Source organism: Calonectris borealis, chromosome 14 (assembly GCF_964195595.1).
Source record: "Calonectris borealis chromosome 14, bCalBor7.hap1.2, whole genome shotgun sequence".
NCBI lineage: Eukaryota > Metazoa > Chordata > Aves > Procellariiformes > Procellariidae > Calonectris > Calonectris borealis.
The window spans coordinates 1,670,898-2,156,073 of NC_134325.1; the positions used below are offsets into that span (position 1 = coordinate 1,670,898).

The 485,176-nt window shown below is 43.9% G+C and overlaps 2 protein-coding genes and 2 long non-coding RNA genes across 6 annotated transcripts; 2 read left to right on the forward strand and 2 right to left on the reverse strand.

The window, feature by feature from the left end:
• Positions 1 to 7,709: 7,709 nt before the first annotated feature.
• Positions 7,710 to 12,671, reverse strand: POLR2L (RNA polymerase II, I and III subunit L). Its single transcript, XM_075162966.1, has 3 exons — positions 12,284 to 12,671; positions 11,672 to 11,779; positions 7,710 to 8,057 (listed from the first exon to the last, which is right to left on the reverse strand). The coding sequence occupies exons 2-3, from the start codon at positions 11,764 to 11,766 to the stop codon at positions 7,949 to 7,951; spliced, it is 204 nt and encodes a 67-aa protein (XP_075019067.1). The 5' UTR covers positions 11,767 to 11,779; positions 12,284 to 12,671; the 3' UTR covers positions 7,710 to 7,948.
• On the forward strand, positions 11,803 to 465,675 carry TSPAN4 (tetraspanin 4). Of its 2 annotated transcripts, XM_075162965.1 has the most exons (10): positions 11,803 to 11,899; positions 81,508 to 81,600; positions 166,465 to 166,546; positions 257,745 to 257,824; positions 387,500 to 387,691; positions 407,600 to 407,674; positions 449,191 to 449,292; positions 457,737 to 457,868; positions 459,545 to 459,628; positions 462,132 to 465,675. In XM_075162965.1, exons 4-10 carry the CDS (start codon positions 257,762 to 257,764, stop codon positions 462,198 to 462,200), a joined length of 717 nt encoding a protein of 238 aa, XP_075019066.1. In that variant the 5' UTR covers positions 11,803 to 11,899; positions 81,508 to 81,600; positions 166,465 to 166,546; positions 257,745 to 257,761; the 3' UTR covers positions 462,201 to 465,675. The 2 variants fall into 2 exon arrangements, with proteins under 2 accessions (XP_075019066.1, XP_075019065.1); XM_075162964.1 differs by lacking the exons at positions 11,803 to 11,899; positions 81,508 to 81,600; positions 166,465 to 166,546 and having other exon boundaries at positions 257,224 to 257,824.
• Positions 225,002 to 235,866, forward strand: LOC142088054 (uncharacterized). Of its 2 annotated transcripts, none has more exons than XR_012675703.1 (3): positions 225,002 to 225,450; positions 231,796 to 231,874; positions 234,594 to 235,866. It is a non-coding gene; the product is annotated as an uncharacterized LOC142088054 (long non-coding RNA). The 2 variants fall into 2 exon arrangements; XR_012675704.1 differs by lacking the exon at positions 225,002 to 225,450 and adding an exon at positions 230,469 to 230,767.
• On the reverse strand, positions 461,376 to 462,141 carry LOC142088055 (uncharacterized). The gene is made up of 2 exons (XR_012675705.1): positions 461,876 to 462,141; positions 461,376 to 461,687 (listed from the first exon to the last, which is right to left on the reverse strand). It is a non-coding gene; the product is annotated as an uncharacterized LOC142088055 (long non-coding RNA).
• Positions 465,676 to 485,176: the final 19,501 nt, after the last annotated feature.

The window sequence follows — 485,176 nt, forward strand, 5'->3', positions numbered from 1 at the left end:
ACACAATGTTCATCTGGTTTGGCGGCAGCTCGGATAGCTGATGTGAAAGCACCTGAGGCCAATGGCATTTGTTTCTCTTTATTTATTAGAAGTAATTCTTCATCAATGGAATTTAATCATTACTTTTTTGCCTTTTTAAAACTGCTTAATGGAGGAAAGCAGCCATTTGTCTAGGCTGCATTTAATGCTGAGTGGATCCAAAGCGGGTTTTCTTCAAGCTGTTTTGACAATAATAATAACACAAAAAAAAATCAAGTTGGTGAAGTGTGGAGCTGCAGGCTGTCTCTGTAATGATCTGAAGCACTCAAGCCCTTATTAACTTAATGCTTTCATTTACTAGCTCGTTCCTGGAGGAAGACCTCCTAGTCAAAGTGCTATTGCTCCTTTAAAAAACTAAAGTTAGTAATTGCTTCAGCTGCACATCTCATTATGAGGCAAGGCCTACAGCTTGCCTCATAAGCAAGCACTCATCTTCTTGGCTTTGTTTTTAAATTTTCGGGGGGAATTTCAGCAAAACCTCTTGTTATACCTCCAGCCCAAGCGTTCGCTATTCCATTGCTGCGTATAAATTTATAAACTCAATTATAAAAGTTCTGCATTTCCACTTTCTTTGGAAACAGGAGGCTTGAGGGCTTGGCTGTATCGCAAACTGCTACTGTGTTGAGGAGGAGCTGGGCAGAGCCCGCCAGCTGGTGAGCATCGGTAGGAGCCCATCCTGCCTCGTCAGCGCAGCCCTTAACCGCCGCTAGCTGACACTGCCCTGGTTCCCATTTACCCCGTTGTTCCACGGACGTCTTCTCCCTTCCCTCTCCTAGCACTGGGAAGGAGCACGCTCTCACGCACACTACCGTAGGGAAGACCTAGTTAAGAAGAAAAGCGGGGGGAAGCACTTTAAGGCAGCTTTGAGTAAATAGCCGGAGGGAATTGGGCTTTAGCTGTGTTCTGTACCTCATGGCTTGCCGGGGACAGTGATGCTGCCCACCTCTGAATTGCTGCATAAGCTCAGGGCAGCAGCTTTCCATCAGCAGTTCCTGGACCGGACTCTGCCCACAGTCAAAAAGCACTTTTTATATCTATTGAAAGATATTCCATTAGGATTTGAGGGCAGTATCTGATAGCGGCCCTTGATAAGAGGGAGGCAAGAAGACCCCAGAGGTGGGGTGAGATTAGGCTTCTCCTTGTTGCCCACCTCTGATGGTTTCTGAAGAGTGGGAGAGTGCCACCTCAGAGGTACAAGCAGGGAATCTGAGGCACCGCACCGGTGGCTTGCCCACGGCTTGCGTAACGAGCCCATTTGTTCTTGTCAAGGCCTGTCCCCAAATGCACTCCTTAAGGTGAGGCATTTTTCTGTCTTTGAAAGACAGGAGCAACGACGCTACATGGAGAGGGGCAAAGGGAGTCTCCGTTGCTGATGTGACCAGTCTGGAGAAAGCAAAGAGAGGGTGGAATGGGATGGACCCAAAGTACACCAGTGTTGGAGGAAAGATTCCCATTGAGCTTCATGCACTTGGGCCGGGTCTCTGGAGAGATGTTGGTAAGGACAGGGACATTTATGTGAATCTCTGAAGTAATTCAAAGTTTGTAGATACCCCTGTAGTGAACCACTAGAAAATGTGGAAAGCAGCAGCTCAAGAAAAGTCAGCACCCAAAGGTGGGTGCTGAGCACAGCTGTCCTACTGCTGGCACTGATTTATTGCATTTTTTTTTTTTAAAAGCAGTTAATTTCTTGGAGGGCTCCAAGTAGACCTGCTTTTAAAAGAAGGAGGTCTGATTCCCAAAGAGCGGATATTCAGTATTCATTCTTACTAGCTCCAAACCCAGCCCGTGGGGTGGGGCGTGGGTTAATTCAAAATCATCGGTGCCTACGGAAAGGCTTGACCACAGCCTTTGCCGCTTGCTTTGAAGTTTGCTGTTAGCTGCCGGTTTCTTGCGCTCCCCGAAGCATATGGGCTTTTAGCTTTTTGTCTGCTCTTCCACGCCTTTCTTTGATCACTATTTGTTAAGCTCCCGAAAGCGAGAAATAATGAACCCATTTTATTAAATACTTGCTTCGTATTTGGGAGGGATAAATGAAGGACTTTCCTGCGTGAATTTTCTAGCTTGGCTGTTAAAAGACACAATGTTTGATATAGAATCATAGAATCCTTAAGGTTGGAAAAGACCTCTAAGATCATCAAGTCCAACCGTCAACCCAACACCCCCATGCCCACTACACCATGTCCCTAAGCGCCTCATCTACACGTCTTTTAAATCCCTCCAGGGATGGTGACTCCACCACTTCCCTGGGCAGCCTGTTCCAAGGCTTGACCACTCTTTCAGTAAAGAAATTTCTCCTAATGTCCAATCTAAACCTCCCTTGGTGCAACTTGAGGCCATCTCCTCTCGTCCTATCGCTGTTACTTGGGAGAAGAGACCGACCCCCACCTCGCTACAACCTCCTTTCAGGGAGTTGTAGAGCGCGACGAGGTCTCCCCTCAGCCTCCTCTTCTATGGGAGCAGATGCATCAGGAATGGAATTGCGTGGAAACTTGTGTGGTGCTTGGGAGCTCCATGTCTTCACCCCAGCTACGCGTGACCTACAAGCACAAGACAAGGTGTAGATCACCAAAACGGGTGACTGACAAAATCTGGAAGACGTGCATTTGTGGAGAAAGAGAAATAAGATTGGGGGTGCGAAACCTAACACTCCCTGCATGTCTTGGCTCTACATCCCCTATGTATTTCTGTAAGGGGGCGTCAAGGAGAAAGAGATGAGGGTTTAAATGAGACCTGCTCCCATGTAAATATTGTGCTGCCGCCAGGCGCTAGCCCAAAGCGAAGCCGGTTGCCTTGCAGCTCCCCCCGGGGGGCTGGAGTCGCTGAAGCCAAAGATTACTTCTTACCTTTTATTCTTTTTAATGGCCTTATGTGCTGGACGTGTGCACGGCAGAGGTCTGCAGCAAGAACTGAAAGCTCTTTGAGTATCTAAGGCTTGGGCACCTCAAACAGCTCTTCTTAGCAGAACTTAACAAAACGAATTAATCCTGGACACTCGAGTGGTGTAAGGCACCACACGCTACCGGGCCGTTTTAAGTCACATTGAAGTTAATGAAAAGACTCCCACAGACTTCAGTGGGCGACACATCAAACCCTGCAGCACGGCAAAGCCGAAGTCTCAGCCACGTTCTTCCCGTCCTTGGTTTTCAAACATCTCTATTGTGCTCTCCCCATTGAACAATTAAGAATGCTTTCTCACTGGCTGGAGGAATTGAATAAAGATTGGATCTGAAAACAAAGCCACGATGTAAATCATGGCGCAAATGCGCTGAAGGGAAAATCAAAGTTGTGTTCATCACCTGGGCAGTCAGAGCCAAGTGGAAAGAATATTATTTTGTAGATGTCTCAACGGAGAAGTTCCAGGAGTAAGAAAATCTCGCTGGCTAATTAAGCTCAAATGGATGTACATGGGTCTGCTCAGAGAAAGGACTAAGTAGAAGTGCTATTTTCTGACTAGGATCAGTACTGAAGTTAGAAACTATTTGAAATTAAACTGCTTTTAGAGGCAAATGGGCTATTTGGTTTTGGTGGGTTTTTTTCTAGCTGGGGGGTGTCCTGGTTTCGGCTGGGATAGAGTTAAATTTCTTCCTAGTGCTGTGTTTTGGATTTAGTAGGAGAAGAATGTTGATAACATCCTGATGTTTTAGCTGTTGCTAAGTGGTGCTTACCGCAGTCAAGGACTTTTCAGCTTCCCATGCTCTGCCAGGTGCACAAGAAGGGAGGGGACACAGCCAGGACAGCTGACCCAACTGACCAACGGGGTATTCCATACCATATGACGTCATGCTCAGCATATAAATAGGAGGCGTGGTCCAAGAAGTAGTGATCGCTGTTCGGGCATTGGTCGGCGGGTGGTGAGCAATTGCATTGTGCATCACTCATTTTGTATATTCTATCATTGTTGTTGTTATTATTTTCCCTTCCTTTTCTGTTCTATTAAACTGTCTTTATCTCAATCTACGATTTTTTTTTTTTTTTTCTGATTCTCTCCCCCATCCCGCTGCGGGGGGGGAAGCGGGGAGAGTGACCGAGCGGCTGTGTGGTGTTTGGCTGCCTGCCGGGTTAAACCACAACGGGGGGGAAATTGTTTTTCACTGTAGAGCTATTTGCTATTTGCAGGGAAAGAGGTAGCTCGTGTTCTAGATCCTCATAGTTTATTACCAGTGAAATACAGATTCGTAGCCACAGGGCTAGTTAGGCATCTCTATGGAAACGTACAGCTACGGGGTTTGTGCTCTGGTTGTAATCAGGGTTTTCAGAGTGTTCATTTTTCTTCACGTAGACAAGAAGCATATACAAGAAGTCAGACTTTAGATCCAGTTCCAGGCTGCATTTGGGGAAAGGTCATGGGAAGAACAAAAACGCAGCACACATCTCTCAGTAAATCACCCTGGGGTGAGACCCTCACAAGAAGTTGTTTTTCAGAGCAAAACTCCTTTTGAAATATAAAGCTTGAGGCTCGTTACAGATAGGCACGAAAGCACTTCACTTCCTTCCTGCAGATGGACACAGAATCGTGATCAAGAGGGTTTTTTTTGTTTAAAACTGTCATTTCAAGAAACGTAAAGCTTTCAAGCACACACATACCTTGGTGCTGATGCTCTGGACAGGAGCAGGACGCTGGATTCCACAAGCAGATTCCTCTCTACTTTCAACTATGTGCTTCTCAACTCCCACCATGTGCTTCTCAGGCACTACTTCATTATTTTTATATGACAGTGATGTGCGAAAGCCCTGCCTGAGGCCGCCCTGGCCCCGGAGGCTGCAGCCTGGGTGACGGCGGTTCTTCTCTTACACTTCTGATTGTGCTTGCTGGCTTTTCTAATACCAGGTTAGCAAGATCCCTGCAACAGTCTTCAAAACAGACTTGAAAAATTTCCAAAATGCTTTATATATAACGTGAATAAACGACTGCAGAGGAGTGGTGGGATTTTCGTTTTTTCAGCGATCTTCCAACTGACAGATTTCTGCATGTAATTAAGGGCTGCATATTCAGTACAACTTCTCTTTTTTGGCCACTTCTGCCTATCTGTTGATTCTCCTAAGGGCTCCTTTTTATTAAGATTCAGGGAAAACCAAGGCTTTTTTTTTTTTTTTCCTGCGTATACGCATGTGTCTTTTACATTGGCTTTAAAAAGTACGGTTGTTGTGAGCATATTTAATGGCTCTTCTCAAAGAGATCTGGCAGGTTAGAAAGCAGATCCAACACGCTTATGGTATTAACAGCTGCAGAAGCAAGCACAGGAGAAATGACAGCGAAAAAGGAATTACTTTCCTAGTTACCGAAGAGGAGGGGTGAAAGCTGGTATTTATAGAAATCCATTGAAAAATTCACTGACTCTTTACGGAACAGGATTTAAGCTCTGCTTCTGCTCCTAACCCTCTCAAGGACAAAACTCTTGAGACAACCTTTCATATGAACACGATAAGCCGTTTGCTTCGCCACATTACAGAAACGGCTTTTTTGGTCAATGCTGTGTTCGCAAACTCCGAGGAAAAGCTGCGATGCAGACAGGTTGTCATGTGCTGCATGAACTAATATTAATGCCTGCTGTGACTTAGTCTTGCTACTCGGGTTTTTTTGCTGCTCCTTGTGTAACATCTGTCTGACAGAGCGATAGCAGACTGTCACTGGCTTCCACTGCACCCTGTTTTCCGTCTGAGAAACAGTAATGAGAGCAACCAAGGCGGTTTTTCTTTTTCCTTTGAATTTTTGAATGAGGCCTGCTGTGTTTCTGCAAATTGCATCTTCATTATAAGTATTTAAGAGCCATAGCTTTTCACATCAGACAAGTTGGCATCATCTTTGAAATGAAACATATTATTCTAAAGCAGAAAACTAGATTAGAAAATTGCTTTTGCAGATAGAAACAAAGTCCTGTCGGCTCGTCTAATCCAGTTCTTTGGCACTGATGCAGGACAGCTTTCCGCACGGCATAATGCACGGCTGCCTCTGCCAGACGTACCAGCCTGGGCTGCTGCGCTTTCTCAGTACGGCTCACGGAACGAGTGCTGGGCCCGGCGTTTTGATCTTTCTGCGAACAAGCTGGCACGTATCTCCATGTAACGCTCCGCTGTAACACGGCAAAGTGTCCTACAGGAGTTCAGTTTGGAAAGGTCGTCCTATATTTCATAGTGTCCCTTTTAAAAAATAGCCTGAAAGAGAAGTGAAGGGTTTGGTTTTTTTTTAAAATGCATTTAGCTGACTAAATCAGCAGGCATGCAGAACACAAGCTATTCAACCAACTATGAAACAAATGCTAGAATTAATTGCTTAATTCTCTTGCGTTAGGATAAAGCATGTGGTTTAAAAATGTCTTCAGTGAAGAACTGCTGAATATGGGAAACATCTACTATTGCCTTGTACTAAATTGAAAAGCAAGTTCAAGTGTAAAGATTGGTGGGGTGATAGCCAAAGGCAAGCTGTCCTGCAATTTATTTTGTGAGACAATCTAGTTTTAAGGTTTGCGCATACAAGTTTGACCCAGTAAGCGCATTAAATAACTACCATCTCTGGAAACGCAGGTTTTGTTCAAACCAACTTCTTTGTAGTTCTTCAACTACGGAAGAGAATCCACAGAGATACTTTTTATCCGGCAGCCAAAACGCGAGTGCCAAAAGTTTAACTGTACCAAGGAATAACAGACTGCAAGCTAAGGGATTATCGTCTGTTCCAGCCCCTTTTCTACACGGCTGCTGTAACGATGATTTGCCCTGTATTTGCACACGGACTAACGCTGCATTTGAACAGAACCCTCAGCATGCACAAATGTAGGACCTGGCCGCCTCCACTTTCAGGTAAGGTGGGTGTTTCTGCCTGTGCACACACCACCCGGAATGATGCATTTTCTGGATGTCAGAGAACAGCGTGAAACGTGGCCCAGCTTTCACGCCGATAGTGTGGCAGGAAGGTGACACCTTTTGGCGGGGTCACTGCCCGTCTCCCAGGGTAGGTAACCTTCACAAGCCCTGCGTGTACAGCTGACCTCTCCGTGTTTGGTTCCACCAGGAGAGCACAGAGCCCTCTCCGTCTGGCCAGGCAGTACCACACCACGCGTGCAGCACAACGTGACGCCAATGACGCGACTAACAAGTGGAAAGCTTGCATGCGTACCAGCTACAGAGCGGTGCAGGTGCTTGGCAAGATCAAGACTTTGATCCTGTTCACACCAGCATGCGTGAATCCTCACATCCAGTGCTTTCCATGGGAACACTCATACGTGTTTTACCTAAATGAAGGGCACTGCGCCATCTGATTCACTGTTTTTTATAATACAGCAGCCCCAGTGTTTTATAGGAACGGGCTTTAATTGCAGTGGAAAGCGCACCCTACGAGCTCCAGAAGCTTTCAGGAGTAGCGCCCCATTCTTACCAAACTAACTTACCCACTTCCCTGTCGCTGGAACCCTGAGCTTCAGTCCCGTGTTTCTAACCCCCTTGCCTGCCTAGCACAGAACACTGAACTCATTACTTAACAGTACTCCTAACCTCAAAGTAACCAGAACAAGCAAATGGCGAGATCCTTAACTCTATCCAGAAACTGTAGGAAGGCTACAGGGAAAGACCTCCTTTATTTCAACATTTTTATGAAATAATAATTTTTCTACACAAACAAATATTTATTTTTGCTGGCAGAAGCATCTAAAAGTTCACAAAACAACTCCAAATACAGATTTAAAAATAAGCATCCAAACTTTTAATTTAATCTCCAAATCTTGGTTAAGTGGACTCCATCTTTCCTTTATTCCCTTGAAAGAGGTTAGTGGCTCGGGGCAGTATTTTCTCCAGAAGGTAAACATCTCCCAATGGTTGCACTACAGGTGGCTTTCATCCTTTACTGCTTGAAGTCCAGTTTCAAGTTTAGAATTAGAGACACGTTCCACATGGCTTGCAGCGTGGTACTTTTTTCATCTCATTTCTCCAGGGGTGCATAATTCAAAAGCTTCTCAATCAGATCCACATGGGCTAGGAGCATTCTGCGGCAGCAGTATCTCTTCAAACCAAGGGCATCCAGGGCGTCTCTATTAATGAACATTAAAAAAAAAAAAAAAGGATGAAGTGATCTAAGTGTTCCTAAGCAATATACTGATTACTCTGATTACTGAGCTTAGTCATAGAAGAAAACTTGTTTGCAGTTCAAATTAAGACATAGACATTTCGCGTGTGCTGTTAATGCTCTTTTCCATTTACTGCTTTTGACAGGGCGTTTGCCTGTTCTCTGGCCTGCAAGAGCACACGATCTCCTGTTGCAGATGGCGTCCAGCTGACACAACTACCGAACTTGCAGAGGTAGGTCTGCAGAACGCCCACGGGAACAGAACTGTAACAGACTAACTCTTACAAATTTCCTCTTCTGAATTACCCCACTCATGAGGGCATATTTGGTCATGAAACAGCAAGGTTAAGTGAGGTGCAAGTATTTTGGTTTTGGAAATAAAATTTTAGTCTTCACAGCTGGAAAGAGACTTGAAATATGGTACATTTCTAACCTCAATTATTTAGTTACAGCAACTCAGTCTTCCTTGTACAAACACCAGTCTGTAGAAAAGAGAGGAGCTGATCTGGTTAAAAATCTGATTAATCGAGAGGTGTGAATGTAGTAACAGGAACAGAGTTCTGAAACATGGGAAGTCATTTCCACTCTTAAAATGCTGGACAGTCCGTAATTACTTGTGCTGGCTACAGCTCCTGCTAGCTGTATGGTGGAAGGCAGCACGAAGGCACTAGACAGTCTCCTGACACAGGAATAAGGAATGGCATCTCTAAGCATTGTTATCTGTGCTATTGTTAGCATCTCTAAGCACCGTTATAACACAGTGTTTCTGTAAACTGAGGATACTTGCCCACTTCACAAGATAAATTTGTGATCTCAGCCACATTAAAAGGGTGAGATATATAGAAACTAAAATAACTCAAAATGCAAACTACCCCACATATGGACGGGATGCTAATTCTGAGGAAGGCTAAAATCCTTTCCAGTTCCCATATAAGAAGGCATTCAGTTATACAGCTTGTTCCCCACAAATAGAGAAATAAGGATGTGCAGACTGCTCAACAAGAAATTTGTGTTTTACAGTCTTTCCACTTAATTCCTTCTGAGTGACTGCTCGAGATTCATAGGGTTGGGCAGAGAACGCATGAGTCATCCTAGCCTAAACTACTGCATGTGTCTTCAATGGCTACCGCTACCAGACCTCTTAAAGATCAGCGACACTATCCAAGCTCTTTAGCACCAACCTATTAACCATAAAGCCAGTCTGATACTCCTTCAGAATTTGACATTCATGAAATACGACTGATCTCAGGTCTTTAGATCTACATGATGAAGTGCAACAATCCAGCATTTGCTTAAAACAAACGTCATTTCCTGAGACCTGTAATTCTCCTGTAGGAAGAAGCTGATAGTTACTTTTCTAAAGTACAAATGACTGAAAGGAAGCCTCTGCATAAGCTGGACCACGGTAAGAGGTTGTTTGGCTTCAAGCGGTACAGTCTAACTGCATGGAGTCAAACTCCAGCAGCTTCTCTGATGACGTCAATTAGTCCTTGTACCTATCAACAGTTCTTCAAGGGCTTAAATAGCAGGGCCATTCATTTTAGGACTAGCATTTGCAAAAGTAATTTAAGAGAAGTATATGAACACTGTACTTTTTTAAAAAGAATGTTTATAAATAATATCACATGATATCTAAACTTTCCAAAACACTTGAGAACAAAAGCATCCGATGTCTGTTGATATGTAAGTTTTAAGAGCTATCTGGAAAGTTCTGAACTCTCAAATGCAGTTATCAGAGATGCAAAATACTAACATTAATCACAACTTTGTAAGTCATACTATACATTTCAGCTAAAACAACTTCAGTTGTATTTCCCTTTTCCTCTAGCTTCCAAGAACTTGTGGAAAAAGAGCAATTTTAAGGGACAAACAGAAAGGTGTGGGTCTCTAACCACAAATTGCTTAGACAAGTTCATTTCTTCCATTTTGTCCACCCATTTCTTAAGCCACCATTAATAGTGATTCTGACATTGCACTATAAGATTTTAACTGTTCGATATCTGTAAACTCTGCTTCTGATCTTACAATACCATAACTGCATTAGTTCGAACAGGCATCCCAGAATCACACCAGTGACCATAGCAATCGTTTTCAAGTGAGCATTTATCAATAACAACGTACGTTTTCCTGTTCCATACCAAAGCAGAGGAATAATGAAGACAGGAAAAATATTAAAAGATAATACTTGGAAAATAAGTCAGAAGTGCTACCAGAATAGCTCTGATATATTTCAGTATGAGTGAGAAATGATTAGCAGCCTGTACTATTTTAATGCTTCTAACTCCATAAATGAAAGGAAAAAAAATTATTTTTGTAGGAACTTTCCAAATATCTTTAGTTTAGCAGCTGCAATATTCTACTCAGCTATGTTTGACAGGTTCTGGGCGGTAAATGCACTCTAAAAAGGCCACTCTCAGAAGTAATGAGATTTAGGAAAAGTACTGAATGATTTTCACTGGACAGTTTTTAATGAAACTGATAAATGTCGGGGGGACATGACATCTTTCCCCTGCAAACTCCACATCAAGCAGTGAGAAGCACAGAGAATAATCACAACTTCCTACAAGTTTAGATGAGGCTCAAAAAACAAAGCTTTCCTTCTGTTTGTTCTGTGCTCCAGGGTTTAACATTTGACAAAATAGTACCCTAAACCATAAGAATGTTTTCAGATTTACTTTAGAGAAAAGGCAGTGAAACATGTGTTGTTAATATACATTTTTCTGATAGTTCATAGACATAAGTCCATTTAAAAGCCTATTAGTAACCCTAACCATTTGAATGCAGAGCAAATACTCTTTTTTGTCTACTTAACAGTTTCAACATCACTTCGGGGAGTGTCTCTGTCTTCTAACATTTTTCTTTCACTCCTTTGAATTGCAAACATCTGTGGTTTTTTTTCTTCATACTTAAACTTGATGACAATGTAAATATTTCTCAAGAGTTACCTTCTCAAACTCTTCTGAAGTAGTTCCACCACAGCTAGACCTTCCTTGAACTATTAAAAGACAATTCTGGCTAGGCAAAGCATGCATAGACGGCTTAAAATAGAATTGTTAGGACTATCAGTCAGGTATCTAGAACAGTTAAAGTTCCCCTTCCCCCCAGCAAACCAGTGCTTTCAAACAGGGTTAGCAATTCTGGTAGCAAATATGAAATGCTTTTAAGAAAACCTAAAAGGGTTTTAACATTGTTAACATTGTTAACAACGTTAGCTACTTCTTACACTTGTCACTTCTTCTTTCTCTCCCCTTTAAAAAAAACACATTGGTGTCAAAGTTGACTGTACTGCTTGTTTCTTTCCTTCCTGTTCCACACAGAATTAAATATTTGAGGCTATTTTGGGTATATGACCTGGTAGCTTCCACACTACTACCCAGAAAGATTCAGTGGGGAAACGAGTACTTTCTTAACTATCATAATTTCTAACCTCTGGTTAAATAGTTTGCCTCGGAATGTATCTGTAGTTCTTAGGCTCTTTACAGCTACTCTGTAATGCCATGATCCTGCACTTGCATATCTTATGCACTGTGCAATCTCATCTAAAATCTGCGTCAAAGAACATACAGAAATAATACCCACCCTTCTGTATATTCTGCTTGCAGAAGGCCGAGATAGGCTTCCCACTTGTTTCCAACTATTTTGCCGCACGTGAAACATCTGACTGGGATGATCATTCTTGCACTGTAGCTGTAACATTAAAAAACACAGCATCACACCACTGCGGAACGACTAAATACCATATTCAAATACGAGAAAGGAAATCCAGAACTGGTACAGGCCTCAAACGGCAGCTCAGCAGACGTGACGGTAAGCAAGGGAAGAGGCCCCGTTACGGAGGTGCTGAATTACAGCGGCACAAGGCCGCTTCACGGCCGCCGCCTCCCAGGCCAGGCAGCTCCGAGCAGGGCAGTGGGCAGCAGCGCTCTGCCGGGAGCTAGAGACCCCGGGAAAACCGGCCAGCGCCCGAGCCCGGCAGCGGGCTACCCCTGCCCCGCGGCCGGCAGAAACAGGCCTAAAGTGGCCTAAGAGGCGGCCGTAGGGGCGGGGGAGGCTGAGGCCTCGCTCGCCGGGCCAGCCCTCCCCGGAGGAGAGCGGTCCCAGTTCGCCCGCGAACCCCACGCTAAGGCGGCGAGGAAGCTCCCAGCCCCGTGAGGCGCTGAGGGGACCGCGGCCCCGTGAGGCGACTCCTACCTGACGGCTCCTCCGCGCCCCCCTAACGGCTGCCAGGGCGCTACCAGTGCGGCGAGGCGGGGGAAGGCGCGCCGCTGCCGGGCGGGCCGACGCGGCGGGCGGGCGGGAGGCGATGCCGCGCACCCCTCTTTCTGCGCCGAGCGGCGGGATGGAGGCGGCCGAGCGTACGGCGTCCCGGACGGCTCAAGAGAGTGCGCGCGCGGGGCGGGCTCGTTTTCGCGTTTCGCGTGTGGCGCGCTGAGTGGCAGCTGGGGCGCCGGGAGCGCAGAGCGGCGACACCGGCGGTGCGAGCGACCGAGCGCGGCGCCCGCCCGCCCCTGCTGCTCCTCCTCCTCCTCCTCCTCGCTCCCAGGGCGGTGGGCACTTGTTGCATTGCGAGAGGGCTTCTGCAGCGACGAGACTTCTCATCCCATCCTGGCTGAGGTACCGGAGCCGTCCGGGGCGGGAAGCGCAACTGGTGGCTGCAGCCCGGCACCCGCCAGCCCTGTCCGGCGCGGGAAGGGGAGTGGCGGGCGTGATGGGGACCCCGGCGGGCAGGGCTGTGGGACGGAGCCGGGGCACCCCGCGGCAGCCCGCCCCGCCGGTCCGCTCCCTCAGGGGCAGGGGCGCCGGTGTGGCGGTGGCTCCGCGGCTGGAGAGCCTGTCCCCGCTGCGGGCAGAGCCCCCCGCCGCCGCGGCTGAGGAGCGGCCGGCCGGGGGAGGGCGTGAGGGGATCCGTGGGGAGGGGGGGGGCGGCGGGCACCCCCCAACGGCCGGCTGGCGGCGTCGCTGGTCGCCGTGCGGCGTCCCTGGGAGCGCGGCGCCGCGGCCCCTGCGGGCTGCTCCTCCGCTTTTCTTCCCGCTCCCTCAGGCGGGAGGGGGCAGGACGGTGCCGCCCGCCGATGTAACCCGCTCCGCTCTCCCGCCGCCCGTCCCCAGGGACGGTTGTTTTTTTTCGTCGCTCTGCACAGCCCGGACAGTGTTTATTTCCCTGAAGGCAAACCCGCCCTCCAGTCCCAGCCGAGTCGTGGCTGCAGGTTTGCCCGGAGTTTTTACACCCGGGGGTCAGATTGGGCTTGGCGCTGTCCCGTTTAACTTTTCACGTTGCTCCGTCTTCAGTTTGTGCGTGGCTAAAATAAAAATGAAGCGGTTCAACGGAGGTGTACGCTGCCCTTGAGGTGTTGCCTGCTGCTCAGGGGCAGTGCCGTGGCGGCAGCCTGCGTGAATAGGAGCGTTTTCCCCGGCCTCTGAGGGACAAGGGACGTTCCCCTTGCTCGGGAGGCAGTGCCTGGTTGCAGGCGAAGCAACCGGTTTTATTGGGTACCCCAAGCCGGGGAGGTTTGGTAGCAGAGGATAATGCATCTTGAAACTGTTTACTTGTGTTTCATTAATCTAAGGATTGGGGAAGCATTAGGCACAGCCTACGCGTGCTTAGCATCACATGCTGTGATGGCTACAAACTTCAGGGACAGACACTGCTCTTCTGGAGACTGGGATGAAGCGTTAGTCTGAACGCTGCCAGTCCTTATTGTTCTCTTTTTACAGCATTAGCATTACGCTAATTGTCCTTGGGCAGAGCAGAAATTCTCCAAAAGTGTTTTATTTTCCTGCTAAAGTATCTGTGAGTTGATACAGTGCACAGCACAGAGCCATTACTGTCAGGCATATAAATAATTGTGTCTTAATGCACAGCTTATGTTAATACGTCTTTCGTGACTATTTTTTGAACGACTGGATTATTGACCCTCTGCACAGAAATGCCAGACCTAACTTGAACCGTAAAAGAGCAAATAGTTTTATTTTAACAAATAAGGGTTTGAGGTTGTTTTACAATTCTGATTGCTAGTGAAAAGACAGTAATTTTTGCAGTCCCAGGAACAATTACACACAGTTGCGAATGGAGCGAATTGACTTGGCATGGAGGGTAGATGAACCTCCTGCGATCTCTAGATTATTACCATTATTGTTATTGTAGGCCAGCGGGAGCCAAACTGTATCTTTTCTTTTTCTCCTCTGATTTCTTTTTTTTTTTTTGGGGGGTGTGTGTGGTGTGGTTGAGAATTTGGAGATTGTGCTTTGCATTTTCAGCACCAGGGCTCCAAAGTAATTTTCTTACTGAACTGCGCAATGAAAGGCATTTGTGTTTGGAGATGGAAATTTGCAATTGGGAGTGAGAAAGAGGGGCTGTCACAGGGGCTTCGTGGCAGAGCCACATCATTAGATGTAGTTCAGCGTCTTATCGCTGCCTCGTAGAAATGTGTTTGCTTATTTCTTAAAAACAAAACTGAATTGTAACTTTCAGACCTAGTTCTCATATCTGACTTTGCTTAGCATCTTTTTTCAAAGAAAAATTTACTCGGCTAATTCTCACAGTATTACTTTGTCATGTCTTTTCTGGATAACCTGCTTTGGCTGGGTGATGGGCTTAATGAACTAATAGGTCTTTTATGGCTGTAGCTTCTTTGATCCTAGAAAACGTAAGGATTTTTATGATCTATAACCTGGAGAGACTGCTACGTACTGAGAACGTTCTCTATCAACTTCATGTATCCTCATCTTAATGTCACTGTTTGCCAAACCGCAGAAGCCTGTTTAAAAGAGTTGGGGGGGGATGTGCACACAGGAATCAGTCAGTGTTTTATGGGCTCACGCTGGTTAGGGTGACTCTGCAGAGTGAGCCGTTTGTGGCATGCCACCTTTCAACTCTTTTTCAGGTGAGCTGGGTACTGCTGACTCTCAGCTGTTGCAGTTTAGTATTTAGTCAAATTTGGTCTCCTCAACCATCCTTCTGAAGAGGGATGAGGACTGGAAGAATTGGAGGATTAGGTCTCTTTAAGCATCCTTTGAAGAGGAATTGCAAGAATTGGAGTCCTATGGCCTAGAACTAATCCTAGAACTGCATGGGTCTTTCTCACAGTAAATTCTCGTCCCACTTCTGGTCTTTTGCCACCTTCAACAGCAGTCCCCAAACTGCTGATTCTTTGGGCCTTCAGACAGCCTCGTGGTCAGGAAACCCATCAGAGCCCTCCTCAGCATTGAGCAGAAGAGACTTCCCTGGAACTAATCGGGTTGAAGTAAGTTTGAGAACTGTGGACTGCCTTTCTGATGCGCTTCTGGAGCAGCTTCTGTTATGTGAGGCTTTGTTGTGGGGCATTGCAGATAATATATGCCACTTCTTGGTTAATGCACTACAGGAGTTCTTCCTGTGATTTGAACAGCTTTTGAAAGCTGACAGTGTTCTGTCCCACCATCACTGTTGGGTTGAGGCTCGTTCTTGGTAATTTTTTGTGGATTTAGACCTATGAGATGCAGCTAGGCATGACGGCTCCATGGCATTGTTAGTGATGAGTACAGAAATCCTAGACTGGTGACTAAGGAGTAGATCCTGCTTCCTATTCTCCCATCCACAAAATGTAAGGGAAAGTATTGCTGCTTGTTTAAAAAACAAACCCAAAAAAAGTCAGTTAAGTGACCTGACTGATGAACTACTCTTAAAATACTTTTATAGCTTGAGTGGCCATATGACCTCCTGCAGCTCATGTTGGCAGATTGTGTCTTTTGTGACCTTGTCTCTGTAATTAAGGCTGTAGGAAGAAGTCGTGGGATCTCTGCACTTGTACTGGTAGCGTGAGAAACCAGTGGCTGAGAATTTTTTTTTTTTAATTTTATTTTTTTATTTTTATTTTGTGGGTTGCAGTAGGTCAAGTTTAGGTGTGCACCCTCAGGAGTCTGGAAACTTTTCACCTTTCACTGCTTTTCACCTTCTGTGGTTGTTCCCCTTCTTCTGACTTTGCTTGTTTCTGCGTACATGTAGATAATCACTAGGACTGAAGACTTGGGTCTTTTAGGATCTGATTTGCCAGTTAGGTAGCAGTTGTGTTCAAGGGTGGTAAATTGTTATTTAAATTCAGGTCTTTTTAGAAGAACTTTCAGTGAAGGATTGTTTTGGTACTATTGATCATGACTTCTATAAACCAGGGGATAGCCCTGTTGGCTCTGTTTGGAGTTAAAAGCTCTGTTTCCTGTTGCTTCCTTGGCCATTTAGAGAAAGAATGTTACCAGTTTTCACTCCATCTCTGACTAACACCTCAGAATCATCATGATTGCAAAAGTTCATGGTACCATATTCAGTGTTGTACTCCTCAGAACTCAACAAAGCCAGAGAGAGAAGAACCCTAAGAGAACAAGACTTGCGTGAATCTTGAAATGAGTGATTAAATAGGAAATTAATCAGGAACTGAAATGTGACATGGAAAACTTAACGAAACGAATAAATATGTAGCAGTAGAGAGCCAGAGCGAGAAGGGAAGATAAAAAAACAACCATGCAAGACGAAGCTTGGCTGCTGTTTTCTCAGGCACATTCTCCACTCCAAGTCTATTAAATCCTACAGATTTACTGTTGGGCTTTCTCTAGTCCTGGCTAACTACTCAGAAGTGTGTCATTCATCCCGTCCCACAAAAGGGGAAGAAAACTGGCTCCTTCTGGAGCTAGCTAGTGTGACTTTGGAAGGACTTCCCTCCTTTCCCTCTACAGCTTGCAGGCTCAAGGAGCAAAGACTAAGCTGGAATCTTCATTTGTTTTCCCCTTGATTTTTTTGAGTGGGTGGCTTTCTGCCCCATTATGTCTCCGTCCTCCCCCCCCCCGCAATTGCTTATAGCTTTGCATGTGATGGTAGGGAGCTGGAGAAAGCTAAGAAGGAGAGGCAGGGGTGATGGAAGAAGGAAAGACTTGTCTACTCTGTAGAGCTTTGCACTATTAAGTTGCCCTGCATGCTGTTTTATAGCTGCTCAGGACCCTGGGTTTAGTGAAACAAATACAGAAGCTGCTAAGCAAGTAGAAATGAAGAGAAACCTCTCTAAGCTGGGGATGTGACTGCAGCTTCACTGTAGTACCAGACAAGCCTGATGTTGCTGATTTCATTAAAAGCAACATTTGGGGCCTCAAAGCAGGGTTTAAACTTGCTATATATTTTTTTAAATATGCTGACCTTATCTGGTAAGCCTGTAATATTTGTTGCAATGAAGAGCAGCTGCTGCATAAATACATATATAGTATCAGTTGCCAATTCTGAAAGCTGTGCTGAGACTGTGACTTGTTTGAAGTGGGGTTGCTATTAAAAGGCAGGTGGCAGGATGTTTATTTTACACCTTGTTAATTGCTTGTTTTTCCTGCTGTAATTGGCTTCCTAATGGGGGCAGAATGCACTTGGTTTTGCACACAAAGCTTCATTAGTGACAACCGATGGAAAGGATTTGGAGGGTGGGATTTATGTGAAATATATCTATATTGAGTAACAGATGTCTCTGCTAAATAGAGTGTGTGAGGAAGTCCCATAGATGCATGCAAAAATGCAAATGTTTTTCCATAAAACAATTTAAGGTGTCCTTGTGTTAGATGTAAAGATCACTGCCTATTACTTGAGAAGGGAGCAGAGACTTTATCTTGCTATTTTTGTGGGGCAGAGACTTTGTTCTGCTTCACGGGACAGGAGTTAGGCTGCTGGGATGGTGCTCTGTACTTGGGACTCTGACAGCATACATGTATTCATAAAGATATCTTCAATGATTTCTGTGGCATATCTAGCGATTGCTCCTGCTAACGAACTGGGAGGAGATGGTGAGCAGTGGAGGTGTTTAGCAGCTTTCTAAGATTTATGGAGCCTTCCCTGCTGCTTGGGTATGTTAGTGCTATTTCAGGTGTCCCCCCATTCGCACTGGGCCCTTCGAGGCAGGGCACTGCTATGGGGAAGCATAGCTGGACCATCTGTATCTTCAGGGTGATCCCAGTTGTGTTTAGAAGTGAGAGCTGAGGTGTTCTTCTGGCTAGGGATGGGTGCTCCTCAAAGGCAGTTCTTGTTTTAATAATGACTTTTTTAATGTGGTGTAAGGTTCCTTAGTGTAGCAGACTTGTCTAAGAATTGTCTGTGATGGTCATCATGATGATCATCCGATACCATTGTGTGTGATGGCATGAACAGAATTTTGCACTGTTCGGTTTAGTATGCTATTGCACCTGTAGAGATTGCTGTAGGTGGCAGGTGAGTGTAGTTTTGTGTGTGTATGTGTACATAGATATGTGTATATATGTACATGTATACAAAATTAATAATGAGAAGGTAAGATAGCCCTTCATGGAAATGGCTTATCATCCTTAACTCCCCCTACCCCCCCCTCCCTTTTTTTTTTTTTTTAAAGCACTGAAATGGCATTGGAAAAAACTCCCTCACTTCTCTGCTTCCTCAGATGTCAGTATTTAACTAGTTTAGGACTGGTTTTATCTGTCATGTTTGTTCTCAGTAAGGTCACTTCAAGGCAAGAGTATAATGTTTGCCAGTCTTGGACTGACACGTTTTATAAGAAAAAGCCTTTATTACATGAATATATCACAGCCTAATTGACTGTTTCATGGCGTGTGGGGGAGAGTAATATCCTGAGGCAGCATTTTAATCAGAAAGATCATAGGAGCTGCCCATCAGCTCTGCTCTTCCATGCAAGTGTCCTCAGATGACAAAATAATTCCCTTTCTTGGGATAATGCTTTTCATTTCTGCAGAATCTTTCCTTCCAGAGTAAAGGATGGACTGTGAAGTTGAGGTGAGGCCAGGACTTGTCCATTATTAATGCTTGAAGGAAGGAGCCCCAAGCCCAAGGATGTGCTTTTGTCTCTGATGTACTTCCTGTCTTTGGCCGGGAACTTCTTCTCTGAGTGTATAAGCAGGTCCTCTGCCACCAAGATTTATCTCTATTTAAAGAGACTGCAGCAAGCCAGTCCTTTTGCAGTAGTTTGCCCTGGCATCTGAGAGTCTCTGAACTCCAATGAAAAGGAATTGGGGGGATTTTCTAACTTATTTCTGAAGTCTTTGAGGCTCTCATAAGTGTTGATGGATGTATTTGGAACAAAGAATTGAAGAGCAGGCTCTGCTGAAGGCTATCCTTTGGGCCTTTTGGGGATGCTTATCTCTGTATTTAAACTTGATGCTTGGGCTTTTCCTTCCATCTGTCTTCTGGCTGGTCTTGTGTCTTGCAAGCCTTCATGGGAGTGGGAATAAAAGATGGTTGTTGTAAGTAGGAGCAAAGATTCATCTTGCTGAGTACCTTGTCTCTGACAGTGGCCAGTAGTGGCTACTTAAGGAAGCAGGTAAGCTTAAAGCAAGCATGCAGTAGTAATACAGTGGGATGCTTGCATTTTATGTTCCATGAAAGTCTGTAACTGTAGTCTTGTTCCAGAACTGACCAAGGAAGGGAAGAAAATGCAGTTTTTCTGACTAAAGCCACTTATTCAGCTTGGGCATGTAAGCCTGTCGTGTCCGGATTAAGATGCTGTATGGAAGCTGGATGTCCTAAATCAGCTCCAAAGCTGCCCCTGCTATGTGCTGCATTCTGGTGAAAGACAACTATTTCTGGAAAAGTCCCTGTTGGTGTGCAAAGCCTGAGACCTCCCAGTGTACGGGGCTTCCAGCATGGACGTGGGGAGGAGGACAGAGTTGATGCCTAGGATATCATGTTATCACTCAGATGAGCGGGCTGCTGTGCACCTATCATTGTGCCATCCACAGGGAACATTCCATTGCTTTGTTTATTGAGCTGCTGTTTTTAAAATTAAAAACAGCTGAATGTTTCATAAAATATTAAGAGGCAGCGCTTTAGTGTCTCTCATCAGATTAAGTATGTCACTTTGTGTGTCCTTAGGGTGATGAAGCCAATCAGCTTGGTCGTTCTCTCACCTTAAGGATGCATTAAGGTGACATGCTTCATCTCACAAGGGATGCTGAAGCTATCACACTGCAGAACTGGTAACCGTAGGGGTCCTGCACTTTAACTGTGAATTCTCAAATGAAATTTTGCAGAAGCAATATAGTTTGCTTTGTACGAGTGAATACCTTTTTGTTAGAGAAGTGCTTCTTGAAAAAAATATTGAGGTAATACAATGGTAGACACATGCACAGTGACTGCTCTGCAGGAAAGAAAGAAACTACGGCATGTTTTGTATGAAAGACCAAGAACTGTTATGTTTCCGTGGGTAAAGGGGGAGAAGCCTCTACATTCCTCAAACATTCTTTATGAATATGGATTTTGAAGCTGTTTTGCTTGCAGGTGAATTTCTTTTTCATTCAGGAGCCAGTTCCAGCATTTTAATCACAACATAGTGGCACTGGAGTAGCAGAGGGTTGGGAAACTGTGGGGTGTAGTAGCCCTGGCACTAGAAAGCTGAGGGAGGGTCTCCAGCTTGCTGCAGAGAAACCCTGAGGCCTGCACGCTGGTGAAACACGGTATTTTGGAGCTGTGGAGACCTAGCTTTCACTGAGTTTTCCATCATCTCTTGCCTCTACCCAGCAGTTCTAGCACTCTTCAGTGTGTAGTACTTGGGAATGCTGCAACACACCAGATTAAATAGTTATGAAGTTTATTTAATAAACTCGAGATACAAGACCAACTTGACTTCTGAATGTCCTGGTTGTTTTTGGTTGTGTTGGCTCTTTAAACACAGTAAGTAATGGCACACGTGGCGTGTTACTCTTGCACTCCCACTGCGCACAGCTAAATCACACACACGTGCACATCAGGGAGCAGTTATTCAGGAGTCTGCTCTGAAGGGCAGCAGTTCCTTTGTCTGATCTGATATGCTGCTGCTGCTTTGCTTGGTGGTGGTGTGAGGGAATAATAAAGTAAAGCCTTCAATCATATGACCTGATCAGAGAGGGTTGTCTGTAGTGATTGATAAGTCCTCTCGGAACAATAGGCTGCTTGAGCTGTGCCCAGAGACTGATGGGTTTGGTTGGGGTTTTGCATTCATTTTTGGCCTAGGTAAAAAGAACAGCGAGATCAAGGTTGCAGTTTTGTTTGCAGCTTGCCTTCAAATCCCTGCCTCATCTAAAATGTATATACTTCTGTATATACTTAACTGTATATACTTCTGCTCTCCCCAAAGCTATTTGGAGAGCACTTTTCCCGTCTCCTTTAAGATATGCAGAGTATTTTGAGGACCCCCAAATTATTTCGATTCCTTAAATTGGCTCTCTCCCAAGTAGGCATAAAACAAAGACATCTTTCCACCTTGCACCCTTGCACCCCCCTGGCCTGATGAGCGGCATGCTGAGTGGATGGACACGGGTTCTCTTCCCTGGGACGTCCCACCAGCCAGGGCTTCTTCCCCGCAGGCCTATGACCTTGTCAAGCTGCTTCACTTCTTTTTTTGATTTATGACATTTGCCATTCTCAGTAGAGAAGCTAAAAAGCTTAATATTAAGAAAGTGTTTGTATTCTGTGAAAGATAGCTTTTTCTGTTTGGATTGAGAAACCTCTGAAGATGAGTGTGTGTGTGTGTATTCTGCTTAGCTCTGTAATAACTGCATTGTGCAGTGCTTTATCTGTAATGTGGGTGAATGTTAGCCATGCGCAGTGTTACACAGAGGATGCTGCCTGTCTGCACCTGGGCCAGAGGTGTATTTGGGTGTATTTGCATTTCTGCAAAGGAGATGTATTTTTCTGCTTCCCTATTGAGCTACATCCCCAGTGTGTGGGGTCAGTTCAAAGCAGAGATGCTCTATCTTCTTAAAATGCATGCTGAACAAATACACTTCCCCTTCTATCCTGCAGAATAAAACGGTATGTGGGTGAAAGAAAGACTTTCCCCCCAGCACGTGTCCAGCCACTTTATGGATCGAGGGAGGGTTTGTGGAGCACAGAAGAGCTATTGCTGCGTAGAAAAGTGCCAGTTCGATGCCCTCTTTCAAGCATTCCTAGCTTCAGCCACCGTGGTAGTGGGCTAGGGCTGTGCTGCAGTGGCTCTGCCTGTACTGCTACTGCTGCTTAGGCATTCTGCCTTTGTCAGAGTGAATCAGGACATCTGGAGGAAAGGGACCGTGGGATGACTAGGACTTTTCTGTCACACACACAAGAAAATTTCTTACTTGGAGAATGGATAATACAATGCCTTTATACCAGAAAGCAAGAACTGCCCAGAAGATCCTGCTCCCCTGCTAGAGGTGAGGACACAGAGAGCTACGCTCAGAAGTAGAAGAGGAGATTTCTTCATCTAGATGCAGTGGTAGGCTTGGGAAGCATTTGTTTTCTGAAAGTTGTCTGTGATCTCTTACTCTTCTATTGAGGTTTTATGTTTCTTTGCTCTCTCTGTCAGTAAATGACCATTTCATTTTGGCAGTGCCTTACTGTTTAAATTATGGTTAGAGCCAGTTTATTGTGGACCTGTTTAGCATCAGTTTTATTGCTTGCCTGCATTCCTGCTCTGCTGCGGGATTGTCATTGCAGTGCCTTTTGGGTATCCTCTTTGCTGTCAACTGGCCCGACTCCTGGGGCTTGAAAAGCTGTTTGGGGATTCCTCTGGGAGCCTAAGGGAGTTATTGGAAAGAAGTCAAATTCTCATAAGTTCCTGAGAAAGCTGTCATAAGCCTTGCGGCTGCTGGGTTATTGCCAAGTCCTTTATTCATGGGACCCATGATGAGCCATTGCTAGACAATAATGGTTTCAGGTTCCTTTGTACTGTGTTATGAAAGGAGAACCAGTTCCGGGCCATTGTTTTGGCCAATGTAAGAACACACAAGATTCTCTGTATCAAAGCATTTACAATTTAATAAGCCTTGTTTTCTGGGTGGTTTTTTTTTTTTCCCCTAGGGTTCTTTCTCCATGCACCCAGTTTGCCTGTTGCAGGTTCAGTCCTAGCAATGATTCATCCGAAGTCAGACTGCTTTTGCGCCCTGTGGCTTTTGGCAACTGGAAGCCCCATTTACCACGTGCAGTACCAATTCTGATGGCAAGTGCTGCTGTGGACAAGCCAACTGTCCTTTACTGCTGCCTAAGTTATTTGCTACAGTGAGGAAAATGGTTTTGATGACCTCCTCATGGAATTGCCTTAGTGTATGTATAACTATATACGTGCATACACGCACACAGTGTATGTGTTAACCCTGCCTTTGCCTGTTGGTGACTAGTTCTGTTGGGCAGGCTTTTGTCTAAGTTGCAGAGTTGGCTCTGACCCTGCGTATTCACCCCACATCTTCAAGGCATTTGGCAGTTTGTTCCCTTATCTGCCTCTGCAGTGAAAGGGGTGAAAGTCAGAACTACCTTATTTGCCTAATGGAGTTTCCTCGTTTTGCTGCTAGCTCATGGCTTTGTCCTGCTTCATGGTGGACAATGTTTGGTACAACTGAATTTTGAATAGCTAGTGACGAAGTTTTCATTTCCCACGGGAAGGTGGTACTCCGCCCGAACAGCTTTCATTCTGTGGATGTCTGTCTTGGTGCAATCTTCTTCTGTTTTTAGTTTAGTCCAATTGCCCTACACTCTAACCACTTAGTAAAATATGGGTGGATTACGAAGTTATCCAGAATAGTATTGAAATGTTGAGAATGAGCATTCAAAGTCATTTCAAATACTTAAATTTAAAATGAAATGTGGTGGTGCATTGAAATTGTTTGATACATCTCTCTGGGACTGAGCTGGGATGGAATCCAAGGCAAACCATGTGAGATCCCTGGAGGGAAAAGTGCAATGCAAATTGGAGGTAGAAAAGTCAGTCTGAGCTTTGGTTTGGCTTTGTCTTTGCAGTCTCTGAATGTGTGCTAGCTATGGATGAACAGTAGTAGGACAAATATTTAGGTGCTGCTGTACAGCCTATGGAAGCTTTTATTTAGTGGTATGCATTACAGATTCCATATCAGATCTGAAAAATTGTGTTTCCGTCAGAACCCACACCAGTTAATTTCAGCAAAGTGTTCTGCCAGCCTTGAAACGTGTCTGCATTTGCTCGCAGAGAGCTTGCTCGGATGCAGGGCTTGGTTCTGTCTATTCCTCTCTTTTCTTAGCTTGCCTTCTGCGGATATAATAATAGTAATAATCAAAAGCCCCAGAAAAATCCTCTCCAAAATGCTGCTATAGCAGCTGATATATTGATGATTTTAGCAGTCATTCAAGTTGTTTGTGTGTGGTGGTGGTGTTTGTTTGTTTGTTTTAATTTGAAACTTCCCATTTTGATTTGAAACATTTGAAGATTTACATAAGATAGCCCTACAGCAGAGCTAAGCATTTGGTCAGCTGCATGGACACGGGCAAACAAGTCGGGGGATGTGTTTGAGCCACAGAAAAGCTGTGGCGTAAGGGACTGACTGAAAGCTGGAAGTATTGGGGAAAAAGCAGCTTTTCTGAAATCTGCTATGCCAAGCTGCCTTAGTGTTTAGTGTTTATTAAGTCTGCAGGATCAGAGTGGACAGAACAAATTTGAGGGACCGGGGCGGGAAGAGGTCACAGAGGATGCCGAAAGCCAGGCTGGTGTTTAGCACCTGTGAGTGTGAGTGCATGTGTGTGTGTTGCAGATGATGAGAGCAGAGTGTGACTGTAGTAGTTTCTAGATTTACTGTGGAACAGTTTGCATCATCACAGATGCTGCTCCACAACAGAAAGTTGCTGCTCGCTAGTCTGGCCTTGACTTGTAATAGCTGCCTGTGAGCCTTAATGTCAGCAAGGGTCACTGGAGCGCGATGGGTCTGGTACTGTTTACCCCACACTCAGCCTGCAGCTTGTGCCAAGTGGCGTGGACTGGACTGGGTGTAACAAGGAGGAGATGATGTCAACAGGGTGGGAGAATCCTCTCGTGACTTCATAGGGCAGGCTGCTGTGGAAATACAAGAGAATGGGGAGTTGAAAGTCATGAATGAAGTCAAAACAGGGTTTTACTTTGATGTAGCCGCACATGGATGATGGGGATTGAAGGTTGAAGATTCTGACTGTAGATGCTTCGGTTTATCTTCAGAAGTCAAAGGTCTCTCTTGGAAGGTTTCCTTCTAAGACAGGGTGTGCCTAATGTGCATGCTGTGTTATGACTGTATGATGTACACATGTAAAACTGCCTTTCACAGTGTCCTGCTGCTGCAGAGTGGATCAGACTGGCTCTCCTTCTCTGCTTATGCCAATGAAAATAAATTGCCCCATCATAACTTGTGAGGAAAGCAGTCTTCTGTAATCCTGTATAAGGCCACTGGCCAACAGTGTCGAAAACAAAGCCAGCCCTTCCCGTGGTGTTGGATGCGGCTTCTAGGCAGGTCGGAGAGCCAGCTGGGCAGGGAGGCAGCGAAGCTGTCGCTTCTGCAACTTTCTTACTCGTGGCTGCTGAACGGGGCTTTTCTTGGAACTGTGGACAATATGTGTTTTTCTTGCCCCTTTCCTCTCCCCCCATCCCCCACTTACTTAAGACAGCCCTGTTGCTTCTATCAGGAAAGGTGCTGTTTTCTTTTGCAGCTCACAGAACAGGAGAAGAGGCATTGCACATATGGTATTTTGTTCCAGGCACTTTTTACACCCCTCCCGTTTCATTTCAGATCTGTTTTCTCTCTTTAAAAGCTTCACAGAGCAAAAGATGAGGCTGTAATGATGCAGGAAGAGGGAGGGAGAAGGAACCTTTGCTCTTATTTTTTTGCTGCTTATATGTGTCACTGACGAAGTAGAACATGGTGTGAGTGTCAGTGTCTCTGTACGCACAGTGGTGCAGAGCAAGTGCCTCAAATTTGAGTCACATGGGGGATAGCTGAAAGGGGATTGCATGGACAGGGCTGGAGAAGAGAGGCAAATAGTGAAGCTCTGAGCAGCTGAGAGAAGGGGGCTGCAGCTGACCTAGCTCTGGCCCCTACCTGTTTCTTTTCTTAACTTATTTTTTGCCAATTCTGATAGCAGAGCACAAGAGCAGATAGCGTGATTTAAGGAGGCTGGCAGGATCCTGAATGCTGCCCTCTGCTTGCGAGGAGACTTCAAGCCTTCCAAGCTTGTTTGTGCTCTCTCATTTCACACTAGTCATGTGCTGTTCTCAGTGGTCAGCCTTGCCTGCTCTCTGTCTTCTCAGGTTTATTCAGCTGCTCTGTCTGTGAGTTTTCCTGCCATACTGGGGGTGTTTCCCTCACTTCCTCTCTGCGTTCAGTATGTGTATGAGGGTCGGGGGTGTTGGAACATGAAATCTCCTTGTGCTGTTTTCTTTGTCATCAGTATGCCATGATCAGCTTGTATTCTGAGAACACTTACTGGTTATCAGTAATGTTCACCTGTAGGTCAAACCTCTGCTAAAAGAGGGCTTATTTTATGGGATGTGAGAAGTGAGGCAGAAAGTGAGGTGCCCAGCAAGTCAGTGACAGGAGCTATGGCTCGAGTCCAGGTTGTGCTGCCGTATTGCATCCACTTGGCTAGCCTGTGTCCTGTTTGATGCCTTCCTTGTTTCCCCTGAGCATCTGAGTTGATACTTGGTTGAACACAAGTGAGTCACCGTAGTGTTTCTGGGTTACTGGTGCTTCTGCATTTCTGAGCTTTCTGTCAGGGAACGAAACTATTCTTAAGTCTCTTATGGTAGAATGATCACAGTAAGGTCACCCATTCATGCACCTATTACTTTTCCCTGATGTTTGTCCCTTGCTACAGTATAGTTGTATTTCCAAAAAGCACTGTTTCCTTAGAAAAATGAGAATTCAATTCTAGAAAAAACAGAATTGTCTTTGCTGGAACTTGGCTGAAGGTTGCATTTGTCTTTGTGCATGCGGTATGGGTTGTAAACAAAGTTTGCCCTGCTGTTTTCCAGAAGGAGTCACAAAGAAGCTTAAAATATGCATTTCTGTGTCTCTCTGGAGATTACTGTGCTTTCACCATTTACTTTCATCTGAAATGAGCATTGCTACTCAGATTTAGTAGTGCAGGCCAAGCAAGGGAGCATAATATTAATCCTGTTTCGTTGGCCCTGTGTAATCCAGCGGTTCCTAATACACTTTGGCTTGGATTCATGCCACTTAATTGACGGGTCTAAAATAAGAGGTGGAGAGATGCTTGTGTCTAGATGATGACTTCCATCCTAGTGGGAAGAGGTGTCCATCTGTCTCCATTGACCTTAGAGGAGGCTGACTACGATGATCCGCCTACCTTGGGTATTTCACGAGTGCCTAAAGCTGGGTCGGACGGAGTCAAGCCTAGTGTTGGAGAGCCCACGCAATGCACGGGAGACCCATTGTGCATGCCACCTTTTGCAGCTTTGCTGCTACTTGGGTTGAAGGAAACTCTGCCTATACTTTTGTGGAGCTGCTAAAAGCTTGTTTCAAGTTGGATCTATTTTCCTTTTCTCTTTTTCTATATAGAGTCTGGTCCTATGCTGCTAGTAATGTGAAGGGGATGCCTTACTTCTGTTTTGCACATGTATCTTGACTAGTTGTTGTAGGTCATTAAGTCTCTTTAAGCCCAGAAGTGTAGCAGCTCAACAAGGAGCATTTAGCTGCCATTTGACCTTCAGTGTGGCACAGCACTTGCCCCTATCTCAGACCGCAGGTAATGGTTACTCAGACTCAGCCAGAGACCTCAAAGAAGGCAGCGCCTTGCCTGCAGGGACTTCCTCAGGCATGGCAGAGCACAGGAAGGGCCAGAGGATGTCGGTAACACCTACAGGCACAAGATAAAGCTTGGCGTGAAACCTTGCAGATTCCTCCTTTCTCTGAACTTTCTTGCTGTTTGTCACTCATTCACTTGCTGTCCTCCCTATCCATTCCCACCCCCAGTCTGAGAGCTGGAGGTGGGCAGAGAAGCATCATGTCAAACTGAGATTGTACTAAATAAACGAACCGGGAGGACGTTCTCCCTGACCTTCCCGTTTATTGTATGTGCTTGTGATGTGCAGTTCAAGCACTGGGTGCCTCTGGGCTATGCAGGGCTCCGGGCAACGTCTAGTCCCTAGACTGCTGGTACTCTGGTTATGCTTGTTCTAGGCCACAGTTTGTCGCTGCAGTTTTGTTCTTGTTTTGAAGGGCATTGTGTTCCCTTCTTGGTTGGCCACTCAGAACGTGGCTTCCCCGCTCTTGAAAATGGAGTGGGGTGGCACTGTATGGTAAGGCTGTATGGTGGGTTGCACGTAGTACCTGTCTTGTCCCGTTCAAAGGGCAGTGAATTCCCCAGTCTGATTTTGCTTTATTGCTGTTTCTGAACACCTTCTGAACACTGAGCTGTGCAGAAGGTCTAAGCGAGGAGAACGTTAGCATAGCAGCTTTGCTACCTTTCCCTAACTGATTGGCTTTTTTCTTTTTCCCTTAGCTGTGACAAGCTTGCTCTTGCATGCACGCTCAAGTAGGTAATTAATCTGTCTCTCAACAGGGCTCTGCTAGCCACAGTACTTTCTTCAATTCCATGGAGAGAGTTACTTTTTCATTATGATGCTGGAAGGGTGAAAGGCAGCCTATTCTCTACTATAAAAATGCCGTGATAGAAGGTAAAGCTTTCATTAAACATGCCTGGCTGAATTTATACACTTAAGTATCTGAACTGTGGCTAATATCTTTTGAGAGAGAAAGGAAGACCATAGCTGTAATAGCTAGCATTTTGTGTTTGGATGGTTAATCAGTAGTATTTTCAGTAGTTAATCGGTAGTATAGAAAAATGATTGAATTATTTCCTTCATAGATTTAGACCAGAAAAAAAAAAAAACAAAATATGAATGGCTGTTGCTGTTGGGTAGTTCTCCCCTTCTTTCCATCTTACAACCATTTAGGAGTGTTGACATCTCAGCGGTTCATAGGTGATAGTATCCATGTTGCGTCTTTCTTTGCTGTTATTAACTTACCTGATGGAAGATCTGCAGTGTAATAGCTGGTGAAACAGCTGACTTGTACCAGGAGCTCTTTGCTGCTGACTTGGCTTTGAGTGGGTACCTGGTTATGCTGAAGGGTGTTTTGTCATTAAATAGGTAAACTCGGCAGCAGCTGGGCACATTGGTTGGTCCCATCGCTTGCTTCTGTGCTATTTGTCACAGACTTCAGCGCACCTTTATGGTGCATAAATGGTGAGGTAGGATTTTGCTGGACTGCAGCTGGGATTTGAGCCTACCTGAGGAGGTATTGGTAAGTTTTGGGGGTGGTCAGGATATTACTCACTCCGTGCTTTGCTGAGGGACGTCTGGTGGAACAAGCCCCAGACCTGGGATTAACTGATTTTATAGATTTCTGGCAGTGATTGTAGTATGATGAGCAAAGGTGGGTATGTCATGTTCAAGACTGAATAACAGTAGTCAGTTTTTTTTTTTCCGAATTGGTTGGATGGCAACACTCAACTACTGCAATGGATAGAAAAAACACACTGCAAATCAGCTGCTGGGTAATAACTTGCTATACCGTGCAGGGTAGCAAGCTTTACAATTGTATGGGAGCTGAAAGTTGTCTCACTCTACAGACATAAAATAATTCTGGTCAGCTGCTTGGTGGCTTGCGTACAGGGCTTCGGCTTGTAGCGATGTAAGCTGGAGCTCTGTTCATAAATTAAGCACTTAGCTGTGATGGGTGGACAAATGTCATGTTCATAGCTGGCCCTGCCAAAGATTCATTACAAACGTGGTTACGAGTTGATATGTAGAGACAGCCATAGTGTGCGGCTTGGATAAACACCCCAGTTCTGGATGGGTGGGAGGGGTGGTTCTGTGCTTGCCCAGACCACTTGGAGGTAGGATAGAGGTTCACAGTCTGTGGCAGCAGACCAGGAGCTGGGAATCATGACAATGCTGTCATTTCCATACTATAGAGTCAGAAGAGGATGTCTGACCAAGAAAGATGGGGAACCCGGGACTTTTGGAACAGTTAGGGTTGAAAACCATGAATCTGGCAATTGTATTGCAGTTTCAAAAAGATGTTTTTAACTCTGCTCCTTGTCTTGCCTGGGAAACTTTCAACACTTAACCACATACAGGCACTAATACGAGTTACAAGACCTGACGTTGGTTTCTGTTTATTCCTCCTCCATTTTCAGTCTATAGAGGTTATTTCACTTCCGTGGAGGCAGAAGCTTACATTTTACTAGAACCAACCCATGCGGCTGGCTGCAGCTGTAATTGGGAAGAAAGGCGTACGCTGCTGAATTTTCTTGTCACCACTGTGTCTCAAATAAAGGACTGATTTGGCTGTTGGAAGGTGCAATATAAACTTCCTTGTTTAGGTAGTTGAAAATACCACATCATGATAAAGAATGTTTATCACAACAAAAAAACATTCCTTGTATCACCTGCCAAACCTCATGGTAATGGAGTAGGAGCGGAACTGAACAGGTCCGCATGGGTGTAACGTGATAAATAGCCACTGCTGAGGGGGTTAAAGAAAGGGGAACTTGGAGGGAATTTTCAAGGTACACAAAATAAAGATCCTGTGTCGTTTATTCTCCTGTAATCTGGGTCCGTATTCAGCAAAGTACTGACATATGCCTATTCAGCTAAGTATTCAGAGGTGCATTTCCAAAGGGTTTAAAGTCTATGAAGTCACAGAGACCAGCACTTCGAAAGGCTTTCAAAATGTGTGTGTTATAGATGCCCTGAACCTACAGCGTCTGTGGAGAATCTCCTCCTAGGTCCTTGCTCGTCTCTTTCCTTGAACACCTTGGCTCTGAGACCTGTCTGGCTTCAGTCTGGCTTACCCGCGGCAGAGCAGCTCATGTCAAAGTATTTCTCTGAACCGAGGCCTTTAAGATATAACAGATCAAAAAAAGGATGATGGGAAATGGTGACCAGAACAGGGTTGTTAGTAGGCCCAAATGGCTGCGTAAGCACGCAGATAAATAAGGATGCCCGCCGTGCCAGCAGCCCAAGCCCGCTGCTGCCTGGTGGCAGGACGGCCCCCGTGTTCTGCAGCTCAGGGGCTTGCAGCGGGCTGGTGGAGGCAGACCCACGAGGCTGCTTTACTTTGCGCAGATGTTCTGCGTGAAATACGCTGTAGAGGTTTGAAGGTGTTACAGTGATTAACTCGATGGGAGCTTGACTGGCAAAGTGATGCTGTTGCACTGCTTGGGCTTGGCAGAAGCAGAGGTGTCGGGGCGCTGCTGCAGCGCGTTTCAGAGCTGTGGGAGTCCGCGACAGAGCGGAGCAGGTGCGAACACTCCAGATCATGACTAAGTGATGTCTCGGCTGATGAAGAGTGCTGTTTAATTCCTTTCCCTTCAATGTTTTCTTCCAAATCTAATTTGCCTCAATTATGTATTTTTCTCTCTTATTTACAGTTACTGATGGCTTGCAGTTCTGTGTCAGCCTGTTCCTGTTGCAGGCATGAAGAGGAGGGAATTAGTCTTTGCTCTGCTGATTATTAAGGCGCTGCACAAGGAAGGAGAGCTCCTGTTCTTGGAGCGGGTCCTCTGAATGGAGGACGATGGGCAGGGAGTGTCTCTAGCATACCTGGAGCTGGGAACGGAGCCCGGGTCTCCTGAGCACTTCGTCCACCCTCCCAGCTGCTGATGGGTGCACAGGCTTGTGTGGTACTCTTTGCTGGCCTGCTGATTTTTGATCTTTGGTGTGTTATATATTTTAGCTGCTGCTCTCTGGAAATAGCTGTTCTGTTGTGGCTATTCAGCTGGAGAATTTTTGAACTTGGGTGTGCAAATAAATGGAGTGAAAACAAGTAAAACCCCAGGTTCCTAGTACAAGGTGGGATTCTCTTCCTGATGTTTGTGGATGCCTGTGGATTGACATGGAGTCTGGAGGAGGAAGGTTTACAAATGTCTTGCTTAGGTTTCCAAAATTGCCTCAGGCTGCAGACTTGACTGTTTTTAAAAAAATGTATTTCAGTATTGAATTCCCATACAGAGGGGCCATTAATGCAGCTGACATCTATTTTCCTTATGCCATTTAATAGGGAAAACCAGAAAAGAGTAGAGTGAGGAAGACCTCATAAAGGATTTTACTTGCCCTTTTGGCTTACAACAGCTTGTTTTGAAAAGTACCAACAACTCATTTCTTAAACTATGTAGGTTTACTGACCACTTCTCAAGGCACTGGGTCAAGGCATTGCAAAAGCTAGCCCAAGTCATTAAGAATAGATGCTCCTTCATTACTCTTGCAATTGGGATTTCCCACTGCCTCTCAAAGGTATGCGTGTATCCATAGATAGGAGCTAAACTTGACTTCTGGATAAACAGAACTATACTATTAGATGAGGCTTTTCAGTCATTCTTATTTTTCTCCTCTAAAAATACATACATAAAACCAACCACTTGCTTTTTTGAGGCACTTAGATTTTCAAAGATGGATGTTCTTACTCAAGTGTGTAACTTAAGCAGCACTCCGTATGCTGGATCTAACTGTTGTACAAAGTCTGTCCAGTAGACAGTGAGGACCCTTGAAGACCTCACCTGTGAGCATGGAAATAGGTACCTGATTTTCAGTTAATTGTTTAACACCCAATGCTATACATGTCAGCACAAACACCACCCCCATATATATATATATATAAAAAAATATTTTTCCTACTAACCTTAAGCTTTGGATAGTTAGGAAGGTGTATGTTAATGTTCATTTTTTTCTCTAGTCAAAATGCACACAGAAAACACTAGCATTTGCCTTAAAGCCCTTTTTGGCAGAATTTCCTGTAAAGAACCCAAGCAATATATCTGGTTGGAGGACAGGGCATTGTATATTAGCATATACATCTTAGTGTTTGCCGAAGTGTTGCCTAATGCTGCAAGTAAAACACTGGACTGGTGGCCAAAGATTTATCTTTATTGAGCCTGACTTCCACTTAATGCACCTGCTTATTTCTAACCTGATTGTGTCCCTTTAATGTGTTTAAAAAACCAGTACTTCTATGTCGTAACAATGAAAATAATTCAGGTGCCACTGAGGTAGAACAATTAAAATATACTACTTGGTATAATTTCTTTCAGTCACTTTTAAACAAGAATTTTGGAAGAGATACCAAGCCTTTTGTGTTTTGGGCGTTTTGAACAGATACCTAACTTCTGGGAATTAGGACAAGATTTCCTTGGGTTCAGGTTGGCCCACATTGCTTTCTGCAGAGCATCTTGCACCTTCCAAGTGTGTAGTACTGGCCCTTTGCAACAAATGCAGTGTAAATCGGACCACAGGCTTCTGTGTGTGCACTGATGTTGGACAGTTAATTTGTATTAGGAGTGCATTTTTTGAAGCTAATTCTCCTGATTGTCCCACCTTAGTGCACTTAAATTTGAATAATGGAGTAGCTTCAGAGTGTGTATTTGATTCCTTTTTGGATAAAACTAAACTGGAAGCTGTGTTCCGGGAGTACATATGACGCTCATAGTCTAGTCCAAAGTACCCCATCCCAAAATGCTAATGATGTGCGTGATGGGGGCCCTTGGGAACAGCTTATTTGCTTTACAGGTTTGTTCCTATCGGACTGCATTTGGACAGCTTGCAGCTACTTCTGGTTGGTGGGAATAACTTGGGTAAGGCTAGTGGTGCTCATCTGGGCTGCGCGTGTGAGGGGCTAGGTGAGGGGAAAGAAAGCGCTGTGGACAAGCAGTGCGTAAAGCAAAAGTGGAAGACATTCTGCTTACATACATACTTAAAAACAAGGAAGGTTGGGGATATGAAGGCTGGGTACAGCCTTGGCCGCAGTGACCATGAGATGGAGCTCAGGATCCTGAGTGGAGGAAACAGGACAAAAAGCAGGATCACCATCCTGGACTGAAATGACGTGCCAGTAAACCCCAGCTAAGCAGGGTTTTGGTTATATATATTGAGCACTTGGAGAACATTAGACTAGAAACTAAATTGGCAAAACCTTTAATCTACTGGAATATATTCCTCCTTTTTAATATGTTCGTATTTGTGTGTAGATCATTATTTTCTTGGGAACACTTTTACTACTTTCTGCCAGAAAAACCTGTTAGGGTTTGGGACAAAAGATGTGCTTTATTGGGGTCAGATGCATGTGAAAGAGGGTACAGACTCTGGCTGTTGCTAGGTTACACTTATGTGCTCACATAGAAAAATAAACCCTTATATGTTTGGAGTGTCATATGATAGGTCAAAATATTTCTCTTGCTGCATGTCAGTCACTGCTATTGTGTAATGAGTAGATCCTATGGTTAATTTTTCATGTGATTGGCATTAGTTGAACTCACCTTCGAGTCAATCTAATATATGCAAATCTTTCTTGATTCGCACACTGGAAGTGAATAATGCATTTTTCTTCAGGGAATTTGCATTTCTTACGAACTACAATAGGAATAGCAGCAATTCTGAATAAAGCAGATCTATTATTAAAAAAAATGTAAATTGGATGTCTTGTTCAAAACTTTTGAAATGTGCTATATAGAACATGTGTCATTCTCTGTCCTAGCTTCAATATGAATCAGCATAAAAATCCTGTTTTTAAGCGTATGCCTGTATTACTGCTATTTGTGTCTCTATTCAGGAACTCAGGCTAAGGCAAGGGCCAGCTTGCATCCTTTACCTCTGGCGAGAAGATGCAACAGTGCATAGAAGGCAAAAAGGCTTACACAGTCTTGTGTCTGAATATTCTTTCATCACATGCTATTGTCCTTGAAAGTCTGTTCTGTGTAATCACTGGAAGACTTGCTAGAGGTTAATCTTTAACATTTGGGATATTGAGGAGTAACTGAGCAGTCCTGCTACCCCAATTGAAATGAGCTGCTGTTCTCTCAGTGCAAGTCTCTTGGTTGCACTGTGTGGGCATAACTTGAATGTCTTCCAAACATAAATCTTCATTTTCCATGTGTCTGTCCTGGGTGATGTCCTGGGAGAAGCCTGTTATTTCTCTGTGCGGTCTTGTAGCTTTTTTATTTTTAGTTTCAGCCCTGTGATGATGGTATTGTGCCAGTTATTGCATGTTTAGGCTAAAAGCCGCATTAGGAAATACCTATAGGTTATGCCACTGATAAAACAGTAGCTTTTACCTCCTCTGAGACTTCTGGGCTTTTGTTCTGTTTATGGGCTTGATGTCTGTCTGGAATCACTTGTGGTGCTGGGAGAGCAGTAATGCAGCAGGCACAAAACTACTAAGTAACATGGTTTTGTCTTGCAAGGGGGTGTTTTAACTTTACTATAAGCTGCACATCTTTTACTTTCCTGCTGCTTCTAAATGAGGTGGTGTTTTCTTGCTCTCAGTAATATTGCTTGGCTTATGAAATTCAGCTGCTGCAAGGCTGAAGCTGTAAGTGAATCTCTTCGGAAACCGTCATGCCTCTCGTTCTTGCTTAATGCATCTAGTAAAATAGGAAATAAAACCCTGTCTAGGAAGCTGTGTATGCTGGGGCTCTTGAGCATCAAACTTGGATGGACTTGTTGGACTCAGCTGAGCCTTGAGGTGACATCTAGAAGATACTTCTTAAAGCCTTTCAGCTGAGAAATACAGTACTGCTGTGTTTGCCAGTGAAGGCTCTTAGGGAGGCAATGAAGGACTTAGATGCCTTAAGTGCTCTGTGGCAAAATAGCAATGCCTCGTGCCTGAAGAACATGTAACCTAGAAGATCAGGTCTTTGCTGCCCCAGCGTTTTTAAGGAGGACAATGAGCAGGGAATCGCCTAGAAGTTTAACATCATGAAGGAAAAAATTCCAGTCATTTCCCAGTCTCTTTTGAGGGTGATTGTTTCGGGTTTTTGCTTTTAAAAAGCTAGTAAGAACACTTTAAGGCTGTGATCTCTAAACTGTAGACATTCTTAGTAGGTAAGAATTTTAAGCTTTAATTCAGTGTTCTCTAATTGCCTCCTTTTGATATGGATAGAGGGAGAGTAAACTGACAGCTGTAGGAACTTGGATAGAAGTGACATTTCAAGTAAATTTTGCCTATGAGGATGGCTAACAGCTTTATCCTCATGCATTGCTTGAGAGATAATGGGACTGTCACAATGTTAATATCTACTGCCGTTTGTTTTCATTGTTTAATGTGCATGGTCACTGGAGCTCATAATTAGAAAATAAGTTCCTTTTAGGAATATGCCTTATAAAGCAGAACTCAAAATCAGTATTCATTACGAATGCCACTGTGTAGATGACTCTGACAAATATGGGCACCTAGCCATTGTTTGCTTTTTTCCTTTGCAATCGTTGTAGTATTCCTCTTGTGGCCCTTAAATGTCGGCCTGATTTTGACTTCTGTAGATAATTGTCTAATACAATTCTTTAGGAGGGGAAGCTAACCACCAAGTTAATTTTGCTCTCTGAAGTGATCAGCTGCTTAGGCAGATCTATCTTTAAAGGCTTGGGTTCTCGCTGTGATGACTAAACCACTGGGGAATATTGCACACACAGAAGTGAAAACGTTCACTCGCTTACTCATTCTGATTAACCTCCTGTGTAAAGATGGATTTCAGAATGCAGCTTTTTGGTGGCTTTCATCCATCCACTTTTGTTTAGCATATTACAGTACTGATTTGTGCTTTGATTAACGTTTGTGTAGGCTAGACCACTTGGTAGTCTGATCTGCGTGCGTATGTCTGTATGTCAGCTCACTGGTTTTGTGTGTGTGGATTTTGACTGCTGGAAATTCTCTTGGTACACGCATTCAAATCTACTGTCTTTCTTGCAATTACTATGTTGGCTCTTTTGATGAGAGCCAAAGGTGTCCTGTGGGGAAAGTTGGCAGAGGAGGACTTTGGATGCCTGCAGCAGGGCTGTTTGTAGCCTGATTCCCCTCATTTCCATTCGATGGCACAGTACCAGGCTTGTTCTAAGACTTTGCTGGTCAATTAATTTGTTCTTTTCTGTTCTTGAATTGGAAGCTAATTGAGCACCTGTGAAGGATGCCAGATTAAACTCTGTTTTTTCTTGGAGTGCCAGTGAAAATGCCTTTCCCTCCCGTATTTCCTTAGGAAACTACCCTTGAAAAAATGAGCTTATATGATCATGCTGTGTGCGAGTTGTCAGGTACGCGCAGACCGTCACCCCATGCTGATAATGTTTGACTCTGTCGGCCAATTTTAATCAAATTTGTCAGAAGGCAGAGGTCCCACCTTCCCACCCAAGTACCCTTCTTGTGTCCTTTAGCTTTGTGGAAGAGCTGACTTTAGTGCAGTGGTGCTAGCATAGGAAACCCAGTAGGTCCTTGTCTGCTGTGGACAGGAGAGACCCAAAGTTTGGCCTCTCCTTCGGACAGATCAGAGTCATGTTCTGTGAATGTCTGGTGTGACTTTTTTCCCCCCTCCTCTTCTTCCCCTTTTCAAAATATAGTCCTGGCTGTAAGGAAGAGATCTGAGGCTGCAGTTACTTGAAGCTCTCAAGCAACATTTTTGTCAGCATTTTAACTTTGTTTTCTTTCTGCTATGGTAAAGATGAGTAATTTTAGACCGTGGTCTGGCATAAAAGGAGGGAAAACATTTTCTTGTTCAAAACTCACACCAAGATCAGACTGTGTGCCTTAATCGATGAAGTTTGTAAATTATTTTGGTGAGTGACAATGACTCTCTTGCACCGCCTTGAATGAAGTTCTCCCTTTTTCCTTGAGATAAAGAATGTTCTCTGATTTTCGTGGATGTCAACCACCACTTTCCTTCCTTCCAGACTACTGGCGGTGTGGCCACGGAACAACAGACAACATGTGTAAGTCCAACACTGAGGCCGGATCAGTGAGGCCAATCAAACAGCTCAGGAATTGCAGGATCCACATGTTTCCTAATGCAGACAGGTCTGCTCCCTTGCAAGCTTCATGGGACACACAGGAGTACAGACTCTAAGACGGGATTCTTTTATTCTTTGCTTTGGCAAAGTGCGGGGTTTTGGTTTGGTTTTGGTGTTTTGGGATGAGAAGAGCCTAATAAACTGCAGGGCGTGTTATTGTAGAATTGGGATACAGCCCCCCTGGAAAAGGAAATGCAGCCTTTCTAGGGGTGGTGGGGTGTTGTAGTGTGGGCCCCCCCCCCCTTGGATCACAGAGGGGAATGGTTAGGAAGGAAGGGAAAGAAGATGGCTAGGATTTCAGAATCTGATGGGTTTACAAATAAAAATCTTGTATTCCATTAAATATGCAATAGTTTTTCTTCTTTGCAGTATGTGACATCCCATTTCTTGCCCTCCCCCCACCCCCTTACTTGCATACTTTAATCTTTTTGCTAGGCTGTTGGGTTTTTTTTTCCCCATTTAATGTAAAACAGCTTCCTTACCTAGATATTTTATTGCTATTACTTTATGAAATACTTGAACAATGTCTAAAGTTCCTGTTTGCCTAGGTTTAAATGAACAAGCTGGAATAAAGAGGGTAAGTGCTGTCTCCCTGCTTTCTGAAGAGCACTGATATATTTTGGTACCTTGTCACTCCATCACCAATAAATGAATTCTGCAGCAGTCATCCAAAGAAACCCATTGAAATTTTTTTGCACTGATATGTTCCTTCAATTTCTGGGCTCCTCTTCCTTTCCCTTGTGAGAAAACAAGATCCTTTGTACAGTTTTGTAATGGGAAAATGTAGGGGAACCTGAGAACTATGAGAAGAGGCAGATGTTTGTTAGCTTTGGGGATATCTGTGTTGCTGCTGACTTGTGGACTTGCAGTTTGGCTTTAGAAGATGCTCCATGGGGGAGGTGTATCCTCCCCTCCCCCCCCGTCAGGTTGTCCCATGCTAATGGCTGTTTCTTTACCAAGGCCCTTTTTTGTGGAGTTTTATTTTGGGGAAGATGCTAATTTTAACAAAACAGGAAGACACAAACAGCCACGCGAGGGAGTGGTTTGGGAGCAGGAGTGAGGCGCAGTGAAGGAAGGAAGGGTCTCTGCGTTGGGTGGCAGTGCTGGCTTGCGTTGGTACCTGCAACCTCCCACGGCCATGTCTGAGTGGGATGTGTCTCTTGTGAGGAGCTGGTAGAAGGGGTCCAGGTTCCAGTAGTAGTAGCAGCTGTCTGGTGCTAGCCGTGGTCCCTTTCCTATAGGATTGACTACAGGGAGCTCCACGTGAGGGTGCATTTTGCTTTTCTTGAGCTTTGAGGTTGTTTATTTCCTTGACACCCACAGGCAAAGGTAATGCTTGCTTTTTTCTTTTTAAAGAAGGAGAGCGAGAAGCAGAAGCTACTGTGGAGGTGTTGCAGCATGACTTTGGGAAAGAAGGTGCCGGGGGAGTATGTAGTATCTCCCCCCACCCCCCTTCTCTCTTCCCTGTTTCAGAGGTGATGTTTCCTGGCCTGCCTGCTGGGTAACTGGTATGGGATGGAGCAAGAGTAGAATTGAGCCGGTTCTGTGGAAGTACTGACAGTGTCAAACACAGCAAGCAAAGCAGTGATGCAGGAACAACCCTTCTGTTTTATCACGCATTTCTCTTGAATTCTTGAATGTTGCAATGCTAATGCCATTTGTTCCTAATTTGTCAGGCAATACAAGACATGACAAATGAAGCAGTAGGAATTTCCTTGAGCAGTGTTTATTTTACTGACTAACATGCCCTTACAAACTCATTAACTTGCTCACAGATCTTGCTCTCTACCTGCATCGGATGAGTCTGTGGTCATACAAAGTTGCATGCTATTCTGATTTAAATGAGCAAATCCCAGTGAAGCGAGTAGGACTGCTGCGGTGTAACTGAGGAGAGCCTGGTCCTGCCTTATCTGATGGTGGGTCTGCTTTGGGCCACCGTGACTGTACTGAGGACAGAGAGCAGCAGCAGGCTGGCTGTTTTTTGTACCAGTGTTGTCCTGCTGGTTTTCTGGTTATTCCCTGAGGCAGACAGGATGTTGCGTGTGCGCTCTGACCGCTCGTTCTTCAGCAGCAACTGGCCCAGCGTCAATTGTTTATAGCTGTGGTAAAAGTTTAGAGGAAGAAGAATCTGGTAGTTGATGTATGAAAAGTTGCCCCTAGGAAGGTAGAACTGAACCTCCCAAGCTGAGCGTCCGTGCTCTATGCCTGACTTATCACTAATACTGCGGGCATAATAATGAAACTGTAAGGGTATTTCAGTGGAGTAGTTAGGATATGAAGCAGGAGCTGATGAACTCTAATAAATAAAGCATTTTGATCCATTAGAGCCTTTGCCTTCACTGGAAACATTCATATTCTTAAATTCTTTGTTGGATTAGGGTAATGTCCTCTAAATAACCTGGCTGATAGAACAAAGGAAGGGAACTTGAGGAAAGTATAAGCAATCAGCAGAAATCGGGATTTTTTTTTTTTTTTTAATTTGCTTCTGAGGTTAAAATAACAGGAACCAGATGTAAAATAGCAGATACGTTCAGGACTTGAATTCACTTTGTGAATTACCATGTCATGGCTCAGAGAGAGAGGGAGGCAGAAAGAGCCCTGTGCTCTGCCAAATGGGCAGGAATTTTAAATTCTCTTCTGTTTCTCACTTCTCAGAAACTGAATCAAAAATACCTGTTGCTTGCATAAGTATCTCTGGCTCATCTACTTGAAGATACTTTCCCAAAGGAAGGCTAGCGTACATAGTAATCTTCATTAGGTAGTGTGCATTGTTGTTTATCTACAAGTAACTGAAGAAAAGTAATAGAAAAGCCCCCTTATTTTCAACAGAAGCCTTAAATAAAAGCTGTATAAACTTCTAGGCTACTATCGTTTTAATGATATTATAATTCGTTTGCTATTTCCTGCCTCTTTTCTAGAAGTTGGAAGCTCAGCCAAAAAGTGTTTGGAAGATGAACAAAAGGGTTTGATTTGCTGAGAGACATAACCTCTTTTTGGGCAAAGAATGAACCTTCACTTTCTCGTCTTTCTCCTGAAAAACAGTTCCTTCTCACTGCTATCGGTCTCGCTCCAACTATTTTCCTGCCTCTTTCTGTCTTGCTAGGGTCCGAGTTTGCAAATTATGACACTGTAATGAATTACAGTGGGCTGGAAAGGAGGGACACTAATGGTTGTGTCTGTCAGTGGGATGTTGTGAAAGTGCCTCTTCTAAGGCTGTCTATCTGAATTTCTAAGGGGTGTTCCATGAAAAGGATGATAAATATTACATAAAGAGATCTTTTTGCATTAAAAATCTGTGATGCCTGTCACAGTGTGTACCCCACAACAAGCTAGAGGTCAGAAAGGTACTGGCAACATAAGTATTGTGTTTTGTTGTGTTTTTAATCGGCTCCCTTTCTTGGGGATCTCTGAGTTCTGATTAGACCAAGTCCTGCATGAAGTGCAGTTGCTAGCAGGTGGAAATGAGAAAGACACGGACTTTTTTGTGCGAGTGGCAGTGAACAGCACAGTGATGTGGCGGAACAGTAAGCGCTGCCTCATTGCTTGCAGTATTATCATTACTGCTCCATCTTCTCTGATGAAGTAGGAGAGATGTGTTTCATTCCCTTGCTCCTGAATTGGAGTGTGTTGTGTCATCCTGCAGCAGCTTAGACTGGCCAATTAAGAAAAAATCATTAGTGAGGGAGCCGAAACTGTGAGATGAGGCGTGCCCTTGGAAAGGGGAATTTGATAAGATACGAGTGCGCAAAGGATGCCTTTGCTTTCAGGAGTGTTGGAGTCATCCGTGTGGCAAAGGAAGGAGGGGAGGGGACTTTCCCTGGGCTGCATCTCTGGGCTGACTACACCGCAGTGTTTCTCTAGAGCAGCTAGCTCTCCAGTTGACTGAAAAATATGCAGAGCTTTGTTTCTTGGCATCCTTCGGCTTCCACCAACCCAACTAGAAAAATTACAAAGCAGGGTCTTGCTGAGGAACAAAAAGCTCCTCGTGAAATGATGTAAGTACATGTGTTACAGTTAGGCTGCATTGGGGTGTGAGGGAAGAGGGCAGCAAGGGTCAGTTCCTAAAGAGAAGTGCGTGCTCTAGTCTTGGAGATGACGTGAGAGCTGAATCCCATTCCTAAAGGAAAGAAATGGTGTCTTTCTGAATCCTGTTAGCTGAAAGGAGGATACTGTTGTGGAGAGACTCCCTGCATTGAATAAAGTTTGTGTTCTGTCTCTTCAACTGCAAAGCTACAGACACATCCCTTCAATCTTGTGTGAGATGGCTCTCTGGGGACCTTAATGTTGCGGTTACCATGGGAGCCAATTCAAAGTGGATTGTCATGCCATCAGAACTAGAAGATATGTGCAAATTCTGTTGTAGCATTTTGCAGAGGTTTGGGATTTTGAATATTTCTTGCAAGAAAAGTATTTCTATTATTTACATGGGGATATAAACTGTTTTGTGTGCAAGCATTTCTGAAATCAAACTGGTTCTGTGGTAGAGAGGACAGCAGGGCAAAACAAGTCAGCCAGCCAGAAGTGGGTACAGGTAGAAGAATTTTAACTTGGGATACAAGTTTCCCCTGGGAATTGTTGTTCTGTTTGGTTATAGTGTTTTTAAGTTACCTTGATCCCATTCATGTAGTGCACTCATCAAAATCCAGGAAGAACCTTTTTTCCTTATATATTTGTATCTGTATCCTTTCCACTGCCCTGTTTGTGTTGGCTCACACTTTCACCTGCCGCAATACTCGAAAAGTCCTCAGCTGAGACTTGGAGGTGCTTGTTCTAGAGGAGACCACTGTGATAAGAGCAATGTGCTGTGCACCTCGGACTTGTTTTTTCATCCATGAAAATTGGATGGTTATTCATGCTGGACCCCTACAGACCCCTACAGTCTGCTTGTCACCAGAACTTGTTCAGTGAGTTTGGACTTAAGAGCTTGGGGGCTGAGCTCTAGACCTCCAGGATCTCTAGGTTCCTGTGCTGCCAGGGCTTCTAGCACTCACAGTATCTCAGTCCACCAGCACAGCGGAGATGGCAGATGTGCTGCTTTGGAAACTTTTGTGTGTGAAGTTAAATCAAATCTCTAAATTTTAATTGCTAATTTCTTTTAGAAAGAACAGTTTGTCTCTGACCTACATATGGGACTCAAATGTGACTTTCTGGCTCTTAGAAGACTTTTTATTGTTGGAAATCTGAAATAGCATTAAGGGTACAGGGATGCTGTTGTCTCTTTTCTTGTAACTTTTTTTTTTTTTTCCTTTTCTGCTGGTAGTGTGGACTCTAATTCTTCATGGAGAAGAAAGCTACATCAACAGGTGGAGAGTTAGGTACTGTTATATTGGTTGCTGTTTGTAGGTCTGCTGGGGAATTACAGGAAAGCTCTTTCTGAGCAGAACTGATTAGTTTTTTCTTATGTCCTCTCTGTAGGAATCTTTTTTAATTGTTCTTGGTTTTTTGTCTTTCTCTCAATACAGAAAAAATTCTAGTCTATGAACAAGCATTTTTAGTATTAAGGCCTGTAGATTTTGATGGCTTGTCAAAAAACAATAACAAAATCCTCAAACACCTCTGGAAACCATTCTTGTCCTATGCGGCAGTTCTGCATTGAAAAATGTAATTCTTTGTTCCAGTGTTACTGGAATTTTTTAATCAGTTTTGCTCATTTCTAAGGAGGAAGTGTTTTCTGTCCATCAAGTGCACGAGCTATTAAGAAAACTTAACTGTGTAATTCCCTAGAGATGCGGCATTTCATAACAACATTACTAGTCAGGCAATTTTGTTCAGATTTTATCAAATATTCTAGGCAGGCCTGTTTGAGGAACCGGGTGTAAGGATAAAGATGTGCACAGCTGAGGAAGCCAAATTAGAGTGAGAAGTAGAGTATTGCCAAGGAACAGGAAAAGAGTTGTTCTAGTTCAAGGAGAGTATAAGCATTTGGTGCAGGTGACATGAAAATGAGAGAGTCTGCAAAACAGAGAGGAAGCAAAGGCTGGTATCCCATATCGGATAATAAACTGATAGTTCCTCCTATTCAGGGATTCCAAAATACTTTACGAGCATCAGTGAATGCAGTCGGTTGTACAGTCGTAGTGTACTTCAGCACTAGTATGTGTCATAAAAACTTCCATGGGTGTTTATGGTAGGACAGTGGTTGATGATTTGGCTTTTGGTTCGGTAGGACATTGTTCCAAAAGGATAAAGCCATTCTTTGCAGAAGAGACTGTTTTAATGGAAGGAAGAGAAGGATATTGGCCTGAGTCTGTGAAACGAACTGCTATTGTGCATGATGTGCCTGAGCACCTTTCATTCAGGGCACGTGCTTTCAGCTTCAAAAAGAAGCTGTTTGTACCTGTTTAAAACCTATATTCTTTCAAAACAATTCATACTGTGATGCATATGATTCTTCCTCAGGGAAGAGAGAAAAAACTGAACATGAGATATTAGCTGCAGCACTTGGTGCGCTGCTGGGAGGCACTAGGATACGACAGCGATATAGGCAGTGTCAGAAGCGATGCAGCACAGAAGAGAAAGTGTCTGTGACAGCAGATTATGTGTTTGATGTTCACTACAGTGTTTCTCTAGAGCACAGCTATATGTAAGCACCTAAGCCAAAAGCATTTTTGCTCCACAGCCCCCAACTACTCTAATACAGCTAAATACAGCTAGAGCACTTTGTGGCTCCAGTAAAATGCAAGAAAGTAGGGAGGTACCTCTTTTTAAGATTGAGGCAAGCCATCTCAGCCAGGAAAACTCATCTCAGCATAGCTGGCAAGCTCCTGCCATCCTTGTGCTGTTTGCTGATCAAAGAAAGCATGAATCCATGAACTAATACAATACAATTTCTTGATTGATTTTTATGGACAGGATTTTTCCAAAACTTTCTTTGGGATTTAGGAGCCTACTTGTTACTAACTTTCTTTGGGGCATGAGCACTGATTCTCTGAGACTACCTGGAGAGTGTCTGGATGCTATTACAGCGTCCTTCTGAAGGTGCTGGCAATGCTGTATAAGCAATTAATGAGGCCTTAACAGGCAAGGGAGAGAAATGGTTTGCTTATGTATCAACTGTGTATCTATGGAGGGGGAAAGGCTGTCTCCACAATGCCTACAGAGTAGACAATAGCAAGGGTTTGGGACTTGCCGTGGAAAGTGCTGCCAACTGAAGAAAGAACGTTGATATTGCAAGGGGTACTGGTGTCGGAGAGTACGTGCTTTATATACCAGGTTCTTGGTCAGTATTTTTATGTAAAATTCACATGCTTACTCTGAAATCAACTGTAGTTATCTAGTTTTTTGGACAGCAGGAAAGATGTTAGAAGACTATGGCTTTTCCATCTCTTTATTTTTTGCCATAACAAAGCTACTCTGTTCAATCTGGGCTTTTGATTTTTGATTTCATTTCTAAAAGGGTTTCCTACAGAGAACTTTATATTCCTAGTCATGAAAGACTGAGCTTTAGAAGCAGTGTTTTAATTTAAGAAACTTGATCTTTAAAAATGCTCTGTCTGCATGGGCACTGTATGTTAGCACTTCGGGCACGTTCCTGTGCTGATTTCTTGTCAAAGATAGGCTTCTCCCGATACCCTGTTCAAAGAGACTTTTACTTCTTTTTGAGGCCTGAAGCCAGTACTGTCATAAAATATGATAATGTCTTCAAACTGACAATTACCTGGAGATGTTTTTTCTTGGATAAATTCCTCTAGCGTTATTTTCCTGTCCTGTGTGCAGAAACAAGGCAGCAGTATAATTCTTATCTGCTTTCTGTTTTGTTTGACCCTGTTTTATGGAAACCCTTCTTCAAGGGTCGGAATCATGCATTTGAATTGGGACACCATATGATCTTCTGTGCTGTGCTGGAAGGGCAACATAAAAATGACAGAAGCAACGAGATGAAGTGCAATGTGAACAGGCTCCAGTAGCTTAGTTTTGAAAAGCTTTGTTCAAGGTATCACATAAATATGACAGAAGATAGTTTTATGGTTTAAAAAATGAAGAGAGAATTATGTAGGTAATCTTTGCAACCTAGTAAAAATATCATACTACACAGAAATTGAAGTGTTACAGCTTCCTGTGATCTAAATTGGCATCTAATCTTAGTCAGTCGGTGAAACAACACTTGAGGATGTTGTTCGTAGTGATTGCTTTTTTTTATCACTTAAGAACAAAGTGGTGTTTTGAAAACTGTCATTATGTGAATCAGGCAAATAAGGCAATTCAGGTAATAAGTAAAATCTCTGAAGATCAAGGAGACTGCATGCTTTACATCATATTTATAATTGGCCCAGACCTTTATTTTAATGTTCTGAATCTAAGTCTGAAAACTGCATTGTGGGGGAGGACGGAAGGAGTAGTCTGGTTATTAAGAGCAAAATCTCTTTCTGTTTAGAACCTAAAACTGTATTTTGCTTATTATCCAGTTTTTTTTTTTTTTCAAATCAACAAGTTGCTTTTCCTGCAAAGGAGATGCTTGGCTGCTACGGGGACTGCTCCAGCTGTGGAGCAATTTTTTTCTGGTCAAGAGTAAAACCTTCAATTTATGTTAATTCTGTGTATCTAAAGCTGTCTAAGAATTCAACATCTAATCAGTCATTTAGGGCTTCCTTCTGCAGATGACTGGGGGAAAGAAAGAGAAAGGGAACTTGGAGAGGGAGATTCATCCCACCTCAAACGGGGCTTTCCTGAAGTTGGGCTGTATTGGAGTTGCTGTTCCTTTCCTTCGGCTGTACAGGGAGCCAAGATGTCCGAGACTGCATATGGCAGTTAAACGGCTCGAGTTGTATACAGGTGTTTGTATGTGCAATTTGAATCCCAAGCATAGTCCTTAGAGCAACAACTGACTTTGTGACAGAGGGCGTGCCTTGAGATCATGCAGCGTTTGCAGCCAGAGACATTTTACTTTGGAGGCTGATGCTCAGTTTGTGGGGTTCTCGTGCTGGTAGCTTACATGTATTTAGTTGAGTGTGATGGTAATTGTATAAAGGAGACCTAGCTTCAGAACCTGCTTCTCCTGTTGGGCAGAGTCTATTTGCAAAGACTTCACAACATGCTTGGAAGAAGCTCAGACTGTTTGCTTGGACAGTTAACTGCTTACTGTAGTAATGATGAAGAAGGGTAGATTTTGTCAGCATGGTACAACAAAATTTTCATAAAAAACAGAGGGAACATATCTTAAGTTAAAAAAGGGCTTTTTGAAATAGGAGCTTATGTTATGTAAAATCAAAAGTTTTGGAGCTGGGAGTCAACTCTTTGGGTCTTGGAGTGTGTTTTCCTCCCCTGAATTCACTGAGTAATTCTACAATTGTCCCAGTTTTACCGACCTTTCAGGGTCCAGCTGGCATTCCTCCTGGTAGCTTGTCATTCATCAGCTATGGGAGTGAGTGGTTATCTAGCTGTTCTTCCACTTTTTGTCAACGTGGGTATATTGTCGCTTCAAGTCTCGTGTCCTGGAGCTGGTTAGAGAGTGCATGAGGGGCCCTGCTGTAAAGACCAGCAAGTTCAGAAGGTTGTTTTTTTAGCCTCTCATGTGTGGGCTTTTTCTTCTTCCATAATGGTGTGGTTTTCCTTTCTTCTCATGCATCTCTTTTTTCCTCAAATGAATTTAAAAATGCTAAAACTGGTAGATAAATAAAAGCAAAACTCAACCTCATGCAGTTCAGTGCTGAGCTGCAGACTCGCTGTTTGACTTTGATTAAGCCAGCTTGTCTGTCAGACCACTTACCCGTCTGTGAAATGAAGATAGCTATCTCCAAGGGGCTTCTGAAGGGGTGAGTACCGTCAGGATTTTGACTTCATATACTGAGTGCCCACAGGAGGATGGAGAAGGGGAAGCTATTGCATGTTCCTGCATAACCAGACCATCTAGTGAAAAGTCACATGCAGCCAGCCTTGCTTTCTTTTCTCCTCTCCCACTTCAGTGTTTTAACTTGAAAGTTCTGAAAACACTTCACTGACAAATTATAACTTTGAATAGAGATGAGACTTCATTTGTTTTGCTTTTTCTGTTAAATTTCAAAGAGCATCACAGCATCGTAGGCTGCTAAGCTGACAAAAGAAAGATCAGTAGGAGAGCGAGTTTCTCCAGGCAAATTTCCTGACCCAAGACAAAGGCAGCAAAGAACTGTCAGGATACATTTTTCTCACAGGAACAGAAGAAGAAAACTGGACACCTATCAATTGGTCTTCACAAATGAGTTGTTCTGGAGAAGCATGGCTCATTCCAGCTGGAGCCCGGGGTCCTGTGCTGGTCCTGAAGTAATAGTGGAGAAAGGATTGCTTTCAGGGACTGTCATCTCATCCTTGCCGTGCTAGGTGCCGGCAGTGCACAACGCCTTGATGGCAGACAGAGAAACCGGAGCTTTGCGCTGAAATGACCAACAAACGTGATCTCTTTTCTAAGAGAAGAGTGTCTTTCTCTTCTCCTGGGTTTTTGATGGATGAATTGAATTTCTACAGAGCCTTTCCACCCTGGCCTGTGACTGTCCAGGCCAATCACTTGCTCATTCAGAGCTAATTCTGCTTCAGCGATGGATAAGGAGTTCTGCTAAACCTGCACTTGATTACCAGCTCTGTTTACCACATGGGAGCAGTTATTAATGTGCTCTCATTTTTAAGCCTATTATAACTCCTTCTCTTTGATTAATCTCATTGTGGAGCTCTTCACTCTTTTAGCCTGCGTAAGATGTAAGTCTGATTGTGGAAGTGCTTCTGTTGTTTCCCTCCCAGCTGAGGGAGAGGGCAAAAGGGCTATTGATTTTTATATAAAAATGAGTTTAATGAGACTTGGAGGTTGGGTTTTTTCCAAGGCTTACTGGAGTCGGTGGTGATCAGTCATTAGATTTCAGTGGATTTCAGGCTCTGGTACCTGACTTACTGCCGTGGTGTTCAGCTGTCCGCGTGGTAGGGGTTTTGCAGGTCTTCATCAGCTGTTCAAACGCAGCAAACTATCATGGTGAGGGAGGGCAAGGGGAAGCACGCTGACCAGATATTTATCAGCTGCTTCTTTTATCCTTGTGATCCTGTCATCTCATCTTTCCGCACATTTCAACCTCGAACGTCTGGCCATGGTGCATGTGATAGCAGTTCATAACGAAGCACACAGCTCCAGATAATACAGCAGAACTTTAGCAACAAGCATTCAGAGAGAAAAGATTAATATCTTTAACTCTGAGATGAGTTGTAATTTGGTAATATTTTGTAATATTTTTTAAAATGAATATTGTAATGCGAAGACCAGGGAATCGGGTAGAGATAGGCATGAACTAGCGATGTAATTCAGAGGTTCAACTGTCAGCAGCTGGGCCAGATCTGGCCTGCAGGCCAGTCCTGTTCTGTTTTTCTTGCATACACATGCACATGTTGATGCTTTGCCTATGAGCTGCTGCCTTTTCCTTTAAGAAGGAAAGATTTCTGTGACATGGAACAGAGGATGGCTCACAGCACTGCCCCAAGCCACCTTGTGGCAGGCATCCCCAAAAGATCTCACCATCTTCTCAGCCATAATTCTCTCTGCAAATGATTGCTGCAGTTCAAGCTTAATTTCTCCCCCGCTCCCTCTGCTTCTTCTCTACTGACTTTTGGTTGACTGGTACTCCAGGTCAACCAAATGCCATCAATTTCCCCTGATAGAAAAGTGTGTGAACAGTGCATCGCTCTTACCTTTTCAACCCCCGGGAGCTTGTTCTGTACAGAAGCAGGCTTTTTCTACGCCTTGTTCCTGCAGATGTCATTTTTCAGGCTTCTTCGCTGTACAATGTTAGGTAATGTATTTTCAGCTGGAACAAGTTGGTGTGGCTGTCCATTAAAGTTAAGAATAAATGTATTATATCACCACAAGATGCCATTCATAGAAATGGGGAGAGGAGAAAGTTATCCATGCATTTGCCTTTGAAGGAATGCAGCTATTTCTAAGGTCTTTGTAAAGACAGATTTAATCTGTACGTCTAAAATGTAATAAACCTAAAGAATACAGCAAAATGGAGTATCTCTTCTTGGAGCTTACTCTTTTCTGTGTAGCACCTAGAAGGAAGACAGGGTTTTTTTGTGTGAGAGAAGGATCATGAAGTATTGTTTATCTGCTGTGTTTACTGTTAGCAATGGAACTGTAAAAATGAAAGGAACAGAGTTCGTGTACCCTGTGAATATTAAATGAAAGTAGGATCTATATAATAGCTATTGTAAAATTAATCTATTACCTTTGCTTAAAAAGCTGCTGGTTGCCCTCTCAGATATATCATTCAGTTTAGTGATAATGAGCATCTATTTAAACTAATAGCTTTAAAACTCATGACAGAACTAGTACTTTGTCCTTGACTCTGTCTTATCTGTTGCTCTAACACCCAGTAAGTCCCCCTGGGCTCTTCTCCCTGCTGTCATCAGGTGGCACGTGCGATGCCATCAATGGACAACGCAGCCGCAGGTTTCTCTGAGACCATCTGCCTTTCTGCAGAGGCTGTCGTTACTCTGCACCTCGGGCTGGTTCAGCCTGAAGTCTTATGTAGCTGCCCAGCAGTGAAGGGGTCCAGAAGTGCTGTGTGGGTGGTAGAAAGAAAAACGTCGCTGTAAGGAGAGGCTTTTTGAAATGGCAGAGATGCATCTCTGCTTTTCTGGGACTTGCACTTTTAGTAGCTGTGTAATTAATACTGACCTCCCAATTTTTATCTCTTTATGGATTTGTTTATTAAATCCATTCGTGCTTAGGTGGCAAGATGCCTCGTGACCCTTCATGCTTTTGATATCTTTTTACCTGATCAATAGAAGTAGAGATAAACTGACACCTGGAGACATGTGGGAGGTGACAGCACAGAAGAGCTGAAACCCTTTCTAATGGACTTGTGCTCTTTCTGCAATCAGAATTGGCGCACGTGACAGTGCTGCTACTGTGCTTTCTTTTGGCCTAGTTTTCTAAGTGCCTTTGCCCATACGAATTTCTGAAAACTGATTCTTCCTGGGCCTCACAAGCTGTGCTGCGAGCTGCCGCAGAGTGTTTTGCTCGTTTGTTCCAGGTGACTTCCCCAGGGTCAAGGTGAGTCGATGGCTGAGCTATGAGTAGAACTGAGAATATTAGATTCTGCTTTTTGACTATAGACACGCGGGAACTGCTTTGATAGGCTGCTTTTTCAGGTAGTAGATCACTTGATATTTTGGATACATTGAGAAAACTTCCATGTGTGGCTTGCGGTACTACCAAGTGGGGTTTTTTTTCTCTTTAGTATGAGAAAGATAGGTGGGAGGAGTACATATGATTGCACTGGGTGAGATTTTTTGGGGGTTATTTTCCTCCCCTTCCCCCAAGTATTATTCACCATATAAATAGCCCTTCTTTTTAAGAACAATACTATGCTTTCAAAGACTTATAGTCTAGACATAAATTAAATGATACAATGCTAGAAAATTTACTTCCTTCCTGTCCAACCGTTCACCACGTACATGTTTCCTTGCCAGTGAAGCCTCGGCATTGAACACTGTGGTGTGTATCAAGGCTATTATTATAATCTGCTATTTGAAATGAATGGTATTGAGAAGATGAACTAAATAACTGTGTAGTGTATTTTCTAGATTATCTTAATTTGAGAACAAGGTGCGTGCTTTGTTAGTTTTCTCTCTTACTGTGTGCTCTGATATTAACTAGATGAGAATATGAATGAAACCATACTAAAGTTGTTGTAGTTAGATTTTTAAAAAATAATTTCATAAGTAACATTGCTAAATATCAGATGCCGTTTCATAGTTAGGTTTGCAGTAGAAGTTAAAAGCTTGGAAACCATACTATAGCAGGCACAATGTCAGGCTATGAGCTTAACAAGATACTGTCAAAATTAAAAGCGGTGTATTGAGAGTCTGCCCCCAATGACTCATATCTTTTGAAGCATTTGAACTCATTAGTGCTTACAGGCTGTCTTTCTGTTATTTGAAAACCTTTTTAGAACTATTCTGTTGTTTACTTCTATATTTTTCTCTCTTCAGACAATTAAACCATGTTTGGCCACATAATGTTCTCCATGATCCCTCCGACCCCTGTGTGTCCCCCTTTTCTCCCCCCTGTTATTATTTCATAGCTTTGCTGCACTACACAAAGATATTTGCTCTTCCAGTAATGGTGTAACTCTTATAACTGCATTAAAAAAAAAAATCGCACTCAAAAAAACCTCTATAAAACACCACAAGAATTTATTTCATTTGTGTATAGAAAGAAGAGTGATTAAATGTGTGTTTAAAGGGGGAACTAAATGTCTTTTACTGATTTGGAGCTTAATTGGAGTACTGTGCTAGCTATTGAGTTTTACTGAAGTCTTGAGTATGTGATAACGGAGAAAAGGTTGCTTTTTATATTAAGGGCAGATGTATTTGAAGAAAATGAAGACATCGGATGAAATGTCTCCAGCTCTGCTGAAGTTTGTGTTTCTGGGATTTCCCCTATAATTGTACATTTAAAGTAATGTACAATTAAAGTAATAAAAAAAAACCCCAAAATTGCATTATTGTTTGGCATCTCTTCCATGTCAGGATAGTATCTGAGCGCCCACTAGCATGTTAAGTGACATGATTTAACATGCAGCTTGGTGCGGTTTGTTCCCTTTTTCCTCTGTGTGTGTTTTAGTTAACAACAAACAAGCAAAAACTGATCTTACGCCAAATGCCAGTGGTTGGCAATCCCTCTGAAATCAAACTGTCTTCTCGCAACTCATTGGGAAGCAGTTGCTACCAGTGAAGCAGGGCTCTCAGGGGAGTGATATTAGGACTCGCAATAAGGAGCAGAAATACGGGGGTGTATCTTAGGTCATGTAGATAAATAGTAAACATCAGACATCATATTGTTTTTTCTCTTTTGTGTCTAAGACTAATGTGGCTTTATTCCAGCTGACACATTTAAGAGATCTTTTTTTTTGACTTAAGAAGAAAATGAGGGTCAGCTGCTTAAGTGGTGTAAACACTCAGAGCTCCAGAGAAGACAGAGATGCTCTTGGTTTAGCCAAGCAGATAACTACAAATTTTGTTTTAAGTGTTTATATTGCCCTATTGGTTCAAGCGAGTGTGCTTCAATTTTTTTTTTTTTTTTTTTTGTATGTGAGGATCTGGCACTGCAAATTCAATTTAAATTCTAACGGGAGCATGACTAGAGCTGCATAAATGACATCTGCCTCCGCAGCAGAGTGGTCATTCATGGCAAAGATTGCCACATGGATTCTTACCTTGCAAGTGAACATCCTGATGGCTGGCCATGTGCTCGTGTTCTTCTTTCTCTCCTGTCTCCTCTGGCCACCAAGTGTGGAGTTGTTTACGCCAAAGAGCACAATTTCTCTGGGAGCAATTGTGAGGCTTGCTCCAAACTGCCCAGTTGTTAATGTACTCTCCTAAATTGTGGGAGACTCTGGCTCACATCCCTGCTCTGTGTTGACATGGGAAGGATTTGACCTAGATGTTACGACTGTCCGGGCTGTGGGAAAAGCATCAGCTTGAGTTCAGTCTTTGAGACGCTTGAGAATCGAACCTTGAGGCACAACGGGGACAGAGAGGGAGGCTCTGTTGCCCAGGGCTTGTTTTTTCTAAGCCAACAAAACCTGGCAAATTTAACCTAAATGCATCAATAGTTTTGGGTTAGTTAGGTGGTTTTTCACCACTTTATTTGGGTGGAAACATTGTTTACCTAAAACTTGAGAGGTTATGCTGTCTCTGTACTTCTCTGGAGAGAGCTTCCAAGAAGAGAAGCACAAGGGGAATTAGTAGGAATAACAAGGATTCTCATCCTTAACTTCTGACAAGGATCCTCCGAGATAATTTTCTTTCTTCAGGAGAGAAAAGTCTGAAGTTAACTTTTCCAGGCAAGTAAAGAGACTGACAAATGTGCACAGGGATGTGAAAGGTAATACAAATGTAAACTTATGAATGTATGTATTATATTTTATTACTGATACGTATGTATTAGTAAATACTGGGGGAGGATTTCTATTTCTTCACAAATACTCTTTTTTTGTTATATAAAAATAAACCTGTACAAATTTATATGAAATGCAGCCCCATCTAATGAACTAATTGAGCCTCTAGTTAAAGGAGACTATATTTTCACCTTTTGTAAACTGTGGGAAATATTTATACTTTCAGGAGTCAATGCCTGATAATGAAATTTCGTAGTTTGGTCAGCCATACTGACCCATAGCTGACTTGGAGCTGGGCAGAGCACAGAGACTCCCTCTCTCTGAGCTGTTCCCTTCTCTACCCGATCTGACCAACTAGCATGATGAATCATCTTCCACTCCTTGCAAATCACAAGGTATTCGTGAAGATTTACATGTCTACATGTGGTATGTTGGGAGATAGGCAGATTATTTCTAATCCCCCCCCGCCACTTCCTCATTTGCAAGGAATCTGTCATATGCCAAAAAACTCTCTGATGGATCACACCAGATTGAAAAGAACATTGCAGCATTTGAGGAAGGGCAGGTCCTAGGGAACAAATTTTGGAAGTGACTGTTGTCTCCTGTTGAGAACAGGAGCAGGTGTTGGTGTCTTCGCTACATACAGTTCAATGAATTGCAGTGAATCCCTTCACTACGCTGAGGGATCTAATTAAATGCGTAGAGCTAGTGGGAGGACGGAAGTGTTTGCAGCAGCATGGGAAATAAGAGACTTCCCCTGCTGTCATTTTGGTGTATACTGGCAGATTCCCAATGAAATCAGTAACCCCCCAATAATTCATATAATAGGATCTGGCCTACACTGGATCTATGCACAGAGGGTGGTATGCCTCCTAGAGATTCTGTAGAATCCTTGCAGAAACAGAGGTTTTAATTGCTTTAATAGGTCTGGACAGTAGATACCTGATTCTACTAGCAAGTCTGCTGCTAATGAAATCTGTGGTAGGGAATCATTATTTATAAGTAGCCTATTTTTAACAGTCCTGCTGTAACAATAGTTTAAATGCTCTGAGCCCTATGTACAGAGCATAGACCCTGATGGGCTTTTTGTGCGCGTTTTATTAGATGGGGACAGCTGGGTATCTGAGAACACAATTTGTTACCAGGTTTCTCTGGGTGGTAGAAGGCTGCGGCAGTTCCCCCTGACTCCTCTGAAGTTTGTTATGAAACCAGATGCTGTTGTATGCTATTCATAAGGAAATCTGGGGAGGGGAACGTTGTTCTTCTGGCTCGCTAGCCATCTTGGCCATTGCTTCTTTGCAGGTTGACCGGCATTGTGGTTGGAGAGGATGCCCTGAAGCAGGTGGCTGCTTATTGCTCACTCTTCTGTTTGTAGGTTATCTGTCAGGTTTGCCCAGAGCAAGGAACTTTAAAACATTATTTCCTGAAGAATGATGAGTTCTCTGCTGTGCTAGTTGTCCTTTGCACAGGGCTGTTACCTTCCTTTCATTCTGTTTCTGTGAATAACGTGTTTAAATTGCGAGGTTGAAAAGCCACGTTTGTAGATTCTCTTCTTGTCCTGGTGTCAGTGCAGGGCACCGTCGTCTTGTGTCATTTTGCAGATCTGGTGATAGCAAATGCATTAGACTTAGTGCTGTGTAACAAAGCTTGACTAAAAATTATAGCTGTCCAGTGTTAACTTGTAGCACGTGATTTATAGGGTTTATAGGGGGAAGTGCCAATGTCTTCTAACCTTTCCAGCTGGGAACTGTAACCATTGTCATTAGTACCATGAGAGCTGATCCTCCTGCTCCGCCTGCCTGGTGGAAGCAGATGCCACGGCAGGGCTTCTTTCCCAGCCATTCTTTCTTCTCTTCTTCATGTGAGTTCAGAGGAATAAGAGCACCCTGTCCAGAGTGCGGGACAACCCTGGGGCCTAAGCAGGCGTGTGCAGGATGGAGTATCCCAGTGCAGTTGGGATGCACGTGTTGTGCATCCTCTTGAATTCAAGACAGCGATAAGCTCTCGCATGCTTCACCCTGTTTGTAGTTTGTTGCATGCTCGCAGCAAGCACCCGGAAATGTAATGGTTGAAATTACTTTGGCTTTTGACAGGATTTTGACTGTTTTATTACTACAGGATTTCTTCTGCTGGGTTTTGTCCTAACACGTGTCAGCACGAAGGTCCTGACTGAAATGCTGTCATTGCCATCAGAGGGCCTGTGTAGGCTAAATTGTGAACGGTTACACACAAGTTTTGGAATGGTAACAGCAGAAGATCAGAAGCAGTAAACTACTCCCAACTTTTTTTAAAAAAAAACATATTAAAAAAAAACCCCAAACAAACCAACAAATTTCTCTAAAAGAATTGAGAAGTAAAACATGTACAATGCAGCTGTTTTTCTCCATCTTGCTCCAAGACTTATCTGATCATCGTGTCCTCAAAGTTCTTTTAAAAATGATGACTGTTATTAAGAATGTTATTAATGTCCTTGCTTTGGAGAGTTTGGATAAATGTAGAATTTAACTTACTTAACCTTCAGCAGTCTTTCTTCTGCATGGAAAGGTGACCTTTATAAAATGCCAATTACATACCCAAGAGCCTGCTGCTTGCATTCTTCTGTATCTATATATATTAAAAAAAAAAAGTGTATATATGTACGTGAAGAAAGGCACATTAAAACATGTTTAAACATGTTTTGAGTATTTAAGGACCCTTTAATTTGAACAGTGGTGTTATATACAGACATACATGGAAAAACTGTAGCCCGTGGTAGGCTCAGGTTGTTCTAAATGTTATGTGGTTAACCAGATTCCCATCAGAAAATGGGTCTGGAGCTGGAGAGGTTTGAGGGCCACCGTGTAGAAATCAGGTCGTATGTATCTGAGTTATCGCAGTGCTTAGAGGCATCGAGAGAGGTCACGATGGCTACGGACTAGGCCCTCTGCAGGTATATAGTAAGAGAGATTCTCTGACCCAGAAAGCATGTAAACACACTAGGCTGAAAAATGTTGGGAAGACTGCGGCTCAGAGTGGGAAAATGACTGCCCAGGTCACATTGCATGGCTGCAGTTCTTCTGAACCCCTGCTCCGCGTGCTGTCCCCTGGACCGACCTGTCTTGTCTTGTTCTTAGATTCATCACTCATTCACAGGCACAATTTTTCCTGTGCGTTTTCCTTTTTTTTTTCCTTCTCTCTTGCCAGGCAGTCTAGAAGAGACACGTCTAAAAAGCTTTCCTCAATTAACACAAGTGTGAATAAACACAATTTTTGGAGAATATGAGGTCTAATATGCTTGTTAAGTTCCCCAGATTGAATTTGCCTTTAATATGCTCTTGGGGTTGGATTTCAAATGTATTTAAGTTTCTAAAGATGTGAACAGATGCTTAGTAAAATTTTCAAAGGCTTTTAACTTGCTTAGGTGCTTTTGAAAATCCCTTTAGGTGTCTGTGTGCCTTTAATCTCCTCAATAAATTTGCAAATCCTTAGAGGCTGTTGTTCAGCATTCAGGACTTGAACTAGGTCTGGAGCCTCTTCCTTCTGTCCATATTTCTGTAGGTATATTTGCTGCAGCTGGGAGCCTTGCATGCTGACTGTAACTGTGTAAATGCAATGGGTCCCAGTTTATAATCTGACCCTCGATAATGCAGGTCTATGATGTTCTCGGAATAATTGTTTTAGACACAGAGGGCTTGTGCATTTTGTAATCGGCATCCTTCCTGTTGCAAAGAGGGGATTCTGCTCTAATTCTTTGAGAAAGTCCCTTCTTCAAATAAAGTTTCTATAAAAGAGAGGTTACTCGAATGTTAAAATATACTTACACTGATTTTTAGCATCATACAGCTTGCATACAATTACAACCTCACTTTCTCCTGCCAATGGAAACATGATTGCAAACAAACGCGTATTTTAGGGGGAGGGATTCACTTTAGTGTTTGTATCTCTCTGTTTCTTGCCTGCTAACTGAGTAACTTACAGTGGAGGTGGATGGCAGAGCTAGTGCAAAAAAAGTTCATTATTTTATCCTTGAAATCCAGCACACACACTGGTATTACTCAGAAATGTTCCTCCGTGGTTCAGAGCTGAAATCAGTCCTGTTGCGGTGATAGCTCAGTGGTAGAGGGAAGGAGCTCTTAAGTTTCAGGCAGAACAAAACGTTGATGGATTTCTTTCCCACAATGTGTTCGGTTTGAATAACTTGTGTTTGGGCTGCTCATTTTAGGACCCGACTCCATTTTAGAACCTGATTTTAAAGCCCATTAGCTCCAGTAAGCTTTGGAAGAGATTGCCAGAATAAATATGCAAGAAATACTGCATGCCAAACAGTGAGTGTAATGAGGTTTGGTGTGATAGCTGGGAACTGGTCCGTTGCTTTAAGGAAGCTGATCTCGTGTTAGAAGCTGTCTCCAGTGTTTCTGATTGCTGGATTATTTTTTTCGTCCTTTGGTAAATGAGTGTGAGGATGATGTCACTTGGGATCATGGAGGAAATTTTACCAAACTTACCGATTTAGTAAATAGGGTAAAGGATTTCTACTTGTAGTCTGCAGTGTGAATTTTTATTTTTAAGTGGAAATGCTAAGGACTTCAGTGTCAAATGGAAGCAGTGTGTGCTGAGAAAGCTCCTTGAGAAAGCTGATCTGCCAATTAAGTTTTGTTTTGAGAACCAGTCAGGTTGTTACTTTTTCCAAGTGATTATTTTTTTCTTTTTGCATTTTACAGTGCTCTGTTTATGTAATTAAAAAAATGACTATTAACCCAATGCAATAAAACTTCGCAAATGATGAAATGATTGCTGGGAAATAATTGCCTCTGAAATTTGTACCAACTACTACTACTTATTTTGTTCCTGACACTTGCTTCATCATGTCTTATGGGTGCTCCTTATAGAAAATGAAATTACCCTCAGCCAGCTAGCAGTAAAAAATAATGCATTCCTTGTCTAGAGTATGCACTAGATGATTAAAGGAGGGACCTTTGGTGGCTGAATTTAGTGATGCTGTAGCCTATTTTACTTCTGAAGTTCTCGGTCTCTCTCGTTCTCTGAGATAAAGCAGTGCACTCATTTCTCCACTTCCATTATTGCGTAACAGTTCTTATCTCTCGTAGCCGACACTGGGACTTTTTGGGAGTCGGTGACAGTTTATTTTGACAGCTTTGAAAAAAAAAAGATGAAAGTGCCTGAACCAGCTGGAACTTTCCAGTGCCCCTGCCTCCGCTGAGCTTTGCATTAGGCCCTGGAAGGGGCCGGTGGTGGGACTGCTGTACTAGTTCCTAAATCGCTGTGCAAGGCGGGATTAAATCCTGGCACTGAGAGGACTGTGCCACTTAGACCTGTGCTGCCTCAGCTAGGTCTTGGGAGCTGTGTTACCCTTAACTGCGAAGCCAAGCGACTGCTCAACAGTGCGGCGAGGAACCCGGCTGGAAAAACGCCTGTCTGATTGCAAGGGGCAGTAAATGTGGGTCAGTGGAGGGAGGGAAAGAGGCTGTGGGAATGTTGAAACGGCTCAGTCGGATCTGTGGATTTTGAGTGGGTATTTGTATCGTAAGGGTGATGTGGTATTTCAATGAAATCTCAGCTGATTTCTGCATAGTGTCAGGTTGCTTGTGGATATTGCTGTCCGTGAGACATAGATAAGCAGGTTGCTCTGGTGCGTGTGCAAAGGTGTTACCTTCTCTGGGAGCTCACTCCTGCGTAGAGGAGAACTGTTCACATCCTTCTGCCCAATGGTTTCCTGTAGCCTTTCTGGTGAAAAAGGGTGATTTTCTTTTTTTTAATTTTATTTTATTTCCCACCCCCTGACACACCTTGGTGGGATCCACTTCCTTCTACCTTGCGCTATTCTGCAGAGATGCCATGACTCCACATCCTGGTGCCAGGAGTACGACTCTGGGATGCTGCAGGCTGTCTCCAGTACCTCATCTCCACTACATCAGCACCGCGCTGACGAGGCTGGTCGTGCTGATTGAGAGCTGCTGTTCTAGTTCATCTGCCTGCCAGTGCAGCGTCCCCCCAGCCAGGGTCTTTTTCTTGGCCACCTGCAGCAATAACTCGAGATCTGCCTGCCATCTGGATGACACTTCCCACAATATAACCTAGCACTGATTTTTATGTTGGTTTATTGTGTAATGCTGTAAATACATATGGCTGTGTATATCTTCAGCATAACTGCAGCTGTAGCAGTTAGAATGGTGGTTTGTGGGGCTGAGGAGACTTTGAGCTCTGCTGCTAACTTGCTCTGTGAACAAGTGTAGGATGCTTGCTCTCTTTGAATGTAAAATTTTTTTTAAGGCCTGATTTGAAAACTCTTAAATCGGAGTCGGGTTTTGTTGTTTGGTGTGTTTTTTTTTTTTTAAGTCTCTAAATACATTTTGAAAATCGAGCCCTCTGATAGTGTTCCTCTTACGCTACCTATCTTCATGTTAATGATAAGTCTTTAGATGCGGCTGCATAATATGTTCATAGTATGGTCAGAAATTCTGCATGTGGCCTGCAACACCAGAGAGAGATTTTTATATCTTAATCCAGCTGCAGATCAGGGCTCCAGCTGTAAAGATGGGAGTGTTTCATCCCAGCTGGGGCGACAGATTTACTGTTGGCAATGCTATCAGTCACATTCGTGGCAGAGGCTCTCCAAAGCTGGCAGAGAGCGTGGGTCACTGCATGTTTTACCACAAGACACACATAAAAGCCAAAATGCTTGTATTGCCGTTTATTAAGCTGTCTGTGTAGCTCTCTTGTTTTTCTGTTGTGCTAGGTTACATCCCAGAACGCTTGGGGAGCATGTGGTGCTCATTAAGTGTTTCTCAATAGGTCAACAACAATCCCGAACCGATGGAGGTCTGTGGTAACTAAGAGAGATTGCCAAATCTGTGTCTGACAAAGCCAAACTGCTTGCGGGGTGGGAGCCAGTTCACCTATCGTAGTCCTCTGTATTGCCGGTCTTGGAGACTTGGAGATGACACTTGCTCCCCATTGTTTTGAGATGTTGCATTTGTTTCCTCATCTCGGTGTCCAGCTTGGGAACGCTGTCAGATGTTAGCAGCAGCAGGGAGATGACAGGGAAGCAGAGGTCCATTTGTGCCTCGTTACGCAACCACGGGATGAGCGTGTGATTTTAAAAAGATAACTGTGTCCGATCCTTCAAGGACCCTTGGTTGTCCTTTGTTCTAATGTGAAACATGTGGCTGTAGTGTGGAGCTGAGGATAACGATTCAAGCCAGAGACACGGATCCCTGGCGGTGACTGTGATCTGTGTTGGCAAATAGAAAACTTCAATAACCCCTTTAAATCCTGTGTTACATGGTTTTTTCAGTTAGCTTTGTCACCGGTTGCTATAGCAGAATTTATTACTGGTGATCTGAATACATTTGAATAGAGACTGAAATGACACCCATACAGAACTTTAATTTCAGTTTCACTTTAACTTATTTTCCCTGTGCGTGGCCCCTCCTCCCCACCCCCCCCTTCATATTTTGAGTGCAGGTTAAGAAAAGGGGGCTGGGAGGAAGATTCATTTGTCATAATGTGTCCTGCATATAATATTAACTACATTTTTAAATGGAGCCATTACTAGGTGGTTGTTTCTGGTCACTGGGAGCTTGACTTACAAAAAATATTTTGACACTAAAAGATGCAGCTAGGCACTAATTTAAAGAAAAGGCAGGTCCTGTGACACTTAGGCTTCTAGAACAAGTAGATTTCTGACTTTTCCACCTTGTTTGTAGCTGTAGAGCGGGAAAGAGAAAAAAACTGTCCTGATTTTTTCACCTCTCTATTTTTCAAGTGAAGTATTGACATTTGGGGAAAATGCAAATAGGAGCATTCACCTCTTTAGTACTTACTGAAAGCAGTTCTTGACACTGTGCTATATTTATAAAGCTTGAGTTAACCTCAAATGTCAAAGCTGTATTATGTGTGCAACTTTAAAAAGAACCTTCTAGCACTGAAATTTGGGGTGGGCATTGTTCTCTGGAATACTTGAAAGGTTATTTGAATGTCCTAAGTACAATATGGAAGAATTAGGCTGTAACATAATTCCTTTTAAAAAATCCTTTTAAATTTAAAACTAGGTTTGCATTCTAAAAATAAGAATTAAGTAAAGATACTTTATGTTGCTTTAAGGAAATAAACTATCTGCTTTTTACTGGTCTTACGGTGAAGACCTTGTTTGTTTGTGTTTCGGTACAAGCTGGGAGGAGAAGGAATAACAAACGCCTCTGTCATGGCTTCACTCCAACAAGATATATTGAAATCAACACTAAAAGCCAGTGCATCAGTGCCTGTCACTGGCACGCTGTTCTGCTGTTGTACGGCCATGTGGGGAAGATGAATTGGCTGAGTGAGGAAACTGGTTTCTAGGATATTTTTCTGCAGTCAGCAAGTTAAGTGAGATGACAGCACTCAATTAGTTTGGCTGTATTTAAAGTTTTGAGGTATGTAGAGCTTGAAATACGTAACACTCAAATAAGCTAGGGAGAAGCTGATTTGTATTTTTCAGGCTCTATTAACGTGTGTAGGGGAAAATCAAAGCCACACTGAGTAAAAGGTCCTCAGCAGAGACAAATATTTCCTTGTAACATACTTCATGCACAATGGCTGTAGCAGGATGTAATTTGCAAAAGTATCTTGTACTGCTCCAGTTCTGCAGGTCTCTTAAAAAATTGTTTGCTTGGATCACAAAGTCTTGCCCTTAACGTGCCAGTGGTTGTTTGGGATGCTCTGTAATTCTGAGCTTTCTGAGGTGTTGGACCTGGTTACAGAAAAATCTCCATCGGAAGGATCTTGTTTGCTCCTTTGCATAACTGATGTCTGCTTAGTAAAAATTATTTCTCCTTTTTTTCTGCATATGTTAACTGGAGATTCTGAACGTGCCTTTTGGCATTAGCAATGCATAGCAATAAAAAGGAGGATTGAGAGAGGCTTTGGAAAAAGAACAGGCCCTTCCTCTTGTACCAGCACACAAAGCAGCGGAATTTATTTTTAAGACTTACTGTCCAGATTGTGTTTGAAAGAAAATTTTGTTCACCAGCTGCATAAAAGTGTATCAAATGAATTTAATTTGCTGCTTTCAATTATCAGAGTCTTTGATCTGGTGTGTCAAAATCTAACCTTTTCACCCCTCTTCGCAGAAATATTCCTGTGTTATGGAAGTGGTGGTAGGCAGAGCTGCAGAAAGACGGATCTTCTGCCTCAGTCGGACACAGCTAGGGCGGAGGTGCAGCAAGAACTAGACCTACCTGCAAGGTGCTGCGTGCCCTCAGCTGCTCTTGTAGTAAGCAGTTTCTCTTGGCATGGAAGGGATTTGATATGTTAAGTTTAACAGCATGCGACCTTCCCTTAAGAGGAAGTCGGTTATCATTTTCAACCTAAAAGATGAGGTGTGGGAATCGACTGGAGTAGCCAACCTGGAGGAGCAGGCTCCTGCCAGAAGGACTGTTTGGGCACTGCATAGGCTATGACTGTGCTGTGCTTGCTCTGGAGTTATTAATGTTTTGGATTTAATTTATAAATCACCCCTTCTGGGAGCACTTGTGAGCCCCAGCAACGTGCTCCATTAGCCATGTACAGCTCATAAACTGTGGGTTAGACTTGCCATTCATTCATTTTTTAACGGCTTTTAAGTTCTTGTCATTTGAATTGCAAGAGTACTTAGCAGATCTGAACTGCCACATGTAGAAAGGCCAGTCCCTTCCCCAAGACAATGTACAGTTTAAGCAGAGAAAAGATGTGGAGAAGGAGGCATTACTTATCCACAGTATATGAATAAAATGCGATGAAGGGAACTAAGGAATTCCTGGTGTGGTTTTCAAGGGGTTGGTGGGGTACTTGGCTTTGCAGTACCAGAGGGAGTTAAACAGCAAAGGGATCACGGAGTATAATTTCCATGTACGGGTACAGATTTTGGTCTTCCTTCTGGCAGTTCGTAGGTAGGAACCTGGAAGGCACACAGTGGTCTCCGTGCACCACATAGGTAATGAAATTATTAATGGAAGTGAAGACCACAAGAGTTGAACCCAGGTTGCGTATCTTATTCAGAGCCTTCTAAGGGCTTCCTCATTTTCTGGATTAATTGAAGACACACATTTTTCTCCCATTTCATTTTAGTGGTTTTTTTTTTTTTTGTCTTATCTTGCATGGTATTTTAAGGCTTAGGTGAAAAAAAATTTTCATGCTATTCCCTTTTTATCTGCCAGAAAGTCCCATTTTCTTACAGTTCAATTGTAAGATTTACTGTAGGAAAAGTCAGTAATATTTCAAGATTATAATTATCAATTTGTATGTTTAATATTGAGTTGCAAATGGAAATTTTGTAGCTGAATTAATGACCAATGGCACTCTTAATGCTAAATGAGTCCATCGAGATCATGTTGTTATCATAAATGTCAGGAATCAAACATGATTAGGCCATTAATTTACAGTTGCTACTGTGTCTGATAGTTATTGATGTTTATTAAAAGGGACTTTTAATAGGTAGGGCTGGCAGGTGAAAAGCTTGACCCACTTCTCAAATTTCTGTTAATCTGTTCAAAAATGTTTGACAAATTCCTGAAGACAGAGTTTGAGTGCACACGTGAATTTTTTTGAAATCTCAAGTGGTGGCAATGACAAAACCAAAACACAGTCTAGCACCAACTTTGAATCTGAAGTAATACTTTAACTTAAGGTTCAGATAGTAATTTTGTTGTCTTCACTGAATACTTTTAGAATCTCATATTTGCAAGCTTGGGTTGTAACCTTTATATATTAGGGATTGTGATTATTTTTCTTTATTATATAAGGTGTAGGTGTGTTAACCCAGGCATAAGAGCCTTATCTGAAGTTTCATATATGCTCTGTCTAGGACTTACTGTGTGACACTTGAAAACGTGCTTGGATTGTAGCTCCAGGGACTGCTTTTTGTAATGAACTTAAAATGCTTTTGCAATGTACATCTGGAGTACTGCAGAAAGGGATGGTCCTGACTTTCTGTTGCTTGTGGCTGCGTTTTTCTGTTTTCCTTATGCCAGGGTTTTTTTTTTTGCAGAGTTACCAACTTCACAGCTGATTCTGAATGCTAGTGTCAGCATGAGAGAGGAGACAGGTAAAGAGCAGGTAGGCGGAGAGGAATGTGAGCCAGATTGCCTTTCGGCAGCGTCCTACACATCGATTAAAGTGACCATGGAACTGCCTCAGATGCAGGCTCTCCTGGCTGTGTCTGTATGCACTTAGCTGTGCCCAAGTACAACTGAGCTTGTTGGAGTATGTGGTTCAGACTGGTTGTTTTGATGATCGAGTTTGTACCAGCAAACTAGTGTTGCAAACCAGTATTGGAGGCAGTGTAAGTAGTCAGAGGGGGTGGTCTACTCTGAGGATGAACCTTGAGCCAATGTGAATATATCAATATTTCCATATTTTCTGGTCTTCATAATGATGAGAACCCATGTCTCACAGGTACAAAGACTAAGATGTACAAAAACCATAGCTTGTGGCTGAGGCATGTATAAACTAACCCATGCATGTTAAAGGTGGCCTTGTGTGAAGGAGTCATGTTCGTTCTTGGTACTGATCTTCTATGTAGTACCTATAATAAAGAAGAGATAATAATGATGAGAGTATGTACAAGTATACACATGAACATGCACACTATCAGTTCACATCTCCACACTGTTGTGCCTGCTTTCTTCACTGCTGTATGAAATAACTGAAGTATTGTAGACTGAGGACTGGTCTGTGTTAGAAGCTGGTCTCATTGGAGCACACTGCAGCCCACATACAGAACAGAGATGTCCTGTTATCCAACCAATGTCTTTAATTGCTGGACTTCCAGAACTTTGCTTCTCCTGAGGTGAAAGCTTTGTTCAGTCGAGAACCTCTGGCCCTCCTAAGGAGGGCTAGCTCCGCTTGGAAGAAGGTGCTGATGACTAGTGTAACAGGCCTGGAAAGTGCGCTGTGATGCACCTAAAGGGGGAGCAAAGCTGATGCTGCATGGATATTGTCACAGAATCAGCCTGGCTGCCTTGTGAGGTGGTTCGAAGTCTCCTTAGCTTTGATAGGCATTAGAGGGTAGATGCTATCCTTGGCGTGTGCTCCTGTAATCTATGTGTATTCAACAGAAAAATGTCACTTGGTGACTATGCTGTATAATGTGTGCCTGATGCTGTCTGCAGGGCTTGCAGATATATTTATAATGCAAGGGGAATCAGAGGAGCCACCCACACAACTGAAGTGTTTTCAGGAGATAAAGGCTATCAAACTGCTTCAAAAGACCAGTTGGGTCTCTAGAGGGTGAAAAGCCAATTTTGACCTTATGGAAACTTTACTCGCTGATCTTATAAAGAAAGTGTTAGCAGAAGAGAGAGATAAATCTATAATGGAATTACTTTCTGCCTTACAAAATGTGCCCAGTAGCAAGGTCCACAAAAGTTGCATGCTCCTTAAAAAGAAAACGGGAACCAGAGGATAAAGCATGCTTTCTTCTCTTTCCCAGTGGCCACTCCTTTTGTGGAATCAAGTTCTTCACATCCAGACAGTTTAGCATTCCCTTTGCTGGCAGTGGGACTGTCCCACAATATGTGATGGTGATTACATCTGTGATTGAGGCGGAGGGCGAATACTTTACTGAATAGATTATAACATTTACTATCCCTGTTCGAGTAGTATAAATGTACTACTCTAACTTTCTCTTGTAGGAGTACAAACTATACCAGTATCGGGCATTCTTATTCTGGGAGAATAACCCCGGTGGCTATGAACTGGAAAGCTTTTTCACTAAAATGTTATTTTTCAGTAGTTGGACTGGTTCCACCAGTGCAAAATGACTACCTTGATTAAACATTGTTTATTTCTTATCTGAAGGGAAGTACTGCAGTTTATTTGCTCTTGTTAAGCTAGTATCTTTATTTAAACATATTGATGCTTTTCTGAAAAGGGTTATTTCTCGCACCCATTGCAACCCTTTTGTTTCATTCCTGTGACTCTCCTTATCGAAGAGAAGAGACTCCCTTGTGTGCCTTTACTGGCACGGTGGTTAGATGGGTGCAACTAATAGGGTGAGGGAAGTGTTTGTTCAGAAAATATCCTTGTTACTCAATAAGTTGGCCAAAACAATGCTTGCTTTTGTATTAATACCCTGACAGATGCTGCTGACCAATGTAAATATAGTTCCATTTAGCAAGTGAGAGATGAGAGGAACTGGATGAATTTGGTTTTGATGTTCTCTCTCTGTCTCTGCTCTGGCTTTTAAACTGGAGTTGTTGACATGAGGGTAGAACTGAGGCATGTGAAGTGTCTCCAGCTGGTGACTCAGGGGGGGTGTGTGTGGACGGTTACTCTGAGAAAGCCTCTAAAAAAGGGAAAGACTCTGAAGAGGCACATTATGTTTCTTATATCATGCAGTAGATGCGAACTGGGAGGTTATGGAAGTTGCCTTCAAGTTTGATAATTTGCTAACTTCATTCCCATTTCAAAAGTGCCTGTTCTCTGTAGAAGTTCATATGTAATCATGGCCAGGTAGAGTTGCCGCGAGGCTCCTGGGCATGGAGATGAAGAATGTACTACACGGCTAGTTCAGAATACAAAGTGGGGTGGCTTTTGTGTACCGCAGCAAAAGCATGACCAGTAAAGCAGATTCCTTAAACTTGACTTCCTTGCAAGTGCAGGAGCGAAGGGATCAGAGCTAATTAGAATTAGTTCCTCTTCCTTGTAGCATGCTGCCTCGTAACCGTAGCTTTATAGGACGGGATTGATGCGTTTAGAGTATCTGTTGCTGCCACAGTAGGGATCGGGGATTAGGGTGTGGAGGCACGAACCATTGCACTCGTCTCATGAAGTTGTTTCTGTGCTGTGAGAGCACAGGATGGGAAGAGCTGTCCTGAGCTGGCGAGACCAGCCTCCTGCTGCGTTCCAGCAGCATTATAACATTATAAAGTGGCAGCGGGCTTCGGCCTCCTGTTCTTTTCTTGTTTGCTTGATTCTTCTACTCAAAAAGGTATCGGCCCTGGGCACTTCAGATGGCTTCCGTGAGGGGATAAATGCAGGGCTTTCTCAGCTTGTTCTGCTGTATTCTTTTCCCACTTGCCTGTCCCCCCTCCCCCAGTTGGTTGTTTTTTTCTGCTCCCCAAAACCTGTAGACTGTTGGTTTATTTTATCTTGCAGACACAATTGAAGGAGTTTCCAAGAGGAGCGGGTCTGCAGGAGTTATTTTCACTAGTCCTCTCTCTTGTGTGTGCCTAAGGTTCCATGTATTGATATACATTCAAATCCATTCATTCACAAGGCAAAGAGTCAGGAAAATGAGTCTGGGACCCCACTGGGGTGTTTTTGTGAGGGAATTTCTTACAGTACTTCAGAGAACTGTTACCACCAGTATGAACAGGACATACCTCATTTGTTGCAGATAAAGCTGTAACTGTTCATGCGGGTGACATTTACCTGTGCATTCAAGTCATGAAGTCCAGGAAAACATGATTATTTCTCCTCAGGTCGGGGAGAGTGGAAGAAAAATGTCTGTCTACAGCCAAAGTCCTTCCTGATCTCTCATGATAAGAAATGACTGGGCACACTGCTCTTGAAAGGAAAGATGTTATTGGAGCCATACTAATGAATGGAGATGTAAGAGTCCTGTTCTTACTTCTGCCATAAACTTCCTTCTGTGATTATGAGCAAGATTGTTAGTCTCCTGAAAACCTATAAATGAGGTAAATTGTTTTTCTTTTCTCCCAGCCTCATCTGTTTAAATTGAGATGTCCGTGAGGCAGGGACAGAACACGTTGCACAAATGTGCAGGTGAAAGGGCCCAAGCTGTGCTGTCCTGTCTGCTCCATGTGCCAACTGTTTTCTGGTAAGTACAGCAGCAAGGGCGTGGGAGAGGCTGGAGGATGCGGAGAGGTGCAGTGACACCTTGAGTACTGTGAAGAGATATTAGTGTAGAGGGGCGTAAGAGAGTATCTGTAAATATTTAGCATTTGAGACATTTCAGAGGTGCAGGAAATTTTTTGTTTCCTCATGAATTCAGGCTATGCCTTTATTCATGTACCTTTTAAAAGTGAGAGAAATGCACCATTATAAAGGCAGAAAGGAGAACCGGCTGGTTCATAGAGGAAGAAGGGAGGACGTCAGGCTTTTCTTCGGGGTTGATGAGAGTGTTTTTGAGTTTACGTTTACTGAAAGCAGTACATGTGAAGTGGTGTAGCACAACCTTTACCCTATGTGCGTCGCTGCTCTGTAAATGCTGGCAAGTATCACTGTTACAGACTGCTGGACTCCGTACAGGGCGCTGATCTATAGATGTTTTTTCCCTAGTAGAGGACATCTCCAATGCTAGCTGTATTTAAAGGTGTAGAGAAGAGTTTTGAAAAGCTACACGCAGCAACTGTCATAATTTACTGTAATATCCTGCTGTTTAGGATAACTAATGAATGCGTCAGTTCCTTGGATATGTTGAGCCAGATCGTTAGTATAAACTGGCCTTGCTTCATCGAGCTGGGGGAGTTTCATGCATTTTGCCCCTCCTGAGAACCTGTGTCCTAGCGAGCGTGGCAGGGCTGCGAGGGGCTGAGGGGAAGCCTGAGGTCCCTGGTAGCTTTGTTAATGTGCTGGATTGGCACAGGTGTATCTCCAAGGTAGTCTGTGCTTTCTTTGCTGGGAAGGAGGATGGCTTCCAAGTTGTTTGAGTCTCATCCTCCTCTCTTCCCACACTCCTCCTCCTCACCTCCCCCAGTGGTTGGATTTCCTTCCAGGTGGAGGGGTGCAGGGAGGACACAGCTGTATGTATGTTTGTGTGGTGAAGAAATATCACCAGTCGCTTGTATCAGGAACTATCGTGTAATTGTAGGTATCTTAGTCATTTGCAGGGAGTAGAAGTAAGTGGGAGCAGGTAATAGTTGATAGGAGTTACCTACACTGAGAGATTAAGGTATAGAAAGGAGATAGCGTGGAACTGCTGGCTGGATTTGCATTGACTAGAGATGAAGTTGTGTACCTGGCTTAGTGTTGGGAATATTATGGCATTGGCATATCACGGAAAGCATGGACCAGGTACAAGAAACAACTTGTATTTCTGAGTTTGGGTGTTGTTTCTTAAGCCTCTCTCCTGCTGTGTAGAACATGAGCAACTTTTATCAGCTTATACTTCACGGCCTGCCCATAATGAGGAATTACTTCGCTTGACTTCCTGTGGCTGACTTGCAGCTCTTGTTCCCATCCAGCTGTGAGGTATCAACCCTCTGCCTTATCTCCCATGGACTGCCTAATGTGAAAGCAGACCAGAAGCCAGAGGACGTTATCTTCATAGCAGGAGTTTACCTATATCTTAAGTGATACAAAGTGATACAGCCACAGCATATTTCTTAAGTATAGTCTCACTGTAGGTAGCAACAGCAGCATTTCTCATAGTTGAAAATTAAATATGTGCTTTGGTTGGCCATCTGCTCAGGGCAGGGACCAGCTAACTCACCGGCTTCAGACAGCCCCAGTGCATCAGTGGTGCTTACAGTGCTGTATGAGCAGGCATCTCCATGAGGGGCCTGCTTGCTTGGGTCCTGGGTTGAGGACCTCCAGAGAGAAGGTCTTCATTAGAGTAGTGCATGCTAGTTGTAATGCATGGGCGTCAGCCAAGCATTGTGTTTGCAAGAGTACAGCACTAGCTGTACAAAGTGAAGAACAACGTGCATATGAAGTATAAACTAGAGCGTGGTTTTAGACTGTGTCTGCCTGAAGATGAGACAGAAGAGCAAAGGCAGATGGCAGAAACTGCTGGGGAGAGGTAAAGACAGACATTACAGTTGTTGTTGGCTTGTGGGTCTGGTGTGGTTCTAACAAGAAATATGTTAGAATACCAGTGGCCAGTGAACAGCTGTTATCCCTGCAAATTTAATCTCCACCTGTAGCATTTAATCTACTTGACCAACTCTTGTGTGATTGTAGCAAACCGCAAGAGAGAAGGACAATCAAAGTGAAATGCTTTAAATTTGGATTTTTCTGGGGATGGATGCTTTTTGTCTGCTATAAATTTCTGGAGCTCCAAGATGAGCTCTCTATCTTGTCATAGGCTTGCATGGAGCTTTGCATTTATTTTTTTCATATTTTTATATATATATCGTATATGTATCTCTTTTCCTATTTTCCCCCATTTCTGTTAAGTATAAGCAGGTAATTATTGTGTGCTGTACTGCCCAGTCTGCCCCAAACAAAACCAGAAATTTCCTGAGCTAGAAATAGTAAACAGGTATTGTGAGAGATGATTTCTGCTATCAAAGGGCAGATTTTGGTCTCAAGACAGACCAAATTAGTTGGAGTGTTCTCTCTATTGTGTGTGAGAACTGAGGGGCAGAGAAGTGAAGACTGGAGTCCCATTGATAACTGCTTTGCCTGTATAACAGGGATCTGGAGAAGAAGTAAAGAACTGCATCTGCTGTCAAGTAGCTTTAACTAATATGGTGCTATGTGGCATTACTATAACTGACTCAGCACAAAACTTTTGAAAAACTCTAAATAATTTAAAGATGTTGATTCCAAAGCCATTTAGGGTCTCTTGACTGAGTGTAAAATATGCCAAAATATTTGCAGTGGTTTAAGCCAATCTTCATTTCAACAGTGGGACTTAAAGCAAATACAGCAAGCGATGCTGATTCTTCATGAGACGCATTTGATTTTCCCGAGGCCTAGTGGTGCTACTGATCCCATTAAAGGAGTTTCTTAAATCCTTTTCCAGAGAGAACGTCTTTGAGGTACCAGCAATGTATATGGTTGTTTAGTATCTTTGGTATAGGTACCCAGTATCTAGGTACTGGTTTAGATGCCTTCTTTGCACAACTTAGATGCACAACTTTGCAAATAAGTGTGGGTTGGAAACTGTTATTGATCCTGCCTGAAAGGTGATAATTTGACTCCTGTATAGACCACAAATAAATTTTCAATGTATTCTGTGTGGTTATCCTATAACGAGCCTCTCGTCTTGTCACTGGGACTATGTGCTTGGGAGCCAAGGCAGCCGAATTTTTGCAGGACTTGAGAAGGGTAGGGCAGCAGGTTGTGAAATCCTGGGGATGCTCCGTGACAAGAGGGGGTAAGCGTGTGTCTAAAGGGGTTTGGCTAGAAGCAAACGGAATGTGAGTGCTCACCCCAGGCAGGAGGGGACGTGGGCCTACAAGTCTGTGGGGAAATCCAGTGGTTAAGACTGTCAGAAAGTTGCTTAGAGCAACACTTGTCAAAGTGAAGAACTCTTCGGGCAATGTGAATGCTGCTGTCCCGGCCCAGATAGATCCGAGTCGCGCTTTACTTCACCCACTGCCTAGGTCACATCCAGTGCTCACACCGCGGCCAAACACCAGTGCTCTTAAATTACTGCACAGCGGCTTTTCATTTACCACAAAGTGCCTGCCACAGCTGCAGTGGTTCTGGCCCAGCGAAAGAGCGCGGTGCTTTGTAAGAGCTGGCGGGTGTGCTCGCAGCCGATGCTGCATCGCTCTGCCAGCACGGGGGCCCGGGGCTAGGTCCAGTTACGCCGTGGCCAGATGGAAGATCAGAGCAGAGGGAATTGCTACAACCCGAGATGGAAAACTTACTTGGTTTGTGTGTTTTGGATGGCTGGTTTAGGAGAGGGAAAGATCTAGACTTGCCTCAAAGTTGGGAATGTGTTGTTTTAACTCTGTGAAGTTACCACAAAGGGCAAAGATAGGATAGGTGTGTCCTATCCCTGGAAATACCATGGTAAAAATTGTATGATGTAGTTTACTGCCTCGGAGATTTGCTGGGAGCAAAATGTGTGTCTTGGTGTATCCACAGCAACAAAACTAAGATAACAGTCATTTTAAGTCACTAGCTTAAATGGAAAAGCTGAAAAGCTTTAAAAGAAGAAAAAAGAAAAAGAAAAAAAAAAGAGGAGCGAGTACTTTGCAGAAATTACAGCATTAGAAAACTTACAGTGCTGTGTCCTCAAGTGCTTCACTTGATAGATTGGGGTAGAGAATTAAACGTAAGCTGTTGTTGTTACCACCAGAATTTCCTTTGCCTGCACTGGCCGATTTTCCTGTCTACCTTGCTCCTCCACAGGTGCTTCTGAGTGTTTGCTCAGGGCATGCTTGTGGGATGGCATTTACCTGCCTGTGGCTCCCCGTGGAGCTGGGTGCTCACTGGGAGCGTGGGTGCTTGGTTCATCTCCCAGCTCTACAGCAGACTCCGTGGGAAGGTCGCTTCTGTCTTCCTGCGTGACGTCAGGTGTTGTGGATGATCTCAGGGCAGCCTGAAGTGCCGCTGTGACTCAACGTCATGCCGCGATATTAGGTGGGTCTCTGAAAGAGTGTGCTGTGACCCTGGACCTAGCTGGGAAACCAGCAGTTAGCTCGGGCAGTGCTGCATTACCCTTGCTCAGAGGGGGCTTGGAGAGTATCCTGCTGTTGCTGGTGTTGCCTTCCTCGTAGCGTCTCAGGTCCATACCCATCGCAGCATGGTCCTTCTTGTGCTTATGAAGGTGACAGAAGGACAAATGTATGCAATATTGTGATACAAAAGAGATGTATCAGCTCTTTGGGAATTGGAGTAACTCCTCTAGAAAATACCTACAACCTCTACTTAAAGGCTTACAGTGAGAGATAGTTGGCTATGTCCACTGAGAATATATTTCAGGAGCTAAGTACCTGTCATATTTTAAAAACACCATATGTTTCCAAAAGCCCTGGCACAGTTTTAAGAATCAGTGGGCAAGTATTGGAATCAATGCATTTAAACAGTGCTATATCTATATTTGTGTGTGCGTATAATCGTATATATGAAATTTAATGTAGTCTCTAAAAGAAACCTCTTCAATGGTGACTTTGAAATAATGACAAATTAGGTTAAGATTTAAACTTTCCCTAACCATTTAACAGCACTTAAATTAAAAAGTATTTAACAGTGCAGGTTTGGCTAGGGCTTTAAAGGAGGATGAAAGTGCTCAAACCACAGGAAATCAATGGCTTAATTGTCTGGAAAAAGAGTTCACTGCAATGCCAGGATAACCTGTGAGAGCAATAGCCTATTCTGCAGGTGTAGGGAGAATATTTGTCATTTAAGTTTTTCAGCAGTATCAGTTTCATGACAGGTAACTCGTGAAGTTGTGAGGCTGATTGGGAGCTGAGAATGGTATATAGCTTGTGCCGGGGAGGGATTGAAGAAAGACTAAATGAAGGATGGTGAGATATTCTCTTTATTCTGGTAGAACCAGTCACATTTCCTTACTTTCTTTCACTATAGACAACACTATTTTAAAAACAATTTTAAATGTAAATTTTGTTTTGATAAACCTCCTTTTTTCTCTTGGTGAGCCATCGAGTTTGGGGCAGTTTAGGTAGTGTGTAAATGCTGTTTCTGCAGATTTTAATTGGGTTTCAATTTTCCTCCAAGGACAGCTTGGCATAATGTAAAAGTTAAACAAACAAACAAGCAAAAAACCCCAACAAAACAAAAGAAGAAACAAACAAACAAAAGCTCCCCCCACCCCAACTTTAGTAAAAAGGAAATCCATCATTCATTCATCTAAAAATGGCAAAAATTGAAACTTGAATAAATGTATCCTTTATTGCATAACTGCTTAGTTAAATGAATAGTGATGTATCTTCCTTAACAAATTTGCATGCTGAACTTTAGTGTATGGGGTATTTTAATTTAAACATATAGATGTTTTCGTAGTTACTAAGCCGGGAGAATCAGCCCTTTTTCAGGCATAACAGCTAAAAATGGAAACCGAGTTTAAAGCTGCTGACCTTAACTGAGGTTTTATATTTCGGACTTCTAATCACTTTGATTTAATTACAAATATTGAAACTATTAAATTATTAGTGCGCGTCATAATAGTGTCTGAACTATGAATGAGCGGTGAGCATCAGGCAGCCTCTCCCTTCTGGCAGGGAGCCGCTCCTGTGCCCTCTGGTGAGGCGTAGCACGTCCCACGAAGAACCTCTGCTTGTCCCGGTGGCTCTGTGCCACACGCGATTGTGTGAGTTGGTGCTGTTATTTCTGGTTTCATGTCCAGTGCTGGGTGTTCACAGAGCTCTTTAGTCCTGCTTGTGCAAGTCTGGGGAAGAGTGGTGATGTCTGGAAACCTAAATAAACTGTCTAGCACAAGACTCTGGATTTCACATGATTATTAAAACTCCTCAACAATTTCTGGTCTCAAAGTAACCTATTTTCTTTAATGATATAGCACTCCTTGGGATCTAGTTATACGAAACTAGTTATACAGACAAGAGTTAGGTGACAATGATGGAAAGACTGGCTGATGCAGAGAGGCTTTCAGTCTGCTGCGTTTTAGGCTCCCTTGTAGGTTTACCTGCGTTGAGGAGTAACTGCCTTCTCAGGCTACACTGGGACAGTCTCCTCCGACCCGCAGGACGGGTTGTTCGTGCTGCTGATTCCATCTAGAGTGCCCAGGGTGTGTAAGAACTTAAAGCCTCATCTTTCTGCTGTGTATTTGGGAATAAAAGTGATAAAAGTGAAAGCTCCTCTGCAGGAGAAGAGGGAACTTCCTCGCGGGTCAGACTGAGAATTGGGAACAGCCGAAGGAGGATCACAGATCTTGCAGCTTTCAGTGCTAAGTGCTCAGCACAGATGCCTTTGCAAGCAGAAACACAGGATGCAAATATTTAACAAAACCTTGTCAAGTGAATACTCCAGGCTATGTAATTCTCTCTGGGATGCTGCTGAAAGATTAAACAACACGTGCCATATGGTTATGTTGCTTAATACAGTACTGCAAAGTGTCCAGTATTACAGTAATACATAGGATAGAATAGAAGGAGGTCAGATATTTTGCAGTCTGCCAGCCATGTAGCTGCGCTCAGGGTCAGTTGCTTCTGAATAAACAGGAACACTTGTCCAGTTACTTGTTTTTGTAACTGTAGTTTGGTATAGCAAAGGTGAAAGAATATTCCCTGGAGCCTTCATCTTGGACAGAGGAGAGATTTCTTTAGTTCCAAGTTGTACACGGGTCTAAAGCACACAGGATCACAGTTCATCGGTTACGTTTGCAGCTCTGTAGCATTTCTTGGTGTAGGGGATGTAGCTATGAGCCGGAGCTTTATTGGGTTTAGTGTTTACTGAGGAGCTTTTCGTGGTGTTGGACAAAGTTGATAGAAGGTGGTCCTTTTCAGAAGGTAATAGGTTTGCAGTAGAGCTCACATGAGGGATGCAGAGTGCAAGTGGATGTTTAGAGTGCTTGAGTGGTGTTCTGCTGTTTGCACTAACTCTGATGGAAGTTACATGTGCTGATATGCCAGTGTGCTACAGTCCCATACTCTGGACTTTGTAAAGAATAACTCCAAAGAGCAAAATCAATCCAGTGGTTTTCAGAGGCAAGAGTGAAGTACGTGTTGCAGGAATATGGTTGTCAGGGCTAATGCTGATGTAAGGAGGATAAGAATAGCATAGAGTTCAGGAAATCCTAAAATAGGAGTGGGAAGGGAGTATCTATTTATATATTCCCCTATATATATATGTACACACACACACATATATGTAAAACAGAGGGGAATCTAAGAGGGTAATTCAAGTATTGAAGCTTGTGCAGGTATCAGCTGGAGATGGCTTGTCTGGCAGATTTGCTGGGTTTTGAGCACAGGGTGATGGGTGTGGGCACGGCAGGAGAGTTGTAGTTTTTTCTGAGGGCAAGGAGCCATCTTGCATCGAGCAATAGGAATTGAAGGAAGAAATTTCAAATAAACAGAATGATTCCAAGTTGTGGAGTTTTGTTTGAGGGGAGAGCATGTGGGCAAGAAATATAATGTTACCTTAATTTAAAAAAAAAAAAACAAAAAACAACAACAAAAAAAAAACAAAAAAAAAGCAGGGGTGGGTGGGAGACTGGTGGGTGGTGGTGCAGAGATAAAACTTGCTGACATTTCTTTTTGGTATTTTTCTCTTAAAAACAAGAGCAAGCAGTGTTCATACCTACTTCAAAATATAATTTCCACAGCCTCTTGTGCTTAGTAGGACTTCACAGAATAGCTTTTTTTTTTGTTGTTGTTACAGCTGCTGTCGGCTAATGCAAGAGTATAGGCGGTCAGTAGATTTCCTGATATAGTTGCAGTAGTTGAAAGCAGAGCAGAGACTGAAAAATGCCCCTTGCCACTGGTGGAGGTGTCTGTGCCTAATCTATGTGGGAACAAGGAGCTTCCGTGTGTTCTCTTCAAGACAGGGAAGTTGAGTAGTTCTACACACTGATGTCCTATGTGCCTTTGTGACAGAAATCGAGGCAATTCCCTGCAACCTGCTCTCCCTGGTAATATCTAGCCCTGGGTATCTATGTGAGCACTGGCAAAAAGAGATCACTTTGTAATGCCTTATGGGAAGACCCATGCAGCAAAGCCTTTCCTCCTTTTTGGGGTCGCCATCGAATGCCACTGATGATGTCTCTGTTGATAATGATTCTGTTTCTCGGGTTTACTGCCCAAATGGGTGCAGCTTGGTGTTTATCACGTTGTGGGTCTTGCCTCAAAATAGGAAGGTTGAAGCTATTTTCTAGTTTAGGGGAAAAGAAAAAAAAAAATTGTTGGCTGGGCTCAAAAGAGTGAAAACTCGGGCAATATTAGCACATCATGGTACTAAGTGTCTCCTAATGCCAGGGTCACTCTTTGCCTTTAAACAGTCCAGTCAGTCTCACCTCTCTGCCCGGCAAGATCGTGGAGCAGATCCTCCTGGGAACTATGCTAAGGCACATGGAAAACAGCGAGGTGATTGGTGACAGCCGACATGGTTTCACTAAGGGCAAATCGTGCCTGACAAACCTGGTGGCCTTCTACGATGGGGTTAAAGCATTGGTAGATAAAGGAAGAGCAACTGACGTCATCTACCAGGACTTTTGCAAAGTATTTGATACTGTTCCACACAACATCCTGGTCTCTAAAATGAGGAGACGCAGATTTGACGGGTGGACCATTTGGTGGATAAGAAATTGGCTGGATGGTCACGTCCAGAGGGTAGTGGTCAACAGCTCAATGTCTGGATGGACATCAGTGAACGTGGTGCCCTCAGGGATCCTTATTGGGACCAGTATTATTTAACGTCTTTGTTGGGGACATGGACAGTGGGATCGAGCGCACCCTCAGCAAGTTTGCGGATGACGCCAAGCTGGTGAGTGGTGTGGTTTATACTCCAGAGGGACGGGATGCCATCCAGAGGGACCTTGACAGACTTGAGAGGTGGGCCCGTGCGAACCTCATGAAGTTCAACAAGGCCAAGTGCAGGGTCCTGCACCTGGGTTGGGACAATCCCAAACATAGATACAGGCTAGGCGATGAGTGGATTGAGAGCAGCCCTGCGGAGGAGGACTTGGGGGTACTGGTGGATGAAAAACCTAATATGAGCCAGTAATGCATGCTCGCAGTCTGCAAAGCCAACCATACCCTGGGCTGCATCAAAAGAAGTGTGGCCAGCAGGTTGAGGGAGGCGATTCTCCCCCTCTACTCTGTTCTCATGAGACCCCACCTGGAGCACTGTGTTCAGCTCTGGGGCCCCCAGCATAAGAAAGACATGGACCTGCTTGAGCGGGTCCAGAGGAGGGCCATGAAGATGTTCAGAGCACTGGAGCACCTCCCCTGTGAGGACAGGCTGAGAGAGTTGGGGTTGTTCAGCCTAGAGAAGAGAAGGCTCTGAGGAGACCTTATTGCAGCCTTCCAGTGCTTAAAGGGGGCATACAGGAAAGATGGGGAGGAACCCTTCATCAGGGAGTGTAGCGATAGGATGGGGGGTAATGGTTTTAAACTGAAAGAGGGTAGATATAGATTAGATATTAGGAAGAAATTCTTTACTGTAAAGGTGATGAGGCACTGGAACAGGTTGCCCAGAGAAGTTGTGGGTGCCCTCTCCCTGGAAGTGTTCAAGGTCAGGTTGGATGGGGCTTGGAGCAACCTGGTCTAGTGGAAGGTGTCCCTGCCCATGGCAGGGGGGTTCGAACTAGGTGATCTTTAAGGTCCCTTCCAACCCAAACTACTCTATGATTCTGTGAAGCAGCAGCAAGCTCTGGACGGTACTAGGGCACTGAGAGATGTCCTGCGTCTAGAAACCCCATTTCTTGACCAATGTGCAAAGAAATATAAGCCCAAAGGAACAGCCATCCTGGGTCACAGCAGAAGGTCACCCTGATCTGTCTCTGACAGCAATGCCCAGGGAAGAATGCAAGAGCGGGGAGAGCGAGGACAGGTGTTTCAAAGCAAGAAAATCAGAGAGCAGGACTCTTGTCTAGCTCCGGGTGTCCAAGTTCCTGGCAAGCTGAGCTGTCTGTGACAGGTTTTTAATCCGTTTGAATTTAGGCATTAGGACTCAATTCACCCTCTCTTGCTAAGCTGTAGTTTCCCCCCTTGAAGTTAGCCTAAAAAAAATCTCCTAAACGGTTGGGAGTTGTCAGAGAATTCTCTTTAGATGGAATCCAGGTTGTCTGGTGCATGCCAGAGAGCCAGGCAGCGTTTGACACAAGCCAGGACAGAAAGATTAAACACGAGCCTCTGGTCTCTGGAGCAGGACGTCTGGTGTAGCTGGGTTTGAGGGGAGCCTTGCAGCACTAATTGGAGTTACACTGCAGCTGGCATTCCTGTCATTAAAGTTAATGCTTAGCTGCCCTGTTGCGCTCAGCAACACATGATAAATAGACATAAACGTCTTGTAAAAGGTGGTCCCTGGTCAAAAGAGGAGACCAAAAAAACCAACCCAACCTAAGAATGAAAGTGGGATACAAGCAGACAGAATGTTTTGCCTGGGGTTATACAGCAGGTCATTTGTGGAGAGGGAAGTGGAGCCCTGGTCTCTGCTGGTGGTGCCAGCACCTTCTTTGCTGAAACTGTAGCTGCCGGGCCCCACGTGTTGGACAGGTCAAGGGAAATCTCTGCAATGACTATGATACTCAAAGAAGAGGATTTTGGGTGTCTTCAGACTTGTCAAGTAGATTTAGATGCAGCCTACTGAGATCCCATCCTCTCGTTAGTGTAATGCTGCCACTTCCCATGGCAGCGACCACCTCTGTTTCAGGAGGCAGGACTGCAGCCTGAACAGCCGCACGTGACCTAGCTTTCGTTAACGTCGTTTAACAGGCATGATGGAGATGTGGCGGTACTGGGTTATACGCGACTGCACAGGCTCACTGGAGGCAGCGTTGTGTGCGTGCTTCTGCATCTTCTCTGCCTTCTCTCTTAAGCTGGTTGTCGACTGTGTTGAAAGCATGTGTGACTGCAGTGTAGACACAGCTTCAGGTACATACTTCCTCCTGCATTCCTATAGGAAAGATAAGGCATGAAATGTGTTCCTGTGCATCTGAGCTTGTGTTTACTGCACCGCGCTCTCTAGGGATGCAAATGAATGGTAAGACTGGGTCAAGTAGTCTGTCTAGCTCGTTTTCTTTTTCACAGTAGCCAAGAGCACCTGCAGAACCAGCCAACACCCATCCACGAAAGTCGTGGGGAGAGAAGGATTCATTTGCATTGTTATTACTAAGGCTTCTAGCTTGTTCTTGCTTCATGATTGAATTTGTTTTTCTAGGAAGAATCTTTGCTGTTATGAGTCACTCTGGCTTAAAAGAAGGATTCTGCTTTCAGCTGCCTTTTGCCTTAAAAGGTGATGTTGCTTCTGGTATTTGTCAAGTTTAGGAAAAAAAAAATACAAAAATCATCGGGCAGCTCTCTCTTCTCAGGAAACACTTGATATCTACTTCCTTAGTTCTTTATTTTAGAAAAACCAAAATAAAGCAATGTTTAGGGAATGCATTGCTGACTCTCCTTTGGGGCCTGCTTGATTTATGTGGCAGTGAAATGTCAGCAACACTCCTGCACATAACACGGATGTAGCCTGCTTTCTCTTGTGCTGGATTTCTAGACCATCTGGTAATTAGTGGCATTAAGCACCTGAAACAGCAGGATTAAACCAAAACAAAACGGAAAAAAAAGCAACGAAAAACTAGGAGTTACACTATGGCAAACCAGGCACAGTTGGTCTACAGACCAAACGTCTTTCAAATGGGTAGATAAACTGCAGTCTTGGTTGTCTGTAGTCAGTAAGGATGTCATAGTTCTTTTGTAGGGGTTGGCTTTTTAACCCTAAGTAATTCACAGTGGGGCTAATTGCATTGTGCTTAACTAACATCTATCTGCAGTTCCAAACTTAATGCTAAGGAGATGTATACGCCAGCAAAAATCTTGCGGCACAGAACAGTGGTGTAATTCATTACCTACTATAACGATAAAGCTGCAATGGAAAAGGAAGGAGTTGGTTTTTTTGAAAAGGTTTGTCTACAGTACAGACCTTACTGCTGCTTCTGTAGGTAGAACTAAACTGTTGGTTGATTATGCATTTGACTGTTGCTATGCATTTGAGTGTAACTACAACCTTACTTTTCCCTGTGCAGCATCACTTTGTGCAATTTTACCATTCCCAGCAGAAGGTGCTTTTCATTTGTGGGTATTTGTTGCATAAACTGCTCCCACCAGCTGAGCTTGCTTCATTGGCATTTGTCAGTCTCAGAAACTTGAATGATTAGAAATATTTATCAATTTTACTCTCCCTTGCCATGGCCTTCTCCCTGCATAGGAAACAAGCTTGTGCTCTCTTCTGAATGCTTTCTGTGCATTGTTCCCTGGGAGCAACAAAACTTGCTTCTTGGGATGCTGGTGGACCATAAATTACAGGGTGCTGTTCTGTAGGCACTGTTTACCTGGACTTTCCTCTGCATGCCCAGCGTGCGTTATGTCTCTTGCCATTGCGTGTTCACTCTCACTTTATTAGTTTGTGTGTGGATTCAATGAGGAAAAAGTCACCTCTTTAAAATGTTTTTTTAATTCTGTATCGGAAATGTGCAACAAGAGATCTCCTCCAATAAGTCAATCTTTATTTGGTGACCTGAGTTTCATTTTAGCAGCAAAGTTCATTGAGGTTGAAGAGCGTGTGGGGAAGTACAGAAGGGAGGGGCAGGGGACAGTGAAGCAGCGAGCTGTAATCCTGGATTGAAAAATCTGTTCCTGGAGTGACTCCTGATCACCACCTGCCTGTTTTACTCATGAATCTCTTTTGTGTCTTGCAGTGGCTCCCTGAAGGGCCGGTTGTTATTGCTGTGGGAGATCAAAAGCTACTTCCAACTGCATCTTGTGTGTCATCTGCAAAACCACCAGTCACAGTGAGTTTCTCCTACACACACTCTCTTTTCCCCAGTGAGGATTTGTTAGCCGTAATCTGTGATAATAATCTTTTTCTCTATTTATACTTTGTCAGTTCACTTACTACTGCAAAAGGATTTGATTTACCAATCCCAAGCCGAAGGGATACATACCTTCGCCTCTGCCCCCAAAAGCTCGTTGGAAGCTCAGCATTGCAAACTCTTCTGGCCACCTGCAGATCTTGTGCTGGGGTTTGTGGTGGGGGGACGACGGAAGACCATGCACTTTGCGTGTGTGTTCTGGCTATTCATCCAATGGCCAAGATGAGAATTGGACAAAATATTTTGTTCCTGAGAACAGCTTCAGAAAGAAAAACTTATTTAAATAAAAAGAGGAGAGAAAATTATTGCTTGGCCAAAGAAGATTAAACTTCCCTACTCGTTTGGAGTGCCAGAAGCAAACACATCATATGTGTGTGGCATCTCGTCATAGGCAGTGGCAGGTGAAAGCAGAGGGTGTCTCAGTGCTGGAATGTTCCTGAGTGTGTTCCTAGCTAAACTCGCAAAATGAGAGGCTGGAATTTTCCCCGCAGTGCTAGCTAATTCAGTGCTATTTGGATACCAGATGAAAACTCTTGACAATCCTCATTCCCTCAAACTCTTTTAATTTCTACCTAAAAGAAATACAGTAAAGAAAATGCTTCCCTACTCCTACCAGCTGTGAATGTCCATGTAATTTGCCTGTGATTCTTTTGTCAATAATTCTCTTCTGCCAATAACTCAGTAAAACGCATTCAGGTGATTTTGATATTTCACACCCTTTAAAATGATGGCATAATAATTGCTTGCAAAGCCGTCTCTGGTTTTCAGACAATTATTTACCTGTCTTGTGCTGGTTGGGAGAGCTGAATATGTCAGTCATGTATCTCCTGTGTGGAATCCATCTGCAAGACTAGAAGGGCAGCAGCAAATCTATGCATGTGCAAGTGTTTGCTTTGGGGAAGACTTGAGGACTCAATGAACAAAAAAAATAGTAAGTACTTAAGGGAGCGTAGCACACTTGTACAATTAAATGACATTGAATGTTGACATGGTGTAGATTTTGGGTTATGGGGCTGGGCATGAGGGAAGTAATTGTGCTCAGGTAACTGATTCTCCTAAGAACTAATGGCAATAGCAGGAGGAAGCAATGCTTTAAAAGGAAAAGGCCCCAAAATCTCTGTTGCAAGGTTATAGGAAAGAGAATTGGACACAATGTGTATTTCTAGCCTTTGTCAATATTGTGGATGCATAAATTATATATGACTTGTATAATAAGAAAGGTTGCTTTTAGTGAGCTGTTGTGTTTTGCCTGGAAGGATAGAGCCAGCTTGCAGCATATGAAGAGAATAATACCTGTCAGAAATTGAATATTGAGTGAAAGTAATCGTTTTAATCAAAAGTAGTTAAAAGTGAGGCTGTCTCGAAGGAAAATAACAACTGCTCAGCTGGAAGACTGCTTCCAGTGCTGCAGACATGCCCTGAGATGCATATTTTATGTATTAGGAATATTGATCAAGGCCATGGTTGTACCTTGCAGCACCACTGTTCTTCCTGATCACTGTGATCAAGATTTCTTAACTCCTTTGAACTCCAGTCCTTTCTCTCTGACCAAGTACAAAGCACTTGGTGCTGGTGTGATGGGGAACTCAGCATTGTATGAGGTGGTTAGCTTGGCCCTTCTTCCCTTCTGATTTAGTATTGTGCAGAAGTGACTGTTTTAATCACAACAAAGCTAAAAAGCCATGGAGAGCTCAGTCTTTGTACTCTCCTCTGAGGTCCTCCAGTAAACCTGCAAGCTAGCTTTGCCTCTGCTGAAGGTAGCATGATCTTGTCACAGAGGTTGCCTATGATTTCTCCCCACACACCCTCTTCCCCTGTTAATCACTTAGATCCTTGATCCTGCCTGCAGACATTTTCCCTGATGGATGAATCTTACTGTGGACTATGAATTTTGGCTGGGTAAAATGCAGGAAGGAGAAAGGGTTTAAGTCAGATGCGTCCTGTGTCAGCTGACAGACAACACTGCTCAAAGCAGAAGCTTCTTAGTGCACGGGCAGATATTTGGCTGAATCTACTGGCTGTGCAAAGACATGCTAGTTTATATCAATTAGCATTCCTGACAAATCATCTGTAGTGATTGTGGGTGTTTCCTTAAGAGAGTCATTGTAAAGGGGTGTCACTGGGAACAGTGACTGTACGCACAGTCTGAGATACACTGGCCTGAGTGCTGTAAAGGAGCCCTAGACTTTGTGTTTCTGCAAAGAAACAGCCTAGGCTGCTTTTTGAAGTTTTTGGCTTTCAGATCAAAAGCAGGATTGCTTCCACACACTTAACGCCTGCTTTCTATTTCTCTTGAGTCAATGTCCGTTCCCTTCTGATTCTTTACAGTGCCCTGAGAAAGTTGAATCCCTGTTGAACCCATGGAAGCCACCTCCACTTGCATCTGTTAAAACTAGCTGGCAGCAAAGGGTGAGGTTGCAGATGAGTAATGTCAAGGGCCTTTTCTGTGCTATGACATCTGGCTACTGCACCCTCGAGAAGGCAGGAGTCTGCAGTTGTACTTGCTTGAGCAAGGCTCCCTGGGGAGCAGGTCAGCCCTGGTGTGATGCTGGATGCATAGCAGATGCTGCACCGGCAGCCCTGCTGATGTAATTGCTTCTAACCTCGACCCACACCACCTTTGATTTTCTGCTCTGGCTTGCTTGTTTTGTTTAGCCACCAGACTTTCTGAGTAAGCTGCACAAGTGCGTGCTGGCTGGTATGCTTGTTGAAAGGAGAATGATCTGGTAGCTAGTTTAGAGCTCTGTAAGTCCAGTTCCGGCTCCCTGGTCTGCTTGCAGATTCCCTCTGAGAATTCAGTAGCATGACTTAGTCTCTGTGCCAGTTTCCTTTTTGTTAAAGGACATTTCCCACCTTGGATGGGAACTGGGGGTAAACATAGAGCCAGGAATGCTCCAGTATAGTGGCTGAAGAAGTAACATAAGTATTAACCAGGATGTCTTTCTCTAATATTTCTGCATGGCCCAAATGGTATCCCTGAAGTCTTTTTAGCAGTCAAAATGAGATGATGAGCACTGCGTATGGATGGGAAATGCAGGGGGAAGGTTGCGTACCATGCCAGTGATACTGAGGTGTGAACATGAGGTCCCAGCATCCACTGTCCTACCCTGGTCACTGAGTGTGTCTCACCTCTCCGAGTGAGCGTGCTTGTTTGGACCTGGGGCACCAGTTGCAAACAGCTTGGGTTCACGTTCCTCACCTGGGGTTCCAGTAGCAGGTGCTGCTTTGTTCCTCATGTTGCTTTGCCCTATGTAGTCACATCTGCTTAACTCAGCTGGCCTGCCTGTTGTCTGTTGGCTGTCAGCGTTTACTTCAGGGTCGCAGGAAAGTCTTTTACCTGGCTTTCCAAATGTCACCGGGCGAAGTTCTTTTCAGAGCCTGGCTATTTCATGGCTGCACAGCCTACCTCAAAACAGTTGCCGTCCCAGGTGTGTCAATGAATAGGATCTTGATAGGACTGACAGCTATAAAACATTCCCTCTGAACTCCGAGATGAAAGTGAGGCATTCCCTTTCTCCTTCCGGAGGGCTCATCTGCTGTAAGAGGAGGGAGGTGGTTTTATTTTTTAAAATGTAACTCATATCAGGTATCATAGCAGTGTCTATAGCACTCCACAGCAGCATGCTGTGACACCTCATGCTATGGGAAACTGGGAATACGGGAATGAAAGGCAACTCTGCCAAGAGGCTTCTGTCTGCATCGATAGGATGGTACACGTGACTCTTAAGGCATTACCTGAGTCTCACTGGTGATACAGTGGAAAAGGAATAGGGTAAAATCAAGTTAGGGTTCAAATACTCAGATTGCAAGGATGATGCCTGGGGTTTGAGCTGCTTGCTTGCTAATGGCGTAGCATAGGGAACAGAATAGATTAAAGAAGTTTGTTTGGCTCTGCACTGCAGACATATAAGCCAGCCTTGCTTTGGCTCCCAGCCCAGGGTGAAAAGGATGGCTGGCCACCCTGCTCTTCCAGCGTTGACAGCTATTGCTGTCAGGGACAGATGTGACTTGGGCCTGAGATAGGGGTAACGCTGTGAGTGCGTTTTAGTGGGAAGGTAGATTTTAGGAGATAATGCAATTTGTCTGTTCCACAGCGAAGGGAAACAACAGAAATGTTTTTGTGTCCTCTTGGTGCATTTTTCTTAATTTTTTTCATACTGGTTCCTAGCATGCAAGGACATTGCTCAAATATTCTAGTACTTGACAATCTTGGATTTTATCTTTGGTTCATCCAGTCTCATAACCCGTTCCTCCTCATGCCAAAGCCAGTTACCTTACCTGCAAGGAAGCAGGCAGTTCTGGGATACCAGTGGCTGTGCAGAAATAAGTCTGTATATTTGATCCTTATGAAAATGTTTTGAAGAACTGAACAAGAAAGCAGTGTAGGAATTTGGTGGGCAGATTAATTGCATTCCTGTTTCAGACTGTTTATTCATAGCTTTAACTTTTTTAAGGCAGAAAGGAGGCTATTTTTAGCTTGCCTTTTTTCCCCTCCATATTAACCCAAACAAATTTCCCTCTCGGAGGAGAGGGTGGAGTTGGGAGGAAGGAAGGGTGGAATTGAAACTGCTTCATTAAATCAATTTCGAGATCATCAACACACGATTTTGTTTTCACATTACAGTTCTGAGCACACAAGAGTCTCTTTACACTTTCCAAAGAGGGGAAGCTTTGTGTACAGAGGGGAAGAGTGAGGGCCTCTGAGACAATGAAGCGGTTATGAAAAGCTTATGACTTTTGCTTCCTGAATGTTTTTTTTTCTGGTTACTTCTGTTAGGGTTAGTCTATTACTTCCAAGGAACAGTGTGGCTTGGTGATAGTTTGCTCTTTCAGCTTCCAACTCCCAGCAAATGCCACATATTGCAAGATGAAGGGAAGGATTCCGCTATAAGCGGGAAGGTCATTTAGATGTTGCTAAGCCACTAATGATAGATGTTCTCCCTGAGATCCCCGTGTATATCTGGTAAGAGATGGAACCTGACCTAAAGAGATGAGACTGAGCGTAGGAGGTGAACTGTCAGAAGGGTAACCAAGCTCTCCTGAGTCCTAGTATGTATGTTTTGATGGTTTTATGGTAAGCTGCTTCTGAAGTAGAGACAGCAAGAGCAACTCCAACAGCTTCCTTACTAGGTTGATGTGACTTTGGCTTTAACTTTCATATGCTGCAGAAAGGGTTGCTAAATCCAGGGCCTAGTTTGTAGAAAGAAGGGTACGTACTCTGACATTGATTGACAACCGGCCACTGCAGAGCACTGCTGCTTCTTTTGTTTCTCTGAATCTCTTGGGCTTTAATGTTGGTTCTTCAGTACCTGTTAATTTCCCCTCCCTCTGTTGATAAGAGCTGAAGGACCTTTACAATAGAACATGTGTGAAGTCCACCTCTGGTGGTGAAGGAGTGGAGAGCTGCTCATGCCGTCCTGTCTGACTGCTCAGGCTACTCAAGATTGGACCCTAAATTCTCTCTTCTTTCCATGTGTTGCTCCTGCTGTGAGTTCTCCTGAGCTGTTGGAGAACTGATGAAAAACAGAGGTTACGTTTGTGTCTAAAGAAAATAAAACCTTTTCTGTTTTAGAAATAAACAGTAAAAAAATCCTCCTCTTCCAGTAATAACTGGTTACCAAGTTATTCAGCTCTGTGTGTGAGCTCAGAGCTGAGAAGGACAACCTGACTTTCCAAGCCTCAGTCCCAGGGAAGACTCCCCGCTGCCGAGGGGTCGACATGGGGCAAGGACCCCTTTCTGTGGACTCTCAGGTTCTCTCTTTATCTGCTTGCTTCTCCTCTTCCACTTCTCCCACTGGGAGGCTGCTCCAGATCACAACTGCTCCATACTCCGTTTTTTGCTGACCTCCAGCCTAGAAGCATTCAAGGTTGGTTTATCTCATTTCTGCACCAAGGTAATCCTATGGTTTAAACGGCTCTTCTTGTTTCTTGCTGCTCCGCTCAAGTGTATTTGCGGGCGGTGATCCTGTCCCTTGGAAGGCTGTGTTTTGTCAGTTAAAGAAGCCAAGCTTTCCTGAGATAGGCCTCTTATTCCTACCAGCGCTTCCATGCACCTGTTCTCAATTGACTTAATCACCTTTGAATTTTGGTGTGACCAGAACTGCTCACAGTAAGAGTGTTTGGGAAAGGGCTGCTTTCGTTAACGCTAATTTTGGCATCTAACAATTAACTGTGTCTTAAGGAGGATCCTCTGGTCTTGCTTTGAAGACATCAAGTAGTGGTGACTCTTTCTGCTGTAGGGGAGTTCTGTCAATGGTTGGTTACTTCAATTAAATAGGTACCTTAATTTGAATAGGCTACCTTTAGCCACTGCATCTTGAAATGCCTTTCTTTGTTAGTTTACAGAGGCTTTTATTATCAGAAATCTGATTTTTCTTAGAAATGCTCCTATACTTGTAGACTATGTAAAGCAATTAGTAAATTACAAGAGTTTGAATTTCAGAAACCGAGCACTCCTATTCCAAGAAAAGGTCCCTTTTAGGGTATCTTTGAGTATCCAAAAATGGCTGACTGTCAGCTTCCATCACCAGATGACCCTGGGCACTGCACCAGCAAGAGTATATGCAAAGAATGAAAATAAAGTCCATTATTTATGACCCTCTCTCTGAGCTTCCCTGGCTTGTGTGAGGAAAGTGGAACTACTTGGAAATACTTTGCCTCCCCCTGGATTTCTGGCTTCTTTGAATGTTGTCTTGATCTTTGTGAATAATCTTTGGCTTATACGTTTGATCTCATGCCAGCAAACTAAATCTTCCTATAACGCACATTCCTTCAGGCTTTATACATCATGAAGATTTGAGGGATTTCTCCCGCTGTTGGTGTAGTGCCGTTTTCCCTCTGCTGGCACTGAAGAACAGCGGGATGTGGTTGTGAGCAAGGCACAGCCTGCTGTGCACAAAGTCAGGGTTTGTGACCCGGCTGTGCGGCAGGCGCTCCGCCTGACTGTGAGTGAACTGCACAGTCGCTCCCTGTATCTGCCTTTAAACTGGGGGGCAAGGACGCTTTGCCTGGCCCAGCCGAGCTCTTGTGCTTTCCTAAGCCCTTCTGCTGACACTCTCTTGTCTGCTTAGCCATTGGCCTTACCGTGACGGAAGCACAGGGCTGCTAGCGAAGATCAGCTCCTGGTCCCCCAAACCCACTTGAAATGGTGATCTGTCTGACCTTAACACGCTCGCTGTTGGGAGCGCTCACGTTGGGATGCTGGTCAGGCTGACTGTGGTTTTCTTTTTTGTTCCGTGTGTTCTCCCAGACTCTGGTTTTTGTTCCACAGTCTCTTCTAATATGCTCTAATTCAGTGGCTTCTAACCTGTTGGAACAATGGACTGTTGCCAAACACAAAGTTTCTGGCAGACTGAGCTCCTCGTTTATCATAGATCACTGTTCCCGCATTCAGGATGCACTTAATTTTGCATACTGGAGAGGCTACAAACATTTATCGTGGCCCTGGGAGCTGCTGCTGGGGAACCATTGTGTTACTTTTAGCATAAAGTCTGTTTTTCTTCTGCTTAACAGTGCCTTACACTGAAGTCTTGATTAAAGGTGTAGTGGTACAAATACATTTGTCCTAAGATAGATTGAGTAAATGCCCCATACCTCTTTAAAAAAAACAAATACCAATAGACATAAGCTGCCTTCTGGATTTTCACTATGCCCCATACCTCTTTAAAAAAACCCCACAAATACCAATGGACATAAGCTGCCTTTTGGATTTTAACTGAAATCCTACCATGAGAAAATAGATTGCTCTTTTCTTCCTCTTCTCTTGGAGTTTGAGTCCAGAGCTAAATGATTTTGGTAAAATACTTTCAGGCATTGAACTTCCATGATCATAATTTTATATATAATAATTAATAAATCCTTTCACAATGACAAGCTTTTGCCTTTAGAAAATGCCTGTGAGCCCCTCTTGCTAGATTGCACTGCCAGTATAGACGTATAATTTGTCAGATATATATGTTAAGAAAACACGTATCTTTAAGTGCCTTCATCTTCTCTAAGATGGCAGCCATCCTTATGCTCTGGGCATCCTTTACGTCATTTAAAGTATATCATAAACTCAGCAATTAAAATAACTTGCCATACATCCCAATGTCCTTGAATAACGTTTCACATGTGCAATCATAGTGCCTTCTACCTTCTCTTTTCAAGTTCTTGGGGGGAGAAAGTGCTTTTCTGCTTTTAAAAGTATTCTTTTCCTGCTCTGTCACATGTAGTGTTAATTCATTCTGCAGTTCTCTTCTAGTCACTTGCTATAGTCCTTTAAAAGTGCAATGATATAATTTATATAAATTTTTCCGTTTGGAAGGATGAAGATCTCTGTACAGTCTATTTTTTTTTTTTTTATCCTCCATGGAAGCGAGGAAAAATTCAGGTGAGTATTCTGGAAAGTAATTAGCATTTGAAAGAGAGTTTAAGATTGGACGGTTTCTCGTGTGTGCTGCAGGAGATGTTTCTGGAGTCCCCTCGCCTTTCATTGGTAGGAGTAATCTCTCAGTTTTAATAAATGACTGCTTTGAGTCCTGAAGCAGCTTCCCCGTAGCTATTTGTCCTTGCCAAAGGAGAAGATCAGTGTCTTTGAATGGAGAGGTTAGCCCCACCCTCCGTATTTAATCTTGAATGTGGGCAAGCAAACAGCCTCTGCTTTGGAACTTGGTCTGAATAAGGCTGATGTTATTTGTTTGTACCACAGCAGTGTTCACGAGCCCCAGCTGGCAACTCGTGCCGGGTAAGCACTGTACAACCGCAGGACGAGCAAATGGTCCCTAATCAGAGAGGTTTCAGCCCATGTGGAATAAATGACCACTGCATCAGTAAATGCTCTTGCCTGAAGAGAGACTTCATCCTCCCTGTGCCCAACCCCTCCAGATGGAGGGAACACACGGTTTGTACTACGGGCTGGTGAGAGCAGTGTTTCTTGCAGTACAGTTGGTCTATCTACAGGAGTTGTCTAACGTTTCCCAGATGTGAACACGCACACAGGATGCTTCTCTTCCTGAGTAGCACGTGGAGAAAGACGGTGACCAGCAGCGGGCTGCTGGCGTCCTGGTGAAGGTGGCCCAGTCCTGCCTGTGCTTTTCCCAGAGAACCCCTTGCAAACGAACAGGGAGAAGAGCTGTGGGCTGCGTGGATTGTTCTTGCAACCTGCTCCCAGCCACCTGCGTTATGGGAGAAAACAGCACCTGGCAGGAGAGAGGTAAGTGGACAGCTTAGGGTTCCCCTTCAGCCAGGGGCTGGTCAGTTAGGGCTATATGAGCTCTTCTGCCAGGCCCTGGATTTGGACACTTGCAGTCTGCATCATTAAGTTCTATTTTAGGACTCATTTGCCTTGTTCACCAATAAAAAAAAATGTTGTTTTAACAGAAATCTGAGGCTTATCATCTTTCCCTCTGCTCCTGGAAGCTGCATTTAAACCAAGGATTAGGAGCTGAGGGACAGCTATGTCGACATGAATCTAAGGGAGGATTATTTTGTAAAAGCAAAACTGTCAGTCTTGTGAATTTTCCTCCGATGGCTCTTTCCATGCTCTTGGGCATCACTGAAGTCCTGTTTGTATCAGTCTGCAGGCTCAGGAATACAGTGTTGCTCCCACTTGCATTTTGCTTGCATTTAAAAGGCTATCTCTGCAACTATAAGGGCTATATCTTGATTCGTTTTAATTGGTAACATAGATTGTATAGAAGCTTGGGACTTGTATTTGCATTCTCCAGAGTAAGATTTCCAGTCGCCATAGTGAGAAGAAAGTGGATTCATTTTTGCAAACCCCGTGTCTGTACTGGAGTCTCAAGTGAGGTGCTGCAGTCATTTTGATGCTTGGTGAAATGAGTCCACCATTAGCTTCAGAGGCCTACAAACTAGCTGTCTGCATCTGAGTTATATGGACTATCCTTCCAGTCAGTAAAGAGAAATAGGTATTTTAGGACACAGTTCATCTGCCCCTGTTTTAGACAACTGCTTTAGAAACGGATGAATCCTGCCCTGCAGGTGCCTGTTTCTCTCCGTCGACTGTAGCGGCAGTCTGGGTAGCTAGCGCAGCTGTTGATGTCAACATTTGCTCAAATGAATCCCATATGAAATATTTCCAGTTTTAAATTTAACTGATTAGGCATTTTCAGTAAAGCGTAGTCCCCAACCAGCAAACACGTCCTGGTACCCAGGGAGCGGGTTGTGTGCTGTAACTTTTTCTACTTTTATTCTCCAGCTCTTTATCTAGAGAAAGAAAATTATTCCATCATGACAGGAATACTGGCCTTCAGAAAGCTCCTTTTATCTACACAAATACTTTCTGCGGTATTTTTCCACTAGCGTTGGCCTTTTGCTTATCCATCTTAGAGCGGGATTAACTTCAGAAAGGCAGAAGTGCCTTGTATGGAACTCTGAGGCACATTTATTTCTTTGACCAGTAAATCAGTATTATAGTTTCCTGGGGACTGGAAAAGAGGGTATTATTATGGAGTTATACTTCTAAGTCCACTTTCCTGAATGCTGAATTTCCAAGGAAAAGATATAAATCTCCTTTGTGAAGAAGAAGCAGCTATATGAAACAGACTTCAGGGGCCTTATTCTCTTTGTGTTTATGCTTGCTTGCCTCTGTTTTCTACCTTCTTCCCTTTCCTCAGGTGCTACGCTATATTACTTAATCTCCTTTGAGGTAAATATAGTTTCTTTGTCACTGTATGGAACACATTGGTATTCAGAAGAGCTTTTTCCTCTGTCAGAGCCAATATTTTATTTCTTTGTAACACTAGCCTTCTTGGAACTCTCCAGCTAATATTTTTCTTTTCTTCTGTCTTGTATTGACTGTGGTACATTGGGTATTGCTTCCCTCCCCAGAAATTTTTTGGTTTTTATTCATGACTAATACCTCCATTGTATGAAGCAATGAAACCCCTTTACGAAGGAAAGCTGGTTGCGGGGGCTTGACGGAAGGGACGATAGGAAGCACACGCTCCCGAGTCACGATTGTTTTATGGATGAGGTCTAGCATGCAGCAGAGAGGCACAAATTCTGTGGCTCTCCAGGATCCTTCTGGTGGTGTTCGGATGTTCTCTTCTGCAGTCCGTCTGGGGAGGGTTGTGCTGAGGCGAGCTGGAAAGGGTTTAGCTGAGCAGAGAGGGTGATGAAGTGTGGTCCTGTTCTCCCCCCTGGTGCTAGAGAAGTGGAAATCCCAGCTGCTTTGTCACCTCTGTGTCTCTTTTTTTTTTTTCCCCCACCGTTCTTTGTCTGCTTGCACTGCAAACTATTCAAGAATAAACTTTATTCCTGCAATGCCAGTACAAAAGAGAGTGCGTGGAGATTTGCATCCCGATATCCCGTGGCCCCCGCCCCCGCTCCCTTTTTTTCCTTCCCTCTGTGTTCTACAGTCATTTTAGGAGACACTGTTGGAGTTCCAGTAACTGAATCTAGTTTTCTTGTTACTTTTCTCCCCTTCCCTCCCCTCATCACCTTAGTCTTGACACAACCTTACCGTATGCATGTTTTAGAAGGATAGGAATTCATGTGGCATGCAAGGGAGAAAGGATGACTTACCTGCGTTGCAAGTATTTATCAGCGTGTTCAAATGTGGAAGCTCTTGTTTCATTTCTGCCTGGATCTTCTCATCCACAGCGGATTTTTGGACCACAGAACTGACATTTATGGGGCGTAATAGGCTGTGCAGGAGCATCTGGGTGGTTTGCTGGGGTGGAGAGGGCATCTTACCTGCTGCTTTGGTTCTGGTCTGCACCCCCTGAAGTTCTAGGGAGATAATGTGCTGAGTTGCCTCGGTATTATGGTAGTGAGGGATTAAGAAAAGTGGACAGCTGATTGTGGCTGTTAGAAGAAACATTCATTTTTGTTTGTCTATGAATATTGTTTCAGAGCCCCCTTGCTTCTGTCATAGATTAAATGTGATTGTAGCTCCTCTGGGTTTCATCTCATGTGCACAGGGCCTGGGTGAAGTGTTGACCAGTGATTCAGGGTTGAGGTCTGGTGTTGCAAGTGTCTCTTCTGGCTTCTCGTTAGCAGAGTTATCTTCTTCACAGCTGGTCCCTTAAAGGACTTGTCACATCCAGGCCACTGGTTCAAGAGCTTCACTCCGTGCTGTTAGTTATTTCCAGTGAAGTACAAAACACACCTTCAAATAACATTTATTTTTCAGCAATCCACATTTTGGTAACTGTCAGCCTTCTCTTTAATTTATAAATAATCCAGTCTCAGTTTTGCAGTTCCCCGTTGGTGCCCTCCTGGCCTTACAAGAATGCTGTCCAACCAGAACTGGAAACGGCCACTCTTTGTGACCAGTGAGCTGTTCAGAAAGGTTTGATTCTCTGCTTTGAAAGTGCTGGAAATCTAGTACATAGATGGCAAATCTGGCCACCTAAACAAAAACACGCAACACACCAAAATTTTTTAAGATGAAGTAAAGCTCTGATGGGAAGAGAGCAGTAGGAAAGAGTTGCTGGTAGGGAAATCTGACAAGTTAATTTATTTTTGATGTTTTAATTGGATAGGTTGGGAGGCAGGGAAAGAAAAGATGGTGCTGGAGACAAGAGTCATGGTGTCCTGGGAAAGGGGGAGGGAAAGTAATTGTAAACATGACTAGCAAAATAATCTAGTTCATGTGCAAAGTCCATTTAAATGTAAATTACCCAAAGTGATTTTTTTTTTTAGTGGAATTTTTAGCAGCGCAGAAGTAGAAAGTCAGAAGTATTTTTCCCCTTATTTAAATATGTGATGCAGACAGCTGTAGAGAGCAATAAACATCCCCCATCTCTCTACCTCCTCACACCTACTTCTTTCCTTTAGGCTCCTTGGAGCTGTTCCCTGCAGCAATGCTTCCAGGTAGTGACAGTTAGGATGTTCACTTCAGTCACCAGAGCCCTGTCAGGGCCAATTAGCATCCTAATGACTGGCATGTACCATCTTGATAACATTCAGTCTGTGCTCTGTACCAGGGGACCTAGCCTCTTAAGAACCCATCTTGTCTCATCTGGCCCATACCAGTCATATAAACCTGTTTTTAAAAAAAAAAGATGAAAATTTCCATTTCATCTTGTCTTCCGAGTCCCAGGGGCTTCAGCACAGAACAAATATACTTGTCCTTCCCTTTAGCTGGAAATGATGAATCTTGGCTTGGGGGAGGGGACTTAAATCAAACCGCTGCTCTATAGGTGCTGAGGACTTTAGGGTGAAGCTTCAACTAAGGTTAAGCAATGCAGTACTTGTTCTTCAGAGCTGTGCTTAATAAGAGCAATCAAAGACCCAGCCACATAGTCCTTAAATATTCAGCACTTGGCCAGTATGAGGACTAGAGTGGTACTTTTCTGAAATTGCTGCTACCTGGTGTTTGGCTGTCTGCTGCAAAATCCGCTTCATAACAGACTAGCTTTTGTCATTCAATCAAACCAGGGTGAACGCTGTGCAGAGACCTTTTCTGTAGCACAGACCAGGGCATGCAGGTGAGGAGATTTAGGGGAGGTTTCACAGCTGCTCAGCAAGGTCGGAGCATGGTGGAGTGTCCAGGGTGTCGGGCACCCTTTGTCAGGGTGGAGATTCTCAAGGCTTTGTACTATGTGCCAGGCTGGAGGGGGAACAGATCCTCTGGTAGCGGCAGAGTTAAATGCTGCGGTAGGAAATCACCCCATTTCTGTGCCACGTTTTATTGTTTAGTGACAACATGCTTTCCAGAGAAGCTCATGCATCTCTCCTGATCTCCAGTCCTAAAAGTCAGTGTTCCTTCTTGTTCTTCATTGCTGTCTAATCCTGCCGTGTCCTAGCTCTTCAATGGCTTTAATGAAGTGCTGTGATGCCAGGGCCAGCTGGTTGGCACGTTGTGTTACAGCTGGCAGAGCCACACTGGGTCTGAAGTTTAATGGGTCAACGGTTTAATGGTCCTTAGGAGCAGCCAAATCACCTGCGATGCTAAATCAGGCCAGAGAGTGGCTGAAGGGCAGTGTATCACGGTGGTTGCACTGAAGCTACAGTAGGGAGGATTTCAGTTCCCAGGGCTGCGGAGGTGGCACCTTTCACTGGTAGCATAACAACCTGAACATTGTATTATTTGAAATGGCATTGCTACGATTCTGAGGACAAAAAAAGTTTTCTTCTCCTTTAGAGAAGGCAAATCCCAAGTGTGAACTCTGGAGAGAGCAAGAATTATTATTTTTAAGGTCATAACTACTCTTGAAACACACACAGAAAAATACCCCTGCCATCCCCCAGCCCAGGCTGTGAGGCTGAAGGACAGCACATTAACATGTCCCCATGATGCATATGTTATTTTTAACATTGCTGTGAGAATTTTATCTTCTCCTGAATTTTTTTAACGGCATTTACATTTGCTGTCAGGATGTTGTCATTGCTATCAGGACTATTTAAATTCTAATCGTAATGTTTTGATGTGATCTTCTGCAATGTCACAAGAACTCGATGGCTAAGAAGGCTGCAGGTACGCAGACAAGAGCACTGACATTTGTTCAAGTATTTGCATGTACCTTGTCTCTTCTGGACATGTCACCAGAAGACCTAAGCCCATGTCCCAGAGCCCTTTTTCAGAAGTGCCACTTCGAATGTCATGGTATCTGTTACAGTCTAGTCTGTATGCACCGAGCCTGCTCTCATTGTGCAGGAGGTGAAGTAAACCAGCAAGGCTTGCTTAGGCACGCACACACCGTGCCCAAGACTAGAAGCCCTCCTAAGATAGCGCGATGATTTGAACTCTGCCTCCTGTGTTCCCTTGTGTGCATGACTTCGTAGATACCTCTGAGGCTGGAGCCCTCTGTCCCATTCTTGTGGTCCCGGAACATCCCCAAATCTGATGATCACAAGATCACAATATGCTGCTTCTCCTGGTCTTCATGCATTAAAACCTACTCAAGGTCACACTTAGTTTTTCTTTACAAACATGAAGGCCAAAAACTTAATCTAAAATATAACCTCTAAAAAGAGTTATTGTTGTATAATGATCTCTCTTGAAAAGCTTAGGTGCTTAGTCAAGTGTCAAGTATAGATAAAATGGGGAGAGTTGGCACAGCTGATGTAACAGATGGATGATAACAGGGCAGTTTTTCCCCACATTAGTCTGCCTATATGCCTAATCCTGACCTAGAACTCTTCTACCTCCCCCTGCAGAGTAAGGAAGGTAGCTAGGTTGCTGTGGCCTGTTCAGCAAGTGGATAGTGCCCTGCAGCTTTCCAAAATGTGTATGAGAAGAGAGCGTGTAAGCTCCCAGCTGAGGGTTCAGGGCCTCTGATACAGATTTTGGCAACTGTGCTCATGTATCACCTGAAAGCCAGGGACTAGTTAGTTGTCCATGCTGCAGAGAGGGGCAGAGCCATAGCATGAGCTGGTCCTTCTGTACTGGTGGAGCTTCCCAGCCTTCAGAGCCATCCGGTTTCTTAAGATTGAAGCCAGAGGCTGGGAGCTAGGGATTTGGGGCTGAGGGTCAAGGGTGATCCCCAACTGCCCAGGAAAACATAAATCTTGTTGGTGTGACTGTGGACATATCTATTGTGGCCAAATATGCAAAAATCATTTAGATTTCTAACTCCCACTGATCTCAAGAGGATTAGGTGTCTACACGGCTTTGTATGTCAAAACTCTACCTGCTTCAGTTCTCCTTTTGCAAAATCAATAAAATACTACCTCCTCTTTTCACCTCCCAGCCTGGCTGTAAAGATGCAAGGGATTTATCCTGAGGATTTGTTTTTAAAACAGTGGGGACATGCTCTCAGTTCGGGCTTTCATCACAGGGTAATTATTGCCTTATGTCAGAATACAGAGCTGTCACTCAAAGGTTTCTGCTCAAGCACATAGTCAAAAGTCAGAGCCTGCAGCTCAAAGTAATGTGTGGTCAAATCAATAATTTGAACACCCTGTGGTTTTCTGTAGTGTAGGACAATTCCCAGAGATTAATGTAAATGCAAAAGCCTTTCTAGTGGAAGCAAACCGCAGGACTGTGTGATTGCGTTAGACATTTCAAATGGCTGTGTAAAGACTTGCAACTACATATTTTTGAAACACATTTATTCTTGGTGCAGCTCAGATCCTAGCTCAGTGATGAATTACTTTAAACTTGAAAATGAACTCCTTGTCCTGGTGTCAGGATGGATTATAATCTTAAAGGTGACTTCTAAGAGAAAACAAATATTTGGCTTGTGACTTTTTTCATCATATAATGGGTAAAGAGAGCATGAAGAGCAGATACTTCTTTGAAAGAGTCAGTGATGGCTGAAGGGCTACTAAAATGATGACTCTTCCCCAGCATTTCCAAATATCAGATCCATGCAGTTCTTTGAGACTTGTAAAATTTGCTTCTGAGTCAGGTTCCTTTTCTTTCATGTCCACTTCAATTAAACATTCTGGAAAAAAACCTTTATTTGTTTCAAGGGTTCCAGTGTCCTTTCCAGGTAGGGTGTAGGAACTTGCAATGTCTATTCCCAGGACACTTGTGGAGGAGACTTGCAGCTGGCTTTGCCAGTTGCTAAAGCTGGCTGCTAAAGAGGTAGGAAACAGAGAGCTTAGGCTTAAATTTAAATTTCTCCAGGTACTTGGAAGAAGGCTGCCGTTGCCTCGCTGCTCACAAAACTCATCTTTTTCAATTGCTGACACTGATTTTAATCCCAGTTGTGGTCCATATTTTTTGTTCTGTACAACTTACTTTTTACCCAGTGACTGATAAAGTCTTCTCCCAGCATCATTACTGTAAGTTAAACTTAGAAACCACATCATCTGATATGATGGCTGATTTTTCTCCTGAAGCAAAATATCCACCCTAGCATTTACACTTTTTGAGGTAGAGTAGGATGTTTTGTGTATTTCCCCCTTCACCCCATACTTACTGCTTTTTTTCACTCATTCTATATGTATATTTGAAATGTTTCAGGGGTTTTCGTGAATCTGTGTGAAGTTAACTGGTGCACCTTGTGCTTATTAGGATAAATGTTTTGTCATCCATAATCTTGAATATCAACAGTGAATTAATAACTTACGCTCATGTCTTTTATTGAATTTGTGGTCCACATCATTCCTGGTGTGGCATCGTTGCATGGTATTTAGACAAAGCCTTTTGAGGAGTGAAATGCAGTCTCTGTCTGACTCTGACCTGGGGCATGTTGTGAGCAGAGCTGTGGTAACAAAATTCTTGGTCTGCCCAGCTGTGAGAGTCCATAGCTACCTAGCTTACATCTCCTGTGGTTGCAGCAGGTTGAGAGGACACGTGGAAAAATTACTGTCAGGTGCTATGGCTCAGCTAGCACACTGTAACCTGCTTGATTTACTGATGGATCTGACACCCTGACATACATCCCTTGGCCAGTCACACCTGTATTGTGTTGCAAGCTCTGGGACTGCTGTGGAAACGAGCAGTTCTGCAGTGGTTTTGCATGAAGTACGAGGTATGGAGTAAGCAACGAGTTCCAGTGGGTAGAATTGCTTTTCTATTAAAATCTGTTCACGCTCTCTTTTGAGTATTTTCAGTTGCTGCAAATTTGTTGTGAAACAGTACGATGTACTTGTGGCCAGCAAGGAGAGGACTTCTGAGCTTGGTATTGGGATCAGTGTATAAGCTGGAGGTCTCTTTGCCAGGGCTCTGGAATAGGATTGGTAGCAGGACTGCCATGCAACCTGTGGTCTGCTGACCTCCGGATGAAGAGCTGCCAAGACATGGTAGTCATGTCTCTAATGAACAGCAGGAAAGACTGTACTTTTTTTTTCCTGCTGTTCTTATGCTTCTCGAGCTGTGTCTCATCCTGACCAAGGACTCTCGAGTTTAGAGTCAGATGGACTAGTTCCTAAGCCACGCTCTGTGCAGCCCTGGGTGGCTTGGGAATCGAATGGGGAGCATGGGGCAATAGCGGCCAGAACATGAGCTTTGAGGACCATACTTTTGTTGCAAATTTGATGAAAGTAGGTTGGTTTCTTTTCTGTGTCTGGGAGGGACAACAAAGGACTTAAACGCTGTCACTGGCTGCCTGGAAGGCAGCTGTGCCCTTCTGGTCCATTGTGGCTGGCTGGCTGCAAGCTCAGACATAACTTAACTTAAAATGCAATCCTCCTAGGTTTTCCAAAGTTAAGGCTCCAGGGCACAGTTCTACAACAGTGATGTGCAAAATTTCTAGCTGTGCAGTGCATTCTAGTCTGTGTGGCTCCTGAGACAGTTCATTGTCTGTCAGAGCTGCATGTTTTTTCCCTGTTCCAAGAATGTGGTTACAAATATTGTATTTCTGGCTTATTGCTTTGAACATTTTTTTCTGCCACCTCACAGGGCTTCCTTTCCCACCACCCAAGTGCAAAGCACTCGTCTTCATTGTCAGCTCTTCCTACCCTGCCCCTGCCCTGCATATTTTGTCCAGTGTAGCACTGGACATCACCCCCGTCTGCTCTGTCAGTCCGAGCGCTCGTTTGTCATGCGTTTCCACAAAGCCTCCTTCATGTTTTCTTCCATGTCACATCTGGCATCCAAGAGGAGTCCTGGTTAAAGGTCAACAAAGCTGACAACTTTTCTCATTCTCAGTCTTTCCTCAGCTTTCTCCTCCGCCAGCAACAAGCCAGGAGATGATGAGACAGCTGCTGCTCGGGGACTACCTGCAGAGCCAGCTCCAGGCACGGCCCTGGCAGCCGTTGCTCAAGGGAGAAGCTGCTGAGGGTGACAGAGTAGCCGTCCGTGTTCCCCTTTCTTTGCCCGTGGCAGTACCCTTTGCTGCCCGGCGAGGAGGGGGTGTGGAGGGTGCTGCCTGCCGGGGCTGGCGCGGTCCCTGCGGAGCCACCCTGCTCCTCTTCCTCCCGCGGCAGCAGGGCTGCTCTGCTCAGCTCTCCTCAGCGTTCAGTGCTAAGAAGCTGTGAGCTGGCAAGCGATGCCATCGCGACAATCTCCTTCACACGCCTCCCTCGCAGCTGTCTGAATCTGCTCCTCTCCTGGGGACTTAGATGACAAGCCCTTTGGGGCAGGGACGATGTCCCCGTAACCGTGTGCCCACTCTGTTTGGTAAGGCGCTTAGCAAAATATGCAGGAACTCTAAGGTGCTGCTGTGGTTTAAATGTTCAGCAGTTCCTTCAGTACTTCCACTGTGGTCGCTATATGCTTGATTCAGCTCTGTCCTCCTCTCTTGCCCCCCAAAGGCATAGTGAAATTTAAATTTTGTATAAGAAAGAGGGCACGTTTCCTCATCAATGAGAGAAATGGTGCCAGCTGTGGTTTCAGTACTAACAGCAACCAGAGCCTCCCTAAAAGAGAATTTTTCTCCCTTCCTCTCCCTTGGCAGACAATTTTATGGACTTATTTTTATCTCGTTATGTTTTATATGCCTCAGTTATTTGTATACTTTATAAAGCCTCTAAAATAGAATTATTGAATAAACACCCTAATGTTGGACCCATGTTTTTCTCATGGCTGGCTTCACACGGATTTTTTTTTTTTTTTTTTTTTTAATCTTTGTTTACAGCACACGGTGTATTATACCCCCTCCCAACGCTTGCACTCCCCCAGAAGAGCCAGAATCTGCTTCTAATGCTTTTTGTTTAGCTGACTGTAGTTCTGTTCTAACCTGGGAATTATTTCCTCTTAGTGTGGCAAAATGATATATCCAGCTCTGTTATTGATATATGTGCATCACAACTAAGGGTCTGATTGAGAATCTGCATGTGATTGTGAATCTTTCCATTGATTTTCAATAGGTTTTGGCGGTACCTCTAATCGCCTATCATTCTGGGTGAATCTGTGCTGCTCTGTTTACTTTGCTTGATGAGATAAGGATCGTTCTGTTCCTTGGTGAGATGTATTTCCAGGAATCTTCCTTTTTTTCACCTGTACAATGATCACTTTATATTTTAGCAACCTGATGCCAGTAAGCGCTGCAGCATTTGCTGTGCCTTGGAGACGAAGCTGCTGTAGTGCAGAACGTTGGCGCCCGTTGGGCTTGCACGTTCCTCTTGGCCAGGGTATGAACGGGTGACTGTGGCTGCCCCCAATCTACGTCAAAATTCCCACAGTATTACTTTCATGAAGGGATGATGTGTCACTCTGTCCTTTGCTTATCTTCCCCGTCTTTTATGGTCCTTCCTTGTCAACTCCTAGTTAATATTGTGGGGTTTCTCTGTGCTCCTCTTTACCTTATGTCCCATTGATATCTTTGCAGCTTCTTTTCGTGTGTGTTTGGCCTTTCTGTCCCCATTTTTTTCCAGTGGTTTCTACTCCCAACTATGTGAATGTCACTTTCTCTATTGCTCCTTGGTGTTTTATGGCTTGTTTTTATCTCCTGTAGCACTGGGCGGGCAGCCGGCCCTCCTCTGTGGAGCTGAGTGGGTGCTTTGGGTGTGCATCCAGCTAGACAAAGATCAGCTCAGTCTTCCCTGACAGCCAGGAGGAAGATTACAGGAGCAGGATTGTATCGGGGTGGTTCACTGATGTAGTCACAATTCAGGCACTTGTTTAGGTGAGTGTTCACAGGAACGGATTACAGCCTGGTGAGCCTGCGGAACCAGGCAGCTAGACCAAAAGCAACGGTGCAGAACCGAGGTCCAGTGACATGTGCTTTGTGGCCTTGTTGCAAGGTCCTTGCTCCTGTTTTGAACCCCAGGCACGCACTCACGTAACCCTCTACTTCTAGTTAACGGTCTAGGTTGCGAAATTGTGAGTATTGAAAGCAACTAGCTACGTGCTGACCTGGGCTGCGTGACTGCTTGCTGGAGCTCTGCAAATTTTCTGTCCCGATCCCTGAACAAATGCCTCTACCTGAACAAACAAACCATCTTCACATACCCTAGTGTGCTGCTCACGGTGGAAGGGCAGTGGCTGTGGTCATTATTTCTTCCAAATCTGCCTTTGTGATTCCCCCGTGCTGGCAAATCTGCCCGTCAATGTCTGAGTGAGTGCCCCCCATCACAAAGCCGGCCTTAGGGATACCTGATCCTCGGTATCTCCACTGAGACTTTGTGGTGACATCGTTACCTTCTGGAAGGGCTGAACACGTGCCTGCGCGCCCGTTTTCTGTGGTTTTGTCTAGGGGAACAACGCTGCATTGTTTGCTGCTTGGAATCATGTCCGGAAAATATTTCTGGGCATCTCAGGGAGCAGCTAAGAAGTCTTTATTACTTCTTGAGAAAGTTGAGCTTCTGCAGAATCTGAATCTTACCTGTAGCCCACATTAATTTATTGCATTTGTGTATTGAGCAGGCTGCATTCAGTATGTCAGTTGAATGGAGAGGTGATTTAAAACCATGAAGTGTTCTGGAGAGAGATTAAACTGTTTTCTTTTTCAGTATTTCGTATCTCTCTGCCTGCCATGAAAATTGAAACTGCAAATATTCATAAATTGACACACTTGCTAGTCTCATTGTAATGATACAGCCAATGCACAAGCAGTCAAATGATGAGTCATACCTTCAAAAGCAGGAGATATTTTTTTAAATCATGAGGTTATTTCATGGTGTTGGGTTTTGTTTTTAATTTGTCTTCTGCTTTATGAACAGTTAGGGTTAGTATTGGCAGGCTTTCTTCTGCAATCAGGAGGAGCAGAAACTTAGTTTTGTACTTTTTTTTATAGGCAGGGCACTTATGCTCAAGAGGAGACTTATAGTAATAGTAAAAGTTGACAGATCTACAACTTTCTCTGTATCCTTTCAGTTGTGATTTAAAGCACCTTAAAGAAACAGCTCCCTGTGACAAGCAATTAATAACGTTAATTGAGGATTCTTGAAACAGATGTATAGTTGGCACTTCTTCTCCCATCTTTCACTTTTTTTTTTCCCGTTTACCAATTCAGAAGTTGTTATAATAACATCAGCCACCGCTTTCTCAGTGTCCATGCACCAGGACCATAGTGCTTTGGACAGGAAACCTGAGCAGGGTAAATTCCAAAAAAATTCCTCAAAGGCCCTGTTGCAATTTCTTGTCCTTGTTTGATTCTAGCCATTTGTGTGGGAGAATTATTTCCCTAGTATTTTGATAGCTATGTTAGAGCTGTAGTACTGTACTAGGGCCTGATACTAATAAAACATGATGGTGTTATAAAAATAATCAGGGTAGCCAGATTTAAAAGCAGTTTGAAGTGTTGCAGAGGTTCTCTCAACACTGAGTGACCAGGTGATAAAATGACAGTTAAAATGCATCATCAGTGAATGCGAAGTATTGCATGTAAAAAGAAAATAACCTTCTTCCCTTCCCTACCAAAAACCCCACAAAGTACTCGGGGGTAGTGGTGATGACTCATACCTCAACGCACGCTGCTTTGGGGGAGTTGCTCCTCATAAATCTGTGGAAGCATTAGCTCTGTGTTCAGAGATGATTAAAGAGGCAAATAAAATGAAAGATTTTTTTCCTACTGTGCATGAATTCATCAATTTCTAGGCTCGTCAGCCTGGAAGAGAGGTAAATGAGAGATCATGGGAGAAGGCTAATGAAATCATGAAGAAGGGAGAGAAGATAAATTAGGGAATGATTGTTCACCTTCTCATAAACCAGGCATTAGAAACCATCCGATGAAATAAGTAGTAGTTTTTAAGTAAATGAAAATATGTTTTCCTGCAACACAGAACGGAGCTGTGGAACTCATGGCTACATCATGTTATTAAGGCTAAAAGCATACACAGACCAGAGAAATTCACGGAGGAGAGACTCCTGGGTTATTAAACAGAATAGTTCAATCCCAGCCTCCAGCTGAGGAGCCATAAGCTTCTAAATAGTCAGCTGGAACACTTTAAGGCAAGGGATGCACCGGGAGGAAGATCATGCTACCTTCTCCTAACTGCTGACTCCTTCCATCGTCACTCCCACCTATTCATTATTTGGGAGTGGATGGTGGGCTGGTTACTTGTGTATTCCCGTGGGGCTGGCTTCTTCTGTTTCTAGTTACTTGGTTTGTGTAAGTCTGTGTGTCTGAGCAGCTTTACCAGGTTGGGAAGAAACAGCTTCGTCACGTCAGTACATTCGCATTTCCCATGTCTTCGTGTATGGGTACACATTTTTTCTGGAAAGCTTTTCTACGTAATTGGATTGCATCTGTTTTATTTCAATGAAATAGGATCTTGATGCAGATTACATCGTGCAGAGAAATCCAGGGAGGTGCACTTATGAAAATCTCCACTAGTTGTCACTCGATCCCTATTTTAAATCTGACTTCAAAACCAATTCGAGCTCTTTTTAGCTTCTGTAAAAATGATGTCCTGGGCCCCAAATAACAAATATCTGTGACAAATTTTGCCATGGAGTCTTTCTGAAACATGGCGAATAGGAATCAGTTTAAATCCAAGAGATGTCAGCCTCTGCAAGTGGTGTTCTGTGGGTTTTGGCTTTCTGAATAATTATTCTTAACAGCATGTTGTCCAAGGTCCAAATCAGTCGGGGGCCTGGTGTGTCAGCCGCTGTACGCGTACTGCGCGGTAGCTCCTCTCTCTGGAGGGGTGGTGATCTCAATGGACGTGTTCCTCCAGCAGGAGAAGTTACAGGAGAATGAAAAGGCTACGGCAGCGCCCCAGTCAGCCTGGGTTTAGTTTTTCATCAATCTTTTCTTGGGTGGAAGTTAGCAGGACTGAAAAGGAGTGTGGCGAAAGGGTGCTGGCAATGATGAGGAGGAAGGGGCTCTCTAGAGGTGTTATGCAGCTTATTCCCAGGACGCTTTCCTTTCTCTGGTTTCTTTCAGTTAAAAATCCAGGTGCTTGTTCACTGTGGATGTAAACTGTTTTACAGGTGCATGTTTTTCCTGCTTTTATTTCTTTGGTACTTGTATTCAAAGCCAGTATGAGTTTGAGAAAAATAATAAATTTTATAAATTTGATAAGCATCTTGCTTCTTTTTCCATCTTTAGCTCTGCCTGTCACAGGTTCCTTTCAGAGCACATGCGTTTTATTGTTTGTGTTAGAGGTAGTGTTGTGTTGAGCAAATCATGTTCTCTACCAGTTGTGAAGTTAGGAAGGGAGAGATGCTGATTGTCTTGAAGAGTTTGCAATGTGAGTAAATCACAGGAAAATGCAAACATGCCACAATTCAGGCTTTTAATTTCTCAGTATTTTAGCAAAATTCTTTTGTCCTTCTTTGTTTTGATGGCTGGCAAGCCTGTCTTGTGATTTTTTTTTTTTTTTTTTCCTTTCTTCTCCTGCCAAACTTGTGTTTGGCCTGCCCCACCCCACAAAGAGGTGCAAGCGTAAACCTGGCTAATAGTACCTGGGGATGATGCAGACCATCACTGTCAGAGAGCTGTATCATTAGTGCAGGCAGTATTGGCTCCCTTTGCTCTATGGAAGGAGAAGATGGACAAGGAGTTGCCTGCTTGGCAGGCTCGTAGCGAAAAAGCATTCCTGTCTCTACATGCCCCAGTGACCGTACATTATTTGAGGTAGTAGTCAACGATGGAGTCAGTGAGCAAGAGCAATTAGGATGTCCTCTACCCTCCTCGCGCGTGCTCGCTTTGTAAGTAGCGTTACGCGCTCCACCACGTGCTATTGTGGGAGCAAGGAGGGAATACGGAGCAACGCAGCCTGCACTGCGCATACACTTGTTCCTACAGATCAGTCGCTGTTTCCAGTCTCTCAGTGCTTAAGTAGTAGGCGAAGCTGTGTTTAACAGAAAAACAAAAACAAAACCCCAAACACACAAAACAACAACAAAAACCCCCAACCCAAATAAAAAAAAACACCACCACAAAAACCCCCAAACCAACCCAAAACAAAGCTAAAAAAACCACAACCAAAACAACAAAAAAACCCAACCAAAATCCACCCACAAAACAAAACCAAACCCCTCCCATTTTTCAGGATTTAAAGAAAAGGATTTTATTTTCATCAAAATTCCCTTTTTAATGTAATGTTTTAACTGAAAGGATTTGTTTTTCAAGGTCTTGTTCATTGTAACAGTAAAAGCGTTGTGCTGAGTTATTGCTATAAACTTTAATAGAAATCATTGTTCAATCCCTTCTCTCTTCTCCTCCTGAAAGGGACAAAAGAAAACCAGCTCAAACAGAGTTGCTCTCAAGGTGTTTCTTCAAGGTTAGAGAATGTTTCCTGCTCCAGCTACCCGTTTCCTTTGAAATAATTATGTTTTGGAAATGCCGTGAGCCCAGGCCATCAAAATGAGTGTCAAGGGAACAAGAGATTGTTTGAAACCAATGGGCAGGGCGTTTATGCGTTTGTATCGCGGGACTTACTGCGTTTCATTTAGGTACTGAGGTAAGTAAGATGGGCATTGTTATTTGCGTGAGAAACGTGTGCCTTTTTATCTCTATTATATCAGTCCGTAATTTGATTGCTTTGTTGAAACCTTTATTACACATCTTTGTCTAATATTTTCTTCATTCTTTCATTTTCTAAAAACCATTTGAAAACCAGGGAGATTGAGCAATCCCCTCCCCCATATTTTGCATTTTAAATGTAGGGGAAAACGATCAGAAACTTCTTATTGCTCTTAATTGCCTTTTAATTATTTTACGCTTTAATTAAGTCTCACCATTCCTCATCAAGGGTATTGTTCAGGAAGTGTTTTAGTGATCCTGCACAAGCAGCATCTGTGAAAGCTTTTGGTAGCTCTTGCCTTGGCGAGGGGGATTGTCACTATCCTAAGCAAATAGCACGTGGTGAGGTTTGCTGCTCCGCTGTCACCTGGGCCAGCTTCGGGGGAGCTGTGGGGCGCAAGGCAGAGCCCCGAATTTACACAATGCCTAGGAAACAAGTTCCTGAGGATGGAGCAGCCTAGCCTGGAGATAATCATTGCACTCATAAAGTGACCATTTTCATGGTTTATGCTGCACAGCTCAGAATCTTTATTAGCCAATTTGATGGCTTCCTTGATCCAAGCTATTTTGTAATGAAATCAGAGGTGCCAGACAGTGACTTCTTAGGTGCTTACATCATGTCTTCCGTGGCGGCAAAAAGTCTGAGGCAGGGATCAATGCATTATAACGCATGAGACAACTTACACCAGCCTGCCTGCGTGCCTGTGAGAGGAGGGTGCTGCTGCCAAGACCAGAACTTCAGGAGCTGAGTTAGTGCTCCGTGTGACACGGGTGTAATTGGACCTGGAGGAGGTCCTTCAGCTCAGTCACTGACTTCATTTTAACAGTTGCACAAAATTCGATTCTACTACAGCCAGACCTTGAGCTCAAGTGAAAAATTCCTGTGTCACTGTAACATGAAGAATAAAGTACGTGCTCAACTAGACAACTTCAGCTGGGAGTAAGCCTGAAGTGAAGCTCCTTAACTAAATTCAAAGCTTGAGGATCACTTTGAAGAGAAGTTTGAGGAGCAATTAAGTTTTGCAAACAAGGTCCATGCAGAGAGAGCATCTAGATAACTTGGTAGCAAGGTGAGAGAAGCCTGGGAAGCTGCAGTAGCATTGAGGGAGGTTTTACCAGCTTGTCCAGTACACTGGAGGTTTGTTTAGTTTCATAGGGCACCACTGCAGGATTAGTCAAATGAAAGTGCATCTTCATATACTGTAGTTAAACTCTCAGTAGAATGAGCCTGTATCTCCTTGACTGACGCACCTAAAGCATTCTGCGTTTGCAGAGGTTTAGCGTTAGCCGCAAGACCCACGTGAGTAAGCTCAAGGCATTGCTATGAGCATGAGGTAATTTGGTTGCGTACCTCGTGGCGATCGGTGTCATACGGGGTAACCCTCTTCTCTCTTGCGCAGAGAAGCAGAGATGATCTGCTGTCTTTGTATGCGTGTCTGCAAAAAATCAAGTAGTGTAGCACACTTCAGGGTTGAAGTTGTGTACAACACTGTCTCAACCCTAGTTGACATTTTGGGTATTCAGCTGTAAATAAATGAGTCTGCCTATCAGTTCATCAGGGAATCTAGCAAATGAGGAACCGCAGTAATTAATCTTGCTGGTGTGAAATCCTACTGAAAATACTTAGCATCTGCCATCCAGCAATTTTTAAATACTTAAGCTTTCAACTTTCTTATGAGGAGGTAAACATCAATATCTCCCATTTTACAGAGACTGGTATACAGAAGAGTCAAATGACTTTCCCCAGGCATATGCAATGACCCAAAGAAAAGTTCTTTGATCAGGATTTTAACATTAATGTTGGAGGTCTTCCCATACGCGCAATCACAGTTATTACAACCGGTAGAGCAAAGTCTTACCTGCTGTAGCTGGAATATGAGTTTTAGGAACTTGTCAATCAAGGAGAGATCAAGTGGCTTTCTCTGGAAGAACTGAAGAGTCTTATGCTGTTGTGAAAGAGAAGGAGCTATGGCTGTAAATTCGCTTCTTCCTCGCACAGATTTTTTTCATCGGTAAAAGAGGAGAACTGATTATTGATTCTTAAGGAAGGAAATTTTTCCTCAGTCAAGAGTATAAGGGCACTTTTAAAATACAGGTTAGAGCCTTACTTAGCTTGTAAACCATATCAACATGCTGTATGAAACGGCTTATTGCAGAAGCAGGATACTTGAAAGCAGTCAGATCAGTAATAAAGTGTAGCTTGACCAAGATATGGTTGAAAAGAATTGAATAATTGCTGCACACTGTAAAATATTTCAAGTGGAACATAAAAGACTCCTTCACCTTCATGGAAATGTAATTGCATTTCACATAAACCCCTGGAAACTTGTAGCCAGAACCTGCCTTTAAGCTCAGATGGGATGCCAGGGGGAGACATTAGAAAAGGATTTGGGGGTTGTATAGCCCAGTCTACATATTGATATAGACTCTGAAAGACTGTAGGCAAAGCTTGATGAGATTGAAGAGAGAAGAAAAAATGATGAAAGAACTGAAAGAAATTTAAATTTAGTTTTAACAGAGGTTCCTGCTACTTCAGTGTATGCTGGTATGCTTTTTTGCTTAAGACACCCTGCTTACAAAGCTGTACCTGGAAAACCGAATCATGCTTAGAGAAGTAACCTGGAGTTCTGCTGTGCTGAGTGTACCTCTAATTCTGACTGAAGCACGTAGTCAAAGCAGCTGACAAATACGTGTATGGTTTACCTTTTTCTGAGCTCTAGGTTTGCAAAACTCCATTGCAACACCATTACAAGATTCATAGAGTTGCCATATTTTAAACATTAAGTTGGCTTTTTCACAAGAAAGTTCATCATGAGGTCACTGAAGTGTAGTTGATTTCTAAGATGGTATGTTGTGTGTTCCTAATCCTGCAGATGAAATCACCGATCACATACTGCAAGTATCAACTGAACCCGAAACAAAATAAATACAAACCAATAAAATCAGCTTATCTTCCAGCTGAAGTGTCGTTGGGGAGGGGGGCTGTGATAACTATTTCAGATGATACGATGCAAGTTTGAAGGGTGGGGGGAGGAAGTGACAAGACCCTTCTGTGAATTTTTAGGAAGGCTGCAAGCACAATGGTTTTAGTCCATGACAAGGAATTTGTCCAAGAGACCTGCATGAAGACCCATATAATACATTTGTTATTATTTATAGGCTTCTATTTAAAGATTTCTAGGTGGCTGAGTTCCAAGACTTCTGTTGTCCTTAAAGAGTTCTGTCTGGCAGTCAGAAAGTGTGTGGTGATGATTCACCGGGTGTAGTGAGCACGAATACATTTCTGACAGATGCAATTAAGCTGTGTGTCTTAGCAACATTTTTCTTAGCCACAGGTCAACGTACTCTCCATTTATTCAGGGCTTTCTCTTACGTGACAAATGGTGCAAGAAAGCTGTTTTGGAAATAGGACTCGCTTCAGTGTCAGAGGTGAGAAAACACTTTTTGTTGTGTGTAATGGAAAGGCCAACACCAGGGTCCTCACAGAGGGAGCTTTAGAAAGCACCGCAGCTTTACACTACGTGGGAGGACTTTTTGCCTATGAAAGCAAGGGCTAGAGAGCACTCCTCTTTCTACTACAGACTCTGGGTATTGCGGCTGCCTAGCACCTTGCTAGCGTTCATGCAAATGCAGGAGTCTGACTGTTCCACATCGCCTGTGGGCACAGGGCCAATGCCATATAGCTCCTAACCTCTGCTCTGGGACGGTACCTACTGGCCTGTGACTTGCTTTCACACCTGGAGCTCCCAGCCCTGCCTCCTCTCCCCTTGTCCTCCTGTTGCCATACCTGCTTTCTGCTCGCTTGGTGAGCCGCCACTCTCACGCCAGAGTATCTTGGGATTGAAGTCCCCAGTAGAGCCCTGAAAAGCCCAGTCCAATTTGAAATGTGGAGCTCTTTTTTTATAGCCCTTGGGATACCAGACTGTTCCTCAGCATTTCTCAAGTCCGGTTGCCTTTCCTGCTTTATACCTTGAACTGGAAAAACTGGTGGATTAGCCCAATTCAGGGGCTGAGGACTGCTTGAAACACTGGACTGGAAATGTATAAGAAGATATACGCTAGGTTCTCTTGTGAACCATGGTAGCAGTTTCCAGACCTATAGGGAACCTTTTCTTGTGGGGGGGAAAAAAAAGAAGTTCATCCTTCTTCCCTTAGTCCTTGGTCTCTGGTAATAGAGAAGGAAATAAAACAGGTATTCTTACAGCAAGTGATCCCTTTATCAGGCGTTTGTTTCCTGACAAGGAAGAGGAAGGAGAAGACTCTCCCTGCTTAGTCTGTATGCATGCTGCCCACTGAGGGTTGTATGAAGCAGACGGCTTCATATCTCGCGATGGCTTTCAAGAGTCCTCTGTGCTCTTTTGTAACAGTCCCGCAGAGCAGTGTCAGTGTGCAGAAGATGGCAAGGAACAGAGGAATGCGTGTCCTCGCTGAGCCTCTGTCTCAACAGACGTGTTCAGGGCTTAGCAACTGATGGATTCTCTCTAGGAATTATATTTGCAGCCATCTAAAGGCACAAAACATGATTTGGTGTTGACAATTGGAGTTATTTAAAATAACTGTGTTTAAAACTCCAAGCCTGTGGGAACTGTGTTGATTAAGAGAGAAAAATGCCGGATGTTTCAGGTACAGTAGATATTGAGAAGGGATTAATTAGTAATTTGTATAAATATGTATTTGCTATCATTAAAGCTCATATACTGAGAAAAAGTGATTAGCTCCATGTACTAAGTGTTAGTGACGAAAAGTTGTTGAAAAAGTGATTAATGAGTTTCCACTGCACTGTTTACGAATCCCATAAACACAGTGATAAGCACAGTGAATTCCAGCTTTCAAGGTCTCACGTTAGATGGTTCCCACAATGTCTTTCCTGTACTCTTTAGGTATTTATCTAAGAATATATATATGTGTTTATATATGCATACATAAAAAATAAAACAGAGCAGCTTCGTAGATGTGGATTTGTAGAACAAAACAGTGCTAGAGGACTCAACACCCACGTTTGTATATGTTTGAGGGATGTTTACTTTGGCCTGGCTCTAGCTGTAGCTCCGCTGACTGCCCACACGACGTGCTCTCCTGAGGCTGCGTGTCGGTCTGTGCGCCGTAACCCCTGTCTGAGTGGGAGCAGGGACCGCCTGGGGGTGGTGTTTTCAGGCAGGCAGCTTGTGATAACGCTGCCGCCTTTCTCCATGGACATTTTACATGTGTATCTGGACAAAGCGGCAGCTGCCGAGATGCTCGTTACTAGCTGCAGTCCTCATTACTCAAGAGCTGATGCAGAGTCATCTCTGAGACGGACCAATTGCAACGTAACGCAAAACTAAATTTAGTTGATGAACTTTACTGGTTTGTCGGGTTTGTGGGTTGTTTTTTTTTTTTAAATTTAAATTTTTCTTCTTGAATGTGAAGCATTCTCATTTCACAGTTGCCAGCTTTGTTTATTTTGTTAAATGTGGCATTTCCCCGTGGAGCTTTCACGGGCTGCTCAACTCAAGGAAACGGCACACTCCGTCTTCTGGGCCTTGGATGCCACTCTTTAGTATGAAGTGTCTTTGTAGTGTTGTCTGTGAGTTCAGTTATACCATTAGTTAAAAAAATTCACCTTTAAATTTTTGATTTCTGGAATTTCTCCTTAATTGCCTTTAGAAACTGGCCCGTCTTTCTTTCCCTTGATCTTAATTTAAAATCAGTTGATGCAAAGGGATGTGGAAATAGCCATGTGGAGGGTGGAAGGCCGGTTTCCTCTGGTATTTGGAAATTTGTTAAGGGTTCTGCTTCCTACTGACTTGGAGAAAAACCTAAAAATGTGGAAAGACTTCACGAAGGAATACTCCGTAGCCTCACATGTGTGTATAGGGAGATACTTGACTTAGAGTCTGTATTTTTTTAATTCAGATTTCAAAACAGAAATATTTCATTTAGATTCTGACATCTGAAGTGCAAATGTAATATGCAGAAAAAATTACGGAATTTAAAATAAGGGAAAGTCATTTGGAAATGAAAAGTAAGCAAAAACCTCTTTCTTCTGGAAACATTGTGGGGTGGAATGACTTGTATCCTGTATTTTTATTTTTTTAATATTGTCAACATTGTTTTGACTTTATTAAACACTAAGATTTCAGCAGAAAAGCTTGTTCTGATGAGTTGTGGATCTTTCAAAATGCTGTGTTTTTCTGTTGTTGCAGCCACTGCATTATTGTGATGCACAGAGGCAGAATTTAGATTAGATTTTCACAGTCCTAACTGGAATCCGTACAATGAAGATCACCCCAATAAGGTTAGTGTATTTCAACACATAGAGAAGCTAATCCTGACCCTGTTGATGTCATTGGCAAAACCACAGTGAACTTTGCCCAGATGAGGATTTCATTTGAATGATTCAAGGTTTTGCTTTCTCTGCTAAGCTGAAGCCCTTTGTTTTTGAGGCACTTGATGAAGTGATTTTATCTGGGTGTCGTGGTTTAACCCCAGCCAGCAGCTAAACACCACGCAGCTGCTTGCTCACCCGCCGCCTCCGGTGGGATGGGGGAGAGAATCGGGAGGGCACAAGTAGGAAAACTCGCGGGTTGAGACAAGAACAGTTTAATAATGGAAATAAAACAAAGTAGAACAGTAATAATAGCAATGATAACAACAACAATAATAGAATATACAAAGCAGGCAATGCACAATGCAACTGCTCACCACCCGCCGACCGACGTCCAGCTGCGAAAGCCCCCTTTTTCCCGGACCACGCCTCCTCATTATGTACTGAGCATGACGTCACATGGTAGGGAATACCCCATTGGCCAGCTGGGTCAGCCGCCCCAGCTAAGCTTCCCCTGCCCCAGCTTCCCCTGCACCTGGCAGAGCATGGGAAGCCAAAAAGTCCCCGGTGCAAGCACCACCCAGCAACAGCCAAAGCATCGATGGGCCATCAATGGGCCATCAACGCTCCTCTCACACCAAACCCAAAACACAGCACCCCGCAGTAGCTGGAACCAGGACACTGGGGTTGTTTAGGCTTTGCTTTACAGACCAGTTTCTTACTTCTGTTACACATCTTTTTTTCCTCTTTCCCATTGTTGGGCTTTGTTCCTGCACTATGGAGTTCAAATGCAATGTGTGTGAGTTGGGAGGAGGCAGGAATGATGTCTGTTTTAGAAATAAATGAAAATGAACCTTCTACTCAAGTCCACCAATTTCATTCTCTTCCTCAGCATTGTGGCAGAGTTAAGAGACCGAAGCCTCTTCAGAGAGGCTCTCCTCTACAATGGCAGTTTTCAGCCCCGCTAGACTACACTTAAAAATAAAAAAAATCTCTGGGTATTATTTTTCTGCATAGTCAAACACTCTGGAGCTTTCCAGGAGGAGTGTCTTTCACATGAGGTTAACCATTTCTATGCCTTTAGTGCCTAAATGCTAAAAAATAATTAATAAATCTATTGTTTCTTATAGTTTGTGTTGTTTCTGGACTTAAGTCATTTTAGCCTTGTGGTACCGGCTGAGGCTCTCTGGGAGAAAAGAGGCTCTCTTCTAAAGTTCATTTTTCACGTGGATTTTGCCACTAAAGGGGTACTCTGTTTTATGTTTGAGTTCTTTATTCCTTTTCCGGGGTGTTCATAGTGTTCAAGGAAAGGACAGAAATAATATGCAATTTCATTAAGGCCAAACCACAAATTCTGCATCCAAAACTGTGGCACGGAACTCAGCTGGCGCTGGCTGGAGGTAGCGCAGGATTTGGAGGTCACGTCAAGGTACCGGTGCGGCTGTGTCTTTACTGGGGTGGGTAAATGTGCCCCGCAAAAAGGTGGTGGTTCCCTGAGGCGGTCCGGCTGTGTACATCGCAGGTCCGGGGCAGGGGTCTTTGCTAGCTGAGCGCGCCTACGTGGCACAGGCGTCCCTCGGGTAACCTGTGGAAGTTTCTCTGGCTAGTCTAACACGCTGGAGAGGATTCGTGACCCTCGTAGTTTTTTGCAGCTGTTTCTCTTTTAAGTGTATGTGTTCTGTGCTGGCAACAGTTACGCTGAATCATATATACATATACCAGGCAGTTGTTGTTGCTTGTTACACAGTCACGTAGAATTATAAATTTTTGAGTAAATACTCATGATTCCTAATTTCTAACTCTGCTCTGTGAAGAGTCTGATTATAATAAATGACTTCATTGTGTTTCTTGCGACTTGTTTAGAAAACTTCTGTTAGAAGCGTATCGCTAAATAGCGGTCAGCAAGTTAAATGCAGTTGCTGGCTCTTATTATCAGAAGCACAATTATCTAGGAACAGTTACAAGATGCCTGATTATAACAATGTCTTGCGTATTATCCATGCTTGCTCTCTGCAAATGCCAGTTTCTTCTTGAAAAGTGCCGTAGCATTTCGTAGCACCCATACACGGTCTTAATGCAGGTCAGGCTGTCTTAATGCAGTGCTTATAATTAACCCTAAGATGTTTGGGCAAACACCTGGACTGTACAAATACACTGTAAACTGTAATTATGCACCTGCGTAGTTGTGAGAACTGGGTGATTCTACTGTCACTTTGACTTGGAGGCGTTGTCGCGCTTGCCACGTCACGGCTTGGTGGCCTCATTCCCGGTCAGGATCTCATTGCACTGTGCTCCCTACGAACACACTGTAAGTGAAGTTGAAGAATTTAGCATCTAGGTGGGCAGGACAGAAAGGAAATATCATCATATTCCTTTCAGAAATAGGACTCTAAAGATGGTAGGCTCGGGTCAGGTCTATGGTAAAGCGGCAACTGGAGCCAGCTCCAAGTCTCAGGCAAAGGGCTGCGGGTCAAGGCTGCCCATCCTTTGCACAGAGCTCCAGGCTCTTCCGAGACAGGCATTTCCCCAATGTGTTGTTTCAGTGGTTATTTGCTTTTTCATCTTGTTACATAGCTTCAAAAAGTACTCAGCCAGATGGGCTGTTTGATTTGCTGGTTGTTTCAGTCTTTTATGTTTAGTTAAGTCAATATATGTCAATTTTTCATCTGTAAAGCAGAGCTAAAACTTTCCTATTTAATACTGTGCTGTGAGGATACATTAAGAGGTTCATTTCTTTTTTGCTGTGTCAGGAAGAGAGTTAATATGGTTTAAAGATGAAAATAAATATTTCAGATCCGATCTTTCTTTCCTCTCTCTCTCCCAGTATAACACGTATACTTTGTGTCTGAAGTTTTTGCTCACACCTACCCATTTATGATTTAAGTAACACACATTTTAAATGCATTATCCCTTTTGGATTGCACAGGGTAACACCTGCCTCTTCCGACTTTCTCTGACCTTGTTTCGTAAGTGTAAGAAGCGATGTTGCTCTTTGGAGGCAGCTCGTTCATACTACTTCTTAATTATCAGGAGAGTGTATTGAGCATGTTGTTGGGTGACTTGAGATCAGGAGTCAGGCTGTGGTTCCCAAAGGGCGAAAATGTCGTCTTGCGGTTAAGATCAAAGGCCGCAGATCTTGCATTCAGTCCCTCTCCTTGCGCACCCTTCAGTATCCCAAAGTCATTAAGTGAGGGAGCTTAAATTTCCCTGTCTAGCCTAGGTGTTGTAAGAATAAATTAATTGGTGTAGATGAGTCACTCGAATGCTCTGGGACTACGGGTTATTTAAAAACTAAATTTATCACTGAGGCCAGACTTTTCTAAAGGGCTCAGCTTGGCTTTTAAGCTCATGCCAGTAGTTGTCTCACCACTGTCATTTAGGATTTGTGTCACAGTTGTGCCTAGAAGCCCACATGGACATCAATACTGTATTACACAAAGGCTTATTATGCAGGCGTCCTTGCCCTAAAGAATGTGCAGTCAAGTCAGAGGCAATAAATGGATATGAACACAAGAGAATAGGGGGAACATGGCAATGGCGTATACTATATATATATATATAGCTGCCCGACCACTCATGGGTTGCTGTTAGTGGTTGCCTTTTGGCCTTTCTACCTGATGGGATCTCTGATGCCAGGAAGAGGCCATGAAGATTTTTAACAGCTATTTCATGTGTACAGGCACTGCCAGAGGAGAAGAGAGGACAAAACTGGTTCCTAAAAAGCTTTGCAGAGGAATGATACAGACTGATTTTGGTATAGTGGAGCTGGGAGGCCAGTGATAGAGGGTAAGTGTGGCGAGAAGCCAGGAAGGACCCTCGGCGTTAAAACAAGTGGCTGAGAGCAGGTGGAGAGAACCATGGGAGTTATTGTGATTGTGGCTTTACGTTGTGGAGGAATCTCTGTGGCAGCACTTTAAACAAATGGAAGTGGCACAAGATTGCATTTATCAAGAAAGGAGAGAAAGAGGTTTCAGTAGCAAATTTCTTAGCAAGATCGTTGCCAGATTAGTGTGCAGAGACCAGTCTGTCTGTGCACTGCAAGGTGTATTTCCGCCCTAAATTGAATTATTTTAGCTGTCGGCAAATGCTTGATAATATAGTGATCTGTGCTTGGGAGATTCGCTCTTTATATTAGCGTTGTATTGCGTTCAGTGTTGAGGCTAGACAGAGCCACTCATCTTTACCTCATGGTCCCACGTGGACTCACTTAACTTAGTCATGAGTGGGCAATTAAATAAGAAGAGAGACCTTGTCAGCTCCAGGCATTAATATAAATCTTGGTGCTTGTGAAACATTTACGTGGCTCCCCCAGGTCTGTCTGGACTTATAATCATCTCTCTCATTCACCGATCTTCTGGGATACTGACTGGTCACTTTGGCTTTGTAGTTCTCTGAGTCAGAATTTGGCCAGGAGATAACCAGCAGTAAGTTTTCCTGACAGGCGCTCAGTAAGCACCGGCATTTGCCCACCTTGGTGTGCATAGGCATTGCCTCGGCTAACACTGAACACTACTGGGGAGACAGGGGCTCGTGCTTAGCAGGCAGCAGGTTTTACTCTCAAATATCTCTCGTTCAGATGCATTTTACCTTTAAATGGCTTAGAGTTATCCTTTCCCAACAGCTGATAGCAGACCTTCATGAACAGATTTGGTGATTTTTTTATTTAGAAAGCGCACGTGTCTGCATCATAGGGCCCTGAAGGAATGAGCGAGTGGTCAGTACGTTTGTTTCTCACAGGGATTTCAGTAAGAGGCGCTTCCTAATTTCTTTGCCTGAATCACCTGGAGGTGCGTTAAGAATGTAAGTAGTAGTGTCGTAGTCCTAAAGCAGGCATGATCCACTAGTCAAGATGGCTCGTGTTACGCATAAGCCTTTGCTGATGATCTCCTGGAAGGTCCATGAGCTGAATGTGGCTTGGTGTTTGATTTACCCTGGAGAAACATCTTACAGAAGGAAAGACAAGGTGCAGACATGCTGGAACAGAACAGCAAAGAGATGCTGTTTGTGCTCTGTTTTTCTGGACAACCAGCAGTTTTCTGTATTCAGGTTGGTGAGCTACTGCCTCTGAAACACCACTGAAGTGTTTATACAAAACCACACAGAAGCAGGGAAGGGTATATGGCTGGAGTCTGGTATGTGTTGTTTTGTTTTTTTTTTTTTTCTCCTGGAACCTTAGAAAATGCTTTTTTGATCTCAAAGTTAGGCAGAACTCTTCCATTCATTTCTGTTTCGGCACACTCATATTACTACAAATAAAGAAATAAATGCCGGGGCATAATTTTATAAGCAGTCTGCACTGAGAGGTGGGGGCTTGAGCCTTCATTCTTCCAAGTTAGATGCACATTTTACTGGCTTTTATCAGGAAGATTGCCCGACTGCTGCAGAGCCTTAAAGCAAATGTCATTTCTGGGACTTCTTCCCTTCCTCCCTTCCCTCCATAGAAGGCACCAAGGTGGTGTCCACCAGCACAGCTGATAATGTTGCTAGGTACTTGCATTTCCAGTAAAACACAAGTCGTGAAATCCAAAATAAGCTTAAGAGATAACCTTAGCAGAATCAAATATTGTCAGAGGCTGATGTCTCTGTAGCTATATAAAGGGCGTTCAGACCGTCAGTGTTTATTTTGACAGCAAGAGACATGGATGCTGTGACAAAGCTTTGTTAAGGTGACTCTTTCTATTATACAAAATGATTGGAGTGCGTTTCCTCGCTTCAGCTGATGAATGTTGGTGCAGAGGCAGAAGCTGCCCACTCTGTGTCTTCATCGATCTTCTGTTTTCAGATGTGTTTTGAGAACCCACTCGTGGCAGGCTGCAGCCAGTTACAGCCCGGCTGATCATGGCAGTAGGGGACTGGGTGGATGACGGCAGCTGGGTCTGGGCGGCCCATGTGTTTTTTCAAATGTAGCTTTCAGCACTACGTGGCCGGGCATTTTCTTCGAGTGGCTGGCACAGCCATTCTGTATTGCTTTGGGCTCAATTTTGCTCTCATGCAAACCGTTCACGGTGAAGATGATGAGTAGTGTATGTATGACTGCGAAGGCAGAATTCAGTTCAGTCTTGTGCTAAAGCTGAGTGGCAGCAGTTGGTGAGAGAGTCAAATGGCCTCGGTTGCTTTCTATTTTATTACCTAAACCACTGTGAGCTTGCTATGCTCCTTGCCATCTTTCCCTCACCACCTTCCCCTTCTGTTCATTCCAGGTGGGTGCTACTACAAGCGCCACACAATCTGTTAGAGCTCTGGGGTAGCTCAGAGAGAGAGAAACTGCAATGTTAATGCAATTCACAGCATCAAAAGCTGGAAACATTCCCAACTGATGAAAGATTTATGTGTGTGCGTGTTTGTGTGTATATGTATATAGCCTGACTGGTTGATATTTGTTTTTTTTAATTCAATTTGGACGAGGAACACAAAACATCTTCTGTTTCTGCTACTGCAGAGACAATATTTACAGCTGAAACTTCTATGGTGACAGTCCCTCAGTAGCATACGTTTCAGAGTATTGCGTGCTGCTGACTACGACCTTTCAAGTCTTTGTGGTAACAACCACAGTACCGTTTTCCCTTCCTTTACTTAGGTCCGTTATGCTTGAGGTCAGCTACAACCTTGTCAGCAGGTCAGAAATACCCTGCCTTTCTTGCACTGTTAAATGGAAGGGAGGCTCCCGGCATGGTGCGAATAGTCTGCCATTAGTAAATGGATGCAAATTAATGAAGCCTTTGCTCTTTTCTTGCTCACATTTTATTTTGTCGTTTCCTAAAGGAAGGAAATTGTCTATATTGTCTATATGCTGAATTGTCAGGCTCAGAGCTCCTTTTCAAGCACTGTTTTGTTACTGAGCAATTCTGAGTCCCAGACAAGGAGTTCTGCAGGCGTGCGTGCGATGCAGTTCAGAGGGAGGTCCTGCAGACCCACAGCTCCTCGCCCCGTTTCTGGGCATGAGGTTGGAGCCTCTCTGGAGAGGGAAGTTTCAATACTCACACTGCAGATATGAGCCTGTATGAGAGACTGATCTTCAAGACTCTACTGCTGTATTTGTTTTCTCATGCAATTGCTTGGCCCCACCTCCACAGGACTTACCCTTTTTTTCCTCAGCTGAGCTTCCATATGGTCCAGACTCCTGGGTCTGGTTTCCTCTCGTGAGCAGTCCCATTAATGGCCGTAGAGGGTCTTGGCATTAAGCAAGCACCTGCACGTGTGGAGGGCAGCGACCTGCTGTGTGCTGAAGCCCTAGCGTTAACGTGCTGCACCCCGTAAGGGATGATCTCAAGTGAAGGTGCTATTGTGCTGGTGCTGGGTAAATGGGATTTTTGTGCCTGACCTGTGAGTGAGTTGTCCCCTAATTCAACAGAGATGCAGATAAGTGATGTATAGCTGAAATGTGCAGGGAATATTTAATATAATTAATTAATGTGTAACGTAATTTGAAGAGTTAAAGATAATTTGCTGCCTTCATATTCCTTCTGAAGATTTACAGCAGAAGAGGCTTGGTTACCTGCTGTCCTCCGAGTTTTGGGCTTTGAATATTCATCCAGCCAATCTTCCTGGTTGATGGACAATCCCGGGTGGCTGCATCTACACTAACACCAACTCCTGCAGCAGGTTTCCGAAAGGTTTCCTGCTTTAATCTGCAGCCGAGAGCCTCTTGTCCTCAGGTGGAGGTGGGGGCCCCCATAAGTGACTTCACATCGGCAAAAGTAAAAGACACAGATTCTGTCTTTCTTCATCTTTATGTAACCGAGTGCCCTTTTTGAGGTGCTTTGCCAGCAGGTTGCACGCGGGTTTGTTGGCAGCAGAGAAGCAATAAGACTCAGGAAGCATCCACCCTGGTCAGGAGGTGGGGGTTCACTGGAGTGCAGGATTTATGCATGTGCCTGTTTTCCCAAGAGCGACCTCTTTTGTCTCTTTTTCTAGATTATTCTGGTTCCAAGCCTGTCTTTTCCCAGTGTCAGGCCCCTTCGCTGTGCCTCTGCTTCAGTCCCTGTGCCCTTGATCACTTAGCAACTTTTGTGTACCTTCAGCCTACAGTTTCTCTCCTCTCCCCATCAAATACAGTATTTTCTTACCAGTTTCCCTGCCTTTGCCCAGCCAGCTGCAATTCCCTGCTCCCCCCTTTATTCTTAAATCTTAGTTTGCTTTTCTCCCAATCCTCGCTGCCCTGTACAAGCTTTTAAAAATGCTTGTGTCTTCATTCCCCTGCCTGTCTCTCTCCATGGCTGGTGCTTGACTCCTTTCCCTGGTCCACGTGCCGCTTGCTCTGCCTTAGCGACAGCCGGGAGAGCTCAGAACTCCCGTAGGCTTCTCCCACCTTTGCAGCGTCGAGCCCCAGGCATGGCTCAACCTGGGTCTGCTGGTGCAGAGCATCCTGCCCAGTTCCCCAGCCTGGTGCGAGCTTACTGCAGCTGGACTCTTCGTAGGATAGAGATATCCTGAAGCCTAATCAACGTTTGCAGAGCCTGTGCAGACCGCGGCATGCGATTGCAGGTGCGAAGCTGCAGCAGAGCAGCTGGATTATTCCAGAGTGTGTAAATTAGTCATATCTGGGTGGTTTCTGGCTGCACAATCTTCCTTTTTAAAAGGAAAAAAAAGCTGAAATGCTACATGTATGTAAGATGTGCTGCCGCCTTCTGAGGTAATGCAGCACTCTGGTGCGTGAGTTAGCACATTGTCTCATTAACACTGAAGTTCTTTCTCTGCCATTTGAAGACAGAGGGCTTGAGATACAGTAAATTGCTACTTAAAACCATCTTTTCCTCCTTTGTTAAATAAGATGATGAGATGATAGCAATTCTTTGAACAAGAAGGAAAATAATGTAAGGTTGAGTAGTGAAATCAGCTGGTGTTAGCCCAGTAGACAGAGCTTTGAGGACTATCCTAAAAGAAGGAAAAAAGTCAGAAACCAACAAGAAGGCTATTCCCAAGAAGAAAAAATAGGGAATTGTCCTTATCATGGCAACAGAGAGGAGGGTCCTGTGACCCCTCCTTAGCCTATGCGAAGAAAGATGAAAGTTTAGAGATTCCAGGCTGAGATTTGCTAATGGCTAATATATACCTTGGGGATGACAGCTCAGATATCCAAGTTGCTGTTGGTGTCCGTGGGCATGTATAAGTTAAGGATCTTGCTAGGACACTTTGTTCTGGAGTGAGATGTAAATGATCGAGGAGAATTTGTAATTGAAGGGCAGCGGCAACCAACCTGCATCCCGTCTGAGTGGCTGTGGCTGCAGTCAGGGGTGCTATTGCCGTGGGAAGTCTCCTAGAAGAGCATCATCGAGCCTTGACAGGGCTTCAGGGGGCCGGCCCAGTGGGTTTCTTGTTATTATAATCAAAAGTACTTTCCCCATTGTTTCCTCAGCTGAGTGAATCAACAGTGACCCTTGGTGGTTAGAAAGACTCAGTGCCTGCTGGTCTCTCACGCATAGCCTTCCCTTATGCAAACCGTGTATCTGTCTCCTGAGATCCTGAATAACGTGGGCATTGGCCAAAGCGTTGGGCATCTTATTTCGCAGCTGCTCAGACTGATGTTTTAAGACAAAAATCTCCTCTAGCCAGTCCAGTTTGCATGGAATCGTAGTTTTTAAATGGAGGATTTTGGCAGGACACTTAAATCTTACTCTTGGACGTTCGGGTCATCACTTTGACATATAAATTCCACCACTGCTAATCTGACCATAGATCCATAGCATTTTCCTGTTCGAAGAAAAGCACAGGTACTGATCCCCCATCCCTCAACCCATACAAAGAGTTTTGGAAAGAGATTAAGGCCCATTTGAATTCATAGAGACCAGCTCGGTGAAATTTAGCATCAGGCCACAACCTGTCATTGTCTGTGATTTTTCTTTATAGACATCTGTCTGCTGCGACAGACTTCCTCGCATCACCGTGTCTTGGTGTAGCTATAAGGCGAAGACTCAGTGAGCTGTTGTTTTGATGGGTATAACCGATGACGATGATGATGCTGTGTTTTTACAGTTCAGCAATCATTTCTATTAGTTCTTGAACCTGGGCTGTGCTTCAAAACAGAATTTAAGTAGAGTCACCACCTGTTCATTTTTCAGCCAGACAATCTGCTTTTTTAATCTTTTAATAAAAAAACCCTTCTTCAGCAGAAGTCAGTTTATTTCCCTGGCTAGCATCTGATTCCTGGCTCATTTTCTAGCCAAGTGGCATCTCCTCCTTCTCCTCCTCCTCCTCTTTGCATCTTTGCTTCTGGCTGCTCAATGTAACACTTTTAGCACATGATATGGCGTCACTGGAAGCTGTGTTTAAACTGTTTGAATCCAACCGTAGTAGAGTGAGAGTGGAGATACGGGCTCATAAGAAAATTGGATGCGTAGGGAGAAGGCATTTCGATGAAATTTTCAACTTGTTCCCGCTCTTCAAAAATAAATTGTTGTTAATTAATATATATAATACATCTGTATGTTGCTAGAGACTATACTAAATGTATACATAAAAGGCACAGACATGGTGAATGTGTATAATGGTGGTTTCTGGGGTCACGATTTCTGGTGCCCAATTTCAGACACTTAAAAGGAGGTACAAAGGGGACTTCAAGTTCCTTGGTGGTGTTCCAGGACAAGCAGTTGCTGTCGCTGCTGTTGTTTGAGGATACAGTTTTAGTATATGATCTCTCATATATACCTGGGTTTACATTGTTGGGGAGCTGGACAGAAAAACTCGAGACCTTTTCAACCCTCACCTTCAGTAGTGCTTTGGGTGTGCACACACATATGTCAACTGTATGTTGATATAAAAACTGTGGAGAGGTTTGAATAAAAATCCATGTTTTCCCCTGACTTTCTTGAATGCTACTGCTAGCTGATTTTGGATGTAATAAAACTTAAGCAATCATGGAGCTGGCCTGCATGTCTCCACTCTCACTAAACTGCATTTAGAGAGGGCTTTGAGGCAGGTGAACGCTTAGAAAAAACCCAAACCCTGTCTTTCAGACTGGTGGCCGTGTGAGTAATTTGGGAAAGCTCCCAAAGAGGCTTGAAGAACAAGGGCCTTACCGCTTTATAATTTGGTGCTAGTTTTCATTATTTCTTTTGCTACAGTTTTTTGCGTTTCAATCTAAACTCTCTCTGCCGAAGCTGGCTGCAGCACTTGGATCATGGGAAAAAATGAGGAGTTTGGGGACTTTGCTGTCTGAGATATGTATTGCAAACTGCTGTTTGTGTTGTACCATAAAATACATGCGTGTTTGCTATGGCTCCAGTGCAGGTCTACAGAGACCCATGAGGGTGTCCTGTATTCTGTTTTGAACTGTGATTTCCAACTGGGTCATTTGGAATTGATAATTTTGTTGGGTTTATTTTTTACATGAATTATGCTGTTGTGTGGTAGGGAGCCACTTAACTTTCAAATCTATTACATCTTAGAAATAGCACGTAGACCACAATTAAAATTAAATAGAGAATGGGTATGGGAGGAGTGCTTTCACTGGAAATTAAACAAGATAAAATTTTAAAACCCTACAGTGATGTAAAAATAATTGTCCAGGTGCACTCTTTAGGCTTTTAGTGGTGTGAAGTGCTTTTATAGGACAGTGCATATGTTAATTATAGAATGAATCCTTCATATTTATGTAATGCCTGTTGCTAAAGCAGGGGGTGGCTCTTTCCTTGGGGACGTGTGGTCCATCCCCACCACAATTTATAACCCTAGGTGAAATCTCCCTGGGCCTTATCTCCCTGCTGTGCTCAGGACAGCTGACACGTGCCAGCACCGCTCCTGGCACCCCAGCAGGATGGAGGAGGAGCCACACGCTGCGCCTGTGCGGTAGGAGTGGATCTCAGTGGAGATCCCTACCAGCTAAAAAGCGTTAGAGCTCCCTAATCTCCAGCAGTACCCTGCACTGTGTGGACATTAGTGAAAAAGCTTAACATTTTTTGGGGGGAATAATCTCAAGAACTTGTGAACCATAAACCTAGTCAATTCAGGAGCTCAGGTCAAATGTGAGCTGGTGATGTGACATCTGTCAAATGGGATGTTTCACTTTCAGCCATTTGTGCGCTTGAAATCACCCTGTGAATCTTTACTTTCAAAGAAATAGGTAAACGATGAGACACACTGTAGCCTTGCCAGTCCTCTTACTGGGAGGAGAACTCATCATTTGGCCTCACACGGACAAATTGATGTGCAGGCTTTCATAAAATTGATAGGGTGCCCTTGTAAGCCTGTTGTCCTTGAAGGAGTTCCTGCAGTTTCTCACCATCTTCAAAGTGAACGTGCCTGGAAGAAATGTCGATTAAACTGAAGGCCCTCCAGGGCAATGCTTTTATTTATTACGAAGCACTGATGTATGAAATAACAGTGCTATAATCATCTGTAAATGAACCACGAACTAGGAGAACATCTACGAGCGTTTTATAATAAGATGTGTTCTCTAAAGTTGCAGTTGGCCGGAATAAATCAATAGCCCATGGAGTGCACTTTCATTTTAGTCCTAAATGTGCAAAAGGCAGTTTTAAGTGTCTCTGCTTTTGAGAGCAGAGACTTTAAAACTTCCTGACTCTAGCCATTTTCAATGCCTTAAGTTGTGCACTAAGTAAGTTGTAATAAATTTCCTGAAAATGTAGTAGGCCTTTCATCTTTATCTGCTGTGACTTATTCAAAGGAGGAAAATAATTACGGCTCCTTTTTTCGAGGAGCATTGTTCAGTGTACGGATGTTTAATGACTCTTCGGTTAAATACCATTCCCGGCTCATCACTTTTGAGCCATTTGTTGTTCGTCCAAGGTGCTTAAGAAGGAAAAAAGAGAAGAACAAGAGAAAGTAGAGATAGCTCTAAAGTGTATGTTGATGTTTCAGCACAAAGATTGGACAATAGAGGAATTACTAGTTTTGTTGCTTTAGACATCTGCAAAGAATCATATCATCAAGACTACAGAAGCAAAGAATCTCCCAAACACTCTTATGGATGGTGTTCACTTACCAGTTCGCTGTCTCTGCAGGTTGAGTATCTTCTTGCAAGCCTTCACACTTTTCTGCTTATTGTGATCTTCAACTGCTCCTTTAACCCCTCGTGTTCATTCACACCACAAATTGCTTCCTGTAGCCACCCTGGTCTCTGTTGATTCATCTGTCCCCTTCGCCATTTTACTTTAATATGGTCCTTTCATTTTGTGTCTCTTCATTGCAAACCCCCTTTGCCTAGGTCTAGTGAATCCTTTCCTTTCGATTGAAAGTGCATAATAGGCTCAGAATACCCCACCCCCCACCAAATCCATTCCTTCTCCCATGCCTGTGATTCCTTCTTGGGCCAGCAGCCTTGCCCCCTGCTAACACCTCTCTGTTCACAGGGAAGCTCCTTTCCCGCAGTCCTCTTTTCAGCAAAGAACTTGGTCCCCTGAGAGTAGCAAAGCAAGAGAGAATGCTGTATATCGCACATCTGCATGGTGCTTTCCTAGGACTAGTGTGCTGTGGTCCTTCAGGAGCCTGCAAACCCTTGGTGGCCACAGCTGCCTAAAGCTTTTCTACTACAGAATATCTGAGAGGGTAGGGAAATGCCCTACGTTGGGTGTCTGGGATGTTCAGTAGTGTTGGATGCATTAGATTTCAGTCAGTTAAGGGAGGCTGTTCCCCTGCATGTTATTTGAACCGGGTCAGATGGACTTGCCTGCCATGGTCTCTTTTTGGCGTCAGGCAAAGGAAGCTCCTGTTTTTCCTCACAGCTGTGCCAAAGGCCGACTCAACTTACCCTGTGCTGACAGGGCATGTGGTGCATGAAAGGCCGTCCTGGAGTCGTGTTGGGTAACTGCACTGGTCTAACGTCTCCTAAGCTTGGACCGGGCTTTGTGCTGGACTGATGTATGTGCTTAACCCTGAGAGGGTGCAGAAGTGGACTTTGCACTTAAGAGGAGAAAACTGAGAGGCTGCGGCAGGTTTTAGTTGTATCCCTGGTATTGCTGCGTACCAGGATATTAAATGTTTTCAATTCTAATGAACACTGTTCGATTAAAATGTTGCTTTGCTGTTTTTGGTGAAACTGCAAGGAGATCTTTTCATCTGCCTACTTAGGATCCGCCTTTAACCAGTGGTGGTTCTCCCTTGATTGCTGAGGTCTTCTAGTCCTTTTAAGTTTAAAGGTGTATGATGTTTATGGTGGAGGTGGTGGCAAGTTGCTTCTCATCTAAACAAGTGAATTCCCTGTATGGCATAGATTTGTTACTGCTCGATCCTCGCTGGGAGAATGTAAGTCAGAGCAAGGTTGCTGATGACAAATAAATCAATTGATGACAGAGGAATTTATGTTCCATCACAGAAAACAGAATGGGAGCTGTGATTTATATATTTATTTGCTTTAATAAATATGAAAAAATAAAGTGTGACATTATTCATAGGAGCCCGGGCGCTGAGTGATAATGGTGCAATCTGTACATATCTGCCCAGTAGACGAACCTTTCCTGGGAAGGAACTCGTGGACGATGGGCAGCATTTTAAACATACAGGTGTTTTTTAAAAGCCTGTGTGTATGTGGGGGGTGGTGTTTGTATGACAATATACCTTGACAATAAGTATAAGCACATATGTGTAGGAGACAGGTCACCTGTTTCTCTCCCTGACTTTCGAGGTGATCCTACTGTTTTTTTCTTGCTTGGCCATTGGTGTAAGCCAGTGTGGCACTCCCAGTTCATGCTAGTTCTGTCATTCCTGTGACACGGAATCTCATCACTGGTACAGCATACCTGGACATTTAAACATTGACCAGAAAGCAGAGGAGGTGGAAAATTTTTTTCGCAAGTTGCCATAAGAAAATTAAGTTGCTCCGATGTCTAGAACATCCGATGGGAAACATGCCAGCTCATGGACACAGAGTACATCTGGGCTGGAGGGACTTGTTTGATAAAGGGTTGTGGGAAGGCTGGCATCCTTCTGGGGCTGGTGTGTGCAATCTGTGATGTGTTGTCGTTGTGGAAAACGCTGGGGCAAAGCACTCCTCTTTGGGGAGAACGGCAGCATCACGTTCCACGTCCTTGGTTTCTGTTCTGGTACACGGGCAGCATACCTGACTGTTGCAGAGCAAGGGTTTTGGGGTGGAAAGGAGTAGGAAAGGGGGCTACCTTCTCTTAGAAGCCTGTCAACCCCAAATGTATAGTGTGCTGCCTAACTTCACATTTTTGCACTGTTGCTGAATTACAAGTGGAGAAATATCTGGGATATTGTACCATACCAAGGATGGAAGATACGAATTCACATCTCCAGCTGCATGCTACGCTTGATTTAAGTTCTCATACCCAGGTTTCTTGGTAAAAATATGTAGTATGTTTAACCTGACTTTTCCTAAATCTGAGAGAATTTGGTATTTTTTGGCTCATCTATGTTTATGTCCACATAACCTGAGATGGAAGAGAAGGTTGGGAAAGTTGTAAGGTGTGGAAAGTGAAGATCACAGAAAAATCGTATGCTAGGAGTCACTTTACAAGTATTACACAAAATCTAGGGCTTATTTCCTCTGCGCTTAGCTGGGATAAAGCAGTTTAGCTTCACTGCTACCAGCTGCAGTAGCAGTTGGTAATGATCTGGTCTTTTATTTGAGAGGGGGGGGAGAGGAAATAGAACAACAACCTTCACTGAAAGGAAAGGGGGATGCTTTTGCTCAAAGGGAATGATCTCAAAGGATAGGGAACATTTCAGTTGATGTCTTCACATATTTTTGGGTTGCCTTCAATAGCTGTTTTCAGGTAATGATCGCAGCAAACTCCCTCTGAGCTGATTCTGCAGTTTCTTGAGAGCTGCCCATCACAGATATTTCTTCTCGGAGTGTTTTTTGCGGAGACATTAAACAGGGTAAGACATGTTGAGACTTTGCAATCCTCCGGATGCTAATGCCCTGCTAGTGTGATTCAGCAGCAGGACTGATGTATTACCTCGCCCTGTCTCTCACTCGAGATGTGTAACCACCGAACTGCCTTTATTAAATAGCAAACCCAGGGCGGGGACTGCTGCTTGGAGAGCAAATCAGGCCACGGGACCAATACCTTTCAGCTGTGACAGGCTCCCAGCGCTGCCTACTGCAGCAGCCAGAGCTTTATCACACGTGAGACCGACGCATCTGGACCCTCCCCATGTATTTTTCCTGTGATGCCTTCTGGTATTCTTTGTCTTTATACCCAGCACCGTTTAGGAGCCTGCTGGCTCCCGTGCTGCCCCTCTGGCACAAAATGGGACGCGTAACAGGGATGGTCTCTAGCGCTGATGCATGGTTTTATCACCAGCGGTGCCACTGAAGTTAGGGAGAGCGAGTGCTGTTTTTCATTCTTGATTTGCAACCGTTTTGAAGGCTTAGGGCTTTATGACAGATTTAACATGTAGCTCTTTATAATAAAAATAGTGAGGATATATCCACCACCTGTTCCTTCTGTGTCCAAATTCAGGCTGACTATATATCCTCTTTCATGGAGCACTTATTTCCTGGGGAATAATTTCTGTTATTGCCACTATTAATAAGATAACTGCTAATTAGGGATCAGTCCCGTCTCTTTCCAACCAGTGCCCTGTGTGTACTGCATGTGGAAAATACGGATGTGACCTTGGAGTTTTGAAAGGCCGACTCCGAGGTGCCCCAAAAAAGCTGATAATCTCAGCTTTGGGGCCTAGCAAATGGCTGAAATACTTACAAGGCCTCTTAGGCACTAAAAATCAAGACAAATCTTATTTATACATTTTGTTTTGTGAAATCTAATCTTACACACACTAGAGCACGCATTACACTTGACTTGTTTGAGATGTCCCTGGACAACTCCGGTAAGGAGAGCAATGGGTGAACTTGTGGATAGGCAGGTCGCGGCTCGTGTTTTACGTACTGCGCTTTATGCTTCCTTGCTTGCTGTACCAAAGCTTTAAAACAGTGGAGTGGGCTTGCCTGGCTCCTACCTTCTGTACTAATTGAAAAGAGGCCGCTTCTGAATTGCATTACCTTTTGCAATAACGTTTGTAAAGTACTTAAATGACACATTTACAATCACTCTCTTCTTTAAATTTAAATTTTCCCCATTCAGGTGGTCACAGCTCAAAAGTCCTGCTCAAGGCAAAAGCACGCCGTAAAAACCTAATGCAAGATAGGTGGGCCCTGCTGACTGCTGAGCGATGAGGACTGGATCTATTTGAATAGTTCACACAGACTGCATTTTTCATTGCCTTTAGGCACCTCTTATAGATCTTCCATTCTCTTTTTTGACGTTGTTCCTTCTCATGGTTATTGTAGTCCAAAAAAAGTTAACCAACACTTATCTAAGATGCAGAAACTACTGTAGATAAGGATTTGTTGAGTTTCCCTACTAGCTTTGACCAGGGTTATTGTACACCTACATACGTGGTTTAGCAGCTGGTTTTGCAGCTGACACCAGTTAGACTAACCGAGCTCCTCAGTGTAGGAGGTACTAGCAATATAAAGATAGATGTTGCACGTGTTCTTCTCTTTATAGTGAGAATAATCTTGGAGGTGATTAATGCCAGTAGGCTGACTGCCCGAGTTCATGTAGCTCCTCAAATCCGCTGGGATGGGAAGGTGAAGAAAGTTAGTGTTGGGAGGAGCCAGCTAATCAGTGCTTTCCAAGCAGTGGAGAACTCTATGTACACCTAATCTCTTTCTCCCCTTTAAAATCTCATTTCATGCCAATATTATGGGGGAAAGATTTTTGGAATTTAACATGAGTGGCTCCTTTAGGGTTCTGTAAAAACTCTGACGTTTCTAGTTGCTAATCGCTAGTGAAAAACGTGACCAGTAATTTTAAATCCTAATAATCGTGCTTTCCCCAGACTCCCGTGTTCACAAAATAATCTGTTACAAAAACCGACGCAGTACCCTTGACAGATACTTTTCATGCACTTTTGTTTTATGTATACGTGGCCTTTCACACTCTTAGTGCACACGCGGGTGCTTTTGATGAAGCAGGCAGCTGTCTTTGTACTATTGGAAATAACTGAACAGATGCACGCCTCTGCCACACATCAGCTCAGTGCAAGGCAGCCCTCCTGTGCGGCATAAATCAGGAGACTTCAGGAGCAAACATACAGTGCTAGACTTCTCATCTCCTCATTTATCTTTGCCACATTGTACCCCCCTGGGGGGGATAATATTTTGATGGGTGAATAAAGTACCATTAACTTTAACATTATCATCAATCATCGTGACAAAGGAGGACAAGTAGTCTTTGTACCTGGTCTTGCCACTTGTTAGTCATCAAACCCTTTGCAAAATGAGGGTAAAACACTACTTTATTAAGACTGTGGTTCCATGATACAGGTTTTTTGACAGCAATACCTGTTTTAGCTACTGCCGCCGCTACCTTGCACCCCTAAGGCAAAGCAGCATCTCCATCCACTGTCCTGTGCAACTGCACCTGCTGCCACCCTACTCAGGGTGCCAGCCTGGCTCACCTTTTTAGAGAAAAAACAACAGAAAACGCACTCTGGGGAGGGAGGTAGTGGGAGGGTAGTTTAGTTTTTCTAAAGCTGCCTCGGTGCCCTGGTCCTGTTCCCTACCTGGCTTAGTGAGGAATGGCTGGGCTGAGGGCAGGCATACCTGTGGGGTGGGAGAGGAGGTGGAACGGTTTTAAGCCAGCATTTTCAAAAAGCAGTGAGTTGTACCAGGAAACTAAAGCTAATTTGGTAGCCGGTGTAAGTGTTGGTAGTGCTTCAGCGCCAAGGACGTGGAGTAGTCGGGATCCTTTGCTGACAGCTTTCATAATAGTCCTTTTGTTTTTTCCTTGTTGAGACGACTTCTTGAGCGGAAAAGAAATCCTCGCGAGAAGCGTGTGGGCCAGCAGCAGGGCCCGGTGAGGGTGTGGGCCAGCGCTGTCAGGGGAGCCTGACCTTCAGGGGCTCGCTCCAGGTCTGCTGCCCAGCTGAGAATTGAGGCAGCACCAACTAATTTTTATCAAGTGTCTGTCTCAACAGTAGCCTTTCACGATGACGTAGTACGAAGAATTCTTCAAATATCTTTCCTCCTCTTTTTGCTTTCAGAAGGTCGCTGCAGATGTGTCAGATTACGGCTGTGCTTTTCAAAGGCATTACTGTACCTAACGGAGGGACAGATTATTCACTGCCTATTGGCCTTGGGTTTTCATTTTTTTTTTTTTTTTCTCGTTTGAACTGTCATCCTGCCTCTTCCTCAAGCATAGCTTTTCTCTCCGTGAAAGTGGGGCAAATGATGAGTGGATTCTACTGCATTGGTGTTCACTAAGTTGCTGCTTAGATAAGGCAGTTTTCTTGCTTGCTCCTTGGGTGAGTGTGGTACAATGACAATCCTTAATACGGCAGAAAAACAAAATGTCATGCTTCCCCAGATTTCTTCCTGTGTATCATTACTTTGTGCTCACCTATGTTCTCAATGTGCAGAAACAATTAGGAGCCCATGCAGTAGACAAATTTTCCAAAATAATGCCCCTTTATAATACGTTAGGAGTTCAGGTCAGGATTTGGCAACTAATTTCCAGGAGGCCCCAGTGAAGAAGCACTTTTATTTTAGCCATATAATTTGCTTGCGTTTCTCACAAAGCTCATTTTCATGCTAAAAAGGCAACCAAGGAAAGAAATCGTTCTGTGGTAGGTTTGGAAATTTTATAGAGGGATCTGGCCAAAGCAGAAGACAGTAATTAATGGTACAAAGAAGGTAAATAGGATGAATGCAGGCACCTGATAGCGTGACACAAGGGGACGGTCGGTGAAAATAAGAAACTGGAAAACAATGTAAAGAAATTCATAGCCCTGCAAAGCAGCTGGCCTCTGAAGCTCTCACCACCACCAGGCAAGGAGGCCAAATAGCTGGGGCTCAGAAAGTCACTAAACCATGCTGGGTAACAGGCATGTCAGGCGGTAGTGGGGGATGCTACAGCTCACCAAGACTGTAGGAGGGGATACAGGCTCCTAAGTTTCAGACTTTGGGCTAAGGTCTTGCTTCTGTGGATTCAGAGGACCCTCCCCGGGAGCAGGTTGTGCCCTATTTGAAGAGCTCTGGGATCTGCGTGTGGTAGCTGCTGGTGGAGGCAGAGTGCTTCCCAGGACAGAGGACTTCCCAGGATCGCTTGTCAGCAAGCAGCGGGGTAGGGATGAAAAAGCCTGGCACCCACCAGTTCCTTCACCACCGTCTCAGACACAATCAAGGAAGATAAGTCCTCCCTTAATTGGGGATAAGTCAAGCAAGAAAGTCAAGGAGGAAGAGGCTTGGTAGCAAAACCAGTAAGGTGACCTGATCTAGCTGGATCTGCTTTGAGCAAGGGGTTGAGCTAAGTAACTTCCAACCTAAATAATTTCAGACATCTGAGCCTGTGAGTTACCATGATAGCTTGGAAATGCTGTAGCTGCAACTGCTTGCTTGTGACTAGGTTTGGACTTTGGTTTTTGTTTTGTTCCTTTGTTGTTCTTTTGAGGGATACCCAACTTGGGTCTCTCAGATTAGCCAGGTAAGTCAGCCACCACATCTCCCTGCCTGTCTTTGCTGTTGAGGGAAAAGGGCTCCTCTCTTCAGTGTGAGGTGTTGAATCTCCTGCAGCTCCTTTCTCTGTGCTGATTGTAGAGGGTGTCTGAGGAAGGGAGAGAGCTAGCCGGGAGGCCTCGACCTTCCCTTCCCCTCCATGACTTTCTTTGCTTTTGACGCACGTTTTTTCTGAATGCTTTCTCTGGAATGGGAACATTTATCAGTTGAGCCGTGGCAGACTTGCCATACTCTTTCTTTCTCCACGCTCTTTCTTCCTCTCCCTTTTTTCCTTCTCTGTCCCTTCTAACCATGCTAATCAACTAAGTTAATATCAATTCTTAAATAACGAGTGTTAAAATCTGTGGAATTGTCTTGTGCTGCTTTGTGTGTCTGGAGAGCGCGTTACAACAGCTGACCAGGTTTTGAAGTCTTGAGCACTGGGAGTTGAATAGAGCAACCTGGTTCAAGGGAGTGGCGTTAATCTGCTAGGGATGAGCACAGGTTGTAACCTGACGGCTTTGAGCAGCGTTTTCCATGGTGGCCGATTAAGTCTTTAAGAATTTACCCCAAAGAGAGGAATGGATCCATGCCACTTCTAAAAAAACAGAGAGAGGGATTTGCATGCCCAAATGTGGATGTTTTAGGCACCTGAATTTCTACATTGAAGCTCATTGTCTCTGAAACAGCCTGCAGAAGACCCTATAGCCAGTTTCCATCTGGCCGTAGAATCCAGCATTTGAAGCCAATCATGCAGCACAAGATCCATCATGTGCTCTCAGCATATGGCACGACAGAGCATTTTGCTGTTGCAAATCAGTATAATCAGCCCTGCAGTACCCTTCCTGTATCGTCCAGTTTAACACACAGCAGAGAGGAGTCAGCTTCTCAGTGAAGATTTGGAAGAAAAACATTGGCCTTGCTGGAGGTGCGTGGGCAGTGATCGCAAATGTGCCTGAGCCTGGGCTCTTCTCTGGTCATTTCTGGATGCGCACCGGGGGAAAGCTTGGCAAGTGTTTGCCTGCATTGAGATTCTGAACCAGACTCACAGCCGTTGCAAACGGATGATCCCAGCCTCTGGCTGAGCTGGCAGTGATGAATTGAAGCCTTTGAGATACAAGACTGAGCAGCTACAAGTGACCTTAACTAACACAGAAATTAAGCCTTATCTGCACCAAAGAGGGGGTTCAGCTCATCATCGTCTGCTGTTACAAACAGCAGAAAAGGAGAAGGGCACAGAAACTAGACCAGGTAAAGTTTACCAAAAGAAGGCAGCTAGGAAGAAGCCTGGCCAAATTTTTTTTTTTTTTTTTTTTTTTTAAATCCAACAACCAGAATGCTAACATTTAACATGTCATGTGACTCAGGTGGCTTTTTTTAGCTATTCTTCCTTCAAGTACTCTTTCCCAAGGATAGTCTTTGCTCTGTGCCTGTTTGGGTTTTGTGCTTTTTCTGTTTTCTTACCATCCCCTTTCAACGTTTCAACTTCTGCCTTTACCTTCTCTTCGCCCTGATGAGTTTAGGGCCTGGTTCTGCATGCAGATGGAGCGGTGGGTCGTTACCCAGCTTAGTGGGTTGGTCAGTCAGCACAGGGCACTGCAGGCTGTCCTTCATTCACAGGCAAGAAAAGAAAAGCTTCCTTTTCCATCACCAGCTGAGGCCTTACCTCCCAGAAACTAGAGGGATTCTCACAAGTTTCCAGGTACAGAAATTGTCTCTTGCTGCACTGTGCCTATATTGTGCCTAGCAGAACAGGATGCTGAACTTGATTGGAGGTGCTGAGTATAATCAAGGTAGAAAATACTAAGTGTCACTTTTCAGGCCAGAAATATGTTTGGGGCATGCATGTGGACTTCAACGTGTTGATGGAAGCTGTTCTTGAGTTTGCAGAGAGCGAAGATGGAGACCGGCAGCCAAGCCTCGTTTGTGTCTTGTTTTCTCTGCATGTATGTGGAGAAGCAGCCTTGTAGGAATCACTGTAATACCAAAGCTGGAATGCAGGTAATTACGCATGGTGGTAACTTCAAATTTCTGGGTAGTCTCGTTGCCTTACAGAATCTTCCCACAGGCATAAAATTTGGCTCAGACATAAGGACTTGCAGGAATGTTCCTCTATTTAATGTGTACAGTGGAAACTGTAGTTTAAGTTGTTCGTGGGGCTACCCTCCCTGTAGCTGCTGGAGACTGGTGCTTATTTCCCTGATAGTAGTGGCACAAGCAGTGCTTTCCTGTGTTTCCTTCGATGATGGGCTTGCTGGCAAAGGCTGGCTGGGATAGTAGGTCACTGAAACAAGGGCTCTTTCTTTGCTGTCATCGGAAAAGGCTGTACCTAGATGCTTGCTTCCAACAGGAAGAGAGGGAAAGCAGAGAATAGAAATAAAATGTGAACAAGACTGTGTTCGAAGTGGAAAATGTTAAAGGACAGGAGTGTCAGGAAAGCACCATTTCCCTCGATGATTGATTGCTCTTCAGCACGCGGTCATGCAAGAGCATGTCTCCTATAACTGTGGCACTGTGTGCTTTCCAGCACCCTTGATCTGAAGACCTCAAAGAGCACTGTGAACTCAGATGAGTTAAATCTGCGGCAGTTCTGTGACAGAGATGCAATCACCTTTGTTCTACAGATGAAATTGAGGAAGAAAAGTTCAGGTGCTTACCCAGAATCAGTAAGTCATTGACAAAGGTAGGAACTGAACGGGAGCTCTGACTGCCAGTCAAGTATGCAGACAGAAATTAGCCACAATGAAGCTATTAAGCTGGGCTCTGCCCTTGCTTATGTAGTTGAACAAATAAAACTGTTTTTTTTCTGAAGCATTGAGCACCCACTGGCTCCCGTAGAAACCTGCTGGAGCGGTGGTGGTTCAGCTTTCTGCAAATCAGACGCTTGAAAAGCAAGAGATGTTGTACAATTGGTTGTGTTGGACCTATTGATCCTTCTTAAAAGAAATGTTGCATTATGCACAATATTACACAGAAGAAACAGCCTCAAGAAGGGTAGAGTATTGGCAAGCTTTCTGAGGCCATTTGGAGTGCATAGAGCAGCATAGGATCAAATTGAGCAGAAGAGATAGGAGATAAGGAAATGACTGGGGAGAAGGCGAGAAAGGCGAATGAGAAATACTGGAGAACAGTGGCAGAAGAAGAGGACAAGTTTGGTTTCAATGCAGAAGATAATAGGAAAGTGTGTGCATGATAGCCTGGAAAGAAAAACCAAACCACCCCTACCTTTAATGAATTACATAGTAGATGAAAGGAGAGTTTTGGTGAGGCAGCACAGCCCTGAGGATAGGAGGGCTGCTCAGGAGCACAGGACCCTGCATTCTCTTGCCTCTTTCCCAGTGATGTACCAACGTTGTGCCCTGCCTGTACGCTGTGTGATGGTGCTGTGATCTCGGCTGAGTCCTCCAAGTACTGCTCTAATAAAGTAACAGTCATTTCTCTAAATCTGCAATCAGCAGATCGAAAAAAGGAGGGGGAAGAGTAAGAGGTGGGTGAGAACTGTGTAGCTTTGGTTGCGTTCCTGTAGCTTTGGTTGTGTTCTTTATTCTTATAACCAAAATTTTACGCTGAAAGTGTCCCAGAAATGAATCCTTGTCAGCTGACATGAATCAAAAACATCTTGTTCCCCATTCTTTCCCTTTCCCCCCTGCATCACTAATGTGTAGCAGATGTAAAAAGAAGGAAGAATCATAGCATTTCATGTTATACAGGGGAAATCAGGTACTAGCTGGTTTCAGACTGTGTTTTGCCGTGACCTGGCAAGGGTTGTATAACTATCCTCTGGGAAGATTGTTGGAAAACCCTGGCTGTTTGGTTTCTCGTATTTGTTGAAAGAAAAGTAAGTAAATGTATCTGTGCGAGAGAGCGAGACTGGGTGAGTGCATGCGTAGGGCGGAGGGGGAACTGAAACCTGTCGTTTGTTCCTGCTGGTGTATCAGGGTTAGACCCCTGGGCTGTGATGGGAACCCTGAAGAAACCTCCTCTGAGGACTTCCTATTGGAGAACGCACAGCATCGTCCTGTCAGTGGAAATTTATCACTTGGATGGAAGTCCCGTGTTTCTGCTGCGCTATAAATAGATCATCTTTCTTTCTTACAGTAGAGCTTTACTACCAGGGAGTCCCTTTGTAGGAGTTACTTAAAAGAGAAAACACCCTCAGGAGAACAATTGCAGTGCTGGTGATGCAAGAACCCCAGTCTAACATTTTTATGCTGTCTCAGGTTTTCCCATATGGCCTGAATAAGTCAAATAGCTTCTTTATGCCTCAGGTTGCCAGGAATGAGATGAGGGAAGTGGTACTACTCGACTTGGTGGCAGAGGACGATAAAGGTATTGAAACTGGTGAGGTGTCCAAAGATAAAAACTTTTATCTGAGCCAGTATGTCTGCCCATTCCCAAAATGCTTATGTTGTATTCCTCATTTAAGTTAGGGATGGAGGCTTTTGTAAACCAGTCTCCTGCAACCTGTGGAAAACCCCAGCAAGGGACCGAAAGCTGCTGAGTGGCTTCCCAGCATTCAGTCCTAGCGTTGCAAAAAATCCAAGGGGATTTCCTGCATCAGGATTTATTTTCGTGGCTCTTCGCATATGGTGGACATGCAGTTTACTATTCTGGTTAGTCCTGGCTTTTTGGCCACATCTCAGAAAACAACTGCCAGCATCAGTTGACTTTCAAGGGAGCAGGAGGGTCTCCTGGTCATTGGGGTTAAAGATCAGAGGCTCCAAATGGCAGCGCACAGGTCCGTGTTTATCCGTGGATCAATGCTGGGTGAATCCCTGAGCGTCCCCAATACATTGGGATGTAATTGGAGGTGACTTTAGTAAGTCCACAGCGACATGCATGAGCAGCACTGCCTGAGTAACCCAGGATATGCGGAGCAGGCACTTCTGCAGATCAGGACTGTCTGATGTCATTAATTTGTGCTGGGGCTACCCTAGCTCTTGTTTGCTTTAAGCATGGGTCTGACAAGTACAAGTTACTAATAACTGAGTAGAACCAACAAGAATTCTAACCTAACATTTCAAGGCACTGAAGAGAAATCCTTTGCCCTCATTAAATTAATTCAGGAGAGAAATTATCTTCCAGTTGACTACTTCTTTGCACAGCTCTGGTAAGTAGTTTATCTTCATAAAATATGGTCGGATGTGATCTTTCTAAGTTCTGCTTCTTCCTAAAAAAGGACACAACCCTGAGTAGGGGCATCCCTGAGGAATGAACCTGGGAGCTCTGGATCAAAAGGAACAAATCTGCATTGCTTGTGCTAAATGAATGTGTGCATTAGCTAGAGGCTTGCAAGTGTCTGTGTTCAGACTACCCTCTAAAGAAGAACAAGGAGCCACAATGCGGCCGTTCGTTTGTATCTCGGGCTTGGTTCATAGTCTTTCAAACCTTCATCATCCTGGGTGCCACTGCTTTGTGGTGGAGCAGATGCTGACCTGAGCCCCTTCAGCTGGAAGTCAGGAAGTCTTTCTGTCTAAGCCAAAGCATAGCTGGTGTGGTGACAGCTCATTCCTTAGCCATGACGTGTGCTCTGACCACATGCAGAGAGTGCGGAGCAGGAGCGTTGGACTTATGAGTGACGGTAGGATCTTTTGGGCCCTGAAATGGCAGAAGACGCACTGGAAAATTGCAGTGCTTTCCAATGGAATTAGAGATGCTCACTGCCTGTTAAGGTCGGTTATGGACAAGTATAATGTTCACTGGGTGAAAAACTGGCTGGACGGCCGGGCCCAGAGAGTTGTGGTGAAGGGAGTTAAATCCAGTTGGCGGCCGGTCACGAGCGATGTTCCCCAGGGCTCAGTACTGGGGCCGGTCCTGTTCAATGTCTTTATCAACGATCTGGACGAGGGGATCGAGTGCTCCCTCAGTCAGTCTGCAGATGACACCAAGCTGGGCGGGAGTGTTGATCTGCTGGAGGGTGGGAAGGCTCTGCAGAGGGACCTGGACAGGCTGGATCGATGGGCCGAGGCCAATGTATGAGGTTCAACAAGGCCAAGTGCCGGGTCCTGCACTTGGGCCACAACAACCCCAGCAACGCTGCAGGCTTGGGGAAGAGCGGCTGGAAAGTGCCCGGAGGAAAAGGACCTGGGGGTGCTGGTCGACAGCGGCTGAACATGAGCCGGCAGTGTGCCCAGGTGGCCAAGAAGGCCAACGGCATCCTGGCCTGTATCAGAACTGGTGTGGCCAGCAGGAGCAGGGAGGTGATCGTGCCCCTGTACTGGGCACTGGTGAGGCCGCACCTCGAATCCTGTGTTCAGTTTTGGGCCCCTCACCACAGGAAGGACATGGAGGTGCTGGAGCATGTCCAGAGGAGGGCAACGAAGCTGGTGAAGGGCCTGGAGCACAAGTCTGATGGGGAGCGGCTGAGGGAACTGGGGGTGTTCAGCCTGGAGAAGAGGAGGCTGAGGGGAGACCTCATCGCGCTCTACAACTACCTGAAAGGAGGTTGTAGCGAGGTGGGGGTTGGTCTCTTCTCCCAAGTAACAGCAATAGGACGAGAGGAAATGGCCTCAAGTTGTGCCAGGGGAGGTTTAGATTGGACATCAGGAAAGATTTCTTCACCACAAGGGTTGTCAAGCCTTGGACCAGGCTGCCCAGGGAAGTGGTTGAGTCACCATTGCTGGAGGTATTTAAAAGACGTGTAGATGTGGCGCTTAGGGACGTGGTTTAGTGGTGGACTTGGCCGTGCTAGGTTAACAGCTGGACTCGATGATCTTAGAGGTCTTTTCCAACCTGCATGATTCTATGGAAGTATCTTGCCCTCAGAATGCTTGGTGGCTAGTGAGCACTGAGGAAGAGGGTGCATGGCTCTTGCAAATGATAGTTGAGCCTGCCAAGTCACTTGGTTTTACAGGTGAATTACGGGACATACCTGGACCTCATAATGACATAGAGTACATCACTGTCCCTCACCGAGGCTTGGATGTTTGCTCTCTCAGCTTCTGCAGTGTTATCAGGGGCTTGGGCAGCCTTTGTGAGAAGGAGATCAGGCAGCTGATGGAGATACTGCAGGAAAGCAGAGCATCTCAGAGCTGCAACATCAAGGCATGCATAGGAAATCTGGATTTCCTGTGGCTTGGATCTCTTGGCTCTGCTGCAGATCTGTCGTGCCACCTCAGGCAGATCTCTTTATCCCCCTGGATGTTGTTTGTCCCTGTCTTACTGCCAGGAGGGGACTACACCGTGCCCTCTGTTTGCACAGTGCCAGGTTGTACAAGCAGCTGGGGTCTCCCGGCACATCCATCAGACTAATAACGATAGGAAGGAGGGCATCCGTCAGAAATTTCTCCTTACCTTTTAGTTATTAATACATTTTTCTTTATCTCTCTTTTTTTTTTTTTCCCCCTTCCATTTTCTTTCTTGCTTGAAGGGGAAAAATAAGTCAGCTATCTTTTATTCCTTCTAAAAGAAATGAGTCTTGACAGGTCTGGAAATGTGTTACCTGCAGTGGCTCCGTGCGCACAGGGGCCGTGCTGGCTCATTTATACACCCACATACCGCAGCTCCGACACTTCATTAGCTTGGCATATCTTTTGTTTGCGGTGATAGGCACATGAAAGTGCCACAGGAACAGGGCTGGAGGAGAGAAGAGGGGAGGGAAGCGGACGCATTGCTGCCTGAAAATCGCTGTCTCAATGTTTTATTCCTTGCATATGCAGGAAAACCTTCGTTTTATTCTTATTATTTACTAGCAGTGCTTTTTGTGTACAGGAGCGACTTGGACTGAGATGAATGTGCTGAGGCCTGATGGCTGCTCGTGCCGCTTGGACGAGGTCGATCAGTGATCTTGGCTGGCAGAGGACGGGAGAAGGGCACGTAGGGGATTTTCCTGTTGGGCAGGAGTGAGAGTGCGCCCTGGAGAAAGGCGCGTGAAGCAAATACTTGGCCAGCCCTCTCCTCCTCCCCAGCCTCTCTGGTCACTCTTGCTTCTGGGTATCTCCTCCAGCAGGAGCTGATGTGTGTTGGGCCCTGCACGGGGACTGATTTATTTTTGTTTATTTTAAATCCTGTGTGGCAGTCAACACTTCATACTTGCCACATTCTGATTATAGAGAGTGGCAAAACTGATTTGCTTCAAGTTTAACAAAACTGAAGTATGGGGACTGGTGGCTGCGGGGTGACAGGCAGGAGGAGAAGCCGGGGCAGTGCTGCTGTCTGACTGACATGCCCACAGCAGGGGTTGTCCTTGGCCAAGTGCATCCAGGGTGTCTGGGTGAGAGCTGAAATGCAGTCGAGGCTGGTTAGGTCAGCATAAGGCTAATTTTAAATCCCAGATACGCTGCCAGTCTTGTGGTGCATAGCTCCAGCCGTCCTGCTCCCTTTCATCTTGCCATAGCTTCATCTTTCCCTTTCAGAGTTGTCCCCCTATTGCTCAGTGCCATTCCTGGGCGACTGGTTTTTGTCCCTAAGCCCATTTGTGTGCTTGCAGCTAGTGTCCTGGAAATGTTTGCCCTTGTCGGATCTGTCCCTCTCATTCAGCCAGCTACAGAGCCTGGCAGATCTAGGCCTCCTGCCAATGCTTTTGCGGTGCTGTTGTCTCTCAAGCAAAAAGCCACTCTTTTCTGTAGGTGGCACAGGCTGACAGATGTTTTGACTTCTGCGTTTGTCCCTGCCTGGCTGTCTTGGAGACAGAAAAGGCACATTGAATCCAGTGCAGATGGGAGGGATGTCTGCTGGGATCTACCAAAGGTCACAGGGAAACCATGGAAGGAAGATATTGGTGCCATCTTTATTCCGTCCCTACTTCCATCCCCAGCTTGAGATGCTACAGGGAGGAGCCACTCTTGGTATGTCAGATCTTCACAATATAATCTAGCTTTGTTCTGTCCTGGCTCTGCTTTCTCTCGAAGGCTGTGTCAGCACTCATGTTCTCCATGCCTACGTTTAAACAGAAGTCTTTGGGTTCCAGGGTTAGGAAGCTGCTCTGAGGAGCTGTGACTGTTCACGCTTGTCATTGCTCGGGGAATGACCGTCCACTTGGCTGACATGAGAGCTTGGACTCCAGTGCTTAGTGGGAGCCTCTGGTTTGAGCTAAAAAGGCTGTGTTTTGCAGATAACTTTTGCTGGGGGAAAAAAACAAACCCCAAAGATCCACAAACTAAAAGAGCTGTAATGACCTTGTGTCCCCTGTGAATATGAGGGGACCTAGAACACATCCTAAAGAGCAGGGATTTGGTCTTACTCCAGGACCATTGCCACAGCTTATGCTGGTTAGACAATTAGAAGGCAGTTTGCAACCCAATCCCTTTGGTTTGCGAATACAGGTGAGATGTTGGGATTCTTCTCCTGGTGTCATGGATAGGATCTGTTGTGGAGAGCCACTTTTATGCTGTTGTCTTTGACCAAAAAATTACTGACCAGCTTTATGGTGATGTTTGGTTGGTTTCAAAGATGCTGGTTAATTGAACATCACAGAGTTATAAGCTCAACCTGCCAAATGCAAACAGGGTAATAGTTTTTATTTATTTCACAGGATTAAACTCCGATCTTCGGTCATGTTTACTGACTGAATATCTCAGGGCTCAGGGTTTTTAACATTTGACAGTAAATTCTTAGCATTATGCTGAGAAAAAGAGGGATGGGTAGGATTCTTAAAATACTTCTCTGTTGCGTCCTCGTCATCCTTCTGCACTGACGGCATTCGCTTGTTCACCAAATTGTTGTCATCCTTGCACAAAAAGTATGTTTTCAGCAGATGTTTAGGCAGTGCTAAATTGTAGCAGGTTCATTGCGCGTTGGTACTGTTTCTTCTTTAAAGTGCTAGACAAATGGTGCTTAAGCCTTTGAATCAAGGAACGGCTTTCAGAAGTGCTTAAATGATTTAAGAGTGCGGTTCCCTCTGGCTTCTAGTCAGAGTTTGTGCTCTTTAATCTTTTTAGGTGCCTAAAAGACGTGCTTGCTTTCCCTCCCCCAAGGGTTTGCTGAAGCTGTCTCTCCTCAGTGCTACCGTGGCCCCTTCAGCTACAGCCTCCAAGTCTGTCCAGCCTCCAGTACCTCACCGCAGGAGCCTGCTGCAGGAGAAGAGATCGGTGCCTCCATCTTACGGACGGGGAGTTGAGACACGAGGGAGGGGGAGTGGCTGGCCCCTAGCCAGGCAGGGGTTTTGAAGCACAGATGCCCAAGTCCTGCGCTACATCCCCGAGCAGGAGATTGCTCGGCTTCTTTACAGGGAGGTGCTGAGCGTTCTCTGCCATGCTTTGCTGCGTCGGGGCCTTGGGCTCCGCCTGGCATGGTCTGTTTGTCCACACATCCAACTACTTGCCAAAACTGCTGAGGTTTTGCTATAAGCTAAAATGTTGGCATCAAAACCTCTCAGGGTTGCACTCTGATGAATTATTCTGCGTGCTGAGAAAAGGAAGATAAGGAGCAGGCAGAGGAAAAGGCATTGAAATACGGTATTCTGCATATATAATTTGTCGTTTCACTCATGGTGTCTGACAGTCGGAGAGCATACAAAGTACAAACTCGCCGGTGCTGGGCTCTTTCTTTAGATAGCCCTTCCATTAACGGTGGCTCTGTCATAAGATCATGTTGGGTGAGCTTTGGACCACCTCCCGCCTATGCAGCTCGGGACCTTTGAGCATGGATGGGGATGCTCAAAGATGGAGTGAGTTTGAAAAGATTCTTGCTTTGAATTTCTTAAGATGCTGCTTCTTTGGGATGCAGTGATGGCTTGTAATTGTTGGGAACAGCTGTAGCCTTGCTGTCAGGAGAGAAGTGGGGTTTCTGGGGAGAATGTCCTTTTGGGGGCGGGGGGGAAACCTCGGCACTGGCCCAGGTTTTACGCCTGATGTTTGCTTTCTATAGCAACTGCCTCTCTGCAGCTACTACAGCTCGTGCTGTGGACGGTCTTCCCGGGGGAGAAGGACTGGGTGGAGCATAGGAACATTTTTTCAAATGATAACTTAATTAAAAATATTTAGAAAAAAATAGTTCTGAGAGTTAATTATTTCTTGGCAGTTTTTAACAATGAATGACAGCATTTTGGCTTTTGTATGCTTTTTACCTTTTTTTTTTGAGGTTTTGGTTGCTGCTGATGTTTCTTTCTGTTTGTGTTGATGTGTCCTTGGTTAGCCACGGTGTTTTGTGTTGGCTTGACAATGGTGGTGTCCCAGGGACCGTGCGTTTGTTATCTGGTCTGGGCCAATTGAACAGCTGTAGTCCTCTGGCAGGATGCGTTCCTGAAATGAAAAATATGGTTCTAATTTATTTTTGTTTATTTTAAAATCCTGTGTGGCAGTCAACACTTCATACTTACCACATTCTGATTATAGGGAGTGGCAAAACTGATTTGCTTCAAGTTTAAAAAACCTGAAGTATGGCTGTTTTGTTTTGTTTTGTTTTGTTTTTGTTTTTGTTTTGTTGGGGGTTTTTTTGGTTTTTTTTGTTTTTTTTTTTTAAAGGAAAATATTCTTACTGTTTTGAAACCTTTTAGAATGCTTTTTGATTGTCTGTTTTATGTTGCTTTATTTGAGATTGTCAAATTTACTCCCCAGAGATGTTCAGGGGAGCACTCGCACGCCAAGGCTGAGCCCACCAGCTAAGTTGCTGGTGCCTCTGTTAAAACCTATTTAAGAAAGGGCAAAAAACACCACACAGGCAGAGGAGGAGGGAAAAAAGAGAGTGAGAAACAACAGAGGGAGCACTGAGGTTAGGGAAGGAGGAGGAGGAGGAGGTGCTCCATGGTGGAGCAGGTATTACTTGCAGCCTGTGGAAGACCCACACAGGAGCAGATGGATATTCCCAAAGGAACTGCTGGGTGGAGAGCCCACGCTGGAGCAGAGGAAAGGTGTGAGAAGGAAGGAGCAGCAGAGAGGAACTGTTACATACTGACCATATATCTTCATCAGTGACATGGACAGTGGGATCGAGTGCACCCTCAGCAAGTTTGCAGATGACACCAAGCTGAGTGGTGCGGTCGACACGCCTGAGGGACGGGATGCCATCCAGAGGGACCTGGACAAGCTGGAGAAGTGGGCCCGTGTGAACCTCATGAGGTTCAACCAGGCCAATGGCAAGGTCCTGCCCCTGGGTCGGGGCAACCCCCAGTATCAATACAGGCTGGGGGATGAAGGGATGGAGAGCAGCCCTGCCGAGAAGGACTTGGGGGTACTGGTGGACGAAAAGCTGGACATGAGCCGGCAATGTGCGCTCGCAGCCCCGAAGGCCAACCGTACCCTGGGCTGCATCACCAGCAGCGTGGCCAGCAGGTCGAGGGAGGGGATTCTGCCCCTCTGCTCTGCTCTGGTGAGACCCCCCTGCAGTGCTGCGTCCAGCTCTGGGGTCCTCAGCACAGGACAGACATGGACCTGTTGGAGCGGGTCCAGAGGAGGCCACGAAAATGATCAGGGGGATGGAACGCCTCTGCTGTGAAGAAAGGCTGAGAGAGTTGGGGTTGTTCAGCCTGGAGAAGAGAAGACTCCAGGGAGACCTTATTGTGGCCTTCCAGTACTTGAAGGGGGCTTATAAGAAAGATGGGGACAGACTTTTTAGCAGGGCCTGTTGCGACAGGACAAGGGGGAATGGTTTTAAACTAAAAGAGAGGAGATTCAGACTAGATATAAGGAAGACATTTTTTATGATGAGGGTGGTGAAACACTGGCAGAGGTTGCCCAGAGAGGTGGTAGATGCCCCATCCCTGGGAACATTCCAGGTCAGGTTGGACGGGGCTCTGAGCAACCTGATCTGGTTGAAGATGTCCCTGCCCATGGCAGCGGGGTTGGACTGGATGATCTTTAAAGGTCCCTTCCAACCCAAACCATTCTGTGATTCTATGACCATAGTCCCCCATCTCCACGTGCTGCTCAGGGTGGGGGCTGGAGTCTGGAGAAAAGGAGTGAAGTTGAGCCTGGGAGAGGAAAGGTGGTGTTTTAATGTTTGTCTTTTTGTTTCTCACTACCTGAATCTATTTTACTTGGCAATAAGTTAAGTAATTTTCTTCAAGTCATGTCTGTTTTGCCTGCAATGGTAATTGATAAGCAATCTTCCTCTCTTTATCTCGACCCACAAGCTTTCTCATTCCTATTCTTACTATTTTCTCCACGTCCTGCTGAGAGGAGGGAGTGGGTGAGCTCCTGGGTAGGCGTTTGGCTGTTAGCCAAGGCTAACCCACCACAGCGGGCAAGAGGTTTTACATCAAACTAAGGAGGTCTCACGCTTGTGCACTGTTCTGCACTGCAGCTGTAAGCCGCAGCTGTAGCTAAGCTGGCTCATTTAAACCAGCAACTGCAGCAATGTGAGGCTCAGTGCTTCACGACTTCACCTAGTTGGTTGTCCAGCGTCCTTAATGAAAGCAGCCTGCCCCTTCACCCTCCTCCTTCTCCTCATGGCTAGCGCAAAATACTTCTGACAATGTCTGTATCTACTGAGCTTTCCTTATGGACTTCTCCCATGTACGTGCAAACATCGTATTGCTTGCAAAGGTCTTATGCTGGATGCAAATGGGAGACTCGTAGTCTTTTGCACTTGGAAATAGGAGGGAGGAGCTTGCTGGCTTAGTTGCAATCAGAAGGGATGCATCTCTCAGCCAGATATGTTGGTAGGATGCCCTCTTTGATACGAAGGAGGGTAGAAGCTGTCCTTGGCTACTCAGAGGGGGAGTTGGGCTCCAGACAACTTTGCTGATCTCAAGAGATCACATCAAACTAAATTGTGAGATTCTTTTAAAAAAAAAAAAATCTTAAAAGACCAAGCAAATTTATCTTGAATTTAATTTCTCTTTTGACTTTTATGCTGTGTTTGCAGGAGGGCAAGGTCAACAGTGTGATTGTGAGTGCACATAAAAATGCATTCACCTTCATAGACTTCCCTGTGTGCTGAGACAGTGACTCCTCCATTATTGTTTCTTCACCGCTAAAGTAAGCGCCACCCACCTTCCTTATGATCTGGAGTTTTTCCTCTCCTGCCTTTGCACTTTTTCTCCTGTATAGCCCTTTGGTATGTGGAATAAAAATGATGCTGGAGGAAAACTGAGAACAGAAGTTGCAGAAGAAGAAATGACAGAGCTTGCAGGTAGTGGGCACAGGTGTGTCTTAAGATGGAGGAAAAGATCTTTGTCAGTCCCTCATGGAGAAAAAAAAAATCTCCAAATCAGATAATTGGGGAGTGTTTTGCTTCAGGGTCCTACACAGAACTCTGCTTGAATTAGGAGGCCTAAAAATAATAGAGCTGGAGGAGCTACTCACTTCACATCAAGGACTCTTGCAATGTCTTGCAAGTGCTAAATGCTGTGATCTATGATTTATTTGTGAGAGCTGGCAATGCGTGATCGTATCAGTCATGGTCTCTGTACTTCCTACCACTCCTTCCAGCTGTGACCCTGCTGTCAGGAGAAAGTAACCATGTACATGATTCACATCCAAACACTGCTTTTTTTTTTTTTTCCTGGTGAATTATATTGATTTTGTAAATATGCACTCAATTAGCACAGTCTGCTAATTCTAAAAATATGTTTATTTAGCTGTCTGTGTCCTTGTTGCTAATGCATACAGTATGACATTGTGCTAGGAGTTGGGTGACCTTTGATTTTGTTTGTAGACTATAAATCAGGGCCATTGTAGGCTGGTTCCTTATTTTCTGTATGTAAGACAGCTCTGTTGTCCTGGTAATAATGTATTGATTTATTTGGCAGGATTTGGTTCTCTTAGTAGGAGTAGACTATCTCTGTCATCTAATAAATACAAGCAGGCTTAATAGATTTCCAGGAGGAAGTGTTGTGATCACCTAGGCTTCCTGGTTAACTTGGGCTGAAGAGCTTCATTCAGCAGTTCCTGCGTCTAGCCCTTAATTTTTGACTTCTGCTGGAGTGCGTTGCCAGAAACCGTACTGCTTTTGTTGAGGATTTGAAGTGACGGAAAAAATACCGTGCGGTTTATTAATTTGTGGCAGTGGTTAATTACTCTTTGTAATAAATTATTCAGCTTTTCTTCGGTTTGCATTTTGCCCAGCTTTAGCTTGAATGGTTCTCAATGTGCCCTTTCTGCTATTTTAACAGTTCCTTTCCATTACTGGAAATCATATTCCTATAGGTGATTATACCTGGTAGATTAGGCAGTTTAAAGTATCCAGTATTAAGGTTCATATACAGGAGAACGTGTTCCATAGGCTTCCAGTAGGACTAATGGTCATAGATTTTTTTTTTTTTTGTAATTACTATGGTTTTTTTTAAAAGATATTTTAAAATACCTTTCACATTGGAGAACAGGCCTTTTGAATTTCCTTCTAGCAGATTTCTATGCCACTCACTCGTGGGATGGTTGACCATGACTACAAGACCTAGGGAGACCTGAATGGCTCAAAACCTCCTTGGCAGCCAAACATTGCAGATCTGGTTTTTTTGTGAGACAGAAATGAAAATGAAATGAAGTTACATCTATGAAAGTGGAGAGTTGGTATGAGAAGGGAAGAAAGTAAATCTCTTTGGGCTCCATGTCCTAATTTTCTATGCTGTGCTACCTTTGGTCTTTAAGGACGTAAAGGTCAGGCACCTTGTTATATAATGTAGCCTTAACATGTGTATATATAGAAATAAAATATTTTGCCTTTTAACACTTTATAAGCATTGCCAAGCAAATGGTGTTAGTTTCCTTGATGTTCTCCGTCAGTGGCCAATGCTGTGTGATCTCAGAGAGAGTTAATAGTCCGTTGCAGAAGGAGTATCAAGGCCTTTTGGTTTAACGCCTTTACTTCCCTCTTACAACAGAAAACAAACAACTGGAGATGTGCGTGTCTTCTGTCAAACTACTCCGAAAGAGGCTGGTCAAGGGTAGGTGTTTGGTGCTGCAGGCAGTGTTCCCTCACGCAAGGTGTCCAGCTCTTCCCAGACTGGTTGTTGTGACCCCCCCTAAACAGCAATTCCCTGACTCAAACTCTTGAATGGCTGCTAAATTTGGATGCCACAGGCTTGGATGCCCATGTCTGGCGGCATCGTATGTCTGGTTGTTCCTTAGTTCTTAGGGGTTTGGTGGATGCTGAACTCTGACTGTGGCACTTGAAGTGAGCAGACAGTTGCAAGCATCCCAAGCGTGTGAAAATTCGCTTGCCAAGTATTGCAGGTGCTTTTGTACACCCTAAACACCTTGTATTTGTGTTCTTTCTGTGAATAGTGAGGATAAAAAAAAAAAAAGTCCTAAGATTTGGAGCTGATTAAAAGAGAGAAGGAACATAGCTGTTTAGATAACCAAGTGTACTCAGCACGCTTGTTTACTGGGGTTAATTTTGCCCGTAGCCATGCTTGTGCTATCAGCAAAGTGACAGCCCTGTCACAGGAAAGGGTTTCTACTGAATTCTCACCTGGGCGCGGGAGCCCAGAGTTACAGCTGCACGAGAGCAAGGAGGGCAGGAGTCCGTTTTCAAAAACAGCATTTACAATGGTTAGGGGTTCCCGCGCTCTTCTGGAGCGGCTGCTGTGCTTTGTAATGCTGCAGAAGTGGCGCGTTATAAAGAACATTGTGGTCATTTGCATGTTTGCGGTTCTTTGTTTTGTTTGGAATTTTAAAATTCTTTAATGCTTTCAGAATACAAACAGCTATGCAAGTTGTTGAGTTGCGCTGAAATTGAACGTCGTAAAACATTTTAAAACAGTTTTGGGAAGGAAATCTGAAGTCACTGGGTGGATGTAGGTATTTTGTTGCAGCCCTGAGTGCTGAACCCCATCATGGCAGGGCACAGTTCATCAAAGTGGAATTCATCTCATCTGTCTCTAGCTGTCTAAACTTAAAGCATCTAGGCCAGAAAGTGTTTCAGTCCAGCTGTTTCGGGTGCCTATTTTAGGGTGGGTAAGTCATGCTCAGATGACGCCCGTCTCCGCTGGCTGCAGGGTACGTAGAGAACCAGTTTGGGTGCTGTGCCTGGGCTCAGCCCTGGGGCCGCCCCGCAGTCTGGGAGAGCTTGCAGCCTCATGGTGTCTCTTAAGACAGCGTTTGGGTGCTCTTGGTTGATACAACTTCTGCTCAGAACAGCACTCGGGCACCTCCTTCTCTTCCCCCTGAGCGGGCATGTTTTCCCGGAATGAGGCCTCCAGCTCTCACCAGTTGTCCCCTTCTGGCTCCAGCTGTGTCAGCTGGGGTGTCACTACCCATCGCTGCTTCTCAGGGCCGGTGACGATCCCGCAGGGCTCGGACAGCAGGGCAGTCTGCGGGAAGTTGAATCTATCGGTTTATTGTAAACAATTTGCAGCTTTTGGTCTGATCTGTCCCGATGGATTTTACCCTACGCAGACCCAGCAGTGCTTGCACGAACGCTTCCACCAGCAGAGAGGAGGCAGCAGCGACTGGACAGTAACTTCAGTGGCACTACGGCGTGTAAGGGGAATGTCTTTTTGCAGCCTGAACGGAGGAGACGGGGAGTCTCAGCCTGGTTTCCATCCGCTGGACTGTGCTGTTCTCTAGCTTGTGTCTCATCCTAAGCCTCCGGTGATGTTAAAACACTGCTGTGTCTCAGCTGTGGATGCATGGTAGAGTGTGGACCTCTCTTGTTCTGCCAAGCTGAGTGAGATGAACCATCAGGGAATGCGGTGTGCTTTGGGGGCAGGTGCAGGAGGTACCAGGGGGGATTCAGAGAGGACAGCACTGAGGAGGACTACCTGTCTCGGATGTAGTGAGCACGTAGAGATAACAAAAAGGTGGTTGTAGCAGGGGGATTTGTGAGAACAAACTACAGGTTTACTGTGGGTGTTAGCAGGTGATGTCTATGCTTGCGCATTCCTGCAGAGTCGTTTTTTTTTCTCAGGCTTTACAGTCACAGATGTGGGGAGGCTATAAATGCTCTAATTTTTTCCTTCTTAATTTGGGATTTGGACTCTTCCCTGCTCCATTAAATCACACATTTAACTTTATTTTGAAGAGTTTTAGTCATAGAAACAGTGTTGGGGACAGAAATGGTACATTTAGTTCTGCTGAATGGATATGGTATTAGATTGACAGTGCCTGTCAGTGTGTAATTGCAGATTAATGGGATGCAGTGTGTCATTATGGCAGCTCAATAGCACAAGTTTCAGAGCTGCGCACAGTCCAGGCTTTCATTTCTTGTTAGAGGGGGCTACTCTGACCTGCCTTGCACAATTTTCTCCCTGATCTCTTGTGGCAGAGAATAAGGGTGTTTACAGTTCAGGTACTTAATGACCCCAGGAATATGATGCAAGACCAACAGTGTAATTTAAAGGGTATGAGGAGATGGGGAAGAACTGATACAATATGGGAATGACAGAATCCAGCAATATGCTATAAGGAATGAGATATGTATGAAAAGCTTTATGTTGTGAAATGAGCAGCCTTCTGCACAACATCTACCAGCGGATGTGAAAGTATTATTTGTGTCCAAAATGAATAGAGTTGCTGAGCTTTACTAACCAGACCATGAAGTCAAGGGAGGGACCATATTCACGGGCTGGAAAATGAGGGCATTCCACGAATGGGTTATTGAAGTAACTTTCCCAGTTATCGCCGAGTTGAGCCTCTATCAGCCGGTACTTTAATACTTAACGTCTTGCAGCAGATGCCTTATGCTGAGCTGGTTGATTCAAAGGTGTTCTCACTGAGGACCACCTTGAGACGTTTACCTACCTCAAAAGTACGTTACACCATAAGCAGCCCTCCTTATGTCTGCCAACAAACATAATGCTGTTTGGGAACTGAATGGATTGATGTTTGGCCCTAGGGCAGGAGCTGAGTAAGGAACCAAAAAGGTGTTAGAAAGGGCTTCATCGCCTTAAGATGTAATAGACCTCTTTCAATTTGCCTTTCCTTGTGAGACAGCCTGCCAGCCTGCCTTGCTGTGCAGGTTCCACCTCCTCAAGAGCCACTTGATCTTGGACTCCACAACTGACGGTCCTGCTTGTGCAGGCGGTGCGGGGTGGACTGCCGTAAGATAGAATGGACTTTTCTTTGCGATGGGGTAGGGAAAAGGTTCCTGTGTGGGCGTGGGCAGGGGAGGTATTTATCCCTCCCTGTCTGACTGGAGTCACATGGAGGAAACGCTAACCATCCCAGAATGAAAGAAGTGGCTTGGAAACCTCTGTGGCAAGCACAAAGCTGCTTCCTCCTTGACAGATTTCAAGGCAGCAGTTCTAGTGCTGGTTAAAGGACACTGAGGAGAAGAGAGAGCCCACAGCTGGGGAGTTTCAGATGTACATGACAAATCCTCTGGGAATTTTTCCTCATGCTATAAAAAGTGTAGCTTCCACCACGTTTGCTCGTGATGCACCATTTTTTCATGCTTCTGACGCTAGCATAAGTATTTTACATGTCCAATTTGTTCTCTGCCATTGTAAAAGTGGAAACTGGCAGGGCTTAGCAAGTCTTTACTCAGAGAATACCACGTCTGTTGTTGAAGCTGCTGACCCAGAGGGGCCAGGGATGCTTCTAGGCAGAAGCAGCATGTCTGTTAATAATCTGATGTAACATGACCTTGCCTGTGCTTCTATGTGAGAGCGTTAGGGACTTGTGAAGAGCTCCATTGCTCCTGTGCAAAGAACAAATATACGAGTACCATGCTCAAACCTCCATGTCAGAGTAGCAGCCCAGGGAGAGCATCAGTGGAGCTGCTATTGCTTCCTATTCCCTACAAGTAGGTGAGGATGCAGCAGCAAAGTGTGGGGAGTGGGGTAACCAGGCTCTTCCTCCTCTCCCTGTTGGCCTGCATGTCCCAGTCACGTCTGGGGAAAGGATCGTGAGCAACCCCTCGGGGCTAGATGTAATGCCACCCATCTGGGAGCAGGGGTGCGGACCGCTTTTCCTCCAGGGCCCAGATGTGTGCCTCTGGACCTCGCTGTGCCAGGAAGGGGGTGACTGTCCACAGCCTCCGGCCAAAGGTTGCTGCCTCCCTGGTCTGTGGACAGAGCAGTGGGTGTGAGTACTCCCGTATCTGCTCCAGGCACAATCGGGTTGCCTAGCTCAGGTCAACAATTTGTACTGTTTTGTACTAGCACAGATAATTTATTTTTCCTAAATGTAAGTAAGCAATTTTGACAAAAACAGCTTTTCAGGCAGCCCTGTGGGTGATAGCATCCAGGAGGGAGTTGCAGTGAGTAGCTGGAAGGTGTGAAACTCTTCTAAAGGTACGTGGGAATCTAGGAGAGAAGTCTGTGATGGCCTGAGATTCATAACTCACTGCCCTTTGCTCAGGGCTTGTTTGACAGCAATGGGTGAACTAAATATTTGTGTATTTATGGTTTGCAGAAAAAAAGTAAATTCTTAGACATCATAAATATATGTGGACAATACCACAGAACCACCAGCCTACTTCAAAAGAGTGGTAAGATCCTAATAATGCCTTTGTTTAAAAGGACTGAGACACTAATTCACCCTAGAAGTGGGGAAGTATTTATCATTAGTACCATGCTGCCAGATTTAGTAGTATGAAAATAACGCAAACAGTCATCTGTAATGCAAATGTTGACGTCTGATTAATAGAGAAAATAACATGAGCGATTAATCCACGAGGGAATAGATCGTTATAAATGTAAATTAGATCATCAAAGGGTAAGCCACACAGAAATAAAACTACCTCAAAACATGATTAATTATTGAAATTCCAGTAAAAAAGGCATCTTTAACAATAGAGTCCTTGGAAGACATGTCATGTGATTTATCAAAATTCTGGACAGGGTTATTTTACAATCCCAAAATTGATTAGCTTCATTATGAATATAATGGGGACATTTATTCCACCCAAGATAGCATGCTGTTTTAGGGACAGAGCACAGCCTTAGCACTAAACTGACCTGGTTCTGATTTATGCGCACCCGGTTTTTGTTAAGAGTATATAGTTTGCGTGGTAAGGCAGGAGATGCCTGCTTGCATTTTTTCAGGGAGGAATGTAGCTTTTACATTAATACATATTTGTACCTGCCTATGATCTTAATCACCTCAAGATACGGTGTTGGAGGAAGGATTGTCTTTCTGGTCAGGGCATAGAGTTTTGCCAAAAATCAGTTTCTCTTCTTGCCTCTCAGAAAAATTGTCAGGTGACCTTGGGCAGATCACGTTATCTCTCTGTGCTTTGTTCTCTACCTTGGTTTTGAATGTTTCAGCTTAACGTTGTATAAGATGAAATTATTTAAAAGGTCTTCATTTCAAGTAACGCTGGGAATCTACCCTTGTAAAATCCTGGTTACTTCTTAAAAGCTCAGTTAAAGATGTTATTCTTTTCTAACAAAATAGGGCTTACTGCTCTTCAAGTGTTGTTAAATACTCCAGTGACCTCATACTTTGAAGATACGCAGTATTTTAGCACTGTTTGTAACGTTAAAGGCCACGATCATAATCTGCATCTTTCCTGAGGTTTGATTTTACATCTTGCTATTATTAGAGACCTACTTAGGAGCTTGGCAGTTTTCCCCCTTTCTATTCAAACTAGACTTAATGTGCTTCACTGCAGTAGTTTAAGTGCATTGTATATGGCATCATGGCGGTGTGCTGAGCACTCTGCAGAACCGGCCTTATGCACCTCCTTGGTCCTCATGCAAGGCCAGCTGGGGTCTGAGATCTGTTGCTGGAATGAGTATTTGAAAGGGTGTCAGAGGGCGGAAAAATATGAGAAGCATCTCTGAAGCTGGTACGGGCAAGAAGGCCTACGGGCAGTCAGGGAATTACTTGTTGCAAGGGTCCAGAAAAAGCTGACAACAAACGTGTGTATACAGGACAGGTTGACAAGAACATTGAAACTAAGACAGAATCCAAACATCTGTCTCTTGCTGTTCAGTTTCTTCTTTATTTGAGGGAACAAGATTTTCTGCGTATTATTTTATGAATAAATATTATCCAGGAAAAGCCATATCTGTCCTTACTTTCTATTCTTAATAGACACAAGTCACGTAACCCCGGTTTAGGTTAGCCTCTGGGTTAGAGTGTCTCAGAACAAGTTTTGCGTCCTGCTCTACTTAGATTTATATGCTGTGTTGTCTGCCCACATCTTTGTATTACCTTACATATGTGACACCTAGCAGAGAGTCCCAAGTCCTGGTGGTCACCTCTCTTGAGCTTCAGTTTTCTTTTGGTTTGGCACCTTACTTTGCAATTCAGTTTTGCTACGGTTTTTTCCCTGCTCTGAAGGACAGCAAGGTTGAAATATCTGTAAAAGATGGGGCTCCACGGAGCCTCTCGGCTGTTAACAAACACTGAGCGTTGACTGGTTCCATACAGGAATCGGCATCTCAACCATGGCTTGAAGTTTTCTCCAGAAAAGTTTGCCTTCACTACAAGCCACAGTCAGTAGTTTCTATTGCTCCTGAATATTGTTTTCAGCCCTGGCAGACTTACCTTCTGCAAATAGCACTACAGTGCTGATGCTTGTGGTGCAAATTTCTGTAGCTGAGAAGGCCGCCTGATGGTAAATGTTTCTGTTTCTTCATTCAGTCAAATGGCTTTGGAGGCATTTCTTACAGGAATTTACTTGGAATATTGTATTAGGTACCTTTGTGCTTTTGAGGCTCCAACAGCTAGGTTTAAATGCTGCAGAACATATACAGAAAACCCAGGAAATGAGAAACAAATACTTTTGCATCTTTATACTGTCATTGTCTCTTACAAACCAACCCTTCTGGCCTGAAAAAACTTGGCTTTGACTAACCTTTCATTTGGTGCTCCTGAGCCTTTGGTGGTACCAGCAAGTCACTTCGATTACTGTAAGCATCCAAGTTTAAATTGCAGCCTTTTTAGCCTGTAATGAGAGCATCCCGCTTGGTCGTCTTCAGCCTGAGGAAGGATGAGTGCAGTGCCTTATCCCAAGGACCTGGGAACATAAACAGAAATGCTAGAATAAGTATTTTCCTGAGTTCCCTTAGGGCTGTAGAGAGAACCCTGGAGGGAGAAAGGCAGCTGAGAAGAAATGAATGTTGGTAAATGGTATTAAAAACAGGGAGAGATATATGAATGCATACATAGGGTTGTTAAGTGAGGGAGCAGACTGTGAACCCAATTTATGCCAGTGGCATGAGGAATGAGACGAGGAAGGTGGCACTCAGTAGGTTCCCTTGGCTCCTCATAAATTTCAAAGTGGCTGCCTTTCCTTTTTTAGTATCCTGTAAAATGCAACCCTGGGACCGTTAGAAGATGTGCTGGTGAAGGTGATAGGAAATGAGAGAAGAAATTTCCTCATTCTGGCCTTCATTTCCCAGATTTTCAATGATTTGTTAGTCAATTAACTGGAGGTCAGATATATCTGTTACGCTCCAGTAGAGTATGTTATTCAACTTACGTTGTCTGCATCTTTAGAACCACACTTCTTGTGACAATATTTTGGGTTCACAGTGATGAAGAAAAGGATTTTAATTTTTCAGCATCCTCTGTGCAGAATGACACTTATGCTTTGTGTATTTCTGTATTTTTAGTAGGAATATAAAGAAGTTGCTGGAAGCTACTTAATGCCTAGAAATCATTTTAATTAAGGGGGACAGGAGAAAAGGAAGGAGAGGCAACCTTTTGGTTTTCCTACTGTGGATTAGTTGGCTTAAGTCTGGAGGGCCAGTGACTGGTACTTCTGATGTTCCTCATCAGGATCCTCGTCCTCTCCCCCGTTATCTAATGCGTCCTCAGTCTGGGGACTCCACCAGCGTTGTCATCTTGTTAGGCGATGGACCCTTGGGGGCTGAGACTTTTTTAGCTTTGTGCTCAGCACATGTGCAATGCAAAACGACCACGTGCTTCCAAAGAGCAAACGCTAAGTGCTGATGAGAAGTTACCAGTGAGGCGTCAGGAGTTGCTTTGCAAAGCAAGTAGTATGAATCGTTTTCTAAACCTTGGCTGTCCCTTCCCACTTTGTCCTCTGCTGACACGCAGCCCTCTAAAAACTGAGCCCGGGGTTCATTTGTCATTGATTTCTCAAGTCACCCAGAGACCTGTTGGTTGTACACACGTTGTACGCTGCGGCCCATCCTTGTAGGGGGGTGATGGGAGCACCAGCATCACGTGTGGATTTGTTCTACTTGTAAATGGGCGAAAGTTGCGTCTTGTGATCTGGCGATAAATTCTCTGGAGGTCAGCGGAGGAGTCTGATAAACATCTCGGCCTTTCCACGGGGATCTGCCCATGGCCAACAGCTCAGCTGAAGTGTATATTTTTGACCAGTTCTACACGATCCCTGGAGTGGCCATTCTGTTTCCTGGCAATCTGAATTCCAGCCAGACAAGGCTTCAGCTTTTCGTTGTCCCCTCTGTCCCTCATATGAGGTAGCTGTTTTTCAAGAGGGTGTTTTTAAACCGTGTCTGCCGACACAAACCTCCCAGGCACGGTTATCTACACAGGGTAGGAGAAATCTCTTTTTAAAGGCATTAAAGAAAGTAATTCCCTAGCAAAATTCATTAACTTCAGTGAACTGTCCTCAGCGTCCGTATGGATAAGACCTCGTTACCCTCAGGATTGCTCAGTAAGTGATTCCCAGGCCAACATTAACTAACATTCCCCCTCCAGTGACCTGCTGGATCGGGTACGTGTGGATTACCAATGCTTCTGGCTCTTCCGTGCCCGCGGGAGACCTCCCGTTCCCCAGGCGCTCTCTGTGTCTGGTTGCCCCGAGGCAGTGAGCTCTGCCAGCCTTCCTGCAGCCATCAGTGCCGTACAGGCCTTGCCGCACCTCCGTACTCCTCCCTGCCCCCCGAAATTAGGGGTGTTCGTAGCCCCTCTTCATGGGAAGCAGCGCGACAGCTTAGGTGTCCCTGGCTCTCATGTCTGTGCTCCGGAGGCTCTCCAGACCTCCAGGTCTGGGGCTCGGGCTTCCTCCCAGGCTGGCAGCGCACCATGGTGACAGATGACAGCACCTCAAGCTGAGCTGTCCCTCTTTGTTAGGGCAATGGTCCAGCTCCTCCGCAGTGGACTCTGGTGATTGACCCACGCCATCCGATTGTCCTTGGCTGGTCAGGAGAAGCTCGGGGCGGTGTGTGCCTGCAGGTAAGAGAAGGCACTGTCGGGAGAGCCGAGCTGCTTCTGCGGGAAGGGTCGCTTGCCGTTGGCAGATGATTTTGTGAGAAAGGCAGAAAGCTAGGAGTGGAGGACCAGGGTCACAAGCTTGGACGAGTGACTTAGGTCCACACTGATGCTATGGAGTTTTAGGTGAGTATCTGAAGTGTCTTAAGTTCAACGCTTAGGTTAAGAGAGACGCTTAGGCTAACCCTCTTCCTCCTGCCTTTTGCGTCTGCCGTCTAGTTGTGTTCTTGTTGGAGAAGGCGCTGTCTCTGAGTGTGCGCGCATGTGTGCGCGTAGTCAGCTCTCACTGAAGTGGGAATCTCCTCCCGCCCAGTATTATGCCCCTATTAGTAGTAGTCACAGTATTAATGCTGGTGGGCGAGCTGGGAAATATTTTATTAATTTCTGAAACAGTTAAACTCATTTAATGTAAGGCCAGATGTGTCAAAGCTGTATGCATCGACCCTCTCAGTTTCACTCCACTGGTGTCACAGCTTTCTGAAAACAAAAGCCTTGTACTGTCTAGGGAGTTTTCTGCTGAACTTTTAATAGCTTTATGATGAGGTGCTCTGCAATTCAGCAGGTAATTGGCCTGTGTGTAACCCAAAATGTTTCTGCAGGAATATGTAGGTGAACAGCAGTTCGTACTAATTAAATAATTGCTTCCATTAAGCTGAACATAATTAATGCAACTTAGATAATAGAGAAAGGTAAGTTGGTAATTTAACCGTTGTGGGTTTGGGGCAGAATTGTGATTTACTTTGTGGCAAAGACGGCGGCAGTGGGAAATATTGCTACAGAAAACCCGAATGAAAAGGCGTCACCTTGCAGTGTGCATGGCTGCGTATCAGACTTGCGCTGAAAGCTTTTTATACTTCTGCAACGTTGGATGGCAGATTAGAGTTAGAGCTGGGAGGGAGTATGCTTTTTTTTGGTCTCAAGCAGCTTTTAAGGCCTAGAAAACTTGAATGCACGTAGAAGGCTGTGTCATTGCCCGAAGTGCCCCAGCAGTCTGCAGCCTCTCCCCTACTCCCTCTGGGAGCTTTAACTGCCCGGGGTCAAGGCCAGCTCGGGGTCAGGGCCAGGCTCCGCGGTGCTTGGCTGCTTCGCAAGGCGAGGGGGGCTGGGAGCCGAGGGGACGGCAGGGCAGGCGGGGCAGAGCCCTCACCACCCGTTTGGCCAGTCCTACTGCACCTGGACCAGAGGAGCAGGCAAGCCCAGTGACGGAAACCGGGGCTGGCCAAGAGTGCGGTGACCCGGAGCGTGGAGAGGAGGCAGGTCCAAGATGGAGCTAGGGTGTTGCAGTCAGGATCAGCAAGGTAGGGGGCCAGGCACGACTTGTGTGAACTCAGGCAAGGCCCAAGGGCTCGAGCTTACGTGCAGCTCCATAGCAAAGGAGCGAGGGCGCTGCTGGGGGTATCTCACTGGACTGTCTCACGCGTAGCTGTTGCGCAGCAGTCGCAGCTTCTGGTGATGTTGTTCTGGGGCTGGGCTTGAGCATGGGCAGCCAGACCCTCAGGAGAGAGGGGAGAGGTTGCGGAGCCTCTTCTGCACCCAGGTTGAATAAAAAAACCCCCAACTTCTATGATTTTCACGTACCAAAAAAGAGATCTGTAGCCTTTTCACCTCATGTTGCCAGTGGCAGGGTTGGGCAGGGCACTCTCTGGGACTGGAATAACCCCATTCAAGACTCTGCTTGTCCTCCTCACAGATCTCAGCTTGAACCTGTCTTCTACTCCCAAAATGAGTATCTTGCTATTCCTGAGTGTATCTCGCTTACCAGGGCTTTGGTTCTTCTTGGCAGGGATTGTTTTTTTCCTATTCCTTTTTTTACACCTGAAATTCCAGCCTGGAGCTGGAAAAACTTTATGAAAGCCAGGCAAATGACAAAACCCTCTTTATTTCAATTTACCTCAATGTTTGCGAGTGTTGTGTATCATCATAGGAAAGAACGTGTTCATCTCTGGTGCGGTACTGTGATGCCAGTGAAAAATGCGCATTCAATCATAGGTTGAAATTTTCTGTGTTCCAAATGCTTGTGTCTAGTCCCAGAGCAAAGAAAGCCCAAATGACGCAGGCATAGCTGGAGTGGCTGGGGCAGGATGAAATCTTCATCACCAATCTTGCTGAGCAGAGGCCAGCCAGAAGGGCGTCCTCCAGGCACAAGCCGAAAGCATCCCAACTCCTTCATTTCACAGTGCCTTGTATCTGAGAGATTCCCGTAAAACTCCCGCTGCTAGCAGCGGTGCTGGGTATTGTGGGACTGATGCTCCGTGGATTCCTGGTAATTTTGTCCTTGCCATTGCTGCTGTTGGGGATGAATCACAGCAGTCCGGTTGTCAGTGGAAGCTGGAGAGGAGGGCAGGTGTGGTCCTACACTAATTTCCTCCGTGTTCTCACCCGTGTGTCTGTCCCTGCTCTCGGAGGTCTGAAGTCGTGTGCTGGAGTGCAGGATTTACCTGCCTTGTTGTGTTATTTTAAACGTCTTCTAAATATCAGCTAAGATCAAAAAACCTCAAGTGTTCTTTAGATAAATGGCTTGCTCTTTACAAGCAAAAGCAAAAGATTGAATTGTCTTGACATTTTATAATCTCTCTGTTTTCGCATGTTGAAGCTTAAATGTATTGCAAAAGGCTCCTGCCATTTTTCTGAGGTCTGCTGGTCTCTGTGGACAGGAGCAATATCCTCACTTCTTTGCTGTATCTGTATCTGATCCTGCGACCTTCGGGAGGCTGATGTAAGGTTTTGTTGTCCTCAGGACCGTGCTGGCTTCTGGCCAGTTTAGGCATACCCGTTACTAAATTTTATCTGATGAGGAAATATGGAAAGATCAAATATGGCTTTATTCTCTGGAATACCTCAGCTACATGAGTTGCTTGAGGGTGGAGCTGGGTGACTTCTTGTCAATCAATACTGTCCTATTCTCCACGGTACTGCATCTCTCTTCGAACCGCTGGAATTTCTTATTTGTGTAATGAGTTGTCCAGCCTCAGCTCTAATCTTATTTACTTGTGAACAATCTGTATACAGCGTTGACACAAATCATTTCTATGCCGAGATAATATGCAGTGAAAGGGAAAACGTATTTAGATGGCTGTGTTGGATTTGGGAGCCTGTGAAGCTCATCATTCCTGCCTTTTCTTATCAAATAGTAGACTGCAGCATTCTGGTACCGTGCAGCCCATCAGGGGTAAATGTATTTCTGTCAAGGGAAAGAAAGAAAATTCAGTCCCTTTCTCTTTCTGCTCTGGTGCTCCAGAAGATGCAGAGAAGAGAAATGTGATCCCTGAGGATCTCCGTAGATAGCGAGAAGAGAATATATAGAGAAGGCGAAAATCAGCTACAGGGTGCCATACCTCGAGGAATTCCAGATTCAATTGACTTTTGATACCTCAGGCTTTAAGCTGTCTTTTGGTAGTAGGCATTGTAGATGATGCTGTCTGCAGGCAGCAGACAGCAACATGCGGGCTCTTCCAAGAACGGGGAGGGGGGGCGGCGTGGTGCGTTGTCACGTCTTCCACAGAAATGTCAGAATTAATTATTCTTTATTGATGGTAGAAGCATTTTGTCAATCGTTCCACCCCTGAAACGAAAACAATTCAATTAATAACGCTGAAAGGAAATGTTTTACAAAGGACTGGAAAACGTACCCATTTTGAATCCTAGTGAAAAATAGAGCCTTCAGTCTGCCAGTATTTTTTCTAAAATTGTTTTCTGACAAGCCTTGTCTTGGTAAGGAGTCCCACGTCAGGGGAGACGGGGAGGTCGTGACTATCTGTTGTGTTAGATGTGTCTGTGTGTGAGACTGGTGGTGGTGGTACCTAATCCTTGTTGCTCAAAAACACACTCCCGGGTGGGAGCTACCTGCAAAACGCTGCAAGTTAGAGCTTCTCTCCAGCTGCCAGGGCACGGACTGTGGCTCACGTTGCTGGCGTTCAGATATTTCACAACCCAGATCTGGAGTGTTCCCCTCCCCTTTCATTTGCCTGGCTGTGCCCCTCAGCTGGCTCAGACCTGCTCTTAATCCGGAATTTCGGCCGAGGCTGAACCTTGGGTACCAGGGCAGGGAGGCCTTGAGCTAGAGATGTCTTCCCTCCCAGGAGACAGAGCGCCCTGTGGGTGCCTTTAGGGCATGGTGGAATTCATTTGTTTGGTCTGATCTGTTTAACCTTGGCCACTCTGCCATTGCCCTTCAGATTTCTGGTTTGCATTTCTGATACTTTTTTCTTCCCCCCTGGAAACTGAGCTTGCTTCATCAGTTGGAGTGGCTGCTGAAGAGCAATGAATTCTGCCTTTGTACCAGGCTTTTAAAGAAATTATTTATGATTCTAAGATGATTGGATGTGTTTCAGTGTCAGCACTGGGTATGCATTTTTAAGAATGCTATTGAGACTCTCACACAAAAAATCAGCTAGGCATGTTCTTAGGATGTTATTTTATAGTAATAAAGAAAGTATTGAGTGCAGTAGTATTAAATAAAACCTTTCAATTCATTTATTAAAACATTTTCAGCGCTTTCTTCCTTCCAGGACAGGCAGAATTTAAACAAACACCAAGCAAAGGAAGGGGACAGAAACATTTTTTGACCTTACATCTTACGTCTCTTTTGCTTTAACGGAGACTAGTTAGGCTGAATACATAATCATAAGCTCAGAGGCTTAACTTTTGTTGAAGGGGACTTCTGTAGCAGGAGTCTGAAAAGTCACAGTGTGATTGATGTCAAGTAAGCCTGAAGTTGCATGGACTTTGAGCTTTTTATCTGCAATAATGTGAGTTAACCTCAGCGAACAATCAACAGCTGTAGTAATGGGCTAACAGAGCATCCAGATTTAAAAAAATGTAGATGATGACAACAAAGAGATCTTGGTTTTTTAACCCTTCGAAAGTTAAATGGAAAAGCTTAAAGAAGAACTTGGTGGTTAATATTTTGATGGGGCCAGTACGGTTTTAAAAATTTTCCACAAAATGAATGTTGCTGAAGATTCCTAATTAGTCTGGTTTTCTGGCAGACATGAAAAAATAAGTTCATAAAACAAAAAGATTAAAAACTGTGAAAAGGGAAGAAGCCATTTTAGTAATGTTGCCTATAGATGTGTTTCATTAGGTGGGCAGTAGAGCTGCTCCTCTGCTTCAGGCAAAAGTCCAGAATTTATTTCTGGGCTATGTGCCTGGTCAGTTGTACCTTTATATGTACATCTCTGTGCTAAAAAGCAAAAGGATTTACAGCAGAGGAGTTAAAGTTGTGGTGGTCTCTAAGAATATAAGTCAAGCTAGATCAAGCAATGCATAAGACACACAAGCACTTCCTTGGATTGGAAACAAGGCAGAAACTTCGGGTAGGTACATTGTAGAAACAATTCCTCCAAGTTTAATTTTACTCAAAATTTGGTTGGTTTTGCTGCTTTTGCCATTTGAAACTGGAACAAGCATGGAATTCTGTTTGTTCTAATAAGCTGGAAATGAAAATGAAGACACATTTGTCCCAGGGAGGTCCTTTTCAATATGTAGAGTTCTCCCAAGATGTCCTCCTGTTCATGCCTCACTTCTATAAAACCCTCTGTTGAGAGCTGCTGGGATAAGAGTTTGGATGCGTTTTTCCAGTTGTGAATAATCTGTTCCTGTACTGTGGATGCACTTTGGATTGAAGACGTTATGGGGGAAAGCAGATTTTGTATCTTGCGTGGCACTTTAAGCTCCGCGCCGGATGCAGTAATGCCGTTTTAAGCAGCAGAAGGGTTCAAAAGTGGGAGCGCTGAACATCCGTGTTTGTTCTTGTAGAGTCTGGTTGAATAAAACACGTCCTCCAGTGCCATCCTCTTCACTTGAAACTGGTGTTTGAAGTTCACCCTTTTGGATGACTTTGAACTGAAGGCAAGGAAAGCCTACTGGGCAAACAAGTGTCAAAGGCCTTGTAGGCCTTTTGAAAGAGTGAAATCACTCTCTGATCTCACTGGTTTCAGTCAGGTTATTAGGTCTTTAAGCATCTTGTCTTTGAGGATTAGTCTGAACTTGTAATTGTCCATTTCTGATGGTTTCCGTCACTCCAAGTGCACTAATCCTGCCTTGAACAATAACCACGGCAGTCATTGCATTGGCATAAAAACTCTTGTTATTCTGCTTATAACGTGCTCCACTTAAAAGCTTTCCCTTCAAAGCCTTTCAGCCAGTCCATAATTGGGGTGATGGAGGGTGAGGAGCACGGGCAAAGCTGAGCAGAGCCATAGCACTTGATAAATCCCTTGTTCTCAAGTTCTCTGGGCTCCTGGAGGAAGGGGAGTGTCGTCAAGCCACCTTTTCACTAAAACCTGCTGGTAGCAAGCTGGCGGAGTGTTGATTCCTAGGCGGTTTGCATTAGAAGGTGATCTAACGTCTGCACCTGCCAAGTGCCCTGTGGGCTTTGAGAAGACTTCTTGTGTAGTTTAGAAGCAGTATGCATTTAGAAGCAGTATGTTCTTGTGACAGAAGTGAAGGGCCACGAAGATGATTAAGGGGACTGGAGCATCTCTCATATGAGAAAGGGCTGAGAGAGCTGGGACTATTCAGCTTTGAGAAGAGAAGGCTCGGGGGGGATCTTATCAATGTATATAAATACCTGAAGGGAGGTTGCAAAGAAGGTTGGAGCCAGGCTCCTTTTAGTGGTGCCCAGTGACAGGACAAGAGGCAACGGGCACAAACTGAAACATAGGAGGTTCTGTCTGAACATCAGGAAACGCTTTTTTGCTGTGAGGGTGACGGAGCCCTGGCACAGGTTGCCCAGAGAAGTTGTGGGGTCTCCATCCTTGGAGATCTTTAAAAGCTGGCTGAACACGATCCTGGGCAACTGGCTGTAGGTGGCCGTGCTTGAACCAGGGTGGTTGGACCAGATGACCTCCAGAGGTCCCTTCCAACCTCAACTGGTCTGTGATTCTGTGAAACTAAGTTTTAATACAGAGCATCACGTGGGCAATGTCCTGACCTGGGATGGAGGCTTAATTTTCCTGCTGTCTTGTCTCCTCCAGAGCTATGTGCAGTCATCTCATTCTTTTGTACAGTATGGTCCCACTAATGACACCTTTTGCTGTTCTATCGATTTTTTTTTTTTTTTTAAATTATTTTTTTTATTTTCAGTTTATTAAAAACCCTCCAATTTCTCTGTCCATGAGATTTTGGGGAGATCTCAGCTTTCACTTAAAATATAAATAAAAAATTATATTTTTTATTAATAGTCTTTGTGGTTACAGAGAAAAAGATCAAAAGAATAACTTTCTAAAAAGCCAAAATATTAGGTAATAAAGAGATTCTAATGCTCAGTGTTCTATAAAAACATTTTGATTTTAGGAAGCTGATTTTTGATTTTTCTTTAGATTAACTCGGCAGTATTAGTTTCGTGTATTTTCTGTTCTTCAACAAACTTTTTTCCCCCCAAAATAATGGATTTATATATTACGTATTCTGGATGTGTAGAATTCATGTATGCATCTTTTTTGAGTCTCAAGTCCATGAAGTGCTCATATCTGATCCAGTGTTTAATGTGATTCAGATTATGCAAAGAAGCTGATAATGATACCCTGCTCTAATTAAGTGCTTGAACATGGGCCTAAGTGGAAACATGCTGTGTGGGCTGTTCAGAAGTGCCCATGGGAGAAAGGAGCTTAAGTCCCGTTGAGAGTGAAGAGCTTGGTCCCACCAGCTGGAGAGCGTGATGTCTGCCCCACGCTCTGCTCCCGCGGCTGTCGCGGGGGTTGTTCTGATGGCTTCGTGAGCCAAGCCACGGGTTTCATGCACCATGCCTTTACAGTCACACTAATGAAAACTCTTACACCTTGCCAGGTTTTTCTCTATTAGGTTTCAATCCAGTGATTTTAGTCCGGTTAATGAGGGTCTCTCTTTTGTCCTTCCCGAAAGACGCGGTTAGAGCGAGTTGTTTTCCTTGCATTTTGCAAAAGACACGTGGCTTCTGACACGCAGGCTCCTCTTTTGCAGGTCCCCGCTTTGCTGGTTGCGGAGAGGCCACCTTGTCAACTGGGATCACGTCAGGTGCTCTGAGCTCCCGTTCCTGCATCAGGTACGTGAGTGGCTGTGATCAGTTTATTGATCTAAAGTAAAGTTCTGAGTGGATAATTGCATTTGAACTTAAGGCCTCGGTGAATGGCTTTTTAAAGAGTAGAAAAGACAATCTGCAGAAGCTATTATAGTTAATATAATGGATCAGGCTGGTAACAGAGATGTTGCTTACTGCTGGTGTGGACTGTATTTCCTTGCTTCCCTCGGGGTGGGATGGCTTGAAAAGACATTGTGCTGAGCCCTTCGGGTGAGGGGACCGAAGTGGGCATTGAATTATTATCCCCTTTTTTCCCCTAGTATTACTGGCAAACTAATCTAACTTCAAGTGATGTGGGTACTGTTTGCCTGAACACTTTCCAAGCCAGATCAATTTTTTTCCACTTATGATGAAGACTGATATGTATGAGACTTCACTATTTAAGAAAAAATAATAATAAAAAAAAAAATCCTGTCTACCAGAGTCATGCGTGAAATCTGTCCATCTTCATTCTTTCCCCCTTGAACCTGCGTCTTTTGTGCACAGTCTATGTATTTTGAATAGGGAAAAAAACCAACCCAGTCTTCCAATCATGTTATAAAAACAGTGGAGGTGTTGAAGAACACGCTGTGGTAAGGGAAGGACAGATAAACAGATTAAAAAAGAGGTGCTGCAGCATCTGGCACCGTTGCTGTAAGTATATAGTCGATCACCCAGCAACAAATGACTAAGACACCAAGATATATTTAGGATAATCTCACAGAGCGCAGCCCCTGAAGTGGGGAGGAAGGAAGAAGATGTTACATTGGAGCTTATGTTCAGTCCCCTCTAAAGCCCTATAGGGAAAAATATTTCTGAATCTTCTGGAAGAATAAAGCTAAAAGTAAAACACTGTAATAACTTCCAAGTGGGTGGATCTATTTGAAGCGGTGAAGCTTTTAAAAGGAGGGTTAGTCTTCCCCCTTTCTTTGATTTATCTTAAATACTTCCTATTTTGATCTCCTTTAAACAGTTACAGTGGACATAGTGACCAGCCCCAACGTCCAGTTGAAAGTCAGATTTTGCCAGAAATCTGGAAAGAAAAGTAATTTCTCGTTTGCAGTTGAAATAAAAATCCGCGTGATAGCAAATGGCAAGCGCTCACTGTCGACAAGCCACTGGAGACACTCAGAAAAGCAATCACCACTGCGTGGTGTGCCTTTTAACTGGGGGTTGCAGGTGACTATTTAAATCCGTGTAGGTCTGTGGACTTCTGCAGCACATGCAAACTGAGGATTTGTCCAAGGTCTGTGGTGTGAAGCGGAATTGAAGTCGGGCAGCTGATGTTAATTGGTGTTACCTCTTGACTCAGGTGTTCTCATACTCTCAAAAGCTGGTATCTATCAGGAATTTTTATGTTGCTTGATTTTCAGTGACCCTTCTCCTCCAGCTCCTAGCTCTCGGGTTCTTTGTGGGAAAAGGTATTTTCTTTGCTTTTTTATATGTATCTGTGACTTCCATGTTAGTTACAACTGGAATTAAGATCTGTGCTATATAGTTAACATTACCTTGGGTCAATTGAATTGAATCAATCAAAGCTCAGTGATTTCTGCTAGAAAATAACTCTTTTTGTCACTTTTTCACCCTTTGTGTTGTCTATGAAGACTAAAATATCTGTGGTTGTTACAGGCCCCTCAGAAGGGCTACTCTGTCCGTGTAGGTTTTACAGTTAAACGGAGCAGGTTAATTTGGTAGAGTGGCCATAATTTACCACCTAATAGAGTCTGTAATCGGACTAGGGGTTTGCTTTGTTTTCTGAATCACTGCGTCAAAACTTGAGCAACTTTGCTTTCAGTTCTCAAACTGAATTACAGGTTTAGGCCAAGGCGAACACAGGCTTTCAGCAGCTGGACCGACCCAATTTTCTGCATTGCCACTTTACGATTTTGTTGGTTTTGTGTGATTATATATTTAACTCAAGCAGAGCTTCCAATAGGCAAGGATCGGAGAAGAGAAGGAGGCTTCTTTGTTTGCTTTGTTACTGTAAATATTCACACAGCGTCACTGTATAATTTAGAGGATACAGCTCTTAGGGCCGTGTCTACTCCCTCATCCTTACAGCATTGTGCACAGCAGTGCCGTATAAAGTCTGCAGGAAAAAGACCAAACAAAATCTGTTTCTCTGCAGAAAAGTTTTGTATCGAGTCTTTAAGATTGTCTTTAGATACTAAGGACAGACCCTTTTTTTTCTGTGGCGTAAGGGCTCCTAGTGAAACACAGTGAATGAATGCTGGGCGCATCTGTTGGGCTGGTAGTGAATGTATTTGATTATGGATGTAGTAAGTGTTTGTACTTTCAATTGTACAAAAGAAGCGTGAGTTTCCCAAGTAGTATTTCACCACTGAAATCAGGCAGTATGAATTGTCATCTCAAGGGCAGCGTCACTGGGAGGTGAGATTTAGCCAAAACGCTCACTTCTGCCGTACAGGCAAGGAGAGGGAGCGGGGGAAAAACGGCACACCGTCGTCTTCCTTCACTGGCAGAAAGGGAGGGAAATGTCTGCCTGCGTCGTGCAGGACTTACAGACAGACAGGGAGTCCAGACCAGAAGCTGTCAGGTTGTAGACTCAGGGATTTAAAATGATCTTTGTGCCATGAAAAGACTTTTTGCCCGGGTGCCGATGGTAAGAGTGGAGTCATTGTGGAGGGAGCAATGCTTTGCTTTCCCCACCAGTTACTGGTTTTCTTTAGCTCTTGCTGCTTCTTGCCTCACTACTGGCAGGGAGACTGGTTTGCCGTGCGAAACACCTTGGGGCTGATAGGATGGAGAAAACCCACAGGCTCCTTTGACAGCTGTGATCAATAAGAAGTGAAAAATCTCACTTTGAGAAGCCCTTTTCCAACTATAAACGGCAACAAAAGTCATGAAGGTGAAATCCCGATTTTAGACCAAATTGTGAAAGCAGAAGACCAGGAATCTGAGCCCAGGGAAAAGATTTGCAAACCTCTCTCTCCGCTTCTCTGCGTGCACCTCAGTCAAGGAAAGAACCGCACCGTGCCAGGCAGTCCTCAAAAATTCCTTCCTCAGACAGCTCATAAGCTGGAGCTTTGCTTAGCGCATCCCTGTGCTCTCAGGGCAGAAACAGGGCTTGCTGCAAGAGCTTTCATTATCGTATTGCAGTCGTCTCCAAAGGTCCCACTCGCCTTCTGACAGATGCTGCATTTCTCCAACTCTTGTGAGAGTCACGGGGAGGTGAGCAAACTTCATTAATAACATCTAGGCCGAAGGAGGGATCAGAATTAGCTTTTTAACCTGACAGGTCTAGTTTCAAGTAAATCATTTCTATGGAAGAAAAAAAGTTGTTTCTTTCCAAATAGATTTAATTGCCAGCAAGCTACATTGAAAAGAATAACAACTTTTAATTATGATTAGGGATAGACAGGAATTCCCAGAGCACCTGGTTAATCAAAAATAGAGGCTGCTGTATTATGGTGACAATGGCAAGTCATTCGGAAAGCATAATAGGAGAAGTTAAGTCTAACTGATATGTTTGTGTTTTGTGATGTTGAATAACTATTAGTATGGGCTGTTACCGTCATCTTTGTTTTGCAGGAAGCAGTGCAAGCGAATAAATACGGCTATATCCCGTATTGCTGTTTTACTCACAACTTAGCTGCTTATTTGGTTGATATGGAGTTTTTATTCCCTTTATGTTATGGATGCAGCTAGGGAATTTGGTGATAATGAAAATACAGAGCTCTTGCAATGAGCTTTGCGCTGATCTCAGTGTTTCGTGAAGTAGGATTAACCTCACATTGCAGATACGTAACAGAGAAACAAGTTTGCCCCCACAGTCACTGGGCTGGCAGGAGAACTGGGATGAGGATCCCTGCCCTGGAGTCCCAGCACGGGGCTCCCTCTGTCCGACCGTGCAGCCTCTGCTTTGGTTTGTTAATAGAACTGTAGTGGTATCATTCCTCCTAAGGATGTGGGGAAGGTTTTAGGTTCCCCAGATATTAATCAAGTGTCTTTTTCTCAGCACTAAATTAATTTTAAAGAAGAGATACAAAAATAGCACATCCTTTTGTATTAGCTATCATACGTCCTCTGGAAGCATCTTTGCCAAATGCATAAAAGAATGCAATTAATGGCTACCCAAAAGATTTATTCTATTATCTTGACTATCTTATTTGTAAAGTAGTTTGACATTTTATTTATCTGACCTATCTGTTGTTGTAGGGAGATTTTGTTTTATTACCCTTGAGAAGGCTGAAATGTTGAACAGGAAATACGGGAGCTCCTTTCATTCCTTTCTTACTACGAAATGTGAACTCAGACTGGAGCGTCAGCTCTGCCGTAAAGCAGAAATCTGGGCTTGTGGTGGGGACAAAATGGTACAAGGAGTCCGTTTACCTGGAGGAGTAAGAGCCGTGTTTGTATGGTCGTCTTTTAAACTGAACTTGTTTCTTCTTCAGCCAGTCCAGACATGCTTGACATCGGCTGAAGTCTCTTAAATTTAATTGCTTTGGGGTGTTTTTGTAATGGTATTCGGGTGTCCAATCCTCTCTGCAGTGCTTCATGATTTCCTGATTCCACCTTCGTGCACGCACACACGCTTTCCGTTTGGGAACACAAGTTAAATATTTGATTTGATTACGATCTCTGGGAAGCGCTATAAGTAGGAAGGTTTTTTTGAGTGGCTAGGAGAAAGCTCAGAGAGTCAGATCAGAAGCGAAGAAACCCAATTGAGTGGATTTGCAGTTTTCTGTGTCTGAGCGCACTATTTTACTTTGCATTGCCATTTTGAGTCAAAAAGCATCTGATTAATAGAAGCCTGGATGAAGAGATGTGCTGTTATAGTGTTTTTGGAGTCCTGTAGATCTTGAGTTTGGCACCCAAAAAACCCGTCCCTTTATGAAGGAGCTTTCGTCATATTAGAGAAAACCGTAAGGTAAATGAAACAAGCAAGTAGAGCAGGCATATATTATTAAGCATGTTTTGTGTGAGTAAATGAATATGCACAGTTCTAAAAGGAGTCTAAAACTGAGCTCTGCAAAAATAAATTGCTTTATCTTAATAATATACAACATTCAAGAAAGCCTTTGCTTTTTGAGAAAAAAATATAGGAAACTTTAGATCTTCTGGAAGCAAAGATAATTGTGCTTTTGCTTATTTTAATTACATTATCTTAAGTAGGTCACTCACATGCTTAAAACTGTGGAAAATTTAGGAAAGCCTAGGAGCCTGGCATAAGCGCAGAACCAAGGGACCTTGGTTCCAGTCTCCTTTTACAGATCAGTCCCTGTATTGCTCCAGCATTTTAGCATGGACTGCCTACAGTTAGAGAGAGCATTTACGTGTATTTGTTTTTTAATCCAGACCGGTGTTAGCACTTCTTTTCTGGATCAACTGATTTCATTACAAACATGTTCGTTGCAGTCAAGCTGTCTTGTAGCAGCAGTGATAAAAAGGTAAAATCAGGCTTCTGAAAACAGAAACAACTTCATATGATCAGGGATCGTACTGAATATTTGCTTTCTGATTTAAGGTGTGTTTTATGGCTCTAGAAGAATGAGGCAAAAATTACCAGCTCAGTTAGTTCCTAATTCCTTAAATGGGTGACCCCGTCTTCCAGGTGCTTAGGGTGCTGCTTGGGTTCTGAAAAGGTCTGACCTTTGGTGTCATCTTGGAGCAGCAGAGCTCCAAGCACATTTATAAACTGCTCTTCTCTTCCATGCCTAAGTGGTAGAACAGGGCTCCTCTGAAAATTTGAGTAAAGGGCTCTTTTGAAAGTATTTGGCTGCAAAGATACAACGTGGAGAGTACTAAAAGGAGGACTTCTGTCTCAGCTGGCTTTGCCCTGCTTCACTAGTGTAGATACAAGCTGGTCTTTAAACTCCTTGGAGACCCCCAAGAAATATGGTTATGAAAGTGATGCTGATGGGTATAATACATCTGGAAAATACTAGCATTTCTGAGGCGGTGGGTTTTCAGGCATGGCCTGTGTTACCAAAGGCAGTTAAGTGGGATTGCAGTACACAGAACATCTGTTTTAGGAAAAAATCTCTAGCCTCTGCCTTTTGCGCATCTTCTGCTGCTTCCATACTTGGTGGTCTTTTGGGAAGCTGGGTGAATTGCACAACCTGATCAGTGTTATCATTATTGTATTTTTTTTTTCTGATAACTCTACAGTTAATGGACAGGTCATGAAAACTTTTTCCTTTAAGCAAAGGGGCCAAGAGAGGCTGCTTTGGACCATCAGATGTTTGCTAGCTGGAGCTCTGCCAGCGTAACCTGAGGAGGTTGCGATGGTGGGGAGTCTTTCCCGGAGTTCAGGAAAAGATGAGGCAAGAAAGAGAGATCTATGCTGTGAGCAGAGAAGTTGCATAAAGCACGCTCTGTGGTGGAAACAAGTCATGCGAGGTGGTTAGCAGTGTAACTAATTCTTCCTCTCTTCGCTGTGAAGCCCAGCCTGCCCCTCTTTAAAAGCAAATGGCAGTTACTGGCAGCTTGAATTTCTCAATGGTGTTCGAAGTAACAGGGTTTTATAAGCACGAGATGCGATGTTTTCCTTCTGTTATAACAGCAGGTAAGCTTTCCCCCCCCCTCAGTTTGGCCAGGACTTCACCAGGCACAGAGAGGAGGGAGCAAGGTGGTAAAGAGGCAGAACCTCTGTTTTTTCCTCTTGGCTGCTGGGTGTAGACTCCCAGTGAGGGACAGGAGCCACACGGAAGTCCTGATCCCCAGTCCTTTCAATTCAAAGACCCTCATCTATTCCAAGAGATTTGAAACAAGCTCCAAGCCTGTCTCCTTCAATCCAGCTCGTAGTATTGCTGGCTGGCCAACTCGGAAGAAAAGAGATATTAAAATAATATTATCCTGGAGCATGCCCCTTCAGCGATACATACCCTGTCTTCTGCTTGCCTGGTGTTTAGCAGCACTGAGTCACAGCTGCGTTCACGAGCTCCTTGCCCGGTGTAACGAGAGTTCTTCCTCTCTTTCAACCCACAAACTGTTATGGCTGGTTACCAGAGGGGGGAAATGCTGAATTCTCTTTATAGCCCTGCCTACTCCTATCCCTGTTTCTCCTCAGTGCAGTGGATATTTTTTCTTCTCTGGTTTCTTCTGTAAGATCACAGGTGGTAGTGGAAGTGACCTTCATTTCAAAGACTTGAAATGAAGTTGAAACAAAATGAGCAAAGCTGTAGGGAAAGTGAATTTGATTGGAAAGTTTTCTCTGTGTGATCAGCCACATCCTAAGATCTGTCTACTCCTGGACTTTTCCTAGGATAAACTGTTTTAGGTTAATTATATAGATACAATCCCCTATGAGGACATTTGTTCTGGAGTAAGAGTGTCTATGTAGAAACTGAACTCTTAAAACCACTTGAAAGGATTTATTCTGCAGTAGCTACTTTGATTAATTTCTAAGCGTACCGGGACCTACAGCGATTACAGTTGGCATTGCTTCGGTACCTCACTGCTTGCTTAAAGTAGCTCGGAGAGTCATGAGTCAGGTTCAGAATTGTGCCCTTTCATTTTATTTAAACTAGCAGAAGCAAACAATCTTCTCGACTCTTCATCTAAAAACACCGCACTGCGTATCTGTATGCTGACTCCGCAAAACGCCCACCCTTTGCCTCCATCTCTTTCATAACAGTAGAGTTTAAACGTGGAAACATCTCTTAAGTCAGACAAGGATATTTGGCTCAGAAAATGAGGAGGTCAGTGTGTCACATGAAGCAAGACGTGAGGGGATGAGACGTGTCTAATGGAAACGACTGGAAAAAGGCAAGGGAAGAGTACTGAGGGAGAGAAAAACAGAAGTAAAGGGAGTGAAAACAGGAGAAAATGCGGGGAGAGGCTGCAAAATCCTGATGCAATTGAAACGAGTAGTTGTTGATACAGAGGAATTGCTTGGTGACTTTGGATAGACCGGGCTCCCCGCTCTCCAGAGCTGGAGCTCTGCTGGCTTCCCTGCCGAGCTGTCTCGCTTCGCCTCAGCAGAGAACTTGGCCTTCATCACTCAGAGGTTGCCGTCTGTCACAGTGAAGTATTTGTGCCTGTCTAAAGGCACTAACTGCCGCGCGTGTGAGCTCTGCTCTTGCTCCAGGATTGATGCTGTAGCTCAGCTGGGGGCCAAATGGTAGAGTCTCAGCCCCAAAAAAGCCCCAAAGCAGCTCCCACATCTCTCTGCGAGGTCCCCAAAGGAAGGGGGCAGCCCTCAGCTACGCTGCAGCCAAGGCTGTGGGCAGAGTAGCAATATTTAAAACTGAAAAAAATAAATGCTGTTCACCTCCGTGGTATCATTCATCTAAAGACCTTCAGTTTTATCATTGTCTGGATGAAACTTCACAGAAATTTGGTGAGATAGCTCAACTATTTCCAATAGGAATGGGAAAAGATACCAAAGGCAAATATCTACTGAATAAACGAGAGCTAGGGATAACCTTCAGCTTGCCTGAGCACATGGCCCCTGCCCTTGCCCCTGGACAGTGTGCACAGCTGCTTCTCCATCAAAAAAGTCTTTCCTCTGCGTGGAGCTCGTGAACAGCCTTGTGTTCTCTGGTTTTGGACCCCTGCTTCCTTATGTTCTTGATGTTCTGCTTGCCTTCGGTTCGTTGCCTGCAGTTCTGGTGAACCAGCATCTTTTAGTTGGCCAAGAGCTGACCTGGCTTGGCTGTGTGCAAATGCCTGGGTCGGTTCTCGGAGGATCTGCTTTGATCCAGGTGGAAAATGGAGCACTTAGTCTCTCACTGAAGGTCTTGGCTTCAGGTCAGCCGCACGAGCTTGATATTGCTCCCTTTTCTGGGGTCAACAGATGTTAGTTAATCCTTATTTGGTCCTGATTGCTTCAAAAGGTCTCCCTAGTCCCGGAGCGTTTGGCTGGATAGGAGGTGGTTAAAACTAACGGCCTGCAAACAGATGTGATTCACCCTCACCTTTCATTTATGCTAAGGGGGAAATATGATACGTGTGTTAGTCTGCAGCACTGACCAAAATAACTCCAACGCTTTGCACCCAGCGGGCAGCTGATGAACGTGCTGGCCTGTTTAGATGTCGCTGTCTCCCTGCAGTTACTGTTTAGACCCGAATGACAGAAACACAAATAAATTTGTGAAATCGAGAAGCAGTTACACTTCATGAACAACACAGGGTCAGATTCGAAACTGGTGGAAATTACCATAGCTTCATTAAAGTTTCATTTATTTGTATTTGCATTATTTTAGCTGCCTGATTTCACAGCTCTAATTTAGAGCGTGTCAATGCAAGTAACTGAATCAGCTCAAGGATGGTGGCAGTGGGCTCTGCTGTGAGGAGAGCAGAGCTGCACTGGGGGGGAGAGTTAGCCCTCTTAAATCAGATGTGCTGTCAGTAAAAATAATTATGTGGAACTACAACCTTAATAGAGTGATGTGATTTTATACCAGCTCTTGATATGACTAGTAAATTGTAGCTAAACTTTAATTTACCCACCACCCCCTGCTCTTCATGCTGAGTATCATAATCATGAAAGCTCCTCTCATCTGAAAATGGTCTTAAGACTTATCAGTATGAGGGCACTAAAGGTAGGCCAAGAGCAAGTCATATACTCGTATCATGAATTCACAAGCTAGTTATGTCCTGCCGGTGGAATTATAAAAGGAAGTTAGCATTCTGGAAGTCCTTTCCATAGTGCAAGTGCATATTGCATTTCTATTAATTTAATAACTTAAGCCTAACTTTTAAGCCTAACCTTTAATAATTTAAGCCTAACTTTTCTGAAAGTGCGGAGATGCTGTTTGTAATGGTTTTGGAAGATGCAAGGTCTGTTTATGGGCTCGGTCTCAACATGTCTTTCTGTTGTTATACAGCTGTTTCAAATTTAGTTTGACGTTAAATCTATGCAATTCCTTCATATCAACTGAATAATGCTTCTAGTGTCTCTGAGCTATAGGGGTTTTTTTGGTTAATTTTGCCAAACTTTATCTATTGCTTTATAGTTTAATAGAAATTGCCTGAAGGACTGAAGGGAGCTTCAGGTAACAGTATTTTTAAAAATTTTGATAGGGTGCAAGTGAAAGATACTTCATCTGAGACGAAGGGTTGTCCTGGTTTTTGCTGTTTAGTCAGCCCTTAGTTAGGATTTCTGGACATGTATGTGGCAAAGATTTAGATCTTCTTCGCCATTTTGAATTTCTTTAAGTTTCTTTTGACTTCAGTAGGTACTAAATCCAATAAGGGCAGGCATGTCGCTATAAAATTGAAGCAGAGACAGGAAATAGGCATTTGTCATATGGATGAATTTCAACAAGCTTGATTTCATATTGCTTTTTGAAAAGCAGCCTGGTATGATAAATGACAGCAAATGAAATTCTGCTTAATAGTTACTGACCTCTTTTTTTTTTTTTTGGTAGTATTCCTGCAGAAGATGCACTATTCAAGCCTAAATACAGAAAATAGACTGCAAGCACGTTACGAAGCTTTCCATGTGTATAAAGAGTGTTCTCCAAAGCACTTTGAGTAACAAGGTCTTGCTAAGTACGAGCAATTTTGCCATTGTATAGTTCTGTTACCAATGTGGAGGGACAGAAAAATGGAGACTCTCATGACAGATGTTAGCCATGTCCCTCGATGTATGTCTGCAAAGTCCTTGGACTTAAATTGAAATGTCCTCACAGACATTAACATATGTTGGTTGGTCACTGATTCTCTGCTCCCTCTCTTGCCAAACACATAGATAATGATGTTTATCCCTGACCACAATGGGTAATCTCTGTAATTTTAGAAGTATTTATTGCCAAGGTCAAAATGAAGTGGCCTGCCAGCAAAGCTGAAGGAGGGGAATAGCTCTTCTTTGAAAGAGAGAAGATGGCCAGATTATTTAGCAGCGAGTGTCTAATGTTGGCTATCTTCATACCACGCCTTCGTTCCGTAACAAAGAAAAGCTCATGGAAGGGGAAGACTTTCACTGCTAGGAAGTCTTTCCAGCCATGGGAGAGCTCTTTTGTGCTGTCTGGGTTACAGAGAATACAGCGTGTACAGGAGGGTGCAGATTGTCTCATCTCACCTACTGCATGTGGACAGTGGAATCAGCAAAGGTCATCCACGGAGAGCAGCCCTGGGAGCTGCTACTGCCAGCTGAACCACCTCCTTTAAAATCTTTTTGGGGCACATTGTTAGATGCCCGTTAGCAGAAATACATTTATTAGTATAAGGACACAGAAAAACCTTTGAGTGTGCTCATCAGTCAGTCATTCTGAACAGGGAGAAGTCCAAGTATTCTCTCTGTCTCCTTGTTCTGTCGGAAGTCTGTGATAGAGCTAATTGTGACAAAACCAACTTTTTATCCAATTCGATATCACATCTGGAAAAAAGTCAAGACACTTTACAGCCTTATTGGTAGTCAAACAAGCATTATGCAAAAATTTGTATAAGATGGCATACTCTCTTAATAATATATTTGTATTCGTGCATGTGTGTATATAAGTATCTTTATTCCTATAGAAAAGCAGACTGTGAAAACATGATGTTTATTTCTTAGAAACCTGGAGTACAGTGGTCCCTCGTACCCCTTATGGTTTCTGGGTGTCTTATTTCTTTTTTTCCCCGTACTCTTGTGTGTCTCTAAGGAAGAGGAGCGAAGGCCAACTTTGGCAACAACTACTTACCTTTTGAGAACCTCTGTTCTTTGCTGCATGTCAGATGGTGTTACGGGATAGTTTCTAAACCAGATTAACTGAGTTCAAAGAAAGTTCCTAAGCTTTGCAGAAGCTGTCAGTTTGCATTTTTTTTTTCCTTTTTGACACAATCTAGTGTCAAAAAGAATTCAAACTCCAATATGGCAGCATGGTGGGAAGGTGTTGTGCCTTCTTTCCAATTTAGAAGAATTGCTTTCCAAGTGGGAAGATCTCCAGCATCTCCCGGTGCTGTGAAGAACGCAGCAAGTACAAAGATGCTTTGCAATAAATGTCTCCAGGAGGCCTGGTGAAGCCTGAATTTGAACATGGCTGAGCAAGTTGAGAAATGCCTCTTAAGGTGGAACTACGAAGAGCAAGTAATCTGCTGTTACATCTAATTTACTGACAAGGAAACTATGTTTGCTAATGCTTAATGACTTGTTGCATTATGTTTCCTTGCAAATGCTGGTCTCCTGTCCAGTATTAGCTTCCTCTTGGGAAAGCCCTGAATATGAAGGGAAATACAGTTCCAGATAGCACATTCTGGCTGATTAGCTCTTTCCCTTGGACACAGCTGCAGGGTTGCTCTCTCTGTGTATAGTATTAATTCCTACCTCTTGCTTGGAGTGTGGTTTAGATCCCTCCCAGGGTGCATCTCCTGTTCGCCCCTGTCCACCGACAGTTGTTGGTGTGATGAGGCATTTGGGCATAGTTAGGCTCACTGAAGGAGTAAATAAAGCTTCCTACAGGTTTTGTCAGTCTCTCACGTACCCTCCACAAGCTAACTGCTCACTTGACTTACTGTTGCTCAGTCTCTAGACAATTTTGAAATCCCTGTGGCTTCAGATCTGGGTTTCAGTGAAGCTGTATATGCGATTTTTTAACCTTCAACTGTTGTTTAAACTTGTACTTCCCTAACAGAGCACAAAAACAGGCACTTAACTTTATGAACATGCTTGTAGGCTTGAGTGCCTATCGAATCAGATTGAGTGCTGTGTCAGTTTTAGGAAGAATTGAAGGCAGATTTTTACTTACTTTTTTTCCCCAAAAAATCAGTATCTTGGAAGTATAAGTCTTCTTACTAGACTTAAGGAAAAGTCTTACTTTTCTAAGAGTTTACATTTCTGAGAGAATAATTTTGGGGTGGGGGGTGGTTGCTTTTACTTTTGCTTTTTAACTTACATCTTCGACTGAAGGCTTTAGACTATAATGACAGAACCCATCAGGCATAGTGCAGTACCGGCAGGTCCCAGCTCTTGCATTTGCCTCCTGTCCTGTTGTGCTCGGTATTCTGGACGGTACAGAAGCTGCCATGTAAATCCTTGGCTTGGCAACAGAAATGCCATCCAGTTGTCTCACTGACTGATCTTTATTACACTTCATCTGGTTTTCTGATTTCATTTCAGATTTGCTAACACCTGGTCTGCAAGTGGTAATAACAGCCCTAGGTGTTTGTAGGCATATAGCCATATACGTGTGTTTAAACGCATGCATGTATACATGCTAAATGCTTACACCATTCTATTGCATTATGAGTTACCATCATCTGGGGGAGTGGACTGCTGGTGTTTTCTTTCACTGCACTGATTCTCAAGGTGCCCTAAATGAATGAATGAAAATGCATCGACTCAGAAGGCGCACGTTCTAGAGATTGTTCAGAAGTGAACTGGTTGACTTGACAAGTTCAATTTTGAAAGCAATCTTTTTCAGGGCACTGAAAGATAACAAGTGAGAAATTCTGCCCAGGAAACAAGAGAGACTCAATTTACCAACTGTCAGACACGTGGCATTAACTTCCAACAAAATGAACACCAGATTCTCTGAGGCTTGAGGCTTCGGTGGAGCCCAAAAGTCGGATACACGTATTTGAATGATGCAGAGGGGTGGCCTTTGTGGGGCAAGGTTGTTTTTATCTCCTAAAGTAAAATAATGGCATCCATAAAGGTGACTTTGCTACACGGAGGACTTACAACCCAGATGTTGAAACAAGTATCTTATAAGATGCGGAGAGTAATGAATTTTAACTGATCACATTCCTCTCCCTGTGAAAACCTCCTTCTACGTTTCATAACATGTTTCAGCTCAAATGCAGATCCTATTCGAGGGTGTTTCTGATTTAGTTTGAGGAAAAAAAAAAGTGGTGTTGGGAAAGTTATAATGTGTTGAGATATAATATTCTCTCTTATAGGCTTCACAAGTTTGGAAAGGTTCACTAACTTGTTGAGCCAGAACAGGCAGAAACAGCGGTCAAAGTTTACAAACGTGGTATCAGTTTTGGGTTTTTTGGTTTGGTTTTTTTTTTGTTGTTGTTTGGGTTTTTTTGGGAGGGTTTTGGGGTTTTGTTTGTTTGGGTTTTTTGTTTTTGTTTTGTTTTGGTTTTTTTTTAAAGCCTCAGCAGTCTGGCTGCGGTGTTGGATCTGCATCAAAAGCTTTTTGGGTAAGCTGACACATTTATACCTCCTAGCTTGGAAGTTGGGTCTGTACCGGTTCCATCAGTCCGGGGATTTTGAAGGAACTGCCAGGCAGGTACTTTGCAGAGATGCAGGAGGTGATGGCTGCAGGGGATAGCATGCTGCAGGTGAGAACAGCTGCAGAGCGGCCCTTGTCCCTTCCTGCCGCTGCGTCCGGCGGACGTGGTGTTCCCGCTTTAACCCAACGGCGCCGCTCCCAGCGCGCGCCAGGCCTTGGCGTGAGCTGTGTGTTAAGGCAAAACCTGAGCGGGAGCTGAGTAAACAGTCACAATCTGCCTCAAAAAAATCACGCAAGCGTGCTAATTCTGCCAGTCGCATTCCTTGGTGTATTGACTTCTGCGCCGAAATGAGAGGTTTACCTACAAAAAGGCACATTGGCCACTACGTAGCTGCACTGGGGACAGCGATTGTGCACCGGCGTGTGCTTCCTGGGGGTCTTGTCCATGTGTAAGTAAGGAGTAATTACTTGCAATGCACGTGGTTCCATTTCGAATTCCGATAATGCTTTAAAAATGACATTATACAAGATTAGATTTTAATTAAAAAAGTCAAAACAAAATAGACAAATACAAAGGGAGAGAAGTGGGGTAAAAAAGCGGCGTTCAGTGAAATTTTAGATTATGTTTTGATTTTGAGACACGTCTCTGTTTTCCGCAGGAAAAACCTCCTACTCACTGTGGGGGAAGGTGTTTTTCAAACCCTGTCTTGCAAGTTGGAAATTTAAATGCAGCATCATTGTGGGTGCAGGTGACACTGAAAAAGTGAACCAGGACTTAAAATGTGGATAGAAAAGACCCTTCACGCAGCAGATCTAGGTAAAAAGTAAGACTCCAATCCTGTATGCTGCCATGTTGATCTTCCTTCTGATGGAGATGACACCCTGGCGAATTCAATGTCAGGATCAGATTATAATCTATGGGGTTTTATTTGCTTTAGCGTTAGCATGTTGTGCATCCTCTTGAGCATGGCAGTTTGTTCCAGTTTTGATGTGGATATAGGAGGTACAAAGTGGGTTTGTTGTTAATAGGCTCCCAGTACAGGACGAAAGAAAGAGGGAAAGAGCTATTAATTTGTGATACATGGGAGTGTGCTTGAAAGAGGGTTACGTGAGGTCGTTTAAAAAGCGGTTGTGCATTCTTCTGCTGTTTTCCTGCGAGGGTTGGTAAATGTTTACACGGGATGGGATAGCCACCGCAAATCACTGCAACAATTTAAGAAAAAAAAAAAAAGATTAAAATATTTGGTGTTTCTACCCATTTCTCTGAGAATGGGTTTGGGTAGAAGGTTTGTGATAAAAGGCTGCATTGGCTCCTGGTGTTATGGATTTTCACCAGTAGCTCTTACTGTGCCATGTTGAAGAACCGTTCCTGTTGCGTAGGGACTAAAACCTGGGGATGCAGCTGCAGGGAATGACCTGTGTTGGGAGGCAGAGTGGAGGTGAGGGGGGTGGCTGAGTAAATAGATGCTGCTTCTGCAAACCGTGTATTCTCTCCCAGCATAGACACTAAAGAGAGTTTGGGTATTTGGAACGCTAATAAGATAAGAAGCAATTTTTTTCTTCTGTTAAACCTATGTGATCTCTAGAGTGAAGCACATGTCACTGTGTTCTTTAGTCTATATAAGAATCTGTCAACTTTTTAGCCTTTGATCCTGTAGGTTACAAAGACAGCTGTAGCTCCCAGTTGTGCTAGACACTATTGTATCAGGGACTGTATAGACGTACGGTTATGGAAGAGCTTTGCTTCAGAGATCTCATTTTGTAAGCAGATTAAGGCATTCACAAAGTGAGTAAATGCAATTGAAATCTAATGCTATGATTTCCCGGATGCCTGCGTGATTTTGAACAAGGATCTTATGTTCCTGGATCAACAGGATGGAATTAATCTGAGCCATCTGTGTAGCCTCTGCCAAAGTAAGCAAGCACTTTGTTCTGGAGGGGTGGGCAGGGCGGGCGAGGTGGAGGTGCCGCGCTATACGTAAGGGAGGGGTTTGATTGTACAGCCCTTACAGTTAGTGATGTTGTGGTTGAAAGCCTGTGGTGAAGAAAACAAAGGAGATGTTGTGGTGGGTGCCTACTATCAATCGTCCAGCCAGGATGTAAGCACTGATGAGTTATTCTATAGGCAATTACGAGAAATTTCTGGATCGGTAGCCCTTGTCCGATTTCAACTTCCCAGACATCAACTGGGAAATGCTGTGACGAGCAGGTCTTGGAAATTCTTGAAGTTTGTAGGAGATAACTTCTTGTCACAGGTACTCAGCCAACTAGGAAAGATGCCCTCCTAGACTTGCTATTTGTGAATAAAGAAGGACTCGCGGGGGATGTGACGGTAGGTGGCTGTCTTGGCCGCAGTGATCATGAAATGGTTGAGTTTAAAATTTTCAGTGTAATAAGAAAAACGGACAGCAGAGTTGCTACCCTGGACTTCAGGAGAGCAAACTTTAAGCTATTCAAGGAGCTACTTAGCAGAGTACCCTGGGAATCTGCTTTTGAGGGCTTAGGAGTCCACGAGTGCTGGTCAGTCTTTGAGAACCACCTTTTAGAAGCACAGGAGCAGGCAATTCCACTATGTCTAAAGCCAAGCAAGAGGGGCAGAAGACCAGCTTGGTTGAACAGGGAACTCCTTGTGGAGCTCAAGAGGAAGAAGAAATTGTAAGATCTCTGGAAGTGAGGTCGGGCTTCGCAGGAAGACTACAGAGCTGTGGTTTGTGTATGCAGGGAGAAAACATGAAAGGCCAAAGCTCAATTGGAGTTGAAACTGGCCAGTGTTGTTTCAGATAACAAGAAGGGCTTTTTAAAGTATGTTATTAGCAAGAGGAGGTCTAAAGAAAACATTGGACTGATACTTGTTGAAGATGGTCATCTGAGTAATAGGGATGAAGAAAAAGTGGAGGCATTCAATGCGTTTTTTGCCTCAGTCTTTAATAATACTGATAGACCTTGGGCTGCCCAGTCCCCCGAGTCGGAGGACCACGAGTGTGGGGAACAGTGACTTTCCATTTGTGGACGCTGAAGTTGTAAGGGACCAGCTGTATCAGCTGAATGTTCACAAGTCCATGGGGCCTGATGGGATTCATCCCAGAGTACTGAGGGAGCTAGCGGATGTTATGGAAGAACCCCTCTCGATCATCTACCAAAGGTCTTGGGAGTTTGGGGAGGTCCCTGCTGACTGGAAGCTAGCCAGCGTTATTCCAATCTACAAAAAGGGCATGAGGGAAGACCCAGGGAACTACAGACCTGTTAGTCTAACCTCAGTTCCTGGAAAAATTATAGAGAAGATTATACTGCATACTGTTGAAAGGGATTTAAAGAATAATGCAATCATCAGGCACGGTCAATATGGGTTCACAAAGGGAAAGTCCTGTTTAACTAATTTATCTCCTTCTACGATAAGGTCACCTGCCTAGTGGATGAAGGGAAGGCGGTGGATGTAGTTTTTCTGGATTTTAGTAAGGCTTTTGATACTCTCTCTCACAGCATCCTTCTGGACAAGTTGTCCACTGTGGAATGAGCAGGTTCACGGTGCACTGGGTGAAGAAGTGGCTGAAGGGCAGAGCTCAAAGGGTTGTAGTGAATGGGGCTACATCTGGCTGGTGACCAGTCACCAGCGGTGTTCCTCAGGGTTCAATTCTAGGACCAGTCCTGTTCAATATATTTATCAATGATCTAGATGCAGGAGTTGAATGCACCATTAGCAAGTTTGCTGATAATACCAAACTGGGAGGTGCTGTTGACTCTCTTGAGGGACAAGAGGCCTTGCAGAGGGGTCTAGATAGATTGGAGCATTGGGCTGTGGTTAATGGGATGAGATTTAACAAGTCGAAATGCCGGATTTTGCACCTAGGGTGGAGTAATGCCAGGCATGAGTATAAACTGGGAGAGGAATGGCTGGAGAGCAGCCCTGCGGAAAGGGATCTGGGGGTGCTGGTGGGCAGCAGGCTCAATAGGAGCCAGCAGGGTGCCCTGGCAGCCAAGAGGGCAAAGCGCATCCTGGGGGGCATCAAACACAGCACGACCAGCCAGTCAAGAGAGGTGATTATCCCACTGTATTCAGCGTTGGTGCGGCCTCACCTTGCGTACAGTGTGCAGTTCTGGGCCCCACAATTTGAGAAGGATGTGAAGGTCCTCGAATGCGCCCAGAGGAGGGCAACAGCGCTGGTGACAGGGCTGGAAGGAAAGTCCAGTGAGAAGTGGCTAAGGATTTGGGCTTGTCTAGTTTGGAGAACAGGAGGCTGAGGGGCAACCTCATTGGTCTCTGCAGCTTCCTGAGGAGGGGACATGGAGAGGGAGGTGCTGAGCTCTTCTCCCTGGGATCCAGGGACAGGAGACGTGGGAATGGTTCAAAGCTGTGCCAGGGGAGGTTTAGACCGGACATTAGGAAGCATTTCTTTACCGAGAGGGTGGTCAAACACTGGAACAGGCTTCCTAGAGAGGTGGTCGATGCCCCAAGCCTGTCAGTGTTTAAGAGGCATTTGGACAGTGCCCTTAACAACATGCTTTAACTTTTGGTCAGCCCTGAATTGGTCAGGCAGTTGGACATTGTAGGTCCCTTCCAACTGAAATAGAGTATTTATTCTATACTCCTCGGATGTTATCTCTCTCCTCTTACAGACGGTATCAAGAACAGATCAGATGAATTGTCTGAAAGGTGCGTATTTCTCAGTGCTGACAAGAGGAAGGGGAATAGCGGGGAAAAGCTTAGAGTGGACATCAGAAGTTAGATGACAGGAGACTCGCCCCATCTGTTTTTTGAAACACTATTAAGATGGTCAAAAATGGGGAAAGAAAACAAAAGCAATGAGGCAACGTGCACAGTCACCAAATGAGCAATGGTTTGAGAGAATACAGCCTAGTGCTTTAATCCTTGAGACATGCTGTTTGTCTGGAGAGTCGCCCAAATGCCCTACAGCGGCTGGGCAATCCTCCTCAAGCCGTAAGCACACGTGAAGGCTATGCCAGAGGAAACAGTAAATGAATTGCCCAGACTTGTGTCCTGACCGAGTGTAACGCAGAGACATGAGAGGTCAAGATTTCTTGGAGGAAGATATCTTTTGAACCATTTTAATCCTATACGTTCAGCAAATGTTTCTGAGAAAACCCTGTGCTCTCCCCTTTCCTTCTCCGTCAATATTTATTTTAATATCCATTTTCTAGAGAGTTATAATTCATTGTTTGCTCTGCTGTATGTCTTGGCATTGGCTAAAAGTCCAGTGATTTTAGTGTAATGACAAAGGCAGAGGAAGATCTGTGGAAAGATCTGCCAGAATTGGACCGAAATGTGAAAACACCTCCATGCCTTGTAAACCCAAGCTTATCGAGATGTGGAGGAGCCTAACAGAGACGGTGTCAGCTGGGAGCTGGAGTGTCATTACACCTCAGTCACTCCTTGCTTGCTTTGGGGAAAAGAAACAACTCCTCAGCTGGTCATCAGTTTTAAGATTTATTTTAAAGAAAAAACCAGAAGAGATCCAAAATTAAGGGGGGAAATAAGATTTTTTCAGGATTAATCAGGTGTTTGTTGGTTTGGGTGTTTGTTTGTTTGGGGTCTTTGGTTTTGTTTGGTTTTTTTTTAAATTCTAGAAGTAAAGAGAAATCCCAGCCCAGAAAAAGAGGCGAATAAAGGCACAAAGTCGTTATTGAGAAGGGAGATGCACGTGGCTCAGGATCAGCTTTTTGATTATGGACCAAATAATCTTCTCTTTTTTATTAAATGAATGAGGTTAGTGTGTGACAACTGTGGCATTGTTTGGTGAAATATAGCCCTTAGACTTCTTTTTGAAGGGAGGAAAAAAAAATCCTGCTTGATTTATGGAGAAAAAAGCCTTAAGCTGTAGGTGACATTAGCAATGAAAATGTCAGGCTCTGTAGTGTGTAATACATGACTGTGCTGTGATTTCACTGTATTTAATGTTATGGGACAATAACCAGGACTTCTGCACTTCTGATTACTCATTTTGAATGCAGCTTTTCTAAAGAGAGTGACAGTTTCATATTCCTAGGGAACAAAGTGCAGCTATCTTAACTGCTGCAAACTTTGGCCTTCCTCCATAGAAGTCAGCAGGATTTACTCATCTCTTATGCGAGAATGATAAAACCTTAAGAATATCTGTAAAGACGGAATTTTCAGAGAAAACATTTTATTTGTATCAGCTCAGTTACCAAGCTGTCTTCTGGAACGCTCTTCTCTGTTCCTGATTACAAGGGATGTCTTTCATCTTCTTCCAAAATCTGTTTACATCCTGCACAAATATTTTGTCCTTCCACTTCTACTCTTTAAAAAAAATTAAAATAATAAGAAATATATATTTCAAGATTGAAAGCTTTCAATACAGGGGCAACAGCAAAAATACTTTACACTGAGGAAGGATGACTATGGCACTCAGAAGTGCCTTGCATGATTGACTTTTTTGCATTGCATGTTTTCACTTTTCAGCCCCTTCTTACATTATGGCTGAGAGAAATGCTGCTGAATATCTTTGTTCCTGTTCACCCGAACAAACCAAAATTTGTTTTCCCTGGGAAGAAGTCTCCCTGTTCTTCAGCAAGGGTGGAGGTGGCTGGTGCCGATCAAGTCATTACAGGACCTCGCATTAGGTTAACAGAAGATCATGGAAGTGGCTTAACACTTCAGCAGTTTTATTACTGGAATTGCAGAGCTGAACGTTCAGCAGCGGGATGAGATCCTCTCATCCTGCCTCTGCATCCACTCGGAGGTGGCAGAGCATCGGCAGGAACAGGGGAAGCTGCAAATGGATGTGCCTGAATTTCATCATAGCCAAGAGATGGTGCTTACGTAGGAACAGGCAAGCGACAAAAATAACACCAGTAAGTAATAGCGGAGTGACTTTTTGGAGTCGCTTCTGGCTCTGACCTGCTGACTTCATGGAGGTTAAACCTGTGTAATGGATGGCCAGTTACATCCAGCTGACTCTGCTCTACTAACTGGCCTGGCTGCTTTAATTTTTAGCTTTCCCCAGTGTCCTACATGGCTGTATAACTACAGTAGGAAGTCTGGTCCGGTTGGTTTAATACTTTTGTATAAGGTAGTGCACAGAGTTACCATTAAATCTGTTTTTATTCCTGTTTTTTATTTTGGTATTAAAACACTGAAACACTGGTTCAATTCTGCGTGTTCGTTAAACCCTGTTATGATACAGTAGCTGAGTTCTAATGAGCAACTTGGCCGATACATTTACAGGCACCTTTTATGGGAGGAAAAATGTGAGTTGGAAATAAAATTTCGGTCTCAGGCTGCCATGGGCCAGTCATTATAAAGACAGTTTAAAAATAATGAAAACATTCTCACTGGATAAAAGTTTTGAATGAGCTATGTGAATTATAAGTGTTAATGCTGGGTTTCCAAAGTCACTTAGGATCAGTTTTATGGAGATACTGCAGTATGTAGAGTTGCAGGTAGACATTTTGTGGAATTAGCAAACTTAAATGTTATTGAAGGCCTCGAAGATAGGATTTTTCAAATAAAAAACCCTAGCTATTTTGGTGCTTGGCCTGCATCTTTTGATGAGACCCAATTTTCTAAGGGAAAGGAAGTAGCACTTTCAAAAGGTGAACTCTGTAAACTGTTTGAAACTGTACATGAAGAATAGAGAGACATTACTGCTCTACTTTATTCTGAAAATTGTACATTTAAGGCACTTCCGAAAAAGGAAAAGGGAAGATTGTATCTGGTTAGAATAGTAGCAGCAAGTTTAAGACCAATGGGAAAACTCCCTCTGATATAATGAGGAGCAGTGATATGATCTGTGAAACTGGGATGTGGATGAGATTTCCTTATTCCTTTGCTTAAAACAAATGTTTGGATTTTTTCTTATTTCATCGGTTGAGCTGAAAAAATGGAGACTTTTCTCTTTTTGCATTTCAACTCAAATTATGTAGCACAGCCTCTGAATAGAAAGTAGAATAATATAAATGAAAGAGAGCTAAAAATAAAATTAAAGTAATTTCCAGCTAGCTCTATATAAGCACTAAAAACAGAAATAAAGGAGATTTCATAGTTTCACTGTAGCATCCAGCAATGAAAATCAATCAATTTGAACCAGGTTCATAATATTAAAACAAACTATCAACTCGTAGTAGGAAGTAAAACAAGAGGTGCAACATTCACAGTAAGGAAAGCAGATGGAAAGAGTGAGCAAATTAATGGGAATATTTTAAATACATTTTTGTGTGTGTCTCCATGATCTTTTATTACAAGAGAAAATCCAGTCAATTAAGTTTATATTGTTCATTGAAGTCCAATTACCTATACTACACAGTGGGAGCATGTGGTGGATTGACCCCAGCCAGCAATTAAGCACCTGCCAGCCAATGCTCGCTGCCTGCTGCCCCCCCAGCGGGATGGGGGAGAGAACTGGAAGAGCAAAAATGAGAAAAAATCAGTTTAATAAGTGAAGCAAAGCTCTGTGCACACGCAAAGCGAAATAAGGAATTTATTCACTGCTTCCCATCGGCGGGCAGGCCTCAGCAAGCACAATGATTGCTTGGGAAGAGGAACGCTGTAACAGCAAATGACCCTCCTTCATCCTCCTTTCCCTGAGATTTGTAGCTGGGCGCGACATTATGGGGTATGGGGTATCCCTTTGGTCACTTGGGGTCAGTTGTCCTGGCTGGGTCCCCTCCCGACTTCTTGCCCAACACTCAATGAGAACGTTGCCATTCAAGCCTACTTCTGCCTGGTTTTCCTCCAGAGTGTCTCGTTGCTGCTGGAGTTCGTGTGCCTAGTGGCAGCCATTCCTGCTGGTCAGAAGAAGGTGCTGCTAGGGACTGCAGCTGCTGGAGGTTTCTGCTGTACCTTGTCATTCTCAAGACATCCAAGGGTTTCACTTGGCCATTTTGCCAGACTTCAGTTTCACCATTTTCTTGGATCAACTGAATTCCGCAACAAATCCATTTAGACATGTATCTCTCTGGTCACAACTGGAGGTGCTTTGTCTTTTTTACTGCTGGAGAGGTTGATTTTTGTTGCTAATTTATTTTTACCAGCTGAAGTTTTGGAGTTTTGTTGGAAATTAGTTCCCAGTGTATACATCTCAAGTGCATCTACACCAATGCAGCATGGGCGGAGGAGCTGGAAGCCATGGTGCAGCGGGGTAGCTATGACTTAGTTGCCATCACAGAAACATGGTGGGATGACTCCCATGCCTGGAGTGCTGCCATGGATGGCTATAAGCTCTTCAGAAGGGACAGGCAAGGAAGGAGAGGTAGTGGGGTGGCTCTGTATGTTCGGGAGTGTTTCGATTGTCTAGAGCTCAATGGTAGTGATGATGAGGTCGCGTGCTTGTGGGTAAGGATGAGGGGGAATGCCAACAAGGCAGATACCCTGCTGGGAGTCTGTTACAGACCACCTAACCAGGATGAAGAGGCAGATGAAGCATTCTGCAAGAGGTTGGCAGAAGTCTCCCAGTCGCTAGCCCTTGTTCTCGTGGGGGACTTCAACTTTCCGGACGTCTGCTGGAAATACCACACGGCAGAGAGGAAACAGTTGAGGAGGTTCCTGGAGTGTGTGGAGGATAACTTCCTGGCACAGCTGGTAAGTGAGCCCACTAGGGGAGGTGCCTCGCTTGACCCGCTGTTCACAAACAGAGAAGGACTGGTGGGAGATGTGGTGGTCGGAGGCTGTCTTGGGCTTAGCGACCATGAAATGATAGAGTTCTCGATTCTTGGTGAAGTAAGGAGGGGGGCCAGCAAAACCGCTACCATGGACTTCCGGAGGGCGGACTTTGGCCTGCTCAGGACACTGGTTGAGAGGGTCCCTTGGGAGACAGTCCTGAAGGGCAAAGGGGTCCAGGAAGGCTGGACGTTCTTCAAGAAGGAAGTCTTAAAGGTGCAGGAGCAGGCTGTCCCCATGTGCCGTGAGAAGAACAGGTGGGGAAGACGACCGACTGGGCTGAACGGGGAGCTCTGGCTGGGACTCAGGGAAAAAAGGAGAGTTTAGCACCTTTGGAAGAAGGGGCAGGCAACTCAAGAAGAGTACAGGGATCTCGTTAGGTCGTGCAGAGTGGAAATTAGAAAGGCGAAAGCCCAGCTAGAATGCAATCTGGCCACTGTCATAAAAGATGACAAAAAATGTTTTTACAAACATATTAATGACATAAAGAGAGCCAAGGAGAATCTCCATCCTTTATTGGATGTGGGGGGGAACGCTGCCACCAAGGACGAGGAAAAGGCTGAGGTACTCAACGCCTTCTTTGCCTCAGTCTTCAATAGTCAGAGCAGGTATCCTCAGGGTACTCAGCCCCCTGAGCTGGAAGACAGGGACAGCGAGCAGGATAAACCCCCCATAATCCAAGAGGAAGCAGTTAACGACCTGCTATGCCACCTGGATGCTCACAAGTCTATGGGGCCAGATGGGATCCATCCGAGGGTACTGAGGGAGCTGGGGGAGGAGCTTGCCAAGCCACTCTCCATCATTTACCAGCAGTCCTGGTAAACTGGGGAGGTCTCAGACGACTGGAGACTTGCTAATGTGATGCCCATCTACAAGAAGGGCCAGAAGGAGGATCTGGGGAACTACAGGCCGGTCAGCCTGACCTTGGTGCCGGGGAAGATCATGGAGCGGTTTGTCTTGAGGGCGCTCACAAACCATGTCTGGGACAACCAGGGGATCAGACCCAGCCAGCACGGGTTCATGGAAGGCAGGTCCTGCTTGACCAACCTGATCTCCTTCTATGACCAGGTGACCCACTAGTGGATGAGGGAAAGGCTGTGGATGTGGTCTACCTGGACTTCAGTAAAGCCTTTGACACTGTCTCCCACGGCATTCTCCTAGAGAAGCTGGCGGCTCACGGCCTAGGCAGGTCCACTCTTCGCTGGGTAAAAAACTGGCTGGACGGCCGAGCCCAGAGAGTTGTGGTCAACGGAGTTAAATCCAGTTGGCGGCCGGTCACGAGCGGTGTTCCCCAGGGCTCAGTGCTGGGGCCGGTCCTGTTCAATATCTTTATCAATGATCTGGACGAGGGGATCGAGTGCTCCCTCAGTCAGTCTGCAGGTGACACCAAGCTGGGCGGGAGTGTTGATCTGCTGGAGGCTGGGAAGGCTCTGCAGAGGGACCTGGACAGGCTGGATCGATGGGCCGAGGCCAATGTATGAGGTTCAACAAGGCCAAGTGCCGGGTCCTGCACTTGGGTCACAACAACCCCAGGCAACGCTGCAGGCTTGGGGAAGAGTGGCTGGAAAGTGCCCGGAGGAAAAGGACCTGGGGGTGCTGGTTGACAGCGGCTGAACATGAGCCGGCAGTGTGCCCAGGTGGCCAAGAAGGCCAACGGCATCCTGGCCTGTATCAGAACTGGTGTGGCCAGCAGGAGCAGGGAGGTGATCGTGCCCCTGTACTCGGCACTGGTGGGGCTGCACCTCGAATCCTGTGTTCAGTTTTGGGCCCCTCACTCCAAGAAGGACATGGAGGTGCTGGAGCGTGTCCAGAGGAGGGCAACGAAGCTGGTGAAGGGTCTGGAGCACAAGTCTGATGGGGAGCGGCTGAGGGAACTGGGGTTGTTCAGCCTGGAGAAGAGGAGGCTGAGGGGAGACCTCATCGCGCTCTACAACTACCTGAAAGGAGGTTGTAGTGAGGTGGGGGTTGGTCTCTTCTCCCAAGTAACAAGCGATAGGACGAGGGGAAATGGCCTCAAGTTGTGCCAGGGGAGGTTTAGATTGGACATGAGGAGAAATTTCTTTACTGAAAGAGTGGTCAGGCCTTGGACCAGGCTGCCCAGGGAAGTGGTGGAGTCCCCATCCCTGGAAGTATTTAAAAGACGTGTAGATGAGGCCCTTAGGGACATGGTGTAGTGGGCATGGGGGTGTTGGGTTGACGGTTGGACACGATGATCTTAGAGGTCTTTTCCAACCTTAATGATTCTATGATTCTATACATTGTTAGTATGGGATGGCATATTCATCCCTTCAGCTATGAACAGAGGCTGTCTGGCTGGACTTGAAGTTAGTTTAACCTGTTTTGATTGCAACAAAGGACTCTAAATCCTCAGCATCATTGTTGCCTTCGTTTAGACATGCTTAATTCCACATGCATGTGAATCTCATGTTTTGGAGTAGCTTAATTTTAGGAGTTATAAAGGTGCCCTGTCTTTCAGATGGTGGTTGTCACTTCAAACAGAAGTGGACACTCAGTGCCGCTGGGTACTTTTGTTTCCAATGCATAGGCTGTGGCTGTGTTCAAAGCGCAGGAGTTAGGGCTTTTGATCAGTATTGGAAATATGCAGGAGATGCTCTGAGAGTTACACATCGACACTGCATTTAAATGAGGCATTTGCTAATTTTTCCACTACTGCTGAAAAAGCCCAACCCTTAATGGTAGCTTTGGTTCTAAGTGCTTGGATTTTTTTTTTGCCCTGTAATTACACACTTCTGTTATATATTTCTATTTCAACTTGAGTGGACATCTATGCCTACCTTAAGCTTATTTCTTCCTGAAAATTCTTGGTTTAGAATGATAAAAGCATATAATAAACAGAGCTTATTCGTAACTGGTTCTGAGAATATCTCTCAGAATACCAGAAATATGGAGCTCTTGAGAGCTCAGAACTGTCTTTATACCATGTCCTTATTAATGTCTTACCCCGCCCACTCTTTTAATGGAGAAGATCTGTTTTTAAAGTTTTAAAGATGTGTTTAAAGTTGCTGTTTCAGGATACATTTTCATATTTTCCTTTGCCTGAAGCAGCTGATGTTCCCCTGAATCCTGAACAGGGTATTTGTCGGTGGTGCTGAAGAAGCCTTATAGCTCTGCCTCTGTAAACACAATTCCAGTCGCTTCTGAATGTGCCCTAGCAGTGTGTCAGAGTTAGGTAAATAAACTAAGTACATTAATTGCTCCTACATCCCTTGAGTGCTTCCACTTTGTGGGTTTTACAGTAATGTTAATGTATTGTAATCCATTATTATCTGCAAAATTAAAATTTTCTTTCTTTGCCTGTATCTGCCACTGTTAATTCAGAAGCTCTAATAAATGCATTAAAAGAGGGAAGTAATAAGCAAAAGAAAGTCCCTCTGGGAATGTATAATTTCACTTTTACTCATGACTCTTCATGCTGGGTTGGAAGAAAATAAACAGTGTAAACATGCAAAGTTAGCACGCCGCTAAAGTGAGACTACAAAGCAAAGTCGTAAAACCCTTCTGTAGCTGTAACACTTGCATTTATTATAGAAATGGGAAGAATGAGACTAAGTGAGTGTAGCTGATGCACTGAATGCAGGTCTCAGACTGGGGGCTCATGTGGAAGCTGTGAGCAGTGTCATGTATCGGAATGGGAAAGTACCCAGCGGGGCACACTGGGTCAGTCATTTTTACCAGGAAAAATGATAAACCATCAGAAAGCTGAGATTCATCAAGGAGAGAAGGCAAATCCCAGAGGGACCTGTGTGGACGCAGCATATCAGTAGGAAAAAAGGTGGCCGAATGGGCAGATGAAGCTTTATCAGACCCCAGCAGTTTTGATTTGAACACAATTGCCTTACCACCATTTGGGAGCTGGCCGATACTAAAGAGGCATTTCTGCTACTAATTTTAAGTGCCAGAGGGCATTAGGAGATGTCAGACACAGATATTTAGTTTAGTTATTGACTTCAAAGGAGGAGGTGAGCATGAGACAGCCCATGACATGTTGAACAACTGGGATAATTCAGAGGGAGATTCACAGAGATCCAGAGAGTGAAGAAATCAGGATGGGAGCTAGATGGTGAAAAAGAAGGAAAGAAAATTGAGGGGGAGTGGGTGTTCTGGGAAGCCTTTATATTCGAAAGGTTTTTTTTCAGGCAGAAACAGGAGAAGCTGAACTGCCTGGAGCAGAAGAAACATTTGAAAGCAGCGTGGCCACCCCAGAGGAGCCAGGAAGATAGCTACGTATAGGGAACGTACAGGGAAGCGCGTGGCAGAAGAAGCAAGTGTGCTTAATTCCATTTGTACTGTACCCTGCTGGGGCTTCGGTGGGGCTTCCGTGGAGTTTCAGAGGAGGTGCTGTTTCAACACCTTACTGCGAATGACGCATCTGGGGATTGGGACCTACTCAACAGCCTGTCTCGCAGCACCCTGGCCTCGCAGGGGTTCTTCTGTCTTCTCGGCCGAGGAAGCAGCTGCAGGAACGCTTGCAGGCAGAAGTGCCAGGGCACAAGCTGTGTAGGGCAGGTGAACAGCAGCCCAGGGGAGAGCAAGTGGGCCTTTCCCCTGGGTAGGATGTGACAAATGTCCTCTTGTTTCAACGAAATAATCTTCTGCCATTAGTCTAATCACTGTAATTAGTCATGCTGTGCTCGCTGGTGATGTCCCCTGGGACGTGTTTCAAAAATTTCCTCCTGTTATGTGCCTGGAGGGTGCTGGATTTGGGAGTAAAGAACAGCAGCGCTGTTATCCGCCATAACTGGAGAGATCTGAGCAAAGGAGGCAGTTGCAGAGCAGGACTTTCAGCAGCCACAATAAAAAGATATGCATGGGGGAGTGTGGGTGAAAGTTAGGAGAGGAATAAGCTCGTTGTGCCGGATGGGATGTATATATTTATACAGGGGCAAGTTAGCCGCTGTTGGGTTATTTGTCTCAGGGGGTTTCTGCCGTTAGCATACATTCTAGAGGAAGAGTGTCCGTCCACAGCTGCTAGGTACTTACAAATCCAAGAACAGGTACGTAAAGTTCAGTGATACGGGTTTTATGCAGACATAAAGCAATTGCAGTGAAATAAAGGAGGTTCTTTAATTTCATGAGGCTTAAAAATGGGCATGGCCCACAAGGCCGTACAAATCCCTCTAGATTTTCTAATGTGCAGCAGCATTGGGCTTTGCAGAATAAATGGCGCTAATCATTTCTAGGAGCTGGTCTGATCCATTGCTTGAGAAGCTGAGAGCTAGGACTTGTTCCCTTGAGTCAGGTGTAACTCCTTTCTTCTGTCTTAAAATGTTAATAAACAGAGCCGTTGAACTTCATGGGTGTTTGCATTGCTGCAATGAAAGATTGTCCTCTATAAAGTATACAGTGTTATTCCTAGACTCCTGTAGGGTAGAGTGCCCTCCTTTTGTGTGTATTGGACTTAGGGGCTGAATAGCAATTGTTGAAGCCTTGAATATTTGCAATGAATTGTGGAAGAAGAATGGAAGAATAGATAAACTTTCCATTAATGTAGGTAAAGAAACAGATATGCATTTAGTGAACATAAATGTGTATTTGCCAGCCTTTCAAGAACATAAAAAATGCTATTAAAGTAGAACAAAGCCACATTAACTAACATTAAGTAGAGCTTCTCTGTAGGAATAAGATAAATATCAGGCAATAAGTAACTGCAAAGCCCCTCAGAAAAGCAATGCTATAGAAATACACACACACTTTGCCACTCGTGTCAGACATTCATTAAAAAGCATCAAATGCTGTGAATGTGCTACCAGCAACACGTTTCCTGAGTTCTCATTAGGAGATGCTGATCTACATTTAGTTATATTATTCCAGAAACCTCAGATTTCTGCTCCTTTGACAAGTGTACCAGCGATGCTTTTGGTTTCAGAGCAGTACTTCTTCATCCTGTAGTTTCTCTGCCCCTCCCGCTGCCTCGTACATATGATGCAAAATGTTTCTTGCAGGTTCAACAGCAAAGCTGGTTTATGCACAGACTGAAGATTTTAGTAGGCAGAGAAAGTGCTTCTAAAGAGGAGCTCTGATTTTTAAAAGTAGCTGCAAAAACGACAGCAAGATGGTCTATATTTATTGTCTCCCAATGATGTCTTAGTTTAGCCAGGAAAAAATAAATATATTCTCATCCTTTTAGTATGTTATAAAAGTTTTATACTAACGTAATTCTAATGAAACCAGTAACAATGCAGTGCTGTAAAATAAGTATAACATAATGGAAACAAGCACAGTGGTCCTACTTACCAACTCAGAGCTAAACTTCTAGTGTGAGCATTAAGTTTGGTATTTTTGGTCCATCAGTGACAATATTTTGGATTTAAAACTTTTACCATTAGAGTACTATAAAACCACTGTGACTTCTTTTCATATCCTTGGCATCGTAGAGATCTAATGCTGCTGTGTAACTGATGAATTAGACAATTCTACATCATCGTTACATATATACCATCACTGGTGCTGTATCTGTAAGAGTAATTCTGGCAATAAGCATTAAGTGATCTCATCACTCTTCCAGATAGTCTCAGGAGAAGCCAAAGGATGATGTCATGTCTAAGCAGTCCTTTAATCCTAGATGTATCTTTTAATGTCCTGATTTGCCTGTGTTTCTGCAATAGTGTGAAGGATCACAGTCTACGCTGAAGCTATATGAGGTTTTTTCCTTGGGCTGTCAATTTTTCAACTTCAGCAGTAGAAATACATACTTTTTGAGAAAAACTATGTATTTTTTAGATCGATCTCTATATCGGCATACATATATAGATAATACACATGTATGTTTGGTTTAGCTTTTATAATTTGGCTGCTTTTTTCATACCCATGTCCCAGTCCTAGAAAAAGCTTAGATGAGATTATGTCAGAAAGGTTTCTTGGATTGAATGAGTTTTGTTGTGATTTGTTTGCTTGTTTATTAGAACTTTTCTGTACTGATAGCAGCCTTAACTTAGTTGCATTTCTATTGCCGGAAATGCTTTTGCTGAAAGAATTGTTTGACTTTTTTTAAAATTCTATACACTAATCATACCAGCAGTTAAAATGGAAAACTTAGCAATGATACATAACTTATTATTGATGTGAAAGAGAGAAGGGAATGAGCAGAGGCTTGCACAGAAAGTAATAACATTGCCAAAGGGGTGGTCTAGGAAAGTGGCCTTTAAAGGAGCATTTTGGATAAATAGTTGTGGAACAAGATTGCATTTGTCAGGAGAGTTTTATCTCTGCAGATGAGAGGATGCTATGGATGGCCTATTAGCGACACTATGTGGAAACCATCTGCCAGGCTGAGGGATAGCTTAGATACAAGATACAAGAATAAAGAGCGAGCTCCAGGATGAAGATGATATTCAAGTTATGGGCTGGTGCAAGAGGAAGATGCTGTTATTGTTCACAAGTCATAAGGAAAGAAGATAATGGGCAGGAGAGTCTTGGGAAGAAAATTAAGAGATCTGCTTTAGCCATTATGAGTTCGTGGTAATTGCTAAATACACACATAAAAATATCAGAAAACAAGCTGAGCTTCCCATTTGAACAGAAGGTGTGTCATTTTGTAAGTCATCAGGATAGCTGAGTTTGTGTTTGCAAATGAGGTGAAATGTGGAAGGGAAAGAGAAGGAACAAAAAGGACAGAGGCCAGTGGAACTGCAGAAGAAAGCTGAAATCTGTGGAGCATGAGGAGAGTTCAGCAGAGGACACACTGGGGGAGCACTGGGAGAACTAGGAGGAGTCAGGGAATGGTATCTCTCAAGCTGTGAAAAGAAACAGCACAACAGCAGGAGCATGGCCAAAGCTACTGAAGGGCCTAACTAAGAAGTTGTAAAATTATTGTTAGAAGTCATTCCCATTGACTGTAAGAGCATAAACAAGATGCTTCTAGGCTGGATTTGTTTGAAAGGAATGCTAGATAATTATTGTAGTGATCTCAGAGTGGCTTATGTGTTTTGGCATGGATTTTTCAAGATGGCAGGGACTAAAGCATATTTGAGGTTTATATGTATTACGAAGGGAAGAGCTAGATGGGGAGAAGGTGGTTGCAGGGGAGGTCCAAGAACAAGAAGAGATCACCCTCATAAACAGACTTGGTTAGAGGAGGAGACCCTTTTCATGCAATCATCAATGAATGATCCCTTGAACAAGAAAATTCATGTCTTGAACTGTGAATGGGACAGTCACACTGGACCAGTCATGTAACCCTACGGTGTACAACGTACATTTAATTAGAACTTGGCCCTATAAGTTTGACTACTTTTCGTGATCTGTTTGAGTGAATGTATGTCTAACTCTGGGTGCATTTAAAAGATGTTTATTCTGGCATTTGGAAGGCATGTGGGACATGTACGTGAGATCCTCAGGGCTAAAGCAGGGTGAGAGCAATGTCTTCCTGATGTCATGCATCAAATATTGCATGGGACAGGCTGAGCTGCTGCAAATGCCACATGAAGCTCTTAACCATCCGGGAATTATTCCATGCCTTTCTGGTATCTTAGGCATGTGTTCGTGCCTTAGCCGAGAATGCTTGTCCTGTGCCCCAGGAGAGACACGCTCCTGGTTCTTTTCAGCCAGTTTTCCACTCCCTTGTGCAGTATCACTGGTACCAGTTAGATTACTTATTTTGCTAATGTTGTCCTTTTTAAAGTATGTTTTGCGGAGATTTAACCAAAATTAATATAATCAGCTTGCTGTGTTCAGATGGGCCAACTGAGGCATTGCATTGATACTGATACAGATGGGGAATTGCTGAATGATGGTATAATGTGAATGGTTTCAGCTAATTAGCACCTGTGTTTCTGTTCCGTTTTATTTTCTCCAAGTGAATGCAGTAATGGACTGTCCCTGAAGTTGTTGGAAGACAAGTAGATAGCAAGTGTTTTCCGTCCATAAACACCGCTGTGAAAATGCAGTGACTCTCTTCTCCTCTTGCTGAGCATGCTCAGCGCCTGCTAGCGTTACTGGGACTTACACACGTGCTCCGAGTGCAACGTACCCCATAGCCTCTGGGTAATAGAAACCCTTATCTTGCATTTCCATATTGCTGCATGGAACAAAAGCCATTGTAAAAACAAATCCACCCCATCCCTCCATGGGTATTTTGTCTTGCTTCTCTCTTCATGGGAGCTAATTTGCAGTGAGACAACCCAAGGCTGACAAAAGGGAGCTTTGTTACTTTCTGCTGGCTTAAAGAGAGACAAGGGCAGAATTCTTGACACACTGCTGTCACTCTCCAGACTTTTTCTAAGCTTTATCTTCTCTGGCTGCAGAGTTTGTGAGGTGAAAATCACCTCTCCTGAAAATGCTGTACGGTTTCTGTAGGATGAAATCACTGTCTGCAGGTTCGACTGTGGCTCCTGATTTACAAAAGCGTTGCTGTATCCAGGTGGCTTCAGACAACTCTGAATTCTGAAAGCTGTGATAAATACCGGGATGGGCAGAGAAGCCAACCTGCGCACTTACCTGCCCTACACCGCTGTTTGCTGCCCTACCAGTTGTGTCAATGTGACTGTAAATGGGGCTGCGCCAGGGAAGTAGAACATCGAAATGATGGAGAGTCAGAAACGTGGCAGAAAGGGGAAGGGGTCTTTTGATCTTTAAGTGACCCAGTTTTTCACATGGCCCCACAGACATTTATATGTGCATAATTGAGGTGCTAAGTTGCAGCATAGGGATGTTAATGAAGGAGCAGGGACTTAGGCCAACCTCATAGTGCCCTTAGACAAATAGCAGAACAACTGACGGATGAATTTCCTATAGTGCTATTTAATTCCTTTAGGGGGTTTCTGCCAGCATCCGAAGCCTTGTGAACCACCGACTTCAGGAGTCAGTTTATTGCAAGTACTGAAACATGCATTTAAAACCCTAATCCCTGCACCTCTCTTGTGCTGTGGCTTGAAGCCCAAGCTATTTTTGTAACACTCTAAAGTATAAGTATCAGTAAATGTCATCCTTAAAAACAAAAACAACCCCCAAACAAAACCAGAACCAACGAACCAAACAAAAAACCACCCCACAGAATCCCCTGCGACAAAAATTCTGTACTTTGTGGGTGAGGCTGCAGAAGTTGCCAAGGTCCGTATAAATTCTTGGAGGGAATTGCTTTGGAGAAAGTCTCTTTTCCTTTATACAGGGAAATCAATCCCTCAGTAATTATGCATTTGGTGTGGTTATGACTCCTCTTCTTTATTCTGTATGCTGACAATCACTTGGGACTGAAACGTACCACTTGTGCACCCTTTTAGTATCAAGATGTGCATCACACTGCTGGTTTTCACCCCCTGGTTTTCAGGGGAGAGACGGAGGGCAAAGGAAATGTTTTCCTTGTAGGTGTCCCTATGGGAAAGAGCCATTATGAATGCCTTTGGTCTTCCCTGGTACTTTCCACAGGCATCTTGGTTACACAGTACTTCTCAAAACATTTCTAGGTCAAATCAATCTTTTTTGTAACAGCTTTGACCTCATTTTTATTTATATATATGACCAGCTCTTCTCAAGATAAGTGATACAAAAGAGGTAAGAAAAGAAGAGAAAGAGCAAAGGGAGGGAGCGACTACTTTTCTGTCTCTTCCACCACTGAGAAATAAGGAGAGAAAAAAGGGAGAGGAGGAGGACGTGGCTGTAATTGCTTTCCCCCTCCCATTACTCCATCGTGCAGCAAATACCCTGAAGGACTGTTTGTACTTCCCCCACTAACTAAGCCGCTACTGGAGATGATGGTAGCTGTCAGGAATAGTCAGTCATGACCGCAGCTAGCAATATTTCTCTCCTTCCCGTTGCAGGGAGTGGAATGGTCCATAGCTGTGTAGGGTCCTGCAGGTGCTGTCTGGGGGGGCGGGCAAGTGATAGCTACCCTTGCCAGCCATTATATTCTTGCAGCTGTATGGGCATAGGATTATCTCGATGCTTTTCAAATGTTCCTCTTGTCATACTCTCATCAGACACGTACGTCATGGTTCCAGTTTAAGAAATGTGGTTGTAGTGTATGGTCTCTAATCCGTATCACAGAACGATGCTCCTCCTCCATCTTGTGTCCTTGGAGAATGTACCTTGGAAGAAAGGTCCACAGCTTTCCTCCTGCAGAAGTTTCATACAAGTTTGGTAAGGGTATTAATATGAACACTGATAATTCTTAAGATCAGAGCTACCCATTCATGACGGTCATCTTAGCAGGTGAGGAGAATGAGCATCACTAGAAGTCCACAAAAGCGCAGGCAGCTTCAAAAAATGCCGGTTACTCTTTGTGGATGGTGAAATTAGCCTTCAGAGAGCGATGTGCTGCCCAAGATAATTTCTGGTATCCAAGCTATCCTACCCTGTTGCCAAAGTGTAAGAAAAGGAAATAGAATTATCCTGACTTTACAGATTGGATTGGAAGCAGAGTAAGTGTCAGTTAAATGATTTACCCGAAGTTAGAGAAGAGGCTTGTGTGAGAACCAGGGTTTGAATCGTGGTCATCTGAATCTCAGACTGGTGCTTTAGCCTGCAAAGTAGACTGTTGTTCTGGAGAAGAAAAGCCTGCAGTCAGTCACAGTTGCAGCTTTGGGGAAGTGACTGGCCAGAAAAATGAGTGTTAGCCAAATGTTTTTAATTTTTGTGTTCGTGTGAGAGAAGCTGTGCGTGCTCTAATTTGGTAAAAATTCAACTTCATCTCTTAATTAGAAGTTGTTGTTATCTAAAAACTTTGCAGCACTCCCACATTTCTCCTGACAGCTTGGGCTGTGTGGCACAGACAAGCTAGGATGTCTTTAAATGTCAAAATATGCTTTTCATTCTTGTGTGTGTATATATATATATCAACGCATTATCAAGTAAAATAAAACCCTGCAGTGTGACAGATTACGTTTCTTTAATTGTCATCACTCTTTAAATGAATTTATGGCTGTCAAGAGAAATTTGCACTTCTAGAAACATTGGAAACCTTGAATCATCTAGGCTGAAAAGGCGGCCAGGCCTTGTTCTGCATACCTCTTGCTGGAACATTGCTGGAGGTGGCTGAGCTGATTTGAATACATTTGGGTTTGAACGCTTTCTCTTGCTTTGCTAATTATATACCAGGCTATATTTCATGCAGAACTGTGACCATTTTCCTTAGCTTTCTCAGCGACTTTTATTGTTTGTGGGAATAAAGAAGTGGGAAGCTTGTCTCCTGAGAAAGCTGGTTCTTCACGTTTTCCTGCTGGGTGGCCCCTGCTGCTGTGATGTTTGTGGAGGAAGAAGCCTGTGCACCCTGGCGAGATAGAGAAGATTTGTGTTCCCTCTTCAGAGTGGATGTGAGATAGCAGGAGGCTGGAGCTGGGAATCTGTTAGCTAAACTGTGCTTAATCCAGGACAACCTGGACCAGCTTAGCAGAAGCTGAAGGTGCGCTGGCTTCTCCTGGAGGCCACCCCCAGGTCCTTTTCCTCCGGGCACTTTCCAGCCACTCTTCCCCAAGCCTGCAGCGTTGCCTGGGGTTGTTGTGGCCGAAGTGCAGGACCCGGCACTTGGCCTTGTTGAACCTCATACATTGGCCTCGGCCCATCGATCCAGCCTGTCCAGGTCCCTCTGCAGAGCCTTCCCACCCTCCAGCAGATCAACACTCCCGTCCAGCTTGGTGTCACCTGCAAACTTACTGAGGGAGCACTCGATCCCCTCGTCCAGATCATTGATAAAGACATTGAACAGGACCGGCCCCAGCACTGAGCCCTGGGGAACACCGCTCGTGACCGGCCGCCAACTGGATTTAACTCCGTTCACCACAACTCTCTGGGCTCGGCCGTCCAGCCAGTTTTTTACCCAGCGAAGAGTGGACCTGTCTAGGCCGTGAGCCGCCAGCTTCTCTAGGAGAATGCTGTGGGAGACAGTGTCAAAGGCTTTACTGAAGTCCAGGTAGACCACGTCCACAGCCTTTCCCTCATCCACTAGTGGGTCAGATGACATAGTTTGCTTCAAAATGGCACTTTTTTACCACTAAAAATAACTTCTTGTAGTAAAAACAAGAGTCCAAGCCCCAGACATGCTCAGGAACGCTTCTGTGAAAGGAAACGGCATTCAAGCCTTGCTGTTTCCCCTCGCAGGTTTTCAGGCCCTTTCTCTGTTTTGCGTGGTACGTGTAGATGTATGTAAGGCCTATGGTTAGGAAAGCTTCCTGCGCTTTAAGAAAACAAAGTTCCTGGAAACTCAAATTGAAGACACCAGACAGGCCAGCCGCAGTGGACCAGGCACCACCGCGCCCAGCATCTGAAAATTGATGCTTCCCGTATAGTAAGAGCTGCAGGTCACGTGAAATCTTGTTTTACCAAAGCATGCCTGTGTTAACTAGGTATCTGTAAATATTTCAGATTAATTTATGGGGAAAGCTTGGATTTTCATGACTTGTAGTTAAAAAAAAAAAAAAAAGAAAGTAGTATGGATCAGCTGTTGGTAGTTCTGAAAATGTAGTGGGATAACCATGGTCATATGGCTGCTAATGTCTCTGACTATAGAATGAAGAGCGTATTTCCAGGCTTAATACTGTGTTGTGAAGGATCTTTGCAAGTTAGGAATGGTAAAACTGGTTGTATTATTAGGCTTTGTAGTATTGCAATATGTGTGTGTTAGGCAGGCTAAAGAGATGTATGCACATCAGCTATCTATTATATTATATAGATATTATTACAATATAAATTATTACAAAGTTGCTACGAGGAGCCACTGAAGAATGTGAGAAGGGGAACAAGGCAATAAATAGCGGCAAATTGAAACGAAGATGACTCATCTGATGCCTTAAACATGAATGTCACCAATAATTTCTAGCTAGGCAGAAATCAACTCCTGTTCCAGTTAGCTTTCCTCCTTCCCTTTAAAATATTTAAGTTTTGTTTACTATGCAGGAGCATCCTTTTGTGTGCTGCATAGATCTAAAGTCATATGTTATCATTTAAGGGCTCTCAGCAGGGATACTGGAGGTGCCAGCCTTGACACTAAATGTTTTACTGTGATTAACCAAGCTCAGACTCTGGAAACCTTAAAACCACGTGGCCTGCTTGTCAGCTGGACCTCTGGGCTGAGAGACGCTGTTCAAATGGCAGTGGCAGGTAGGAAATTACGGACAGACAGCAACATGGGCTGCAGCATCACCTCGAGTTCCATTTAATGCCTGCTCTTTTTTGCAGCAGATGTATCACATTAGTCAGGGATTGCTGTATTTTCTGCCTTTTGGTTTCCCCAGATTCATTTACCTGGTTAGCTACTCTGTTGCCTTGAGAGAAAGGCTGTGAATTAAATGCCACAGATGGAATTGCCTTTTCCTCGGGCTGCCCTTCTGGATGCCGATGGGTGCCCTCTGTACACTCGCAGCAGCAGCAGCCAGCCAGACTGGTAGGTCACAACACTTTTCTTCTGCCTAAAATGAAAAAGGAGAGACTAGTTCTGATTAAAATGCAGCCAGAGCCTCTAATACTGTAGTATTAATAGCGATGCTGGCCTTGACAAAAATAGCTGTTAAATGGGGAGTAAAAAGCTTTCCATGTTTGCCAAAGTTGTAATGAAAATGGTGGAGCTGTCATAAATATGATGTTCTTAGCTAAAATGATTATGGCTTAACAATTTTCCAATGCATCGCATTGGGTTATTTCCAGCACATTCAGATCTTAGTGTTGTAAAGGTTTAATAGAAAATCTTGACAGTGAGTCTTTATCTGTGCCAGAGGAAAAGGTAGGCAGCGTTTATGAAACCCACTCTCATTCTTTACTCTCCACCTTGGTGTTGCTCCCATGCTCATTTGTTGTCATCTTTCCATGAGTCTATAACTTCCTCAAGAAAGCCCTGATCCAGTGCGTGGCTGTGGATGGCGAAGTTCGGTCGCTGATGTGATGCAAACTACATGAGCCTAACAATCCTCGTAGCCTTTAAATACATAGGCTGGCTCCTCAGCAGGGATAAATCCATGGCGTTCCACAGAAGTGCCTGGAGCTGTGCCAATCTACAGTGCTTGAGGACTGAGCACAATGATGCATCTTTGATGCAAATTACTATTAGGAAAAACGAATGTTTACAAGGAATCAAGCATGCATGGGTTAATGCTGAACTGTGAAGCAGGGCCAGAAGTTACATTTGACAGATCTTTGTTAGCTGCCAAGGATCTCAGGGAAAATTTAAATACCAAACTCTGTGATAACGATAGAACAATAGTAGTCGAGAAAATGCACAGAAGTATTTTATTCCAAATGGCAAAATGACTAATGCTGTTCATTTATGATCCACACAGTGGGAAAGTGCGTTCGCCTCCGTGTAGCTCTGATTTCAGTTTGTAGCAGAAACTTGGCTCAGTAGGAGAAACCTTAACATTGGATGGCTCCAGCTTTCATTAATTGTCGATTCTGTTTCTTATTTCTCCAGAACAGGGGCTGAACGTTCCTTGGCATGTTTTCACTGATCCCTAATGGGCTTTGTAAGTGGAGGGAGAAGCATGCATGTTTGGAAGTTCTTCTGCTGGCCTGCAGGAATATTACTTTCTTCTCATTTTTGTGTATTCTGAAGTAAAAGGAGAAAAACAATTAATTTCTCCTGAGGCCAAGAACTGCACAGAACCTAAGGTGGCATTATGATCTTCGGAACTGTAGAGAGCATGTTGCTGAGTATGCAGGACACCCCAAAGATAGTGGGCTGCTAATACTCGATAGAGGTTGCTTGTTCATGCTAAAGAGAGCAAGTTGGTTTGGAGGAGCATTCCCATTTGCAGTTAGTCAGTGTACCGGGAAATGCCCTGCTTTTTATCTTTGGGTGTCTCCGTTGAGGAAGAAATGCCGCACAGCCTTGGCTGGTCTCATCAGACAGCAGCGGAGAGCCCCGTTTCTCACCTCTTGTTTTGCAGGGTTGTGTATGAGATGGGGCTATTCAGTTGCTTAAGTATATGGTGAAGTGCCTTTCTGAATCCATAGCCTTCTGTGTAGATTACTTTTATGAAGAAATAATAATAATAGTCATAATAAAGTATTTTCTCCAGTCCTGTGGAAATTATGTATTTTTCGCAGAGAAAGTGTGTGACTGCACAAGCTAAAGAAATGGGATGTGTATTTTATTGCCTGTTAGTCAGTGGCTTTGCCAAAGCTTTTAAGTAAGCTAGGTACGGAATGCCTTTGGAATCCCGATGTTAGTAATAGTGTTTACTATTAACACCTTAGGAGTTGTGTTTTGGTAGCTTTGGTGGTCTAAAGACGTATGTGAGGGAAGATTTACAGGGAGGGGATTTTAGTAAATCAGCTGATACACCTAGAGAGAATAGACAATCTCTGGGAACCAGTAAACTTCAGGAAAAAAAAATCAGTGGAGGGTAATTGTGATATGAGCACTTTCAGAAATTGTCTCCCAAGCACACCTCGATGCAGGCGGTAAACACTTGGAAGACAAGAGCATGTACATACGTACTTGTCAGAATAAATAGCGCTCATAGCTGCTGTTTCGCTGGTAGCTACAGCGTATGTCTGGGTAAGGCTGTCACGCCCTGTAACCGCGTGGTGTGCACGCAGTGACGTTAACCTTTAGGTTCTCCTTCCAGTATCTGCCTCTCCCACTGGCTGCCCTTTTCCAGGGACCTGGTGTCTTCAGGTAGCAGCTTGCCCGTCTGATCACCTGAACTGTCTGCTCTCGGATCTGTCTTGAATCCCACCTCCAGGTGATCAGACTTTTGCAGGGTCCTGCCGAATGTTGGGTGTGTCTCAGATTTCTTTCTTGGGTAGTAAGCGTTACATCGTGTGCTGCTGAGAAAGTGGTGGGATCCAACCTATCCCCTTGGAGAGATACCCTTTCCAGATTTGATCCATCAGATAAAAGATGTCCCGCTGTGATTAATGAAGGCTCAGCTGTCTCCTTTGATCACAGCTTCAGTTATTGATCCCTATGTCTACGTCGTACATAAACCATTTAGCTTTCCCAGATAGGAGCGTCTTGCACCAGCTACCATTCTGCTACCCTTTGGTCAGAACCGAGGGCGTTAGCTGTCCTGGTTTAGAAGCACAGCTGATAAGCCACAAAAACCTGGCAGCTTTGAGCTAGCCCAGTAACGGCTGTCCTCAGTCTTCCAGCCTACTCCAAAAGATCTTGGGCTAGCTGCATGCTACTGTACTTACTGTGCACGCTGGGTATGGTTAGGACTCCCAGATGTGTGGCAGCCCTGGGTAAATATGAAATATTCTGCTGGATTTACCTGGGGAACAGTTGAATATGGAAATGCTGATTCTTACAAATACAAAAAAAAAATCATTTCTTTCTTACTCTTCCTCTGTGAAAAGCCTGAAAGTGCTGAAAAATGTTTTAGCATAGCCACTGCTACTTATAAAAGGAGGCTTTATGGTAAGGAAGCACCTGTTACAAGTCATGCAAGCTAAACAGCATTTTTTACATGCACTGTTCAAAATTGAATTACCTGAGGAAGAAGAGTAATTTTTTGTTTGTTTTCTGTTGAATGCTGCGTGTCTGATTCCATTTAGAAAAGTTAAAATGCTGAACATTTATGTTACTGTCTTGATCATACTGTTATGATTAAATTTGGTCCTCCATTTCCTCCCTATTTGCGTTCTACAGAACTGGACTAGGAGCAGTTACATGAATGTAGTAACACAGGAGATTTTTTTTTTTTCAGTAGGTGCTATGACATTCCTTATTTGTATATATATTTTTACAGACGTTGCTGACATTTTAGCTCTTGATGTAGGAGAGTGAAATAAAGAGAGGGGATAAGGGAAAAAATGAAGAGGGGAAAAACCAAGCTGTGATACAAGAAAGAATTTAGGGAGAGCATCTACATGAATTTCTGAAAGAAACTTTGATTTCCTGCATTTTGTATTATCTGACGAGTAACATATAACAATAAAAGAAGCCAAAATTAAAGGTAAACACATGGGAGGTCGGCTTCAGTACTGAATTTAAAATGTTGGCATTTTCTGTTGCTCATTTGACATTTTATTGTTGCAGGGAATTTGGTGTTTCTGTTGTGAGTAGAATTAAGCTTTCCTGCTCACATATGCAACAGCACCGCATGCACGCCCTCAGATTTCATTGACAGACAATTCTTTTGTACACAAAAATGAGAGCCCTTAATATTACAGGCACATTCAGTTTCAATAGTTGCACCCCTTTCTGGCAAGACATTCAGATAATTTATATATTAAATAGCTGTGTGGCAAAGTCTTGAGTTAATGAAGGAAGGCAGTTCTGAGTCAGAGCGACATTAGCATAGTATCCTTTTCCAACAGTAGCTCAGAGCAAATGCTTTAGGAAATGGTAAAAGAAGTAAGACATATAGTGATAAATGCTTGAGTGTCCTGACTGTACTTAGAAGCCATCGAGCAATGTGGCTGCATCAGTGCAAACCCTAAGCAGAGGCTGGGAGATGCTACTTCCAGTTTTCCTCTTTGAAACAGGAGTAACTGCAAATGTCACGACTTGAGCTTTTCCTCGTTTGCAGTCTGGATTTGCGTCAGTTCTTGGCCTCTGCCTCCCGAGTGGGGTTGATTCTGTAAACATCTCACCCCTGTTAAGTGGGTAAGACTTCTTACGGCGCTGGGCATGACGTTGCAATGACATGAACACAAATTAAGCCTGCAGTTAGCAACTGTCCTGCACTGCGATTGCAAACCTGGCTCTTGGTAGCTGTACAGTGGCTGTCTCTTCATGCATGTGCATTTTGGATGGATAGTGATGATAACTATTTGTGACTACTAGCACTTGAGGCTGCTGAAGAAAAGGGAAGAAATGCATGTTTGTGGGTGTCGTTTCGTGTTTGGTTTCTGTCTGCATGCAAGTGCAAAAGGTTTACCAGGCAGTTAGCTTGGGATCTAAGCTAGAAATACACCTCCTTTTTAGGAATCTCTTCCTTTCCCCTCCTTCCTGTGCAATCTCCCCAGAGCGGTGCTGGGAAGTGGCAGCAATTACATCAGCTGTCAGGTCATTCCCCTCACTTTGTGTGTAAGCAGGATCCACAGCCTGGTTATACTCCTTGAAGAGCGACAGAAAGACCTGGAGATGCCTCTGAGTTTCTGCATTACAACTGCTATTTATAATAATTTGATATTCTTCCTGAAAATTGAAACTGTAAAATTGATGAATTGGTTTCAGATTCTTTTTTCTGATGGCCTTCGGTTGCATGGGCTGTTTAACACCAACGATCGATAGTTTCATTATAGCTCTTCTCCTATAAGCATATCGGACCTTCATGAAAAAGTGATTTGTGATTTCTTCATTATGCCTGAAAATGTCTTAAAAGATGCCTTGCATGGTGCTAATTCTCAAAAGTGAGATGAGTAGCGTGGATTTTCTGGGAGAACAAAAGCTTTAAAACTTGTTGGAATTTGACACCCTAAATTGCTACTTTTTTCATTTGTTTCCTTTCCTTCCTCCTTTCTTATATATTAAAGCCTCTTTGGTAATTGTCACGGTGACTGCTACATTACTTTTGGTGATTCCTTCTTTTGATACCTAAAAACTGTTTATGCGCTTTGTGTAGGTTTTTTGTTTCTTATTCTTTTTGACCATTGATCCCAAGCCACTTCCATATGGCATAAAATCGAGGACAGAGGGCAAAAGATTGGCTTTTAAAAGCAAGTGTGTAAATAAATATTTTAAACTCTTCATTTAGAAACGAATCAGCAAATGTTGAGGCCCTTACAGATGGCCTCATATTGCTACTCCCAGTTTTAGACACTCCTGACCATCCCTCAACATCACTATATGAACCAGTGAGTTCAGCTGGGAGAATGGTGAATAATTTGCTATCTGGTGTTGGCAGACTTCAAGGGAGTTAAAAATTTATGGAGGTTATCTTGGCTCTTCACCTTCTGGTTTTCAACAAGTTTGAAGCTTACTGAGTAAGGTATTAAAAGCAGAAGGTATTATCAGCCTCAGGTTTGTATTAGTGTAGGGTTTTTTTTTCCCCTTTGAATTCTATTTGGTAGTATGCAAGGAGAACCTTAAATATTCTGTGAGAAAGGAATGGGGTTTATACCAGTCTTTTACACTTCCTCTTATTTATAGAATCATAGAATCATAGAATCATAAAGGTTGGAAAAGACCTCTAAGATCATCGAGTCCAACCGTCAGCCCAACACCCCCATGCCCACTACACCATGTCCCTAAGCGCCTCATCTACACGTCTTTTAAATACCTCCAGGGATGGGGACTCCACCACTTCCCTGGGCAGCCTGGTCCAAGGCCTGACCACTCTGTCAGTAAAGAAATTTCTCCTAATGTCCAATCTAAACCTCCCTTGGCACAACTTGAGGCCATTCCCTCTCGTCCCATCGCTGTTACTTGGCAGAAGAGACCAACCCCCACCTCGCTACAACCTCCTTTCAGGTAGTTGTAGAGCACAATGAGGTCTCCCCTCAGCCTCCTCTTCTCCAGGCTGAACACCCCCAGTTCCCTCAGCCGCTCCCCATCAGACTTGTGCTCCAGGCCCTTCACCAGCTTCGTTGCCCTCCTCTGGACACGCTCCAGCACCTCCATGTCCTTCTTGTGGTGAGGGGCCCAGAACTGAACACAGGATTCGAGGTGCGGCCTCACCAGTGCCCAGTACAGGGGCACGATCACCTCCCTGCTCCTGCTGGCCACACCAGTTCTGATACAGGCCAGGATGCCGTTGGCCTCCTTGGCCACCTGGGCACACTGCCGGCTCATGTTCAGCCGCTGTCGGCCAGCACCCCCAGGTCCTTTTCCTCCGGGCACTTTCCAGCCACTCTGCCCCAAGCCTGCAGCGTTGCCTGGGGTTGTTGTGGCCCAAGTGCAGGACCCGGCACTTGGCCTTGTTGAACCTCATACATTGGCCTCGGCTCATCGATCCAGCCTGTCCAGGTCCCTCTGCAGAGCCTTCCCAGCCTCCAGCAGATCAACACTCCCGCCCAGCTTGGTGTCATCTGCAGACTTACTGAGGGAGCCAATAATTTGAGGCACTGTCTGTTCTTGAACTGGTAATAATTTAGTGGGTAGGAAACATGTTCTTCCTAATTCTTAGGTGAAAAGTGATAGAAACTGTGAAGCTACTTGCACAGGGTTTTTGTTAGCTAGACTTACCCTCCTGGCTTTTTGTAGCTGATGGGGTTTCTGGTGTCTCACTGCAAATGAAAGAGACTTCTGGAGAGCCAGCTTGTGGCAGAAATAGCAGAAGGCTGTTCACTGAGAATAATCTCTCAGAGACATGAATTCACAGCAACAGCATTTCTTCTGCTTTGTTTCCCACAGCACTAGGCTAAAGTGGCTCAGCCTTCCGGACATGACAAGCTTGTATTGCTCCTTTATTTGTTTAACACCTTTTCTGAGCTTTAGATCGTTGATGTCAGATCTGGCCTGCTTGAGGTATGTTTCATGTTCTTCTACACACTCTAGTCATAGCTTTCTCATTCCCCAAAGGGTCTCCATGGCCCTTTCCTCACGCTCCCCCTACGCTTCCTTAATAGACTGTCTGTGAGAATGAAACGTAAAGGAGAGATTCCCAATACGAGCCTTGCTTAAAAGGGCCAGATCCTTCAGAGCTGCAGAATCAGCCTGCGTGACGCTAGAGGCACTCAGTTGTGAGTGATCTGAGAAATACTCCTGTAATTATTCTGTTACTTTTTCATAAATGGGGTATCTCCAGAATGCCAATTGCCACAGCTTTGGGTATATCTGGTCGAGAATTTGTCTTTAAGTTACATGTAGCGTTAAGGTTACCCTAGGTATACGTGTGTACTATAGGTTCCATTGCAGCTGCTCTTTGAAGGGACTTATAGGGGTTGCTGTCCCTAAAACTCACTGTGAAGCTTGGTAGGTTATGGCATCTCTGCTTAACGGGGATCGTAACTGTCTTCCTGTGAACTTGGCAGTCTCACCCTTTGCACGCTATTTCTTTCATCATCCTGAAAATGGCAGGGACCATTTTTTAATAGAAGATGTGATACTGTTGAGCTGTTAATTCTTACCTAAGCCTCCACATGCTTCCGCAGGTTAAGAACTAATAATTGACTGTTGTCGGTAGTTCTGTCAGTTTTGTATCATGCCTCTTGTGTTTTACCCACATATTTCTGAGAAATGCTTACAGTTATTTTTCATTGTCTAAGGCAATATATGAGCAAGTTAAGTCAGTGAGCCTGCTGGTTCTTAGGTATTTGGACCCCTTATGTATGTCCAGCTATGCACTTGCTTGTGGACTGTTCTCTGCCAAAGTGCTCGTATATTGTGTCGATTATCGTTGATTATGCAAAAATCCGATTAGTTCTTTTTTGTTGTTATCTATTCCTCCACAGTAAGACTAGATTGCATTTTAATTTCTGAAGTACGCTTGTAGATTCCTGTAGGTTCAAAACAGCACAGTTGTAAAAGTTTCTGGTGGTCAGTATTCTCTGTATAATCTTGAAAAGTTAGTTCAGGTGTCTAGCTCTGATTTGTTGCTAATTATTTATTACAGACAATTCCATATTTGGGGACGTTGGTTGATTAGAAGCTCAACATGAGCCGGCAATGTGCGCTCGCAGCCCCGAAGGCCAACCGTACCCTGGGCTGCATCACCAGCAGCGTGGCCAGCAGGTCGAGGGGGGGGATTCTGCCCCTCTGCTCTGCTCTGGTGAGACCCCCCTGCAGTGCTGCGTCCAGCTCTGGGGTCCTCAGCACAGGACAGACATGGACCTGTTGGAGCGGGTCCAGAGGAGGCCACGAAAATGATCAGGGGGATGGAACGCCTCTGCTGTGAAGAAAGGCTGAGGGAGTTGGGGTTGTTCAGCCTGGAGAAGAGAAGGGTTCGGGGAGACCTTACTGTGGCCTTCCAGTACCTGAAGGGGGGCTACAAGAAAGCTGGAGAGGGACTTTTTAAAAGGGCACGTAGTGATAGGACAAGGGGTGATGGCTTTAAACTGAAAGAGGGTAGAGTTAGATTAGATACGAGGAAGAAATTCTTCGCGATGAGGGTGGTGAGGCACTGGCACAGGTTGCCCAGAGAAGTTGTAGATGCCCCATCCCTGGCAGTGTTCAAGGTCAGGCTGGACGGGGCTTTGAGCAACCTGGTCTAGTGGAAGGTGTCCCTGCCCACGGCAGGGGGGTTGGAACCAGATCTTTAAGGTCCCTTCCAACCCAAACCATTCTAGGATTCTGTATTTCTGGATGTTCTATATAAAAAGCCATTGTTGTCTGTTTTGTGGGTTTTTTTGGGGGGTTGCCTTGGCCTTGTGGTTTTCCTTAAAACACGTAGTGATTTTGTTCAGCATGTAGTGATTTTTATTTGTGTCTGCAGTCTGTCAGTTAGCTGAAGATGTTATTACATATTTGTTAAATGCAGGCTGGGGTTGGCGGTGTACAAGACCAACCTTATAGACAGTCATTGCTCTGAGCTAATCTTATCTCCTGGAGCAAAGCATTTCTGAGGAATTTCTAATTTTGACAACCGGGATCAAATGTCTGACTTCTGAGGGCTGACAATAATGCCAGGGGCTGAGCCGCTTTGTCCTGTTGATAGCAACTGCGCAGTTTAAAAACCACACTAAATGCCAGGGAACCATGCATCTTAGCTGGGTAGGTTCGGGGGGGGGTGTGTGTTTAGGGTAAGGCATTAGCTTTAGAAGTCTTTGTGGGGCAGAAATGCTGCGGCTGCTCAGGGGTAAAAATAGTTCTGGGTTTTCAATGGCTGCATTCCATGGCTGGAGCCTGAAATCATGAATCAGGGCTCAGCTCTCGGTCTGTGCGAGACCAACTGCGAGAGCTCTGCAGGCAGACACAGGAGGGGAGCAGCTAGCTGAGATGAGTCCGAGCCCAGCACCGCTGATACTCTGGGAGGGACCTGTGTTGCTTGTACGCTCTCAGCAAGGTATCGTACATTAATATTTTGATTTCCAGTAGGAGTGTAGTTACTCGAGTGTGAATAATTAAAAATCTAGTGAACCGTGCGAAATTTCCCACTAAGCCAAAGATGACTTTTAAAAAATGTCTGTTCTGTGCGAATTCAGCTTCACAGAGACTTGTAGCTTCACACCTTGCAAGCCTCCGGAGACCTGGGACGGTATATTGTGATTGGAAGGGCGTGCTGCTCGTTCCCCCCGAACATTGTTTTGTGCGAGTCTTTGTCCTTGATTTTTGCAGGGCAGGTTTTTTTCCCAGAAATTTTCTAGCCTGGAAATTCCTGGGAATTTAGATACCTAAATAGTTAGTAGTCTTTCTAAGCCTTCCTGCAATAGTGCTTTTTAACAATGGTACCTAAAACATGGGTGCTTAACTCAAAGATCTCTCTAAAGCTTCAAACTCCGTCACTGTTGCGGCATGAGATCTATGCAGGTTTAAATCCCTTTTTGACAGAGTTCAGATGATTATTCTCAGTGGTTTAAAACGTGGCACAATTTCATGAAAGACTGAGTTTTGTACTTAGTCAGGACTTTTTGTTGAAAGTGTTGCTAGGACGCTACCAAAGTTTTTGTGACCAACATTACCTTTGAAAGCAGCAAACAAAAACCTTTTTGTGTGGGGTGGTGGTGGGTTTTTTTTTTTTGTCCCTGAGACATTTCAAATATGTATCCTCCAGGCCACTTCTAGTAGGACCTTGAGAAATTGATGTTCCTGGAGTTTTTGGCATGCCCTGTGAGTTGAATAACTGCGTGATCCTCCTTCCAGAGTGAGCTGCTAGATTTCGTGTTGCTAGAAGTACCCACGCCAGCTGCGTGTGCGGATTGTCTGTTCCACCGGTGCCCAGGGCACAACGCTGCAAATCCACCCACGGTAACCTCGCAGCCAGGCACGGCGTTCGAGTGCGTTCACCATTTCTAGGCCCTGGGATGCAGCCGCAGGCGCTTGTCTGGTGCTCTCGGCGTACCCACTCGTGCCAGCCTGCTCTGGGCTCCCCCTGCCCCGGGCACCTGCCTTTTGCTGTGCCGGCTCTTTCCACCTCGCAGGGGCACCTCCGGCTCTGCTGTCCCCAGGTACCGCTGGGTGGGCTTGTGTTGAAGAGCTTGATAGCTTAGCATGGCGCTGTGTGATCTTGCCTTAGCAAACCAACTGCCAAAGCTATTTCTGCTTCATTTTTTTTTTTCTCTTCTAGTGCGCTGGCACAGCTTACTTCCCTGAACGTTGCTGGTATTCAGAGTAGAGGATACTGTTTTCTCATGCAGCTCCCACATTGTGAAGCTGATCCGTAACAGATAACTGAAGTGAATTTGGGAAATCTCACATGGAAAAACAACTTTGTAAAGTGAGAAGCATATTGCTCTAAGATGAGGAGCAAAACTGTAGAAGTCAAAGTAGTTCCGTGCCGTAAGCTAAGTTAGTGAGGTGTTAAGTACAGTTATAGGATGATTAGCAAACATCAGGAATTTTAAAATCTGTATTGTTTTATTTTACTTGAGACGTCTTAGTGTGTAAGGCACTGAGCTTGGGTGCAGGACCTGGATTCTATTTCAGCCTTGCTGATGGAACTGAGTCACCTAATTTTCTTGCTTTTCAGTTCCCAACCTGCATAATGAGGATGATTTTACAATGCAGAGGTGTTATGGGAATAAAATCTATTTATCACGAATGTAAGTGCTAATGCCATCTTTACCCCTTCAGAGCTGCCGAATGAACTGCCAATGCACCACTCCTGGGAGGCCCTTTCCACTTCTGAAACAGGAGTTTTGTGTTCTTCTCGCTAATGCCATTTTACAGAGGGTGAATATGGACTGCAGGTAGTTTAAAGGATATTCCAAGAGTTGTATAAAGTCCGAGGACAAGAATAGATGCTGTAATCCTGCCTACCCGTGTCCTATGTGCTGGCCTCACTGTATGTTCCCCTTTTGGGAGGTTCAGTAAGAGTTAGAAGTATGTTGCAGGACATTAGGTTAGTCATCAGCACTGCACAAAAATAGTTGAACGGGTATTTTAAAGAAGTGACATGGCAAAACTGTTGGTGTAATTGTACCAATAGCAGAGCTGCCTAAAATAACAAGAACATGAGAAAGTCCTTTCTAACTGCAGCACCTCATCTAATACCATTTTCGCCTACTGTGGATAAAGCAACGAGAGGTATCTCAAATATTCAGTCAGTGGTCCCAGATATTATGCGGCCTTTGTGTTAGGAATTACAACACTTCAAACTATCTGCCAGAGTTGTCAGCTAAGGTGAATAACTGAAGATTTGGATGTTTGCCCAAGCTGCCCAGATTTAATTATCCTGTGAAACCTCATTAGAGATGAGCTGCACCTGTGATACTAAGAGGGAACTATTTTGAAGGTAGTTCAGACCCTGATTCATAGCTCAATTTAAAAAATACTCTTTTAGAATCTGAAAGTTTTTGCATCCCCATGTACTTTGTTACAAGTAGTGTTCAGTCCTAATCTGATTTTCTGAGGGGGCGGGAAATAGAGAAGATGCATTTGGTAGCCAAAATGATGTTGACAATTTGGAGATACAGCCTGAAAAAAATGGATAAATGCAATATATTTCACTTGAGAAGTAATCAACTGCCTAAGTACAAATAGGCCTATACGAGAAGATCTGGGGGGTGTTGTGGTTCACAAGGTGAATTTAAGTCAGGAATGCTGTGTTGCTTCAAAAAGGCAAAGCCATCTTGCAATGCAAAACCAGAACATATCGCCCATGAGACCTGTGAAATGACCCATCTCTTTGGCACTTAGTACAGTCTCAGCTGGGGTATAGCTCAGGCTTTGGGGGCTGCAGCTGAAAGATGTGGATCAACTGGACAATTTGATATGAGTGCAGTGAGAATGATCAAGGTAAAAATAAAATCTAAAGGGAAGATTGCATGAATTAGAGTGCTTTGGTAGAGAAGAGATGGCCAAAGATATTTAATAACATTTTGTAAATGTGTAAACGTCTGCTGGAAAGAGGAAGGGAAAAGCTCTTCTTTGTAGGCGTAGGGTGAGAAGTAATGGGCTTCAATCACAGAATAGAAGATTCAGGTTTGTTAATAGATGAAGTAAATGTCTGTCTGGGGTGACATAGATATGACCCGTTCTGCTGTCATCCATGTGGTCTTTTCAAGTCTCTCCCAATGCTATGATTCTATAATTCTGCATGATTATATGCTTTGAGTTGGAAACTAATGTCCTTAATCCTCTGCAGCAGACAACGTGCTCAGTGTCTCCCGGAGAACCTGTTCCTGCAAGCAGGGCTGATGCTATTACAGATCATAGTAGCTGGGCCGAGGGAAGGGGCTGGGCGGGTATGTAATCTTTTGGCAGTCATAAACAACACGGAGACGTGAGTCAGGAATGATTGGTTATTCTCAGTTTCTCATGGTACAAAAGCTGTAGTGCAACCACTTGAATTCTCAGGTGGTAAACGCAAAACAGGGAAGGACTTTAATTAACCCGAGGAACTTACTGCTGTTAGATGCATTGGGTGCCGAAAGCAATTAGACAATATTAGCCAGCAGATCTGTCAAAAACATTTAAACATAAATATACCAGTTCCAGCTTGGGAATTTCCCGAGACACATGTTGCTGGAGGCTGGGATTATATACCACGGAGGCTATCGCTATGTTTGTACCCTGTTCTTATACTCTTGGCTCTTGCAAGTGGTGTCTGTCAGAGTTTGAAGGGAGAGCTGGGTCCAAAATTTATTGAAGGAGGGTTTTCTCTTTCTCCAGTCTGCAGTGCACAGCCTGTGGAGGCATCCACATGCCTGATAATCAGCGCATTTAAAATAGCCTTCTGCCTGTCAGGATCTGAGAAGAGCCCTGACCAGCATGACTTCTGTTCCCATCTGAGAAATATTCTGTCAGCACTCCCACTTCAATCCGAGAAGTGCAGTGGAACAGCTGGGTTGGAGTGGGAAGAGGCAGGAAAAATTCAGTCCCAGGCATCGGGCATTCTCATGTCTTTGCTGGGAATTTCAGGGCATGTGCTTCCTAGATTATCTCCAGCTAGAACTGTGCTGTGCAGTATCAAGTCTTTGCCATTAAGGATAACTTAGGAAGCCCCATCATGAGAGACATTTCTGAGTATGAAGCTTGGCATGGCTTATAGGAGGAATCGCAAATAGCCAAGAGGTACGTGAGCAAGGTCAGACAAAAACTGCATAAATGCTATGTGTCAATTTTTTCTCTCGCAGAATTGCCCTGTCTTTAGCAGGATGGTATTATGAATGATCCTAAAATAATTTTTGTAGCTGACATGCTGCCATTCTGTTAGGATTTGTGTTGTGAGGTCACGACTACGTGGGATTGATATGCCAGGAGGTGGCATGCAAGCAGCAGATCTTGGTGCTTTTCTGCCTATAAACTTTCCTCTGCCAACACTAAAACCCTGTTTTGACAAGAGTAAGCTATGAGTTTTACCTGTGGGGCAAACAATTCAAAGTGTTGATAGAAGAGGATTGAGTACAATGGCAGAGGCTGTCTGGTAAAAGAACATAAGGCCAGGAAAGGCCATAACGAGAGCTAAGTGCCTCTGGTCATGTCCAGCTTGTTACAGAATAGGGTCTGATGGGTCAATGTGCTGGAGCACGTTGTTAGAGGGAATATTCCTGGCAGACAGTGTGCAGATTGATAATGAAATGGAAATCAGGCAGAATAATGTCCACAAGAGAAGTCTTCAGAGCAACAAAGTGCAAGCCATTTTGTACCCAATACGGTGTACACCGATAGAGACGAGTGTCTTCTAGTTCTAGAGCACAATGCCCTGATCAGTGAGCAAAAAGACTGGCGTTTACATTTGGAAGGGTATTGTGGTACCTAGCTCTTTTATTAGGAAGCTAAAAATACCTTTACAAGTCTGGAACAAAGCTATAGGCAAGAGTCCTTTGAGGGTTGGCTGCGTTGTAGGGCAGTTGTACTTGGCCTAGAGTAATGGTTGGAAAGCATTATTTCAAGTCGAAAAATTGTATACTTGTGAAATCCTCCTCAAAACTTTGTTAATGTTTTTCTAGGTATTGTCTCAAGATTCTCTGCTTGGTTTTTCTAATGTCAAACCTCTTAAGACAAAGCAAAAGAATCCCATAATCTATAGACCCTGAAAAAGATTCCTCAAATTAAAATTGAAAACAGAGAACATCACTTCAACATTTCTTCAGCAGATTTCACTGCAGATGATTCCCAAATCATTTTATAAGTCTTCCGAATTAAAAAGCAGCAACACTTTCAAAAGGGGCTGTACTTCGTAGACAAAAAATTACCACACCAGGCCAAAGCATTGACTCAACTAATCTGGACATTGGCCAATACTGCATAGCTTAGAAGTCCCTCATTTAGTGGTTGGTTTCTCTCATCTTTTAGAAATAAGTTTTAAATCCTATTTAACATAAGTGCGAATGTTGAGCCGTATAGAAGTCCAATTGTAGTGCACATCCTGCAGAGGTCTTGGACAGGAAGGCCCTTGGTTGTGATCGGGTGACGCAACTACAGCCAGAACTGATGTTGCACAAGAGGAATTTTTATCCTTTGCAGAACTTAGAGCAACCTGCGAGCTAATTTAAATTAATGCTTTCTGAATTAGTACCTGTAATGGGATCTCATCATAGACTACTTGACTCAACACAACTGAACAGCTCACCCTCCTGTGGCCGACCTGGGACCTGGCTCTCCTTGCCTATCCCTGCCCTCAGCAACCCCTGTCTCCATTTTGGACCATCTATACCAGAATGATGCTGTCTGGGACAGAATGTGCCTGGTGCTGGAAAATCCCCGATTTGTTTTGATAGTAGCTTTGCAGTTGCTTTGTGTATTCTGAACAGCCAAAGCAGTCAGATGAGGAATTGAATAACTGACCTTTTTTGTTGCTGTCGTGTGCCCGCCTTAAAAAAAAAATCACCCTGTAGGTTAATAAAATAAAAAAAAAAACAAAACAACAAAAAAAGCATTTTTATGCAGCACTTTTAACTCCCTTGACAGTCCTTCTGGAAGTGACAAATATGCCCTCAGGGTTTGCAATATATATTGGGTGTTGCATATACCTTATAATGAATATTCTAGTGGCTATTCTATTGTAGTTATTTCTGAAGTCCCAACCGGAATGGGAGATTTTTCTGCAGGATGTCGTACTCGGTGCACACTAATTCCTTCTGAACTTTTGATCTGCTTTGCTGAAATGGAATTTCCCTGAAGAAGAATTTGCCTTCCTGATAGTGAACTAATAATATGAATGTGTATGTGTTTCCATTTGAAAGGGTTGGTAGCCACAGAGCACAACTCAGTTGTAATAATACTCAAGTTATTATTGTGAAATACATGTCAGATTGTTTGTTTTCTTTGTTCCTGGAGCTGTATTTAATGATGTTTTAAATACAGCAAATTTCCACTCAAAATGAAGAACGGCTTCTCTCAGTGAAACATAAGGAAATTCTTCCTTATATTCTCTGTTTCATTACTAGGATTTCCGCAAAGTTTGTTTGGAGTTGTTTGTCCCCCAAAGCTATTTTATTGATGCCTACGCCAAAGCAAAAATCATTGGTCAGATGAGAGGAAAAATAGGTATTTGTACAGTGACATATCTGCAGCGATATCATCTGCTTTATGGAGAAATGCCTTTTAGTTCATCCTGTACATCTGTATCCTTAGCAGCAGGTGCCACTGCCAGACAATTCATCAAAGTTAATGTGATTGCCGAGAAATGCTAAAGCCTTTCTTTTTTATTGCTGTGGGAGGTGGTGTAAAGAACTGTGTACTCCGTGGGAGGGGGAAGAGGCTATGCTGACAAACAAGCTGGAAAGGTGGACTTCTCAACTCTGCTTTGTTGAGGATTAAGTGTAAAAACCACGGCTTGTGATGGGGAAGGGATGTGGGACACCTTGTCTCAGCAGGAGATGGGAGCACCCGTTCAGCGCAAAGGGGGCCGTCTGGTACTGGGGTGGAATACACTTGCAGGAAGGGCAGGGATGAGAAGTGAATAGGGAGTTTTTCCAGTTGAATCGCTGCCGACTTAGTCATGCCGTCAGCAGAGGCTGGACATGTGCATTCTTCCCTTGGCAGGAGGCTTTAAAAGCAGCGCACGCTGCTTCACAGATTGTACCGGGCAACTGCACCAGCCTACCCCACCAAGTTTTTGGCTTTACTACCCATAGCTGCTGATGCCTACTAACCGGGGAGCAGCAAGATTTGCTGAGATTTTATGTCTGTCTGAACTTTTGCCCCACGTTGACAAGACTGGTCTGGAGACTGGTGGAAACCATGAGTTTGCACGTGTGTAGCTGGATAGGAAGTAGCCAGGTTTGGGAGGAGGGAGCCTGGAGCTGTAGTAACCAAACCCCAGGAGCACGTGTGCTAGCGCTAAAATGACAGACGGCTAAGAAGGGATGTTCTGTGGCACAAGAGGGTGGAAACGTTAGCAGAGAGCTTATCTACAGGAAAAGAAAATGGTGCAAAGCAGACGACGATAGAATTAACAGCAACAAATTGCTAGCAATAGACATTATCATCAGCAGGCATGGAAATGAGGATGGAGCGTGCAAGTATGAATGCAGACAGTCCCTTTGGCTAGAAGTCTGCAACGCTGAAGACCCCGATAGACCCTAGTGCTAAGACAGACGCAAGTTTGGGAGCTGGGAGGCTGTGTCCTTCCCTCTCCACACGTAAGGAGCATCTGTGTTATGGAAGGGACAGCCGAGGTGCCTCTTCCTTACATTTTACGCGCAGAAAACAGCAGCAGTGAAACATCTGAGAAGTTGAGCATGAGCTAAACATACTTGGTGGCAGAATAGCGATGCTGGGTGGTTCGGAGAATGCCAAGCAGGGAACAGTTTAAGCCGGATAGTAGGACATAAGTGACCATGAAATGGTGAGGTCTCACAAGTGTTTCATGGGACAAAAAGCTCAGGCAGGTATACAGTAACACAATTAAGAGCTCAGGACCTGCACCATGATCATATTAGTAAACCACGTGATGATTAGATTGGCCTTCACAGAAAATACGTAAACAGTATCACCTTGCGATTCTGCCACTCTGTGCAAGGCCATAGATGAGTTAGGAATCAACTTAGTCTCAGGGCACCAGATTTAAATCCTATAACCCAGTTTAATTGCTGTTCATAGCCAAACTTCTTCTAAATTCTACAGTGATGCCAGTGCAATATTCTTTTCCTTGTCCTTTATATAACCTTTCCTGGTCCTACTTGAAATTGGGAAGTCTGGGTAATATCTATGGAAATTGTTTGGTTTATTGATTTTTTTCATGCCCTAAAGTGAAAAGGCTATCAGCACAATAACTTGGATTTATGAAACAAAGATTTGAATTCTAATTTGTTCAATATTTTAGAAAAGTTGTATTTTCATTTTCGTGGCCAAGTTCTGACTGCGTTTGACGCACAGGTTCCTCCCTAGAATAACCTTTGACTTCCTCATTTCTTTGTGCTTTTGAGTAGTTTGAGGTGGTTTGATGCTTACCTAAGTGATAATAGTCTTTGTTGTTTTTTCAGGAGAAAGTTTTGTTTCCTGAAGTGGCCTGAAGTAGGTGGGATTTTGGACCCAGGAGTCCAATCTCAAAATGTTGTTTTCCAAAAAGGACGTAAGTGAGAGAGTGCCTTCTTTTGGCAGAGGAGCAAGAAGTGACTAATCACCAGTTGCTGAAAGTGGAACATTATTTATGAAGGCTGCTTAGAGCTTCAAACACGTTGGTCTTGTGTTGAGTAGCATTTGTTTGTGCTTGTATATACCCTTCTTCCCCCAAGTTCTATAATGACTAGATTGAACTCGAAAAGGATCAGCGTCTTAATGTCTTTTCACGGAGTATCAAATGTTAGGGGTATCTCATTCAGGCAAGTAACAGCATTCTTCATGGTAAGTTCATCCACAAGGTAGGACAGGTTTTATCCATCCACAAGGTAGGACAGGTTTTATCCATCCACTGGTAGAATCTGACCTTTACAGAAGTTAATCTTTTCAAGTGTTTTATGTGTTACAAATTCTTCTTGAGATTCTCATTGGGTTTCAGTTTTTTTCCTACATTAGGTTGCATGTGGATACTGAGAGAGTTCGGGGAGCTTGCTTTTCCTTCTAAATGGAGTCTTACGGCCAAATAAAGTAGCGTAAACAATTTGAAATGCAGGAAGGAAAGTAGGGTTCGAAGATGGAAATTCAGTTCCCTGGTATAATTTAAATAAACAACTCAGCCCACAGAAAGTCCTGTAATCTAGTTCACATGAGCAGATGTTTGGCAGGATTCAGCGTGGTGGGTCTGCAGTCTCTGCTTATCACAGAACCAGGACTGCATGCATCACGGCCACGTGCGTCTCTTTTCCCTTCATCCCGGGGAAACTAATCTTGTCACGAAAAGGAGGTGGGAGGAGGAAATGTATCATTCCAACACAAGCTGCGTACAATGTTTGTTAGCGGAGGCTGGGCTGGGACATGCTTTGTGTCTTTCACACAACCTATTGCAGATACAAATTTCAATGTCTGGTCTTACTTTTATTGTAGATTTTTTTTTTTTTTTTTTTTAACGTGTATGAATTATAAAGCTATTTTCTTCAACAGACTTGTCACTAAGATGTTTGGCACTGCAGCACCTCTCCTTTGTGTGGCATATACAAGTGGCTCATTAACTGTCCAACTGTAATTTCTATTTTACATAGAATGTAAATGAAGAACAGGAGAGACATGTTGGCACCAGAATCTTCCTATAAAACCAAAAATTTACTTTAAGATGCCTAAAAGTACCATTAGATTTGGAAGCATTTCTCTTTTCCCCTAAGTGGCGAAAAATCTTCTTTGATTAAAGTTTCAACCATGCTAGTAATTTGGTGAGTGTTAGTATAAATAGTTTGGCAATTGTTATGCAATAGTCTACCCTGTTAACCTCCTTGGACTAAATGTTCAGTCCTTACTACCTGAGCTGTAAAAACCAGGAATTCACATGAAGTGTTGCAGTGGCTTTTGGTGGAGAAGTTTCCCACTTAGGATAACCTACAGAGAGTTTGTGGCCAGAGCAGCTCTCAGAATGGTGAGGGGCTGCGAATACAGGGTGGACAAGCAGAAGAGTTTTAATTTACGAAGGAAACTTGCATGGGCTCATCTTCTGCTGCAGTTAGGGGCTGAGGATCACGCAAGTTGTGGGTGTGTAGGGAAATCAGCGTAACAAAATTCAGTGGGAGATCTCACGGAAGTGGAAAGTAGTATTTATTCAAAAAATCTTTAAATAAGTTGATTTTACCTGCTGACGCTCATTTTGTCATAGATTTCATTCATCTGCATGCTTGTACCCACATGCCCACAAGGAGGAGGTGTACGTCCAAGTGGTCTGGCAAGGATCACTCGTGTGTGATGCAGAGGACACAGGGTGCCAGATGTCAAGTCTCTGGGGTTCTTCCTGATGTAACAGGCATGGTTTTGGACAGGTCTTTTCTGCCCTTTAGGATTCAGCAGCGGTTGCAGGGTGGTGCTTTGCTTGCTTACTCCATCTTCTATAAATCTTAGGCCAGGTTGCCACCCATTGCCTGTTTTCCTCGTGGACTAAGAAGGATAGGAGTGGTGGATGTGACACTGCCACAACCTTGGTGTGGTCTTCATTAGCAATACAGGCCCTCCTTTTAACCCTCTGTCCTTCCGTTTCTTCTGGTGCTTCTGGTGCTACCATTTCTGTTCAGACTGCATTTATGCCTGTTTTTGTATTTCTGTAACAAATCTCTCCAGGTGGAATTTTTAAGGGCACCCGTTGCTGTCCAAACTCTTTCTGCACTGAAGTTAGCAGTAAAAGTCTTGTGGAGTCAAAGAGAGAGAGTGAGTTGTGTCAGTGCTCAGTACTTTGGAAAATTAACTCTTAGAAATCCACTTGTATACCGTCTCTCCCCAAACCGGGGAGGCATCCCCAACTTCAAGTTTGGACTAGGTAGAATAATGTTATGACCCTGCTGTGGTTCTGGAAAGGTAGTGTTGCATGAGCACAGAGAAGCAGTTAGGCTTTTGTCTGAAACTGAAAATATGTTTTTGTGTGAGAGTGTTTCCACGTGGCACCCGTTTTCAGGTTTTTGTCACTTGAGAACAACTTTCTTTCTTCGTGCTTAGCAGAAAGATTTAGACCCCCAGAAAAGTGAACTTTGCTCTGGTGTTACTGTGCTGTCAGGGCTCATCACCAGATTGCTTATTCATCCAAGTTGTTCTGCATGGTTGCTACCGTTAGCTTTTGTACCCCTTGGCTAACCGCAGGAGATGACCTCACTTATCTGAAGATCCAGCGAATAACTGGAAGAGAAAGTACTTTGATGCAGGACAGCAATGCCGAGAAGAGCTGCTCGCATAGCTCGAGAAGAAGACTGTGGTTGCAAGAATCAGTTCAGTGAGACTCACTCACGCATACGGAAAAGAGGTACCGACCTTGGGCTTCTGGGAAATCTTCTGTACCACCCCCCTCTTCCTCCCCAGTTTAGTGTCTCTTGTGGTGCATTAGAGTTATTAACACTAAGTTTATCTGCACAGTATCGTTAGTAGTCTTCTGTGGAGAGTCCCTGGTGATCGTGTTGCATTAGTACTTCAGCTTTTGCACGGCATATGTGGGTTTCATGCGTTGGTGGCTTTTGTCACAAGAGTGCTTGGTTATTGAAGCTGTCGAATGAGCCTTCCTGCAGTGATTTAAATGCTTGATTAAAACTTGATTTGATTCCTCTATCTGACCTGAATATTCAGCAAAGAGTCCAAAACACCCCGGTGGACTGAGACGAGGGGAAATGGGAAGGGAGAAGCAGGGAATGAGGGTAGGGGCAGAAAGCAGCTGCTCAAACATTCTGCAACCACTTAGACCTACAATTTAAATTCAGTATCATTTCCAGGCTAAAAACAATCTTTTGCAAAATTCCTGACTTACGCTATGTGTTGTGGGTGGCTATGAAGAATACTGCCTTTTAAAGAGTTGGCAGTGGGGTTTGGCAGAGAGGAGGATGTAGAAGGCAAGTTGTTTTTGCATGCAAACCCGGTGTTGATGAGGTTTCTGTAACACAACTAGCGTGGAGAGGATTAAATAAGTATTTGAAATACCAACTTTGAGGTGGGGTGCTGCCCTGGACTACCTGATTTGGGGGGAACACGTCCATGATTCCTTTTTCTCCACAAGCTGAAGAAGAAGCCAGAGGCTGTGGAAAAGAGTGGAAAAGGAACTAAAAATGTTATGAGTGTTAGAAGGAAACTTCCTGCTCTTTAGCACAATATCCTTGAATATATAACCCAGTCTGGGAAGAAATTTAATTGATACTCAGGTGTCAACTGTCTGGGAAGCAGCAAATTTCCGAAGTACTGAGGAACAGTTTGGGCCTTAGCCTGTGGCGGGATGGGTGTGAGGACTCTGGCAAGCTCTAGTGAGTTGTTTTAACATCAGCAAGGAAAATCCCAAAGCCCACAGAGCAGGTATCAATGAGCTCCTGCGTGAAATTTCACCCATGGTTGATTATGTGCTTGCAGCTGTCTGGCTTTTTCACCCTACTGCACCCTCTCCAGATGTTTTCCTGGGGCTCAGGGTGCAGCACCAAAGAAAAACACCACTAGAAGGTCACACAGCAGTATTTAATAAACCACTTCTGGGGGTGGTGGACAGCAATGAGATCTTATGACACGGTTAGTAATGAGCCTGGAGCATAATGACCAAGCCACTGTGCTGTCAGCTCTTCGGGGGTCCTGGGAGCAATCCTGGTAATTGGTTGTGCTTCGTCAGGTCCTTACAGAGTCTGACCTAAGTTGGTCTGCCCTCTTTGCGCGAACTGGAACATCTCAGTCAGCAGTACCAAGGAGCTCCGGTTTCCTTGGGAACTTAGCGCTAGGTCTTATTTACAACGTGGGATGGATGCTTGGAGCAGCAGGGTAGGGAGAGCGTGTTATCCGACCGCCCGGCGCCTTGTATCTCGGAGTTGCCAGCACTTGGGAGTGCATCACTGAGCGCTGATGGCAGGGACAAGCCAAAAGGCCATTTTCTTAACTCCTGCTGTTCCCCTCCTGCATCCCCCTCCGTGTCCGTCGTGTGGCGAGGCTGGCAGATGGGCCGCCCCGAGGTGACACGCGCTCACCTGCAGGGAAGAGAAGCTCCTGTGGCAAGTCCCCGGTGAAAGTGCTGCTGCTGGCAGGCAGGCAGCTCTGTCGCTTGGCAGCGGGCCTCAGAGAGAAGATTACCTTGTCCTTGTTCCTAGTCCTGTTTGCCAGGTTCCCTTCTGATGGCCAGGCTGGTAATGCATGGGGGAGATAGCCCCGGTTCAGTGAGCAGCAATTCAGTCTGTCATCAAACAGAAATACTTGGGCAGAATTAATAAGGCCGTGTGCTAAGCTAATTTGGTACGGGGCTGGTGGGCGTGGTTCTTTGGTACAAGTACTTTTTTGTTTGTCTTTCTGCAGAGAGGACTGAAATCTTCCATCGCAGTCTCCCTCTGTCCCTTACAGGCCTGTCCACAACGAGGAGGTCCCCTCCTCGCTCTTTACCTCCAAACTAAGCTGCTGCCTCTGTCTCTCTCCCACAGCTCCCCAGCAGCAGCGGGTTTGTTCCCGCTTCCCCAGCACTCCCTCACCAGCTCTGCAGACCGGGAGACGCGTTTGTGCTCTCATTCTCCGTGGCTTGCTGCGTTCCCCGACACTTCAGGTTGTTCTGCCAGTCCAGTCCCGTCCCTCCCAAGCCCTGACCTCCCCCAAAAGAAATACATACGTCATTCCTTCAGAGTGATGTTCCTTTGTGAAATTTGGCTGCTTTCTCTGTTGAAAAACAGGATATATCTTTCCTATTTTGATTTTTGTCTTCTCAGTTTTCCCACCTTCCTAGCTGTTGCTAGGGGCTTTGACCGTGCCTGAGTGTGACTCCTAATCCCAGGGGGCATAGTTGGTTGAGATCCAGGTCACGAATAACACTTGTGTTCACAGGATCGTGTCTAAATAACCTTCAGTGCAGATTCCTGCCATATTGCTTAGTATGCAAGAAAGATTTACCGTGCCCTGCACAGGTATTGAGACTTCATTATATCTGGGAACCAAGATGTCCCTGGACTTCACTCAGGACTGTAGCGACAAAGGATCTCTTAACCCACTTTACCAGGCAGGGGTTCCCATGCATACTTGCAAGCATTGCATACCACCAATTTTTTTTAATTTTCCTATGACAGAGCAGACCTCATGTCTTTATTAATTCTTGAATTACTTTCTTGTCTATCTTCTTGTCTACAGCAGATACAACCGGTGATGCACACACGTGTGGGTATATCCACCTAAAGCATTTGTACTCTCTGGCCAGAGTATCTAGCTGTGAAATCACTGGATGCATTATTTGGTGCAAGGGCCATAAGAAGAACTTACCATGCTACTAATGTGTTTGGGATTTACTAAGCAGTAAGTGCAGCACACCTTTTTGTCTATTGGCCACCTTAAGTGAGCTTCGGAAACCAATGTTTTCTCCAGCGTTTCAATTTAAGATACGAGTTAGCTGGTTTGATGTTATGAAGTCGTCACTCTTCCCTCACCCTCTGCTTTAGGTACAAAGCAGCAAATGAAGGGATAAAACTGGACGCGGAGGAACGTGAAGCGATTATGCATGGGGCATGATAGTCAGCAGCAGGGTTCAACAAGGAGAGAGGTTTAGAGCATCACAGCTGCTGGATGCATCTTTCTGACGCCCAAACCTGGGTGGAAGTCTCTCTGTGCACTCTAAAGACTTGCTGTTGCTGAACTTCAGGAAGGCATGATGTTCACAAACTATTTATTTATATGCACATACCAGGCATATAGAGGAGATGAAATTGCTAATTGAGTGTGGCTGTGTCAAAGCAGATCTCGCTTTGTACTTCTTTATGCTTTGGCAGCCTAATAGTGGGGTTTGTTTTGTTGCTGTTGTGTTTTTCTGTAGCCATTTGTTGCTGAGTTGTGATTTCCACGTATCTGTCACAGCAGAATGCTCAGATGCACAAGGGCCAGGATTTTCACTCAAAAATCTCACCTAGGAGACAATAACCCAAGCACAGAGCAAGGGTCCTAGGCAGTCACAATTCTCCTTGTTATAATCTGCTCTGGCCAATAATTTTCTATTTTGGCGCAAAAACAAATACAGAAGACCAGCCAGATTCCTTTTATAAGGCATTGGCTCTATTTGGCATGTTTTAATATGCAGCGATAATGGTGACTGCTCAGAGCTGTGCTGGCTGGCCTCTGCAGTGTGCCGTTCTGTTCCACTGCAGCGGACACTGAGGTAGTTTTGCTGCTGTCCATTTGGTTAGGGTCTGCCTAGAACATCCCAGACCATTGGGGTTCTTAGCGTAAAGAAATCAGGCATTTTCACCTTTGTGAAAAATAGTTTGCTTTCTCCTTTACTAACTTGCCGCTGTCTGCTTTCCCATGCAGCTACTGCTTACTTGCTGTCACTGTTCAGCTCAGCCAGGGTGACGTTGTCCTATTGTTTTGACAATGACCTTAATCTATTTGTGCAGTTCAAAGTAAAGGCTGTGTGGCCAGAGATGGAAATGCATGGGCTTAGGCAGCTTATAATGAAATACAGAGTCTTTTACTTCAGCTGCTTTGAAGCCACTGCAAATCAGTTGTTGGATTTGATGTGTCTTCGGGGATGTGAAATGAATTTAGTGGCTTCTAGCTGGTTGTAGTGAATCAGGTGTTCACCTCATGAAATGCTCCGATATAATCAAGCTTCGTGGGTTGCAGGCTTAGCAGGTATGCCAGTGGCTATATCAAACTGGATGTAGCTTACTCTACCAACAGGGATTTTGATAAACCAAGTTGGAGGCAATTTAACAAGACAGATCATTGAGTAGGAGCTTCCTACCATGGTTGCCTGTACTGTATGGGTTGTAGACACAGAGGATAGTAGGACTTTGAGTAAATGGCACTGCAGAGCTGAGTTAGGTGGTAGGATCAATAATTTCCTGTTAGCCGGTGTCTCTTAGGGCCGCTGGAGTGGGGGAACTGCCTCGGTACAATGTTAGCATTGTGAAAAAATCAAAGTCTGGGCTATCAATCTGGTGCCTTTCAATAGCAATAGATTCAAAGTAGCTGCACAGAAGAGCCGATAGCAAGTTACTTAAGAGAAAGCAAACTATTTCTGATGAATTTGAAAACGTCCTTGCTAAGGAATGGGAACACGTCATCTGGCTGAAGCGCCTTCCCAGAAAAACTTGTCCCCCCTGGGAGCACTGGCAGGGGGGAAGTGGCTCAAACCCTCCCTTCATGCCACGTACCATCAGAAATGTCTGCTGCGAGGACGAGACTGGAGCAAGGCACATTGCCTATGTTACGTTGGTTTTTAGATCAGTAGTGGCTCTACAACATAGCCAGTTGCGTTATACTTTGGAACGTGCTTTTGTGGAGATCCTAGGACTCTGTTTGGCTTCTTAAATGGAAGTAGCTGTGCACCAAGTATTAACACCAGAAAACTCTTGCCACAGTCAGTGGATGCACACCCTTGTATTTCACCCTTGCGTGGCAAATTTGCTTCCTTACTTAATGCCAGAAGTCAGAAACAGCACCACGTTCCTTTCCTTTTGCCTTTCCTTTTGCGCAGCATCTGTTTCCAGAAGTCATGCATTCCCCCTGATTTACATTGTGTAATCAGTGAGGATGCGGTGGATGCATATACTGTGAACAAGACGATCTTTATTGCAATCACTTTTCTGACTGCAAGCCTCAGCTTTCAAGGCAATTAAAAGATAAGCTCACAGGTATGTAAAACTGCCTCCTGCTTGATACAGTGGTAGTGTTTACTTAGGCTGTTTTCTGTTATTCTCTGCTGCCATCAAAGCATTTCCTGCTAGTCACCACAAACTTAGCTGTGTAAATTCCCCTCCTCCTTCCATTGATGGGAGTCTAAGCCAAATCAAGAGGGATATTCAAGTTCTCTCTATGGATTAATGAGAGTTGAGCGTCCTGTGGTGGAAACAGTTCCTGTGTTACAGGAAAAATACTAAAAATGAGGAGTTGTTTATCTGCTATGGAGCTTTTCAATATCAATGCAGCAGTAGAGGGAAGAGCGTCGTCATATGGGAGATACCATCAGTATGTTTTGGATGAAATATAAATGCAACTTTAGCAAGCCGAAAAGGTAAGCTGTTGTTGAACTGTCCAGTCTGTGTTCTTCGTGGATCTAGACTTATGACGAAGCGATGAACAATAAAATGTGTGTTTACCTAATGAATAAGAAATGCTGCTGAGACACGGGGGACCGACTCCAATCCTATCTTTCTCACTGCTCTGCTGTGTAATCTTTCCTTATTTGTGCTTCAGTGCCTTTATTTGTCAGATGGCAATAACAATAATAATCTCCGTTTTAAAGCTTGTTGGGCTATGCCAGTGAAGAGCATACATAGGATCTGGACACAAACGTTTTTTAATTTTCTTCACCACAGGCCAGGAGTGAGAGAAGGGAAGATGTAGTTGCTACCTGAAAGATGAGCATCAGGGTCTTTAAATGCCTTCTGAAGTATTTTAGAGCTGCCCTGTCCGTCGCGCTTTTTCGAGAGCTTGAAGTTAGATAAGGTATCAATTTGTATTGTGCTACTGTGATATTTCCCCAGAAGATTTCAGTGCTTTGTAAGCAACTGTCATTATGATTTTAGGCCCCCAGTCAGTCGCACCTGATGGCCTTTTGTGTTTTGAATCACTTTATTCTCATGAAGTGGAAGAGGGGAGTTTGTGATGAAACGTTCTCTCTCTTCCATTTCTTATGGTCACTGTGTCTGGTCTTTTACAGATGCTTCAGGAGTGGAAATGACGGAAAAATCCTGTGATATTTGTATGCTCTTCTCCCCTACAACTCTCTCTGATCTATGGTGGTATTACTTCTTTGCTCTTTATAGGTCATACTTTTGCAGAGCTATCAGTGCACAATACTTCTAACTTTGTCAGTTTGTACTTTATATACATCTCAGGTCAACTAAAGTACATCCATTTGTAATGTGATTGATAGTCCTTTGGGCCTGGCCTCTCATCCTACATTCTGGGTGTTCAGCTTTTCCACCATATATCTTCTTTTTTAACATAACTGTGTAAATAGCCTGTGCCTGTGTGGCCATACTTAAACTCTCTATGTCCCTTCTGTGACAAGCCACTTATAATTTGTAACCACGTTTTCGTGAATTTTTTGTAAAAAGTCTCCGTATACTCTTCCCCTACTGCTTAGGTCTGCCAAAGTATCTCTTGTTGTCTGTCAGGTGACTTACTCGCAGTAAAAATATATTCCTCATTTAATGTTTGGAATGCAATCTGAGACAGAGTAGGTCCATCTTCCGTCTCTCAGGCAGCCTGTTGTCTTTTCACGCTCTTCTTCCAAAACACCGCGATTCTTGTGGTGTTTCACCTCCTGCCTTCCTCTCGATATACAGCCTCTTTGAGTTCTATCACTGCGTTACACAGCCCTAACTTTCCTGTAAATCATGGAATCGGAGAATAATTCATGTTGGAAGTGACATCTGGAGCTCATCTGGTCTGATCCCTTGTGCCAAGCAGGGCCAGCTTTGAAGTTATATTGAGTTGGTCACTTGGGGCCTTTTTAAATCTTAAGTTTTGTCTTCATCTCCGAAGATGGAGATTCCCCGCGTCTCGGACCCCCTGTTCCGATGTTGGACAACCTCGCAGTGATTCCTCCTTTCCCCCTCCCCCCGACATCTCGTGAGAATTTCCCTTATTACAAATTGTGGCCATTGCCTCTCCTCCTGCTACCGTGCAGCTCTGGAGAGACCCTGGCTTCATCTTCTGTATACCTTCCCTTTATGTAGTCGAAGCAGCCACACCATCCCTTAACCCTCTGTTGAGACTGCTTGAGCCCCGTTCTCAGCCTTTCCTTTGTCACATGCTTCAGCTTCTTAATCATCCTGGGGCCCCTCCGTTAGTCTTGCTCTAGCGTGTCCATGTCTGCCTTGAACTGGGGAGCCCTGAACTGGCCCCACTACTGCAGACACAGTCTTGCAAGTGCTGAGCGGGGCAAGCTAATCGCTTCCATTGACCTTCTGGCTTCCTTTCTTTTCCTACAGCCCTGTACACAGCTGATCTTCACCCTTGAGGGCAACTGCTGATTTGTTTTTAATTTGTTGGCCACCAGAACCCCAGGTCCTTCTCCACAAAGCCGTTTTCCAGCCAGTTGGCTGGAAAATAATTTACTGTGGTAAATTATACAGAATATAATAGGATGGTATTATATGTTTATGGTCTTAACTGTGTTTCAGGGTTTTGAACTTTGTTTTCAAGGGATTAGTATTATTCTCCCATATTCCTTTTTTCAGTATTTTCTTTACATCTTCATTTTTAACCTAAGGCTTAGTAAATACTTGTAATATCCAGAGCAGTTGTTATCCTCTTACAAATTATCTTAGAGTCTTTATTTTCCAGGCACTACTAATCATTCTGCAAAGCTTAGTGTCAGGAAATACCTAACTAATGCTTCTCAATATTTGGAGCCCAACGTGAGACAACTTACCAGGGCCTGTTTTTCAGAATATGTAAAAATGTCCTCAAGATACAGCATTGAATCTTAGTGTCAGGTTTTATTGGAGTTGTTTTTCCTCCTTCTGTTATCACTGCAGAACAAATGGAACTAGAAGAGTGAGCTATATTTTGTGGTTCATTTGTGGTATAACTTGTGGCTTATTTCCTAAATTTTAATCTGCTATTTCTGAGCAAGTCCCTTGAAATCTGTTAGCAAGAAGAAAAGAACCCAGCTGGAGTTCTGGGATTCCCACAGTGAATTTAAAGGATTTGGGGAGTAAGATTTTCTTTCTTGCAAATTGAGGCTATTTGATTTGAAATTCCGTGAAGAGCACCAGCAAGAGAATACCATGGTGCTGCTTTAGAACCAGCTTTTGGATGAAAAGGCTTTAAGCAAACGTTTTCTGAGGGGTTTGGTCTGAACTCTTCTTTTGAAATGACTTTTCAGTGCTCCAGTTCTCGGTTCAGGCTCTCCCTGTGCTGCTTGTGGAGATGTACAGCTTGGAAAGCTTCAGGTATCACCGTGCTGGGAGGAAGACTTGACAACGCAGCAACTTTGCCTCTAAGTAGAAAACACTATTTTGCAGGCTTTCTTAGAGAATGTTATTATTCTGCTTTACCGCTGGCGTATTTACTGACCAGGAATGTATTTTGTAAGTGTCGAAACGAAGGCATGCTGCTGTTCTTATGTTGAAGTGCCAGCTCTTCCTCTCCTGCCATCCCTTGCATCCTGATATTTTCCATGTCAAAAACCAAATGTCTTTCTAGTGTCGCGCTAATGATTATGGGTCCCATTTGACCAGAATGTGAAATTTCCCCTCTGGAAGCAAGGTACCCTGCAGGTTTCTAGATCAGACAGAATTATTTCCCTATCCCATCCAAAAAGCACTTAAATGCAAATATGGCAAAGGATGACAAAATTAAAATCTGTCATCCATACAGATGCCAAACTAGTGCAAAATCAAAAAGGTAACCCAGTAGTCAATGTATTCCACATGAGCAACAATAATCACTAGGCTGAAACAGCTTTTCATGGATGACCTGAGCTTTTTTTTTTTTGTTAAACAGCATTCCCTGCACTACGGATCAACTGCAAGAACAGAAGTCACAGTCTGCAAAGATATAGTTGGTTCCTAGTCCTAAAGCAGCGTCAGGCTGAGGTGATCTGTCATCAGGAGAGTCACTCGTGTCATGATACATTACACGAGCAGGGCTTTTATGGCTGTATCCATGTTGCTAAACATGGGACACAGCTTTACTGTTAGAACCCTCTTTTCTGGGTTAACTTAAGCTGACTTCTGCGTGCGCTAAAAGCCCAACCAAGTTTAGCAGAGCTGCAGTGATGACAAATTATGGAAATGAAATTTGCTAGCCTAGAGACAGTTATAAAAAAAAAATGGCATGTTAACAGCCCTGTTCCACTAAGGGCTGTGTCCATCATGGATAGCCCCGAACTACTTTACTCCATCACCCACCTACGTAGGTAGAGTTATTAAAAGCCTTGTTTAGTCGTGCAATCACTGAATATGTATTTTAGTTAATCAGATATGATTTAACAGCTTTGGTTGTCTGATTGATAAGGCTTTTTTACAGGTTCATCAAAGATTTCTTAAACACAATAAATGCTGTCCTATTAAACGTTACTTCAGAGGTACAACACCAAGAGAGGCGCCTCTTTTCCTGACTAAATAGAAGATGGCAGAAATGTCATTATTGAAGTTCACTGCTGGGTGGGAGAGAGCTGGAGCTCTGTCTCTATTTGCCTGCAAAGAGCAGAGAAAGTAAGGTGAAGCTAATAGGCAAAGACTGATTAAAATTTATTCCTGCCTGAAAGCAAAAGCGTGTCCCTAGCGAGACATCGTCCTGAAGTCCCGTGGTGTTTCAGTGAAGGGAGCACGGAGGAGCACACTGCCAACAAGAGGAGCCTGAACCACAGGGTGTAGTTGCTTATTCTTTGTCCTAAACGAGACCGGTGCCATGTCCGTCCTCTTCAATTCATGAGTGCAATGACCATTTCTTCATGAAGCAGGTTTCGATGTTTTTAGCTAGTGGTATTTTATTACATGGTCCCTTTTTGTGCACAATGTGAGAGGCAGGAGTGTTCCTTCTCTTCTCCCAGCAGCACTTGTTAACAAATGTGCTTGAAATGCTTTCATCCCTTAGAGTGCTTCATGGAAAATAGGTTGCTTTGTCGGGTCTGTGCCTTCAACAGCTATCCCTGTGAGTGAGCTCTGCCAGGCAAACACATAACCTTCTCTTTCAAGAAGTCAGCGATCGCTCCAGGATATGTATTGCCAATCTGTATTAGTAATTGTTGGTCTCTTCTGATACAATGGCTTAGTTGTTAACATGGAATTAAAACACAACTTTAAAATATCATCAGACACAATGTCCTCACGTAACTGAAAGGTAATAGTAAAGGAATAGTAATTCACAGTCAGAATATCAAGGAACTGGAACCTGGCTTTCTTCTCTACCAGTTCCTAATGACTTTTTCAAGTTCCTAGTGGATGGTTAAGGGGGATGTTGGAAATCAGGTGGTCATTCCATCTCCAGTTGGAAATCCACTAGATCCAGGTTATTTTGGGCAAAATGGGAAAATAATTCAGAAAATGCCTAGCACTTTGTACGTGCTGTTACAGCTGTAGCCCTGTACTGCATCCAGCGCTGGGGGTCTGGTGTGTGTGGGGGGGGACAGCCTTGGTTGCTGTGGCTGTGTGACTGTGACCGTGTGGTAGCTATGGCACTCACGGTGATGGCTGTCACTGTGACGGCTGTGCCGTGTATCGTCAGCCAGCGCATCGCTGGGGGTGAAAACTCGGCCAAGCAGTCCGCTCCTGGATCCCGCGGCAGGAGGATGGCTGCGTTCCTACCGCCCTACTACTCGGTGGGAAGGTAAGAAAAACTTCCCAGCAGCTTCCTGAAAAGCAACTGGTCAAAATAATGAGGGTGATGATCCCTAGAAGTTAGTGGATTTGAAAAATTTTTCAGACGTACTTTCCAACTAAGAGACAATCTGCCCATGATGTTTACTTGGGTTTCTGTGGTGCTTGGTTAAAAGTAAGCAAACTTGGGCATTAAAGCAAAGCTGGAAGAGGGTAAATGTATTAGGGTAAAGGTAAACCCAGGATATCTTTAAATTATAAACCTTCAGAATTAGTTTTCTGAAAGGCGAGTGAGCAAGAGGGTGAAATTCTTAGTAATACTGACAGGTGCCAGCAGAGGGCATTTGGAAACTTGGCTCTTCTGCTCTTTTATCTTCCTACAGATCAGAGCCCCTGTGCGATTTCTGTGGGAGGCTGATGGCCTGCAGTGCTGGTGGCTTCTCTGTTGGTACAAGCCTATGGCGAAGACAAAACTTAAGGGGTTTGTTTTTTTTTTTTTAGTTGATGTACAGAATATCTGAGTATTTCTGAGTAATTTCCAAGTTAGCGGAAGTATTGAGCCAGAAAGCTCTGGCTTCTATCAGGAGGCAGTATTTGGGTGTGAGGTGGATAAAAGGCCAGGAGGAGGGAAGTGAAGAAACAGCGTATTCTCTTTGTTTTTTCCAGGTGTTGTTATGTGTAAATTATCAATCTAAAGTGGAACCTGATTGCTTGATAGGAATTACCATATTTAGATATTAATTACGCCTCCTCTACCCTACCCGGCACAAAACTCTCAGCAGTGACCATTTTAGCCCAATAACTTTGTCTTGAGTACCAAGAAAATTGCAGATGTAGGCATAGTAAAAAAAGACCAAATCGCGACTTTTTGTATTCATGACCAAAAATCCAGTTGCATTTCTGTTGATCTGGGCTTTTTGCATGGGGGTATGTAACATGGTGCAGTACAGAACAGGTCTCTCACCAGCAGTACATTTAGAGAGAGCTGTTACTAAAGCCCAGATCAGTGAGTAAATGTGCAAAGGCATTAAAGCATAAGAGCATTTAATAATAATGCTTTTCTGTTCTGGGGCTTTCGATCAAGTGATTTCTGTCCGTCAGCTTTGATTCAGGCTCTGGCAGCATCTTTTTTGAAGAGATTTTCACTGGACTTTTTAAAAGACAGTCTCAAGGCATCTAGTAAATGAGGACAGGATTGAACCTTGAGTTTGGCCCCTTCTGTTTCAGTTCTACAGATTGAGGTCTGAAGAGATGGAAACAGATCTATTTTAGGTCTTAAACCCATATACGCATAGGAAAATTTCACTGCATTTTGCATAAAGCCTTCAGTAAAGCATGTAGCAGAAGTGGCAGTGGGACTCAGGTCTCTGAACTCTAGGTGCTCTGCTTCATTCCACAGTCAGAAATTGGCCTTCGTTAGTTTTCTTTGAAAGCCAGAGTATACTGCTAAAACGTGGGGTGTGCTTGTGAAACCAGCTGAAGTGCATTTCTCACCTTTGCAATGTGATATATGGCTCCAGCACTGTGAGGCTATGAAGGCTTTCAGCTTTTTTAGCTCTTTGAGAAAAATGTTAATGGAAATTAGGGAAAGATATTTTTTAAGCTGTGTAAAGATGCGTTAAGTGGACCTGTTTGTGGTTCCTTTGTTTGCTGTCATGCATGCTAAAATATTACAGATGTGGATTTTAATAGAAGGTGGCTTTATTGCATATGCCTAAGCAACTACATTTGGAAATTAGTTCCTCTAAATCTCATTTGTGGTAAGATATGATTTATGCTGCCAAATATGATTTATTAAGTATGTCTTGATAAAGTGAATGGAACAAGATCTTTCTGGGAGCCAAAAAGATATTGATTTAGAATATAAGTGTCAGTAGCAAAGACAGAGTAAAAAAAGAGGAGCTGAAGGGTACATTTATTGATATATATATTTCATATATACTTTACTTGCTATAACATCTGCTAACAAAATCCACCTGACATGTCCTTATATTTTGTTGTATCCCTGTGGCAGAGCTTTCCTTTGGCCTTTTGAAAACGCTAGCTTGTTAGTGAATGTTAGTTTGTACCGCGGTACCTACCTACATTGCATTGTGCTTCCACATGCACACGTTAGAAAAGAATTCAGTGACTTCATCTGAAATAACTTGCAGAACCCCTAAACTTGATTATTAACATTTGAGTGATTGGTTTCAAAGATGTTTGCTTGCACCTTTTCAGCATAGATACCTATCAGCTATAAAAAGTGAACTCTTCCTTTGTGGAGACTTGGCATTGGCTGAAACGCAACTTGTTCCCTTCTTGCAAACGTGCTTGAATAAGTTGAGAGAGGGGCTGTTGGGAGAGGGAAGGGAGAGCAGGGCTTGGGGTGGACTCTCTGCTGTGAAAGGAGCAGAGAAGAGGGGAGCAATTTGCTCAGACCTTGGACAAGTGGGTCCAATGCTGTAGCTTTGCATCAGCGTGATGGGAATGCAGTGGTTGCCGCTATGGTAAAGCGGTATGTTTAGGAAACGCAAAGCTGTTCAGTACTGCGTGCCCAAATCCAGCGAAATTCTTGGCTCCGACTGTGTGGCTAGCAGCTCTTTTTGGTATGTAAGGTGTGATTTCTTTGAAGCTAAAATACTCCTCTGGGATGACAGTGTGTCTCACTCCTTTTCACTATCACCACCTGTCCATACTTTATTTCCCCATTTCTGTGTTGTCTTCCCCCGCTTATACTGAGTGCTATCTGTCAGTGACCTACTTTAGGACATGCCCAGATTACTAGAAATGTGACAGACCTCCATTTCCATTTGCAGACCTGTCTCGGAGGAATCAAGTCAATACATAGGTTGTAATATTTGTTCTGGCTGAAGTGAGTTTTCATTCAGCCAGTGTAACGATTGAGCATGGAGTAAGTAACATTGGAATGACTAGCCACATGTAATTGCTCTTCTAATAGAAGCAAAAAACACTTTAGTAAAGACTAGCAGTTGTTATAACGATAATTAACAGTAAAGTTGACCTCTTGCTCAGAAAAGCTCTTTCCTGGTATCCACTGATGCCATTAAAAAAAATCTTAGCATACGTTATGTATTGGTGAGTTCGTGTTCATGTTCCTTGTGCTCATAGTCAGATTTCAGGTTTGTGTCGGGTACCTCCTCCTCCTCATTATGCTGTTATTACTACTATCATAGAGCACGTGCCTCGCCAGTAGCGTTGCACTGATAGCTAGACACCTCAACAAGCTGGTGAGAGATGGTATAAAAAAAAGGGCTGGAGAGCAAAATTGAAGCACGGGGATTGAACGACCTGCCCAGCACTGGAGGTCTGTGTTAGAGGTGGAATGGAAACGTCGTTTCTGGCTTCAGTCTGAAAGCCTACTTAATTTTTAGGGAGAAAATCTTAGTCCTTCTTGTTGTTTCATCTGCAAAGTAGATTGACTCCCATCTTTCCCTTCCTTCTTCTAGCAAAAGGCCAGGTCCAATCCTCTCGTTCAGGACATCAGGAGGCACTTCAAGTTTTTCAAACTCTACAGGCTCAGTGTAGAAGGGCAGCTGTCAGTAAAGTAGCTGCAGATGTCTGATATTTAGCTATTTCACATCTACAGGGAGATGGCTTTAAATTATTCTCTAAATGAAGAAGTTTCTCAAAAGTTTGCCTCTGCGCTCTTCAGACTCATAGGTAGACCTCCCGCTGACTTCAGTGGGCGCTGGATTGGCCCACACAGGGAGAAGGAAAAGAACATTTGAATTTTGGAATAAACACTAGCTGAGCTGATAAATCTCAATAGCTTTCTCATTGCTATGGCTGCGTGGGTCCCTACCCCAGGGAGCCGTTCTGCCTCCTCGTCTCTTCTCATCTGCTTTAGGGCAACTTCCATGCAGTATTGCGCTGTGCCTCTGTCCTGGGCAGTCTTCATTCAAACCCTGCATCTTCCAAAAACACTTTGAAAAACATAAAACAGGGCTATGATGAACAACCTGATACAGAATGAACCATGGCATTCGGCAGCGATGGGAGGCTATAACAAAACATGTATTCAGCAGCAGTGTCCTGCTACCCCTTTGCCTGGAAGGAAAAATAAATCTAAAAGCCAGATTCTCAAATGAAGCTGGCTTGGGTATGTGGATTGGCAGGCAGCAAATAACAGTGTGAAGTGACTTCTGGCCCTTACTGGCTGCTCGTCTTGAGAGAGAAAGGAGCCAGCCGGGCTCCCAGATGGAGGAGCAAGAGGGGGTCTAACACCGCGACATGTGAGGTTCCTCCGTAGATGCTGAGGCCCGGCTGGCAGCTGATTCTCCGGCGAGGCTGGTGACAGCTTGAGGGAAGAGCATCTTACCTGTGCCATAGCAGCATAAACTACGTGAGTCGAGCCTAGGCACGCATAGCTCAACTGAATCAGAAAAACAGAGCCCCTACTCAGAGAAAAGGGGAAATGGAAGCAAATCCCGGGGCGCAGTTCAGAAATGCTGCTGCAGATATTTTTCACAGCAGCAACAGGAATGAAGAAGGCAGCATATACATGGGGGAGAAATACTTCAGCGGTGGTGCTTGCCTGAGCGAAAGCCTCTGCAATTTTAAGACAGTTGGCTGGGTTCTCAATTGGTGTAAACCCATCCAGTGCTTTTGATTTCCTTGTAGTTAAGTTGTTTTGCAGCAGCTGAGAATCTTGCTTATACATCTGAATCATGACTGAGGAGCGTGAGCCTCTGAGGCATTAATATCAAAACCCGATGGTTAATTAGCATATGGTGTTAAAAGCAGATCTAGTTTAAGTGAACAGCACTTCAATGCACCTATGTAGATAGAGATTTGATCCTTGATTCTAAAGAAGAAAGATGAGCTGGTAGGTCACGGCTCAACCCTGACGAAGTCCAACCCAAGAATAAAAAGTTTTAAAATAAACATAAAAACCATGAAATTACCCATTTCTCAGGGGTATCAGTGAAGTTCTTAAGATTCTGATTTTCTGTGAAAGTGTATACACTGATGCATGCTATTGCTATATATTCATCATAAGCGTACATACCAGAACCAACCTGAAACCTTCTAAAGGCCTGGGGCGTAAATCCCGTCAGGGAAAAGAAACTGCCAACTAATGTAGGCAATCATATCGGAGAAGACTAGCAAATTGCGAAGCAAATACTTGAAACATGTTTGCAATGGCTTTGTGAAGAGACAGAAGATTTTCACATGTATAGAAGGGAAACAGGCACCCAGCTTCCACTGAAACCCATCCTCACTATTTAATAATTTCCCTGATCCTTTTTCATAAAAAGCGATATACTGATAAAATGCAGTCATCTCACGGATGATCTGTAAATGGTAACGTAAGACTTCTAGTCACCGCTACATATACAGTAATTGGCTGCATTGAAAGTCTGCCTTGTAAATACAAGATCGTAGTTTATTTGTTGTGTAATGAATTGTTTCTTCTCCTGCGATGCCAAAAGCTGTTGTGATGAACGCTACAAAGTGCTGATTTACTTGCTGTCAAGTCACTCTGGTTATTTACTATCCTGAAATCCTTGCCTCTTCATCCCTTCCCTTTGCACACAAAGGGAGAAAACTGAGAAAGCGGGAGCCTTGTTTTCTTGCCCAAAAGAGGCGAGGGCTGTGCAAGTGAAGCTCTGCCTTCCGCGAGCAGCCGTCAGAGAAGTCTGCACAAACGGTGTGCGGCAGCAAAAGCCCTTGGCCAGAACTCCCCTTCAGCGGTGAGGCGGAGGAGCAGCAACCTTCGGGGCTGCTTGGAGTGGATACGTGGGGGATTTTGCATTTCTGGGTCCAGCTGGTGTCAAGGGTGCTGGGCCCGCTGTCGTACCGTACAGGGTATTGGCTGTATTTGCGGGGCTGCCTGTGACCTCCGCCCGGCGTGGTGTGACAGAAAGCGCCTCTTCCAGCCCCAGTGAGAGCAGGTGGTGGTCCTGGCTTCTCCTGCTGCTTCCTGGGGACCAACTGTAGTCTGGAAAAGACCCAAGTCCTCCTGATGATGGACGTGAGGTACAGGTGCGGTCAAATAGGTCCTTTTCCCCCAGGATCTTTCCTTTCCTTTGCCGTCGCAGTTGTGAAGCCTGTAGGGCTGTCTCCTTGGTGCTACGCTTTCGTGACAGCTCAGACTGTTGTGACAGTAGCACTGCCTGTTCCAGCGTTTCCCCCTTGAAAGATCCTTATTTAAAATCCTAGCCATCAAGCAGTCTAGTTAGCTAATTGTCAGAGCCTGTCATGCCATGTAATTAATTTTTGGACAGCGTTCAGATGCCTCTTCAAGAGCGTGTAAGGGTATGTGTGGAACTGCATCTCTTCTGCCCTGTTACCGCAAGAATTGACTCGCACTTCTTGCTGGTTCAGACAGAGCTGCAGACATCATTGCAGTCCGTTTGGTGGAGGATTTAAGATTAGGAGCTTCTGTAACCTGGTCCCACAGAAAAATCCTAGCTAACCTTGCTGCTAGTGCAGGGATTTGTTCACAACTGGCTGGGGATGACCAAGGGGATTCTTTTAGTCTCATCAACCTGCTGGTCGGAGCTTGCTTATTGTAGCCTAATAACTCTGTCCTGGAAGCACTGAGATGAGACAAGCAGCCCTCAAGTTAAGGTCTCTGGTTTAGATAGGAAGGGTAAGGCTTCAGCATCATGGATTTGAGAGCCCCATGCTGCTCACTACTTCTGATGCACAAACATCGTTGTTCGGGTAAGCAAACTCCTTCTCGTGCCTAAAGTGTTCATGCAGTGCAAAGACCAGCTGTCCCTGCCTCTGGCTGAGCGGGGTGGGAACGAGCCCCAGAGCTTCATTGATCTTGCGAAAAATAAAAAGTGCCTGTGTGTATACACACACGTATATATATTTTTTCTGGGAAAAATGCCAACATGCTGCTTCTAATTTTGAGACATTGCCATCCTGGGTGCAGTCTATTGAATTTTGGGGTTGTTTTGTTTTTAAAGCCCTGTTATAGAAATTAATGTCAACATGGAAAGTGTTTTTTTGTTTAGAGCGTAATAACAAAAAATCATCTTTGAGGTCCCCTAAATGCTCAAACATTATTGCAGCAGAATGTTTTGCTTTTAATCTCTGTGTGCAGCACGTCTGCTGTCCTGATTCATCCCAAGATTTCCAATAGCATTCTAGTGGAGGCAGAATAAAGCATGGCTCTCACTGGAGCCTCGCTTCTGTCAGAGCTCAGCTTGGTCAAAAAATAAACTTCAATCATGGCAAAGTTGTTGAAGCCAATTCCTTTGAGCTGCTCTCAACTGGGAGGAAATAGTCCTATAACACAAAAAAAAAAATCTTCATCTGCTTTCATGGTACCTCAAGAAGTGTAGACAAGCAGGGTTCCGGGACTGAAATGTTTCTGTTAGAGCAATGCAGACTCTGTCAACAGAGTCCTTCTGTGGATGAATAAAACAAAACACGCCAGAATTAAGCTAGTAAAGCCTTGCAGTGGCTTCTGAATCCACCCACTTCTGTTTGTCGTGCACGTCTCCTGCTAAATACTGGCTCCTGTGCCCATAGCTGTGTGCCTTTCTCTGCAGCCCCTTTCAGGACACGGGAGGCCCAGGTGAGACGGCTGCTGAGTTACCTACTCATCGCTTCTGGCGACAAGAGCTGCTTGTCTTGAAATTTCATTGCCTTCATCTAAAGGACCTCCTTTCTCTTGATTGCTCTCCAGCAACCTCTGATTGACCACATTTCAGACATGCCCGGTGACTCTTGGAGTTCCTTTTTTGCCTTTGATTTGTTTTAAGAGAGCACCTAGAAGTGCAGTTCATCTTCCTAGGTGGTAAGTAAAAAGGGAGGTGGAAGCAGGCTGTGCCCTGAAAAGTGCAAAATGTGGATATGAAAGGCAGAGGAAAAAAATCCTTTTCTCTGTGCTAAGAACTAGGGCCACAGAGAGATTTACAGCTGTGCCATATAATTACAGGTGGAGTCTGGCAGAGGGCCAGCTGAATTTCTGCAGTAGCTCTCACTGATACGAGGCTCCTGGTCTACCAGCAACGGCCTGTTCTTGTTCCCAGTAGGCAACGTCCTTCCCCTGTCCCTCACTGCTTAGTGGCTTTCAGTGGCTCCAGCCCCACGTAGATCACTTCCCAGCCAGCTTTCCCTGCCACTTGTGCTTCTCCACCACTTCTCAGGGGTTTGGGACATTATGGCCTCATGTACTGTTTTAGCTGTCTGTTTAGTAACAACCTTAACATTTTGCAAACTTGGATGCAAAATAGCACCTGGGCTCTGTGCATTGATCTAATAGGTGGGGCCAGATGGTTGAATCACAGAATCATACAGGTTGGAAAAGACCTCTAAGATCATCGAGTCCAACCATCAACCCAACACCCCCATGCCCACTACACCATGTCCCTAAGCGCCTCATCTACACGGCTTTTAAATACCTCCAGGGATGGGGACTCCACCACTTCCCTGGGCAGCCTGTTCCAAGGCCTGACCACTCTGTCAGTAAAGAAATTTCTCCTCATGTCCAATCTAAACCTCCCTTGGTGCAACTTGAGGCCATTTCCTCTCGTCCTATGATCTTGACATAATCTCTTTGAAAAGGGGGGTAAATCCCACCTGGTGTTTGGCAGGAGCAAGGGAGAACCTGCAAGTTGGTATTTCCCTGCTGGGGAAAGCAGCCGTAAGGGAACATTGCCAGGTTGAGCTCAAACCAGTTATCTTATTTTTGAGAACCACTGGGACTCCAGGAAGAAAAGGGGATGCTTTTGAAGTCGAGTCTGTCTGTTTATGAGTTTCAGTAAGCAGCAGAGACCAGACTGTCCTGAGGGCCAGGAAAAGGGGAACCTCTTGTGTAATTCCTCTGATCTGCAGGGTTTGTTATGTGGATTTTGTGATTTGTAGTTCAGGATTAAAAAGACCAAAGACCTTTTAAGTATGGATTTCACTCTGCTGATTGTGTCACCGTCCACAGCTGTGGAGCCAGCCAGCGTGCAGCAGACCCTTCATCAACTAATTAACTCGAGTTGTCAAGCTGCAATCAGTGAGCTGCTCTCATACTAAAATAATAATGATAAATTCCTCTCATCTGAAGCTGTCAGCTTCCAGCTGCACGAGGCACGAGTTTGCAGGATCTGTAACTTACTCCATGAAGGAAAATCAGATTTGCACCTCTGTCTTGCCAAAGCCAACTTCGGCTTGGTTCCCCTTCTAGCAGAGTTTGCCGTTGGAGGAGCAGCTAAGGCCAGGCCAGGATTGTGCCAGGACTCATAGCGGGGCTAACAGTTGCCATCAGACTGCCAGACGCAGCGTATGCAGCCGCGTGAGTCCCGCTCCTTTCACCAGGAGCGTAGGAGCGGAGAACGTGCGCCCTCGCTGTGCCAAGCCAAAACTGCTAGAGCTCGTGTTTTTCTAGTTTCTTGCTTATTGATAAGCCGATGTTTGTTGCTTTCTTTTGGGTTGCATTTTTTAAAATTTGTCTGAAATGGGTATGTTTCTGTTGAAATTCTTCCCGTGGTTATTTTGCGAGGCAAGGTGCTGCCCATTTCACTATCGGACAGGGTCTAGGACCTGGCTGAAGGAACAAGCGTCCAGAATGCCTTCGGGACCACCGGTCTGACCCACGGAGCTGGCAGGCTGGCAGGGAGCCCTCGCAGGCGCTGGTGGGGGTGTCAGCCCTTCTCCCTTCCCAGTTCTTGGAGCTTTAATGCCCTGTTACATCTGTCCTGTCATACTTACCATACCTATCTGTCTTAAGCAGATCAATAAAGAAATCCATTCCACAGTGGTGAAGGGAGTCCTGGATTCAGCCCCTCTACCTCTCTGTCTTGCATAAAAAAACGGAATGCCATCTCATCTGAGTATGACCAATTTATAGCAGTCCTGCTCACAACGATACCCAGGCATCAGTGGGGGCGGAATCTTGCTCTAAGATTTGCCTGAACTACGAGCAGTCAGACTTTTGAGGAGTTGAGATTGGAAGAGCACCTTGCAATGATTTCCGTGTGTTTTGGATCAGGCTCCAAACACAGTATGCTGTTTGAGCCAGGCAGTGAGTAGAAGTATCTTCTGGGTATTCTCACTTTTTGCTTTTGCAGATACATTCAGCATCTTGATTCTTGGCTTGTGCAAAGCAGCAGAGGTATGGTTTTGGCTTTGTAGTGTTTGATCCCTATAGGAATTGGTAGAGTTGTGTTACAGTTTGCTTAGCTTTTCTATTTCCAAGCAAAATGGAAGCAAACAAAAGTAATTATTTGTTTGCTTTATCCAGACAGACTTTGACCAAGGAATTTGTATAATCTCTAAGAAATAATAACTAGCTTTTACTGTAATGAATCTCTTTGCACAGTGTAAACATAACAAATAGAAATTAAAAGTACAGTTTACCCTACAGCATAGGTTGGGTGACACTTGTAAAAGGCTATAAAGCATCTTATTTAAAGTTTTATAGGTTCATAATTATGCATTATTTGAGAGAAATATCATTAGCAATACCAGAGCTATGCAGAAACTTAATATGGTCTTCAGATACCTGGAAATATGTGTAAAATAAAAAATGTTTCTAAGGAGGTCCTCTTTCCCCATCAAATAAGAAATCCTGTCTAAAGGCAGAAGCGCAGAATACAGAAATCAGGAGGGCTGGTTCTTCTTTCTACATTCCCTGCCATTTCTGAAAACCATCATGGAATAGATACCCTTTTTTTTTTGTGGAAACACTCCTAATCACTTTTCAGTTGGCTTCTGGGTGATTTGATGCGGAAATCATTTTTTAGTATATGAAACTGCCTTCATAAAAATCCCCGTAAATATAACACAGTAAACAAACTGCTTGGAGGTCAGACCGCAGAAGAGGTTGACCTTGCATTTTTAGTGGTTTAATGTATGCTAGGACTTAGATTTAGCAGGATTAAATTTTGCAAAGGTCCTGTGCCAAGTGTTTCTCGCAGAGTAGGAATGTCTGAAAGCCTAGTGCAAACCAACAGGAAACACTGAGCACAAACACTCAGGTGAAATTTAGGCACAAATTTGGTTTTGATTAAATCCAGAATCTTAGCCAGTGTGCGAAACGGGTGATGACTTTAAACAGATACTTTGGAAGTACCTTTTCAACGAGAGCATCTAAATTCAGGCACTGATTAGCTTTCATTCTTTATCATTAAAGCTCCAAGTTATGTCCTTATTTCTGTCCAAACAAAGCCCCACGATTAAAGTTAAATAGCATTAAGCGCCTTAATAAAAAGGGATGAGTTTCTCTCTCTTTTTTTTTTTTTAGACAACTTGAATTTGCTGAATTAGGGCCTCTGTATTATCTTTGGTAACTGAGTTTGGGTATGTTTTGCAAAAAGGGTATCACACCTGTGCTGCCTTAAAATACAGGTGCCTCTTCTTTCTGTGTAGATGTACACTTCCTTAGGGGAATGAGCTTATTTACAGATTTTGACAATGAAATATAAAAAGAGCCAGACTGTGGTGATGTGAACAAGTAAATACAGAGACATGATTTCCAGTGCAGGTGATACTTTTTCTTCCAAAAGAGCATTTTTATTTCAAGCATTATCACTATTACACTCACTAATACGTCTTTTAGGAGTGTAAAACTTGGGCTGTTGTTTTAAATTGTTTACCTGTATGTGTTATCTTTTCAAAAAAATATATTTGAAAGTATGTCTGCTGGTAGCACTCCTGAAGTTATTTTTGACTGTTCACTGTTACGAATGCTCAGAATGGCAAAGCAGAAAGCCAAAGCTTGTGCATCCAGAAATTTTTTTCTTTTTGATAGCAGAAGCTCCTCTCTTTTTGCTTGAATGGTTATAGAGATGTCAGGGATAAGAGATCCACTGCTATTTACTTTTACTATGTGGGATAATATAAGCCCTGTGATTCCTTACAACATCAAGAAAAGGAATAATAGCTGGTAACGTAACTTATAAAAATATATATGGCCAGCTGCATTTTCTTTGTACAGGTCCATTCCATTTAATATCAATATTTAATCATCACCTAGTGTTTTTGTTTATTATTCCCTTTCAAATACTCTTTTAATTTGCTGCAAGCTTTTTAATACTTCGGTTTTAATTTTAAGCTCTCTCCAGCACAGCTTGCATTGTAAGAAATGCATTGAGTTGGTGTGACGGAACTTCCATGTCGTAAAAAATAACGTCCGTTTGCTTATTCCAAGAAGCTGTTATCTTTCAATGTGAAAAGGACATCTATTGCTCCCTTAGGGGTTTTATTTTCAGTCCTTTTTTGGAAAAAGAAGTATATTTATCTTTAAGCTAGGATTTTGGAAGGAGCCTAAGGGAGCTAGGAGCAAATTGAGGTCTTTTGGCTGTGAAGAGAAAGTCACAGACCCAGCGATGCAGCAGCAGAGAGGACTTCTCCGGCCTGCCCGGGGGTCTTGGTGTGCTTGCTCGCATCTGTTGACTGGGTTGCTGGTAGGAGAGCTCCTCACCCCCATTCCAAACCACCTGAACCAACTTTGCTTCTTTTGGCTGAAGGCACCTCCCAGCCAGCTCTGCAGGTAGATCTGCGAAGCAGAGGCCCAACGATGTGTGCGCAGGGAGTAATTCCCTCCGCTACAGCAGCTGTATTCAGCGTCCAGCTCGATCTGCAGCCTTTTAAACACTGCATTTCTCATGCTTATGTACAATCCCACTCACGAAAGCATTTAAGTGTGTGCTTACTATTTAAGTACATGAATATCTCACTGCAGTGAAAACCGGGGTTGAGTACTTCGCTGAAACGGGCTCTCCGTGACCTGATTCTCAAAAGTGCTGAGCACTCGGGTCCCTGTGAGGTCAGTGAACGCTGCTGGGCCTTCATTGCTTTGGAAATGGAGCTGAAATATGGTGATATGAACTTTGCTTCATGCTCATATGCTTGCAAAACCCTAGCCCTGTTTTTAAGGATGCGAGACAAGAAGAGAATCCATTTTGAATCTTCAAGGAAAAAATCCATGAAGGTGTTAAAAGGCAGACACTAGTTAGGGAACATTAATGAATCTTTGCATTTTTTTTAAGTCATTGTTTTGTTTTGTTTGCTTCTGCTTTAAAATACCTGCTTTCACAAACCATCAGAACTGTGTAGTTTAAAGATTTTTGTGTCTGATTGATTGCTTTGTACTTGACAGAAAGATGCTGAGTACCGTGTGTGTGTTTGAAGTGGTATTTCTTTGAACGTCAGCTGATCTCTCAGGTTAGAGAAAGTAACCTGATTTTAAGAAAACTAGCACATAAATTGCATTTGTGCTGCTAAGACCTGCTGACACCGCAAAGATAGGTCTCGACAAAGATTTTCTTTGGGCCACAACTCATCTTGTACGGGGTGTCAGATGGATTCTTTATTTCTGTTCTTTCATTCTTTATTACTGAGGGCATTGGCAGAGGAACAGGGTTTCTGCTTCTCCAGGAGTTCAGTGACTGGCACTGCTTGTCTTTCATCTGCAGCAATAATCCTCTCTGTCCAGGACTTAAATACACAGAATTTGCTGGGGAAACAGGGAATCTCCTTATTTAAATTTTTTATTATTGGACAAAAGAAATCATTAGCAAAGAATAAGGTGACAAAAGCCCAGAAAGCACAAATGGCAAGGGAGCTCTGCGGTGCGCAGGGTTTTGGGGCCCAATCCCAAGTCATTTTTAAAGAGATTTTTTTTGTTTAGTCTGACTTGGCACCAGCTCTTCTGCATGCATGTACGCTCTCATCACTGTTTGAACGTGCTCAAAGATGGGTGAAGGAAATGCCTTCCGTGCGAGTAGTGCACGTACCAGTACCAGTGTGTCTGAATGCACAGGCAGAGGTGATGAAAACCGTTATGCAGATGAGAGCACGTAAAAGCAGTGAGGTTTCTGCAGAAGTAACTTGTGCACAGGCTTAAATAAAGAGCATTGCAAATCATACCCAAAATATTTTCTCTGTGTCTATGATTATGTTATTTCCATAGCAACTAATTATGCCATAAACCAAAGATCATGACTTCAGGTGGCATGTGAGCAGAAGGAGATGAGCTATTAAGTATTGAAGATCCTTTTTTTTCCATGCAAATTTCCTTATTTATAAAGAAAAAAAGAAAGAAAATGAAAAAAAAAAAGAAAACAAAAAACCCTGAAGTCTGCTATATAAATGAAATTGCTTCTGACTGGAATATTTTTTCAAAGTTTTGTTGGAGGCATCAGTAAATCTTTAAAGGTGTTGCAGGTACAACTATGAATATCAAAAGATCTTTGTATTAGCTGAGGAAATCTCTAGAACATCTGACTTTCTCCTCCTGCCCCTGCAATCCAGGGCTCAACCACTTTCCAGCAAATATAGCCTTTTACAGATACTGAAATTGCTAATGGACGAGCAAGGGCCCTGGAAATAAAAGGGAAGGTGTGGGATCTTCTTACGTATGCAATAAGTTTGAGGTTTCAGTAAACATGCTCTCTTCTGCTTGACTTGTTAAAAAAAAGAATCATATTTCTTTCTACAATAAAAGGTTCTTGAGAGTTCCTCAGCTTACAGCCCGATGGTAATACTACTTGACCTGGAGGACCTGCTGCCCAGAGTAGGACTGATGGTTGTTTGATTTACCTCTTTCTTAGGGGGCTGCTTTGACATGTCTTGCTTTTGGTTCAGGAACTGGCTTTACGGCTCCACGTCTGATCCACCCGTGCCTCTCAAAGCCTTTGGCAACGCATGACAGCACAGGCTCTTTGCACCACACAAATTTTTAGGAGAGAGCAGGATTTTGGGAGGAGACCCTTTGGTTGCTGCTGTTTTGTTCTATGTGGGCTGTCAGAAAGGGGGTTGACGTGCAGAGACACTGTCACCAGATTTCTCCATTGTTTAGCCTGTGGATGGAGATGCAGAGAAGTAATCATACAGCGCTGGCTCAACACCTAGGTCCCCCCATCATGTTATAGAATCACAGAATGGTTTGGGTTGGAAGGGACCTTTAAAGGTCAGCTAGTCCAACCGCCCTGCAATGAGCCAATCTTCAACTAGATCAGGTTGCTCAGAGCCCCGTCCAACCTGACCTGGAATGTTCCCAGGGATGGGGCATTGACCACCTCTCTGGGCAACCTGTGCCAGTGTTTTGCCACCCTCATCATAAAAAATTTCTTCCTTATATCTAATCTGAATCTCCCCTCTTTTAGATTAAAACCATTCCCCCTTGTCCTGTCGCAACAGGCCCTGCTAAAAAGTCTGTCCCCATCTTTCTTATAAGCCCCCTTCAAGTACTGGAAGGCCACAATAAGGTCTCCCTGGAGCCTTCTCTTCCCCAGGCTGAACATCCCCAACTCTCTCACCCTGTCTTCATAGGAGAACTGTCCCATCCCTCTGATCATTTTTGTGGCCTCCTCTGGACCCGCTCCAACAGGTCCACGTCTGTCCTGTGCTGAGGACCCCAGAGCTGGACGCAGCACTGCAGGGGGGTCTCACCAGAGCAGAGCAGAGGGGCAGAATCCCCTCCCTCGACCTGCTGGCCACGCTGCTGGTGATGCAGCCCAGGATACGGTTGGCCTTCTGGGCGGCGAGCGCACATTGCCGGCTCATGTCCAGCTTTTCATCCAGCGGTACCCCCAAGTCCTTCTCGGCAGGGCTGCTCTCCATCCCTTCATCCCCCAGCCTGTATTGATACCGGGGGTTGCCCTGACCCAGGGGCAGGACCTTGCCCTTGGCCTGGTTGAACCTCATGAGGTTCACACGGGCCCACTTCTCCAGCTTGTCCAGGTCCCTCTGGATGGCATCCCGTCCCTCAGGCGTGTCGACCGCACCACTCAGCTTGGTGTCATCTTGCAAACTTGCTGAGGGTGCACTCGATCCCACTGTCCATGTCATTGATGAAGATATTAAACAGTAGTGGCCAGGGCTGAGCAGAGACTGCAGACCTACGGCAGCGCGAGGCTGTCAGGTTAAAAATCATATTCTCACTCCTTTTTGCCTTGTGCTTTTAGTCATTTATATTCATGCAAAATGAATATACAAAAGCAAACAAATCAAAGACTCTGTCACAAGGGTTTTTTTCTCCTAGCCAAAACAGCCAGCCTGGCCCTGAACTTCGGTTCACCCTCCAGTCAGAAGAGGTAATGTTTCTCTTAGTCTTCGGAAGAGGTACATATTTTACAAAGCCTGCATCGCTGAATCAAACGTAACCAAACAGTAGCTGCAAGGAGTGCGCTGGGGGGGAGAGGAGGGATTGCTCGCTAGGCACGTTGCTGAAGAAGGGGACAGGCAGTGCCAGCCGATTTTGATTAATGCTTTTTTGTGGTGATCTCTGTATGTACATGAAATTAAAAGGTTAACCATTTGGAGTGTATTTATCAATTGATCACCCTTAGCTGATTGCAATGCTGTGGTGTGGAGCAAAGTTAATAACCCACAAAAAGCTCCCACTCTTGTAATATTTGATCTTAGACATTTTGTTCGCTGAAACTACTGGGAAAGACTGTCACCTCTCGTGCGCGTGCCTTTGCACACCCCCTGTTGCAGGACAGGAGCAGTTGTCACATACGTACCCTGCATTTGTGTAGTGTATTTCAGTAACAGCTTCTAGCAGGATTTTTTGAAATTTATTTCGTGGATCAGTTAACAGTTTTTATGAGATGCTCACAAACAGGCTACTGAGGTTATTTCGTTAGGAGGATGGAGCAGGTATGCGGCGTTCTGAAGACAGTGACAAGAGGCATTAGCAGAGGGAAAGCCAGTGCAACTGTTAAAGGACTAATGAGACTAAATTAATGAGGAGGTGAGTTAGTGGCTGCATTTTGTGTGACCTGAAGGGGCTGGTGTTTTGCGATCATGAGAGTTAAATCATGGAGCAGGAAGAGAAAGCAGTACTCAGAATGGATAAAAGGAAGGCCTGATCCAAAGCAGTATCGGAACACCCGTTGGCTGCAATTGATGGTTCCTTTGGGGCCAGAGGCGTCACCCACAGCGAGGCGTGAGGAGGGGAAGGCCTGGCCGTGGAACTGGGAAAGAAGCAGCTGGCTCTGGAAAAACAGGGTGCACCGAAAGAGAAGCCAAAGGCGAGCAGGGGCCCGGAAAGCAGCGCTCACCCAAACTATGGGGACAGGCAGGTTCTTTAGGGATCCTCGGTAGAACGTTTTGACACGTCAGCCATCGCTTGAGCTCAGAGTACACAGACAAAGCTCGCTCAGGCCTCGGCAATGGCGGTGTCCCGGCCCCGGGGATCAGGGCCCAGCGGCCCCGCGGGGCCGCGCGCTCTCGCACGTACCTCTTCCGCCGCGTGGTTCGCCCTGACTGGCCCGGGCGCCCGCGAGCCCTTTAAAGGAGGAGGGGGCCCTGAGCAGCCCGCCCGCAGGTAATGGCTGCCGGCCCCATCAGGTGGCGGAGCGGGGGCTGGAGCGGGAGCGCCGGTCACGGCAATGGGAACGACGAGGGAAGTGGGAGCAGGTTTGGCCAAGGGCGGTAGGAGCGTGGTGCGGGGCCCTTGGTGAGGTGGCAGGTGGGAAGCGCGGGCTGAAGAAGCAGGTGTGTGTCGGCAGGTGGGAACTGAAGCCGTGGACGAGGCTGTTGGGAGAAGGGGCGCGAGGGATAACTCAGTTAACAGATCTGCCGGCGATGCCCAAACCTCTTACAGTTTCTACCTATCGCCTGGAGCTCATCTGACGCGAGCGCTGCCGCTCCTCTTTCGGGGCCAGGGTTTCGGCTGGAGGCGTTGAAGGGTTACCGACCCTCCACTGAAAGCGGCAGGGACAGAGCTGTTCAGCGTAAGTGGTGGCGTGCCGCCAGAATCAATACAAACTGAGCCTCTGCGGGCGAGACTGCAGAGTGCTTGCTTCCTTGTGTAGAGGAATCGATAGGAATTGGCCACGGGATGGGACTATACAGATGCAGTTGGGAAGAGAAAAAGTAGATGGAAAGCTGAGTGAACAGAGGTCGCTAGGTCCAGGCTGTGATTTCAGGCTTAGTCATTAATAAAAAGTTTTGTGAAAGCTATAATTCACCTGCCCCTTCAGTCACCCTTGTGGACATAATGGCCCAGCGACACAATACTTCCGAGGTTTATTCTTCTTGGTTCATGTAAGTATTACTTTATTGTAACGGCTTAAATGTTGATACAAGTACCAGCATGTCCCTGCCCCTTTCATCCACTTTCCGCCAGGGATGGGCAAAAGTAGAGTACATCAGCCCTTCTCTTTTTATTGCTGTTCCCCAGTTCCCATGCAGGGTCTTACTCCTTCATATAAGCGTGTCAGCCTGCCAGTGCGATGTTGCTATCTCAAGGATTTCCCATTTAGGCTAGCAACTCTGACTCGGTTTCCTACTGTGGAAGATTAAAAGAATGATTCTGGAGCTGTATAATGCCTGTATCCCAAATGACTCTGTTTCTAATTAGTTGTTGATATTGGCGTGAGAAAGAACAGTGACGACTTGAGAGCTAAATTTTACACTGAAGTGTCTTTGAAAAGTTGTCATTTCAATGAGGTGTGCTAAGGGAGGGCGGTGAAAAGAGGCTGGGGTAAAAGCACCCTTTATTGTATGGGTCGTGTGGGACCTCTGCCTTCCTCATGCGTTTTTCTGCATCTGTCTGAAATATACCCACTGTGTGTTGATGTTTATTATTTTTTATTTAAAAGCAGCATTTAGAAACTCCCTTCCACCCCAGATCTTGGCTTTATAAATGATTCCACCCATATTAAGGACTGAATTCTCTCGGGAATTGCCTTAAGGAAAGGGGAAATCAAGTGATTTCTACCCCTTTTCTTATCCAGATAGCAGTAAGTGAGCTGCTTTTGAGCCTTCAGATGTCTAGTTTACAGTAAATATGCCAAATTGGCCTCTGTTACGTGCTTGCAGTACCATGGGCACCCTTGTTAAATAACGATTATCTGACTTGACACTGTTTCAACATAATCTGGGTACAGAGCTGTTTTTCTTTTTACCATTTAATATGGAGCTTTGCGCATAGGCATTTCTGTATACTGACAGGGGACATAGAAAATGTTTGAATCACCTTTGGATTTCCGTTGCCAAACTGGTCTAGTTGCCATATAGACAAGGAGGAAGATTGGAGGCAGAACTGTTTGGTGCCATAGGAAAAATAAATGGTGTGTTGGAAACTGAGACTGCGAACAGATCTGCTTGCATGGGACCATCTTTATGTCCTAGAAAGGAGGACTCCTTTCTGGAGACAGAGTTCATACTCTGCAGGAAAGGAAGGGAGGAAGGGTAGAAGAGCGAGCTCCATCGTGGCTATGACGTATCTCTGTTCTTAGAGGTAGGGAAATTAAAAAGTGGAAAAGTTAAGTCATCCAAAGTTGTTGAAACAGATGGCGCAGGAGTGATTACCCTTGTGTTTTGTGCTCAAGTTCTTTCTCTCTAAAGCTTGCACCAGGTATGCCCACACTGGGCATAAAGACTATAAATACACTATTTATAGTTTGCGGAGGAAATGAAGGGAAATAATTAGACTGTAGCTTTGCCGTTTGTAAATTAACAGAATTAGAGGGTGGTTTGCAAGGGTGAACTGCTCAGGCTATGTGCAAAACCAGCTCATTTCACTTTTACTAATTTGTTCTTTAATTAATTGGTGCCTACGTCTCTTGATTTGTGCTGAGACTGGCAGGATGCTTCATGCAAGAAACCTGTATTCTCTGCTGGGGCAAGGCTTTTAAAAAATATTAGCCAGCCGTCTTCTCACTTAGCTCCAGGAGCTTACAGTCAAAATCATCAGGCAGACGGAGGATGAGGGAGGGAAGGCAGAGACAGGCCGTCCCGTTTTACAGATAAGGCAGCGGCACAGACGGAGACGAAGTGAGTTACTCGCACAGGGAATTTAGGGCAAAGATGGTAAATGAGTCTGGCTTTCCTGAGTGTTAACACTGTAATCACCGCAGGTTCAGGCAGATTTTTCCTTTCTGAAAAAGTTGCTCGTGGCAGATTTTCAACCCTTTGCTGCCTGTGGGAGCAGCCAGGTTTTAGGAAGTGCTCCCCAGCGTACGGAGCATGGTGCCGGTCGGTGAGTTACCTGACGGGGGGAGGTAGGCTGCTGGAGGAGCAAATGAGCTGGCCATACATTTTGCCGAGCGATGATTCCGTGGGACCGAATGAATGGGGGAAATCCCGGTGATGGATCTGCAGCGGAACCAGCCAGCCTTCCGGCAGGGAAGCACGGCCTGTTCGACCCCGCTCCCCCCGAGCACCCCGGACGCTTAGGCGTGAGGATTTTTTGCAGGCGTTACTTATTCCCGTTTCGTTCGGCAGCGCTGCCTGTGGGTGCGGGCAGCCCTGCTGCAGCCAGCTGCACCCCAGGCTCCGTGTCCCTGCGGCCGCTCCGCCCCAAGAGTTCCGGAGCGGGCGGGCAGAGCCGGGCGGCCCGAGACCCGCCCCGGGCGGGGCCTCCCGCCGCACCCCGACCGCGGGTGGAGGCTCCTTGGCGCACAGGTGGGGGTGCCGGAGGGGCTGCGACAGGCGGGGGCGGGAGGGGTGCGCAGCGGGGCGGCCGCTTCGCCTCCTGGGCGGGCGGCGCGGGGCCGGGCCGGGCGGGCGGGAGCGCCATTGGCGCGGAGCCGCGGAGGAGTGGCGGCCGCGCCGTGCACGGGGCTGGGAGGCTGGCTCGCCACAGGCTCCCTCCGCGCGAAGGGGGCACGGGGATCCTTGAAGTGAGCCGAGCGTCTCGGGGCAGAGCGATGTGGCGAAGAGGAAGGGGCCGCGGGAGCTGCTTGCCTTTCGGATAATTCCTGCCCTCGCCCACGGGTCTTGTGCCGCGGCACTCTCTTGTCTGTGCGCGGCATGTGGAGCTGGGGTTTTATATGGCATTTGCGACCCAAGCGAGGTCACACTTCCTTTTTTTAAAATTCGGTGCTTTGGGTACAGTATATCTCTCTCTCTTTTTTTCTTCTCTGGTAGCGGGGTGGGCCGGGAGGGACGATCGTGACACCGGAGGAAATGTTTACTTGTGCAGAAGTCTTTCTCATGTGGAAGCACGCTGCTCCCTAACTCCTGGCTAAGCAGACTTCAGTTCACCAACTTTGCTGCCATACAGCACGTGTAACTCCTTGACAGGATGGCAGACAAAAGAACAGCTGGTGCAAAGCAATAGGGGATTCATAGCAAGGAGGAGAAAGAAAACCACAAACCTTTCAGCCGCACCATTGACATCCGACGACTGTCAGAGCAGCAGTTGCGGCAGGACGAGCTGAAGCCACCATGCGCAGGTCTAGCACCGATGAGTCGACCTATCACAGGAGCCCTTCCCTGGACAGCAAGGATTACAGTTTCCCAAATGGCGCCTTTCGTCGCTACAGCAGCATGTATGGTGGCCAGTTTGGGGCTGCCAGCAACTCTTTTTTTGGATTCCACACCAACCCAGGCCCTAAGGCCACCAAGGCTAAGTACACGTCCCCCAAGGGAAACAAGTACGTTGTCTTTTACCTGGATCTCTCGTTTATTTTTCTCCTAGAACTGAAGAGGTGCAGCATGGCTCACAACTGCCTGCAGTGTATCAAGTACCTAATGTTTGTCTTCAACCTTCTCTTCTGGGTGAGTACGTGTTTGAAACTGCGAGACGGTTGCATTTGTGTCTGCTTACTAAGATGGAAGTGAACTTGTTGCTGCTTTTGAACTTAGAAGTTTAAACTTGGAAGTTGAACAAAGTGCTGCCCAGGCTACCCTTTCAGTGGCCTCATTAATTTGTGTGGACAACCTACGGAGGTTTTCCTTCACCCTCTCATTTCCTGGTCTTCAGCTGTGTTTCAAAACCATGATACAAGGCAAAAGAGTGTGTTTATAGAAACCAGTTGCATGAATGCCTTCATCACTTTGTTCCAGTGAGAGCCGTACGCTGCTTTTGTTGCCCTGATCTTTCATTCTTGCGTGTGCTTGCCTCAAAAGTCATGCATAGTCTTAGAGAAATCACTGAGGCCATTCATGATTTTAAGGTCGAGCACATGCTTACGCCCATTGCTGTATCGCGGATGGCACACTCGGTACATCACAACATTAACGCCTGTATCAGGAGCCCTGTCCCAGTCAGTGATGGGTCCTAGCATTGCCATTCCCTCCTGAAGACATGGCTCTGACGGGTGGAGGGAGACCAGAGCCCTCCTGGCTTCTTCTGGGGCTGCTACTCTGTGGTAAGAGCTTATCAAACCACTACGAGGCATGTGTATGTCCCGTGATGGGACATGTGGATGTGCATCTCCACATCATCTTTTTAATAAATGAGGTGGTGAGGTGGCTGTCAATAGCAGAGTGGCTGGGCATTTCACTGCCATGAAATGGAGCATAGGCTGTGGTCGGAGACTAAAGAAGCTCACTGGGGGGTTCAGCTTACAAACGCTGTTTGTCCTGTAAAAAAGGGAGTAGCGTGATTGCTAGGGGAGAGGAGGAAGGGATTTCTAGTTCAAAGTCTCGCGTCCAGATTTGTATGTGGGAGGGTCTGTTGCGAGGACCTCAGGAGGTGCCTTTAAATGCCTCGTTCTTCCGGAGTGGTTTATTAACATGCTGAGGCAAATAAGGGGTATTGTGAAGTGACACCATTTCTGTCCTGGCACTTCAGGAGGGGGTGTGTGTTTGCAGTTGGATGTTACCATGTCCACATTACCGATTGTCTGTGCTCTCATGAATTGTCGGAGGTACACGGAGGGCTGCGAGTGAGATGGAGAGAGCTGTTCCCTAGTGTGTGCTGCTGTACAGCTGTTTAAAACCAGGCATGCTGCAGTGCTGGTGCATCAGAAAACACAAAGTGCAGGCAACTTCTGCTGACCTGAGTCATACCAAGGAGTCAGGATGTGATAAACTAGTGCAAGTCCACTGAATTGGCGTGGTACTAACCAGAGCTATGAAACACAAGGAGGGTGCTCTCTTTACACCCTAGATAAGCTGGTAGAAAGAGTGTTGGTAAGACTGCAGTCTGTCTTTCAACTCTGACTCTGGTTGCTTCTGCATTCCTAAATATTGTCTAATATTTATTGCAGCTTACTCCAGACTTTCTGAAAAAGACGAACACTATCTTTCTTTCTCTTTTAAGCCTTGTACCTCTACTGACTGTCCCTGGTTGAGATTATAGCACTGACAGCTAGTTGAAGTGTGTGCTAGAGAAATGCAATAGGATGCTGGCGTTAATAGCTCTTTTCAGGACTATGCATGGCACTGCCACAAAGGATACTCACTGCATTCTGATTCCTTTTACAATATTCATCTTCCATTGAAGCATATGCATCTGAGAAGAAGAGGTACTGCTGCAAGTAATGTGTATGTATTTACGAAAGCAAGGTAGCACATAATAATATATCTTTGGCATGCTTTTCAGTAGGAAAGCCTTAATCCTTTGAGAGAGAAGGAAAGGTTTTTGTCTTTCTCCTAAAACCATCAAAGCTATTCTCAAATGCTTGGAGGGAGAGAAAAGACAGGGGTCCCAAAAAGAGAGAATAACCAAAGGCCAACTGGGCTCTTTGTGAACTAAAGCATAGGAGCAGGGGAATGGGTGGTGTCAAATACTGCAGCACGATTTCTGTTTTGTTTCCCTTTCACATGCTACCTGCACAGCAGGAGTGATTGATGATGATCATGTCCAAACGAGGTTTGCACAGCATGTAGTTATAATAGATGCAGCTCTTCACCTTTTTACAGTGGAGAAAGTAACTAAAAAGAGATGGTTTTAAAAAGTACTGGCTTAAGCTGACCAATCTTTAGTAAAAACAGAAAAAAATTTCCATTTCTAGGATCAAAAATCTTGGAATGATTACAGGTTGATGGTGCTGCTGTTTTGTTTTTCAAGTTGTTAGTTATCTGTCATGTTTTACTTTGTGAAATTAAAGGAGAAGCATCTCTGCAAGAAGACAGGATTTCTCTTTGCGTACATGCTCACAGAAGTTTTGCTGTCTCCACCTTTCCCCTCCACCCTTCTCTAGGTAGTTAGTGAGTGACAGACAATGGTAAGTAGGAAGAGGAATTGTTTTTTTCCTGCTTTGACCTCCAAAGTTATTTCCATGTATAGAGAGCAGTCATTGCATTAAATGAATTAAATGCCTATTATAGGTTGCTCCTGCTTTTTATTCTGTTTTGAGCAAATGCTTTGATTTCCTTCAGAAATCATGTTTTCCTTTTCTTCTTCCTGTTCCTATTCATTAACTCCAGTCCATTTTGTGCATCCCTACAGCCTATTTCCCAGTACTTTCAGCTATCTTTCCCACAGCGTGGCAGAAAAATAGTCCTCAGCCCTGTGCAACTCTGGTGGGATTGGTGCTGCATTTCTGAGGAAAAGACCCTTTTCTTACAAGTCTGGTGAATTTATAGGAAACAAAATGTCAGAGACTTTGATTTTAGATGTTCCTGGCAAGCTTTATTGGATTAGGTGCTGTGCTCATCCTGTAAAATTTTTAAAAGCTGTCATATAACTCTGTGAAAACAGAGCAAATTTCTCCTCCCCTTTCTGGTGGTTGAAGGGAACACAAAGCTCCTTCACAAGTGTCAGAGGCTGAGCTACCTTGTCAGTGTTGGTGCTGAATCAGTCCGTTGGTACAGCAGGCCAGCAGCTATTAATGTAGAGAAAAAATCTGAAAAAATCTAGAATAGCTCTTTTCTCCATGAAGAGTCCTGCAGAAATCGCTCTTGGTGCATTTGCAACTACTCTGGGGTATTAAGGTACTGAAACACGGACAAAACATTATTAGACAGCAGCGCTGCTGCTCTGACGGGAATTGCCATTCCGAGGCCATTTCCTGGAATATTGCCAGATGCAGAGGAGCCATCGTTGTATCCCTGCACTGGTTTGTAAGCTCCCGAAATAACTTCTGTCACCTGATACATAATACTTGCCTGACTTCATTCATTTTTATGGACTTCGATTTTCTTTTGTTGAATTGCTGAACCCTCGAGACTAAAGATCACCTCAGATGATCCCAAAGCAGAATATTTTATTTCATAATGAAATATTTGTATTTCACTGTGAAATACCCAGGGAGGAACATTTGTTTTCCACATTCTGTCCTCCAAACATCCAGAATTTCTTTATGACAGTCAGTAAAATGAACTATTTTCTTTCTGTGCTTGTAATCCAAGGCTCTGCTTGCCTTCTCTTTTTTTTTGTTAAAAAAGGGTAGGATATATCCTAAGGGCTGAGAGAGTGCTATAGAAAGAAAAATGTCATCTCCTTAATCCCCCTTGGCTTATGCCAGCATTCCCACTTTCTTTGACTTCTAACTTACAAACCTCCAAGACTCAAAAAAGGAAATGCACAGAACTACTCGTGTTCCCAGTGGCTCTTGCTTTCCTTCAGGGATCCTGTGCTAGAGAAAACTAGCTAGATTGGTAGCAATTTGCCCGTCAAAGAACTGAATACCTGTATCTGACTCTTCAGGTAATGCTTTAACCAATAGAGCAATTCAGTAAAGCACAGATTTTGCAAAATACTGTTGTTAGAAGACAAGTTATAGAGAGGAGACAGCAACAAAAAGAAAGGAGACAAAGAAATTTATTATTTATCAAGCTTACCATTAATTGTTTCTATGCATGTGTCTCCTTTCCATTGTTAAAACATACTAAAGTTGTATGCACTATAAAGAAGTCCAAGTCTTCAAAATGAAGGCTCTAATTCCGGTGGGTAGGCTCCCAAAGACCCAGGGGAATATTCTCTTGTAGCTTGAAAACCTGGGAGTTGCCATCTGCTGGACACACTATGGCTGGGATGAGAGCTGGAGCTCTGCTTCCCACCTTCCTGCCTAAAGAGATGAGGCAAGGCACTTTGCTTTGTTTTGCCGTTTGGTCCATATAAAATTCCCAACGGATACAGCCCTGAGAATGATGTGTCTTGGCTTCAGTGACACAAAGTGCAAATCTGAAATGTATGGAAACACAGAGCCAGGGAAGTAGCCAGTAGCACCAGTGGATGCACTAGGATCTGTGTGGAAAACCCAAGAACCTCTTTAATCTGATTCCAGGAACCAGCTGTGGGTCTCTTGCTCTGGCTGTGCTGCTGGTGGTGGTTTGTGGACCGCAGTTGGGGAAGCTCTGCATTAATGCGTTCTGCTGGCCTGGTGCGCTAGTGATACTGCCAGCAGTCAATCTTTATTACTGGGATGTAAAGAAGGAGGGGGAGTAATGAAAATGAGAAATCCCTCATTACTAGCATAATTTTCCTTCCTGGCACTTCAACTTCAGTGGCACAGGTATGTCTTCTAAGAACTATGCAAATGTTTGTAATACCTGGAAGACTGAGTGTGCAGGGCAGCTGGAAAAAGGAATGGCTTGATCTGAAAACGCACCATGGGGCATTGGATGGTCTTTGAGTGATCCTGGCCAAATCTGGCCAGAGGGTGGAGGCAGAGAGGTGTCTCTTCATTTCTTTGTACCTCGTTGGGAAACCATCTGACATGATTAACTTGAGAGGAGAGCTGTTAGCGGAGCTTGTTCCCAAAGCTGGGGAATTTTGTGAGAGAAGCAGCGGATTTTGTTGAGTTGGATTCCTTGTCCTTCATCTGCATCCTCCATCAGTCAGATGAATGAGATTGATGGCTAAAACAGCCAGAAACTCTACAGATTGTTAGTGGCTGAGGACAGCAATCATTTTATAGTTACACTTGGCTGCAGTCTTAAGTTGGTGGAAAAAATATTACCAATAGAGCGGTAAGCCATTTTAAAAGCACCATCTCATCGTCATTATTTGTGCACGTTCTCCTCTGACGGGCAAGGGCTGCCACTCATCCCATGGAGCTGAGCTGCTCAGCTGGAGCTGCTGCATGCTGTTCTGCAGGGAAGACGTTCACATGTCTACCAGTTGGGTGGTGCTCTGAGAAGACAGTTTGATTAGAAATATGTCAGGCTGTGTATTTTCATATGTATAACAGGTGGATAATCTATGACAAAAATTTGATTAAACAGCAATACAGACTTTGCTTCTGTGTAATTAAAACATGGGAAGTTTACCCCAGAATGTAATTTTCTCTAACTGCCTCCGAGTCTCTGATACTCCTTTGTAACGTACCTCCTCCAGAAAGTGCTCAGTCTGATTGACATCTTATCTCTGCCTCTGACTTTGTGAGGGCTCTCTGAGGATGCATTTTTAAGGAGCATTGCTTTTAAAGAAAGGAGAGTCATTTGATATGGGAATTACAGACTTCAAAAAATGGCATTTCCGTGAGAAGCAGAGCTATTGAGGGCTGATATCAAGTGTGAGAGGGAGATGATTGTATTACCTGATGTCTGATTTATATGGGCACCAATTAGAGCTTTTCCCATAGCGGTGCTATTCATACAGTCTCTTTCCTGTGTGGATTCTGATATCTAATAGGGGTTGGGGATCATGCTGGAGTCTTATCTCCTAGTGAAGGCGTTGCTAAGGGCTACATTTGCTACCTAAATGCATACTTTCTGAAAACCTTTAGGAAGTTAATGACTTTGAAAGGGTGCATATCTGTCAAATCAGGCGAACGTGACAAATGGACTCATGAGTTATTTGTGGGGTATTCAGCCAACATGGTTCAATTTCATAATCTTCTTTTCCTTAGGAAACCAGGCTCAGAAGGCTCTTAATAGAGGAGAAAAAAATTGCCTTAAAGTTGACTATATAATAGATACCATCTTCAAATTGCTCGCCATGGGCCAGTTTCTGCTTCCGCTACTCACGACAAAGAGTGGCTTCGTTGCTTTAGGCGGGTTTGCTAACATATTGATAGCATTTTTGGCCATGAGTATTGGCAAAGAACTAAGGATCTTGCCTTCTAAGTTTTTCTGTCAGGTATATCCACTGTACCTAATTCAGACTTACGGGCAGTACAGAAACAGAGGACACCCATCAGTGGATAAATCCACAGGATATGGCATGTTGCAGTTGTGGAGAAGCTGGCCTTTTTAAAGCAGTGAGTGAAATGGCTGCAAACGTTATTCCCTCTTCTGGACAACGACAGATACTAAATCTATGGCAGCCAATACTTTGAACTATACAGAGGAAGACAAAAGGCAGGTGAGATCATTTCCGTTATTATTCCTCCTCCTCCATATCTCGGCTTGAAGATTTTTTGAAGACTAACCAGTGCTTCTTTCTTACACGTGATTTCTCATCATGGGGACTGTGGTCAAAGTCAGAGTAACTGCCACAACATACCTGTCACCTCACAGTTCACTCTGCCCACGTATTAGATCCTTTTCACCCCCTTTGGGCCTTTATTTTAGAATATTGTTGCCAGGGGATTGTTTGCAACTCTGTACCCAGAGTATCTAGAGGAATAAAATCCCAGTCTCAGTTTGTCTCCAGACCCTACTGTTTCAAAGGTGATGGCTATTAATACTGCGATGTGATTTATTTATTTAGAACATAACTTTTGGCTAAGGTAGCAAATCCGTACAAGTTACTATATGAATAATATACAGTAGCTATATAAAATATATAAAGACACTTCTCTCTGGTATTTACAGTGTAAAGTGAGCACTGCTAGGTCAAAAATGAAATGTGGAGTTGGATGGAATGACTTCTGCATACTCATGCAGATTGGAGACAGTAAATTGTATTTCTTAGTACTGTCCTGTAATTGTTTCTCCAGAAAATGTTAAACCATCACAAGATGCAACAGAAGTAAATGAAATTGAAATTGCAGTCTGTAATTAGACTGTCATACTGTAACGCATCTTAAATCTGTCTTCAACAGAAAAACTAACACCCTCCAAAAAACCCTTCCAACCTGCTTCAAGTACGAATGCATGCAGAGCCTTATAATTTAATCTGATTTAACTGAGGCTTGTTCTAAAGATGCCATACATTTGAAATAGTAGTTTGGATGAGACAGAAGGTTGATGTACAAGGACAAAGGACCAGAATGACTTGGTCTTGTAAGTTTTTATACACAGACTTTCAAGCCTTTGGGGTGTTTGTTTTTTTGGGTTTTTTGTTTGTTTTTTTTTTCTGCTTGCTTTTCCAGATTGCTCATATAGCCCTTTTTATTCTTTCCTTGGCCACAATTCCTTTGTTTATTCTCAAGTACTTTCAGAATAGTGCAGCAGCAGCTATTGCTCTATGTCATCTTATTGGTGGAGTCCCTCTGAGCTGTACGCTTTAGGGGTGGCTGTAAATCCAGATCAGCTTGATCCATACTGGCTTATTATATTATTACTTTGTCTACTCTTGTTTCTGCTCTGCACGTTATGCCATACTTGATTATCTCCCCTTCTCACAAGCATCTTCATGTTTTCACCCCAATCCATCCTTTGCAGGAAAATCCTGGTTACTAAAGCTTCCCTTTCCCCTCCAGCTGTATTTTGTAAACTCCTTTTTGAGAAATCATCTGCTGTGATGCCTGTAAACACTGCATCTGATGACCGCGAAATAGTTGTGATTTACTAGTGCTGATTTTGTTTATTACACATGTTCATTGCGCATACCGATTAATCTGTGCTGGCCCTTATTTATTTAATGCTTTTCCTCCTCCAGTGCCCCATGCTTACAGATTTCTTTACGTGAGGTGTTCAGGGAGGAACTTTTTTTTTCTGTATATTATTCCTGTCTCAATGGATGGGGACTTTGATAATGTAGAGGCCTCTGGATTTAACTTAGAGTGGGAGTGAGCTTTCTTGGCTTCCGCTTGTAGTCATTAGTAGATGCTTTGTTGGTAAAACTACCAAGTGTCTGCTCCCACGCCATTCAAATAGACAGCCGTCTTCCCCCTGCGCCTAACAGGATTTAGTTTGAGACTTGGAGAACAAGGAAAACTGTGCTGTGAGGAAGGGAAACCCAACCAACCACCTGCCCTTCATGCAGATGTCAGTTTGCGCTTTATTTTTCCATGTGAAGTTCGCTTTCTTTTTACCTACGTGGCTTTTCTTTGTCACAGTGACCAATTTTAATGGATCAAACGGCCAGCACGGGGTGCAATACTTCGAGTTAAACAACTTAAGTCTCTTATTTAAAACAGGCTTAGCATTTAGGAGCAAAAATCTCATTGATTTAAAAAGTGACTATGTGGCAGCCTACGGTGGGATTACAAAGCCTTTGCGTAAACTGCAGTTACACCAGCAAAATTGTGCTCGTGCCAAGAAAGCTTGTTTTGTTCAGAGGACTGGTATCGGCTGTAATGGCAAAAAGGGCTTTTGCTAGTATTAGTTGTTCCCGCAATAGGGGCTTTGCTGGTAGAACATGCTGACAATTTTTTTTTTAGCCCACAAGGCTTAAGAGCAGCGATGCTCTCTCTGTGCTGCCGTCGGACAGCACTGGACCCGAAGAGGCAGAACGGAGCCGGGTGAAGGGAAGGCGAATGTTGGCTGTAGGAAATGAGATTTTCTTGTGCTCAGTGGCTGTAAGCTTAAACTATGCAACAGCATGAGGAGGCACTACTGTCTGAGCTGTGAGCAAGGTGCTTCCCCCAGGAGCAGAAAGGAGAGGTGAGAGCTTAATCTCTAAGGAGAGGTAGCAGCCAGCAGCTGTTGTGGCAAAATCAGATAATGGCTCCAGCTTGTTTTGTATCTCCTCCTTCTTTCCTTAATTGCCAGTTGCTTTGCTCTTGCTGTCTACACAATATTTAGAAGGGAGAGCACAGAGAAGGAGCTAGATTCTCAGTAAGTATGTACATTCACTTCTCTACGAGCTCCAAGACAGGTACCTCTTTGTGCTGCTATGCTTGGAAAGCTCATCTGATGGCTTCCTCCATAGGAGACAACCTCATGGGCTTCAAACCTTCTAAGGGGTTTTTCCCCTCCCATGTTGTGGTCTCCCAGGAGTGGTACCTGCAATTTCTGGTCTTGTCACAGTTCCTGTGACAACCTGGGAGTCACCCGAAGCAGCAGCAAGGGTACAAGTCTCCTTGAGAAACACCATACATGAGCATGTTTGGTTCTATTGGGCATCTGGATTTTTCTCTAGGTCATCTTACTATAGAGCATTTCTGTGACATTGCTGACGTTCTTTATTCTCTCAGTATTCACCACTGGCTATTATGACAGTATATACTGGGTGAGATGGACTTATGGCTCTTTTATAAAACATAAAACAGAGCTCCAGTTTGTCCTGAACTACTTAAGCATTCAGAAAAAATCTTGGTTGTCTTTCAGTAACAATTTTTTAACGTCCCCTCCCCCCCGGTGGAAACTACAGTTTTAGATGTGGTTATTCATGGCCATTTTATTACATTACTTTTTTCTAAAGTCCCTCTACAAATTGACCTTAAGTTATATCCTACCCACCATTGCTCTTGTCAAGTTTGTAAATGTTTGTAAATGGACTGCCTTCGTATTGGCCAGTTGAAAATTTGTACTCTTGTAAGTGACATTTATCCAGGGTTGTAGCACAAATTGTTTACTTATATCTGAATAAATCTTTTCACTAATCCATTTGTGGCAGCATGGGAAGGAGCTGAGGTGACACGTTTGATACCATTTTCTTCACCAAAACAACTGGAACTCTGGATGTGAATTGAGTTCTCTGCCACTTGCAATCTGTTACGAGCTCCTATCCTTGAAGGCCAGAGTTTTTAACACATCCACCATCTGCTTTCTACTTACCTCTGCAGAATACTTGGTTGTTTTAGAATGACTTTGCAAACTAAAATGAAGAACCCAGAAGTGGTCTAATGCATCCTATATACACATGCTGCCGCTACCAAAGGAATCACAGAAGCATCTGTGGGCATGAAAAAGCAGACATTGTTTCGTTGTTTATTCGTGGGTCACTCCACGCCCTCCAACCACCAGACTTTTTCACTTTTGTAGCGTAGTAGTACTTTTCTGATGTTCGCAAGCCCCAAACTGTGTAGCAATAACAGTCTGGTGCAAAAAAGGAGGCAACCTTGAGAGCTTTTTGGCTGGTCTTTCAGCGCCAAGAAAACCAGGAACAATTTGAGTGTGCATGAGTCCATTCATTGTAGCCTGGTGTATTATAACCAGTAAGAGCTCATTTTCAGGTTTTTGTTGTTCCATCTCTTTCGTCAGCGGTGGGATCCAGTTCGTACCGTGGAGAACATTGCCCTGCTTGGGTGCCCCTGCCCTCCTCTCCCAGCGGCAGATGCGATAAAGGATCTCTATTCGCGTCTTGCTCGGTGTCGCAGCATGGAGCACCCAGGCATACTGCTCCTCTTTCTCGTCGGGCTGTTGCCTTCCTGGTGCTCCTTACGACGGAAAGCTGAAACTAGAGTATATACGATCGCAGTGTTTCTGGTAGCCAAAGTGGGAAGTGTCTTTAACGCTCCAGGCTAAACTCTTGTGTCCCTTTTCCATGTCAGCATCACTGAGTCCTGCAAAGGCGTGGTAACATGGCGGCAAAGCAACAGGCCTTTCAGGGGGATCATATGGCTCCAGTGCCACAGGGAGGTCTCGGGTTCAAGTTAGAGGCAAAGAAACAGCGTAGTGAGTTAGGATCTATTTATCTGAAATAACCATCATTGAAATCCTTTGCGTAATTTGTGACAACTTCCATTTGTATTCCTTGGGTAAAGTCACTCAGGACCTGAAACATTTTTACCGTACTCTCATCAGTCTGTCTTCTTGTATATGCTCTTGTGTGTTAGTTACAACATGTATCCCTTCTCACTCTGCAATTTCCATTTGTAAATAGGTTTTAGGTAGATAATTCTTGGAGAAAAATCGACTAACAATCACTGAGAAAAATGTCCTGTTCCTAAGGAGAGCATGTGTCTCCACTTATGGTACTTGCTAAATTGTAATCCTGAAAAAACGCAGACTGGACAGTCCCTTTTATTTCACTGCTGATACTAAAGCGTGTTTCATTACTCTAGTAAAACCTTAGATGAAATTCTGGCATTTTCTAAGTACTGAATTTCTCTCTGTCTTCATTTCTCAGCCAATACTTCAAAAATTGGTCCTTTTCAAAATTGTTCCTTCTTCAAGCACAGGTTTTGTTTTCCTTTGCTTTCTTAGCTGCTGGTACCTTTTTCTTAAGATTCCACTTGCTCTACCCAAAAGTTGCAGTGAGTTTTATTTTGAGGCTGGAGCTTGGAAGTACTTGTCACTGCACTTGAAATTTCTTTCTTCAAAATAATATCCAACCCATTCAATTCCCAGCTTAGTATTTTTAGCACAAGTGGCTTACAGTTACATGTCACCTTCTCTGCAATAGCAGTGTGGATTTCCCTGTGCATGTGTTAGGAGCGCTCCCTTTTGCAACCTAATCCATTTGAGTAACTTGATAATTCTGATGTGAAATTATGAAAACAGCAGAAGGCCTTTCATTTTAAATCTCACCCCTCCTAGCTGGAGGAGTATCTCTCTCTCTCTCTCTCTCTCTCTCTCTCGTACTTTGTTGTCCCCTGTGCTGGGCACTATTTTCCATGGACTCCAAACAGAACTGGCCAAGAAAGAAATCCGAAGTTCTCTGGCACGTTATTCTTCAAACTGGTTGTACTTTTTCATGTCACTCTGTTTCTTTCTAAAAGAACATGGTTTTCCTTTTTGTTTCATGAGGTTTTTACAACTTCTGTAAACATCGCCATTTTTCACAGTGCCTATGGCATTTGCCTTTGACCCAGGGTTCATTTGGATTATGAAATTGTCTGCGACACCGAAAGCACACCCTTGCATTGTTTTCTCCCTGGCGTGCTTTTGTTCAGGAAACGTGCGTGTCAGGGTGGGCATATTGCAGTGATGATATTACAACTCCCTGCCATGTATGTAGGATGAAAAGTTACTAAGGAGAAGAAAGAAAATGAAAATTGAAAGCAATAAGGGGTGTCGTACTGTATACCATTTGGTGCAGCATATGCGCTTGCCCTCATCACATGGCCGAGCAGCTGCACAAACGCTCCGTCCTGCCGGTGAGATCTGAGCCAGACCTTGACGCTTTAGATCACGTTTGATCCCATCGATACCTGGTTTTGGATTGCTTCCCTCTCCTTACTGCTTGCGAGGTAATCCTCTGTGCATCATCTCGGTTTGTCCTAACTGGCAATGCTCTGTTAGTTTTTTTTATTCCAGGCACATGTTGAGGTTTGGGGTTTTTTTTTCCCCTCTTTTATCATGTCTGTAAAAGTGAAAATGCTCTGTGGCCACACGGTGCCTGTGGGCTGGAGACTCTTGCAGGATTCACAGGGTCTTGGCACATGCTTTGCTGTCTGCTGGTATAATAGGAGCTGTTAGGTTGCACAGCAAGTTATAGGCTTCAGTCCCCATTATGCTCAGTAAAACAGCCATCTTTTTCTCATCACGGATATCATTAGCTATTATGTACTGTTTCAGTCGCTCAATAGAGGTGTCAAATCTTCCACTGAATTACCAAACAGGTCAATTTTCCCCAAACATCAGTCCAATTTAACCCTTTTTCTGACTAAATGGCAGGTTGCTCACAGATCCAGTGCTGCACAGAGTAGTTTTAGTTTGATTTTGGTTTTGTCTCTGCAGCTACACCCTGCTGTGTTCTGTTCCCAAATTAGGCTTTCACCTTTGTTGCCAAATGCTTTGTCCGTTCTTTCTAAACAATACTTGTAAAGTGGAGAGGCTACAGAGGCACAGTTGATTTCCCAATAGCTGTGGCGTGTTAATTAGATGCAAACCTTTAAGCCTCAGCTACCCATGGACTCTGCTGCAAAGTTTTCGTGGCTTCTGCTGCAGAAGACAGGGCAGATGGTGCCAGAGGACTCAGATGGTGCTTAAAAGCCTGTCACTGCGCTGCACTGGATTGTCCAGCCTGTAGCTCCTGAGCCACAGGTGCAGGTACCTTATAGTTTCCACTGCAGGGGTTGTCACGGGGCAGCAGGGATGCCAGCATTGCTGAAGTGGCTCTGGGACCCCTGTATACCCTCAGCTCGGCCCCAGCCTCCAAGGAAGCACTGGGACCAGGTGGAAACCCGTGCCATTGCTGTGGAAGGTGGTATTTGTGTTGTGGCTTTCAGGCTGGTGCCACATCCTTATGCCAGTCGATACTGGTACCTCCGCACAGGCGATGGCAAGAAGGAAAGGAAACAGAGCCTCCCCGTGGTATTGCAAGTGCAGGACCAAGTACAGCCTCGCTCATCCTGGCGCTAGTGTTACCATTGGCATTTGCACCGAGAGGCTTTAGTGGGAATGTAGTGGTGTGTATGGTATATGCAGGTATCGTGCAATGAGGTTATTTTCCAGTATCCAAGGAAGTAGGATTCATAAGGTAAAGCTGGGCTTTATAAAAGGCACAGTAAGAAGCTTTTGCAAGGTTATCAAAGCCTTAGATGCATGTTCTGAGATCTTCTTGTGGTTTAACCCAGCAGGCAGCTAAACACCATGCAGCCGCTCGTTCGCTCCCCCCCTCTCCGCAGTGGGATGGCAGGGAGAATCAGGAGGAAAAAAAAAGTAAAATTCGTGGGTTGAGATAAAGACAGTTTAATAGAACAGAAAAAGAAAGAATAATAATAATAATAATGATAGAATATACAAAGTGAGTGATGCACAATGCAATTGCTCACCACCCGCTGACCGATAACCAAGTAGTGATCACTACTTCCTGGAACACGTCTACCATTCATATACTGAGCATGACGTCACATGGTATGGAATACCCTGTTGGCCAGCTGGGCCAGCTGTCCCGGCTGTGCTCCCTCCCAGCTGGTAGCGCATGTAACCTGAATGTCCTTGACTAGCAGGGCACTTAGCAACAACTGAAAACATCAGTGTGTTATCAACGTTCTTCTCATACTAAATCCAAAACACAGCATTAGGAAGGAATTTAACTCTATCCCAGCCAAAACCAGGGCAGATCTCCAGAGCCTTCCAAAAGGTTTACAAAAACTTTGTTGTGACAATTCAGTGCTGCTGCTGACTTTGTCCTGAGCTGGAAAAGCAGATGCTTAAAAAGAATGAAGAGCTGTAGGGAACAATAGGTGGATGTTCACCCCAGACATACTTTTGTTTTGTGTGGAATGTAGAATCATTTGTTTTATTTGAACGGTTTCATCGCAGCGTGTGTGTGTGTGTGCATGTGTATAAGAGAGTGAGATTTTTGTGAGTGGGTGTTCAATTTTGGCTAACAAGATCCTGTTTCTCTTAGAATTTGAAATAACAAGTGACTGCTGTGGGACTTAAAGATCTGTCAGGTTTGGAAGTTATGATTACAGCAGAACAGTAGGTGTATATATTGGACAGGCGTATTTTGTTCTAGGGGGAAAAATATACATCCAGTTATATGAATATTTAGGGATATTTAGAGAAAATCATATCAATTTCCTTGAAATAAATAGTACAAGATAAGAGATTGGAGTTGCAAGAGACACTGTGTATGTAAGAGGGATACAATACAAAATAATTACTTTACCAAGATCCATAGATCATGGAATAGAAAGTCTCAGTAGACTTTTTTGGCAGGTTACCTGTTAGGGAAGGAATTCACAAACCAGACTATTTACTTACTGTGGAACTATATTTGAAACTCTTTTTGATAAAATAGATTATCTCTAACATTACTGGGGAAGTCTCAAAAGATTTTAAATAAACAATTTTCCTCTACTACCTAATTAAAAACAATACTCGAGACATGGAAATAAATACTTTCATTCTCAGAAAACCACTTGAGCAATATCATCAAAGAAAATCCTTGGTTTTATGTAGTTGCTTTAAGATCAAAACGGTGGGCTCAGTCTAGGCCTCCGCACAGCCAACATCGCCGCATTTGCCTGTGCTGCGGGACCCGATGCTCATCTCCCTCGCTGGAGAGGCATTTTGCTTGTGTCAGGCAGCTTAACTGATGTCATTAGGTGTGAAATTGTGTTGTCTGATACAGACATGGCTTTTAAAATTAAGTTGAGGGGGGATTAAATAAAAATGAAATATAGTAATACTTTAGACAGGCTTTACTTGTAGGATTTTCTTAATTTCCTTTTCTACTTAAAATTGAAGACATGATTTTAAAACATTTCTTACATATAAAATGTAGAAATATTCGGCAGAGCAGAAATTTCAGTCTTTTGGAAAACATCTCCTTATGAACTCAATTATCTAATAGCAGCCATTCCAGGCTGTTAGGTGGTTAATAGGTGTGCCAGAAGAGAAAAAACATTGTCAAATGTTGTAGCTGGAAGTGAAGGGATTCCGAAAGAGTTGTGCGTTGGGTCTATGGCATTTAGAGTGTATAGTTATATACATATGGTAGGAGGATGTCTGAACAGCCTGTGTGTTTCTTAACGTCTTCAGGAAGTTTCCACTATTTGGTCATTAATTACTATATAATTTGTATGATTGAGAATGACTGAGTCATCCGTACTGGGGAGATTTTATGATAAGTGACAATTTTGAGCCTGGTGTGTTCAAAAGGACTCAAATATCCATGTCCTGTTGAATTTCCATTACAGCTGAACATCTTTTAGGTCCTTTGAAGTTTTATTCCAAGTCTCTCTCATCAGACTCTTACGTCGGTTCCAGCTTCTTCCAGTCTGTGCCCCCCACCCCTGCCTGCAGAAGGCGGAGGAGCTTTGCCCTTGAGCACGGCATCTGTGACATGGGTCCTCACCTCTCACGCTCCATACTCGTGTGATTCCCTTAGCAAATGTCACGACTGAGCAGAAACATTAACCGTGTCATGTGTGGTGTCATATAATCCAGGATTTATGTGAAAGGCAGAATGCTGAAGTAATTTCAGTAGTCTTAGATGCTCTGCTTCCAGGTGTCTGAACAAGTCCCTTTTTCCAACTGAGCAAAGCCCTGAGAATGGCAAAGCAAGCCTCAGTTTTCTTGTAACACTGTGGTAACCTTTTAGCAGATTGCATTTAGTTTTCAGCTCCTACCTCTGTGCCTACTGCTGCACCTTGTCTTGGGATTGTTTTTTGGAAAACTGGAAAACAGGCTCTGCTTACAAAACAGCTGCAGAGGGTTTGGGCTGCTTGTGTTTTGAATAATTTGAGTAACTTCTATAATCTGAGAAGAATAGATCTGCAGTTTTACAAAATGACCTACAATGGAGAAATACTACTTTTGCACTGCCTCTGTGGGTGTTGCTGGGCTGGCAGGCATCCACATACCCCTCCACAAGTCCCTGCTTTGGGACTTTCCCTTTCTAGCCTCAGTTTTTGCTCGTCTGCCTCTGTTGGCAATTTACTCTGTCTCTGAAGTTACCCATGCAGGTACACACTGGTGGGTTCCTTCTTTAGATGAATGTGGCAGTTGTGTAGATAGTGTTGACAGGGATTTCCTGGTTTTCTTTTTTCTTGCTTCATTTGTATAGACTGTACTTTCCTGAGTCTTCAGAAGAAGCACCTGGGGCCATTGAACCAGAGGACCTGTGTATCCCCAGGAGGGTTTTATCACCAAGGAAATGTTATTAATGAGCTGTCTCTTAAGTCTTCCACTCTGCCTTGGTTGTTTGTCTCTGTAGTTGGTAGGTGCACTCTTCTAGGAAGCCCTAAACTTGCTGTCTGTTTCTTTTGAAAATGTTATTAATTAAGCAGGAAGTTGTATTACTGGCCTGAGCTTTATATCTGCCCTTGACACTCCAGAGAGTTTGTGTAGTGATCTAGATATTGTTTATACATGGTAGTCCTTCTTAATTACCTTTGATGGCAAGTTTTTAACAGTTCCTTCTAATCTACTGCCTGTAAGCTAGACAGAAGGATCATACAACCGGGAGAGTTTAATTCTGGTATCAGGCAGAGCTGAATAAGCTATTAAAAATGTTTACTCATGAGTTATTTGACCAAATTCATAACACATGAAAGCAGCTTTACAGAAACAATGTAAAAATGTAGCATAAATTTGGAAACCTCTGCCCTTGCTGCCCCCACTTCAGACTGAGTGTTTCAGAGGAGCACATGCCTGTTAAATAGCATTCCAGAGTGACAGAGGCAGCAGCACTGTCGTATTTGGTGCGAATCTCTAACAAATGCTTAATTTTCATCTTTTGGCAGCATTTGATGTTAATAGACTGCAAAGTGCTTTTTTTTTCTGCAAGTCAAAGTGGTTGGTGATGTGCCTGGGGCTGCTCCCATCCCCCCTCCTATGTGATCTGTAGAATTTTTAGAAGCTATGGGTCACTTGGTTGTGAAAGGCATCTGTCATGTCTTCAAAGGGTTAAACACGCCAGTTGCTGTGGAGCATTTTTCCTGCTTCTGTTATCAGTCACGTGTGGGTGGAAGTGCCATGGAGAGGACTGTGATACCAAACCATGCTCTTTTAGTTGCACATATGGTGCAACTGTTGATTACTGAGAAATTATGTCACTAGCTAGGGCTGTTGGAGCCAGACTCTTTTGCCGTCACTCATTGCCCGATGAAATTGTGGGTAGCAGGAAGATCTCATGCATGAACAGACATATGTGTTGAGGCAGTGAGGGAGGACAAGAGCACTGAGGACCTGTGTGGGAATTTGCGTCTATCATTCACCATCAGAAAGTGTAACTTTCGTTTGTATGGCTTACAAGGCACCATTCTTATTTATCATTTCCAAACCTTTCACCAACAGTACTTATCACAGCTCTTGCCTGCACAGTGATTTCCTCTCAGCAGATCTTTGAGCAGAACAAGTGCTGCTGCTGCAGTCTGCTCGGATGCCTGCTCGCTGCTCTGAATGGCCTTGATTTTGTGTCCTTTACCCAGCATTTTCCCTATTGACTTCAGCTTCTCCTTATCTTCTTTAGGGGAAAGATCCTAAGGAAGGTTTGCTACTGACTCTGCCTTTGCAGAAGTGGTCGTCCATCTGAATGTCTCCCTTCTCTTTGTCTGCAGGAGTCGATTTAAACATTTCCTTTGGATGGTTTTATTGCAACTGATTTTTATTATTGTTGTTATGATTGTTCTGAATCCACATCAGCTATATCCTCAGCCTTTTTCCTTTTATTTATTTGGCATTCCTTTTTCATCACACAAGCATTACTGCACTTGATCAGACAAGCATTGTCTAATGTGAAGCCTGTGCCAGACACCTCAGGAGAAGGTGTAGAAAACCTAAAATGGGCAATTATTCCAGATCATTTCAGATGTCCTATCTGGGGATGTTAAGACTATGTATATAAAGCCCAGAATGGTGTTTCAGTTCTGTTGAAACAAGTGTGAGAAGCTCCACAGACTCCAGTAAGATCAGGATTTTGTTGACAATTTCTGCCGGCTCTGGAGGTTAAGATAGCAATTTTTCTCTGGAAGACACGTACTCTTATAGCTTGGAGACTTTGTAGCTCTATAGTTTTGAAGATACAGTCCCCTCTGTTCAGTCAATAATACTATCTTGGTAGGTTACAGGGATCTTTCAGCAGAGTAACCTCCCCAGTGGCTATGACCTCGTCTGTCCTTCCTGAATGGCATCCCATTGATTTTTGTCACTGCCGTGCTCAGGAAGCGCTGCTTCTGTCAAAGCCCTCTTTTACTGGCAGGTATTCCAACTCATCTCTTTTAGCACTGGAGCTTCTCATGTTGGCATACAGGCCCTTATTGCTTCTATTTCTGGGCTTGTGCCTCTTTTGCTGCCCCCCCCCCCCCTTTTTTTTTTTTTGAAATTCAAGACCCGTAATACCCTGGAAGTATCTAAAATGTGCCTCTTCCCTTTTGGTCTGTTTTTCCTGTAGTTCACTTGTGGATATTCTGTCCTTGTCTTCAGTTACCTCTTGATTATTGGCTCAGAATTTTAGAAATTGTCTTTTCTTTAACATTGCACAGTAGGGAATGTTTTGGCAAACAGGACACTCCATCCATAAACCCATTCAAGTATCTTACCAACTTGGCCCTTAAAAGTGAGCGCTGGGCTGTACTAGGAGGAGTTTTATCAACCCCTTAATGAACGCCTGGTTTGCTGGCATACGCAGGAACTAGCGACTGAGTTATCTGGCAGAAGCATCCTTCGGTTGGTATCATCAGTTGCTACATTCCTCACCTTCAAACTAATCAGACCTGACTTGACATAAACCCCGCGTGTCGGGCGTCTAAATCCAGGATGCACGTGAGAGTCAGGTCAGGGAAGATTGTCCACAGCGGGTCTGATTAGCACATGCTTTTTAGTTTGGGCAGCGCTCCTGGTTTTGTGATGGGGGTCGTGATTGATATAGTGTAGTTCCTTACGTGTAAGAGAACTAGTCCATGCAGGCATTTGTCCGTCCAGGCTTTTATTGTCAGACTTTCCCTGCTATCATCAGGTACGGTTTCACTACATGTGCTCAGTTATAGTGAAAGATGCTGGGTATTAAAAAGTGTTTAAGCAATGGTTAGGTTTGACTCTGCAGAATCCAAACTCAGTTCCTCACGTTTGCCTCCTCCTTTCCCACATCTCCACATTCATTAAATATCACTGATCCGTGTCTCTTCAGGAAATAGCAATTAGGCACATTCATCTGGTAAGGCAGCGAGCTCCTCATCAAGCAAAACGCTGCACGTCTGTGGAATTGCAGGTCGTGCAAGGACTGCCAGTCTCGCGGCAGCAGCCCGTGTTGCCGTGATGCTCCCGTGGTGCTGTTTGCTGCCTGGTCGCATGGGGGGACGCAAGGGCTGCTTTCCTACGGCAGCTGCCAGTCCTCACCACATCCAGTCTGCAGTGAAACTGCCTGTCAGAGCGCACAGGAGTGTTGCAAAGGGTCTCTGAAATTTTGCAGACAACCCCAGGTGGCAGAGCTACCTGTAGCCACAACAGGCTGAACAAAAGGGAAGCCCCAAGCTCCTTCCTTCTTGCTGCTCTTCCGCAAAAGTGATTCCAGCTTCTAAGAAACCTTGGTGTTGTCTTCAGCTGTTCCTTATATCTGTGTTCCCGTTACAGTGAGACTCTGTGTCACTCAACCAACTGAAATACTTAAGTATTAATCAATACTTAACTGAAAGTCTTATAATCGTATATAGTTGGAGAAAAAATGAACAAGCCTTTTTTTCATATAAGTCCCTAATGAAGAAATTGCATAGCCGAAAACTAATCTGTGGGTTTTTGATGCTTTTTGGTTTTTGTTTTTTGGCCAACTTTATCAATCACTCTAATAAAGGCCGATATTTTTTCTTACGTTCTTGCCGCAGTTATGTCCTTAGACTATGATGGCGGTGTTACCCATTTTATGATAGTAATACCTCTACTTCTGCGTAGATAGATAGATTGGTGCGGAAGTTTCCCTGCAACATATTTTTCCTAAACTGAAGGCCCCTCTGCCCGGGGACTCATCCAGGTTTGCCAGAAACACGTTTGGCAGCATCCTGGGGAAGGACTCTCCTTTCATTTTCCCTAGCTTACTGCCTGAAAGATGACGTAAGAAAAACCTTGCAGATGCTTTCTGCATTAAATAAAGAGCTTTCCCCATGAATTTAAATCTCCTATAGCTTACTTTTTATGATTCAGTAGTGAGTTATATTTGGTTTATGTTTTGTAATTAGAGGGCAGAACAGATGGCAAACCCTCTGTTTAAAGTGAAGTGCACTGAGTAACCCACAGTGCCTGGTGCTTCGTATCTTGCTAACCAGAATTCAGAGAAAAGTTGCGCTCACTTTTCTCAACCTTGCTCCCAGAGCTTTACGTGGAAACAGTGGTAGTAGAAATATTCACCGAATCCCACTTAATAGCAGCACCATTTCTGCTGCTACTCAGGCCAGCGAACTAAATCTAGTTCAGAGTAGCTGGGGAGGATGTCAGGAAACGTCAAGTATCATGAGCAGAGGCATCCTTATGAGACAGACACTATGAAGTGTCCAGTTCGGCAGCTGGGGGACAAATACATTAGAAGTGAAGGCTTTGGCCAAAATGTAAGACCAGTTTAGAACATTTCAAGGATTCTGAAGTGACAGTCTTTTAGTAGAAGAATGATCTTGATCCTTGAAGAATTTCAGTACGCGATACAGCTTGACCACTGCAGTATCCTTGTATTTTTCAACGACGTACAGAATTTTTCATTCCTTTTGTGTTGCTATGTTGTTTTGTTCCATGGAATAGGTGCAGGCAGGACTCCACTCCCTGCTTCAGCAAATTTTTAGGAAGCTTCTATTAATGAAATACTTGCTTTTACTATAATATTTGCTTTTACTTCTCCTACAGAGAAAGTGTAACAGAGCTGGTAGGGTATCGGACGCTGCAATACTTTGCCTTTGCTTTTTGGAAGATGTGCCAGATGGACACTCGTTCCAGAGATGTAGACACGTTCCCTTTCAGAGTAAGCAGGAGCAAAGAAGTGGGAGAAGGCAATGGAAAACGTGTGAGATAGAGTTCCTTGGTGTTGACTTTCTGAGATTCCTTTCCCTTATCACCCATTTAGAAGAGAGTTTATCTGACGTCGGCTCTAGGTCTAGACAGATGTAGGCACTAGCTGGCGGGTAGGAATTATTACCAGAGATGCTACTGCATTCAGAGTTTACCTATGGGATAAAATAAAGACTCTCTTTTCTCTGTCTCTTTGAATTCTTCTTTTTTTTTCTTTTTTTTTTTTCTTTTTTTCTTCTGTCCTAGCATTAATCCTGCTGTTTCACCATCATCCAGCTATTCCCCTGCCTATGCTCTGTATCTTTTTAGCAGCAGTTGTGGTCTGTGAAGTCTATATAGTATCATGATGAGAATTCAGAACGACCCAGTGCTATTCTGTACTCTTCCCCCCCCCCCATCCTGCTGCTTCTCCTTCATTAATTTCTCGTTCCTTTTCTTCTTTCCTTCTGCCAGTTTTTCTTTTGCATCCAATTTTCCATTTTGTATCTAAGCTCGTCCTGCTTTGAGCAGGCAGTTGGACCTGGTGGCAATCTGTATCACTCTGTTCACTGAAAAGCATCCTTTGAATTGCAGAGTCCACCACCAGCGTTGCTAATCATAATTCGTTTATCTGGAAATACCCACATTTTCATGTCACTGTATGGGAGTCCTATTAAAAGACAAAACCCCCCAAACTTGGAATTGGTCTTGTACCCAGGTGGCATCTTGGATTAACAATAATAATGTTAGTTTGATGCTATGCATCAGCCTTTATATCATAGCTTTTTTTTTTTATGTCTCTGGTTAAAATTTAGGCCTTTGATGCGTGATCAAATTACCATGTCATCCGAGTGCTGATGATAGTCTATGTATACACTTAAAATCCATGATACATTTGAGGTAACTCTGCTTAGCTTCACTCATAATGAAAAATTCATCTTTCTTCAAGTTACTGTTGCTGAAGGCACACAGGCGGTGTCGCAGCAGATGAGCTGACAAGAAGTAACCATTTAAACCAAGGTAATTTTATTGTGGATCGAGACCTTAGTTCAAAGGTACTGGCTTAAGTATTCCGAATCGAGCAGGGTCAGGCTTTCAGTGACCGAATTTCTGTGGATAGATATTATTTTTCTTATCTGTATTGAATAGTGCTGTGTTCAGTTGGTGGCCTTATTGATTTTTGTGATTTTGTTTCTAGCGTGATTTACTAATTTATGTGAAAAGGCATCAGAATCTGGTCTGACAAACAGAAGACAGCAGTAGAGGCTTCCCATCCCTGCCCGCCCCCCTGCTGCTCTTCAGTTCAAGACTGATGGCACTTTCCTCTGAAAGTAAAATATTTGCTGTGTTTAAGATTGCAGTTCTTCCAGAGACTCCTCACCCAAACTGCTTGGTCTTGTTACCTTAAAACCCTAAGCTACTTACTTAATACACATTCTTAGTGAAAAATCTGCTTCTGAACACGCTTAGCCTTGGACAGAAAGCTTCAAGAAACTCATAACGCTAAGTAGACATGGCTTGGAAGCTAGGTGACGTACTCCATGATCCCAACCCTATGGAGCTTCACAAAAACGTCCCAGTTGTATAATTGTGTTCACAAATTGCACTGCATCTACCAGGCAAATACACTTGTCCCCAGCAGCCTTGTGCTTACTATCCTCTTTTTTTCTTTTTTCTTTTTTTCCTTTTTTTTTCTTTTTTTTCTTCTTTTTTCTTTTTTTTTCCACTCCTTTTTTTTTCTTTTTTTTTGGGGGGGTGTGGGGGCAGCAACGTAGCAACATTTCAGTCGGACATTCATGCAGCTCTAAGAACTGTGTTTTGTCAACTGCTCTCGGAGCTCCACTCTTCTTACATAGCAGATTCTCAGGTTCAGAGAAGCTGGGGGAACAGAGGAGTGTTTCAATGATTAATATCACTGCTGGGCACCAGGATGTCAGATTGCTGCTGCAAAAGAGATTAAAGGAGAGAAAAAAAAAAAGGAGATTGAGGCCAGTTTTCTGCTGGATGCCCAAAGGAGAGAAAGCCAGGTTTTTAAAGGTGTTGAGGAACCAAAATATAACGTAGGTATCTTTCTGCCTGCGTGTATCTTTAGGTGCATAATTATTTTCAGATAAGCAACCCCTTTTTACTCTTGAAACATGCTTATTATCCTATGGTGATTACAGAGTTAAGTAATACTTCAAAGAAATCTGTTCCTTTTTTATGGTGAGGAATCAGCAAGAAAAAAATCCCTGATATTGTAGAAGTAGGCAAAAAATCCTCAGATCTGGACAAAGAGCGTGAGGAGCCAAATCCCTACCAATATGCACAGCTGTAGTGGTCTTGAAAGCAGCGATGCTCTGCTCTGAATTAGTTGCGAAGGCTCTTGTGCACAATGCGAGGGAAATGATGAGGCCCATTTAAAATGGTATCTTGCAGGAGTACACCGCCTGGGTTTTCAGTGTTTGTCTGTGGGAGTGCAGGAAACCAAGAGATGGAAATGGACTTGCACGCTCAAACCTTCTTCCTATAACAGCACATTTTTTGCAGTATGAAGCGGTTAAAGAAGTTGGAAGTGACTTTTATTGATGTCTTCTATTTTTAGCAAGTAATCAGAACCACTTTATTCTCCTTGATAGGGCAGCGTATGAGAAGCAGAGGAGAGGCAGCCTAGGGGGATGTGAAGCGTCTTACGAAGGATGTTTCCCCTGATATCCCAAACGTAATTTATTTAACTGTTTGTGGTGGTGTTTCTATTTCCCTTCCTTCACTTCATTTTGTTAAAGCCATGCTATTAAACATTGCTATTGATCTGGACGCTGTTAGGATCAGAAGCATTGTAGGCTACAAGAATGTGGTTACGACTGTAGCCCAAATGAGTGTTCTGTGACACCGTTCTCTACAGACGGCTGTTCCTGGGAAGTTGATCTAGCTTCCAGGACAGGAAATCTTCTGTAAAGGTAACAAACTCTCAAATGACTCTTCAAGGTGTTTATGTAGGAGTATGATGCCTTCTAATTACTTAATTAACCAGTGAACACCTGTAGACACCCTGGTGTTTTCTGTCAGTTAGAAACTATTCATGGATGGGAGAAAGGAAACTGCTTGTACTGCAGTTTTGCATGGACCTGGAAGGTATGGGGCTGCTCAGTTCTCCAGAGGAAAGGCACTGTTCTCTGCTTCATTACATTCATTAAACTTCATTACAGACCTTAAGTGTCTGCAGCAATGCTAGGGAATCAATACTGCTCTGCCTTTCCTCTGCAAGAGTCGTTTTCTGAGCTCTAGTGCACTCTACGGTACCACTGACCTAATCCAAAAAGGGTAAGAGATACTTAATCCAACTGCTGCTTTATCTTTGTTGCTCCCCACTAATCAGGAAGGCCAAGTTCACTCTCAGGTTAAAGATCAAGCTTAGAGACGATTTCTCTGGGAATCCAGCCATTGCAAAGAATTGATTTCACCTGCCCTTCCAGAGCCCTGGGCTTCGCCTGGGCGCCGGCATCCTTCAACCCTGGCAGAATTCCTCCTCCTCCTCTTCTCCAGCCTCACCTCTCATCGCAAATCTTAGTTTCCGTGATAAATAACGCTGCCCACATGCTTGAGTTTTCCCCTGTCCGTCTATTAAGCAATCACTTAGTGCTGATGACAGGAAACTGCCTACAGAAATCGATAGCTGACGTGTGGCAGCCCTCTTCAGGTGGAGGCAGCCGTGAATACAGATGAGGAGAGCAAGTCCCTTGGTATGAAGAGGATTTACAGGCTATAGTCACGTGGCTAGAAAAGAAAGGGCTTAGGAGAGGGTGCTATTTGGGGTGAAAAGATGGGATTGTGGATTTCAGTGTCAGTAGGTGTAAGGGCTAAACAAATAAGGCAGTGTAGGTTTGAATAGGTAACCACATAGCACGTGAGACTCAATGTTTTACTTAAGAAATCATTACAGAGGAGTTGGCATCAGTCTTCTGGGGTATGAGTGCCTGCGAGGGTATGGGTTTGGGTAGGGATTCTGGGGCAATCGCTGGAATGAATTCAAGAGGCGCTTTCTTTCTTGGCGCAGCTGGCATGGTGTCTGTGGAGGTGAGCTTGGAGAGTACAAGACTTCTTGTTCCTGGCGTTACACACAAGTTCAGGTTCTAGGTGGTTGTAAGGATCCGTTCTGACCTTTAAAAATAAACCTCTGCATGCTCACTGAAATAACTGTTTAAGATACAGGTCAGCTGGTGTAGAAGGGGAGGGGAGCTAGAAAGCAGTGTTCCCCTCTGATAGAATTATTTCTATTGATACTTCGATGCCATCGGATTATTTCCAGGTGGTTGAATGCTTGTTATTGTTGTGGAGGAAAAAAACTTTCAATCTCCACACAAAGATGCATTCAAATCTGCTACTTTTTTAGCTCACGTACTGATTCCCTTATTCCTCCAAACTGACCCTATCGTGTTTGACATTGTTGGATTTTCTTTTCCCGATACTTTTTCTCTCTCCTCCTCTCTAAGCCATTTCTTCTGTACTTACCCTGCTGTAAAACTTTATTGTTCCCTTAGGTTGTGATTGACTTTCTTGCAACGAGGTGATTTACAACACTTTGCAATGAGCATGTTATATAAAAGTTAATTGTATTCTGTTCTACAATCTGGGTTGGGTGGTTTTTTTTGGTTTACTTCCAACTTTCCATTCTTCCTTCACCTTCTAACCTATTCCATTGTACAAGAACAAATACTAGTATGAGTGCACATTATCCACTCCAGATAAGATCTTGGGGACTTTCTTGTGGACTCTAGCAAACTATTTCTTTGTTCTGTGCAGTGTGGATTGATTTTGTTCTTGTCTCCTAGATGTTTTTTCTTGACTTAAGGATCAATCTAATATTCTCTAACTTTTCTGGTACTCTGCTCAGTTTTTCTCCAGTTCTCTGATTAGATCTGACTGGGCCATTGTTCTACAGTGACATGCTGTAATTTCATTCTCTTTTTTTTTTTTTTTAAATTTATTTATTTATTTATTTCCCCCCCTCCCGAGATACGGCGTGATTTCCTGAGGTCTTCACAAATGGTTGCCATGCTGTGAGCCAATGATTCAGCTGGAAATAAGAATGCTCTGGGGCTTCTGTAATGCATATTAATGCACATTTTAACCAATACAAGGTCTCATGACATATCAAGAATTTCACTAAAATTTCATCGGCTCTATCTTAGATTTTGATGTGTTCTTGTTGGTTAGAGAGATTGGCATGTAAATATTTTCAAGTCCCTTGAAAGCCCTTTTCCTCTGTGATACGCACACAAAGAATGTACTTTGTGTTACCTTACAATAACTAGAAGCAGTTGGGACTGCTCTGTCAGATTACACCTGCGCTTTAAAGACTGTACTGCATAGTTTAAATGCACGGGGTCTTATCCCTTACCTGGCTGTGCAGTTTCAGGGAATGGGGAAGATGACAATGACTGTATTTTACTTTATGTCCCGCACCGTTCATTGCATAGCTTCTCTGAGCAGCTCTTCCATAGCATAAAGCAGCTAGAGCAGAAATATGTTTCCTCTTCCTTTGGCCATGCCTGGCTTTCAGGTGGCAAACAGCAGCTATGGTGCAGATCACTGTAAATTATCCTCCTATCTTTTTCCTTTTTTAATTATGTACAAAGCTTTGTCAAGAATGTTTTTGGTGTTGTTTGCATTGTGCTTAAAGCAGTGGGGTTTCATTCTTGGTTGGTCCTCAAGCACTACTGTAATGATCTTGATTATTAGGAATAGCAAGATCTAAAAGCTAAGCCTCATCAAAAGCCATTAAAGCAATTGGAAAGAAGCTGACTTAATTAGCTTTACAGCAGGCCTTTTTCTCCAAGTCTGCCTATTTACTAAATAAGAAGTGGTAGTGAAAAGCACTTACAGATTATTTTGTTCTTTTCTCTCTTCTTTTTTGTTTTGGCCACCATTTGTAAATGTTTACGTGTCCCAACTGTCTGTTTTCTCATTGCCACCTCCTTTCAGTAGTATTTACAAACCACACACAAACTTGCAGGAGGTGTTTTGCTTTTCTTCCCCCCCGCTGAAACCCTGCAAGTAAAGGCAATGTAAACCACTATATTCTCCTTCCTTTACATGGCCCTTCCCAAGTGCACAGTGAATACTTCAAAGACAATTATTTTACTTCATTTCACTGATTTTTCTTATATTCTAGAACTGCTGGAACAAGTACATTAAGGTTTTGAAAGTGCAAGTCAAAAAAACTAGTTGTGTGCTTGCACACTTCCATAGAACCCAGAACCGTCAGGGCTGGTGAGAGAGCATCTTCTCTGCCAGCAGGAAGGAAGGATTCTGCTTCTTGCACTGAAGTCTCAAGGGAGTTATTTTGGGACCTAGTGTTGCACCCCTGATTTCAAGGAACTTTTTTCAAATGCTTCAGTGGATGCACAATTACGCATAGTCTTCAGATTCAGTTTTCCTGCACTTCGGAAATCACTTACACCTTTTAGTGCCTCCCATTATGACAGTACAGTTCTCCTAAACAGTGAAAAAGGGCATGAGTGGGCATTTGGGGATCTTTTCCAACTCTTGAAGACCTTATGATCTCATTTTAAATGAGGTAGATTACATTTTAATACCAGGCATTTTTGGAGTAGGATTATTACAGGAGTAGGCTCATTTGGTGGAGGTATACATTTTGATGATTCCAGTGGGATGACATTTTTGTCTGCTGTGACAATTTTGCTTACAAAATTATATTCCTAATGTCTTTGTCATCAGAATTCAGCTAAGGAGTTGTCAGAAATTTGTAAGGCAGAAAGAAGATCCAGTTGCTCTGAGCGTGCTATATTTAGCTGTGCATTAATGCATGTAATGAATGAAGACTTGTTTGCATGTGAAGTAAGCAGAGGTGCTTCGAAGATGTGCATGGAGCAATCGTATGGAATTGCTTGTCAAGAGTTAAGTCCTGTTATTTTCATTGAGGCTCATACAATAAATTACTTGTCAGCGTAAAGCAGATTTTTTGATCCTCCCAAAGCATGCTATGTGTCTTTCTAGATGTGAGAGTAGAAAAACAGAGCTCCAGGTGAACATCCTCCACACAAAACCAGAGATTTCTATTGTTGATAGCAAATTGACTATCCTCATCAATATTTTGCCTTTATCAGAGGAAAAACATGTTTCCAGTATTTCATGTGCTGACCTGGTAGTGGATGTATATGCAGTCTCTGTGTGTTGTTTGAATTGTCGTCACGGACTGGATCCTTAGAAAAAAGGATTTGAGAAAGAGCATTTGGTTGACATCAGTAAGAGGGAGTGTATTTTACAGTCCTAAGTGCTGCCTCTTGCAGTGTCTTTGGCTGCACGAAGTCGCTATCACGCTATAATATCATGTAAGAAGGGTTTTCTACTCACAGCTCTCACCATTTCCAACACTCAGAATTATTCAGGCTGGGTAAAACATTGTTGTAGATGATTTGGGAAACAGCTGAAGGAAACCAGAACTCTCTAGAAATGTGTTGATTAGGACGCCCGAGATCTGATTCACCTTAGTGACTGCAGAGAGAGCATCCCTAACAGAAATGGGGGAAAAAAAGCCCTTTAAGTTTTTGGACTGGCAGGTTCAAAAGCACTGGCTTGTAGGAGGTGATGGTGCTATGCAACCCTGCAAGGCACTGAGCAAGAAGGTTGTGCCAGGGCAGTGTCGACCACTGTCTTGTACTGCAGCCGAAGGAGGTAGGATGGCAAAGACCGTTTTCACATGAAGAGAGCAAGCCTCATCTAACTGACAAGAAATTATGTTGCTTTCAGAGACTTATTGGTGGAATCTAATTAAACTACAGCAGAAAAGGAACTAAAAAATTCCCCTTAAGTGGATTTGTTTGCTGGCAATTTGATAAGAAATCAGGGGACTAGGAACAGATGATGAGGGTGGGTTGTTGTGTTTTTTTTTTTGTTTAGTTTTAAGAGATTAGGAACTACAAAATGCATAATACAGACTTCTGGCATCATTAGCAATTCCTCCAGCTTTATTTTCCCTGTCACTCGGTAATGAGTAATGAACTAAGCTGGTATTAAAGCAAGCTTAACAAGCTATTGCTTTTTAAATTGCAAGTCTCCCAATATGTCCTTCTCCTTATTATTAATTTTAAATAACTCATTTTTGTTGCTGCCTTTCTGTTCCTTGTGAATTTTGCATAACATTTGTATTCACATACCTTCAGTCCTCCCAGCAAAGATGCAGTGATTAGGCGCTGTCTGTTAGCAGCTTCCAGGACATAAGAACAAAGGACGTTCCTAGGCAATGAAAGGTCAGAAAAAATACGATCAAAGTCGGAAATCTACTTTAGAGGCAAGATAGTCTGTGAAATTCACTACTGCATTGAAGTTGCCGAAATTCCTGAAAGGCGCTCAAAATTTCATGTCTACTAATAGCATTTGTAATTGAGCTGCTGAAAATAGTGGTGAGAGTAAGCCTGAAGTTTATCTTCCTTGAAAGCTATCTCTGGCCACTTGGCTGTAAGGAGGCTGGGGTTGAATCACTGGTCCTGTTCAACTGGCATTTCCCTCCAGCTCAAGAAGGGTTTTATTGACGAATAATGCAGATTATTGAGGTGAAAAGACATTCTGGTGTGCAAAGAACTTAACAGTTTGATCGAAGAAGGTGTGGTAAGTGTAGGACAGAATGATGAATGCAATCTCATGTGCTCCTATTTTCCATTTCCCATAAAATAAGAACAGATCATGTCCAGCAAAGGTGGAAGATCACTTTTTCAATGATAAAGGAAAATACCTGGAAATTAACCTACTTGCGCTTGTTATCTTAATGAAGATAGAAAAACCATTTCTAAATGTGAAATCTGGGATCCTGTGTTCCTCTTCTTTTTCCAAAGACTTTGGCATTGAGGATACTTAGGTTTCTTGAGTCTCTTCAATTCCTGAGTTTCCTGCACATAATAAAAATCTAAACCTTAATGTCTTAAGAATTAAAACACTTACAGGGTTTGGAAGATGGTTTCTGTATAGGATATATTATTTCATTGTGCACTGTAGAATTTACTTTGTCTTCTGTGAAGCATCTGCCCCTGTTGGAAATAAGTTATAAGAACAGGTGAATTGCTGGTCTAATTTGAAATTTCCCCATCTAAAACACAGTAAAGCTAGCAGTGTGAAAAAAGGTGTCCTTCTATAAATAGAAATGAATTCAAGGCCAAGACTTTGAAAAACACAAGTGATTTTTGGAGGCTTCTGTTCTGTTGTACTTAACCTGTGAGCCTCCTTCGAAGGGCATTGATGTCTCAAAAATAAGACACTTGTATCTTGTATGTTGTGTAAAATTCTGGTGCCTCTCATCTCAAAAAACCTAGAACAACTCTAAAACATGTGGAGAAGGGAGACGGGAGGATCAGAGATGGGGAATGGCTTCTAGAGTAGATCTCTTCGGTCTAGGAAACAGGTGGCTGAGGATGGACTTGACAGATTTTGTAAGCATAAAATTAGGGGTTGCGTGGAAAAGGGTGAATAAAGAACGGTTTCTTGAAGAATATGTGGCTGAGCCTGTGGATGTTGTTGCCGCAGGACATAACTGTGGGCAGCATGAGTTCAAAAATGAGAAAATCGGGAATGAAAGCTGTTAAAGGCTATGAAATATGAAGACACTTCAGACTCGGGAAGTGCCCAAGAGCTGGCGCCTGAGGTGGGGCTCTGGGGAGGTGTTGCTGTATCCTGCCTCTGCCCTTGCACTTTTTCCTTCCTCTGCCGTAGGACGTGGTTCCACTGTTCTGGATGGAAGCTTGTTCTGACTTGATGCAACCATTTCTGAGTAAAATATTGGGCTCTCACTCCTGAGAAAGAGGCTGTGTAAAAACATCTCTGTTTAGGCACAAAAAATTAGATGGTTTCAACTCCCTCTTTGCACTTCAGGCCATAAAATGCCACGTTTCAGAGCATTAATTGTAAAGAATATCACCTTGCTCTGTGCCTGACCCCAGGAATATGGGATAGCTTGTAGATTAAGGTATTATTTGCTGTAGGTGCAAGGATTGGAATTTAGCCATTATTTGAGCAAAAGAGAATACTTTATGCCAAGTGACAGCGTTAGGTGAATGATGCCATCTTATTTCTTGATATGCGTGTAAGTATAAATCCATCTAAATATGGTTCTACATGATAGAGCTTAACAATTTCAGAGAGGAGTCATTACAGACAATCAAGTAAATAGAATGTATTTAGAAAGAAAAAAGCCCATGAGCTTGAATAGTTATTTACCCGATGGCTTAGTGCATGTAGGCAGAGGAGTGGTTATCCTGTCAGGCTTCCTCTGTACCTGTCAGAATGTTTTCGGTTCCACAGTATACATATTTATACAATCAGATTGAAGACTTAAATGCGAAGGAGCTATCGCCGGCTGTGATATGTATGTGCTCTCTGATGACAGGAATATCTTTTGAAATAGAAAAGCAATTCCTTTAAAATACGCAAGGCACAAACTTGTTTTGTCTTCACACCTTTAGGCAAACACACCAAAGGAGGGGTGGGAAGAGGAGAGGGAGGGTTACTCCAGTTCTTCGTGGGAGAGTTCCCGGCTCTGTTCAGCCTGGTTCGCTCTGGGGCTGATGGAGCTTTCCCCACGTAGCACCCAGCAGCCAAGCGCTTAGGAGAGTCAGTCTGCCAGCGGCGCCTGCTCAGGGATGGACCCTTGGGCGGACGTCTTGCTCAAGGTCTCTGGTTCTTTCACATTTCAAGCAGGGCAAGGTAGCAGAAAGTGTTTCACGTGTTCCTGGGCATTTTGGCTTGAGATTCGGTTGTTGGCCTTTCACTCTGCAGGTGGGTTATGCCCGTGCAGCGCAGTACCTGCTTGTGTTAGAAGCAGATTCCACGCATGGAACAGATTAGTTTAGAGTTGGTTTTTTTTGTGCATTGCAGCGTCGCTGAGGTGTCTTAGCTGAAATTGGGCAATGTTGTGAAAGGTATAGCACAAACACTTGGGAAGAGAATTTCTGCCCCAAAACATGTAAAAAGGCAAGAAAAATTAGAAGGGGGGTTTCCCTCGCAGGGAACTGAGCCCTGTGAGTTTAATAACTTGCCTAAGTATCAAACAGGGAGCATGTTCCAAAGGCAGCTTTAATGCAAGATTTGAGTGCGATGAAAAGGCAATTGCTTGTTTTGTGTTTGCTGTTGGGTGTGGGCAAGGTGACCTCGCTACAGCTGAACCGCTTACATTAGAGATCTAAGCACCAGCATCGATCCCAAAGGCTCTAAGGAGTGCTTGGCCTGGCACCTCTCCTTGCATCATTTTTCTGCGCTTTCCTTAGGTGATTTGACAGGTTGATATGACTCTCAGTCTCTGCTCAGAAGAACCTGCAGCAGGAGGAGTTGTGAATCTGCACTGAGGGTTGTCAGCAGGGCTGTATTTACAGCCCTACACAAACACTTCTCCGTGTTCTGCCTGGCTACAGCCACTCCGTTTGGCCTCAGACTTTGCAGAGCACTTAAATTCGTTCCCATAGAGAAAAATACGCAAATGAGAAAGAAGAAAAAGTATCTATTTATCCATAAATAAAATCAATGAGGATCATGAGTAATAACAATTTAGCTTTGAAGTTGCTGCCATGCTGGCAGAGGCAACCTCTTAGTCTCCAGCCTGGAGGAGAGTGGATTCGAAGGCGTGGGGCCGCGCTGCGGGTGGCGGGGACAGCAATCTGTTGTGTCGCTGCCTGGGCAGCGCGGCTGAAAAAGCAGCTTAGGGACACACACACCGAGTCCAGATTGGCTTCTGCCAGTTCTCCCTCCTGCCACTGCTTGCTGGTATTGCAGGGTTGTGTTGATATTTGTGTTCATTGATTTTCTCTCCAGATATTTAGATATTGGTACAGTCTCCCTTCGGTGCTGCTATCTCTGATGAATTACGTGCTGTATTTCAAAGATTTTTAAAGCCAGAGAATATATATTTTAAGGTGTGGTTTTGATCAGGGAAGTGACTAAGTAAAAATAACTCCATCCTTCCTCCAGAATGGTTCCCTAGTGTATTTTCAAGACGTTTGATTGTTTTGACAAATACAAGTCTTTGTGCTGCTTCTCCCTGCAGACCTTGTAAAACTGTGGAAGAGTGGCGTGCAGTCTTTTCTGCCTGGAGCATCTGCTACTTTAACTCATAGGCCCAGTCCTGAATATGCAGTTCAGAGTCTTTATTACCTGTGCTGCGTTTAGAGACACGGGAAATGTAGCATGATTTTTCCAGTCTCAAAATGAGATTTCTGAACTGTCAGGGGAGAAAAAGCCCATCACTGGGTTGTAAACTGAGCAATAACGGAATGGATGCAGGTTCTCCGCTGTCACTTCTTTATAAACTGAAAGCTGATTGCTCCGGTGGTGGGCCTGTTGGTGCTCACAGGGTTCAGCATGGGCCCACATCAGGAGATAAGGGTAAGAGGTGCGTCTTATCAGAGCAGAGCAGTGCATAAAATATGCGTCTGTGGTGAACAATCTGCTGCTTCCTCCATGTGTTATCTTCTCGCTCCTGTCACAGAGGCTGGTATTTCTGTGCCTTACGAGCTCTTGTGCTTCTGGAGAATGAGCATCCGTGTCCAGTGGTTATACTGGCAGTAAACAGAGCGGGAGACTCTGTACCGTGCTCTTTTTTCACTCCGACCACATACTGCTCAGGCACGCTGAAGCTTAGCTGCTGCGTTGCTGATTTGAGATGGAGCTGAAATGTAAAATCTCAATTTCAGCCTGCATTTCAAGCCCCAGGAATTTGAGACTCCCTCGAAGAAGGGTTTTGTTTCAGATCCTTACGCAGATGTGAGGCAGCTGTAATGTCCAAATGGCTTCTGGGTCTGAGTCTTGGCGTCTGTGAGCAGGGAGGCAGTTGTCTCCTGTTGGCAGCAAACTTGGATCCAAAACTTCCTGAAACTAATAACAAGTGCTCATTTAATGTGTCTCTGGTAACAGAAGTTTGGTTTTTTTTCCTCTACTGATTCAGCAAGCTGCTTCTGAAAATTTTGCAGGGGCTGGGGGAGAGGCAGGGCTGTGAATCCTAGTGTGGATCGAGCCAATTCAGCACTGAAAGTGCAAACTAGGGCAAAACGCTGAGAAGTGGATATGGAGAGGAGCTGTTTGTTTTAATTTTATCTACTGTGTTACTCCTAAACTCTGAACTCTGAAGCTAGTTGGCAGCTTGTTCATCAGCATTTGGAGATAATACAGGGAGGATCCATGCCTCTTGCACCATCAGAACTCCCTCTTGAGAAGCGTTTGCTAGAGCTGGTCAGAAATGGGTTTTTGTTCTCATGAACAATCTCAATATAGATCAAACGGGTTTTCGTTTACGTTTTCTTTCCTATGGTTTTCTTTTGGAAAAGGTGTGGGGAAAGGGATTTTTTGTTAAAAAAGGAAGCTTTTGGGTTTTGTTTAGACTGTGACTTAGTGCTTTGCTGTAATAAGATACAAACTAGTAATGAAACCTCCTATACAGTTCTGCTACCTTCCTCATATAGCTGGACACTGCTGTCCTGATACTCTTGCATCTATATGGTTGTGAACATAAATCCACTTCAGACAATTATAGAAACAGAAGTTCCATCAAGCCGAGATGCACGCTCATTATTTAACAGATAGTTAGTCCTTTAAGGACTCTGACTGCGTTCTGGTGCAGGGATTTGGAAATCTTTTTCTGGGAGGAGGTTTCCAGGTCTCAGCATTTGGATGACACTTAGTCTCCTATAGTCGATAGTGCTACCTTAGGGAAATGACCTTACTGATTTAAGCTGTATTCAGGGAACAAACTTATGAAAGGAGAAAGACCAAAATAGAACCCAGTATTTTCTAAAGAAGCATCTGATTTGGGGTGTTTATTTTTCCATGATCATTAACAGCCTATACATCCACTGCTCACAGGTTCTTTGGTGGTTAGGAAGTGTTGGATCTTTGGAGAAATCAAACAGAAGACAGTGTTTCACTCATATCACTCAACAAATATTTAAAAGCAAGGGGAGAGAAAGAGTTAAAGGAAAGGGAAAAGATGTTACAGATTTGATTCCGTCACTGCTATTAGCTGGCATATTTTTACCGGTAGTTACAGAGTCCTTTTCAGTTTAGTACCATTTGTTTTAAGGTGAAAGTTAATTTAATGACAAAACAAAAATAACCTGAGACATGTCTGATGCCAACAAATTTGCGAGTGTTTTGACAGTTTCTGAAAACCCCAGTCAGAGACCACGACCTCCTCAGACCAGGCTTTCTACACCTTTTACAGAAAATCAGTCCTTAGCTGAAAAGAGTTTGCAGTCAAAGTGTCAGAGGAGAGACAACTGACAAAAATGACAAACAGATGGGAGGGTGTGCGAAGGAACAGCAAGCCAATTAAGATTAGCATAATAAGCAACGCAAGGAGGTTATTGTAATGCTCAGTAATTACACCTAAGTAAGAACCTGATGGGTGGTGAATTCCTTATTTTCTGCTTGAAAGTGATTGAGCTGTTTCCTGCCGTTCTCTGCTGTCTGTGGGCAGGAGCGTGTGTATTTCCAAAGCCCCTTCCTGCTTTTCAGGTGTGGGAACTTCAGGTTTCCCTGGGCTGCCGGATACCCAGTTTGATGGAAGCTGTATCCAGAACTGTGGGTGCTCTCAGCTTGTGGAAAGCAGTTCCCAGGATGATTTCAGACATTCTTTTGAGGCTTATGTTTCAATCTCGGCATATTTTGCCTACTTACAAGTCAGTGTTAGTGAACATATGAAGAATCTGTTACCGTTGGGAGAGGAGTGAAGTATCTAGAGTGATCCAGAGATAAATGCTACCTACTCTGAATGCAGCCCTCCTTTCGTGGTCACAGTTGGTGGTGTGATCTGCCCGGAGTGATGTTCTGCTCAGAAGGCAGCAGGTCCAAGAAGGGAAGCCTGTCCAGTAAATGAGGCCGGGCATGTGAGCGACTGCAGTCAAAACGTGCTCCGTACTCCACAGACAGCAGGGCAGATGGCACTGAAGTTTATAAATCAGGTAATAGGCTCCGGTGGAGAGAAGCATGTTAAACATGTCAATCAACCACAACTTGGAAAGCCCCCACTGCTCTGCTGTGGACCCAGCAAAGCCTGACCCTAGAAATCCCAAGTTCTGCATTCAGGTTGTAAGTTGACCTTAGTTCCTTGGAAGTAAGGTTGACCTGCACTGGGTTAGAGTCTCTGAAGATCTGCTCCCCAGTTTCCTTGGCCGTGCAAAATGTGCAGCTTGTAGCTGTGTGCTGGAAGAGCCCTTCTTGAATGTTATCCTCTCTATTTTTGGTTGTATTTTTGTACAGCTGGCTAATGAGTCCCAGCTCGTGCAGTTATTATAACAGAGACCTGCACAGTTGGAACCTCTGTCAGCTGCTAAGCTACTGCTTTTCACAAAAAGGAACATTTTCTAAAGTTCAGCAAAGTCTTGGAGACAACAGGGGTTTTCTAAGGAAGCTCCGTTGTCTCCAAGGCATGAGTAGTTTTCTTTTCTCCAGCAGCAGACTGTGTCTTGGCTTCAGGTAGCTGACTGCCTCCCTACCGACTCCCTGCAAGCCAGAGAGGAGCGAGTGTTACAGGAGAGATGCAGCACAGAAACTTCATAGGACAGAGTAATTTGAGAATATATTTCTAGTGCAAAAATCACGTCTGAGGCATACTAGAGGTTCTTTCTCACCTTCTGCCTCGTGAGTGTCTATTTTATCCAGTTCTTTTTTAGCACACGGCTTGTTTTGTTCATGTAATAGGTAAATTCGGGATATGTCACCTCTGACACGACTGTTGGGGTGCAATGAAGGCCGGCTGTGCTCCTTAAGAGATGAGGGTCCAGCACCTGAGTACAGCAACACGGCGGGCAGGGCAGGGGTCTGGCTGGCCAGGGAGCATCTCACTTTAGCCCAGCAAGGCAAGCAGGGCCAGCCTGGGGATGGTGGTCAGGGTCAGCTGAGAGTCCAGATCACGAGACATGGTGATGGGGCTGGTCCGAAGTCAAGCTGAGAGCACAAGTCAGGGTCAGGACCACATCCAGTGACACCAGGCAGGTCCGTAGTGGTGAGTGAGGCAGGTCTGAGGTCAAGCTGGGAAGTCAGTACGCAGAGCAGGGTCCAGATCAGCAAGGTCCATTGCCAGGCACAGGCAGGGCTGGAGCTGGAGGCAGGCACATCTCCACAACAGCTGGGGCAGGGACTGAAGGCTCAGGGCTGAGCTTAGAGCGAGCCGCCTGGGCAGAGGGGGTGAGGGGGGCCCTAGGGGAGTCAGGGTGACTCAGACCTTGGCCTTGAACTTGCATTGCAGCATTTTGGGTTAGAAAAACTGAGTTTCATGCTCGCTTTGCATCACTGTTGGGGAAGAAGAAAGGTTCAAAGCAAATTGTGGGGCCTTTGCAGTTGGTACAGACTCCACAGTGGTGTAGATGAGAAGCAAATGCTACCCTCAGACTGGGGAGGGGATCATTCCCTTACATAGCCTACGGGCTGGCCACATCAGGGAGTTGGAAAAACTCCGCTGGCTGAGATGGACCTCGCATTGTCAACTGGCCACCGACATAAGTAAGCTGCTGCTTCTTTATAGGAAAAAAACCCAACAAACCACCTTCCAATCTCTTCTCTTGCAATAGTTGGGGTAGTGGGACTGACAGAGCTCTTGTCCAGCCGGCTGGGGTTTGAGCCTAGCTTTGGAGCGCCTTCACGTGCTGCTGCAGCAGGAGTTTGAGTTGTTCCTCCATTTCCATTCATCCTTCCCTCGGATGCGGGAGTAGTTCAGGCTCCGCGCTAGCAGCTGAAGCAGCATTTCTGTGGTTCACTCCAGGGGAAGCTGGCAGGCTGAATGGAAGTGTGCGTGCGTGCAGCCTGGTTGGGGATCTCCGGTAGTTTCATGCTGCTTTAAATGCTGATGACTGTTTTGGCTGGCTCTGAAAGCTGATGGCTTTAGCTTGAATTTCTTTTAGAGACATTCAATATCCTCATCCTGTTCAATCTCCAAGAAAGGGAAAACATGCACTCCAGATAAGTGGTGTGTGGCAGAGATAAATCAGCTATAAATTGCTTGATTTCCTTTCAGAGAGTAGCGGCTTTTGCCTAATTTTTCAAAGAATCTTGGAGGGGCACGAGGAGGCAGGGAGCATACCACACTGTTTCTTTAGCCCAGAGACATATTGACATATTGCCCTTTTTCAGGACTGAAATGCCGACTTGCATTTTGTTGTGCATTGCTCAGGAGCTGTCTGCACAGGTTTTACAAGCCTCAGATGAAGGAAAGCAAGCGACAGTCAGACGGGTGACCTTGAAAGAGTCAGTCAGCAGCAGCTTTCTTCGTGCTACCTGCAAGCCCTGGCTGGACTACATTCACTACTCTTCACTCTTAAAGAAGTCACTCTTTCAGGGGTACCCAACAAATCTCATTTGCCTTCAGCCTTTTTTTGGATGTGATTCAAGGGACAGTGGGCAAATAGAAGAACTTAGGGAAAAAGTGGTAGCCCGTTACCTGTGAGCCTCTGGTCTTCAGTGCCTTTGCCAAATCTGTCCTCAGGGTTGCCAAGGCAAATAAAGTGGGGGTTTTTGTTGGTGGTTTTGGGGTTTTTTTGGTTTTTTTTTTTTTTGGATGTAGAGACTTGTCAGCTAGAAATGTGACCTGAACCAATAGTTCATTTCACACAGTAGGTACTGCACAGCAGTTGGTATGCTAGCTATCTGAGCCTGGTGGCAAAAGCCGAAAACAGAGAGTAACCCTCCATCTGCCAAGAATTCAAGAAGGGGGGAGGGAACCCAAAGACAAGCATCTGCTGACATCTAATGCAGAGTTGGAGAAGATGATGTTTGGCAGTGCAGTCATGTTACAGGTACAGTCACAGGTCAGTTTGCATTAGCCATAAGAATCTCTATTCCAAGTCTAATTTAGCTATTCATTGGGAATAAAGAGTAAAAACCCCTTCCCTTTCCATAGGTACAATTTAAAATAAAATGTCTATTAAAGAGGGATGATCTTGAATAAGAACTGTGCTTGCACCATCCCTATTCCTTCAGGGCCTTGAGATCATTCTGGTTTCACTGAATAATTCTGTGGTCCACTGCTTTTGTCATCGGTTAGTACTTTTAAATGGTTAACCATTGGATGCCTGTTGGGCTTAAATTGCCCGATTCAGGATGGCAGGCAAGCTCTGTGTCTTTGCAGACCATCATGGGAAAAGTATGTCTCTGTGAACCAAAGTGGAATCAGCCCTTTTTTGTTTTGTTGATTATCTCAGAAGAAAATCCCAGGGGGAGTACCTTTTACTTTACCTAGTCAGTAAGGCAGTAAAAGTTCTTGGGATATGACTGGGTATCCTAAAATGCAAAGGGTTAGGCAGTAATGTTCTTTCAGTTTCTAAAAGATAAGGCTGTGTTAAAATTATTTGCACAGAACATAGTTTGAGTGGTTTCAGAAGGAGGTGCTACTCGGTTTTGCAAAGTGCAAGACACCCTGTACTTGTGGAAGGCTACGGTGATACAGAATCTAATAGGCAGGTCTCTGCTTTTTTGGAATGGAAAGCTAGAGCTTATCAGCAGAAATACAATATCTTTTGGAGAGGTTCTTTAATGCCTCAGAGGCATCCTAAACCACATTTTAGATACCACGTGCTGTGTGTGGCTTTTCCTGCTTTATAGCACATGTCATTTGAATTGGATGATGAATCTTTGGCTAGATGTATGGGAATGTTTTTCTGCACACAGCAGCAATATTGCTACCCCTTGGGAAAATAACTTTCCCTTCAAACATTTGCTTCTGAGAAGGATGCTTGAGGCACTTAATACCTCATGTTTGGGAATGGGAGTTATACTGCTGGAGCTCTGTTATTTTCTTTGGAGTGTGGAACCATTTTGTGAAAGGAGAAGAAAAAGGAAAAGCTATAGCTGTGACCAGTTCTGGTTGCAAAGCCTGAGAGGTGAAAACTATGTCCTTCTGTTGATGGTATGCCAGAGGGAAGAGCTTCAGCCTAGAGGCATCTTGAGAAGCCTGAAGGTGGTCCAAGGGAGACCCCTTAACAAGAACTGCAAAATTCTGCTCTTGCAGCAGAGGAACCCCGTGTGTCTGTACAGGCTGGGAACCAAGCAGCTGAGTAGCAATCCTGCTGTGAGGGCCTTGCAAATTATGAGGAATGTCATGCTGAGTATTGACCAACTCTATATGTGAATAAGGTGAACTACATGCTGGGCTACATATAGAGGACTGTGGCTAGCATATTGAAGGAAATTATTATCCCTCTGTATTTGCGACTGGTGAGGCTTTTCCTGGTATGCTGGGTCTAGGTTTGGGTCTTCCACTTCACTAAGGATGTCAAGAAACTGAAGCAGGTCCTGCAAAGACCTGCTGGGGTGGCTAGGGGTTGAGAGCACATGAATTATGGGCAGAGTTTGAGAGAAATGGGTTTGTGTAGTCTGGTGAGAGGAAGCAAAGGGGCCATCTAATAACAACCTACAACTACTTGAAGGGAGTAACAAAAATGACAGAGCCAAACCCTTCCCAGTAATTGCAAGTGGTGTGTCAAGGGTGCTGTGGCCAGAGGTTGCAGCTTGGAAGCTTCAAACTACTTAGGAAGAGCTTTTCATTTGTTTGGTATTGCAGGTCTGTAATAAGGTAATTGGAGATCATATGTCTCCATCTTTGGACATTTTCAAGACTAAGATAGACCAAACCATGGCTGAGCTGATCTACTGTTAGCAGTAGTCCTTCTTGGAGAACGACATTGAGCTAGAGACCTCTGGAGTGCCCACCAATACTTCTGCAGTCTGTAAACTTTGACTCCTGGCCAGCCACCTAATCTAGAGAACTATGGTGAAGTACTTGCTGGATGAAAAGCTGGACATGACCCAGCAATGTGCGCTCGCCGCCCAGAAGGCCAACCCTATCCTGGGCTGCATCACCAGCAGCGTGGCCAGCAGGTCGAGGGAGGGGATTCTGCCCCTCTGCTCTGCTCTGGTGAGACCCCCCTGTAGTGCTGCGTCCAGCTCTGGGGTCCTCAGCACAGGACAGACATGGACCTGTTGGAGCGGGTCCAGAGGAGGCCACGAAAATGATCAGGGGGATGGAACACCTCTGCTGTGAAGAAAGGCTGAGGGAGTTGGGGTTGTTCAGCCTGGAGAAGAGAAGGCTCCAGGGAGACCTTATTGTGGCCTTCCAGTACTTGAAGGGGGCTTATAAGAAAGATGGGGACAGACTTTTTAGCAGGGCCTGTAGCAACAGGACAAGGGGGAATGGTTTTAATCTAAAAGAGGGGAGATTCAGACTAGATATAAGGAAGAAATCTTTTACGATGAGGGTGGTGAAACACTGGCACAGGTTGCCCTGAGAGGTGGTCAATGCCCCATCCCTGGGAACATTCAAGGTCAGGTTGGACGGGGCTCTGAGCAACCTGATCTGGTTGAAGATGTCCCTGCCCACGGCAGGGGGTTGGACTGGATGATCTTTAAAGGTCCCTTCCAACCCAAACCATTCTGTGATTCTGTGAAGTGGGGAGCAGCATCACGAGTGATGCTCAACTTGGTCTCGAAGCACTGAACTGTTCGAGGTGGGTCATTGACTCAGTTGGTAACAGGGTGAAGGTGTGTGTTTCTCTCTTGGCATTTCCCCCCAGTTTATTTGACACAAGCCACGGTTGTTGCTGCCTCTGGATGAGACATTTTTAAAAACCACTCAGCTAAAAATAGGCTGTAGTGAGCCAGACTCCATTGGTTCATCTGACAGTGTGCCCTGCTTCCACCTCTTGCCATCAGATGTCTTTTTTCTTTTAATTAAATTTGTTTTTTTTATCTTTTTGGATTTTTTTTCTCTCCCCCACTCCCCCCATGGATTTCATTTCTGTACCACAGGGCTGAGTTTCTTCTGGGCTTTTGGAAGTATGGAGTTATTAGCTGATACATAGCAATTTCCACTGGCCATGATAAACTGTGATTTCTGTGATTCCGTCTCTAAAGCTTCCTGGATTTTTAGTGCTTCTTGAAACTTCCAGGAGACTGTATGGTTCAAGGATAGAGTTAGCAGAACGCCTTGCCTTGCTTTAGCATGGTCGTGCTCAAGTATTTAATGATGCTTGTGACCAGCAATTGCAGCTGAAGCAAAATGTGTGGTTGTCAGTTGGTTAGACTGCTAATGTACTATAAGAAGAAGTGTATCTTTAACAAAAATAAATAGGACTATATTCTCAGCTTGGTTAAACTGCCATAGCTCGGTTGATTGCAGTGAGGTCATGATGGTAAAAATCTTATCTTTCTTTTAGGTCTTTTTAACTCTGTATTGCATGTTGGATGGCATTGGGGGGAAAAAAACCCCGAATAAATGTATCTGCATTATAGTGGAACAGTTGGTAGAGTACTTCAGACGAGACAACTTGCTACGTTGTTATTAGTTGGATTAAAAATTGTTGTGAGAAATGTAGGAAAGTGCTAATAAGCAGAAGCTTGGTACGACTTACATCTGTTGTCTTCCATGAAGTTTTCCTATTTTCTTGATAAATAATTTGTGCTATTTAATATCTGGAAGAGTATTATTTGGAAGGTCCATTAACTGTCTGGAAGAAGTGATAAGGAAGAGAGAAGTTGTGAGTCCCCTGAATACTAAGGAAGATAAAGAAATGTTTTAAAGACGCTTGGAAAGCTGAATATGGGTAGGAATGAGAATGAAATTCATCATGGTAGAATTCAAGCGAGTATGCCTGATAAAATAATTTGCACCGATGTTTGAAGGAAACAAGTAATTTCAGAAGTGGTAAACAGGTTATATCAGGCTGTACAGGTCCACAGCATGGTATGGCAACAGAAAGCACAAGCAGGAGTGTGGGCTGGTTTTGTTGAATAAATTATGTCCCGTAACAAAGAGGTGACAACTTCTCCTTTACCTGCCTTTCAAATAAGATCTGTCAAACCTGGTTCTGAATCCTCTGATGCCATTGGGGGTTCAGATAGTGTATGTAAAATTACGGGAGAGGAGTGGGAGGGTAAGAAAAAGCATGGTGGTAAGTGTGAGCAGCCTGGTTTAAGAATCTATTCCGAAGAATATAGTGGCAGAAAACAAGTGTGATAACGTGGAAGTAAAATGAGAGAAGAGGGAAAGGAATGCTTTAACAGTAAATGAATGAGTTTTAGGAAGGACAAGTTACTGGGGGAAAAATCTCCTTTTCATCTGTGGAAGTCTTGATGGTGCCACCACGGTGGATGACTGGGAGGTAAAGTGTACTTAACAGTTCTGCAGTGGCTGAGAAGTCACTTAGGGTGAATTAAATAGCTGGTGCAAAGTAAGTTCAACAGTAAAGTTCAAAATGAAAGCAGTAGTCAAGCCTCGGAGAAGAATAAACAAATCCAAGATGTGTACCTTGCTAACTACATGTAAGAATTAGTTCTGAATTGAGTCTTTGTTTCTGACTTTGACTTGAGGTCACTGGGTCTTGGTTTTCTATGAAGAGGCAAAAATAATTGCAGATCATTTTCCACTCTGGAACACTGTGACCTACCTTCTATAGATCTGGTAACTTCAAATAACTCCCAGCTCATTACCTGCATTTTAGTGCTGTCCCAGTCTGAGAAGACTTCTTGGTCTCCACAAACTCCAAAGAGGTACTTGTTAAAAACATCACGTTAGCATTTGCATTTATCGTGAGTTCTGATGAATTTTCATGCACTGAAATATGTCTAGGAGGTGTCACTCTACTAAGTAAAGTATAAATACTTTTTAATAAAACCAGAAGATGTGTTACAGCTTTGCTTCAGATACTCTTCCTCCACTTTCTTTAGTTAGTGTTGTTCAGAACAAATGTGAAAGGAGCTAAGAGAATTTACCACCTATTCTTTATGGTGGAATAAATTCTTTATTTCATATTTTCAGTTTATAATATTCAGCATAAGTTTTTCTGCACACATAGAAGGTTCAGAATCTCCTACATTTTTTGCTTTGTCAGAGAAAAAGTGTGTGTAAGAAATTTGAAGTTTAGAGTCGTAATTCAGGCACTACATATAAATCCTTTCATTTCACATGTTGGGCTTTGTTCTGTCTTATGCCTATGAGATCTTCAGATTTTTGTATTATTATTTTTGATTTGCCCACCCAGTTCTTGCAAATGGTTTTGTTACGTTCAGTACCAGCAGATTTCGTAGTCTTTCCTATTCAGGGCACCGGACCTGGGTCCAACTGAATTCCATCTGAGACATTGAATGACTCCAGCAGGATCCAACTTAAAGCACGGAGGCAAGCTCAGGGCCTCCATCAACACAAATGACAGCTGCGTTCCCCTGCTGAAGTAGTTGCATTGCCACTCCGAAGCTGATTGCTTGAGGAAGAAGTGCTCTCAGCTGCCCTGGGCTGTAGAAGAGCAATGTAAGGTAATCAATTGCCGAATCAGAATGATTTGGGTTCAGAAAGATCTCTGGTGATTATATGGGCCAGCTGAAAGCAGGTCTCACTAGATCAGGTTTTTCATGTGCATGTCCAGTTGTGTTTTGATTATCTTCAAGGATGGAGGCTCCTCAGTCTCTCTGTGGACCTCTTCCAGTGGTTGACCACTCTCAAACGTGTTCATTTCTGTTTCTATTCGGGTAAATACACGACTACAAAAAGAATGGTGCAATGGAAAAGCTCGGTCTGAGACATCTGAAAATCTAATGAGAACAGAATGAATTTTCTTGCTCTCATCATTCCCTGTTATAAACAAGTAGCAGCACGCTGGCTATGAGGCAGTGGGAAGTGTCACAATATTCACAATATCTTCACTAACTTGTTCCTGCAAAATGGTCTTTTTCTTCCATCACCATTTAATTGGATGGAAGAGTTGAGAAAAGTGCTTGGATGATTTTTACAGTCAATATATTCTTTTCCTATCCATTCTACAGAATCACATATGTGGTTAAAAGAGGGGGAGAAAGCTCTTGCAGCTTATACCAATGAGACAGAATCAGCAGAAGCAGAATATTCTCTTCTTCAAACTATGAGAACCTTCCCCATGATTATGGGCAAATCACTTAACTTTTGATGTGTTAGCTTTTTCATGGATGTCGCGCTGCTTGGAGTTCCTTTGAAGTAATTGTTGATGGCTTCATATCTACCGAAGTAAAAAATGAACAGTGGATCATCTAATCTGATCTCCTGTATATTCCACCTTGAAGAATTTCACCAAGGCAGTCAGGCTTTGAGCTTGTGTTTCTGTAAATTAGCTGTGAAGTGTCTTAGGCAACCTGATGGGAGGCCTCCTAGGAGTCTTGCGTTTTCAGTTCCTCAGGGGCCCACAGGAACAGGAGATGCCTTGTCTAATGTTCTCAGTCACTCTCTTTTTTTATTGTTCTCGTTCAGCCATTTCAACAACTCGCTTTCCCCTTCCTTCGGAGAATGTTGAGCAAATCCTGAAGTCTCTGGCTTTCCCTTACATTTCCACTTTAGGAGGTCATAAAATGACCTTTCTTTTCACACAACTTAAAATAGATCTGCTTGCAAACGTGTTTAATTATATTACCTGTTAAGCCTCATTAACAATATCTTTAGCTTGTGGAATTATCATTTTTTTGGTCTCATGTACAGCGACTTTATTAGCATGCAGTTTTTTGTCTGAACTGACAATAAGCCTGTGTTATCATGGCAAAGGATCCAGTGTTGATTTTATGCGTGATCCTATGCAGCACAGTCCATGTTCCCAGTAAGAGGGAGACTAGAAACCCTCAACCAGAACTGAGAGGTGGAAAAACTGATGATGAACCTTATCAATACTGAAAAATAACCTTTAGGGGCCGGGTTTTTCACTGGCTGATGGGAGGGGGAAAATGAACCATGTGAATAGAAAAAATGAGGACTCTTTAATTAAAGCCAATAACAAAAGCAAACAAGCAAAAATCTTTGAGCTATTATCTCTGATTTCTATATATGCTTTCTCATATGCTTTCTCTTTATTTTGTTTCTAGGATTTCCCTACTGCCCTTACCCTTCTGCAAGATTTCTTTTTTTCTGAGATTTGCATTTAGAATTAAATTTTGTTTCCTTCTCCCATGTGCATGCAGGAAAGAAAACATTTTTATTGCTATAGCTGGTGATATCTGCTCATCAGTAGGATGTGAAAGGCCTTGCATATTTGGTTTGCTATTTTTTGTTTCCCTTGGTGCCTTTTCTCTGCGAATGTCAGACTTTCAGATGCAGACCGGGCTGGTGGAAGAGAGGCTGCTTGAGGGAGTTGTGACGTGGAGTAGGATTGAATTCTGCATGCTAAAAACTGAAACCCCTGGTGATTGCCAGTTCTGGAGTCCCTTCCCTTCTCTGCTGCCAAGGGTAGTGCTGGAGGAGAGAGCGGAGCTGATAAAACCAAATGTGTTCTCCAACTCGTATAGGGTTTTGACATTGTATTTCTGTTCTGGAAAATAGCTGTGTAAAAGTGCATTGCTGTACTTTTTGGACTGTATTGCTTGTGGCATCAGAATTTGAGGTGCTTGAATACCAAGACATTCTTTTTTTTTACCCTTTTTATCCTCACAAGACCAATGTAGCAAAATGACAGCGTTGTCCTCATGGAATTTTCTTGTGGTACTTACAATATTTGCTATTTTTCCTAAAATCCCAACTTTTATATTCATGTTAATACTGCAGAATATTACTTTTCATTTTTCTGTGAGCACGTTTGTAACTTCATTTTTCCAGAGGAAAAGATGTCACTCAAATCTTACACTTCCCAGAGTCACTCAAATGTTCTGGAAGATTCAGACTTCCAACATTTAATAAAAGAAATGCATCCTGCATTTTAATCCAGCTTCACAGTTTTAGGAGTTTGATTCCTGATTTCTGTATGCATAAGATTAGCAGTATTAAACTGAGCTGGATTTTATTCCTTTTGTATCTACCACACGCTGTTTTAAGAAATATAGTGAACTGACTCAACCTCAGTCAACTATAAACCAGAAGAAACGGTGGGAGGTAGTGGGGTTGCCCAAAGATCATTTTGGGCGTAATGGGAAGTTGTCAGGGCTCTGTTGTTATTACTTTGGGTCAGCTACATGACTGATAATGTGAAGCATGATTGGAAGGTGCTGTTTCTTCTTAAACCTTCAAGGAGAAAATGTCCCGTCTTCTGGACTAAATTGCAAACTGTTCTCTCAATTAAGAGAAGTTGAGACAAATGAGGGGACACGGTGTCGGTTTTGCAACATCATATTTCATGACACAGTAGCAGGCTAACAAATCCCCATAGTCAGAGTTTGGGGATCAGTTCTTTCTTCAGCTATAATCTTTCTCAGACATGGTTGGAGTCAGGAGACGGTAAATTCAAGGAAGCCCTTACTTGACACTTAAGCATACATACGTGTTTTAAGTAGAGGACTGCATTGTACCTGGGTCTGAAGTCGAGTGATCCGGTGCTTTGCTGGGTGTGTACTTTACACCTGGTTTTATCTTTCTCTAGCCACCTTGGATAAAATAATACAATAATTCTTGGCCTGCTTCTTTTCTTCTACCATGTGATCCCTAGCTTAGACTAAACAGTTTCAGAGATATGTTTGATCTCCACTACAATGGTTAGGATCCCTGAAAGTCATTATGACAAATTAATCTCTTGGATTACCCACATGCCTTGTTGCTTTTGTCCTGCCTTGACTAACAAGTTTTGACAAGTAAATTATCAGGTCAATAGCCCTTGTCAGATGAGGCCGATCGAGAAAACGGGAAGCAGTTTCAAAGCACAAATGGTTTATTGTCACAAGAAATATAGCAGATCTTCAGGGATGTTGAACCCAATTATCCATATCCTCCTTGGATAATGCCAAGCTGTTTCAAGCTAATTACCCAGAGTTTAGACCAATCTGGATGTGAATTTCATCTAGTTCTAATGAACTCTTATTCTTTGGCTTTGCTCATCTCAACTGCAGTGAATTTCACTTTTGAGTTAATGTTGTTTTTGTTTTAATTACATTGCAGCAGACTAATTGGATGGCTCGGGACTAGATGCTTAATAACTTGATATTGCATATTATTTGTGCTGTCATTTAATATAAGAGGATGAAAGAAAGTTATTACTAAGTTGTCGTGGTTTAACCCCAGCCAACTCAGCCCCACGCAGCCGCTCGCTCACTCCCTCCCCGGTGGGATTGGGGAGAGAATTGGAAGGGTAAAAGTGAGAAAACTCGTGGGTTGAGATGAAGACAGTTCAATAGGTAAAGCAAAAGCCGCGCACACAAGCAAAGCAAAACCAGGAATTCATTCACCACTTCCCACCGGCAGGCAGGTGTTCAGCCATCGCCAGGACAGCAGGGCTTCATCACGCCTAACGGTGACTTGGGAAGGCAAACGCCATCACTCCGAACGTCCCCCTTCCTTCTTCTTCCCCAGCTCTATATGCTGAGCATGACGTCATATGGTATGGAATACCCCTTGGGTCAGTTGGGGTCAGCTGTCCTGGCTGTGCCCTCTCCCAGCTTCCTGTGCCCCTGGCAGAGCATGGGAAGCTGAAAAGTCCTTCACTAGAGTAAGCACCACTTAGCAACAACTAAAGCATCAGTGTGTTATCAACATTCTTCTCATACTAAATCCAAAACACAGCACTATACCAGCTACTGGGAAGAAAATGAACTCTATCCCAGCCGAAACCACGACATAAGTACAGAGGTTTTGGAGCTTATTCTTCCAGGAGAAGCAGCTTAGATTTTTCCACTTCTTGGTTCAGTCTCCTTGACTTAGTGACGGATAGAGCTCTTAGTAAGGTCTATAAAAAGATTCCCATTGATTTGAACGAAGCTTTTATAGATGCTGATTTAGGTCTCAATTTAGAAAAGTACTTTAGTAGGTGATTAAATAAGTTTCCCTGTCAACAGAACTTAAGCACATGTTCAAAAAAAGTACTGAAGCATGAATCAAGACTTAAAAAGGGTAATTTATTCAGAAATGCTTACCTTCCAACTCACCAAAAGAAAATACTACATCATTTTAAGGGAGGGCTAACCTTCTAGTATTCACCTTTCTCTTTTAATTTTGACCTTATGGTCATGACTGATTTATCTTTCCCATTTTTGCTTTGACTAATTAGGGAGAAACCTCAAAAGCTCATTTCCAGTTTGTCTGCTACCTCATTCACCAACAGCTTGTATTTTTCAAGTCTGCTTCTGTTCTCTCTTACTTTTTTTACTTCAGTTGAGTGGCATCTGATCTATCTAAACTGAATGGGAGTATTACTACTTAATTCAGAGGGGTTGAGATTTGTACCCGCTAACTTCAGAGAGATGGCTTGTGTTACACAGTTTGCTGTGAGATCAGGATCAGGTCTTTGGGGCACTGTGCCTCCATTTGGGCGTTCAGTCCTGCATTCAACAAAGCATTGGCAGTGAAGCGGACCTTTAAGAAGCACCAGGGAAGTCAGTGGGACTGTTGACCTCCATTAAATTTAACACGCAAAGATGTTTTTGCAGATGATACTGTCTTTACAGATCAGGAGTATATTCAGCGCCTGATTTTTGCATCTCCCAGATCAGTCTGTATCTTCCCATGACATTCCAGTGTGTACTGCCTCTGGTAAGGCACGTAATTACGTACCTAACTGTTCCACTTGCCACTTGGCATCTCTGTGGAAAGTTCAGGTGGTCCCAGGGAAGGAAGCAAGTGAGAAAACTAACAGTCGCACATCACTGTGCTCTCGTCTTTGTTTCTTTAAACTTTAGGTGGAACTTTTGTGGTTTCAATGGAAGTTCTTAATACATTAAAACCTGTTTATTATAGTTATTATATTAAAACTTATGTAGGTTTTAGAATATCTGTCTGCATTACTAGCAGTCATTGATACATTGTTGGAAAAAACCAATTTTTTAAAAAATTGCCCTGCTGCTTTGCTTTCTGCACTTTTCCTAGTCTAAGAGAATAAAACCTACTGGGTCAGTTGCGATTTTTGTGTCACATTAGATCGGCACAGTGCAATTTATTTGGAGTTCTGGAAATAGAAACACTATGTATTTTGAAAAAACTCTAGTCTCGTCTGGAAGAAAAAATGTTAATGTTTCTAGTCATATGAACTTTAATAACATTTCTCTTAAGTTCCAATCTGCAGCTTAAAACTTACAATGCGTGTTGAGACCTGAAGATACAGCAAGTGGGACTTCAGGTCCTTTTATGCTTCTCTGCTTGTTAGAATTTACATTTCGACAAGGCTGGTCAAAATCTTACTTTGCAGTTTCTTTAACTTACGGTGATGAGCAAAGGCTCAACTTGTTTGGGGAGTCAAACATTCTGGTCTCTATCTAGAAAATTATGAGACTTTAAACAGAGATCTGAATGCTTTTGTTCCCATCTTATTTTGTTAAGTCTTAAAAGTCTCGTATTTTCTAGCTATTCTTTGAAACCATGACCACGAGTAATTTTTGTTGTTAGCTGAGATTCTCGTGTTATTTAGGGTTCCGGGAGCTAGAACTGTAAGGAAAACATTAAACAGATTGCAGATGTTAATAATGCTGATAAGCTGCAAGTACTTGTTTTGTAAGTTATTAGAAACAGGGTTAATTTGTATTTTTACACAGATAGTGCTATGCCAGCCCTATATAGTCTGTGGATCCCTTTACGTTGGAATGACTTTATTATAACTGGCTCTGTTCCTATTGCACTGTTTTCTGCTAGCGATGTCATCTGTACCTAAGAGAGAATCTGAATCTGTATTTCTAGACCTACCTGAAATTGTTGTTGTTTGGATGCGGTAACATAACGGGGAATGTGAATAAGACATCCATTCAGACCCCTGCCTTTCCGTGTTCAGGTGCTGTTAGAATAAGAAAGATTTGCATGTGCTGTCTCAGAGCTGTGACTGAATAGCAGGTTATTTAACTTTCCTCTTAAAAAAAAAAAAAAGAAAAAGAAAAGAAAATTAAAAAAATCTCACAGGCATAAGAAAACTAGTGTAAATGAGATAAAAAGCTGCACTGCAGAGTTATTTCAAATAGGAGGAAATACGAAAGACTGAAATGTAATAATACATCACCAGAATGTTCTCTCTTAGAGATTCTCGGCAGGTAGTACGCTGAATAGCGTGCAAATAAATCTGTTTTAAGTAGTAATCAATAGATTATTGTGTTTGTGCAGAACAAATATACTATTTGGATCACACATGGTGATTCTGCGCTGTGTACCTGTTACTCTTTAGAAAACCTTCTGCAAATGCCTACGTCAATGGGAAACCGCAAGAGGTCTGCATGCAAATGCATATTGCAGTCACACCCGACATACAGCTAGACATACAGACATTTTGTAAACGATGTTTTTTATCAGTGTCTCCTCAACTGTAGCTAATATTGGAAAATCCTTGCTTTTTGAAATGATCCCAGTTACTTAACATTTATCCCAACCCCTTTACGAAAGCAGCGTTGAAAATATGATTTGAAAGGGGTTAAGAGCTGTGAACTGCTGTAGAAACACTCTTGTGCCGAACCGGTTGCCAGAGAGCGGCCGCGTACCCGGTGGGTTTTCCGGGAGGCTGAGAGGCCGTGCCCATGCTGTTTGACCCGAGTGAGCCAGCGCCGAGAACGTGCAGCCGGCAGAAAGGCGGGGAAATGTGAACACGTTTCCCTGCATTTCGATTTTGTAGGTGAGGTCTTTTGTGGAGGTGGGGAGAGAGTGTAATCCAAGAGGTAATTTGGTTACCTCTGTACATATATAAGCTGTATGACAGCTCAGTAAGGACGAAGGGGGAGTTAGGTAGAAGATAACTAATTAGAGTGATGGATGAAATTCTATATCCAACAAAGCACAGGAAATCCATTACAGTCAAATATTGAACCCTAGTTTTAATTTTCTGAGTCCCCAGGCCAGTCCTCTAACCACAAGATATTGTTAATGTCACTACACCTAGTTTTATACCAGATAGACAATATTAGAAATTATTCTTGTGTAGCATGTTATAACGTGAGTAACAGTGAAGCCTCTAACAGTGAAGACTTTTTTTAATATGCCTTTCAAAGCATAATGGGAGTAAGAATAATTTTCCTACGAAGTGTAAATTCGCTGCTGTTACTTTACATTTCTTTCAACTCTTATTACTACTGAATTAGAGGGAGGAAATCAAACCTTTTCTCTACTTCTTTTCTTTTTACAGTATGAAGCAGCAGTAGCTATAAAATATGTGCACTAGTATGAAAAGACACCTCAATGTTTTAAACAGCCGGCAAGGAATCATAAACTGGACTGGAAGTTTTGTATTTCTGAGAAAGCAGTTATTGTAAATTAAGTCAGGTTTATTTATGAGACTTATTAATGTGAAATATAGAATCGGTGTTCTATGGTTTTCACAGACGGCTACTCTCTTAAGAGACAGAGTAATTATGGTCATAAATATTACGTGTAATCCTGATGGGTAGGAGGAGGGGAGGAAAGGTTGGAAAGAAAGGGCTGTGAACGGATTTTGAGGGGTGTGCTGTTGCCAGCAGGGGTTAGCAGTCTGGCTGGAAACCTGATTAAAAGGACGAATGCAAAAAAATCTGCTGGCAATTGCTTATTACAGATTTCTTCTTACTAAGTATTTAGGGGAGAAAAAGATGTTGGAAACTGCTTCAAATGAAGGCAAGGTAAAAATTACGATGTTCTTCACAAGTAAGTACCCTCGGCAAGCCTAATGCCCAGAGAAGGCTTGGAGAGCCCCTCTTGGAGGTTGCCCGGCTGGAGGCTGAGGTGCAGGGTGGGTTCCTTGCAGGGTGGCACAGCAAGCGGTGGTCGAGGCCTGGTGCCCTGCAAATGGAATACGATTTTCAGAAAAGCAGTCAAGTTTGTTCTGACACGGCTGAAGGCAATAAGGAGAATTACAGAGCCCGCTAATCCAATAATTTCAATTCTGGTCCCGCTGCTGCACTTGTTGCCTGCTCTGAACAGAAGGCTCAAAATCATAACACCACCTTCCAGTGTGTGTGCAAAACACGGAGGGAAGCATTGAAAATAACTCCCTGACACATGCTGTGTATACATTTTGAGGGCAAAGCTGCTCCAGTGCTCTGCTGCCCCTGTGCACGAGGCATTTGGGTGGGCGCAGAGGGCACCAGGAGGCCCTGCTGGCCCTGCCCAGCCACCCAGCCCCATTTTGGCTGGGGCTGCCCCACAGGGAGGCCAGTGTCCAGCCCGGGACCCAGCTGAAGGACTGGTTTTTGTATCTGGAAACTGGTTTTCCTGTATGGGTGCTGTTGGCAGAAGTCCCCCAGTCCTGGCTTCAGCGTAGCCCGATGGGGTGCCCTGTCTTCAGCCCATCTCCTGCAGGTCCTGCGTGGACTCCCTGAGCTGACCCCAAGCTTCTCTCATCACCTCACATCATTGGGGATGGCCAATGGCACCCGCTGGTGTCCCCAGCCCGCTCTGCCCACCCCGCCGGGATGCGGTGGGGTGGCACTGAGGGCACTGTCTGGCTCCAGACGGGTTGTCCAGACGACTGGAGGCTCGCCAATGTGACGCCCATCTACAAGAAGGGCCGGAAGGAGGATCCGGGGAACTACAGGCCGGTCAGCCTGACCTCGGTGCCGGGGAAGATCATGGAGCGGTTCGTTTTGAGGGTGCTCACAAGCCATGTCCGGGACAACCAGGGGATCAGACCCAGCCAGCACGGGTTCATGGAAGGCAGGTCCTGCTTGACCAACCTGATCTCCTATGACCAGGTGACCCACTAGTGGATGAGGGAAAGGCTGTGGATGTGGTCTGCCTGGACTTCAGTAAAGCCTTTGACACTGTCTCCCACGGCATTCTCCTAGAGAAGCTGGCGGCTCACGGCCTAGACAGGTCCACTCTTCGCTGGGTAAAAAACTGGCTGGACGGCCGAGCCCAGAGGGTTGTGGTGAAGGGAGTTAAATCCAGTTGGCGGCCGGTCACGAGCGGTGTTCCCCAGGGCTCAGTGCTGGGGCCGGTCCTGTTCAATGTCTTTATCAATGATCTGGACGAGGGGATCGAGTGCTCCCTCAGTCAGTCTGCAGATGACACCAAGTTGGGCAGGAGTGTTGATCTGCTGGAGGGTGGGAAGGCTCTGCAGAGGGACCTGGACAGGCTGGATCGATGGGCCGAGGCCAATGTATGAGGTTCAACAAGGCCAAGTGCCGGGTCCTGCACTTGGGCCACAACAACCCCAGGCAACGCTGCAGGCTTGGGGAAGAGTGGCTGGAAAGCTGCCCGGAGGAAAAGGACCTGGGGGTGCTGGTTGACAGCCGGCTGAACATGAGCCGGCAGTGTGCCCAGGTGGCCAAGAAGGCCAACGGCATCCTGGCCTGTATCAGAACTAGTGTGGCCAGCAGGAGCAGGGAGGTGATCGTGCCCCTGTACTGGGCACTGGTGAGGCCGCACCTCGAATCCTGTGTTCAGTGTTGGGCCCCTCACTACAAGAAGGACATGGAGGTGCTGGAGCATGTCCAGAGGAGGGCAACGAAGCTGGTGAAGGGCCTGGAGCACAAGTCTGATGGGGAGCGGCTGAGGGAACTGGGGGTGTTCAGCCTGGAGAAGAGGAGGCTGAGGGGAGACCTCATCACGCTCTACAACTCCCTGAAAGGAGGTTGTAGCGAGGTGGGTGTTGGTCTCTTCTGCCAAGTAACAGCGATAGGACGAGAGGAAATGGCCTCAGATTGCACCCAGGGAGGTTTAGATTGGACATGAGGAGAAATTTCTTTACTGAAAGAGTGGTCAGGCCTTGGAACAGGCTGCCCAGGGCAGTGGTGGAGTCCCCATCCCTGGAAGTATTTAAAAGACGTGTAGATGAGGCGCTTAGGGACATGGTGTAGTGGGCATGGGGGTGTTGGGTTGACGGTTGGACACGATGATCTTAGAGGTCTTTTCCAACCTATACGATTCTATGATTCTACTGTCCGGCACCAGCTCGTGTTGCACAGCACTCTGCTGCACTGGGCGCACCACAAACCACCTTTGTTGTGCTCAATAAATGTCGTACTTGAGAAACAGGTGAGAATAAAGTTTGGCAGGGGTTCCTGTCCGTGGGTGCATATCTGTATTTGTACCCCCGAGGCTTTGACCCTTCAATGATCTTCAAATACGGGAGATAGCTGTTGTGTTCAGGTGTTGCCTCAGATGCCTGTCAGTAATTAGCGCCGCTGTTACAGCATCAAAAGAGCTCATCGCTGGAAGCCTCCCTTTGTGGCTGTCGTGGTGTTTAACTGTACTTCCTGCTATGCAATAAAGCACAGCTGTTTTCAGGAGATGCGTTTTTCCACCCATTTGCCAGAAAAGTCTGGTGACCGTGTATCGGGGGGAGTGGGGGCTACAAATACATCAGAGTAGAGCTATATAAGAGAAGGGGTATTGTAAAATAGAAATATTTCTGTGAGAAAGTAGCCAAACAGGAGCTGCTGTAAGTCAGGCTTGTAAAAAGAAAAAAAGGGAATTTTTAGCAGCCCTTAAAGGTAATGCCACCTCCTTCAGAAGGAGGTTGGTTTTTTTCCTTGTTCTGCTGGTGAGATAGCTTAGGTATAGCTGGACTATGATGGTGTGTGATGGTCCCCATGGGCTCCATCCTTGCATTAGTGCTGCTTTTGGATGGGCGTTTAGTTGGCAGTAAATAAATGCTCTGTACAGTATGAGTTATTTCTTGCAAGTTTCCTATAAACTGCCAAATAACCTTCAGGGGATAACAGAGACTTTCTGCTGCTTTAGGCTCGGGATTTAGTTTGAACCGGTAACCCGAAGGTGAGTGGCTCCTGTTTTTATCAGCCTGATTCATGCCTTTCCCCCAGGCTTTTCAAAAAGGTAGGGAAAGAGTGAGAGCCGCTGTTGGCTCTCGCTAATTGACTGCCTCCAGTTTCAGTTCGTTGCTTCTCCGCTCCTCTCGTGGCTCATGCGATACCAGTTTGTGTTGGATGTTTTTTCGCAAAAGGTCAATGTGGTCAGTGCAGCACAGCCAGGTTATAATACATGAGTAAATGGAGGTAGGGGAGCAATACTCTTTCTTGTGGTGCTTTCTGAGCACGGCCTGTCAGCAGAAACGTACAACAAGGAAGCTGCCACACAGCTGTTAAAATCCCAAGAGGGAAACTTCCTTCAGCCAGAAGAAAAATTTTCCCTAAGCCGCTGAGTGTGTGACAGGTATTAATGGCACTGTCCCCCGATGATGCAAACCTCTTTAAAAGTGCAAACGGTAGCACAATAAATACTTCAGGGCATGATCTGATTAACAGGTAGGCTCAAGCTGAACTTTCCCACGTAGGTTAGTATTACACAGGCCTGTTTGACGTCAGGTAGTGCAGTAGCGCTGACTCAGCACGCTGAGGCTAGCGTGGGCAGGGATAAGGATGCAGGAATAAGGATGGCTGGAGCCTCGTGCACCTAATAGATAGAGGAAGAAAGCTGGGTTGGTGGTTGTGGTGATGATGGGCGATCTATTGGGCTTTTTGCCCTGTCAGTTATTACAGATGTTTAGCGAGGGTAATCTTGGAGAGAGAGGATGGGTAACAGATGCAAGGCCCGTTTCGTTAGCATGATCTTGCCTTGTGTTCTGCCAAATACACAAAAGAATGGCAAATCCCGTTCAACTTGCCAAATTTACCTATACATTATACAGGTAGCATAACCATGCAGAACTGAATGGGCCTAGAGTGCCCCTGTGATGGTATTTGTGGAATGGGCTGTGATGCCAACAGTTATCTTTCATCCTTTTCATATGCCTTTTCTGTACCTACCAAGGGGGGGTTAAAATGCCACATCACCTCCAAAGCCACCCTGGGTAGCAATTGCAAGTAAGCCACAACTTTCTGAGGGTAGAAAGCTGTATAGGACATGGGTCTAAACATTGCACAACTGAAAGTTTTCGAGTTTTTCTCTATGGTATGAAAATTACAACTTTGTATTTTAGTCAATGTGGCATCAAGCTTATCACCTTTGAACGCTTGTGAGAACTAACATCAAGAAAGAGATGTTTAGGAGCATTATCATGAAAGATAGAGACTAGCAGAAACTCTCTGGTCTCCATGCGTAAGAGTAATCATGGGCTGCCTCTGGACATGGTGGAGCCTGGTTAGCTCTTAGGAACTTCTATTTAATGCTGAAAGATCTCGTGCTATTAGCAGTGTGGGGAGTGGCAAAGATGTGTTGCTGGCCTGGGGAGCTGGCACCTCTCTCTGCTTGCCCATGAGAAATACGTAGTGTTATTTCCCTCCCTGAAATCAGCACTTGAATGTTTCTTTGGGAACACCCCAGCTTGTCATACGTGTGGTAGCTGCCTACAGCCGCTGCTGGCTCCTCGCTGCATGAACCTGACTGCGTGCCACCCTTGCACGTTTGTACGTACCAAGTCATTTGGTACCTGAGAGAAATTCATGTACATGCACGGGACAAGGAGGGAAGGATCTACCTAATGCACACAAAAAGCATGTCTCAAGGAGCGGTGGTGCGTGGGCAGTTCGGAAGAGGAGGATTTGAGTATCACAGTTTCACTGAGATTTGTCTTCTGCAGGCCAGGGGAACTATCTGAGCATAATTTTTCTGTGTAAGTGTTAGTGTTTGTTTACATGGACCAATGTTGATAGGACTCATTAATGTGGCTTGATCTTCTGTAGATGACTTGTGTCTGAGCTCGGTGCCTTGATGCGTCCATATACATTTGATTAGCATCTAAATAGCAGCTCTCCAAACTTCACTGGAGTCATTCACATTCCAGAAAATTGAGACTTTTTTAAAAGGAAAAAAAACACAGGAAAAGGGCAAATTACTCTCCTTACAGATGACTTCAGGGTTGCTTTTGAAATTAAAGAAGGGAATTAACTGTGATTAGAGCTGGGCAAAATTTGAAGTTTCCATCACAGTGGGAATGCCTGCATTTGAATATCTGGGTTTGTTCCAGGTTGGTACTAAACTGTGAAAAAGGACATTTTAACATAGTGGGAATTCCGAAACACTCCATTTGACTTTTCTTTAATTGAAATGAAATACTTTAACACTTTTCAGGTTGAAAATGCTTAATTTCTGTTATTGATTGGCTTTGCAGTATTTCATTTTCAGCCTGTTTAGAATTTAAGCTACATACAAGATGGGGATTGCAGTTAAGACGCATGATGTGTTTTCCATTCTCCCTTTTGGGTTGGCCTGCTTTTCTGGACTACATCTCCAGGGATTATTTGGAATTATGCAGTTTCTATAATATATCACACAGATCCCTCAGAGGAAGATCTGCATTGCATTGTAGGAAATGTAATCTTCTGGGCCATTCAGTTTATGTTAGAAAATGTGGGCCCTACTTCAATTTACATAAATCAACATGCTGTTAGGGAAATGCAGTTTAGTAATTTCTTAATCCAAGTTCAAGGAAACATTTTGGGTTAGTTCACACTAAAAAAAACCTACAAACATCTTTGGGGCAAGGAACTCTGTGATGAGATATTTCAGGTAAGTTTTTCTTTGATGGTGGTAGTAATAGTATTTAGTATTTTTCAGCAGCTGTTTTTATGAAGTTGCATATTTGGTTAGCAAGCTCTAGTATTCCTAAAATTTGTATTTCTACAAGTTTTATTCAGTGTCTGAGGTCTTCCCTCTGCTGATGGCTGTACCATATACCAGTCAGACCCTATGACATTTTGCTGTAGAGCTTCTGTAAGTGCTATCAAGCTTCCCATTGCCTTCAGAGATTTACAGGTCATTAAGATTCAATAATGGTTTGTTTTACAATTGTCAAATCAAGAAAAAAGAAATCTAAAAACCCTACTGAACAGGGTGCTAGAATAGTGAGGGTAGTCCTAACCCTCCATCCCTGCACTGGACGGGGTTTTAAAGTATTATGTGCCCAGAGTCAGATTGGTTACGGAAAAGGCTGGCGAAAACAGCTACCACCCGATTAGGTATCTGGTATTATCTACTTCGTGTTAGCCTTGTTAAGCAGCTTAGCTTAGGTATTAGCATAGTCAATCCTATGAATGTGTCATGGGAAGTATTTGGGGATTTCTTTAAAATTTTTGTACTTCTTTTATAGATGCTGCCTTTGAGTTCTCTCTTTAAACAAGGCACTGGCCAACACACATGCAGGGGATGGTGGATAAAAAAATCCTAACAGCTTTTCAGAGTGCCATAAGTAATTGGGCTGAGATTTCCCTTAACTAGCTGCAGTCCAGTATTTTCTGTTTAAAGTTGTCTTTGAGTGTTGTGCTGACACGGGTTTTCAGATGAGATTAAAAGAGGGCTTTAATTTGAAATGAAATGTGGTTGTCACTGCCTGTGTTGGCAGAGGATTTCCTTCTTGTTCAGCTTTTTCTGTCTTCTGAAAGCATAAATCTGAGGAATTTCTTTCCGTCACTATTATGTCACAAGTATGCTCGGACTTGTACCTAGTTACGTGTTCTGAAGGTTGTCCAAGGTCACTACTCTCACAAGGCAAACAAAAACTTACTTCCCCTTCTCTTTCCCTCTCTGTGTTTTGGGAAGGATGAGGGATGCTTTGCAAGCTTCCTTATGTTAGGAATAGAACAGGAAGCAATACCCTGTTAATGCAGACTTTGCCAATTGAATTAGTTCATTACCGCCTGTGGCGTATCAGCACACCGCCTCTAACGGCGATGGAGCCGGATCAAGGTGACCCGCAGCTCATTTCAGTAATTTATCTAATCAGCTGTGCAGTAATTTACATAAGGTTGAAAAGGCAGAGGAGTTACTTCATGACCTTTGTATCTGTCAGTTCATACTCCAAAGTGTGATTTTTTTACTACCCATTTTATGTGAGGTTGCATAATGATAACACTGGGTCCTTCTTAAAATTCATTACCCGCACCTGACTTTAATGAATTCTAGCAATTATGTATTCCATGAACTCCCTCTCTGTTGCCTTAAGAAGTCTGCCTTTGTATTGATTTTTAATTCACTGCCCTTTAGCTTTATTGATGAACCTAAATATTTCAAAATACAGAAGTGCAGATTGTACCACCCAAGCATACATAAACCTTATGGCGGTGCCCGAGAGCGCTCTTGTGTCAAATTTATTCAGACACAATAAACAAGCGTAACTCTCAGTGACTACAAAGGCTGGGCCTGACAATTGCATTAAAGTCATCTTAATGCATGGAAATGCATAATCCTGAAAAAAAGACCTGTTTAACTAATTCTTTACCCTAGAATTAGCAGAATAAACATTTTCCAGACTTCGTTAAGATTCCACATGCCACCAGTTGTACAAGTGTCATTAATCAGTAAGCTAGTGTATCTACCTGGACAAATTTTCGAGGCTCAGTTTATTAAATTAAGGGCAGTTCACGAAGGGAGTAGAAGGTTGGTGTAATAATAAAACATACATTAGAAATACAGAGATGAAAGCAATATTTTATACTTCATGAAGTATTTTATACTACTCCATAGCTTACACTTGTCAAAATCTATAGTCTAGGCGCATCTCAAGCTGCATCTGGCAGGATGCGGGAACACACCCGTCAGAAGTCCAGCACCCCTGCTGCTGGTAGTGCCCCTGCAGCCCTGTCACCCAGGGGTGCGGTGGCCGCTGCTCCTGCTCAGGGTGCTCAAGTTCAAGGGCTCTGGATGTGCCGGTTCCTGTGCTACGGCGTGCTGGGTTTTATGAGAAAGGGCTGTTAGAAACTGATCTTTAGGGTACTAGGGTGCTAGTTACCTCACTGCAACTTAAAGCCTCTTACTCCTAATGAGGAATAACGTTTCGGCTGTACTTAGCATCTCTCGTTGATCGGGTTGTGTACTTTCTACTTAGCATCTAGTCCCATTGTGAGGTGGTTAGGTGTCGTGGTAAGTAGGTGAGCAGAAAATGTCGTCTGGACTCTGCAAGCGAACATGTGCCTAAGAACCAGTGTCCCTTACGACTGTGTGTTAGCTCATGGGATATGCCATGTATACACGCTTGAGAAAATGTGTTCCTCACAGTGTAAAGTATTAACCCTGTTTATCTACTCTATCCCACCAAGTACAAAAACCTGGTAATGAGACAAAATAGTCTGATTTTGATACAACCCATAGTCCCTTAAAAGTAGTTATGGGTACCACCTAAGTACCCTGTACCTTCTGAGTGAAGAAGGACTGGGCTCCTGGCAATAGTGTGTTGTCCGGTAGGGAGGCGTACGCACTCACTGGAGAGGCAAAGCAAAACTGCATAGATTCAGGGATCTTGTGTTCCCTCAGAAGCACAAGGTCTTGTTTTACAAGGTATTGTTCAAAGTTCTCAGAAGTGCAGAGGGGCTCAGTCTGGTGCAGATCTGTCAGGTCAGGTCCTCTATTGCCTGGCAGACAGGACACAACTAAGGTTTCGCCCCCTTAATCAGTTCAGCATAATAAAAATGATAGACTAGTCTAACCGAAATAGAAGTTACCCAGTGAAGAATAATCACTGCCCAAGCTTTTATAAAACAGCCATTTGGCTTCCTTGGGATGTTCTGAGAGTGTTATTGTGCCTCTTTAACCTCTCCTTGCCCCCTGTCGGAAGGGGAGTGGCTGTGGACCTGTGTATACATCTTGGTTCTGCATTGCTGAAGAGGGACGAGTCATCTGAGGCTTGGGAAGTGCTGTGTTAACCACAGCTCCTAACCTTTTCATTAGCTTCGTTCCCTCCGATTAGAATATATTAAGTGAAAATGGGAAACAATGTTGGTAAGTAAGAGAATGCCTTTGTTACAAAGTGCATTTCTGCCTTCTGACTGCACTTCCCACAACCTTGCCACACAATTGTCTCATTAATATGAAAGTTTTTGCTTTATAGTTTTTGAGAGGGTGCAGATAGCTGCCATAACCACAAAGAGCCGAGCATGAGCAGTCGTGCCACGTTTCTATTTCTGAGTCGCTCAGAGGCACCAGGCAGTCTCTGACATTGATGTAGTGTGATACATCTTTAACACCTTCATTTTGACTTCAGACACGCTCCCACTGTCCCATTACGGCTGGCTCCAGCAGTTTTTGTTATGATCAGCATTAGCACATCATTTCCTCCAGCCCTCTCAACCTCCCTTCAAAGCTCCATAAAATCCATCTCGTCTCTTGTACCTGACAAATATTTCTGGACACCTTGAAGCATTGTCTGGCGAGGAGGGGAGCGGGGCTCAGGTGCGGCTGCCTCTGTAAGCCAGCTAAGGGCAGCATTAACTCAAGACAAAACCTGTGAATGTGGTATCCATCTCTCCCTCCCTCCTCTTCTCCGCTTGTCTCCTTCATTCTGTCCTTCCCTTTCTCTTATTGCTTATGATTTTTTCCTTGCTTATAGAGCCTAAGATGCAAACGGAGCTGGGCCTCTGTGCATTCACAGAAGCTGAACAGCTCCTCTCTAATCTGCTTGGATTTGATTTGTCTCTGGCAGTGATGGGGCCCGATGTCCTTAGCAGTAGGGAAGCTGTTAGTCGGATGTGCCTATCACTGCTGTCGTGAAGAGGAACTGCTCAGGGTATTTCAAGGTCTGAACATATGTTCCTATTAGATTTTATGCACTGTCTCTTGCAAATGTTTGTGAATTAAAGGATTCCTGCCTGTGTATGTAGGTAGTGGTTAGGATAGTAATGAAAGCAATATTTACAGGTCTGTGGAAGGCAGGAGAACTTCTCTTTAACGGAACTTGCACTTACTGGCTCTCTGACTGTATTTGTCTCTTAAGAGGTTCCTCTGTTATGCAGTCAGCAGGTGGCTGAGGCTTCGCTGCAGAACTTTCTAGCGCTCTTTCTGCGCATCTATCTCAGCTTATTCCCTCCCTGCTGTTCCAAAAACCTCTGTATTATTACTGTAATTACTTATTTTTATGGTGTTCGTGGCTGGAGATCTGCAGATAGTGTCACATCAGGCAACAAATGTTAGGCAGACGTGAGTTTGTAAAGTAAGTGTGTGTTTCTACCCAAAGAGGCTTGCAAACTGATACATTTTAAGACTCATTTTATAATATCTTAGCCTGTGAAGTTGCTTCGTACTTAGGATGTGCTTCCTTCTGCTCGCTGCAAGACGCATCAGGAGCAATAAGGATCATATATTTATGGTGGCCTTAGTTTGTCTCTCCATCACTTTATAAGTGTTTGATAGCAACTAAAATTCCCATCAGTTGCTTCATCCTCTTGTGCCAGATGCTACAGACAGAGTTTATTTTTGCTGAGACAGAAAGTACGGATGGTCCGGAGATGGGACAGGCTTGAAAGCAAAGAGGTGGGAATGGTCATGGAGCATATGCCTTGTTATTTTAATGGTGTCCTTCTACGTATGGGAGAGGAGGCAGCAGATGAGCAAAAGAATAGGGAGAAGGAAGCTGGGAGGCTGACATAAAGATTAAATTAGACAAGAAAATGATGTCTAGGCTTTTCCTTGTAACATTAGCCTATTGACTTCGCTAATGTTCAGGGTAGCGATAGTCAGCTCACACACTGCTCAGCACCTGCTCGTGGCTAATTCTGCAGAAACCTCGCTGTTTTGGAGAAAGTGCACTATTCCATTACTCTCAGGGGGCAAGAAAGGTGGCAGACCGAGCCTCCGGTGAGGGAGAAAGTTGCTCTGACAGACGTCTCTCTTCACTGAAGTCTGACGTGAGGGGAAAGGAGGTCCTTCTTGCTCCAGCTTCTTTTCATTTGAAAGTACAGTAAGCTCTCTAAATCCGTTTGGCTCTTCAGATGCCAACTGGGTTGTTACCCATTTTGTTGAACTGTTTTAGCAAGCAGATTTACATTTTACCTTTCCAGCTGCAGATGAAGAAGTGGAATTCTCTATACAAAGTGGCGGGTCTGTGTTAAATCTTTGATTGAATATGTTGCTATGTATCCTCTGGATTTAGTATGGGAGAAGGTTGAAGGGGTTCTGTGATACCAAATTATACCTGAAAAAGTGTAAATGCTGTAGGATAAGACTGACTGGCTTCCTTCAATACTCTGGATCACTCAAGGCTGGTCGACAGCCGGCTGAACATGAGCCGGCAGTGTGCCCAGGTGGCCAAGGCAGCCAGCGGCATCCTGGCCTGTATCAGAACTGGTGTGGCCAGCGAGCAGGGAGGTGATCGTGCCCCTGTACTGGGCACTGGTGAGGCCGCACCTCGAATCCTGTGTTCAGTTTTGGGCCCCTTACTCCAAGAAGGACATGGAGGTGCTGGAGCGTGTCCAGAGGAGGGCAACGAAGCTGGTGAAGGGCCTGGAGCACAAGTCTGATGGGGAGCGGCTGAGGGAACTGGGGGTGTTCAGCCTGGAGAGGAGGAGGCTGAGGGGAGACCTCATTGTGCTCTACAACTACCTGAAAGGAGGTTGTAGTGAGGTGGGGGTTGGTCTCTTCTGCCAAGTAACAGCGATAGGACGAGAGGAGATGGCCTCAAGTTGCGCCAGGGGAGGTTTAGATTGGACATTAGGAGAAATTTCTTTACTGAAAGAGTGGTCAGGCCTTGGACCAGGCTGCCCAGGGAAGTGGTGGAGTCCCCATCCCTGGAGGGATTTAAAAGACGTGTAGATGAGGCGCTTAGGGACATGGTGTAGTGGGCATGGGGGTGTTGGGTTGATGGTTGGACTTGATGATCTTAGAGGTCTTTTCCAACCTTAATGATTCTGTGATTCTGTGAAAGCGAGGAGCCTCTAGCAGCCAATGTAGAACAGTAAATCAAAGTATGTTTGGAGGTTTGAAATTTGCTATTGTCGGCTGTGATGTATGTCTGGAAAAGAGTAAAGCATGTCCATGGTCAAGAAACATGGTTTAGTGTAAGCATAAGTGAGAAAATTTCCACCCTTCGGTTATCTTAGTAACTTAGGTATCTTGTATGTGAAAAAAATGTGGCTTTCTCCTATGCTGTTGTTTTAACCAGCCTTGTCAACTAATGTCAAGAAAATGGAAAGTGTGCGGCTCCTACAGAACATGGGTAGCATTTGGCACTTAGTTCCCTTCATCCACTTTGGAAATCTCAGGCGAATGCAAAGGCATTTTGCCAAGTATTCTACACTGTGCTTTGAAGGGTGTTTCAACAATTGATGTCTCTTCGTGGATTTTGGTTGGTGATTTTATTGCTAGGGATTCAGATAATTGTGCATTGTGTGAGCTACATTTGCTGTAAACTGAACTTCAGAATTAGGATAGCTTATAGGGTAGCAGATTAGGTGCCTGCCCTTCTATGCATGACCTTTTAAAAAGCAACCAAGCATCCAACCCATCCTCCTAGTGCCGCACATGAATTAATGAAAAATATATTTTTTCACTTTTTTAATGTTGAAAACCCATTTGTCTTCTGCATCCCTAACCAGACCTACAGAAAAAGAGATATAACTTAAGCAATTTACTTTGCAGAATGAGGCATTAGCAATTTACTTGATTAACGACATGTACTAGCTTTTGCTCTGAATTTGAAATACCACCGAAATCATTTGACCTCTTTTTACAATTAGCTCTGTAGTGACAAAGGAAGCCAAGCCAGAAAAATGCGTGCAGTGTTCCTGAGAGCGCCAAGGGCTCCAAGGAGGCTCCTGTTTCTCCCCAAAATAGCTGACGGGTCCCGTTGAGCCGGGCATATTTCTGCTCAGTGGTTGCCTTCCATATTATGTTTTCTTTTAAGATCATAATTGTCCTAGCCATTTAAAAAACAAGGTTTAGATGTTGTTTGGATTTGTCTTCATTAATTAGGTCTGTGACAAAGTAGTGCCCGAAAGAGTGCTGTTTTATCTGTTACTAAGCTCACGTTTGAGTATGCTGTTTTGTGCCAGAAACTAATTAATTGAATAGGAACAGAATAAAAGTATTATTTAAATTAATTATCAGGAAACTAAAAATAAAGACAAATCAAAAATACCCCAGGATGTTCCAGCAGAGTGAGGTTTTGCTCTGTAGAGGTTTTCAAGTACTCCTGATTAACAGGCGGACCAGCAGTTTGGTAGGTGGGCTGAGGTGCCGTGCAGGACTGACGGTGTCATGCTGTGTGCTTCTGCTGATTTCTTCAGTTACGGAGTGTGCAGGTCCTGAACCGAAGGAGGCTGCTCCAAAAGAAAATAGCTTGACTTTATGGAAACAGAAATCATGAAGACAAAAATGCTCTCTCTGTTTTTCAGAGGGAACTTTGTTAGAGCAATTGTATGGCTGAGCCAGAGAGGAAGATCTATAAGGCCCAGAGCTTTTGGCCAGGGAAATAAGAGTTTCTGGATCTTTCTGTTTTTTCTTCCTCAAATTCTGGCTTACTTGCCTATATCTGCTTCTGGGCTACCTCTCATTGTTTCTAACATGCATGTTTCCCCCTATGTATTTGTTTATTTCAGCATATGGGCTCTTAACTTAAGTAATTCAATTAATTCATTATTCTGTACTTAATTGGAGACGGTCAGGAATTCAGATACTAGAACACGAGTTTGAGAACTTTATTTAAAGTGCTTTAGTTGTCTTTGAAGTGCTAGAGTACCTTCCAGTTTGGAAGTCACATGAGCCCTGTGCTCTGCCTAATTTTTCCATATCAATAAAAGCAAAATTGTTAAGGAAAGACCGGTAAAAGTAGTAGTCGATAAGGGAGGAGTTTTAATACCAGGTAACTATGTATCCCCCGAAACTTCAACTATAGCTGAGGTTTGTAGGAGTGATGTTTTGTGTCATTCATTTTAATGACAAAATGTCCTTTCAGTAAAGTAAGGAGAACTAAGTGCCTCCACTTGGAAAATCAATAGCAAATCTCAAATCCCATCAGCAGGCGCGCAAGAGGCTGCTGTTGCTCAAATCCCTTTTATTTTCACCTTTAATGAGGTAGAAAGTCATTCAATTGATATATTGTGCCCTGGTCTTTTCCCAGTAATTGACCTAGACTGCTGGGCCGTGCCTTAATAAATCTGTTGTTTGAAGGGAGGGAGAGAAGAGGAGAGGACCAGTGAGTTTGGTCTACACTTGTCTTCTAACTGTAGGTTCCCTCATTACTAATTTCAAAGATCCTTCTTGCCTGAACAAGTTTGCTACCATAACATAAAACTGACTAAAGTACAATCTGATTTGACATCTGGAATATAGTTTTGCTTTTACCAAAATTGCTGTATATGCAGGGCAGCAGTTAAGGTCGTCTTGATGATACAGTGAAGACCCTTGTCCTTTCTGATGACAGCTATTTATGGCAAAGGACTGTTGTCTGTCTTCTCTTTAAACTCACTTTATATATAGAGTCACAAGGCTTTTTCCATGCTTATAGATATCCACATTTCAGGGTAGAGGACTGTTTACAGGAAAGGTGGATTTTGTCCATACCTTTTCACCAACTACCTAACTGGATTGGCAGTGGACACACTGCTTTCATAGAATCATAGAATCATACAGGTTGGAAAAGACCTCTAAGATCATCGTGTCCAACCGTCAACCCAACACCACCATGTCCACTAAAGCATATCCCTAAGCGCCTCATCTACACGTCTTTTAAATACTTCCAGGGATGGGGACTCAACCACTTCCCTGGGCAGCCTGGTCCAAGGCCTGACCACTCTTTCAGTAAAGAAATTTCTCCTAATATCCAATCTAAACTCCCTTGGTGCAACTTGAGGCCATTTCCTCTCGTCCCATCGCTGTTACTTGGGAGAAGAGACCAACCCCCACCTCACTACAACCTCCTTTCAGGTAGTTGTAGAGCGCGACGAGGTCTCCCCTCAGCCTCCTCTTCTCCAGGCTGAACACCCCCAGTTCCCTCAGCCGCTCCCCATCAGACTTGTGCTCCAGGCCCTTCACCAGCTTCGTTGCCCTCCTCTGGACACGCTCCAGCACCTCCATGTCCTTCTTGTAGTGAGGGGCCCAAAACTGAACACAGTATTCGAGGTGCGGGCTCACCAGTGCCCAGTACAGGGGCACGATCACCTCCCTGCTCCTGCTGGCCACACCAGTTCTGATACAGGCCAGGATGCCGCTGGCCGCCTTGGCCACCTGGGCACACTGCTGGCTCATGTTCAGCTGCTGTCGACCAGCACCCCCAGGTCCTTTTCCTCCGGGCAGCTTTCCAGCCACTCTTCCCCAAGCCTGCAGCGTTGCCTGGGGTTGTTGTGGCCCAAGTGCAGGACCCGGCACTTGGCCTTGTTGAACCTCATACATTGGCCTCGGCCCATCGATCCAGCCTGTCCAGGTCCCTCTGCAGAGCCTTCCTACCCTCGAGCTTTCCTGACTTCCTCCCTAGAGCTCAGGTGTCTCTTTGTGGTTCCAGTTGTGATCTCAAGCTCTCTGGATCACAATTGATTCAGTTTCCAAATTTGTCCTGGTTAATGATGTTCATTGGGGGACACCAAAAAAAGGAGAATCTCTCCTGTCCTTCAACAGTAAGTAATGTTTCTTCTCAGAAACTTGGCCGTTAGTCAGCTGTAGGTGTCTTTCCATAGTAGATGAACTGCTGTAAAACCAGAGGTTTTGGTGTGAGCTTTTGGATGATGATTCCATTTGAAAACCAAGTCAGCTGTATTTACATACCAATGCAGAGACTACAAGAGCATAACTTAAATGCACTAGGTGAGTGTTTTCAAAAACGTATTTGTAACTGAACCACTTCAATAATTTATATTCCCTTGAATATTAGGTACTGTAGTTTGAAGATCTTTGTTAAAGCATGCTTGTTTGAACACATAAGATATGAACAACATTTAATCCAGCCTCTCTGTTTCAAAATAAGCAGTGTCTACGTTATAAAATACTCGTCAGTAGCTGCACAGGTACATTCAAGCGCTGAATTGTCAGTGTACTTGCACGTGTTCATACACACATGCGGAATCATAAAAGTACTTAGAACTGCTAAGAGCTGCCGCAGGACTGGAAGCGTGTTAGAGGGGACTTGCACTTCAAGTCTCTCTAAAAGTTAGTGAATTGATTATATAATTTTTTTTAAACTAATGCATAAACAGCAATTTCAGAATGTGACATTGTTATTGTTTCACACCTCCTGCTCTTAAAGCTTTCAGCAGCTGCATCTTTCACATTAGCTCTTGGTGTAAAAACCATAAATGCTTGAATACGTGTGGCTGGCACGCTTGAGGAATTGGGTGCTGGACACCGGCAGATGAGCTGGAGATAAATCAGAGGTAGCCAGTTTTCCCATTTTGTAAACACTTAAGGAAAAACACTAAGATCTTCTGGGTCCCATAGTTTTGGTTTGACTGCTGGGTTATGCCTCAATCCTTTAGTTGGTTCATTTCCTGCCGTTTGAATTGGAATGACACAATTTTTTTGTGAATATTCCCTGACTCAGAATAAAGGCCAACAGAATGCTTTCATTATCATCATAAAACTGTGCATAAATACCAACAATCTCCATGTGTATTTCTGTGCCAAAAAAATTTCCCCAAAGAATCTAAATAAAACTGTGAAGCGTTTTAAAATTAGAAAACACCAGCATTGGAGTAACCTATGTAGCATTAGTTTGGCATTTCTGTGTTAAATGACTTACGGTAAAGATTTAGTACTTGCATCCTATAATAATGACAATCCTGTCATGTATTAGTGAGGAAGATGCTTCATGTTCATCCATCAGTTTTCTACCAATTTTGTTAATGAAGTAACTGAAATAATAGTGGGTTGGGCCTTCTGATGGAAATAGGAATAAGACATACATTTTCAAATATGTTACACAGCTATTTACTAACAGGAAAGGTATTTCTGAAATGTTGAGTTTCAAATTTTAGATCCCATTCCAGACTTTGGAGGTCCAGGGCTTTTTTTAGCATGTAAAAATGTTTCCTTATCTCATCTTCATAAACTTGGATGCTTCTCTGCTTTCCACGCTGGCCACCTTCTTGTGCCATTGTTTACACCTTTACACCTTATGGTTTTTTCCTCCACCCTGCCAGAGCCTGGGGAGAAACAAGAAACTATTTATGTGCTTTTGATGCTGAGGTAGAGTGAGGAATCTGCATTTGTAGAAGAACCTTGGCTGGCCTCCTGCAGCCCTGGCTGCAGCCTGCTCAGGGCGAATGGAGTCTTCAGCAAAGCGGGCTGCAACAAACTTGAGTATCTTTGCTAAGGAGGACTTGGCTCCAGTTTTTCTAACGGCTTATGAGTTCTTGGAAGCTATTTCCTTGCCAAGTTGCACTTCCACACTGCAAATCTAGAGCTTCTTAAAGAAAATATTTTTTTCTTTTGTTTTTAAACATGAGCAAAACAATGTGTTTTCCTCTAACCTCCTCCTGGGAAATATCTGAACTGTTGAGACTGAAATTTTCCAAAACAGCATAGCCAGAGGCATGCCCCTAGTATGTTAAAGTCTCTGGGATTTGAATGTTTTCTGCTTTGGTGCCAGAAACAGTCCTGTCCTGTGCATGCCTTTTAAAACCTTTCAGCATCAGTTCCTCTGATCTTGCTGCTGCTGACATTCTCTGCCAGAAGTCAACTTGATAGGGCAGACATAGTTTAATAAAGCAAATTTTGTGTAGTTAAAGTTGTTACTCATGCTACTGTATACCTTTCTAAATATGTAAGGCTAAATATCACATTGGCCTTTTACAGAAAACTATCATTTTGGCCTTTATCGGTTCTCTATTCCCTGAGACATTTATTGTTCGCCTGACAGACCAGAGGTCTTGTAGAGGGCGGAAGCAGTCAGTCTGGAATTAAAAAGTAACTTCCTGACCAGAGTATGCAATTCGCAGTGAAATCAACAGATGTTATTAGCTAAAGAAGCTCTAAGTTAGAGAAAGGACAGTCATAAATGTTTGGAAATAATTTCATGTTTCCTTCATCCTTACCTGCATTTGTTCTACTTCCTTTTTTCGGCATTGCATTGTGTTTATTTTGTAGGCATTCTCTTCCATGTCTTTTCTGCTTGAATTCTTCCGCTTCACCGTTTACTTGGAGTCTGAAAATTCTTCCGACTTACAGAGTGACAATGCTTATTTTTAGCTTAGGATTTTTAGGGTTGGGTTTTTTTGTCGTATCAGTACTGATTCTCATATGTGAGCTACAAAATTTACTTTTTCTTATAAAATACTCCAAGGCTTTCCTTTGAAAGGAGCTCCTGGACCGTAAGTGAGGAGTTGTGCTTGTGGGACCATTCGGAAGAAGTTCCCAAATCTACACAACTTTTGTGGCGGGGGAGAGGAATGGGTGGGCCAACGTGTGTCACACCAGTTGGAGTCAGTGGTAGTAGTTCACCATCTTCCCCAAACCGCCAAGTTCCTTCCTGACACACCGGGGGAATGCCTTATTTCTAGCCCTGTAGGACCTACCACCTGACGTGCAACCAAATTAAAGCAGAAGAATATTGTTTCTGTCCTGAGCATAGTTACCTCAACATATGTTGCCCCTTCTCTCCTTCATCTGCCAGGATCCCTTCTTTCCTGTTTCTCTCACCCTGCCTCTTTGGCAGAAGTACATCATCATTTCTGAATCACCATAACCTTGTCTGGCTGATGAGGACAGAACTGCTTGATATTTTCTCCTCCTTGGGATGCTCCAGCCTAACATTTACTGAAAGCATAGCTCACAGGGAAGAAAACCAGGATGCTCCTATGGTGAGGAAATCTTGCTCTAATGGGGCTGCATCAGCACTTCTAGTGCATTAATATTTTTATTGGTCTGGGCAGTGAAGTACCGGGAAGTTAGTGCATTAGTGTGGATCAGCATTTCTGAGCTATGGTTGTGTTTTATAGAGGTCATCAAGAAGACAGTGCATTTGAAAGCTTTGTTGATCTGGATCAGCAATTCAGTGCATTAGTGATTCATGCAAATGCTTAGGCCCTGGGACCAGGGAGAACAGGGACGTGTTGCTGTGCCACTAATCCAAATATTATTATTAGCCTTTGGCTTGAAGCTGAAGTTCAGAATTTGATGGATATTCATTATCAGATGAAAACTTTCTTTTTGTTTAATTTATTTTGTAGTGAAAATAGGGGAATGTACATGGCAGTGAGTGATTATTTTTGCTTTTGAAATGTAATTTATTAAACGGGGAATCTTTTTGGAGGAAGGTAAAATTCAATTCTAATAGCAGCTATAAAAATCCACTCAGCTTTTAATGACTGTATATGGCATGCTATCAAGTGGAAGCAGAACCAAAAATTAAAGAAGAAATGTTTCCGTTACATTGGAACAGCGGTATAGACCTGATGTAATCTGTGGGCTTCCACGTCTTGTCCCTGTGCCCACTTTTTGGCTCTTCTGGTGGTCCATCTGAAAGCGCTTGCGGCAGTTCAGTCCTTTTCTTCCAGTTGCTTGCTTTCTCATGCCTTGACTCCTCCTGACCTGGTTGGTTTTCCATATGTCCTGGTCATCATTCCCTTCGGGTTGTAACTACACTGGAGCTAGAAGAGGGGTAAGCGTCAGGAATGGAGACCAGGGGAAGTTGGGCTTTGGTCTTGAAAGGGGAAGAAAAGTGATAAAGCAGCACAGGTAAAGTGAGTGGAAGAAGATACCTGAAGTGAGACAGGTGATTGTTAAGGTCTGAAACTGAGGGACGGGTGAACTGGGTCTTGAGTCTCATTTGTCTGGGGTTAGAGAGAATTTGCAGGAGCAAAATCTCAGTAAACAACAGAGTATAGGGCAGGAGACAGAGGTGAACCCTATCCAAAAAGGTTTGGTTTTAATTCACACATACACTATGATTGTTTACATCCAGTAATAAATATATTATAAAGTTATAATGTTTTTTTTCTTTCAGCTGTTACAAAGAAATGTGGTCATGTAGAAATGGGTACTTGAGACCAAGAGAAACTCAAGTCATTTCTGTTTTGGGATGTAAGAGGTGCAGTGCACTGTTAGGGATTCAGGGATGCATAGTACTGAATTCTGTCCCCAGATATGGACATGAAGGTCCCGTTAATGGCGGTATTTTTGTATATATCCAAAAATTGTTTACAGGTTTTTAAGAAGTGCAGCATTTTGTTCTGCTTTTGCTAATGGCTTTGACATGTTCAGTCCCAGTGAGCATCGTATTGGCAGAATGTGATGTGCAAAAGAATAAAGTCCACTGAGGGTGACTGTTAAAGATCCTTCACCCTTTGCCTACCCAAGTGAGAGAGGGTGCACTTGCAATTTCAGTACAGATTTACAACACAGGAGGAAAAAAAAGAGGAAATTATTTCCATTTCATTTTATTGCTCCTTTTTCAGTCAGCTGAAAGTAACATTGCTGTAGTCTGTGATTTCTTCAGAACTGCAGTGCAGTTTCACCTACCCCCCATTTCAGCTTGTGTTAAAGTCCCAACAGTGTCCAGGACTTCAGTACGAGTTTTAATTTAAACCTGCTCACAGTCTTTGCTCTGGTTCCCTTTATCAACTCTCTTCCTTAACAGCTGCCTATTACGTTATTTCCGTCCTTCCTTTCAACACCCAGGAGAGAAACAGAGTATGTTGACTTTCATATTCTGGTATGTCCATATTCTGGTACTATAAAGAGGTGCACAAGCTTTATGTTCTTTTAACACTTTTAAGTTCTTGTGACACAGGGGAAATGAAAACGTGTAGGCTCTGTAGAGAAGACAGCTGGGCAATCAGGTAGGCTGCATCTTGAAGGGGTTGCATTAGTACTGCTGGTTTCGCTCAGAGTCTGATCCTACTAGATACAGATGAACTTTGTGGGTCATGACCTAAAGATATACCTAAGGATTGACAAGTTACTGGTGGAGGTTTTGGAAAGTGCTCTCTCAGATGCCCATTCTGGGGCACAGAAATTTAGCTGTATTGCTGCTCTGTGGAGAACAGCGCTGATCTGCCGGTCTCGGCTCCAAAGCAGCTGTCACGTGCGTGCGCTTTTTCTTTTCCTATCACCAGTCACAGTAAGCAGCAGCAATGGCAGCAGCAGCAGCAACACCGTCACTCAGTCTTCTTCTTTCTCTTGAGCCCCTTTAACTGTGCTTTTGGGATATCATTTTCAGATACGTACCGGATATTCAGAGAAAGATTTTACTGCTGTCGGCATGCAGGTCAAAAAGGTGGAATGAACCAGTGCGCTTGCCTTCATGTGTCTGTATCAGGTGTTGCCTGCCTCTGTTGTCAAGCCCTGAAGAAAACAAGGAGTGTTGTTCTCTGGTTCTTCTTTGCAGCCACACGGAAGTGTCTGGTTGTGGTGCTTATCATTTTAATGTGCCAGCAACTTGCTTCTGCAGGCTGAGGGGCTCTCTGTAACCCTCCCTGTAGTGGGTCGCTTCTGTTCGGGCATCTCTGACTGTGCGCAGAGAGACTGTGCAAGCAGGTTATGTGCAATTTAAGAGTACACAGTGATAATTTTTGTCATGGATATAGTCGTCAACTAGGACAAAAGTGCTACCAGGCTAGCAGAACATTAATGTGTTCTCCGTTGCAGATGCTGAGACGTAGCGGGTGGTGGGTTCATTGCCAGTTAGTCAGGTGGGAAAGGGCTGGCCTCTACTGCTCCTTCAGTCAAGCTGATCCTTGACCATTCTTTTTGAATTGCTGTCTCTGATTCTGCATTTTTTTTCTTAGGGCTTTATAGCTTCTTGTGTCAGTGTTTTTCCCTTGAGCCGCTGACTGGTACTATCTCAATAGTTTCATTCTGTCTGCATTTCTGTCTTGCTTGGCTTTAGCTTGCGAATTGTCTCACAACTCAATAACCATTTTTTTTTACAATAAAGTTGAGCCAGATTCTCATGGCTGTCCTGCAGCACACCAGGTACTGGGTCTCAGACAACTGAACCCCAGGGGATGTGGTTGGAATTTGGGGAAGCTGATAATCATCTATGATCATGCTCCTCTCCTCTGGAAAGGGGAGAGACAAGTGGACTAGAACAAGTTTTCCCTCTAATGTTTTGGTAGAATGGAGATAAAACTCTCTTCTGAAAGCAGAGGTGTGGGTGAACTGACCTATTGGTGTTGTGTCTGCCTGTGCAAAACACAGCTTCTGCTTTGTAACTTGACTAATAAAACCTTCTGACCATCTACTTGCTACTGGTATCTGATAGCATTGGAATTTTTAAAATGCCCTTTTTTCTATTAGTTTTTTCACGGGATGTGTTTGGCAGTATTTGGGGGCTAGAGTTTTCTTTTGCCCATTGAAATGATGTCCTGGTATAAGTGTCTCCTTGTTCTCATTCTAAGTGAAGAACATCATCAAACCTCTTTTGGTGTGTGTGGAAGAACAGGACTGAGTCTCCACTACGTGCAAACAGGTGGAGGTGTAAATGGCATGAATATCAATAATGGGAATGAAGGAGTGAAGTCTAGCAGAGGTCATGGGCAGACATGAAAAGGGGTGCTTTAAAGTGTGCATAGAGCAGCGGAACTGGAGAGAGCCTTCGAGCATCTCAGATAGCAAGAATCCATTGAAAGTGCTAAAAGACTTGAAAAAGGAAAAATACTTAGGGTCCTGTGCTTGCAGGAGAGAGGCTGTCCTGGGCGAAAAGTCTTAGTGAAGGCCTCCAAATACAGAAATCAGAATCAAACGTTACTTGTATCTCCCAGGTTTTGCCTTTCATATCTCCTGTTGTATTTAAGAATGAAAAAATACAATGTCTTTTGTGGCTGGAGGTGACCCTGAATACTTAAGCTCTTCGGCATTCCAGTTTACCTTTGCTATCACTCACACCTTGTGTTTTTTCTCCCAGATTCATTTTTTTATTGAAGCAGGATTTGTATCTTTTGAGCCACGATTCCCTGAAAAGCTGTTTGTCTTTTCTTTTTGGTCCCTGTACTGTGCCAGTGATGAGCACAGCCTGCTCTTCCGCGCTGTGGAAATGTCAGCTTTGCAAAGGCAGCTCTCTGGGGTCTCCGCAGGTGAGAGCGTTCCTGATGTGCCCCGCTTCTTAGGTGAAACGCTGCCAGTCAGTCAGTCACAAGGGAAATGATGGCACAGAATAATCTCCTGATAAGAACTCGTATCAGGAAAGCTTGGCAGCTCCAGAAAGCGTGTATGAGATCCTGAATGAAAATAAAAATTGAACCCTTAATTTGTACAGCCTGGTTTTGGCCGCACTTAACCTGTCTGTGATAGCTTTGAGCTTATCGTTCGGCTTGGTGTGATCTGTAATGCTGTAGCCAAGAGTCCGAAGCTCATACAGGCACAGGCACAAATATATGCGTGTGCACACACAGGCGCTAATTAATGTGAGATGATTTTATATGGGGTAGACTGGAGTTAATCATGGTGGATACACATGACTACAAGACTAAACTTCAGCACTTGCATGCATAAAGCCAGGCAGTGTGAACAACCCCCAGGTAGACCAGAAGGGTCAGTGTTTCAGTCTGCAGGCCACAAGTATGACTTAGGAGAAAGAAGGGACTGTCAGCCTACAGAAACAGATACACCTTCCGGACTTGTGTGATTGGTACATCAGATCTGAGTAACTGCTCCTTGCTCTTCCTACACGCTTTGTTAATACAGAGAACGAATAAAATACCCAAAAGGAGGTGGATAAATTGAATTGTGAAACAGTGATTCTACTCAGCCCAATCTGTTGTCTGTTTTTTGTGCTGTCTGTATAGTAAATTGTTACTTATGTGCTCAAGAGCACTAAAGGAAAAAGAGACAATAAATATTATGGTAAATAATTTTGTACTCAGATGCTCAATCAGGGTTCCCTATATTAATCCCAAAGACCAGACAGTCTGAGGAGTTGCTTTTCTCAGGACAATAAACTATGCTCCTGGCAGGGAGCAGCAGAGATGAGAAACGTATTAACTGAAATATGTCCACATGATTCTAGCGGGCAAGCTACGCACCATGCAAGGGAGATAGGCAAAAAAAACAATCCCCCGAGGCCCTCAGAAAATTCCTTTTCAACTTCACGTCAAGTAATCTGCATGCTCTTGAGCATCCAAGTACCACTCACCAGCCAGCCCTCAAGAAAAAGGACTCCTTCGTATAGCGCAGCAGCAGCTCTCCGTCCAGTGCCCGCAGCTCTAGCCGCAGCTGCTCTGATGCCTTGGGGAGGCAAGAAATGCTCAGACAAGGGAAAGCCACAGCGTGCCTGGCCCAGCACGCGTCGGTGCAAAAATCCTTCCTGATCCCAGCCACAGAGCAGCCAGGGCTGTACCGTGAGTGTACTCTGCCCATGCAGCAATACAGAACTACGAGACGAGGACAGTGGAAGTAAACTTGGTCCACTTTTGGGAGAGGACTTACAGAGGTCAAGGCCAGGAGGGTTCTGCTGGAACCTTTAGGCTAATTTCCTTCCTTCTTTCCCAACTGTCTAGACCATAAAACTTCTCCTAGAAGCAGCGTTAAGATATATATTTTAAAGTCACCAGATCTGGGCAAGCCTATCAGCTCTCCAGTTTTAATACTTAATTATGCTTTCCCTAAGAAATTTTGCCTTATTTCAAGGTTGAATCTGTCTCACTTTCGCTTCCAGTCAGTGGATCTTGCTATGCTATTATCAGCAGGATTAGATGGCAGCTATTATCATGCCATCTGATCTCTTTCCTATGAAAAGTGTTTCACGGTGTTCACATCACCTCTAGGTTTACTCTTCAATATCCTAAATACATCAAAAGTTTCTTAGTCCTTACATCGTCAGGATGAATTTGTCAGTTCCTGGGACACTTCTGTGATCCTCCTTTGCGCTTGCTTTAAGATGCCCACCGCCACCTTGGTACGTATAGACCAGAACTGCACACACCAGTCTAATAATGATCTTTCCAATACTGCACACGCAGAGCCAGGAATTGCTTCCCTAGGTCTTACCCTCTTTAGGGCTGAAGTTGCCCTTTTTGTAAGTTTGCTGTTCTCACAGGTTGTTGTCTAATAATTATCTATTAAAACCACCAAGTTCTTTGCTTAGTTACTATTTCTGCAGACAGTCTCTCATGATATAGGTATAGTTGTAGTTGCGATATGCACAATCTTCCTGGAGGGCATTCACTTTGGTCATGTTGAATAGTGACCATTTATTTGGGTTAGGGCCAGCTCAAGGCTCTCAGCAGTCTGGGCAAAATTACTGCCCCAAGAAGAAGGCCTCTGCTGAGCTTGAGAGTAAGGGAAGCGTGGAGAAATAGAGCCAGAAAACCTCACTGGGAGAGCTGGCTGCTTTCCGCTATGCCTAGAGCAGGGCTCCCTAGCAGCTGGCTTAGGTGAGGCTTTAGCTGGTTGTTCTGTGCTTCTTCCAGGCCAAATGCAGGGAATGAAGTAGAGTAAGGATGGAAATACAAAGCAACGCACATAGTAAGTCCATAAACATAAACTGCACTTGCAGGATGCTTGGGAAGGCTATCTTCCAGAGTGTATGTATAACTTATTAAAAAATGGGTGAAATAATGGGGAAAAGTCATATCCATTTGCAAATTAAATATTTAAATGTTTAGCAGATAGGAAAACTAATCACTGCTCAAACTGACTTACCCAAAACTGTAAGCATCATTTATGCAATGATAACACATGGTTAGAATCAGCGATGAAGCAGAGACGTAGTTTGCCAGATTCAATACAAACGTTGAGCAAAAAATTTCCATGCTAAGAATTTTTTGATCTCTTCATTATGGGATAGTGGGAGAGAATGGTCACAGGTCTGGAGTAAAGCACTGGCTGGCTGAGCTAGTTCATACTCATCTCTGAATTTTTAAATAGGGAGCAGGAGGCGCTATATGGTTACTGCTAAACCCACACATCCTCATGTGTTTACCATGACATCCAGTGTCTGCGGGTTTCTAAAGAATTGTAGGAAACTATAGGATAATGCTTTTGTAAATCTAGTGAGGATGTTTCTTAAATTATTGCCTAGGAAAATATGCTTATTTTGCTTTTTTCAAAAATGGCAATCATTTAAGAAGTTAATAGGTGAAGCCCTCCTGTGTAGTAGACACAGGAATTCCGGTTCGTTGTCTTTGCAGTCTTAACTCACCGTCTTTGTGCTCATGCATTATGATACAGTCGTTGATTAGCCGCTCACGTGCCGTTTTGTTCCACGGAGTGCCTTCCTCATACAGGACACACGGCAAAGTTGCAAGGTTGTGCAGGGAATGAGTCTGATCTCCGCAGAGCCCTTACCTCGTTTGGAAACCGTGCAGTGAATGTGGCCAGGGATCGCTGACAGGCAATGGGTAAGGCTGCGCAATGCCAAAATACTCTGAGCCGCCGTTTGCACATTCCTAATTATGCAGGTACTTGGTAGGATGTATGTTGGGCCAGATTTGCATAAATGCTGAGTGTTCCCAGCTGCAAGCACTGCCGCTTGGATCTGTGCTCTGCGTGTATGGGGTGCCATAAAAATGATAAGTACTTTGGAAAATCACACTCTGGGGATCTCAGTTTGTTCCTTAAATGTAGAGTTTTAGCTGCTTTGGCTTTACTCACTGCTAGCTTTAGTTTCATGTCTGCCAAAAAAAGATCGTAATAATGCCAAATGTTGTAGGAATATTGAGGCAAAATGAGAAATTTTCTGATGCTAGTTAGCGTAACGAAGAAAGGCCTGGAAGTGTGATGCAATTGGTATAGGGTTTATGGGTGTACAGAAATAAGATGCGGTGCTGCGTACTGAATGTGGAGGTCGAGAAGAAATACCAAGTAACTATCGAGTCACTAAATGAGCCATAATTCCTACGGAAACATGGGTTTTGGGAGTGCGTCCCAACGCACGTGCACTGGAGAGAGACCTGAAGTGTGACAGGCAACCTGTTGCTGTCTGGCTTTGCAATCCTAGCTTTCGTGTGCTGGAGGGCTTCCTGGTTTGTTTTAATTTAATAAAAATATGTCACTGCTCTTCACTGGCTATTTGTTTGACAGGAAATGAAGACATCTGAGCCATTAAAGCCTCGGGCAGGCCAGGCGTGGCTACGTGAGGTCGTATTTCTCTGTGAGCCTAACGAGTCATTCAGGGAGATTACTGTACACAGTGTCATTCAACATCACTGCTGACGCCTGATGGAATTAATAATGCTATTTATATCAACAAGATTAGCAGCAGATAGGTTCAATGTTATTAATAGTATAATTAACAACTATGAATTTGTATCGATGTTGTGTGGTACCTTCTACATTTGCACGTCATAAAAGCTATCACTGTTAGGAAGTAGATGGCAGGTGCTGAGTCAATGAAACACCTGCTTACAGATAATTGTAATTTAAGCAGCCACATTTAGTTTGGTGAATGTAATCTTTTCTCTGTCTGAGAAGGGCTTACCCTAATGTCATGGATTGCAAAAGTAGCACCAGAAAAGACACCTTAGCAACATGTGGTCTAGCTCCAGGGATCTTGCAGGTCTGCTCAATGCATCTTTCCCACTAGTATCTGATTTTACCTGTTCTTGAATATTTACAGTACTGGTTCCCAGCCAACTTCCCTGGAGAAGCTATTCACTTACCAGTTATTCTTTTCCTTAACTTATACTGCCAACTTACCTACCAACTTCTGAGACTGAGTAATTCCCATCCTTCATTTATACTTTTATGTTACTGCCTTGAAGATATTTATAGGCTGTGATCACGTTCCCCTGGAGTCATCTCTTTTCTAAACTATTAGTTCCTCCAGCTTTTCTGTATGTGTGACCTGTTTGTCTAATTTTCTGGGTCACTGATGGAGAAGGGGAGCTGCCAGTACCTAAATGGAGTATGGGTCAAAGGAGAAGAGACGGTATCGGAATTCTTGTAAGTGTGAGATATGAACTTCCTGAACTTCCTATCTCAAACCTTTTTGTCAGTCCCTGCTGAAACGGATGTAAATTTAATTTGGTAACTGCTGGTTCACACTCTTGGTTCTCAGTATAGCAAGGTTAAACATTAGATGAACCTCAGTCATTTCAGTTCATCTTTATTGAAATAGGTGTCCACAGCCATACTGAATTAGTGAAATGGTGTACTGAAGCAAAAAAAATAAAAGTAGCGCATCACCTGTTCAGGAATCTAATTCAAGGGTTAACTTTGAACATACGCCTGTTGTGCTAAGGCTGTTTTTACATTAACAGAAACAATATAGTATAGCTGGTAGGTACCTGAACAAGCTTCTTAGTAGTTAGCTTGGGTGCTTGCTGCAATGGATCTCAGCATGATTGATTTATTCTGAAGAGAAGGTATACTATACATACACATATGTACACGCACACTGTACATAACTAGCTTGATGTTAACACAGAGTGTTTTGCTGAAAATAAATGCTATTTATCCTATGTAAATAAAATGTACAGAGGGAGAGGGCAAGATCTATTTGCCTTGTAAAAATCAAATCTTAAGGGCACATATTTTAATGTTTCAGGATATACTAATTTAATCTGGCATCCCTTCATTGTGTCTTCACTGTATGCATTCACTATGTTCCAAATAAGATCAAAGCAAAGCAAATCTCTTATCATCCTTCAGTTAAATAAATATTTAATTTCAAAAGAATAGGACAAACAGTGCATTAAGCATATCGTTCAGTCTGAATCTGACGACCTGACCTAGTTCGTTGTTTGCACAAAGTTCTACTTATGGAGCATCCTAAATTACAAATATTCTTTACCTTGGAAAACTCTTCAGCAGCAGTATCGTGTCAAGTACAATAAAATAATATGATAGCTCATATAAGGTGATACTGTCTTCAGGGGACTCGTAGAACAACGTCTGCCATAACATTGATGTATTTTATGCACTGCCTGTTCTTCCTTTAGTTCTAATCTGCTCTTGCAATAGCCTGCTGGAAGATCAAGTGGTCGCGTACCAGCCAAATAAGTCACAACCTCTATTTACAAACGGCTTCAAAATGGCTGCTTCAGCTCATGCAACCTTATCTTAGAAGATTCTCCAAGTGATCTTTTCTTCATATTTATAGCAGAATATAAGGTAACTTTTCCAGCCGTGGCTGTATAAAACATTTCATGCATGGTAAAAAAGCTGTCTCACTTGTGCAATAATTGGTATTGGGCATTACAGAGTGTCATAATCCTGGTACTTGTGGTGTCCCTCAGGCAGAAACAGCCATTGCTGTCAAAACCATTCTGAATCTACAATATGTACATAGAAAACTAAATGGCTGGTAACTGCCCCAATAAATTTTATGGTGATTGTCTTTATGGTGGCAATTTAACATAAAGGCAAAAGCTCAAAATACTGGAATCAACAGGATTGTGTTTTGTCAGTTACTTATTCCAGGACTTGGTAGATCCTCAATATTGTTTCTAGACAAGCTTTTGCTTCCGTCGGGTGTCCTGCAGAAGTTGGACCTAGCCTGGATTTTGGCTTGCATATGGACTTTACAATTGGCATTTCTTAAATCACCGGTGGAAGAGAGGAGAGTCCTGCGAGGGCAGTGTCAGTGTAGGGACGCTGTTGTGATTCATTGAGGGAAGCTTTGGGGATTATCAGTAGGGAATAAAGAGAAGTGCTTGGTGAAACAGCGGTGTAACTAGAGAAACCTTCAATTCATTAATCAACAACTAGCAATCTCCACTTCCAGACAGGTAAGATACTAAAATATGGAGCCAAGAAAATCAATCTGCATCACCAGAACACTTTCATAAATAAAATGCTGCAAAGAACAACGGCTTTAGACTCTCCTGACAAATCTTGTAATAGAGTTTACTTTTGACTGAAGCATTGATCTTCATTTCTTTAGGGATGAATTGTCACAGCCTAAGAGTGTATGTAAGCATGAACGCCATTATGGTCATCAGTGTGTATAAGTATAATGAGAGATACAAAACGTATGTCAAAAACAAATCCTGTGACACCCTCCAGATTTTACCTGTTGTGTATTAACTTCTTTTACCCATTAATGCTCTTTGTGTCCTGATTACAAGTGCAGCCTCATAGTAATTCTTACATAGGTTAGGATCAGCGAGTGAGAAAACTCTGCAGAAAAACTCACACCACCACACAAAATGATAACAAGGTTCCCCTACCCTCGGAGCAAGAGTAACATCATAAAGCGTAGTCTGCTTCTATGGATGTTATTCATAGAAAAATATCACAACCCTTCACACTGTGTTATTTTCTGTGTATGAAGACATATCTATTTTAATTCAGCTTCTCTCCTCCTCTTTCCATCAAAGGAAAACTAGATTGTTTGAGAGCCTCTTCTTTTTACCTACTTATTAAAATACATTAGCAAACTTTGACACTGTTATAAACAAACACATTTAAGCCTGTCCTCCCCTGATAAGGATTAACACATGCCAGGCATTCTTTCTCTGTTCATAACTGCCTGAGAAAATAGTCTTTGTGGCAGACCTGTAAAATAGCGATGCAGGCTGCGGTGTGCTGTATCTCCCGCTGCATCCTGGAGCCTAGCCTGTCAACCCATTCCTGCTTCTGCAGAACTATAGCAGGGGAGAATCATCTTTAAAGTTTTCATGAACACAGTGGATGTATCAGCAGCCCAAGCCAACGGAAGAATTATTGAACAAATAAATCCAAGCAGAGCACAATTATCTGGAAGGCAGCGCAGGTACAGGGACCTGAAGGTGTAATGGAGACTCTGCAGAAACATTAACAGGTGGCTTCCCTCTGAATGAGGTGAAGTTGTTGAGTGGCCTTCACGTGCAGCACATTGTAATCATTATTCAATCATGGACCTTGTGAGTGCTGCAAACAAACGGTGTTGTGGACGCAGTACAGCAAGGGGTGACAAGGCTGCTGGGGAGTACCTGGGCGTCTGGCAGTATCTGAGCATCTCAGGAAACGCTTCTTGTTCATTAAAATGTGATTAAGGGACTTAAGCATTTCGCATAAACTAAGCCTTGATGGCAGTCACCCAGCGCGACGTTTCATTTCCATATTGTGGTGCAAGTTTCAGCATCCCTCAGCACCAGCAGAGAGGCAAAGCGCTGGAGGAGTCCAGAGACACTGTGGGCGTTCTCTGTTGAGGTGGGAAACAGGGAGGTGAGTTGAGTCGTCTTTGTAGGGTCAGTGGTGTAGCAGATTGGCCACCGCAGGGAGCCAGAGCTCCTCCATCACTGTTGTTATGCACATTCTGGAAAACAATCCTGCTCAGAAAGAAGATGGAAAGGGGAAGGTGAGGAAATAGCTGGGAAATTTTGCCAAGTGCAGTTCATTCTGTGCTGCTTGATACTAACAGGGTAATCTGGAACTCTCACTCAGATGTTAATTGTGAGCCACAAAACTGTGCGCTGCATCTGTATGCTGGTGGAGACATTAATGAATCCACACATCTTAAGTATCAACCAGAATTTTTTGGAATCTTAAGGAATAAGGTCACTAGGGGCTTTCTCTAAGGTGCCTTTGTGGTGCTTTTCAATATTTTGAAGTCTCTAATATGCTCTTCAAGCCAAATACTCCAGAGATGCATGAGTGAAAGTATAAAACCAGTAAAAAAAGGGGAAAAAAGTTGGTTGTAATTAGTTGTAGTGAGAAGGTAACAGGCTTGCATTACTTTCTGAACATCATTGCTTTTATATTGAGCAGAGAAGGGCCTCTTAGGATGAGGAGGCTCCAGAGATGATTTAACTGTGCAGGACAGACTGAAGCAAAGTTCCTTTGCTGTTTTACACTTTCAAGAAGTGTGTGATAAGTTGATGGTTTGGGAAGAGAGTGCAATTATCAGCACCGAACTCTTACAACCTAGTTCATCCCTTCAGACCATCAATTTCATTTGGTGTAGCAAGGGCTCCTTGTATTCAGTGTCTTCAGGAGGAAGTTGCAATGGGGCTAGGACCGGTCAAAACAGCCTAAAAGCCTCATGCACGGACCGAGGGACAAGGAGCGTGGAGGCCACCCAAGGGAAGCATCGCTGGCAGCGTTCAGCAACATGGCTCCTATGAATGCAAGGCTTCCTTGCTCACTGCGACAGCAGCTCACAGCAGAAGGCACAAAAGTCTCTTTGTTCACTGAGCAGATGGAAATGTTTGGCCACTTTGTGGATTTCTTCTTGCCGTCTGGACTGGAATTGCCCTTGTTTTCATACCATCCAGCATTAATGTTTCCCAGAGATGCCCCTTAAACAGAGCAAAAATACTCTACAGCATATTAACAACATGAGCATATCACAGTAAATGGCTTTATACATAATACAACATGGTCATTAGCCAGCTGTGCACACGAAGCACCGAGTGGAGGCAGCAGGGTAAACCAGGTTCCTCAGCTCTGAAGGCGTTAGTCTCCGCACAGAGGGCTAACGGGGCTCTCCTGGCCTGCCTGTTGCAATGGAGAGCGCGTCTCCATCAGCAGTAGTCATCCTTCTCTAGGGTGTTTTACACCGTTTCAAAATGCCTGTAAGCTATGGCCTAGCTCGGTGAGAACAAACTAATTACACAGCGGGCAACAACTCCTGTGTGGTAATCATAGATCTGTTGGGCATGATAATTTTTAAACCTTCCTAACTTACTGCCAGTCAGATTTGGACAGGTTTATATCTTGGTATTTACAGCAGTTAGAAGCATCTCATACTGGCCTAATGTCTGTATCTACCTATTCATCATATTACTGCATTTCTATATAATTAGAGAAAGAGAAAATATTTGATGATATAGCATAGAAGGTTTTTATTAGCAAAAGTTTATGGCCACGAGTTTTATTGGCTGAAGTTTTACATCCACACCAAGTTATGTATGTCATCCTTAACAAGTGCCAATAAAACTTTTATGTTGTGCCACACACACATACCTCAGGACCACCATTTCTGGTTTAGTATCTGCATTGCCTCTTCGGCAGTGGAAACACAAGAAATGGGTCTGATGGTCCTGAAATCTTCCCCTGTGGGCTCTCCGGCAGAGCTGACATACCCCCACTGGTGAAAACCAGAGGCAGGCACTGGAGTGGGTTCCCCGTTCCCGTTGCCACCTATGCACCTTGAAGGGCTCAGAAGTAAGTAGTAAGGGCTGGTATATTCCACATCAGGGTGAGGTTGAACGCTGAAGATGTGGCTGGCTGGTTCCTGAAAAGTGAAGTTGTATTTTCAGTTACCTGGTAGGAGGATGGAATTAGGCAGGTAGAAAAGACACAAATTATGATATTTGATAGATTTTTCAGCAACGTTTTGGCTTGGTCAGTTATTGCTTACAGAGTTGAATTGCAGAGAGTCAAGGAGAGATTTTTTTGAAAGCTCAATGTAAATTTGGTGAGCAGGTAAATAGCAGAAGCAGATAAATGTCATTAAAGGGACAAAAATATTTCCTGATAAATACCTGTAAGCAGTAAGGGTGGACCAGTTTTCTATAAGGCCTGACCTTAGCTACTGTAAAGAGAATGAAGCAAAAGCTTTTGTGAATTTAAAGAAGGCAAGTGATTTGCCCCTCTCATTGTACAGTGTCAGAGCTCTGCAGTGCAAATTAGAGAGGGGACAACATCGGATTCAGGTTTCTGGAGCATCTGAATCCTAGAGTTTGCTCTAGTCTGAAACAAAGACAGAGTTTCCTAACCCTCTGATACGGAGGTGCACTTGCTTTCACACCTCAACTGCAGTGGAATTAAGTTGAATGGGGGATTTAAGTTCATCTCAAGCGAAGATCTCTATCTTGGGGAAAAAACCCTTGGAACTGCAGTTCCACGCTACAGTCTCTGAGATACCCATGCTGTATGAGATCACTGTAAGAGGGAGAAGAAAACAAAACGGGAGCTGGCTCAGAGAGAGATTCAGCAAACAGCAGCAAGCTGCCAAATTATCATTTTAGTGCTGCAGTTGTTTGCCTCTGCAAAATTTCAAGGACACCCATCAGAAAAGCTTGCTGGGGAAAAGTGCTTTTAAAAAGGGGCATTCTGTGGTGGCAGTTTCAGTTTGGAAGAGCTGTGTTTTGATACGATGCAGTATTTCTTTAATAGGAGTGTTGTGGTTGCAGGCAGCCAAACACCACACAGCCGCTCGGTCACTTGCCCCCACAGTGGGATGGGGGAGAGAATTAAAAAAAAAAAAAAAAGGTAAAAGTTGTGGATTGAGATAAAGACGGTTTAATAGAACAGAAAAGGAAGGGAAAATAATAATAATAATAATAATAATAATAATGGTGATGATGATGATGATGATGATGATGATGACAAAAATATACAAAATAAGTGATGCACAATGTAATTGCTCACCAGCCGCCGACCGATGCCCAGCCAGTCCCCGAGCAGTGGTCACCACCCCCCAGCCAACTCCCCCCAGTTTATATACTGAGCATGATGGCATATGGTATGGAATGCCTCGTTGGGTCAGCTGTCCTGGCTGTGCCCCCTCCCACCTTCTCGCTGGCAGGGCATGGGAAGCTGAAAAGTCCTTGACTAGGGTAAGCACCACTTAGCAACAACTAAAACATCAGTGTGTTATCAACATTCTTCTCATCCTAAATCCAAAACACAGCACTATACCAGCTACTAGGAAGAAAATTAACTCTATCCCAGCCGAAACCAGGACAAGGAGAAAAAATGCAGATTTTATAATAAGCAGTTCCTATATTTAGTCTGCTACTATTACATCACCTTCTATAAAGTGCTCCCATTTAGGGTTATCTCATAACAGTATGTGCCTAGTAGCTCTATAGGAGCCTGAGATGAAATTTACTCTGTATTCACTGTATTTTTGTATCAGTTCTGTCTTCCCTTGCAAAGATGCAGACAACAGTGAGCGGCTTTACAATAGGGAAAGCTGTTGTGCTTTGTCATTGTAATGACAACAGAGGAAAAACAATCAAGGAGGGTAAAAAGAAATGCCTCTTTTGTTTCAAGGACAGTGAATACCTTCCCCTTTATCAGTGGTAACAGGCATTGCTTAGAGAGGAGGTTTCCAAGTTGAATGGTATGTTTCCAAAGGACATGAATACGACTAAGTTGTAAGCAAGTGCTCCCTAAAAACGCTTTTCAGCCCCCAGGGTTTGTATTATTGTTCTTGCTGTTTTGTCCTCTAATACCTCCCCATTTCCCAAGACTGATTGACTATTATGTTCCTATGTACCAACACCCCCTCAAAGCCTGAAATCATCTGACCCAGCAAACATTTGTGGCAGAACCATTTCATTTCAAGGAATATGTACCCAGTGTCATAATTCAGCCCGAGTTCACTTGTGCTTTGGCTGAGGCAAGGACTTTTCTCAAAACACCAAGTCTTGAAATGAACTTGGCTTCCCTCAGTCCTGCTCTTTTCAGGTATTTGTTCTGATGCTGCCACTTCTGCATTAGTGAGTGAATGCTGAAATAGAGCAGAACTAATGTGCTGCTTTACTGTGGCAACTTTACATATAAATAACTCACAACTGGGGAGGTAGTTACCTGACATTATACATTCAGTTGTATGATAACTATATGCTCTTGGAGACCTTTCCACAGCAGTCCTGATGGGAAAGAGTGGGGGGACGGTATTCTCTTGTTTTGTTTTGTTTTTCCTGTAGCTATGGAATTTACACTATAGCACAGAGTAGTTTTTCAGATACCAAGACTACACGTTCTTGGTTTTGATTGCGTTTGTGGGAAGGGAGTTGCAGATTCTGGGGGCAAGGACTACAAAAGATTTGGTTTGTGTTGCAAAGAGTGCAGTCTTTGCTATTGAACTCAGCGCAATGTCCTTGTTAGCAAACTAAGAGAATATAAACCCCTGCTCTCTTAAATAAGGTACTGCATTGGGTTAGCTCTGCTTAGTACCGTTGGATGAAAACTCGTGATCAATTGTCTTGTAAACCTCATCGTTGCATAGTACAGGCATTGGCTTGCTACTGCTAAACTGGTTAATCATAGATGAGTAAGGGACTGGGTAAGCCAGCTTCCAGATGATACTGCCATCCTATTTTATACAGCTACGGATTTCTCCTCCCGATGCTGGGGAAGGAACAAAGACTCCTTGAAGAGCACCAGGAGAATCAGCTGCTTTATCTATAAATTCAGGGACTTTTGCTATTCAGACCGTGTCTGTGCCCCATGACAGTACACTCATTTTTCTGTATCACAAGGCTTGGTTTTGCCTGGGCGGCTACTTCGGCATGCAGTAGCTGTCCCCATTCTGCTGTGTTACTGGTCAGCATAACCAAACTCCTCCTCATACCTAATTCTGCCTTTCAGGGCTCAGGGGCTGCGGCTGAAATACCCTTTCATAATCTTTGATGTCCTCTTATTACATCCCGCTGTACTAACAGTATAGCCTGGGCTTTTTGCATACTGAGCTTGCTGAGATACCAAAAGCAGAGGTTATGGAGTACCGTGTGGCAGTGGCAGCAGCAGTGGCTGCAAACAGCTTCTGACTCCGTATCAGGCCACGTACAGAACCAGACGGCTAGTTGTTCAGGCAATACCCAGTCTTCTCGGGAGAAAAAGATGGTCATCCTCATTGCTGTTTGTGTACCATAGTTTGGGAACCTTTCACATAGCCACAAGCACAATCAACTCATCACAGATCCTAGAGACTTGGATTGGCATGGCTGGGATTTGCAAAAGGAGTATTACAATTTGTCTCTGAAAATCTTTCCATAGTCAGTGATTATGGTCTGTTACATTTTACAGAACTTTTCCTTGCTGCTGTAATACTGTATTATTGAAAATACCCAGAACAGCTGTATTTTATGTTTCTCCAGCCCACATTTCAGCTCCAGTTTGGTATAGTAATTCATTCATAGTCGTTCATTAGCATTATTGCCAGATCTGTGCAGGCCCAGAGTAATCAGCGATGAGGGTGTAAAACAAAGCAGTCAGGCAAATTTCAGATTCTGTTTGGGGGGAGTAAAAAAAGTGAAGCGTGTGGTTTTTTCCTTCCTCCATTACAGTATTTTACATAAACTTTAATTACTCCCTGTGCTTTTCTGCCACCTCAAGTTCAATAACATAGTAGAGATGAGTACCAGGCCCCGTATGTCACACTGAAAGGGATGGGGTTATTAGCAAAATAAATTAATTAAAGTTTCTGGTCATTGGAACAACTGCTATTATAACCAGACTGAAAACTCTGAAGTAACATCTTTCTAAATAATTGAAAACCATCTTGAAGTGCTCAAAAACGTCCTGTGCCTCAGGTGAAGTTCTCTGTACTTGATGGAAGGTTGAATCGAGTTGGACAGTGCTGGTGTCTTACTTCTTTAAGAGTAAACTTGAATCTCGTTTATCCAGACCATTTATAGTTTGCTCAGGAGTGTGCTTGGCTGACCCTTGGCACTCCCTTGTTTTGAAGCAGCGCTTATTAAATCAATTCTGTTTCTATTAGAAGCAGAATATTTAGACAAAACGGCCCTTGTCATTAATGTTCCTGTTCATATGGAGCTTACATATTAATTTTGATTGAATGAGTAAATGCTCATTTTTTAAAATTACTATCATTAGTCTTTCTCTGTATTCTTCTCCTGGTATGGGGTTAGTGAGGAGAGGAAGGGCATTATTTTCTATGCTTGTGCGAGAAAAGTATTTTTGTAAATGCAGAGAAAACTGCACTGTTACTGTTTTTAACTTGACCTGTTGAAATGAGAGGCATTATTCACATACTTTCTAAGAGTCACAAAACGTGGATCCTTTTCCTCAACAATGAATTAAACATTGGTAATATCTGTCTCAAGAGCAGATTTTCATCTGCAGATAAGACCGCAAAGAGCAGTTAATTCCAAATGCACCTTTAAATCTCATTATGCAAGACTGAGGAGGGTAGAAAAAGAGGCTGAGAGCAAAAAGAGGTAGCCAGCTCGCTCTGGAACCTTCTTACTGGTAGCGGTCTCTCTCGATTTAAAATGTTTCTTGTTTTAAATGCTTGTTTTTCTGATAAGTTAGTGGTTTTATTAGCTAATCTTTATAAATAACTTCGATATTAGCTGATACTAACAATAGAAATTGCGAAGAATTAATTCTTGCATAGTTGAAGCGGGTGAAGTATATGAAACAGGCTGCTAGATTTTTTGATTTTGTATTTTGTGGACAGTCAGACAGTTCAATAAAATGTTTCCATGTATTACCTTGCACGGGCTGTTTCCTCCCCCCGCGTATCATTGAGTAAGAGAGTCTGCGAGTATCATGGGACAGACTTCAGCGTGCTTCAGATCGGGCCACGGAGAGTGACCAGACCTGATGGAAAAGAAACGAGCAACAAAATGGTCAAGACATGTCAAAATAAAATGAAAATTAAAAAGCCCAAACATCTACAACTGTGAACTCTTTGGGCTGAAATGGTTTTTGGATAGCTGCTATTTAGTAGCAGGTCCTATGCAAAGCAGAAGATCCAAATTACAGTTTCTAGTTGATGCCCTGTTGCAGTCTTTTTCTGTTTCCTTTCGGTGTGTTCCTACTGTGATGTAGGGAAAATGGTTTTTGAAAAAAAACTAAAGATGTGGCTGCCTTTTTTCATATTTCAAGGTATATCCCTTGTCTAGTTCAAGTTGATGTAATTTACCCAGTGCAGTACCGTGATACCTGTTACTGTCAGGCTGAGAATATGCAATTCTGTCCGTGAGGGAGATACTTCTCCCTCTACAGCAAGGCACTAGAGATACGATGCAGGACAATGTTGACATCTCCAGCTCTCAGCAGAAGGTGAAGACTTGACAAAATAAGTCTTGTTGGGAGTCAGGGAATGTCTTTGCAGGGTATTCTTTAGATGTGATGAGCAAAAGGGGGAGATGCTGTTGGAATGATGTTGTTTGACAAGACGCCTCAGGGAAGGGGATAACAGAGCTCTGTGTTCCACGTGGCTCCGGGAGAGGGGAGAAGGCGTTCCACAGTGTGTGCGCTGTTGTGTTAATAGCAAGAACATTATTCCTTTGAATAATGTTTAATGTTGCAAGCAGCAGCATATGCTCTCATTGCAGCACGCAGGCAAACATTTGCATGCAAGAGTACTATTTTTGAAGAGGAATTGCCTAGAAAGCCCAAGGTTGTCCTTGTAGGTTTACTGGGACACACGGTTGATGAACACTGCATGAATATTTAAAATTACTTATATGGAATCCTTTACAAGCTTCACTGAATCTGCAGATGGGGAGAAAAGTGGTTTGGGATTATATATGCTAACCTACTCAGAGTATTACATACCTGTCTAACACCGAGAAAATATCATACCTAAAGTCAACAGATTTTCTCACCTGGTCAGGCAGTAGGGTTTCCTTGTATCACTGAGCCTAGCACTGTGCTTAACACTCCTGCTTTTCCTCCCCTGGCAATTCAGAGTTAAGATACTGCTGTGATTTAAGCATTCTCACCTGTTTCTCTTACTGCTTCTGTTCAGACCCTTGCCCCTGCTTAAACGCTTTCTTGCATCAAAAGTGCCGTGTAGCTTGCAAAACCAATCACATTGCAGCAGAGTGACCATTTTCACAGAAGAAAAGGCTTCTCAGCTTTTTTATTGCCCCATGTAAGGCTTCTTGCGTGCTGAGACACACAACAAAGGCAATTTACTCCTCTCCTCCTTGGCCTCATGAGAAGAGGAAGGTTTCAACGCGAGGTTGCATTTTGGTTCCCATGAAGTTGCACCTGGCTTGTCAGGTCATGTTGTTTGCGGTGGCCTCCACGTGCTGGACATAGCTAGTCAGCAGAGCCCGTCAGCAACACCGGTGCGGGATATCTGGTAGCAGGGCACCGCCCTGGCCTCTCATTTTCTAGGCACGAGATAATGGAGCCACAGAAAACGTGGGACTTTCCAAGCCTGGAAGAAACGTGTTCATCCCAAAGAGACCCGCAGTACGGCTGGGGTCTGTCATTGCTTCGGTCTTTCAGTACTGTGGCTGCGTTTCCTTGTATCCATACATCCTCTGCAGATATTAGAAGTTTCCGTGCTGGTTGCCAGCAGCAAAATCTATTACTGCCATAAATTGCAAAGCTATTACAGCAGTGGAGAAGGTCATGGTGATGAGGCCTGTCGTGGTTTAACCCCAGCTGGCAGCTCAGCCCCACGCAGCCGCTCGCTCGCTCCCCCCGTGGGATGGGGGACAGAATCGGAAGGGTAAAAGTGAGAAGACTCGTGGGTTGAGATGAAGACAGTTCAATAGGTAAAGCAAAAGCCGCACACAAGCAAAGCAAAACCAGGAATTCATTCACCAGTTCCCACCGGCAGGCAGGAGTTCAGCCATCTCCAGGACAGCAGGGCTCCATCACGCGTAATGGGGACTTGGGAAGACAAACGCCATCGCTCCGAATGTCCCCCCCTTCCTTCTTCTTCCCCCAGCTCTATATGCTGAGCATGATGTCATATGGTATGGAATACCCCTTGGGTCAGTTGGGGTCAGCTGTCCCAGCTGTGTCCCCTCCCAGGTTCTTGTGCCCCCCAGCCTCCTCACTGGTGGGGTGGGGTGAGGAGCAGAAAAGGCCTTGACTGTGTGTAAGCACTGCTCAGCAGGAACGAAACATCCCTGGGTTATGAACACTGTTTTCAGCACAGATCCAAAACCCAGCCCCATACGAGCTACTGTGGAGAAAATTAACTCTGTCCCAGCCAAAACCAGCACAAGGCCCAAGCAGCGCTCATGGGAACGAAGTTGTCACAGGCTATACCACATCACTGCAAATGAAGGCATCGGATGACAATGTATTCAGATCCCGCGGGTCACATTTATTTGGATTTTCACTGTATTTCTATTTCTATTTGCAAAAGAAGACCCTCGGATGCTGTCTGCTGCACAGCAGACTTTTGAGAGCTGTTTAAAAGAAGCAGCCAAGACTTTCCATTAATTTCCCAGGATAACAGCCTGGTGATGCTGCTTTGTGACAGGCTGTGTGTTTGTCCTGTGCAGTCTCAACTATTTTGCTCGTGTTTCTGTAACTGGGATGGTTGAGTCAGGGGAGCTCCTCGGGCACAGGAGGGAAATCCCACCTTCCCTGGACACCAGCTGAGGAGCAAGGGAGGGATTTTCAGAGGCTCTGAGTATGGGAGGCGGGGGAGTCACTGCGTGGAGCTGAGAGCTGCCGCCCAGGGGACAGAGGAAACTTCTTGAGGACCATGTTCCTCAAGGGCTTCTTGAGAAGTGGGCACAGTTTGCTGCAGGAAGTGACTGGTGGCAGGAATAAAGCTTGGGGGCAAGGACCTGCTTGCAAGGTGACCATGGGTGAAGGGAGTATCGGTTATAACCCATTTTCATCTCTCTCTGCAAGGCTTTTTTTGAGTTTTTTTCTTTAATTAAATTTTTAACTATTCTATTTTATACTTTCGCAAAGCCTGGCTATTTTAGTTTAAAAGCCCATTGGTCTTTTTTGCAGAACTGTCTATAAAGAGAAGGCTTTGGATCTTTTCGCACGTTAAATATAAGTTAATCCTCATCTCCATCCCTGCCTTCTGCCACATGGAAGTACTAAAGGGCAAGGTGGAAAGGGATAAAGGTCCTTACGCTGCAAAAAGCGAAACAGCTTTGACCTTATGCTCAGTAGTTCCCCTGAGCACGTGGACTGCAACTCGAAACACAAAAGTCGGCAAAGCTATTACGAGTGCGCAGGGTTAAGGATCAAGCAGATCCTGTGCGAAGAGAGAAATTCAAAATGGTGTTCGTGCCTGTGCTGCTGGAAGTGGTGCTGCTCGGCCATCGCCCGCAGCGGGCGTTGCAGGAGGGCTGATTTAAATGCCTTCCCATTTGCTTCGTGGCAACTCAGCACCCTACTAAAGCACTGGGAACGCACAAGATTGCGGATGGATGTATATGTAATGGCAAATACATTATATACTAAATCCATTCAATTCGTTTCTGCAGTTGTTTGGAAATGTTAAGAGAGAGTTTAACAAAAGGCAAGATCAGTATTACCAAAGCATTGCGTTTACCTTTTCTGTTACCCTTGTCACCTTAAAAAGCTGCAGGCCCCGTGTTTCTGTGTTCTGTTAGATCTCGGAAGGGTGTAAATGTTTGCAAGAGATCCCTAGAGACAGGGCAAAGCACTAAGGTTGTAAAGTTGTACTGTTCTAATTTGAGGAGGCAGAAAGCCAAGATAGATTGACAGTTTAAGTACCAACAAAATAATAAACTAAATGCAGATTCTGTGTCCAAGCCTATTCTGCTTTCAGTTCCCACTGGGACTCTCTGTTCCAGTGCCCTTGTTCCATTCGACTTTCTTGCAGAGGAATTGGAGAGTATCCAACTTTTAAAATTACCTCAGCTTTAATTTATTCTGCTTTTGATGTTCATAGCACCATATATCTAATGGTCCCCAAATCTTTTCCTTAGTCTCTGAGGCTATAATTTACCTGCCCAATGTCTCAAAGGCAGATACCACTTACTTTAAAAGTTACGTATAATTTTGATATCCATATGTTTATATAATATATGAAGTTTGTGGGGTGAGTGAGGAAGGGGGATGATTTATGCTTCATGAACATTTCCAGTCATTTAAAAGACAAATGAATTTCAGTTTTACAGAGGCATCTTAGCAGAAACCTGCACAGGTCCAGCATATTTAATGTATCTGACACTTGGCCAAAAAATGAACAAGCTATTCCCCCTTAGGACTCAGTACCAACCTCACAGAACTAGGTATGATCCAGCTAAATGTCTTCCTTTTCCATGATGGGGTTTTTTAATGAAAAACACTGAGACTGGAGGATATGGGAAAAAGGCACGTGAATTAAGCAGCACTGAATTTTGTATGTCAGGGTTTAGAAACAGAAAACTCGATGCCAGTTTTCGCTGAGGCACCTTTATGTAAACCGGGAAGTCCAAAGGGAAATCAGTGAAACAAAGCTGTAGCACCTGTTAAGGCCCCTTTTCAGAATAGGTTAAATTTAGATAAAACTCAGGTCCAAAGCCTTGTTTCCCACGTGACTGCAGGGCTGTAGGAATGGGAGCTATATATGTTAGTAGAAGAGAATTACGGTGAGAATTAAATCCTGAAGACTGGCCACGTAAGGGCACAGGATGGCTCAGGAAAGCAAATCTGGGCAAGATGTCCCATGATTGCATGGCAGCTGGTGAAAGCGAGCTCCAGTCCAAGGTGCGCGCTGATTCCGGAGCCCTGCCGGCTCTCCCCCGCTGACGGCCGCATCGCCTCCCAGGGCTCCCCGAGGCTGGCCGGGGCAGAGCGCGGATATTGATTTCCTCCTGCATCTAAGCCTGGTATGATTTCTGCACGCTCTCGCTGCTCTCTTGGCGTTACAGAGATCAGACGTGGTGGAAAAGGAGATTAGTCGATTCAGCGCAAAGCAAGTAAATACATCTTCTGTCACACATCTACTAGTTTCAAATGTATCATCTCCTTTTATTTTCGCCTGCGCGTATATGCTCAGGCAGAGCCAAATGCTCATGTGGTTCATCTTGGTGTAACTTTCTTAAAGCCTGGTGGAGGCAAAAAGAACTATAGAGATCTGGAACCTTATCTGACCTTATGAATTATGATTTGAATAGAGGCAATGAGTATAACTTAGCATCCATTGGCAACAGAAACATAACCCCTCCTAAGAATCAGACGAGTTATCTCCATTTCAGTCTATGCTTGAAGCAGCTGCTTAGGCTTGCGAAACAGGTAATTTTTCTTACTGTTCAAAATTCACTGTTTTTTTAGGGGAAAGAGGGGACACAAAGACACTGCCTGCATCATGCCTGCGCTGCCCAATGATTCATCCTAAACAACGTGAAATGTTGTCTTGTATCTTTCTAACAAGCTGTTTGTTCCTTTTCCTTGCTCCTTTTTCTTTTTCCTCCGTAGGTGATGAAATAGATTGGCTCCAGCTCTCCCCTCCTGGCATGCCATATGTGCTGCGTGATGCCCTTCTTTGCTAGATTGTTCCAGCCTTTGGGGAGGTGGGAATTTATTCCTGGAATCACTCCAGCGTCCAGATCACTTTCATTGTCTTTATTAGTATGGACTGCTGCCCATCATCATTGAGGAGAGCAGTTGGTAGGCAGCATATGAGATAATTGCCTAAAATGAACTCTGCCTCCACGGGGCACAGAATCACTCAGTGGCATTGCAGCTTTCTTATTCCGGCTTAAGTCACCTTCCTCCCTCTAGGCAGGAGCTGGTTCTTACATGTGTTATAGGGACCATATGCTCAGCCTAGACCAGTCCCAGGCTTAGACAGTCTGCCTGTAAAGCAGTATACCTTCTCTCCTGCAGACCGGTCTAGATGGCATCCCCATCCTTCAGGTGCGGGATGGCTGGCAGCAAAAGAAATCAGCTTTTCCGCGTGCTCACTAACTGAGCAAAGCTCCGTGGGTCCAAGGGGTCTAACTCTTCCTATCTGCTCATTCCCCAGCCTGGCACAGCTCTGTGTGGTGGGGCCAGCCTCCCCAATATTGCTGCACCTCATGCAAGGGTGTATGACTTTCTTGTCAGCTTAAAAGAGAGTGCCGCACTGTTTCATGTGGGTCGCGACGGTGTAAGTATGGTCCAAGTCTCTGAAGGCTCCCCCTCCTATATTTGTAATAAGATGAACCAAATCCCAATGTTGTTTTCTCTGCTGGGCTTATTGAACGGGCAGCGTGGTGATTCAGAAATGGTTAAGGATGGGCCTCGCTACCTGCCCCAGCTGGAACCAGTTAGCTGATGAGAACAAGGGGCTGCAAACTACCAAGGAGGCGGCGAATGCCGGGAGAAAGCTGGAGGTGCAGGTTTTGGAACTGCAGACTGAGAGGAACTGTGCAAGGGAAAATGTAAGAAGGGGAGGAGTGGCTATAAAACCAGTTGGGACGATTCATGAGGGATGGGTAGGAGCATTGATGCTTAATGGATGTTGCTGGGCTGGAGGTCGGAGGAGGGGCTGGGTTTCCCGTTCCCTGCAGGAGGGTCAGAAGCAGCCCTGGAGGCAAATAAGCAGCAGAAGAGGGAAAAGTCCAGTGCTGGTTTATATGGTATGGGATTTCTTTGTTTGGAAAAGGAAGAGACCCTGCTGTAGCCAGGTGGAAAGGTCATGTCTGCCTAGTATAATGCTTAGATTTCTCCAAGACTGAGGCACAGGGAGTATAAGGTTGTGGTGGTAAAATCCTTGCTCTGGGTAACTTTGCTCCCCTAAAACACTGGCTTTTGAGCCTGATGGAAACGCTGTAGCAGTGTAACAGGCCTCCTGTGCCTGTGTTGCCTCACTGGAAGTTAGCCTTGCTGAATTGTGCCGTGTGACTGCATACAGGGTGCTGAGGGGGATGTATTGTATTAGTGGGCACAATGGGCACTTTGTGTCATCTGTCTTTTGGTGACTTACACCGCATCACCGGTTTTGACATCTCGTGTCAAGTGGAGTTTTCACTTGCGGTTCCTTCTTGGTACCAATATGGTTTAAGCAAAGACGAGAAGCAAAAACTCTCCTCTCAGAAGCAGCCCGAGAACAGAAGAGCACAGGTAGCCCTCCTCCGCCCTGGGGCAGCTGTGTCCCGTCACAGCAGCCGGAGGTGCTCTCTGAGCCCCGCCGGGGAAGAGACCTTGGCTCGCTGGTAGGCTCCTGTCTGCCCTCTCCCACTCGGATTTGTTGGGTTGACGTGGAGGGGAGAAGGCAGCAAGCTCTCGCGTTCAACCCACTTCTGGCCATAAAACTAAACTGCAACTGTGGCCTGAATTAGAAGTATCAACCCTCACAAACCAGTGAACTCTTTTACAGCCTGCCGTAAGCATTTTTTTTACCCTTCTAAAGGGAAATAGCCACACGTCTCTTTGCCACTTCAGCGAGCAGGAAGCTTTATTAGAAAATGTTTCCTTGTGTTTGTGTCCTACTTGGTTTGTTTGGTTCTTATTAGTTAGTAATTGTTTCATTACTGTAGAAATAGATGTCATGGTACTTTTTCATGTTGGTGGTGGTTTTTTTTTTTTTTCCATCCTGTTGTTGTGTGAACATTTCTTACAGTTATTTGCTGCAGGGAAAATGTGAAAAGGACTCTATAACAGTAGATGGAAACTGAGAAATTGCCTTAGCTGTGGAAGAGCCTTGCTTCTTGCCCTCGTCTGGCATCAACAAAACCATCAATATTAAACTCAGGTGTGAGCCAAAATGACCCAGCTTTACAATTACAAAGGAAGGGGTGGGGGGAGGTTGAAGCAGGGCAGATTAAGAGGCTGGAGAAGAGTAGTTTGGAGTTTCGTGCAGCTGAAGGCGCACCAGCTTCTGCTCATTACTGGTTGAATCGGGGAGGAATGGAAGCAGCAGGAGTCGTCTCTGACTGTGGGCCCTGCCTCTGCGACAGGGTGGCATGAGAAGGCAGCGTCAATGGGTGTATGAGTCTAAGGCTGTTTACAGAGTGTGTGTGTGTCTGTGCTACTGGATTTTAGCGGCTGAAAGAGACTGGTATTAGCAGCTAGTCTGTGTACCAGAGGCCACAGATCCCAGCCAGGAATGGCTTTCTGCCAGCAGCCCCAACTGCAGCGCTGGTGAGACACGTGGGGTATTATTTATGGTGAATAATAGAATACTGAATAGTTTAATACATTATGTGCTCATCCTAGAGGGATGGAAATTTAAAGGTGTGGGGTGGGGGTTGGAGAGGACTTAGCAAAGCTGTCCCTTCCTCATCACCCCGCAACCTCAAATTTTCTGCAGCAACTGGGAGGAGAGAGACAGAATATTTAGGGCTTTTGTGGAGGAAATGTGTTTGGAGGAGAGATGTAGGGGAGGTGTTGGATGAAGAAGGGGAGGAAGCTCCAGGCTTTTGCATTTGAAGGGAAGGGGAAGGCTGTGTGCATGTGAGGGTAGACATGAAGATTGTGTCCTGTTTGGCTGGGATGGAACAGGCGAGTAGAAGGAAGCAGTTAGAAATTGTCAGTTGGCTGCATAGGTGGTTAGCAAGTGTCCAAAAGCAATCTGAGACTCTACCAAAGGCTAAAAATAGTTAAAAGTTCATGGGAGGGGTCTGTAACTCTGCATGACAATATTGTTCCATTGGAGCCTTTGGAAGAACACAGAGCGTGCTGCCGGGAGTGCATTGCTCTCTCCTTTGCCCTATCTTGACAGAAAAGGGTTTCAGGCTTAGGGCTTTTATGAATGTTTTTTAACAGAATTAAGTGCCAGGCAGTACAGCCACAGCTGTATTTCCTATGGCAGAGCTCGGTCTTATATCCCTGTGACCTTCTGTGGCTCCGTCCCATTCTGGACCTTGCGGTCACGAGGACACTGCTGATGCTTTTGTTTTTATGGTAAATTAAAGAAGCCAATAGAGACTTTAAAATTCAGGTGTCCTCTTAATATTTCAAGCGGGGGCTGGATGGACACTTTTTTCCCACAGATAACTTTAATGCAGAGAAAAGAGCTGCAGAGGAGAGCTTTGCACATTAAGGAACCTGATGAATTATGCATGAAGCACACCAGTCTGGTATCGGCAGTGCCTGCTTTATGAGAGGAAGGGAGTGATAGTAACAATTTACGCCATACCCTAGCTGTCGTTTTTCATACTGAAGCAGTAATGCGGGCTGCTGGGCTGAGAACGAACAACGTGGCTCCTCCTTTGAGCCCCTGAGGGCTGAGAAAGGTTATTTGGTGGCGGGGGGCAAAAGACCTCTTTTGAGCAAAGCACGGAGAAAGGGAAGAGAAGGCGGGGAGGACACGTCAGCTCCGCAAGCTGCTTGGCAGAGCTGTGCTGAAGAGCGGTGGAGTCGCTGCCGGGTTGACAGACCCAGCGCGTGCACATTAAACTCTGACATGTAATGGGACAGTCGGGGTGACGCTGAGAGCATCGTATCAGGCGATCTGTGCTGCCTGGGCTCGCTGTCCTGCGAAGCAAAGGTGGAAAGAGAAGGAGGAAGCAGTGGTTAAAAAAAATGTCGTTAAGGGTAAAGGTTGACTGCAGAAAAATAAAGGCATAAAACTCTGCAGTGCTTTAATGTGGGGTCTGTTGCTGTGCTTGACAGCAGACTTGCAGAGTTCCTGCGCGTCAGAAGCTGTGGAGGTAATGCTCCGTAGGTAACTGGTTCAAGCGATCTGCCAGGGAATGAAGTGCCCTAGCAGTTCTCCGGGCCTTTGCGATTCAACGGCAAAAAGAAATTTCTACACTTGCTGGCGAGTTGCCACCGCATATTTATCAGGCAGCTACTTCTTTGGTCGTGGCAGTAGTAGGAACTTGGGTTTCCTTGTAACTGTGGTGCTCTCTCAACCAGAGCTGCGTCTTCTGTTGCTCTCTTGAGGCTTCTTTTTTGGCCATTCATGATTTTGAACCCTGTATTAGGAAGAGGCAGTCCTAGAGGTGTTGAAAGTGGGCTGTATTGCTATGAGGCACCTGGATAGCAATAATGATGATTTTTCTTTTTTATAGTGTTGGTTATTCTCCCCTTTCAGAAGAGCTTTGCAAATGGCAAGGAAGCCGTATGCTACTCCTGCATGGTGGGAGAATATATTCATGCTCGGTTTGCAGATGGGGAGACTGACTCGCAGAGAGGTACAGTCCAGCGTTTTCAAAAGTGTCTCGTATTAGGAGGCAGACGTTTCCCAAGATTTTCAGAGATGCTGATCATGTGGAGCCTCTCTGGGCATCAACTAAAGTGCTTGGCATTTATGAAACTGGAAAGCATTTGATACCGGACCAAACCTGAGGCTACTTTGAAAAACATTGGCCTGGGAGACTTCCTTGGGCTAAAGGGCTTGACAGGAATCCTGGACATTGCTGCGATTCCTACTTCTCTGCTCTGCTGCTCTACCATAGATTGTTCTTTATACTTGCTATTCTTTAGACGGTGACTGTGTGCCGTGGCCCCCTCTTCCCAGTCTCTGTTGGAATCCTTTAGGTGATGAAGTTGTGTATTGGAGTCCCACGTTTCGGGGTTGTTGTTCTGACTGACCTCAACCGTGAGCAGCACAGGAGATTTTGTTTTACTTCAGCCTCTCATGGGACACTCGGATGCAGAAGACAGGAGAAACCCCAGCACTCTCAGAGAGAGTTCTTTGCCCTTGTCTGGGTTCCTGCGGAATTTCAATTCACGGCTATCCTCGATGTTAAAAATGTTGATTTAACCATTTAATAAAATGGTTAAAGAACACTAATCAAATTAGAGCTCTCTTGCCAATGAATTGGCAAAGCTTTCATTCTGACTACACACATGACATTGCAGTATCTCATTACTGTATTTCCAAGGAGAGTTCATTGAATTGTTCTATTTTGTGTTTACTGGTGTGGGTATGCACGAAAAATGAAACCATCTTTCCTAACTGTAAGCAGTAAAATATGTATTGTGCTTTAATTGTTTTCATTTTTGGTAGAGCTACTTTATAATGCAATTATGTTTGTGCCCAGGGGCACATGGGATTGAATTACCAGGTATCTGCCTTCCAACACTCACTTTCTTGCAGACACCCCATACTTAAATTATACGAATCCTTTGGGAACGAGGCAATTATATAAGTGTTAGTTAGCAAAAATCATCTGAAGCTGCATACAAACATACTTCTCTCCAGAGCCATTTTGTAGGTAACTTTTCTTTTTATTAATCTAAGTGCTTTGAATATGGGCTTTAGATTTCTGCTCCGGTGACTTCTTATGAAGATGTTCTTCTGCGTGCTAGGACAAGAGACATCTGGGGAAAATGTGAATCACCTACTCTGGCCAAGCATGGAAGAAGGAAAAGGAAAAAAATAAGTCTTTTGGGAAAAATAAGTCTATTAGCTGAAGTGCAAGCTCGGGTAATCCATATTCAGACAAGGCTTTTGTTGATATTCCACAAATAATCTTCTTTGTTTGCCTATGCTTTTTTGTGTTTTCTTTTAATTTTTTCAACACTTCATGGAAGATGAGGTGTGTCTGACATTTTTGCAAAGATGCCTAGGCAGGAGCTACTCGTTGCAATGAAGGCCAGTATCATATGCAAGTTGTGTCAGTTTGGCTAAGCTTTTTTTTTTTTAAAGTATTCATAATTAAGCAGAAGCAAATTTTGCATGGCCATTCTTATCCTGGCTTGTCCCAATTTCTCAGATGATCTAAAGTTCTATAAACTGTTTAAACTGAAGTAAGTGCGTGTACAAAGGTGTTTACAGTAAGTTGAACAGAATGACTTTAGTATGAATTTACTCTGTATAAATTTACAGTAGTAACTTGTAAATGGGGGCAATACAAAAAAAGGTTTGGCAAAAGTTCTGGCGTCTCTATAACCTCAGGTAAGTTGATTGGTGCAGATGTTTTACCATGCAAAGACTGGATTTGAAATCTGATCCAATCTGGTGGTATGTTCCACCTCCTTTACTGTTGTGAATGGTTGCAGAATGTGCAAGGGTATGCATACCCAAATTTCTACAAGGGAGAAAGAGGTACATATATCTTCATATATATCTGCGTCTGTAGAAATTCCTTCTCCTCTAACCGAACGCTGCTTCTGAGCTGGACCTTCAGATTCATTTTGTGTGACTGTCTAGCAGGTTACTCCTTCGTTGTTTCTTGTCAGCTTTCAAAGAAATTAGTTCCTCTGTTTTAAATGTAAAACACCCTTACTCCATGTGATTACTAAAAAGTATCTGTTACTAAAAAGTATCTATTTCTTCATAAGGCAGGCTGATGATTCAGTCTCAAGATTTGTTTTCCCCTTCTGGTGCTGGCCCAAGCTGAGTCTCTATGGCTGGATCTTTGCTTATACACAGAGGTGTGCTTGTGATTGCTGAAATGACACGTGGGTATTTACCTAAGGATAATAATACGCGCTGTGTGTAACCTCTTTTCTGGCTTTTATTTGAATACTAAGAGGAGAGAAATGATCTGCCTGAAGAGGTTTCCTTCGTGCTCCCCCCCTCACCCGCCTCTCTCTTTCAGAGCCGGGGGGGGGGAGCAAACAACTGCCGTGTTCTCTAGCTAAAACCCATTCAAACAAAAGAAGTCCTAAATCCATATTAATCACCGCCACCTTTAATTTTTCAATCACTGCTTGATTAAATTGCTGCCTAGATTCGTCTTTTCAGTGATGGGGCCTGGTGAGCGCTCTGCAGTGAACTCAAACAGAGAAGTAATAAAGTGCTTTCTGTCATAGGCGCTCCCCAAAGCGCCAGACACAACACAAGTTATTAAAAAAATATCAAAGAGTGAGCTGCTATAAACTTTGTGGAGAGGAAAAAAATGATTGTCCAGGGAAGGGGAAGAAGATTTTAATTTCGCATCTGCAATTACAAAGGCAAATACATCTGTATAGAGGGTATTTCAAAGTCGAAAAGAATGAGTAAACTGGAATGGTTGGGCCTGTGTCACGAGCTGGGTTTGTAATGGTTTTACCACTGTCAGAAGGCAAGTGCCCGTTTTTTTTTTTCTTTCAACGTAATTGTCAGCATGGAGCATGTCTGTCAGTTAATAAACTCACACTGATCCACAACCACCTGCCTTTGCATTCCTGGTGGAAGATTTAGATGTTCCAGCTCCAGACATGACCTGACTTCCAGTGAAGGTGGGGTTCTGCTTAGGCCCGCTTACGTTGATGCACGACCCCCTCCTGATGCCCCACAACCATTATGGAAATGGTTTATGTTGCTGTGGGACTCAACGGCAGACCTGTGGCTCTTGAGCCACCTTCCAGTAGTGAGCAGTCACGGTGCCGTTCCCATGCTGGGCCGTTGTTCGGGGTCTAGCGTTGGCACCGAGGTTGCTGTGTAGCCTGACGTGAGCCAACAGATCCTTCCTGGCCGCTGTCCTCACGCTGGAACCGAGTTGTAAAGTTGGCTTCGGTGTTACGTTATGATACAACCGGACTTCCGTGTGTTACGGGATGACTGCCGTTCAAAGCACGTTAAGTCAGCGTAAGAGTCTCCGGGTGGCTTGGCACTCTAGGGTATGACCGAACGCTTGGAAAGAGTCAGAGTAGGGTGTTTTAAGAGGCGCCTGTCCTTCATCTGAGTATGATAGCTGCCAGCACAAACGCTGATTATCCAGTAAGTACAGATAAAATGGACAAACCAAAGCAGACAGCTGGGGCTGAGAGTGCACACGTTTGGCTTCCCTGCCTCAGCTGAAGAGAAGTAACTTCCAGGTGAAATGGGTTATTTTCTTTAAAATACAGTCTGTGAATCTTTTGCAATTATATGAGCATCCCCTTGGCTTTACGTCTTGTCTTTGACAAATCCGTAACCCTTGATGTTGATAAAAGCACATATCGGACAACCTTGTTCTTGTTAGGATGTTTCACAGGACACATTGCTGCATTCTGACACAAAGAACACCTTTTCTTTTATTTTTTTCTTTTTTTTTCTTTTTTTTTTTTCCTCCAGTGGACACAATCTGAGTCAATAAAGAATAAACATAAGCTAAATCATTATAAGTCAATTTTGAACCAATTCAGGAATGTCCACGCTGGGGGTTGTGTGGACAACAATTTAGTGAAATCAATTGAAAAATCAATGTTAGGCGTCATCTCTGTCAGTTTAACTAGCTTCCTTCCCATTCAGCTCCCAGCCAGCTAATAGCTGGCAAAAAACTGCAACATAATGTTATCTTAGGCTTGCCAATCTTCATTGGCAAAAGGATTTTAAAGGTTGAACTTAGTCCCTTAAGTTTGTATTGTGCAGATCTTTACCTAGCTAAGGGAGTGACGGAAACAGCCCGTTTCATGCTGAACAGCTTTTTGAGAGCAGAACAGCCTTGTAGATGAGATACCAGAGTAGGAATGAAGAGAGATGAGTGCTCATTTCTATGACTTCTACTTTATCTTTCTCTCTTTTCCCTCCCCCAAACAGCTGCAGTAATATAAATCTTGCATGTGGTGTATGGGGCTTATTTTCGTTCATTTGTTCTTGGGAAGGTTTTTAAGAGTCGGTGATTACAAGGGTAATAAGATACACTGGTGATTGTAGTCACTGGACGTTTGGAGTAGTGCTGGCACGTTAGTAATATTCTGCCATCGTGCCTGCTTGTATCGGCGTGCTCCGGTGGAAACCTGGGGCTGCTGTTGCAGTGATGAGGCTGGTCTCCTGGAGAAATCTGTCGTCGCACACAGCTTCATCTAATTATTTAGCCAATACCTTTGGAACTTCAGAGCTAAGTATGGATTCCTTCTGGTTCGTAAGGATGTGATTTCTGTGGAGGATACATTTCTTCCCTTAGTTTTCTTGTACTGTTAAAGGTATCCTGCTATTCCAGTGGTTTTGGTGCAGTGCTGACCGTGATTGCAGAAGCGGCATTGCCTCCGTGAGAGCTGCAAACTTGAAATAGGGTCACAACGTTAAAATTCCTGCTTTCTGTTGCTTACCTGTTGAAAGATTGAGGAGTGAGGTATATTTCTATACTGTGGTACCCTTACACAATCATTGGTTGCCCTACATCAGGCTTCGTGGCCCTCAGCTAAAGTTACTGCCAGCGTCTGTAGTGTAGGGACAGGGAGCTAGGGTGGGTAATTGCTATATCTTATTGCCTAGCAATGTATGTACCCTGTGCCTCTCCTGAATAAACACATCTCGTACCGCTCTGCAGGAGAATGCAATCATCCCATAATGAGCAATAACAATTCAAGAACATTTCATAAACATTCTGTTTTTTTAAAAAAACAACAACCCACAAGACAACAGTGGTATTTCATTTTCACAAAACGACTTGGAGAGCTCTTTGTGGCTGTAGTAGAAATATTATTGGAGCCGTGGGTCTGAGACTTTCCTTCCCTGCTATCTTTCCATTTAGCATCAAAATACATTTGGGCTTCCTTCTCCGCTATAATACTATTGTTCGCAAATCTGCGTTTCTTGTTTACGCTCGGAAACCCTTACTGAGACAGCTTGTGCTGTAGCTGCTTGCTTGAGAAAAGGATCCAGGGTTGAACCCTTCCAAAAGGCAGTAGGCTGGATGTTGAAAACGTCAGCCAGGATATCTGTGTGCTTACCTCTGCTTTTCAGCAAGCACAATCACAGTTTTTAATTTCTGCAAGTCCCTGAGGGAATCCGACTAGAAAAAGCTGATAAGGGAAATTGCTTCTAATTCTGCAGCATTCTCTATCCCTTCACTCGTCTGGTTGTTATTGTATTGTGCCAGCAGTCCTGATGACACACGTTCATTGCTTCCTTGTCCCATCGTGCGCTGCAATTACGTTAGACATTTCACTAGAATAACGCAACCATTTCCTGGAGACGTAATGTCGTGGGATACTGAGGTCTTTAGGCAGGCACGGGGTTAACCTTTGCATCCACTGTAATTATGTCAGCTAGTGGAAATCATTACAAGAGCGGAGACACGAGCTTCAGAACAGACAAGCACCTGCCGCCAGCATTTTTGAACCTCTTGGGCTCATCCCAAGCAATCAAATTATCATATAGGCAGGTGTCCACTTTGTCAGTGAGCCGTAGTATAGCAGGGAGAGGGTGTTATAACACATGATTTCTTTACCGTGCGAGCGGAGTAACTTCTAATTTAGGCAGGTGAATGATTAATAGAAAAGGAGCTTTAATAGAAGTAAGGTCATTTGTTTTCAGTTATAAAAGCTGGAGTTATAGCATGGGTCAAGAAGGGCGCAGCACACAGAAAGGTGTGGATGTGTTGGTCCTTCAGGGTTAGGTTGATTTAACTCTTTGCTCTCCTGTTGGACAGTTTTCTGCCAGATAAATTCAGACAGATGAAACTGTTAGAAGTAGAGAAACTTGCAGAGCAAGAAAAGAGGGATCTGAAGATTCTCATCACGAGCGCACTCGCCCATCAAATGCCGCAACAGCACGTTATATAGCACGACCAGACTGTTGGTAGAACATCTCTGCTGGGAGCTGTCGAGTTATGTGGCTATCTGCAAATGGCCTTTTGGGCAGAGCAAGGGGGTCTGTAGAGAAGTGCTTTATCACGACGTAGCATTGGCCGAATTCAGGCTGAGCCTGAATTCCCAGAAATGACCCTTTCAGGGATAGCATTCCCTTACATCATATGTGATCGCTACGAAGAGCAGCAGTTTCACCTTTTGCATTTGCTTGACAACCTTTCAGCTTTCCAATTTGGTTGATAACAAATGCTGAAGTTTTTTAGGAGCACATACGCTGTCAGCTTCGATTGGCTTCCTTTGTAATTTTGACAGACAATGTTCCCTAAATGTATGACACCCAGGATTACTCGGTGAAGACTCTGTCACATACCGGGACAAAGGGATTTTAAGAAGAATAACGACAAGTAAACATCCATCTTCGGTGGACTGTTGTTAAAATCCTTTGAGAAGACAATTCATATGAAGGGTGTAATCAGAGTTTTAAGAATTGCTGATGTCCAGAATGAGGAAGGGTGAATATGATTTTTAGTAAGTAAAAAGCAGTTAAATATGATGCGAGAGTGTGGAATTTTTTGCCTCTTTTTTTTTTTCCACCTCTTTTCCTAACAGAGGAGGAGGAGCTGAGCAGTGCTGTAAGGGAGATGCAGGTAGGATGAAAGAATCGGGCAGGATGCAGAACAGCCAAGAGGTGACGACTATTTGCAGAGGGTAGGAAACAGCCAAGGAGATGACAGGGAAAGCTCGTAGAAAACTGCTCACTTAGATGGACAAGGGGAAAAGTAGGGGCCTGGAATAGAAACCTTTAGTGAGGGGGAGCTGATAAGCAACAGTGCCAGAGCAAAATTTGATGAAGTCCATGGAGCTGCAGGATTTATACTTGTGGAAGATCTCGCCTGTTATGTATATCTTTCTTCTTTTGCCTGTTTGCACACACATAAAGTTCAGGTTTGTGTTTTTGGTGTCATACAGGTTTTCTCTTACTTGTTGTCCCCCTTCAGTTGGATTTTTTTTTTTTCTATATTGTATGTTGTTAAGTGTTGAAGGATATCACAGTTATTTCAGGCTTGCTGGTTTCCATAATATACCATCAGAGGGTTTTTTGGTAGCGTGGCATTTACTGAATGGCAGAGAGCTTTTCCAAGGCTGCGAAAAGACCTCTGACTCACTCGGCTGTTACCTTTCTTCATGTAAAGCCACGTTCTTTGGAGCTCACAGCTCAGTGAGGCTGGCGTCTGTCTTCAGAAACACTAGGTTGCAAAACTTGGGTGCGCAGAGAAAAGCTGCACCTCAGCTCTCATTTTGGTGAATTCTGTTGCTGTTTTATTTTCATGTAATATTCTGTGAGCTGCCAGTTTTGTAGGGGTTTTTTAAAATTTTTTTAAATGCCATTGTTGTGGCAACAAAATGGAGAGCCCTTCTGCCCTTCCTTACTGAATTGTACTTTTTCCAGAAGGGAAATAAACTAAGTATTAGAAGCAGAATCAACAATAGTGAAAATACAAGATAGGAATAAAACCACATGATTGTTTCCTTCTTTCTCTCTCTCCCTCAACAGAAAGAGAAGGTGAAGCAAGGGTGAACAGCCCCTGCCCTGCTGCGGGGAGGCATGGCAGCCCATCCGCTTTTTTAGTGACCAGTAAATAGTCATAAAGCGCTTGAACAGGGCGTATTTATGTGCAAGTAGGTTCTGTATTCAAAAATGACACGAATTTGTATGGTGGTGGGGGCACTCATTGTAAAAAAACTTCAGAGGAGCCTGGCTGTTCAGTTATCTGGAGACATTTCTGTATCTGAAAAACTGCCCTCCCAGCTGAAAATGTCTGCAATGGCAGGGGGAAGAAAGAAAGGCCTTCAAGCGGTTTTCTTCAGAATGGTTAAGGAACTGAAAGTGTCACCCTTTTATTTTTAAAACGGTTGCTTTGCAAATACTACGTTGTGGTGTTAGGACCACAAAGCATTGCTAAGGTTAAATGACGGGGAACCTGAACCAGAACTCCTTGAAATCAGAGGACGTTTGGGAATGGCTCATGGCCGTGAGGAGGGCAGGGAGGATGGCATTGGGTGAGGAGGACACAGGCACATGCACAAAGAGCATGCTCTTAGCATCCCTCTTTAAAGACCATGTGCTTGATCTCAGAAATAGAATTTTACAGTCAGAATGTCTGTGTGTCACCGTTGCCACGCCAGTCAAAACTGAGGCCTCTGCTACGAGGTTTTGCAGCAGGATGCAGAAGAGACCTGAAAGCGGCAATGTTGCCTTCTCCTCCCTTCCTCTCTCTGTAATTCAGCAATTCAGTCAGAGGCACAACTGGTGAAAAGCACCAGAAAGGTTTGCTCCTACGTGCTCTCCCGGGCCGGCTCAGATGCGCTATTTGTATGAGTGTCGGTTTTTCACGCCTGCTTTGAAACGGCAAGGGGGGGGTCATGTGAGAAAAGAGAGAGAACCGCCGTACTGTTTCCTTTTCTGCAAACGCGCGGGCTAATCCAAGCAGGAGTCTTTCAAAAGGCAAAACTTCGTCAAGAGCCAGCCTCGCTGTCGCTTTTACGCTCGGCATTATAAACTGGGCCTCTGTTCTGGATTGATACTCTTCATGAACAAAGTCGGAAAGTGGAATTTCAAAGCAAAAAAAGGGATTCAATTATTTTAGCTTCATTACACTTCATGCTGCTGCTGCTCCTCCCCCTGGAGAGCCCTGGAGAGCCTCTCTTGCCGTTTCAGACTCTTCTCATTTACAGAGTGCAATTGTATGAGTTGACCAAATTTTCCAAACCACTGATCTCGCTGTAAATGCTCTGCTGCCTTGTTTCTGGCTTACGTGCAGAAAGTTAGCGAGTTGTATGGAATTGCCAATAGTTCTTTTAATTGAAGACAGTTAAGGGGCCTGTATTTTGCTTTTCTGCGTTACTAGCTGCTACGTTCCCTATGCCATGGAAGGGGGAGATACACCATATGGGAAAAGGTTCTGCATTTTTGCGTAGCTGCTTAGAAGTCTGTGGGTCTGTGGTGTTTTGTAGGAGCTGGATTTGGCTGCGTCGCGTGACTCATGCTTTTAGGCAGTTCAAGTACTTTAAATTACATCAGAGATTTGGCCAGTGAATACCCCATTAGGAGTATGCTTTATTTATCACATGCATGTCAATAAGCATTTATGAGAGCGTGCAGCTCGTTTTTTCTTTTCGTCGTAGCAATTCTTTTTCCTTTCCCTTAACTCCTGTTGTATCACATGTGGCTTTATCTGATGTGTTCTGCAGTGCAGACAGACTTAAACTAGTTTATTTCTTTCTCTCTCATCTGCTCTGCCCGACCGCAGGTTTACCGCATCGTAACATGGACAGCAGAGACCATCGGTAGCAGATTAGGGTTGGATAAACTTTCCTGGGCACGTTCAAATCCTGTCATATACCCGTTATAAAGCAGCTGCAGACCCAGGGAAGAGGCATTTCATTGATCAAAGTCTACCTAGCGAGCTCTAAACCTTGCGGTCTGTATATGTATTAATGCCACCACACTGGCAGCTTTTTGCTAAATCTAAGCAGAGAACAGAGTGTGTGGGTGCAAAAAGTCTTTCACAAACTCCTCATCTGCAGTCGGTCCAGAGAAGAGACCATGGGGGCGGTCCACGTGCAACACCTGTGTGGAATTTAGCTGTGAATACCACGCTTGTAAAATAAGCTCTGACTTCAGCAAGATAGATGGCATGTCTTCGTGCGGAGCATTACGCGTAAGTGGTTCTTCCCTCTCGCTGTGCTCATCCGGCATCACACAGAAATCACCGCCTCAGAGCTGAACCTGTTGAAGTGTCTCAGATGGGCCAGATGAGGCTGGAATTGCTGCAGACTCCCTCTGTCTGCTGCCTGGCTGATATTTTTCTCCCAGTCTATGCCAGAAGGACTTTGGCTGCCCTTGCATCAATCTGTTTGCTGTGGGACAGGTGGTGGTAAGCCATTCTGGCCCCCAAGCGTGAGCTTTGCTATAGCCAGTGCCATCAGGAACAGACTGTAGCGAGCATTTGTGGAGGTACAATTTAATGGTTGGGGCTGGATATTGCATAGGATGCGGTAGAACAGTCTTGTAACGTCCCCAAAGCGGCTCAGGGACAATAACCTTAAGGCCTGGGGACAGGCAACAAGTGGTCTTTGGTCGGCACTCCGGCTGCAGGGCTGGGACAGCCTCCCGCTTCCCTGTGGCCGTCACTTCACAAAAGGTGGTGCCTGGGGTTTGCAAAGGGGTTTGGCACCTGTTTAACCCCACATCCAAATGCTTCTGCCTCAGCTTCAGTGCAGAGCTGTTGTCTAGGTCGGTACTTCGAGAGGCACCTGGAGAAACGTTTGACTTTTCCTGCTGGAGCCTTGGAGGGTCCGTTTTGCAAAGGAGAGCGGTAGGGGGGTGATGTAAAGAGAGGAGAACCATTTCTCATTGGCAATGCTGGGCATTTCTCCTTTTCATACAAATATTGCCACTATTTAATTCTGCAGTTCGAGTTGGCAACAGCAATAAAGTCAGCAAGCAGATGCTTTGCAGAGAGAAATTATTTCTCTGCTGTTGGTTTTCTTGCCCTATAGCAAAGTTTTATTGTGAGTGGATTGTGTCTGTAATAAGCCTGGCTTTCTGAGAGCCGCTCTTGGGTAGGAGATAGGAGAGTTTCACTGTGAGCCTCTTGTACCCTTTGTCAGAGTTAATTTCCCATTTCTATCTGGCTTTAAGGTAATGGTATGCTTGTTTTGTCAATTTAATAGCGAGGGAAGCCGAAAGTTTTTCTTGTCGACAGTCCTTTTAGGGGAAAGCCCTGAAGAGTGTTCAGTATGATAAGTACCAAGTGCTGTTGTGCCACCAGCGTCACTGGAGTTTGGGGATGTTCTACTACTTGTAGCCATTGCAGGTCACTGGGTGCTTTGGCCTGGATTGTATTGGTTTAAAGAGAAAGGACCTGACTTTGAATGTATTTAGAGTAAAACAAAGCAGAAGGATTCCTGCCCGAGCCAGGTGTTTTCCACTTCAGTCTGAAAAATGTTGTATTGCCTGGAAGCCTCTGCTGGACTTCTGTACTGAGCGAGACAGAATCGGTCCTCTACCAGACGAGAACTTTCGGTGGGAGCAATGGCTGGGGAAGTCACTGCTGAAGAAGAGGGTCTCACCGCAGGGCAAGCCATTTCCACTCTCTCTCTAAAGTCTCTTCTACCCAGCCTCTTCTAACGTGTGAGTTTGTCCAAGCATGTCGAACGTGCATAATTGTCCCTACAAAGCTGTCAGGGTAAGCTTGGCTGTGCCTTCCTTGGGCTGGGGAGAGCAGGGTGGTATTTTGCATAGAAAGCCTGAAGAGAGCTGACTTTCATGCAGCATTGAGCTCGCTGAAAACAGTGTCATACTTTGATCACAGCTCCTTGGAGGTCCTGACAGGAGTATTTATTTAAGTATTTCAGAAACTAGCTCTAGCTGCTAGCACCAGTCATAGCTATTAAAGATTACAACTGAGGATAATTACTCTTTGTAAGAACTAGTCTTTATCAGCGAGGACTAATACACAGCCTTGGTAGAGCCATGCATGCCTTGGTGGGGCTTTAGCACTTCCTCATAATCATTCACACTAATGCTGCCCAACCGAGCAAATCCCATGGCCATTTCATCCAGATAAAATGGAGAAGATGGATGAGCTTTTCACTGCCCCTGGAAGGCTGACAACAAATCTCGGATTCATCAGACCAAAGAGGAAGCAATTACCCAGACAGCAGCTTGCCAATAGCAACTTTCTCCCTTAAAATACAGGGGCACGACGACGACGTATTTTCATCAGCTCTCCCTGTGTGCTGCAGTGAAGGGAAGGCAGAGGCGAGGTCTGAGAAAGCTGCCTCTTCCTCTGACTTTTCTCTTTCTAAACCTCTGCTTTCTTTGTTACTGTATGTCCTTCTGCCTTCAACGCACTTTATTCCCCGCCACCTTGTACCAGAACAAGAGAAAGACAGGCATTCTCTTAAATTTCATGCCGCTTTGGGCAAATTCATCTGCACTTACACTTTGTTTCCTGCTCCATCATAGGTTGAAATCCAGCCTGGAACAGCTCAGACACAGGATATAGATGATGCAAGTGGCATCTGAGGGAAGTGTTTTGGGATAGGAAGAGAGGTACGTGATGAAAAATGAGATCGTGCATCCCACATGTGGTCACTCAGAGTTAACGTACCCGAAGCCGAAGAGAGAGCAGCAGCGTGTCAGCAAATGTGTAGAGAGTACAGTTGTGATGTGGATGAGATAGGTAAGACGGCTGTTAGCAGGTCTGTCTGTCTTGGAGGCTGTGCGAGTAAAGTGGAAGGATGAATTCCAGACCACAGCATGTTGTTGGACGCGTAGTATCCAACAGCTGGGATGGCAGGAGCCCACAGAGTGTAAGCGGGAGATGCCTTCTAGTCTCGTGTTCCTTTAACTACTCTGGAAGGTTTGGAGCTTTCTGGTTTGGGGGGAGGGAGATGATACCTTTCTGTTGGTTTTCTCTACCAAGCGCGTGCAAATGGTTTCTGTGGGTTTCATTCCCCCTCCATAAGCAAATCAGAGACCGCAGTCATTGAGCAGAAAGGAGTTTTGGTTCCGTGAACACAGAAAGCCTTCAAATTGGGGGTGAATGCAGAGCTCCTGTAGAATAGCCAAAATTGCTGAGATAGCATATCTCAGGATGAAGGTCAAGGGTGGAGAGGGAACATTCATCCAGATTGCCGAGTCTGGAGGGAGCTAGTTAAGGAAGCTACTAGTAAGGCTCTTTACTCAAAAGGATTTCCCTTCATGTTTCTCTGCTTTATCTTTCCACTTCCATTTGAGGACTCTCATTCATCCTGCTGTGCTTTCCGCCCTTGCAGTGTTTCAGCCGTGTACTTTTAATACCTGTCTTTCTCTCTTGTGAGAGAGCATCTTCTTAATGACGAGTCACACTCTTAGAGAGCCATGGGAAAGAGGGGAGGTGGGCTGAAAATTGGATGCCTTTTTTTGTTGTTTTTGTCCTGGCAAAATCCATTGCGTTAGAATAGTTCTTGAGATGTGCCACGTGCCAGGTAAGATCTCGTGATGAGACTAACCACCGAGCATTGCTGCTACTTAATAGTCAAAGCTCTCTCGTCCTTGGGAGAGCGAGAGACTGTGCTGGGATGCCAGAAAAAATACCGAAGAGAATGCCTCCTGGGGATTAACTTCATCGTCTGAAGGTGAGCTGGTAAAGGCAGGCTCCAGTGACGAGAGCTCTCTGTCCCTTTGATTGTGTTTTGGCTGTTAAATGGTTAATGGAATGGGAATGGAGACTGCTGAAATCATCTCCAGACCTTCTCTTGTTACTGAGCTGCTCGTTTACAATTTGAAATCAGTCATTTAGCTTTAAGTGGGTACGGGTCATTAATTATGAGCAGGTTCTCTACAGTACAGCTGCAGACTGTAAGTGGCGTCGTGATGAGTTATTAAAGAAGACTTTTCCCTTGATTCACAAATAGATTTTTAGCCTGAACTTAACTGAGAGATTTCATACTGAGAGACCCATTGCCGCCTTCCGCCCTCCTATCCGGAGAAGCTAATTTTGTAGTTAAGCCAAGAATATGGTTCACTATCCAAAATATCCTCTTATTCTTGTTTGGATAAAGTTATGCTTCTCAATGTTTGACTTCCTTTTCTATCCCACTCCCACGTCTCTCTCTGATTTTATTCTCTAGTCAGACCTGTCCCGCCCAGCACAGACACATCGCAACGGTCCCTGCCCTGAAGCTCATTTATTCTCTTGCCTATTAAATTTGCATTAAATTCCACTGTTTTGTTTTGGGGGACATCCTAGAATTAGTACGCAGCCTGGTGTCACGAGGCCGTTCTCTAGATTTCCTCTCTTTGCTGAAGGCTGTAACGTTTATATTTGAAAGCTTTTTATTTTTCCACCTGTGGCATTTGAATTGCAATACACCCTGTGGACATTTCAGCTTTGTCAGCTTGACTGTTATTAAGCTTTAATCATTTATCATCATTGGCAATGATTTTATGTCTGGTTTTTTTAGCAGGTATTGCAGAACATTTATTGGTAAACTGCTGTGAGCATGCAAAGACTTAAGATATATAATTTATAAAGCCATATTTATATAGCAGTGCTTTATGATGGAAGGTTGTGCTGAGAAAGCGTTTGAGACGACAGTTTATTTTTAGATGAGCCAGAAGTCTTTGTTGCCCTCTCATTTCAGACCCCAGCACAGAATGATTGAGGGTCTCCAGAAACCCAAAAGCTTTTTCCCCTCTAATGGCGGGAGAGAGTATGTAAATAAAACTGGCAAACATAAAAATGCAATAAACTACAACTGTTTCATGAATTTATAACGTGAGGGGGCAAAGTAATAAAAAAGCTATAAATTTGTGTCAGTCATACTCCTTTATTAAGAGCTACTAAGCAATACACGTAATGGGCAGTGCAAGAATGTCAGTGTAGCTGAACGCTTTCCATGAGCATTGACTGGAAGGGACTGGCTAAACAGATAATTTGATTCTTCATGCTCTCTCATGGGGTTTTAATATCTATGCAATAGCATGTTTTTATCATAAGGAAGAAAAAAGCAGTATGTAATTTTAATTAATAAGGGTAGATGAGTTAATTTCCAAATTCCCTCAGGGAGGATTGTGAAGTTTCATGACCTGACGTTTGGAGAGAGAATCATCTTTTCTGTCTTTTCGGTAACAGGGCGAGGGAGGGATTTTATGTTTAAGTCTATGCTGCTTGCTCTGGCTACCCTACAATCCCTGCATAGAGTAGGTTGCCCAAAGGGTGCTTTGTCCTGGATGCGCGTCCTAGGATAGGCTGGAGTCACCTTTGGAGATGCCCGTTTCTTTCAGTGACGAAGGAGGGTCTGGGCAGATGGATTTGAGCTGGGATCCAGGTTGCCCTATCTCTAGGCGTCTGGGCGGCTGTTGCGGTCAGGGAAATTCTGGCATTAATGGTCAATGCCGTTAATGGTGTCCAGGGAGCTATTCAGCTGAGCAAAGGCAGGCTTAGACTATGATGAGCTACACTGATTTCTAGACACCACTAGCAGCATTGACATCTAAAGTCAAGTGACCTGAATCCCACCCTAGATGTCTAAAAGCTGGTCATAGAGACCTGAAGTTAGAAGAAATATTCGTGATCTTTCTGGGTTGTATCCTGTAGCATTTGAAAACGAAGATGGAGCTTAGTCCAGAAATCTTCTGCGGTTCAGAAGTTTCCGCGGTACTTATGTGACCAGAGGGGTACTTGTAGGTAGCCCTTAGTGTAAGCTCATTGCTCGGGCAGCTCCAGTGGGAATATTTATACTCATTTTTACTTCACAGTCTTTGCGCTTATTTCTGCAGAACCCTGAAACAGAAAAAGCAAAATAAAATGTGAAAGCAAGGGATGCTGTGGGCTCTCCGATCTGTACGTTGCAATCAAGCTGCTGATCGCGGATCTGTTTAACTAAATGTGTTTGTTCCACAGCATCTGAAATGCCTCCACAGCAGATACTTGGTTGGTGATAAGAAAGGACTGTAGTGTTTCCTTTGGGGCTAACTAGCGCAGAAAAAAAGATTATTTGAGGTGGCATTCATTACTGATGGCATACTGCCCATGCTTGGAAGTGGCCTGGGATACAGGCAACTGTATATAAATAGAACTCGTAAGAGTGCAGAAAAGCCTCAGATGTGCTATTGTATAGCAAAGCCTAATATAAATAAGCAATCATTAAAAATTGCTAACGTAAACCAAGGGAATAATCTTTGCTTTCTCTTGTACTCCCACCCAATTAGAATAGTTTTCTTGACAAGGCATTTGAACTATTGAAGTGAGAGATGCTATTCCGGTCGTAGCGCTGGTTTTGTTATGAGGGATTGCTTACATGGTATTGTTAGGCAATTGCAATGGTAGTAAATACTTTGTTTGCCTGTACAAATATTATTAACAATCCATTAAAAAGAATCCATAAAAGATTCAGAATGCGTTTTGCTCAGCTTTATGATGGTGTTCGGTGAAAGAAGATGAGCTTTGTGATGTGAGGCTGCTTGTTTTTAGGGTGTGATTATTGCTCACAAGTCTGTTATTGATCAGGGGATCGATACTGAACGTGGTAGAAACCCTTCCTGCGACCATGTGAGCTGCTTATTGATGGAACTGTTTAAAACGGACTTCTCATTAAAAGCCAGTTGTGGTGTACAGGTTTGGTCATTCTCCGTGGAATGCTAAACCTCAGGAAAGGAAGGTCTCAATGCGTCTTAACACATTTCACATTTCGTCGTTAGTGTTGCTATTGCTGGAATGCTTAGCTGTCCTCCACGGAGCTATGTTTGCATTTGCATCTTGGATGCCCCAGTTGGTTTGGGGGTTTGTCGGTTTGTTTTAATACAGGGAAGAATATTAAGACGGTGAGTGTCCATTTTGCATGTGAGTCTTACGGCAGTCCAGGGGTCAAGTTGCACCCGAGAGAGTAATAGGGTTTCCCTGTGAAATGTGGCAGAGAGGCTGGCAGTGGGGGGGGAAGTAAAGATAAAAGGAGAGGGTGGGAAATTGTGTTGGAGCGATCTGAACCTGTCTTTCATTGCACAATTTTCTTTTATTCATGAGGCCTCAGCACCCCCACCTTGCACTCCAGTTGTTTTCTGGTTCGTTTTATTCCCAACGCTACCCTCACACCTTGTATTACTGCCATTGATTGATGCTGTTGTTATGATATGGACTGGAATGTGTCTTTAGCTTTACTGCAAGCATGAAGATGAAGAAGCCTCTTAATAAATAGCAATTAGAAGGTTTTCACGCTTGTGACTCGTTCAGATAGGAGCGTTGTCCTGGAGTCATGTCCCACAGCTTTCTAGGGGCTGAGGTACCGTGTAAAAGTCCTACTGCTTCCCAAACCCCGCCTGTCCCCCTGGGGATGGGCTCGATTCCTGAGCACGGCTTGAGCCCCGCAAGGAGGGAGTTGGGTGTCCCAGGGCTCAGCCCGAGTCTCCTGTGCTTTTTGGGGAGGGAGGAGAGCGGGAAGGGACTTTCTGCGGTACGGAGGGTTTGTCTGTCCTTGAAAGGACTCGAGGTGTTGCCAGCACCTGGTCAGAGAGAGCAGGTCGCGGGCTCAGTATCTGCGATGGGACCGAGGGCAGGGAGTGCTGTATTGCTGGTGCTCCCACGGACCCTCCCCTCCAGCCCTCTGCTGTCACCTGGTAGCTTTAAGAGCAGTGTTTGGTGGCCCTGCATGTCCTCGTTGACACTGGCTGCTGAGGGAACTTCAGAAGGGTGGATGGGAGGGGAGAACGTGGCATGTGTTGCTACTGGAGGAATTGGAGAAGACGTGTTCTATCAGATCTTTAGGAGCAGTGTTTGATGGTGGCCCTGAATGTCCTTGTTGACACTGGCTGCTGAGGGAACTTCAGAAGGGTGGATGGGAGGGGAGATCGTAGCATGTGTTGCTACTGGAGGAATTGGAGAAGACCTGTTCTATCAGGTCTTTAGGAGCAGTGTTTGATGGTGGCCCTGCATGTCCTTGTTGACACTGGCTGCTGAGGGAACTTCAGAAGGGTGGATGGGAGGGCAGAATGTGGCGTAGCTGCGTTGCTACGGGAGGAATTGGAGAAGACCTGTTCTATCGTGTAGACCATTCACAATAGAAAACCATTGGTTTGCAAAGAAAACCAATTTCTCTTCGAAAAGGTCTCCATCAGGAAGATTAACCACAGCCACAGTGGAACGCACCAGCACATTTGGGGCCTGGGGGAAGGATGCTCTTAAATCAGCCTCAAGATGTAAAGAGCCAAACACGTTAGTAAAAGCCACTGCCCCCATTCCAGGACTGAAACCAGAGACTTCTTGTGATCCCAGTCAACTTCCAGAACTAAGTTCAGCTTCTGCCGGGGCGCATTGCGGGAGATTCTTTGTTCGGACTATTTAATCAAATATTGGTTTATATAGTCAAGACTCTCATTTTTTGAAAGCTTTTGTGAGGGAGGATATCGGCTTTAGCTGTTGTCATTTTTTTTTCACAGTATCAGCAATTTTCTTTTTTAGATACGCAACTAATTTTGCATTTCAACTATAGTATCTATATTCACTATGGACGTTTCTATAGCAACCAGCCTTGTGCTATCTACGTACCTCTATGGATGGATTAAATATGCAACATAAAAATGTTTTTCATTTTGTTTTTCTGCAGGCTGTGCCTGTTAGCATGTTTTTAAAACTTTTTGAGTAATATGAAATGGAAAGACATCTCTGTCGTCTTCGTACTCCTTAAGAAACCTGCTTATTTATCTTTGCTTTTTATATGACCCCTATCATATTATTTCACTACCTCTTACTCTAAACCCACCCAATGCCTCTAAGGGAGAGAAAAGACACCAAATAATCTGGATTTTATCCAATGCAAGAAGTCTGTGGTAAACCAGGGAACTAAGCTGTGGCCTCTGGAGTCATTATTTGATGCTCATTATCCTCGGTTTCTCTCAGCATCTCACCAAATGGTTTAGGTAAAATTCTCTGTCAACAATCTCCTTTACCGAAATCACAGTTTTTGTGTTCTGTAAAAGGCCAAACTTTACCATTTTATTTGCTTCTACTGTTTTCAGTATGTAGTGTATGTATGTGACAGCGGGTGACTAAAATTGCATCCAGAGCTCCAGATCTGGTCTTTTGCCAGTTTATGCTACAAAGTAATTTAAAAAGTTGTGTATTATTTTACAGATGGGGCAGAACAGGGACTCCAGAGCACACCCAGTTTTCTTCCATTTCTGCTTCTTTTTTAAAAGATTTAACTTCATTTGATGGATTCTGATTCCAGACCTCATGCGTGTATTCCTCTTCACCACTGTATCGATTTCATTACAGTCATCCCAGGTGGATTTAGAAATTACATTCGAGGAGCAGATGAAAAAGCTTTTAACACTTTCAGTTTGGCAGCGGTTAAAACTAGAACCTGAAAAGGGATGTATTCTTTTCGTTGTCATGTATTTGTCCCTTTCCTTCTTCTAACGCATGCATTTGCTCTGCGTTTCGGTGAGTTACCATTAACTCAGTACTTTGCTTATAATCCTTAATTTGAATTAAAGTTTAGGCAAGTTTCCAAATCAGATGCTTGTGACAGTGATAATCACCATTTTTTTAATATTCTGTGATCATGTTTAATCTTTTATCAGCAATGCTGCCTTAATAGGTCATCCTCACCTGTTCTATTTCTGCAAGTTTTTGCATCCGCAGTGATATGACTTTGCAGTATGGGGCAATTAAGTGCACTACAGAAGTGACTAATTAAAGTCAGTGGCAGTTAAGCACATGCTTTAAAAGCTTTGCTGGATAAGGATGCGATTGAGCACGCGTTTAAGTGTTTCAGTGAATTTTGAGCCTCTGAAAGGAAAACATCACTTTTAGATTGAGTGTATTAACTCATAAATGATGTAGTTCTGTTCTTTTGTGACTGTAGTTGATAGATAACTATGATTTAGAGGAGCAAGTGCGTAGGAGAATGCTACTCATAAAACAGCAGGGATTAACTGAATGACTTTTTATTCTCTTTTCCATTAGCGGGAAAGGTGAAGCATGATATTCTGTCTTTTGACATATTCAATTGTCCCCAAATTTACTTTAGTTGTATGAGATTTAGTGGTGGAGCTGAACTGGGGAAGAATAATGAATTTCTTAAGGCTTAAACTCTTGAGGCTCAAACCTCACCAGGGTAACGGAAAAAGCAGCATTTTATATGTTTCCATTATTGACACTGTGAAAATGAATGCCCTTCTTGTGATGGTTCTTTGCCCACGTAGAGCTCCAAAGTCCTGTTTGTAGACTTCCTAGGCTTGATAAAAACGCTCTTGGTATTTGTCGGGCTCACGCGCTGGGTGGAATATCCTAAACCAAAGCCTATTTATAGGAGAGAAGTGTCTAAAAGGAGGAAAGCAACCCCATGAGCTATTGAAGTGTGTTTCTTTGAACCTGTGACAAGACTACAGTGCGGCAGAGGGCAGCGGGGGAATGAACCCCGGGACGTCGTGCTGGCAGGCGGAACACGGGTTAGGGTTGTGCGTGTGTGACGGTCGCTCGCCTGTCACGCGGGGTGTCAAGGTCAGGCCCGCGGAAGGTGGCACGTCACGTCTACTTTGAAATGACGTTGAGCGCTACACACTGCCTTGCACCGCGGACAAGGCAGTGGCTTGTAAAGGAGAGTCAGCGTGTTAATCAATCCGTAAGGAGAAGCCTAGCGTGACAGTCGGGCCGGATCCTTGGCTGTTGTTGGTGAGGGTGTGACTGATCCGCCACGCTGGTTGACACCAGCGGGGGATGTAGGCCTGCAGCTCTCGGAAGCGTTTGGCTGCTGCTCGTGTACATAACGGCCCATATCGCAAGATGAGGTTTTTGTATTTGAAACTAATTTTTAAGCAAAATGAAAAGAATATGGGATGGCAAGGCCAAACAACTAGTTTCGTAGAGCTTTTAATTTTTAACTGCTTATCTGCAGAGCTGAAGAGATTGGCATTTGAAGTGCTTTGTGCTTTACTCAGTTGCGCTCTTTTAAAGCATTTTCCAGGAAGTCGTAGAGATATTAGTGAAAGAGTTCAAAAGTAGAATTCAATGACACCAGAACAAAATAAAATTTTGGCTTGAGAGAATATTCCGCGGTGAGTAGATGTTGTTCTAAAAGAAAGCGTTGAGCCTGGGAGCGGAGCAGCATCTGTTTGTGAGGTGTAGTTTATGTGGGGTGATGCCTGTCTACTGGGTGGAGCGGGCACTCATTGGGAGTTGGGACCAGACGTGTCTGTCTGAGAAGGAGCGCAACTGAGAACCCATCTGAATGAGATGAGGAAAGGATTTCCTGAGTTGTTCCCTTTTACAGAGGGGCTTTGCAGACTGCGGGCTTGGGGTTTGTGTTTTTTTTTCTCTTTTCTTTTTTTTTTCCTTCTGTACAAACCTCATGATGTGCTCCACTGTTGAAGTCGCAGGTCTCAACAGACTCCGGAGGTCTGTCCCAAGACTCAATAGATGGGAGACTTTTCTGCCCTTATTCATGCTTCTCTGAAAAGACTTCTTCGGGGGGACTGTGCTGACTCAGCCAGCCTGACAGTCAAGGTGCTAAAGGTGGGGGGGAGTATGGGGTGGAAAGGACACGCTTGCATTCAGCCAAGCTGTAAAAGGTGCTCAGTCCCTAGAGTGGGAAATCAGGGAGACTTTTTACAATGACCTAGAGGATCCGTAAGGCCAGTTCTCATTGATTTTTTTTTGCTGCAAATTATGAGACAGCTCAAGTGCTCTGTGGTGATGACAGCTGAGAATTTGCTGGTGGCTGCCCAAATTCCATAAGCAATACTGAAACCCTGGGCCACGGCTGCAGGAGCAGAAGGCAGCACTGCCGAGGAGAAGGAAGCACATGTGTGCGAAGAGCTGAAGTGGAGGTATCCTTATTCTACTTCAGAAATGCAGTTAGATAATTTAATCCTTTTTTTTTTTTTTTAAAAATGTACCATAGCAGAAGCACTGTGGTGTTTCTAGTTTAGCTATTCGCTGCACCAACACTGTTATGTGTTACATGTCTGTTCCATGTGGGCATAAGTTCTAGGATTTCCCTGCAACTATTCTATATTAAACTGCAAAAAATGTAGTGGACTGGGTGTGTAGAGGTTAGCAGGTCTTACCCAGATTTGCTAAGGCTGAGAGAAGAGTCTGGATAGGATCCATATGCCCATTGGAAAAGAAACACAGCTTTTATAGGTCCAGTGGATCCATGGGAGAGAAAGAGATTTTGAATTTGTTTATGAATTTGATGAATGAACAGATTTCTAAATTTTGGTTTGAAATAAGCTATGCTTTCATTGATACAAAACCAAGAGTAGTATACGTAGGTAAGGGGAAACAGGGACTTAACTCTTTGATTGTTGTCTGTATCTATAACCCTGTCTCTGAAAATAGGCAGATGCCAAGCAAAACAAGCAAGCTAAAAAAAAAAAATCAAGTTCAAACTGTAAGTGAGCATTAAAACTAGGGAGGGGAGGAGGGTAAAGTGAGGAGAACGTACAAATGCTCATAACGCTGAGAAAGTTTCATCTAGCCAAGTGCCCTATTTTTGGTCATGGTCACTCAGAGATGCTTAAGAGAGAATATAAGAAAAAAGGAGAGAGAACACAGGACGATTTTACCAGCTGCTCCAATTAACGGTTTAAGGTCTTCCCCTGCAAGGGCTGCATGTAAAATACCATTTTTAATAAATGCTAGGATACCTTGCCCTCCTTTGATTTGTGTAATCCCTTTTTGAACCTGCTTATATTTTGACATCCACAAAACTCTGTGGCAATGAATTCCAGAATTTAATTAAATGTTTTGTGAAGAAGTATTTGCTTTTATTGGTTTTCAACCTGCAGACCAAATAACCTCTAGCTTTTTTTATCTCAAGAAAAATGAATAATGATCCTCTATTCACTTTTCCCATCCCACGCTGGCATTTATGGACTGCTACTGTTCCAGTCTCTTCACTCCCAGGAATGTGGCCCCTACTAGCTGATCTTTTTTCAAGTATTTTTTCCTAATTCTTTTAAAATTGTTGCTAAAAGGACACAGCTCAGGTCATGGCCGTTTTGGATGAGGTTTGCGCCTGTCCTTCAGTTCTGCACCGCAGAGCTCTGGAGCCTCAATTCGCTAAGGGTAGAAATGCTTCAGTTCCCCATTTACTACTCCATTTCACTTTCTAAAATCAGAGGCACAAAGCGATTCAATTTTATACCATCCTTTATTTGTTAAATTTCCATATACCATCCCATACTTGTCCAATTCCAGACCTCTGACTAGCGAAAGAAATGCAGCTTGTGCTACACGGAGGTGATGCTACTGGTATGTGTCCCATGAGCTCTGCTAAAGCGTCCATCCGTGCGGTGGGACGCCACCCGCAGAGTCAGTCGTCCTGCGTACGGGCAGTCGGCAGCGGGGGCGTGGTGCAGATCATAAAATCATAGAGTCATAGAATCATTAAGGTTGGAAAAGACCTCTAAGATCATCGAGTCCAACCATCAACCCAACACCCCTATGCCCACTACACCATGTCCCTAAGCGCCTCATCTACACGTCTTTTAAATCCCTCCAGGGATGGGGACTCCACCACTTCCCTGGGCAGCCTGGTCCAAGGCCTGACCACTCTTTCAGTAAAGAAATTTCTCCTGATGTCCAATCTAAACCTCCCTTGGCACAACTTGAGGCCATGATGGAGGTCTCCGAGGTCTTCAGTAGCCTAATGGCCACGAACTGCTGGCTTGAAGGTGTTTGCCAGAAGTGGCCACTTCTCCTCCGGGACAGGCAGCAGCTGCAGGGCAGGCTGTTAGCACGTGCTTGTAGAGAGCCCCGCGGGCTCTGCATTAGCACCCGCGCTTCTGCTTTTTCCATTCTTGATTCATTTGATCCTGACAACGTATATAGGTATTCCATTTCCACCTCTCTATGTGTCTAGCTGAAAGAAACAGTAATTTAAGTATGCCTTACATTACAAGAACATTTGCTGGATAATGTTCACATCGCTACTATTAATACTTTGGTGTTGATTTTTCCATTGTATACTCTTACTCTGTAGTTAGAGGGGGAAGCATATTCACACAAGAGTAACTGGATAGCAAGTGGGATTGAGAAAGCCCTTCTAGTTTAAATAGGTGGAGACTGGGGGGGAAAAACCCTCCAAGTGAGTTAGTTTAACTGCAAAACAACTGGTCAGACCTTCCACTTGGGTTCTGTTATCAGTGTATTTTTTTAATACACGAGGAATTTTTTTTAGCTAAAAGAAGTAGTATGATGGGTAGATCCTAATCAGATACAATATGAGAAGCCTCGATTAGATGCATTTTCCATGTAATAAAACCAATAAAAAACCCACTTAAAGACACCAACACCATTATCATGAACAATGAGGCAATTTCTCCTGCAGTATTTTAAGTGTGTAGCTGTAACTTCAGAATAATTTTCTCCAGCAACATGCATATATCCGGGGCTGTTTGGGATTACTTTGTTTACCATACTGTAAGATCAATTCTAAATGTATGCACTGAAGTCTGAATAATTTATTTTCTAGCCCATTAAAACAATTTGGGAGGATCTAATTCCTAGGCAGCTTTTTTGCCAAGAGAACAAGTGCACACGGGTCCGTGTATCTCTTGGGGAAGGAGAGACAGACTGAACCTATGCTTCTAGAGCAAGCCACCCGCTTTATTGCTTGACTCTGCTCTATAAATGCCCATGAGCAATTTGTCTTGAGCAGAATAAACCGCTCCTTCCGCCGCCAATTGCAAAGTCCAGGGCTCGGAAAGAACCCACTGCTTGGGTCTTTGGACTCACCGTTTTGGAACTGGGGCACAGACTCACTAAACAGCCTGTTCGAGATTTACCCTGGGGTCTGGCCTGGAGCGGATGCTTAACTCAAATCTCCTAAGTCTTAGGGCTATGACACTATCCCTTCTGGTGTCCCGCTGTTTTGGCCTTAGAATAAAAGATTTTACAAAAAAATGCAACATTTATTGCAAAAAAAAAGGTTAGAGGAAGCTGCATTTTGTTTCAGATTTTGCCATGAGCTGCCTTGCTTGCAAGAGAGTGGATTATCATGAACAATTAGGCAAATAATGTGTTAAAAATTTCACAAGGGAATTTAAAAAATGCTGTTTTCAGTAGCGTGACATCTTTGAGGGGGATTTGTTTGGGGTTGGTTTGGTTTTTTTTTTTTTTTAGAAAGTCAGCCCTGCACTCACCACATGGAGTCAATACAGACTCGTATTTGGCTGCCAATAGATCAGGTTCAAGCTGCAGAGTTCTCACTTATCTTGTTGTTTCAATGCTTTCTCTTTTAACCATGACAGCTTCACTGTTTGCATGGAAGCCCCCAAATTGTCAAGAGTAGCCCTGTTAATGGCTTTGTTTTTTAATTTCTCAGCAAACCCTGAAAGCTGTCAGGGGTTATCATCTCATCCCTCTGCTTCCGACTGTTTGGCACAAACAAGGACTGGGGGTTGGGGATGGGCTATGGAGAGAAAAAGTGGAGGAAAGGGAACATCATAACTAACTAAGTAAAATTATCCGTAACTTAACAGCTCCTTAGATACCAAGATGAAGGAATCAAAACAGATAGGCAGCATAGAACCACAGTCTTTGCTCTGACCCAGAATAAATAAATGTGATCCCTCTGATCCCTGGATCTTAGACTGGAATGATGCTGCTGTTAAGTTCAGAACGGGGGGGAGAGCGAGCTTTTTGAATGTTTGGGAACAGAAAACATTCTGCTATCGTTGGGAAGGCTCCTATGGCTGTCGTGGCGGGTCTTCGTTCCCTTAAGCATTTCCTTAACCAGGTGCCTGGGCGTTGCTGTGGTCTTTGGATGGAGGCTTAGAGCTGTGCTGCACCCCTTGGAGGAAAGGGGGCTTTAAAGGGCAGTTTAGGCTGGAGTTAAGGGCAGTCTCTGTTTCCCAGGGCCTGGTGTGACAGCTTAGCGACTTTATTCAAGGACCGTGAGGGGACGTTCTGCTGTGGGCAGAGGGACGTGCCGAACCAAGGTGGCGCAGCCCTCAGGGATGTGTGCTGACGTGTCCTAAGCAGCGCTTCGTGAAATCCAGTTTGAACCAGATGGTTTAATGCTCAAAGGATCCCCTTGTGCATTTCAGGGTTTGGTTAATCAACCTAAGGAAGAGCTGTTAATTATCTCTTCAAAAATAGGAAGATAATGAGCTGCTAGAGAGCCTGATGTGTATTAGTGTATCTCTGAATCAAGGGCGATGTAGTGAGATCCTCCTGCTGACCAACTGACCCGAAATTCTCAGCCCTGATCTAAATGGTGCATCCACAGCCGCGGCATTTTGCGTGGACCATCTCCTGGTTTTGTGATGTTTTGTGCCGCTGGGGAATTCCCAGTTTCCTCAGACAAGAATGACTTTGGAGGGAGGAGATGCTGGAGTCAAATGCCGTAAGGGCAACGATGTCTTAAGCATTATGCACTGTACACCGTAAAGAATTTAATGGGCGATGGAGGAGCAGGGCTGGCCTCTACCGAACACAGCAGGGTCCTCAGCGAGACCCACCTCCCGTCGTACAAATGGTCGTGGGAGGTGTCAGCGTCACTCAAAGCAGCGTAGCAATGTGGGGAGCGCAAAAGGTGATAAAATAAGCTGCCGCTCACTGGTGCCGTTGAATTGCTTCAGAACAAAGAACTGAAGGTAATAGCTAAACGGATTGCAAGGTGATGCCTCTGCCGCTGCTGGGCATCTGCCTTCGTTAGGCTTAATTGGGCCACTGCGCCTGCAGCGCCGAGGCTGATTTTGAGGCAGAATGTCCACGGGCTGCAGAGGCAGATGCGCTGTTGTGCCTTCCCATCCCGTTCCAGTGCTATTCCTGACTGTATTTCAGAGCTCTGACCGGTTCGGTTTTAACTTGGGTGTCTGCCACATCTCCCTCAATGCTGTTCTGTAGTCCAGTAGACCTTCAGAGTTTTATTCCCATTTTAGGGAATTTATTCCTAATTTTTTTTCCATTTTTTTCCTTGGGCCATGTTGATAGCTTGTGTTTATATCCCCTCAGTTACCCTACGTGATTTTCTATGGGTTACCTTCTTTAAGTATTCTTCCCCCTCCTCTCCTCTGGTTATTCTCCAACCATTTTAGACCATGTTCGAGATCATGGTCCGTAAGCGGGCGTAGAGGGGAGGCATTTCCAGTGTATATGGTCAGGGCATGGACTGTCCCTCCGCGGCGCTTGTCGAGGGTACTTTGCGAAAGGGCGAATATGGCGATATGGGATGTCTGGATATGAAAAGGCTGCTGAATGACTTTATTTGAGTCCCTGTGTCCTGGAGCCTGCCTGCTGTCCGTGGAGACACGCAGGTTGGTGCAGCTGAGCTACACTGCAATCAGGTATAGTTGGGCTCCTTAGTTCTGAACAAAATCGACTGGTTGGCAGCTGGGGTGAGGAGTCCTGCCTTGAGACACGGCTGCCGTTGTTGTCCCTTGTTGAGGGGGAATTCAGTGGCGTGCAGAGGCAACCTTAGCAATTAGTACTAAGAAATTGCTTTGGCTTCCGTATTTCTCTTCTGTGTTTCATTTCTGAGGCTTAGCTCTGCCTTTTTCCTTCCCTGGTTCATGAGCTGCCTTATGTTCATCCACTTTATGCAGACATTTAATTGATATGCTCCTATGTCTGGCTTACTACTCTATGAACACAATTTCTTTCCTAGCCTTTAATTGATTTGGATAATAAAGGGCAATTATAAAACTCAATAAAAATTGGTTATTTTAAAGGGAGAGCGGGGAAGAAAGAAACCTAAGTGATGCTCTGCTGTATAATAATGCAAAATCCCCTTTGGTTTAATTCTATTTAATTGCTCAGCTTTACTCAAGATTGTTACAATTCTGCAGGCTTTCTCACAATTATAAGCAGCATGCTTACAAATGTTTGTGTTTTTTAAAAGTTCCTTGTGTATATAATAATTGTAAATGTTACAGTTTTGCGGTGGCTGCTGCCTGCACTGGCATCCTCCCTGCTCCTTGCGCACATCCCTGGGGAGCCCGTCCTACTGCTCCCCTCTCAAACTTTTCCTAAACCGGCCAAATCCTCTTCTGAGGATTGAATTACCAAACCAGTGGCCACATTAGGAGTAAACATCTGTTTGGGTTTTTTAATGCTACGGGAGGATTCTCCCTCCTTCTCTGGCCGCTTTACGCTCTCTTGCTCCGAGGGAGGCTAGGCCTTGGACGGGAACTAACTAAGAAGAGCTGTGAGGTGTCCTACCAGGGGATGCTTTGGCAAGATTTGTTTATGGCGTGTGCCAGGGATGGGAGTCGGTGTATTGGGATGGGAAGAACAGGGGATCGAAAGTGCTTCAGCCACTCTGGGCAGCCCTCTGAGGTACCGAAATAGGATATGGATTTTTTCAGTCCCTTTGAGATCTGAATCTTCGGAAATTTCTCCTTTACTCAGTGTCTGCTTTTTCACTAGAGAGGAAGAGAGACCTGGTATTGGAAGTTGTGTCTTGGATTTAGGAAATCTGGGTCTTTTTCTTGAGTGTTACATCTTACTGATGAGTTCCCCCTCTATGAATTTTTTTTCTTTCTCCTCTGTCTGTTTTCCCTGCTGAAAGTGCCATAGGGAGAGATCATTTCTTATTAGGTGTGACTGCTGGGTTCACCCCAGCAGAGCCGTTCCACCGCTGCCGTATTGATATGGATTAACATCTGGGGTTGCTTGGATACGATAACCAAGTTTCTTTGTTTCTCTCTATTTTCCCAGTTGGGAGGCTGTGGAATCCTTGGAGTAGGCATCTGGCTGGCTGTTACCCAAGGGAACTTTGCCACCCTCTCCTCTTCTTTCCCGTCCCTGTCGGCTGCCAACCTACTGATCGTCACAGGGACGTTTGTCATGATCATTGGCTTCGTGGGCTGCATAGGTGCCATCAAAGAAAACAAGTGCCTCCTGCTGAGTGTGAGTATTAAGCCGCTACGCCATTGCAGTGTTTGCTGTCTTCAGGTGCTGGTGCTATTCCAATGCATGTTACAGTGTCCTTACTTCCTTACAGAGGTTGCCCACTTGATATGGATGAGATGGGAGTCATGTTTGAATCAGTCCCTGGTAGCTCTAAGGAGCCGTTAGATCATTGCTGACCATGCTTTTAACCTGTCCTTGGAGGATGAGACCTGCAAGAAGGGAAGAGTTAGTGGTGGGGGGGGTTTCCTTGAACTCTTCAGAGAAGAGGGAGGGGTTTGTGGAGGCATCTTTTGTGGTGTACCCTTGAATTATCTTTTACTCAGCTTGGGTAGCTATCTACTCCAAATGTCTACCCTGGGGGGACCGATGATCTGAAGTCGTGGGCAGAAAGATCAATGTAGTCAGGAAACATTGTAAAGAGGTTGATTTTGGTTTAAATTGGAAATGAAGTCCTTCAGATTTGGCAGTGCTGGTTTTGCCAATCATTAACTCTCAAAAGACTGAGATGTGAGGAAGCAAAGGTGCCAGCACGAGGAGACTGCTGTGAAATCAAAGATTAATAAGGTGCCAGCTGTCCATGATATAGCAGAGGCTTGAGCCACATCCCTAGTGTATTTTATCAAAATGTAATTTGATGCTACTCAAAGCTGGACTTTACAAGTAGTGAGTCCCTGCTGTAGTTGGTGTTGGTGTGTATTTTGGGTCTTGTTCGGCTGAAGACGAGGAAGTGAGGTGATCTTGCTGCTCAAGTCCAGGACTTCACCGTGAAGTTCGGCAAACCTCAACGGGAAGCGAAGCTGGGGTTTAGTTTAGTGAGCTGGTGATTCCTTTGTAAAAGGCTGTTCCTCGCCGTCCTTCACATACTCATTTTGCTCCCCTGGGAACTACAGAATGAGTCGAGGCACACAGCCCCCAAGAAGAATTCACCCTGTAAAAATCTTTAGGTGACTGTGAGATTCTAAGCCTCAATAGAAGACTCTTTCCAGACCCCTGCCTTAATCAGTTTTTAACCAGTAGAAGTCAGGACCAGTCAGTCTAGGCTAGTAAGGGCTATTTATGTGGCAGGTAGGTGGTTTGAAACTAAAATGAACAACATAAATTGAAATTAAGGCAGTTTGGTAAGCGGAAATTTACGTTGGGAAGGCTGAAGTCAGAATCTGAGGCTGGAAGTCCTTGACAATTTTAACAGTCTTATAAATACCCACTTAGTGGAGGAAGTGTCTGGCCAGCCAGATGTAATTACTGGATTACAGCTTCAATGCCAATGCAGCAGGAGTCCACAGGGTGCCGAGTCTAATCGTGTAGCTTATATGTGCAAAATTAATCACCTATTTTCTGCTTTTTTGATTAAAGTCCTAGCTCAGGTGTGACCAGCAATGTGCAGTGTCGTCTTATGTGTCAGGATCAGGTCAGGATCTGGCAGTCGGTCCTTGGCACTGGATGAGCTTCAGCCGTTTCTCTCCTATGGTTTGTTGGCCCTCATCACTCCTTTTGGCAAGGGCAAAGCCTCCCTTGATCAGCCGTCACTGCTGCAGCTCGGGTGGGTGTACTCAGCCAGCCCTAGGTGGGCACCCTTGTAGGGAGACGCGACTGTTTGGGGGCACCGCTCCCCCTAACACGTACTGCACAATGCTCGGTGTCTAATGCCTTCAATGCACAATCTAAGGACTAATCTAATGCCCTTCAGTGCACGATGTAAGGACTGTACTTGGTGGATCAAGTTAAGTAATGCAAATTCGTTTAGTAACTCTTTGCATGGAAGAATTGGGCAGCTTGATCTGATTTGGTACCAGCCTGCCTGTCCTTACCTTTGCGTACCGTAGCTATTCAGCGTGGCCTCCATTCTACTCAATTTTCTTCCAAATTGAGTTATGTTAGAGCTGATTACAGCTACTTTAATTCTGAATTAGCCCAGCTATAGAGGGATGAAGTACAGTTTCATTAGTCTACGTTGAATTCACTTTTTGTTTAGTCTAGAGTAACTTTCCACAATGTGCATCGGTACTTACTCACCCTCATTAAATACGAGTGAGATTTTTGAGCTCTTGTGAGTTCTTCAGTAGAGCCTATCTGTTTGGAAGAGAGATGGATGGTGGTAGGAGCTTCTGTTTCTGGGAGCAAAGCCTTATTGTGTAGGTTTGTTCTTAGTCTTCCTTTCCCCACATTGCTGGTTCTGTTTGACTAGTTTGAAATAGTACTTCTCAGTTCAGGGCCAGGCCGTTTTGGTTTTGGCCAGCTCCCATTTTTCTAGGTAACACAGGTAGCAAAATAAATGCTTGAATGAAAGAACTTGCTGAATATCAAACCAAGGCTGTTCTTAGGGTGTGTGGTTGCTACATCTCTTCGTCCTTTTCTTATTTCACAGGTGTTCCCAACACTGTGTTCTGCCAAAACGAAAAGAATCTCTTCCCAAAATATCTGTTTTTTGTTAAACATCTGTTGTGGTTTAGCCCCAGCCAGCAACTCAGCCCCACGCAGCCGCTCACTCACTCCCCACTGGGGGATGGGGGAGAGAATCGGGAGGGTAAAAGTGAGAAAACTCGTGGGTTGAGATAAAGACAGTTCAATAGGTAAAGCAAAAGCCGCACACAAGCAAAGCAAAACAAGGAATTCATTCACCACTTCCCACCGGCAGGCAGGAGTTCAGCCATCTCCAGGACAGCAGGGCTCCATCACGCCTAACGGTGACTTGGGAAGACAAACACCATCACTCCAAATATCCCCACCTTCTTTCTTCTTCCTCCAGCTCTAGATGATGAGCATGATGTCATATGGTATGGAATACCCCTTGGGTCAGTTGGGGTCAGCTGTCCCAGCCGTGTCCCCTCCCAACTCCTTGTGCCCCCCCCAGCCTGCTCGCTGGTGGGGTGGGGTGAGGAGCAGAAAAGGCCTTGACTGTGTGTAAGCCCTGCTCAGCAGGAACGAAACATCCCTGGGTTATCAACACCGTTTTCAGCACAGATCCAAAACCCAGCCCCCTACGAGCTACTGTGAAGAAGATTAACTCTGTCCCAGCCAAAACCAGCACAACATCCCTGAGAAGGCCCCTTCTCTACTGCTTTTTAAGAGGACTGTTTGTTGCAGCTGGGATGTGGTAGGATTTACCATCTAAGTTGTACTAAGCATTGGCCACCTTGCGTGGATATGACACACGCTGTGTTTGACAGGCACTGCAGGACCAAGTCCTTACGCGCCTTTCTGTATCTCCCAGGCTACCACTTAACATCTGGCTTTGTTCCTGGTGGTAGCTAAGATTGCTTTTTGAAGTGAATTCCTGTAATTTATATCTCCAGAAGCTACTACCACAAATGTGACAGCAACTCATGGAATAAGTTGTCCTGCTCGTGTGTGATGTCACTGCCATTCCTTCCAGTGCAGCGTTTGGTTTCGCTAACTTCCCCTAACTTTGTCTTCCATTTGGAAATAGGAGCTTTGGTAGTACGCAGACAGAGAAACTGAAGTCTGGCTGCACGGGTGTTTAAGATGAGCTGGTGGAGGCTACTTGATTGTATGGGTAGTATATTCTGTTGCACTGCTCACTGGATAATGTATTTGATTCTCTTAATTTGCCCTCACCTCCTGATGTTTGGCCAGCCCCAGCACCAGACCGATAAAGAGGCAAGTGCTAAACAAGCTTAGGGAACTGGGATGGACAGGAGTTAGACAAGGTCTGCAGGCAGTTGAAACAGGTTTGTGGTGGGCTTAAAAGCAATGAAAAGCTATTAACGGAGTACTAAAATGAAAGGAAGAAGGAAAAGCTAGGATGTTGTGTCCCCTGAATGTTTCAGTAGTCTGTATGCAATAGTCTGATGAAGTGAGGCTTGGAACAGACAAAAAGAAAAGGAAGTGGAATAAACCAAGCTGGAGGAGTAGCCAGGGATGCTATCGTGGTGGGATGGCAGATACTCAAGTTATAGGCTACATATATGAGATCAAACACTGTTCCACTGAGCAGAACATCGCTGTGTATCTCTGAGTGAGCAGCAGGTTTCACTGACCTCCCCCTTTCCTCTGCTCGATACAGTGTGGGAGAATGTCTGGGATGTTAAGTGTGACCATAGACAGCAATAAAGATGATGTGAATGTCATCTGGTTCTCCAGATGCTCTGCCCGTACTGTATTCCTGTCGCCTCCTGCTCTGAAATCGCGCCCTTGAGATCTCCTTGAAGACACTTAACAGCATTATAAGGATACGGACCACACGGACATGCCTGGTTTAACTAAGAACAATTTGGACCCCCACTTGCAGTTACCTCCTGTAGTGCACCCTGTCCTAATAATAGGTTGGCGGTAATCTTTAGACCTGCAAGGACTGGAAAGACAAATTTCCCATGCAACAGGAGCACTCTTGTTCCGCTTCCTAAAAGCAGAAGAAAGAGGAAAGGATGCGGCAGTTACAAGTTGCGGAAGGGTGTAGTTGGGAGGACGTGCTGCTGTTATTGGGATGGGTGGTTTGGAGGAAGACATTGGAAATATTGCAGGAGGCATGGAGCACCACTGGGATCCTAAAATGGACTGGGAGGGAGCAGGGCAGGAAAAACTACTAGTTCAACCCACCTGCATTGGAGCAGAATTTTATGTGGTGTTGGACACAGCAGGATGTTTGTGTATGGCCTTGCCCTATGAATAGTGCTACTGCTCCGTGATGTGATAAGGGATGAGATTTCCTAAGGAGTCTGCTTGAGGGAGTGAGAAATGAGCAGTATCGAAGAGACATTTCGATCTATTTAGATTTCATACACTAGGTTGCAGAGCAGATGAGACTCTGATCCTGTATCTTGGTGTTCTCCACATATGACATTTGTATTGGGTTGTCAGAGCAAACCTGTAAGCTCTTTGGTACTAGGCTGCTGTGATGTTAGGTGTAAATGATAATTGCTTACCTCTGGCATTTGCCAGCGACTTTTGAAAGAAAGGAGGGCAGACAAAGAGTTTTAAGTAGCAGAGGACAGATGGAGAAAGGAGGTCGAAAGCAGAAGTAAAGTTTAATTTGTAAATGAGATTTTTGCGTAGCTGCGTGCAGTAGTCGGGTATGATCCCTGTTAACTCTCTGAATAGAGTGTTTAGATGGACTAAAGCTTCACAGTTTTACTGACTTGGAAGGACTTACCTCGTGTCCACCAACTAAGGAGCTGGCAGATATTCTTTACGCAGTGGCAGCGTATAGCCAGGACAATGCCTCATTAATCTCTTAAGAAACAGGCCCATTCCTATTTCTCTGCATTCAGAGGAATAGAATAATATGAAAATCTAAAATGGAGTGTGAAAAAAAAAAAATTGAAAGGAAACCTCAACCATTTTGCATTCTGCAAAAATACGCAGATGGGGTGAGTTGTGCAGCTGTCATTCTAAGATCTCGGTGAACAAAGAATGCATATTTACAATGATTCTTATTTGCTCCAGCTACAACGTGAAAGAAGATAAACTTTTCCATCATTAGATTTCCCTAGGGAAATCAGAGCAACTAGCATTTCTTGAAATAAGTATACAACCTGGTGTATATAATCTTGCATCTGAATGTAGATGCAAAATGATGAGTGAAGCGGGCGAACAATGCTTTCCTGCTTCAGTAAGGTTCCTTTGACATTCCTGCTATTCTTGTTGCTCAGGACTGTGTAACAGAGATCCCTCTGCTACAAGCTCAGCTGTAATTAGAAAACAGCAGCGTTGTTCTGATGGGTTTGGTCACTGTCCTGAACAGGTGACAGAGGTAATAAGCTAAGAGTCTGACTTGAGAAAGTTAATTTATGGACTTCCATTGATTTTTTTCATAGGTATTTGATCCTGCGCTGCAGGATCATCTAGCTGTACTGCACATCTGTACAGGCTATCTTGAAACAAAATTAGGAACCTGTTTTTGCTCCCGTCCCCTTTACAAGTGTGTTATAGTTCTAACGTCCATCAGAGCTATTAGTCATATCCATCATCTTTGTGAATTTTAGCAAAACATTTCGCTTGAGTGCTGTTACCCCATTGCAATGCATGTGCTTCTCAGCGGAGGGCAGGTCCTTGCAGAAGATGAGGCACCAGCTTGCTCCACCACCCTAGCACCCTCCGTTACGATTGCTTGATCGTAGTACTGACTTCAGGCAGGCGCCGTATGTACGTACGCACATGCCATTGCTCTGTGCTGAAGAAATTTATGCCTGATTAAGTACTTTTTTCTCTTTCATGCTCAAATGTTGACCTAACTGATCCTTAGGTGTCTGTGTAAACATTGTCTTTTAGGTTAATTGCTTAAGATCTATGTTTGAGGAGCTAAATTGCTTGAATTCTCTGCCTTTCATACCTGTTTAGCTGAGATCTGGATTTGTATGCTTACACTGAAAAAGGTTATTATTCCATGGATAGTCCAGGTTAAAAATCTCAGCTCTAGACATTAAATCATGATCGATTATGCTATTTATTATCTGTGTTACAGTATCCCCTGCAGGCAGCCCATGAGATCAGGATGCTCGTTCTGTATAAAACTCCTGGTAAGAGGAGGTCCCTGACCAGTAGAGCTTACTATTTAAAGAGATGAGACAAATGGAAAGTATTATTATCCTCATTAGACGGAGGGGGAGCTGCAGCACAGTGAGACTAAGTGCCTTGCGTAGGTTGCACTGGGAGATTGTGGGAGAGCTATGAAGCAAACCCAAATTGTCTAAATCTCAACTCAGTGCCTTTGTCATCTTCTCTGATTACAGCAGAATATGTCCTGTGTGCTACAGTGACCTTTAAGAAGTATTTAGTCCATGTTTCCGTAATAATAATGACAATTTTGATTTCTTTCATCATATGTATTATGTCCAAATGTTAAATAAATATCCCAAAGCAAAATTAGTTCTCAATTTTTATCTTGTTGAAAGTGCCGAGCTGGCACAATTAGCTGGTTTCCATGAACTCCACTGCAGGCTGTCCCAGCTGAGCCGATCAGCCTAGCTGCAACATTACCTTCTGTCAAATGGGAAACAGGACATTCGGAGAAGCTGCCAGAAAGGGCATGTGAACATGGTCTAATGCAGATTTTTTTGCAAATAGGAACTTGCTTTTGGTCCAGGAAATCATAGTCACTGGTAAAAACCAGGAAGAATTTTTATGTCTGTTTGTTTTTTACAGCACACATGGATAGATACCATGTTTCCAGACTTTTGCAACTTAAATAATAACCCATGCCCTGGAAGGAAATAAAGTCCATAGGCAGTTCTATATTTCACCCTCTGATTTTGTTTTTTTTTTCCTCTCCAATGATTTGGTACGAAGAAGACTTTCTTCTGCTCCCGGCTGGGATGTGCAACACGGCCCATAACCCAGTCAAAAGAGGTGGAGGATGAGTCTTGCTTGTGTGGACCTTATTTATGGAATAGTCCAAGGGGAAAATGAGTGCCCATGATGTTTTGTACTGTGCTGTTGCAAGTTTTCTGAACTTCAGCCAGCTCATCTGTAAGTGAAATAGCAATAAAGAAAATGAGGGAAAAGTTAATGAGTGGGAAGAAAAGGAGAATAAAAAAAAGGCCTTGAGTTGACGTAGGTGATTCTTCATCACATATTGCCCACACAGGAATATATTAGAACGGGGAAAGGGCCTGAAGTAGACAAAATCCTGCTTCCTCTCTGATTACCCAAAGCCAGCTGCCTTCTTGTGAAGCACCAAGGTTGGGTATGTTCCGTCAGATCAAGGATTAGATAAGTAAGAAGATGGCTTAGATATGCCCTCTTTCCCCTTATTCCTGATTTGTGGATAAGCCTGATATTTTTTTTTTTTTTTTTTTTTTGTAGAAAAGCTGAAGCAATGATTAATGAGAAGGGGGAAGGAAATAATCATTAACAGACAGATCTATGTGTTCAGCTTAATTTAAATGAGAACCTCATGGTAATAAGCGAGGAGTTCATCACAGTTGCTGGAATGAATAAGATCAGAATTAAACCTTGATATTAGGTCAGGACCAGCTGTGGAACGAGCTGATACTATATAGGTATCTGGACGACTATCCAGACATCAAAAGGCCCTTATTTATGGAATAGTCCAAGGGGAAAATGAGTGCCCATGATGTTTTGTACTGTGCTGTTGCGAGTTTTCTGAACTTCAGCCAGCTCATCTGTAAGTGAAATAGCAATAAAGAAAATGAGGAAAAAGTTAATGAGTGGGAAGAAAAGGAGAATAAAAAAACCTACTGTTTTCAATAGTGTCACTGGATCCAATCAGGGAGCTGACAGCTGAAACTCCATTGATGACAGGGAATTTATTTCAAAGCAACTAAATGGGAAAGAAATAGCCTGTGAATGACTTAATCTCAGTAATTTAATGTGCAGACCAAACAGTAGATTCTCATTCCAGCTTAGCACATGAGCTTGTGTTCTTTTAGCAATCCGAGTAGCAAAATCAGGGAAATTGTGGCTGCAGCCACAGCAGCAAGCAAGCGGTGCAGAGACCAGGAAGGTACCGTACCGCAGCCTGAGGCGTTACACGTCAGGTGTAACGCGTCTCTGTGTAGTCCGTGTCGCATACGAAAGCCCTGACTTGCTACCTGTTTGGACTGTAGGTACGGAGCACCAACCTCCCCGAGTTTTGTTGCCTCTCCTTTATTATTAAGAGTCTGCTCCTCGCTGCCTTTCGGTTTTTTAGCTCCTTCTGCTTGGCTGATGCTGAAACTCGGGAGTGGATGGGACCTGTCTGAGTCCTCCTCTTTCTCCCTTCTTTTCTTCAGCTCTGGTAGCAGTTAATCAAAGAACCCGGGAACAGAGGAGAGAAAGAATAAAGCTGTTTTCCTTCCCTTCTGTTTTTAGACTTGAGCCTAGGCTCAATGTGTAGGAAGGGCTTACCTCATAGGGCAGTATTTATTTTTCTAATATAGACTGATGCAATACCACTAGTGCCTGATATGCTTTGAATCATAGAATATCTCAAGTTGGAAGGGACCCGTGAGGATCATCGAGTCCAACTCCCTGCTCCTCGCAGGACTACCTAAAACTAAACCATATGACTAAGAGCATCGTCCTGATGCTCCTTGAACTCTGACAGGCTTGGTGCCGTGACCACTTCCCTGGGGATCCTGTTCCAGGGACCGACCACCCTCTCAGTGAAGAACCTTTTCCTCATGTCCCCATTCCTCTTTGCTTGCCAGGGTGCTGCTTCATGGCAGTCGAACGGTGTGACGGTGCCAGTGCAGGAGTCAGTGGAGCTATACTAATTTGTATCAGGCTTAATCTGTGTGTCTAAATGGTTATCGGTGTTTCAGAGTTCCTAACTCCTGGTTGATTAATCTATTCACTAGTAGCTGATAGCTGTGTATTAGCAACAGTCAGCTTTTCTGACAGTCCACGCAGGCTCAAGACCCCCTATCACTTAGAAAGCCTCCCTCACCCCATCTTTTGTCTCAGCATTCCACCAACTCTTGCGTGCCAGAGTTTCTTGGAAAGAAACCCGGCTCTGAGCCGTTTCAAAAGGGGACCCAGAAACCAAGCCTAATCGTTCCCTGCTCCTGTCTGTAAGGATTTGAGGTGGGTCACAGATACTGCACACCAAATTACCAGGACAATTAGGTAATCCAATGAACCTCACGGTGGAAGAGCAGAGCATAAGACTATGGTGGTCAGGAAAACACTTTCAAGGAAGCCTGTCTTCTGCCAGAGCGTGCAGTCTCCGGACAGACGTGTTCATTGTCTGATCTGTAAGACTGACCTCGGCGGATTTTGATGGGCTTTTGCTCCAGACCTCGGGTCACCTGCAAGATCTGGTAGGCGACAGAATTACTCCCATTTTGAAAGCAAAGGACAAGTGACCTGTGTGCTCCTTGCCAGCCCAGACATTCATGTCACTTCTAAGCATAACATTGGATTTTTCTTTTTCCCTAACAATAAAATTATCTCCTCAGATTTGGTAAGCCTATGGCTTACCAAAGCAGCATGTGTGCTTATATTGCCAATCATTCATTTGCTGTTTTAGCCACCTTAACACTGCTTCTTGAATCAAAGAGCAACATTGGCTTTTTTCTTTAGAGGTTAGAATTACCTGAACCTCGGAAAAATCTAACCCTGGAGGTAAAGAAACGGAGGCTAGTTTGTGTAAATCAGTGACGCCTACACAAGGCGTGATGTGATGCTAGAGATCTTTCAGTTCCCCAGCAGGAGAATATTACCGGCTAGAAGGCAGAATTAGGTAAACCAAACTAACTTGCCATTCATTTTTTTAAGCTACTGCAAGACTGACCCATGTGCATCTGATGCAGCAGCCTCTGTGTAGCATGTTTGGGAACAGCAAACTGGGGAGAAAACCAGGAGTAGAAGTTAAACACAGACAAAATACTCTACCTTGTCCTTTGTTCTCTTCTTGACCATCTGCCTCTCACCATTTCCTTCACTTACACGTGCAGTGCAGTTTCTAGATGCTGTTTTGACACTCCTAGAGATAAGAGGAATTTTCTGTCGTTATAATTAGCAGGTGAGGTCCCATTGCAAGCTTAGCTCAGGGTTTGCAAATACGTGTAAAGGGAGAACTGCAGAATTGCAGAGTAATTTTTTTCCCCTCCAGCTCATCGTACGTCGGCTGAGCAGCACGGCCATGTCATTTGCCCTTATCATCTTGGGGGAGCTTCTGTCACTGTGCCCAGCACTTGGGGTCAGCCAGATGTTCGGTGTGAACACGAGCGTGAAGCCAGCCCTGCCGGCTCGCGCGCTCCCCAAGCAGGGCGTGCTCTCCTCCTCGCGGGGCACCGAGCTGTCTGATCGCATTTCACGCTGGAGCTCCAGATGACAAGAAATATCCTGGGGATGGTAGATTTGGGGAAGGAGCTCCATTTACGAAGTACCCAGGTGATGTTAAAGTCTGAGTAAAAGGTGTAAATTTAGACACTCATAACTTTGCATATCTTTGCCATAGATGGAGAATACTGAATTAACCCCAAGCCAGAGCCTTTTAGTTGTATTTACTATTTCCATTAGCTATGGTAGATGGACTCAAGCAACTGCTTTGTTCCTAATGGAGTGACGCGGGGACTTGTAAGAGCTAGTCTAATGTTTTAGTTCTTCAGCCGCATCGTATTTCACAAGTAGGGTGAGTTTCTGTCTTGCCTAGGATAAAGATTGACACCAGCTCATGTCACAGCTTTGCATTATGTTTGCAGAAGAGTTGAAGCAACCCTTAAAGGAGTCAAAGGCAGCGAGACCTTTATTTGTGCTAAGGAATAATAATCTGCAATCTGTTAAATGGGCCTATACCCACCTACTCTTGTGATGCGAGAGTGATACCTGGCTAATATTTCATGACACTTCGTTGATGTTGAGTCAGTTTTTTGAGAAGGTGGAAAATTACTAGAAACGCCACAAAATGCCAGTTAAAATCCTGTGACATATAGTATGGGAATGCCAAGTCTCTCAGCTCTCACTTAGTAATGCAGTAAGACTGAATGATTCCAACTGAAAGCAGTAATGAGACTAAAATGAAACACTGTTAATGTGTTAAAACTGCATATGTTGTATATCTTCCCAGAAATAATCACTGCAGATTTCTCTGAGCCTTATTGATCAGCAGGAGTTTTTGCACATTCATAAAAAATATAGTCCAAACATAAGCAGAGCTGTACTATATATCCAGCAGGCATAAAGCACAACTTTGTCACAATCACAATGAATTAACTATTAAGGCTTTTAGAGAATAATAGCTGATGAACCAAATTTAGATACATGCCATTTTCATAATGGAGTTTCTGTTCATAACTTTGCTCCTACACATTCCTAACTTTTTACAGTTTATGAGCAAATTTATCATTTTTATGCTGAAAAAAAAAGATCGGGAGGCTAAAGAGATTTACTTCCAAGGAAGTATTAAAAGAGCTAAATATGCACAGCATGGCAGAGAGAGGGCTCAGATGGGATGTAAGTCTACAAATATCGGAGGAGTCTAAATGCTATGGGCAGAAAGGAAGCACGCATGGTGCTACAAGGGGTGGGAAGTAGGAGCAATGGTATGGAACTAACAAAAGGAAAATGCAAACCGAGTGTCAGCAAATCTTTGGTACTGAGATGTAGAATCAGAATCCACTGTGGTGGAAATTGATGGAAGCAAGCTGCCCTTTCCCTTTTGTTGTGAAGTTCATGAGGTAGATCAATACACTGGGATTTTATTGTCTGTAATCCCAGTTATTGTTACTGTCTGGGCACTGTCCTGCCATTTCTCATTCGTTGCTCTGTCTCTTTCTGTACAAGTCTTCCAGGCTGCAGAAGAAGTCATTTCTAAGCTGCAAGTACAATTCCCATTGCACTTTTCCTTCTGTTCTCCTCTACTTGCTCGGTTCCTTGGAAAAGAAAATCAAAGAAAATTTAAAAAAAACTAAGCGAGCCTTTCATAATGTTCCTACTCCCTATTAATATATCTGATCAAAATGCCTTTGGGGGATTATGTGAAATCAAACTTCTTGTGAGAACTAGTGATACGTTAAACACTTTTGCTTTCAAAAATGGAAGAAAGTTTCAATTTTTTTTTTCTTTTTTGAGTGCTGATAAAATCTGTACCATATTAGGTTTTATTCTGTGGAAGTCATGTACCAGTATGTAATAAAAAAGCTATTCTGGGAAAACTTCATCGTGCTTGGGGATGATCTTCGTGTTGCTGTGCTCAGAAAGCCAGAGCCAACACTGGCAAGCATTGGTACCTGAAAGCAGGTACAGGACCCCTACAAAGAGCGGGTTGTTCTCCAGTACCTGGAGTTCTGTTTTCCAGTACCTCAGTGGGAATTCTTGCACTGATTTTGACTTTTCATAGGCGGCTTGATTTTTTCCAAAGTGTGGAATATGGAGTAAAATTGGCAATAATTCATAGCATTCAGGACCACAGACAGTGTTACCCCTTTTGGTGCTCGACTATGATCTGAGTTTGTTGATGCGTCTGTTCTGATTTGGTTAGGCTGGGGATGCTACACTTCTGCGGGGAGGACATAAGATTTTGACAATGCCAACCATAGTAATGAGGCAGCTCCACTCGGGCTGGTAGATATTATTTCAAAATAAATAATATAATTTGTGATAAGAGAACAGGAAAATTACGAAGCATATTAAATTCAGGGAAAGTTCTTCATTTTCAGGCAGCTTGGAAAAGCGTGGCTGCTATAAAATCCATTAAGTTCTTTTGACTTTAATGGAGCTCTGTGAATTTGTAGGTAAAGGTTTGACTTCATTTATTCAAAAAAAGAGAGATACTGTTTACACCTTCAGTATTAAGATGCTATTCCTGCAGAGAAGGTTATGTGCGGAATGGGATATAATTTTTGATAGTATTTCTGTTCATATCAAATTATAATCTAAAAATCAATTTTAAAACATTTCTTTTTGGCAGATAGTTTAGGCCTAAAGCCCAGTAACACAATCTGATAATCCTCCTTTTAACTCAAAAAATAAAGGACCTTCTCCTTTTGATCAGAACAAGCAGAGATCTTTCCAATGTGTGGAGAGCCTGCACTTTAATACATGCCTTTGTTTTAAACCAAAATAAAGATAAATGTGATAATTGGGTAGTTGTGGGCCATACCAAGCCCCACATTCCCTTACATTTCTTGATACTGAGAAAGAATAACATCTTCTTGCAGAATAAGCTAAGGCTACATCTGGAGTGCTTAGCCCAATTTGGGGCTCCCCAGTAGAAGAGACAGGTACATACCAGAGGGGAGGGAGTCCAGTGGAGGGCCACCATGGTGGTTATGGGGCACATGATGTGCAAGGACAGACTGAGAGCTGGGTTTGTTCTGTCTGAAGAAATTAAAGCAAGCAGGAGATTTTATTCCTATCTTCAACTGCCTTATGGTAGAGTCTAAAGAAAATACCAGAAATTCCAGCTTTTGGGAAGGATTCAGAGGGATCGGACAAGAGGTAACGGACACAAGTTGCAAGAAGGGAAATTCCAATTAGAGATGTGGAATATTTTTGTTATTATGAAGATGGTCAAGTATTGGAAAAAGGCGTCCGTTGAGACTGTGGATGGCTGTCCGTCTTCATCCTTGGAGGTGCTCAGAAGGTGACTGGACCCAGCTCTGCACAGCTTCATCTGGTTGACTGTGCTGTTAGCAAGGGGTTGGACCAGATGATCTCCAGAGGTCATTGCCAACCTGTATGTTTCTGTGATTCTAAGAGACGGTCTTCTAGCAGCCAGAGCTGGACTATTCTTGAAGACCAAAGATATATATGTACACGTTAGGACCAGGCAGACAAATTAAAATCCCTCCCAGGCTATGAAGTTAGAGTTCTCTTGGCAGACCAACAATTTTAGCCCAATGAATTCTCTGCAATTTCTTCTAGGTGCTTATTAACTAGGAAGTGAAATGTAATACTGAAATTAAAGCTGATCAGTGGGGACTTGGTAATCCAGCCTAACTGAAAGGCAAAATGCTTGACTGTATCAAACTTGCAGTTGATGTTACAGAGGAAGGATTGCCTGTAAATCTTCTATTTTTCTCTTCATCCTGGGAGCTGCGGCAGGCCAAGAGCAGTTAGCTCGCTGGAGCGCTTTCACAGGAGCAACCTACCTGCTCACGTGTTTTACTTTATATTGTCTCTGTCAGAAAAGAAGCTAACTGTCCCCCTTGCAGACAGATTAACAGTGTAGGCACTACCTGAAGGAACGCAGCACAGGCTGGCTGTTGAAGTTACTTGTCCAGTTTCTTAGGTAGGTTATGCTAATTTGTAGGCTGTTTGGTCTAAACAAATTATTTGCTAAGCCATGAACTTTAAAACTGTTTTGGAATGTGTCACTGTTCCAAAGAGACTGCTGGCTTTTGGGTCTTCCTACTACTTTCTTGGTATTTGTTGAAGAGGATTTGAAGAATACTTTGCAAAAAACTTGTCTCCTGTTATTAGCTAAGTTGAGAAGAGGGTCTGGCACGCTGAGCTCTTACTGTCTCCTTCTGAGACAGACTCCCATCAAACTAAAAGCATTACTTCAGGGAGCAGTCTAAACGCAGCAAAGATTCTCAATCTTGCCGTCAATTATATCATGTTTAGTCTCATAGCAAGATGTTAGGAGACTAACAAGATGATCACAGATTGGTTTTCGTTGTACTTGGTCACCTTTGTCTTTGGGAGACTGCGAGAAGATCAGCTACTCCTGACATGGAGAGATGAGCAATTTGAGCAACGTGATAGAACTATTGAGAAGATTTGAGAAGGAGAGGCAGTGGGGAAGCAAAAGACCCAATCCTATGTATTACTGTGTGATGCTCAATCGTCATGCAGAGAGGCAAGTGTCTATAACATCTGAGAAGCCAGAGAATCTTGTTTGTTTGGGAAGAAAATATAATTAACTTGTTGCTCTGTGCCTTTGTGAGCTGTGATAGAGACGTGCTTTAAATGATGTACACAGGGAACAGTTCTTGATTCTCCCACTGATATTAAGAGGCTGGCTGAAGAGAACCAGAACTAGTGGGTCAAAAGCCTACTACAGCCCCAATGGGGATGGAGTTGCCAGTTGGGACCTCTTCTTCTCTAATAGATTTTTCTCTCTCTGACATCAGGAGGGTGATGCATAGCTATCAGGTAGGCTTGATAGCAATTGCATACTTCCTTTACTCCTTTAATGGGAACCTGTGGGAAAGTCATGGGCTTCGTAGAATATGAAGGTAAGTACTGAGAAACTGGCCTTGGCTTTCTTAAGGGTTGGAAATCAGCAGTGGTAGCTAGACAGAAAGGCGTCACCTTACCTCCCTCCTCATCAAAACTTCTGTGAGGTTATTTCAGGTGTAATTTATGAAAAGCTGTGCAGTAGGTACCTCTCCAGTGAACCTCTACGAGGTTGCATCCCACTATTTGACAAGTAGTGTGGTAAAGCATCTCTCTGTACGAGGTCAGATTAATCTTTTTTTTATGGAGTTTCACATGAATGCTTTGCTTTGGAATTGTTGTTTCTCCATGCATAAATCTTTATTATACCAACAGCCTGCAGCCCCGGTGAAGCAAAGCAAAGCTCATTTTTATTCTTCTCTGTATTTATCACCACAGTGAAAGAACTCATTTGAAAAGGAGCTGTGGGAGTTCCCAGCAGGTGTGGTGGGGGTTTGGGTGCTGTGAGCCTTCAGTGGGCTTAGTTTCTCCCTTTTAAATTTGAATGGGATATGCCAATTGGGTGTCATTCCCTTTGGGATGAACTGCGGATGGAACTGAAAGTGAACTTCTGTTGGAAGGTGCTCTGGGAATAGAGGAGCAGGTTGTGCATGCGCCCATGCAGGCACTGCGGTCTGGTGGATCAGAAGGTGTGCTGATGTGTGTAGGCTATGCTCGGCAGCCAGCTCAGCCTGAAGCCTCGATTTTTACTTTCTGACATGTTGGTTTGGGTTCAGGTAGGGTTCTTCTTTAGAGGGGGATGATAAATGTGCTGACATGTAAGTGCTTGTAGCTTTTACCAGATGGTGAATTTGAAGGGTCCACCTTGAGGTTGACCTCACCTAATTTACCTCTGCGATAAAAGGTGCAGTGCGTGTCTCTACTGTCTGCACACAGGGCGATTACTAATACGTGTTAGTTATCTGTGATGTAACAGTGACTTTTTGTCAATGAATGCAAATAGTAAGAAAGATAAAACTAGAGGTTTTATTTAAAAACAAAAACATTTTTCTATGGAGAAAAAGCTTATCTAGGTTTTGACTTTCTGAACGGTGTACATTAATTTTGGTTCACTGTATGACTTCCGAAATCTGCAGTGCATGAAACCCAATTCCCACCAGTAATAGCTTGGAGGAACCTCTGAGCCTCTGTAGGGAAAGACTTAGACATGGTACATAACCATCACTGAGAGAACTTTTATTCTGAGCTCTCCTAAATTTTGAGTGCTTGACTTCACAATTTTAGCATCTTTTACGATGGCGATGTCATACCTGCTTCTCTAGTTTGGATGAAGAAGGCAGGAGCACCATCGTGGTCTCGCCAGGAGATCCAGCCCGCGGGCTGGGCACAGCGGCACGGCTGGCGGCAGCCGCTGCCTGCTCCAGTCCGAAGCGGGGGGTGTTAGCAGAGTTGTACGACTTGGCGTTGCAGGGGAAAACACTCTCGAGTCATGAAATTTCACTTAATTTATTGCCAATTAAGATAAACTTCTAATTACTGATTCTGGTATTGAGAAATAATGACAAACAATTACACGCTTGAGAAAACAGCTCAACTTCCCTCCAGACACCTTTCCTCCCGCCTTGCCAGGCTCCAGTCCGCTCCCCGCACATTACGCTCGGCCACGGGGGTCCCTGGGGGGTGCTTTCCTCTTTCCGCCACTCTTCTTTCTTGCTCCTTTTCCCCGCGGGCTCCTCGCAGGCCGCCATCTTCTCAAAGGCGAAGCTCCTCCTGGGAACCCACCGGCCCCTGCGCGGGCCTTGCCTTTTTCAATGGCCTCTCCTGCCCCCAGCGGCTGCTGCCAGTAGGTCCAGTTTCTCTGAAACGGGATCGCATCCCAAACCAAACCATTCCCCACCTCCTGTTTAAAAACGTCCTTCCTCAGGCTCCCCGTTCTGCAGGGTCATTCTCTGGCTTCGTCTGTGCTGCTGGGCGCAGAGCAGGGAGGAAAGCGCAGGAAAAACGGGTCCCTGACTTCGGTCCCGGCGGTGCCCGCTGTGCCAGGTGATGTCCTGCGAGGCGGGGTGGAGGCCATCGCTCGGGGGGCGGCAGAAGGGCGTTGCACGGTGCGCGGGTGCCGCGGGAGCGGGGAAGGTGCCCTGTGGGATGGTTTGCGAGGTGCCCGGTCGCACGTGAGCTGCGGGAAGGATGCGAGCAGGCTTTTTGTGGTTGTGGACTTTGAAAGGTTTTAGCTGTTAAACCCTCTCATCTCTGCTGGATGTGTGAAACACAGTTTTTTGAAGGCTGATACCTTTCCCACAAAAATCCACTCCTGGCTGGGTGAGACAAAAGGCACGTGCCTGGAATGGAGCCGCGCTTTGTTTCAGGTCCCTGCTCTAAACACCGGAGCATGAGAGGATTTCAGATTAAGCCACCAGAAATTTAACCTGGGCAGAATAACATACTTTGCCCTGCTTCACTCTTAGAAGTAATTGAAGTGCTATTTTTGACGTTCTTCCAAAAGCTTTTATCCTTTAGACAGAAACAAGCTCAGAATATATAAGCATAGACAATTGAGGTTTGGCAAAATTATAAGCTGATGAAATTGGAGTCCTGTGGTAGGAAACGCTGATCACTGTTTGTAACGGGTATGAGCCCTTCCTTTGTTCTAGAAATTGCCTAATGTAATCCAGGCTCCGCCACTGACTTTCACAGGGAGACAGTGGTGTTCGCGTGCACTTTCTGGAAAAGCCATGCTTTATGGATGAGCAAAAAAGTACCCCACAGGCAAATAAAATATAGCAAAGTGTCTGTGCATCTTTGCAAAGAGCGATGTGCTTTGTCCTCTTTCAATTAATGCTATGCAGCAAACTAAAATCATAAATGTAAAAAATAAGCAAGCTGTACCGAGGCTGGTTTGCAAAGCCGTACAGAAGGTCAGTGTTGGATGGCGATGATATGGAAATCAGCTTGGATCACCAGCGTGAATAGTTCTGTGATTCAAAACTGGGCAGTAATAGGATCCAGTATTAGGGTCGGGCAGGTGTGAAGATACAAGTGATGAAGATTTGAAAATAAACTTTAATTTAAGACTCTCGGGGCAAAATGCAGTGAGTTCTCTAGACAGTGTAATTGTACTAGTGGAGAAAGGTATTTTCCCCTTCTTGACCTTTTGCCCTCCATTTAATCACAGAAATCCACAGGTTCAAAGGTTTGCTTTTGACTTACCAGGCAGTGAAGAAGCTCTGATAAGGCTTGGTAGCTATTAAACTTTCATAGGTTTGCAGACTTGTGGTTGAAGCTGAAGAGACAGTAACTTTTTTTTTTCTCTTGGGGACAGGATCTCAGTTAAGTCAGTGTTGCTCAGTATTAGAATTCCAGCCTTGCAGGCTGCTAAGTCTATGGATTTTGTGTTATAGGGAGCAGGATCTTTGCCTGATCCTAAAAAGTTTCCAAAATGGCTCTCTCTCCTTTACTCATCTTTGCAAAACTCAGTTTCATTTAATGCTCTGGTAGCGCTTGTTTTAAAGTCCGTGCAACCGCTGCGTTGACGCTGCTGCAGACCCGTCCAGCGTCGTAACAGAAAGCAGGGGCTATGTTTATCAGAAGTGTTTGGCATTGCCAATAGTTCCTGTTGCTGAAGTCAGTCAGAGCTGAGGGCTTTAGAGAATCTATCTGAAATCCCTGTGTTAAACCTCTTTTTTACCCACTCCTTTGAGCTTTTGACTACTGGGTTTTAGACAATTCCGTGGCTTATGAGGGGAAAAAGAGATGGACCGACTTTGCTTTGATGTCTTCAGTACAAATCGGTTGAAACCCGTGGGTGATTTGTGTAGCTACATGAAACTGCTTGTAGAGCTAACCTGGCATACAAGCTTTTTGGTGTGCCTTTCCCTTCTCCCACAATCCCACTTGAAAGGAGCTATGACTTTGTGGTTCATGGACCAGGCTACCTTCTCCTGCAATGGGAAGTCTAAGCTGTGGATTTCGCTGATACCTTGTTCATCGGAAAGATCTGATGGGGAAAAAAATAAAGAAAACCTAGCCTGGGAAGAGTCCTCAAGGGTTACTGTCAAATAGAGCACTGGCCTGCCGGGGGGACAGATCTTTGTGGGGTTTTATGCTGTTCTACTGAAATCAGTGATATAAATGAGCCATACGTATGCCCAGATCCTGTTGTGTTTCCTGAGTAGTCCTTTACTTGCTTTTTCAGTTGCTGCATGTCGCGTGCCTTCTGTTCCGCTGTAACACAGCAGCCTTGCGTCTTGCTGCCTGTATGACTCCCACTCCCCATTCTGCGTGATCTGCTGAATGTACTTATTGTGCATCCAGAAAAAGCTGAAATAGATGTTGATGGTTTTTGTTTTTTGTTTTTTCCCCTGTCCCTTCTTCTCTTGACAGTTTTTTATCATGCTGTTAATTATATTTCTGTTGGAGCTCACTGTTGTGATTCTGTTCTTCGTCTACACCGACAAGGTAAGTCAGATTCTTCATTTTTCTTTCCCCTTCAGCAAATTTTCATGCCCCTTTTCCCTATAAATAAATCATGAAGCACTTGGCTTGGTATGCACATCATGCTTCTGCCTTCCTTGAGACACCCCTCTCAGAAGGAGCTCTCTCAGAATGCATAAACAGCCTTGCAGGACTGGGCTCTCTTGCTTGCTCATGTGTACAACTCAAGGTCACAGATATTGCCAAGTGCATCTGCCATTTAAAAAAAAAAAAACAAACACCAAAAACTCCCACAAAAAAGCAAAGAAGCCAGCGAGCCTTACTAGGAAGAGACACCCATCAGAATGAACAGGAATTTTAAAAAATATGTTTACAATTTAAGAGCCACATTGATGTTGTTACGAAGGAGTTGTCCTTAGCAAAGGCAAAGGCACACAATTCGTTATCTTTCCAAGTTGCTCCTTGCAGCGCATGTGTCCTTAGATTCTAGTGGAAAGCCAAGGTAAATGTATAAAAGTTTAATAAGCAAAGCTTTTGTTTGTGGTTTCAGGTTTTACTTATGTTTGACCTTTGTTCCTGAGCTTACTTGGTGTTTCTGTTGTAAGGGCAAGATTGCCTATCTGAATTACCTTTATCCTTAAAATAATTTTTCTAAAAAAAACTTTACATGAATAAAACCAAAACAAGGGCATAATTGTGCATAACCTGCCTATTCAATCAAAATTGTCAAAGTCTCTTACTTCGGCTGAAGACTAAGGGAACATGAAAATCGCAGGGTGGGTGGCAAAATTTTGCCATGAATTAACAGTCATCAGGTACATGACCAATAAACAGCTGCTTCTGGAATGGAAAGACAAAACAGCAAAGAATAAATAAAAATTAAAAATAACTGCACAAAATATCAAAATCAAATGCAGGTTAACAGTAGACCGAGTTATATTAAGTACGTTTAGCAATAACCTGGACGAGGAGTGGATAAGATGTCAACATTACTTTCTAGAAAGGCTCTGAATTAATTAATGAACACTGTGAGTGATTGTCAGGTGCACTTCTGTGGGACTGAAAAGAGCTAGGTTGCCGGACGGCATGCTGCAGCTGCAACATGGAATTAACTTGCAAGGTAATTAAAGTAGAAGGGGCAATTTAAAATTACTTGTATGCATTATTGGATTCTGAATTACTTGTAACCTCTTGGGAGAAAGATCTACACGTCATACATGACATCTTAATAAAGGCATCTACTTAATATGCAATGGGCCTCCAAAACCCAAATACAACACTTGGCGTATATTTAGAAAGAGGATCAGTTAGAAAATATTATCATGACATTGTATAAATTGATGGACTCGCCTTACTGTGAATTTAGTATTGAGTTTTGGTTACTTCATTTCAGTGAAGGGTAACAGAAATGATTAGAAGCACTAGAAAGGTGGGAGGGAGCACTCATGGAGAGGGATTATGGAGACTACCCTGATTCAGTTTGGGAAAGGAAAGAGATCCTCTGCTTAAGAGATCTTAAGAAGAGAAATGGTAGCAGTTTCTAAAATAATGACATACTAAAGACCTGTCCTGAACACAGAAGAAATACTTGGAAGTATTAAGGAGTAGGTTTAAAAGATAAATGTTTCTTATGTTCCACATCATCATCTTGTAGAATTCCCTGTTGTTGGCTGTTGTTGAGGCTGATAAATGTTCAATAAATGTGTGGGTATGGAGGAAAGAAAACAATGAAACATATTTATTCATAAAGGAATCAGCACTGTTATGTTGACAAGTGTGTCACAGAGAATGTTGGTCCTCACTCTTCAGAGGTAAAAATAGTGAAAAGTGTTAGGAAGGATTCCTTCCCTCCTTCAGCCTCTTGGTTTGCAGTGGTCTTTATTTGTTCTTAATAAAGACATCAGGAAATGTAACTTTCCTCTGAGTCACGTACTGTAGGTTGATGCAGGAGGTACACTACAGTTGTCCGTAAGATCAGAACAGACTCTAAAATACGGGCTTCAGTTAAAGTGCAGTTTTACCGAGTTAAGGAATTGCTGTAGTCTGTGTATTGTGGATGATCAAATTTGAGGCTCTTGAGTTCCTGTACGCCTTTAAATCCATGGTCTTAAACTGAGGAAATCAATAGTTTGTCTCTGTGTTACACTTACAGTCCTGCCTACAGAATAAATAAAACAGCAGCAGCCTAAAACTAGAATTTTCATACAGCATGCTTAGAATTTGTGTGCTGGCTTTCCTGATGTGAAGAACAGCGTTGCCACGCGTACTGGTGTGGGGAAGTAGCTAACCCAGACATGTCCACCACAGTAGTTCAGTTAATGCAGTTCCTTGGAAAATCAGCGAGGGAAGAATCAACACCAACACTTGCACATCAGAAGAAAGTAACATTCATTTTGTGTGCAAAAGCAGAAGAGGACTCTGCAGATTAAGACTTTGAGGGCTCCTGTATCATTCATTTATATATATATTTTTTGTGTATATATATGTCAAATCAGCAGTTTCTCCAAGTACCTGGTAGCCTTCTGTTAATTAGGAGTGTACGTACATGTAAAATTCTTCCCAGGATAAAATGGGGGCTGTCGCGAAATACTGATTTAGGATCCTGCCGACTACACCAATTTGTCGCGAATGAGTGGCTTTTAGGGCCGCTTAAAGAATGACTGACAAAGGTATCAGCAAAAGGTGATTTTAATAGAAATTTGTAAAAACGCGACTTAACAGAATTCGGTGGCAAGGTTCACTCTATTACTCATTACACGGAGAAAATCGTGTCAGAATTATGTTGGAATGATTTATAGAAAAACCAAGAGCAAAAGGGTAAGGAGGACCCCCCGCTGAGTCACGAGGTTCGGAGCAGACCCCCTTGCTTTCCAAACTCCTCTCAGAGAGGAGTCTAGGAGCGGCGGGACCCACCCCTAGTCTCAGACCTGGGCAGCGGTTTATGCCTAAGGGGTTAGATATGTTTAGCAGCGACCTAAAGTTCATTCACAGTTTTAAGGTAGATCGTAAGATTTTAACAGTACTTAATCATTGACTAATTTAACAGTTACAAAGCAAGTTAATCAAGTTTACTACAAATTCTGAATTACGGATTATGCTTGTTGTTAGTTATCTAAATCAATACACACACACAATATAGATCTATTCACGCACAGGAGCCCATAGCGAGGTTAATTCATGAAAGACAAAGGCCTGTCGCTGGATGAAGATACCGGTTGAAAATTCCCCTCGAGTCTGTGAAATACTCGTGTTAAATGCCTTGGCGTTTCTCAACGGGCGAAGGGTTGAGCCCCGAGGAGTGTCTCGGCCGAGGAGTGTTTCAGCCCAGGTCCTCCGAATATCGCAGCGAGTTCCTGAGCTCGGCAAGGCGTCCCACGCAGAGGGAGACGCCGGGCGCAGCCCGCTGCGGTCGGGGAGAGCTGAGAGGGTCTCGCTTGGGACCGCTGTTCGTAGGTTTGCCAGATGATTGGCTTCAGTCACCAGTAAATTTCCATCTTGGCCACTACGTGAGGTGGTCCGGGGTGGTAATTATGGTGGTGTTCCACGGTAACCATGGTATCGTTCCGCTATGACGCAGGTAGGGAATGCTTCAGGGCTGCCAGAGATGACGAATTATCCCCCGCTGTTGTTCCCTGCCGTGGTCAGGTCGCCGGCGTCCCTGGCACGGTCAGTGCTGCTCCCCACCTCGGCCGTGCAAGAGTGCCTGGGGCGGTGGAGGGACGCCCAACGCCCAACTCGTTACGCAATGGCCAAGCCTGACAGGAGTTCCTGAGATCCTGGAGCGGCCCAGGGGAAGGGGGGAGATGCACCACCACGGGGGCCAATGGTTATTTTCTGTTTCTGGCTTGAGAAGAGGTTGAGTAATGGATTCCCTGGCAGTTTGTACTTACTCCTCCTTTGTCAAGTGGAAGGACTTTGGAGTAGAATCTTCGTCCCGTGCTGCAGAGTTTAATCAATACTCTCCTCTTTCCGTGAAGCAGGGCGGTGTAATTACCCTGTCTAGGGGGAGAGGCAGGAGCTGAGGGAGTTGCCCAAGACTCTGCAGGCAGCTGGGGCCGATTCTAAATTTCGAGCTCTTGGTGTTTTGGCTGACGGCAATGGATTTGAGAGACTGAGCTGTGCCGACGGCAGGGCTGGGTATTGCAGCTGCCTTAATAGCACTTGTCCCGTGAATGACGTCCATTTTGTTCCTTCTGCTGTAGAACGGGCCCAGGAGCAAGCTGGTGCTTGCCCCGCAGTATCAGCCCCAGGGCGAGTGTGCATCCAGGTGCGTGTGGGCACAACGCATGGGCTCTCAAGCTGGGAAGCGGTCTCTCTGTATCCGTTGCTGGGACTGTTGCTTTAGTACCGTGTTAATTATTGAAAAGCATCAAGACAAAAGTTCTTTACAGCCATTCCCAGATAGGTTTTTGGCATGGCACTTTTATTCTTTCGCTGTGGAAGAGCGTGCAGCTGCAGAGGTGGATAGGACAGGCTGCTGGGACCCAAGGCAGCCTAGACCGACCAGTTCTCATTCATCAGCTTGGGAGAAGCCCCAAAATTGCCTCTGCCTCTCGATCTAGCAGCTTGGCAGCAGCCTCTCCGAGCTTTTAAAGCAGCCAGCTTGCTCCCATGCCCTAGAATGTCATCTTGCTTTTTCTTGATGGAGGAATGTTTGCCTTGGTATCAAGAAATAAAGGCTGCCCTGGACTTTACAACTCTTTCCCTGAACTGACTATGCAGGCTGATGTTGTAAAGAGAGAGGGGCTTGGAGAAAGCTCGGGAATACATAGTGTAGGAAGGAAAAGGGGTGATGCCTTGCTTCTTGGAGCTGCACTGTGGATCTCTTTGGCAGGGCCTGAGCTCCCACTTGTTCCTCCAACTGTCCTGGCTGATTACATTGCAAAATATGAATCCCTTGAGTTCTGCAGAAGTGAAATGTGGGCTGTGTGGGAATAGGAGGAGGAAATACATTCCTGCGGGATGGTTGTCAGGAAAAATATATAGCACTTCTATTTTGTCCCGGCTGTTCCCAAAGCAGCAGTGATTGGTTCATAGGCTGTCTTCAGCTCAAAGTGGGCACCCCAGGGACTTGGAGCTCCTGTTGGTGTTTGTGCATGTTCATATGCCACAACAATAAAAAGTGCTGCTTTTTATTTTTTTGAGGGCAGAAATACCGGCCCAAGAGATGTGGGTACTGAATGGAGTTTGTGTGATTATGAGAACTAAGGCAGGTTGTTAGCACTCTGAAAGCACTATTTTTTCAGGCTAAATTTATGCCCCCATTTGAAGCAAACTCCAGTGACATTGCTAGAGTCATGTGAGCGGCCACCCATTTATAGCTTGAATATTCTCTTTAATATGTTTTATTTTGATTCCATTAATACAGAGCAGCATTTGACATTTTTAGAAGTTGATCATTTCTATGTGAGGCTCTATATGGAGTACTGATAGGGTTAACCTTAATTTTATTGTGATAAGGAGAAAGCAGCAGGGCCCTATCCTGTCAGAGGCTGGATACTCCTTATATTTCTCAACACCAGATTGGACCCTGTTAGAATAAATTGTGCTAATAACATGCATAGTCTTGTACCAGTTCTAACTTGTATAATCCTTCTGGTTTTAGCATCTGTATTTATTTTTACTGTGATGATTCTCCTGGAGGCACAGAAAAAAAAAGTCCATATTTACTTTTTTGCAGCTGTAATACATGATTTTTTTCAGTAGGTTTGTTTGTTCGGATGTCTGCATTTTTTCTGATTTATGGGCAGAGCTATAGCGCTGCTATTTAATGCCCACAAATGGAAGAACATAACTAAACGACCATAATGTATTTTTTTTCCTTTTCTTTTTGAAATGTCAAACTGAGCAACATAAGCTAGTTTAAGGAACAAAAGCACTGAAGGATCACTGACTATGATATTTGATTATGGGAGCAGTTACTGCTCTTGGCAACTCAAAGTTAAGACAAGAATTTTCAATAAAGATTAGGCCATTAACTCACTTGGGGTCCCTGTGAAAATTACAGCCTAAATTCCATGCCTGCTTAGCTGTGTTGAAAATGGCCCACAGAATGGTAGAGGACTGAAAAATAATGGCTACTTCTGTTTTTCATGAGATGTGTGAAAATGCTCTTGTTTTCCCTGTCGCAGTAAATTGTTATGAGTTCCTCATAGCTTTTACTGCTAGCTTATAAAAAATATGGTCTGTAGATTGATGCATTTCTTGCTTTGTTTCTCAAAATGTTCTACAAATTATCGTAATTCCTGATTGATATTTTGCCTGGTCCCATACAGATTGGGAGACTGGAATGTAGTGGGTATGACTTCAAGTATAGCTCAGTCCTCACAAGCTCTTTCACATTTGGCTTGAAAAGACAAACTGGAAAAACTGAATCTCTTCCACCTTCTGCGCTCATGAGCGGTTGCTCACAGAAATGATCTGATGCTGCTGAGCCGCTCGCCAATATGAGGAGGAGGTTCACAATCCAACTCCCAACTGTATGAAGAAATTCTTCATACAGAAAGTATAGTTCAAACCTACTGCAGAAACTGTTGTTCTCATTGAGCTTCTGTCCAGAGAGCTTAAAAAGTTTTCCACGTTTGTCTTTGACGCAGCTTCAGCGGAGCAGGACTCTGCTCAGGTAACAAAATGCCCCATGTTCCTAGTCAGCCTAGCACGCAGGGCTGTCCAAGGCCCACACAGAGCAGATGTTAATCTTTTTGGACATGGAGAAATGGAGGCTAAAGTGAAGGGACAAGATCATCCAAACTGTATGCAGTTTTAGATGGTCTTAAGTTACTGAAAAACAACAGGCTTTGGAAAGTCCTGCAGACCTGGCAGGGTGGTCACTCTGCACCACTCTTCGGCCAGGTGGCCTGCCTTTTCTGCCGGTGTTTCTTCATCAGCGTTTGACTTTGCCTACACCGTCCCGTCGTCACACGTTTTAAAACTTCTTACTGTTGAAACCTTTGGGTGGTGGTAGACATATGGGGTCCTTTACCCCCTTTGCCTCAGTGCACGTAGCTGTTGCTGCTGCTGTGCAAGGCTGGGAGAATTTCTGAACGGTATCTGTGCGGGTAGTGTCTGCGCTTGTCGGCATGCAGAAGGCTCTCAAGAGCGACAAGGCCATTTTTAACTCTCTCTGGTATTTCTGCAGGGATGTGCTGCATTAACATAACATGCTTCAGAGCGTGCAAGTCCTGGTACGTGTATGCAATGGTTTCTGAGCAGCCTGTGTGTTAATGCTTTATTTTTCAGTTAGAGCTCCATTTGGTTTGTTTTTAGAAGAGCTCTCTACACATTGAGCGGTTCCTGGCACGTAGCATCTCTCTGGCAATGTTCTGGAATTAGGGTTTTGCATAAGTGCTGACATAGCTAAAAGGTATTTCTCAGATAAACAGGAGTAGCATTGCAGGTGGATGTGGAGGAATCTATAGACTGTCTCCTGCATTGCGATGCAATTATTGCTCTGTGAAGGTGATGCGTTAGGCCTGGTCAAGTATTTTATTTCTCTAATGCAAAATAATGTTATATAAATGGTGATGTAAAATAGGAAAAGGCAGAAGTGTGGTTTATTTTACTTGGTAATAAGCTTAATTTTAACTAGTTTATTAGCATTTCAGTACTGGTGTCACACAATAGGGAGTAGCAGAAATTTCATCAAAAGAATTTAATTATAACCAATTCATTTTGGCTTCTTTTCAGCAAAGCATTCAGGCATAGGTTTAAATCTGTCTCTATTCAGCAGATAACTTAAGTGCATGCTTAAATCCATGTGACTGACTTAATCATATACTGAAGTCTTATCAAAGTTGAAATGCACCTTTTGTGTCTTTCCTTTAAAAGAAATATTGCTAGGGAAATGCTAATGACAGTGAAAAATTCTGGAGATTGTAAAGATGCATCACATCTTTCACTCCATAGGGAATTGAGTGAAAAATAATGAATGTTTGCTGTAAAGCATTATTGGTTATCTTTTTCTATTTGTTCTGAACAGCTTTCCATTTAGTATCTTGAACTCCAACACATCACTTCAACCTTTTTTTAGGCAGGAGGAGGTGAGGGGGATGGAATTCATTTGCCTGTGTGGCTGAAAAAAGCAATCACACCAAGGGAAATCCTGATAGTTTCACTAATTCATTTGTCAAAGGAGGATTTCATTGAAAGTGCACCTCCAAAATGCTATTAACAGGCTTGTTGAAGGATAGCAAAGTATTGATGAAAAGAATTAAGTGCATGCTGAGAAATAGGTGTTATTTAGGAACGATAACTGCAGATAGAATGCATTACGGCTCCCCACTGGGAACTCTTGATCAATGGTTGATCAAGGCCTAATTGATTCCTTGAATAAAGTGTTAGCAGGGGAATGGGTGCGGGGAAAGGAAAATCAAACTTCCCTAAATTAAGCTCCATGCCTAACACAAATACTTTTTGTAAAGATTAGGTAATGCAGTAGCCTGTCAGCTCTTTATGCCGCGTATCTTCCCATTTTGGCTGAGTTCAGAAATGAAGATGAATGTAGGTGGCTCATCCTCGTCGGTATGGATTTTTGTTCATATTGCAATGAGTACGATATTTTTCATGTTGTTCTGCTGCACAGTTTGGAATAGTGCTTTTTCTCAGGAGAAATCCAGTTCCGACCCCCAACCTGGCTGACTGGGAGATTAATTCTCAGAGCTGTATAGATGAATCAAACACAGCTGCTGTTGCCATTATGCCTGGCTTAAAGCCAGCCAGATCTATCTTTTATTTCCTGACATCACTAAATTAATCTGAGGGTCTCCTGATAAATATTTTGCAACAGCCTCCAACAGAAAGAGATCTATCTGGGCTTCCTTGAATCCTGTGTTCAGTTTTGGGCCCCTCACTCCAAGAAGGACATGGAGGTGCTGGAGCGTGTCCAGAGGAGGGCAACGAAGCTGGTGAAGGGCCTGGAGCACAAGTCTGATGGGGAGCGGCTGAGGGAACTGGGGGTGTTCAGCCTGGAGAAGAGGAGGCTGAGGGGAGACCTCATCGCTCTACAACTACCTGAAAGGAGGTTGTAGCGAGGTGGGTATTGGTCTCTTCTCCCAAGTAACAAGCGATAGGATGAGAGGAAATGGCCTCAAGTTGTGCCAAGGGAGGTTTAGACTGGATGTTAGGAGAAATTTCTTTACTGAAAGAGTGGTCAGGCCTTGGAACAGGCTGCCCAGAGAAGTGGTTGAGTCCCCATCCCTGGAAGTATTTAAAAGACGTGTAGATGAGGCGCTTAGGGACATGGTTTAGTAGGCATGGTGGCGTTGAGTTGCTGGTTGGACTTGATGATCTTAGAGGTCTTTTCCAACCTTGATGATTCTATGATTCCTTCTTGCTGGTTTCTAATCTGTAATTAGAGGTTAGCTCATAATCTCAGGAGCACGTCAGAGTATACCTTTGCTGTGGGAGCACTTTTACGATGGCTTGTTTCCCATGCCCGTGTCTCAAGTTTCAGGTTTCATAGTAGACAGAATATGAGTGGTGCAGGTCTTCAGCCAGCCTCTGTGAAGGAAAACTCTAGAATAGAGTAATGGTGGTTATTAAATACATCGCACAACTGCATGCTTTTTGTCCAGGTGTCTTAAAGCACGTTACGAGTGGTAAGTAGTTCAGCTCCGCTTTTGCTGACTGGGAGAAGTGATGTTGAAGGCTAAATCCTGAAGGTGCAGTGTTTCCTGGGAAATACTTGGTGCTCTCATGTCTGAATGAATGTAATGGGATCTTACTATTCCAGAGGACAGGTTTTTACGTGACTCATCTGTGGTCAAGTAAGAAGCCATTTCAACACCTGGGTGGATCAGACACTGAATGCATGCTGGTGTTCAGTGCTGACAGAGCTGAAGTGAACGGCACTGGTTTACATACACCTGATCAACACTAGTTTTAGCTGGTGACTGATCCCCAGTTCTAACTGCTGGTACGTGTTTTATACAATTTTATTTGAAAAAGGGAAGAATAGCAGACAGAGAAAAGAATGTTTTAGAAAGGCAATTAATAAATAATTAAGGCAGCTTTAGACATTTAAATACAGGCAACATCAAATGCAGAGGAATGACTGAGGTAGTATATTGAAACAGACAGCACATTTTTTATTCATTCTGTGAACATTTTTGATGTGTCACAATGTATTTCAGACAACATTAGAAAATGACAGTAAACTAAACGTTTAACATTTTTTACGTATACAAAAAGAGAAGGGAAGATGACTTTTTGTGTTAGCAGACTGTAAGGAGGCCAATAGCATACAGCCCTTGTCTTGGATTTGTCAGCTGCAATTGAAGAATAATGTGGTGGGTAGACCACTTTATTAGGTATAATTTGCAGCTGAAGTTCTTTCAGCTCCTTTCTTTTATTTAATTCAGCGATGGTATACACAGAATGACTCCTAGTTGAAATGAGGAAAGATCTGTTGATCAGCAGCTCTAAACCATTACTAGTTCTGGGTTCTCTTAGGGTGGAGTGTGTTGACTTTATGGCCACAAATCATGTTTAGGTGCTTTTTATTACCCAAACTCCATGATACGTACAAGGCATCCACTATATAGCGTAGCTTCTCATTGGAAATACTGCTGCACTGCAAGACGGTGGTGTCTTTCCGGCTGATAATTGTGGGTTGAATCCTCGCTGTGAGGTTCAGGTGTGGGAAGGAGGTTCAGCAAGTGTTCTAGACACCAGCCATTGTACCTTTTGAAATATATTCCCAAATTTACAAACCCAACATAATCAATGGGATTACCAATCAATGGTAATCGATACCTGCTTGCTGTTTTACTGTCCGTGCCAGGTATATCTGTAATCATCTTTAATAAGAACTAATTATCTTTAATCATTTGGGATCTTGTATTCCCTGAATCTTTTTACAAATGAGCACCAAAATCAATGCTGACTTGGCAATAGGAAATGACTGAGCTGGAAGAGAGAGAAGCAGATTTTGTGTAAAGGGATATACCTTAACAGGAAACAGAGAGAGAACTTTATTTTACAATTTCTGAGTGTGCACATTTCCTACTTGAAGCTTTGAGTGCCTCTGATAATTTGGATGATGTAGTATAACACAATTTTGCTAGTGTCCTGGCATTAGCAATGAATGAGGCATGTACAAAGATTGTTTGAATCATGGCACAATTTTAATTCACTTTGTTGTACTGCAGTTATTTTGTATATCCTCTTCTATGCCTTTAAATTGCAGGGTAGGCATCCTTGAGAACAGAGAATTCTCATGTATGTTCAGTTCTTTCTTGTTGAAACCCATTCATCTACTTACGCTTCCCCTTCTAATTGTCTTTGATACAATTTCTTAACGAGTTTTTTCTGTGATAGATTATTGAATTATTATACAGCAATATATGTTTTTATTTTCTTGCTTGCTCCATTTTGCACTTTACTGCCGTAAGCCAAGGATGTTGTTGCTCTGCCAGACGTTTTTGCCAGCTGCACCTTGCCACTCTGAACCACAGGAAAGCAGAACAATACATCTTCAGCTGTGCTGAGGTTGCCTCTGTTGACAAAGTCCTAACCTCAGCATTTAGGAAACCTTTTCAGAGGTCACCTTGAAGGGCATATTGAAGTGCAAACTGAATTGCATGTTAAAAATTGGTAAATTATGTAAATCAAGCAAAACGGAAAAGATTCAAAAGATCATTTGAAGATATTTAAGAAAACAACTAAAAAGTCTTTCTCTAGAGAATAATGAAAGTGGAAAGTCATGAAGCACATAAGAGAAAAAGATTTTGATTCAAAACCAGATGTTTGTTAGATTTATCGCACTAGACATTTAGCTTTTCTTTTGAAAATTCAGGACCAAAGGAGTTGCAATAAGATTTGAATTAATCAAAATTGTTGAAGGGTGTCATGGTTTAACCCCAGCTTGCAACTAAGCACCACACAGCCCCACACAGAAGAGTAAAAGTGAGAAAACTCGTGGGTTGAGATAAAGACAGTTCAATAGGTAAAGCAAAAGCCGCGCACGCAAGCAAAGCAAAACAAGGGATTCGTTCACCACTTCCCACCGGCAGGCAGGTGTTCAGCCATCTCCAGGACAGCAGGGCTCCATCACGCGTAATGGGGACTTGGGAAGACAAACGCCATCACTCCGAACGTCCCCCCCTTCCTTCTTCTTCCCCCAGCTCTATATGCTGAGCATGATGTCATATGGTATGGAATACCCCTTGGGTCAGTTGGGGTCAGCTGTCCCAGCTGTGTCCCCTCCCAGCTTCTTGTGCCGCCCCCCAGCTTCCTCGCTGGTGGGGTGGGGTGAGGAGCAGAAAAGGCCTTGACTGTGTGTAAGCCCTGCTCAGCAGGAGCGAAACATCCCTGTGTTCTCAACACTGTTTTCAGCACAGATCCAAAACCCAGCCCCATACGAGCTACTGTGGAGAAAATTAACTCTGTCCCAGCCAACACCAGCACAAAGGGATATTTAAAAGCTGTGAAGAGAATCAACATTACTCTCTATACAACACGCACGCACAAGAAGGCATCCTGCAGATTTCTTTCAGGTCCACCTTTTTCTCAATGAATGGGGAATGCATTGTAGTTAGCAGAAAAGCAGCTGAATACATTCAAAGAAAGAGAAGCAATGGTTTTTTCCAGGTCAGGTAGCTTGGGAAAAAAAAAGAAATTTATTTTCTTTTGGGGACTGTGAAGAAAGCAGGAGGAGAACGTGTTGCATACCTTGAAGTGTGTTGAGAATGGACTGGTATTTAAGTAAATGTCAGTGGAGCCCTTGCTGCTACCACCACCGCTGGTGGCCGTTCAGTGGCCAGGTGTGGCTTCCCATGGCTGGGTGTTCTCCATGGAAACCTGATTCGTGTTGTCTTTGACACTGATTTATGTACAAAAGGCAGAGGCAGCTTTTTCATAATGACTGTTGTTATTGCAGAAGAGCACGGAGCGATGAGGATTGCTTTTCCGATTGCCTATCATAGTTTTTCTCTCTTTCAACTCTATTCATGTAAGCGTCAGTTTTCATGTAAAAGCATCCGTGAGAGACGATGAGATGAGTAAGACTAGGACACTGGAATGGCTCTCTGCTGCTGGGTATCACAGTTTTGCCATATCCATTTTAAGCCATTTAGGGGTTTCGTTACATGACACAATATCAGGTGTCAGCACAGAATGGATACACAGGTTACCACTTTCTATATGGTAAAACCCTGGCCCCAGTGAAGTCAGCGGGAGCTGCGTGTTGCCTTCCATGGAATTGCAGAATTGTTTAGTCAGAAGGGACCTCCTGAGATCAGGTAGTCCAACCCCCTCCTCAAGCAGGAACAGCTAGAGCAGTTGTGGACTGTGACCAGTTGGGTTTTGAATATCTCCACAGATGGAGACTCCACAATCTCTCTGGGCATCCTGTTGCAGTGTTTGACCACCCTCACAGTAAAAAAGTGTTTTCTTGTGTTCAGACTGAATGTCCTGCTTTTTAATTTGTGCCCGTTGCCTCTTGTGATCTCAGTGGGCGCTACTGAGAGGAGTCTGACTCCCTCTTCTTCATTGCTTCCCATCAGTTATTTATACACATTGATAAGAACCCCTCTGAATCTTCTTTTCTCCAAGGCTGAGCAGTCCCATCTGCCTCGGCCTCTCCTCGTATGAAAGATGCTCCAGTGAAATCATCTTTATAGCCCTCTGCAGGACTCGCCTCAGTAAGTCCATTTCTTTCTTGTACTGGGGAGCCCAGAATTGAACATAGAAATGGCCTCACCAGCACTGAGTAGAGAGGATCACGTCCTGTGACACGCTAGCAGTGCTCCTCCTAATGCAGTCCAGGATACTCTTGGCCTTCTTTGCTACAAGAGTGCACTTCTGGCTCATGGTCAACTTAATGTCCACCAAGACCTCCAGGTCTTTCTCTGCAGAGCTACAGGTGTCAAAAGCCGTACTAAAGGCAAGGTAAACAGCATCCACTGCTCTCCTCTCATCCGCAGAGCTAGTTACCACATTGTGGAAAGCTATCGTGTTCGTTAAGCATAAATCCATTCTGACTACTCCCAATCATCTTCTTGTCCTTCATGTGTTTGGAAATGGTTTCCAGGATTAGTCGCTCCATCGCCTTCCCAGGGATTGAGGCAGGAGTGACAGGCCTGTAGTTCCTGGATCTTCCTTATTGCCCATGTGGTATTTGCTCTTTTCCAGTGTTCAAGAACTTCTCGCTGTCCTCTAGTGGGCAGAGAGTCCTCTCTTGTCTTGTATGGTATTGCCATTTCTTGTCCAATACTTCAAACCACTGCACTGGCAAAAAAACAGCCCAAGCGCTGACTGGCAGGGCACTGTATGTTCTAGAGCAGACGAAATGTGTATCTGTGACCCTCCCATTTCAGCCTTTTTTTCTCATTCTGGGTACTAATTTTGGGTATCTGCTGCAGCTAGTCACCAGTTTTCACAAAAATTATGGAAATTGAGTGTATCTGAAATCTGTGTGTCTGCCAACCATTTGACTTCGTTTTTTTGCTTTATACTATTTGTTGAAGGCATATAATGGCAAGAACTTCAGAATGACAAAATGCTCGCACTGGTGCACGCCATAGGTTTGCAGTGATTAGCAGTTTGATGTCAAGCACATTCCAGGAATTCTAAAGGCGAATATGCAAGTTAAAGCTTTTTCTCAGAGATACTTCTTGGAATGAGTGCTTTTCCAATTAGCCTTTCACTGTCATTTATTTGCAATGTCTTTTTTTTGAATACTTACTTTGAATTCCTGGAATGTGCTTGATATCAAGGGGGCAGCAGGGAGAAACCTCATTCCACACTGAGCTGGACTTTTTGAGGATTTAATATGACCCTTTTCCACACGTTCGTTTATTAGATTTTGTGTTTGGGTATGGTTACGTTTTTGTATTCATCCCATAAGGATCAACTAATGCTATGTATGGTAAAGTGGAGAATGTGGCGTTTTGCTTCCATGTCTTTGGTGGGGCCGTGGAGATTCCATAGGAGTCGGATTCTGGAATCCTTGGGCTCCTTGCTCCTGATCCAGGGGCAGCTCCCAGCACGCTCCTTAGACACCACAGAACTTTCAACATTACTGTGAGCTCCTTGAGGAGGTTAGATCAGGCTCTGAGATGCAAAACTACTGTCCTGCTTGATCTAGGAAATACAAAGGAACTTTTCTGATCTAAAGGCCTTCCTCCACCCATTCCAGACATGTTTTGAGCAATGTTCCACTGGAGTAGCTGGCCGTTTGGAGCAGACCTGTTTGTTGTGTGCCTGGAAGAGCTATAGTCTGCCCTGTGAGGCTGGGGTGACGCTGTAGAGAAGCTTGTGGCACGTCCTGGTGTGAGTTTGCCTGTATGTGGTCCTGTTTAGCAGGTAGATGCTAACAGCCAGGTTTAGAGATGGACAAATGAAACCCTTCCACGTGCCCTTATGAAACAGTTTCAATGCAAATGAGCAACATGGTATTTTAAATCACCGTTTCACAGACTGTGTGTGTTTATTTCTGGTTTCAGTAGGATGCCGTGCAGAGCTATAGCCTGTAAGGGTCACTCAGTAAGTCTTTGTCTATTCCACAGCTTTAATGTTTCAAGTTGATACATCTCGTTAATCTCTTTTTTTTTTTTTAATAGCATATTAAATTCAAGGATTCCAATATCACTCTTTCTCAAGATTTTTCCATGTGAACCCTTCTAGAGGAGATTAATTTTTAAGGAGTCCTGTTCTACATAGATTTTTGTGAAAAGTAGCACGTTTGGGGACTGAGAAACAAAGCTGATGAGGGCGTAAAATGCACTACTTGAAGCGTGTTTCTTCAGTCACACAATTACTCTCTTTCTTCTCAAAGACTGTTTGCCTTGTTCAACTTCACATCATGAATCCACAATTTAAATAGCATGAATTAAGAGGATCAAGTTTCTGATCTCTGAAAGCTTGTAATACTCTGGTTACTCTAACCTTCCAAGAGAAGAGGACATTGAGAAGTCCCCGTGTCAATTCTGACTTGCCGATCACTTCACCTTCTGACCATGAAGCAATTATCCAGTGGGAATTTTCGGTTGCACGCCGGCAACTTGTGTTCTGATTGAACAGAGTTAAGTGGAGTTAAGTAGGCAAGAGTTTGACATGTGTTACAGAGGTGGTTCTTATGCAGCTTCTAGGTGCTCTTTTAAGTGGTGGTGGTGGTGGAATCTGATAAAGAGGAAAATTAATGCTAAAAGAAAATGAAATTTAACAGACTATTAACTACATCCCGCATAATAAAAATGCGGTTTTAAGCTGAGAGTGATTTGGGTGTCCCTCCCTTGTTGACCTACTTTGAGATAATTTAGAGAGGCTTGAATTTTGACACTTCGTGAAAATTAAACCTGCCGGGATGTGAAGTGGGGTGCTCCGAATCCCCTCTCATGTCTGCAGGTCATCTCCGAGGTAGAGTGACACTGAACAGCAGTACAGTGGTGGGACGTGGTTCAGCGCACTGCCTACCGTGGCAGCACGCTTACAAGGGAAGAATTCCTTGGGTAAGAATGAATCTTAACATTCCCTTTTTTGTGTCCACAGTGGTGAGCCTCTCATATTCCCTTTGGAATATGGTTGTGCATGGAGGGTAAAGATGCATTCGTATTAATAAGCATATAGGTTTGGATCACTTCCTTTGGTTTGTCAGGAACTAGCAGCTCACCTGGTCCTCCATTTCAAGCTGAAATGGAAGAATAAATTAAACAAGTCATTTATCTCAGCAGATTTTTATAAAAGTGAGTGGGGAATGAAAGGTGAATTGCATTTTATAAAGTAGGAGATTAAATTGTCCTTCCACCCCCTAACTCAAAAATCCATGAAAAGTCAGGAAATGTTCCTTGCTTTCTGGAAGTACCAATATCCCTCCCCAGGTCTGGGCTGTCTCAGAACGTACAGGAAGGGCTTTAGGATTTTGGGAGGGTGGCTGGGTGGGTTTTTTCCTGCATATAAAGCTATTTCTTGTAAGAAGTATGTACGGCGCCTGAAAGTGAATTTGTTGATTTGCAACAAGAGAAGAAATACCCAGATCGATCCCGCAGTGCTCTGTGGCTTCACCTCACCCACGGGGTCTTCCTTTATGGTCCTTAACCGGGCCGAGTTCCCTTTTCTGACCTCTGCAGTCAGTGACTCTGGGCAGCGGGATTAGGTGGGGGAAAAGCGGAGGGTTTATGCTACTGCTTTTTCCTCGGGGAGCGCAGGCTGCTTCACCTTCCCACACCATGCCTGGATCGAAGATGGGAGTTGCTGATGAAGGAATTGAGTGAGGGGCTATACTCTTTGCCAGAGATGAATATGAATATGATCGGTCCCCAAGCTGGGAGTAATGTTTATTACTAAACGTTACGCAAATTGTGGGAGAAATGGCTGTTCAGGATTCTCCTGGCAGCATTTGTTCTCCGGCTGTCCCTGTATCCTAAGGAATGCAGTCCGACGGCACGAGTAATTTAATGCGATTAAAAGCTAGCCCCCAGTGGAAGGAGTGATGAGGGAGATTCTTTACTTATTCCCCATTAGTCCTTTGCAGGCTTGTTCATGAATCCTGCAACCTTGGCAGCAAGAGAACCTCCCTTTGCTTTGCTATCTGCAAGGAAATGAATTACACAAGCACAGAAATTCATGAACGCTGAATACCACGATTAATTTTGTTAAAGTCTCTTTATATATTTAGTTTGGGAAGAAGAAGGAAGGAGAAGCTTATCACCAACTACGAGTCTGAAGCCACAAATCTTGCACAGCTTTCACTTTGAGATAAAAATGAATCTGTAAGGAATCCAAAAACCCTTTGTTTATTTTATATATTGTAAGAATGAGAAATGATGAAGGCAGTAATGTAAAGCAGTGTTAACATCACAATCCCCATATTGAATTGATTAACATGGAGAAAACACATTAATAGCTTTTTTATTACTAGTCTGAAAACTTTATAATGGCATTTATTGGAGCAGAACTGAAATGTGAATGGCAGAGCTTTATAAATCTCAGCTTGTACATGGTGGCCTAAACACTGTCTGAAAAGAGTCCAGACTTTGAACCTTGCTTGTTTTTCCCATTTAATCTTTCATTTGTACATATTAAGCAGGCAATCATATTGCAGAGGAGAAGTTGGATGTAAAGCTGGATGCATTGGATGTGCGAATTTTCTCTCTTTATGGCCAAAACAGGTGCATGTAAATGTTTCATCAGCACACCCATTAAGTTCCCAGTGGTAAATTTAGCCACAAGCATTCGACAGGTGCTTACATTGCATATAATTTAGATCTAAAAAAGAGAAGCAGCAGGTTTATTTAAAATGCATTACAGTCAGCTAATTTAATATTCTTATTCTCGTATATTCTTATTCATTATGTGTATATAAAAAATAAATGAGAAATTCACAGAAATACCCACAGAGCTCAAAGTGGTGAGGGTAGTTGTTCTAAAATAGGTAAAATCTGGCATAGCAACCAGCCAGTCATTTCATGAACTCTGTTTGAATGAACTTAGAAATAAGTTCTGAAGTCAGAGAGCTTCTCTCAGACCGAGCAACCCCTTTATCCTCTTTTTTTAAAGTTGCACCAAATATTCCTAATTTTTCATGCTGCTGCATAGTGCTAGCACGGTAGGGAGTTGTGGTTCTTTTTCTTGTGGGCAATGTCAATCAACTTGCAAATTGCAGCGTGCTCACATCTGATTGCAGTGGAGGTTTCTGTGCCACGTACTTACAGACTTCACAGCGTTAACTCTTGCGGTGGCCTCACTCTGCCGTCGGTAAGAAGATGCAGGGACTTCTGCTTGTGCATCACCCACCTTGCCAGCACAACAGTGCTTTGCACCGCATTAGGAGTTGTGTTTTCTTTGGGAGTTGCATTGAAGTCACTTAATATGTGAAATGTATTTTTTATCACATCTGTTCAAAATGGGTGGCCAGAAATCATAATTGCTGGACAAGGGGAATGATAGTATGATAAATAAAGTACAGTAAATAAAACTGCTGTCTGGAATTAAAAAGAAATATATTCCTGACTGTCTGGCAAGTTGCACTGAAGGGAGATGGCTACAAAGCATGAAGGAGATTTTTCTTGGTAGGATCAGATATATACAGGCCTCTGTATATATAACAGGCCTCTGAGAAGTGTACTAGAAAGCCTTTTGTTTGAAAACTATCTGCTTGCTAAAGTTTGGACTAACTATATACCAAATCCTTAAATATCAATCAAAATACAATCATCATCTTTCTACTGTTTCAACATGTCCTCAGCCAGAATCACAGGATACAGCATGGTGAGGGATTAAACTGATAACAAATATCTGGGCTTCTCTGTTGTATTTTACTTGCTTTGGCATGCTTTTGTTTATTCCCTTCTCTTTCAGAGAATGGAGTTTTACTGCACTCCATCCTCACAATATCTCTTTAAATAAGAAGAAAACAGAAAACTTATTACTTACACTTGTTCTTGAGTTTAGCTTGTATGTTCTTACCCAAGTTTTAGAAGATAATTTTAACAACTTCAGAAACTCTTCTTAAATCGCCCGTTAGATTTTTTCCCCTTTTGATTTTTTTTTTCCCTGACAAAATGGTCTTTTGTGGCAGAAGGGAGCACGTTTTTCCACCCTCATCCCTTCCTATCTTGTTTCATCACAAGTCACACTCCATTAGAGTCCTAATGTTTCTATCAATAAATGATAGATTTGCCAATGGTGATTTAAGTTTAAAATTACTTGCGAAAACTTAATGAAGCCTGCAAATCATGAATTAGATTTCAAAGAAATTGCCTCTGACAGTTAAAAACTACAGGGCCAAAGTAATTTCAAGGGTGGCATTTTTTCCCTTCTATAAATTATGTATCAGGTCAACACAGAGGTGGTTCTGTGATTATTATGATTTTTTAGAGCAAATCGCAGTTTGTCTCTTGCTGCAGTAGTTTTCTCTTACTGGTGTGTAGCGGGGTGGGTGACATGCTCCTGCAGAAGAAAATGCGTCTCTGCTGCACCTAGCTGTTGTGAGCCGGCTGCTCCTGACCTGTATTTTCCATCGGTTTGAACAACAGTTTCTAATCCCACTTCCCAGCCCTGTGCCCTCGTTACCAGACTGCTCGGACTGCTTGTCTGCTGTGGGCAGAAGTGATACCCTGAGCTCTCAGCCATTGTATTTCTAAACGGGGTTCTATTTTTATAACCCCAAGTGTTCTTTGCAGGTTTAAACTGTCCCTTTTGGCAACCACTTTGCCTGTGTAGGAGAGGACGCCTGGTGCTGGTTTGCAGTTTCCCGAGGAAGAGAATCCCTTTACTCAAAAGTGCACGTGGGGAATTTGCTGTTGCTTGGAGCATATTCATTTAGTTAATTAGATTCGTGAAAGATAATGAGAAGTTTCCTGTCCTAAAGTCAGAATATTTAATGCCATTTGGAAACAGCTGTAAATCTATCAAAAATAACCAGAAGAACTGTAGTTATCCTGCTGATTCTCTCCTGTCTTTCTTTTCCCCCAAATTCAAGGAGATAAAAGTAGTCAAAACTATTTCAGACACCCACCCCCCCACCCCCCCCCCAAAAAAAAAAGAGGGGTGGGGTGGGTGGAGAGTACTTCTAATGCTTTGATAATTGTGCCTATAGACTTTATTTAGTGTTTTTCTGTGAGCTGCATGGTAACAGAGCAGTAGTCAGCATGTTTCTGAATGCTGTCGGTCTCCCATTTGTTGATGGGAGCTATAATTTTACAGACTTAAACTAAAAAGCTTTCTAATACAGCTAAGAGACAAACAGGAGTGATACGCATTGTTTAGATGTGGCATAAATAGATAATAAAAATTCTTCTCCTCTCTGTTAATTTTGTTTGAATTGACCCTGCAAATGAACCCTTTTTTCATCAAGCTTTTGGTGCATCTTTTCCATTATTAACATTTACATTGGTTGTTTCAGAAATTGTGGGGGTTTTTAAGCCCTCACATAGTTTTGGTGAAACAGTTATCCACTGAATACCCAGCTTTCACAGTTTTCCACTATTTTTTTCTAACTTGTTAAATGATTATTGTTTTTCCCCTGTGTGTCTGCATAAGCTGTCTCGGTGGGAGGAAATTCAGCCCTGGCTGATTAGTCTAAGCATTTCTGTTGTCCTGTTTATGTCGTAGAAAGAGGTGAGTGCAGTGGGCTCAGTAATTGAAACTTGTTTCAGTCCTCTCAGTTAAGGATGCCAGGACTTATTTACTCCATGTTGTGGGTGTCATTTTTCATCTGCAAAGCTGCTTTATACAAAACCTGAATATCCCTTGCTTTTGATTTGCATGCTTTCAACTCGTTTCCAAGATTAGATTGTCTGTGGCACATTTATCTATCAACAAATTGTTTGTCTACGTGATGAGACATTCCCTTTTGCAAGACGGATACTGTTCTTCGTAGCTCAGCCTCCAGCTTACGGCACTTGTGATTCTTGACTGAATGCTTCTCTTACAGACTTCTGTGTGGATTTGGCTGTAAGGTCAGTTGTTACCACTAATGCGAGGTTAGCAAAGAAATCGTTCCTCCTCAGTGAAATCTCTTCACGGGGATGTGGCCTTTGCAGTTTCAGATCAATTGGAATCCAGTCCCTGTCTCAAGACTTTCTGTAGTGCTACTGTGGTCCTCGTCATTTTAGCTGTGCAAGTCTTTTAGCGGTGCTAATGAGCTCTGAAGGACCCTTGTCCGTCTTGACAGCAGAGAGCACTGTCACATTTCTCCTTGAGTGGAGCATTTTGCACTTGCACGTTTGCACGTGGTGGTCACGCAGCCAGTTTCTCAAAGCCTTTCATCCTCCAAGTACACTCTGACTCCTCTGGTATTTACGCCCCAGATTCTGTCTCAGTGATTTCTGAGTTTTTCCTCCTGTCAGAGTTATTGCCACTTTGCTCTTTTGACACAACACAATTTGAGAGTTGTGGCTTTTTTTTTTTCGTTGTTAATATGCTGCAGCGCTTCCAGTGACACTGATTGTGTTTCACTGCTGTTAGTTCTCTTGATGAATTCCAAGTCTTCCAAAATCTGGAGATACGGACTCTGACCACTGACCTGAGTAGCACGCCAAAGAGTATTTCATGTATTTATGTCTCAAAGCAATACTAGATTGGATAGGGTCTTCTGAAATTACATAGTCAACATGTTTTCTGTGTTAATTAGAAAGGTAAGTGGAGCCACTGGCTTTTCTTTTTGCTCTATTTGTCTTCACAGATGTGATGGCAAAAATTTCAGCAACACTATGTCAAGAAGTTTAGTAGTAGGGAAAAAAAACGGATACCGTAACTTTCTTTTCTGTTTTGGAAAAGATACCACAGATAAAGAAACTTTATCACAGATGAAGAGACTCTGATCTTTTTTCGATTATTGCATTTTCCAGCAGTCAAACCCAAGAAAGGTGAAAGCTGGCATAGCAAAGACTTCCCAAACTGTTGTGGTCAGACTGTGTTGCATAGTCAAGCAGTTCTTGCATGACCGCTGGAGAGCTGCCTTCTGCTGGTCACAGAGGAACACAGCTGAGAGGATGTGGTCGCTGCCGCTTGTAAAAGTGGTCATGCTTTGTAGAAAAATGAGATTTAAGTAGGATCTGATTGGGAAAAAAAAAATCGCAGGTGTATCAAAGAAGGAGGTGGTCTTTAGTAATTATTTGTAAGTGTCTTTTGGTGCTCAGGTGAAGGCACTGTATATCCAGTACTGGTTATTTTGTGAGATTCTGAACTGGTATAAATAGTCTAAATAGCTATGGCATCTCTTAAATAGTCATATCATCAGCTTGTGAAGCTATGCCAGAGCTTTACCAGAGTTGAGAAGCTGCCAGCATTCAGTGTATGAAATCATGCAAGATAACATTGGTGCTGAGGCAGAATGACAAATACAACTCTCTCTTCCTACTAAGTGTGGGGGGGAGGAGGGTTACCTTTTGATTTTTAATATTTTCAAACTTTTAGCATAAACCGTGAGGCCTCAACATTTTATAAGAAACCCTTTTTTAATAAAAGCCAAAATTCTCAAGTATAGCTGCTGGATTCAGTAGCTGGAGTGTTATACAAACCCCCATGCAAGTACGACGTGACCTCTCAAAGTATCCCAAAGCTGGCAATATTGGTCGGAGTGCAGGGTTGCTCCTTTGGATTAGAGACTCCTGGGCAGACTAATCCCGGCCTGCAATTTCTTTAATGCTGCTGGTTTAGTTGGGATTTTTTTGTTACCTGCAGTTTTTTCAAAACGCGTTCTCTTTGGCTCTTCGCTGTTTAATTTTTAGGTTGTGCAGTCTCATCCTGGCCAAACAGGGTGTTTTGAATTCCCCTGACAGAATGAAGAAAATGTATTAAAGGAAAATGATCAATGGTGAATAACAAATAAACAGCAGATCAAGTCTCAGATTTTCCTGCTAAAACTGCCTTTTCCAGCGTTTATAAACATTGTCATGAACTCCTCACAGCCTTTCAGTACCTCAGAAAAACTTCAGAAGGCACAAAAAAGTGCACTTTGCACTTCTGTGCGTATACGTTTTATTTTCACTACAGCAACACCTGGGGGCCTCCGCTGTTGTTTTTAGGCCTATAGGATCATGTAAGGAAAACTGTGATCCCAGCTCCAAACATCTTTGAATCCCATAGGAGATGTATTGCTATTGATCCAGGTCTATTTGTATTAAGTTTTGAAATAGGTATGAAAGCAGGTCACAGTCGCGTCTGAGTGAACGCGGGCTTGGGTCGTGAATGCCAGGTGGTGTCACTGCAGCTAATCACGCCGCCATGTTTTCTGAAATGGTTACAGTTTAGGTGGTGGAAGTTTTTCAGATAATGGGGTTCTGAACAGCAGGGCTGCACGCAGGGTCCTTCTCTAGAAGAAAGACACTGCAAAACTAAAGCACCGGTAGCTAGTTTGCACAAACAGCAGCAAACAGCAGGGTGTCTGTGGCTGTCGGTGGCCGTCGCTGCTGCGCCCTGTGCTCAACACAGCCCTGGCCGTGCAGGTGGGGGTTCAAGCCGGATGCCCTGACTTTATGCGTATTAATTGGGTATAGACTGGCGACGGGGCTGGCGAGGCCGCAGCCTGCCGAGCCAGCGCTCGGTGTCTGGGGGAGGTGCTGGCAGCTGAGGGGCGGAGGAGGGTGAGGGGCAAAGGCGGTGTTACTGCTAACGGCAGTAAAGGGACCAGGAGCACCCGACTGTTCGGACTGACAAAATAACCACGGGGCATTGATTACGGAAGGTTATATTGAAGGCACTGTTTGCTGTTTTTCTACGAGTCCTGACTTTACGTCAGAGAGAATAAAATGTGTTTGCCTGTACCGAGGGAGCGGAAGCAGCACGGCGTGGAGCTGCTCACCTGTGACTCCTTAGGCTTGGCCTCTCCCCCACCTCGGCCCTGGGCGATGACTGCGGGCAGGCGCTCGCGCCGCACCGTGTGAAGGCAGGTAAAAGCAGCCTCTTCTGGACATGAGGAGAAATTTCTTTACTGAAAGAGTGGTCAGGCCTTGGAACAGGCTGCCCAGGGAAGTGGTGGAGTCACCATCCCTGGAAGTATTTAAAAGATGTGGAGATGAGGTGCTTAGGGACATGGTGTAGTGGGCATGGGGGTGTTGGGTTGACGGTTGGACTTGATGATCTTAGAGGGCTTTTCCAACCTTGATGATTCTATAATTCTAAGATGAATGCCGTGCATGTGCTGCGGGGCGGGTGAGCCCGCGTGTGGGTGGTGGCTGTGGAGCAGCTGGACATTTCCCGCAGGACCCCTGCTCTGTCAGCAGCAGCCCACGCAATACTGGGACCGGCACTTCTGAGTGTTGTCGTGGGCGAGGAGATGTGGATTTGGCAGATAGGGAACTCACTCAGAGAACTTGGGCTGTGATCTAGGAGAATTTGTGCCCCAAAATCACCAGTATCAGTTTAAAAGATCAATGCCTGAGTCTCCAGGGTGGGATGTGCTAAGTAGACGGATATGTTTTATGTCAACTTTTCTTTCAGGGTGGATTTGAAGCAAAGTTCAAGGTGCAGGGCATAGGTGACATAATATGGCATGAACAACAAAGTCCCTATCCTTGGAAAACCTTGTAGCCTTCTGGAAAGATTTTTAAATTTTAAGACCAGATGAAAAGGTTAAGGTCGTCTATGGTCCATAGCATTTCAATCAGTATTCTTGTCATCAAACTAATTACATCTGAGTTATAACTTTGCAAAATTCTTGAGCCTTGATTTACAGACATCGTTGACTGCACCTCATTCCTCAATAATTTGTTCCAAGGATTTTTTTTTCTTCACAGTCAAAATTATGCCTTGTTTCTATCTTGTATTTGTCTAGCTTAAACTTCTAACCATTAACTCTCATTATGTCTTTTTCTGGTAGATTAAAGTGCTGTCTACTGTTGAGAATTGCTTCTCCATGTAGGTACCTGAAGACTGCAATTAGGCTGCTTTTTAAACCTTGTCACTCTATTTATTTATCCAAGAGTGTTAGTCATGTGAAGTAAAGCATGCTTCTCAGTGATTGGCTTTTTCTTGTAAGTCTTCTCTAAAATCTTTTCCAATTTTCAGTAGATTTCTGAAAACATGGATATCAATTCTGCGGTGTAGAGATAATGATACAACTCAACTTTTATAGAGCTTATGTTGAATATACCCATGACGCTGTTTCCCCTTAAGTTGGCAGTGTTGCCCTCAGAGCATGTCCATCTCCATTTCCTCGGTCCTGCCACAGATTTCCTGCTTTCTAGAATATGTTTCCAGTCTTGTAGTGTGACCTCTCATCTTTGTTCCTAAACGTCTGTTCTGGTATTTGGCTGGGTAAGCCACGAGACTCTGTAACTAAGCAGGCCAAGTGATACCAGCAGATCATTTAATGCGCAGCAAGTTTTGTGTGTTACCTACAAAATTTTATTGGCAGTGATTTTTATACTTCCTTCACTAGCAATGACAAAAATATCAAATAACTTTGGGTCAAGAACCCACTAAAAACCCCACTGAATGCATCCCCTATTTTTAATAACGTTCCTTATTTGTAAATTTTACTTTTAAAAATACATTCAATGTGGCTGCACTGACTTTTCTTTCTCTTATGCCCCCATAAACCTTGAACCTGATAGCAAATTTCAGTCAAATTCGAGCTCTTTAGAGGTGTCAAAATTAGTAAGTTTAGATAGGTAGAGAGACCCAGATGAATGCCCCATGGAGAAAAAGGTCTCAGAACTAGCTCCACCAGTATTATTAGACACCAGAGAATCCAAGGGGGATGAGAGGAAGAAGACAGCTTCCAGCTTTAAGAAGAGACTTGGGATCAATGCTTCTCTTCGGCAAGAAGTCGATCTCTTAATTAGGAAAGAGGGGCTTACTTTGAAAAGTAGAAGCATGAGCAATAAATACAAAACAAGCCAGAGGCAGCTGAGGAGCATCCTCCGAGGTGTTCTTGAGACCATTGTCATGTGGCAGATCTAACCTTTTGCTTTGGTTTCTGCCCCTCTCCGAGGGACAGCTCACCCTTCTGGCAGACTGTTTCTGAATAAACCGGATCGTCGCTGACAGTTGCTCAGTCTGCCTGGATTACTTCCAGGACCTTGATGCCATTTCTAGAAGGGGCACCTGCGTACGGCAGAAACTTGGTTCAGGTCCTTAGCTCGAACACTACCTTTTTGAAGCAACAGCGCCTCTTCTAGAAGGCTTGTATGTTGGGGGAAGTCAATCGCGTGAACACAGAGAAGGTGTAAAATATAACCAAAATTCAAAAAAAAAAAAAAAAAAAAAAGAGCAGCTTTTTTGTTCCTGACAGAAATCTTTTAAGACTTGAGGTTTTGTGGAAGAGAGAGAAAGGAGATGGATTAGCATAGCTGGTTGGTAATAGGATACAGCCCGTACCGTAGGCTTGTACTGACTGGGGGGGTGGGTTGAGCTGTAGTTGATTGACAATAAGCTTCAGACGATTTGCACATTTTTAAAAGCAATTCTGGACACTAGCTACATGTTTGAGCCAAGCTAATATTACTCTAGTTTGATCTCAGTGGCAAACCAGAAGTGTTCAGAGATTGTCCAAACTAACCTTTACAAAAGTGTCAGTGATGTCTAGGTGACTGGCAGTCAATTAAGTCAAGGTGAAATTATCCAGTGGAGATAAGCCCTGTAAGGATCCTAATTAAGATGCAGCTTGTGCTTAGAACTGATTAAAAGTGATTGCCATCTGAAGGAGATGGTGGTGTGGCCAGCAGTTTTTTGATTGAGTCTGGATTATTGTGGACAGTTCTCTATATACTTTTAGATGTGACCTTGTTCAGTTCTTGTGAGGGAGGCAGGCGGAGAGGGAGCAATTCTGCAAATTTCCTTCCTTTTTGCTAAACGTTGGCTCCTTTGGATTTGGAATGGGACTCATCTCTGTCACAACATCGGCATCCCCTTTCATTGGGGAGCCTGCTTACCTCTAGTCCAGCTATATGTGGTATGCGATCTTCAAATGCTTACTAGTTTGGGGTTTTATAGGTTTAGGTGAGGGTGGCTCAATTGGGTAGTAGTGTAGTCTCTATTGGGTCCCTTGCTGCTCGCATGAACAGTATATGCTTTTTTTATGCTGGCTTTTGTTGGCTTTTCCTGACTTTTCCTGAGTGTCGTTTCCCTTCATTTGGGACTACCAGGTAGTTGAGGAACTGAGAGTGCAGCTGGGTTTGGCAGCTGGGATGTGCCCGTGTCACGTTCTGGGATATAGGAGGGCTCCCCAAGTAGCAACAGTTTGAGTTGAACCTTTCTTCAAGATTTCCAGTTTCTCCTTTCATCCAGCTTCGCTGCCATTTAGCAGGGTGTCTGCGTTCATTTGGTAAATGCCACTTTTTATGTGAAAAAATAGCATATATAATTCTGTTCTGTATGGAAATACTGCAGTCCTCCAGCACCTCGCTCAGTGAAGGTACTGTCACTTATCTCTGTTTAACATATGGGGAAACAACCGTGTTTCCTCCTCCATTCAACTTGCAGTGAGAAATGTGGCTTTTTTCTGACATTATTAAAAGTAGAGAGGGTGTTGGAAACTTGCATTTTGTGCCATATAAATGTGACTGACTGTTTATTTGTTTGTGTTCTGTTATTATGGAAAGCGCTCTCCAAGTAGTTTATTCATTTGCAGTGACTGAGTCCTAAATCATTCCATTCACGATAAAATCTGTTTTCGATGAAGTGCGGTGAAGAGCTGCAATCGTTTGTTTCGTTAAAACAAGGGAGGCATTTAATAGCAGTTATTCACTTCTGTTGCTTTTGTTACCTACCTTTCCAAGACATGTTATTCACCAGTTTGTATAATATCTCCACTGAAAAGCTTACCTGAGGATTAAAAACAGTAATGCCAGTTGCTGAAGGTCAGAACTCCCATGGTATCAGAGATGTTGTTTGGGAGAGGGAATGGTTTACAAGCTTGCATGTACCCTAATAGAAACACGGTTTGGAGCCACTGGAGACACCATGTGATGATGCCAAGTTGCTAAATGTGAGCAACTCCATTGATTGTAGTTGAGCCTGAGGAGCTGGTGTTTAGCGTAACCTGTGATTCTTGCAAGTACACATGTCTGTGTGATGGGAAGAAAAGAACATCTTTTCAAAGAAGAATATATAGGTAAGGAGATAATTACCTGTATCAGAACTAGTGTGGCCAGCAGGAGCAGGGAGGTGACCGTGCCCCTGTACTGGGCACTGGTGAGCCCGCGCCTCGAATCCTGTGTTCAGTTCTGGGCCCCTCACCACAAGAAGGACATGGAGGTGCTGGAGCGTGTCCAGAGAAGGGCAACGAAGCTGGTGAAGGGCCTGGAGCACAAGTGTGATGAGGAGCGGCTGAGGGAACTGGGGTTGTTTAGCCTGGAGAAGAGGAGGCTGAGGGGAGACCTCATTGCTCTACAACTACCTGAAAGGAGGTTGTAGCGAGGTGGGGGTTGGTCTCTTCTGCCAAGTAACAGCGATAGGACGAGAGGAAACGGCCTCAAGTTGTGCCAGGGGAGGTTTAGATTGGACATGAGGAGAAATTTCTTTACTGAAAGAGTGGTCAGGCCTTGGACCAGGCTGCCCAGGGAAGTGGTGGAGTCCCCATCCCTGGAAGTATTTAAAAGATGTGTAGATGAGGTGCTTAGGGACATGGTGTAGTGGGCATGGGGGTGTTGGCTTGATGGTTGGACTCGATGATCTTAGAGGTCTTTTCCAACCTTAATGATTCTGTGATTTTATGATTCTATGATTCTCTGGTGTTTAACCAGGAGGATATTGAGATCCTGTTCCATTTTCTTCAAAATAAAGCCAGGCAACTTTTCCAATGGTCTTGGTGAGTTTCTGCAAAGTAGCCAGATGTTCCTCCAGAGCCCTCTGTCTTTTCCCTGGATCCACGGCTTGTGCTGCCCTCTCTCTCTGGGGTGCGTTCTGCACGTCCCCCACTTTCAGGCGGAGCAGAGGTCCCCCGCGGGAGGCTCGAAGCTTGCTGTAGTGAGCCTGGCTTCGCCTGCTGGTCTGTTCCCTCCAAGGACAGTGGTAGTTCTCCTCACAGCATTATTTATTTAAAATGAGTTAATTTCAGAGAAAGCATATCTGAAGAATAATAAAGCAGGCTGTGTGCAAATCTCACTTTCCCCTAAGGGTTAACGTTCCCTGGATCTAGGAAGACCCAGCTTCTTCAATCTCTTTCCACAGAATTGCTCTTTCCAGACAAGTTTCTCTAGGCAGAGTAACAGATTTTAACCCTTCAGTGGGCTGGTTTGGTTTGGTTTGGTTTTTAATGGGTCTTTTCATTCCAGCACAGAGAAAGGTGGCTTATCAGCAGACATTTATTCCTCCTGTTCCAAGGAATCAGGAAAATTTCTTCCTCTGAGGCCATGATTTAAGCAGTGGAGCTGACAACGCTGTGTTCAGCAGAGCAGCTCTGCCACCAAGAGGTGGCAATGCCAGTGCCCGTGATGAACCACGGGGAGCTTGCGCGCCTTCCCCGTGGCCCCAGCAAGGGCCAGGTGCCACCAGAGGCCTGACCTAGTCAGGGTGTAATCGTCTTGACTTTTGCAGAGATGTATTTACCTTATGGCAGGGGACAAATTCTGTATTTTGGCTTATGTTTTCCTACCAAAGTCATGAATTTAAGAGGAAATGAACTTAAGTTACTTGGATAAATGGATTTGCAGATAGCCCACACTTAAATGGTTTGTGCGACTCGTTCATCTTCTCTTACCACAGTGGGAGCATAGGGTATGGATTGCCTTTGCTATCTCTCCTCCCCTGATATTTTAGTAGTGCTCTCTCTTATTTGAAAGCTCTCTCATTCACCTTTAAACTAAGTAAATGAGCATGGTAAATAATTGAAGCAAAGGTTGATCCCATGGGATGGCTGCAGCAAATGGCTTAGTGGGCAAATGGCCAAGTCCTTCATCTCTGTGAGTAAACTGCTGGCTTCCCCTTTCCCAGCTCACAGCATCTGCGGAGTCGTCTGTGTCCAATGTCACTGTTCCACCTAATACATAATCACACAATGGTCATTAGTTCCTACAAGGAAGGTGGCTTGTCTCCCTGCTTTGATTTGCCTCTGCACGTCCTGAAGCCTTTGTGGCAGCTAATTGGATCTGAAGCTCTATTGACATGTGCATCCCTAGGTGGTTGGGGGTTTTTTTGCCTTTTTGTTTTTTTTTTTTGGTCTGTATAGATGGAGAGAACAGGTTGTTAGCACTTGAAATACAAATGCAACCCACCTTTCATGTCTCTTGGCAAACAAAGGCTCAACAGCATGTATCATGTTAATTAGCATCCTTCCCAATTTACTTATCTGAGGTTATACTGATGGTTGTTGAGGACAAATGAAAGTGATTATCTTTTTTTTTTTAAAAAAAAAAAAGGCAAAGAGGCTGAATACAGATATCCTGGGAATATTCTCAACGTAAGCATAGGTTTTGAAAGAATGAGCGTTTCCCTTTTCCGCTGGCCTGGGCTCAGTGTACAGGGGGTTTCAATACATGAGCATAGCTCTGAGGGGTCTTTACACCCTGGCACAGGTGTGGTCCTGTAGCCACTAGAGATCAAGGCAAAATTACCGTTTACTGGGACATGCGGGAGAGGAATCGCTTTACAGGACCATGTCTGGGGAAGGACGGTTCGAGTGATTGGAGGAGGGTGGCACGGGAAGGAGACGAGGGCCTTGAGGATAGGTTGTGAGATCTGTGGGACACAAGGCTGATGTGTGAAGACAGAGGAACATGGCTGAGAGCAGCATTGGTGGGATACATAACTGGAGAAAGGGGACAGAAGCTCTTCTGTGCCAGTCATCTCTGCAGCAAGTATACGGAGAGAACCTACTACAAAAGAAGTTTCATTCTGGAAAATAAATGGCAACGTTAGGTCACGACGGCACCCAGCTTTGCTGGTGTCACTGCTGTTGAGGATGTTAGTATCATTTTTTCCCAACCAGCGTAATAATCTGAAGAAGAGCTTATTTATATGTAAAAAGAAAGTTCCTTCTACGGAATCAGCATAAGATGTATCCTGAATGCTGTGTAAATAATTAGGTGTGTCACAAAACCCATGCACTTCAGCGTTCATTCACCTGAAATTCCTCCAACGTCCTGGTGAGGCTTTTGTCACTCAAAATGCGTAATGCCCAAGAAGAATTGACTTAATATTCTGGTAATTAATTTGCAGTGTCAGTCTTTTGTGTATGTAATTGATTTGATTTACATGCCTGGTTTTACCCAGCCCTTTCCCCATATTTGCTGCACATTCAAACTCCTTTGAAACAAGAAGCAGCAAGCCAAGAATTCATGTTCAAAGTTTTTTTCCCTGTGTTCACTAAAAAGAAACAAGATTTGCATTTTTTAAAGGAGGTCTAGGACTATCTCATTGGGAAGTGCCTATGCACAGGGTGCCATACAAGAGAGAGAGCTGGATGTATGCATCCTCTTAAATAAGAAGTCAGCTGTGCTATTGGCTTCATTCTGTATGCAAGCAAAGAATGTGCAGAGCTGCACCTTAACATTTTGAGCCTGTACCTCTGAGCTAATTATGATGTACTTCATTTAAGCAAGCTTGGCGATTTGATGCACCAGTTACTCAGCTGTTGCTGTGCATAAGAACAGATTAGATGACAGCAGCCTCTCTGGCTACAGAAAAGCGTACTTTCCCCTTATACCGGCAACGATAGGAAGCTAAACATTCACTTTAAATGGAACAATGATGAAAATGCCTGTCTGTCCCTCGGACTTCAACGGAATCATTTGGACAAAATCAGGTGCAGTTTGCTGAAAACATTTGAATTTGCTCTTGCATGAAAAATTTTGAGTTGCAGAGCCTAGTGACTTGTCATACTTGTGATCTCTTGTTTAAAAAAAAGCGGCACTAAAGCCGCTGTTGGGATTCATTGGCATTTTAGTAGTATGAATAGGACAGGAATGTTTCATAGCTCCTTTCTTGCAGCCTCAGCTGTCTGCTATGTCAGGTGCTTTTGAGCACAAGCAGGTGCTGGTGGGCGGAAGACAGTGACTGAAACTGCAATTAATTGTATGCACAAACCATGGACCCAGGAAAAACTAATTTGAAAAACCCAAGTTGACTTTCTTACCAGTTTTTTGTTATAAAAACTATTGCAACTTCTTGGTTCTTGTCAGAGCGCATGGTGGGAGACTCTCTCTCTTACCATTTCACCTGCTCCAGGCCAATGCAAGATGTACTTGTCCTTCCTTTTGCTTCCTCAGTTTTACCCTCTCAGGTTAGTAATTGCATTCCTTGTCTCAGATTCTGTACAGGGCTTCATGTCCCAGGTTGGTTTTGATATTCAAATACCTACTCCAAATTATACTATTAATTTTATGGCATGAGTGGAGTCAGGTTATTCCTGTTGTACAAATAGAGAACTGAAACACAAGAAAAGCAGTGGCTTTTCAAGACTGTGTAGGAAGCCTATGGCACAGCTGAGAGGTCTCACCTCAGTTGACCCAAGCCAGCACGTGTCAGAAATGTTCATTCCTCTTTCCACTCCCAGACCATTTTCTACAATCTTCCTGTTCCTGTATTCTCCGCTTTTTCTCTGAAGTTACACAGCCAGTGCATCTCTCTTGGTATCAAACACTGCTAGAGCCAATAAACATTTCAACTAACTTATTGACTTTTGGAAGATCCGTAAAATGTTTGACTCCTGACGTAGGCTTTTGCAGTCAAACTAGGAAAAGAGAATTCACTAAGCAAGTGGTTTTCCGTATTGAAGGAAGCAATTACACAAAAACGTTAAGTCCTGGAGTTGTTTCACAGTTGGGGAGGAAGAGGGAATCCCACAGAGCTGAGCAAAGCGTCCTGGAGATGCTGTGTTACACTGATGACGCTGACAAGAAATGAGTATATTGTCCTTAACTGCCAAACATCAGCAAAACTCATGCAATGTCTCTTACTTGCTAAAATCTTACAAGATTTCTATTTATAGGCAGATGGTATAAGGAAGATTTCAGTGGTGAGCAGAGCACGTACTGCTCTCAGCTTCTTATAGACAGGCTTGGGAACATCTCATTTAAAACAAGCCTTACCTGGTGGTGCAATCAATCTCATCTCTTCTTAGCAGGCAAGAGGGCTCCCACAAACGACCTTATAGATTAGGCACTTTCTGTTTACATTCGATTTCCCACTCCCTGCTATTTGTAGAGAATGATTATCAAGGCATTAAATTAAAAGTTTTGCCCGGTGGAAAACGATTGGATATTTTGTCATTTCCTTACAGCCTCTCCTGTTCTGGTGGAGAGGCAGAGAGGTAGGGGAAGCAATCACCAGAAAGGTCAGGGATATTTACTTACCTATATTGAAACGCTGCTGAGAGGCTTTGTCCAGTTTAGGGGGCTTGTTGGGTGGAATTTTTGTTCATGATGTGATAGGGAAGCACTGAGGCTTGAAATTAAAAATCTCCATTTACCTGCAGGTTAGAAAGCTGTGGACACTGCTGGCATTCTCTGGCCTTTGCCTAAAGGCTATGCCAGAATCTAAGTGACATCCCATGTGGTCAGCAAGTTGAAAAGGAGTTAATAAGGATCTCCCCAAGAGCCTTCTTTTGGCCTTTCTTCCAGAGAGGATTACAGCAAAGCCACCTTCCCTCTCAGTGTGCTGGGACAGTGGAAGGACTTTGTCCCTTCGGTATTGGTATAGCTTCAGTTTAATCAAAGTCTTGCATCATATTAGCTGTAAATATTGATAATACCCGTGTTCTGCACAGATACCGCTTTCTGGTTTGCCCAAGAAGTTTTGCTCCAAAGCACTTTCTCCTCCTTATCAGCAGCAAAATTACAGGACGGGTCTTCTCAGGGATCAGTACTTGTCTTCCGTTTCATGCCTTAACAGTAAGTAGGTAAACTCCAAAGCCTTTCATTTAGACAGAGAGTGAAAGATCTGTCAAACCATCCCCAGGAACAGAGAAGGCTACTGCAATCCCCCATCTGTAATAGAGAGATGGAAATAATTATGAGCCTCGCTGGGTTTTTGCAGCACAGAATGTTTATGTAGTGCTTTCAGCGTGTCTGTGTCTGTGCTAAGCAGGGTTTTTGTCATTGCTGCTGTTACACGGTTTTTATCTCAGCCTCAATTATTCCTAGGTTGTCTATTCAAGGAGGCAAGGTGGAGTCTGACAGCTCTCGGTCCTCTTGAAGGATGCTGGCTTCTACAGTTGGGCTTGTCAGCCAGCCAGCCACAAATCTGCTTGGAGGCTCCGGATTTCCGAAGCAATGGGAACAAAGCTGACAGTAAAGCCTTACATGTAAATTGCTACAGCTTAAGTAGCTGTCTCAAGGGAATACACATTAAGAAGGAACCACTTTTTAACTTGGCCTGAATTTATACACAGGCTTAAGTAAAAATTTTTAAGGGATGTTTTGTCATGGCTGTAGTTTAGATGAGGCTCAGGTAGGTCCCTGCCCATTCTCTCTCACTGCATCAGCTGCTTCCAGCCACTTTTCCTGACCTCTGTGGCAGTTTCTCTCCAGTCCTGCTGCACGTTGTGTGGCTTTCTCTTCTCTAGTTCAAATACTGAGTTTCCTCCATTGCCTGAAACTCTCTGCACATGACTTGTCTACCTTAGAGTAGTATATGGTTTTTAGAAAGTCTTTTTTAATAGATTTGAGAGCCAAATTAGGGCCTAATGGAAGTCAGTGAGAAAGTATTTGTGCTGATTGCAGTGGCAACAGGATCTTAACTTACATAAAGTGCAAGTAATATGCATGCCCCGCATGCAAGTAATATGCATGCTCTTGCAGTCGTGGATTGTAGTGGATTACCACACTAAGCACCAGGACACTCTTAACTTACGTTAGTGGAAACACCACTGAAATCTGATGGCGCTGATAAGGATGAGCAAGCCTCTGCTGTGTCTGAAGCCAGAAGTTGTAGGAAGTGACATGGATCTGGTGCCAGCTTGAAGCTTACACCTCTCATCTGTTGACCAGTGAATCCCAAGGAGGAAAAAAGTTTTTCTTTGCTTCACTTCCAGATTGATAAAAGGTTCTCACTGCCTAACCTTTCAGAAACTCTTTCTTCTAAGGAAATCTCTGGTATTCCACATGACTAAAAATAGGCATCTCATTTAGAGTAACGGTTTGCCTGCTGAGAGTTTTTATTACGCTTCATTGTGCTCCTTCAGTAGATAGAGTTGTGCTTTGTGAAGGGCCTGCCTTGCATATGGGAGAACGTGCAGATTCAAATTGCAGAATATTTAACGTAGTACTTACAGTCCCTGTTTCGCGATAGACATTTTGCCTGGCTGAGGACTGGTGGCACAGAGACAAACAAGAGAAGCTGACAGATTGGTGAATGCTGGGTGGGATCGTTTATCAGGAGACGTGATGAATCACTGTGGTGCAGCATTTCATTTTCAGAAAAACTCAAATTGAAGGCAGAAGAGACAGCTGAGGGTGTTTAGTGAGTTTTCATTTAAATCAAATATGCAATTAGAATAAAGGCATATTGAACAGTTCCTGCCATTCTAAAAATATTTTGAGGAGAAACAAAATTGAGGTTAGCAGGAAACAGAATTACCTGGAGGAGCATTTGCCAACTGTGTTCCACAAATAGGTGTTGAGTTTTACTTACCCCTCTCTGGTCAAAGCCAGTAGGAATCATATGTCTAGAGCTTCAAGCAGTGCTTCAGTTAGGAGAAAAAATATCCGTCGTATCAGCTTGTACACAGGTTATTCGAGCAGAGGTCAATGTGCTTTCAATGTAGACACTGAACTAGCAGCTTGAATGAGAGAAGTGGTCGTCTTTAATATCTGTGCTCTTAGAAGTCCAAGGCTACTTCTGCATCAAGACTGATTAATTCATCAAGAAAACACATTAATGAAAAAGGTTTTGTGTAACTGGCTAGAAACGGGAGACCCAGATGGCGGGGGACTTCGTGCTGGTACCTCGGCTGCAGACAGAGGTGGCAGGAGACCGAAGGCCGATGCCTGCTTCCCCTTCCTCCTGGTGCCGAAGGGCCACAGGCTCAGTTGTGCTGTACAAGGTTACTTCTGATGATGAAGACCTTTTTGACCCTAGCGTAAGCAAACAGGAGAGCGTGAATGCTTTACGGAGTAGCTCTGTGAAAAAGAGGTTTTAAATCAGCTGCTCTTCAGAGCATAGCACTTTTCAGCGCGTTTACAGCACGCTTGGTTACAAAATCAGTTAGAAACTTCAGTAAAGGAGAACTATGTAAAATCCTACGTTTGCAATCACTCAGATAAAGACAAAGCTCTGTGTGTGTGTGTATATGTATAAAACTGTGTGAGATTTCCAGATACTTTCCCATGTCAGTGGACATGAAATAAAAAAGTAAAGCAATCTGGAGATACTGTTTCACAGCACGTGTATGCCTCTTTCAAAGTTGCAACCTGCGTAGAGATGAGAGAGATAAGGAAATGAGACACACACGTGGTGTGGGATTATAAAAAGCTTATATCCTCTTCCAAGGAAGATTCAAACAGGCACTTTCTTTTTAAAACAACAATAATAATGGGTCATACAATATGCATGACGATGTTGAGAGACTTGATGTTGAGGCTTTCTGAAATAGTAGTGAGAGAACTGGTCACATAGTGCCTGTTTTCTTGAGTAATGCTCTGCTGTTTACTCAGTTTCTGAAATATGGAAATCTGTTCCCAGTTGTGTTCCCAGTATAAAGGTCTTGCACTCTTTGTGCAAGGAAAAGTGGTTAATTTGAGGAAGAGGGGACTTGCTCTCATTTTGCCTCAGCGAGTCGCTTGCTAGTGCATCTTCTGCAGGTAAAAGGAAGGGCAGGAATGCTTGGTGAGGCAATCTCTTGAGACCATGTTAAAGCACATGTGGACTAACAAAAGGTTGTTCCTGATCTTGAAGTACTTTATAAATGTTGATCATAAGTTATTAAATAAGCTTCTATAGGCACGTTGGGGATAAAAGGAAGACTAGGGAAAATGTGGGCCCTCTCCGGAACGAAACAGGAGACCTGGTTACCTGGGATACGGAGAAGGCAGAGGTACTCAATTACTTTTTTGCCTTGGTCTTCACTGGCAAGTGCGCGAACCTCACCGCCCAAGCTGCAGAAGGCAAAGGCAGGGACTGGGAGAATGAAGAGCTGCTCACTGTAGGAGAAGATCAGGTTCGAGACCATCTATGGAACCTGAAGGTGCACAAGTCCATGGGACCTGATGAGATCCATCTGCGGGTCCTGAGGGAACTAGTGGATGAAGTTGCTAAGCCACTATCCGTCGTATTTGAGAAGTTGTAGCAGTCTGGTGAAGTTCCCACTGACTGGAAAAGAGGAAACATAATCCCCATTTTTAAAAAGGGAAAAAGGAGAACCCAGGGAAGTACCGACCTGTCAGCCTCACCTCTGTGCCTGGGAAGATCATGGAACAGATCCTCCTGGAAGCTGTGCTAAGGTACATGGAGGACAGGGAGGTGATTCGAGACAGCCAGCATGGCTTCACCAAGGGCAAGTCCTGCCTGACCAACCTAGTGGCCTTCTGTGATGGAGTGACTACATCAGTGGACAAGGGAAGGGCTACAGATGTCACCTAGCTGGACTTCTGTAAGGCCTTTGACACGGTCCCCCACAACATCCTTCTCTCTAAACTGGAGACGTATGGATTTGGACTGTCTGGTGGGTGAGGAATTGGCTGGATGGTCGCATCCAGAGGGTAGTGGTCAACGGCTCAATGTCCAGATGGAGATCCTGACGAGTGGTGTCCCACAGGGGTCTGTATTGGGACCAGTACTGTTTAATATCTTCATCAGTGACATGGACAGTGGGATCGAGTGCGCCCTCAGCAAGTTTGCAGATGACACCAAGCTGAGTGGTGCGGTCGACACGCCTGAGGGACGGGATGCCATTCAGAGGGACCTGGACAAGCTGGAGAAGTGGGCCCGTGTGAACCTCATGAGGTTCAACCAGGCCAAGGGCAAGGTCCTGCCCCTGGGTCGGGGCAACCCCCGGTATCAATACAGGCTGGGGGATGAAGGGATGGAGAGCAGCCCTGCCAAGAAGGACTTGGGGGTACTGGTGGATGAAAAGCTGGACGTGAGCTGGCAATGTTTGCTTGCAGCCCAGAAGGCCAACCGTACCCTGGGCTGCATCACCAGCAGCGTGGCCAGCAGGTCGAGGGAGGGGATTCTGCCCCTCTGCTCTGCTCTGGTGAGACCCCCCTGCAGTGCTGCGTCCAGCTCTGGGGTCCTCAGCACAGGACAGACATGGACCTGTTGGAGCGGGTCCAGAGGAGGCCACAAAAACGATCAGGGGGATGGAACGCCTCTGCTATGAAGAAAGGCTGAGAGAGTTGGGGTTGTTCAGCCTGGAGAAGAGAAGGCTTCAGGGAGACCTTATTGCGCCTTTCAGTACTTAAAGGGGGCTCATGAGAAAGATGGGGACAGACATTTTAGCAGGGCCTGTTGCGACAGGACAAGGGGGAATGGTTTTAAACTAAAAGAGGGGAGATTTAGACTAGGTAGAAGGAAGAAATTTTTTACAATGAGGGTGGTGAAACACTGGCACAGGTTGCCCCGAGAGGTGGTAGATGCCTCATCCCTGGGAACATTCCAGGTCAGGTTGGACGGGGCTCTGAGCAACCTGATCTGGTTGAAGATGTCCCTGTCCATGGCAGGGGGGTTGGACTAGCTGACCTTTAAAGGTCCCTTCCAACCCAAACCATTCTATGATTCCATGATTATTATGTTGTTATTATTATCATTGATCTCAAACAGGACATGAAGATTGCATTAACCAGGGCAGCCTGTGAGCCTGGTGAAAAGGATTATTGTGCTGAGCCACTGCATTGGTTTGCAAAGTAAAATTTGAGTGAGGAAATGCAAACTTTGCATTTTACACCCTTTTGGTAGCATGGCATTTGCCCTTCATATAAGCATCACTGTTTCATTTGACCTTATCTCCTTGATTCCAGATTAGTGGTGATACGAACTGTAGGCTGATGAAAAGCTCTCTCACTTTACAGAGCAGATTTTTTCAGGTGTGATAAATTAATATTCCAAATAGACCTTTCTCTTTCATCTTCAAGGCAACAGATCTACTAGCTAGATTTCTGTCCCCACCTGCCCTCAGCTACGCTGTTCCTCTTTACCTCTCTCCTTTCTGAATAAGAATTAGTTTTTCAACAATTAATTTGCCTCACTACCTCTGTAGGACACTAAATTTCAAAGCCTCTCTCAGACCAGCAACACAACCGTGCCCTTCCATCCTAATTGATGGCTCTGCTTGAGACCACAGCAGGTCCAGTTGAGCCACAGGGAGCTGAGGGTAAGTGAAGAGCTGAAACCCAATTCAATCTAATTCTTAAATGAATGCTAGGAATCCCCCCCACATGTAAGTTTATCATTTATTGCCTGTAATTTTCTCAACTCATTCCAAATTTAATGATAGCTTTCAGCTTTGGTTTTCTCTTCGAGTTAACATACCAATGACTATGTAGAATCTCTGCGTAAAGTCAAAAGAAGCTTACGTGATAATTACAGTGGGAGCACAGCACCCACTGTTCAAGGTAGTCATCCACGAGAAAGTGCTTGCATGATAGCTAAGGTGCTGAGATCAAGTTGTACATCTTCCTTGTAGTGTCCCAAAGCTATTTTATTAGTGCTCAGCTTGATGGTGGTAAACAAAAGTACTGCAGAGACCCAGCACAACCCTTCGCACGTACAGCAGAGATTTCTTGGGCATGATGAACTTTTGAGGTCATAGTTTTTTGTGGAGTCATATTGTTGAGTAACTTTACATTTACCCCATAATAATTATGATATTATGAGGAATTGAAAATTCCTGTTTTACACTGTAGACGATGCTTTGCATCCACTTTTTTTCCAGGAGCAAATGAAAACAATTCTGACTGAACAAAGCAGAAGGAAAATCCAAGTGTATGGGAGAAGCAGAATACCTTTTTTCCCTCTGTTAACTCAAAGTCAGCATTGGTTACTTCATTTTAGACACCCCTCAGCTGGAATGACTAGTGTCAGAGGGACAATCGCTAGAGAATACACCATGTCTGTGTTGTCCAATATGGAAGAGAGTATGTATTAACTTAGACTGTCCCCAGGAAGCAAATTGTGACTTTAATTTTGGTTTTCTTTTTGACTGTGGCAGCAGAAAGAGCTCAGAGTGGCACTGTATTTTGCAGTCAGGTTTATAGCAGACTGATGGAGAAGAAAATGGGACAGGTCTGCTCACCCTTCCTGCTATACCTCTGAGTCGAACAGACCTCTAACACTGACAAGCCCCAGGGAAGGGGGGAATGTACGGGCGTAGTTGAGCAGCACTATTCCGTGCTTTTCATTTACAACAGAAAAATCAGATTAAGCAGTGAATATCCATTTATCATTTTCTTCCTTTTTTGTGTTTGCTTGATCCTGTAGAAATGTGCGTGTATGGTTAGACTGGGAGAGAGGCACTTGCAACCATTTTGGATACTGGTGGCGACCCGCAGATCCAACAATAGCCTGCTTTACCAGCAGAGACTCTCCACAAGAAAGCACCATCTTCAACTGCAAAAGCTTCTAAAGCAGAACTTTGTACTTTCATTAAATCAACAAAAATGCATTTATTTAAGAGCAGCTCCGTTTAGTAGCTAAATTCTTAAATCCTGCCTGTCCTGAATTTTGGATAGCTCATTCCCTGCCGCTTCAATATAACAATGTCCATCCTGTAAGAAGTGGGGTACCCTGGCTGGTACAATGAACACAATTCAGAGCGTCAGTACGATGTTAATCAGCCGCTGCTGATCTCCCAGGAAGCATATGGGAGACGCTGGGGGGTACTTGGTCACAATTAAAGATATTAAGCTAAAAGGAAATGCTGTGGGTAGATGAATGTTTTCATATATAGGCCTCATTTGCAAAAAATGAGCGATTAAACTAAATCCAGTCTCTCTATAGTACTTTGGTGGCTAAGTGAGAAGGGAAAAGATGTTCTGGAGGTCTGTGACGGAAAACATGAACATTGACTCAGAACAGGAACTACTCCTCATGTTCTTTACAAAATGCAGATACCTGTAGTAGATACCAGCTCTACTGGAGAAAGGCTTTAGGAAATGGTGGTTAACGTTTTATTCATTTCAGTATAGCACTGTTGTCCAACATCTCCCTGCTCCGTGGACTTTGATTCTGAAATGTGGTACTGAGCAAATTTTGAGTTTTGTCTCTTTTATTGTTGGTTTTAGATTGACAAGTATGCTCAGCGGGATCTGAAGAAAGGGCTTCATTTGTATGGGACAGATGGAAATATTGGCCTAACTAATGCGTGGAGCATCATTCAAACAGATGTAAGTCTGAGCTTTTTTTTTCCTTCCTCCTTACCCTCTGGATTCTGTAACAGCATGTTCTGGGTGTGAACCTAATTAAACCTCCAGATCCCAAGCCAATCTCTTCCTCCCACCCAGTCAGCACATTAGCAACTAAACTCTCTGCTTTTTGTAACAAATGGTAATTTTTATTTATTTCCCCTTTGACCAGGATAGCTTATTTCTTTTAAAAATTTATATTGTGTTGATGCCTAAATATCGTATAGTTCTGGACTGTGTGGAGAGCGAAGGAGATGGTCAGACAGGAAACAAGCAGTACCTTCTCTTTAAAGTCAAAGGGACAGCTTATGTTGGAATGAAGAGCAATAGCGTAATTACAAAGAACCACTTCTTCCCCTTTTCATTTCTGTCCCGTCTCCTTCCAGTGCTATTGTTGGTTTCCACCAGTGTAGTCAAAATGGAAACTGGCCATGGTGTTTACAACCTCCTCCTACAGTCAATACATTTTTCCCATCAGAATTCAGTCTCCTCCATCACAGATGGGCTGGGAATGCTTTCTGCTATGTTGCCACCGCCGTTGCATCCTTCTGCTTCTCTGACAGCATTCTGCCAGTGTTTGTCTCATAAGAACTGGCGAACACTATGGCTGGCTTCCTCCCTCCTCTTGTCCTTGTCTGGCTTGCTGAGGAAACACCATCACTGACAGTTCAGGTTTATTAGCTCTGTCCTCCCCTTTTCATATTCAGTTCAATCAGTTCTCTTGGGAATGATCTTTCTGACGTGATTTTCTCTGCTTCTTGAATGAGGAAAAGTGCTCCAACTTTTCTCCTGCTTTAGGAAGAAGCACTTGTACTGCCTTGGCTTCACTCAAAAAATCTTGTATAGCTTTCTCAAATTCTCCTCCAGAGGCACTAGCGTGGTACAGACAGGCAGGGCTTTAGTCTTGCCTCTGACGTCTTAAATCGGCCAAAGATGATAACCCCTCCCAACGCTTCCAAGGTTATATGAACTGTTTGAGATGATGGACGGGCTACCTACCACATTCTGATACGATAAACCTGCTCGTTTACCCTTTACTTCCTCTATTGCCATTTGGGCTGAAATCCTGACCATCTTTCAGTCTGAGAGCGTCAAGATTCACATACACTCCTCTGTACGATACAAGATAACAGGAGCAGCAGGCTGCTAAGAAAAGGTCTGAGAGCTTAAAAATTTGGGGTCACTACAGAACAAAAGAACTGGTTGGCCAAGCTCCATGTGCATCTTCGGGGCTGCGGGAGCTGCCTGTATTGAGTGCAGTAGGTTGACAGCAACAGTACAGTGTGTGAAAGACAAACAGCTCAGGTCCAGCAAACAGCTAATAACCTTTCCGGTCCTGCATCCTAACAACTGCACGTGGAAGGTTCTTTCGGTTACATTTAAAAGGCCTCAGCGTCTTGCAATGTCGTTAATATTTTTCTCTTCTAATACTATGATCCAATATGAGAAGGCATCAATTACTGACAAGAGAAATGCACTTTGTGGTGCTAGCCCAAGAGCAAGCCGTGTGAAATACAGATAAAATTTTTAATATCATTGCTTATATCAAACAGTATTAGTAGTTTTACTCTTTTATACTAACTTAACTCTGCTTAGTAAAAATGTAGTAAAAATTACTAATATTAAGATGTTTGCAGTAAATATTAATCTGGTTTCAGACACACCCCAAGAACTGTTAAAAGCATATAGCAAATGTGGGGGAAAAAGCATTATTTGGAAGACTTACGAGATATAAACCCCATGCTTCTGCTCCCCCTTCTGTAAAATAGATGTAACAATATGTACTATGTCTAGTTCAGCTAGGCACATTTTTTCAAGATGTTCACAAGTTGGATTGGATTCAGAAAAGATGTAAAAGAATAATGAGAATTTTGGAAATTTACATTATGGTGAAAAATTTTAAAAGGTTTATATAACCAGGAAAAGATGAAGTAGTGAGGTGATTGCAGTCCTTAAAAAGAAGAGGGCTCTGTAATTGATCCAAGAGCTAAAAACTCAAGATACAGTTCTCTGATGGTAGGATGCCATTGCACAGCAGGATGGTGCATTCTTTTTCTTTGAAGTCAAGACAGGGTTTTTTGTCTAAAAGAAATGGTCCTGTTCAGTGACAAGCTTGGGTTTGAGGCAGGACTCAAGAGCCGGTGGTCTGTGTTGTGCTACTGATGATGCTCGATTGTCTTAACGATTCCTTTGGCCTTGAAACCTACTACAGTTTAAAGAGTGTCTTATAAGTTTCAGATGAAACTAATGTTAGCTAGGTCTTAGGAGCCCGAAAGATGATAGGAAAGTGCTGTCTCGCAAGCCATGTACAGTCATGTTACATCACTCTCTCTTCTGACGTGGCAACCATGAAATTACCATTAACTGTCTTGACAGTTCCGTAGTGTTACAGTCTCCGTGCTCCCCGTGCTGGGCACTGAGGAGAAAAGCAAAGAGCTCCCACAGATCCATTTTTACCGCTCTGCATAATTGGTTTTCACATGTATCCTTCAAAACTATTTAGGAATAGACTGTTGCAGTGGTGCAGCGAAGGCATCCCAGCATGGTTAATTATGTAAAACACTTTGCAGTTGGATAGCGCTATGTAAATGCCAAGTATTAATTTTTGTGTTCAATAATAATCGTTATCCCTTACATCCCTAATGAGAAGAGTGTAATCACTGATAGGAGGATTAGGGCAATAGAGGGCACCTGCTGAAAGGAAAGTCCCAGCCCAGGCTTTCTGTTTGCATTCTGGCTCCTAAGAGACAGCTCCCAAAAAACCCCACGTTAGAGCCAACCACGTTGCCGTGCAGGACAATGTCTCCGCGCTGACTTTTCTAAGGGGGCCGGTAGACATCGGTCATTGGTTGAGCTATGGGCCGTGTCTGTACGTGGATGGAAAACAGCGGCCTCAGAGAAAAGCATGACATATAAAAAACATGACAGTAACAGAAATCGTAATGAATCCTTCTCCCTTGGCCTCTCTGCATTCACACTCCTTTCTTTGCAAAAGTATTTTTCAGAGCTTGAGCAGAAGGGTGGCACCATGGTTAAAGTAGTAGGTCAGACATGAGGGATCTGGCAGGGTTCTTCATTCCTCCTACTATTAGCTTAGACAGAGACCATCCCCACCCCGAGTTCACTAAATACAACTGTGTATGGCAACTTTTGCTTAAAGAAGGGGGAAAAAGTTTTTCCAGAAACAGAACCACGTTTAGATGGCATTTGATTTCTGTGGGACGGGCCGATCACAAAGCAGAGGGGAGTTCTGACTGGGAGTGTGGATACCCGGAGCGCACACAGGGAGTGGTGATTACTGGGTTTCTTCTTGGAATGTGAAAGGCCTGAGCACCTTTTTTGGGGGGGGCTTTCTTCTCTGAAGCCTTTGTGCCTTGAGAAACGGTTTTCCTCTTTTTAACGGAAGCATACAATTCCTAAGTAACTGGGAACAAGGAAGAAACAGGGTCCTTCAGGCCCGTCTTTAAGGAGGAGGTTGCAGATTTGGTCCATGACTGATCTGTTCCGATGAGCGATAAAGGAGCTGGGTTGAGCTGCATACATGCAACGCATGTTAGAGGAAAAGCACTAGGCTCATTCTGTAGTCGTAGTAAGCCTCTAGGTCAGGGAGCTGTTTCAGATTAGAACATTTTATTGATTTCTTTTTAAAACCTTCAGCTAACCAAACTCACAGCCTTTCTCAATAGCGTTTCAAACCTTAAAAGGAACAGAAACACAAGCAGGTGACTTTTGCGTGTCGTGACTGAAGACTACGAAAACTTACAAAGTGATTTTAAACATGACTAAAATTCTAATAGTCTAGGATGCGTTACCCTGAACTGCATTGCACTCCTTACCAGCCAGGACTGGTTAAAGTTATAGGTGGAGATCGTTAGGAAATGAGAAATAGGCATTAATTTTTAAAATGTTGCTTCATCCCCAACATCTTTGTGATCAATATTTGAACACTTCTCCTTTTAACTAACCAGGCAGTAATTTGAGAGGCACGCAGAAAATGCATTAGCTTCACTAAAGTGAGCAAATTCAGCTCACTTTTACTGCTGGGTGATGCCTTTCATGTCTATTTAGACCACTGTAACTGCGAACAAAATTTGACCCATCTCCCTCTACCCCGGTCATTGATTCTGTTAGATCATTACTGCTGAGGTAATCCAAACCACCCATTAAACATGATTTTAGAATAAAACTATCTTATTCGACACTTTTTACAGTGATGGAGGAAGAAGGCTTATAAAAGGCACCCTACCCTGCCCCTAGTTCTCTGTCACATTCGCAAAACCGGAAAACCAGGAATTGCTAAAATCTGTCGGCAACAAGGATTGGGTGTCTGTTTATTTTCATTAACCCTATCCCAGCCTGGCTGATTTTGCAGGAATTTGGCAAAGAAAATAAGGCCTACTTAGCCTTCGATACTGGGATTGCCTGTAAAATACAATCCAACTCTTTAATATTTCTATTGCACTAAAGTAGAAACTTTGTGTTTAACAGGAATGACCAGCCCTAGAAACCCCATGCTAGAGCAGCAATTCCTTGTTAACACAAAAATTAAGCTATTTGCAAGCAGCGTCGCATTCCGTAAATACAGCACAGAGACCTCGGCGTGTTCGGTGCTGCTCGGCTGGGAAAAGCCCTCCTCGGCCGCACGACCTTTGGCTGCCTCGTTGTCTTGAGCAGCCCCTGCGTGTCCTGAGCTCTTGGGAACCGACGAGCCGCTTCAGAACCCCACGGGTAATCAACAGGGGAGCGATTTATGTCTCTTTAACAAAGAGGGAAAAAATGTGTTTTGACAGCTCGGGAGACAGAGCCTCCCACGTGAAACCTGTGAAACAAACAGCAGCGTATTGTCAGTATTCCTGGAAATGTTCAGCAGCAGGAGCTTAGATACTCAGAGGCATTTGACAAGCTTTTGCTTGTTTGAGCAACTCTGCCGCACGCTGTACGAGTGTCCCCAGAACTACTACCCGATTGTCACCCGACAGTTGTTGATGTGGGCAGGCACAATTGCATCTAATCACGCATGCTCCTTCCCAGCCGCAAGCCCTAAAATCAAGTGGCCTGAGGTGTCCGAGTCAACGTGTCTTAAAGTTACTGCTATTCAAGTCAGTAGCTGACATTTTTAACAGATTACCCCCTTTAAAGTATGTTAGTCTCGGTACCCCAAAATAAGCACTATTGGTTTGTAATTGTTTCTAAAAAATATAAGTGTATTGTTCCCTGTTGAAACTAGGAACAGAACTGATCAGTTAGGCACCCTTGTCTAATTTTATCACTTAACTAGTAAAGGGAACAAGACAGGACTCTAAATGTGACCAAAAAACGAATGTGGTTGTAGCAATAATTAAGTCTGCGATTGCTTCGTGGCAGTCAGCCAGTTTAACTTTCTGGCACCGGCAGAACATCAGCCTGTATAGAAGAACACAAAGTCTGCTATAACTGGCTACGACAAACTGCTGGTGACAGAAATTATCCCTCATGTGACCTGAGCTTTCCCCTTCCTCCAAGTGTAGGACTGCCTCCAACTATCCTGCTCAGAAACCCTGTCAATTTTAAAAGGAGAACATTGCTCTCAAATCTAAGAGGACTCTCAAAAATCCTCTTATTTTGCTCTTTGTCCTCAATATTCCTCTTTCTTCTAATAGTCCCTCATCTCCCTCAGCAATTTGGCTACTTATTGTTCAGCTTCATGCACACAGGATCAATCAGTCGCTTGTCACATGATCGAAAATCACTGTCACACTCTGTTCTTTATTTGGGCTCTACAGTGAAGTCTCTGAATTTACTGAGCTCTCAGCTTATGCATCTTTTTGGCTTCTAGCTGGACCCCTTTGCTGAATCTATACTGGTGACCCATTCAATCCCAGTGCAGCTTGTTGCCTTGTTCTTGCCCCTTTGACCTCCTGCCACGGGTCAGTGCCGCTGCTCCCTAGAGACCGTTCACCGGACTTCGTCTTCATTGAACGCTGCTCGCTCACTTGCTCGTGCGCTCTCTGGTCCCTGTGGTGGTAGTGCTCTTCTGTGCTCGTCACCTCCTCTTCTTCAGGATTGTGCATCATCCGCTGCTTAATTCCATCGCTCCTTCTTCCTTTGTCTTCCAAAGACACGACCTCTCTTCCAGTTATAGTTCCAGACATTATTTCTTCCAGTCCCAAGACTATTGAGCCTCATGCTACTTCACTCTTTTTTACCCTTCATCTTTCCTTAGCCCTTCCTCCCATTGCTGGGACTGCCTTCTCTCCCAGCAGCGGCAGGCAAGTGTCGATACTTAATCCTCTGCTCTTGTACAATACTCAGAGGATCTGCGTGGGCAGGCAGCGTGTGTCCCACTGCAGCTTGTCTTTGCAACTGCATCCCCTCCTACTTCCACCTGGCTTACCAGGACTCTTTGGCGTCCCAACCCTAGATCATGGCCCCGCCACCTTCTGCTTCACAGGCTCCATAGAACAGCCGTCCTCAACCTGTTAGTGAGCCCTTAGCTACAAAACCTGTCCTTCATCTCCTTAGTCTGTCAGACTTTGACACCCTCAGCCATGCGGTATCATGGGGAGAAGGGGTCTAGCCCCGATTTATGCGAACTTGTGTCACTTGTGTTTGGCCAGAACATCACTCAAATGTCTCAGCCCCTACCGCCGCACTCTCGACATCACAGATGAGCCACGTTTTCAAGGCTTGCTATTTACAAGCTGTCACTTCTCACTGTCTGTCAAAGAGCTGCCTCCTGACTCTAATGGTGACAGCCTGCAAGACCTTCTTGTTAGATTTCCTGATAAACCGGCTTTTCTCAAATGCATGCCATGTGTTCCATGCCGCTGCTATCTGCTTTTGGGACCCGTTACGCACGGAGCTCCTGTCTTGTGTGCAGAGGCAAAAAAAGAAAGTCACAAACTTTTTTTACTTTCAAGTCGGTTTGTAGAAAATGAAGCCTGTAAACTACAAATCACACAGTTGCAAGCTAAGGATTGATTCCTGCCATGGACCAAATCAGAATTCTGAGCAGAACCTTGGGGGGATAGATGTTAGTCCGGGAAAGATTTCTGACTTTTGCTTGACAGAAGAAAAACAGTGCTGTGAGCACGGAAACGTCTCTATCGTGGACAACTTTCTGCGAGTGCTTGAAGCACCGTATGATGCGGGAGGCAACGCGTGACACCTCTGCCCTCTATTGGTCTCGAACGGCAGATCTTGTGTCTGCAACAAGACCTGAACACTCAGCCCTTGTGCCCCAGACTCTACAACTATTAGAGAGAGAGAGATATATAGGGAAAACTCTCCCTCAGGCCAGCGTAAACATCAGGATCTGAATTAGGTCCTTGGTCCTGGTGATGCAGACATCTGCGTGATTATGAGTCTATCAGAAAGGAGAGCAGCGGTCTTTATAGGGATGTGAAAAATACTGTACAGGCTTATATAAAATCACATTTAAAAAATAAGATCTTGGCAAGTCATTTTGGGCCTAAGTAGGTGGCTGGCATAGCCTTGAAAAAGTGTGAGGTACCGCCAGCAGAGAGCAGTTCTGCAGCCCAGTGCCGTCTTGTTTTGCTCATTAGTGGCCAAGTGTCTAAATACCGACAAATTGATACTTTTGTTAGCACAGGAGTGACAGATGGTGTATACATCTATATGGCAATGAGTCTTAGCTTATTCTGTATCACAGGAATATACCAGTTCCCAGAGGGGGAAGGATGGTCACAGAGCCATTCCCTGCACTGTTATGTACATTTCCTATACATTTCACCCCGCTACCGAAGTGGAACAAACCTTCTGATTTAGCACTAACACAGTCGTCGTACACTGTGCTGTCGTATGCAGACACCTAATGCAGACACTCAAAGCACCACTATTTAGCAGCATCAGATGATGACATTAAGGAACTGCACCAAAGAGAGAAGAGGAGGAAATACATCTTTTACTGACTGACAAAGACTTTCAAGGGTGATCAGTAATTAACAGCTTAGAGAGAAATTTGCCTCGTTAACGTCAATCATGATTTCAGAAGTAGTGTGCCATAGAGATCCCAGTATCTTCACCTCCTGGGTGCTGTATCTGTACCTTAAATAATTTTTTTCCTGACAACAAGCTGCAAACGATTGTTATAACCCTGCTCAGTCACGTCAACTCTTAACCTCAGTACTTGGCTGGGGTTGTCCTGTTTCAGCTCCTGCAGTGTCCTGCCACTGCAAGTAGGTGTCTTTGCTTCTTATATCAACATTAGCTACATACCAGACCAGATTTAAACATAATAAAAGAGTGGGGGAAAGGGTCTACTTGGGTAAAGCTGAGGAAATACTGTATTTCTTTAAAATTTCCGGCCTCTGCTGGTGTAATCGAAATGCACTGAATGTCCAACTCCGGGAGGCAGAACGAGCAGAAGTCAGTGACAGATCATAGTTACGGTATGATACTTATGGCCTCGGTTCTTCTTTTTCCAGTTCAGATGCTGTGGAGTCTCCAACTACACTGACTGGTTTGAAGTGTACAATACAACCCGGGTGCCGGACTCCTGCTGCTTAGAGTTCAGCGAGAACTGTGGCCTCCATTCCCCAGGGACCTGGTGGAAAGCGGTGAGTCCCTGGCCAGCAGCCGCTGCCTTGCAACCCAGGTGGAGGGCAGGCAGCTCGTCCTTTGCAGGGCTATACAGGTGATAAGGTATGGTGTACCCTTACTCACCTTTCATCAGGTGGTTTCAGAAGGCTCATGTTGACTGTGGCTTTTGACCTCCAATGAAACCGCCAATTTAATTATTTTTTACGAGCTGAAGGTTTTCCTTTCAGTAGGCGCTACGCTGTTCCGCGTTGCAGACAAGCGCCTTCCAGCACTGGTCTGGAGCACAGTCTAGCTAGGAAATGACAGGATTGTCCCTTCTCATGTCCCGCCTCTGGAGTCAGGTGGAGATAAAGGCACGTGGCTGGTCCACACACGCATAGCCCAAGCCCTGGAGCAGCAGCCGTAGCTTATCGTGGCCCAGGCAGTCGTGAGGCAAGAGCCCGAGTGCCCTGCTCCTACCGGGAACCCTCGTTCAGGGGCTCCCCCTGCTCAGCAGGAGAGTGGGAACTGTTCCACTGCATTGCCAGAAGCTTTTTTTTTTTTGCAATGAGTTTCTGCACTTTTAAAACTCCATGGGATCATTTCCCTTCAATGTCCTCAGCAAGATCTTTCCAGAGCAGATAGTCAGAGCCTAAATGCTTCTCTGAAATGAGCTCAGCAGTTCTTTGTGCTAATTACAGGTAGTGCAATTACCCAGGAGGGGTGTGGAGTAAGGCCAGCTGATGAAGTGGAATTCTAAAGAAGTTTTACTGGTTCTAATGGTTTGTGAAGACATTTGTGGCCACTTTCTAGTGAGATTTTCATACGCACGGATTGGCACTGGCAGAGGCCGAGTTCCAACCAAACATGGCTCCCCTCTACCTCTCAAGTAGCTCCAAGTCAAATTTTGAATTTAAAAGTTCTTCTTCTATTTTATTCAGGGTACCAAGAAGCTCAGTGCAGGTTAACACCGTGTCTTCTGGTGGGCATTAATAGTTTTTCCTGTATATATATGTGAAAGCCACTAACTGAAGGCTGAATGATTCTTGGCCATGGACATTTACAAGACAGAGGGCACAATTTTTGCACAAGGTTGTCTTACAGACGTTATTTATTATTTACACATTATTTAAAGAAAGGTTTCACTTGGGCCAATTCCACCCTCCCTAAAACTAGGCCGGGAATGTAAGGTTACAGCTACTGCAGAATTTAAAGCAGGAAGAAAATAACGGAGGAGTGCCCATACTGCAATTTGAAATGATACTGAAAAATCGTATTAAATGGGCCCACGTGCAGCAGGAGTGGCTGCTGAGCAGCTCTCACGGGAACGTTTGGGTTTGATATACATAGCTGTAGTATAATACTTGTTTTCCTGAAACATGAAGAAAATGAAAGGCTCATTCTGACGTTCTAACTGCTTCTAGTTGTTTGTTTAGAGGGCAAAGAGGACCCAAACCCACTGCTTGTTTATTTTTAGTTACTGGCCCAACTTTTATATGCAGCATTTTGGGGGTGCACTTTCTTGTGTCATTACAATTAGTACTCCATGTTCAAGCTTCAACCTAGAAATACACGGTAGTTGCTCCAATGCTGAAATGATAATCCAGGCTCTGTAGCAGCTTAGTCTGATCTGGCTCTCTTCTGTCTGTATATTCCCAGGGGAGCAGAGCTATGTGTTTATGGCTAATGCAATATTCTGGTTTTTTTTTCCCAGCCTTGCTACGACACAGTGAAAATATGGCTCCAGGAAAACTTACTAGCAGTGGGAATCTTTGGATTGTGCACAGCTATGGTGCAGGTACAGTTTAATATCAATTTTCAAATCCTAATTAAGTGTAACTAAATAAGTAACCATAGATCCAGATATACTCAGCCCAAGCCTGTTTTAATAATTCCAAATTTTGCATGATGTTAGAGTAAAACTCTGCAAGATTTGTCTTTTATGTTTTTATTTAGTTAAAATACTATGTTCAAGGTACAGAACTAGGAATACTGCACACATTTTCTGTTTTATGATGCACTGCAAAGAGCAGGCACTTTATCAAGCGGTTTAGCTAAGGCTTAGACTAGACTCAGTGGAGAGGTATTCCCCGCCATCCAGAGACAGAAGCCTCGTCAGGGTAGGGTGAATTGCCTTTTACCTGTATTTGTCCAGTAGTTCTCCAGAGAGGACCATCCGCTTAGGCTAAATATCTAACTTCAAGATAGCCTAAAGGTAGCTTAAGTCTTCGACCCCATCCTCAGTCCTAGGGTGAGTTACAAGTTGGGATGTTGTTACCATTACTCGACCTTGCCAATAAAACCATGTTTCTTTGCTATTACTTGCAGGGAAACTAGGTAGGCAAGATTGGCATAGACGTGCCTATCAGATGTTTGACCTGCAGTTATTTCTAGCGTAACTTCGGTCAAAGAAGAATCAGTCATCAGTGTATCCCTCGTCTCTTGCTCTTACGTACCTGTGTCTTTAATCCAGCTTGCCCTGGTTGTGGCCATAGTCCAGCCCCACCGGCACGAACCTTAGCTGAGGATACGCCGGTGAAAGCTGTGCGGGAGCTCAGGCTGCTTCAGCTTTACCTCAGCCCTCCCTTTACGGCCCAGAGCCCCATTCCTGAATGCAGTGAAGATGGAGCTTTAGTTCCCAGCTCCACCTCTCCCTCACACTCAACATATAAGCAGAAAGGAGGGCATTGCTAAGCTAATTAATACCATGTAACTCCAGATTAAACCACGGTTTGTTTTTTTTTTAATTTTGCATGGTATACCACTAGCAGCAGCAAGAGAGCGCCTGGGATGAGAATTCCACTCACATTCCCACTCACTCTCTCATATGTCACGTATTGCCTGTAACTTATTAATGCAAATGCCTGACTCCTCAAACCAGTAGAGTTTGGGGTTTTGTTTTCCAGTGTAGTAAGCAGATATGCTTAGGAAAAGAGATAAGCACAACAAGATCATATGGCAGAGAGAAAATGTAGGACTGTTGTTAATATATTACCATATTTTAAAAACCAGCTTTTGAGCATCTATTCAGCATTTAGGGAGTCTTTAAAAGATACATTAAAAACCCAGCAGCCCATAGACCTTGATTATATTTAAGAGAATACTATCTTTCTGACAGAAAGAAATTACTAGTTTGCATGGGAGAAAACACTTCAGGCAATTTAAAAATGCTAATTAATATTCCTAGTAAATGCTGTGAAATACAAAGAAAACATCTCAAAACACAAAAGAATTTTAGTCTGTCTTCTAGCTGCACTATGTGATTGAGTCTAAGTAGAAGGCAGTATTCAGGGAATACTTCCAAAAGGCATGTGCTTACTATGAGACAGCACACTAAAGCCTAACAATCTTATTTCACTGTGGAAGAATGGGAAATGAAGAAGATAAAGAAAAAAAAAAAGGTTATAAAGCTGTTATTTACAAAGTAGCGTGTGTGTTATTCATGTACTCTTTCAAATTACTCATTAACAGGAAACTACTATTTATGTAAAGACTAAATTTGAAGTGGTCAAATTAAGTGCTTAAAATAGAATTCATACAAAAAATTTCTACCTGGCAAACCTTTATTTCGATGACAATTTTTACAGTGGTGTTGCAAAGGAATAGTAACGACCACTTAGTACATTCATATAAGTACTTCAACTGGAAATAAAATAAGACTCTCTTCCCCATTCCCTTTTCCGATGAAGTAATCCACCAGAGCCGGCACAGCAGGTCGGCAGTTGGCTGGGAGAAGAACCACCACCTCCCTGCTGCTTCTCTTGAATAGGCTGAGTAGAAAGACACGCACACTGTTGATGAGGCATTGATGGTTATGATTATGCATGGACAGTCTCCAGTGATTCCCCCACAGGGACCTGTGCACACATAACGCTTGGAAAAGTGAAGTACAGTAAAGTAAACCGCAGCACCCTTCGGGTCAGGGATGAACCTGATTGTCTGTCAAAGCAATAGCTCAGAGGTGACCACACAGCCCCACCGCTGTGGGTTGCCACTATAAAATATTTTCGAGCAAAAGACGTCCAAACATTTCTTTTCAATGTACCTCTTCCCAGTATCTGGTCTGCTTTTCGTGGGGAAATCAACTCTCCCGTGCTCTCATTGTTCATTCTATAAAACAGCAATACAGATAAGGAAAAAAAGGCAGGCAGAAACTAGGAACAGAACAAGGACGTGAACTGGCAGGAAAAGCAGTATGTGAACAAAACCAGTGTAAGCATGCTTTTCTCTTTCATTTGTTTCAATAAATGGGGGCGGGGTTATTTACTGAAAAACGATTGTTTTGTTTTTTTTCCTCTTAGATTCTCGGACTCACCTTTGCAATGACCATGTATTGTCAGGTAGTCAAGGCAGACACCTACTGTGCGTAGATACCATTCCCAGTCTTTTTGCTCCTCCTCCAAAGGACACAGGAGAAATCTCCTTCATGCTCATTCATCTGACCTTGCCCCCCCTTTGTACTATAAACTGTGTATAATGCTATCTTTCTGAAGATTTTGTGAATCACCCCACTTTACTGAAGGAGGAAGAAGAGAAAAAGTCAGTACTTGAACTGGCACAGGTAAGAAGCAGCCTTGTCTTTAACAGAAGAAAACCTCCCAAGAGCAATGGTTCCTTTTCCATGGCCTACGGAAAGGCAAAGGAGGCCGCTTATGAGGGGGCTGATCTGCAAACCGGCGTTAGGAAAAGATTGCACTGCGGCAGCCACTGCGAAACCTGCCAGGTTGCCTTCCCGCGTTGCAGGGTCTGGAAGAGAGGGCACAGAAAATGAGTATTCTTCGGCATGGAAAGAAGGTACAGAGTAGCTAGCACTGAATGCAACTGTAATTTTGCTACAGTTTGCACACAGCTAAAATGTCAAGATCAAGCAGCCCTGCCTCCAAGCGTCTCAAGATGATTTTGTAGCCAGGAGAGGATCATCTTCAGAAATATGTTATTTTAAAGGAGTATTTTTAATCTTATGCGCTGCAAAGTCAGGCTTTTAATCAGAATCTGTACAGTGAGATCTGGCTGTTAAGGGAAAACAATATTGGACATTTTCTCACTTATTAATTGCCAGTGGCATATACATGGTTGACTGTATATGTAATATATATTACTTCATATACACATACTGTTCTGAAAGGAGGTTAAAATACCCAGCATCTAACCTCAGAAAGAGGGAACCTTTCAGTCCCATTTTACATTCCAACTGAAATAATCGAGTATTATTTCTTGTAGGAGGCACTATCACTTATACCTCTGGGAAACAAGTAATTACATTCAGCTGTATCTCCATTTCAGTAAACAACTTGTGAGTGGGCTCTTGCTGTCATTCTACTATGGTTTTATTTTTTATCATCCCTATTTCAAGTTAGTCTGCCAAAAAATATCACTCATTTCCACACTTGAAGATCCGTACAAAGCTGTCAGCTGTTCCTTCCCTGAATGTCACCATTTCATTAATTTACGTTGGGATATCATCATCTGCAGGTATGATAGAGTTTGCCTTCCTGAGGAAAAAAATCTTTTGCACATTGCTCATTTTTCTGAGAGTTATTAAGACTTCAGATGTTTTTATGCTTAGCTTTTTTTTTTTTTAGCTGCATGCTTACAACAGCCAAGACACACCAGTCTTTGTTAGAACTGGAGTCATCTCTCAGTTCTGTTTTTCAGACCCATCTCCCTCTGCCTGGCTGTTGGCTAGAATATGCCCCACACTTTCGGACATTTGCAGAAATCAAAATCATAACTTTCCAGAAAACAACCACCAGTTGTCCGATTTCCCCACCCTGCATTGGTAAGGGAAGTCATTTACGTAGTACGCTTCTGTGCACAGCTTCTAGTGATGAGGTTCAGAATCAGGTGTTTCCTATTGTTCAAACAAACAGCTCCCCACCAGCAACCAGCCCTGGATAATGCACGTGACAGCGAGAAGCTGAAGCACCCCAGGGAAAGGACGCAGCAGGGAACAGGCAGACGGAGCAATGCAGCTGGCCTGCTCCCTGCAGCCAGCCTTTGAGGACCTCTCGGCCCTGACAGTAGACCAGAGACACAACCATGGTGCCCTGTTTTCCCAGACAGCTCAATGCAGCCATTCCTGCTGCGACAGATTAGAAGCATGCATCAAGTTCGGCAAAAAAAGTTACCCTGTGCCTTTGGTGCTTGCAACAGCAGGTCTCAGCTACGAGTGACCATTTGCTTACTTTGATTTAAAGGCAGTTTCCAGCAGTAAAGCTGGACGCGCCAACCCACAGCCTATTGAACAGTCTCCTTAACGCCCGTAAGTAACCCTCTTCTGGACCTGCACCATTGACAACTTCTCCTCCCACTGCTTAGGTTTTGCGTTTTTTTTTCCCCTCTTTGCTGATTTCCTGCAGTCTTCTCACCCTCAGGCCCAAACTACTCCATGTGTTGTGGGGAAGTGCTTAGGACAGTCTGGTGTGTGAAAAAGCAAGTATCTTCCAAAATCTTACCCTGCACCTTTAGGCATCCACCTCTGTAGCATGGGGCATTCAGCCGTGCAGGCTCAGTTGAAAGTAACGTATTACGTGTGTGCAGTTTAGGTGGGTTCCCACTCACTCGCTATCACAGCAACCTCGCCACCACCAAAGGATTTTACTGCACGCGAACAAGCCCTGACAGCTAACAGGCCTTGACCCAAGAAGAGGTTAAACTGAGCAGCCCACACACGGGCACGCTGCACCCCAAGCAAGAGACTTGCTCTTGGTGTCACCATCACCACGGTCTCAACGCTGTCTGAGCCCGGGCTGACCTGCTCTTCGAAAGATGGTGCAAGTTCGTTCCCTCCCTCTCTCCGCTCTGTTCCTTCCTTACCTGCACAGACACCATTCCAGGTTAGCTGTACCATTAGTTCTTGCCGTGGTTTATAGTTTGTATGCACAGGTGCTCCTGCTGACAGCTCAGAGCTTCCACCACAAAAGCAGCGTAACAGTGTGATGAATACATTAATAAAACATCGATTTTTAAGAAAAAGGTAGACAAGTCTATTTGTAGTGATCCCTGCCATTAAAAACGAACACCGAGACGGCAGGCTGCTGATGGCTCAGCCGATAGAGCAAAGCGTTGTGCAGGGCTCCCACAGGGCAACGCTGGCGTAGGCAGATCACAAACCCTCGCCTGCGAGTCTCCCAGTAATACGTGCTGAGCTCTTACAGGAGACTGCTAGACTTGGGTAAACCTACAGAAGAATCAAAATGAGAAACAGAAACTGAAGACAAGTCACACTTTGTGGTTCCCTCTAATCATTTTCCACAGTTTAGGTGTCTTTACAACAAGATAAACTGCCTCAGTTTTCAAAAACATGTATCTAGGGAATATAAGCAATACTCACTTTGTAAATCCCAGTCACTGCAACAGAAACACACGGCACTAACTGCTGAAAGGAAAGGGGGGGGGAACACAAACCAAGAAAAACCAAACCAGACCACACATTGCTGCTAATAATTCTTTTTTTTTTAAACAGTACCCTTACACTGCCAACTGAGAGGCTACTGCAACTTGTTTATAATTTGAACTGGACTATTTTTTGTATTTGATGTCATTAACTCTCTTCATACAGGCCAAACAGATGTTATGGTGCTTAAAGCATTACCAGCACAAGCCAATTTCAAACCTCTGAACATACTGCATATAACAAGCCTCAGACTTACCTTTTTTTTTTTTTTTTTAAAAATCATTGCATCCTTTCTCTGCTGACGAGGTCAGAATATTTTGTGATATGTAACAGCAACAATCTTTTTTTTAAAAACCAAAAAAAAAGATAGTTCCATAGTATGCATAAAACTTATGTTGAACTGGTTGATTATAAATAAATTCCCTGTAGTACATAATACCCATTTAAAAGGCTGCTTATATCGTATGTATGCAGAGCAACGCAGAAATCATTCCAATTGCTTCCATAGTGTTTTGTCACTTTTAGTAAAGTCTTTTATATTATTTTCACTTATCTTTAAACATGGAGGACTCTATACATTTAAATTAAAGACAGAACCAAGGGCAAAGACCTTGAAGGAGAGCACTCCTCATTTATACTCCTTGCTCTTTCTGCTCAATAACAAGATGTGACTGCACAGGGCGCATGGCTGGACCTACTGGATTCAGCAACATCAGGACTTAGGTTTTAGATTCAGTCCAATATACTTCTGGCTTTTCATCTTCACAATTATTATAATATATACACACACACATATATATATATTTTTAATAGATTATGGTTTATTTTCCTGTACAGTAACTGTGAGTAGCAGCCAAATCTTGTTGCTTGTACAAGAGAATTATTTAGCTCCACGTCTTATCGTGCACAATCACTGAAATTCACTCCAGCTTCTGTTCTATGAATACTTCTTTGTTCCTCCCCCTCAAGTAATATAAAGGTTTATTCTTCCATTTAATAATTACTATTTGAATGCAGCATCGTATGATTTGTAATACGGAGAGGAAGGAACTGCACAGAAGTTGTAAAAATATTTAATCTTGCATCAGCAATATGGCTGCTATGCGAATCCACCCAAACCCCTCACTTCTCACAAACTAATTAAGAACTTCGTTCTTGGTGACGTCTTTCAGCGCACGTGGCTCCCGGCTGCCTCTTCCCCCATTCACAGACAGGGCAGAGGTTGTTAGCACGGAGAAAGCTGAAGCCATTCACTTCCCGTAGCTTCACTGCCGTGCTATCAATGTGGCACCAAAGGTAAGCAACAGAAACCAGCAGTTGATTGTGGCATTTATTTTAAAACCAGACTCTTTACTAACTTCGTCTGCAAGGATTCTTGCTAAGTGTGAACGATCTTCATAGCTACAGAGTTAGACAACTCACAGTAAGAAAACAAGTCAGGACTCACCATGGGCAGTTTTGTTTGGATTCATTGTGAATTCTCCTAGATTGTCACCGGTACCTTACCACAGTCGGCAGGTCTCCTCAGTTCTTTGGGTTTTGTTGCTGCAACTACAATGATACATTTTTGTGCATTCATATAAAAAACAAAATTTAAAATATACATTTTATTTTTTAAAAGTTATTAAATATTCTTTAAAGTTTACAACAGAATGTCTTTTGTATTCTTTATAATCAATCAACTGCACTACAAGCTATACAGTGAGTATACACATACCCAAAGATGTGTGCGTGCAAGTGCACACGCACAGTGTACACAATTAAAAAAAAACACCCCACAGCACACTTTTTTGTCATTTCTCATTACCTATTTTTGATTTGACCTTATAGATTTTTTTTTTTGTGTTTTGTTTTTTTTTTTTTTTTAAATTATTTAAGTGGCTTACCAGTTCCCAGGTAAATTTACACCCCTTTCTGTTTCCTCTTAAGGGCAACCTGAAATTATGTGATACTCAATCACAAGTCAGAAAGTGCTGGGAGATCAGGTTTACAGTGTAACAATGTATAAATACTTAGACCTGAAACCTACTACTTTCTGTTTAGAACTTGTCTGTTACTGATAATTTTGAAACAAAAGGACTTTCTTTTTCTGAGGTAGTTGCTTAGATTCAGAAATTACATAGAAAAACTTCGAAAATGATCACCAGGCTGTGTTAAAATGGAACAACTAGGAAGCCCTACTATGTCGGATCAGCAGAAGGTCTGGTCAGCCAGGTATCTCGTCTGCAGTCATGTCTAATACTGCCTTTTCCAATACAATTTATTGTACCCTCCAGGTCAAACAGCTTCGCAAGTGAAATTGCCTCTAAACTGGGTGCGTTCCGAACACCACCACAGGCATGCTATTGAAAGCGTGAGGGTAGACACGGCCTGAACGCGGAGATCCAGAGGTTTTAGAGGTTGTTGCGGGAAACCTCATAAAGGATAACCCAGACCTTTGGTGGAAGTTTCTTACAACTCCCTCAGTTCAGTAGGCACATTTATATTCCTTGAATTTTCTTCATCCCGTTAAGCGTACCACTAGATGGTCTCATTAACCACATCTATCTTGAATCCCTTTCCGACTTTGTGAAACTTTCCACTTCAGTCTTACATTGTAGCAGTGAATTTCACAATTTCATCATGCCGTATACATTTAAAGGAACTCTTCTTATATGGATTTTAACATATTGCCTTTCAATTTCATTTATTCACCATTAGTTCTATACTTCAGGAATGCTAATTTAATGATTCTTACAGAAATATATGGGCACAGAGCAGCTGTATTACCTTTACAGCCTAATTTGTCTTTCCACTAAAGCTTAAACCTGGGTAATAGAGTATGCTATTGATTTTCAAGATCCCATTGTTTCAGAAAACTAAGCCCAGTGTACCTTCCCCCAGCAGTTCAGTTGTCTTTGCTTTTTGAACTACATGTTGGCATAGACAGGGGTGTTTCTATTTTAATCAACAACTAGCCTAGTATTTCAGCTGACATCCTGCTATTTTTCTCAACTGTACTTACCACCACCGGGAGTATCAGGCTTAGCTGATTATACTAGCTGTGTAATACAAAGTACTTTCTGAAAATCATCGCCATGCAGACAGAGACTTAAGGGTAGCCTATGAAACATCATCCAGAGTTTTGGCTTGACACGTCAAAAGTGCAAAATACAGCGCCCTATGTTTCTTACCTTCCCGTATATTAAAAAACCCAAACAAATAAAGAATCTATCGTTATTAACTCTCCTAGCAAGTGCAGTTTGAAAGGCTGTTTTTCTGAAATCTCATCAGTTGCCTATGTAGGTCATTTTACCCTGGCCCTTGCTTCCCCCCCTCCAATAACACTTTCCCCATAGATGGATGTTTTTCTGTTCACTAGAAATCATGGGTTTTGTTGACCTGCAAGAACAGGTTAGTTGTCTACATTCCTCCCTCCAGCAGCCAGAAAGCATTCACGACCAAATCTACACCAGTGCATGTTGGACAGCTACACAGAGGGTCTGTCTTGCCATGCATGGTTTTTTAATGAAGACATGGCTGATCAGTTAAATTGTTTTCTCAAACAACTCCCTGGTATCGGGAAGTTGTTTAAGCAGAACATTTTGTTACTACAGAATTGCTTAACAGGACTTCCCTGTACTTGTGGTTACAAGAATAACCTGAAAGGACGGGATGCTTATCCACTAAAAGCCTCCCCTTACATTCCCATGGCACTGCTATTACAGAATATGGTTCAAATCAAAGCCAACAAAATAAAATGTAACTGTATATAATTAAATCTATATAAAAAAAATTACAGCATAAAACCCAACAATTAATGTGTTTATTTTTCCATACGGATAGTGACAAGAGTTTCAGGTGTAAAGCATTCATCCTGAAGATACTAAAAATGGCTATAGAAATAAAGGGATTTCAGCAACTGGTTTGTGCAAGTTATTCAGATGCACCTCATCATCTCCCTGCTCCACAGATGCCTTCCTTTGGCTGTGAGGCTTGAGCCCATCGCTGCTCCAGCCCGTCCACCTCTGCTGTACCATTTAAACTTGTTCTGACACAGGGATACCTGGTTAATCAGGCTGCCAAATGCAGAGGGGATTCAGTTATTTGTATTTAATAACTTTAAGTGCCCAAGGATAGACATCTTACGTGGCTTTATGAAGTTCAGGTTTGACATTGAGTTAGGAGACCGTAGTCCCTACATAGCAGAGCAAAGTGAGTACTGTAGCCCAGTAATTCATGTCAGCCTCGTTAAGGACCTAACTAGTGACTAAATCCGAACTGCCCTCAATGTCCTCAGTTCCCTGACGCGAGGTGAGCACTGTTACCAAGCAGAACTGTCACTAGTTGTTTAGCGTTCTCCAGAGAGACTAATGCTGCGGGGATTAATTTTTTCCTTTTTTTTCTCATAATGCAATTTACCTTGGAAACTTGTTCAGTGTTATTGTATCATCCACAGATGCAATTAACTGATTCTGATATTGTATCTCAGCTTGGATAATAAGCACCCAGAATATTGAGCTAAAAAATGCCTCAGCAACATTTCTAATGTTGCCATTGCTGTTCTTTTGAAATGCTCACGTGCATCCACACGCTATTGAGGTGACTGGAGCAGATTTTGTACTGTGGCAGCCTAACTGTCCAAGATAACTTCTGCCAAAAAAAACCAAACAAAAAAAGGCAATTCTCAGTTCTCTCATTTTCAGCCTCTCATTTCTCAAGGAATTGAACCCTCCACCCAAGGGAGTTAAAGCTGTTTACAAACTCAGTTAAGACGATGCATTTGCAAGTACTCCAGGAAAAGAGCACTTCACCATGGTGCTGCTTTTAGTGCTTTCTTGGAACCCCTCCTCTCACTCTATGAGCCTATACCAGAGAGCTTATGACAGTCAAAGTCACTAAGAGCTTCTTCATAATCCCCAGAGCACCACACAGCCCTCCTCCCTCCCCACCACTGGCCGCTGTCTTTGCACCTGTATTAACGTCATTTGAAAGTCATGTTGCATTAGTTGAATAGGGAGGCTGCGTGGAGCCACAAGTGAAGCTATTTGGGAAAATTCTTCACGCTATGAGCTCAGCTCAGGAACTGGACATGCAAGTATGTTAGAAAGAGAAAGAGGAATATTTCCCCCTAGACCCCAGAGGTGCTTTGACTATTCTCCTGGTGAGCAGCTAAGTTACGCTACTTGGTCTCTCAAGAACAGAGATGCCTCGAAACCTCATGGTTGAAAATACTCCTACTTTTGGGGAAGAACAGAAATTGTGAACTCAGACCTGTGCACAACTGAAGGAATTATGGATTTGCTAATGCAAACACAAGAGAGGACATAGACTGAATTGATGTGTCTCATAATTACCAACTCACCTTCCCTAAACAAAGTAACTCACCAGCTTGGAAGTACAGCTTGTTGTCATGGAACTTGCTTGATATTTGGTGCTAATAAAAATTGAAATTTTAAATCTCCTTCCTGTGAAGTCCGTGCATTAAAGTTCTTCCCTATTAAACACCTTCTTAGTCCTAACTGTGCACCACGGCTGGTTACCCTGACACAATACAATCTTCATTATCAAAAGGTCCTTTGAAATAAGCGCTCGCAGGTTTAAAAGAAGAATTATCACATGATAAACTGGCACAATTAAAAGCTTGCTGCAAATCACACTCTTGTTTCTGATGGAATCAACAGTTAATGTACATTCAAAAAATCTATGTACATGCGTTCTTCTCAGAACTAGAATATTCCAATGCAAGCAATCTTTGCTATGGATGACACAAGACTTCAGTTTATCCAGACTTCTGCACCAGGAAAGGTGAGGAAGAAAAGGGAAACTAAAAATGACAGGTATGAAAAAGCATAGATGAAAAATATGGGAGAAGGTTGGAAATAGAGAAGAGACCTGGGCAGACAAGACTTGGCACCTGAGCAGACTGTTTTTCCCCACTGTAAGGTACAAAAATAGAGCAGTATCCCATGAAATACACGGTCCGCTCATTCGCAACAGACACTGTTCTTCTAGAATCAGGGCTGCAGCGTGTGTAAAGTCTCTCTATAAACTGTTCCTCCTCGTCCCTGTGCAGATGTGGGGTTTTTGAGTCTTGTGTAGATGGTGGTTCTCTCAGTTCCAGAACTAAAGCAGTCCTTCTCTGTAGCACGCTGTGATTCAGATCTGCATGACAAAAGCTGTGATGCCCTACCGGTACTGCAGCTGGGGGCAACCAGTCCGTCCCTTCGATGGGGTCGTCATTGCCCACCCCGGCAGTCGTACGGGTAACTTCAGAGGCGCTGCAGCTGGTGGTGTCACCAGAAGGGGGAAGTCACCAACCCCATCTAGCGTACACAAGGTCCAAGGTATGCACATATGTTCAGTGCAATTTTGTTTACCTTTTTCTCCTTGATCCTGCTTTCACCCACTTCCGACTGCCTTCCTGTCCTCTTCAGACTGCAATCCCACCTCCTCCCCTCCTGGGTGCTGCAGGTTCACAGAGCTACTGAAGAATACTGGATTGCTCAGATGACAAAAACAGTTACAAGGGGTACAGACACCGACTTCTCTTAAATCCTCCAACCTTCACTACTTCCAGCCTCACAGGAGATCAATCCAGGGAGCAGTGGGGGTGAATTTGTAATTTAAACATTACTGAAAACTGCTGAGATCCACGGCAGTTAGAACTCAGCGTGTCACAGCTGATGTGTCACTGGTCACACGGAGCAGTGTCCTGCAAGTTAAAAAGCTTTCTTAACATCAGTGCAGTTAGGCAGGACGTAAGGGTGTTCACCTACACAATCAGATCTAGCACCGAACAACCGAGTGCCCTGCTGCCTTACTTGCACAAACAGTTCTGGTGAAGTATAAACAGAAATTCGGGACAACGCTGCCATTCTCAGTGCTGACGATGCAAGCTTATTTCATTTTCATTTTAATAAAGCGAGCTCTCACTGAAAATTAAAGATTCCCTGAGAGCTTTATAGCATGAAGTGGCAAATTAAATTGAAATTGAGATAATCCCCAGAAATGTGTACACAAGTAAAGCAGCTCTAAGTCCAGACACCTTTCAGACTGGTAAGTTCTTATATAAATAAGAAAAAGCAATCTCCTACAATGAAAATATTCTCAAGCCTTTCAATTTGTCTGAAGACATCTCAGAACGCATCACATTGTGTCTACACGATCATTGCAGTGGGACTACTCAGATCCCTATCAGGGAATGAAGTACTATTGAAATAGGTTACATAAATCAGAAGCACCACAGAATTTCACAGACAGGAGGTTTTTTTGGTTTGGTTTTTTTTTAAAAAAAAAAAAAAAAGAAGAAAAAGAAAAAAGAAAAAAAAAGGCAGGCAGCCAGCCGAGCCAGTCTTTTTTAAATTTCCTCTGGCTACCTTATTGAGAGCACATATCAGAAGCCTCAATATAATTTCATTTCAGTATTTTCAAATAGTAACAGTTGTTTATTTGAAAGCCTAAGCAAGATCTCTGTTCAGGTAGGAAAGTTGCTCAGCTCTGCAACTCTTGTTTTTCAGGTCTGTGTAAAATTGTTCCTGTGGCAACAACATAATAAGAAGTGAAAACCCACAAGGAATGACACTCTGGGTGTACAGATGTACACAGAAGGAATTTAAGCCCCAGGAATGAAAGTAGATTTGCCAGTGGGCAAGGTTGTGCTGTAGTTTCAGTTATGTCTTCAGTGCAATTTTTGAAGCAGAGAATATGATGATTCCCCAGGGAAACTGCACAACCACAATGCCTAAGCATATTTAAAGATTATCATTCAGGGCTTTTAAATCCAGCTCTGTGTTTCCATTAATCCACTGAGCTGCCAGCCCAATCCCACGCTGGCAGGCTCACTCACTCTCTAACAATAGAGAGCTTATTAAATATTAAGGTCTTAATCTTGAGTACTTCTGTATGACTGAGAAACCCCAAACAGTACACAGAAGATAAACATTTTCCCACTAAATATATACACATATATACTCACGGTGGTATTAGATACAGGTAAGTGTCCCCACACTGGCAGGAGAATTGTGTAATAAATCCACGCATTTTAAAGCGGCCTGCGTGTCCCCGCAGTCACGTTCTCCCCGCCTTGTCCAGACCCAGGGCTCACAGGCTCACCTCTGAAGGACAAAAGCTCACTTTTCTCCTGCCTTGAAATGCCAGCTTAGCAATTAGAAAGAGGTTCCCCACAGGATTCACACTGCTCTGATAATGCTGATGGGAAGCACTACAGGTTAAGAGACAGACAGATAAACAGTTGGTTAAAGGCAGCAGGACCAGCCGCACATCTGGTATTTGATCTCTGCTACTTTCCATTATATTATTTAAACCAGCATTCAGCCAAGATAGCTTTTGCTTAAAAATTAGGCTAAGTAAAACACATAAGCTGGATATGTATCCAATACAAGATTTTCTGAAAAATCATTTTCTACCTTATACTTTCCTCTTGTATTTCGGCTGGTTCACTTCAGGTCTAGCACAACTTGGGGTGGGGTGGGGGAAACCAGGAAAGCTTTTAGCTGAGATTTTTAGCTTTTCGTACTGTTAAGGTGTTCCACTGGACCCAACAGTAAGACAAATGGTCACCAGGAAAACAGTCAGTAGCAAATGAGGGTCCTGTTTGGGACCTCTGCTGTGGAAAGGGGCCAGGGAAAGTGGGGTGCTGAAACCCCACTTGCCTCTTAAGACGGAAGATCTGCAGTGCAAGCAGCCCTGTGAGCTCATGGGGAGTGTGGGCTGTTACACGGTCTGAGGAACCAAGACCTTCCCAGATCAGATAATTCTTTTGTCTTCTTTCTCTGTGCCCTTCTCTCCAACCCAAGTTTTCCACGGCAGCCAGATCCGCTCCTCTCTGCACAGCATCAGCACTCCCCCGTGGGCTGCACGCTGAAACCCCTCTGCCAGGAACCAGAGGCACGGCAGCTTCTCTACAGACAGATGAACTTAAATTTCCTTTTCTAGACTCTAGACAGGCTCAGATATCAAACGATTGTCAGACAGGCATTACACCCACAGGAGCAAAACTTGGATGTTGCCAAAAAATGAAAGAAATAAGGAGCTTAGAGTCTACGTATACACATACAAACCTAGGGATGAATCAAGACTAGAATACTGGATTTCGTGCTGAGGTAAAACACAATGAAGCAAAACTCGAAGCAGCTGCCTGAGGTTCTTCCAGCACGCCTACGGCAGGGACCACTGGCCGGCTCTGTGCTAGGGGACACCACTGGGACACCGCTAGCACCTGGGCACTGCATTCCCGTGACACTATTTATACGTGGACCCAAGAGAGAATAGTAGCAAAACCAATAAACTCACAAAAATTTTCCATGATTTCGTCAGATCTCAAAACGCGAAGTTACCATTTGGATGTGTTTGGCTAGAGGTTTAGCTGAGGGTCAGCCTCGAGTTTCCCTGACCCATGCCACCTACAGGCCCACCAGTATGGAACAAAGTGCTTCATTATTCATCTTTGAGGACCATGATTAATGTTTCATAAAAACAAGTTCTGCAGGTACTGCAATAAAGTAAGGAGGTACTGAGGGCTAGAAAACACATAAGGCTTCAAAACCCTTGGAAGGGATAATAGAACATGCAGAATTATGTATGTCATTTTGTATTGCAAGTCAATCCCTTTATTAACAGGGGATTACAACAATCACAGCATTTGGTACCATTCACACACACATAATCCATGCATTAACTCCTATAGATGCAAAATTCAATTCAGTGACTACTCCTGCAGTGTAGTCTTCCCCCCCCCCAGCTTTTTACCTATAAGAACATCAGCACCTCAGATTTACATTTCTAAAGCTGTCCTGGATTACTGCAGACATGGCCCTTCACAAGAGCTCAGAGGAATGCGGTTTCTACATTTACCAGAATTCTATGAATCTTTGTCCTTCTTCCACTAGTGGCCCATATGACCCTACCAGGGAAACTGTAAGTTCTGCAAAGTGACTAGTTTAAAAACAAATAAACAATATTCAAATTCTGTTGTAAGACCTACAGCCTGGTCCTTGAAACAACTGCAGATTTGGTAATAAAATGATCTTCCACATATCAATTCTTTTTGTGTGTGAACTAGCTTAGTTTGTTCATGCTTTATTCCATACTTGAACACCCATTTTATAAGAACAGCCTTTAGAAATACTCACTATACATGCTTACAAATGCTTCTTTATGTAGAAGTAACAAAAACAACACACAGAATCATTTCAATGGACAAAACACTTGAGGTGCAAAATAGTTTGATGAAAAATACTGTTACTTACGTAAGCACAGGAAGTAATTATTCTGATAACGTGCAGAACAATCCATGAAACGTTAAATAAAAACAAGTGTTTCAGCTTCTTTCTAAATAAATTCTTTTGTAATCTCCTCTCTTGATAGGTAAGCCAAGTTTGCCTTGCCATAAATTCTATGTGCCCTAGTATAAAGCTTGGCAGACCTATCTCATCATAATTTCATTTCTTTCCTTATCCTTCTTAATTCTTAAAGTTTAATTTAACTTTGACAGAAATGAGCTGGAATAGTTCAAATTAAGTGGCGAACAGCCATTATTATGAATGCACATTTTACCAGCTAGTTCCAAATACTGGAAATAAAAGGGATTTATTCTCCAAAGCGTTACCAGTCCTCAGACCGAGATCCTGCAGACAGATCTATTAGCACCTAATTTACGTTTTGAGATAGACCATATATGGGGCGCAGCCCATGACAGAGACTCAAAACGAGGGGTACTTTTAAAGGTGATTCAATACAGCACTGTAGGGATCTTTAATTTTGTGCAAATAATTAACCTTAACTTCACTTTCCTAAGTAACTTCTGATGCACACTTTCAGTAGTGGTCAGGCAATTGGACTAGATGATCACCGCAGGTCCCTTCCCCCTGCAACCTTTCTACTCCAGTAGTAATGGCAAAAGGATGAGACATTTATCGGGGCACAGATAATTTTGAAAGTAAACCAAACGTCCTTCCTCGGGGTGATGCACATTCGAGGGACTACTTACAAAATCCTGCCTTTCAGCTGAGCATCGCAAGTTTTACTGTCTGGCGGAAAGCAAAGCTTTACAGTGAAAGAAGAGCACTGGATAGATGCCGTTAGAGAACTCGGAGGGCTGACCAGGTGCTGCTCACTTTCAGCGCTCGCTTCCAGACCACTCCGATACAACCAGAAATTCAAAAACATTTTCATGTGCAGCGAGTCGTGCTGTCCTCCTCCTGCTTTGTTACTGGCTGCAGTCAGCCGGGGTGACATCTCCCCATCATCGTGAAGAAACTGCCCAAATTTTAGTGCCTGACACCTGCATTGTAGAATGCTTCTCACTAAGCAAAGCTTTCATTATTTTGGGTTTGCTCTGAAATTAGAAGTAAATTCTTTCAGATACAACCATTTTCTTCCAGAAAAGCCCCAAGTTATTTGATGCTGCCAGGGGAAATACCTTAAAAAGTGAAAGGGTATTATTACAAAAGTAGCATTATCAATGAAAACTGGCTGAGCTATACAACTTCACAGCAGAGCTCTGTTCTCAGAAGCGTTCTCCTTTTCATCATTCAGAACCACCATCTACTCTGCCCTTCCAAATAATGGTTTTAAATTTTCTGCAGGACAGGGGAAAGGCATTATTACTTCTTTTCATTCCTCCCATTCTCCCAGAGTCAACACAACTGCAGGAGATGAAGCAGGATTATGTTTTCATTTGAGATTCATTAAAAAAGCTGCAATCAAGCTGCAGCTGCATTGCTAAATTCTGTTTTAATTATAAACAGCAACAAAAATCCTAGAAAACAAATGGGCTCCCAGACATGCAAGTCAGTGGCAAAATGGGGCCTGTGGAACCTTTAAGCAGCGATGGTGCCTGAACACCAACAGCGCTTGAATGCCAGCAAAAAAACCCATGCTTTCTCTTACAAAGAAAATGGCTTGGAAATGAAAGTTGAGCAGCAGTTTGACTCAGACATCACACAAATACAGAGACATCTGTCAAAAGGAGAGAAGGATATCTCCTGAAGTGCGTACGCAAGCAAGATTAAAAAGCACAAGTTTAGCCATGCAAATGTGATCCACTACAGATCCTTCTCTCTTTTCCCCTCCCCTAGCTCATCCAGGTAACATGCAGAAAATGCCAGAAGTACCAAGGTGCTGGAAAAAACGTTTTAGGGGGGAAACAGGGGAGCTTGGGGTGGGGGGAAGATGCCTCACATGAGTAACAATTTAGCTAATGGCTGGAGGACTAAACCGCCATTATCCTCCCTTTAAAGAGAATAAGCAGTGATTTCATCATAGGAAAATATTCAGGCCTTTTAAATATCCAGCTACTGTCTGCGGCTTTCTGACTTATTGCAGAAGTTAATTCCTCCACCCGACTGCCTGCTGAGCAAATTACTATTTCCATTTATCCTTTCTAGTGTTACTTGTCTCCATATCTACAAGCAAAGCCATTTTCCCTTAGTCTGTGGTGGAGAGGGGAGGGACCCGTCGCTTCTCGGTATCACAGCATCCTCTGTTGGCTTCGGCAGGCGCCCAGCCCCGACTCGTTGTCAACAGATTGTTCTGCAGCAAAAGATTTTGAGAAGACCCTCGCAGTGTCGGTGGGGAGGACCCTGCTTTGCTCTGGCCTGCTCTGGTCAGAGCAGCAGGGTCTAGCCAGCAAGGGATGGGAGAGAGAGTCAGAAACCTTGGCTCCCGTTTGACTTTGTGACAGACTTACTACCCAACACCGAAAAAGTAATTTTCTCTTTCGTTTCCCCTTCATCCTTTGTCTGCCAGGTCTGTGTAAGGCTGTGTGCTCTCTGGAACACTGTCCTCTTCTAACTCTTTACTCTGGGAAGCCTACCTGTTTTTTCAATGCAGTTATTATCCCTAACAACCAAGGGTTCCTGAGAGGGAAAAGGCTTCTTATATACCTGATAAATGATTTTAATACTGCACACACTTGAAATTCAAATTATACGACAATATGTGTACCTGGGAAGGCAATGGGTATTTACAGTATTCACGTTGTCATCTGCAAAATTCACTCAATAACTTAATTCTCTGCCAAAAAGCACTGGGAGAAGCCATCAGAACAGTAACCTTCGTTTTTACAAATATATATGCCAAGGATACAGCATTGACTCTGCCAAAATATTTCATGTTCCTTGGCTCCAAGACAGACAAGGCTCAAAAAAGCACAGGGATGATCTTGGGAACACAGGGGTTTGGGTTTAATTTTGCTAAGTCTAGCTCTCTGCTGCTCCTACACGAGGGAGAAAAGGAGAAAGTGCGTTTTTTCTGCAAGTAGCTGCTTTGCCCCTTTCCCTCTCTCCAACAGCCACGAGCGCTCCACTCCCCTCTCCTGCCCTGCCCACCACCTTAGAGACACGGGCAGATAAGCTCAAGAGCTACTGCCAAGGGGAGAAGATGAAATCTGAAACACAAAACTGGGACCTTGCTCATACCAAAGGTTTAAGCACTCTATATTCGAGAGAACAGGGAAGTCTTCATTCTGGGGATGATGAATATTCTCCCTGCCACTTTATTTATACATTTTTTTAACTCCTATTAAAACAACTGAAAAATCTGGTTCAGTAAAAACTAAAACTCTTAAAACTTGCTGCCCATTCCCTCTTGTATCAAAGGCAGTAACCCCAAATCCTAAAGCAAATACTAAAGGTATAATTTAACCCTCAGTGCTTTAAAATAGTCAATAAACTTCTAAACCGGGCTTTCAAGACAAGAGCTCAGCCAATCTCCTGTGTGCAATTGAATCCTCGTGTCAACCACAATTTCAGGGTTGATGTGAATGAAGAAAGAAGGAATTAGATGGAATTTAAAATCCTGGCTGGCTGTTTGACACAGAAAGTCCATCTAAAACAATTCCAAGCTAACAGCAAAAGCAATTTAGTTTTAATAGAAAGTTCTAAGTTAAAAAGCAGCAGCAGCATGCAAAGGCCTGATACAGCAGACAGTCATTTAGTGCTGTGATTTTAAAGGCATCATTGATTAAAACACTTTCTAATGTTAATTCCAGTTAATGATACCAGCAAGCTACCCAGACCCAAAAAAAAATTCGCTGATTTTAAGTTGCATCTACAGTTGCAACACATGAGACAATATATTTGCAAAGAGGGGTGCTTGCCATTTATGAAGAAACTACTTGTCTACTTGCATTAGCAGAACTGCTCTGCGTTAATTATTGCAGACACCTCCACCTGGTTCATCACCAGTTCCAGCTCTAGAGCAAAACAAAGGCACTTTGGCTTTCACTTAGCCAGATTTACCAGCTGTTTTAATGAGAGCAAAATGAAAAAGTTTATTAGCACAGAGGTTTTTCATATAAGGACATGAAATAGCAGAGCAAAAATTACACGACCGCTTGTTTTACGCAAAAGCCTCCATCGCAGCAACTGAAACAGCACTTAATGCAAGGTAGCTGCTCTGAGCAGAGCTGAGCTTTGCCACCCCACCACAGTATCGCTGCAGCAACCGCAGGGACTAGGGAGCCGGCTTTGCAAATTACATAAATTGCTCTCTCCTCCTCTCTCTCAGTGTGGTCACACAACGCTCCCAGGCATCTTTTCTCAACTTCCGCAGCACAAGAATGCTGACGCTGCTACTGCTGGGCCTTCAGCTACTCGACATACAGGCGTGTCTGCTCAGAGCATTTGTTTTGTTCAGCCCCCAAAAGGAACAAAGGAAAACACAAAAAGGTTGCAAAAACTGTAATAATAGTCAAATAATCTACAGCAACTTAACTTTTCTGCCCCACATGAGTCCACCTAAAAAATCAGGGAAGAAACGTTAAAGATTGGGTGAAAATAGACATACACAGTCCTAAATAATTTCCTACATTGGGCAGTAACTGCCTGCTGGCTATTTTTAGTCACAGTCCCATCCTCCACAACTGCAAGCAAAGAGAGCGTATAGCGGAGCATATGCTCTCCACTGGTGCACTGGAAGAAAACTCACTGAAGTGTATCAAAAGATCTACCTAGACTGTTCCTACATGCAGATTGTAAGGAAGAGCAGAAAAGTGATGTTTAGTGAAAACTGGTGATGTCTGCAAGGTTTTTTTGAGCTGCTTTAACACTTGCAAATGTATTCAATAAACAAAGGAAAACAAAACTCAATCTTACCTTTTTGAGTAGGATGAGCAGCAGAGATAACCATAACGTACAGACCTTACATACTGGAGGAAACTGGTAAAACACCATCATCTTCTGACTTCTGTCCCACGCGCACTGACCTTAGAGGAAGGCGAGGTGTTATCACTCGGGCAATCCCTGCTGCAGCCACACACATAGCAGGAACTTCCCAGCGAAAGATGACAGAGCTGGAAGATTAGATAGCCCCGCTCCGAGAAACTGTGCCTGGATTTGCAGAAAAACGCAACAGTCCTGCAAGCCTTACAGCAAGTCACTGATGCAAAAAACACGTGGCATGGAATCTAGAAATTGGAGGGTCTGTGCCCTTCTGCCACCACGTGTGTGTCTGTTGTGATTAGTGGCTTCTGGTAAATGAAATGAGAGTTAGGAAGTCTCTAGAAAGTCAATATGCTGCTTATCTACACTGAACGTTTTCACATGAGCTTCATTACCCTTCTTTGAAAGAAACAGGCGGGCAAGGTAATGCCCTGTGATTAAGTTCTACTCCCACCTGGGCAGCCAGCTGAGAATTCATACACAGAGGACTAGCTTTTTAGTTAATTTTATGTTTTGCTTTCCCACACGAGATAATTGCTAAACTTTACTTTATTTAAACTCCACACAAGGGATGGATCAAAATATCATAATCTATGTGCCATGTGAAGGCAACTCAAAAGTGCCTCTCTGCTTTGCTCTCAGCAGTTGACTGGAGAATTAGTTCTAACGTGTTGGAAGTCAGGGTAAGAGCTTATTTCATTAACAGCTTGTAAGAAACATTTCTTTTTGTTTCTATGAAACAAAACAGGTTTTTCTACAGTATTTTTTCTAAAATAATTTTTAAAGTTACATTGTAATCAAATAAACATTAAAATATATCCAGAAAAGGTAACTGATATACGTAAGAATGTAAAACGACTAATTGTTTTCCATTTTGAGTCCTAGATTCTATTCATCCACATTTTTTTGCAAAATAACATTTTGTTATAATGTTCTTGTTCCAATAAAATACATTTAAAGGCATATTTCAGCTTTTAATCTCAAATGCTAACAAGATAAGTGATGTTATTTATTTTTGCAACTTTTTGAATAAGCAGTGTTAATCAAATTCTAGTCCAGTTATTTTTCATAGTAAAGATTTTTTTTTCTAAAGAGAAGATATATTTTTCCCCAACACAGAGTATCAAAGTGATTGCCTGGTAGGCTACAAAACACCAATTCAGGCTTAGGTAATTTGCACTTACTACATAAAAAAAGAGATCCCTGAGGGAATGGGATTTTCAGGAAATAGCTACATACAACCTCTGCAAGCTGCAGAGGTAGAATCCATCTGCTTTGTGCTGCCATTTGTTTAACAGCTGCACTGTGTATTAATCAAAACAGTAAACTTCAAAAGACACGTCCCAAATTCAGGAGAGGCTGTAATTACAGTTCCTATGAACATCCATTAACTTTGCAGTCTCCATGGAGAAGTATGCACAAAACACCATCCCCACTCTTAAACATAACTACCACTAGTAGCTCATAGTAGAAATGGAAAAGGTATTTTATATTTTCACCCAAGCCCATAAACAACACTAAATTGTTACAACTTGCTCAACAATTCTTTGTAACTAAGAAGTGGTTAGAGAAGCTGTTTTCCTATTGTCATCCTTCAGTCTACCTTACCTCTTCTCTTTCACACCCAACTTTCTTACCTGGAAACTACAGTTAATTCTGGAGTTTGGCACCTACATATGATAACAAAAAGGAACTATAAAACGAGGTACCGAAGCAATTTTCCTTGAAGAAGTAGCACCTCACAATGAGACAAGCTAAACAATTTATTTTCCACAATTCTCTGTTAAAACTGTTTCTGATTACAAAGACTCTACGGCAGCTCCGGTTTTCAGGACAGATACACTTACCACAAGAGACACGTTTCCTGAGATAAGATGCGATGCTGTTATCCCAGGAGTATGGTACATGTGATCCTGCAAGTAGTCAGATAAGTCCTCTTTTCTGTCTCGATAAGGTACTTAGTTGTATACAGATATAAAAAACCCCTTTGCTAACTATTAAAATGATGTGTGAGACAATCATCGGTGAAAAAATACTAGCTTCATATCGAAGGCCAGCTGCAACAGAACCAGCTGCTATTCCTTTTCCTCAGTGAATGCAATAAAAATTATGCAGAGAAATGTATTTATCTTCACCCTGCATGAGTCTAACCCAAAAAAGCAAAACACGGGGAAACACAAGAGCAAAGGTCAGTTGGAAGAAAGCTCTGCTTGGCATCAGGTAGCTAAAAGATACCTTTACATTCATAGCACCTGAGATCTTACCCTAACATACAGAAATTTTTCTTGTAACAGAACTAGATTACAGAGCACAGCTTTTTCTTTCTTAAATGTATCTTAGAAAACGGAATGATGAAATACTCTGTTGAAATAAACATACTTCTGTTTCACCGCTTGCTGTACTCGATGTAAGCTGTTTTAATAGGAACACTAGCTACTTCTCCCCAGTCATACCTCGATTCTTTAAGTCCAACACCTTTGGCCTTGCCCTGCAAGTACCTCATTTCAGGAGTACTTGCTTCTGTGGAAAAACAAACACACATACTTTTTTTTTTTTTTTGCTTTATAGAGAAAAACATTTCTTTGCATTAAAGCACTAAAACAGTGCTTTCTGTTCTTTTTGAACTGAGGGAATGAAAGTCACCTGCCATGGTCCTTACAGCAGTGCCACTCCAGCACACCCACCCACCTTCTGCCCTTCGCTCAGTTTTCCCCATTTGTCTGAGGGAAAGTCATGAAAACAGATGCTCTGCAGAACCCACTTTCATACCAGCATCTCCCTCTTGTGTCATCTTTTCATACGTGCGGTGAGGTGCAAATTTCAAAAGAAACCTGTTTTCACGGTGGCTTGCTGATGGCACACTGCTTTGTGGATTCTCTGATACCTAATAAAAGACAACCTGACATTCCCACACACTGAAAAATTAAGTGAACACACGACCAATCCATCAGAAGCCAATCTTCATTCATTCTGGAGCTCACATGCCTTCTGGTGCTCTCTTCTTGTTTTTTTTTAACAGAGAACTTCACAATAAAGAATTATGCCAACTTTGTTTCTTTTGCAATATTATTTCTAAAGCAACAAATGTGTTTTGCCTTTAGAGACAAAAGGCAACATCCTTGGCCTCAAGCACCATGGATGGCTCAAAATCTCAATGTACTTCTCATCCTTGCATATAAGGAAGAATTAGATATAAGGAAGAAATTCTTCGCTATGAGGGTGGTGAGGCACTGGAACAGGTTGCCCAGAGAAGCTGTAGATGCCCCATCCCTGGCAGTGCTCAAGGTCAGGCTGGATGGGGCTTTGAGCAACCTGGTCTAGTGGAAGGTGTCCCTACCCACGGCAGGGGGGTTGGAACCAGATCTTTAAGGTCCCTTCCAACCCAAACCATTCTATGATTCTATGATCTGGTATTTACTTTTCATGATACAGCAAGGGTTAGTTTGATCTTTTTGACACACACAGGTATTCATTCTATCTCTAAGGATGGAAAAGACACTTCATTCTAACATAGCTGTACTCACAGATAAACAGGAATCTTGAACTTCATAGAGAATCATCATGGAACATAAAAAAAATATGAAAAACATGATAAAATACATGTATCTCTTCTAGAGAGGAAACAACAAGCTAAAATGAAATATTCTTTCCTTCCCCACACCCAGTTTTGAAAGCTACCTACTAGCTAATATAAAAATGGATGCCATTTCAGATCACAACCCCTTCCATTTCTTACAGACTATTTTCTTCTGAGACATTCTGGTTCAGTAGTGCCACTGAAAGTAGAAAAAACAGTGTAATAGAATTTAATTCTTGTGCTATTCTAGATACCACTGCCAGAGTGACTTTAAATTGCTTTTGAACGAACTAGAAAGTTCAAGTTAATTGAACGCAAGGATTCACGTAGCAAATTATCTTACTGCTAATGGTATGGAAGAAAGAAGCCTGATTAGTAAACCCGGCTGGATACTTGCAATGTGAGAAGTCGAGAGATGCCAGAACTAAATCAGAGAGGTGAAGATCAATAGTTCTTTAATCAATGGTGGATTACAGTGGGATTTATTCTGCTGAAAACAGCAGGGGCAGATAAATTCCCCACTGAGATTAATTACTGGGAAGGGTGGATGCAAACAGAGGAGTGCAGTTATCTTTGTGACAACTGTAAATGGCAAGAACACCACCAGTGGGAGTACAGAGCTATCGCCTGATTCTCTGCTGGTGACCAATGACACCCTCATCAAATTCCCAGCACCTCTTAGTTCCTTAGAAGAAAATGCCTTGAAGCCTGTGTATTTCTACAAACACAAATATTGTAAACCCAAAAGCAGGGACAGAATCTTTTGGCTTTGTTTTTAAACTGATGGGTTGTTACAGCTTTTGGGTTCATAAAAATTCTGTATTATGGAGACGAAAGCACCAATGTGTACAGCTAAAGAATGACAGCTTCATGCACAAAGATGCTGATCGCATTCACAGCACCTACTCGAGTCAAGGGGTTGTCAGAGCTGCTCTGTCTATTGGGGCTATCCATGTAATCCATCATTACCATTATAGCCTTTGGTGCTAAACATTACAGTTCCCACAAACTAACCACTAATGCATCATGCACTAGTGCTAAATACTGTAAACTGAGGCTAAGCAGAAGGGAGAAATCACAGAGCATCTCTTTTAACAAAACCGATAGAGAAACAAGTCATAAATGGAAATCACTGTGACTTTGAACTACTTAAGGAATTTACTAACATGAAAAAAACAAACAGATCTAACAGCTTAGTTTGTCAGTGCT

Coding starts and splice junctions, on each gene's coding strand:
- TSPAN4 (XM_075162964.1), top strand. CDS start 257,492: ATGCGCAGGTCTAGCACCGATGAGTCGACCTATCACAGGAGCCCTTCC. Junction 257,825..387,499: donor TCTTCAACCTTCTCTTCTGG/GTGAGTACGTGT, acceptor CTATTTTCCCAG/TTGGGAGGCTGTGGAATCCT. Junction 457,869..459,544: donor CAGGGACCTGGTGGAAAGCG/GTGAGTCCCTGG, acceptor TTTTTTTCCCAG/CCTTGCTACGACACAGTGAA.
- POLR2L (XM_075162966.1), bottom strand. CDS start 11,766: ATGATCATCCCAGTCAGATGTTTCACGTGCGGCAAAATAGTTGGAAAC. Junction 8,058..11,671: donor CAAGCAGAATATACAGAAGG/GTGGGTATTATT, acceptor GTTCATTAATAG/AGACGCCCTGGATGCCCTTG.